Source organism: Phallusia mammillata, chromosome 8, assembly GCF_965637545.1.
Source record: "Phallusia mammillata chromosome 8, kaPhaMamm4.hap1.1, whole genome shotgun sequence".
In the NCBI taxonomy this organism is placed as follows: Eukaryota; Metazoa; Chordata; class Ascidiacea; order Phlebobranchia; family Ascidiidae; genus Phallusia; species Phallusia mammillata.
In genome coordinates, this window is record NC_137259.1 from 11,608,292 (window position 1) to 12,059,440 (window position 451,149).

The 451,149-nt window shown below is 37.7% G+C and overlaps 54 protein-coding genes, 5 non-coding genes and 5 pseudogenes across 91 annotated transcripts; 33 read left to right on the plus strand and 31 right to left on the minus strand.

Annotated features, from left to right (window-relative positions):
- Positions 1-6,090: 6,090 nt before the first annotated feature.
- On the plus strand, positions 6,091-7,275 carry LOC145205403 (NADH dehydrogenase [ubiquinone] 1 beta subcomplex subunit 3-like). Its single transcript, XM_080078121.1, has 3 exons — positions 6,091-6,223; positions 6,633-6,765; positions 7,099-7,275. The coding sequence occupies exons 1-3, from the start codon at positions 6,174-6,176 to the stop codon at positions 7,195-7,197; spliced, it is 282 nt and encodes a 93-aa protein (XP_079934247.1). The 5' UTR covers positions 6,091-6,173; the 3' UTR covers positions 7,198-7,275.
- Positions 7,276-11,220: 3,945 nt separating this feature from the next.
- LOC145205113 (uncharacterized) lies at positions 11,221-12,909 on the plus strand. Its single transcript, XM_080077763.1, has 2 exons — positions 11,221-11,312; positions 11,478-12,909. Exon 2 carries the CDS (start codon positions 11,549-11,551, stop codon positions 12,356-12,358), a length of 810 nt encoding a protein of 269 aa, XP_079933889.1. The 5' UTR covers positions 11,221-11,312; positions 11,478-11,548; the 3' UTR covers positions 12,359-12,909.
- A 1,892-nt stretch (positions 12,910-14,801) lies between these two features.
- LOC145204188 (uncharacterized) lies at positions 14,802-27,596 on the plus strand. 3 transcript variants are annotated; one of them, XM_080076650.1, is made up of 28 exons: positions 14,802-14,964; positions 15,212-15,403; positions 17,885-17,986; positions 18,054-18,263; positions 18,796-18,979; positions 19,057-19,397; positions 19,469-19,648; positions 19,820-19,893; positions 20,290-20,460; positions 20,608-20,813; positions 21,045-21,156; positions 21,310-21,426; positions 21,492-21,632; positions 22,348-22,488; positions 23,138-23,273; positions 23,454-23,534; positions 23,622-23,817; positions 24,059-24,165; positions 24,238-24,497; positions 24,577-24,683; positions 24,957-25,123; positions 25,459-25,506; positions 26,107-26,207; positions 26,379-26,508; positions 26,642-26,707; positions 26,846-26,960; positions 27,031-27,061; positions 27,322-27,596. In XM_080076650.1, the coding sequence occupies exons 1-28, from the start codon at positions 14,912-14,914 to the stop codon at positions 27,426-27,428; spliced, it is 3,876 nt and encodes a 1,291-aa protein (XP_079932776.1). In that variant the 5' UTR covers positions 14,802-14,911; the 3' UTR covers positions 27,429-27,596. The 3 variants fall into 3 exon arrangements, with proteins under 3 accessions (XP_079932776.1, XP_079932775.1, XP_079932773.1); XM_080076649.1 differs by having other exon boundaries at positions 15,221-15,403; positions 24,957-25,168; XM_080076647.1 differs by having other exon boundaries at positions 14,803-14,964; positions 24,957-25,168.
- A 615-nt stretch (positions 27,597-28,211) lies between these two features.
- On the plus strand, positions 28,212-31,324 carry LOC145204189 (peroxiredoxin-6-like). The gene is made up of 6 exons (XM_080076651.1): positions 28,212-28,444; positions 28,557-28,713; positions 28,855-28,989; positions 29,060-29,133; positions 29,745-29,817; positions 31,033-31,324. The coding sequence occupies exons 1-6, from the start codon at positions 28,353-28,355 to the stop codon at positions 31,159-31,161; spliced, it is 660 nt and encodes a 219-aa protein (XP_079932777.1). The 5' UTR covers positions 28,212-28,352; the 3' UTR covers positions 31,162-31,324.
- Positions 31,325-32,799: 1,475 nt separating this feature from the next.
- Positions 32,800-40,654, minus strand: LOC145204600 (uncharacterized). Its single transcript, XM_080077190.1, has 5 exons — positions 40,504-40,654; positions 35,001-35,376; positions 34,661-34,826; positions 34,256-34,422; positions 32,800-33,702 (listed from the first exon to the last, which is right to left on the minus strand). The coding sequence occupies exons 1-5, from the start codon at positions 40,521-40,523 to the stop codon at positions 33,220-33,222; spliced, it is 1,212 nt and encodes a 403-aa protein (XP_079933316.1). The 5' UTR covers positions 40,524-40,654; the 3' UTR covers positions 32,800-33,219.
- A 2,925-nt stretch (positions 40,655-43,579) lies between these two features.
- Positions 43,580-45,724, plus strand: LOC145204838 (4-galactosyl-N-acetylglucosaminide 3-alpha-L-fucosyltransferase FUT6-like). Its single transcript, XM_080077432.1, has 2 exons — positions 43,580-44,285; positions 44,648-45,724. The coding sequence occupies exons 1-2, from the start codon at positions 43,654-43,656 to the stop codon at positions 45,489-45,491; spliced, it is 1,476 nt and encodes a 491-aa protein (XP_079933558.1). The 5' UTR covers positions 43,580-43,653; the 3' UTR covers positions 45,492-45,724.
- LOC145204837 (uncharacterized) lies at positions 45,101-52,807 on the minus strand. Its single transcript, XM_080077431.1, has 5 exons — positions 50,437-52,807; positions 49,403-50,120; positions 47,686-48,128; positions 47,189-47,377; positions 45,101-46,664 (listed from the first exon to the last, which is right to left on the minus strand). Exons 1-5 carry the CDS (start codon positions 51,018-51,020, stop codon positions 46,181-46,183), a joined length of 2,418 nt encoding a protein of 805 aa, XP_079933557.1. The 5' UTR covers positions 51,021-52,807; the 3' UTR covers positions 45,101-46,180.
- A 3,967-nt stretch (positions 52,808-56,774) lies between these two features.
- LOC145204914 (uncharacterized) lies at positions 56,775-61,073 on the plus strand. The gene is made up of 4 exons (XM_080077524.1): positions 56,775-58,148; positions 58,438-58,640; positions 59,310-59,442; positions 60,004-61,073. The coding sequence occupies exons 1-4, from the start codon at positions 56,922-56,924 to the stop codon at positions 60,547-60,549; spliced, it is 2,109 nt and encodes a 702-aa protein (XP_079933650.1). The 5' UTR covers positions 56,775-56,921; the 3' UTR covers positions 60,550-61,073.
- On the minus strand, positions 60,847-64,260 carry LOC145204915 (beclin-1-like). 2 transcript variants are annotated; one of them, XM_080077525.1, is made up of 9 exons: positions 63,997-64,252; positions 63,372-63,596; positions 63,111-63,247; positions 62,938-63,042; positions 62,643-62,735; positions 62,398-62,544; positions 62,042-62,252; positions 61,257-61,396; positions 60,847-61,173 (listed from the first exon to the last, which is right to left on the minus strand). In XM_080077525.1, the coding sequence occupies exons 1-9, from the start codon at positions 64,171-64,173 to the stop codon at positions 61,011-61,013; spliced, it is 1,398 nt and encodes a 465-aa protein (XP_079933651.1). In that variant the 5' UTR covers positions 64,174-64,252; the 3' UTR covers positions 60,847-61,010. The 2 variants fall into 2 exon arrangements, with proteins under 2 accessions (XP_079933651.1, XP_079933652.1); XM_080077526.1 differs by lacking the exons at positions 60,847-61,173; positions 61,257-61,396 and adding an exon at positions 61,445-61,865 and having other exon boundaries at positions 63,997-64,260.
- Positions 64,261-71,809: 7,549 nt separating this feature from the next.
- Positions 71,810-74,345, minus strand: LOC145203842 (uncharacterized; annotated as a pseudogene). Its single transcript, XR_013853406.1, has 2 exons — positions 72,279-74,345; positions 71,810-71,875 (listed from the first exon to the last, which is right to left on the minus strand). The product of XR_013853406.1 is annotated as an uncharacterized LOC145203842 (transcript).
- Positions 74,346-74,420: 75 nt separating this feature from the next.
- Positions 74,421-87,656, minus strand: LOC145203841 (far upstream element-binding protein 3-like). 6 transcript variants are annotated; one of them, XM_080076167.1, is made up of 20 exons: positions 87,385-87,656; positions 85,007-85,079; positions 84,377-84,427; positions 84,268-84,313; positions 84,131-84,180; positions 83,934-84,063; positions 83,566-83,752; positions 83,274-83,378; positions 83,011-83,091; positions 82,697-82,835; positions 82,462-82,584; positions 82,029-82,214; positions 81,846-81,953; positions 81,580-81,737; positions 81,030-81,204; positions 80,872-80,958; positions 80,575-80,652; positions 80,282-80,382; positions 79,910-80,049; positions 74,421-77,200 (listed from the first exon to the last, which is right to left on the minus strand). In XM_080076167.1, exons 1-19 carry the CDS (start codon positions 87,463-87,465, stop codon positions 79,936-79,938), a joined length of 2,073 nt encoding a protein of 690 aa, XP_079932293.1. In that variant the 5' UTR covers positions 87,466-87,656; the 3' UTR covers positions 74,421-77,200; positions 79,910-79,935. The 6 variants fall into 6 exon arrangements, with proteins under 6 accessions (XP_079932293.1, XP_079932294.1, XP_079932296.1 ...); XM_080076168.1 differs by having other exon boundaries at positions 81,030-81,207; positions 84,377-84,424; positions 87,385-87,601; XM_080076170.1 differs by having other exon boundaries at positions 81,030-81,207; positions 82,474-82,584; positions 87,385-87,600.
- LOC145205729 (small nucleolar RNA snR61/Z1/Z11) lies at positions 82,287-82,363 on the minus strand. The gene has a single exon (XR_013853711.1). It is a non-coding gene; the product is annotated as a small nucleolar RNA snR61/Z1/Z11 (small nucleolar RNA).
- Positions 83,821-83,895, minus strand: LOC145205728 (small nucleolar RNA SNORD83). The gene has a single exon (XR_013853710.1). It is a non-coding gene; the product is annotated as a small nucleolar RNA SNORD83 (small nucleolar RNA).
- A 1,347-nt stretch (positions 87,657-89,003) lies between the features above and the next one.
- Positions 89,004-92,938, minus strand: LOC145204469 (inositol hexakisphosphate kinase 1-like). Of its 2 annotated transcripts, none has more exons than XM_080077037.1 (7): positions 92,666-92,938; positions 91,832-92,332; positions 91,263-91,431; positions 90,966-91,203; positions 90,564-90,758; positions 90,331-90,455; positions 89,004-90,250 (listed from the first exon to the last, which is right to left on the minus strand). In XM_080077037.1, exons 2-7 carry the CDS (start codon positions 92,070-92,072, stop codon positions 89,443-89,445), a joined length of 1,776 nt encoding a protein of 591 aa, XP_079933163.1. In that variant the 5' UTR covers positions 92,073-92,332; positions 92,666-92,938; the 3' UTR covers positions 89,004-89,442. The 2 variants fall into 2 exon arrangements, with proteins under 2 accessions (XP_079933163.1, XP_079933162.1); XM_080077036.1 differs by lacking the exon at positions 92,666-92,938 and adding an exon at positions 92,418-92,645.
- On the minus strand, positions 92,199-92,280 carry Trnas-aga (transfer RNA serine (anticodon AGA)). Its single transcript has one exon. It is a non-coding gene; the product is annotated as a tRNA-Ser (tRNA).
- A 237-nt stretch (positions 92,939-93,175) lies between the features above and the next one.
- On the plus strand, positions 93,176-103,303 carry LOC145204468 (zinc finger and BTB domain-containing protein 41-like). Of its 3 annotated transcripts, XM_080077034.1 has the most exons (19): positions 93,176-93,331; positions 93,517-93,576; positions 94,399-94,557; positions 95,483-95,638; positions 95,708-95,800; positions 97,975-98,017; positions 98,383-98,410; positions 98,531-98,577; positions 98,638-98,683; positions 98,746-98,837; positions 98,925-99,053; positions 99,141-99,249; positions 99,882-99,987; positions 100,064-100,123; positions 100,369-100,459; positions 100,594-100,730; positions 101,232-101,443; positions 101,857-101,889; positions 102,140-103,303. In XM_080077034.1, exons 2-19 carry the CDS (start codon positions 93,538-93,540, stop codon positions 102,354-102,356), a joined length of 1,797 nt encoding a protein of 598 aa, XP_079933160.1. In that variant the 5' UTR covers positions 93,176-93,331; positions 93,517-93,537; the 3' UTR covers positions 102,357-103,303. The 3 variants fall into 3 exon arrangements, with proteins under 3 accessions (XP_079933160.1, XP_079933159.1, XP_079933161.1); XM_080077033.1 differs by lacking the exon at positions 93,176-93,331 and having other exon boundaries at positions 93,338-93,576; XM_080077035.1 differs by lacking the exon at positions 93,176-93,331 and having other exon boundaries at positions 93,338-93,576; positions 98,386-98,410.
- Positions 103,304-103,663: 360 nt separating this feature from the next.
- On the minus strand, positions 103,664-109,873 carry LOC145205230 (uncharacterized). Of its 2 annotated transcripts, none has more exons than XM_080077899.1 (16): positions 109,563-109,873; positions 109,245-109,446; positions 108,996-109,168; positions 108,687-108,837; positions 108,468-108,631; positions 108,040-108,142; positions 107,686-107,769; positions 107,515-107,605; positions 107,315-107,428; positions 106,640-106,926; positions 106,207-106,341; positions 105,572-105,724; positions 105,231-105,335; positions 104,787-104,966; positions 104,186-104,371; positions 103,664-104,029 (listed from the first exon to the last, which is right to left on the minus strand). In XM_080077899.1, the coding sequence occupies exons 1-16, from the start codon at positions 109,805-109,807 to the stop codon at positions 103,751-103,753; spliced, it is 2,652 nt and encodes an 883-aa protein (XP_079934025.1). In that variant the 5' UTR covers positions 109,808-109,873; the 3' UTR covers positions 103,664-103,750. The 2 variants fall into 2 exon arrangements, with proteins under 2 accessions (XP_079934025.1, XP_079934026.1); XM_080077900.1 differs by having other exon boundaries at positions 103,947-104,029; positions 104,164-104,371.
- Positions 109,874-121,159: 11,286 nt separating this feature from the next.
- LOC145204081 (ATP-dependent RNA helicase DDX55-like) lies at positions 121,160-131,900 on the minus strand. Of its 2 annotated transcripts, none has more exons than XM_080076503.1 (16): positions 131,817-131,900; positions 131,370-131,477; positions 131,170-131,307; positions 130,786-130,945; positions 130,211-130,370; positions 129,826-129,937; positions 129,401-129,602; positions 129,239-129,332; positions 129,052-129,144; positions 128,844-128,970; positions 128,498-128,660; positions 128,295-128,421; positions 127,805-127,976; positions 127,673-127,744; positions 127,534-127,609; positions 121,160-121,789 (listed from the first exon to the last, which is right to left on the minus strand). In XM_080076503.1, exons 2-15 carry the CDS (start codon positions 131,463-131,465, stop codon positions 127,535-127,537), a joined length of 1,791 nt encoding a protein of 596 aa, XP_079932629.1. In that variant the 5' UTR covers positions 131,466-131,477; positions 131,817-131,900; the 3' UTR covers positions 121,160-121,789; position 127,534. The 2 variants fall into 2 exon arrangements, with proteins under 2 accessions (XP_079932629.1, XP_079932628.1); XM_080076502.1 differs by having other exon boundaries at positions 131,370-131,510; positions 131,817-131,895.
- LOC145204082 (uncharacterized) lies at positions 123,364-127,537 on the plus strand. Of its 3 annotated transcripts, XM_080076505.1 has the most exons (7): positions 123,364-124,098; positions 124,205-124,291; positions 124,549-124,823; positions 125,077-125,221; positions 125,507-125,693; positions 125,829-125,952; positions 126,220-127,537. In XM_080076505.1, the coding sequence occupies exons 3-7, from the start codon at positions 124,682-124,684 to the stop codon at positions 127,116-127,118; spliced, it is 1,497 nt and encodes a 498-aa protein (XP_079932631.1). In that variant the 5' UTR covers positions 123,364-124,098; positions 124,205-124,291; positions 124,549-124,681; the 3' UTR covers positions 127,119-127,537. The 3 variants fall into 3 exon arrangements, with proteins under 3 accessions (XP_079932631.1, XP_079932630.1, XP_079932633.1); XM_080076504.1 differs by having other exon boundaries at positions 123,364-124,291; XM_080076507.1 differs by having other exon boundaries at positions 123,364-124,291; positions 124,621-124,823.
- A 35-nt stretch (positions 131,901-131,935) lies between the features above and the next one.
- LOC145204083 (phenylalanine--tRNA ligase, mitochondrial-like) lies at positions 131,936-134,027 on the plus strand. Its single transcript, XM_080076508.1, has one exon. It carries the CDS (start codon positions 132,313-132,315, stop codon positions 133,777-133,779), a length of 1,467 nt encoding a protein of 488 aa, XP_079932634.1. The 5' UTR covers positions 131,936-132,312; the 3' UTR covers positions 133,780-134,027.
- LOC145204084 (multivesicular body subunit 12B-like) lies at positions 134,016-136,910 on the plus strand. The gene is made up of 6 exons (XM_080076509.1): positions 134,016-134,170; positions 134,295-134,408; positions 134,565-134,785; positions 135,315-135,502; positions 135,856-135,920; positions 136,022-136,910. Exons 1-6 carry the CDS (start codon positions 134,090-134,092, stop codon positions 136,121-136,123), a joined length of 771 nt encoding a protein of 256 aa, XP_079932635.1. The 5' UTR covers positions 134,016-134,089; the 3' UTR covers positions 136,124-136,910.
- A 2,410-nt stretch (positions 136,911-139,320) lies between these two features.
- Positions 139,321-143,483, minus strand: LOC145205136 (uncharacterized). The gene is made up of 3 exons (XM_080077788.1): positions 142,591-143,483; positions 140,263-140,405; positions 139,321-139,833 (listed from the first exon to the last, which is right to left on the minus strand). Exons 1-3 carry the CDS (start codon positions 142,900-142,902, stop codon positions 139,662-139,664), a joined length of 627 nt encoding a protein of 208 aa, XP_079933914.1. The 5' UTR covers positions 142,903-143,483; the 3' UTR covers positions 139,321-139,661.
- Positions 143,484-147,042: 3,559 nt separating this feature from the next.
- LOC145205098 (uncharacterized) lies at positions 147,043-150,356 on the minus strand. Its single transcript, XM_080077747.1, has 5 exons — positions 149,288-150,356; positions 148,697-149,154; positions 148,538-148,602; positions 147,565-147,722; positions 147,043-147,356 (listed from the first exon to the last, which is right to left on the minus strand). Exons 1-5 carry the CDS (start codon positions 149,579-149,581, stop codon positions 147,213-147,215), a joined length of 1,119 nt encoding a protein of 372 aa, XP_079933873.1. The 5' UTR covers positions 149,582-150,356; the 3' UTR covers positions 147,043-147,212.
- A 3,238-nt stretch (positions 150,357-153,594) lies between these two features.
- Positions 153,595-157,017, minus strand: LOC145205518 (regulator of G-protein signaling 21-like). Its single transcript, XM_080078259.1, has 4 exons — positions 156,845-157,017; positions 156,597-156,649; positions 156,143-156,303; positions 153,595-154,185 (listed from the first exon to the last, which is right to left on the minus strand). Exons 1-4 carry the CDS (start codon positions 156,973-156,975, stop codon positions 153,973-153,975), a joined length of 558 nt encoding a protein of 185 aa, XP_079934385.1. The 5' UTR covers positions 156,976-157,017; the 3' UTR covers positions 153,595-153,972.
- A 6,385-nt stretch (positions 157,018-163,402) lies between these two features.
- On the minus strand, positions 163,403-170,334 carry LOC145205248 (regulator of G-protein signaling 21-like). Its single transcript, XM_080077922.1, has 4 exons — positions 166,136-170,334; positions 165,928-165,989; positions 164,232-164,395; positions 163,403-164,124 (listed from the first exon to the last, which is right to left on the minus strand). Exons 1-4 carry the CDS (start codon positions 166,258-166,260, stop codon positions 163,813-163,815), a joined length of 663 nt encoding a protein of 220 aa, XP_079934048.1. The 5' UTR covers positions 166,261-170,334; the 3' UTR covers positions 163,403-163,812.
- Positions 170,335-176,925: 6,591 nt separating this feature from the next.
- On the plus strand, positions 176,926-181,782 carry LOC145205117 (uncharacterized). The gene is made up of 5 exons (XM_080077765.1): positions 176,926-178,278; positions 178,760-178,953; positions 179,271-179,374; positions 179,683-179,812; positions 180,774-181,782. The coding sequence occupies exons 1-5, from the start codon at positions 177,429-177,431 to the stop codon at positions 181,740-181,742; spliced, it is 2,247 nt and encodes a 748-aa protein (XP_079933891.1). The 5' UTR covers positions 176,926-177,428; the 3' UTR covers positions 181,743-181,782.
- An 11,123-nt stretch (positions 181,783-192,905) lies between these two features.
- LOC145204942 (putative thiopurine S-methyltransferase) lies at positions 192,906-194,314 on the plus strand (annotated as a pseudogene).
- A 5,123-nt stretch (positions 194,315-199,437) lies between these two features.
- On the minus strand, positions 199,438-200,252 carry LOC145204621 (putative thiopurine S-methyltransferase). The gene has a single exon (XM_080077211.1). It carries the CDS (start codon positions 200,250-200,252, stop codon positions 199,557-199,559), a length of 696 nt encoding a protein of 231 aa, XP_079933337.1. The 3' UTR covers positions 199,438-199,556.
- A 99-nt stretch (positions 200,253-200,351) lies between these two features.
- On the plus strand, positions 200,352-202,861 carry LOC145204623 (putative thiopurine S-methyltransferase pseudogene; annotated as a pseudogene). Its single transcript, XR_013853515.1, has 2 exons — positions 200,352-200,860; positions 201,319-202,861. The product of XR_013853515.1 is annotated as a putative thiopurine S-methyltransferase pseudogene (transcript).
- LOC145204619 (putative thiopurine S-methyltransferase) lies at positions 202,638-203,823 on the plus strand. The gene has a single exon (XM_080077210.1). The coding sequence runs from the start codon at positions 202,816-202,818 to the stop codon at positions 203,617-203,619; it is 804 nt and encodes a 267-aa protein (XP_079933336.1). The 5' UTR covers positions 202,638-202,815; the 3' UTR covers positions 203,620-203,823.
- Position 203,824: 1 nt separating this feature from the next.
- On the plus strand, positions 203,825-205,334 carry LOC145204620 (putative thiopurine S-methyltransferase pseudogene; annotated as a pseudogene). Its single transcript, XR_013853514.1, has one exon. The product of XR_013853514.1 is annotated as a putative thiopurine S-methyltransferase pseudogene (transcript).
- Positions 205,335-205,399: 65 nt separating this feature from the next.
- On the plus strand, positions 205,400-207,051 carry LOC145204622 (putative thiopurine S-methyltransferase). The gene has a single exon (XM_080077213.1). It carries the CDS (start codon positions 205,562-205,564, stop codon positions 206,243-206,245), a length of 684 nt encoding a protein of 227 aa, XP_079933339.1. The 5' UTR covers positions 205,400-205,561; the 3' UTR covers positions 206,246-207,051.
- A 1,213-nt stretch (positions 207,052-208,264) lies between these two features.
- On the plus strand, positions 208,265-209,377 carry LOC145204932 (putative thiopurine S-methyltransferase). The gene has a single exon (XM_080077546.1). It carries the CDS (start codon positions 208,652-208,654, stop codon positions 209,324-209,326), a length of 675 nt encoding a protein of 224 aa, XP_079933672.1. The 5' UTR covers positions 208,265-208,651; the 3' UTR covers positions 209,327-209,377.
- A 2,353-nt stretch (positions 209,378-211,730) lies between these two features.
- LOC145205387 (flavin-containing monooxygenase 5-like) lies at positions 211,731-212,738 on the plus strand. The gene is made up of 2 exons (XM_080078104.1): positions 211,731-211,902; positions 212,064-212,738. Exons 1-2 carry the CDS (start codon positions 211,794-211,796, stop codon positions 212,252-212,254), a joined length of 300 nt encoding a protein of 99 aa, XP_079934230.1. The 5' UTR covers positions 211,731-211,793; the 3' UTR covers positions 212,255-212,738.
- An 898-nt stretch (positions 212,739-213,636) lies between these two features.
- On the plus strand, positions 213,637-222,460 carry LOC145205385 (dimethylaniline monooxygenase [N-oxide-forming] 2-like). The gene is made up of 10 exons (XM_080078103.1): positions 213,637-214,397; positions 215,255-215,379; positions 216,274-216,416; positions 218,666-218,751; positions 219,458-219,584; positions 219,715-219,903; positions 220,409-220,559; positions 220,676-220,779; positions 220,987-221,085; positions 221,236-222,460. Exons 1-10 carry the CDS (start codon positions 214,324-214,326, stop codon positions 221,443-221,445), a joined length of 1,308 nt encoding a protein of 435 aa, XP_079934229.1. The 5' UTR covers positions 213,637-214,323; the 3' UTR covers positions 221,446-222,460.
- A 2,412-nt stretch (positions 222,461-224,872) lies between these two features.
- Positions 224,873-227,699, plus strand: LOC145205194 (UDP-glucose 4-epimerase-like). The gene is made up of 6 exons (XM_080077854.1): positions 224,873-225,103; positions 225,305-225,479; positions 225,594-225,744; positions 225,824-225,989; positions 226,226-226,351; positions 226,577-227,699. Exons 1-6 carry the CDS (start codon positions 224,921-224,923, stop codon positions 226,871-226,873), a joined length of 1,098 nt encoding a protein of 365 aa, XP_079933980.1. The 5' UTR covers positions 224,873-224,920; the 3' UTR covers positions 226,874-227,699.
- Positions 227,700-227,771: 72 nt separating this feature from the next.
- LOC145205195 (uncharacterized) lies at positions 227,772-229,510 on the plus strand. Its single transcript, XM_080077855.1, has 2 exons — positions 227,772-228,121; positions 228,269-229,510. Exons 1-2 carry the CDS (start codon positions 228,110-228,112, stop codon positions 228,728-228,730), a joined length of 474 nt encoding a protein of 157 aa, XP_079933981.1. The 5' UTR covers positions 227,772-228,109; the 3' UTR covers positions 228,731-229,510.
- A 4,543-nt stretch (positions 229,511-234,053) lies between these two features.
- Positions 234,054-243,937, plus strand: LOC145204418 (flavin-containing monooxygenase 5-like). 2 transcript variants are annotated; one of them, XM_080076956.1, is made up of 13 exons: positions 234,054-234,225; positions 234,294-234,429; positions 234,642-234,813; positions 234,960-235,043; positions 238,934-239,049; positions 239,141-239,283; positions 239,345-239,430; positions 239,758-239,884; positions 239,995-240,183; positions 240,242-240,392; positions 241,931-242,034; positions 242,910-243,008; positions 243,238-243,937. In XM_080076956.1, exons 2-13 carry the CDS (start codon positions 234,309-234,311, stop codon positions 243,442-243,444), a joined length of 1,599 nt encoding a protein of 532 aa, XP_079933082.1. In that variant the 5' UTR covers positions 234,054-234,225; positions 234,294-234,308; the 3' UTR covers positions 243,445-243,937. The 2 variants fall into 2 exon arrangements, with proteins under 2 accessions (XP_079933082.1, XP_079933083.1); XM_080076957.1 differs by lacking the exon at positions 239,995-240,183 and having other exon boundaries at positions 234,055-234,225.
- Positions 243,938-245,645: 1,708 nt separating this feature from the next.
- Positions 245,646-251,769, plus strand: LOC145204890 (uncharacterized). Of its 3 annotated transcripts, none has more exons than XM_080077501.1 (12): positions 245,646-245,874; positions 246,799-246,916; positions 247,118-247,233; positions 247,297-247,442; positions 247,699-247,819; positions 247,993-248,127; positions 249,179-249,357; positions 249,844-249,948; positions 250,280-250,448; positions 250,508-250,658; positions 250,971-251,084; positions 251,308-251,769. In XM_080077501.1, the coding sequence occupies exons 1-12, from the start codon at positions 245,749-245,751 to the stop codon at positions 251,382-251,384; spliced, it is 1,557 nt and encodes a 518-aa protein (XP_079933627.1). In that variant the 5' UTR covers positions 245,646-245,748; the 3' UTR covers positions 251,385-251,769. The 3 variants fall into 3 exon arrangements, with proteins under 3 accessions (XP_079933627.1, XP_079933628.1, XP_079933629.1); XM_080077502.1 differs by having other exon boundaries at positions 249,182-249,357; XM_080077503.1 differs by lacking the exon at positions 246,799-246,916.
- A 682-nt stretch (positions 251,770-252,451) lies between these two features.
- Positions 252,452-254,653, minus strand: LOC145204891 (sequestosome-1-like). Its single transcript, XM_080077504.1, has 7 exons — positions 254,246-254,653; positions 254,030-254,179; positions 253,674-253,947; positions 253,413-253,565; positions 253,214-253,306; positions 253,063-253,098; positions 252,452-252,987 (listed from the first exon to the last, which is right to left on the minus strand). The coding sequence occupies exons 1-7, from the start codon at positions 254,360-254,362 to the stop codon at positions 252,842-252,844; spliced, it is 969 nt and encodes a 322-aa protein (XP_079933630.1). The 5' UTR covers positions 254,363-254,653; the 3' UTR covers positions 252,452-252,841.
- A 563-nt stretch (positions 254,654-255,216) lies between these two features.
- Positions 255,217-257,233, plus strand: LOC145204892 (uncharacterized). The gene has a single exon (XM_080077505.1). The coding sequence runs from the start codon at positions 255,660-255,662 to the stop codon at positions 256,710-256,712; it is 1,053 nt and encodes a 350-aa protein (XP_079933631.1). The 5' UTR covers positions 255,217-255,659; the 3' UTR covers positions 256,713-257,233.
- Positions 257,234-268,268: 11,035 nt separating this feature from the next.
- Positions 268,269-270,370, plus strand: LOC145204893 (uncharacterized). The gene has a single exon (XM_080077506.1). It carries the CDS (start codon positions 268,579-268,581, stop codon positions 269,608-269,610), a length of 1,032 nt encoding a protein of 343 aa, XP_079933632.1. The 5' UTR covers positions 268,269-268,578; the 3' UTR covers positions 269,611-270,370.
- A 1,258-nt stretch (positions 270,371-271,628) lies between these two features.
- LOC145204896 (centrosomal protein POC5-like) lies at positions 271,629-277,897 on the minus strand. The gene is made up of 11 exons (XM_080077510.1): positions 277,536-277,897; positions 276,746-276,890; positions 276,062-276,178; positions 275,801-275,973; positions 275,294-275,392; positions 274,910-275,080; positions 274,600-274,779; positions 274,354-274,513; positions 273,918-274,087; positions 272,834-273,055; positions 271,629-272,272 (listed from the first exon to the last, which is right to left on the minus strand). The coding sequence occupies exons 1-11, from the start codon at positions 277,620-277,622 to the stop codon at positions 272,150-272,152; spliced, it is 1,647 nt and encodes a 548-aa protein (XP_079933636.1). The 5' UTR covers positions 277,623-277,897; the 3' UTR covers positions 271,629-272,149.
- Positions 277,898-279,493: 1,596 nt separating this feature from the next.
- Positions 279,494-299,533, minus strand: LOC145204895 (uncharacterized). 3 transcript variants are annotated; one of them, XM_080077508.1, is made up of 24 exons: positions 297,673-299,533; positions 295,397-295,517; positions 295,150-295,245; positions 294,678-294,855; positions 293,583-293,719; positions 293,233-293,336; positions 292,956-293,120; positions 292,516-292,680; positions 291,981-292,235; positions 291,455-291,546; positions 291,089-291,121; positions 290,597-290,763; positions 288,147-288,376; positions 287,613-287,721; positions 286,956-287,170; positions 286,638-286,695; positions 286,200-286,305; positions 286,055-286,139; positions 285,670-285,762; positions 285,512-285,589; positions 284,894-285,131; positions 284,004-284,302; positions 283,458-283,539; positions 279,494-283,368 (listed from the first exon to the last, which is right to left on the minus strand). In XM_080077508.1, the coding sequence occupies exons 1-24, from the start codon at positions 299,245-299,247 to the stop codon at positions 282,824-282,826; spliced, it is 5,226 nt and encodes a 1,741-aa protein (XP_079933634.1). In that variant the 5' UTR covers positions 299,248-299,533; the 3' UTR covers positions 279,494-282,823. The 3 variants fall into 3 exon arrangements, with proteins under 3 accessions (XP_079933634.1, XP_079933635.1, XP_079933633.1); XM_080077509.1 differs by having other exon boundaries at positions 291,455-291,549; positions 294,678-294,852; positions 297,673-299,495; XM_080077507.1 differs by having other exon boundaries at positions 291,455-291,549; positions 297,673-299,495.
- Positions 284,640-284,713, minus strand: Trnas-gga (transfer RNA serine (anticodon GGA)). The gene has a single exon. It is a non-coding gene; the product is annotated as a tRNA-Ser (tRNA).
- A 6,760-nt stretch (positions 299,534-306,293) lies between the features above and the next one.
- LOC145204701 (carbohydrate sulfotransferase 11-like) lies at positions 306,294-311,196 on the plus strand. Of its 4 annotated transcripts, none has more exons than XM_080077295.1 (7): positions 306,294-306,937; positions 307,123-307,179; positions 307,412-307,521; positions 307,802-307,917; positions 308,345-308,551; positions 309,117-309,302; positions 310,383-311,196. In XM_080077295.1, exons 1-7 carry the CDS (start codon positions 306,733-306,735, stop codon positions 310,711-310,713), a joined length of 1,212 nt encoding a protein of 403 aa, XP_079933421.1. In that variant the 5' UTR covers positions 306,294-306,732; the 3' UTR covers positions 310,714-311,196. The 4 variants fall into 4 exon arrangements, with proteins under 4 accessions (XP_079933421.1, XP_079933419.1, XP_079933422.1 ...); XM_080077293.1 differs by having other exon boundaries at positions 306,295-306,937; positions 307,123-307,227; XM_080077296.1 differs by having other exon boundaries at positions 306,295-306,937; positions 307,415-307,521.
- Positions 311,193-326,328, minus strand: LOC145204700 (serine/threonine-protein phosphatase 4 regulatory subunit 4-like). Its single transcript, XM_080077292.1, has 22 exons — positions 325,946-326,328; positions 325,501-325,574; positions 324,721-324,842; positions 324,228-324,356; positions 323,679-323,859; positions 323,183-323,290; positions 320,369-320,490; positions 319,750-319,872; positions 319,172-319,401; positions 318,727-318,846; positions 318,212-318,370; positions 316,656-316,844; positions 316,476-316,581; positions 316,134-316,308; positions 315,847-316,006; positions 315,346-315,452; positions 314,703-314,833; positions 314,439-314,543; positions 313,964-314,234; positions 313,371-313,432; positions 313,196-313,277; positions 311,193-312,574 (listed from the first exon to the last, which is right to left on the minus strand). The coding sequence occupies exons 1-22, from the start codon at positions 326,030-326,032 to the stop codon at positions 312,496-312,498; spliced, it is 2,922 nt and encodes a 973-aa protein (XP_079933418.1). The 5' UTR covers positions 326,033-326,328; the 3' UTR covers positions 311,193-312,495.
- Positions 321,277-321,395, plus strand: LOC145205724 (5S ribosomal RNA). The gene has a single exon (XR_013853707.1). It is a non-coding gene; the product is annotated as a 5S ribosomal RNA (ribosomal RNA).
- Positions 326,329-327,514: 1,186 nt separating the features above from the next.
- Positions 327,515-332,428, minus strand: LOC145205086 (ras-related protein ced-10-like). Its single transcript, XM_080077731.1, has 5 exons — positions 331,127-332,428; positions 330,283-330,342; positions 329,638-329,828; positions 328,900-329,115; positions 327,515-328,619 (listed from the first exon to the last, which is right to left on the minus strand). The coding sequence occupies exons 2-5, from the start codon at positions 330,286-330,288 to the stop codon at positions 328,445-328,447; spliced, it is 588 nt and encodes a 195-aa protein (XP_079933857.1). The 5' UTR covers positions 330,289-330,342; positions 331,127-332,428; the 3' UTR covers positions 327,515-328,444.
- A 5,196-nt stretch (positions 332,429-337,624) lies between these two features.
- LOC145205689 (condensin-2 complex subunit D3-L-like) lies at positions 337,625-350,979 on the plus strand. The gene is made up of 33 exons (XM_080078428.1): positions 337,625-337,900; positions 337,971-338,101; positions 338,603-338,765; positions 338,863-338,996; positions 339,242-339,415; positions 339,913-339,968; positions 340,033-340,111; positions 340,247-340,444; positions 340,675-340,800; positions 340,878-341,006; positions 341,093-341,241; positions 341,562-341,629; positions 341,796-342,004; positions 342,272-342,370; positions 342,520-342,626; positions 342,919-343,022; positions 343,084-343,202; positions 344,123-344,192; positions 344,324-344,439; positions 344,749-344,977; positions 345,751-345,994; positions 346,131-346,218; positions 346,502-346,725; positions 346,961-347,094; positions 347,181-347,263; positions 347,739-347,858; positions 347,924-348,034; positions 348,724-348,849; positions 349,185-349,230; positions 349,292-349,412; positions 349,599-349,729; positions 349,957-350,083; positions 350,456-350,979. Exons 1-33 carry the CDS (start codon positions 337,840-337,842, stop codon positions 350,547-350,549), a joined length of 4,170 nt encoding a protein of 1,389 aa, XP_079934554.1. The 5' UTR covers positions 337,625-337,839; the 3' UTR covers positions 350,550-350,979.
- A 942-nt stretch (positions 350,980-351,921) lies between these two features.
- On the minus strand, positions 351,922-357,031 carry LOC145205693 (flavin-containing monooxygenase 5-like). Its single transcript, XM_080078433.1, has 12 exons — positions 356,593-357,031; positions 356,356-356,527; positions 356,192-356,275; positions 356,011-356,126; positions 355,801-355,943; positions 354,275-354,360; positions 353,412-353,538; positions 353,100-353,288; positions 352,734-352,884; positions 352,565-352,668; positions 352,265-352,363; positions 351,922-352,179 (listed from the first exon to the last, which is right to left on the minus strand). The coding sequence occupies exons 1-12, from the start codon at positions 356,705-356,707 to the stop codon at positions 351,961-351,963; spliced, it is 1,605 nt and encodes a 534-aa protein (XP_079934559.1). The 5' UTR covers positions 356,708-357,031; the 3' UTR covers positions 351,922-351,960.
- Positions 357,032-359,290: 2,259 nt separating this feature from the next.
- On the plus strand, positions 359,291-363,357 carry LOC145205690 (uncharacterized). The gene is made up of 4 exons (XM_080078429.1): positions 359,291-359,417; positions 359,693-359,737; positions 359,812-359,904; positions 360,358-363,357. Exons 1-4 carry the CDS (start codon positions 359,291-359,293, stop codon positions 362,568-362,570), a joined length of 2,478 nt encoding a protein of 825 aa, XP_079934555.1. The 3' UTR covers positions 362,571-363,357.
- Positions 361,205-366,535, minus strand: LOC145205691 (flavin-containing monooxygenase 5-like). 3 transcript variants are annotated; one of them, XM_080078432.1, is made up of 12 exons: positions 366,325-366,534; positions 366,078-366,249; positions 365,893-365,976; positions 365,710-365,825; positions 365,514-365,656; positions 365,367-365,452; positions 365,061-365,187; positions 364,678-364,870; positions 364,443-364,589; positions 364,071-364,174; positions 363,907-364,005; positions 361,205-361,257 (listed from the first exon to the last, which is right to left on the minus strand). In XM_080078432.1, exons 1-12 carry the CDS (start codon positions 366,440-366,442, stop codon positions 361,219-361,221), a joined length of 1,428 nt encoding a protein of 475 aa, XP_079934558.1. In that variant the 5' UTR covers positions 366,443-366,534; the 3' UTR covers positions 361,205-361,218. The 3 variants fall into 3 exon arrangements, with proteins under 3 accessions (XP_079934558.1, XP_079934557.1, XP_079934556.1); XM_080078431.1 differs by lacking the exon at positions 361,205-361,257 and adding an exon at positions 363,128-363,679 and having other exon boundaries at positions 364,443-364,593; positions 364,751-364,870; positions 366,325-366,535; XM_080078430.1 differs by lacking the exon at positions 361,205-361,257 and adding an exon at positions 363,128-363,679 and having other exon boundaries at positions 366,325-366,533.
- On the plus strand, positions 362,577-363,357 carry LOC145205696 (uncharacterized). Its single transcript, XM_080078437.1, has one exon. The coding sequence runs from the start codon at positions 362,577-362,579 to the stop codon at positions 363,009-363,011; it is 435 nt and encodes a 144-aa protein (XP_079934563.1). The 3' UTR covers positions 363,012-363,357.
- Positions 366,536-367,936: 1,401 nt separating the features above from the next.
- LOC145205695 (flavin-containing monooxygenase 5-like) lies at positions 367,937-371,539 on the minus strand. The gene is made up of 12 exons (XM_080078436.1): positions 371,257-371,539; positions 371,012-371,183; positions 370,862-370,945; positions 370,683-370,798; positions 370,478-370,620; positions 370,332-370,417; positions 370,086-370,212; positions 369,810-369,998; positions 369,597-369,747; positions 369,437-369,540; positions 369,113-369,211; positions 367,937-368,432 (listed from the first exon to the last, which is right to left on the minus strand). The coding sequence occupies exons 1-12, from the start codon at positions 371,369-371,371 to the stop codon at positions 368,217-368,219; spliced, it is 1,602 nt and encodes a 533-aa protein (XP_079934562.1). The 5' UTR covers positions 371,372-371,539; the 3' UTR covers positions 367,937-368,216.
- Positions 371,540-371,643: 104 nt separating this feature from the next.
- On the minus strand, positions 371,644-376,050 carry LOC145205694 (flavin-containing monooxygenase 5-like). Its single transcript, XM_080078435.1, has 12 exons — positions 375,875-376,050; positions 375,644-375,815; positions 375,194-375,277; positions 374,730-374,845; positions 374,530-374,672; positions 374,263-374,348; positions 374,075-374,201; positions 373,820-374,008; positions 373,278-373,428; positions 373,081-373,184; positions 372,267-372,365; positions 371,644-372,208 (listed from the first exon to the last, which is right to left on the minus strand). Exons 1-12 carry the CDS (start codon positions 375,987-375,989, stop codon positions 371,993-371,995), a joined length of 1,602 nt encoding a protein of 533 aa, XP_079934561.1. The 5' UTR covers positions 375,990-376,050; the 3' UTR covers positions 371,644-371,992.
- Positions 376,051-377,011: 961 nt separating this feature from the next.
- On the minus strand, positions 377,012-381,933 carry LOC145205090 (uncharacterized). 3 transcript variants are annotated; one of them, XM_080077740.1, is made up of 14 exons: positions 381,738-381,933; positions 381,538-381,624; positions 381,262-381,360; positions 380,709-380,820; positions 380,054-380,163; positions 379,795-379,940; positions 379,522-379,666; positions 379,331-379,465; positions 378,825-379,000; positions 378,621-378,725; positions 378,337-378,505; positions 378,123-378,273; positions 377,912-378,025; positions 377,012-377,536 (listed from the first exon to the last, which is right to left on the minus strand). In XM_080077740.1, the coding sequence occupies exons 1-14, from the start codon at positions 381,861-381,863 to the stop codon at positions 377,451-377,453; spliced, it is 1,761 nt and encodes a 586-aa protein (XP_079933866.1). In that variant the 5' UTR covers positions 381,864-381,933; the 3' UTR covers positions 377,012-377,450. The 3 variants fall into 3 exon arrangements, with proteins under 3 accessions (XP_079933866.1, XP_079933865.1, XP_079933864.1); XM_080077739.1 differs by having other exon boundaries at positions 379,522-379,642; positions 380,709-380,877; XM_080077738.1 differs by having other exon boundaries at positions 380,709-380,877.
- Positions 381,934-386,530: 4,597 nt separating this feature from the next.
- Positions 386,531-397,014, plus strand: LOC145203884 (uncharacterized). The gene is made up of 10 exons (XM_080076243.1): positions 386,531-386,697; positions 390,619-390,704; positions 391,196-391,290; positions 391,954-392,119; positions 393,144-393,229; positions 393,484-393,684; positions 393,919-394,055; positions 394,208-394,583; positions 395,145-395,339; positions 395,661-397,014. Exons 1-10 carry the CDS (start codon positions 386,658-386,660, stop codon positions 395,953-395,955), a joined length of 1,677 nt encoding a protein of 558 aa, XP_079932369.1. The 5' UTR covers positions 386,531-386,657; the 3' UTR covers positions 395,956-397,014.
- Positions 397,015-397,068: 54 nt separating this feature from the next.
- LOC145203886 (uncharacterized) lies at positions 397,069-398,002 on the minus strand. The gene is made up of 2 exons (XM_080076245.1): positions 397,670-398,002; positions 397,069-397,563 (listed from the first exon to the last, which is right to left on the minus strand). Exons 1-2 carry the CDS (start codon positions 397,946-397,948, stop codon positions 397,366-397,368), a joined length of 477 nt encoding a protein of 158 aa, XP_079932371.1. The 5' UTR covers positions 397,949-398,002; the 3' UTR covers positions 397,069-397,365.
- Positions 398,003-400,052: 2,050 nt separating this feature from the next.
- Positions 400,053-402,117, minus strand: LOC145203885 (DNA repair protein RAD51 homolog 3-like). Its single transcript, XM_080076244.1, has 2 exons — positions 401,992-402,117; positions 400,053-401,484 (listed from the first exon to the last, which is right to left on the minus strand). The coding sequence occupies exons 1-2, from the start codon at positions 402,097-402,099 to the stop codon at positions 400,093-400,095; spliced, it is 1,500 nt and encodes a 499-aa protein (XP_079932370.1). The 5' UTR covers positions 402,100-402,117; the 3' UTR covers positions 400,053-400,092.
- Positions 402,118-402,488: 371 nt separating this feature from the next.
- On the minus strand, positions 402,489-404,630 carry LOC145203883 (ferroportin pseudogene; annotated as a pseudogene).
- Positions 404,631-405,807: 1,177 nt separating this feature from the next.
- Positions 405,808-419,241, minus strand: LOC145203882 (exocyst complex component 1-like). Of its 3 annotated transcripts, XM_080076240.1 has the most exons (24): positions 419,066-419,241; positions 418,860-418,990; positions 418,642-418,737; positions 418,481-418,550; positions 418,337-418,416; positions 417,849-418,004; positions 417,559-417,750; positions 416,013-416,145; positions 415,810-415,919; positions 415,565-415,717; positions 415,420-415,504; positions 414,872-414,985; positions 414,201-414,299; positions 413,424-413,533; positions 413,257-413,364; positions 412,814-412,878; positions 412,701-412,724; positions 411,959-411,976; positions 411,300-411,435; positions 410,076-410,153; positions 409,828-410,011; positions 409,158-409,357; positions 406,745-406,942; positions 405,808-406,386 (listed from the first exon to the last, which is right to left on the minus strand). In XM_080076240.1, exons 1-24 carry the CDS (start codon positions 419,190-419,192, stop codon positions 406,234-406,236), a joined length of 2,820 nt encoding a protein of 939 aa, XP_079932366.1. In that variant the 5' UTR covers positions 419,193-419,241; the 3' UTR covers positions 405,808-406,233. The 3 variants fall into 3 exon arrangements, with proteins under 3 accessions (XP_079932366.1, XP_079932368.1, XP_079932367.1); XM_080076242.1 differs by lacking the exon at positions 414,872-414,985; XM_080076241.1 differs by lacking the exon at positions 411,959-411,976.
- A 625-nt stretch (positions 419,242-419,866) lies between these two features.
- Positions 419,867-422,859, plus strand: LOC145204235 (ferroportin-like). Its single transcript, XM_080076719.1, has one exon. The coding sequence runs from the start codon at positions 420,162-420,164 to the stop codon at positions 421,845-421,847; it is 1,686 nt and encodes a 561-aa protein (XP_079932845.1). The 5' UTR covers positions 419,867-420,161; the 3' UTR covers positions 421,848-422,859.
- On the plus strand, positions 422,856-449,707 carry LOC145204234 (WD repeat-containing protein 48-like). The gene is made up of 17 exons (XM_080076718.1): positions 422,856-422,999; positions 423,260-423,322; positions 423,391-423,556; positions 423,824-424,036; positions 424,736-424,926; positions 425,515-425,754; positions 428,794-428,983; positions 429,813-429,910; positions 435,948-436,055; positions 436,131-436,227; positions 436,930-437,016; positions 439,516-439,660; positions 443,799-443,886; positions 444,492-444,571; positions 445,504-445,638; positions 447,634-447,730; positions 448,361-449,707. Exons 1-17 carry the CDS (start codon positions 422,955-422,957, stop codon positions 448,451-448,453), a joined length of 2,136 nt encoding a protein of 711 aa, XP_079932844.1. The 5' UTR covers positions 422,856-422,954; the 3' UTR covers positions 448,454-449,707.
- Positions 449,708-451,149: the final 1,442 nt, after the last annotated feature.

A 451,149-nucleotide genomic window follows, 5' to 3' on the forward strand; every position in this document is an offset into this window, starting at 1 on the left:
GCAAGGAATTTCGATTTTCAACACCGTGGTCGCACCTTACACCTACTCCGGTGACAGATCTGACGCCTACAGCCGCCAATTGTGGCGACGCGCCCACCAACAAGCTGAACCTGGCTGTCATACGAGCAAATTGACTGCGGCTCGCAAATTTGCAGAAAAGCAATCGCGAAACCTCTTTTCAACCAAATCTGCCAATTGCACCACCAAACAACCTAGAATCGGCATCTCATTACAAGCTTCCGGCATAGTCGGTAACAAATCAAACTGTCAAGACAAACTACCACAGTTGCACTGTTGGCGAGATTTATGGCGCAGGTGCATCTTATGCTTGTGCACAGTGACGGCACGTGTTGTCTGCCTATAGCTCTTGCGCAAGTCGTATGGAGCCTCTAAGCTCTGTCGCAGCCAAGTTCATAACCTGTGTCGCAGATTAGGAAGAGCCATACACATACAAACTCTCCGCGTAGTAACCGAGATTATCCCAATGCGAGCGCACACAGCGAACCAGCGTAACGTTTTAGCTATGCTTTGCGCACAGCTTAACGAGTTGCAGGGACGCTTACGACATTTCGTGACCTCGGATTCGTCAACAACGAAAATAAGTTGGTTTTTGCATCAGCGACACTGCCGTGTTGTCGCAGCCGTGACGGTCATAACCTCGATTAGCATTTAAAATAATCTGTCCGCAACTCATCAACGCCCACTTTTGTGGTTGCATTGATTCATGGACTCACGAGTAAGAAATGGGCTATTAGCTTGCCTCTTCAGTAATCATATTAACTCTTGTGCTATGTTGATGTCCTAATTTCGAATCCAGGCACATGTTGTTTATGAGTATGCCGAAAGATAACATGTCAACGGGAGCCGATGTCCATTTCCGTTAATCAGCAACATTTCACATTTGACACTTAAGTTACCGCGTTAATTCCCACAGATTAAGCTGTGTTTGTATGCAACGTGCGCAGATGTCACTAATCTAAGGAAAAATATTTCTAATTCTGACTGCACCAATCTCGTGGCATTGCCTTGTATTTCGAGGCCAAATGAGATTAGCTGGTCAAGTCGTGAATTGTTACGTCACGCAATATGTGACCTCTTCTGCACTTCGACGAATTTCAAAACAAAACTTTCTCACTGCGTCAGTAATTCCAATTTTGTACAGTTCCTATTTACAGACATATGTCTAACTCTAAACTACATTACGTGCTCAGATATCTGGATCAACAAATTTTACATTTAATTTACATTCTCAACAATTACAGCACCAATCTCTTAACGCATCCAACACAACACTATTCTCTAAATGTCGTACTGAGTTAACTGGTGCACTGAAACATATTGCAGCACGATAATTCCGACTTGCCTCCCCTAATCTGCGCCTGAATGAGTCTGTTGTAATAAAATGGCACCCCGCTGAGTTGTGTATACGAGCATCGGTTTAACGAGCGACACGCCTATTGTGACGTTCCATCTGTGCCATGGTGATTCACTAATTTCGGGTTACTACTACCAAAGCGAACCCGAAAATTGTCAAACGACTGCTTCGTAACCACTGCTGTGCAAACAGACGCGACGTAAGGGGGCTATGAACTAACATGACTCGATGTTGTTGTGTATTATCGTACTTAGGCGATAAAAGGGAAAAAAACAACTTTCTAAACCTCGATCCTTTTCTCTTTTCCCAACGCAAAAAAATTACCTGGGCGTATATTTCATGGTAAAATGTTTTACTTGAAGGTCTTAGATAAGCTGAGTCACGTTGTGCTACGAATCGCAAGATAATGCAAAATGATCGTCGTCTGTTAAGTTAACCGACAAAATCTGACTCTACAAATTCGACATTAGTGAACCTCGCGACACCTGCTGGGACAATTACAGCTTCTACTGCCATTGTTCTTGACCTTCGACCCTTTAACTGCCATACACGATGACAACCAAGTTGGAAGCTACCATCCACGTACTTAAACACAGTGCGCATGTTTGGCAGTGACAAGTTAAACGCTAGTGGCGACAGGCGGTAAATAAACAACGTGTCGTTCTGGCAGGATAAGTTCGCAGGAAAGTAGCCAATTGCGCAGATTGCCGTGAGCGATGTGGGCTGACCTTTCGCGACACCTTGCGTGTTTTTTCATTTAAAACTGGGGATTTTCGGACAGGATATACGTGGCTGCACTCATGGCGTTTGCAAAGCTTCGGACACTCTCGCACTTGCCACCGAGGCCCTCAAAACAGCTCGCCGCTGAACTAACGTAAGCCAAAGCCACTTCAAGGCAACAAATCCTCTTGAATAGAAGGTTTTCACGTCAGAAGTGTCGTTGGCTTGGACCCTTAGACCACACGCGGAAAAAGTTGTGTTGGTGCCGAACACCCTTGTAAAATCGGCAGAGACACTGTTAAAGCACGAAACAACGTATATCTATCCGAACTAGTCTCGACAAGACCAGGCTGTGTTAACATAGGTTTTTCCTGACTTGACGAATTATTTCGTAAGAGCCTTGAACAATAGCCGACAAACATTTCAAAACTTGAGCAACAGACAAAGAGCTTGTTTGCATTAGTCAAATGTCGTACTGGTACTGTCCAATGCAGCGCAAATAAACTGTCATGGAACAATCGAGCATTGCAATCCATTACTCCTGCTCGTCTGTTGTTTTCTCTCAATGGTTGAATCAACGGTCTAACACTTACACCGACAATCGCAACAGAGCTTGCTGGGAAAAAGTTTGCTCCGAGAATTCGATTTCTAACAAAGTTGTTTTTTTGAAAAGTGAAGGGCCAAGTTTCACACTCAAATCACAAACAATTTAATGTGCCAAACCAAAGCATTCACTGTATTGATGCTAGTTGTTTATGTAATAATTAAGGCTAGCCCTTCGAACTTCCGAAAGATGTTTGACAACTATACTTATAAAACTGCGCATATCACAAGATACAGGTGGCACCTGGCATGATTCAAAATAACCAAGGTTACAAATGCGATAATAAAACTTATCAGCATGTTAACCCCCAAAAAGGTGGAATATTGTTTTGTATGCCACATTTAACCAAACATGAAAGATAAACTAAACTCGGTTTATATCGTTTGAAAGGTAGTTTTATAGTCATTTATATAAATCAAACAACTTAAAATGAGCTTAAAATGTTTCTTTAATAATACCAGTCTAAAACACTGTTTCTCCCCTTTCTTTTAGTTGTTTAATTCACCTATTTTTATGAACAAAACAAGTACTATCTCGGCCTGCAGCTGTAAAACACCTAGCGCTGATTTTTATTGTCGCTACGATAAGATCTGCGGCCGCCGTTTATCAAACATTTGTCGTCATTTGTGCCCCAAGTCAATCATTAACCAAATGCTTCAGGAACTATTTGCTCAAAAACCAGCCAAGAAAATTGATGACGCGCTTCATACACGACCCAATTTCAGGGGAAAACGAACGCTGGAAGCCGAAATAATAAGGAAGATATAAAACTGTTCTATCGGCGCCATATCTAAATTGCCGTGGATCTGATAATGGTGGTGTTTTCGGTTTGGCGTTTGGATGAGCAAGGTCATATTTGGTAATTGTTGATCCGTCGCGGTTTTCTCGTGCTGTCTTTGATATCGTTTCCCATAAAAGCTAACAAAGCAAACAGAGCATGTGGGGAAAGTTGCCATGAGACACAATGGCGCAATTACGATCATCGCCTGAATAAAATCTGTTTGCACAGGTTTAATGCTCACTACTCAGTTTGTCATACACCTGTGATTTTTACGATCGGATCGCAAAAACAGGAAACCTTTGACGTCAATATACCATTACTCAGCTTATATTAGTTGATATATTTGCATTTAGTATTTGTTTTAGTTGCATTTATGACGGTATAAAAAAAACACCGAAAAAAATGGCCCCTAACAAATTTACGCTATGCTTTCGTCGTGCTGTAAAATGGACAAAAAATAAATTACATATTGCTTAAATATAAAAGAAAACAAAGCCCTTTCACTAACCCTAGAAGTAACCTACATGTGATTGGACATTTTTACAGCTTGTAGTAAGCGTGTTGTTTGGTTAGCGTTGATAATATAAAAGTCAAACACAAACATAATGTCCATGTGGCCCATACATGTTTTTGTCATTTGCCATCCGAAACAATTAGACGTCTAAAGTCTTCAGCAATTCCAACAGTCAAGTTGAATAGCAGCACTAAAGCATAATTGATCTTGAAATGCTTGTGTGTGGTCGAGACTCTTTATTAGGAAAAGCTTTTTATTACGGCCCGGTTGAAAATAAATCACTTACTACTACCGACAAGCACTTGACTTGTTTGCTGTTGGTCGGAAGTGTACTTCAGCTGTTTTTCTTCTAGAGCAGAAAATGTTAACAGAGCCTAAATTCTCTAAATGTTTAAATTGCCTACAGTGATTGCAAATCTCTTTGCTTGGCACTACCCCGCCACACGCCCAACTTTTTTACCAGGGAAGAAAAACAGAAAGAAAAAAATCGGTACATTTGATTTAATTTTTCAAGCAACAAACTAATCACAAAAATTGTTCAGTGCTCATGAGTGAACATTTTAGCGAGTTAACTGGCTTAAATTTGAACAATTTTGAAAACTCGGTTTCTCAAAAACGTAAATAAGACAATTTTTCGCTGGTATTGCCTATACTCTCAGCATTTACGATTGTTGACTTCAGTATAGAGCGCATTGCTTTGTGACTTGGATGTGTCCTGGTCACATTACACCAGCTTTAAAATGTTGTAGCACTGTGTTTTGTTTGCTCTCGCAAATTGTTCACGGCGTGGCAAGGTTGAGAAGTACTTAGCATGAGATATGTCAAGGCTCGTGTAAATACAATGATTTGTTGACAAACATTTGTTTCGTTTGGTATGAACATTCAACTTTTCGGTTGTCCTTATTTGACGGAACACCCATCGATGAAGAACCCTGATTTAAAGCCGAGGTCCGCAAATACTTTTTGGCGCGATAAAAAATGGCCCTAAATTCTCGCGACCCACTATTTGCGGACCCCTGCTCTAGGGAACGCGTAAAAAATTTTGAACGCTGCCAAAAATATATTAACATCGTGAGCGGTTGGTTGGCTGCTAATAAATGTATTTGTTAATTACTGCTTGTTTGGTTGTGACTACAGAATTTGAAATTTTAGGTTGTGTAAATAGAATCACAAAGTTGTAATTTATGATTTTCAGCTTTATTGGTGTCGCTTTTATTCTCCAGCTTAAGTTGGCCCAAAGTCGCATTGCGACATGCGACTGTCGCGACCGATAAGTACATTCTAGTGATGTACCGAATCGGCTAAATTTCGATTCGGCCGAAACCGAATATTCGGCGGTTTTGCCGAATAAATTCGGCCGAATCAACCGAATCATTTATGACGTCACGCAAAGTCGTACGTTACGCGTTTGACGTGAAAAAAATGTTTATCTACCAGGCAGCCAGTGCAAAATAGTTGTGTTTCGTCCTTATTTCACTTCTGTGGGGTTTAAAATTGCCTTAAGCATGATTGGCAACCTGCCAATGAATTACTAATTTTTTTGACTACCGTGGGAAAAACGATAATGTGTTGAATAAGATAAACATTGACGCAATTTTCGTTATGTTTGGGCTTTTGAAAGATTGCGTGGACCTTAATAAGCAGAAAAGACACGTTTAACGCTTTAAATTTGTGTTCGTAAAAGATTCGGTTTCGGCCGAATCGCAACAAATTATTCGGCCGAAACCGAATCTTTGCAAAAATGATCGATTCGGCCGAATAAATTCGGCAAACCGAATATTCGGTACATCTCTAGTACATTCCTCCAAAATAAATGGTACAAACTTCACTACAAATGTTAGGTACAACAACCAAGTAAAAACAGACATATTGTATTTTCTCTTGGGTTAACAACAGTTTACAGAAAGTTTAGAAGTAACGATTTAAAATTAATATTTAATTGATTTGCATACTAGAGTCTTACGCACTAGAAAAAGTACGACAACATTTTTATGATTACAATTTTAACAACTTTAAAATGTTTTAATAATAGCCACATTTAATTTTTAATGCAACTATTTTAAATGGTTGTGGTACCTTACATATTGTGGCAATGTTTTTGTTTTTGGGAAATTGTTTTTAGGGGACTAATTTTGAATGACCCCCAAATGACTGCGTAGTGTCGAAGTAAAAGTCTAATATGGGGTATAAGTGGGAAGACATTCCTGAGAAATACAAACCTCACTGGTCGTAAGTATTTAAACAAATCTTTTTTACAATATGCATCGTTTATTATTCCTTTTTTACATTCAAATACACTGGTCTGGTGTAAATGTCAAATATATTTCAATTGGTTATCGGGAAATGTTTTCATTATAAATTGTTTGTCAAATAAAATCTGTTGCATCTATATAGAAAGAACATTGTTATTTTAATTAAGAACATTTTATTCCATATATTTCGGATTTGGAAGCGATTATGTTGTCTAGTTTACCTAGTGCTTAACAATTACAGTGAAAGTTACTCATAAGAATTTTTTTAATGATGTGGATTAAGGATTAAGTTTGGTCAAGTTTTACTATAGTTGTTCTACAATATTCAAATTCATTATATTTGTTTGTTATATTGATATTTAATTTGGTGTCAAATGTTTTTTCAGAACTTGGAAGATAGAAGGAACTCCACTAGAGGATGTTCAGAAAAAGTTAAATGCAAAAGGATTGCATAATCCATGGTTAAGAAACGAAGTTTGGATGTACAAAATGCCCCACAGACATACTTCAATTCCAAAAGTATGCTTCTCATTAGTGTTATAAAAACACGTAGCTTATATCATTAATTAAAGGTCCGTGACCACTTTTTGGCTGGTCAACAAAGCGTGCATTTGTTGGGTGATAAACTGGAAATATCCCATTTATTTTACTGAATGTTTATTCAAAATGTTATATCACTTCAGCAAGTTCTGTTTTAAAGAAATAGGTTTCCAACCCCAAAGGTTATTGTGTATGGTTGCTTTATGTTTACTGAAGAACAGAGTGGTCCACAACAGTCTTTTGACTGGGCTGATGGTCCATGGCCTGAAATGGGTTTGAGAACCAATGGTTTATATGAAATTTTTTTTGCAGATATTCAGGAGAGGTATTGTTCCTGGTTTTGCTATCTTTCTTGGTGCACTCGGTATTGAATACTTTTTTTTGCCAAAAAGTGATGGTGGACACCATTAAGTTTTTTTCGTAAATATATTTGTACAATGTTGGAAAAATGTTGTGTTAAAATGAATTAAAATAGTAAGTGTAGTTGAATAGTTATAGACCACTGGTTTTTTTCACTACTAAGGGCTGCATCACAGTTTCTTATTTAACCAAGGGGCACCTTGTGTTTTCATGTTTTTTTTAATAATTATTAAAGTAAAGAAATAGGATTTATCTCTTAGTATCCCATGTACTGGGGCCTGAAGTCTTGTTTGATTCCCAACTTAAAATCCTGACTGCTTTTGGCGTCACCATGACGCATATAGCCAGTCCCACGAAATCTGTTCAAACCAGTTTTTAAAGCAAAACATGAAGAAAAAGTCCAAGTACGCCAGGCCAAAGGCGTAACGGCAAGGCATTTGCCAGAAAAATCTAGCCTGCGGGTAAACCCACGACAGGAGTCTTTCCGAGACTCGCGCTCAACCAACGGAGCTGCACAGGCCCGTCCCAAGTCGAACCACAAGAACTGTTTATTGGCTAGGTTGTAGCCTACATGTCAGCTTTCTAGTAAGGGACAGCCAGTTCGACCATTAATCAGTTAAATGGCAGGTCATACCACTCTGCAACCAACTCGATAGTTTAGTTGTTTGTTATTTAACGTTGCGAAAAAAGTTTGCAGTGATGAAGAGGCTCAAGTCGGTAACTCGTCTCGCGTCAGCTTGTTTTAAGGACTTTGTTTAGGTCCCGTTTCATGAAGAACTTTTGGCTCTAGATCAGGAAAAATCAAATCGTTTTATCCACTTGTCAGAAAACCGTTAAATGACAACAAATACAAGACAATCAAGTTATGATTATTACTTCACATGCCTTCTTAATCTTTTGGCGTCAGAAAGTCACCCGCTTTAATGGATTACATGATGATACAAAACAATACAACGTATTTGGACTACAGGTTTAATATATGCGCAAACGCTCAAGCGGAGGGAAAAATTCCGCCTGCGACTCTCTGGCCAGCAAGTTAATGCAATATGGACAGGGAATCAGACACGCACAAAATTTTCACTTTCAAACTATGTCGCTGCAAGTCTCACCCTACCAGCATCAGGCACGAAATCTTCGATCAGCTTCACGAAAGGGGGATCGAACAGCGGCTCTCTTTCACTTTGGTGACTGCGCTTCCTTGCATACCTACCGCAACCGGATAAATTGGGTATCTTTTTTCTTCTTTACACTCGTTTTATGCGGCGGATTCAAGCATTGTGTGATTCTATTTTGTGGACCTCAAAAAGACACATCGCTATAACGTGAACCAGAATTGCTTAGGCTTGGGTCGATTACGCCAACAGAGGATCGTTAAAAATCTAAAAATGATTGATTTATATTTTTGCCAAACCGGGTGTTGGGATCCATTCGTTTCTGCTTGCAGAAATAATCATCTTGGTTACGTTGTTGGTTGAAGTCAGGGAGCCAATAGAAATTAATTTTAACAAATTTAAGTATATCTGTTGTAGCCATAGAGTAATGATCCATGATTTATAATTGGCCCAAGATAGACCATGAATTCGCTTCCAGGCAAAAAAATCCCAACCTTCTTTCGTTTAGAATTCCCAAGCTTTTCTTAGGACAACCACAACCAGAAGCTTCAACTGTTCAATGCAAAAAGTCAAAAAACGCCCACCGCCTAAATGGTGGTATGGCGGGTAGGCTATTACAACAGGTAGAGTCCTAAAAACCAGGGAATGCTTCCTTCGGTAAAAAAGCGAATATTTCGCGGGACACTTGGAAATCTCTCACGGCACACAGTTTGGGAATCACTGTACTAACACCATAACGCAAATGACAACCAAAAGTCGATTGGTTATATCTCCAAAAATGCTCAAGGTTAGGGCTATTAGGGTCGGGGTAAGGTATTAGCATTTAAAATTCAATAAAACTAATCCAAAAAATTAGTTACTAATGCATTTTAAAAACTTATTTCCCAACCCAACCCATTTATAGCCGCAAAATAAACAATTCAGCTCTTTATCTTTACGCCCCCTAATCTCCCGAGGTTGTCATTTGCGTTATGGTGTTAGTAGCTCTACCATTACAACAGATACCACGTTCAAAGCCAAAATAAATGTATCCACATGTGTAGCGTCGTACCTTCAGTGCAGAGCCTGGATAAACTGCCAGGGTGAGCAGGTTTTTTTTAAGGTTTGGTTTGGGTGACCGCTAAGTAGTTTTAAGAGACCGCAAGTGTTTCATTTAAATACGAAAACATAGCCATATTTGCTTTTTCCCTAATTTTGGGAAACCGCTGGAGAAATTTGGACCGTTTCGGTCCCCCAAAACACCTTAAAAAAAACACTGAGGGTGAGCAACCGATTTTCGTTGGATCAAGGTTGAATGACGCGCACACTAAACGCGGTTTTCTGCAAAGAAACGCCACAAGTAAAAAATCGGAACGATTAACAGCGACAACATACGTGTGACAAACAAATGTACAGTAAGAAGCAACATACCAAACTCTGATCTGTCCAAGCTTTTCGACCACATATGCAATCACTTGTCGACTATAAACACGGCGTTCAATGCAGCCGAGTTACTTCGTCGCACAGACACACGAGTTAATGCACTGTAATAGTTGAGGCATAATTATGCATTCAAGTAAAGCAGTGGTTCTCAAACTGTGGTACGCGTACCACTGGTGGTATGGCGGAACTTTTCAGGTGGTACGCGAGTAGCTTTCCGTAATACCTAAACCTTGTGTTCGCGGACACCAAAGGGGTCGTTCAGGGGGTTCATGGAGGCAAATATGTTTAGTATCAAAGACCTGCGATAAATTCGAGGCCAGAAACCTACACAATTTATAAAAGGGGTCCGTGACTACAAAATGGCTGGAAGCCACTGGTTTAGGTGGTATGCGCAGCGATAGAAAAAGTTGTCAGGTGGTACGCGCTCCGTACAAGTTTGAGAATCATTGAAGTCAAGCATAAACAACGCCGCTATTAGGCACACCAACTTACCGGTTTGCAACAGTATAATGCACAACACAACGTATGCAGGTCCAACTTGTATTCGCTATATTTCAAGACAACATGTCGTCAACAACTGGTACTGTAACGAGTAAATCGTAATAACACAAAATGCCCACCAGTAACTCAAATCTTTACACAGCTCAAATATATTCGTCGACAGTTTTCATATTATCAGTAAACTTCCTTATTTAAACAAAAAAAAACACTTATCATCTAGTCATGTATTACGTGATCACTTTGATGCGGTCAGCACAGAGCAGACACTAATAAACGCAAACCATACGCACAAGGTAATTGCTCCACAATGGATTTGACGTCACAACGTCATTGTTTTGCGTTGATAACAATGTCAGGACGATATTCCCGGCACCCGTGCATAACAGCTTAGCGCAGTGGTTCTTAACCGGTGGGAAATTTAATGTTTTCAGAGGGAAATTGTCTGAGTCAGAAGTCACCAAACTGAGCAGGAACTTGGCCGAATGGTCTGGCGCGCCTGACCCATATACAGACATAAAAAAAAAATCTTGATCGGGATTCGTCCCCGGGAGTGTCCTGGGTTCGAACCCCGTGAAAAAAAAGAAGTCACCAAACTCGGACCCGTCGGTTGAAATTAACCGTTGAAAGTTAGTTTAATACAATATTTTCCGCAACAACATGTAAGATTAACTTCACCTAGTTTTACAAGGCGCATAAAAATTCAAAAATCGTTTGTTACGTCACAGACATTACTAAAAGTATCAATGACTTTGTTATTGTTCGTGAATAAATATTTGATCTGTTGATTGTGATGCAATAAATGACTAATGCAAGCACATGAGATTTTTCAAAAATCCACACGATTTTAATTTCTCACGAAATCACTATTCAAACTAAATAAGATTGCAGTATACCTTTAAGCTCCCGACCAAATCGCTTCACAAAATCATTTCGATGAAAGAATTTTTTTTTTAAAGGTTTGTTTTGTCATGTTTAACCTAATGACGTATTTTTCAACGTAATATCGTCGTTATTGCTACTTTTCGCTTTTCAGATGAGGTTGTGGAACTTGTAAGACTGATTCTAGAAATGTATGGTTCTGGTTCGGTCTGAAGCCAGAAAAAGATTCCTCCAGTGAGAAAAATCTAGCGGGTATGGTTTTTTATTTATTTTAGGAACGCTAGACACTTTTGTTAGCATCACATTGTTTTACAAGCTTTTGACTACTTGTTGACAATAAAAATTTCTAACATTAAGACAGATTGGTATAGCTCTTAAACAATGTCTGTAAATTAACTACGTATGTTTTATGCGCAGGTGGACTGCTTGTTGACCCTTCATACAGGTGTTGGGTAATCACTCACCCCACCGACTCACAGTATGTTGTGATGCCCTCAAAAAATGTTATACTATACCAAACCGGGCGCCCGGTTCGTCAACCGTCAATGTACTTGAATATCTTCATCAAAGCCCTGGCAAATGTGACAGTTTGTGGGGTTCTGGGCTCTGAAAAAGGGCAAGCATCAAACCAAGTACAAGATGCGAGCAAGGTTGAAAAAGTGAAAAGGAAATCGACAGTTAACGATGATGTCAAGGTGTTGAAAAAATATCCGCTAAAAAGAGGGGTAATGAAGGTTTTAGTTTCAGAGGTCGACAGTCCACCTGAAAAGAGGTCGACAGTCCACCTGAGGAGAGTAAGGTCCATGCCACAATCGATGAAAAAAAAACAGGTTGACTGTCCACTTGAGGAAGAAGAAAAACAGGTCGTCTGTCCACCTGAGGAAGAAGAAAAACAGGTCGACTGTCCACCCGAAGAAGAAGAAAAACAGGTCGACTGTCCCCCTGAGGAAGGAGAAAAACAGGTGGACTGTCCAGCCGAGGAAGAAGAAAAACAGGTCGACTGTCCACCAGAGGAAGAAGAAAAACAGGTCAACTGTCCACCCGAGGAAGTAGAAAAACAGGTCGACTGTCCACCCGAAGAAGAAGAAAAACAGGTCGACTGTCCCCATGAGGAAGAAGAAAAACAGGTCGACTGTCCACCTGAGGAAGAAGAAAAACAGGTCGAGGAAGAAGAAAAACAGGTCGACTGTCCACCTGAGGAAACTGAGGTCCATAAAATTGCAACCCATGACACCAGCAAAGCAAAGAAAAAGAGAAAAAATAAGCGACGTTGTTGTAAGTGTTGTTGTATACAATGAAAGCATTTGCCAACATGCACACCCATCAGCAGCAGCACAAACAGTTTTGATTACCTTTGTTTTAATCCAGTAAAACCGCAGATGGCAGCACGGCCGTACGGCATTGACTAGAGCAGTGGTTCTCAACCGCCGGTCCGCGTCAACGTTCCGGCCGGTCCGCCAATTATATTACAATTTTATATCTCAATTGCAAAATGCAAGATGTTGAAGGCAGAAAAATCGTGTGAAGTCAACGCTCTACTTCGCCTTGCAAAAAACTTCATTAGAAACGCGTTTAACACGTATGATATCAAACAGACAGCAGCAAACTTCTCATTAAACTGAATTTTTCGTACTGCTTTGATCTGCATATTTTTGTCGTGATTACATTTTGGGTTGATTTTGAAAGTTCATCGGTCCGCGAAATTATTTTTGAAAGTTTACCGGTCCGCAAACTTAAAAGGTTGAGAACCACTGGACTAGAGTTTGCTTTCATTTGTTTTTATATTTTTGATACCTTTCTATCGTTTTATGTGTCATTTTCTGGTCTACGCGTATTAAACTATATTTTTCGTGCCGATTGTCTTCTCAATGTCGCGTTTTAATGCTTTATTTTAAGACGGGATTTCACCGTTTGGAGCTATTAGTTGTTAGGTTGTCTATTTTGAAGTGCAAACACGGCGAAATATGCGTTTCGGGTGATCCCTCGTCGAGCATCGATACAAATTGGCCCGCTTACTTGGGGACCGCTTCCCATTCAGGTAATTTTTTAAAGCAACAAACGGGCGCAATCTTGTCGGTTTCCGCTTGCGAAACGGCTCAAACAAAAGCGCATGGCCCTAGTTGCTCTATGCAACGGCTTTTGTACCTTGGACTCACCTCATACCTCCATAAGTTGGTTTCTGAAATTGAGACGCACAAATCGCGCGAAACTGCAAAATAAAGACCTGTCGTAAAATTGAGGACTACAGTACAGATTTGTGCGTAGTAGAAAGTTGTAAATCGGCGAAAGTACAAGCCCGAAACCCGGGCCGAACACGAATCGTTTTTAAGAAGCCCGTTTAAGCCCAAAATTTTGATTAGCAGGCCTTTATATTAAAGCCTCACGAAAGACCAAGACAACACACACAAAAAACAATTGGTCTTTAACAACTCGCTACTTATTTATTCGAAAATATACTGACATAGAGTGTAAAGTCAAGCCCGAATTGTCAATACAGATCCGACAAAATCAACAAACACAACAACAGATTTTATGGCATCAATTGGTCGTTACATGCATAGACCCGAAAATGTAGAAAGTACCTAAATTTAAACTTGGCGTGCCGGGTAGTAAAAAGCTACCGTTGAAACGGCTGGGGTTTGCCGATTTCTGTCCATACTGATATAGTCTACTGCACCGATACGTTTCATTTAACCACTGACGGTGGTATAAGTTGTCGTCGAAACAGTTGAAATCAAACTTACTTACAATTTGAAACAATTCCTTCATATTGTCAGTTACTGGCGGCGCGCAAGTTAACGTAAAGGGTTACTGTTTCGTTTTGCCGTGTGTGTGCGCGCGTAACAATACCTGTTTGGTACTAGTTGTCTAACAGTACGCGTTAAATACACAAATAAAAATCCGCGTCTCAAGAAAACACCATTCGATGCTACGTGGGAACGTGGGAAATTTCATTTGCTTTAACTGTGTACCTAATATGCCAGGTTGTAACTGTGAACACGTGTGTGCGCGGTTCCCGCAATGAATAACAAGGCCCTGAGCTGACCATTGATTTGGACATGTTCTCCTGAGTCAGCTGAGCTTCTTGAGCTATGTTATTCTTTACTCGGAAGCTTATTGTTTCTTCTGCTTCTCGTGATTCGTATTGGTCGTCTGCAGTAGCGAGTAAGTTCATTATTACGATTTTTAACGCTTGCTGCATATATAGAGCCGTATAATATACAAAAGTCCGAACGTATTGCTACTTGGCTGGCAATATATATTTCCGGTTCCATTATAAAAATAATTAAAAAAAAAAGACTATCATTCTGACAACTACCCTCAAAAGATAACCTGACAAAATAAAATCTATTTTTTAACAGTTACAGTACTAAATATGTACCTATTCGACCCACCGACCCCCTGGTCTATTTGTGACCGACATGTTTACCGTTTTGACCCCACTCGGGGTCCTGACTATTGATTTGGGAGCCCCTGGTTCAGAAATTTGTTTTCGTATGATATCTATTTAATTGTTTTGTATCACGTGTTTTAACCGGCCAATGAGGAAATCGCGAGTCTTGATTGCAGAAGCAAAATTTGGGAAAAAAAGCAAGCTGCCCACGAGTTACAATTGTTTTGCAAGGTGTTGACTGTTGACCAACTTTGTTTTAGTAACCTAATTCCAGCAGAAATTATGTATTTCCGTATCTTATAGAAATTGGATCATAGACTTGCTGTTGAAAAAAAATATAGCACGAGACTGTTGCAAATATTAATCAGTGCAGTAAAATCAAACCTTAATTGACAGGCACTTATTCAAATGGGTTAACTAGTGTTAAGGTGCTAAATTTTTGTGATATAACTGCAAAATGTCATCGCGTTCACCTAGTCCAAGACAGAACAGCAGCTATCCTGATCGAAGGTGAGACAAAAGTTTTGTTAAAGATTGTTGAAGTAATATCACCTATTTTCACAAATATGCACCTCTGAAGTTTTTATGCACAAGTACATAACATAGCAGTTTTAAATTTAGAGAGTAGAGACAGAGTTTTCACAAACCAACAAGAAAGTAATGAAGATAAGCAACTCCCAGGATACCCATTGCTCTTCTAGATGTTAATGTTTGCCATATGGTTAATTTGTTTTGGGTTGAATTGACAATGTTTTAGGAATGCTAGAAAATCCATCTCTTTGAGTCCGATTCGGACAGAAAGTGGAGCCAATCTTAGAACTGCAAACTGGACAAAAATGAGGTTCCGGGCACCGGGTGAATCCAGAGGTGCATTTCAACAAAGCAACTGGAATCAACGAAACTACAACAATTACAATAATTACAGAGGAAATTTTAATCCACGTGGCAGGTAGAAAAACATATATACAACTACAATACTATTTTTAAATTTGGCAAGATGTTATGTTGATTGTGAAAAGTTGTGATAACACATCAATACAGAATTACAGTGTGACAACTAGGGATTGACCATGGTTAGGCTTGCCATATGTCCCCGTTTAGTCCCAGATTTAAAGCTCTGTCCCGGTGTCCCGCACAGTTAGTGAAAATGTCCCTTTTCTCAGCGAAAATGTCCCGTTTGGTGAGCCACCAATTCCTAGTATATTTGATTGATGGACTGTTTTACCAATGACACTTGTGTTTCAGTTTAATGATTTTGATCTTAACAGTATTGTTACATCACAATATGATTGTGAGTTGATCACTGACAACATTTTTGGAATTATCTTTGCTTTCAGGCAGGGGTAGGTGATAGTGATGGGACGAGTACATGGTACTCGGTATTGATGGTATCGATACTCGGTATCGATATAAGTTCCGCCAGTTTACCTATATCTTTTTCGCTATCACGTGGTGATTACATTTTTCGGCATGTGTGAGTGCACACCTGTACCCCAACCATGGCATGGCAGATAAATTAGCCAGCGATATACAACTAAGTACAACACTAGACTTAAGTACTCGGTAATAGTACTCAGTATTAAAGGTATATACATGTGGTACTCAGACTCGGTATCGGTACTGGCTTCAAAACCTGGTATCGTCCCATCACTAGTAGGTGATATGATTGCAGTTTACATGAGTATAGTCAAGTGGGGTAAAAAAAAACAATTTTTTGAAACTTTGTTGCCAAACTTTTATTTTAGGCAATAAAAGGTCAGTTTTTCTTCCCAACAAAGCTGATAGGACTACTTTTATAGTTATGTGACAAGTTTTTGATTTTACTAAAAAACAAAAAAATATTTGACAAAAACTGTTGTTCTTTTTTAACCCGAAAAAGGTACAAAAAAAACAATGTCAGGGTAAAAAAAAACAAGTGGACATTAGGACCATTTAAAAAAAAATTAAGTGGCAGTTGGAACTTCAATTCAATTATATGAACTTAATAAACCATCTTAAAGTCAAAGATAAAACAGAAATTTCATTAATAACTCTGTTACAATAAATAAGCCAAAAAAACACGAGCCACATAAAATTCTTTGTTTTCGAAATTTTGCAAACCAAACTTACAGCAGTTAGTAAACTGTTTGTAAATTAATAAAACACTTTCAAATTGTTGCTAAGACTTTCCATGGCTTTGTACCTTTATTGCACTGCATTTATTGCCTTTGATTTGGTCTTTTTTGTCATTTACCAGTCTTTTGTTGGTATGCAACTAGGTTCACATAGAGCTCGCCCACTTGCTGACCGGTCATGTAACCTAAAACCTTATTGAAATAAAGTTTAATTTTCTACCCCAAACTGCTTGAATTACCACATAATGATTTGATAACCTCTTTTTCTTAATTTGTAGCATTTTTCTTTAGGCCTGGATCCCAATTTGTACTTTTCGCCATGCAGGTATACTTTTTGGTAAAAATTCCTCCAAAACTGGGCCCCCAAAGCAATTTATACAACTTTGGTTTAAGTACATGTTTTATAGGCTTTCTTTTTTCTTTTCTAAACTTCCAGGTGACAAAGAAAAATGTTTGGGCCAAAAAAATTTTTGGGGTGCCAAAAATACATAGTTTTTTATTACCCCATTCCTATAGAACCGTTTGGGGTAAAAACGAACAACAAGATATCTGAAAAAATTAAGAAGCTAGCCAAGTGGAGTCTTTTTTGTTTAATAGGTCATAGTTATGACACAACACAGAACAAAGATCATTGACACCAAACTTGTAATAAAAAATCTGCAGGAAAGTTTCTAAAGGTTGTTGAAGACTTTTTAACATACGAATTTTACTACTGTTGTTTCAACCTGCAGAACATTGCCTAGAAACAAAATCTGAGAATGGTTTATGGCTTATTTTTTAGGCAGAGAATAAATGCATCCTATGAAAAAGAAAGCATTTAAAAAAAATTTTTGGTTTAGCTGTGAGGGTATTGTTTTTTTTACCCCAACTTCAGCAAAAATTTTTTTTACCCCATTTGACTATATATATTCAGGATAAAAGCCCATAAGTTATGACTGTATCTTCTGAGTTGCAAAACTAGATCTCATTTTTTTCAAATGTAAATAAATGCCTTCAGAACATTATTGTAATACCTATATATATTTTGATGCCATCTTTGCTCAAGAAAAAAAATGTAGGTTGAATAACAACAAAGTGGTTTGCACAGCTTATATTTTTTTGCAAAATATAACTAATTTTCTTTTTTCATTAAACAGGTTTACATGGCAAGGCAAAAATACTTATAAATAAGATAAAACTATGTATACTGTGTAGTATGTAACAGAAATTAAAAACTATATATATAACAAAACTTAAAAAAAAACTATGTAACTGATGAATAGCTTTATGTTCTAATTTAGCATGGCTATTTCTGTAAACTCATGTTATACTATCAGGTGGCAAAACAGAGGCCGAGGCAACTACAGAGGAAACTGGAATCAACGGGGTGGGGGATATGTTCCCAAGCGTCGCACATATTCCAGAAACTATGATTCGAGGTATTTGCATACTGTGATTATTGTTGTAGAAAAATCATTTTTATAAATACTATGCCTTATAATATAGGTCACGCTCCAGATCCTATTCGAGATCACGCTCACGGGATCGTTCATATTCTAGTGAGCGGCGCCGTTCATACTCCCGCTCACGATCACGTTCCTTATCCAAGTCTAGGTCTAGATCTCGTGATCCACCTCAAAGAGCACCGGCATATAAACTATCACCCAAAGTTGAGGATAAACCAATTTCAAAACCAGTTGCAGCTCCTTTTTTCAGGTGAGAGTAGTGATTTGAATTACACAAGTCAAACTTATGTACTACCGCAAAACAATTCCAAAAAATGTTTTAATGTCCTTGGAAATCAGATCATGAACTTTGACATAGATATAGTCATATAAATTTGCCATTTGTTTCTTTTAACCTCATAGTCCAGTGATTATCCGGCTGAATACAATGTTTAACATCTTGCATGCTGCCAGTCACCACAGTAGTGAACTGTTTACATTTAATTAGAGCAAAACAAGCAGCCCCACAGCCACAAATATAAGTTTATGCAGCTGTGCCTTGATTTTTCCCTTTTGCAGTTGTCCATGGCTTTTATTTTGTTATGAAAATATTGGTTTTTATTCCAATATATTACATGATGGACGAGTACTGATACCATGCAGAATCGGGTATCAGTGCATATATTTTTATAGGACTAGTCCCAAAAACAATGCATGTAGTTTAAGGTTTTTATATGATGCTGTCCTTTAATTTAAGTCCTTACATAAAATTATATACCATTAGCATGCTTTAACACATCTAGAGAAACGGAAAAGTTTTCCAAAAAGACCCTGGAACCTGGAAAAGTTGGTCTAAGCAAATGGGATTCTCCAGACAAAAAGTTTGATGACGATGCACCTGCCCAAAAATCTGCTTACCCATTTAGTGGCCAACAAACAGTTGAAAAATCTGCCTTTAAAACAAACATGGAGTTCAAAAGTTTTCCCGTAAGTAGTGTGATGAAGTCTTTGTGGCTGTTGAACAATTTGTTTCTATATTTCTTTGTGTAAAAAAAACGTTTCAGACGTATGAACAGGCAACAGCTGTTGGACAGATTGAGCAGGAGGGACATTCTGCTGCACAAGTTCAACAAATGATGGAGAAAACTGCTCTTGCCTCTGTTGCCCGCCATGAAAAGTCATTGATGAAAATTAGAAAGGCCCAAGGTAAAATGAAAAAAGTCAGCAAAAGTGATTCATCTGATGATAACTTGGATGAGAATGAAATTCTACAAATGATGAAAAGTGTAAAAAAAGCAAAGAAGAAGAAAAACAAAAACAAGATGAGCAAAAAAATGGCGAAGGCAAAACTAAAAAAGATGAAACTGGCCACAGTTTCAAGTTCTTCTGATTCTGATGACAAGAGGTCAGTTAATAATGCTCATACTAGTTTGTAGATGTTGGTTTGTGATTTACCATGAATGTTGTGGTTTACAGCTCAGACAATTCATCTGACTCATCCAATCAGGAGGGTGTAAAAAAGAGGGCTATGTCAGCTTCTAGAAAAAAGAAACATACCAAGGTTAAACCTGGTTCAATGTCTCCACAGCCCAAGAAAATACGGCAAAGTGATGACACAAACCTGCTAAATGCCTACAACACTCCAGCTGAAATGAGGTTTGATTAATACACAAAACATAACTAAGGACCAAAAATGTTCTATCTTTTTATTGTTAGTTTTTCTCACTTTGTCATTTAAGAATTAAAAATATAGCTTTTTTATTGTGAGAGTGTTGGTATACCAATTATTCATGCTCACATAACCAATTGTTAAATCAACTGCTCCAGAAAAGACATACCAGTTCAAAGCAGCACCCCATTCATGCCACAAACAATTGCCCAGGCTCCAGGAAATCAACCAGGTACTGTGTAAATAAAGTAGACATAAATAATTGATAAAACACTGTAGTAATTTGTGTTGTTGAATGTACACTTTCTTCTCTATTTACATGTATAGCATTTCAGAAATTAAGTTCATTGTCGGTGTACATAATAGCTATAACATTTTAAAATCTTATTTTTAAATCTTATATATAATGTGTGTGTTGTGGTGTTTGTACTGCAACCATGTTATAAAAATTAATATTAACCAAGAATCATGTGATTTCGTCGATGGATATTATAAATATGAAACATTGCAGAAACTTGCTTAATGGTCTTTTTACACCCTTAAAAACATAGCTTATGTCTCTTTTCAAAACTTGCAGTTATAGCTGTTGGTATATATTTGTTATGTTTCTATGATTCTACTTGCACAGTCATGCTTATGGCCCCTGGTCTTGGAGACATGAGGTTTTTGGGAGCGAATGGACAGCCAATGAATCTTATTCAACTTGCTGTTCCTGGGCCTGACGGACAAATGCAGCTTATACAAATTCCATCAATGGGCGGCGATGGGCAGCAACCAATTGTGATGCTTCCACCAACAGGTTTGAATTCTATGTTGTTTATTGTTCTAATAACAGCTGTTGCATTTCTAAACAGTTTTTCTGTAAGCATAGATTAATGTATCACTGCAACTGGCATGAAACATACATACATACTTTGCATTGAAACTAGAATTTTTCTATATTTAGCAATGCAACAACCACAGCAACCAGTGACTTCATTCCCAACAACGTCTGCTTCTTCTGTTTCACAACCTCAACCAGTTGCGCCACCAAAACCAGTGCCACCCCCTGCCCCTCCTGGCGAACCACCCACCCACAATAAAACAGCTTTTGAAAATAAATTGAATCAGTTTGATGATGGAAAACAAACAGGCCAGTTTGCAAATGAAAAGGTATTATAATGAGAAGTTTTTCACAATGTTAAACAGGAACAAATGCTTTTTTACTCAAACAGTTTTGCTTACTGGAGTTATATGTCATTATTTCTTGTTTTGACGTATAGTAAACCCCGCTACTTACACTTAATACATGTTGTACATAGATGCAAAAAATTAAGATGTACCTGCAGTTTTTGTTGATTGCATATATTAAGTTTCACATTTTTTTGCTCCCAATAAAATCAGGAACTAACAGAAAAACAGAAGAGAAGGAAGGAAGTGATTCGAACACGTTTGTGGCCTCGACCTGCAACATCCACGTGGGATGAAGAAGGGGGTGAAGCACAAGAGGAAACTGGTGATTTGTTTTTTTTTAATTGCTCCTGTCAATGTTATTTGTTGCATCAAGAAATTTCCTCTTCCTTGAAGGTTTGGCTCAACCAATTATAACTACAGCTAATTACGAAATTGTTAATAAGTTTATATCACCCTTTTACATTGTTTAAAACAGAAAATACAGAAACACCAGTTGACAATGGAAAGAGACAATCTGATTCATGGCCCAAACCTGCCACCTCATCTGCCGATGGTAACATGACTTCCTTCCCCTATAACAGTGAATCAATAGGTAAACAATGGTTTTATGACAACAACTAATTTGGACCAATGACATCTAACTACTTTCGGTTTCAGCTTCCCATGCTAAACAGGACACGAGCAATCGAGAAAACATTCCAGGATTTTCCCCAGATGCCAAGAACAAAACTGAGGGGCAAAAGATTCCAACATTGTCCAGAGGTTCAATGTTATCTCAACATGTTGATAATGTTAAAGGTAAATAGTTCTGTAGATACCAAAGTAAAACAATGTTGTATTTTTTTTCTTCAGTTACATAATTTTATAAACATGCTTTTGTGCAGTCTAAAAATCAATTTTGTTTTTCATTAGTCACCGGATCTGCTGTATTATGACCTGGTTGGTTTATATATTTTTTTCAATTCTTGTGATAGGCTCTGTGTATGATAGACTTTCAGGCATTGATATTGTTTGATGTATTTTTTTTATTAAGTAACCTCTTTTTTGCAGCAAGTATACCAGTGGAAATGTTTTGCTTTGTAACAATTTTCCATTTGTTGAAAATGATCTACAATTTTTCCATCAATCCCATGCAAAAAAATGCTTGTAGTTGATTGGTTGACAGCAATTGGCAGGGTTGGATTGAAATGAAAATGTCCACATACTGCAGATGTAGCAAAAAATCATGCAGATTCTATGTTAAGACTAGCACTTTCCAAATGAAAGTCTCATAGAGCATTGGATCTGTAATGTTGCTGATGTCTATTGAAAATGAAATCAAAATATATCAAACTTGAAATGTGACACTGAAAAGTGTTGCCTATTGATTGTTGTGGTTATATGCAAATGTTCTGCACTGCACAGTAAGTTTTAAGTCTTTCTGGCATGGTTTTCATTTATTGTTAAATTTATTAAATACAATGTACAATTGTGTTGTGTTCCTATCTAATTGTGCTATGTTGTGTTTTCACAGAAACCATAGATGAATTGCCACGAAAGAAACCTGAAATTGTGGAGCATGTATCGATTGGTGAAAATAGGCCGACAAGCAATGAAGGTGTTGCTTACCACCAACCCCAGCTGGTAGCTTATCCTTCTCATATCACACAACATGGTAAGGACAGAGCACACACTTTGCCTTATTAATGATGTTCTGTCTTCATCTTCGATAATGATCTGTGAAGCTAAGTTGGTCCTAAAGCACTGAACCGATTATTATGGGTTTGTTTTATGCAAAACCCTGGGGTGTGTTTCACCCATTTGATCAAGAAAGTGTACTCAAAGCTTATACAATTCACACATGTGACAGTTATGGGCTTCCTTCCTTTAGTTTTAACGTTTTTTCTCTCTTTGTTTTCCTGAATTTCATGAACATGATAATGACGCAAAACAATATGTACAAAAAGTTTTCAAGCTGTGGTTGAAATTAATAAAAGTAATTCTTGCTTTATGTTTTTTTTTTATATAAAATGACCACACCCCATAAATACTGCTACCAATTTGCATGTACACATTGGTTTTTACTTCCAGAAATAATCTGTCACAGCAAACTCAAAACAGGGATGATCAGTGGTTTACATTCTAACTGAGTATTAAATATGCTGACAATCATCACAGTTTCATAATGCGATGTTGAATGGGTGACTTTTAATGCAGTATTCAGAACATGGATAACCAAGCATGTTACCGATTGGAGTTCGTGCTAGTGCAAACACTTGTATTTTTATTCCACATATATTGTACACAAATATTTTTACATCTAGCATATGAGCCTGTGTATACTGGAAATCAACCACCCATTGCTTCATCTGCTGCACCAACCCGAACTACACAGGGTGAATTTGCCAAGGGAAAGGACAGCAAATGGACAGCTGCCGCTGAAGAATTTATTCGTGATCGGTATAGACACAAAAATATACTATGAACATGTTGTATAAAACTTACAATCAACATATGTTTAACATATTGTACTGATGAAATTATATTTTTCTCCCAATATATGCGGTGTTTAATTTTTCTGAATTTGTTGAAAACATATTACTTCATTATGATGATTTTAAACTTTTAGTTAATTTTTAGGCAACCTCAAAAGAAAAGTAAATATGATGCTCCAGCTGAGAGCAGCTCCGAAGAGGATTTTACAACTGCTCTTTTGACAAAGTATGAATGACTAAAGTGTGATTGATGTTTGATCCAAATTTCTGAGGTACACCTTAACTCTATTCCTATGTTTTTGTATGGTTGTAGAAAATCTAAAAAGCAGGCATATGAGGCACAAATGATGGAAATGCAGGATGATGACATGGCTTATCATGAGGAGGAGGCCAAAAAAATGAAGAAAAAGAAAAAGAGCAAAAAAGAAAGAAAAGACTCAATGGGAACTGAAGAGGCAACAAGTCCTGTTATGAAGGAGAAAAAACGCAAAAAGAAAAAGAAAAACAAGGTGAGATTTAAACCTTTGCATATTTGTCAAACTTTTCAAAAAAATTCTGTGGTTGATTAACTGAAATAAACTTATACCTTGGCATAGCAAACCTAAAGATTTACTTGTTTTTTTTCTGGTCTGTGTATATCACAGGGCCACATACTACTGTAGTGTGATTCGATACAGTTGTTTCATTCTTCTGGTTTTGTGCCTTTTAAACATTTTAATTTAGTTGATCTAACTGACAAATATTGTACAGGAGAAGGACTATGAAAACAACAGTGATGCCGAATCAAAGAAATCAAGGAAACAGGAAAAGAAAAATCAGGAAAAATCTGCTGAAGCTGAAGATGATGATCTTGTTAGGTAAACAGTTTTCCTTCATAACATTATAATTTTTAAAAATACCTTCAAAATTAAATTACTTATGATTTTTAGGCGCATACCAAGTGACTTGCCACTATCCCATATCAGAGGTTTGGTTGTGCGGCAAGAGAAAGAGGGGATTGTGTCCATATTTCATAACATTGACTTCTCTAAACTTGCACCTGAGAGTGAATTTGCAGATGAGAAGGATTCGTATGAGGATCAATTTGTGTCTTTGTTTGGTTCAACTTCAGGAGAAAGCAAACCAGCAAAAACAAGTCCACTCAATATGAGCAAAAAGGCACTGAGAAAAATTAAAGTAGCACCCAAAGGTGAAACAAACAAGAATAGCAAATGCTGGTTTAGTTTTTGCTTGGTATAATTTGTTTTGAAAAAAATCTTTGTTTTTAGCTCCAAGAAGTGTTGCCCATATGACAGAGGTCTCCTTGTCTGAAAGAATTGGTGCAATTATGGAAGCAAATAAGGCAGAGGAAAAACAGAAAAATGTGTCACAGAAGGTAAATTATTTGATTATGTTGGTTAAGGTACTTAAGATCCATTGCACTAGAAAGTATAACACACAACAACATCACTTACATTAATTGTCTAAATGAGTTTAAAATTGCAAAAAAATAACATACCAAACAGGCCCAGGGTGACATTGCTGTGTGGTGAAAGTTACAAAATTGGTGTTTCGTAAATTATTACATCATCATAATCACATCCTGGTATATTTGACCTTGCTTCTTGAACAACGGCATGAACCCCGACCTTTGTTAATATTCCACCAGGTATCAGTGAACCTTGCCAGCTTGTCATGGGTCGACGACAAATATGAAAAACCGAAGTCACCTGTGAAGTCACGTTCATCAACTCCTGACAAACGACGTCACAGATCGCGTACGTCATCTTATGGTTCCGAATCATCACGATCCCGTTCGAGATCAAGGTCATCGAGGTCAGGAAAGTCACTGCCCAAAGCTTACAGTGGGGGAGATCGAAGGTGTGCGATTATTCACACTGTTTGTCAATACCCGCTAGCACTTGTGTACAAACGCGTTAATCCCAGCACAGAAATATTCATGCAAAGCAACAACAGTTAGGGTGTGTACCAACGGTAATTTTTTCAAAACCAAACGTTAGGGTTCGAAATCGCTGTCACAATGTATCGGTAACAACGTCTTTTGTTCAGGACTTGTTCTGTGCGGTTAAAATTTAAACGAAAAAACAGCAGTTTATGACCAAACTTGCTATCTTTGTGACAGTTCTACAATCAATTTTCGTATTTTACAGCTTTGAGCGTCACAGGGATCATCATGACAGCAGCAGGTCACGATCCAGGTAACATGTTTGTTACTTTCCGATAACAAGGGTATTGTATTGCCTCGCCTCCTTAGTAAATGATTTATAAAAGAGACTTGCTGATACATCAAACAAACGGCTTTGGCGCCAAAAGTACCGTATCAAGTCACGAACAACTTGCCACGTGTTTGCTCGCCTTCACTGGCATTATGAGAAATCTTCGCTTTTTGGAGAACCGTTAAGCTAAACCCGACACGTTTTAAAGTTTTTGTTTCCAAAGTCACCATAATAAGGCCTTTTATTTGTCATAGTACGCCAGGCCCATTAAAGGCGTGATACCGAATCAGCCGGTCCCCCAAGCATTCCTATACGGCAAGGCACAGGCTAGAAAAATCTAGACTGCGGTTGGATTCGCCTTTGATTTGTGGGTTTTTATCAGAATAGGTTTTTGCCCAAGAGAGTTACCCAGCTTAATGTGTGCGAATATAAGTTTGTTAGTTATTACAGAAAAAATTTGAGCTACGATTCTGCTAAATCATAGTAAAGTAATACAAAAAAAGAATTTATATCTGACATTGCATATTAGGTTGCATTACTGGGAAACTCAACAACCTGGTTATTTTGATTTTATCAATATAGATCTAGGGATGGCGATCGTCGTCCATACAGGAATAACAACCGTGGTTATTTCCAACCCTACAACAACAGATACAACCAAAGATACCAACAAAGGGGAAGAGGTTAGCACTAATGCCTGACATTTGTTCTTTCATTTAGATTTGTTTTGGTTGTGAAATGGCAGTTACTGCTGTTTTGTGCTAGATAAAAGATGGAATGTTTGTATTATGCTTGTGCTATTAAATATCACGATATAGTTCCATGCCCTATGTGGTAATTGTATCACGTTTCAGGCAATTTCGTGAATTATCGTGCAAGAGGTCGGTTTTTCCATCGAGGCTTTAACAACAACAGAGGTTACAATAATTACAATAACTACAACAACAATTACAGAGGCAGAGGATACTACAACAACAATAACAGGTAAAAGCGGTGGCATTGTTTTTGCAGTTGGGACTTCCATCACAATCGCATTTCTTACCATAGGGTTTGTTCCACGACATGCTTTAAGATGCAATGGAATCATAAACGTAACCTGTTGTGTATTTATTTTTAGAGACCAGAATCAGTGGAGAAATAGACGCCACAGTTATCGCTCTGATGATGAGGAACGCAGAGACAGGTAATAATGTGGATCTGTTTAAGATACATATGATTATATAAATGAAACAAAGCAGCACAATGCATTTTCAAATCACGTTTAGGCGTTTTGTTTCATGCTACCATTTGTGGGGATCATTAAAAAGTGTTATTTGTGTAGACGCCGATCTCGCAGCTATTCGATAAGCGACCGTCGCACAGGCAGTAGTGGAAGTAGTGATGAAGATGATCGACGCGATGCACGCCAAGACAAGCAAGAGAAAAACTCCTCGCAGGTTAGTGATGGCTTGATTTTCAAACAATGCTTTCGAAACTTAACGCTTTAACGATTTCACTTGCTTGCAGGCACAAGAAACCGAGCAGCCCTATCCAAGTGGTAAGTATACATTTCCCCCTGTTGTTTTTTACAGTTGAGTTTGACATTAGGCCAACCGTTTTTCAAGGTCTATTTTCCACGCACGTACGCCCTAATAACCACAACAAGGAATTAATCCTTACTAAGCATACTTATTAGTGAATAACACACGTTAATTTTTGTTTACTTTTACGGTTTTATTAGCACATACAAAAACGCTAATCATCCAACAAAGAAAAAAATATTCCTAATTTTTAATTGTGCGAACCATAATGTTGCAGAGGAAGGTACTCAAGGAAACCAACAGATGGAAGAAAACGTTAAAGTTCGTCGAAAGTCACCAGAACAGTGGACCCATGACATGTTTGAAGAACACGAGAAGGAGTAAAGCTTCCCCAATGATCTGTGTTATTATTGGCGATTCAACTAAACGGCTTTTGTGATTTCTCGTTGCTAGAACTATGGGCCTATGTTTGTACATATGTAAACCGCTTCGCCTTTTACTGTTTTATGAAAAGCCGCGTGCTGTTGTAATAATAAAACTGTCTATGCTGGCTTTCTTTGAGTTAACTTCAGTTTTTTTAAGACGTGGAATATGTTGTGAAAAATATGTCCCAAAGCCACTCGGAGACATTAAAACAAGTTTCCAGAACTGGAACTGCTTAGGAACACTGTACATGGAATGCTTACATTTTGTGGTTTTTGCTTGGGCGGAAGGTCTTTGTCAAGGGTCAGCAAGTTTACCAGACTCATCACGGTGCTAGTTTTGTCTGATTGCATTGCCTCTATTGCAGGTTGTTTGACACCATTCGACGTGACGAGGTGTCGGCCTTCAAGGGTTGTAAACTTTTTTACTCAAGTGCCACTTGGATGTTTCGTACAGTAAATGTGTACCACTTGCATCCAGGGAATAGGCTGCAGCAACTGTACCGCAGTTGGAAACCATCGTTGGCATAAAATGTAAAATGTCAGTTGTTTGTGCAATGGCAGGCTGTTACTATTTCGCAGAAATTTTTGTGACATTTAACGTGATGTCGTCAATCTGACTTGATATATAAGACAGGAGTTACCAAGTCATACCTAACATCAACGGGGGTGGTAGTGACGAGCGGACGAAGAAAGCAACTTCTTGAGGAAAAACGCACGTAACGTTTATGCAAGTCATGCCACGTTGGGTCTGCCGACTGTCGGCTGTCCATGTTTTGCGGTCTTCAGGACGAGACGACTTGCAGAGTGTATTATTGGAAGACATTTTTTTTCCTTTTTTTATTTTTACAGAAAATAAGCTAGATATTTGCTGCAACCCAGAAATATGTCTGCTCCTCAACTCGGCAAGGTTTTCCCCAACTTTGAAGCTGAAAGTACTGTTGGAAAGATAGACTTTCATAAATACATTGAAGGATCGTAAGTATTTTTAAGTATTTAACTACATTGAAGCTTGCATTGTTTGGACTGTGAACTGGAGTTAACTTGACCCAAATTTAGTTTTAAACTTAATTAACTTTACTATTTATAGATGGGCAATTTTGTTCTCTCACCCCGCTGATTACACCCCAGTGTGTACGACGGAGCTGGGCACTGCTGCAAAACTGGAACCAGAATTTAAAAAACGTGGCGTAAAAATGATTGGTCTATCAATTGATTCAGTGGAAGACCATAAAGGTTGGATCAAGGTAAATGAGATAATAAATGGTATAACACAACAAATGCCTGCTAACAAAATCCAAAATTTGCAACCTTATCTTATTCTGTTTGTTTAAAGGACATCCAAGACCACAACAAAGAAAACATAATCTAATTCCATTTGTTTAAAGGACATTCAAGACTACAACAGTGTGAGCTGTTTTCCTTATCCATTAATTGCTGCAGATCGTCCTCTGGTTAGTAAGTTGGGAATGTTGGACCCAGATGAGATTGGCAAAGATGGATTGGCCCTAACAGCTCGATGTGTAGGCTCTTGTTGTTTTATTTTTGGAAATTTTGCAACCTAAAATGTAACATAAACTATATTTTTTTAAGGTTTTCATTGTTGGCCCAGACCAGAAATTGAAGCTTTCCCTTCTTTACCCAGCAACAACCGGAAGAAACTTTGAGTAAGATTTTGTAAAGAGCCTTACAATAGTTTAAAACAAGGCTAAACTAGTTTTTAAAGGTCCTTGCTGCATCATCAGTCAAAAAACTACTGCACTGATGCACTCCAAGTTCAGTGCAGTATTTTTAATTATACTAATGCAAACCTATTGTTTGTTTCAACTACTAATTCATTTGTGAGTCACATGATGGGCGAAATTGCATTAATATTTCTCGTCATATTGAAATGGTTCTAAATTTTATGTAGTAATTGTCTGTTTGCCACTAATGAAGCACTTAAAGTACAAAGTAAATACATTGGTGAGGCTGTATGTATATCTTGGTGGAACAAAAGTATGAATTAACCAAATGTTATCATAAACTTTGCCAAAGTTCTCACCACAACATGCAAGGGAAGATTTATCTAGTTGCATTCACCTTGCATAAGTTGAAGCGCAGTTTATAACATAAAAAACAAAACTAAAATAATATTAAAGTTATTGGTAAGCAAATGCTATATTTTGTTACTTGTGAAGGACCATTTTTGTCACAGGAGGCTTATTTCATTCACTAATTTACACTCATACATTTGTATGATTTTACATCACATTTGAAACACCCCTTCTATTTTCAGTGAGATCTTGAGAGTAATTGATTCACTGCAGTTGACTGCCAACAAGAAAGTAGCAACACCAGCAAACTGGCAGGTAAAAAAACATTATTTAGGTTCTGTCGGTTTAGCAGTGGATGTTATGTTGTGATGTCATGCCTCCTGGCAATTTGTACACATTCCAATATTATTTATGAGACACTGGTTAAAACCATTCTGTTTTTGCCAGAGGTTTTAGTAAAAACTTTTTATAATTGACATATTTGCCTCTAGTTAGTTGATTTTTTTGTTGTTTAATCCTCTTTTAAAATTTTATGTTCACTTAAACAAAAAATATTTTACACATAGTAGTAATGGCTTCAATAGTCTTTGAGGAAGTTAATTCAGGTTCAGCAAAGCTTATGACATTTTGTATGTTCATTGTTTGTGAGGTGTTGGCTAAAATTTAAAAAAAAAGAAGAAAAAAAGAAAAACAGAAGCTGTTTGTACCCAACGGTTGCAAAATTGCCAGCAGCAAAATACTTTACAAATCCCCCAAAAGATCCCATGAGCAAATGCATTTGACAGCAAGTTTTACAAGTTTAATTGCCAGTTAACTAAGACATTTGGTTGGGTGATATTACAACATTTTTTGTTGCTGCCCTACTGAACGTGATGTTTACCAGACAGTCAGGCCAGGCCGTGCAGGTCGGCAATGGAAAATTCCCACTGAACGTTTTGTAATGGTTGACTGCCTGTGGTTAGGGTGTTAGTTTCAGTGCTGTTGAAACTAGTTTTGGACGGAACGCTTTATTTTTTGTTATTGCAACAAAATAGGGCAAAATAGCGTTTTTATAACCATTACTGCTATATCAAGCTTCATTTGCTGTAACGTTCGTTAGTTTTTGTCAAAAAAGAAAACAAGCTGACTTAGTTAATTAGCTAAATTGACACAATACTGCACAGCCGTCATAATTTCCTGAACCCAATGACTGGTTTTGCCTGATATCACTGATAATGCCATGATCATTTGCCGAAACGTTTGAATAACAAAACATATCTTTATGGGTCATTATATTCACCATTAAAATGAGCAGTGATGGCTATTTAAATGTAGTGTCTCAGATGCAGCACCCAACTAATAGCCAACTTGTGTTTCATATCACCTCAACATATCCAGTACCCTGTTGTTCACTGGCATTTAGTTCAGATGGTGTTTATTTTAATGTTTAGCTCTTATGCATACAGAAAAGTTTGTGGTCGTGCTGCGCTTTGGTGGATGCGCACAATGCAAAAGGAGCATTTTCTAATATTACAATATCTGCTTTTTTAGTCGGGCGGAGACTGCATGATTATTCCATCAGTTTCCAATGACGAAGCGGCTCAAAAGTTTCCGGGTTTCAAGACAGCAAAAGTGCCTTCCGGAAAAGCTTACATTCGAACCACCCCCCATCCAAAATAAAAGTATTAAATGACATGGTATTTCACTAACCCTAACCTTTTTGTGTTCAATCGTGGCCTTCTAAACATGACGTTGAAAATAAATCACTAAACATTGTGTTGTGTTCTATCTGTCATGTTACCCATTCCATATTCATCACAATAAAATATGCACCGGTACTTACTACGGGTTTTGGGCTCTTTCGTGTTTGTTTAATGTTGTTAGAAAACAGAATTATTCCCCTGAACACTGGATTTGACGCCCTGAAATACTTGGTGGCCAATGAAGTGTGAGTATGCACACTGGAGAAGTTGCTGGGTTTTGCAAACAGTCACGCTGCGGGCCAGATAAAAATTATGAATGACGCACGAGAGCCGGGTAGCTGATAAGCCCCAGTCTCTCCCAAACTGGACCCGCTAAACGATTTTGACGGGATCGCTAAGAACTCACGGCCCCTCTGTAATAATAGTTGAACTTGAATGGCGCGACTGCTAAATTATTTGTAAATATGCTACCCCAACGCGAGTGTTCTATAATCCATACGATTAAAAAAACAATTTTAGTACCGTCGGTGACAGGGTAAAATGACGTGGCGCGTCGTAGGTTGGTGACCCCTGGAGTAGACCGTGGTCCCCAAATATACGCACGATTTTTTTTCTTTGTAAAACGACGATAGCCTTAACAGTAGCGACGCTAACTTGGATTAACTGTAACTTTTCGTGCAAAATTTGGGTTTTTTTTAATATTTTTTTTAGATTTTTTTTCACGGGGTTCGAACCCAGGACGAATCCCGATCAGGTTTTTTTATGTCTGTATATGGGTCAGGCGTTTTTTTTTTAGACCATTCGGCCTTTGTTTGGGGCAAGATGAAATGTTTGCATAGCGCCGGATACCAAGCAACACATTTAAACTGAAATGCCACGCGATGGTGCTAGCGTGTGGTGAACAACTTTATTCCAAGGGCGAGATCTTGTCTGAAACCCGAAGTGTTCCATAAACAAAATCTCTCAAGGGCCCTGATGGATGTAATGAAATGGTTGTTAAGTATGTTCGGTTTGAAAAAAGCTGCAGTAGCCTAATACGTTCGGGTAAAACAACTTTAACTTAGTTATACACTTGCATTTACAATATCTCCCATGTCAGTGCATCTCATCTGTTAATTTTCTGTCTTTTCATAGCATCGTTAGTAACGCCCTGGCTCACCCACAACCTATCCTGTTCTTGCGCTCCTTAAATTTAGTGCTTATTCCGCAATGATCTCTTGCATCTTCCTGAGTTAATGTGGGCATATATTCATCATGTATTCCTTCCCAAGTTTAGTGTTTTTGTCACTTTAGTTTAGTGCTTTGTCACATTAGCGACCTCTTTCCAAGTTTCAGCCGGGGGCCGCATACAATCTTAATTCACCCCTGTTGTGTGGGTTTAAATCAGTTGACATCCTCAGGCCTGTCGTTGAAGGGTTTTTAGTTAAATAATTTTGTTGCTGCTGAAGTTCGTGACTCTATATAAGTTACAAAATCGTATTAGCTAATATTTCATTGTAACAGTTTTGTCAAATTTTGACTAATATCAAAAACCTATATAATCATAAACATTTACTTCTTGAACAAGCATTCTGAATGTTAAAATGTTAAGTTGGCAGAAGTATATTACCAATAATTTTTAGATGCGGAAATTTATTTGTAGCACAGTAGAGTGAAAGAAAAAAATAGGTACGCAAATCAATAATAAATACGAACAAAAACTATTTTGGTCTAATATTGTCATGTGAGCAGCTTGTGGAAATGTTTAGCGCCCTGTCACAGTACATGTAGACCTAGTTTAAACGTACACAGTGTATGAAAAGTGGCAAAGCTTTCAGCAACAAAGAAGTATGTAAAACAAAAGCTTCAGCTGAACAATGTAGGCTAGTTCATTTAGTGTTTCGGTTTTCGCCGTTTTGTGGAGTGTTAAACCGGGTACAATCAAAACCATAATAGTTTTTTTCTTAACCCAGATTATGGCATGAACTTTATGCCCATTCTGTGTCACCAACGACGTTTCTTTTTTTCGCGGGGCAAAATAGGAAATACGAAAGTTTCACATGTCTTGCGTTCGCACAATTTTTGGCTCGCAGAGTCGTTGAACAAAGGCCTCTCTGTCAGCTTGGGAAAGGTTCAATAAATTGTCACATGGACAGGAGGATTCTAGAAGACATTGACTACGTGTTGTTACGCCAGTGCGTTTTGCAAATTGGAAACCCGATCTTTTCGACGTCGTTACAGACGTGTTGTTGTTGTTACTTGCATTGCGCATCGGTGCCATCTCTTTGGTCGGTGAGTTCAGTTTGCTCGCGGACGACGACTTGCTGCCAGGCAACAAGCCGACGAGAAGACTTTCCAGCGGACTTCTTCGACTTGCGACTTCTCTGTAAAAACTGGATCGCAGAAATCGAGGATACGAGTCGTTTTCCATGATGTGAAAGATTTTTCGTTGAGCTGATTCGAACACGTCGTTAGGCAAGGGGTCACCGCATGTCACGGACAAGGCGACTTGTCGTTGTGTAATGTGGTCGATATTTACCTGCATAATCAAATAACGTTGTTACGCTTATGATGTAATAACAAAGTTCCCAGTATAACGCACAGTCGGTAACCATCCAAACCAAATCGTATTGCATCGTTTAAAACAAACTAGCAATTCACAGAAATGTTTTAGCTGGTGTAGCATATACGTAGACAGTTTACGTGGGTCATTGGTATTTGTTGCGTCTATAAATAACCGTTTGCCACAATTTAACGCATTTGATTGCACAGACAAACAAAACTGAATCTAAATGAATTGTATCTAACCCTGCACGTACGCAACGCACACTATATTTATCTCAGTGGTTTTGTGACTAATCAGCCTCGAGGTTATTCGGTGGCTAACGTGACATAACGTAAAACACTTCTGGTGCTACGTGCTATTTTGAACTGTTTTTGTTTTTACACTCTGAACTCGGAATGCGGGGAACTATGACTGTACTGTGGAATTGACAGTCAAATGACCCCGATTTCTCAATAAACCCAACACACCAGCAGCGATCAGTCCTAACCAAATTAGGTTAACAAAACGGGAAAATTAAGAAAATTACCTGGTGGGGAGAGCGGGATGAAATGTACTGCTGGTAAATGTGCTCTCCTTCGCGAAGTCGCTGGTCAGCGGTCTTCAGTTTTTTGAATTTCTCGCAAGAGCACCAGAACTTGAGATTTTCCGAGCTGTATTCTGAGTCGAGAAAGTCGTGGAACGCCATGCGCATTTCTGCGGGAAAGCAAATAGGTTTATACGTTGGTAGAACATCCGGTAAAATATCAAGTAGGTGGATCTCATTACGGTGTGTTGTTTCCCGGATACCCAAACTCATCTAATAATATTATCTATTTGTGACGCACGTCACTGTACGCCCACTAATTTCACACTAGTTTAGACTTGCTTTTCTTGCGAATGGATTACTAAGCATCTTAAAATATTATAGCCATATGGCAGCATCAAAACTTACTTTTGTTATCCAGTGTGTTTAAAAGTGATGATGCCTCATTAGTGCTTGTGTTTTGTGGTCTCTTCATGATGGCTGAAGTAAAAAATGCCGAAACTGGTCTTGAACGTTTGTTTGAAGAACCAGGTGTATCAGGCCCTCCAAACGTTGATACGGTTTTATCGCGTCTCTGCAGAAAAATATAATGTTACCAGATTGTATTCACTTATTTGTTGGATGATCCCAACCCAAGTTGATACACAAATGTTGTTACAATTATTATTCTTTCAACACCTGAGCTAAGGTTTCATCACGCTACGAATTATCTTACCAAAAAGCAACTTAAAGGCAAGTGTAAACTTACGGGTGAATTATTTGTCTTCTTTTTTCGAAGTCGGACTTGGCTTGTGCCCTGTAAGTTTAAATCGCTCGGTTCCGACTTCTGTCGTTGCTTAAGGTTCGAAGTGTCGATGACAGTTGATACGTCCGAAAGTAGAGGGGCGCTGTGTCTACTTAAGTTTTGCTTTGAGGTTCCGAGACAACTCGTATCTCTTGGAATCTGACTGTCGCTAATCCGTTTTTGCTCAAGATCGTTTGACAAGGCTTCGTCTTTTTGACCAGCGTACCAGGTTGTGCGTCGTTGTGACAAACTGTCCTCTACGTCAAGAGTCTTTATTGTAGGAATCACTGATTTTTTTTCAACTTCTTCTACTGAAGTCAGTTTTCGATATCTACCGTGGCTACAAAAACAAAACAAACATCTGTATTTAGGTTTGCTCAATAAAAAACTATTTTGCTAAGGCTAGCGCTCCCTAAGGCAGCGGATGCGAACTGACGCGTCTGGTGCGCAACACGTCGCTATATATAACCTCGCTCTGACGTCACGAAAGCGGCAGACGGTGAAGTCGAGTGCTCGTCATGAGCTCTAGGTAACGCAACAGGCGTTTTCAACAAACACTTGCGTGCCTGGAATGCAAATCAAGCTCATGGAAAGACGCAGCGTGACGTGCATCCCCTGTCAACTTTCTATTGTTTTTGTAAATTTGAAGCAACCGCGCAACAACGTATTGAAAGTTGCGTCATGCATTGTTGTGGCGTTTCTTCACCTAAATAACTTCGGGTTGCTGTTTCTAAGTCATCAAAACACTACTGCAAATTTACATGAAAAACATATATCGAGGAGAATAGCCAAAATATAGAAACTGAAAACACTGTTTAAATTTGGTACATTAAACAGTTTATATAGGTATCATACGCATGAAATACGTATGGAGTTCGTATTATGATCCCAACACGTTTTCGACGCATATGTTTCCGAACTTGTTTTAAGCGTATTTCCTTATCTAGCTGGCATGTATTGGTTGTTTGGCATGGTAGCCATCCACTCAAATTTTGATTACTGGATGTTTTTCAGCCAAACGGAACACTTCCAAAGTCGATTACCCGAGGTCATTGCCTCCAACGTGGCCAAAACACGTCACCACCAGTGGCCAACATTGCTGCAAAGCTACTGGGTCGAAGTGAGCGTAAACAACCCAATCTTGGTATTATTTAAAGACTGTTTATGATTTCAAGACAAGTTACAGTACGTACTGGAAAAGGGAGAAATGGAAAGAGAAACATTACAGTGCATCTAATTGCGCGGTATATGTGGCCGGATTCAAAATGCGTGTTTGGTATTTTTCAAAACGCTTGTCACAAACAGACCTCTCAAGGCGTGTGCAATGACGTGCACCTGTCACATCATTTCATTGTTTTTCTTTCGCTGCCTGTCAAACACAATGCGTCTACGTGCATGTTCATCAAAAGCATGGGCGTACACATCACACTCAAGCGTCATTGCTGTTGGTGAGAAAGCGTAGTTCCTGAAGCAAAATCCCCACTAACATGCAACATTATCCCAAAAAGAAACCAACGTGTCGTAGTTGTTGTGAAGCATTTTAAGGTTGCATGTTTTTTGAGCTTATGCTAAATAGGCTACGTACGTTACTACGCAACCGTGCCTGTTTCGTTTACGAGCCCTTTGTTACACATGTCATTGGTAAACAAAATTGACCTAAAACGATCTTTCCTTTTTGACATTGTCAACAAAAGGTTTGATAAATGTCGTACCGATGGAATGAAATTGTGTTATTATTAGATAAAACTAAATCCGGTTGTTTCTCTAGTAGTTTAATATATTTTCAAGCAAGGAATCTGAAATTTCAGTTATTTTCAAATGTCCGCCATCATGAACAAAACCTACCCAATTTGGATTGTTTGAGCTCAAAGAACACAGCGGCCCAATATAACCTAACGCCTGATGACGCGTTTTCAAATTTACTCGCTGGAAATTGATTAACATCGTCGGATGCCTCGCATGAACTTGTGTGGCGGCATTTAAGTGGCGCTTACTGTGCGCCAACGAGGGATCATCGAAAAATCGCCGGTTTTACACCCAATTTAACCTGAGCTCAATTCAGCTGTAGGCGATGTGTTGTCACTAGGTTTAAAAATAAATCGAGACTGATAACGCCTCCGTGACTCAGTCCGACTTTACATCCACATCTCCTAATATAGCACAGTCTTTGCCTGTAGATATTTGTCACTGCCTTTGTCTGGCAACATCGACTGTTAACAGCGGCAAGAATTTCGGAACCTATTCACAACTTTATTAGTCAGAATATCGTTTTTCAACAGACTTCCAAACGGTCAGTTTTGGGATCCAATACGCTTGATGACTTTATTCACGTGACGTAATCGAAATTCAGTATGAAGGAAAATTTAAACACAATACTTCGGTCAAGCTTTTACGATTTTACCACAACATTATTTTAATCAGGTATCAACATCTAATCAGGAAATGTGCAACTAATTATCTACATTAATTTTCGCATACTCTTGTAAAACATTTAACTTCTGTCTATGTCATTTTTTCGGAAGCCAATACGGCCGTGTTATAATGCATGTTACGTCAAAGACTTTTAACCGCGTTGATTCCTTCAAACATAAGGGAATTTACAGAGTTGGTCGTTGTTAAAAGCAGGAAGCGGCATTGTAAATCGTCATGTTTACATTTTTTAAACACTTAAATCTTATTATCCCCTTCTCCGAAACAAGCCCACATCCTGTACAAAACTCGATCAACTATTCCCATGAGTGTAAATCTAAATATGTTGGGGAGTCTGAGCGGAAGGCGATTTTTGGTTTATAGGAAGGCGATTTTGGTTTTTGGTTTATGGGTTTATGCGCCCCCATTCTCAAATTTCCAGCGTTTATATGTTTGGTAACAGTTCCAACAAACGAACCTACAAGCATACCATTGTCGCGAAGGCGATTTTTGGTTTATATAAGAACTGAATTCCATCACTCTGCCATCTAAATATAAAATCCTGTTCATGGCGATCTTGTATAAACTGCAAACCCGCAGGCGTTCAAAATGAGGCTGGTGATGACGTCACGAGATCCTCGACCAAATTTATCTGGCTTAACATATTTATTGTAAAAAATGTGACAGTTTGTCTTAAATTTAAAATAAAAAATATTTCGGTAACGCCGTTGGGTTAGTATGTCGTATATGAACCAGCAGACGTCAGATCTGAATGCATTAATGTACTTAAATGCACAGGTATTTAAAGTGTAGGATTTATTTTTCTGCCGAGAAGTTTTACATCTGAATATTAAAAACACGTAACGCTTGAGAATAAGTTGTTCGGAAAGACGTCACTACATGGTTCCTTGTTTTCTGTTAAATTTAGCACAAACTCTGTTAAGTGATATGTTTTCCATGTATTAGTTTCGCACGGAATGTTGAAATGATACAAATATAACCTATTGTTTCTGACTGACAAAGACTTGTTTACTGGCCTATCATTCAGTCAGACTGTTTGTTACCCAACACCTAGGAAAAACATTGGCTATAGTTTTTGGATACTGAGCTTGTTTATGGTGTTTTGTTGCTTGCGACCCAATTTAACCCAGCCTATGCTTGTTCCAAGACACAAGAAAGAGCTTCTAGCGATGTGTTGTTTAAGCAGGCGCTTTAAAATTAGACTTAGTTTTTCTGCCTAATATCATTGGCGTTTTTCAGACAACTAATGATTCACAATAGCTTCTACGTCACTGCTAGTTCACGCAAGACTCAACATTGGGGAAGGGGTGTGTGTCGGGCTTCAGCTCGTCTCGCCGTTTGTTTGCACAGAAAACTCTTTTGTTCAACTACAGAACTACGTCATTGCGGCCTGGGTTTATCGTTTAGTTCGTTGTTAACAACTGCGCTATGACGAATGAAGGTAAAAATACCAAATCACGGCTAACATTGCAAACGTGATTTTCCTTTCATTAATTCTCCAGTTTGTTTGCTACCTATTTCCGTCCAAACCACCTTGTTGTTGACAGCCGAAAATAGTAAGCGACTCTGCATTCAAAGCCGATTCTCATTTGTTGTTTATCGCATTAATAACTCCTATATTTAACATCGTGTGTTCAGTTAATAATTCCTTTGCCAAAAGCGGAAATCAATGTTCAATTTGGTGTTGGCGCCGGAAACTACAGAAGCCCGAAACCACAGCTTTTCGTTGGGAGAAACAGGTTGGTACGTGCGCGTTAGCAGTCAGTCTAGAGCTGAAATTTTTCAAGGGTCAAAACTAATTATAGACTAATACATTTGTCAAGCGTGCACCAGCTGTGTAACGTTAATGCGTGACAAATCGCAATCGTTAGGGTGTGGACCAAATCGTGATTGGCAAACCTACGTCACGTTTAAAAGCCTTTTACTGGTTTCAATGTGTTGGGGTCGATCTGCTCCTGAACAAGCTCACAGATACCAATAAAATACGTTTGTTGACCACGATTAGAACGAAAGTGCGATATAAGTCTGTTGTTCGTCAGATTCGTTTTGTACAAAAACTGTCACGAGACCCAAAAATGCTTTGGGGCATCAAATCTTGTCAGCGTTTGGAAATCTTATTCCAATGTTTTCTTTTAGCTAAGTTTATAGCAAGAAATCCAAGTGATTTTAAATTTTTAATCAAGTGATTGCGACTCGACTTTAGACAGCGACTTATAAGCTGTCCAACGTTCGACATTTGAAATAGTAGCAGCGGAAGTAGCTTTATGTGGGTTTGAAAGCACGTCAGCAGGAAATGAACCCAGTCAAAAATAATTGTCTGACGAGGTATATTTAAATTACACGCTTTTTGATTGATAGCAAACCCTTAACAAAGTAAAAATCGTGACAAATATTTGCTTTAAAACTAAAATATTTCCACTTAAACAGGCACTGCTTTTTTGCTGTTCTGAATGTTGCCAATGTCAGTCGCTAAATATTTATTTTTTTAAATGTGCTCTTGTGCGACACCACTCGTCAAAGCAAAACATTGCATAGGCTTTAATGTTAAGCTGTTAAAGACAAAATCAAATATCACAACGTTTTAACTAGAAGTTCTTGAACTAATCATTTTGCTCTTGTTTACAAGTGATGACGATACATTTATCTACAAGTTTCATTACCACATTTTTCCCCACATAGAATTTAGTTATCGACGGTTGAGAACCCTGTTTAGTACATTCACTTTAAAAAAATAGAGGGGCCTTTTACAGTCTAATTTTAACATAACACGGGAAATTTATGCATGTCGTGTCAGTGGTAACAGGAAGTTGATAGATGCACAACTTCCGCTTGTCAGTCGTATAAAAAAGTACCCAACAAAGGAGACTCATGAATCAATCGAAGCGTAGCAAGCTATCACGTGTTACCGCAGAAGCTTGTGCTAACTTCCGTTACAAGGTAAATCGACTTTGGTCTGAGTGATTACCATCATGTTGTTATCATACACTTCAGAGCATAAAAAAACATAAAATCCAAACAATGTATTTTATGGACTCACCTTAATAAATTGTTTTCCATTGCGTTTAATTTTTGAACCAAGAGCGACAAACGGATGTCAAAATTGTTTTCTGCTTTTTTTACTGGTCTTTGTATATGAGTAAGCAGATTGAAATTTACATCACTTGATTACAGGAAATTCAAATACATACGACTTTCTGAAAACAAGATTGTCCGATAAAATGAATAATCTGTGCAGCTTTAGAAAATGACTAACTTTCAATACAAGGTTTGTCAGTCATAAGAAGTATATTCTTAGACCTTTTAGTCAAATAGTTCGGATTAGTCTCAACTTTATGTGCCATTTTAGTTCGTTACAATTTACTATGCATATTCGCCATTCTTATGAATAGAACAGAAAGTTTCGCCGAAACCGTGCAAACCGATTTTGTTTTTTACGCATTTGTTTAGAAACTGTTTTTACGCATATTGTTTACGAATATTCTATCTTGCGATGTCGGCCACTTTCGCCTGTTGCTTTTTGTTTTCACGGGGATTGAAAGTGACAAAAAGGTGACACGGGTCAACAACGTACGGTAGGACGGTCAACTAAAGTTCATTCCCTTAAGTGTGGCACAAACTCGTTTGCCAGCAAAGCACCCAGCACTATCTTTGTTACGCATTACTTCCTAGCTGTGACGTAACCGATAAAGGAAGTTACGCACTGGCAACACCAGCTGTGGGTAAAAATAACATCGATAGAGAACTCGAAACGACTTGGTCACCAGCCTAAAGGCTATGTACATATTAGCAAATTGCATTGAACCGGTAAAAATAGACAATTCTAGACATTAGGTCAAATGAAAAATTACTTGTTAATGGTCATGCGAAAAACTTCTTTTACTTTATTTCTGCGTTTAAAGCTTTAAAAGTTTAATCGTATCGACAAAGCTGTCAAACTGCTTTGTTTTTCTGGCCCGTAAGTTTGTGTTTTACCACTTGACAAATGTGGCACTTTAAAACTTCCTAACCTTCTACATCCGATGTATTTATTCTAACCAAACATGACGACTTACATTTTAAATAAAAAAAATTAAAATAAAATTCTCTAAAGACAACCCAAAACTTTTTACTTAAATGCGCTATTTTTCTTTTTCTCGGTTTCTGTCTTATTCAACGTCACTAAACGCAAGCACTAAACTGCATGCTCGTGCCATTGTTGAGCACTAAAGGAAGTTTCTGATTTACGTCCGAAGCGTGCAGTGCATTAGCAATACGATGACACACCGCCTGATCTACACATAACCTCGAATGCTAACCGCCAACATATTCGCAGTTATTTAGGTACACCTGCACTGAAAAGAAACACATTGATGACATAATCTCAGCATCATAAGGTTATGGCACTTACAAACAGAGTGAGTATTGCAGTGATCCTCAGTACACAGTTCGGAAGTTCATACCTTTAGGTTCGAGGCAGGAAACTGCAAAGCGTCTCACCCTACTACGTAGCTCTTCTTTGAGTCGCCAAATCATTCATAACGTGTTTAGGACATGTTGTACATTTATTCGATCTTCATTGATCGACTTAAGCACTTTTCCTGAAATAGAAAGCAAGTGACAAACATTTCCGCCCAACACACCAGCCCATGCAGCACTTGTCTCGGTGTTCGTAGCAATCTCTTGATCAAATTTTTTACAGTGATATGGAAAAATGAACTGGGGCAATTTTTTGGTATTTATGCGTGTGTCCAAAACACTATTCTCGACAAGTGTACGTTTAAACTTGTTTGTCACCAAACAACCTTCAGCATTAAGCGGATCGTGTTAGGTGTTGGAGTATTCCTATTTGTTTGCGGCTGTCAGAAGTTTTAGCTTTGCAAAGTAGACGACAAACTTGGGTCTTATATTTGCCTCCTAACTGTTTTGTTAATACTGGAGATATACCGATATCTAATTAACATTTATTTTAAACGTCCTTGTTTTTTAAAACAATCTTTAAAGATGACAACAAACATGCATAGTTAAAGTTTGAACACAAAAATGCTATCGAAATGACAATACTCCTTGCTATTATATTTGTTCTTCATTGTTGAAGTGTTATCTGACTGACATGTGTAATTACTTCTTCCAAGATACGTCAATCCACAATTGCCAGTTAACGTGGCGAACACGTATTTCGTTCGCATGCCATCCCAACTTATGTTTTTGTGCTTATGACCAAACAAGAGTTCCCAATTTTCGCACAAGTTTGTGTAACTCTTAGTATGATGATTAATTATGCAGTAAGAAAAATGGGGATTGTTTTGCTGTCTTCAGTTCAAACGAGTAAAAGATTTCTGACGGCTGTGGGCTATAGAAGGAGTGTAGAGTCACGTTGCTGCAACAGCCTGGGGCGATTGTTGTTTAAACAAATGTGGATGGTTAACTGAGGGACGATAGGAACTTACTAACTGTTAAAAAGTTAGGTCATGTTGTAGTGAGAAGCAAAAATAAGGTTTCGAACCAGAAAATGAAATTAAGCTGAAACAAAGTTTAAAGTTTCACAGACTCTGTTTGTACATTTGTTGTACTGTGGAACTTTCCAGATTTTGGAGATTTGTGAACAATTAGGATAAGGCAAAAAAGATGTCTACTTTTCGAAGTTTACCAGTTGGCCTTGTTTGGTTGTATGATGTAGTTTGGTATCTTGTTTTACAGTGTGAGTAGAAGTTGTAATATTTTGTTGAGACTTATTTAAATTTACTGTAAATAGTACTTAAACTTATTTTGCAACAAATAAAGTTTCCAGCATGTGTCACAAGGCTCAAACGGCGACCATAAATTAATAAAGCTTGGCAGACATGTGGACTTTGTATTTATGGCTTGGTCATTTGCCCGGAGGTGCTTAAACATTTGTGGGTTGACCGGTTTCGAATGTCGACTTCGTTCAAATGTAGCAGACACTTTTGTTTTATTTTCGTTATCTGCAAAACTGCACACTACAAACTATAATCTAAGGTAGCCACAGTTAATAGCACATGTCAGGATTTTACCTGCCAGCATTTCGCATCAAGTTTAACCTGCAAGCTTTAAGTTCGAAAAATAATATTTCTTTGTGATAGTAACTGTTTTTGTAACAACAATTTTTGTCCTAGGTAAGGAAAAATGTGACTACCGCAGTTAACGTATTATTAAATGGAGAGGCTTACAACATGAGTCTGGTTCTAAGATGGCATATGACAACTACCAAAGGCACGGATGTGCATCGAACGTTTTCATTCTAAACCGAATAAAGAGAGTTGCAAAATTCGTAGTATGTCTTTTGACTTTGACTTACGTCTGCAAATCGGCAATGACCTTTCGGGGCCAGCAAACTCAAACCGTATTAACACTGGATTTGAATTCCTGGGAACTGTTAAAGGAAGGGGATCATTTTGAGCTTCGACCAAATGAAGACGTTTCTCCGAAGTTCCTTTCCAATAACAAACCATTTAACGTGGCCAAACAGTCTACAAATGTAATTTTGTCAACGGCCGAGGCACCACTAAAAGCTAAAACAACGACAAACAACAATCTGCCTCCAACAGAAGAAAATGTTTTTTTGAGAGATTTATCATATTCAGTGCTTGGCAAGGACGGAATAATACAAAAGGCAGAAGATTATCAGTATATACTGCTTGTGTGGTGGCCACCAGCATACCTTGCTAAAGACCGAAATTTTCTGGAAAGAAATTTTCAAGGGGTCTGTGGAAAATGCCGATTAACTATGGACAGACGATACCTAAATAGAAGTGCGGTTGTGCTGTTTGACAATGTACCGACGAAAGAAAATCTCGACGATCTTCCTTTGGATATTTCGAGGTTTGAAACATAGCTTATAACGCATTATTAGAGGACACAAACGTTTATTTTACCATTGAAAAACCAAAAATGATAAGCAGCTTGTTCTTTTATTTATTGGATATAATTTGCGTGAATATAAGTTTATGTTTTTATTAGTGACAAGCAACCTTACTGTGACGAAAACTATGCCAAAGGCATAAAACATAATTATTTTGTTATTAAACATTTCGACAGTAGATTTGTCCTTGTCGTTGGAAGAATGGCGGTCAGTCGACTAATAGCGTTTCTGTTTAAAGTTTAAACTAATATTTTCGGAGCATAAACGTTTGTTTAAATAAATATTATAGGCTCATATAGTACTAAATTGACTAATTTTTCAGGCGTGAGGACCAGGTATACGTTTTGTGGCATCGCGAAACACCTTCAAAAACCTATCACCTTCGAAATTTTATGCGAGGAACATTTGACACCATGTTTAACTACACAATGTCATACAGACGCGATTCAGACATTGTATGGTATCTAGGCAACACCCGGTATGCTATGAAGACAATGCCGTATCATTTTCTGAACCAACCAGACAAATATATTGACAAAGCGATGAAAGCAAAGCGACAGCTAGCGGTGTGGGTTGTAAGCAATTGCAACAACACTAGAGGCGCCGTTGCACGTAAAAACTACGTTGATAAACTAGTGGCTGCTGGACTAGAAATTGACATGTTCGGTAGATGCTTCAACAGAGCAGTGCCCAAGAAGGATTTCTACGAATTTTTGGCGCCGTACAAGTTCTACCTGGCATTTGAGAACTCGTGGCACTGCCCCGATTATTTGACCGAAAAGTTTTGGCGCAACGGGCTCATGGCTAACGTCGTTCCCGTGGTTTGGGGTCCGTCAAAGGAAGACGTAGCTGCAGTGGCACCGGAACATTCATACGTACACGCGGAAAATTTTGATTCCCCAGCGGATTTGGTGAAGTATTTGCATGCGTTGGACAATGACAATTCCCAGTACAGAAAGTTCTTCAATTGGCGACGCCGTGGTTTTGAAGAAGACAATAACCAACCGATATCCCTTATGAGGCCTGGTTATGAACCTGCCATGTGTAAATTATGCATGCAACTAAACAAAAACGGCGGTAAGCTGCCACCTAAAACGTTAAAATCTTCAATGTCGTGGATATTTGGCGACGATCCCCAATCTGCATGTTTGTTAGATACTAAATAAAACTGATGGACGTGTTTATCGTACGTGACAGAGCTACACATGGTATCCAGCGCAGCGACCTATTGGTTGCATCATTCAACATTTTCCGCTTGTCACAGAGGGGACTTGCTCTTTAAACAAAGCATCCCAACTTATATGCCACATGTTTGTATATTACCACTTATATGGGTAGCACGTGATATAACATATTTGTTTTTATATTGCGTGCAGTAATATATTCTCATTTATACTTATTCCCGTGTTTGTGCTTCTGTACATTTGTGTTTCTTTGGAAAGAAAACATTTTAGTCCGCTGCAAGTATGGACTCTGTTATGAAAAATTAGTTTAATCTTCACACAATGATCCAAACAAACAAGAATTAAGGCGGAAATTGAAACGTTCAATACTTGTCGGGGTGGCAATACTTTCACAGTGGCGATGTTTGGTCTAAAGTTTAGTGTTGTTACTGCAAAACTAGTGTTAATTTTTTTATAAAAAGGGTATTATAAAAGCATTTTTAAACGATGTTTTTTGTTTATGATTTTCTTGTGACGGCAGAGAGTTTTTGTCAAAAAAAGGTTTGGAACAAAACAGTTACAGCAGCTTAAATTAAGGATTCCCCTGAACGATATACAAAATTAGAGTTGAAATTTAAAATCGCGTGCAAATTACAATGGTCGTGCTACGCATTTTACAATTGCTGCCGTTCTTAAGTTGGCAAATGATGACGAGAATCAACATTTTTCTTGTAATCTTCGAACTTATCTTCACCGAGGGTCGAAGTTTCGAGTTGCGGGGCACTTTCGTTCCTCGACAACGATAACAACGGCAGCTTTACTTCGTCGTTAGCGTTCACGTCGGCGCTGGTCGTCACTTGGTGCGTTTCCCGCTCGTTGTACACAGGAGGCTTGGTGTGCTTCCAAAATTCGACAGGCTTTTTGTCAACACCGCTGACGTTAGGGCAGCTTCTGCTCACAGTATCGATTCGGCTGCTGAGCATTGTTTCCTGATACTGCTGTTGTTTGTAGAAAACTTCTGGTCGTGAACCCATTTTTGGACTCTCCTTGACAGGCGAGGCTGGTCGTCGCGCTCCAGGTTGTAGAAACGCTGGAACCTGGAAGTTAATGCCCGAACCCGAGCCGTGGTGGGATTCCATACCACTCATGACAAGATTTGTCCGATAAACGGATTTCCTGAAAAAACATAATTTTCTTGCAAAAACATACTTTACAAATATCTAAGAAATTTGGACAAATACAAATTTATTTGAACAAACAGGCTATAAGGTAAAAAAATATTGTAAGTGTACTGATAGAAAATAATTGTACCTTACATTATGTAAACATTATGTATGTAGTCATTACTTGTTTTCTATTTAAAAACATGTGTGTTCATATTTACAAAAAAATATTTCCTGCATGCACATCAGTCAAACCATGAGGAGAATGTGGTATGATGAAAGCGAGGCACAAACTATTTTTACAGTTAAAATATTATGAAACAAGAACAATATTTTCAGTTTTCTTTCCCGCTTCGTCCCCACCCATTTTTCAATCACGAGCAACCACTGTATGGGATACCAAAGTTATAGCTTCCAAAGAGCTTAATCCTGCCCTGATACACGTCATAGGCAAAGGTCAGACAGAAAATCAAATTTTGTCATTTTTGTGCGTGCACAGCATCGGATATGTAAATAATTTTGACATTGGGGCACAACCTTTCGAAGGAAGATTCCTTGTTCGGGGTCTGTGGACTGTAATCGTGCTTGTGGTAAGCAGACCGGTGATGCGTGTGTCCATTGGATTTAAAAATTCGATCTCTGGCTGTCAGGGCGAGCTTTTCATCCATAAGATGGTACTTTCCGGCTCTATATCGTCTCGCTCGTCTCACGAACACACTGCATGTCCTAAAGTGATAAAAAAATGCTGTTTGGGACAGTCGTGTCAAGTCATTTTGCCGTAAAAGTGACTCTAAGTGCAAAACTAAGTATTCGAAAGCTGTAAAGTGAAAACTTAACAGAGTTTTAATTATTAACACTTCCTGGAAAAATCCCCACAATTAAAAGACGATGTTTTCTTTAAGTGAACTTATCACTGACAATGCCAAGGCTAAAATCGATAAAATCGCTGCTTCGCTGCGGTTCAGATCGGTCCACACAAAATTGGGAATATGGTATCAACGTTCACAGACGCATATACACTCTTGTGCACTTACCCACACACCATTACCATAAAAATGGCGGCGCCGAAGATCAGAGGCCCGATGAGCATCACAATAAGCAGGGACATTGGTTCGTCGGGACAGCGTAGAAGGGACATGGGCACTGACAGCACCAAGTGCATCTCGGTATTCTGTGGTGAAAAGCAAACTGTCGAATGGGAAACTCCCTGCTGCATGCACCGTTGCCGGTAGAAGTACTCCTCGGGGTCCAGTTGCATTCCGATACTCGACGCGTTGTCAGACCGAGATTGACAGCCAGTCAGGGATTCGGCGGCTGAGTTGTCGACTTCGTAACGAATTTCACGCACATAGCAATCGCATATGACGGGATTGTTGTAGAGCCACATAGCACGGATGTTTGGTAGGGTTTGGCGGATGGCTGTCGTCCGAAATCGGTAAGCCGACGACGCGACGTTCATTGAAGATATATTGCAATTCTAAAGAGGATAAAACCTAAATAAATACTTTTTTGAACAAAAATATATCGCCAAAACTAACAAACAATTTTCACGAAAGCAGGAATAGAATACATCAAAGTCGTTGAATACGTTTGTTTGGGCATTATTTTATGTTGATTTAATGTTGATTTAAAATGTTGATTGAGTTTTTGCCATAGTTTATGTAGACAATTTTAATCCTTGATGTACATACCAATATAATTGAATTGCATATATTGGTTTAGATTGATTATTCAACATTAGGGTGTAACTTTTTCCAATCAGACAGCAAACCAATGACAGAAATCTATTGATTAAAACGGCATGAAGTGTATGAAATGCGATGCGCTGCCTATTTTTCAAAAACATCAATTTCAATTTAGCGATTATTGCCTTTCGGAGCACAACGCAAAAACGTCAGAACGATGCGTCGGTTGCGCCCGTGTGACGTTTGCCCCTGACACCGACTGCGATGAACAAACATAGTAATTCGACTCAGATGATCGTGTAATTAAAATTACCGCCATAGCCGCGCTGCGTGCAATTGGCACTTTATCGATTTTTGTGCGACCCAGTCTGCCTCACCACGCTACAGTGCAGCTCGTCGGCTCTGTTGTATTTGTGTTCACTAAATCGCAACGAACCCACCACTTACTGTAAAACTAATATTTGAATCATGAATATGCGCTGTAAAGTGTTTGTTGCGTTTCAAAATGTGACTTTTGGCCTTTTACCACAGGTTTACTGTTGCAACAATCGTGAACTTATAATGGATATGAAAAGAATAGGGTGCCACCCACGTTTCACATTTGTTCAACGCATAAAACCCATTTCGAGTAGCATGAAAGGCGGACGTGCTTATGTTGCGTGAAACGTTGGTTTTCGGATGACCTTGCGCAGTGACACTATACGCAAAAACAAATAGATCGCGCCGGCCTTCTGTTCAACGCAAAACGTTCTTTCAACAAATTAGTTTTACAGAGATGCCACACAGTGTTGTTAACAATATCCAAAGTTGGCATATTTAATTACCTCTATTTTTCTTAATACAACTAACGACCCTTAAAGGTTTGATTTTTGCTAAAAAAATGAGACAAATTTACAAAAACAGCAGTTAAGGAAACTGTTTTGTAATCGTTCATTTTGAGAAGGTACCGATCAGTTAACGATTCAGACGAGACCCTCGCAACATCTTTAAATTGGTGATCGATTAATTGCAAATCGTTAATGGCAAGTTGGTTTAAAATCAAAGTAAAACTCTCTTAAAAACTTACCTGAAGAAACAAGTACTGCAGTTCGGGCAAATGCGTGAAACAATTGTCTTCGAGGGTTGTCAGGTGATAGTTGTTGCGGAGAGAAATCCAACGTATAGTTTCCAAAGGCAAATACCATTCAGCACCAAGTGATTGCGAATTTATAGAATGGGATGTAATGGGTCTTATATGCTGCACTGTTTCACCTACCGAGGGAGTCATAATATATGGCAAGGAGGCTACATCAAGTTGCATGTCACTGTATGTATTTGGGTCGGTCAGTTTCTGGTTTGTGGAAATGGCCACAAACGTGTAATCGTTCACTGTTTTAAGTTGGTTGTATGACAAATCAAGAGTCTCTAAGGAGCGATGCGGCCCACCATTTAACCAGCCCTGTTCAAGATGTTGAATGCCACTGAAACTGAGGTTAAGCGTTTTCAATACGTTGAGCTTTTGAAAAGCGAACGATTCGATATGGGTTACATAAGGCAAGCCGTGCATATCTAATGACTGGAGACTGTTTGCTTCAAGTCCAAGCTCAACAAAGTCCGGTATTCGTGTCATGGGTCGGTTTTCTGCCAGCGATAAATATGTCAAGATGTTAAGGCGTCCTAGAGACTCTTGTTGCAGGCCTTGGGAACCGATAACATTTGCTGCCAAGTCCAAATACTTGAGGTTGGCAAAACCGGCAAACGAAAGGCGATCGACCATCTTAATGTAATTGTGGCTAAGATCCAACCTAAAACAAAATATATTGTTTTTACATTAGGAAAGTCCGGTTTTGGTAGCAGAGCTTGAATGCAATTTGTGGGACAGTTTTGCGCGACATAGTGAATCCAGGAACGGGGAATGAAAAACATTTATTGTTTATCAAACATTATTTCGAAACATAAGCATATGTTCGTGTACAAACATCTTGACGGGTATCATAAATTACATGTGGTATACAGAGCGTTCACCATATGGTTGATATTTGTTTGTTTACTTTCGGTTGTAACATGGTTACGGAGATTACTTTCAACATTACATAAAGTTACAGCAAAACACAATCCTACCTTTCCAGAAACTTTAAAGGTTCCAAAGTGACCGGAGAAATTCTTTCAATTGAATTGTAAGATAAATCCAATACAATAAGACGCGTGTTCTCCAAGCTTGCTGACCAACCAAGGTCAGTTATCAGGTTGTAGGCAAGATCCAAGGTATGCAAGGAGTAAAAGGTATCAAAGGCACCGATGTCAATATGCGATAAAAGATTGTTCCTTGCACGGAAGATAGAAACTTTGGCGTAATATGTATCATTCGAAGAAATAGAAATGTTCTCTAGTCGTTTCATCTTGTTTCCATTTAGATGGAGACTGAAGACGTTTTTTGGGAGGCTGTTGGGTAAAGTTGCCAGATCTGCATGAGAACAGTTGACTAGCACGTGAGTTAAGTTTCCCATTGCCATGAGCTCTGGCGAACTATCAGATTTAGATGTTGGCGAATAACTTGAACACTTGCAAGGCTTAGGACACATCGGTACCGTAACAGCAGCATTCACTGACAAATTAGGAAAACACATGAGCAAGGAAAGTACAAGAAAACTGCATAGTCTTTTCAGGGGCTCTGTCGAAAATCTTTGGACACGTAAACAAATCATGGTAGCGTTTACGGTAAACTTAGTTTGTTCCCAAAAGCAAAAAAACTGCTCAGTGACTGGACGTCCTTCCGTTTCGTTCACACCTTGAAATGCCCTGATATCCTGCTATTGTTATTAATGCTGGTCGCAGAGACCACGTGCGTGCATGTTCGCACTTTGGCACGTAGCGAATGACATTACATCTGCAACAACAAAGAAAGTTACAATCGCCATTGCTGGCAACACGCCGAAATCCGCCGTGAAAAACAATGTGTGATGTAGAATACCCTTTCTATCACAAGGTTATATGTTCAACACATTTTACGTAACGTAGCTTAGTAACAGAACAAATGTCTAACTCCAATCTTTTCTGCTCAAAGCAAATCCTGAAGGTGCTCATATCGCGTGTAACAGCTATTCATAACAACAGCTGCGGGTGACAATTATCAACCTTGCGTTTGTTTCGGTCTTCTACCAGTACATGGCATGCTACAGTGGTCAAGCGTTGTACACGTATAAATCATATCCTGAACTCTTCGTCTGAACAACGTCGTCGCATACACGATGAGCACATACTCGTTGATTCACTGTATTCTGTCACAAAAAGTCAGCTTCGCAATGTTTTCGATATGATTTGCGACACTAAAAATTTGGAAATTTATTATTTATCGCGCACATTAGGCTTTAGAAAAGTGACAGAATTACAAATAAGAGGGTCGAGGTACAGCAATGGCATCACCTGCGTCGCTAAGCTAAGGCGTGAAACCGACATATAGCCAACGGCGCGCACAGCGTGAAGTAGCGGCAACACCTATATCCAACATACAAAATCACTTCTCAACATGCCACATTCCAGTATCAATTGAATAAGTTGCGTAATACAGTAAACGTAAACCACGTGCAATTAAGAACTTCGCTTTTAGTAATTTGCATAGAACATGTCAACATCGCTAAGTATAGGATTTTAATTTATACACATAGACCTTCGTTGAGGTGGGTTATTCCTTTGGATATATATACCTAAGCAAACGTCCAAACGAGTTCTTTGAGTCATAACCTGACCCTGAGCTGGCGCTACCACGTTTTAACTAATTATAGTCTCTTCCCCTTCCTTAAAGCTATCACAAAAAAGGCGTAGTAATAAACTGCCTGCAAAATAAGTTTAAAACATAAAATAATAACACATTCATAGGCAAACGGCTTACACAAGCTTTCGTCTAATACGGTGACATACCAAAATGCGTGACTGGTTTGTATGCAACAGGACAGAATGTATGTCGCTCTTTGGAGATACGAAACACGTTTACACCAGCACACATCATTCGTCAAGCTGTCCCACATGTCATTTTGTCGCATTATAAAAGAAACGACCTGATATGCGTATAGACGGTTTACTTTTTGGTCCTCCCATCTTCATTGACGTCAAAAAGCGTCGAGCGTAACAAAGCAACGCGATTTCGCCGTCGTTTGCCGCGACCACACGTATTGTGGAATGCCGCATATTTTCACCAATGCAACAACTCCAAGCGAATTTCCGCGAGGAAAGCAGTTTTCATTGATGTATCGCGCTTAAGTTGCTCGCTGACTAATTCAACGGCAAGTAATGGATTATTCATGAATTCAGTATGCAGCAGCTTTTGCTAATTGTGACATCCCCACAGACGAAGCGGCATTGCGCACACGTGGATGTCCAAAATGAAACCGGAATTATATTAAACCAACGAATAACGGAAAAATTGTGATTCCCAACAGATGGTCCATCATTTTGTGTCAACTGTGCACCTAAATAAAGTTGCACCAACTGAACCCTGTCAGTTTAGGGTTGCTTATAATTTAGGCTAGCAAGTTCTTCCCGTATAAATATTTATCTAAACGCGGAAACGACTCACCGGAGCAGAAACAAATAAACACGTAGTTTAAGCAAAAACGACCCAAAATCCATTGATTCACCCTACAACCAGACGACATTCAATGGCCATGTCCAGCTGTCCTTTGGGAGTAGCAGAGGTGGTCTGCCTTGTAATTATATTTTTGCGCGATCTTGTGCCTCAAAAAAGCGGCACTAATTGGCGGCTGTCCTGCAATGTTAAAATTCTTTACGCCTGCAGTTTGACAAGATAACTTGTACGAGCGCAAATCTGTTTAGGTATTTTGACATTTCTGTTCACTTCTTATACCTGTTACTTTGCAAACCATACAAACTTTCCCCGTGTTTCTGATCAATGATTAACTATGATGTTGTTCACGTAAGTAAAGGCTAGAAAGGGGCGGAATTCTCTGGTCACTGGGTAAACAAATTTCAGCATCAACCAATATTCGACCGAAACTCGTGGCAAGGCAAAGCAACCAAGTCTGGTGTAAAATGTGTACATACTGTATCAGCACCCACTATCTATAGACAAAGTACGTGATCGAAAATCTTTCATGCCCCACAGACCAATAACATCCTGACAAAGGGCGTCAAGTTGTCACGAAAGCGTTTGCTTACCCAAGCGACCTGGACAAAGCACGCGTGGAAGGCGCTATCTTTTGGGAGAAAACTGCCCAGCAGTACTTGCTTTATTTAAAGCGAAAACACAATTAAAGCACTAGTGGTATAAAGTTTTTAGGTTGTAAGCTTGCACACAAACATTGGTAAGACCCAGTGTACAAAAATAGTGACATCTCAAACACATTAGACCCAACAGGTGGCTGTTTCTCATGCTGATCGTGACACACGGCTACACACAGATTTGCTGACCTCTAATTTATCAGTACCTTACGATTGTTTCAAACATATAGCCTTGAGATTTTTGAGCTAGGACTGACTCGCGTTTTTTTATGACTAAAACGAAGAGTCACATAACATCCAGTCTATATCACTGCTGGTTTGATTAATCATCGAAAAACGAAGCGAAACTTCTTCAAAATTCCTTTTCTTAACTCTTACTACTAAACCCGGTGCTATAAAATCAGTTAACAAACAGCAAAGAAAATAACACCTTTTTTATTTCAAAAATACAGTTTATTTTAGGCTGTGTAATGTTTCGTAATGGGGGTTTGCTGTATATTCTGAACCACCTAACGAAAGTTTTGGTTTCTAACAACAGTTTTTAAACCAGAAAAAAATGAGACCTCATATCTAATAGACGACAATTTTAGGTTAAACCGATTTTTGACTAGAATGTCGCCTCTTCGTTAATCCGCTTTAGGTGTGGTGGATAAGGTTTGTTTTGTACCAAATGACGTGTCGGACATTTTACAACTGAGGCATAAAGTCTGTCGCGATAAACAGCATTGAAAATCCGTAACGCTGAACTTGAATCAATCCCTACAAACTGCCACAGACGAATACCGGAAGGATTTCCACAGCAGAACTTAGCAACTACTAAACCACTTAACGATAATCGTAGAGTGTCACTCACAATTTACTTCCGTGTACGCTTAGACGCTTTCAGACTTGTAGCGTACGTGGGTCGCCGTTTAATAATTAAACGATTCTTTGCGGAAAAGCAATATCTGGTTCAATCAACGCAACTTGGTGAAAAGTCCACACTCCCACAGCTACTAAAAATCAATGCCTACGAGGCCACTTATTTACATATTAGAAACACATTTTAAACAGCTCAAATTTTATCTCGAAAAAACTCGTAAAAACGTCTACTTAGACGGTGTTAGGCCGTTACGCACTATATGAAATGTTGCGAATCCGAAACGCCGTTGTGGCTGGTTATAATTATCTTGTTTCAAAGGGACCATTTGGGCATCGTTTTTCAGCGGAACGTCACCTACGGTCGTGTGCAAAACCCACAGCTTGTAATTGGCCCACGTACTTGTCCTGGCAGGTCGTTACGTCAATGGGCCCGGCGAAGTCGGTATTCGGAGTTTTTTCTTTTGCGGTCTTTCGGAGTTCAACGTTAATCCGCCTCCGTGTTAAGCGGCCGTGTTATAATACGCTTAATAAGACACACAGACACATAGTTTAAGTTATTTTGAGTGTTTTGCGCAGTAATCAGTCAAACCTTTACCTGGTCAACTTTTTCGCATAAACAAGCTTGTTTTGACATAAATTTTATTCAATTTAAAATTTCACCATGTTTTCTATGGTTTGGTTTTGCCTTTTCTGCAAGCCTAAAACCAGCCATTGTCCCGCACCTCTATGCGAAAACGTATCAGTCCTTTCATGAACAACACCAAATAGTGAAGAAAGCATAAATTTGACCATATCCGGAGTTTATGTTAAAATATGGCATAGGTTTATAAACCAAGGCTTTGAGGCGAAACGTTTCTCTGTGGTACAGGATTCAAAGATTTTCTGGTGGGACACTGCGTTTATAATTTTGGGTGGGTGGCAATATGGGAGGCCTGCTCGCAGCCACTAGAGCTCGGTGATATTTGATTTGTTAAGCCAAGATGCAAAAACTGTCTGAGTGAATGATCACCATCAACAAACATGTAATGCTGTAGACAAAACAGTCCTTGTACAAAAGAAAACTGACCGCATGTTGGTAACTACAGCGGTTACCAATCACAACAAGACCTCACAGAAGCGTACAGCTCAAACAATTGCAATTACCTCACATCTCACACATAAAACAACTAGGATCTTCCTCAAATACCGGTAGACACTGCACTTACGTCTCACGATTGGGTGTATTTTGCTGCAATTTAGCAAACCGTCAGATAGAAATTAAGCAAATTTAGATAGACGGTAAGTAAGAAACGATTTAGCACGACAAAACACTGTCAGATTTACGTTAAAAGTTAAAATGACCAAAAACATTTGGCGGTTTGTAGACGTAAGCCTGCAGGAATATGAAAGAATTAAGACTTAGTCGTTTAATTGGCTCATTAGGTGCGCTTTCGTGGGCTCATATATAGTAGATTTGAAACAAGTAAACTGTCATTTTCACTTATATATATATTCACTGCCCTGCAAATGATTATGGTGCACTGGACAGCAGCGAAATGCAGAGTATCAACCAATGAGGCAAACACACATAAGAGGCATTGGTCGAATGAACTTGTGGTGATCTTATTTCAGTCAATCAATATGATTACACGCAGCAGGTGAACCACACACGTGCGTACTACCCCATAATGTATTTGCAGCAAATCAGTTATGTGTGCGGGTTTGCACGGGTTCCCTATAACCTACTTTAGAGTACTAAACATTTAAACGTAAAAAGTATTTTTGATTCAGTCAGTATCTCTTAAACTGCCACAAATCTTACGGTCTCTCTTGTACGGATGAAAAGGATTTTTAATAAAATTCTAAGTTTAAAACAAATCACTGAAATTAGATGGACATCAATATAACTTCACCCAATTATCAAGTTCGTGTATGTTTACAACCCTCAATGACGCAACGGTTTGTCACGATACCGGAAAATAGCTGCAGGTTGAGAAGCGTGAAAACGAGCCTGGTTTTGTTGGAAGGCGCCAACTGGACGAGTTTGGGTGATTTCGTGAGCGTCAATGCTGGCAATTAACGCTGCACCTGCCCTTCTTATGCCAAGCAGCAGCACCTCAATTGCGCCAAGGTCCGTCCTCTGAGCATGGGTGCTCTGACGTCATATACTCTGTTGTCGTGCGTCCCCAGATCCGACGGAGAACGCGCTCCTGTCGCCGATATAGTATATTCTTATTGTTGATTATTTTTAATTACGGAAACAATTGTAATCGCACATTACGTGCGTTGTGACGTCACCAAGTCGCTGGTCTGATCCACAGAAAGGCGCCAAGTACTGCCAATTTTTTTTACGCACGCCTTTTACTACGCCTAATTTTCAAATACCAATACAAGCCATTAGGTGCAAACTAACTCCGTATGTGTAATACAGGTCTCAAATACATCTGTGTGTACAGAAACGTCAGGTGAAGTTACAGTAAAATGTAAAAGGATAGTGCTGAAATAAAACGCGTTTAACAGCTAGCGGCAAAATGTTGATTTTGTTGAGTTGCCTGTTTCTTTTACGAGTGTCAGGAAGGCCTACAACCGTGACCACGTCATATCCACTTCAGACTGAAGCAGAAAGCACGCAACTCTACTTCACATCTTCAGGCCAAAAAACTGCGGAACAAAATTCGCTTTTAAGGCAGAACCCTGTGAGTTTACCTGTCTGTCCTTCGGAATGTCACTGCTACGCAATTACAATAGTAGACTGCAGTCGTGCAAACTTGACGTACATTCCAATCGAGAGTTTGCAATCTGTTCACGCGACTGTTGAGGAACGTATCGGTATTCCACCTTTAACCTTGCAGCTGCACTTGGGATTTAACAACATTACAGTCATACATGACGACGCCTTTCTGGTCGGCGGGCGCAACCTGGAAAATCTGTACCTTCAAAACAACGCAATCAGCTTCGTTCGACCACGCGCCTTTCGCGGATTGATGAAGCTGAAATATTTGGACGTCAGTCACAACCTCGTTAGTACGCTCGTCCACATTATCACTTCATCAGTGAACAGCACCATTTCCTGCCGCAACCAGTCCGTGTTTGCACCTCTCCGTGACAGTCTATTGTCTCTGCAGTTATCTTATAACCAGATCGCCGCCATCCCGGACGAATCCTTCGTCAAGTTTCGGCACTTGGAAGTTTTGTCGCTCAGCAACAACCGAATTTCTTGGATTGGTCGTCATGCTTTCGCTGACTTACGTAACTTGAAAACTCTTGTGTTGAGGGCCAACCCTTTGGGACCTACTACAGTGCAAAATATCGGACACGTTTTGAGTTACTTTTCAATGGGAATTGCCACTCCTACTGACGATGCGGGGAGACAGAAATTTTGCTCCAGTATTTTTCTTAATGTTTCTGGCCATGAAAATGATAAAATAAAATACCTAGATTTGGGTGAAACCAATTTAACTTCAATCCCCTCTTTGTTGCCCTTTTCACTGAGAGTCCTGATGTTGGATGGGAACAAAATAACGGAAATAGTGCCACCAGCTTTCAGAAACAGTCCCCTTTTGCAAGTGTTGCACCTGGCCAATAACCGAATTCGCATCATACCTGACGGGATTTTCAGATACAATTATCAGCTGCACCTGCTGGATCTATCCAGAAACAGGCTGGAAAATTTGACGACTAATGCTTTTTGTGGATTAGTTAATCTTCAAATTCTTCGTTTGTACAGAAATCCTACTCTGCGCTCTATTCCTCGAAAGGTATGATTTTGCACACTGTAGCGTTTTATTTAAATAAGTTACCCGCTGTGAATCCCTGGGTTGCTGCGTAAACAGCGAAAATGTCGGTGAAGGTTTTCACATCACACGAAATAAAATAATTACACTAGTAACAATACCGCTTTTATTACATGATGGAGGTCTTTTTAATGCTTCTAAAACGGACATTGCCTATACTTACATAGGATTGTACATGTTTGCAGAAAAGTATGCGTGTTTGTTTTGTGGCGTAATCAAGTAACCAGAAATACACCGAGTTCGTTTTGTTTAGATTTTTTCAGGTACCATACGTTTGGCGGTTTTGTATTTACATGACTGTGGGATTAGTGATCTGCCTATGGGTCCTTGGATACATCGACTAGCGGGTTTGTGGCTTTATGGAAATCCTCTTGATTGCAGCTGTTCGACTTTGGTCCCAATCCTTAGTGAGTTACGTTATCCGGGAAACAAAAAACTCCGTCTTGATCCATACAGGTGAAATATCTTGTGTATATGGTACCTGAAGGTATTGAAGGCCCAATGATATTATTTGTGAATGTATTTGAAAAAATCTAAGGACTTATGGGCGACGAAAAAAAAAATTCCAAAGGGGGCAGATTTTGACAAATACACACTTACATGAATAGATTACTATATTAAGAAGTTATGTGCGGATGGGCATAAAATATAGCCCATGGAGTATAATTGCGTCTACAATGCATATATCACGTGTTCCTTTGTCTGTTCGAAACAGCAGTAAAACGCCATAGCTTCTGCAAGCAACACCAGATACGTAAATAAAGCAGACATTTGCCACATGTTCGTTCTGTAACAGTTTGGCAGTTGTTTATTTTGTCAGTTTAGGGAATAGTTTTTAGGTAGGCCCTATAATACTTGCAAGTACTTTATATCGTGTATGAAACACCTAAGTTAAGTTTAACAGTTTTATTTCTGACACGAGACAAACTGGTTGTTGGTGTTTTGAGTATTTTTTTGAAAAAACAAGTCTTGCATTGTTAAAAGATAAACCCACGTTCTGTAATGAAAGTGCTTCAAAAGCCCTAAAAAACAAACAAACATACTGTGCGCACATAAACTGGTTTGGTCAAGAATTACCTGTATAAAGAAATATTCAGCTTGATAGCGAAAGAACTGTTTTTTTAGAGACCCTGCATGGGACGACCAGGAGACGTGGTCGCACCAAAGGCCAAGCCACACACAGTGTTCTACACCACCACGAATGGCAGGACTCTCCGTCAAAGATATATCACTTTACCACATGTCTTGTTCGGTTCAGGTACAATAGATATTGAAGACAAACCGTCAAGGTGTAGATTCGCCAGAAACACCCACTAAAAGCCATTTTTTAAACTTTATTCCCGACTATTTCACATACTATTTGTCTATATTGAGGTTTTTCATGATTATGGATTCTTGTTTACTCTATTCGACCTGTTTAAAGCTGAAATTTGTACCGAATTCCAACACGAGATTGCAATTTACATTTTAAGGAGGCCACAGGTCCTGCAGGGTTACTTGAAGGGAGCCACGAGACCCAAAAGTTACTTTTAGGGGGCCATGGTCCGCGAAAGGTTGAAAACCACTGCGTTAAACTAATCAGCAGTTGTTAATATTTGTGCATCCTCGAGTGCGTGATTATACTAGATCCAAATGAAGTATGCCAGAGAGATAATTCGATTCATTGGTATAGTTGCATAATATTTTATAACACGCCTAGACTTTTTTGTAACAAATAGGTAAACATTTGGGAATCTGTATGAAATCTTTTGTAGCTATTATGCTCTTAACATGTAATAAACGTGATACCAAAAACAACCGATGTTGCCTTATTTAACAGGAGTGGGACTTGGTTACTCGCTACAAACGCCTGGCAATCGCAAAAGATCCAAACTATAATGATCCAGACTATCACTCCTACTACTACTCAGATGTAGAGACCACAGCACCCAGCCAATTACAGGATTATTCACTACTTGAAAACTACAACACGGCGACTTCAGATCCAGTTGCAGTATCCATGGAAGATCACAAAATTTCTGAGATGTCAACCCGAGGAAACAACTCTTCTTTATGGGTGATTGAAATCCCGCTTTCTGAAGACGCCGAACTAGCAAAAAATTATCAAGGAGATTCGAATTATTACAATCTTCCTGGGGATAATGATGACGCGTACTCTGGTGACGGGCCGGCCGCTATTGATTTCGAAAACGATGTAGCATTGTTGTTGGACGAAGAAGACGCGCTTGTTTACAAGGAAAAGAGTCGAAAGACAGACCTTACAAGCGAGTGGTTGGCTTATTATGAACACGTGATACCTGACGACAACATACGGGATTTAGAGACTGATTTCGGGACATATGAATACGATTATCAATTCAAGTAAATTACGAACCAAGTGTGCTCTATAACAATTCACGCCGCAATGTGGTTGTGAAAAGTAGTCAGCTTTGTGTGCAAAAAAGCTTTTTAAATGTTTTATTATTTCCAACAGGACGGGTTAACGACGCTTTAACGTCATATAAGTTACAAAAAGTTGCTCTTAAATATCTCTTGATTTTTTATTGGTTTGACAGATATTTTTTAGGTGAGTATACATCCGTCCGTGAACAACTGTTTTTGTAAAGTTTTTATTTTCATCCATCAGACAGTTGAATGGAGATAAGTCACAACAAACAGCCGATTTGGTAACACATAAGTTTATTGCACAGCTAATATAAGAAATGCGAAGTTTTTTCAGGGCTCAATACACTCAGCAATTTCCGAAGCATGAATGAATGTCGAGCAATTATTTTACGAGAAATCCAGTGATAACGTTCACAGTGTACAACTGTCAATAGTAAAACTTCATGTGGGGGCAAACTGGGTTGAAACCCAAGCAAGTCCCCATTTAAGGTTGGTCAGCATAAACTTGAGAGCTTTGGTCCACTGTTCCTCCGAGTTAAACTGCATTTTTATGGAGTACGATGCACCCGACCCACCAGTGTCTTCGATCTTACCTTTTTCCATTCTAACAAAAAAGGTTAAATGAATGCATGGTTTAGGGATGTTTTGTTTATCAAATGATATAAAGTGTGATGTTGTATAAGTAACCTGTAAGGGAGTGCAAATCCACTGTTTCCCTCCACTTCCTCTTTAAACTGCTGCAAACAGTCAAGGAATGCAACCATTGCCTGGTCAAATTTAGTGTCCCACAAAAATCGTAGCCCACCTGATCCATACAAAGGAAGATCCTACACAACAACAGAGACTTTTTGGTCTTGAAATGAGCTATTTAGGGATAGGCTTCAATTATACACAGGGTTGCCATACCGTCCTTATTTCTAAGATTTGTCCTTATTTTAAAGGGCTATGTCTTAGAAAAGTTCATTGTCCTTATTTCTAAGAAATGTCCTTATTTTTGACTTGAGTCCTTATTTTGTCTTATTTTCAACAATTATGAGTTAAATCCCTGCTACAAGTAAAAGTAAACCAAGACTTGAGCTGTTGTGAGATGCACGAAACATTTTCTACGAATAAGGGGTAGCTGGTACAGATTGTTTCTGGCCAAAATATTGCATATGATATGTCATGGCTCATATAAATGCAAAGATTTGTTCAAAAACGCTTGTTTTGTTTCGCATAAAAGTTTAATTTTTCGGTTGTCCTTATTTTTGGTTTCAAGTCGATGGCAACCCTGATTATACAGTACAAAGGAAGATCCTACACAACAACAGAGACTTTTTGGTCTTGAAATGAGCTATTTAGGGATAGGCTTCAATTATACAGTACATTCAAATATTTATATGGCACTCATTTTAAAATGTCACAGTTTTGCCACAAATACAAGTGTAGTCGGGTATATTGACGGGTTTTGCCATTTGTAAACACAAAAATACCTTTGATTTGTCATCTAATGATTCTAAGTAGGAATGGTTTCCAAAAGGTACAAGCTTGTATCGCTTAAACCTGAGACCCATTTTCTTGGCCAGGGAAGAGAGTAGAAGAACAACCTGACCCCAGGCAGCATTAATCTCTGTCCACTCTATGTGCATTCCAGGGAGTCGGCCTAATCGAAAACCATTTATTGTCCCAAAATGACCCTGATGCCTACAATGCAAAAAAAATCAAACATATTTCTATTACATGCATTTAACATCAATGTGTAATGTGTATGTAGAAAAAAATACCCAAACATCTAAAAGCACTTTTTCAAACCAGAGAGATTTGGCTTTGTGGTGACAAAATAACTAACCAAATGTGAAACGTAGCATTGAAGACATTGGTCTTTGACAACTTTTTTAACTGTGTTTCAACATGAGCAAGTTGCTTGTCTGCACTACATTGTTCTTCCTCCAGTTCAAGTTGTTGGGCCCGAAGCTCTGAATACTCCTGCATATGTCTGATCAGAAGCAAAATACAAATTTACACACAAAAAAATAACAAATGTTGTTTAAATTATTTAGGTTATGACTTGTCACAACTATTGTATTTTCTTACTTTTCTTCTTCCTTACAAATTTGTTGCTTTTGTTTTTCAATACCAATGATTTCCTTTTCAACATCTTGTCTTTCTCTTTCAGTTTCATCTAATCTGCGCACAAAAAAAGTTTTTTTTGTAAATTGCTTTTTATAAAAATGTGTTATTCAATATGTGCTAAAACAGTTTTGTGGCAAACAAAATAATCTCTGTCTCCAAGCTGATGTATCATGGTGCCTTACAGATACATTTGTCTTGATAAACAACACATCCAAATTATCACACTGTATATCACTGCTACAAATTAATTATTTACTGGGAAAGCAAAAGTTTTTCCTCCGTTTTCAACTTCTCCAATTCTTCAGCAAGCTGCTCCACTGAGTCATTCTTGTCACTTGATTCTATGGTCTTCAGATAGTCTCTTCAAAAATGCAACAGCCATAAGTAAACTAAACAAAAGCTCTACAACAAACAAAAGGTTAAAATCACCTGTATTGGTCACATTCCTCTGTACATCTGTCAGACTCTCTTTTCAACTGTTCAACAAGAGTTTCAGTACATTCTTCACACAGAGGATGTTCCATATTTGAGTTTCCAGACACAATATCAAACAGCCGAACTATAGTCTACAAAAGATCAAATTTTTGAGATAATGCTACTTATCCTGTTTTTTAGTTGACAAAAATAAATGTTAAAAATTATATATTTAGGTTAAGAACTAAATGAGTAAAAAATATATGAGTGTTTTACTTTCATGCCATGACTTAGGGTTTCCATTGATACTCCATTTGTTTCACCAATAAAAGTAAAGCTGTTTGTGCTTTCTTGACATGTAACAGTATGGTCTGTTGTTGTTGAAACTGTGTTGTTGTCATAAATAGAATGTACAGATTCTGTTGCAGCATTAGTTTTGTCACTCCCTGATGACATCACATCATGTTCCTGGGGTGGCTTGTCATCTGATGAGCTTGACTCCTAGTTAACACAATATTTGGTATCATCCTGTTCATAGAATTTATGTACAAAACTATAAGTTGTTCCAGGCTCCTATTTGCTTTGGTATAGATACTGATGATAAAATCTACCAATAAATGCATAATTAATCACAATATTTAATGGCTGTGCTAGAGTTGCCAAAATGGCAGGATATAGGTCAAAATGTTGCTTTGTTTGCATTATATGATCATTGTGATGCTCCAAAACACCACTGAAAATATTCTCCGAAAACTTCAAGGCCTTCCAATAATTATGAAAATGTTAACCAAATTGTTTATGGGTGGACTTACCTAGTCTGATAAACATTATGGTAATAAGGTCTAAAGTTAATTAATGCTTTGGAATAGTAAGTAAAAATAATCACACATAGCTGACTCACCGATACTTCAGCATCATTTCCAATGGGATCTTGGTTTTCATGTGCCAAGTTTAGAAGATTCTGGGATGTGCCAACTAGGTCTTGTAGGGTGTTGGAATCAATTGCATCAAACGACGAATCAAGCTTAATTAGTTGGTTACATTTTGTGCACATGAAACAAACTGTTTCATCACCCATAGCTAAATTGCAACTTTTTATTGACTCAAGTCCAAGGACCTATAATAAATAATATGAAAATACAAATACCATAACAGAAGTTATCAGAAACAAATAAAGTTGGTTACAAATTCCTTGGACAAAACCCAAACAAACATTTGTCATTTTGTCAACCAACAAATTAATTTCTTTCCTCTCATCCGACAGTTAAAAATTCATGATCATAAATTAATTACACGGAAGTGGTACAGTTCTTAAATCTACGCAGAACTCTTGCAGTTTAACATTTTCAAATCACAAAATTAACACAAATCATATAAGGGTAAATTGTGTGACGTTACTTTAACTGGATTTAATAGCCGATGTAAAGCCCAAAGCCGAGAACGATTTGAAAAGCTTACTGTGCCCGCAATCGTGAAACCACACCACCGCAATCATTGCACAAAATATTAATGTTTGAGCTTAGCCTACTGTCAAAAACATTAAGCAATGTAAGCTGTGTTAGCCAAACGGACCTGTAGGGACATGTCTAAAAGACGGAAATACGGGACGACGGAAATACGCAAATCGAGGTCTAAAAGACGGGAGAGACGGGGTTACGGGACAGACGGGAAAAGTGCCAAACTAAAAGACGGGAGAGGCGGGACTACGGGAAAGCGCATATTCAACATGTCCAAAAGACCGGGACTGGTTAAAAGTTCACGCGCAGTTCTTTTTGCGTTAGACGGGACTACGGAAAAGCATTTGTTCGATATGACTAAAAGACGGGACTGGGTAAAAGTTCACACGCAGTTCTTATAGCGTTAGACGAGGCTACGGAAAGGCGTTTGTTAGACATGACTAAAAGACGGGACTGGGTGAAAGTTCACATATAGTTCTTAAAGCGTTAGGCACGACTCGGAAAAGCGTTTGTTAGACACAGGGAGTCGAACCGCTTGTCATATGGGTTCAGGTTCGGTTCGGGTTCACTTGGTTTTGTTTTTAAGGGTTCGGGTTCAGGTCCGGTTTTTAAAAATGTATATTTTCGGGTTCGGGTTTTGTTCCGGTTTGGGCAAGTTATCCGGTCCGAACCGGTTTGCGGTTTTTAAACCGGTTCAAGTTTTTATTCGTTTCAATTCAATTCTACCCATCATCTACCTGGCCTTATCAAACGCCAAAATAATTTTGCCCGTGTGCTGTTATCTTTGACAGTGCGCTGTTTTGAACAAAAAATCATAAAATATAAAACAGACTGCATTTTTTACGTGTTCGGTTCCGGTTCGCGTCCAACGCCAAACAAAATATAGGGTTCAACTCCGGTTCGGGTTTTTAGAAAATCGTAAATAGCGGTTCGGGTTCGGTTCGGGTTTAATGAAATTAACCGCTCAAACCGGTTCGCGGGTTCGGGTTCAGTTCCGGTTCGACTCCCTGGTTAGACATGACTAAAATACGGGACTGGGTGAAAGTTCACTTATAGTTCTTATAGCGTTAGACGGGACTACGGAAAAGCGTTTGTTAGACATGACTAAAATACGGAACTGGGTGAAAGTTCACATATAGTTCTTACAGCGTTAGACGGGACGACGGAAAAGCGCATACGTATTCCACATGATTAAAAGACGGGACTGGGTAAAAGTTCACATATAGTTCCGATAGCGTTAGACGGGACTATGGAATAGCATTTGTCAGACACGACTAAAAGACGGGACTGGGTGAAAGTTCACATACAGTTCCTATAGCGTTAGACGGGACTACGGAAAAGCGTTTGTTAGACATGACTAAAATACGGGACTGGGTGAAAGTTCACACGCAGTTCTCATAGCGTTGGATGGGACTACGGAAAAGCGTTTGTCAGACACGAGTAAAAGACGGGACTGGGTGAAAGTTCACACATAGTTCTAATAGCGTTAGACTGGACTACGGAAAAGCGTTTGTTAGACATGACTAAAATACGGGACTGGGTGAAAGTTCACACGCAGTTCTCATAGCGTTGGATGGGACTACGGAAAAGCGTTTGTCAGACACGAGTAAAAGACGGGACTGGGTGAAAGTTCACACATAGTTCTAATAGCGTTAGACTGGACTACGGAAAAGCGTTTGTTAGACATATACATGATGAAAGTTCAAATATAGTTCTTATTAGCGTTAGGCAGGACTGGGAAAGTTCAGTGGCACGACACATGTTCAGTGCGCGAAAAAGGCACCACTGGTTTGACTTGATTGATCGACGTGTCCATATCAAACAATTTGTTGCTTCCTATATCAGTGGGAGGCCTCAAATGTGGGAGTCTAATTTCTCGTTAAATAATGGCCGAGGAATGTGCTCTTAACAAAGTAGCCTTCAGACTCTTACGCTTGCAATACGCGACCACTATATTTGCGTTTGAACACCTGTTGAAAACGGTGGATGCTTTTTGTAGTTTAAACTCATTACAGCATTTCAATTTCTTGCGTTGTACTCTGCTATTAATGCTGTTTGTATCTTCGAAGGTTGTAAATAGTGATGCAGTTTCGGCTCGAACTTTTTTTGAAAATTCGGCCTAAACTGAACTTTTTGATTGCATGAAATTCATACCTAAAGTTTCATTTTCTCAAATACGAAACATTATAAATGAATTAATTGTTGCATCTATAAAATACGAGCCACGTTATCTAGCAAATATAAGTTTAGTAAAGCTTCCGTATTGTAAAAGTGACTTTGGTTTGTCATAATTCAGTTCACTCGCATTAACAACACAAAGGTTCAGTTGAAAACATCCATGGGAAAGGGGGTTTTAGGTTCGGTCTGATTCGGCCCGATCCTTTTTACATGGGTTCGGTTCATCACTAGTTGTAAACAATGCAAAAGAGAAAGAAACTATTCAATTTTTATTTCTGATGTGTCAGCATGAAAAGTTAAGTACCAGAACACGTTTTTTTGGTCAGGCAAGCAGGTGTTGCAAAATATCTGTTTCTTTCGAGTTCTTGGCAATGCCCATAGCCTCGTCGCATTTGTCCCACAGGTTGGCTTGGTCGTTTGTTTCGAAAAGCATTCATTCGAGAGGGGAAATATTGGGCAATTACAACTTTTCCACATTCTCAGCTGCTCATAAAAGTTACTCTTTAGACTTTTTTTAAATTTTTTTTTTTCAAAACTGTGACATTTGTTAACTGTCGCATCGCTGGGAATAAACCTAAAGCCAGTTACGAGCTTTTATATGTCACAGTTTTGGCGAGGGGAATGTTGTTTAGTATGGAAAAACAATTTAGGAAAACCTCTTAACATACAGTCGCGCTATTCCTGTTTGCGTAAGACGGTACTGCTCATGTTTTTACACTAGCTCGGCAAACTTTGGTTAAAGTTTTCGATTCATTGATTAGTTGAACTTGATATTTCGTCAGTCATATTTTCAAGCGTATATATGGGAGGCAAATTTATTTTCTGACTTAAACTTTCGCTGGCATTTGTTGTCGCTGTCCGGCCATCAATCTGCAGTTGTGTTTATCAAGTCTTCTTTCAGGGACCATTAAAAGTAACCACGAAAAGATAAGGAGCATGTACTGCTAAGAATTTAAGAGCAATCCTCATAATCATCCAGTCCCGTCTAACGCTATAGGTCAGTAACTATATGTGAACTTTCACCCAGTCCCGTCTTTTAGTCATGTCGAACAAACGCTTTCCCGTAGTCCCGTCTATAAGAACTGCGTGTGAACTTTGGTAGAGCTACTAACACGGGTAGAAGGCCCTGTCTGAGAACTTCTGGTAGGTGGCGCAACAGAGCATAGGCGTTTATGGTGCTGACTCGCAATTATTCTTACCATAAACCCAAATTGCTGTAACAGCACCATAAACGCCTATGCTAAACGGTATTAAATTATAATTCGAAGTTTAACGTTCATCACATCACCACACTAAAACAACCTTGTTCTTTTTCAAAAGTGAAATCCACCTGCAAATAAGCTGAAGAATAATAAAGGCATAATTGTCACTTATGTAGTTGGTAAATCATAAATTCTTTGGAAAGGAGGACATTTGGGTAATTTTTCTAGTCCTCGGAGGACAATTTTGTTTTTGTTAAAAAGGAGGACACGTCCTCCAAAAAGGGGACGTATGGTAGGCCTATTGTAGCATAGCACTGTTTGTATATCCTGTCATTAAACACTGTAAACCAGGGGTGTCCAACTCGAAAACACCGCCGTGCCAATTTTGGTTTTGAAATGTGCTCGCGTGCCGCAACGTTTGATACTTTTCCCAAACCATGTCTTAAACATCTTAACGGTATGGACTCAATCCGAAAACATGTAAACCCCTTTTAAATAATTAGAAAACAAAGATGTCGTCCAATGCGAGTAACCTGTTTATGATACTCCAGAAACCATTCCGTTTATGCAACACAAGATACAAATAGTTTGTTTACCACTTGAATGTGCAAAAGCTTGCGTGCCATTTGCAAATGCTCTGTATGCCATTTTTGGCACGCGTGCCACGTGTTGGACACCCCTGCTGTAAACAAACAATGAATCTGTTAAGGCAGTGGTTCCCAACCTTTTTTGTTACATTCCTCCCTTTGCCCATTTTCGAACTATTCATTCCTCCCCATTAGACAAAAAACAAATATAACATAAAAAATTATAGCAATTTGAAATAGACCTTATAATTAGGGATGTCCATTTCAGAATCTTTTACAACTGGATTTTCAATTTCAACTAGAAGAGTGGCTTTCTGATATACTTCCATTTTATATATTCTATACGATATTTACCAATTTACTATACACATCATTTGATCTACACATATGATTGTTTTTGTAAACAAAAACTAATGGGTCCCCACACGCATGTTTGTGCGGATTTACGGTAAACAAATGTTGCGGTGATTTTTACATTCTTAAGGACAAATTTTTAGAAAGCATTAACCCAACAATTAAAAAAATTGTTAGTATTCTTTTTGCACTATTATTGTCATGTAATTACAAAAACATTAAAAAACGTAACAAAGACTTAAATCTAATCTCTTGCTTTGACCCAGATATAGTCCTCCAAGGTCGGGCAATTTTTTTTAGAAAGCTGTAACAGTTGTGTTACAGACACTGTCATGAACGCACACACGTTTAAGCGGTTACCTGTATTGACTGCCACGTTTAAGACGCGGTACACGGTTATATACGAAACGTGACGTCATAACTCAGGGACGACATCTAGCGGTAAATACATACATCACAACTTCCCTTCGTTTAAATTGAACTTAACTGACGTCTCGAAGGGTAAGGATTCACAATAACATTCAATGGACGTAAATGAACACGATTACGCCGATATAATACACCATCACTAGTTTTTACAAGATAAGAGCGATGAGATAACTGTTTTTCTATAGTTCCCTGTTGATCCCATAGTTTGTTTTGGGTATTGTAAAGTTTCACAGGAGTGTTCACTTGTAATTGCAGCATGTTTCTTGTTCCCCTGTCATAATACTTCTTTTGTTGTTTTCTTTCTTTTCCAAACGGACGGCAAGTTGAACTTTTTAACTTTTCGATATCCAGGGGCATCGTGTGTCTGATTTGCCGACCCATGAGAAGCTGTGCAGGCGATTTTCCTCAAAGGAGAGGAGCACTCCTAAATATTAACAAACTTTTGTTAAAATCCTGTACACTGGCGTGAGCTTTTTTAAGTAGTTGCTTCGTTGTCTGGACACTCCTCTCAGCCAGTCCGTTAGATCGTGGATAATGTGGACTCGAGGTTAAATGAAGAAAGCCCCATTCCTCGGCGAATTTTGCAAACTCCTCACTGGAAAACTGAGGACCGTTATCACTGATAACAGTTTCGGGAATTCCAAACCTGGAAAAAATAGTTTTCAAACCACTTATAACAGACGCCGCAGAAGTTGTAGTCAACGGGGTTACTTCTGGATATCCGGAGTAGTAGTCCGCTGTTACCAAAAACATTTTTCGGTTCCAATAGAACAGGTCAGTTGCCACTTTCTGAAACGGATAAGAAGGAGCTTGGTGAGGTTCTAACGGTTGGCGTTGTTGCTGTGACCTGAATTTTGCACAAATGGCACAGGAAGAAACCAAACCAGATATGTCGTTGGATAACCCAGGCCAATATATACTTTCCCGAGCTCGTCCTTTGCATTTTACTTCACCCAAATGGCCTTCATGCACACGTTCTAAAAAATAACTGCGCATAGACATTGGAACAACTATTCGAGATCCACGAAACAAAATACCGTCAACAACAGAAAGTTCATTTTTGACATCCCAAAAGGGTTTTGCTAAAACAGGACAAGCACGCTTATGTAAAGGCCAACCATTATTTACAAGACGCGTTACAATTTGCAACTGTTCGTCACATATGGTTTTACTTTGTAACTTTTGTTTAACTAATGGCATACAAGCAATAGCGGATACAATTAGATCTACATATTCACATACACTATGACAAGAAAGCGATTGAACGGACACACTGTTCTCCACACATCTTGATAACAAATCAGCTGTGTGCATGAATTTACCTGGAGTAAACTCTGCGGTGAAATGAAATCTTTGCAACCGGATCATTAGACGTTGAATGCGCAACGGACAGTTATTTAACTCCTTGAGAAACAACGCTATGAGAGGTTTGTGATCAGTTTCTACCACAAACTTCTGACCATAAACATACTGATAAAATCTTTCACATGCAAAGGTGATAGCAAGCAATTCTTTTTCAATTTGTGCATACCTTGTTTCAGCGGTTGTTAAAGCTCTTGCCGCATAAGCCACTGGCTGCCACATGTTGTCATGCTGTTGCAAAATTACAGCTCCAAGTCCATGTTTAGATGCGTCTGCCGAAATTTTGATCGATTTCTTGGGGTCGAAAAACCGAAGTACTGGGGCAGTTGTGACCAGCCGTTTTAAATTCCTCCATTCCATTTCGTGTGCTTGCGTCCACTCCCAGTTGCTCCGTTTATGCAATAACAAACGCAAAGAAGATGTTTTAGTAGACAAGTCGGAAATGAAACGACCTAGGTACGTGACCATTCCCAAAAATTTCAGCAAGTCACCCTTAGACTGTGGACGCTTTAGTTGCTCTATTGCATGAACTTTATTTGGATCAGGTTGAACACCTGAAGCACTAACAACTTCACCAAGAAAAGTAATCTTGTCTACACCGAACACACATTTTTCCTTATTGAGTTTCAGATTATTGCGTTGCAAAACCGTTAACACATTTTTAAGCCTCATGTCATGTTCCTGCTTAGTTGAACCCCAAACCACAATATCGTCCATAGACGTAACAACGCCATTCATGTGTTCAAACATCATGTACACCAACTTGTGAAACACTTCTGGCGCAGAACAAATGCCGAACGGCATGCGCAAAAATCTATACCGTCCAAACGGAGTATTAAACGTACAAAGCTTAGAACTATCTTCATCCAACTTTACTTGCCAAAACCCAGACAAAGCGTCGAGTTTAGAAAATACTTTAGCATTTGAAAATTGACTAATAATTTCTTCTCTAGTCGGAAGACAGAAATGCTCACGCAAAATTGCTTTGTTTAAATCTCGCGGATCTAAGCAAACTCTTAGTTTTCCGTTTTTCTTTTCTACTATTACAAGAGAGTTCACCCACTTAGTTGGTTCTTCTATTCTTTTGATTACTTGCATGCTTTCCATTCTTTGTAGCTCCTGTTGTAGTTTGTTTTTAAGTGCAAATGGAATTTTTCTGCTGGGACGGACTACGGGACAAACTCTGCTATCGGTCTTTATTCGGTGACAACCTGGAACACAACCCAACCCTTGAAATAAATCTGAAAAGCTGGACAGAAAATTTTGTTCGTCACTGACAATCGGTTCCAGTCTATTTATTAGGCCAAGAGTTACTGCTCCATTTAATCCTATAATAGGCAATGCATTAATCTCCACAACAACAAATGGTAGAGTAAATGATTGCTCTCTGTATTGAAGTGTTGAACTAATTGTCCCACAAACTGGAATATGGTGGCCAGTATATGAGATCAATCGAATATTAGTAGAAGAAACATATGGACGTTCCTGAAGTTTTTGAAAATCATTCCGTGACAAAATATTAACTTGGGCTCCCGTATCTATCTTAAAACGAAGTGTACATGAAAGCACAAAAATGTCAACAAGCCAATCTTTTGGTGAACTAGTAGTACTTACAGATTGCATGTTGTACGTCTGAATTGTATCCGCGCGTTGCGCTTGCGGGTGATTAGCTGCACTGCAACATCGAGCGAAGTGGTTTCTTCCACCACACTTCAAGCATCGCCTTCCCCAGGCAGGACACGCTCTGACGTCATGTCGCAAGGCACAGAATCTGCAAACTCGAGGCGCTGGTAATTGATTACCACGTGGTTCGCGTTGAACAGCATCCAAGCTAAAACTTTTAGAATTTGTTGATCGAAACATTGTCATTTGCGATCTTACTGTTTCGTTTGTTATGCACATTTTAATAGCTTTTTCAAGCGTTAGTTCCACTTCCCGCAGCAAACTTTGACGAAGTTGATCACACTTGATACCAATAATAATTTTGTCTCGGATTAATGAGTCGCAAAGTTCACCGAAATCACAGCTTTTAGACAGTTTTTTTAAATCGGTTATAAAAACATCTATTCTTTCACCATCATTTTGATTTCTAGAAAAAAACCTGTATCGCTCGCTGGTGATATTCTTCCTCGGACAACAGTAGCTTTCGAAGGCATTGACCACAGTTTCAAAGTGCATTTCTTGTCCTTCTTCAAATTTAAATGTTGAGTGGATGGTTTGACCTTGCTCTCCCAACACGTGGAGCAACATAGATGTTTTAACTTTTGCAGCCTTTCCGTCATAACCAACAGCTGTCAAATAAAGCCTAAATCCCCTAATAAACTTAACCCAGTTTTGTGACACATTGCCACTCCATTGCATAGCTTCCGGCAGTGAGAACGAACCTTCCATTTTATTTGAAAAACCACTTCTGACACCATGTCATGAACGCACACACGTTTAAGCGGTTACCTGTATTGACTGCCACGTTTAAGACGCGGTACACGGTTATATACGAAACATGACGTCATAACTCAGGGACGACATCTAGCGGTAAATACATACATCACATTAAAAAGTGTATACATAACAAATTGTTTTTCATTTAACTTTGTTTCGCAAAACGAGTACCATTGACCTGTAGTAACCTCTCAGGGTGCACACGCCAAACGACTGTTTGACCTTTTGACACCGTTTTCAATAGCACGCCGTCATTCGTGTTCAACAATACTGTTAAGCCTAATTTATACATGCCCTGAGTATTGACTCCTAAATTGATTGTTAAAAAAACGCTACGTTATGAAGAAAGTTCTGAGCTGTGTTTGTAATACCGACTAGTTGACCTTAAGTAACCCGTGATCATGCGGCGGCCAACCTGACAGCGAGCATTTAAAAAAACATTTATTTGGCAAAAAAGTCAAGTTAATTTTTTCATCTTAACTTTTATTAACAAAGTTTTTCTTGACATATACAAAACCGAAGCACGGTTATTAGGCTTAAATCACGTCATAGGTGTGAAACCTTCGCCAAAACTAAAAATGTGAGTGATAACTTAATAAAACGACATAGCATTGCTGTGCAAAACAGCTGATTTCTAATCACTGAAACGATGTCTTGTAAAACGTCTGTCCGACGTCAAGCTGAGCCCTCCCGCTATCGTAAACCAGTGAGTTACTCTCTTGGTACTTCTGCCTACAGTGTCTTTCTTGACCAAACGAGCGTTAGACACATTTACGTTTCGGGAGCCTGTGGGTGAATCTCTGGGTCATACGGGGTCAAAATTCACATGGACCATCTTTAGACCAATACCTATTATGTGTGTAAATTTGAAAAAGTTTGAACCATTCTTTCTTGACCAAAACGTGGGAACAAATCCGCGCTAAAAATTTCACGTTTTGGGGGGCTGTGGGTGAACCGAGGGATCAAACGGGGTCAAAATTCACATGGACCATCTTTAGACCAATATCTGTAATGTGTGTAAATTTGAAAAAGTTTGAACCATTCTTTCTTGACCAAAACGTGGGAACAAATCTGCGTTAGAAAGAAAAAAATACATAGACAAAAACAATATGTGTCCCCTTCAGGGAAGGGGACCCATAATAAACATTTTTTTACAGTTTTTATGAAATTCCTCCCCTGAACTCATAAAATTCCTCCCTAGGGAGGAATTCCTCCCCGGTTGGGAACCACTGTGTTAAGGGTTAATGCCAATACAATTAAACCCAGTTTTTCGGTTTCTAAGTATGGTCGAAATGAGTTGTTTTCAAGTACACACAATTAAAGCACAGCTTTTTATTTGTACATTGTAACAGAAAATACCCACGCAAAATTAGTTAACTCCGGACTACGTTTAAAATGCAATAATTATACATGTTAGTCACGTACAGAATACGGGCGAAAACAAAGCACTTTTGAACAATTTAGGTTATTTTTTTAACGCATACGAACAGTAAAACGGCTTGAGATTCGCGGCAGCTTTGCCACAGTATTATAACTAAGCATGAAAACGAAAACTACAAATGTGTGAATTGAAAGGCGGTTTGCGCAAAAATATGTAAAAAATAGGGGGTTGGGGGGTGTCCCGAGCAGCAATCGCGAGTTAGTAACCCGCTTGTCGACGTCGTCGCTAGCGTGCACAGCGGATCTACGAGACAACGGTTCACGATATCGTGCAAACGATCAAAACTAAAACAAGGCAATCGACTCAATAAAAGATGACGGGTATGGTTTAACCGAAACGGAAATTACAACCAAAAGAACTAACGAAGTGAAAACGGCGTTCGCTAAAAATATGGGAGGACTTGGCGAGGTTGGTCACAGTGGCACGCTGTTATAAACTGCAGCTACATATTGTCGATGGAAAATTAAAGCGACGATCAGAGCGCGGCGACACAACTCGTTGGAAACAATAGGTCGGTGCACGGGGTAGGTAGACAGCAGACGTTTTGCAACTCGAGCAGACGCGACAGATTTACCGACGCAAACGACATTAGTAGAAAAAAAAAATACGAAACGCGGTCGCAGGAATAAAATGGTTAGTCGAGTGTTTGTAATCAGCAACGGATACTAGGGGCGTAAACCACATGCGAGCACGAACTCATGGCGACGAAGAAGGCGTTGCTTGTAAAACTTTGCGCGCAACTTTTATTGTGACGGTTGGTTGCATAAGCGAGAACAGCGACACAGTTAAACGATGATTGAAAACAACGTGCGCCGAAAGTGGACAATGAACACTGAAATGAGACAAAAATTCGAGACTTGAACGCAATTGTTAAAAGGCGATGACGCATCAGGGTAACTAAAACGGGATTTACTCGAGAGCGGTGCTACTTTAAAACATATATTCGCAAATATTTGGCGGTCACTGGTTTCAAAAACGCGACGAAAATAGCAAACTACGACTGTGGGCTGTCGATGAGGACGCCGCTATGAAGAATAGAAGGGATGTGGCGCGCAACAAGCGGGAAACCGCGTCGCAATTGGCTACTCGGGAAAAATGCACAAGGCATTGAAAACAATATGCGCCGATTGCATGGGGAAATACGGTTTAAACTTTGCGGCTAAATTATAGCGGGAAAAGTTAATAAAGCTGGCAACATTAATTAAGGATATTTTTCTACATGCTACCTCCACAATACAACACAAAAAACAGAACGGACAAGCACGTTGTTATCTTGGGTATATGCTGGCTTGGGGCTTACTTGGGTGTGTAAACAATATGTACATGCAGCTGCAAGTTTACTAGCACCGAAGGCAAGTAATATACAAACCACGTCGCTGCCTCTTGGCAGTTGCCGCTTGCCAATCTTCGTCCATCGTCATCTAATGCAAACATAAGAAAAAATATAGAAGCCACGCACGTTACAAACATACGGAAAGTTTATGACATTATCTGCATAAGACATTATTACAATGGTGAGGACGTTGGATTTTGTTAAGCACAGACGTTGAAATCAGCACGTAAACGATGCTAGGCCGACATAAAATGCATAAGTGAAATGGGTCATACCTATTTAAACAATCGTTCAATGCGTAAAAGCGGTCGCTGAGTTAAAACGCTACGCTCGCAACAGAATAGTTTCTCAATAGAACACACAATCGCTATGCGTTTAAAGCAGCACGAACGAACGAACAAAACGGATGATTCGTTATCCACGACACGGCAATTCAGGTAACTGAGAGATTGAGACATTAAACACCTTTCAAGCAAAGAACAATCACCGTAAAAGACGTTACGCTTCAAATAGAAGTAATCAATACATCTGCGGAAAGTGCGGCACGTCGCAAATTGTTTAAAAACGGTGTTGACCTCAGTCAAAGAGGTTCACAATAGAAAACTGAACGTATATTACAGCACTACTGGCATACCAAGAACTCATCGTTGGTTTTACACGAGGTTAAGAACGCGCAAAGTGATTAGAACGATTGCAAGGCGATTTACCAGACAGTGGTTTTCGATACTGAAAAACGCGCAAAGGCAAATCGGGTGGCACCTGGTGCTAAAATGTGTCAAGAGTTCGACTCCACATCGTACAAATAGTGATAAAGTGCCATCAGAGGCAAATATGTTGAAGTCTGTGCACTAGGGATTAATTATTGCATGATACGACCCAACACGCGGACAACTAGTAAAAGTTTGTCTGTTGTGATATGGTGCGTTTTTATGGCAACGGTGTTTTAGCACCTTGCATTCTATACACAATCAGCGTTCATAGAACTGACGGTTGCTAAAACTTAGCTCAAAGCGTGCGCTTTTCGCGTCCATAAATCGTCTTTGAAGCCAAAGGTCGTGTACAGTACACGTTGAAGCCGTTCGGCACATATACGGCTTTTTGCCTGAGTGACACAGAAAAGATGGATTTGGGTTCAGGCAAGCGGAGGTTTGCTGACAATTTTGTGAATTCTTTGAAGATTAGGACGAGGTTTGGCACGCGGGCGACATGTTAATGGCCATTTCGATTGAGACGAGGACTTGGAGCGTCGTCGGCCCGTGCTGAGCTGAGAGATTATGTACAAAAGAAGTCTATGTACAGAAGAGGAGTTCCCTTGCTAAGGATCTGGGACAAGAAAATATATTTGATTTGGTACATGTTTAAAAGCGGACATCGAAACAACCAAAAACGAAGCAGTTCATCAATACAGATGGGGCAAACAGGTTTGCAATATCACCACGAACAAGAAACAGTGCAAAAACTTTAAAACAGATCCATCAATGGTTTCAGAAATTGCATCACATCAAGAAAGAAAGATCAAACAATCAGATGCAAAGACTAAACAAATGTATAAAAAGCCTTTGAAATAGTCATTTACACACAAAACATACTTGTTGCAGCGGGTAATATCATGTAAACTCAAGCCACAGTTATATTCACAACAGATCCCAGTGTTAAAATATAATTTCTAAGAAAATATGTGTTAAATTTTGTGCAGTTAGCACCTCAATGTGGAGCTCAATTAAATTTCTGGGATGAGCAGCTACTCAGTACACTTTAAACTTAACACTTTTATGGTAAATGCACTTGTTTTTTTATATTCCGAACAAGTTTTATTAAAGTTTTTTGTTAAATAATGGTTGCTTGAAACTAATTTAATGCCAGACCCAAGCACTCAACACGCCAACAAACTGATGGATCACTTAAAACAGCTTGTTCAGATAGTTAAGGTCGGGGTATAAACAGAATATATTTGGCATTTGCATTTATCAAAATGTCTTTTTTACGGTATAGACCAGCGCTCTTCAACCTTTTTTGGTTTGGTGAACCCTTAAAGTTGTTGTGACGAACTCATGCACCCTGTTTACTTAACTACCCATACTCCAAGCATGTGTTCGCGAATTTTCTATGAAACATCGGCGAAAAAGCCAAATCTCGATGTCCTAATATAACCCAAATGTAACACAGACACTTTTAAACTTGACACGAGGATAAAACATTAAAAACGTTTACCTGGGTTATACATCAATTGAAACCTACTAATATCGTGAAAGTCAGATATTAATGGTTTATTAAAAGTTTGTGATGCACCCTTGTATACCCTTTCGTACTGGTGCACCTCATGCATACTTTGATGCACCCTATGGTGCACCGTGCACACCGGTTGAAGAGCACTGGTATAGACTGTACATTTTATAATTAAGGTGGAAATATGCATGTAGTTTGAACCATTACACTGACAGTTTAGGTATCTTTGCAAGCATTAGAAATTGCACTCATTGTTGGGTGTAAGTTAGTACAACAAATAAATGTCGGAGCAGATGCCAAAATGCAAATAGACATATATTACGTATTACCAAAAAACAATGGGGCAACATTGCAAATAAATTTTCGCATGTGAACTTACAACATAATCACTTTAAATTGGAATATTTAAAAACACTAAAGCCATTTGTAAGGCACATCTGATAAATGAGTTTTTGTATCTTTTTGTTAACTGAAAAATGTTGTGTCAACATCCAATGCAGAAAGGATGCTGGGTGCACGAATGTCAGATGCACGGATGCCGGGGGAAGGATGCCAAGTTGTTAGGGGTGGTTGCATAAATACTTTAATTAACATAACTGTTGCATAATATTAGTTGCCAAAATCCAGGGATTTGAAATGGTATTTTTTTACAACAAATTAACACAATTTAGGCTACACAAAAAAAAAAAACAATATAGGTCAAATTTTTACAATTACATTTCGGAAATTATACAGGGAGTGCAAGGCATGTTTTGTGATGTTTTATAAAGCATTGACAAGTAAAAAGGTCAATAATCACTAATCCCTAGGAAAGCATAAATTGGCTGATGTAAACATATGCAACTTGTCCAAGGTTTTTCACAGTGAAACAGATAATTTGCAAATATTTATAATACAGACAAATCCAGGTAATTGTATGAACAATTTGCAAAGTTTTCAATTCGATGGACTGAAACATGCGATTATTAGGCTTGATGATTTTCCTAACAGATGAAAGGTGAAAAATGATTTTCCTAACAGGTTATAACAAGTATGAAATTTACACATGTGATTAACTGGTATGCAATTCAGGAGATTTGCCTGTAGTATTTAAACAAGTCTATGTTGCTAGCCTGATCTGTGTACGATAAATTCAACGCGTTTGTGGAGTAAATATCACATTCAACATGAAAAACTGTAAGTTGGGCTCTAGCACTGTAAGTTATTTTAAGAGGAAATTTTAACACAGATACTCTAAATCTTTATCTCATGCACACTTGTAAAATGTAATATAACTGACTGGTAAACACATAACAGTAGAACTTCTGTAACAGTATGAATTTGCAGTTCAGCAAGAACCAACACCAAGTATAACAGTCGATAAAACGGTGACAGGCAGTCAACTTTAGCAAGATTGCATAACCAAGACATCAAATAGATTGGTAACAATAGGACAGATTAGATACTGACACAAAAACGCTGTACTTTTTCTGTAATCATCACACAGTTAAAGTCTAACGCAATATGTCATTTAAAAAAAAAGTGTTTCCTAAAACTGTTTGCCATGTACAGTTTAGCATAGGTTTATACTTTAATGGGAACGTAAACATGGTAGAAGTATATACAACCAAGAAGCGATTATTACAACATTTGTTTACCACTGACCTACTGATGACAAGGACAACATCAATGGGTTGTTTAGCTCTGTTTTACAGACATATAAAGACAACTATGTATTGTCATTGAGATGAACATCTGCACCATTGAAATACATACAAACACTTATCTATGTTTAGTAACATAAACAAGGAAAAGTTGAAAACTTACCTATTTACAAAAAACTGACTTTAATTTTAAGTCTGAGCAGGAGCCCCGGCAGCTGCAGCAGCGGCTGCATACTGCTGTCCATGCATAGCATAATACTGTCTGTAGTATTCAGCCCATGCAGCAGAATAATCGGTGGTAGCCTGGAAATATATTTTTAAAGTGTCAGAAGTAAACAAATGACAGATATTATACATTTTCAACCTTTGTTATTACAGCAGTAGATATTTTCAACCTTTAACAACTTTCACAACTGTACCTCGCCATGGATCATTGAAGTTATCTTAATTGGTCATTTCTATTCACACATTTTAAACAAGGGGATCTTCTCACAGTTGATGCTAATACAGAAATGGCAACAAAGCGCTAGTTTACCTGGGTTGTTGCTGGTTGTGCAGCTGGAGCAGCATTAGGTGCAGGTTGTTGAATAGCTTGAGCATTAGGAGCAGCTACAGCAGCTGCTGCTGCAACAGCACCTGTTGAATCAAAAATATGATGATCAAAATTAACCACTAAAATATTTCACTGTGCCGAATTTACAGTAGGGGTATGTCAGATAATGTTGTAACCGTTAACATCAATAAGTCAGAAGCAAGACTGGCAAGTTACATAATCATCATTCACAGCAAGTGTAACTTATATATAAGTCCAAAATGCCATGCACTAACCTGTTTGTTTTAAGTACTCATCCCATTGCTTGGTGTAATCTGGTTGACTGGCAGCAGCAACAGCAGTTGCAGCGGAAGCTGAAAAAACAGTAAAATGTTTTGCAAAGAGCACATAATACCGTTTCAATTAAATCTAAATCTGAGCTTGCTAAAACCTCTGCAATTTAATCTGCCACATGGACAATTCTATTATGCATCAGATCAGTAACATCATTTATGGCCCTTTTACTCAACTGACAATGTGTAAGTTCAATGTAGTTCTAGCACAGCCCTAACTTCCATGACATCTACACATACCTGCAGGTTGCTGAATAGCTTGCGCTTGACCATATAACTGAAGATATGACTGCCAGGCTGCAGCATTACTATCAGCCACAGGTTTGCCTATAATATAGAAAGTTTAACACTTATTTTTCATAAATGTGACATAAATGTAAAATAGTTCATCTACATACCCAATTCAGTTCCATTCTGCTGGGGTGTTGTAGCAGTTGGTGGGTTCCACTGTTGAAACTGTCCTCCCCATGGCTGTTGCTGCTGGAATGATTGTGGAGCTGGTTGTGCTTGTGGTGGGGCTTGCAGCTGGGTCTGGGCCGGGTAGCTTGCAGGGGGGAGTCCGCCATATGCCTGCTGCTGCCAAAAAAATGTTGATCCTATTTGAGTGCTCACAACTAAAGTGTTTGATTTTTCTCACAATGGGCAGTGTTTTTGTTTAGGCAGAGGAGATAAAGTTGAAACAGTTTTGGACAAACAGAAATAAATGTTGCACAGCTATTGTTTAAATAATGAACATCATTATTGTCATGTTATCATAAAAAGCAAGACATTTTTTTAACAAAAAATCCTTGGCAACTTAACAACTTCCTCTACCAGAAACAACACACAGTGTGTATGAAAAGCTCAGACTAAATAAAAGTTGTCTTCACTGGATTTTGCAACCCATCTTAACCACAGGGTAGCATCATTGCTTCTCAATATATGTATATACCATCAAAGTTTCCATACCTGTGGGGGAGGCTGAGCATAGGCACTGGGTGGGGGTTGGCCAGGGGGACCACCTCCAATTTGACCACGGTATCCTTGATTATTAGTAGTTCCTCCAGGACCAGCATCAACTTTTTCTTGAATAAGTCTTCTTGCTGCAGTGATCTGTTCTTGCGTACCTGTAGGAATAGGATTTATCAGTGCTTTGACCAACTACAGCTAAACAAGTTGCCTGATAAACTCCTTTTTAACACAAAGCTGCGGAAATTTAAACAAAGTAACTAAACCTTTTATCAAAAACGTCTTGTAGTTCAAATCGGAGCCAGGTGGTGGATTTCTTTGTATTTCAGCATGTGCACCAGATTGCATGTTAATCTGCTTGATGGTTTCCCCACCTGTGAATGACAAGAAACACTTGCTTACATGTCTGCTGATGTTTGGCAAAATATAACATAATTTGCAACACAAACCTTTGCCGATGACCAGACCAGTTCGATTTGCTGGAACCAAATGTTCAGCAGTGGTATGTCCACCCATGTTTTGACCTCTGTTCTGATTGGTTCCTTCCCATTGACCAAAACCAGGTGGACCACCACCACCACCACCTCCCCCACCACCTATAGCACCACCACCAGCAGTGCCACCCATTCTTTGACCTGTAACAACACAGACATATCACCTCATGCTAAAATAATTGAAAAAATGTAAACAATGTTTGAAAAGTATATATCTCAGATAATGTTGTAACGTTCTATCTTCATAAATTCAGAAGCAGAACTGGCATGTTACAGATTCATCATAGATAAAACCAAATCAATTAGGTAAGATTTAAGCAACTAAAAACACCAACTTGACCAACGCCACATGTTGTGGATTGTCAGGCAGGTAACCTTTTCAGTTTACCTCCCATCATACCATCGCGCTCTTGAACATTCTGTATGATTTGGTGGATCTTTCTGATGGCAGCATCCACACCATCTTTCCTCCCAGTCACACTGCACATACGCTCGGGGAGTCCAGGCTCCTCTATATAAAGTTTTACAGATTGTAAGGTTTACCAAGTGCAAAATACCAAGCAATCACTACAAACAATATTCATGCTTGGTACCATGAAGCATTTTGTCCACAGCAGACTTACCGGGTTTAAATTGTATGCGAGTTCCTGTTTCATCCTGAATTTGATTGATCATGTCACCACCCTTGCCAATCACAACTCCCACAGCAGCTTTTGGAACAGGAATGAATGACCGATTTGCATCATCGCCAAACATAGATGGCTATGATGATAACAAAACTAGTTTAGCATATATGTGTTATAGTAATATAAGATTTTTTTCTGTGCAAGAAGGCTCAGTTCAAAAAGATTAGCTTCATTGGCTTAACAACCATCTTAACCACAGGGTAACATCACTGCCATATAACAAAAATGTTTGAAGTAAATTTTGTTCTTACATCAGCATTTCCATCCATTTTTTGCTGAGCAATTTGCTGGTCTCTGTTGGCCATCATTTGATGAATCATGTTGACAGCATTCTAAAAACATATTGTTAAGTTATGAAACTAACCACCACCTTTTTAAACTTTAATTTAATACAATGTAACCTTCAAGCGCTAACTTATTTTTAGCACTTTTTAGCTCGAAAAATTGTACTCTTTATCCTGGTAATCGCCCAAATTTGTTTAGTTTGCAAAACCACAGTACACCGAAAACTTACATCAATATTTATTTGTGGTCCAGTTATCTTCAGCGGTTTAGCCAGACCTAGATTTTCAGTTGATTCTTGAATAAGAAGCATTTTCACTCCCAAAGTTTGTTGTAACTAAAAACAATAGGAATCTAAGAAGTCATCAATACCAGCAGTTGAACCATAATCTATCGTTATGTTAAGAGTAGCCATCAGGAAATGGGTGATAGACTTGAAGTCATCATAATTTGCAACAAATTCAAATAATCTGACATCATTTGGCAGAATAGCACAAACTTTATTGTGAAACTGCAATGCATACCATTTTAATGGTCTCTCCACCCTTTCCAATGATAAGGCCACACTTGTCAGGAGGAATATCAATAGTAACTGACTTGTCCATGCCATCGCCCATACCTTGCAGACCACCAGAAGCAAGATTAAAGTTATTTCCAAGTGTACCAGCTTGTGATCTTGAAACTATCTCATTCAGCATATTCCTGCACACACTAAGTAAAAAAAACACACAATTAAACCATACATCTCCATGTAAATGTTAATAGGTGTTATGAAAAAATGCCATCAGTGATAGGGTGATAGATAATAAGTCATCATTGTAGAATTTACTATGACCAAACTTGCATCATTTGGCAAAACTATGGAAATAAAGTGGTTATGCATTAAACTTACTCAATTTGCTCTACTGTGCCAGATAGAGTACATGGTCTTTCTTTGGTGCCAGGCATACTTTGCGTAATTTGAATTCGGCAACCGGTTTCTCTTTGCATTCGCATGATGTTTTCACCTCCACGACCAATAACTGGAAGGTAGAAGATACTATAACTACCTGCTATGCTGTATAATGTATATCCAGATAATAGACTTACTTAATCCCACAAGATCATCCGGTAGGCTGATGGTCTCTGACATCATGCCACTAAAATGTCAATTAATATTGATAAACCTATTTTACTCAAATCTTTGTTTCAAACACAACATTTGTTTAATTGGCAACTTTACTTACGCCTCTGCTTGCATTCCAGGGACAACAGAAGAATTATTTGACACAGCTAGAAACAACAGTATATATTTACCACTGCATAACTCAAACCAGGTAACCACAAGATACTTACAATTAGCAACACTAAGTGGAAGAGGAGCTAGTTTTTTTGGCCCAGGCTCTTCTGAAAAAAACAAACATATCAAATATCATGACTAGCTTAGTTTATTTGAAAAATAGTGTTATCTAACTGAACACAATCACTGCAGTAACGAACTTCACAGTCAAAGTCTGACTAGTCATAAGGAAGCAGAAAGACACCCAAGTGTGAAAACAACCCACTGGGTTACTGGCTCAAGCACAATCCCACCTTTTTCACTGTTTAAGCACACTGCAGGCAAGGCAGGCCTGGCAGATACTGAGATTAACTGGTCTAGGTACAAAGCACAAAGCATAGAGGAATGTGCTAATAAGAGATAGAGAACTTCCTGCCTGTGTGGCCCACATCCTGTAATAGGACTCGCTATAAAAAGCTGTAGCTGCCTGTTCATAGTTTCACAGGAATAGCCATTATTGTGTGTTAGTATGTTCCAAGCAGCTGTTAATGGCAATTTGAAGTGTTTTATGATACTAAGAACAAAATTTGTTTTTCAAGTAACACACATTGAAAAAAGCATGTGGTCATCTACACATAATCTTTGTTCTTTTTATTTTGTAGCAGTAATTAGATTTTATACAAAACGAATATAAAGCACAAACATACCACCATCTTCTAAAGCTCTTTTCTGTGGAGCGTCTCCCATAGGCCCAGGGGCTGCCAGTAGTGAGTGGGGAACCTAAAAATTATAAAAAATGACAACAGAATAATAAAAGGTCACAAATCCAGTTGGATAAGATAGAATTATGCCTCCCAGTGGCAACTATGCTCCCAATAGCAGTAAATAATGTGGCAGAAATTATATGTATAGGTCACTATAACAGGTTGAAAGTTATATTTCTTTGTTGAACAAGGCTTTTATAATACATTGTGGAAACATTGAATTACCATGATACCTCTTTGCTATTAATTGCTACAACACTCTTTCTGTATGTAAAGTTGCATATATATTTGCACTACTTTCAATATGTTTTGCTGTGTTGGCAATAGTCACAGAAAAAAATGCTTTGGTTTATTTCCAGAATAATGAGTCAGGGATATTTTTTATTGTAGTTGATGCTATTCCAAACTGTGAACTTGGATCTCCATGATAACATGTGTTTGCTCTAGTACACTGGTTCTCAACTAGGGGGGCCACGAGCTGTGTTCCGGGGGGCCACAGGTGTAGATTCACCAGAAACACCCACTAAAAGCCATTTTTTAAACTTATTCCCTAATTTAATCGACTATTTCACATACTATTGGCTACATTGAGGTTTTTCATGATTTTGGATTTTTGTTTACTCTATTCGCCCTGTTTAAAGCCAAAATTTATACTGAATTCCAACACAAGATTGCCATTTACATTTAAAGGGGGCAGTGTGTTTTTGCAAGCCAATGTTCTTGTTTGAGTGTATTAAACATAAAATTAGACAATACAGCTAACTAAAATTTTTGTTAATTTTCAATATTTCCTTTCCTGCAGTGATTTAATTAAAATCAAACGTTTATCATAAGCAATATACAATTTTGTATTTTGTTGTGTGGTAAGATTTCAAATCCTTGTTTGCAACTACATGTCTCTGAGGTTGCTGTAGGTCAACATTATGAAGTTTTAAAATGCAACTCTGAAATTTGTTTGAGGATGCCTAATGCTAAGTTTTTAATCTTCACATATGCAATTTCATTAGCTTTTTGTTAATCACTATAAAGTCAAACAATTTGATTTAATGTACTTATTTAATCTTTGCTGAACCAATTTATGTCAGTAACTTGCTTTTATAACTTGTCAATATAAAGTGATTTACCCAACTGTCTGGACATATAAGCAAACAAACAATGCTAACTATCATCACAATAAGCCTTGTTTTCTCTACCAAAGAATCATGATTGTAGTCTATATTACTGAACTGTTTGACAGAATTATAACAACATGCAGTTTATGGTGAAATTGCAACTTAGAAAGTGCTCTTTTTAGGAATCTAGAGAGATTGTTATATCACCAAAAAACAGTTTGCATATCAGGATTACGCTCACAAACTGAATGCATTGAAATTAGGTTTTCATCCCAAGAATGATTTGGTGGGAAATTCTCAACATAACAACATTTCAGAATTCTGTAAATTTTGTTTCAAAATCTCAGGAAAAAGAAACCAAGCAAAACTTATTTTAAGCTTTCATATCTAATTTAGTAATAAATGCTCTCCAGTAGTACAAAAATTAAAGAAAACGTCTTTAACTAGAGACGTACAATTAAAATGTGCAAAATTGACTTATTTTCCTGAATCCTGAAAAACTATGGTAATAAAAAAACATATTTTGAATTATGAATTAGGAAATATTTGAATTATGCACAATCTGCATCATACAGTCAGATTTGCATAAACTTTGTAATAGGGTTCCTCTATTTCTCGACTTTTTCGCTTCGCGAGAACTGAGAATTTGCCAAGTTCTGACCATGAATATTGTTGTATTAAGTGTCAACTTCATTGCTTAACATGGTAGTGTATTGTTATACACTATTCCTTTGTGTGCTGTTTATTACTTTGTGTGCTGTTTTGCAGATTCTATTATTTCTTAAAACATTATTATCAGCAAAGGAACAACAATACAGAACATATATATCAGGTAAAATAAAAGTAAAATGGAGTTGCATTATCACTTGACGATTGTTTAACAAGTTATTGGTATTTGTGTGGGCTGTGGTAAAATATCTTTGCATGCTTCAAGAGATGATTGCTGTCAGTGCACTGCAGAATTGGTTATTGCTTTACATTAAACATTATGCAAAAAACAGAAACATTATTTTTTACAAACACATGGCTACATAGCCATATGGCTATAGCCATTTGCATTATGACCAAGAAATTACAAAGAAAGGTTGCAACTATATTTTTTTACTGTTTTTGAAACTGTTGAAAGCAAAAAAAAAACACAAATCAAACATCGCAAATGGATAGCAATTTAACAACTATAAAATACAATTCTACCAAAATGGCACTGACCTCTTGTTGTGAAGTGATGTTGTCTACAGTGTTGATTTCAATTTGAGCGTCTCCAGATGCATTAGCAATCCCCTCGGCCATTTACAAAACTAGTCTAAAGTGAAATAACTCTTGTTGCTTTAGCGGGAGAGCACGCCTAAACCGCCACAGGAAGTTCACAGAAAGAACACTAAAGAGTAAAAAAATGGCGTTTTTGACCACGTGAGAACTGATGCATTGTGGGAAACCAGTTTAAAGAAAAACGTGGTAGGCTTGCACATAGAATCTTACAAAAGCAACACTTGCGGTGAAAGTGAGCAAAAAGTTTGTGGTAAACAACATTTTACCAAATACCGTACGCTTTTTGTTGTGAAGTTTTTTTTTGTAATTTGTCAAAATTTGAAATGTTTGTTGTTTGATTTAAAACTTTAAAAAAAAAATTGATTGAAATGTTTCTACGAGACACCGTTTCGCAAAACGTTTCCTGCATTTTAAACATTTTAATACCTTTAATCATAGTATGTAAAGACGATGCTTTAATCATCCGATTTTAGATGATGCGCAGCCCTCATGCATTTTTGTTGGACCTAAATTTGCGTTTATTTTAAATCTTAGAGCAACATTAATGATCGATTTCGAAAAATTATTAGTTCGAATAGAAGAGACTAAAACCTTGTTAAAATAGAGTTTTTGACAGCCCGCAAGGTATTTTCCAAAACCTAATGTGCTTCTTCATGCTCTCAGTTGTAGGCCATCATATAAACCAGGGAGTCGAAATACATGTCATAAGGCAGTGGTTCTCAAACTTTTTCATATTTTTTTCAAAACGGTCCCTTTGCCATTATTTCGAGGGCTCGCGGTCCTTAAGCCTAAAATTTGTATTTCATAAAAACGAAAGCTGATTGCAGGATTTTAGCTAGTTATGCAAAATTGCGCTTAATAATCATCCAAAGACAGCTTGTGACATCACAGACAAGACAAAAAAAAAGCATTATGATTGTGCGCGAACAATTGCTATTTTAGTAGTTGTCATTCAATAAAAGCTATTGTTTAACAATGGAGACAGTCGATTCTCAATTCCACTTTGATTTAAACTTATTTATTGGCACGAACTGACGCTAAATAAAATTATAGAATTACTTCAACCGCTTCGCGGTCCCCCCAAAATTGCCTCACGGACCCCTAAAGGACCGCGGACCCCAGTTTGAGAACCGCTGTCATAAGGGTTGAGGTTTGGTTCGGGTTCACTTTGTTTTGTTTTGGGGGGTTCGGGTCCTGTTGAGGTAAAAAATGTATAATTTCGGGTTCGAGTTTATTGTTCCGGTTCGGGCAAATTAGGCGGTACGAACCGGTGTGTGGTTTTTAAAAATCGTTTAATTTTAATTTTACTCGAAGAAAAAACGATTTTTTGACTCCCTGCTATAAACTAAATGTTGGGCTGACCTCGATTTTGACTTCAGTCCCGGTTTCTAATTGTGTTGAGTTGGAAAAACGACACAAGAAAACATTGGTTTCGGGTTCGTTATATAACGTGCGGGAAACCCAAATAAAATCATTTTATTGTGGAATATTTATGTCAGGAAAAAGACCAAACTTTGCAATCATAACTTTCAAAATTCGTAGTTGGTATTTGACTAAGATGGAGTCCCAGAGGTGTTGTATTTCGTCCGCCACATTTTATTAAATTTTACAGGTGCCAAAATTTTTTTGCACGATTTAAGAAATGCAATATGGAACATATAGGCTACAAAAAATAAAACATATCGTGAAATATAGCAATACTATCAACAACACATATAGGTAGCAAATAATAATGCATACTGGTGTGCATAAGAATGGTAAACACGAAAATAAAATACGACATAAAGATAACTGCACATTACACTTTCCTTTGTTCCATGCTTCAAGTGTGTTTTAACCTACAGCGAAATGAAGAAATTTTCAAGAGTTAATCACACATAAAAACAGTAGTTATGTCCAAAAACGCAGTTTGTTGGTCTATTTTGATCTAGGATTGACCATTGTTCACAAGGCTATTTACATTCAAAGAGTACAAAACGTGTAGACAAATGCAGGCTACTATTTTGATGAAGTGGCGACAGCTAACGCATTTGTGCGCATTTTTCGCAGAAGACTAATTAAATTGTCAATTCCAAATAGAAACCCTCCATCAGGGCCGGGATGTACCACCGAATCGCTAAAACAATAATGCGCGAAATCTATAAGTCGTATATCGATAGCTTGAGTTTGTGGTGGCGTTGTGTATCGACTACTTGATAAAGCTATATCACGACCGGACGTGGTAAAACAGTTTGATAACGAGCCACATGACTTTGTGCGATGTCTCTTCTTGGTTGTGATTTCCTTTACACTTTGCTGTAAAGAAGCTTTAAAAGAGCTGCGCACATGCTCTTGTGGAACGCGGGAAGGACTTCTTGAACTGTGCTCAGCAGTCGTTTTCTTGGCTGCTTCCTCCGAGCTTTCAGCCGAACGAAAATCTCTCATCGCAGACGGGAAACTATTGGGTCTGCATGTACTATCCTTTCTGTGTTTCGAATGTTTGTGCGGTCGGTAACTGATGTCTTTTCTGTGAACAGGCGCATTGACCTTCGTTCTTTCAGGTGAAGATTCGCCAGGATTCTTAACTTGCGCAATGCATTCAGCTGCAGTGCTTTCACAGTCGCCCTCGTAAACTAGGAGAAGGGAGCCGGAATAAAAACGGTACGATATGAGTGAGGCAACCGCGTGCCGTAGTTCCAGTAGCTGTTTGATAGCTGACTCAATCAGGTTGCAATCAACGTTTTGAAATTTGTGTTGTTCAAGACCGAAGCTGGAAGGAAATGGTGCTTCTGTTGCCGTCGGGGTACTTGCTTCTTTGCCGGCCATTCTGCAAAAAACAAACATATTTCAGTTTAACATTTAAACGGGTATAACGTTGGTTTTCCCTTTATCATTTTGTTAGGTTACCTGACAATCGGAGAATGACCTCTAGAAAAGAAGTCGATCAGATTTGAAACCAGTCCATCAACAGAAAGATTGTGTCCATAGTATTTATTGATGTAGATGTATTCTTTACGCTCTGGGTCGTAAATCTTTAAATATAATTTGGCAGACATTAAATTGACGAAGCATTGTTGTGGAAACGGAACCAGGGTTTCAATATATTTCTGGTGTAGTTTAGAACAAAGTTTTTCGAATACCTGCATTCCGCTCATACGAACTCCAACATCTATAGCAGTCACGTGACGTGCAAGTTTCGCCGGCGACGCATTTTCTCTGACACGAGTTCCAACTTTGAGATCCAGAATGCAAGGATGGCGATAGGAAGCAGTCACATTTTCAAGCATCATAAATCGTTTGGACTTGGCCAAAATTCCTTCCTCCGATTGAACATTCTTAATTCGAACAAACATTGTTGGCGATTAACGATATTGTTGTCGCTACTGTGTTTCGGTACTGACAATCAAACAAAGCTAGGCTACTTTATAAGCGGTATTAATGAAAACAGTTTTTTTCAAACGGAAGTAGGCTAATAGTTGCATATAAACTTGCAATGAATGAATTTGACGGTCACACATTTCCCACTCTACACATAAACAAACCTTCAATTTGGTCCGAACATCAGTCATAACTTTGGAATTCCAGGGATTTTGCTGATGGTCATCCTCTGTGCTCCGAAGTTCAACTCGGGCTTCTCTCCCGTCCACAGTTTGTATGCTTACAGTTTTGTCAAATCCTTGAGTCAGTTCGTCCAATACGTCAGTTTCCGGCAAATATGAAAATTCGCTACAGAGTCCTTCCTTGGGACGCAAGGAAGTTATCCTTGGATTGGTTGGATCTCTAAATATCAAAGCAAACGTTTGCAGGAAAATTATAAATGCGGTATATATGGAACTTACATGACGTGTGTTCGACCATAGTCTTGAACACAGCGCTTGGAATGAGGCCTTGGAGTTTCTACCAAAGCTTTGATAGAACTAGAACTGCGCTTGATCAGGGATTTGGTGTGTGCTATAGCAGTCACTGACGAATCGCCATCACCTTCGACGTACGTTACGTTGATAACACCTGAAATTAAAAAATAGATCTCTGACAAATGTAGCATGGCCAGAACAAGAATTTCGGGAGGGGCTGTGGCTCAATTTTAAACAGAAAAATATAAATAAAAAACACTTTTAAACACGCAACGTAAAGTCTTTTTAACGAATGGTTTGAAAGTAATTAAGTCAGCCAAAACTTGCATTAGTCATCACCAGGTTTTTTTAAGGTTTGGTTTGGGTGACCGCTAAGTAGTTTTGAGAGACCGCAAGTGTTTCATTTAAATACCCAAAAATAGCCATATTTGCTTATTTGGGAAACCGCTGGAGACCGTTTCGGTCCCCCAAAACACCTTAAAAAAACACTGATCATCACTAATTATTAAAGAAAAATCCCACACAATTTTCTTCATTCTCAGCTCGAAGCCTACCTCGAAACTCGGGAGCAAACTTTTTGAACACTGTTGGTAAATGGTGATAGAAAAACAACTCTCTGGAAACATATGGTTTGCATATAGTAGAACTGTTGTAGCAAAGAATGTTCGCTCTTCCGCTGACTTGATTACCAAAAGGCTTCAAAAACATTACTCTGTCAGGCTTGGACGAAATCGAGAATTTCGCAACATCGGATGTGCGATTGTTCTTTGTAAACGAGTTGTGTATAGATTCCATTTGCAAAGGAAGAAATTCGATGCTTTTTCTGGGTTAGACTGTCTTCATATCAATGCTAAATCTTGAGTCTTAAGCGAAAAGTTTGCGATGTATTGAAGGGTTCCATGATTGCAAAAAGCAAAACTGCGTCGTCGGCAGGATTCGAACCTGCGCGGGCAGAGCCCAACAGATTTCTAGTCTGTCGCCTTAACCACTCGGCCACGACGACTGGTACGGATTCACGGCTTTTTCACAATATTATATCTTCGCGAGTACTTTGCCTGTATAGTTAAACAGAAATTTATTTCGAAATTTGTGTTTTTGATTTTAAGATGTTCAATATTAACAACCAGGCTTGCAAATCACCTTGTACAACTGTCACAAAAAAACATGTTTTTGTACTGTTATAATATGCGAAGTAGGTGGTAAACAAATGAAGCACTTTTGAGGATTGCGGTGTAGTCTGTAGTTCTAAAGGCGAAGTATAACTTCTTTCACACTAAAACTAAAATTCCATACCAACCGAGTACACTGCAGTAAGAAAAATCTAATCACAAACATAAATCTTAATCTATTCTGCACAAATCATTCAAATTTAACAAATCAAGTTATACCTGCACTAAATTCGCAGTACGTTGCGTTGCTGTGAGTCAACTTAGCCCGAAGAATTTGGTGCCTTTTTCATCAAACAACGCGTAAGCACAATCCGATTTTAAAATCTATGCTGAGTGCAGACCAAGAAACGCAACTGGTAAAGTGTTACACAACTAATCGTATTCGTTGTGGGATTATAAAAGTCATTTCCATTACAGTCCGTCTGTTACGTATCGCCCCATTCTGAAGTGGTAATGGTATTTGACTTCGAAAGAATTCAAGCTCAGTCAAAATTTACACTAAACAAAACAAACTTCATTCTTCAAACAATTATCCATGTTTCTATTGCGACCAACAGAAATATTTTTATGTAAAGTAAACCGAATACGATACTGGTTGATGTTTTATGTTCGTCATTTGATGAAGATGTTAAAAGTATTGTACAGCTTTAAATGGTTATCAATGCGGTGATCAAATAGTGTAGAATGAATAAAGTGTAATCTTCTTGTCAAGTCAAACCTTGGTCGTAAGCATCGGCCATCAACTTGTACACGTATGGCAAAACGCAGCCGAAGTGTGAGAGAAAAAGGTCTCTCTACCAGCAGCTTGACAAGGCTGGGCCTGCTGACGTCACTGACTGGTAATGCCGTACGGCTCTGTACAGCATGTAAACTGCTGGTCACAAGGTACATTGGACATATAATTGATCTGTGTATGTAGGCAAGTAGTATTTGACTAAAAGTAACGCCGTTATTATGAACAGCAAAATACATGTAGCTCGTTTGAAACAAATAAATGTGAAATAATTGTCGACGTCGCTTTCTGCGTTCTCATTCTCAAGTTCCTTGAATCTTGTTTTCTTTTATAAAAGAAAGCTTGGGAAACAAATAGCATGCGACAGAAGCTGGATGAAATATTTGGCCAGAGAAAGGTATTTTCCTTTGTCAATTAACACTGCATATCTTGACATTAAAGTCGTACAGTTGTTTTAAGCTATATATAACAAACTAACATGGGGGAAAATTCCATTTGGTATCAGAAATTTTATATAGGTTTAATAACATAAATCTAAGCTTGTTAAAAAGTTTTAGGCCTACTTTGTTTGCATAAATTGTCTGTATTTCACATGATATATACTTGAACTGTCGCAGTTTTTTTTTGTAATTTTACATTTAACATTGCCATTTATATAAATATTAGGCTATTTTAAAACTGTAAGATGTACATTAATTGAGGTGTGAAGCTTGCCCCGTACGGCATGAGGGTATGGTTACAAGATATAATTCAATATCTAATGATGGGCCAGTCTGCAGAACATGGCAGTTCCCGACGAGATCTCACGCATGCAGGACCTATTTGTCCCATGCGTGCACGACCCGTAAATTCGCGTGCAAGACCAATTTCAGCAGGCGCAAAGCAAGCGCTAGAGTTTAACATAGGACAATTAATGCCTTTTTGATGCGAAATTTCTGCGTACAACGCCGAAAATTCGGTGTGCAAAACTTTTTTTTCAAAACTAAATCGTGCGTGCACCTGCCATACTCTGCAGACTGGATGATGGCTAAACGAGGTATGGATAATCAAGAAAGCACAGTTGTAAAACTGAATCTGTATAAACTCGATTAAACAGACCGGCATGTTTACTAATGAAATAATGTGTAGGTTGTTTCTCTTTGTTTGTATTGGTTCTAAAATAAACTGTTGGTTTCAATTTGTGCGTAATTTCTTTTAATGTTGTTTTGTCTGATTTCAGATCGATCTAATTCATTCAGCATTTGTTGTGCACACACTTTATCAACAACAAAAGTTGGGAAAATATTGTGACCTAAAGGTTTTGGTTGGGGACAAGCAGTACTTTGTACATAGATGTATCCTGGCAGCTGCTTCCGCACAACTTGATTCACAAATTAATGTAAGCTTTTTATTTTCATTTGTCTTTTTTACAAAACAGTTACCAACAGTGCTTCATACCGCAACGAAACAAAACAAAATACGCTATTCGTTCTCAGCAAATTATGTATTTCGTTCCGGTACCGATATTTTCATTTCGTTCTGGTACCGATATTATCGTTTTGTTCCGGTCTAACTGAAATTACTTATTTTGTGGTCTTAACAAAAGATCCTCTCTTTGTGGTCTTTACAATTAAACAAACAAGGAAAAAAGTTGCAACAGACAGCAAATACTGTCAAGGATAGTTCATACATCACTTTACATTTGTCAGTTAAAGTCAAACAGGTTGTACATTGTTGGAGCTTTAACAGTATTTCGTTCGGTTTCAGTACAGAATATTTTTTATTTCTGTATTTCGTTCCAGTATTTGAGCCAAAAATCATTTCTTATGTTTTGGTATAACATTCCATTCCAGTATGAAACCTTGGTTACCAACATGTGACTTTTATTGATTTGTTTGTTTTTGTTTTTTGAAAATTTGTGTAATACCATCTTTACTGTTGTATTAAGTTAAATGTATAGTTATACTTTGAAAAAACCTAAAACCCTAAAAACATAAATCAAACTTTTTTGACCCAGGGGCAAAGGTATTGACTTTTCAGACAAAGTAAGGGAGAATTTGTTTGCATTTTATTGAACTTTCCAGCTATGTCTATGCTCTTGTAATCATGACAAGTTATTGAAATTCTGTTAGTTCAGATTTGTATATTATTAAAATATACACAAGCAATTTAAGGACAGTTATTTCATTTTTGTTGGAATATTTACATTTGTTTTTTCATTGTTGTGTTAAAACAACAACTTTTCTTAATTGTCACCAATAGTTTTAAAATAATCAAGGTCTTATTTTACATTTTTCATAAATTACTCTGTGTTTGTTTTTCAGGGATTGGATACAATACAACTTGTTGGTGTAACTTATTATGGGTTTGAGTGCCTTTTGGAAATTTTGTACTCTGGGAAGTTGAATGATATTTCCAGCCTAAGTGATGCTAAGTTTCAACAAATTGTTAGTGCTGCTGATGCATTGAATGCAGAAACAGTAAGTTAAAATAATATATACATTGTTTGCTAATCTATCGGTCTAGTACTTATTATAAAATCTTTTCAGGTTATGGAATATTGCACGAGGGAAAGGGGTGACCTGATGGCAATTCTTTTGCGGAGGAGTAGCACTGTAAATGTTGGAAGCATGGCTTCTCAGGTTTGATAAAATTTATTTTTTGCACATTTTTATGGGTCCCCTTCCTGAAGGGGACACATATTGTTTTTGTCCGTATTTTTTTTTCTTTTTTTCTGTCTAACGCTGGTTTGTGAGACACATTTGGTCAAGAAAGAGTGCTTTGAATGTGTTCAAATTTACAGAGATGTTAGTTAATAATCCAAATTGGATCCTCCTGAAGTTTGATCCCGATTGACCCAGCGGTTCACCCACAGGCCCCCAAAACGATTTTTTTAAAAACAGCTGTACTGACTAAAGTACATAATCCGAGAGTTTCATGCTTTGTTGGTTGGTGCAATGTATAGTATTGTAAAGAATTTTGTAACTTTTTATTGGATTCACCAATTTTCACCCCTAAACCCCGAAAAAATAAGTTTTAGGCCAGAAATACAAGCCCTAATGTGCTAAAATGTTAAACAATTATATGCAGTAGGTTATTCGTTTAGTATTTAAAATTTTGCATTAATCGGCCAAATAGTTACTTTTACAGTCCATAATATGTGTACACTGTCAGTCAGATAGAAGTCTCACATCTCAATGGAGTAATTTATTGGTTTACGATTAATGGGGGTGAATGCAGAGCGGTAGTATTTAAAATTTGGCCTTAATCGGCCAAATAGTTACTTTTACAGTCCATAATATGTGTACACTGTCAGTCAGATAGAAGTATCACATCTCAATGGAGTAATTTATTGGTTTACGGCAGGGGTGTCCAACACGTGGCACGCAGAGCATTTGAAAATGGCACGCAAGCTTTTGCACATTCAGATGATAAACATTAGGATTTATCAGGCAATTAATTTTTTTCTATTGATTCTTCTCCAAATTTAGTAAAGATTATCAGTATCAAGGTTACACAAACTCACTGATTAAATTGGTCGTTTTTTGAGCCCCGTTGCAAACTATTTGTATCTTGTGTCGCATAAATGAAATAAAATGTTTCTGGAGTATCACAAACAAGTTTACTCGCATTTCACGACATATTTTTTTCTAATTAATTAGGGTTTTACATATTGGCAAAATTTTCGGATTGAGTCCATACCATTAAGACGTTTAAGACATGGTTTGGAAAAAGTACCAAACGTTGGCACGCGAGTATATTTTAAAACCAAAATTGGCATGGCGGTGTGTTCGAGTTGGACATCCCTGGTTTACGGTTAAGGCAAATGAATGCAGAGCGGGAGGGCTCAGCTTGACGTCCTAAAATCTGGGGTGCGCATTATGCATGGGTACAACAATTTTTGAAGAAAATCTCCCTCGAAATAAAACTTGAAATCACACCTTTCTTCTTGTTTGTTGTCAATCATGCATCATATTCAGCCATCCTGCCCAACACACTTAGTCAGTAAAATTCATAATTGACGACACTATCCTTTTCCATTTGTAAACGCCGCAATCTTACTGGGTGCGTTCAAGCGGAACCGATCTTAATAAAAAACGCAGTGTGCAGTCTCTACTTGGTAGTCTTTGGTTTCAATTCACAGTTTAATTAGCAGTTTCATCAAGATGGCTGCTGTTCACTTCAAACACGCTCCATACGAACACAATGCTCTCGTATCCAGACGCTTGCTCGATCACCTGCTCGTTTGCTGTCACAATGTACCCTATACAAATCCGAAACATTTCTTCTCTATCGAGTTTGCTAGCGCATGCGCAGTGATACTGACCGGCAGAATAACATCCGGTTGTTCCCAAAGATGATCTTTTTTCTCAACTAATTTTACGTTTACGGACTTAAGTAAGAGTCAAAGTTTGGGTGCGTATTATACATGGGTACAGGCTTTTTTCCAGCATCGACATGCCATTTTTAGGGTGCGTATTATGCACGGGGGCGCATTATGCATGGAAAATTACGGTATCCCGTTCTTATTTGCTGTTTTTTTTTTTTTTTGACAAAACTTAAAGTTGGGTTAATGCCTATTGAAAGTTTTTCCTTAAAAATCTAAAAATAACCGGAACATTTGTTTCCGTAAATCCGCACAAATGCGCGTGTGGGGACCCATTTGTTTTTGCTTGCAAAAGCAATCATATGTGTAGATCAAATGATGTGTATGGTAAATTTGTAATATAGGATATAGAATATACAAAATGGAAGTATTTTAGAAAGCCACCTTTCTAGTACAAAAAGCATTCATACTTTTTATTCATACTTTTAGCCTTCACAATTAGAAGCTGCTCCTGGTAGTCAACATCAAGAAGGTATTTATAATGGGCTCCTTCCCAGAAGAGGGCACATATTTTTTTGGTACTTGCAGCTATAAGAGGAAATTTAGCATTAAAAATGATCACATCCTACTAATGTGCTACTGTTTATATACACATATGTGAGACCCATAGGTTTCTGCTTGCAGACACAAATATGCTATAAATTGGCGGGAAGCATGGGTGACAAAAATATATCCCTTGTAATCTTAACAAATTTAATATATATATGTAATAAATTTTACCAAGTAATCAACAATACAATGGAAAGCCACCATTCTTTAATACTATTTGCTTAAGTATATGTATTACTAAAATGCACCACTTTTAACATAACCATGTATCTCATAATTTTATTTCAGCAGTATCTCATCCTCAGGATGGTTCAGGGTAAGTTTTTTTATACTGTTGATAAGTAAGCATAGCATTCCTCCTTTATTTATACATGACTCCTTTACTCATGCATTGTTTTTTATTATATTACTAAACATAATTTTTTTATTTATTTAGGGTTCCTGTTAAAGCCGAAGTCACTGAATTGTCAGCAAATCAGCAAAGTATGTCAAGTAAAATATTTTTGTTTTAAAATACTTTTGTTTACATATCCCATGTTTCAGATTTTATTGACCAACATCAACAACAACATATTGTAAATGAGGCCAGGTAAATTTTCTATCATTAAAAAACTATCAGCAACTGTAGTAATCCTTTGTTTTGATGTAAAGGGCTCCTGCAAAAGATTTTGAGCAGGATTTATCTGAAACTCCTGTTGCTGCCGAAGTTGAGGTTGACAACACTCATTCAATGCAAACAGAAGGTTAGCTCTATGGCAATATCTTTGACATTTCCAAATGTATCTGGATGTAAATTTATTTTAAAAGTAATCCTTGAACCCACATTTCAGTAGACAATCCCGTCCGCGAGCCCCCAAAGCCAGAAGGCCATCTCACACCCAACAATATGTACCAACCAGTTCCTGTTGTTTACACTGAAAGTGATGCAGTGAACAATCGGGAGTACCATGATGAAGAAGGTTGGATAAGTTTTGTGTTATGTTTTAAATCACTTTAGAATGAAGACAAAAATCTAATTGTTAAATGTTTGTTTGGTGTTGCTGAAGAATATGAATCTGAAACTTCAATTTCCTGTCGGGTGTGTGGAGCGGTTTTCCTCAACTCATCCGATCTTAAAGATCACATGCACTCTCACATTGGTGAAAAGTTATTCAGGTACAAACATAACAGCATGGCATCTTTTGTTTTTTACATTTTAGATTTTTTTTGTCAACAAATTGTCCATTTAAATTGTTTTACTTGAAAAAGTACAGAGCCTTGAAATATATTGTTAGATGCTATGCTGAAGAAACAAATGTGGAGTTTGAATCTGCCCTGTTAAACATTTTATCTTTGATTATAACAATTATGGATTAGTAATAGGTTGTGTTTTTGTAACAAAATAGTTTTTTTTAGTTTTTTTGTGACACAAATGCATAAATACGTATTTCTTGTGGTCATTTTTGATGAGTTAAAAAACGTCGGCATTTAACTGTTAAAGGTTTTGAAGTTGAACATGGTTTAATGTCACTGGTGGTGGTTTGCTCTTATGGTCCCCTTTAAGGGTTCATGGGCCTCAGGGGAAAATGGGGGTTTCAAATTAATTTGTTTATTTGACATATACTTTTACCAAGCTGTATTGGATGCTGGTTTGACATGGCTCTGCTGTTTGCATGTAATTTATAACTTAGATTTTGGAAAAGTTTTTGTGACTTAGCTAATTATGTTAAATAACTTGGTGTGATAAATTGAGCCAGTTAGCTACCTGATTAATATGAACTGTATTATCTTTACACAATTTGTTTCAGATGTGAAATCTGTGGACTTCACTTTAAGTTTCAATCCAACCTTTGGAAACACAAAGATTCACACAAAACTGAAATGACTTGTTATATTTGTGGAGAGGAATTTAAGGTACACCCATTTGGTGCACTAATGGCTGCCTATTTGATTTCACATCACAGTTTTAATTTGTTTGTTTGTTGCTCAGATATTAAAAGCACTTCAAACCCATATGAAGGATGAACACCCTGAACAGTTATCATCTGATGTAAGTCAGTATGTCTACACTGTTAAAGTTAAACTGCATTACTAAAGAAGGTGTATGTATGTATTTTATTGCCACTATTAAAAATTAATATAGGTTTGTGCAATAGATTAAAAATTGATTTTGCTGTTATGTTCAACAATGTTAATTCATTATTTGTGGTTTGTTTGCTTGTTGCAAAACATACTACTGCAGCATCTTTTTTAAATTATACATGATTTGTTTGTTATAAAAATGTTTTTGGTTAGTATCATGCTGATGGCAACAACCTAAAACCACAAAGGTTTATAAAGAAAAGAACGGGAGTAACTCCATCAATGGAACGAAATAAATCAGCAGGTAAATCAAGTAATTCAATTTCCAGATGTTTTGAGCAGTTTAGTACAAATATGCCTCCAGAACCACATGCATTACATAAATGCTTTATAGAGTTTTGTATTCCTTTTTACAATCTGACAAGTTGTTTTGTTTAGCTGAATCACTAATAAGTCCTGTTGTGGTGAATGACATCATGAGAGGGGCAAATGGAAAATACCAGTGTCCTCTGTGTGAACGTGGATTTGATCGAAGGTGGAATCTCAAGTGCCATGTTCTCATACACACAGCTGCTGTACGTTTTTATTTTTGTGGATTTTGGGCTCAAAATTCCTTTTTGCATCAAAATCAGACTCTTCTTTCTTGGCTCTTGTATAAAACCGTTTTCCATGAATGAAATGATTCAAAATATTCTTATTGCTCTACTTCAATTTTGTCAATTTTTAGCTAAAATTCAGACCAGACTTTCTTTTAGACATCATTTTTATGGTTTTCAGCAAAATCCATGTTATCAAATTGTAGGCCATTTTTAAAAACATTCTTATAGCTCTAATTTTCATCTGTAATGACTTTCAGTTGCAAATAAACTACATTTGATTATAATTTAATATGTCAGGAAAACACAGGAATATGTTTTGCTATTACCTTTTTTAAAAGCATAATATATGCACCTGTGCAAAAATGTTACAAAAGCAAAAGCCACTTTCAAATATGGTCTTTATGAAAATTTATGTAGATGTTCAAATACGTATAATTCGTAAAAAACAATCATGTCAATTAAAAAAATGCTTTATAGCAAAAGAAGGGGCCTGGTGGAAGCGTGGGGGATTATCGTTACATTGAAGGAGGCTTTTCGTGTCCGGAATGTGGAAAACCATTTCGCAATCTGCACAACTTGCGGCGCCATGCATCTACCATGCACGGGATGAACGCTGCGCAACTGGCAGAAGCAAGCGATCCCGCCCGTGTCGAATACCAGGCGAGAAAGCCCAAAGTCGCCCCTCCCAGGTGTGGCATAAATACATAGCGTTTGCGGTTGAAACCCATTACAGTTATGTTAAACTGATACGATCTGAAACGATCTTTTAATGCTATTATTATTTTACAGCGCTCTATAACTTTTTTAGTGTCATGAAACACTTTTTGGCAAATATTGCAGAATTCCCAATGAGTAGCTATTTAAAAACACACTATACAACAAATGCGCGTATAAACTTAATTAAAAACATATGCATTTTTTACCATCTCGGCACCCGCAGTAATGTGTTTAATTCGTGATAAAGCTCCCGTCCAAAACAAAATAAATAAAATCGTTTAAAGCACGGAGAGTTTGTAATATTTTTATAAATGATCTATTTGACTCGACTTAATGTGTATGGTTGGTGAACTTTGATGCAATTTCTAACCAGATATTTTTGCAGGAAAGTGGAACCAAACCAAGACAACGACTTCAAGTAAGATCGTGCTGTCACCATATTTAACACTTGTAAATGTTTCTATTAATATAACGCATTGCATAAGATAATTTTTTAAAGATGTAGAAATGGTGATCTGTTTTGAAATAGTTTGTTATCATTATCAGGCTAATATGTAATCGTCTTCACGCTAAATAGTTTGATTTTAGACTTACTGAGCATATTGTTTGTTTGTTTGTTTGTTTTTTCGAATAGAATTCGTGCACGCACTTCATACTTTTAAATCTAGGTTTTGGTGTTCGATCTGTGGGCGGGGCTTTAAACGAAACCGGAATCTTGTTGGCCACATGGAGTCGCACCAGGGCGAAGGAAGTGGGAAGTACGATTGTCACGTGTGCGGCAGGAGGTTTGCGCAGAAGGAATCGCTTAACGGCCATCTGTGGGTCCACGGCGGCAAGAACGAAGACGGCCAACCCGCCGAGGAAGTAACATGGACGGAGCAGTAAAGCCGGGGGTTTTGTCTCTGTTTTGAAGTCGGTTTATGATGGTCTCCATTGGTGGTACAATTTGCCGGAAATTTAACCCCAAAGACCTGCGGAATCGTCTCACTTTTTTGATTGGGTTTTAGGTCTGACTGAACAACTTCACCCGATCGAAACCTGAAAAATTTTGATTGAGCGATAATGTAGTATGTTTTCGAGTTGATGATATTGTATTCCATGCAGCATAAAACACGATAAACCGTTTCCTGTCAGCGCACTATTGCCAAACCTCACTTTTGTCGTTGTCTGTATAGGCACAACAATTTCTGTGTAAACATTTAAATTCCAGTACACGCCTCGACTGGTTGACCTCCATTATCGACAGATTGCGTTTTTTTTTCTTTGCTGAAACTTTATGAAAGTTCCTAGCGTTGCTTGTTTGTCCCAAACTTTTGCAAACGTACGGTCTACTATTGTCGTTTTAGGTTCGGCTTTTCTAGGCATTCCAAACTATGTTTTCGTCATATTTCAACGTAGCCCGCGAACCCCTTCAAAATCAACTTTTGTTTTATTTATTTATGAGGTTGCTTAGAGTTTGTTGGCAGTTTCAGAAATACTCATGTGTATAAAATCACCCTTTCGTGTATGCTGGTCACTGTTCTTTGCTTCGCACAGTTTTTTTTATCGATTAATCATAAAATTGCATGTTGGGTTGCCTTAAAGGGCAAAAGTTATATACGCGAATGTGCTGAAGCAAAATGGTGTAGGTAAGAATTTGAAGTTGCTTATTTTTATATCTGCTGGCGCCACAATCTAAAAAATGTCTATTGGCTTGAACGCGCGGTTAGTTTATTAGCACTGTGTTGCTAAGTTATAGTGAAGGTTTTGTCGTTTTTTGTTGTTTCGCTTCGGCTGTTTTTATCTGGATGTTTATCGAAATTATGAATAAAGATACAGCTTTACCAGAAGAAGTTTCAAGTAAAATTTGCAGATTTTAAGCTGCAGCGAATTCAGCCCTGCTTATGTTGTGTCACAGTGGTTCATTAAACCGTTTTTACAAGCACAAGTTCGGTTTAAATATAATGGCCTAAGTAATTGATTAGACCGAAATAACATATCAAATAAACATTCAAGCAAATTTTATTTAACCCCTAAACCTTAGTTCCACCGAATTCAGGTAATCCGGATCTTCTCCTAATTCGGGAAAAACTTGAGTTACAAATAATTTTTGATGTGGATTTGTAAAACTATTGACATCCGTTAACCCGAGCCCCAGATGTTTTTAAGCCAATCATTATCTAAATACACATTGGAAGTCAAAATAATTTGTACGGTCATAGTATTTTATTGACAAGAAAGCTTGCAAAAATGAACACTGATTACCCTAAGAAACAGGATGTCTAGAACCGTACACGCAGTTAACTTTGTACGGCAAGAGTGGACGACACGTTGGACAACTGGCGAGGTGACACCATATCTCCACTTGCAGAGGGAAATGGCGGGACCGGTGGCAGTTCAAGCGTGTCGTTCACGTGATCAGCTTCGTGGATTCGCAACACTGGTGCGGTGGAGGTTTTCACTTTGGGTAGAGCGTCGTGGTTGGGATTGTCCGGATCGTTTTGCTGGGGGTGGTTACGCGAAACTACCACTGGCCATGAACTGGCGTTAGCAGTGGCTGGAAGGCTATGGTGAAAGGCCTAGACAACATATTCGGAAATTATCATCCAAACTAGAAAAAGGTAGCGAACGACACAAATTGCCAAGTAACGGGTATTGGACCTGAAAACTTTTACTGCAACATATTTTGTTCTTTCTTAAAAAAAAAACTTACAAATAATATCGAGGCATTGTACCTGAACAGCGGCTTTTCTGGCCTTGATACCAGCAACTCTCTGTTTAGCGGCAAGTAATCGGTCGTTTGTTTCCTGAAGAATTTGTGTATCAAACTTTGATTTTTCCTGGCCCGACTTCATTTGCCGGGAGATTTGCTTATGTTCCATGTAACGTCGCACCAATTCAGCTTGCTCCGACAACTGCATCTGTTGGAAAAAAACATTTTTTAGCAATCACCTTTTCGCATTGTTGTTTCTAGAAAATCGCCATAATTGTCATCAAACAATATGTTACAAACTTGGTATACCCCGTAATTATTCCCGACAAAAAATTGGGTTTCAAGGTAAACAGATGCATTAATTAGTACTGTATTACAAAATTTACAAAATCCTTGTCATCATAAAGTTACACCTACTTTCATATTTTGACGACACGCCTGCTATAAGTTCAGAAGGACTTTTCAAATAATTTAAAAAAGCGGTTTTGGGGAAAGGATGACATACCCTTCTTAGCAGAACATGCAAAATTATACAAAATATATGCTCCATTACACAAGGAAGTTAAGAAATCGCTGACTCGTTATTTTATGAATGACAAGAAGCACGGGGTTAGGAAACGAACCTTCACTCCACTGACGATATCTTCCTTGTCAGCTTTCACATCTTCCTTTGCAGCTTGGCGGTCGTGACGTATCAAGGCGTTTGACACTGACGTATGCTGGTTGCCAAAATCTGACGCAAACATCAGCTCGGCGTGACGTGTACGGTGACGTTGCAAGGCACGTTCTTTTCTTTCTTGGGCCTGGCGAAATAGAATATTTTTGTTGCATGATATACATGTTCGTCACATAAAAGAACACACCACCTGAAAACTTTATATTGATTTACATTTGTAAAAAAACACAAGATGTCAGATCCTGATAAAATAGCTCATAAGCTAGTCTTAAAGCACGAGTTATTCACAGAAAAGAGAGTTTGGCAAAACTGAGCAAGTCGGAAACTGGCTTTGACGCACATCCACAGTATGATATGTTTAGATTGTTTACACGTAGTATTTACAACTTACATATTCCACATAAGCGTTTTTGTTAATCTCTTGTTGCTGAAGAGCTTCGGCGATTCTTAGTCGATCTTCTTGTCGCTGACTCATCGCTGTACTTCTTTTTTCTTCCTGTGAATAAAAAAGCTTTTTAGTCTTTTGTCATCGGTGCCAATTTTGACTGTGCAGATTCAGCTAGTCAAGAAAGTGGCGTCAGGACGTTTTTTTAAAAATGTTATGGTACATGAACTGTAATAAACCACCAATAATAAAGCATAATGCCGAAAATCAAAAAAACATGTTTTAATTGAATTAATCGTTGGTAATTGCTAATTTTTGTAACGTAGAAATGTTTACATGCAGAATACCTTATATGCAGTGACAATGTGCTTGGCTTGCATCCTCTCCTGCTGAATCCGCATCACTCTATCAACCTTCATACTGATCAGATCGTTTTTGTCCCTGTCCCTGTACGCCTTCGAGACAGCCATAAGCGTCGCCAAGCTCACATTGTCACGCAACTGCAAAAAAACAATGGAACAATAGAGTTTTCTCTGAAAACTATGCTGGCAGCAACAGCTTATTTATTATTTTGTCACCTTAGAAAAAAATCTGTAGTGTATACAGGCTAATACAGGGGTTCCCAAACTTTTTTGGTCTGTGGCCTAAATGTCTATTTAATAGCGATTCGTGGCTCACCGCGTGCTGTAAATTTGGGCACAAACAAAACAATAACTCAAAAACAGGCGAAATGGTTTCTAGCAATTTATTTGTAATGAGATACATGCTCCTGAAATTTGGCTACAAGATTCGGAATTATTTGCAAATATTATGTTTTTCAAAACAAAGCGCATAATATCTACTGTATAGCAAAACAGTAGAATCTGTTCAAATGGCTCTGTGGCCCATTGAAAATGTCTTGGTGGCCTAGTACTGGGCCATGGCCCACAGTTTGGGAACCACTGGGCTAATATTTATCAGTTAGTAAATACAAGCATTTTACTCTGGGTGATGGGTTGTGTTTCTTCGCTTGTGGCCTTGGTTTTGAATATTCCTGTTCATGCCAATATTCGATTGCCTCCCGAATATCTCGACCTGCCTCACGATTCATGATCAGATGTTCTTGGGTCGGTTCGATCTGGTCATTATAAAAACGTTTTTAATTTGTAAAAACACTTAGTCTTGTGTAAAGTTTTTGCACTTTCAGTTGAGCAAGACATGGTTATATGTAGAGATGCATCGAATCGAAATAATTTCCTTTTTATGCAATATTAAGTAGAAAAGACATCTTTTACCCTTCCAGCTTGTGTCATAAAGGGTCGAATCGGCCAAATAACTTCGGCAAACCGAGTATTTATCTCTAGTGTAAGTTGTAACGACTAAACACAGCTTGGAGTTGATTATTTGCAAAACCACTGAAACTTGTTGCTTTTTACCTCAGCCAGAGTGGGTTTTCCGCCGCCTATCTCAAACGCCTTGTCGTGTATTCGCCACTCGTGGTTCGGAACTTCCACGTCGGGTTGACATTGAACAGCCACTTCCCTCATCTGTTTGTCTCTGCCACCTTCAATCAATGTACCGAGCACCGGGTGGGGTTGGTTAAGCCCTGGGCGAACAAGTGCCTTTGTGGGTCCCAGCATTTGTTGCACTGTAACTGGTTCCCGCTTTTTTGACGGTGCAGTCGCAGGTGTGGACACAGGAGCAGAAAATTTTTGAGGCGAATCTTAAAATTTAATAAATTTAAAATTAACAAATAAGATACAAAAACATAATATACTTGCATGTAATACTAGGTATGTGCCAATATATTACTTTCTTTTTATTTCTTGTAAAAATATATTTATTACGTCAAAGACTGCAACAAATAACATGTTCCTCAGTTAAAAACTAAACAAACTAGTGGTGTACAGTATTATTGGAGAAACAATAAAACACTGCTACATATGTATGGTTCATACAAAAAAGTATTCAGGTATATGGCTACGGACATCAGTGTTACTAAATTACAATTCTAAAGGGGTGAAATCAGGACGCAGCATGTGTAACACTCATTGCTTTTCTGGCTATTATTCACAATTATAAAGTGTACTAGCAATGTAAAAAAATCCAACCTCTTTGTTCATCTTGGAGAAATGTCACAGTAAGTGGTTTAGAAAACAAAGACTTGGCTGGCAATCCTGATTCATGGTGCACATGAATTGTGATCCCTTCATCTGGAGAATTGTCTGAAACATGATATCATGTGGTTTATAAAGACAATAAGATCTTACTTTAATCATTTCAAAAGGTTGAACAGAAATTAAAACCCCACCAAATGACCGCAAGGCATTTTGTTCTAGCTTGGCCAAATTTATGTGTAGTGAAGTGGGAAAATCCTTCAGAATTAAACTTTCTTTGTTATCCTGTTAAATCAAAAAATAATGTTTTTGTTATATTTTTCTTTCACAAATAATTTACAATTATTGTCAAAATACAAACTAACAGTTTTATTGGCATCCAGTTGTTTTGGGGTCATTGGTTGTGTGTGAGCTGCCCCACTTGGAGTCTTAGATCCAGGTCTGCGATTCTTTGAACAAAAATTTATGCCATTATGACCTGCAGCAAATAAATCAACTGGGAACCAATCATGGTTTTTGTAATTTGAATTAAGTTTAAAAAATGCCCAATCCAGTAAGTAGTACTAAATATTAGATAGTTAGTAAGGATTTTTAAACTGGATGTGTATCTGCATAAAAGGTCTGTCAACATCTTATGTTTTAATGCAGTGATTTGCCTCAAACTCTGATCAATTGTTGTTTACACAAAATAAAGAGATTTTTAGGGAATAAAAGTTTACCCTCAGGTAAGTGTCATAATCCAAACCTATTGCTTCACCAGCCTGACTTCCACCAGGTGTGGTGTGGGTCTGAGATCGTAAGCTCATTTTTTTCAATTTTTGACTGAAAACAAAAAATAGATATTATACATTAGAACAAAATGAAACCAGTGGTTCCCAATTGGGAAGGAATTTGAAAACTCAAGGGGAAATGTTTACTTTAATTTTTACATGTAACTTGTAGATTGACTCATATTCTCTGGGAGCATGACCTTTATAATTGATAAAAGACCCAATTTTAAATGATCTTTTTATGGTTTAGGTAGCATTAGGGAGGAATAACATGTTTTGAGATGTTAGACCAGAAATTCATAGAAAAATGTTGGGAACTACTGCCTTAAACAATTGATGTTCAGGTTGGTAACCTGGTAAAAAAAAACAATTGCCACCTTATTTCAAAAAAGCTAATTTTCTGTTTCCTTCTACTCAAATGTCCTCTAATCCATCTTTGAATGACAATTACAGGAGACCCATGAACTAAGATTTGGTTTATGTCTGAAAGGATTTTCCTTACAGTTTTCATTTCCATTTCAATGGTTCTCTCTTGAACAGGCTGAAAATATGTCCATTTATTCAGAAAGAAAGACTTATGTGAGCAATCATCAAACCTCTGTTTCCTTGGGGCACAAATCAACCATTAGTGCAGGATTTAAAGCAATGAAACGCTTAGAGAAAATTGCATCCTCTATGATTTCCTCATCACCAACAACATGATGATCAATTGCTTTCAGTGACCAAATTGTATTTACAGTATGATGTCTGCAAAAATGTTTATAATTCAGTATTCAAATCATGAAAAGTAACTCCAAAGAAAGTGAACAAGTTTCTGTGTAGTTACAATTAGTTTTACATTAAAAAACCCAATCATTATCACGAAAAATGAAATTGTTTTTGGTGATTAATGACATACAGCAAACCTGTAGTTATGTTTAAGGCTCAGAGGTGTGTCATAAAGTGTGAGAGCAACAAGACTTGGACATGCAGAAAGAGCTTGAACAGATTCCAGCTTTCCGATTCCATTGTCATGTAAATTCAAAACCTGCAAACTTTCCATTTTTTCCCAGAATTGTTCATCTGGTAGTTTTGTAATCTAAAAATTTAATTGAATTTATATGCCTAAAGATGTATATGCCTGGACTAAATTAATAAGGCAAGTATTTGTGTACCTGATTACTGTGCAGGTCAAGTCGTATTAGACAAGGACAATTTTCAAGAGCATTAAATCTTGTCAGGTAGTTGTTATGAAGTATGCAAACTCTTAGATGTCGGCATGACTGAATGTGTCCCAAACTTCGAACGTGAAAGTTGGTTAAGTGAATGTATTCAATTTCCTTAAGTGACCGGGTTTGCTGGTTTGATGTTTTACACCTAAGAAAAAGTAAAAACAAAACATGAAAAGTTGTTTTTTATATATTTGGAGACTTTTTTCAGTTTGTCAATATTCAATGCTTGCTATGCACACAATAAAGTACAAATATTTCTACCTGTCCAATAAAAATGCCCTCGTTGGTGACATGAGATAACCACCTTCCACAGCCTGTCTTAATGCTGCATCTCCTAATCTTGTGTCAAATTTGGACTGCAGTCGTCCATCTCTTTGCTTCTTTCTGGAAGATGTTTGGCCTTGTTTGTTACTTTGTTGTGAAGGCAAGTCTGGTTTTGTGACACCAACCGATTTGGCCAGTAGGCTAATGTCAAACCCTTGTTCAGGTCCATTCACAGCCATCATGCACAAAGAAACTACTTCATTTTTAGTTTCAAAACAACCTATATTTATTGAAAAATATTGGTTAGTAACTAAATCATTTTTTCTTCACTTATGACAGGCCAATTTGTTGACAAACAGTTACAAATTATCTTTAACCCATCTCTCATGCATACCTAAACTTTTTTCTAATTTTTTTATTGATTTTTGTATCACTAGCCTCAGTTTGCAACTTTGCAAATATCGATTTACTTTCACAAAATTCTTTTTACTTTTAAACTGTACTTTTTGCCACTGGCCTTAGTTTTCAAAACATCCATTTCCTTTCAGAACATTCTCACCTTGCTTCCAGTTGAATTGTTTTAATGGATGCTTTTGATACTTTTCCTTTTAATTTTTGCAAACCTCGTTCTGAATGTAAGCCCATCTTTGTGAAACCTGACGACTCCATTAAACTCCATTAAACTCTTCTTTGTCCTGACTAATTGTAAACAATATTTTATTTAAAATTCATTCTTATTCATGTTTTTAATGCATGGACAGCTGACTGAGGACGTGGATACTAAAAACTAAGTAAAATCCCAACTTGCTAAACATTTTTAAAATTCCCCTTACTTGAAGATACATTACCATGGTTACAACAGACAGCTTGTCGCGTATCGCTGTCGCCTGTCAGCTTTTTCGGGTGAAAGTACAAAATATTTATTTACATTCTCATGTTAGATGATTCAGGAATTTGGAAACGAAATTTAACATCGAATTTATCACACTGTCATTTGACTTTATCATCTTGTCCCTTTTTGCTGGAATATCGGTGTGATGAACAGGTGTATGTACTCGTTAAACTCACTTTCAAAATCTATTTCACTCTGTCGGTTAGTGTTGCTTACTCAGCAGAAAGCCTGGTAGCAATGTGGGCGAGTGGTTTACCACGCTTGCACCAACACAAAGATACTGTTTTGATCCAGATAGTATCATTAACCGCTTGTCAGATGTAAAAACCGCATCTTCGATTTCTTTTTTGGTTAAATGACCTTTCTTGTCTATTGATGTTGTGTGTTAATTTACGGTAACAAACAAAATTTCTTTCAGTACTAGGATTCGACTTTTTGGTAACAGCGGCATGGAAAAGGTCGCCATCTCCAAAAACGTTTTCTTGCAACATTACTGTAGCAATCAGCAGTCAAGCATAACAGTGTTCTCGGTCATCATGTGTACGTTCTGTTCGACACATTGTGTGTAAACAAAGCAAAATACACAGGAGATACAAGTTTAACAATAAAGATAGTGTATTGTATTGTATTGTATTAATTTTGAAACCGTGCATGAAAATGGTACATAGGAATACGAAAACACTACACTAGCGCCACGGAATCGGGAAACAGCCGCAAAAACCTCGCGGTTGAAAATACGCCAATGTCAAAATTTTTACAAAAAAGGACATAATATTGTCAGACGCAGCAGCCGCACCCTTAAAAAGACTACGTTATAAACAGTAACGAACGAAATTTAAAATGAATAAAAAACAAAACAAAAACACACAAATTTATTTACACTGTACAACACAAGTAAGAATTTAAACACAAAAGTTGTTCTAAGTGAATTTGTCAGCACATTTTCTTGGGTCGGCACTCCTGTTCCTGTTGGTTTTGGATGCTCCTCTCACGAATAGTTCGAATTGTTTAACTTGGACATGGAGATGAGGCTACTGAAAAAGAATACTACAAGCAGCATTGTTTGTCCTTATCTGAGGCAACAAGAATTAACATTTTTAAACACTAAGTATATAATTACAGAATGTGCAGTGAAAGTGCACAGTACCAAATCATGGTGTTGTTGGCTGCTGTTTTTCTAGTAGTAAATTTTTAGTTAGTTTTATAAACAATTTTTTTGACATAGGTACATCATTAAATTTCAAGTCATTCTAGTATTTAGGGGCTGTATACTTTATGGACTGTTGTATAGTACTACTGCTGCAAAAAGGTAAAAGATAACCGGTCTTGGTTTGACGAGTAGACACCCCACTAATTAAGTTTTTATTTTTGAAAAAGTGTTCAAATGCTTTAGGTAATAAATCATTTTGCCAACTATGCAAATACCTTGCACATTCCAGTTTAAACTTTTGTTCATTTGTTAATATTTTATTAGTTATCATGTTTTGTTCCAAATTTTTAAGATTGATTCCTAAAGTAAAACACAGAAACTTATTACAGATGTTTTGAATTTTACTCTTGAGATGTTTGCTACCGTGAAACCAACATGTTATACAATAAATTACATGACTTCTGATTAGTGACTGATAGATACAATGCAAGGCATGATATGTTAGTAAGGGCCTTATTTTGAGTATTAGATAGTAAATTCTTTTAATTTTTTGCCAAATCTTTGTCATGTGTTCTTTCCATGATAGATTTTCATGGATCGTTAGACCCAGAAATAGCACAGATTTGGTGGGTGCTACATTTTGTCCATTTATTTCCAACTTAAATTTTGGCATTGCCTTTTGGTTCAAGGGGCGGAAGTGTACATATTTGGTCTTTCCAATATTAAGCGACAGCTTGTTGGTTAAAAGCCATTCTTTAAGGTTTTGTAACTGTGTGTTTGCCATGTTAAATAGTAATTCTACATCACTATTTGTGAAAAGAAGGGTGGTGTCATCAGCAAACATAATGGCGTCGCCTGTAGTAAGGCAGTTTGGCAAATCATTTACATACACCAGAAATAGTAATGGACCAAGCTTACTTCCCTGCGGTACACCATAACTTACTGCTAAATCATTAGATGTGCTGTTGCCCAATTGTACTCTTTGTTTTCGGTTGGTGAGGTAACTCTTAAAAAAATCATATGCGACACCCCTTATCCCATAGTGATATAACTTTCCCAATAGAATGGTGTGGTCAATAGTATCAAATGCCTTAGATAAATCTATAAATATGCCAATTGCCTGTTGTTTATTACAGAAGGCATCTGTAATACTCGATATTAGTAGTGAAGCAGCATGATGGGTGGAATGACCTTTTCGAAACCCAAATTGTTTAGGATTAAAAAAAATATTTTTGTTTAGAAATGAGTAAAGTCTGTTGTAAACTATTTTCTCCAAAATTTTTGAAATGTTTGATAGCAGGCTAATGGGCCTATAATTGTTTGCTGATTTCACATCCCCCTTTTTGTGAATAGGTACCACTTTTGCCGTCTTAAATGCCTCAATAAAAACACCAGTTTCCAAACAGAGGTTAAAAATATGACTGAGGCAATCTATAATTTTTTGGGGTAAATATTTCATGATGTTTGATGGTATACCATCTAATCCACAGCTTAGTTTACTTTCCATATTATCAATTATTGACTTAAGTTCACCAGGGTAGGTTGGGAACAAGAACATAGAAGATTTGGAAGCTTGTCCCAGATAATTTTGGTAAGGGGTTTTAGGTGTGTCCAACTGACAAACCAGCTTTTCTGCAACAGTACAGAAATGATCATTGAACTGATTGGCCATTTCAGTTTCGTTCGTAATTGATTTGCCATTAAGCTTAAGGCTTGGTACAGAGTTACTTGGTTTGTTGCGACCAATAAGTGTATTAATTGTTTTCCAAGTTTGTTTTGCATTGGTGGCATATTTACTAAACAGCGTTTGATAGAAGTTTTTTTTCTTAAGATTTACCAATCGGTGATACTGGTTGCGAATTTGGTGGTACTGGAATTTCTTATCTGTTGTTTTCTTTTTAGCGTATTTTCTGTATGCAGTTTGTTTTGCCTTATTAAGGGCACGTAGTTCATTATCATACCACTCATTTTTGCCAAATTTATTCTTTGGTTTTACCAATGGAAAAGCTTTTTCATAACTATTTTGAAGGTATGTCAGTAAAAAATCAAAAGCTTGGTTTGCATCTGTTACATCAGTTACCTTTTCATAATCAAGTAGGTTAAGTTTATTTATAAAATTATTTATATTTGCTTTATAATAACATCTTTGTAGAAGGTGTGCTACTGGTTTAAGGTCACATTTTTTAGGGCCACAGAACATAACTGGTAAATGGTCAGATATTTCATCCAGTAAAATGTAGGTGTCAATTGGCTTTATCACATTAGTCCACATGTGATCAATTACTGTTGCAGAATTGTCAGTCATTCGGGTAGGTTTGTTAATTAAGGGCATAAGCATGTTTTGGAACATGCAGTCAGTAAACAAGTTTACTTGTGGGTTTGTTAAGTCCAGCAGATTTAGGTTAAAGTCACCCATTACGTAAGCATCTATATTCCGTATTTTTGCCATACTTTTATCTAGTTGTTTTAAAAAAAATCAAAGGAAGTTTTGTCCTGACCTGGTGATCGGTATATTGTTCCACATGTTATAGGTTTGTTTTCATAATAGAAGTCTACAAACAATGACTCGAATACTTTTTCATTCATTGTGGTTAAGTCATCTCTAACATTATAAGACAGGTTGTTGTTGATGTAAATGCCTACACCACCTCCTCTGTGCATACTTCTTGGGTTGGAAATAAAATTATAGCCTGACAAATTGTAATGCTGGCCTTGTTTAGGTTTTAACCAGGTTTCAGTCACACTAATAATATCAGGTTTGAATTGTAGTCCAGCAAGCAATGATTGCAATTTTGAAAAATTGTTGGGGTTGTTTAATGATCTAATATAGTGTCGTTGTAAACAATTCTGCATGATCGGCAAATCGTTCGATAACTATATGACTACAGTTACAGTGGCGTAGACAGACAAAAATTTGGGAAGGGGCCAAATAGTTTGCTGTCTAATTTTAATACAACTTTTTGCTAATGCTCGGCGTAAGGCTTGCTTTTACCTAACACATGACTTGCCAAAGTTTGATTCGACGGGACAGCCAAACGCTTTATTGATTTATTCCATGTCTACATAAATATAAAAAGCATGGATTTTAGCTTACAACTTGGTGACAACAGTCATTTTTGTTAATTTATATATTCTTTGATAGTTGAAAGACGAAACCACAATGATGAGGGACAAAATTACACTACATTAAAGTTTCTCAGTATACAATTTTGAAAATTTGGGAGGGGCCATGGCCCCTTTGGCCCCTTCCTGGCTACGCCACTGTACAGTTACAATTGCATAATTTAGGAACGTTAAAACCGAAAAGGTGAAATAATGCGACTTGCACATGGATGTATTTTAAGACCAACGTTTGCGAAATTGGAAGGTTTTTTTAGCACCCAGGCCCTTCATTCTCATGTGAGGTATAAAACGGTAAACAATTTTAGGGCGTTGAAGTTGATCGACAGTTTTGGGGTATTTAATCGATGTAAACAGAACCTTTCATCGCAATTTATTTAATAAACAACCAATAATATGACGTTACCTCATCCTTTTAAACAAAGGTGGTTATACATTAGTTTGTGCAATTTCGTAGTAAATTAACGCCGCTTTTGTCGCAGACAATGAATGTTTAGAAGGAAATCAAGTGAAATGTTCCTGTTTGTTTGTAATAAATGCTCGTTGCGCTGGAAACCATAGGTTTGTCATTTTCTTGGAACTGCCGAGCCTAGAAAAGGAGGCTCGTCAAAATGGGAGATCGTGGCATTTACGGCGCGCGCGCTTAAGGCAAAATTATGCGTCGTAGTAAACGCATCATTGGATTGAGAATGGTTCCACTGCGAAGTGGTAATAAAGGCTGTTTCAATTTAGACAAAGTATGTGGTGTTAATGTCCCGCATAACCGTTGAAGGCGTTTTAACGTTTTGCAAAGCAGAATACGGCTTATTCAGGTTGATCCATGAGGCCACGTGGGACAGTATTATCTTATGCGCTGGGGAATAGATGGACGCATTCGGTTTCACGCCCTAATTTGTTGCAGGGCAGAAGATTTAGTAACGCAAAATTGTTCAATTCTTGAAAAAGCAACAGAAACGATGTCGGTGTTTAATTGTCATATCCACAACAGTGCAGTGGAAGTAAAAGATTCGTTTGAACCTGATTTCGGCAAAATAGATTGGGGTTGTCTGTATAATAAACACATACTTGTTCGAAATTCCGCACATGAACGGTCGAACGTTTGTTGGCAGGCATAAAGATTATTGGCTACAGGTCGTGAAAATAAAGTCAACATTTTCCGCATCATTAACCGCCTGTCTCCTTAAATGCAAGGCAGTTTCAATCAGATGCTTTGGATTAGCATGTGCTGATTCCGAATTACTTATGGATGAGGTACATGATAATCCCTATTGATTATTCATCAAGCATTAAAGACGGTATGCGGATGGCACCGGTTTTGGGCCATGATTTCTACCGTTTTTTACTAATATTGTAGGTTTTTTTTGCTGTTGTTCGTCTTTGCTGTGGTTAAGGGCGAAACCTTAACCATGGTTACAAAAACGATTTTGGTTTCACTGGTAACATAATGGTTACCGCGGTTTTCAACAATTGAGGTAATCTCAGGGGTCTTCAGGTCAGCCCTAATCTTCTCCTATAAGAGAATAGGCTTAGCCAATAATCATGCGTTTCCGATTTAAAAGCGGCAAAATTATGAAACTCCTGTTTGACAGAAGCAAGATTTTATTTCAGACTGTTTTAGTTTGTTTATACGTTGTCTCGTACTGAATAAAATAAAGTTATGAACCACTTGACAAACTTCAGCACCCGTGACTCCAACGTCACTCAACCTATGCCGTATACGTACGGAAGTTGGATCTTGACAGAGGTGTTCGTGATACTGTCAACAGCTGTGTATGCATACGTCCTGTTTCGACTCGTCATGGACGATCTAACGCGCGGAAAAGTCTCGAGGCAATTTGAAGGTGATCTGTCATGAATTATTCATTTTAATCATTGATTGGCTTAAAATTTCCTAAACAAACTGTCAACATTTTTTGCCTCATAACAATTAAAGGTTTTGCTTAATTACGTTTTGGTTTGTTTGTAACTCAATGACATTCACGCATTTTTGTATTATTTGTAGGTTCCAAGCCTAATTCACGCAAATTGGTTGGTGCTCGACTCCACCGCATTTGTATTGCCGCTGCAATCTGGGATCTTTTATACGTCATTTGCGCTCAGACGTATCTCGTAACATTCTGGCAATCCGAGCTTATGTGCAACGTCACAATTCTCCTGTCAGCCAGCATATACTCCGCGTCACTACTCAGCACTTTCACTTTTCTTTGGTGCCGCCAGCGTGCCCTGTACGGAAATCCGGTATTAAAGCATTTGTCGACCAAGTTCAATCACGTGTTAAGCTGGATTAGCATTGTGGGAATTTACACAACAATCCTGGTCCCAACCGTCTCGATGTTTGTGTGGAGAAGATACGAGATCACTGGCAAGGTGCGTTGACAACATCTTTAATACTACGCCATACTAAAGTTCATGCATCCACTAACTTACATAAATCGTTTTCGTCATTTTGCACCTCACGAAATATTTTCACCTCTCTACAGTTTTTATCATTGCACATTTTTTTAAGTCCACAAACCGTTGAGTAAAGGCAAAAATAGTCGGTGACAAAAAAGTGCGAATAACATTGATTTGAAGATTTATGCCATCATGGTACAAAAAATGGCAACTTGATAATATTGCAGCTTTTTATTGCCTCCTCAGAGTAGGGAAATTTACGAATCGCATTAATTATAACTTACTTAATCTAAAAAAGTAAACTGTGCAATCCTTAACTCGTTCTTACCATGAATTTTGCATATCGATGAATATCATTACCAGCAAAAATAACTTACACTCATGTAACACCCAGCATGTACGCTTAAGATGTGTACTGACTCTTCGCGATATCACAGATTATAGACAGTTTCTGGATATAATTAACGCCTACTCATTTCACACACATATCTATTTCGAGAAGTGTTGATTGGGCCAAAGAAGCACTGTTTAAACATAACATTTATGTATCCTATACATAGTAATACCAGCGTTTTGACATCATATAGTACGTCTTCCATTCCACGTTTTAACAGATATTCTTATTCATACAAAGTACAAACTATTGTGTTCATAGCATTAAAATGGTGCAAAAAAGTTCAGTATAAAATAAACGATGTAAAAAATCTTAACACGTTATTCTACTATAAAGAAAATCTCCCTATTTCAAAAAATCGCAGCAGGGATAAACCCATATCTCTGTGTGACGGTGTAAAACCGATGAAAAACACGACGTATCTTGAAATTATTTTTTAGACTTGCAATCTAAAAACGGATCTTCTTCCAACTTTCCAAAAATGGTACATATTTTACACGATTAGCTACTTTGCAAACCAACTACTTCTCTTATGGCTCTACGTCCACCCACTCCTTGAGCACAAGGTAATAATTGTTCATTAATCTACATGTATGACTGAAAATATACACATAGAAACCGAATTTTAATCGTGTGCATATTTTTACCTCAAAACCCAAAATGAATTTGGATCTCGCATTTGGCCCAATACTGAAATTTACCAAATGAATCAATGTAATACAAACGTACATAGCTATAAGCGCGTTTAACTGGGACCCACGAATTGTGCAATTTAGTCATTTTGCACTCCACTAATTCGGATCGTTTGTCGGTTTAGTGCAAAACGTATCGATAAGTTTTCTTTCACAAAACGGGATTGGCAGGCCCAGCTTGTTGCCTTTTGTGAATGTATGTTTGTGTACAACAAATTGATGTACACGCCCGCACATGCACAATAGTGTACTGAAATTTAAATTTTGATACAAATGTGACAAAGGTGAATTTGTCCTGATCCTGAACCAGGCCAGGTCAGACGTCGAACCCGGCATCAGTAGTCCGTCCCGATTAAAACTCATCTCTAATATCTTTTTTTCATTGATAAATAATAAAAAAGAGCGAAAGACAGTAACAAATTACATCACACTTCAGTACATAACAGGCGACACCACTTTTTGCGGTAAGCAAGACAGTTTTTACGTTTTTTTTGATACATGACATTCTGATACACGCACTAAATTAAGGAAGCGTACAAATCTAGATACCGTCGGTTTATTTTCACTATATTTACATTGGTAAATGACATATCTGGCACATAACAACATACAGTTCACCAATTTATCGCCGGATCCACCATTGTGGACACCAAAAAGTAAAAACACGGGGGGTCACGTCAGCCGGCCTGTTTTCAAAATATATGCCATAATTTGTAATAGCCAAAAAACAGCTTCGTGTCATAGAGACCAATTCTCATTGGATGTTGTTTTGCTGTCACCACAAGCTTTTGTCCTTCGAATGTTAAAAATAAATGAACTTTGATTTTAGAAAAGAAAGGCGAATCTAGCTAAAGACCGACGGGAATCGTGTCTCTCCTCGACGTGAGTATATGTACTTGTCACAGCGACATATTTTTGACATTTTGATTCTTACCACGTTCAACTGGGCTTTTCTGTTTCGTAAACAACGATACATGGAGACAATGTCATGTTATGTTCGCTTATGCGCTGCGTGGGAGACTAATGTTGAAAGGTTCGCATCGATCTAATAAACTGAACTTTGTTTGGAAAAGGACGAATCGATGTATTTGTATCTTCTATCGTTTCTAATCGAATCAATCAAAATCGCAAAGAAAGAAATAAGCTCAACTATATTACGAATCACGTGTCGTCGCAAGCTTCATATAAACGCTATTCGATTTGCGGGTTGGTTCGTAACTTTCGTTCAATTTTTCACAAATATTCTTTGTGCAGTCCATTACTACGTCACAACCCCCCTTCCAGCTATATTTTGCAAATCAATGGCGGGTCATCGACTCGTAGCCATGGCTTGACCTTTCATTGACCTGTCAAGCAACTACTTGTCTTCTTTTTGAAAGCGAAAGATAAAATACAGAGACAGCTAAACCATTAATTGATTGATCGACGCCTACAGTTCCCAAATGGAAAAGTATAAAATTATTATTTTATCGCCTTAACATTTTTGCTGCAAAGAGTTTGTGTAGAACAGCGACGTTGTTGTTAACTTACTAACGTGCAATTAATTGTAAACATCTATGGAACCGAACGTTAATAAAGCAATCACTTGCGTTTGTTCTGCGCCACATCAGTAACAAGTGTGTCCCACGCGCCAGTGCCCGGGGATTCAACTGCAGTATTTGATCTTTATTATTGATCTATAGGCCTCTTTGACAAGGCAGTTGTGGTTCAAGAAGTACAAGAAAAACGATTTTCCCAATTTTATCTCTTGGATTTGACGACCAGTTGTTGTTGTAACTGCCGATAATATCGATCTAATCCGTTCACAAAAAGATGCAACAGCGCTATTTAAATGTGTCGCACGCATTTTAATATTGACAATTATTAGAAAGGTTTACCCAACAAAAAAATGAAAGGAAGGTTTGGTTCGGAAATATGTGACGAACTTTAACTCATATATTTCAGTATCTCATTTTATTCCTCAATGGATTCCGTACTCTTACGTTTTTTTTATTTTTAGCACCCAGAACATCCAGGATGCCAAATTTCGACAGTGCATTGTGCGATCTATGATAGTTGCCGCTTGTTGTGTGGTGAATGACATCGTTGCGGCAATTGCGGTGACGTTGGTGTCCCGAACAAACCAGCACCGATGGACGATGCTTATTGCACACTGCATGAACCTGAATATCAACCTGCTGTGTATGGTTGGCTGCTTCGTGTACTGGCGTGACCTGCTCGTTCCTAGAGTCATCTTGAGGCGACTAAAATGTAAAGACGAAACCAACGCGTGACGTACAATTTTGCTTGTCCTGTAAATGAACGTGTTGATTTGATTTCTCCCATAGTTTCACAACGGCGAGATATACGGAATGCTCCACTATCTGAATAAACTGCCTATTACCAAAGCAGCATTTAATTGGCTCCAAAGCTATGTATCCTTTACCGTTCGTAAGCAACACGACAATCAAAACTCAGTTGATTCTACGTGGTTGCTGCTAAGACGTTTGTATGTTCTCCACGGCAGTCGGTTCGAGTGCTACTCGGTATTTGCACTTTTTCACAATTAGGCCGTCAGCTCGGTATTTGCATATTTTCACAATTAGACCGTCTCACGTGGATATAAATTAATGAATAGACGCAAATAGACGTTGAATTTTATCCCACAGCACATTCACACATCCCCGGTTAAAAAAATATGTTCCAAGAATTATTGTTACAAACCAATTACATTATACAACTACAGTAGCCCTTTAAGTTGCAAGTAATGAGATATTATACGTTGTTAATAATGGTAAATAACACATATCTTGAAATTATACTTGACAGATTTTTGTGCAGTGACGAGTTCCAGCGTTACTTACTACTATGTGACGTAGTTTTTAGTGACATCACATTTCAACGTATTTTCGCAGAAGTACTTATGCGCTGTTGATTCGTCCAACTGTAATAAAAGTTATGCTTGCCACAAACGAAAGTTCTATATTATATTTGTAAATTTTCCAGCAATTTCGCTCGCACATAAGTTTGGCAGGCAACTGAAATAGATCTTAAAATAAAAGAAGCGGTTAAAAAGTTTTTTACCAACCCTAGCAATAAATTTGCGCCTGTAGTGTGCACAACAACCTAAAATGTCAATTCAGAAATAGGAACTAAACATTTCTTGCCATTTTGTCTTAGTTTCAGCTGTTCAACAAAACGAACAATCACCGCATGTTGTCCTAAACGGATCCGATTACTGTTGCCGTAATTAGACGGTCTCTCAGAAGAGGGATCACTTAAAAAGCGAAAGCAGGCGGTAACTTTGCCCAACGCAGCGGTTCTGTGGTCACAAGTCGGTCGAGTGTTGATAAATCGGGTCCTTGAAAGGACGAGGCACGCGTTCCAATCCATTCCATGCGTTTGTCAACAGTTCCGTTGTACTTCTCCACACAGGTATCACTGTAAACAATTGCTGGAGCTTGTAGTCTGCTGTTCCTCCATTGTGACGTTTAGGGCATTGTCGCGTCACAATAAGTTGGCCGCCGCGACGAGTAGATAGCCAACGCGGATAATCGGATTAGGGAACGGCCTCGCATTTTTCGTAGTTTTCCCAAAGTTTTGCTGAAATATGGAAAGGTTAAGTTGGTGAACCAAAAATTTATAAAATGCACAGCCATCAGACGTTTTCGCAAGTTTTAAGCAAATTCTGGACACTAGTTTAAAAAAAGGGATTAAAAGATCAAACGCCAATTTAAAAACAACCAAGGAGGGTACATGCATAAAAAAGCCGATATCAAGTTAGCTGGCATGAGTTTACAAGAGCTTCATTATAAGAAATAAGTAGAACAAAGATAGGCATGACTGTCATACCGAGGGAGAACGCTGGTAATCAGACACTCTAACTATGCGTGGATGGACTGGACTAATCTTATTAAAGGCGCGCATCGACAATCGAAATGTATCAAGTAACTCCTGGACACACTGAAGCTATGACGCATACACTTATTACGAGTCATACACTCTGGAGTTTAGGTTCCAGGTTTGGGCGGCGCATTATTTCACTGCAAATCTAGCGGTTGCCCCAGCAACAAAAAACAACACCGAGCAGTCGCATTTAGATTTACGAGGCGCAGAATAATGCTTGCTTTGTGGCACTCACAAATTCAGGCGTCGCACCTTACTTTGTGTGGATAGCGCGATATTAGTGGAGTTTTATTGCCGGAAAAGTAAACTTTTGGTAAAAGGAAACACACAGGCCGCGCAGATCAAACATCGCCAAAGCGGGATACGACTTATGTGCCTGGTTGGGAAAAACAGCGACAGCGTGTTTTACGAGTTGGGGAAACGCGAATTAACTACCTTCGTTTTTGGGAATTGTATCAGGGATATAATTTATACTGCGCTTACAGTTGCAGATACGTAAGTGCTGTTGGATGGTGTGAACTGACTGCTGCACAGTAACCATTGACAATTAGAAAAACAAAAATAGAAGTGTCAAATCTGTCATTTGAGTTTAAAGACGAAGAAAGGAAATTAGGAAAGTGGAAAAATCGTGTCAGGTAAGCATATGAAAACCTTCATAAATTGATACTAACTATTATTCCGTTAAGATTATGGTTACTACCGTTGGTATTTTTGTATCAAGGGTAGCCTAAACATTGTGCATTGAATTTTGGATTGCTTCTGTCTCACTCAACGCTTGAAAGTTTAACGCGCTTTGTCAATGTATTTCTGTCCATTAAACTATGTTGTTGCTGTAGCTTGTGCTAAAATCTATCGACAACACACAACATGCAAACTTAAAGGTTAGTTTGTAGAGGTGGCAATTAGCCACAAATTAATACGAACAAAAAAATGAGGACTTGGCAAAGTCAAAAATTACTGTCATGGTTATAGAAAAAGAAAAGTTGTAAACGATATTTTCTTCTGATCCTTACGCAGAGCGATACTTACGAATTTGCGACAAGTAAATCAACAAGCTAAATCCTAAATTTATTTGCATTGTGGTCGCAAGCAAAATCCAAAGCACTTGAGCGTAAGACAAAACAAACCAACGAACAGATACAAACCAGTTCAATCATCGAGTTCACAAGTCGAGCACCTAAAGGATATTAATCGGGGATAATCTCATCGCGTCATCGACAAATTTGTCCTTCAGTGCACAACCTTGAATCGCATAAGCATATATGTGACGTGGCGATATATTATTTAGCGACGGAAACAAACGCAGCTCAGTGGTCGAGATACAGCTCACCAGAGGCAGTAACTAAAACGTAATGTTGACATCAAACCTTGTTAGGAACGTGTACCACAATATTTGATTTAGTATTTTTCGTTTGAGTAAGTACTACAGAGTCTTCGTATTTTCTGTGGATTCTGAATTAAGATAATGAGATATGATACGTCACAGTTTGAAGTGCGCACAACGAGAGAGTGTTCCGTGGTATTCGCAACATTTCGTGTTTGCTGAAATCGGATACCGACGACAAATTGAAAATAATATCCACCGGTCATCCGCTGTAACATACCAGATAGGCAGTGTTGGTGATGCAGACATATTGTGTGTTTGTCAATACAACGATCAGTCATGTTAGGCAGAAATCAAGTACGTCAGGCCTATATGTACAACTGCTTATAGAGTTATGGTAGAGGACTGACGATTTGTTATGTCTGAAGAGTCTGAGTAATGATTTAGACACAAAAAAGCCAGAAACTAATTGTGCTTGGCCGAAGCTTAACTTTGCAACTGGGCCATTAGCTTTAAAATAAAGCCAGTGCAATTAAGTTATTATTTGCAAAATAAAACCGTTGCAAGTAAGTTTTGATTACAAAGTAAAATTGCAGTACTGGTAATTAGCAAAGGATAGCCTGTTGTTAATTACATCTGTTGACAGTGTGGCAATTCTACAACCAAATCGGGCTTTATTGCAGTACGTATTACGTTTAGCGGGCTTCATTTCTGATAACGACAGCCTGCTATACACAGAAAGCATTAAAAAGCTAATTTACTGTTATTTTTACATCGGCAATGTCAAGTGTGGAACTGCCTACAAGTTATAGAGGACCTGAAATTCCACACACACCACCACCTCCAACTAGCCACTTTCGTGCACAAAGAGCCAGGTACAAAAATCCAACCTAAACAGTTGCATCATATAATTTTTTTTCTAAATTCCAGCATATCGGTAAAGACGTAATTGGTAAAACACATAGCAAGAGCAAAAGCCCTGCAATGACTTCATCACTAAAAGACTGCCACAAATAATTACAAACATACATCTATAAATCACACCTACATTTGTGATCTGTGATAAAGGCGTAACAGCATGTTCTTGGATTTTTGAGTCCGCCTATCTAAAATTGTTGTCGAATTTTGTTAGATTTATATCCCAACAAAACGAAGAAAGACGCCGCAATAGCCCACGACAATAATTATTTTTCAACCTATAAAGAACACCCTACAAAGAGATACGCCATGACACACACTAGAAGTTGATAGCTGACCGAATCAAAATGCCTGAGCCGGACAAATTGGAAAAGCTTATCCAGCATAGGAAACAACAAGAGAAGAAGAATGACAAAATACGAATTCACAAAAACAAAATTGAAAACGATCGGTTGCGAGCCAAATCGGCCAGTTTTGAATGGTACAAAGGTAGGTATATGAAGTGTTACTCGTAACTGACCGTTAACGATATGATCTGGTAAAAGGCATGGATTAAAACATACATCAAAAATTATTTTGAATAGATTTTTTTCAAAGGAAACATTAAATGGATTATATTGACAATATACTATATATAGTGCATTTAATATACTATTGTGCATCTCCGATTTAGCGGGCCATAGTGGAGATAAGATGTGGAATATATATGTGTACAACTTCTAACGGGCAGCAACTTTTTAAGAATTGCGGCAGCGCGAATTTCAGTCACTGGAGGGCGAATACATGCGAAAACTGGAGCGAATATACGATCGGCAAATGCAAATCGAAGATGCAAGGAGGAAAGTGGAGGAGAAAAAAGAGGAAATAAAGCAGATCAAAATAGCTAAGTATGTTTGAACACATTTTTATATTTTAGGAACTAAATAAGCTGCATTTTTTAAACGCTGTGTTTGCCTGGGCGAATGTAAGTTTTTGTGTCTTTTAAAAAATAATTATTTTATCAGTATGTGAGTGTTTGAAGTATAAAAGAAATTTAGTGAGGAAAAATAACTGCTGGAAATTCCAAGCACCAAACAACTTTGAACGTGTCTTCACGGCGTTTAAAGTTTTATTTTACTGACTAAGTTCAACCAATAGCTAATCGTGAGACACAACATCAATTTTACCCACAGACGAGAGTTTTTGGAGAGCAACAATGAAATGCAGGACCGCGAGAGAAGAAAACAAATGCATGGAATCAAACAGGAAAGAGTGAAATCTTTCATGAGCAAAGCTCGAATGTTATCCACCGGTTACCGTGACAACGACCCTCCTCAAGCTTACTACAGGCGAAACGGAATTGTTCCACCTGACAGATTTGTAAGAACCAAAATGAATAAGGATATAGTGCTTGTACTTATTTTTTGTAACAATGTTGGTTGTGAAAGCAGCCTAACCTTGTTGGTTCAGTGACAAAAGTTAGGTGAATCCAAATCTATGTTTTTGCATTTTAAGGTTACACCTGAAATGACCGCCAACGCACAAGCCTCGTTTGGTGGCGGATCCAGACGACCTGCATCATCAGAGCATCTGTACAGAGCGAACATGCTTCCACGTGAAACTCCATTTGGTGTTTCAGGTGTACTAAATAAACAAAAAAATACCGTTCTGACCTTAAATCTGGTTTGCTCATGTTTTGTGTGTAAAAAAACTACGAGCAGGTATTATTTTCCACAATAAGCAGGCAAAACTTTGACGATGCTAATCACCTGTTTTCTATATGACAGCGCTTTCTATAGCCTGTAATGCCACAAACTTTCATATATGTAGCACTTAAGTTAGGGTTGGCGATATGTGTCGTGAAACTGTTGGAAGGTTACTAAAACAAAATTATCACTTGGTTTAGTTCCAGAGCAACAGCGACGAGACAGCGTGAGAAGCCGAGCTGACAGCGTATTGACAAGATCTGACCGACTCTCGGTCACCACAATGGAAGACGATCTCACCGATGACGACGTTTTGATCGACGAGGTCATTCGAGTTCAAGTTAAGCTTCGGCCAAGCACAGCGCCTGGTAAACGCCATGGGAAAGCGGGCGATGTGCCCAAGAAGGGAATAATCACCGAGGTCGATAATGAAGAACATTCAAGCGATAATGAAGACGTTGAAGAAAGGAGACCGGCAACTGCTTCTGCGACAGTCCGATTTACAGATGAAAATGAAAACAATGCGGTTTCACGTCGAAAGTCCACTACTACTGGGAACACACGTCGGCGGGCCAGTTTGCGCCCACAGAACATGATGATGTTCCGCCGAAGGTCGCAATCAAGTGGTGGCTCGACAGGGACCCCTGGTGGTGGCCGCAGTACCTCATCGACGCCCAGACGAGGACAGCGCGGCGCTCAAGGACACCAACAGTTGATGTCAAACGTTGAACAAGAGCGCATTCGTAGAAAAATGCGAGAAAAGGCGATCTGTTTGGAATCTGAACGCATAAGACGGGCGTATATCGCCGAGAACGGTTTGACTCCGAAAGGTCGCCGCCCTGCAAGTGCTTCGCCGAGGCTAATGGCACAAATGATGGCATGGAGAACCGGGGACCATGGTGACAACCAAACTGATTTGGTAAACACAAAACGGCGCCGGACTAACGAGCACTCACAGGCAATGTTGAAATACATGAAACGTTGTGAGCGTGGAGAAATTTTCGGGGATTCCCTTGAAGCTCAGGGAATTCTGCTCGAAACTACACAGAAGCAATTGGAGAGATTGCGAACCAACGTGGAGGAGTTTGTGAAAAACTAAAAGTTTGGCGAAAGCCTATGAAGTTGTGCAGTACTTGTTAATTTTTGCCAGTTGAGATTAGTGGGAGAGCAAAAAAGACTTTTACTACGTAGGTTTTTCGTCAAAGTTTTTGAAAGCTTTCCTTGTTGCCAAAGCAAACTTGCAATTAGATGCTATTATTCTAATACGCACTAACTTAAATTACTTTTTGTTTGCTCTGTAAGCTGTTATGTTATGCACTGTTGTGAACAAGCTTTACATTAATACAATAGAACAAATGGGCAAGTGTTTCTAAATAAGTGGAGCTGACAACTAGAAAAAATCTCGACTAAAAGGCGGCAAATCTCTTACCCTAGGCCTAGTAAATAGAAACGTCTTTTTTTACAAATGAAGTGATTTATGGCTGAAACGAAGCATTAAATTTTGATTAACAAACCTCAGGTAGAAGTGAGTTCAGTCTCAAGTCTTTCTTCCTCGCCGTCGATTTCTTCATCATAACGTTCTTTGCTAATCTAAAAAGAATCGGGTAATATATTTCTTTTTTTACCGAAATTGTTTTTGAGACGAAATATTACCTTTTTATTCTTTAGTTTTTTTACAATTTGTGCATCTTTCCGAAGTTCTTCCATTTCATCTTCATTAAACGCCTGAAAGGTAAAAATATGAACAAATTTTGTCTTTTACTTTTCGCTTCCTTCTACACCTACCATTTTCTCTTTGCGTTCCTTTCTTTTAATTTTCTTAATTTTTCTAGTTTCTTTTCGGATTTTTGTTTCCGACCATGCCTTGGCTTTTTTGCTCATGTATTTGGGCCGAACTTCGTCTGAGTTCTCGCGTTTTTTAATTTCTTCCTGTCGTTGTTTCTCCCGGACCTTGTCTCTGTCGAACAAAAAGTTACAATTGAAGGCAGCTCAACAAGAGAGCAAAACGTTGTCAGTTAAACATGTTCCTTATAATGTCATTAGCAAGAAAACTAACGATAAAATCGAACAAAGTTAAGTTTGTTAAAACAGAAAATGATTTCAGATCCAACACCAATAGATGCTTAGACAAATTTACCTATAAAACTAGTTCAACCATAGTCATATGGCAATAATTATACTTATATTTATTGTACATCCCGAAATATGTGCATCTTCGTCTAATTTTAAAAAATTCTCCAACGCCAAACAGAACATTACAGTTTTCATGACATACTTGTATTTGATAGATCGTGTATCTACGTCACTCTGTACAAAGCCAGTAATTTTCTTGTTCTTTAGTTCAGGCATTTTAGGAAGACGCAACAAACCGAAGCCGGTGGCTAACTCTCCAAGTTGAAGATCTGTGATGATATTTATATTCGACATTAAACAAAACAACTCCTAAACGTATTTATTTATTTTTCATCACAAATTTACCCTTAATTCGAAATATCAAGTTACATTCGTGCTTGACATAAGCTTGAATAAACGACACAAACGCCCTTGTTCCTCTTTCCATCATGGCACGGTCGTTTTCTGACAGCGAACGAAGGCGATTAAGCCAGTTTTGCTGGGTCGTGTCAGTATCAAGTGGAAATTCCTAAAAACAACAGCCGTTAAAATATCAATCAACGATGACACTTCCAGCCTAGAAAAACTATCGATGTGTATCACACTAAACGAGGAAAAGAATTACGAAGTTACCAATTTTCCAGAGATTGCGAAACAATATAGGTTTAAAATAAAATAAAAAATCGTGGATTTAACACCATTGGCTACCTACCACCATTGGAGCTTTCTGGTTGATCTCAACAAAATCCACGTACGCTGATTCAGATTCAAGAAGAAACACAAGTGCGTTTCCTTTTCTTCCAACCCGAGCCGTTCGGCCGCAGCGATGAACAAAGGCACTACACCGGATACAACAATTAGAAAAGTAAAGTACGACCAAAGTGGTGCGTAATTCATTTTTTTGTCAAATACCAACGCACCTGGCATTGCTTGGAGGATCATATTGAAGAACCCAATCTACATCAGGAATATCTACACCTCTTGCCATTACATCAGTACAAATTAAAACACCACTGTACATAAACAATATAGATTAGCATTCCATGCAAATAAAGTTGTGATGTTTAAATTTTTATTTTACTGAATTTAATTACTATCAGTGCTTACCTGTTCAACTGTCTAAACTTGCTAAATATTTGTAATCGACGTTTCTTGACCTTCCCATGAAGTAGCAGCACAGTAAGATTTGAACCCATTAGATCTGAACAATAAAGAAGTGACATGCATGGACAACTCTATGAAAGCAAGATTAAATAACTTTTTTGTTACCTTTAACTGCTCTGCCAAAATATTCAACACTTGCACAAGTGGAGAAAAATATCAAAATTTTCTCTTTGTTTCTTTTTGACAGAAAGCTCATAAGCTGGGGAAACTTTTGGGGGGTCTCACAGATGCAATACTGATTAGTCAGTGAAGAAGGTGTCTTCACTGCATTCACGGCAGTATTGGAGGCAAGAACTTGATTAACTTTCTGTTCATGAAAAATGATTGTAAGTTTCAGTAACAAATACAATCAACAGGCTCATGCAAATAATGCAGTAACATTTGCCTTCTGTTCCTAGGCCCAGGTTTTGTTCGGATTAAAAAATAGTGTGGTGGTTTTTGTGCTATTATGTCTACTTTAAATTCAGAGCCCAAACATGTCAGGGATGACAGATGTGATGTTTGAAAGATGCCAAACATGCAAATTTTACCTGCTTAACAACAATCTTTACAGGGTTTCGCATCCCAGCTTTAATTAACTGCTCAACTTCATCAGTTTGTGTGGCACTGAACAATCCAGTTCTTCTTTGTTTTGGCAGAAATCTTATATATACAAAAGAAAAAAAACTTTTATACTACTAACCCTGTGGTTCTCATGTATTTAACTCTGCACACCCTTTGAAGGATTGTTTAACACAGTGCTCGCTCCAAAGCACAAAACATTTCAAATAAAACTGTTGTGCAAGTTCTTGTGGTAACACGGAATTCATGAAAAAAATGATACTGATAAAACTTGTTTTTACAAAAAAAAAAAACAGAACAACCCAGGTGGAAAACAATGCTCTAACCTAAAATTTCTGTTTTATGTTTGAATACCTGAGAATGTTTGTGAGAGTTTTGTGAAATCCCAAATCCAGTAATCTGTCGGCTTCATCCAAAATAAAAACTTCCAATGATTTTAACCCAACCTGCATTTGTTGGCAAGTCTCAAAAACATAACTAATTCGCCCAGGTGTGCCGACTATGACATGTGCACCTAAAAACCAAACACAATATTTAAAAAAATATTTATGTGTTGATTAATAGAAATATAATTATTTACGCAATGAATTCTTTTTAAAAGTGACACAGTGGTAAAAACAAACTGTGAAGCCTTAAATATACATATACATTAACCTGAAACTACTAGATGTTCCACTCTTCAATTCATTTGCAAAGATTTTTTATAGCTCAATATCAAAAAAGAAATGTTTACCTCAAAATAATTTTATTTGGTAAAGACAAACTGTCATGCGGTTGAACAAATTTGTATACCCCATTTCTAATAAGGTTTTGCAAAAAATGCAACTAGACTGGATAATCGCAGAAGCCCAGTAATGCAATCAATTTGATGCAACATAGTTTATCCAATGACTAAAATAAATGTAATTATGTGTTTAATAATTTGTTACCTTTGTCATTAAATTGTGAGATGTCCTTTTCAATATTACCCTTTCCCCCAATACACAACATACTTTCAAAGGGGCATTTCACTGGTTCATAAAAACACTTGAGAACTTCATGTATTTGACTTGCCAGTTCACGCGTTGGGCTGATTATGACACCACCAATCTAAAAAATACACAATAATAACCACAAAATCAATTGAATGTCAATAAATGCACAGATTTAATTTAATGCAGGTCAGTGCAGTTCACCATTTTCTTTTTTAAACTATGTGTGTAGAGTTTAAATGCAAACAACCCTGGAAACAGTTCATTACAGAATAAACACTTGCACATAACACACTACACCAAGTGTTTATGAAAGTTTGGTGGCTGGCATTTAGGCTTTACCTGGTGGGTTTTCAACTTTTCTTTCTGGCGTTGCAACATTTGCAAAAGTGGAATAAGAAATGCAAGGGTTTTACCACTTCCAGTGACAGCCTCAACACAAACATCTTTGCTTTTCAAAAATGTTGGAATAGTTGCAACCTGTGCAAAAACGTGAAAACTCGTTTGCATTTCATTAACAGCAAAAACAATTACAAATCTACCTGAACTGGCATCATTGTTTGAAACCCAAGAGATTGAATGACATCAAGTAAATGTTCATTAAGCCCAGGACATACCGTTTTCCAATTTGGGTTCATGATAAAAGTTAACTTCAACAAAATCAATGAACAAATATTTAATACCTAAAATAAATATTAAATTGGTTGTGATTAGTTGCCCTGTATTGGCCACATTCAAATGTTTTACTGCATATTAATATTTATCCAGTCCAACATTAAAATTACTTAAAAGCAAATGTTAATTAAAATACACCGCAAAACTACAGTTTTCTGAGTTATGAGCACAACAATGACGCCATTTTCAAATACAAACCACAAGATATCGACGCAAACATGGTTTGGCGTTCTTGGCAAAAATAATTAACCGTTAAGTATTTTTTCAATTCTATCAAATATTCTGACATGTTCATTGTTGACATGAGAACTTACCGGAAATTAGCTCTGCCGCAGAATTCATTCGATGCACAAAGCCAAGCACATGGCATTTCCGTAATATCAGCAAGGTGGTTTCCCTTTTGACGCATTTACAGGGTCGATAGGGTACGTTTTTTTACTAATATGACAAGACGGTGTTGTTCGCTGCACGTCAGGCTTCTTGTGTTATATTTATTGTTAGTGCGCGATATAATGCATTCTGCTTGTGAAAAAGCCTGACAAAATCTCTACTTTGCTGCTGCGATGACGTGAATTGTGTTATTTATTTTGAGTAGGTAGTATTTTATTGTTACAGAGTATTGTGTTGGCATAATTATTGAATGTTAACTTCTTCGGTAGTTATCATTTCTTGATAAATTATTTTGTTGTTCATAAACGTATGTGTATCAGGTACCCATAATATAAGGTCGTGCTCTGCCAAACTTTATGCTGTAAGTTGTTGTGTTTTATTTGTATGGGTGAAATGTTCTGAACAAACTAGATAAAAGTAATGTTCCATAAGCTGTTTGAAAGGGCTGCTGCTCACTTTATTGGAAAAACATCAAGGAGTAAAGTTCATCTTATTAGAAATGTTACAAATATCTGCCCAACTCGATGCACAAGGTTATTATCTACTCAAGGAAATTTAGCACATTACCATCGACCAGTCTTCAACACCCAAAGAATTACTACAGCATGTAATAATGTTACAGTACATGCTTGCCTCAGCGGAACATCTGAAAAAGTTGATTTTAAAAATCAAAAAAATGTTGTAATTCAAAACCAAGCATACCAGACAGATGAATGGACAAATGTATCCCCAAAGATTTTGAGCTATCTTGGAAAAAATTTGCATCTAAAGAAGGATCATCCTTTATGTTTGATTAAAGATTCCATCGTGGAGCATTTTTACTCTAAGTATATGAAATCAACAAGGACCCCACTCTTTGCAGTTTTTGACAATTTTTCACCTGTAGTCTCAACATTTCAAAACTTTGATAGTATGTTGGTCCGAAAAGATCATGTTAGCAGGGCGAAGTCTGACAACTACTACATTAATGAGTCAACATTGCTTAGAGCTCACACTTCTGCACATGAACATGACCTTCTTAAATCTGGATTGGATGCATTTATTGTGGTGGGTGATGTTTATAGAAGGGACACAATTGACTCATCTCATTTTCCTGTGTTTCACCAAATAGAAGGGGTAAGACTATTCAACAAGAAACAGTTGTTTGCAAAAAGTCAGGACTCTTACAATGAATTAAAGATTTTTGAAGATGGCTCATTGTATACGGATAAACAAGCATGTCATACACTGGAAGCATCTAAATTGGTAGAAATGAATTTGAAACAAACTTTGGAGGATCTTGTATGTGACTTATTTGGCAAAGACGTTGTTTACCGATGGGTAGATGCATATTTTCCATTTACTCATCCCTCTTTTGAAATGGAAATTTTCTTTGGTGGTGAATGGATGGAGATGTTAGGTTGTGGTATTCTTCAGCAAGAAATCCTAAACACAGCCGGAGCAAAGGACAGCATTGGCTGGGCATTTGGTCTAGGCTTAGAAAGACTTGCTATGCGATTGTTTAACATACCAGACATAAGATATTTTTGGTGTCAGGAAGATGCTTTTCTTTCCCAATTCAGGGGTTGTAAAAATATCAAGGATATTAACTTCAAGCCAATGCTTAGTAATCAGCCACCTGTAGTAAATGATATGTCATTTTGGGTGCCTGATGAATTTTGTTCAAATGATTTCTATGATCTTGTCCGCAGTCTGGATACAGGAATTATTGAATCTGTAATATTAAAAGACTCTTTTGTTCATCCCAAAACCAACAAATCAAGTCATTGCTATAGTATTTTTTATCGTCACACAAGCCGGTCACTTACTAAAACTGAAGTTAATGTGCTGCATAATGATATTCAAACAGCTGTAGTGACAAAGCTAAATGTTGTTGGCAGATGGTAGATTTTCTTAATGCTGACAATTTATGCAGAATTATTTATCAGTAAAAAACAATAATATCTGTCCATGTGTTATTTATAAACTGTCAAGACAAGTGTTTATCCATAAATGAAAAATGTCAATTTTACATGACTATATAAATAGATGTACTAATGATAGAACAGTACAAAAATTTATTTAGGATAAAGATGCAATATAAATTTCAGCTCTCACTATTTTACAATGTTTTACATATATCGAAACTTTTTTAGGGCGAATAAGACATTCTGATGTATAGGGCAATTATTAAAAGGTAACATTGTGTTAAACCAAGATGAGTTATAACAGCTTGGGTCCAGTTACTAATGTCTGCATTGTGTCTGATCGACGAAACTGTCCCCCATCTTATACAATGGTAAGGTTGTAACAATTTTTTGTATTGTTTCACTTTCAAGTTCTGTAAATATTGGAAGTTTCTATAATATCTGTCACCTTTTTTGTTTGAAAAATGTTTTGATCAAAACATGTATATAATGCAGCTTGATCGCACTGCTGATGGTGAGGAGGCAGACTTTTGGAAAGATTCACTTTTTAAGAGCAAAGTAAAACGATATCTGTGTTTTACAAGAGACAACCGACCCGCTCAAAATCAGGTTCTACGTTTGTGGAATAGTTATCTCAATGTTATTTTGATTTCATTATAATATTTAGTACAAAACATGTCATTGGCCATGATATTAGTTTTATACCCACCCTGTATAGACCAATACATTTTTTAACATCATTTTAACTTAAGTTTTGTATTTTAGCTTAATCAAGTTATCACAGATCTGGCTCTCATTGGATTAAAGGATTCTGTTCCACCTGGCTACACTGGGATCAAGGAAACAGCAGATACACATGAGCAAGCTTTACGAAAACACATTTTGTGTGTTAGATACATTGTAAAAACATCCACAAACTCTGCCATAGTGGATATCACCCTGGCAAGAGATAATAGCTACAAGGCTGCCATGTACACATTGGTTGGGTAAGTTGGGTGCTTGATCCATTTTGGAAGGGGCCACACCAATTTATCGCAACATTCTGGGACCCAAAGTACAGCAGTTTATTGGGTCCATATTATCGTGACTTGCAAGAATATAAACTTGGTGATCTAGGTTCAAAAACATGCATCATGTTATGCTCAACAGTCGTCTCATGTCACAACTTCTATAGTTTAGGAAACTTGTCTTGTGACATTTATGTCCTGCGTAAAAATGGCTTTGGTTTTAAGTATTATGAAAATGCAGTTTCACCATTGTGATGCACACCTATATTTTATCATTAAGTTCTTGAACAGTGATTCTCAATGTATTTAGTGCCAGGGCCTCTTTTGAGGATTTATCTTAAAACCGTGGGCCCCTTTAAAAATCCAGTAATTACCGTACAAGTGGTTTCTATTATGCCCCAAGCCAGAGGTACTCTGATAGGTTAAACAAAATTAAAACCACAACTATACAGAAGTTCAAAAACTAAGAGTCATCATGAGCATAATGTTTTTATGATATCTTTCAAAGGGAAGTGAATGGTATTAACCTCACCTTCAAGTTGGCTCAATTGGTAACAGCCACCCGTCCAGCACCCCCACCTCCTCGGTTGGTGAATGAAGCTCCTATTGGTTCACCTCCACCTCAAACCAATCAACATTTGCAACAACCATCCTATGGATCCTTGCAGCGAATAAAAAGTCAACACACACAAATAGGTAGGCATTCACTGCTGGAAACTTTACTCGATTGCTACTGGGTCACAACTTGATCTCACTAAAGCCACTGTATTTTATCCTACTGTATTGTGATTCCTTTCTGAATGACTTCAACATACAAAAAGGGTGTGTTAAGTCTGGATTTTGTCCTTTTAAAAATGAATCTGACCGCACTGTGTGTCAATTGCAATGTTTGAATGGACAGTGCCACAAGCTGTTATACTTCACCCCCATTTACAATATTTAGAATTTGTTGAAAAAATTATGGAACTAGAACTAGTCTTTTGTGTGATTTGCAAAATTTACAGTTATCGCCAGGTTTTAAACTTTACCAATAAAGCTTTTGTCAATAGGAATTGAGGGCGTCCCATTTAAGCTCAATGACCGACTTGTCAAAACCCCTGGCACTTCTAATATGGTAAGCATCAAGTTTAAACTTGTATTATCAAACTTTCCTTTGAAAAAGTCGTGTTTGTGTTTCTTTGCTGGCCTTGATTTTTGGGAATGTTTTTCTTTTAGAATGATCTTCCAAATATAACATACAGAAGTCTAGCTGAACTTACGGAAAGTACTTCATATGACTTCAGCAGAGAAAAAAGCATTGTGAATAACTTTATGTGACACTCACCATTTATCTCCATTCACAGTGTTTCTCGTTGTTGTTGTTTTGTTTGTTTTTTGTCAGAAATACCCAAGCTATTCATATCAGAAGATGCATCCATATTTTATCACTACCAGCCTAAACATTTAATCTTTTTCTAGCTGATAGGTTGTATTGGTATTCCAATAGGGTAAACATAAAAAAGTAGGAAAGAAATAGTGATTTTTTTAATGTTACTTAGGCATAGACACTATGACTATCTTTGGCCCCTTACAGTCTACCACTGTGTTTGGGCAGTCAGTGAATTCGAACAAATATATTTAAAAAAAACACCTAATAGATCCAATGGTCATTGCTTCCCATATCAAAACAACGTTACTTGTTTTAAATGGTTTGCTTGCTTTAAATATTATCCCACAAAAGCCTTTGAATTGACTTACAAATAATTTTTAATTGAAGAAAAGTAAGTATGAATATTTTGACGAGTGTTGTCATTTATATTAGACAGCTTTGTTTGTTATTTTGTTGTGTAGTGTTCTAATACGGTTGCTAAACACGTTTCTTTTCAAACACCAAAATTGAAAAAAAAAACGGTTTGAGATTTTATGTGAAGGCCATGCGCAATTGTTGCATTTCATTCAATGTGTTTAATTCATTTTATGTAACATTGAAAAAAATAAGAATGCATCCTACTTAATTCGTTACGTAATCCGCTTGCATTTCCCTTCCCTGCTCAGTTACATTATGGAGCGAAATGCGCTTGAAATTGGTTCTAATAAACTGTACTTCAAGTTTAAATAACATCAATTTTTTGTCACTTGCTGGACCAACTTTTAAATTATTCGTCTCCGCAAGACGATTAGGCACAAAAGATCACTGCAGTAAGGACTGGTTCAACCACTAGACAAAGTAACCGCGTACTTCGTTATCACCGGAGATTTCATTGCCAAATATTCAGGGCATCAGTTGAGAGCCTAATCCGGCGGCCTTTACCAAATTTAAGCCTTCCCGTAAGGCCCTATAATTTCAGGTGAAGCTAGGAGACCAAACTAAACTCGTCTGGGTGCATGTTTGGAACATTATCGTAGCCGATGTTGTTTAGTCAATAAAATGTACCTTGTTCTAGCTCTTTTTTCCTAAGATTCACAAAACATGAAATGTTTTCGGACAGTGTATTGAGTGTGTTTTAGAGGCAGCAGTGCAGTGGTTCCTAAAGGTCACCTCTAACATTTTTTGCAGTAGATTATTTACTAAACAGAACCATTAAAGTCAACTACAAACAAATATTTGGCGATAAAAAGTGCCCACCATCCAAACTGTTTATCCGCTAGAGAAAGTAGTGAGTAGCATTTTAATATGTTTGCGTCGCCAATGCACAACAGCTTTACAACGGGGTCATTGTCCTGTTTAGTGTTACGGCCAAAAATGCCTGTAAACAAAGAGGTATATAAATTGTTTCTACCGATTTAAGTTAATGCAGCTGTTGCAGCCTCATCACATGTTTTTTATCAGTTGTGGGAATGTATTACTCCATTATCTTTCGTGGTGCACCTGTTTTCTACGCTTGTGCGTCAGATATAGGTGGCAGATCTTGGAATTCATGTTTAGAATGCAAAGTGTGTGATTGGGAGGGGAAAGCACGACCTCCTTTGTCAAAATCTTTGCAAAACATATTTTACTATGGCAGCTAGACTACGCCAAAAAGCGAAATTTCTCACGCTGAGTTTTAGATACATCGCAGACTTTCTGTAGCAATACAATATGTACTTAAAAACAGTAACCACATAAAGTTGTTCTGCGTTGCTCAATAACACACCTCCGATAAAGCTTGCATTATTTTTTGTAGCATACACTTCACAATCACAACGCACGCCTATTTGGTTGCGTGTTTAAACCAAATATGTTGCAGACCAATCAAAATCTCAAGGTTAACTATGTTTGTCGCAAGAACATAATAAATCAGTGGTTCTCAAAGTATGGGTCGCGCAGGGTCAAAAATGGGTCGCGCTCTGCCCAAACGAACTATTACTGTATTAAGTAAACACCAACGAATTTTCTTAATGTAGTACTAAAGTCACTTCATTTGAAACGTTGTACAGTAAATGAACCAATCATTACAACATACCGACAATAGCCTTCCAATTTTACTGTTACGCACATAGCGATTGTAACGTCATAGCACGGGGAATAATAGGACAAGGTAATCTTGCTAGACTAGACGTGGAGATGTAACAGTTAGCGTTTAAGGATTATGCCTTGTATGATTTAAAGCAGGGGCGTGCAACATACGGCCCGCGGGCCACAGTCCGGCCCGCCAAGCTATTTAGTGTGGCCCCCACCAACACACTGATTAAGATAAAAATGCAATTCTTCTGAGAATTCAGCAAAATTTTCCGCTAGTTTTTGGTAAATCTCCCAAGTTGCTATACTAACAAATATAAGCTAAATTGGCGTTTTCCAACCGGTGGACCATACAGTAGCAAGCAGATTACTGCACCGAATGTGACGTAACAATACCCTTTGTCTAGTAAACAATTGTTTTGTGCGAAAGCCAGTGTTGCGCTGAAACTCTGTATGTTGTAGAAAATAAATTTAATGATTCATTTGGAACAATTTTGAATTTATTGTGCACATGAAAAAAAGTTATGTGGCCCTCGCTTGAGGTTCGGAATTGGTTATACGGCCCACCGACGAAAACAGTTGCACACCCCTGATTTAAAGTATTCATACAAGGAAACTTTTTAGATTTGGGATTCACTTCTATCAATGATCATGGTGCTGCAAAGCCACAATGTGTGTTTTGTTATGCAGTGTTGTCAAACGAATCGACCTCGTTAAGCCAGCAGCCATTTAGACATGGGCTGACTCTTATGCGGCGACGGCGTGGCCTCGAAGTTGCAGTTCGTCTCGTTAATTTAAATTTTATTAAATTTTGATGTTTGAGGCTTGGGTCGTGAGATATTCATAAAACTCAGATTTGGGTCGCGGTCAAAAAAGTTTGAGAACCACTGTAATAAATAATCATGCAGATGCGCTGCAAGGCACACCACTGGCCTAGTTCACAGCCACAATAGGAATGTTGTGTGGTGTTGTCGTAGTGGCTGCAATATCTAACATGTTAAACCGCACTGTCCCACTTTTGAAACATTCAACTGCGTACTCCCTCAACCGACACTGTGAACTGAACGCGAGTTTGCCTGTGGAAGGCCACAACAAATGCAGCGGTTGGTTTTAATTTGTGGGCGATAACAAATTTAAAACGTTCAAAGGTTCTGCAAAATAAGTTAAATACACTAGAATGAAGAGAAAGCAAAACAAAACAAACAGCATCGCTTAATGTGGAAATAAAAAGGACGCCTGACAATTTTGTCTGGCAGGCGGCAGCCGTGTTCGTTTGTGAGAAAAATAAGCAAATACATAAATGACGTTTAAAATTTTTGCGAAAAACTTTTAGGAATACTTTGTACCATCAGGTCTGTAAAATTACTAGCAAGCAGTAAAGCGACCAGCAGACCATTGCATTCACTTGAGTGTCCGTTGTTTGGGCTTGGCCATCGTTTATCGCAACGATTGTCTTTTGAAGAATGTCTGGACAAAACGACGAACTTTTTCCTCAGCCTCCTTATCGTCATGGAAGCAAACACTGCCGGTCTCCACGTTGACGTAGGAAGCGCCGTCGGTAGGCGTTGTCACATGGACTGCTCGCTGCATGCTTCGCAAACCGAACTCCCTGAAAAGTGGTTGTTGTTAAGAAATTGAGACGCAAAGGCTTAGTCAGTAATTTAAGCCGGTTATTATGAAAAGCTTTCGGATGGCGCGAAAGTCACAAGGCGCAAGACGAAATAATGATAACCAGAAATTGTGAAGAAAGAATCCCGGCTACTTGGAAGGGGAGTTGGCTACCTCACGATGTAAAAGCCCGCCTCGCCAGTCAGAAGAAACTGAAGCTGTTCTGACGTTTCCTAGAAAATGTGACCACGGAGACGGACAGAAATTTGTCGATTCAGTGATTTCGTTATTGCCTTCTCCGAAGGACAACAGGCACCTTTGCCCTACTTTTCTATTATGCGTTTTTTTGAAGGAATTTGAAGTCGGCCCCGGTAAACACATGAACATAAAGTGAAAAAGTTGTGTTGTAAATAAAATTTATGCTAATTACTTGTGCACCCGACTCCATGACTCGATGAGGTTGATGACGCAAGTAAATCCAACTTGACTTGACGCCGGAAACCCATCCATGTTGTAAAGTCGCGTCGTTTCGTTCCAACCAATGCGAATATGAATTGTACTGGACGGAGTTTTCTGAAAAACGACAATAGCACAGCTATTACCCCTGATGCACCCACGGTTAAAATGTAATTGTTTTTCTCCGTCTTTATTTCCCAGTGTTTGGGCGGATTTTGTGGTATAGCCATCAAGGCTTCCTCGTAAATTAGAGACGCAAAATTTTAATTCACCGGGGATTTTGACGTAACTGGATTTTTACGTACAGAAGACTGAATTGAAGTCAAACATTTGATTCTTATAGCTGCAAGCCGTGTTTTGGGCTTTTACGCGATATCGCAGAAATTATTTTTCTTTATTTTGCAAACAAACTTTTCCGGTGTATAAATCAGCAACAGATGAAACCAGACTTGTTTATCTCTGATTTTTTGCCTTCTGATTAATTCTATTCTCTGTTTTTAGCGTTTAGCTGTTTTTGTCAAGCGTGCCCTGAAAAGCGCTGAAGCGCATTGTGTCTAAATTGGCTCTGAGAAGTCTACATTGTGTTTCATTCGGATGCAGAGCATGAAATCCAAGAAATGTATACACCAGCCCAAAGCGCGTGCAGTCCATGGCTGTTGAATGATGATAAGTCGAAAATTGATTAAATGAGAAATTGATTTCAAACAAAATTTGGTATATCACCATTTGCCTCCAATTGCTGTGTTCGGGGACATTCTCCACCTAAACTCTCGCGGCTGCTGTTTTTCTTGGACGAAACGCGGGATTATATAAAATGACGTCAATCAATAGTTACGTCTAACCTAGAGCCCTGGCGATTCTGGATTTCCGAGTGCTGCTAAAGTATCCAGTCAATAAACTGGTGATGCTAAGCCTGCACCTCGAAGTACGTGCGTAACAACGCTTAAATAAAATTTACACTTTAGCAGGGATCAATCTTGGTATAGTTGAAGCTGCAATTTTGCAATTACTTGTGAGTTTCGCGATACTATTTTTCGCTAGATTACGCCAAAAGTGTTAAAATCACCAATTTAAGCTTTACAGCACCGTATCCCTGTTCTGGTAAAGCAGCTAAGCGGGGTGTTTTTGTGGAATGCCATCAGGAAGCAATACTTTGCCACGCGACAACACAATGCTTGTCTGTGACAACGTAATTCTTGCCCATACACAACGCATCGCCATCTCTTCTTTCTGTATTCAGGTTCTTTTGCACCAAATAAAAAAGATAACGCAGTTTCCTAACCGACGGCAAACGTGTTTTAGCGCTTGCTACACTCACGGTCGATTGTCCGACTAACAGATGTATACGTTCAAACGTTCAATTTACTTGGACACTGGAATAATGTATGAAAGTCGTGCCCATAGTTTCAAATGCATTTGCTGGCATTGGCCTCCTGGTAAAAATGTGGCCCGTGGTAATCGCATTGTGGGCGCAGGTAGTTTACACGTGCAGACTTCACTTCTTGGAAATGTTATTTTCGATGTTGTACAATGCCCGCTAAACTGCGAGGTGCCATGACTGCAGTCATTCCACAGCGCTCTTATTAAACCTTGAAGTTCGAGTTTAAACATTGCATATATCTTGTATGTTTTAGTTTCGCTTTTTTTCATTAAAGGTTTTTTGTTTGGCGCAATATTATCAGTCATATTCATTTTGAGAATCAACTTATGTCGAAGTTCGTGATTTAAGTTTACGGCTGGATTTACAATTTACTGAGAAAAACCAAGCGGCCGACATGCGTAATTCTTTCTAAAAACTGTAAGAAAATTGGCGCCAAAGTTCCGGCTACAATCTTACGGAATTTCCAGCTAGGCTTGCGGCGAATTTTTGCCTTTGCTCTGTACAATAGGGTTCCCAGAAGGCTGGGACTGCGTCAAATATAAAAATGCGTTGCGGTATTTGCCTACAAACATTGTCAATCATGCTCAGTAGACATAATAGGGTTTTTAACGCATTTTCGATCGAATCTTTCGACAAGCTCTAAAGATTGAGAACGGGCGACCTTTTACTAAACACTTGCTTTCGCCACTGAACTGTCCACTCGTTACGGCGTAGTTTCTCCCATGGCGCATGTTTAATGTTTGTCAATCATACGCCGTGGGCGAGGCGTAGTTCTTCAATTACGTGTACGATTTAAACTGCTAGCTCGTGGTCAGATATCTGTCCACCAAAGTTGGGTCTCCAAAAGCACGAACTATTCAATTGTATTGTTTTGTTCTGTTCATTTATCAAACACAGGTAAAAATCTGGATTAACACTTACTTCGGAAAGGGCGTATGCGTATTGGGGATGGTCTGATCTTCGCAGTAAATACGATCCAGAAGGTTTTTTCGACAGCAGTTCGGTAGCCGCTTTAGCGTTCAGGTTCTTCCAAAATATCCTAGACCGTTCGGCGCAAACGCACCATCCTTTGCTTCTAGAGTCCTTGTTTCCACGCACGTTGATGTTCTCGTCTGTGTGAAGTAATGCGCAACCTTCCACCGTCATGTTGGTGCTTCTCCTAGCGCGACAAAATCGACAAGTATTGCGCGTACGCTGTGCGGCCGCTCTAAATCGACCTGGCGAGATGTGCATTTGTGCGCTCGACAGCAGGCATTTTTTCTCGCGCTACTCGAGCCCACTACCGGGCCACTGTGGCTACATGTCTCAATCAGCAACGCTACAATACTCCGAAGCGCACAATCAGGCGATTCGCCTGTGACGTCACTGCGCAGAAGCTGGAAAATTTCTCAGAAAAATAATCGTCCCGTTCGATCAGACTTCTGCGAAGGAATATTGCCATTTAGTGCAACGGCGACGAAGGACGAATACGCTTTTATGCCTCACAGAGTGCGAGCGATTCGGAAAACTGAGTCACTCCCTCGCTGGAAAACAATTCCCGCTAATCGACTGGTTATGCTTTGAACTGCATAGATCGTTTCCAACAACGTCGTCTGTCATCTCGGGATCAAAAACAAGCAGTCACTCAAACTTACTCGACCCCGTGGTTCGAGTAATGAATCGCAACCAACATAAAACTTTGTCGACCACGTTGATGGCGACGTGTTTGTTCTGCATCTGGAGCTTCATCTCAGACGTTATCGGGAAATAAAACCGTTGCTGAAATAAGAGTTGTGTAAAGCCGTACATGTCCCTTTATGTATGCTAGGTACATAAACGCGTGACTGGGTTTTGTAAATCGTATATAAAGCCGGTGAACGCGACCATTACATCTAAACGACAAAAATGATACATTTGGCTCACTGAACACTGGTCTTATGTTCGGCCAACCATAAATAATTTATATCCAGCCATGTGCACCATCCCGCCCTTTGTCAATTCCACGAATTCTCCTAAAAGGGCTAGTTTCTTCGTCCACTCCCAGAGTCAACTTACCGAAACAAATTTAATTGAGATTTGTAGCGGTCTCATGCCGAGTCGGTTCACATTAAAAGAAAACAAGTCTTGAGCCTGTTTGTTTCCATCATTGAATGATAATAATTAGAACTGATCCGTTTTAACCTAGTTTTCAGTTTCACACTTTAACACGTTTTCATATGAGAGTCCAAAAGTTTCATAACATAAATTAAAACATTTTATTCGCAAAAAGATAGTTTTTTTGCCTAAAGCAAAGTTATTTATGCATTTCATGATATTTGCGAAATGTTATACGGTTGTGCCATGTAAAGTATTTAAGCAACTTCTGAAATAGTACGTATTTGAGATTGAGACCTTGAAATCGTGTTGTGCTCAACCAGGATTTCGTAACATAGTGCTTGGAAAACATAGTGCCAGTCTCATTGCGCAATGGTTATTTAATTCCCTTCTTCGAAACATTACAGGCGCCAGCAAATTAAATGCTGATGCACTTTATTGGAAAGAGTTTAGTGGGAGGCCCAGTAACTACATAATGTTGGACTGCTTTCTGTTTGCAAACAGCCTGTTTACTAACTGTAAACACTGTTGCGTACGCGCTGTACGTCATTCGCTATGTGTATCGGTTCAATGTTCTTCAGTTCTAGACCGATTTCCTAAAAACTTACGCGAGGTCAGATTCCTTTTCGATTTGTTGTTTGCGTTTGGCAGAGGTGTAAACACCCAGGTCAAAATAATGCATCATTAAAAAGACGATAAGATAAGTGAAGTGTGTGCCTGTTGAAACATTTGACGTATTCCGATGAAAATTCATAGAAAACATGTTTTTCTTTGCTACATATTTTATACAATAATTGTGTATTTGTTTAACAAACTCTCGGTTTACCAGGAAAACTCGCACACATTTAAATAATTCAACAGACTTTCTTGATGAATCAATGGTAAAGTGCAGACCTTTCAAGATAACAAGTTCCAACGCACTTTTGGAGGTAAATACGAATTATTGCAGTTCGAAGTCTTAATTGAAGTATTGTTTATTTCTCAAGTTACAAAGTTTAACTCACCAAAAAGTGTCATCAAATGCCATTTCGTTCGGTTACTTTGGATATTGGAGAAAGTTGAATACAAATTGTTGTCAAATTCCTGTGTGTTGGCCTTCCGATACTAATCACACACGCCTGAAACGTGCTAAGTCAGACTTGACATTCCCCAATCTTAAGATACGCTTTTCAGAAATTTTTAACGTTAATTATTTATCAACTGCTGGGTCGCCTGTGAATCAAACAGAATGTTTACCATCTTGCCGCACTACGTGAGTGCGTGACTCCTCGTTATCCGACTGTGGATCAATGAAACATGGTTTTACGAGTACCAAGTTCATACTGGGCTTTGACCGCTGCCATTCACCTTTTGCCTCATGTAACAGACTTAGATATATAGCTATTAGTTGTTCGAAATATACACCCGCCCTGGTCAAAATATCCTTTGTGGACGACAAGTACAATTTCTGCAATTGTAATACAATATATTTATGTTACATGATTGTCGGATTTTAAGTTGTAGGTTACACCCGGTTATGAAAAGCCCATGGGAAAATCGTGTCGTATTTTTGGGAAGAACTAGCGGGTATAGGCAACTTTAAATATTTACAGCAACACTAGATTCGCGAATGGTTAGGTATGTCGTTTCTCAATGAAACTACTACGCTCGTTATAACAGGAGAAGAGACTTGGGTGTCTTTTAAATGCGGTGACATTTGCACAAACGTCACTGTTGGGTTTGAGAAATAGCTGTTACAGGATGTGATTTGATTACAAATTTTACGAGCGACGATTTAGCAGTTGAATTTGAATGTTTGACCGAAATTCGTTTTTAGTGATCGGTTTACAGATTGAAGTACCAACTGCTTAATTGCATTTTAGTTGTATTAAGTAGGCTATGTAATAAATTTAGTTTTAACGCACACTAAACAACAAACAACGCCGTAATGTTTTTACCCTGGTTGAACAAAACGCAAAAGCATACAAAGGGGAAATTAACTGATAAAAAATAAACTGTATTTCGTACACCTAAGAAAAAATAAAAATAAAAAAAATAAACTGTATTTTCGTACACCTTGTTATTTTGCAAAACGCCTGAATTATTTTAAACATATGTTTGACTCCTTTTTCGCGAAAATACATTGCGATAAACTGTTTGAAATTGCTTTCGACGAAGGGCACTGTGTCACTCTTAACGACGCACACCTTGTGTGATTCACAGTCGCTTCTCAGAAGTACCGTGCAGCTTCGTGGAAGTCATTCTTCGCGAGTTGATATTTATGGTGCGGGTGGGTGACAGCTTTCTCTCACTTTTCACCGTCTTATCTCTTCTCTTCCATCAGAATTTTCAGCCTCTGCAACAAGTTACATAAATGGATATGGAAATCTAGTTTTTATATATTTGTCAAAAACGAAACTTTTGCACTTAACCCAAAGTGTCATGCCCCCCTTGCCCACATCTTAATACGCCATAACGTTTCAAAACTTTAATAAGTTGGTTTCCTTTTGTCACACAGGCCGGTTCATACTAAGCGGGCCTTACCCGAAAATATCAATCGGTTTGTGGTCACTTTGTTCACCGCTATGCCGAATAATAAAACAAATAGACAAACTGTTGGGAATAAATTGGAAAAGGGCAAACAACAGGCAATAATTATAGATTAAACATATTTGTATAGGTTAATAAGATTTGTTTTTTATGCAAAAAACATATTTGTCTGGACAAAACTTTGACGAAAATATATCCACCAAATGACTTTTTGATTATGGTCGACAATTCGGCACCTTACAAGTCGAAATCATGCTCCACTTGATAAAAGGTGAAGGTTTAAATCATTATCTCGAAGAATTTCGTTTTACTCTATTTGTTGTTTACAAAAAACAACAACATTAGAAAGTAAATGCATTATATACAAAAAAATGTTAAACTAACGTTACCTTGCAAAAATAGTGATTTTTATTTACAGTGCTTTTGTCAATTCGTTGCAAAGAACAAAACATGCATGAAGGCGTAGAAAGACAGGAGCGATACTAAACACTATCAAAAAGTTCCTGGAATTCGACCTATTGCTTTGTACAGAAACGCCTGAAGCTTTGTTTGACAACACATAGTGTTCCCGTTTTAACTTGCTTGCGTAAAGTGGCGCACTACCAGCATTCGAAATTGCTGCCAGTATCCAAAATTTTGTTTTCGTGTATTGACTAGAAAATTTAGCAATTGAATATTCGTTGAGGTCTACCACTGGCTGCTTAGATTAGGTGTGTCTACAACTCTGACCGCCTTCAGCAGGATTAAACTGGAATTATTCAAAAACAATAATGACATACGTAGGAATTGATATATTTTGTAAGACGAGTAGCAAAAGAAAACAATAAATTACACAAAATACAGTACAAATACAAAAATAGCAGCTCATAAAGCTTGTACAGTGTAATAGAAAAGTAAACATGGCACCACATCTTGGCAACAAATAAAGTAGTATGCTTGCGCTACCTAGCGGCAGAAATAAAACGCACGTAAGAATCCGATTCCATTAACCGGTATATTTCCCTTTGGGCGTCGTCGAATGTGGATTGGTTGGGGTCGTTGAGTTGGTTTTTTATTGAGGTTTTGGTTCGGAACGTAAGGTTAACCTGAAAAAGTGTATGCACATTGTTAGCAACATGGGCCAACACTACAGGAAAAACGATGTAAATTATTCGAACAATAAGAATTGAGTATGATAGCCTTACATATAAGAATTGAGTATGATAGCCTTACATATAAGAATTGAGTATGATAGCCTTACATATAAGATTTGAGTATGATAGCCTGCAAAGTTGTTGTACTATTTGTCCTTACCTCTCTGGGTGAGCTCGATTCAATGTAAGTGCTGTAGATGATGCAAGCTAGATTAGAGTGATGTTCACAAGTACGATATTCTTCAACATCATTCCAAAAGTCCAGATTTTCTTCGCTGTATTCCTTTCTTAGAAAATCTCTGAAGTCTTTTGACAATTCTGTAGCAAATTTAAAGTTTAGACCTTTGGTAAAATTGCTTTAAGGCAGTGGTTCTCAAACTTTTTTTTGTTGTGACGCCTCTGGAAAAGTTTTCTGGACTTGCGACGCACCAGCAAATAAAAGGTAATGAGGAAACTTATCAATAAACAGTTAATTTAAATCTATTAAACAGCACTTAACTGTTTTTCGACAAAGTTATAAACTGCACTTAACACTTTTAGTGCACCCGGCAATCACGTGCGGGCTTTTTTTAATTGTTTTAATTATTGCGCACAATTGCATTGTCTTGTATGCTGCAAGGTCTCAACAGCATCAATAACGAATTACAATGAAAGTAATGTTTCAACTTACGCGCAATATAAACTGATGCACAAAATTTACTGCTGCAACTCCTGCACAATAATCACTTAGAAAAGTCGCCTTTGTTACATTGTTATGAAGACTCCGTTCACATGATTAAGTTTAATGCCCGCCAAGCGTCGCGCCAGACACGCGCCTATCACGCACTTGCTGCTTGTACTGTTTGGCCTCGACGTACATTAACGGACAGTCGCGTTTTTGATCAAAAACTTTTGAGGTAAATTTACGTCAATCCGCACTCTACGCAAAAAGTATTTGGACGCATATATACGTTAACCGCACTAAAACCTCAATTTTATGAGATAAACTGAGTTCAGTCACGAAACGGAAATATTCTGCGACGCCCTTGGAAAATTGAAACGACGCACCAGGGCGTCGCGACGCACAGTTTGAGAACCACTGCTTTAAGGTATTCAAGTTTGCTCTTAGCGATAGGTTGGATATTTTTGTTTACCTTTATGCCGAAGTACGTTCATCAGTGTTGGTTGACATCCAAGTTTCAACAAGCTTTCCAGCTTCCTAAATATGCAGTAATGTAAATACCTCGCACTTTTGCTCAATTTTTAAGCACATAAATACTTCAAAATCTAACTAAACGATTTTAATAACTTACGTTTTCCATTCGTCTGCGCCGTCTGCCGGTTTCACAAGTTGCGTTGAGCGGGATGTGCGAAAAGACAGTGAACTGCGTTTTTGTTTGCGGAGAGTTTTAGGATTTTGTGCCCTTTGGCAGTCCTGAGGTGCCTGTACGATTTCTTCTCTTCCTGTTTCCTTGGGTTTTCCGAGTACGTGTCTCTTCCACTTTTTTGAAAAGGCCGAGAAGCGAGCACTTGGCCTTTTGCTCTCGCTACAGATAGAGCTATCTTTCGCAACGGTGTAAAGGCTGGTGGAAGATTGGTGGTGCGATTTTCCTGGTTGCAGACTTGTGGTTTCAAACGCAGAGGAATTGCGTTTCTTTGAACGCAATGACTTCCGCGAGAATATTGCCGACATTGGTCTGCTCTGATTGACTGCGATCGTGTGTCGTCCGTCTGGGGCCACAGAATGGCGTTTCGGTGAACGGAAACTTGCCTGCGAAATACGGTTTATTAAAACGAGTTTTTCAAAAAATATCAAACGCAAATTTGTAGAAATTATTTGACCATATACCAAAGCCTGGCAACAGGGGGATTTGTTAATAAAAAACATTGGGAAAAAAACTTACGAATCTGGAGGGGCGGCGTTTGATGGGTTCCATGAGGGCGGCGGCGACAGCACTTGCTTGGCTACGCAGAAACAATTCTTCCGCTTGGTCGTACTCCTTTGGAAATGCATATTCCGACATGATCGAAGAATTGAGTCGGACATAATGACCTGCAGGTGCCAAATCACTGACAGAATCGTGCACACTTTTATCAAGGATATTTGAATCCGACCAGCATATTTTTAATCCCTCAGTTTTTCCGTGAGCAGACACGCTTCGTATTACAGATGGAGGGGGAGTGGCAACAGCAATCATTTTATTTGCAAGTTATCAACATAAACAATCTGAGAAACAAATATTTTTAACGATTAACGTTTTCTTTAACGATCACTGAAATGTAAACTCTTTAAAGTAATGCATTAAAAGAAATTGTGTTTTCGGCACACAAATCCAATCACACAATTGATGGTTTCCTTTAACATGCAACTGACATACATGAACATGACTTATTTAAATAAAACTTTAGGCGCTCGCCTAATAAAGCAATAAACTGCAATCCCAGTTTACCAAACATTTGAAATAACCCTGACTTGACACTAACACTGAGCTATATTGGACTCTGGTTGACATTCCTTATCTAAACACAAGTTCACCCCCAGGATGGGTTGTTTTCATTGCTTGGTCTGCGTTGTCTCTGTGTTGATAGATGTGCTGTTGTACGCAGCTTGTGGTTATATACTATACCAGCACGGTTAGAAAAACGAAGCAGCTTCAACATTTTTCGCCCTTCGGTTACATTTCGCACGACGATTAGCTTCACAGCTTGAATAAAACAGCTGGTCGCGGCCTATTTGTTTCGTTTTATCAGGCAACACCGGCGGCGGCGGCAGGTCACAAGCACAAGGACTCTTATCGGTGTCCCCAAGTGGACGATAACATTGCGCCCCTCCGAGTGTGGGAACTTCCACCTTGAGATAACAACAAACAACGTGCGGCGTCCCCCCTTTATCGCCTCAAAACCCTTTCCGGGTGTTAATTATGTGACACATGCAATGTTGCGTCAGCCAGTGTCGCAACCCCAACAATATTTGTCTACCTTTGCAAAACCATTAAGTCAAAGAAAAATGTGTTTTAGAAAATAAGTCAATATTTATTTATATTTTATTATTTTATAACCGTAGCACGGAAATATGTTTCGAAAATAATAAATTGGAGCTACACACTACTTTCTAAAATTGATTCTCCATTAAAAATAAAATAAAAGTGGTTATTGTTTTAGTAACCTCGCTTCTACAAATAAACTACAAGCTCTTGGTAAAACAAAAATGACCATAGTTATTTTGCAGAGACAGATTTGGAATTTCCAGAATAAGTGGCCGCATGTTTGTCAGGCTTTGTGTTGTTTAAAACCTTGCGTCGGTTCTTTGTTATCGCGACCCCCTCAAGCATTGTCAACAGGCATTAGAAAGTGCTCGTGCTGGGGTCTCTTCCGCATTTGTTTATAGTAGGGCGAGCGCAGAAGTATTTTCTGTCTGAGTGCCTGAGAATTTTTGTTTTCGTTTCCTCTGCTTGGTTGAAAACATATTACACCACGTGACGTACGCTGACAGAGTCGTATTGTTTTGGGTCACGTGATGGCAACAAAATACCTAACAAAACTTTAACCGCGTCACGAGTTTTTTGACGTAACTTATCCACAGGATTTGTTATAAGAAACCGAATATACGCAACAGTCACCTGCTACAAAGAAAACTTACGCTCCTATTTGAAAAAAACTGCCAATAAAATATCAAGTAGAATTTTTCTTTAAACAGCTTCTCTGTATAAACTTCCTATTCAATAACTATTGCTTTCTTTAGATAAATTAGAATGGTCAAAACGAAATAATTTCAACAAATCATAAAACGTCTTGTGCTTTCAAGTCCCGCACCATATGACCAGTTGACCACTGCGCCAACCTATGACCAAACTCTAAATCATTCCGCAAAATGACGTATCCATCCATCAAAGATAAATGCCGCCCTTGTAAATCCATGACCGTTTGATCCCGTTGCGAATAATTGGTTTAATACGGAATACTCCCATAAACTTCCAAACACGAGGGCACCACGATTTCGATGCTCGTGTCATCAATTAACTCCTCAATGCCTTTACCACGACACGGACTCGAGCCATTATCAGTTATTGGTCTTAGTATGGCGATTAACAGCAGTTGATCTGGGTTCTGTTCCCACAATAATAACCAAGGCACCTTTACATTTCTTGCGAGTATGTGCTAAGGTACTTAAAATTAAACGTGTGATTTATGCAAGATGCTATTTTAACAGTCTGGATTAACAAAAGTTGATTATCGGCATATTTCATTAAAAGCCGCTTGTACATTACTGTTTGGTATAACTTGAGGGTGATTCATTATTTGATTTTACCTTATTTTTAACCTTAAGCCCCATAAAACAGACAATTTAAACTTACAAATGATTTTTTGGTTTGATAATAATTATCAACAAAGATACTTTCACAAATAACGAAATTTGTCGCATTAATTTTACAGAAAACAGTGTAAATTCATACCCTTTTAAAAATATCTTTTAAATAATATATTTCAACAATACCTATCTTTTATTATTTGTCTTTTATCGGCGCATTCAATTTTCCGTTAAAATTAAGTTCTAATATTTGCAAGATTTGTTTATTTGTCAGCCGTTGCCCCTGTCTCGGACTCTCAAATCTTTAGACAAACGTTTGCTTTTCTGCAACTTTTTTGCCTCATAGTGTTGGACTGATTTGTAATAAAGTCCATACATTAGTTCTTGTACTGCCTTACATAACCAAACTACACTATGCTTGATTTATCAACAAGACTCAACCATAACCTCTGCGCGCTGAAACTGTGTGGGGTGATTGGCTTGTCTGTATAAATAATCAGTTTACATCACAATAATTATGATGCGGTCAACCAGCCTACCAGTTATTACGCGTTTACGTACATGCCTATTAACCTCAACTATAAGTCGTCGTTTTCATCTTCGTCGGTAGAAGAACTGCAGAACTTCGCTTTAAACACGTTTGCGACTGGTTAAAACGCATGCCAGCTTTCATTAATTCAGTACACGGGGTTCATATTTTTCTTTAAACGTTTTTTATCGCAAATATACAACTTACGCTAAAAATCTTTTTAATTTATAAACTAGAACTCGTTGCAATGTAGTTTTATCTTTTACCTCTACGGCTACGCTAAGTCTCAAAATAAACACCAGAGCGATACGGTTTAGTAATATGTCCAATATTCAAAAATGCTGTGCGTCTATGTCTGACTGCCTGTAATACCTAGTTATTTAATCTGTTATATAACTAAAAGTATTTAGCTTAAATAACTAGGTTATTGAAATTTAGTTATTTAAGCTAAATTCTTTTCGTTACATTTTAATGCGTTGCACAGCTTTACCCCATGTTTCGGTATTGCTTAGTGACGCAACTCGTTAGTACAAGTATAATAAAAACGGCTAACCTTCTAGTTATATGCAAGCAAGGCTTTTCTTTTTCAAACCCGACCTGTCAAAACAGTCTGTGGCAAATAAAACCGGCTTCGATCCTTCAGCGCAAGCCGTTGGAACGTTTCGATCAATGTAACAAAGAAGCTATTGATGCATCGTCTTGAGCATCTTATCTGGACGACTGCCACGCAAAAGATGACCAATGAGTTTAACGACACAGTTGACAATAGAGAACAATGCCTTGCACGTGTCGTAAATCAATTGTAACAATGAGAGAGCGGACTAACCTAGTTGACATGGTTGATGCAGTCTTCTGTCAGACAAAACAACTACATTGATCCATTTCAGCCTGGCTTTGTATGTCTTTACTTTATCATTCAAATTTACAAGGAGTCATGAAAAATGCACAAACGCCACGTTTACGTAGTGATTTCGCTTGATAAATATAAAATACCTTCTGGAGCCCCACACACTCCGATTTTAAGCACTCACTAAATTGAAACCTGCTTTCTGTTTGTGTAAGAACTTTTACTACCTCACGAAAAATGCTTGGAATACCGCGATTCCGTTACCTTTGCTCTATAATCCATATGGTCGCTTCTTGGGCAAATATCAATGTTGCACATATAGAAGTTATTTTCACAAGTTATTTTAATTTTTTTAAAGCCCATATGAAAGAATATGCAAAAACACACGCTCTTTTCTTCTTATGTAAACCAGACATAATTCTAGATCGAATTACTGTCCCCTTGTTATTAGAATGCAAATCTTCAACGTATATCCCGGCGAATAACGTATAATCGAAAGAGCCATTTCTCCTTTGTGAAGCCAACGTCCATTAACGATTCTATTGCTTTGTATTTAACCCGTAAACTTGCTTTACCAAAGAGAAAGAGGTACAGAATTAAAACAAGCATAGCAGTTCGAAACGAAGGAACAACAAGTTGGCGTATCTCAGACGAATTCCAAAAAAGCTTTTAAATGGTCAGGGTCGAATTGCAGTTCAAACGCGACCGATGCAAAAATACAACAGCATTCATACACACATATATATACATATATTGTTAAATAGTTGCTCTTAACTTGAATGCTAGAAACTCCCTTCAAAGCATCTGAAACACGGCAACATGACATCGAACGCAAATAGATTTATGTACAGATGTAAATACAAAGTAATGGGAATGTGACATAATTAAACATGGGCGTGAGTAACTAACACGGTGAAAAATGCTTGCTAAATCTCTTCAGCTGGGTTGTTAAATGTATCAACTGGCATTTCAAGAAAAGCTCCGTTGATCGAAATCGCTGAAACGAATCCATGGCCATTAATTTATAAACGTGTGTTTGGGCTTCGTCGAAAAGATTGAGTTGATGGAAACGCAGGTTTTCAATAATTCCCATCCGAATATAGTGGGGGATGTTGATCTGTGGAGCACATAATGGAAGTGAATGGATGTATAGCCTCCATTTGAGAGCTGACATTGGAATGTCATGTTTAAACAAACAAGCTAAGCCAACTCAGAAAATTTTATTCCCCCCATTTCCTTGATTCAATACCCCTTTTTTGAATTTTTTGAATCATAGTCAGAAAACGTGGATACAACAAAATGTGCAAATACTATTTACCGGTTACATTTATATTGGTGCTGTAATGTCCTTTTATTTGCTAGTTGGATAGCTACAAAAGATTAGCTTATATCAGGGGTGCACAACCTTTTTGCTTAGACGGCCGCATCGCAGATTTCTATTTCACCAACGGCCGTCAATTACCTGCTTGTTTTTGTTTTTAAATTTATTATGCGAAAAAAGGGCTTGTCCCACCCATAAACCATTTAATGGCGTTCAAAAAGCCCGGATAATTTAAAACTTGATCCACAGATCGAGGTAAAGTAAACAGTCTGAGCTATTTATGACGTCATAATCTATATTGTGACGCACGAGGTGACTGTTTATTTGCATTGTTTGCACACAATAGGCGTATATAAAGTGTGATGCACAGGGTCACTAGGCTGATAATATTCTTTACAGTCTTACAAAATCTATTTAATGCAGTTTGAAAGTCAAAATATTTAGCAAAAGAGGTTTTTACGTCACGGCCGCCAGTGCATATATTTTAATAAACATGTTCACGGCCGCACAAAATCGTCTACTCGGCCGCAGGTTGTGCACCCCTGGCTTATATCATTAAACTTAATATCTGAGGCGATGAAAAGTATGTGCTATATTTCAGACATATTAACTTAGTTTTATTCTTCTCCAACTAGTTTTTCAAGTTAATGAACTGGTTGTATTATTAACTCATCGCGTCCATCCATGGATTCTTGCGACAAATTTACCCTGTTATGAAACTGTTATGACGAATTGATTTCTATATTTTTTTCCAAAAAATGGATGATGCAAAACATAAAGAAAGATTAGAAGGAAAAAAATCGTTTAAATGTAATAGGCATCAAAAATTTTTTTTTTAATCCAATCGATCCCTCCTAAGTTTCTAAATAAAATCTAAATAAAATCTCTAAATTCTAGTCTAGAAACAGGTTTTCCGGTGCTGTCAAACGTTTTTTTAATGAGGGACCAATTTGGTCAGTTTTTAGGTTTAATAAAGTTTAAGTTTTTTTTTTAACCATAAAAGCGGACAATAAATGTTTTGGTTGTACAACTGCTAACAACTGCATTGGAATAATTACACTGTAGCACTTTAACCCCCGCATTTCTTTTTTTACCAACTGCCGTTATCGCAAAAAAAAGTGCAAAGGAAATTGTAAACCCATAGAAATTGTGTATTGTGTCGTCAAGATGCTCATTTTTCAAGTTTAAAGCTCGCATCACTATCCTTAGCTTTGGAGTGTCTTGTGCACGTCCAACGAATAGCCGCTGTGAGTCGCACTTTGATAGACATTCCAAAATATATGCTATACACAATTTTATTCCGACTAACTGCAAAGCATGTTAAGCAATAATTTTTTAAAACGAGTTGAAAGGAATTTAGGCCAATAAAGGGGCAGAAAAATCAAAAAGCACCGAACAACGTTGTCCAAATCGATTAAATCGACGTTCGTTGGGTCAGGGGGTGAACCGAACATGGTTGCCTGGTGAATTATGTATATTGAGCGACAGATCATGCGATGACAATTAAGTTAGTGGCAACTGTACATGAAATCAAATACTGCGTCTGCCTTTGAAAATCGATTAATTCTATTTTTAGCTCCTGTACCCTGTTTTTTGCCTTCAGTTGTTCCTTTTTGTAATGTCACACGTTTCCTAAACTATCGACAAATATATTCGTCGATTGTTTGAGGTAATCTTGCGTTTTAGAGAATTTGCTGTACCACTTGTTTAATGGTTTGAAAAAAAAATGGAAAAGACATGAACTTTAACCAACCTCGTTCTTGCTCCCATAAGCAATAAACTTTGCATGTATTCGTTTGGCAGTTGCTCGTCGTATGAAGCCTTGCCTTTTGTATCGGTTCACTCCCAACCAGAATTCCAAGTTCTCCTTGCTATGCTCTTCCTCCAAAAAGCGCTTGAAAATTTTTACCGTTTCTGAAACACATAAAATATATGTGTTAAGTTTTGTTATCGCTTGGACATTTTGTTGTTTTCTGCTGAGAATTTTACGTTACGGAAAATCTGTGTGTTGTAACGAAATTACCAAAAAGCGTTCTAGATTAAAAAACACTTTCCAAAAAGTGCAAAAAATTAAATTGTTGCCACCTAAAAATGTTAAACTTTCCAACAAAACATGCATCAAATTTTTAGGTAATAAATCGAACCGTTTGTTGAATTTTGTTTTAGAAAATACGCTGGTTGTTTCTACTGTGCAAAAAGAGCCTTACCTTCATTGTTTAAAATATGAACCAAACTAATATCATTTGAGAAGTGGGAGATTCTAAAAACATCAAGATTAGAAAAAACAGCAACATTATTTTCTTGTATAGTTTTTGTATTAGTTATACTGTGTAATACTTTTTAAACCTTTTTAACTTAAAGCATTAGTCACCACGGTAAATTACACCGTTTAATTCATTATCTCGAAAATACTACAAAACTTGCAAGTTCAATGAATGATGTTGTCATAGCGTACCTATCAGCAAGGTATTCGTTTCCAACAGTAAATATTTCCACAGTATGTCTCTTTGCGAGTCTATTCGGTCTATGCAATGTAGGTTCAGGTGGTGGAGTATATATTATCGACAAGGAGAACCTTCGTTCCATTATTCAATGTCACTAGCGTATTCTGCAAAAGTTACCATACTAATAAATTAGGTTGTTAAAACTAGTTTTTGTTTTCCAAATACAAAAAGGCATATCACTAATCTAAAACAAATAATTTCAAAGGCAACAAATTAACCTGTTCAGCACAAAAACTTCAGATTTCTCGCAATACTGCACCCCGAACTATTGCAGTTTACAAGCCTTGAAACCTGTAGACCAGGGGCGTGCAACATACGGCCCGCGGGCCACAGTCCCGCCCGCCAAGCTATTTAGTGTGGCCCCCACCAACACACTAATTAAGAAAAAAAAATACAATTCTTCTGAGAATTTAGCAAAATTTTCCAGTAGTTTTTGGTAAATCTCCTAAGTTGCTATACTACACGTAACAAATCAGCGTTTTCCAACCGATGGATCATACAGCAGTTACAGCAAGTGGCCTACTTCACCGAATGTTACGTAACAATTCCCTTTGTGTAGTAAACAATTATTTTGTTGCGAACGCCAGCTTTGGGCTGAAACTCTATAGTCTATATGTTGTCGAAAATAAATTATTTGATGCTTTTGGAAGAATTTCTAATTTATTGTGCATATGAAAAAAAGTTATGTGGCCCTCGCTTGACACCCGAAATTTGTTATACGGCCCACCGACGAAAAATGTTGCACACCCCTGCTGTAGACTATTTTGCATAAATCGTAACCAGTTTACGTTTATGTTACAAACAAAGATTTTCTATCGATTCTGTGTTTATCTTCCGGGGGAATTGTCTGTGCTAATAATCCAGTAAGAACCTACACAATTCAGTTACAAAGTTATTTTCCCCGTCTCTATTAGATGCCAGTCGAAATAAAGCTTCGAAAACAAATACTCTCGTTATTATATGAAACTGGGATTCCATTCCCTGCACAACAGCGAACACCTGGGGCAGCATAGAAATAGACCATAAGCATTAAATATACATGCGAAATCCTGACCAGAAGGTTTTATACCCTTGGGCTCATCACCAAATGCCAGTGTAAGTCGATTCGTTTTTTCACCTATTCCTCTTTTTCGTGTTTCAATCCGCTAATTATCAACACCTGCTGACACTCAACAGCAGATTTGTACATTTATCATAAATGATTTAACCATTTCAAATAGAATGAAACAGATGTTAACATCGGATATTTTAAAAAAAACTAGGGAATTGTCATTTGAGGCATAGCCGGGGTTGCCATACCGTCCTTATTTCTAAGATTTGTCCTGTTTGAAGGGCACTGTCTTAGAAAAATGTATTGTCCTTATTTCTAAGAAATGTCTTTTTTTTAACTTACATCCTTATTTTGTCTTATTTTCAACAATTACAAGTAAAAAAACCTGGACCTGAGCTGTCGTAAAATGCACAAAGTATTTTCTACGAACAAGGAGTTGCTGGAACAGATGTTTTCTGGCAAATATATGGCATGTGATATGTCATGGCTCATATATATTCAAAGATTTATTCTAAAACGTTTGTTTTGTTTCGTATAAAAACTTAATTTGTTGGTTGTCCTTATTTCAGGCTTCATGTCGATGGCAACCCTGGGTATAACCTTGAACCCAATTCTACCATGCAACAATAGATTTCGACGTTTTTTTTTATGGTTACTATCCTGGAAGGTGCAAAAACATTTCTACACGAAGCTGGAATACACAAACACGCGGTGACACATTAAACCTACGTTTTTTTTACTTTTATACCATTGCGACGGAAGTTGACACTTTAGTTTCTTTAACCTTAAATAAAGTTTACCTCGAAAAGCACGCAACTTTCAATTTCTTTAACATTTCAGATCTACAAAGGTCAAGCGCTATCGCAGCTAGAGCAGCTTCATGCGGCGATAAAAAATAAATGTGCACGACACAAGAGGCGATGTGTAATGCAAAACGATAGGTGGAAAACATCGGCAAACACTTCATACAATATACGCTAAACCAGAGCTTCCCAAACTTTTTTGATCGCGACCCCTTTTAATCTCTTTAAATTTTCCGCTTTCACGGATAATATGATAAACAATGCAAAAAAACACGTTTGTTGTATTTTATAACTAATTCGAGCGAAAACTGAAAACAACCTACCGGTACTCGCAGTCTACTACTTTACACGTCCAAACACCGATACCTTTTACGTGCTTTAGCCTTTAGTTTCTGTCACATTGTTTTGCAAATAGGCACTTATCACCTTGGTCCAAGTTCAGTGCGTTGCAAACGGACATTAGTTAAACGCTAGACCAATGGTGGCCAAACTGCGGCTCCCGAGCAAAAAATGTCGTTGATAAATAATAATTGCAAAAAAAGAAACATAAACAGGAAAATATAACTTTTAAAACAGAATGTGAGGAGCAGTTTGCATTTATTGATAATAGAGGTAAACCTGTGTGTCTTATTTGGTCAAGCTTCGCTCAATCAATACAAAACCAGTAACTTGAAACGTCATTACGAATTTAAACACAAAAACTTTCCCATCATAACAGTCTAATTTCAAACACCTTGCAGCCCAGCTTACATTATCACTTCATTGTGAGTGAATAAATTCGTTTTTGATTTTTTTGTGTTGCGGCTCTTTAAAACTAAGTTTTGTGATATGCGGCTCGAGCATGATGCAGGTCTGGCCACCCCTGCGCTAGACAATAACTCTATACGTCATCTTTATGTTGCAATAAAATGCCTGCTGTGCATTTCAAAACAATTGCAATTTTTGTGTTTCAACCGACGTTGTTCGATCAATGGCATCACTACAAGCGCGTTTGCGCTTAGCTGGAAACGTTTTAAAACCGGCGTAACTTGAACAAAATTGACATTGTGACGGTATACAAAGGTGAAGGCCGAGGGTGTGCGGCAGCCCCGTACTCTACGCCAGTGTATAGAGTACTTTCTGCAAAATTGGTACAGCTCTCTGCAACCCCTTCCGGGGTCGCGATCCCCAGTTTAAAAATCCTGCGCTAAACCCATATGCAGGAAAAATATCGGGTTTGGACCACAGGGTCTCAGAAACATTGCGAAAAATATTATTATCAGTAAACTAACTACCCAAAGGGCTGAGATGGTGTAGTCACGCACAAAACGATCGTTATTCATGCTCAGAACGTGGTTAGGTTCCAACCCGATAAACCACAGGTTCTACGCGGGTTCAACTTCAAGGAACGAAACTCAACATGCTTTGGGAATAGGGTGTTAAATAAATTTGAACGTTAATTTTGTGCTCAGAGATATAGGTCAAGGTCACAGTCGTAAATAAAAATAAGGAATGTTGAATTTAAAAAGCTTTGTTTCTCCTCACAACAAGTCGTACGGCAAAAATCTTTCTGCAAGTGTACGTAGATTGTAACACTACTTGTTGGTTTGTAATTAACTGAATCTTTTTTTCTGCTGTATGAAATGTATTTTTTGGCCAACGGTTTCTAACTGTGAGCTTAAGCCTATTTGCATCTATGGTTTTTCGTTGATTGCGTAGTTTTTAAGAGGGCAAATGTTTGCGAAAAACTCAGAATCGAACTAAAGTTATCATAAAGCCTCAAACACATATAATGCACGATCAAGGTCACAGAATCTTCACGAAATTTGACCTTTTTAATTATATTTTATCACTTTACTTTTGAAAACGTATAACAGGTCGAAACAGCGTGCACTTTTATATGTATTCAAAAAAGTATTGGATATCGGATCGGATCGCAGTACTTTTTGTGCAAAAAATAGCAGGTGCTGGTATCGGATTAAAAACTGGGCATCGGGTCAACCCTGAGCACGATGTTAAAGATTGCGCTGTGTGAACTATGTACTTGTGGTCGGTTTTGTTCGTATGCCTTTCCTGTATAACAGCGGTTACTTTGGCTGCACCTGCTTACTGACGAGTAACCAACGATACCAACGAAAACCTTCCAAATGTCATATGTTTTCAACTGATTTTGAGGTTAGAACATTCAAAACGGATGTTTTTTCAAACAGTTTAAATCAATAAAGTCTCCCTGTCATTGACCCAATCAACTTGTTTTTGCCACAAAAACGCTTTCTCAAAAAAATCTCCCACGATTATTTTGATCACATCAAATTTTTCTAATCTAACCACCCAACGTTCATACTTCTGCTGTGTACCTACGAAAGATTTATGGCCAATGTAGAAAATAGACTGAACTTTTTGTCAGTAAGTGTGCTCTTCATGCTTTTGCCCTTGGGAGTTTAAGTCAGACACAAAGAGCACCGAGTGCAATACGGTTTGCCACGGGAATTCCACAATCCCCTCCGGGAACGGGATAATTCCATCAAACACAAATGCTCGCACCCGGATAGACTTCATGACCCTCCTGTTCACATGCACGCAAGAGCGACCTTGTTTATCTTGTGGTTCTTTAACGAAAATTACTATTGATGGCCATGACGTCGTTGTGTGTATGTCAGATCACTGGTCTGTCAAATAAGCTTAATTTGTAATTTTGACGCGAAGTGATGGCAGTACTTGCAGTGCGACCTTTGATCTTGTGATACACTAAACTATAGTGATTAATAATAAAATAAAAACATAACCTACACAAATGGCCGCGGCAAGTAAACGTTTCGGTTTTTAAACGAGGACGTTTGCTGTCTCTCGGGCACGCGCAGAGCAATCTAAACTGATATGGTGGCAGTGACATGACAAGCGAGTGGCCGGTTACACTTACGTCCATTTGACTTTATTCATAGCAACATGAAATCTGGCGCCGGTTGCGATGAATAGAGTGCTCCACTGCTATATAGCGTCCACATCTTAATCTTGGATCCTAAATGTTCGGGTAAATTAGGAAGCTAATATAACAAGTTGTGATACAAGTGGCGTACGTAGTTGCCCTCTTAGCGAAGAACTCCAGCCTACGTGGTAGATAGCAGGAAGTGGCGATCCAAATAACAAGTTGAACATGTAAGTCGAGCTACCTTGTCTGCTGGCTATTGATTTGTAAAATGTTTGCTGATAAGGCACAGCTGTTGGTGTGCTTACTACCGAGAATAACAACATCAATGTTCTAAATCAATCAGCATTTTTAGTGTGTAGTGAATTATATACTTGGGTTTGTTTCACGGTTATAACCTACTTGTGCATCCCAAAGTTACTTGCTTTTCACCAAATGGACTTTAAACCAGATTTTAAAGCTTGTTGCTACATGGGCTAAGGTCGCTGATAACGTCCAAATTAAATTTATATTCACACATTTTGGTAGGATCTCACCATTATCTGCTTGCAAGTTTTGGTACATTACAAAATTAGGCAAAAATAGAAAGCGGTTTGCGCTTGCCTGGTTTCAAAGGTCGCGCCCTTGTCTTGCATCGTCACGTTAATCGTGCACCTGCGGTTTTTCTGCTTATGCCCTATTCGTGACGCGACCTGTGGTACACGATCTCGAACACGCCGACCTATAAAGTGATGACCGTCAACCACTAACAACCTCAGTGTATAAGCCGCTTATTGTCAGAGAAACGAACCTTGTGCCTTCACTGGTTTACAAGTGCCCAGTGTTTTTATTTTGGTTGTTAGTTGACAAACATAAAGCGTTAGGACTTTGGACCCATTGCCCAAATATTTTTCATTTTTTAAATTGTATACCACATTTAACAAGACGAGTCCCGTTTCGAGTTCTGTGCGCATCTGTCCATGTCTCTATGATATTCTTGCAAATATAAGCTTGGCGTAAATAAGTTTTGGTTTCCACGCATGTTTTTAGGCTGTATGACAGTGGTTCCCAACCAGGGCCCTTGGCCCCCCAAGGGGGCCACGAGCTGTGGTCCGGGGGGCCACGGGTGTAGATTCACCAGAAACACCCACTAAAAACCATTTTCTTTTTAACATTATTCCCCAATTTAATCGACTATTTCACATACTATTTGTCTATAGTGAGGTTTTTTACAATTACAGATTCTTATTTACGCTACTGGACCTGTTTAAAGCCGAAATTAGTACCAAATTTCAACACGAGATTGCCATTTACATTTTTAGGGGGGCCACAGGTCCTGTAGGGTTACTTGAGGGGGGCCATGAAGCCCAAAAGTTACTTTTAGGGGGCCACGGTCCACGAAAGGTTGGGAACCACTGCTGTATGAGATTAATAATAAACTTCGTATGCAAAGTGGTGATGCATTTAAATTATTCTCATTTCGTCTCCAAGTTAAAAAGAAGACTTTTGTAACGGTAAAAAAACTTTTTTGGCTGACAATGGCTGTATTTAGCTGCGCTAAACGTATTCTACATTTTAGAATACAAAAGGTTGACTGTGCCCTTTCGTTCGCGCGTAACCTTTAAATCCTTAAATAACGGCCATCGAATCATGATCGCATCGTTTCTTCTAACCTTTACGTGCATTCGTGGAAACAACCTACGAGCCTGTATTTACTTTGCATATTAAACTCATTATTCAAAATCAACACGCTTTGTTTTTTTTCTTTTTAAGTATTTTTATTTTCCATTTTGTGCGATTTTTAAACACAAAAAATACAAACCAAAACTTTCAACAAACGAACAAGTAAATCAAGTTTGACAAAAAAGCGGCAGTAAATATATAAGACTAGATTTCTGCACACAATTTTTCAACCACAATGCAATAATTTCTTTTCTCTTCGACACTTATAACGCAAGCGAGGTAGTGTTTTCGGGGTTCACTTGGCCTTTCTTCCACCAATGTTTCTTTCACGCTCACCAACTTCCATCCGGCATCGCCACTGCCACAACACGCCAAGGACGAAATAAACTCCACAACAAGAAATTAAATTTCTTTCCCTTTTAGTGACTGAACACTTAAAAAGGGGTTTTCTTTTCTGGTGCAATACAGGTGATGTAGCTCCCTGTACTTCCAGGACTTTTACATACCCAACTTTGTCATTTGCGCCTCAATGACGCGACTGTGAAACACTAAACCAATCGTTGCGGCCATGAGGGTTGTCTTCTTTGTGTCGCGAGAAACCCGACTGCTTATTTTGTTTGTGGTCTTGTTTTCGCGTGGGCCGAAAAATTTGTGTTCACAGCCAGCTGCAATCTGGTTCATTACAAATCGAGGGAACGAGTCCCGCTCCATCAGAACGAACACCGTCGTTTGCGCTGAATCGAACGTAAACATGTTCGGGTTCGCCAGGTTACTCTCGGTCATTTTTCGGGTGGTAGCATCAATGTTTATCTGTAAGAGATGGCATAATGTATTAATTACGATAATACAAAAACCTTAATCTCAAATCCTAGAACAACAATGCTGAATGTAAAGAGTTTTTTTTAACAGATACACACCTCTTTTTGAGATCCAGCTTTAATGTAGGTTTCGTACATGTTTTGTGCCACTTTTGTTAGTTTGCTTGGCTTCAACTTTTTGTAGGCCTCCACTTCAATCCAAAAATCAAGATTTTCATCGCTGAATTCTTTTTGCAAAAACGCACGAAACGCGAGCACTCGAGCTGAAACAAAAAAACGAATGTTTAAAGTATATGCCGGTGTTCGGAACCACATGCTTCTACTGTGACACAATTTATTTGGGGCAGTGAATTGCATCACACCGCGCCCCCTAGTTGCATTCCTGCGCTACCAACCACTAGCAAGCTATTTTCGTTACATGATAAATGTATTACTGGACAGACCAGCATAAAAAATGTAACATGAATGACACAACACAACGAACTAAACCCCCTGTCTATCAGGTCATGTTATAAACTTAACAAGCGAAAAATTAAATTTCGAACCGCCCTTGCGCAAGGAACAAGTCCTTCGGTCGATACAAAGACTCGTGTTTCTGCCCCATGTTCGCTTTGCCTATTCTCCTTTTTTATTTTGCATTCTTGCAGGTTTAAAGCTGTAACTTTGTTTTGTCTGTGTACCATTGGTATTGCAAAAAACGCCACTAATACTGAAGAAATGCTACCAAATAATTTTTGTTTCATAGCTTTTTGTGGTTTACATGTTACATCATTGTCTTCCATTAAAAAATCTTTATAATACTGCTTCCCGTTCAGAAATCGGAACGATGTCCCTAATGCGCCGCTGTGACTGATAGGCGGTGTTTTGTCAAGGTTTTTAATTATTGATGAGTACTGATTAATGGTGACTGTGCAGCCGGCCGGTTCCGGAGCGAGACGGTAACGCTACGGATTAGCGGAGATTGACCTGCAGAATCATGCCCGGATTTTTAGAGGCAGGAGCAGCTGACGCACGTATGTATTTGAAGATTAATCAAACATCAGCCACAAAATAAGTCAGAAATAACAAAAATTGCACCGAAAAGTAACCACGGTTCGCGGAAGGTATTTCAAATGCGAAATCATGTCCTGAAAAACGAGGACTGTGGTTACCCTTTAACGCATATCCTAATACTCAGTAGCCTAAAAACAAAAATAACATGCTACGTCAACGTGGTGTAAAATGTTCTTTTAATCGTTTGATAACCACGACACATCGTCTGCTTCGCATAGATCACGATTGTGTTGTGGTATCGACGGATTTAAAAAGGCTGACTGCGAACAGACAGGCCCTACTCCCGACTTGTTTGAAGCAATCTTAATTCGCGCTAATAGGTTGCTTGCATCGTCACCTTCCCTGGTATGCTTTTGATGTTCGTGCTAGTCCCGTGGGGGGCTTCTGTATATCAACCGCAGTTCGACTACGTGTCATAGGCAGCAAAACAGCTTGTATTTTCGAAGAGTCAATAGTTGTTTTGCACGATTTGAATACGTGATTGGTCGGCGAACACATGTTTGCGCAAAACTTAAAGGCTTTAATGTCGTGTTTCGTTTTTGTTAACTACGGAAAACGCTTTTGTATTGCATCTCTATTATTATGGTGGCCTGATTCGTCAAAAATGATTGTTTGGAATCGAGTAAACAAGTCCGTTCTCAGTTCTGTCAAATTTTCGAGCAATATAAACGTATTTGATTCATGCCCAAAAACATTTCTCTTCTTTGGGAATGCAATATGTAAAAATTTAAAAGGTACTCACATTTCTTTTTTAAGAACTCCGCGAGAGAATGTCTTGTCGTGTTTTCTTTCAATGTTGGCAGCCTTTTATAAAGAAGAACAAATATTAAAAAAATTAAATTATAATGTTTTAAAAAAATACAAAGCAGAGTTTGGAATTTCGATGGCTCAGCGTAATTTTGATTTGCGTCCAGATCAAATATCTTGTTAATTTTAATATTTGAACTTACGATTTAGTGCTGAATGTTTTCTTGAGTCGTTCAGCTTCTCGTGATGAGAATTCTATTCCAGACTCGCTCATGTGATGTTTTTTTGTCATCATGTTGTTATGAAAAGGACTTCCACAATCAGGCATATCAAACCAAAGCAAACCTTTTTTGCAAAAAGTGGAAAATAACCTCCTTCAAAAAATGAATACCGTTAAAAAATGTTAAGTATAAATGTTATACAATAAGCATTTGATGCCTAACTAAAACGCAAACAATAAACCACCTCTGCAATTCAATTAACTGAAATATTAAATATCAATTCTAATTGGTTTGCTCTGCATTCGCTATAGGTTTTATAAAAACAAACTATGTTACAAGTGTTTACGTCTAAACTTCAAACACTGTACTGCAATGCACTGCAGCTGTCCACGGCGGGTTCGAAGAACTCTTTCTGATGCGCTTTATCCTACTCCCTCACCCTAATAAAGCACAACATGGACAGCCGAGAAAAAGGGACGCCTTGGCTTCCCCAGAGACGGCGTAAGCGTTAAGCCTGGTCTCTTCGGGTTTGACTGTTCTTAGTAGTTTCCCTTTTGATGAGATGCAACAACCTTTGGTGAGTGCTTTTGGTGCACTAATTGCTTAGTAATAACCTGCCTGTAGTGTTTGCTACACGCATTATCCTTCGGCCTTATTTGTGCAAATAGGCATACATGATATGTATGTAATAGAATGTATTCACAATCTGATTTACGCTTTATGAAATCCCCATCCTGTGATGAATATGCTGTTATGAAATCACGGCATTGACCTTTTGGGCAATCCCCGAAAGAATCATCACATTGCTTGCAAAGTTCTAATAAGGAACTGTTGCGCTACTACAAGTCCAATAAACACTGACTGTTTGGCTTACAGAATCACGTTGGAAACAGTTCTAACGGGTTGATGTATTACCTGGCAACTGATGTCTGTTTGAATAATTTAGGCAAAAGTTACTCACAAAATACTTTTGTAAAGTTTTTATTAATAGGTTTTAATTACATCACAAAATTGTTTACCACACGTTTGTCCCCCCTTCCCGGACCACCACCAACGCATCAATACCACTGCATGTGACAATGCTGGTTAACATTAGGCCACATACGGGCGTATTACTTCGTTCTATTGAATCTATTCAATCTATTGCGTCTCTAATTACGTTGTTACAAAAATCTTTTCAATCAACCTGAATCGCCCGGGGAGGTGAGTTCCCGAGGTCATTTCTTGAATGTCAGCCTTATAGGTAGGTGATAAAATGCTTTGGTGTGGTGTTATAAACCAGTGGAACTTTGTCTATTTTTAAACAACACAATTATTGGCACAATCAATGTTTCGTTATTATGGTAGACATTTGCGTTCGTTGCATGCCTCCAGTTGTGAATGACTTTTCATTGGCAGCTGTTGTCATAATGGTGCCCAAATAAGCTTTAATTACGTAAATTCACACATTACAAAAGCAATTCTAAGAGAACCTACAGGCATCGATCAAGCGCAGGTGGGGCTAAGGTAAGTCATTGATTTTGTTGTGAATCCTTGCAGATTCCAATTTTGTCAAGACATTATTTTTCCGTCCATCTTTAAAATCCCCCGATCGTTTTAATCATAAGGTGGTTTTAGAAAGTGCAGACCTATAGATTAGATTAACTTCTGTGGTTGACTTCTAGCAGGAAATTTAAACTTTAATTTTCGTCCTAATTGTGACGAGTGCCGCTCTGTAACAGGAGTTGCGTAGTCCCATTTTCTAAAAATTCACCGTCGAGAAACTCGTAAATCATGCATGCCATCATAACAAACCTAAGCATTTTACTCTAGAACCAAGAAAAAATAATAAAAGTAATTACAACAGGGAAACTGGATGAGAGGGCCTCCGACGGGTCCTCTGGGATTTTCGGTTGTGATTTTCCGAAGCCCTGAAGGACAAAGATCAGAACATCCAATCAATATTTGACCGTGAAGCAGGAATTCCACTGCACATCTACAAATCTGTGTTAATAAGATACCGAACCCATATCTACATAAGTTTGTCTAAGCGTTATGACTCAAATACGCATATCCGGCCCTCCTGGCTTTTTTCGCGAAACGCTTTAATTTTTTAAGTTATGGGTATTACTCGAACCAATCAAAGTGCTCGATCAGCGAATTGACGTGATGCATTGATTGCAAGTTACTGACAGTTAGAAATGGTTGCGACGTTTCATAGTAAAAGTCTGTATAATGACCATCTGGTCACCATTTTTGATTATTACGTCACATTTGACGTAATAATCACATCTTGCGTCACTGTGTAAGGGTGATAGGATAGTTGATTTCTTACGTTATTTCTGTTTGTTAGTTTTTTTAAAGCAGGAAATACCACAAACCAAATACATATTCTGAATAAGTATGTTTTTTGATGACAATGTTTTCACTGTAGCAAGTTTTTATCGCGCGGTTCTTGAGTTCTTTGGATTCGTTTTTGACCTTTAATGAGGAATCAGTTTGCGACCTCGAATAGGTTAAATGATTTTAAGCCGTAATCAGAGAACACAAAAATGAAAACAATTTATGATTAAACTTCAGTATCGACAAAAGTTTTAGACGGGGGGCTTTTTAGTAGCTGAGTCAGCCGCCTAACGTGTGTGGTGCCATCATAATTTTCTTGATCCGAACTTTTTCCAAAAATTCCAAAAATCTGATTCTTAAATCGATTTTAATTTTTTTTGCGTTTTAGCACTGTGCGCAATGTTGAAACTATTTGTTATAGCATGTTCGTCATTGCATCTGGAAAATGTCGTCACGATATAATCTTTGCATGGGTTTCAGTTAAAGTATGTCGTGACAAAAAAATCGATTTGGAAGGCTAAGCACTCCTGCAGACCGATAACCATCACCGAAAGGGCTATTCTTGTTTCTATATTTGTAAACCCATTAATATTACAAAAGAACGAGTGATTTTAATTACCGGCCGCGTTTAAGCTTGCAAAACTAAAACTAACCGTTGGTTAAAACTATGAGACATACGGTTGGAAAAGGGTTTATGTATTATGAATGACACTTCCTTCTTATTAACCAAAGTAATTCTGACCAAAGATACTCAAAATTCCCCAAATATTGCTTCGTACTTTGCCATCCTAGATTTAAGAGTTGCCTTGCACAGATGCCCATTTATGCGTTGCTGCATCTAAACAAGACATATAAAACTTAAACAAAATAAATAAATAATAAACCAGAGGCTATTGAATAACGTCATAAATAAAGTTGAGGTACAGTCAATGAATTTCGATCGCGTAACAAACGCTTATTGTTCTGTGATCTTTATTGCTGTGACGCGGGAAAAACTCAATATCTGGATATAGATGAACTGAAATATGTTGGGTTGCATGGAAAGTACTGAGTGACTGTAATATAAAGCAGTTTTACGTCACTACAGCAAAAACGACACTTTACATCGTTAATATTTTATATGTGCTTTAGAAATAAGAACAAAATTTCGCTTACTGCTTTTCGAACAAAATTGCACCATAAAATAAAGAGTAATGCTGATGAAAAACTAAAAATGTAGTTTTTGTCTTCATACTGAACTTCCGTTTAAGATCCATGTAATGCATTCATGGTGTCAATATTCGAGGTTTTATTTTGTAACTTTTACGATATGCATTTAACGGCAAATCAAAACAGGCAAAAACTATAATAACAAGCTGTTCCAGAAATTTCCACGACATTACATCAATTCGCGACAGCCTTGGCATGTTTTTGCAATGATTTAAACGCCCTCTAGCGACGAAAATGTGGGAGAATTGAATCGGGAAATTCGGTCTCCTGGGAAATCGTTGCATTTCTCTTGCAGACGCACTGATCAGTCGTGGTTGCGTCTGTACAATGCTTGACGTCACACCAACAACGTAATGAGTGAATTAAATGAAGTTCCCAATGACGCAAATAAGCAGAAATATAAGAGTTGGCATATCGTTGCTGTGGGTAGTTTAGTCTATAAATAATCTTACAACTGTACTGGTAATAGAATGCCGCAAATATATCCAGGTCGAATGAATTACTGTGGAAATGCTACCTGGCTGTAGTGTCACCAAGGTACATCAGACCATATATCACAGGTCAAATATTCCCACTTTTAGACATTTTGACAATCGCTCTGTAGATCATCGTTATGCATTCGTTTTCGCGTTATTTTATCTGCGGCAACCAGTGTGACTTGCGCCTACGTGTACTAGTGAGAGTTATGTTGCCGGTAATAATTGAGGAGTTTTGGGTTGATTAATGCGTAAAACAGGTTAACGCCGTCCCCTGAAAAACATGAATAGCTCTTATACCCCAAGCCTTTGAAAGCTTTTTAGCGTGTCTTTACAGAACATTAAGTCATCACGCAGGTGGTGTGCATCTCAGATTTGTATGTTAACTCAGGGGTCGACTTTTTTGCACTGCGGACCGGTTTGGTTTGAAACTGAAATTTTCACGGACCGGCCTTTAAAAATCACAAATGTTCAGCACTGAAAACTAATTAGAGTTATTACAACTTTGATTCAATATGAACTTTTGGCAAGTTTTATGCGGCCCGGTAACATACCATCACGGACCGGTACCGGGCCGCAGCCCGGTGGTTGCCGAGTTGTAAGTCGGGCCGGGTTCGGGCGCGGGTTTGTAAAAAAAGACGGGTTTGATTCGGGCCGTGGCTTTACACTCTGTGTCAGTATTTTTTCAAATAAATTTTACTAGCTAAATAGCCGGTTGCTGGATCTGACCTGATGCCAAACAGCCCTAAACGCCTTGTATTAGACCAGGGGTGGCCTATTGGTCAAAGCCTGAGATTCACATTTTTTACTGTGTTACCACAAAGAGCCACATTAGACACATGGGCACACATGTTCCTTCCTCACACTCAGATACCTGTGCCAGATTTATTCTAAATGTCGCACACCAACAGAATAATGGCACATTTTGACTTGTACGGACCACGGGCCAGGCATTTTCAACAATTAATGGTTTGCACCAGGGGTGTGCAACATTTTTCGTCGGTGGGCCGTATAACCAATTTTGGACCCCAAAGCGAGGGCCACACAACTTTTTTTCATGTGCACAATAAATTCGACATTCTTCCAAAAGCACCATTAAATTTATTTTCTACAACATACAGAGTTTCAGCGCAACACTGGCTTTAGCAACGAAGTAATTGTTTACTAGACAAAGGGAATTGTTACGTCACATTTGGTGAAGTAGGCTACTTGTTATAACTGCTGTATAATCCACCGGTTGGAAAACGCTAGTTTGGCTTATATTTGTTACGTATAGTAGAGCAACTTGTAGGAGATTTACCGCAAACTTGTGGAAAATTTTGCTAAATTCTCAGAAGAATTGCGTTTTTTATCTTAATCAGTGTGTTGGTGGGGGCCACACTAAATAGCTTGGCGGGCCGGACTGTGGCCCGCGGGCCGGGTAGAGCGACTAACGCTGGAATTTGGCTGGCGCCCGGTCTGGGAATTTCTGGTAGGTGGCGCAACGGAGCATAGGCGTTCATGGTACTGACTCAGCAATCTGGGTTTATGGTAAAAATGATTGCTGAGTCAGCACCATAAACGCCTATGCTCTGTTGCGCCATCTATACCAAACCGGGCGTCAGCTTAGTTCCTGTGTTAGTAGGCTAGTTCTCTCCGCGGGCCGTATGTTGCACGACCCTGGTTTGCACTGTCTCACACACAAACTTTCATTTCAACTACTCCCTCATACAAAAACATCATTTTTGCTTGCAAAGTTCAGTTCCTTTTGAAAATTCCTGGTCGATGTTAGCATGGAGTGAGATGAAATGCCGCTGAAAAATGAACGTTTTGAAATGCGCTAAGTACGCCGGGCTTATGAGGCAAGTCTTGCCATTACGCTCAACAAAAAATATAAGTCTGCCAATCTGTTAAAAAATCCTGTTTTCTTCTTCATAATCTCGTTTGACTGTGCTTTTTTCTTTGCCATTTTCAAGGCTAACTTGGCAAAAACTGTTTACTCAAAACATCTTACTCAAAACGTCCCAGCTGAGAAACTTTGGGTATTTTCATCTAATGCGCATGTGCCACAAACCTAGGTGTCGAGTTTTGCAAAAGTGCAAGGTGGCGAAACTAAATTCCTTGCGACGTCACTAATGCATTCAACACCAACAATCGCTCAATTTAAACCAAGAGACAAACTGCCCATAAAGTATATTGTTCGCCATAACCCGAAAAACGGATTGAAACATTATTAATTTTGGAACACGTAGCTGCAAATTTTGCTGTTGCTTTGTGTCTCATTCGCATTGTAGAAAACAATAAGCGATCATTCATTGTTCAACAATTGAATATTTGTCGTCATAATCAAGTTATTTGCCACATAATGTTGCAGTTTCGAGTCCAGGTTTGTGGCCATACCGGTAGTAAGTTTGTTTAAAAGCAAAATTGTCTTAGCTTTACTCCAAATTTAACACTTTCTGCACCTGATCGCCACAAACTAATCAAAATATCCACAGTGCATGCAGCCCCAAACTGCGACAACAACGTAAGAGCCGCATAAAACCAGGCAAAGAGCCGCGGGTTGGCCACCCCTGTATTCGACCAATTGTCAATTGTGTTGGATGTCTTGGTCTTTTCTGAAGCTTTAAGTCAGGGGTTCCCAACCTTTTTACGATGTCGTACCACTTGGACGCTCTGTACTGCCACGCGTACCACTTCTTGCAGAACAAGTAATTTGATCGAATCAAATTATATTCAGAAGAATAATATTGGCCTATTAAAATACCACTAAAGCACCACAACTAAATGGAATTAGATTTTTGTTTACTGTCCACCATTTGGTCAACAAAACCAGAGTAACAAAATATAAAGTTGTGGATGCAGGTTTTTGTAAAAAAAAAAACGGAAGCTACTCGCGTACCACCTGAAAAACCTTCGCGTACCACTAGTGGTACGCGTACCACAGGTTGGGAACCCCTGCTTTAAGTGTATACGCCTGTCAATCAAACTTTCGGGCCTAAACAGGTTTCCCCAAAACAATTCGGGCCGGGTTTCGGGTTTCTACTTTCAGGTTCGGGCCGGGTTTTGGCTCCAGTTTCAAGCCGGTTTACAACTCTGTGCCAACCACTGTATTAACTTATTGTTTTAGATAGAAAATTACAATAAAATCATGCCGTTGTTCCTGTGTGACGAGTTTCGTCGTTAATGCTTTTTGATAAAACATAGATATGAGAACGTGATTGTAAAAATTGGTCCTTAAAATCAGTTTTCAAATCTGACATGCAAACAGCGAATAGTTTTTTAAAGCACGGTTGTAAAATGGTCAGTACACATTTGTTATTGTTTTTCCACTTTTAGGTGAAACAGTAAAACCTTTATTCTAAAATATAAAAACCTCAAAAAAAATCTATTAACATTTACAGCAAACTAATTTCAAAACGCAGAGTTTAAAGTCACATTTCTGGCACTGACATAAACAAACCAAACTGGCAGATAGTCATTGCTATACACTAGGTGGCACATGTAAGGCGTGTTTCGCTGCCATTCTGTTTTTGGACCAATGTGATAAAACATGTTTACCGAGGTAGTCTCAACAACAATCGAACGTTCAACGTTAAAGCTATGTAAACTTGGCATAGCTATTTATGGTGTGGTCTAGCTTGTAACTTTTTACGAACTAATATTTCAGAGATTTACGAAGAAATTGAAGAACTGAGGCGAATTCAAACTTGCCAGACTAATTATTTTTGTGTCGGAAAGTCTTATAGTTAAGCCTACTTCTTTTCAGTCTGACTCAGACTCCCAGGCTTTCGTTTGCAAACCCCGATGGCTCTGTAGTACATTATCTTTTTATGTTTCTGAAACCAACGATTTAACTTGCCCCAGCAGATAGATTTTTTTTAATTTGCCTGACAAATATTTTTGTGTCGGAAAGTCATACGGTCGGCTCACTCTGTAACAGGGGTGGGCAACCTTTTTAACACAAGGGCCTGTTATGAAAATGAAATGCTTACAAGAGGGCCGCACATCAAATAAAACTAATTCATATTTTCAGCTTTTACTAGAAAATCACAAGTACAAGCGGACATAAAATATCATAGCGTCGCTTTTGCACCATTAAGCCAGGTGTTATCACTCGACCATTGGTGCGCACTGCGTTTTTTCTACCGCCCTTTTGTGTGTGTGTGTGTTTCGCCGCCCTTTTCGCTTTATAATAACTTGTGTTTGCAATGTATGTCATTACCCTGATGAAGGTGTTTCGTATGGGACATCGAAACGTTGGCATATTAAAATTAAAAAAAACTGCCGGAAGAGCTAAAAATTTTGTTGATAGCAGATACACATTAGTGCAACGGTGTAGGATATGGGTTAAATCGCACTTTAAACAGGAAACTGAAAGAAAAAAAGGTGCAACATGATGAACACTCAAATAGCCTTATTTGGGGAAAAATAGCCGGAAGAAGATGAAGGACCGTAAAAAAATGGAAAAGGGCCACATGCGGCCCGCGCGGGCACCCCTGCTGTATAACGTCGTAAATATATACTGCGGTTCGGCCCTATTAGTTTCAAACGTGAACGCCAATTTCCTAAAGTCTGACTCATTGGTGCCAATGCTTAAGCAGCAGCGGTACAAGAGAACAAGACTTTAGTTTGCGAACTCCAACAGCCCGGTGATGCTTTTTTTTCAAAATGGACACTGTAAATGCTAACATAAGACATCCACCAACCAAAACATTGGTTCATGATTTTAATTTTCTGGCCACATTTCTTTTTATTCCAAGAAACGTTTAACTTAGTCCCTCAAAAAGCTTGAGCCAAATTTTACAAACAGTGAACAATAAGACAGGGAACCACTGTGCTATAGGGAGGGAAATGACCGCAAAGCTATCATCACATAACGTACAGCTTTGCAAACAGTTAAACAACTATTTTTTTGGCCAACGATTTATGTGTCGCATCAAAGCAAACAGCGAGTCAATAGGAAGCGGTATCTCTAGGGCAACGTGAGTCGACATCATGCGTAAATTATTAACCGCCAGTTGTTTCACGACCTCTTGACAGTCGAGTGTCGCGTTCAACGAACCGCGCCCAGTCATTCCGCAATAGATCAACGCGAAGTTGTATTTGATTTAAGCAAGCTTCTGTAAGCAGAGCACGGTTTATATCCGAGTCTTGATTATTTTGACATTTAAATTCATCAAGATAGATTGGAGCATTTGCTCTTTCACCTTAAGAATTCACCTTAAGAACATTATGAAAAAGATCAGTAAAGAGTTAAATGTCATTTAATTTATTTTCGTACCAGTTATTTTAAACAAAAAACAGTACTACATTGAAAAGACAGAAGCAAGTGTCGGAGAGTATGTAAGGTAATTGAAATTAGTGCACATACGATTTTTGTGTTTACTTCGAAAAAATAGTAAGCAAATAAAAAAGCGATATTTTCAAATAACACCGAAATATATAAAACAAAACGATTCTAACGAGTTCGTTAAGTTGCTAAAAGAAAAATAGGTCCTCTTTTCTTCATGTCGGTATTCAACATGGGGCGTTTTTATTTCACAACAAATGCGTCATATTTGAACAAAGGTTTGCTGACGGGTTAAAAGACCAATTTAAAGTGTGAGAACTACTCCAAAGCAATCCTGACGGCGACTTAGGCAAACACTTCGGCTTTTGAGTGACCTATTGAGTTGAAAATTCAAATAACTGTCGCTTTATCGGTCTGTCCGAAATACTGTTTTGCAGCTGCGCCTAAAATGCCTTGTGTATTTTGTTGGACTCTGCACAAAAGACAGACTGACGCTCAAGGTTATTTGTTTTCTTAGGAGGCAAAGCTGAACGTGATTCATACAGTAAGGGGCGGCTGTTGTGTACAGTTTTGTAATGGCCTTCAGTTAGCTGTTACGGCACATTTCGCAATATCAAACGAAATTTTCTGACATTTACTGCTCGAGTCGAAAGGAAACTGTTTAACTCAAAGGCTGCGCCGACCGCGAGTTTCTACAGAAAAATTGTTACAGTATTTATTGTTGTTATTGTTTTAGTTGCTAAAAAAGTGAATTTGTGCTCAGTTTTTGTAAGGTAAAAACATCACAGTCAAAATGTACTAAACATTTGACAAAAAGGGCGTTTAAAATGTGAATACGCTTTCCAAAAACATAAAAATCAAATTATGGCTCACAAATATCCTTTCGACGTTGTAAGAAGGTGACAGGATTTGAGTCTTTTGAAAAAAATACGGATCAGAAACGATACACGTAGACGGCATAGATGAAACAACTGCCTGTGTATTGTATGTTTCAGCGAATGTATACACATATACACGCGCTGAGATTAAATTTTCGAAGTGTTACAAAGAAGCCAGTTCAGATACAGTGAGTATCAAATTCCTACTCGCGTCACTACAAAATTCGCCAGGCAACCAAAGCTTCACGAAACCTTATCCTTTCCCAGGGAGAATGCTATGGCATACCCCGATTACCGATGGAATTAGGTGAGAGTAAACTTGGGCAATTAGCTTGAGTTCATTGTTCCTTTACTTCTAAAGTTTGCACAAACTGCACTGTGACCGATCCCCCCGAAATATTTAGCTGTAATCATTCTTTTATAGTTGTAGTTCTATAATAATGGTAGTTTACGTCAATTTAGTAGCCTATGCATGACAGACGACATGCTTATCAACTCTCAACTGTTCTAAACGCTGAATTTGTTTATTTAGTACTGCGGTGCAGAGTAGCAGACTAAATTATTATCTTGAGAAATAGTTCAAATGTATTCTTGTCCTCTTGAGGTTCCGGCATTGTGCTTTGCGAGCCATGGAATTATTTGACCAGATTACGTACATGTCAATCCATTGTTGCTGACGCTCTCCTCTTCAAACTGTATGTTGACTTGCTCACAGAAAAAAGACAATGCGGTGAAACCACAACAATGGTGCGGACTTGTGTTAACGTCCCTCAACGGTTCACTGTTCTGTTTTGCCTTGCCTCGCTTAGTGTGGTCGAAAGCTTATCGCAAATTGTGTACTTTGTTCGGATGTACAAATCGTCCAGAACCGCTGAAAGGAAAAGCAGTGTAGCCTTGTTACTGTTACAGCACTTATGTTAGATACTGTAAAGCAGTAGACAAAAGGGATTAATGATGCACAATAAAATAATATGAAATTTATCAAACAGCTTGTCACATCGTTGTTTTACTCTTTGTAGATTAACTTTAAACTCTTTGCCAGATTTATTACTTGATCTGTGGCTCAAACAGCAAATTTATGTCGCAACATTGTTGTAATAAATCTCAACTTGAACTGAATGCCAATGGCTGCAGCGGATCTGGCCGAATTTTCGACAACATCCCTAGGTGACTTGCCAGGGAACAAGATGGCCCCTCTAGAGTTTTTTAGAACAAGCCCAAGAAAGTCTGAAACCAACAGCAGCGAGCCAAAAAGAGGTCTAAGGCTTACACCAGGCAGTAGCACCGAAAACAAAAGGTTAAGTGCGCGACTTGAACCTCTGACTGGTGTCCACGTGCCTAGGACAGAGTACCCGAAAGACAAACAATCTTTGGCTGTAAGAGACTTGGCTCTGAGCTTGCCAAAGCCGGATACTACTCGCATAGACAATCCCGATTTGTCGGCAACAAATAATATGGAAGACGACAACTTAGTCAATTCATACCGTACACCACGCCACTCATTCTCAGAGCAAAGAGAACGTCTACTTCTTGACAATCTTATCCAATATGATGAGGATGAAGCTGAGAGGTTTCTACAGTCTCAAGGTGACGAGGAATTGTATCGACGATGGCGCGAAGGAGAGACTTCAGGGAGAAAGCTGACCAACGAAACCAAATCTAATAGACAGAGCAGCAGTAAGCCACCGAACCCCAACGTAAAATCAAATTTTCATCCTAAAAAGGAAGCGATATGTGGATGGGAGACGGATACTAAGAAAACAAAGCGGGACAAACCGTGGGGCAGATCGGAGAGACGAAACAGAGCAAGTGCAGTGAATAACAGTCGAGGTTATGCATCTGGCGATAAAAACTCACAAATGGATTCAACTTTCAAATTTTTTCACTACACCGACATTGCACTTTACATACAACAGTACCGAAACACGTACAGCAACCATGGGCCCGAACAAAGTCAACCAAGCAACGGTAAGCTGAGTTTTTACTGCTCCTACACAAAATAACGTTATAACGTTACGATCACGATGATAATCTGCTTACTATCACGACATTTCTAAGCAGTCATGGTCTAACAAACGTTTTACTGTGGATAATTTTTACACATTTTACAACGATTAAACACAAATTGTTGTCGACGAAACCACAGACGTGAACATTTCTTTGACTAAAAACCCTTACAAGATTTTTTTATTCATTGTGATGTAAAGATTCAATTTGAACCGACTCCTCAGTTGTTTATTACCGCATGTTGCAAGGTTAACTAAAGCAAGGACTCTCAGTAAATGTGTTCATAAAATTGTTAATGCAACAGGAATTGTCAAAATAATCTGAAGGAAGTGTAGGTTACATTTCTAGAAGTAAAAAAAAATATTGTTTGTCCATGGACACATTTTAAAAATGTCTGCTACAAACAATGACTTGGGTAATATTGTTTTTTTTTCACGTTTAGGTTTATACACCCAATATTTCGACAAATCGTGTCTGCGCCTTGATACCCGCGATTTTCCTGTCAAGTTGGATCTTGCCTCGTCGCAAGATCTAGTTCCGATGCGACACAAATTTACGACCAATCACGTGATCGTAAAGAAAGATGAAGCACCACCCCCTGCCTCCCCGCCACAAAGAAAACCAGCTGCCATCCCGGTACGAGTTGAGACAAGACCGTATTTACATTTATTGGAGAAAAATAATCCCATCATAAAACTGATCACATTGGTAGTTTAAATAAGGCGGTTTTCGCTAAACCTCCACTAATGTGCACTTCAGGAAGAACTTATATTGTAGGTTATTTCCGAATACTAGGATAAATAAAGCTTTAAAAAGAAAATCTATACAAGATATGACAACTTTTTCAGAAATTTGAAAAAGTTTAACCTACATCCAAAGAGTATGACTAACTGGATTTTTGTTTTTTCCGACCCAATTCGAGCTCACATTTTCTTGTTGACCTTGTCTGATAGGAGGTTTCTCCCCTTCCTAACTGTGCTTCACCCGCTGCTCTGCATCCAAGATTCTCTACACCAAAACCCCCTTCGCCCTCCGTAAAGCTAGAAACAACTTACAGGTAATTAAAAGTCTTCCAGCAACACTCAAAAATAAATAACGTGATCATGATGTTTCAACGAGATTTGAATCGTAGATAGTCTGATAGTTACCTTTAAGGTTGAGGCGCGCCGGACCTTAACGTTTAAATGTTTGCGAATGCTCTTTGCGCCACCTAACGGTATTCAGGAAACTCGTCTGTGTGAGTTATTGTTTTAGTAGATTTTCCTACCTTATATGCGTAGAAAATTAATTAATAAATGCAGACAAACTACCAGTGTAAATAATATTTTAATCAATTACATGTATCCCGCAATATTACTTTGTTAGGTGCCACAACACTTTTAAAAACAGCTGGCACCAGGCTGTGAGAAAAACGCCTGACTCACAAGCTTCTTCATCGTCTCAGCCAAACTCTGTAGGTTCTGGTGGTGCTTCCTCATCCCATCATCGTCAACAGGTGAAATACTACCTTCCACCCAAGATGGGGCCACGTTGAATTACCTTGATTTTTCAATTGGCACAATCACCTATTATGTTGGTGTGATAACAATTAACCTAATAAGATTGGTGTGAAAGCATGGTGTTGTAGATGGATAATCGTTTGGCTGCATGTTATGTAACACAAAATTAACCTACTAATCGACGAATTTTTGTTGTGTTTCTGATTTTACCAGGGACTTCGGCCTGTTTACGCAGTCTCAAGACAGTATGTGACCTTAGCAGCACCGGTGATAGTACGAAGGATTCACAACCGTTCCTAATTTTTCAAGAAAACTTCGACGTGTTTTAGCTTATATTGTATAATTAAACCTACCTCGAAGATTATATAAGTCAGCTAAACATTTCAGATAGCGCGAAATTTCACAGACCGTCCGTCATCCCAATCGCACTGTTCAGTTAAACCTCATTCCTACAACAAAATAACACCTCACTTTTTAACAAAGTATGTTTTTTGATCTGTGTTTTTATAAACAGCGTTTTGCATTTTTGCCCTTGTGCGGGATGTGAGTTATAAAGCTTTTAAATATCAATGTTGCAGTCAAGTAACATTACAAGATTGGATGTGAAACTATAGTCCATATATCACTCATGTACACCTTATGTTTGCTTGGTGAAACGCTGTTTTCCTAATAAAATACGCGCAAAGGTTTGCGTGTTTTGTTTGTTTACTGCACGAGTATAAACGTAGGCAATAACAAAAATAATTCATTTTACAATCGTAGACGAATTTGATTTTAGACACAATCTTAACCAGGTTAATATTGAAAAAAATCAATATTAATATCAAATCGACCTGTCACTAATCTGTTCAATCGCTAATATTGAGGTGATTTGTGTTGCTGCAAAGCTAGTTAAAACGCTTGGAATATTATGTGGCTTTTGCTGGGCAAATTTAAGAAACACGATTTCTATTTTAGTTGTACAGTGAGTTGAACCAGAATAATATGTTGATGCCCGGCAACCATCAAGACCGCGATACACAAACAATCAGACCAGCACATTTTAGCGTCAAAGGAGCGACACAAAGTTTGACTGAAATAACAGCATATTCACAAGCGCGGGTATCAGGTAGAGTCATTCATTCTGCCGGTGCACGACCATGTACACGAGAGGTCGACGAAGAGCTGGATGTTGACGTACCATATCAGACGTCACATAAAAGTTTCTCGTCTACGAGACTGCGTCAAATTACATTCGACGACAATGCTCTTCGCGAACGATGCGAAACTAGAAAACAGCATTACATTACATTAAATGACGGAAAACAAGATCATGCTTCGAATTTTGAAGAAGTGCCTGACAAACGAACGTCCCCTGATCTATCCGAACGAAAAATTCGATTAAAAGCGTTAATCGCGGCTGAAATACGTAGTCTACAGCAACGAAAAGCCATGACCACAGAACAGAAAAAGAAGCTGGATAACTTCAGAAGGGCGCTCTCCAATTCCACTTACCATCACTCGGGCAGTGCAAGCCCAATACCAACACCACGTTTGTCTGGAAGCATACGAGCCTTCTACACAAGGACAGCTGATTCTAAATCTGTCAGTGGACGCAAAGCACCACGCTACGAGAGCGGTCAGCGCCAGCACAACTCCCGTAAAATGGATAGTATTGAGGACAACCAACCTATCATATATGTCACCCAGCCTAAATTGAGGAAGCAAAGCCTACCAAAACCAACAGACAAGCAGGAAACATCAAGCGGCAGAAGAATAATTGGTGGGGTGACAAGCAAACGAGGGGCCAAAAACGGCGACTTTCACCAGTTTACAAGCATTACAGACTTGCTGAGCGCTAAAAGACGACACAACAAAGCACCAAGTGCCGTAGGCAGCACTAAAACTGTCCCTCAGCGAAAACCAAAACGTAACGTTGGTCGATAATCGAAATTTGTCACTGTTGAAATTAAACAAAGACATTTTGTATTGCGTGTTGATGCGATTTAGCCTTATTTTGTTACATAGAAGAAGGTACAGTCGTACGGACGCAAAGTTTCTCAACTACCTAATGTAGTTATGTCAAAAACTAGGTGTAAAGTCACCTTTCCCGCAGTTAAAAACAGCAATAAAAACTGCAATATTCACATTTAACAGTATCACGTGACCGCCAATGGAACAGTGTTTATATATTCTTTACAATTTGCCATCATAGTTCACAGTCGTAAAAAGTACATTGAGTTGTACTTGCTAACCAGTCGATACATACAGAAACAAACAAACACTGGCCAACGTAGAAACCTGAAAATGATGTCAAGACTGGTTCGCGCATGCGCAGACGTGACGAAACAATCAAACGCTTGTTGTGCAATGTGCAATGAACCGAGTAACTAGAGTTTGCAATAGAAATTCTTACACCAACCGACTAGTTGGTTATTGTGCATTAACATATTAGTAGTACAGTAACTTCCAGATTTTCCTCAGTATTGCCGTTTTCAAAATACTGTAGTTTACGTGACGCTAAAATACCAGTGTGTTTGAAAATTATTTCTGAGCACGGATTTTAAGTTCAGGACATGGGCGGAAAGTGCACAAATCGAATGTTCTTGCTGCATAACTATTGCATTCTTGTTTTTCGGCAGCAGAATGATAAATAAGACTTAGCCATGCTGCAAATTGCAAGAAAAAATAAATACTCTATTAATTCACTTTGATTTCAGCATTTCAGTTTGCAAAGGCTTTGAAAGGGTTGTTGAAAAATGCAACGTTTTGGTAATTTGTAACGCGACAATTGTCGCGTGTCGCTTAAAATTTTTCCAAATTTTTCCAAAATTTTAACAAAGTTAAAATAATCTCATACAGATTAAGCATTTCGTTGATCAATTGTGAGAGCAGCAAAAAACTAAAGTGCTATAAAGAAATTTATAAATAAATTTCTCTGCATTCAAAGTTTACAGTTCAAATCTAAAAGATGAATGTATTTTTTTCAAATTGTAGATGAGCTTAGTTGGTTATTACATAAAATATTTAAACTCTGATCCTGGAACGATTTGTGTCAAGAAGAAAGAAGCAGCAAGTAAATCACCAAGAATGTTAAAATCATCACTTACAACTATTACCAACACAAGGAATTTTCTGATTCAAAGGACTTTTATCTCACTCATTAACCTGGCATATGCTGCCCGTACAAGAATTCCAATAATACTGTCTTCTATATTCTTTTTGTTTAACCTGCCCCTGATCCGAATTGAAATTAACATCGACATTAGGTGACATGCAATCACATCTCAACTATGTTTTAATGTTGCAATACTTCCTGATGGTTTAAAACCAATATTTTAATTAATGAGGGGTATAACCACTTGTTTTTATGACTAAAATTAACATTGCTACATATGTTTGTTTGTTTGTTAATGTGATTGAAGACTGGAAGTATATGTGTTTTTATTGTCTAATTGTAAAAGATTTCAGTGTCCAAGATCAACACATGTACCTACTGTAGGTACATCTTTGTATTAAAATGAGCAAAACAATATATTTTTATCATGTCACAAGTGTTTTTCAGTTTAGGCTAGTTAAAACAGTTTCAAGCTGTTTCAGCCGAATGGTGCCACTTTTCTTTTCACAACATTAGTTTCGATTCACATGTTTATTGGATATCCTACCAAAACAACGAATTCTCCTGGAGCAGCTTACTTGCAAATGATTCTGTTTCTGACATCAAAATGGACAACCGAAAGATTGTTTCTGTCTTATCAGTTTTTTTGTCAAATGAGGCAAAAATCATGAAAAGGAATCTTGGATGACTCCATCGATTCTGTAAAAGACATTTCCAACATAACATCCCATGTCACCGGACCACTTAACCATTGTTAAATTGATAGTTGAAGTTGTTAACTCTAAATGTCAATGTACCCTTTCATCAAACACATTTCCACTGTCATTTAACTGGAACTTTTGCTTTTTATTAAACATATCTAATGTTGCTTAATATCTGTTTTGTTTCATTTTTTATGACGTACAATGCAATGAAAAGCCAATGACATTAATGTTTAATGGCTAGGCCCAGTGTTTTTTTAAGGTGTTTTTTCTCCAGCGGTTTCCCAAAATTTGAATATGGCTATTTTTTGGTATTTAAATGAAACACTTGCGGTCTCTTAAAACTACTTAGCGGTCACCCAAACCAAACCTTAAAAAAAACCTGGCTAGGCCTACTATGACCTATTATAAGCAGATAACCCACCACTGGTGTGGGGACCCATTTGTTTATACATGCAGAAAGCCTGTAACAGGGTTACCCAACTAGCCGTCCACATCCCGACCTTTTAAAGCGTTTTGTATGGACCTCGCTGTCTGTATTACTGCTACGTACACTACGCACTACGCTGTATAGACGTTTATGTGTCAAATATTTGATAATTGCTATGTGGGCAGAGATTTTCAAGTGATTTATAGGGGACTCTTGGAAAGTCTGAAGCAGTGGTGCCCAACTCGTCGATCTCCGACTGATATCAAGTCGATCACGAGGCATGCAGAAAATCTGTACATTTACTGCGAAAATAAATCGGTAGGACATGTTCACATCACAAAACGAGAAAAACGTTGTCGCACGAGAATTCATGGGGCGACTTTGCACGCTTTTAACAACGCAAAGGATATGGTTTTGGGTGACGTTGGAAAGCCAGTTTAAACTGTGTTTATCAATAGACTGTGGAAAAGATTTGAACCGCATTAATAGCCCAAATTGTGATTGAATTAAATATAGTATGTACAAATGGTGGTAGATTCCTGAAGATTAAAAATTAGACTTAATTTGCGCAGCAATAAGGCAATAAAATTGCCAAATCATGATATGAAGAACATGTGTTACAAAAAAATCCGCAGCCATATTTGGTCATCATTCATGTGTATCCGTGTTTCCAAGAAAGGAAATGAGCGCCAACGATTTGCTTTTAATTTGATATAGGCTAGCACGAAACTAGGGAAATTACTCTAATATAAGAGTCTAGTTCAGGGGTGTCCAACTCGAACACACCGCCTTGCCAAATTTAGTTTAAAATATAGTGGCGTGCCAACGTTTGGTACTTTGTCCAAACCATTTCTTAAACGTCTTAACAGTACGGGCTCAATTTATGATACTACAAAAAACATTTATTATGTTAATGCGACACAAGATACAAATAGTTTGCAACGGGGCTTAAGTTTTGTTAAAAAACGAACAATTTATATAACTTAGTGGGTAGTGCTACTGGTAATCTTTACAGAAGTTAGAATAAAGGCCAAGAAGAATCAATAGAAACAAATTTAATTGCGTGACAAATCCTATAATGTTTACCATCTGAATTTGCAAAAGCTTGTGTGCCATTTTCAAATGCTCTGCGTTTATAAATGTCAAAATTGGATCGCGGGCCGCACATGTTCATCACACAAAGTGATTTTGCTTTGTTTCTTACCAAATATGCTTAACTACAAGTATAATTTGTATTTGATTCTAGCCACATTTTGCCAGGTCGCAGAAAACTACATCTGGCGCATTAATCAGCTCAAAAATGTGTAATAATTGGACTCGTTTGCCAGTACTTTTGAAATCCAAGAGTCTCTGCGGGCCGCACAACTTTTATTGAGGGGCGCATGCGGCCCGCGGGCGCAGGTTGCCCACCCCTCTGGTGTACACAAACTAAACTGTAATCTATTAGCGCAATCGTTCACTGCAATTTGTTTTGGGCGAAATAAACCTAGCTAAATATAAATTTACCGATAGGCTGCTTTTATAACGGTAATCTGCCCTTTTGTTTGGCAAGTCCGTTTGCGCTTTTTGATAGTGACTTTTGGTAAAGTATTTTAAACTATTTTTAAGTTTGTTGAATATTCTGTCTTAAATATTTGTAGAAGAACCGTCATTAATGACGAGTCACAATGTACCGAATTAGAAAGCAATTTGTGAAATGACAAAACAAAACCACGCCACATGCAATGAGTTTGCAAAAATCTTTGCGTATAAAAGTACTTAAGTTTTATTTCTCCGGGAAGATAGGCAAAATGTTTTCTTGTACAAACTGCAAGAAGTCCAAACCTAGAAAGCAGAGAAGAGAAATGCACCAAAACGACTGGGAATTGAAATGGAATAAGACGCCACACTTTCATATCGATTCGGTGCATCCTGATTTGCTAGATTTTGAGACAAAAGTGTTTTCATCGAAACGCAGAGTGTTGTTGCCTCTTTGCGGCAAATCGGCTGATATAAAATATCTTGTCGATAAAGGTCACGAAGTTGTTGGCGTGGAACTGCTAGAAAAACCCGTTTATGAATTCTTTAAAGACCACGAATTAAAGTTTACAAAGAAGATGTTAAACGAAAACTTTGACGTCTACAAAGCGGTAGATTGCAATGTAACCATTTACAGAGGAGATATATTTCGACTTTCCCCTCAAGTCTGCAAAAAGTTTGACGTTATATGGGACAGGGGAGGGTTCAGTGCCATCAACGTGTCACAGCGAAAACAATATATAATCGTTTTGGCATCCGCTATGTCAAGCAGTGGGTTGTACGCTTTAAACCACGTGCAATACGACGAAAACCAGTTTGGGGGTCCACCACATTCCGCTAAAAAAGAAACAATTCAAAAACTTTTCGGAGCCAAGTTTCAGATCAGTCAACTTCTCCAAACATACGATGCTGCAAAAAGTGGTCGAGTTCCTTCTCCAAATTGTCTTGACATATTTTTAGTCAGTAATGTACTTTTGAAACTAAAGTGAATGATTGTTGTCGAATGTTATCCGTTTTTTAAGTTTAAGGTACAGTTGAGTTGAGTTTATTTCGTTCTTGTTTTCACTGCGAATTTGCAAATATTTTTCACTGCGAATTTGTAAATTATAAACAAATATTGTATAGTGGCCATTTCCGAATATCTGTGTTAAATTAGTTTACATTGTGTTCGCCTCGAAACTTTTTCGTAATTATGGAAACTAAGTTTTATCAGTGCGCCTGGCGTTTTCAATGAGACACGGATTTGTCATGAACTGCGACTTTTAGCTGCCAGCTAACATAAAACTTTTCGGTTAAATTCTGTCAACAATTTATTCATCATCATTCTGCTCACACGGATTCGCCGACCTTCTTTGTCACTTCTTATCATAAAAGTTGTCACTTCTTATTGTAGCCTCATCTTTTCCCTACCTCAACATATTTTTTTTGCTGTTTTTCTAAACTTAATTCTTGTGATGATATTTTATTACTGCCCACATTATCACTTATGTTAAATAAAACTTTTATGGTGTAAAAGATGCATAATTTTAGTTCTTACAATAAGATTGTAGCACAAAACCGCAACACAAAAGGGTGATCAAATAAAACACCAACCGAGCAACCTGCTAAGTGTTTTCTGATACATTTTCGACGAAAACCCAACATAAAATGAGTCAGCGATTTTTGGATTGCGCCACTCCATTGAACGGTTGGGTGAGATTTGAAGCAAATTGAAGCGTAATGGCGGCTGCTCAAGGAAGCCCAAAAAATGCATTGCGGGCAAAAGTGAAAAAATATCGATAAATCTTGTTTTAGGCCAGCGGTTCTTAAACTGGGGTCCGCGGTCCTTTAGGGGCCCGTTAGGCAATTCTTGGGGGACCGCGAAAAGGTTGAAGTACTTCTATAATCTTATTTGGCGTCAGTTTGTGCCACTGAGTAAGTTTAAATCAAAGTAGAATTGAGAATCGACTGTCACCATTGGGAAACAATAGCCTTGTTTACACGACAACTAACAAAAATGCAATTGTTCGCACACAATCATTTTTTTCTTGTCTGTGGTGTCACAAGCTGTCTTTGGATTATTGTCATGCGCAATTTTGCGTAACTAGCTAAAATCCTGCAATAAACTTTCGTTTTTCTGAAATTAACATTCAAAGGGATGGGACCGTTTCGAAAAAATATGAAGAAGTTTGAGAACCACTGTTTTAGGCGATTGTACAGCGATTTTTGCATATATGATCGGTATTTTATTGAGAGTAATGTATTCCAGTGTGTAATAACCAATAAATATTTGTAGATTGACTGCGAGGTGTATGCAGGCGTACCGGGGTTAAAACGACTTTTAGTTAGTGTTGAAATAAATCTTTACTGGGTGGTAATAAATGTTTTTTTTTTTTGTTCAATACAGGTGGTTTACATGCGTTCCTCTATATTTGAGACATAATCAAACAAGAATAGCTCTTTCCGTCACCCAAGAGGATGTGATACTTTATTTAACATTATCTTGCGCTGATCCAAACTGCTGTTTTTGATTGTCACCAATGGTGACCATAGTCTTGGTCCAAGACTAGACTCTTGGAACTAAAATGTAAAAGTTGGTTGTAGAGCGTTTAACATTATTTTGCTTGTATGCTACAAACTGTATATTTAGTAAGCTCATTTTTTAGCTCATTTAGTGTAACCTTTTTAGTTTGCAACCAACATGTGTCGACTAAATTTTTGCTAAAATGTTATGAATTGTCAAACTAAAAGTTCTCAATTAAACTCCAAAATCTTAAAGAGATACATGTGCATAAATGCATTTAAGACCTTACACACAAATGAGATGCCTATTTATGTACTTTCAGTCAGAATCATGAAATATTGTTTTTATTTTCCTTCAATAAGCATTTTTTCTGGAAAAAAGCCTACACAACGATTTACATCAGCACTTAAATTATTTCTTGCAAAACAGAAATAAAGACAACGATTACAACTGCACTAGGCAAGTTTATACAGATATCCTGCATCTATTGCCAGGTGCATCACCATTATTGGTGATCCCAATATAACAGATGGTGCATTCACAGTTTAAAATGTGCAGCATATCATGCATAGGCCTACCGTACGTCCTCTTTATGGAGGACATGTCTTTCTTTTTGACAAAAAACAAGTTGTGCTCCGAGGACAAAAAAGTGCCCATCCTCATTTTTAAAGAATTTCTGATATATCAAATACATATGTGACAATTCAGGCTTTGAAAACAACCAAATATACACCTTCAGCTTATTTTTTAAAGAATACAGGTGAATTTTATTTTTGAAAATACAAACTAATTTTAGTGTTGTGATAAACATTTAAACATACCGTCTAATTTCTGAGACTTTTATTTTTTAGGGGCGCCCTAAAATATATTTTTTTATGTACTTTTTAACAACATGTCCTCCTTTTTAGGGATGGAAATACGGTAGGTCTTTTATTAACGGAGAATGCTAGAACCGAACAACATAGTCATAGAGAAACTTACGGAAAATTACGTTGAGGGTCCGTACGTTGAGCTGGCGTATAAAACTTATAAAAAGGGTCAGTGACTAAAAAAGGTTGGGAATCACTGCTCTACAGTATATGCACAACAGCAACATGTGGCCACCGGTTGTCACGTTTGGTGTTAGATAACAGTAATCACGTCTAAGTTTAAATATGTGCCATGTCAAATTTGCCCAGTTGTTTTGTGTGTTATTAATACACATTTTTTAGTTATCTCTGTATGGTTTATCTTTTCTTACAGTAGTTCCCAACCGGAGGTACGCGAACACCTTTCGGTATTTTCGCACGATGTTAGTTAGGGTTGGCATCATAACTATTTATAAACAAAATGCTTTGTTATAGATTGTTTCGTTATAATAACTACAACAAACACTATTATGCGTTTACCATAAAAAAAATTCCAGGAAAGTTGGGTGCACTGTGCAAAAATTCTATTTAAACTAGGCCAGGCGTCGCCAACCTTTACCACTGTATGAGCCACTCGGAGCAATTTCATAGAGTAAAAAAAAACGCTGGGAGCCACGAAGCCATGAAATGAAATTCCACTGCAAAAACGTTTTTGTCTTACGACTTTTTTGTTATTAGTTAGTTTCTTGCATATTAGACACACTTGGTAAATCAGTCATGTCAGCAGTAACAGCAAATGAAACTCTCCCACGTAGCTTTGAATGTTCTGTTTCCTCCAGACGCTGACTTTTTATTTCTTTGTATAACACGTAATGTTAGACAAATAAACAAACACTTATTGTTGCGCGCGCACACACACTGCAAAACGAAACAGTAACCTTGTACGTTAACCTGCGCGCCGCCAGTTTGCCTCTTTCGGGCTTTACGTTTCATGGTATGGACGCGAATAATTGTAGATGACTGCTAGAAGCGGGTTCGCTCATGTTATTGCATTATCAATTTCGACATTTGTGTTCGGCATAATCGTCACAGAAGGTGTAATCAAAACATTTGGTATTTTCAAAAACTGAGCCGCATCAGATGGATCAAAGAGCCGCATGTGGCTCCGGAGCCGCGGGTTGGCGACCCCTGAACTAGGCTCACCATACGTCCTCATATCCTTCTTTTTAACATAAACCAAGTTGTAATCCGAGGACAAGAAAAAGTCCCCAAAATTTCCACCTATCAAAAGCTAAATGTGGTCTTCCGTTAGGTATGGTGTTAGTAGATTTTCCAACCGGGGTAACGGCCAGTAGCGCAATCCAGTGTTTAAGATCATGCATGACGCGGCCCACCTTCGTGATAAACGAGTTAAAAATTATAGGTCAGTAAGTGACTAAGCAATTTTGTTGGGTCACGTTTCGTTTCAGATGTCATTCAGACAAGATTCAGATTGTAGCTAGTTGATATGGCAGAAGCTGAGTTTTGCGCTGGCAGCAACGTTTGTCAGTCAGGAATTAAATTCTGCAGATGAATAGCTATTTGTTTTGTTAACAATTTATCAGGGGCGGCTCATGCTAAAGTGCTGCAGCATCCCCTAGACCAGCGGTTCCCAACCTTTTTGTTGCCGTGAATCCTTGATATCATTTGCCAAGTTGCGGTGACCCCAAGGTTAAAATTAGTAGGGTATATATTAAAATTTGTGTAGGTCTATATCAGAGGTCACCAAACGTTTGTCACTGCGGGCCTGATAAGTTTAATAACGATTCGTGCGGCCGCATGCCCTAGCACTGTCGTTTCAAACTTAGCCCGCTGGGCGATTTTTATAGGGGCGCCAAACTATGGTCTTTCTACATTCCATTTAACATCCGGTGATTCCATTTAACATCCGGTGATTCCATTTAACATCCGGTGATGCGACTGTTAAACTGTACATTTAGTCTCATCTTAAGAGCAATGCTTGTATATTACGTCACAAGTAACCAAAGAAGGCAATTGATTGCGCACAATTAACACTTGTTTGTGACGCAACAAACTGGTTATGGATCAATCCTGGGCGTTGTTATCCGATGTAACTACTAGATCAGTGGTTCCCAACCAGGGCCCATGGCCCCCCAGGGGGGCCACGAGCTGTGTTCCGGGGGGCCACGGGCGTAGATTCACAAGAAACACCCACTAAAAGTCATTTTCACTTTAACTTTATTCCCGAATTTAATCGACTACTATTTGTTTATAGTGAGGTTTAACACGCTCATTTACTCTATTAGACCTGTTTAAGGCCAAAGTTAATACCGCGTTCCAACGCGAGATGGCTATCTACATTTTAAGGGGGCCACAGGTCCTTCATGATAACTTAAAGGGGGTCACGAGGCCAAAAAGTTACTTTAAGGGGCCATGGTCCACGGAAGGTTGGGAACCATTGTACTAGATAATATCAATTCTACATATCGTGACAGGAAATTTTTCGTAAGGAGTATATTAATGTCTGAATGTTACAAAGTTATCAGCACGATTTGGCAAACCAAAGCATGTGGTCACGGGCCGGATGAAATGACCTTGCGGGCCGTAGTTTGGTGACCCCTGCTCTATATTAAAGACCCACCCTTGCTATCAAGACCCACCCTTGCAATGTTGAGCACTGTTATTTTGTATTCTATTTGTTAAATACAGTTTAGACCAAAATGCTTAATGTTTTTGTTTACTATCTATTTTTTTAAATAAACTAGTCGATAAGTTTACTTTTATTGGGGCTTGTGGTCCATGGCCTAAATCAAGTTGGTAACCATGCCTTAGGCGACCCCAGGCAAATTGTCAGACGACCCCAGTTGGGGTCGCGACCCACAGGTTGGGAACCGCTGCCCTAGACTATTTTACTTGATATTCCTACTATTATCTTCAAATAACATTCATCACAATATTTTTTTATGGTTGACCAACATATAATAAGCATAATTTCCGCCTTAATTGGCATTTGTTTCGAAAAATAATTATTTTTGTATTTGGACAATTAAGTTATCCATGGTGGGGCTGTGCGCTTTGCAGCACCCAATTTCATTATGACGTTTGCAGTTGTGCGCATGCGCACTTGGATAAGCTGCATGGCGGGTGAAATACGAGTCAGCAGACAGTGTAAACATCACAAACAATTTGCAAAAGCATCACAAACAATTTCCAAAGCAACAGGAATTTTGAAATACCTTACTAATGACAATTTCAAATCTTAGTTAGAACTGTTAAAGTCTTTTGTGTCAAAAAATGTAACAAATCCTTCAAGAACATCAATGAATGAAACTAAAGAACTCTATTACTAAAAACCTAGTAGCTGCTAAATCGTTTACAGTGAATGGTTTACTAGTCTTAAGAATGAACATCCTACAGAAGAGCCTAAAAAGCTGGACACTGAAATGAAAATGTTTCTATCTTAGAGAATAATTAAGTTGATGTTTTGACAAATAAAAAAAAAAACTGACAAACAACCAGAAGGAAACAAACTTTTTTAAAGGACAACATGAACTCAAAACGATTTGCACCGGCAGTGCTTACAATAGTAAACAGAACAGTTTCTTAGTCATCATTGGAAAATCACGGAGAAAGTTATCAATTATTTTCGCCTGTCTAATAAAACGGTGGACGACTTCAGACTTGTCAAAGTTTTCAGTCTGTTATTATATGCGACTGTTGTCTCCATCTGTCGTACTGAGTCTCTGGTGACTCGTGATTTATAATATACTACACAGTTTATTTTGCCTAAAATATAACTTTATGATGCATTTTAGTTCGAAAAGGCAAGCACAAGGCTGCTAAATTATCACTTCGTGTTGTTACATTTGGTCCGTCTCCATGCAAGTAAACAAAAAACACAAATGATACCGTCTGTTGGTTACACTCATGTTGATTGATTGGGTGACGAAAACGTCACAATGGATCGATGTTCATATTTGTATTTTTTGTTTTTCTAGAATAACAATTGCTCCCTAGAAAAGTGGCTTTCCTATATATGTGCAGTTTTTATGTTTTATAAAGGCTAAAAACTAGCAGCAGCACCCCCAGTATTTTTAGGCACCAGTCGCCACTGCATTTTATTGACTTTGTTTGGATACCGGAAGTGTTAAAAAATAGCAGTAGACACTGAAATCCACAAAATTGTGCATAAATGCAATGGGAGTAGAGCTCTCCACAAGTCACCTGCTGTTTTCTGGCCACCTGCTGTTTTTTTCCAAGTCACCTGCTGTTTTTTTCAGGATTTCTAGTAAACCAGCTTTAATATGATATGTAGTTTGTTTGTTGCTTGTTTCAATCTAACATTAGACGAGAAACCTGGTTGGCTTTACAAGCATGTTTGATGTTGTCGTGTGTTTTATGTGCCTAGAAACTTATGTACTATTTTCGAATCAGGTTGGGTCTGACTTAATGTGCTTTAATTCCAAGATGAATACACAAAGTAGTGCCAACTTTTCTCTTAAAGATTGGGATGACAAGTGGAAAGCCAAAAAAACATTTTAGCATAGCAATGAAGTACATGTTGATCTTATAAAACATGAGAAGTTGCTTGATACAGGACGGATCTCTCTTCCATTATGTGGAAAATCCGTTGATCTAAAATATTTGGCAGAAAAAGGCCATGAAGTTGTTGGTTTGGAGTTTTCGGAAAAAGCATGTGAAGACTTTTTTCAAGAAAATGGGCTGCAGTTTACCAAAACCAAACTTGCAGATTTCGCATTTTTTCAGTATGAAGCAAAGGAACTAAAAATTACAATCTTTCAAGGAGATATGTTTGATGCAAATAAAAGCCTGTTGGGATCATTTGATGCTATATGGGACAGAGGTTCATTTGTTGCTATCAATGAATCTGATAGACCCAAGTATGCAAAAATTCTTTGCAATATTTTAAAGCTCACAGGCAAAGTGCTATTGAATAGTGTTACTTATGATAGCACTAAATTCGGTGGACCTCCTCATTCTGTTGACAGAGAAACAGTAGTAAAAATATTTGGTAACATGTTCAAAGTTACAATTCTTGGTAGCTATGACTATCTTAGACCCCAACTGAAAGCAAGGGGTATTACTAAAATGATTGCCAGCAACTACATTTTAACAATATAGGTTATAGTAATCTGGTATGTTTTTAAAACCATATTGTGATTTAATTACTGTAAACTTATGATTTATGTCATATTGGGGTGTCTCAATTATCATAACTATGTGCATATTGCTAATGTTTGGTGGCCCATCATTGTCAAATAGTTTTACATGTATAAAATCGTTTAATTTCAAAATCATTTGGATTTTAAAAACGTTTTATAATTTTGCAATCAGTAATATTTTGAAATCATTTTCATTTTAAAGGCGTACTCATTTTGAAACCGTTCCCATTTTTAAAATAATTTTATTTCAAGACCGTTTTCGTTTTAAAATCGTTTTTATTTTAAAATCAATTTCATTTTACATTCAATTTTATTTCAAAATCGTTTTTTTAAACCGTTTTTGTTTTAAAATCGTTTTCATTTCAAAAACGTTATCGTTTCAAATTCCAGTCTGCTGCATAATGTATAAACCAGTGGTTCTGAAACTTTTTCATTATTTTTTCAAAACGGTCCCTTTGCCATTATTTCAAGGACTCGCGGTCCTTGAATGTGTATTTCAGAAAAACGAAAAATGATTGCAGGCTTTTAGCTGGTCATGCAAAATACAGTTTGTGACATCACAGACAAGACAAAAAAAAACATTACAATTGTGTGCGAACAATTGCATTTTTGTTAGTTGTCATGCAATAAAGGCTATTGTTCAACAATGGAGGCAGAATATTTTTAATTCCACTTTGATTTAAACCAGGGGTGTCCAACACGTGGCACGCGTGCCAAAAGTGGCACGCAGAGCATTTGAAAATGGCACGCGAGCTTTTGCACATTCATATGGTAAACATTAGGATTTGTTACGCTATTAAATTTGCTTCTATTGATTCCTCTTGGCCTTTAGTCTAACTTTGGTAAAGATGATCATTAGTAAAGTTATACAACCCACTGATTAAATTGCATTTTTAAAAGCAATTCACGTTTCAAATATAGCTGACCGTGTATTGTTGACGCCTAAACTTAGGTCATCTTGGATCAAATTTAGGCTGTTGCAGTGCTTTGCAAACGGACATTAAACACGGCTTAGGAAACCAACCTACATAACAGCTTTGCATCTAAAAGCGGCTCGAAGCACCTTGTATTATTGTTTGATGTTGGCCAAATGAATTAATTTAACCAAGAAATTTACAATTATTTTATTTCAGAAAGTTGCTGTGCCACATAATATTAAAACGTGATTGTACGTGCCATGTTTATGTTGCAATAAAATGCCCGTTTATTTCGAAACAATTGTAGTTGTTGCGTTTCAATCGATGTCAGTTCAATTAATTACGTGACTACAAACGCATTTGTGGTTAGTTGGAAATACGTTTTAAAACCGACGTAACTTGAACAAAGATGCGATTTCGACGTTACACAAAGTACTCTACGCCAATGCCCCTGCAAACTATTCGTATCTTGTGTCGCATAAACAGAATAAAAGGTTTCTGAAGTATTATAAACAAGTTTACTCGCACTTGACGACATGAAATAGCTTATATTTTTGTTTTTAAAGTAAATAACATGTTTGGCGAAACAAAATTTTGCATTTGCTAAATCTAATATAAAGCGAAAAGATACTTGGGAACAGTTAGAAGCTTGGTTAGCAAACGTCGGTATTCAAATTCTGATGCTTCTAAAATATACAGGATCGCTTGGTGCACATTTATATCGCAATATTGCGTCGCTCGGATGCACCTACATGGAAGGTGCACCAGGTGATATAAAGATTCACCAAGCGGTACAAGCGCTAAAATAATACTGCACCAAGTGATCCTGGATATTTAACATGCACCCTCCAAATTATGCAAGGCATAATACTACGTTTGTCATTGGTGGCAACATAGCTTTAAAATCCCCGAATTTCGAGATATCGTTTACTGTGCTTGTACTTTTCCTCGTAAGGAGGGCAAAACTATTTATTTCCAAAACGCTTAAAAATAAATTTAACAAACAGTGACATACTATCTCTCCTGTGTTTGGTTTGCCAATAGCTGTATTTGTATTCCTAAATTCTGGAAAACATGACAATTAAAAAGATCCGTATTTACAAATGATGGTAGATTCCTGAAGACTGAAAATTAAACTAAACTAGCTGTAAGAATTTCTCTGCGCTCTTGTAAGTTGTTTATAGAACCTCATGTTACACGCTTCATTGCGCATTGCACAACAAGCGTTTGATTGTTGCGTCACTCCTGCGCATGCGCGAACTGTAGCGTGGAGACGGGGCTGTAACAATTTAGTGACAGGGTGACACTCGCTGCCTGTCACTGACAGGCTGTCCCAGATTTGTGACAGGGTGTCCCTGATTTGTGACAGGTGTCCCTGATTTGTGACAGGTGTCCCTGATTTGTGACAGGTGTCCCTGATTTGTGACAGGGTGTCCCTGATTTGTGACAGGTGTCCCTGATTTTGGGTAGAGCGACTAACACCACCACGAGAACCACAACCTCGCTTTCACAAGGTGCTGAATTTGATTTTTTTATTTAGCGGCTATGAATGGGTTGGGTTGGGAATTAAGTTTTTCAAATTTTTACATTAGTAACTAATTTTTTGGGTTAGTTTTATTGAATTTTAAGTGCTAATACCTTACCCCGACCCTAATAGCCCTAACCGTGAGCATTTTTGGAGATATAACCAATCGACTTTTGGTTGTGATTCTCGTTATTTCATTGGACATTGTTTTACTGCTGTTTCTTAAACAATTATACTTACAAAAGTCAAAACATATCTTGTAAGTAAGAAATTACGCCTTCCCGCTTATGTCTTGCTATTTATTCTTGGTGACATTCAAAATCAGGGACACCCAAAATTAGGGACACCCAAATCCGCAGCGACTTTAGTGACAGCCTGTCCCTGATTTGGTGACATACAACGGGTGTCCGTGACACCTGTCCCAAACGTGACAGGTGTCCCAAAAATGTCACAACCCCTGTTGGTAGCGTGGTTGATATCATTTCCAAGTTTGTGTGTCAGGGTTTGTCTCTTTCTGCCCGTGTCGACTGGTTAGCGATTGGGATTTATGTATAATGCTGTCGTAGTTGTGTAATCTAACCTAGTCTATACATTATTGCAGCTGTAAGTTATAGTGGCAAACTGTAAAGAATATTGGATTATATTAACTGAAATTCGATTGGCGATCTTGTGATTCTGTGCATTGCTGTCGTGGTAAGCTTTCTTGCATATGTTTCTAACTTAAAGTGTTCGAATTTAATCTAATTTTGAATGTAAATATTACAGTTGTGACATCCGATCGCCTATAAACTGCACAGTCGTGTTGACTGCAAGTACATATTGCTGGTGAGTGAATCGTATGTGCTGTGACGTCATAATGCCTTATTCATGTGTGATATGTTATTTCAGCTTTGCCACTCACTGAGTTGCCTCTGTGGGCCATTTCTCACAGTTAAAAAACTGCATTGCTACGTGACTGACTTTTCTCGTATTCGCCGATTAAAGCATTTCATTTGAGGGTGTGCTGTCGGTGTTTTGGTGAAGTACACGGGGAGTAGTTACGTACATGCGGTAATTACGGAGATTGCAGAGGTGACCTGTTACGCCGTCCGAAGAAGCTGGTCACTTTTCCGAAAGGACTGCGTTACACTAGCACAGTAATAAAATTGCCAAATCATTACATGAAAAGCATTGCTTGACAAAAAAAAAAACGTTTCTGTTGCATATTTAGAGACGAATAAGGCTAAATTAAATGTTTGTGACGACTGGCTAACTAATCTTCAAGTGAAGGCTGTTTCCCGTGATTGTCGGTGAGTGTTTAATTTGACTTGTGACCTAAATTAATTCATAGGTTTTACGTGTGGCTTATGACATGCTGTATTTTCCTATAGTACTTGCAGCGATTGTTTCATCGTCTTGCAACTGTTGATACGTGAACTGTACCTGTTGCGTCGCGAAATAGTTGGTAAGTGGGTCATTTAAACGGCATTTTTTGTGCGTTGACATATGTCAATGTGTTTCGCTTTCTTGTTTAAAAAAACACTTTGCTTCGTTCTCATTCCTGTTTACGTCCGTTCCTGATTGTGTACGACATTGTGGTTGTTGCCGCTGTAGTCACTGTGGATTATTACACGTGATTCGGGAAGTGTGATTTGTGTGGGAAAGGGCGGGGCGTGTTTCAACGTGGCAAACCCCTTTGTAAGGCTCAGTCACAATGACAGTTAAATCCCTGCTACAGGGAAAGTATACCTGGATCTGAGCTGTTGTGGGATGCACAAAGTATTTTTTACAAACAAGGAGTTTCTGGAAAAGATTGTTTTTGCAAAATACATGACATATGATATGTTAATTATGGCTCATAAAAAAATTAACTTTCAACTATCCATATTTTGGAGTCCATGTCGATAGCAACCCCTGGCTATAGCGCTGTTAGGCTACATATTTACTGCGTGCGGCCCACATGCGAATATGTGCGCAGAAACAATTGTACAACTAAATATTAAGCAAGGGAAATTATTGGGTGACAATTTCTGCTATGTGGACAAAGTTACCATTCTGGTGCAAAACTAATTTGGCTGCGTCCAAATTGTTTTGGGTGAAATAAACTTAGCTACAAATTTACCCATAGGCTACTTTCATAGAGTTAATCAGCCTTTTTGTTTTATGTAAGGATAAACGATCAGGTTTTTTTTAACTATTTTGAAGTTTGATGAACATCCTGTGTTTAATATGTGTAGAAGAACCGTCATTAATGACGAGCAACAATGTGCCGAATTAGAAAGCAATCTGTGAAATGACAAAACAAAACCACGCCACATGCAATAAGTTGGCAAAAAGGTTGCGTATAAAAGTAATTATATTTCATTTCTCCACGCAATAGGCAAAATGTTTTCCTGTGCAAACTGCAAGAAGTTAAAATCTAGAAAGCAGAGAAGAGAAATGCACCAAAAGGACTGGGAATTGAAATGGAATAAGACGCCACACTTTCATATCGATTTGGTGCATCCTGATTTGCTAGATTTTGAGCCAAAAGTGTTTTCATCAAAACGGATAAGTTTTTGTTACCTTTTTGCTGCAAATCGGCTGATATGAAATATCTTGCTAATAAAGGTCACGATGTTGCGCCGCCACCTTGGGTTTGTAAAGCACGGTGGCGGCCACCGTGGATATTTTGATTTGTTTGTAGCGGTATAGTACGAAACATCGTAAAATCTGAACAAATTTGAGAACAATTTTGCTTTAAACAAACGTGCTGGCAGAAAAGCAACAAAACGTGCCAAAACTGCAACTTGTCTTGGTTAGAGTGCTTTTATGATGTCAAACAGTGAATGTTTGGCCATTATTACTGTTTTTGAATCAGGTTGTGTCCGACTTATTGTCCAAAACGGCCGCCCAAATTATCACTTATGTAGAATAAAACACTGTCATGTTATGTGTAAAAGATGCATAATTATACAATTCTTACATTAAGATTGTTGCACAAACTCTTAAAATAAAAGGGTTATCAAATAGAACAGTAGTAAGTTTTCCATGTCTGGTTCATGCTTCATCCTCAATTTTCAGCTTAGTCAAAAGATGGTTGTTTGAAATCATTTTAGTAATCCCCTTTGCTTTAAAATGTGGGTTAAGAAAGTCAGAACTATCAAGTAATTTTATGTTAAAGTAGGAACCAAATATTTGTTGCACCTCATTTGCATCAGCAGTATGGGGAGGGCCACCATATTCTGTTCTAGAGTATACATAACTGTTAAGCAACAGTTTACAATTAGGTTTTGAAATGCTACAGAGTATCTTTGCATAAGCAGATCTGTCAGATAAATTAATAGCAACAAAAGAATTCACATCCCAAATAAAATCAAAAAGTCCCAATATTTTCTCAGTTGCTTGAAACATGTCTCCCACATAGATGGTTATGGCCAAACTCTTTGCTTGATACACATCAAACACAAAATTACTTGTTTTGTAGAATTGCAGTGAATGTTCCTGAAAAAATTTTTCAATAGCAATTGGTGATAATTCCAATCCCACAACTTCATGTCCTTTTTCTGCTAAATATTTCATGTCCACAGACTTTCCACACAGTGGCACAAAAACCCTACAGGGGGTTGGAAAACAGCAAGCTTCATGTTTTAAAAGATTGCAGTTTACAGTTTTCTGTTGCCATGGTGTAACATTGGATTTCCATGTGTTTTCCCACTGGTTGAGGTTTACTTTAGTTTCAGCCTTTCTTTCCATTATAAAATCAATGTGTTTACCAAATAACTATGCACAATACCTTTTTACAACTGCACACAAATGTTAACAAAATTGTCAGAAAACAGGTCTGATACATTCATTCAGCATTCATTTGGTCAGCACTAAGTCAAGAGACCGTCTTCACTGCAACTACTTATAGTATTCTTTTCAAACAAAATTATTGTGAGTGTTTCTTACTTAAATGATTTAACTGCTGGGTTGCATCTTAATAAAATCGATTTCAAGGGGTAAAGCAAAGTAAACAAGTGTGATTACAGCATTAACATTAAAAAGATGCAATTGCCATGTGACAGAATTATTTTTGCTCAAAACAGACTTAAACTTCAAGTTCAATCTGCTGGTGCTTCGTGTCTCTCTTTCAAGTTTTAAAACTGCCTAAAAGTTTAGCATATGTTATTGACCATTAAAATTGCAGCAAAGGTATTTTTTCCGCCTAATTGACGTCATTCTGTCAACATAAGCAGCCGATGTGTTTTCTGATACGTTTTTGGGGAAAACCCAACAAAGAATGAGTCAGCAATTTTGGCGGCGTGAAGTGGCGATTTCTCGTGATAAAAGTTTCGAGAAGAGTGGAAAATCAAAGATAAGTAAGTGACTAAGCAATCAAAATTTATTGAGTCACGATTCGTTTCAGATCACGTTCAAACAAGATTCAGATTGTAGCTAGTTGGTATGGCAGAGGCTAAGTTTTGCGCTGGCAACAACGTTTGTCAGTCAGTCAGTCATTAAGTTCTGCAGATGAATAGCTATTTGTTTTGTTAACATGATGTGGATACTGGAAGTGTTAAAAACTTGCAGTAGACACCAAAATTTACAAAATTTTGAATATAAATGCCATGCGAGGCCGGGGCATAGCTCTCCCTAGGTCACCTGCTGTTTCCTGACAGGATTTCTATTAAACCAGCAATTAAATGACATGTAGTTTGTTTGTTGCATGTTTCAAACTAACATTAGACAATGACAATGGTGGCGTGACAAGCATGTTGGATGTTGACTTGTGTAATGTTTTATGTGCCTAGTAACTTATGTACTATTTTCGATGTAGGTTGGGTCCGACTTATTGTGTTTTAATTCCGAGATGAATACACAAAGTAGTGCCAACTTTTCTCTTAAAGATTGGGATGACAAATGGGAAGCCAAAAAAACTATGTGGCATAGAAATGAAGTTCATGTTGATCTTATAAAACATGAGAAATTGCTTGACACAGGAAGGATCTTTCTTCCATTATGTGGAAAATCTGTTGATCTAAAATATTTGGCAGAAAAAGGCCATGAAGTTGTTGGTTTGGAGTTTTCGGAAAAAGCATGTAACGAGTTCTTTCAAGAAAATGGGCTGCAGTTTACCAAAACCAAACTTGCAGATTTCGCATTTTTTCAGTATGAAGCGAAGGAACTGAAAATTACAATCTTTCAAGGAGACATGTTTGATGCAAACAAACGCCTGTTGGGGTCATTTGATGCTATATGGGACAGAGGTTCATTTGTTGCTATCAATGAATCTGATAGACCCAAGTATGCAAAAATTCTTTGCAACATTTTGAAGCCCACAGGCAAAGTGCTTTTGAATAGTTTTACTTATGATAGCACTGAATTTGGTGGACCTCCCCATTCTGCTGACAGGGAAACAGTAGAAAAAGTATTTGGTAGCACATTCAAAGTTACATTTCTTGATAGTTATGACTATCTTAGACCCCAACTGAAAGCAAGGGGTATTACTAAAATGATTGCTAGCAACTACATTTTAACAATATAGATTACAGTAATATGGTATGATTTTAAAACCATATTGTGAAATAATTACTGTAAACTTATGATTTATGTCATATTGGGGTTTTTCAATTATCATTATTATAATACTAATGCTTGACTAATATTGATTGAGAATATGCAACACATAAACTTTTTTGTGTGTAAAAGTGTTATGGCATGTTTTGTTTACAATAATCTTTTGTTCGGTGCAATGCAAGGGCGTCCAAACTTTTTTTTAATAGGATTCGATTTTATTCAGGTAAAGTAGCCCACTGGTCAACATTTATTTGGTGTGCAAATGCATGGAAATGCAATCATCATTATTTATTGGATTATTGAACAAGTGCTTTTAACAAGCACAGTAAATAATCTAAACTATTTGCAAACAGCATTTTATGTCATGGTGACATTTTCATACTTTTTTATGCTAAAGCAGCATGCATGAAGTTGCTTTTACCCATCATCACAATTGCTTTCTGTTACTATTAATCTGCTTTATATTACCCAATATCATGATGTAAAAGGTGTAAAAAAAGTTTGAAACCATTCTCACAAACATGCCTATTGTATATCATGGCACACTAATTTGTATTTTTAATGCTTGAACCATAACAGTTCCATGTCTGTGTGTTTTCTCTTTTTATGACGAGTTAAGTATTAAAGATATGTTGCAAACATTCCAATCTTGCATTAACCCAATGACTAAATCCAAACATGTGATCACGTTTTGTGTCTAGTGTAAACTTTAATATGTGTCTTAGTAGCAGCATGAGAACATTTCCACTTGGTTCAAATGTTTTGTACTCTATGGGTAATTATTTGGCAAATCTATGCACAGATTTTACATGATAACTGTATGTACTATATAAGTATGACAACTGATAACAATACAAGTAGATCTGATGTCCAACGGAATGAGATGTCACTTCAAAGTTGGGATGGAATGTGGAATGAAAATTTTATACCTTTTCATGAATCAAAGGTCCATAAAGATCTTCTAAAGCATGAAAAAACACTGATATCTCACCCAGGACGTATTTTTGTACCTCTGTGTGGAAAAACAGTGGATATGAAATATTTGTATGACCAAGGGCATTCAGTGGTTGGTATTGAATTTTCTGACAAGGCTATTGTTCAGTTTTTTGAGGAAAATCAAATACAGTTTGAAAAAAATGATAGCAAGTTCGAAAAGTTTCATGAGTACAAATCACTGGATGGAAAAGTTTCTTTGTATGCAGGTGATATTTTTGATGCTGATGCTGAGAATTTGGGCAGGTTTGATGCAATTTGGGACAGGGGCTCTTTTGTTGCCATTAATGTTTGTGACCAAGAAAAGTATGCAAGGATTGTCACAAACTTATTGAAACATGATGGAAAGTATCTGCTCAATGCATTTACTTATGACGGTTCGAAGTATCAAGGACCACCACATACATCTTCAGAGGTTGATGTGATGCAACGCTTTGGGCCTTATTGTGATGTTACTTTACTTGACACCTATGATGGTTTCAAACCTTATCACAAGAATTGGGGTTTAGATTCATTTTTGGTTTGCAACTATCTTCTTCAACTCAAGCAAGGTTCTGCAAATTTATAAACAAACTTTTAACGAATGGTGGTGGGTTGTTTTTAAAAGATTATGCCGCAAATGAACTTTTTGTATGGATTTTCACAACTATATTGGAGTACCAAATATTTAATCACTGCACTCACCATGTTGTATCATCCCTTTTTAATGATAACTATATGCAATCTTTACTTTTAATGATGACAAATAAGTTTTCTTTGTTATTGTAGAAAAGTTAAGTTGTTAATGATGTCTGAGAAAAGCACAAAAAAAACTAAAAAAGACAATGTAATGGAACTTGGTTACTGGAGCAACAGGTGGAAAATTGGTGATGTTCAGTTTCACAAAGAAGATGTTCATTATGACTTGATTGAAAATGAAAACAAACTACTTCCACAACAAGGCTCGGTATTTTTTCCGCTTTGTGGAAAAACTGTGGACATGGCATATTTGGCAAGCAAGGGACATACTGTGGTGGGTTTGGAATTTGATGAAGAACCAATAAAAAGTTTTTTTAGTGAAAATAAGCTTAAATATAACATAACTGAAATAGAAGATTATCCATTCAAAAAGTACCAATGCTGTAATCAAGGAGCAGACATCACAATATACCAGGGAGACATCAACCATGCCACAGTTAATTTCTTAGGAAAATTTGATGCCATTTGGGATCGCGGATCGTTCGTCGCAATCAACACAAACGACCGTACAATGTACACTAATCTAATCCGTGGTATAATGAAACCAAATACGCAGTATTACTTGCTTTGTGTGGAATTCGATAGCAGCGTATTCGGCGGACCACCACATTCCACGACTCAAGCAGATGTGCAGGAACATTTTGGAAAACACTGTCACGTGACCCCACTAAAGCGCAGCAACATTATGTCGCAACGTTACCAAAGTTTCGGTTTAAGAGAGGTTTTTTCGGTTTTGTACAATCTAACCTTAAAGTAAGCCATTTGTTATTTTAAGATATCTTTATGCAAAGTGAAACTGTGTAAAAAGTGCTGTGTCGAATCAAATACCAGCCCCAAACGGGTTTTTATCAAACATCTTTGAGTGACGTGCGTTTACGTCACACGAGTGTAAACAACATTCGGGTTTCAAATTTGTCGCCTAATTGCATGAATGTGGCATTTTGTCGTCGTTACATGATTCACCCTAGACCTGAATTGCTACCGTTACTGTTCAACACCTCATACTTTCTTCTAACCGTATCACAGCGCCATCCTTATATTTTTGCAATATGTTCAGATGCGCAAAATCAAGTGAAACACAGTAATTTAATCCCAACTAACCTAATAATAACTAATTTACGTTAAACTCCATTCTAATTTGCTGAACATATGGCCTTGTTAAATGGCAGCTCGGACAGGAAGAATTTTCTACTCTCAAAATGCCTGTGACTTGTTTTCCAAGCTTACATGTATATCATTAATCAATGGTTTATCTGTCACGATTTTAAAAATAAGAGAAATTGTACAACAAAAGTAACTGCGTGACAGGTCAATGAAAGGCCAATCATGCATTAGCTTTACAGTGTAATGCAGTAGCAACCATATGAAAAAAAAACATAGTAACAATGCAATACAAGCAACGAAATCGCAAGGATAATTTTGTGGAAAGAAAACATGGGTTGAACCAGTCGAGGAGGTCATGATTGCCTTTTTCTTTGAAATTATTGTAACGCACATGGGCAACAAATCGCCAAATCTTTTGAAATAAAACTTACGAAGTATTGATTTTCTTCTTGACTCACCAGCTACCTTGTTGCATTTTCCACGCCAAGGTGATGAAAAAAATACATTTGGCTTAATACGTTAAACTAAAACCAAAGCAAGAAACCTGGTTGACATTACATATACCTATACAGCTAGAAAAAAAATGTTTGTTTGTTTTATATGAATGAAAAACATTGTAAATCTTTTACCTCTAGGGGTGTACTAACTTATTGTTCATTTGATTTACCATGAATTTGCAAATCAGTATCGACCTTAGTTTGAAATATTGGACCGACAGTTGGAAAGACCAAAGTATTGTGTGCGAGTGGCATAGAAGTGAAGTGAATGAAGATCTACTGAGACATGAGAAGTTGCTTGACACAGGACGGATATTTGTACCATTATGTGGAAAATCTGTTGATCTAAAATATTTGGCAGAAAAAGGCCATGAAGTTGTTGGTTTGGAATTTTCGGAAAAAGCATGTGATAATTTCTTTCAAGAAAATGGGCTGCAGTTTACCAAAACGAAACTTGCAGATTTTGCATTTTTTCAGTATGAAGCAAAGGAACTGAAAATTACAATCTTTCAAGGAGACATGTTTGATGCAAATAAAAGCCTGTTGGGATCATTTGATGCTATATGGGACAGGGGTTCATTTGTTGCTATCAATGAATCTGATAGACCCAAGTATGCAAAAATTCTCGGCAATGTTTTGAAGGCCACGGGTAAGGTGCTTTTAAACAGTTTTACTTATGACAACAGAGAATATGGTGGACACCCCCGTACTGCTGACAAGGAAACCATAGAGAAAGTCTTTGGTGTCAGGTTTAAGGTTACACTTATTGACAGCTATGACTCTCTTAAACCTATATATAAAGCAAGGGGTATTACCAAAAGGGTTGCTTGCAACTATATTTTAACAATGCAGTAAAAACATACTCATTTTCAATAAACACGTCGGTGTTATTATGTACTGCAACTTTTCTTCAAATACTTAGTGAAGTGTGTTTGCGTATCATATATCTTTCTATTAGTTTTAATATCTGTATGGTGTGATGTTCTGCATATTTGGTGATAATTGTTTTCATCCAAATACACTGATAGTTAATTATTAAATCTCCTGAGCGAATAACGCCTATACATAACCATGAATGTGTTTTTCACCTCAGTTTTTTGTAGAATACACAGGATTTAAAGGTTTGATGCAATATGTGGCTTAATTGGTCTTATTGGTTGACGTTAATGTTTGTTACAGAAAAGAATTAGGCAGGGATTGTCAACTAATTAAAATGTGGTAAATCGCATATGTGCCTATAATCTATTTGTTTCTGATGGAAATAAAACGTAAAAGAGAAGATTATACACGTCATTCGAGAACAGATCCCGTTGGGTGATTTTGATCTTAAACTCGATCGAAACCCATCGTTCATACAGTCGTTCATTTCGGCCCAAATTTAGCACACAACTTCAATGAACAAGAAAGTACATACAAATCAAAGAAACAGGAATAAATTATACTGAGAGATCCAACTTATTCCACTCGTTGCTATATTGTATGAATTTCAATTCTGAACATAAAACAGCACAACATAGAAAGCAGCATTCGGTTCTGAAACACTACATTATAGTGTCACAGGATTAAAAACAGCATGGTTTGCATTAAGTATAGTATCATATAGGCTAATAATATTTTTTCCCGTGGGAAAGTGATAAAAATAAGTTCGTGTATCGAGCCATGCTCGGAAGCTACGACAAGCTTCGAATGTTCGTTCTTTTGTAATGTAGCCTATAGTAGAGAATGCCTAGTCGGCGTATCATGCATGAATAAGAAGAACAATACGCTTAGCTGGCGCAACGTGCGATGTAGTAGCACGGTGGCTTAAGGAATATACTCCTATGTTTAGCCTAGTGGGCAGTACCAACACAATTGTGTAATTTTTATGGTTAATAGACTTGTTACTTCAAGTTAGGCGCATGAGATCTACAATGTCAAAGACCAGTACAATATTTTTTGAGCGCACGGCCGTTATGAGTTATGTGAAGGTTTACTTTCGTTGAACAAAAATGCATACAAATAACAAATCAGTCAAGAATAACACTTCAATATTTGCTCACCTCGTTTAAGAAACGCATCGTACTTTATTAGGGTAACTGATCGTACGACAAAATAGAAACACGATCCGACAGTTGAGAAACGAAAATGATCGGCGACGTTGTCAACATAAAACATACAGTTTTCTGAAAAGAGTAAATGTTTGTAACTTCTCTGCTTAAAGATGCAATCCAGAAATTTGGACGGCAAACTTGTAATTCTTTCAGTCTCTTATAGTCAACTTGGCTGACATTACTCGAGCTTCTCTACAGTTCACTAGGTAAACAGCAAGTTTTGTAAGTTGTCGCTATAAAGCGGTACCAAATTTTGTAGTGCGCACATGAGCGAGAGAGAGAAAGAGAGGTTTATGTTAATGTTGGCTAATGAGTCCCAATGTTATAACAGCGTCACTACAAATTAAGCAGTTACCACCGTCCTTAACACCCGACCTTCTGAGCTTATTATACAGATTCCTGGTAACTCCACACAGATGTCTTGTACTTCCATTTGTTTCTTTATGCAGTCAAACACAAACCAAAAATTGACAAAATATTACAGGAAGCAGCAGTAAAATTTAGTTACAAAGTTCAGAGCTGTGCATATTGAATGAACTAAGCGCGAGAACCTCTGTTGACAAAAGATCTATTGTTGTGTAGAGTTTATTCGTTTGGTGAAAGAAAACTTGGCAACTCAATTGCACTAATCATCATGTTGGATAAAGCTGCGCAACATTGAAACGTTATGGAACATGCTTAACAGTCACATTTAGTGGATAATGGAAAAAACCGCTGTAGCTGTAACGTATTAAAAACGCGCTATGTGATGGGAGGTCACAAAAAGTGAGTGTGGCGCACTGTAAGTAAACATGACTGGGAACATAACATTGGTTGAACCAGTCGAGGGGTCATACAATGAATGCTTTTTTCTTTCAAATTATTGTAACGCGCGTACAGTCAACATATTACCTAATCTTTCAACATATAACTTACAAGGTCTTTGCTTTCTTCTTGATTCATCAGCTATCTTTATAAAACGAAAAACATTGTAGTTTTTTCTGCATTTCTCATACAACTTAGTAAAAACTATACATTGGTTTGGTTCATTGAATTGAAGCCAAAACAAGCATCCTTGTTGACATTAAAAAATACCAACAGCTGGATAAATCCGAATTGTTTGTGTTGACTGAATGAAAAAAACTTGCAAATCTATCAGGTGTGCACTAATTTATTGTTGATTTGGTTTACCATGAATTTGCAAAACAGTATCGACCTTAGTTTGAAATATTGGACCGACAGTTGGAAAGACCAAAGCACCGTGTGGCATAGAAACGAAGTGAATGAAGATCTACTAAGACATGAGAAGTCTCTTGGCTCAGGACGGATATTTCTACCATTGTGTGGAAAATCTGTTGATCTAAAGTATTTGGCAGAAAAAGGCCATGAAGTTGTTGGTTTGGAATTTTCGGAAGAAGCATGTGATGATTTTTTTCATGAAAATGGGCTGCAGTTTACCAAAACCAAACTTACGGATTTTGCATTTTTTCAGTATGAAGCAAAGGAACTAAAAATAACAATCTTCCAGGGAGATATGTTTGATGCAAATAAAAGCCTGTTGGGAACATTTGATGCTATATGGGACAGGGGTTCATTTGTTGCTATAAATGAATCTGATAGACCCAAGTATGCAGAGATTCTGGGTGGCATTTTAAAGTCCACAGGCAAAGTGCTTTTAAATAGTTTCACTTATGACAGCAAAGAATTTGGTGGACATCCCCGTACTGCTGACAAAGAAACCATAGAGAAAGTCTTTGGTGCCAGGTTCACAGTTACACTTCTTGATAGCTATGACTATCTTAAACCAAGATTTAAAGCAAAGGGTATTACCAAAATGTTGGCTTGCAACTATATTCTAACACTGTAGTGCAGATAATAAGTACGTTGTCAGTAAACACATCACTGTTAATATATGTATTGCAACTTTGATGTAAACATTTAATGTAACCATTAAGTGTCTTTGTGCGTCATATGTTTTGTATTTATAACTTGATTGTGTGATAATTGCATATTTTTTAATTCTTGTTTTCATCATAAATACACTGTGGTTAATTCTTTAACCTCCTGAAGTTATATAAGTACTTCACTATAACCAGAAACGTGTTTTTCCTCTATGTTGAAAACAGTCGACATAATTTTGTGAATATGGGTCATTCAGTGGGTAAAAGTTTTGTGAGGAGGTTAATATATAATTGTTCAATGTTTTAAGGATAAACTTTTAAAAAGTGTCTATAGGCTGTATGTCTGACAAAGATAGACACTTTTAAAAGTTTAGGATAAAAAAGTTCTCTTTTAGAAAAGGCGGCGGGGATTGTCACTTAATTGAAAGGTGATGAATTGTATCTGCTTTAATGTGGATGCCTGAAGAGAATTAAAAGTACAAGATAACATTTTATACGTGCTCCAAGGTCAAAGATTTTGACTTTAAATTTGAAAAATAATTTTTTGGAAAGTAGTTGTTACCTTCGGCGCAAATTTAGCGCACAACTTCAATGAACAAGAAATTAGATAAACATGTACCGGATTTTGGACTTAAGTTAAAATTTAAACTCAAACATTTTATCCGCATGCAATTATAGTGACGTATTTTATTTGTCCCGGTCAGATTACCTTGTTTTTTACCTACGCAAAAGCTTGACCGGTTACTAATCAAACGAAACCAGATTTACCAATCATTGAACCGGTCATAAACTGTCTTTAAGGCTATTATTATTTCCCTTTATACAGGGTTACCGAGAAGCAAGGTTTTACACGGCTTCCAGTCAGGTTACCTTTTGACGTTTCTAAAATCAATTCGTAAGATAATTACGGTTTAGATATAAATAAATAAAACGTGTCGTGTATAAACAATTAAAACAGAACAAAAATACACTGATAAATCCGATATGTTGATTCTACTCGTTACAAAATGGTTAATAATAGCTTCTGGATCATAAATAATTGGTAACAATATTACTGTCCATACTATTGACCAAGAAGGTTAATTGTCTCAACCCCATCGTCATTCACGTCACTTACACAAAAACGTGCAATTGTGTCTATGATTTTTTTACCGAGCGAAGAAAACTTAACTGAACTGAACTGATTTACCAGACGAAAACGGCCGACATCGCATTTGTAGTGTCGTAAAAAAGTATAAGTTGGAATGAAAAGTTACACCATCGTTTTCCTTATGACTTGCCCATAAGTTAATACCCGTACTGCAACACGAACTGCATTTTGAAAAAGTAGAAAGGTTGCTATCATTGTGATGAGTCAACTGAATAAACCCAAAGTCAATACTAACTGTTAACTGAGATTGTTTGCAAATCCCTCATGCGTAACTGGTTATCTTCAATCATCAGTGTTGGTCAAGTCAGCAAATATTTGACGGTTAAGTTAGACTGCCTAGGCCCTAGAGGTATATTGCAATTCAGAGGATTGAACACAACTGAGGTTTGCGTAGTCCACTCTGTCGAGATAACAGTGTAAAACGAATCTTATGTACTGTAAAGTGCAAGCTTAAATATACTTCATTTAAACGGAATTTGTGTCTGTGTTGCAAGCAGCATCATAGCTTTTGGTTTTTGCACTGTTGGTCCAAGTCTCTCTTTTATTTGTTTCAGCAGCACTTGAAAAAAAATGAACTTGAGTCACACCAGTAGCCTATTATGCTCAGAAAAAGGCAAATGTTAACATTCTCAGTGGTGCATTCGAAAAGCTATATATTTTATCAAACGTTGCAAAATAAAGCACGCATTTGTGAGAATAGGGCAAAGCGAAAGGAGAAAATTCGATTTACTGAAATCTAAACTTCAATATTCTTGCAATTGTTTTTGCACCTAATTTCGACAAATAGTAAACGTTTAAAAGTTGATAAAACTAACTTGACAAAAATATAGGTTGTATAGCAGGGGTTCCCAACCTATGGTACGCGTACCACTAGTGGTACGCGAACGTTTTTCAGGTGGTACGCGAGTAGCTTCCGTTTTTTTTTCCACACAAACCTGGATTCACAACTTTATCATTTATTTATCTGGTTTTGTTCACCAATTGGTTGACAGTAAACAAAAATGTCTTAGTTGTGGTGTTTTAGTGTTACTTTAGTAGGCCAATATTCTTCTTAATAAAATGTGATTCAATCAAATTATTGTTCTGCAAGAAGTGGTACGGCTGGCAGTACAGAGCGTCCAAGTGGTACGAGATCGTAAAAAGGTTGGGAACCCCTGTTGTATAGTTATAGTATACTGAAATTCGTTTAAATAATCAAAAACCACGCATTTTGTAGCTGATGTGTAAAAGATTGTATTGTAAACGATTGTAACCATCGTTTAGGATTGAAATCTACTAGTACAATGCGCGTTCTAGTCATTGGTTCCGGTTGTTGTGGTTTGGTTGCCACGAAATGTTGTCTCGATGAGGGACTGGATGTCATTTGCTATGAGAAAGATTACGATCTTGGAGGTGAATTATTTATTACTAATACTTTTTCATTTTAATATTTTACCTGTATTATAATTATTTAAAGACTGTCGTAAAAAATCGCGAAAAAATGAACGCAACTTGTTTGTTTTCGTTATTCTTTCGCGTGTTGCACATTTTATTCACAAAGGACATTTCTACAGGTTTATGGCGTTTTGAACCTGGCGCAAAGTTGGGAGCAACAGTTTATCGCTCAACCTATATCAACACCAGTAAAACTGCAATGAGCTTTTCTGATTTTCCAATGCCAAAAGAAGCACCCAACTTCATGCACAATTCCAAGGTTCTTCAGTATTACAGAAGCTATGCTGAAAGGCAAGTACTTAAGCAGTAGTCTATACTTGACTTCCAATCCAGTATAAGGACCTGCAATTCTTTAGGCCAGTGGTTTTCAATTTTTTTTGGGTCAGAGCCAAAAACAAAAACTCCACGTTTGTGTAAAAGCATAAAAATAACGTTTACCACCAAATCACCACGGGACACAAAATTAACCTGCTGTTAAATAAAATATGTATGCTTCCATCGTATAAAATGTTCGATTTTCTAGTCAATTCGATTTTCCTTTGAAAAGTTGCACTGACAGCATAAATTTAATGATAGCATGCGCACATGGACGACGGCACAAAAATTGGCAAGGGGTCGCAAATTTTGTCATACTTATATGGGTAGATAAACATATCAAGTAATTATGTAAATAGGCATAAATTATATTCAGTGGAATTGCCTGGCCTCAAACCAAAATCATTCTTTGGAACACTATATACGGATCTGTTCATAAGTTTAATGGTGAAAATAACGGACCAAATAGACATTAAACTTATGAACAGATCCGTATATAGTGTTCCAAAGTACATAGGCAACCATTACGGTATTGCAATGAAGAAGAAGCTACGAAAGATTTCGAATCTTCAGCAGATATCACTGATGATGGCATGAGCATTTGCCGAAACGTTTGAACAATAAAGCATGTCGCTTTTTACGTCTATTTGGGCCGTTATTTTCACCATCAAAATCATTCTAAGTTGGAAAAAGTCCCAACATTTAAAAAGCAACAAACCGACGGGCCGCTTATGGAAAAAAATCCCGAAACGTACATGAGGCAGACATAGGACAATTTTCTTGTTTAGACGTTCACTACCTTACTTTTCTTCACTTCTTAATGCAGATACTTTGTTAATGTATCAGCTTTTTTGACAGACTATGTCCAGTCTTGCCCCAACGTGCCGGCGCCCGCTCTTCGTATTTTAAACCTAATTTATTAAAAAAAATAGTAAACCATTGCCACCACAATTGCTACATGCGGGGACAAAACTGTGACCAAAACCAGTGATATTATCATGGAAACATATTTTAGGAGTAGTGTTGTACAACAAGGTACATTTTGTGCTATATATATAGCAATATTGGCTCTCCCGCAGGCTAATATTCTTTGTTTCCTATAACAGCGTCCTGTGAAGTTCAATAAATATCCTTATAATAAGAGCCAGGTTCGATGGTGTTTACGAAAAAAAAAAGGAAAAGCAAAGTCATGTTTTGATTTCGTTGTCGACGTAGGGTATAGGGCCATAGCTATCGTTGCTTCCTAAATCCATCATACGAATTTATCTTCAAGAATCTCGGGAGACAAGTCGTAAACTTGAACGACCGCAGGTTGCTCAGTCAAGTGTACCAGGAATTCATAGACAAAATGTAAATACCAGCTTCGTCGGGTTGTTCTCTAAACTAACTTGCTTTACATATAGTTGGTAGTCGGTTTGATCAATCAGCACATTGTATCCGTCTAGAGCAGGGGTTCTTAACCTGGGGTGCACGCACCCCCAAGGGGTGCGAGAACTGTTCCTAGGGGGTGCGGGGATGCTGAATCATTAAGGTTGGTTAGGTATTCTATTTTGGCAATTACAGAAGGGGGAGCGAAAATTGGTTAGTGATTTGAAAGGAGGTGCGAAAATTGGTTGGTGATTTGAAAGGGGTGCAGCAAGGAAAAAAGGTTAAGAACCACTGGTCTAGAGTCTAGACCAGGTTTGGTAATATCCATGACTGTACGTGCTCTTCTAGGTTGCTGTCGAACCCAGAGTTTATGTTTGCCTGGTACACGAACGATTGAATGTAATATGCGGAGTCAGCTAAGTCACCAAATTGACTTATGGGGTGTACTTACCATAGTTATGTTTGCATTTTTAAATCCTAAAACTTTTTAAAACTAAAAACTTTTAAAACTATCCAAACAATTTCTTGTTAATCAAGCTTTAAAACTAGTCATTTTATAATTTATACGGAAAAAAGTATTATATCTAACTCTATCTTGGCTTCGAATATCACATTTTATTAATTTAATTCCGGTAACAAGTTTGAAGCAAAGTATTTAAGCCAATTTACTGCAAACTATGTTTCAGGTTCAAGCTCATGCCGCGCATCAAGTTCAACACGGAGGTAATATCGTGCCGGTTTGCAGACGATTTTGAAACTACAGGACGTTGGTAAGAAAATTGTGTAGTTCCAAATTTGCCATCAGGTATTTTACAAAACACGGCCGTAGGCAACAAACTTGGCACCCGCTGATGTTTATTTTGGTAAACTGTAAAACACAACTCTCTCCGCCCGCTTAAACAAAATGTCAGTGAGGCAATTCATAAAAGGCTATGGGTTACGTAGGCAGTCAAAAATGCCAGAGATAATGTTACCCTTAAAAAAAATGTGTGCCTATATGTGTACCTATATTTTGTGTAGAACTAATAATGTCGCTAACGATCAGTCTGCAACAGCGGTTCTTAAACATTTTGTCACAACGATTTCGCAATTTTCTCGTGCATTATAGTGGTCTAAGCAAAATATGTTCAACTTTATATAGACAGATTTTAAAGCATTTGTCAAAAACCAAAAATCAAATTAAATCTTGACTCAATATTAAACATAAAGTTGCGCAATATTAGGATCAGGGCAGTGGGTCGTCGACATACTGTGTTTCGTATCGGGAAAAGTAATGCGCTTTGTCGCAATCCTTCCAAAATATCAACCATTAATGTCCTGTTCCTAATTCACCGTCCTTGATGTCAAGCATCGGGAGTGTTGGTCGACCAAAAACCATATATATAAGCCCCCGGGGCTGATAACTTCATTTTCGGATTTACAAGAAGAAAAAAAAGAAAATAATAAACATACTAAAAAATCGGTGCATTTTTGTATTCCACCTACTTTATCTGCTTCTGCAAATTTATTGTGCGTTGGTTAAGCTGTGTCTATTTTTTCGTTTTTTTTATACACGCGTAAGAATGGTGTTTACCCTCGTCACATTTGAAACGAAATACAATATCATTCAACGCCATTCTTGTTGAAGGAAAGTAACCTCACGGTGTATTGCCGACGGTAGCGACAAAGCGGTGAAAGAAGAGATTTTTGATGCTGTGATCGTGGCTGTTGGACATCATTCTGACCCATATTTGCCGCTCAAAGATTTTCCAGGTGCGATTACACCACATAAATCACCAGTTTGGACGTAAGCTTAGAATCTTGACAAACCAGTAATCTACGCCAAAACGCAAGCGGTTGCCTGGCCCGTAAGCAATGCCTATGGCGGTTTTGCGGGCAAATCTGTTTTTAACATGCGTTATGTATACATGCGTGCCATGACTTTTGTGCAAAATAAGAAGCACTGCAACGCATGATAAATTCATTTTCAGCACATAATCCGATTTATAAACCACTGATGACTGTATTACGGAATTATTGTATTACACCAAGCTGTAATCTGTTTTTAATGAACGTATTCCCAAGGATAAATTGTGTTTACATGTGTATTCATCCACAAACATGTACGTTTTTGGAAGTACTGATTTGATTAGGAGCCGTTTTCGTTTTTAAATACGCATAACGCATTTTAAAACCCCTCAAACTTGCTGCAACTCCAGTTTTCGCAAGTTTTTGCTTGGCGAGGAAACGGAAATCGGAGGCTTCTGACCTTTTGTGATTTCGTTTGGAAACCTGCTGACACATTTTTCTGGTCTGATCTTAAGTGTTAAATAATAAACATAATTTGACTGTTTTATTTGGAACATAAGAACTCACATCAGACAAACTTTGCTAAATACCGTTAGGTGGCGTAAATAGCACAGTTATTTAAATTAGCAGTATGACTGGGATAGGGTTAGGAACTTAATTTAACGTCAGGAACTAAGTTTATCAGTTGTTTTTATTGATATTTTTTTTTAAACAAACCTTCATCCTAATTGCCCGAATCGTCATCATTTTCACACAATTTGCTTTTAAATATTTGTCAATGCTCTTTGCGTCACCTACCGGTACAAATACGTACCATGAAACAGTGAAAAATTGTTTTACTACAATATGTTATTTCAGGTATAGAAAAGTTTTCCGGAAAAGTCATTCACAGTCACGATTACCGAGATTACAAAGGGTTTGAAGGAAAACGCGTCGTTGTAATTGGTCTGGGTAATTCGGGATCTGACATCAGTATAGAGCTGTCCTGGCATGCCAAAAAGGTAAACGACTCATATCATACATACGAATTATTCCTAATGTTCACTAGTGGTGGACTTACCTTCAATTTATTAAATTTTCGAATTCATATTCAGCTAGCTTTGGTTGTAATTTCAACCATTGCAACATTTGATCTAAAAGTCTTAATACCCACAGTCTTTTGGTTCGATCTGTCTTCTTTCTGGTCACTATATGATATTAAACTATTACGCAAAACACAATATTACACAAAATGTTGGCAGGCTGCATTCAAAACGTCATTGACCCCTGATGTATATTGCTGCCAGGTATATAACTATATATTGTCAAATTATTTTCTACAGCATAATTTGCCTTAACTGTGTGAGGCAAATAACGTAACCAGCTTTCAGTTAAGTGTAAGGCGTTATCTCCGAAAGTACGTTAAAATATCACGTACCAGTTTTGTTATACCAGTATAAAATGCAAATGAAACATCACAATATTGATAATTAACCGATAAACGCACCACACTACATCTAAAGTAGGGGTACACAACCTTATCGCTATGACGGCCCCATCACAAGTTCTTAATTTACCAACGGCCGCCAAGCGACTTCATGTTTTTAGTTTTTATATTACTGATGTGAAGAATTAGGACTTATGATATCCTATATCAGGGGTGGCCAAACTTTTTTACCAGAGGGCCAAATTTGCAACTGTCTTGCCACTGGAGGGCCGGATTAAATGAGATTTACGTAAAATTTGTCGTAACATCTTTATTAAAATATATATTATTGTAGTTACGTCATACGTCATGGTTGGCAGACTGTTCTAAAAATAACGCTGCACGGGCATTTATTCTAAAAATAACAACGCTTGCCACAAGCTACTGCTAGTAGCAGCCAACTGCTTATTCACAGTGGTAAATATGGTGCTTGGAAAAAAAACCAGGCAAGGTGTTTGGCGGGCCGGATGAAACTGGACTGGGGGCCGGATGCGGCCCGCGGGCCGTAGTTTGGCCACCACTGTCCTATATCTATTGGTGGCTAATAGCCAAGATATTTTTTCTTTACTTTATCCATTGATTTGACTTTACCATCTGTATGGTTACGCTGATTGTTGCCTCTTTATTTAATTGTTTACACATAATAGAAGAAAGTCTGAGCTGGTTTATACATATTTCCGGTACAACAAAATGCGTACACACCAGTGTTTTAAAGCCGAGTGTCTGGCAAAGGAGTTTCAATGTATTCACGGCCGCATAATATTGTCTTTGCGGCCGCTGGCTGTGCACCCCTGATCTATAAGCTGATGATGTCATTTAACAAAAAAGGATCCTTTATTTCGTTACAAGCAAATGCATAAAACACAAGTTGCGCAACCTTTTGTTAAGCGATAGAATAGGAGACTCAAGAACGCCATTTTGTGTCCAAAATAATACAACGGGTATAAGGAAAAACACAAAAATTGACTGATTTTACATAAGTCAGATTAAAGAAAACTTTTCCATTCTAACATATCAGCGTAAAAAGGCCAATTAGTACTTATTGGTAACAAACAGTAGGCATCCCAGGTTCTTTAAGTGTATTGATACTTGTTTGAGTATATACATATATATATATACTAGTTCAGTGGTTCTTAACCTTTTTGGTGCGGTTTCCCACTAACGTCAATTACCAACTTTGAATTTCCCCCTCTGTTATTTTTATAATCATGTTTTGTGCCCTACGTTAACAAAAAAATATTTTTTAAGTAAAATAATTTTGTGGAGCGATTTGGTCGGGACCTTAAAGGTATACTGCAATCCCATTTAGTTTAAATAGTGCTTCTGTGAGAGATTAATCTTTTTGAAATACTGAAGAGTCTGCTCTGCTTGCATTGTTCATTTATTGCATTCAATCAACAAAGGAAAGGCTTTTATTCGCCCACAATAGCAAAGTCATTGATGGTTTTGAGTCTTATCTGTGATGTAACAAACGGCCTTTGGATTTGCATGTGTTTTGTAAACCTTAGTGAAATCAATCTTACATGTTGTTGCAGAAAATTTTTAGTAATGTAGCTTTCAACGGTTAATTCAAAGCCGGATTCGACCCTCGAGCCCGAGTTTGCTCTTTTCAAGCTTACATAGTTTCCCTCCGAAAACATTAAATTACCACAATTATCCGTGTGCACTATATATGTATACATGTTGCCTTTGTGTTTGCGCTTGTATGATTTTACAACTTAAGTTAACAAAACTATCAGTGTCAAACGTTCAAGCAATTGACACCAACAGCAATTATATTTTAAGGTTTTTGCAAGTACAAGAAAGGGAACATGGGTTTTTGGACGAGTTGGACTGAACGGTGTCCCGTTGGATAATTGGATTTTTACGAGGTAAGTTCGCTCGTTAAGATAGCCTAAATTTTAAATTAAAACTTGCAAGCAAAGGTGTTTGCTTTACTCAATATTTTAGACTAAACTAACAGTAAAATTGCAGTTGAAGTAGCATATGTATAACCTAATATGTCCATTACTCAAGTATTTCGACAACTATTTCCATCATCAGTTTAATAATGCATGACCAATCAGCATAGCAGATCAGAGCACAAAAGGAAATGGATTTAAATGCCTTGTAAAGACTAAAAGCTGTTGGTTTTGTCAAAATCAGTAATTTATAGATGATTATGTTTCAAACAACAACCTTAATTTTATTATGTGTTATTCAACGTTAAATATTTTAATGTAAAAGTTTCAAGCCAAAAAATGATAAGCTGCACACAGTTTGTTGCCAACAACTCAAAAACCTTATATAAGCTATTGCTGCCAGGCATAGTATCAAGTTTAAAGAGCTCTTCTGGCAAATGTGATTTTATTCCGACGTTTTGACGTCCTATACAGGTCGTCTTCATCAGGGTAAATAACACTGAATGCGACTAGTACAGTGCAACTCAAAAAGGTAACAACTCAAAAACCTTGTTTTATTGGCGCAAATTAAATACACACACAGCATCAAAGAACAAGAAAGTTCGTACATAACGAAAACTCCAAAAATATTTAGTCTACACTATGAAATCTAATCTGCGGCTTTTTCGCATTGAAGGTACCAAGCATTTTTGACAAGCATCCTACCTGCGTCATACCGGGAACAACAATTTAAAGATTATCTAAACTCTAAGTTTGATCACGCTAAATACGGACTACAACCAAACTTCGGACCCTTTCGTCAGGTATGCAAAGTTTAAACACCAAAATCAGTTTAATTTGTTATCAAAGTATGTAATTGTAACTTGCATACCTTAAAGTTACAATTACTCCAAAGAAGCATGTACGCGTTTGCTCATTTTGTCGTTTCAATAGCATCCAACCCTGAGTGACGACTTGCCCTCAAGAATACTTAATGGCGCTATTACTGTGAAACCGAATGTGACACATTTTTCGGGAAATCGGGCTTATTTTGATGATGGCACATCGGAAGAGCTTGATGCGGTCATTTTCTCTACCGGTTACGACTTCAGCTTTCCTTTCTTGGAAGATTCGCTGTTGCAGGTGGAACTGCGGTTTTTACTAGAGATTTACCGAATATTCGGTTTCCATTTTTGCAAAGAGCCGAATAATTTGGCCGAAACCGAATCTTTTACGAGCACCCATTCAAAGCGTTAAACGTGTCCTTTCTTCTTAGTACCAACGAAAATCGCGTCAATCATTATATTTTTTACGCTTTTCCCACTGCAGACAAAAAATCAGTAGTTCATTGTCTGGTTGGCAATCACGCTTGAGGTAATGTTAAACCCCACAGAACTAAAATGTAGACGAAACACAACCATTCTGCACTAAGTGTCAAGTAGATAAACTTGTGTTTTCATGTCAAACGCGTGTCGTACGACTTTGCGTGACGTCATAAATGATTCGGTTAATTCGGCCGAATTCATTCGGCAAAACCGCCGAATATTCGGTTTCGGCCGAATCGAAATTTCACCGATTCGGTACATCACTAGTTTTTACTAATGGACAGGATTTTTTTCGAGGTTTTTTTACGTTTTTATTCATACAGAGAAAAGGAAACGATTGTGCATTGTACAAGTATGTCTGGCCGATGGGATTGCCACATTCCACTATGGCAGTTGTTGGTCACGTGCAGGCACTGGTTTCTATCAACCCACTAGCAGAGATGCAAAGTAGATGGGTCACCAGTGTGTTTACAGGCAAGGCTATCCAAATTACTGTGATGTAACACAGCTTTCGATCCAATGATTCGTTTATGCCCCAAATTCATGAAACTTTTGTTTAAGATTTAAACATTTGAAATGTGATTTTACAGGTAAGTTAAAACTACCGAGCCAGAGCACAATGCAAAAAGATATTGACAAGAAGAAAGCTTGGATCAACAACCGATTTTATAAAAGTCACAGACACCATATGGAGGTAAAAAAAACATAAATTTGATTTTGTAGCAAATAGACGCCATAAAAAAGTATATTTGTGTGTCATTTGGCATCAAAGGAATCCCTAATGATGGACTTAATTGTGTATATATTTTTTCCTTAGTTGCCGTGATTAATCATGTGTTTGTGGTAAACGATGGTACCTTGAAAACCCCTTTGCCTATTTTGCCTGGTGTTATTTCTTCAGGTTGATCACATCGAGTACATTGACGAGTTAGCGGATGTTGTTGGATGTAAGCCCAATCTGCTCAAGCTTTTGTTTACCGATCCAAAGTTGGCGTACAAGGTGAAACGACTTTGACTAACATTGCATATTGTAGACTACATTTGTAACGCTGTTGCAAAGATTCAGTACATTAATAAAATATACAGTACATAAAATTATGTTTATAAAATAAAACCAAGCTGGTGTGTATTTAGTTACCACTTGATGCAGGTATTTTTCGAGATGTGCTCATCTTACCAGTATCGCTTGCATGGACCTAATGCTTGTTATCCTGAGGCACGAAAGCGAATTATGGCGCAATCGGAAAGCGCGCTGTATCCACTACGTAGCAGAGTTTCAACGGCAAAAAATCCTGGGTCCAACCTGATGCTTTATGCCTTGCTAGTAGCAATTTTTGCTTTGTTCTGCTTTATGTTGTAAATGTCGTCTCCACTCATATATTGCAGATTAACAACAAATATTGCTGACTGTTTCTGCATGTCATGCAATTTGAAATGTAATTGAAATACTCGTATTGTGTACCTGTAACAACATACCCGTACTTGGAGGGAAAGGTAAGGCAAGTAGAAGGCGTATACGCACAGATCTGCAGGCAATCTGCATGTTTGGCTGTGGGGAAAGAAACAGGCCCTATAAGGCCTGCATAATTTTTGATTTATTCAGACTGGTGGACAAGCAAATATTTTAAATGCGATTTGTGTAAAAAAATGCTGACGGTTAGGGCTATAAGGGTTGGTCTGAGGTTTCATAATAATAGTAACAATTAAATCAACTTAAAAAAGTTCTTTATGTGAAATTTAGTCCCTAACCCTATCCCAGTCTCACTGTTATTTTAAATAACTGCGCTCTTTACGTCCTCTATCGTTATTTAGCAAACCTGATGTACTGTGAGTTCTTACGTTAATACCATTCAGACCAGCATGATGGAGCCTCGAACCATTAGCAGATATGTAAGTCGAACTGGGCTTCATATATATGGGTCGGACTCGGACCAGGTTTGGTTTTAGGTTTTGTCAAAGAAAAGGGCCTGATTCGGTGCCTGACTTCACACTCGGGGCTGGGTTTCGGCTATAGTACTTTCGAGTCCGGGCCAGGTTTATACCCAATTTTAGGCTCTTTAGAACTCTGACCAAAACACAGTTGAAGTTATAAACCAGTTAAAAGGAGCGTCTATTTAGTTTTACCGCGAGGTCAACCAAACAACGACCATCGACGCAGATTTGTCTAGTGACGTTTCGTACTGGTTTAATAAAACATATATGGAACAGTTTGCAGCATTTATTTGTTGGACATAGGCTATATGGCATTGACGCTGCTGATTGCTATGCATTATTTAGAATAATTATTCTAGTTTTTCGTCCTTCCCAACATGGGAAGCACATTTTTAAAGCGGGCTTAATTGTATTTTTTTAGAGAAATCGCTGTCCTGGCGTAATTACCAAGAATTAACTATTGAAAGATTTGGTCAAACCATTACATTTACGGTACAAAGTACTGCATGTTACGTTGTCGAATGACAAAAAATGCTTCGATCGTCTGAAACATTTTTTTACGACGCAATTGGACATACATGTGTTAAAGGGGTCACATTTTCCCCTAATTAGGATGCATTAAGACAGTGGTTCTCAAACTTTTTCATATTTTTTTCAAAACGGTCCCTTTGCCATTATTTCGAGGGCTCGCGGTCCTTAAGCTCAAACTTGTATTTCATAAAAACGAAAGTTTATTGCAGGCTAGTTACGCAAAATGGCGCATAATAATCATCCAAAGACAGCTTGTGACATCACAGACAAGACAAAAAAAAGCATTACGGTTGTGCGCGTTTGCATTTTTACGGTTGTGCGCGTTTTGCAACAGTTGCATTTTTGATAGTTGCATTCAATAAAGGCTATTGTTTAGCAATGGAGACAGTCGATTCTCAATTCTACTTTGATTTAAACTTATTTAGAGGCACAAACTGACGCCAAATAAGATTGTAGAATTACTTAAACCGCTTCGCGGTCCCCCCAAAAATGCATCACGGACCCCCCCTAAAGGACCGCGGACCCCAGTTTGAGAAACGCTGCATTAAGAAAAGTGACACACGTTTTCGAAACAATGTTCACTCATTTTAAAACACATAGTGTGCGAATTTATTTCCATACGACTCATACTGCAAATTCAGTTTTTAATATTTCGATTAAGTTCGAAACTTTGACAGGGGCAAAGACACAAAAATTTTTTAAACGCTATTTTAAACATCTATCATTTGTAGTTTACGCATCACAACCGCCATTAAGATAGGCCCACCGTAAGTCCTCTTGTTGGAGGACATGTCCTCCTTTTTAACAAAAAACAAGTTATTCTCCGAGGACAAGAAAAAGTGCCCAAATGTCCTCCTTTTGAAAGAATTTCTGATTTACCAAATACAAATGTGACAATTATGCTTTGAAAACAGTCAAATATAGGCTATATCTTCAGCTTATTTTTGAAAGAATAATGATGGATTTTAAATTTTTTGAAAATCAAGCTTATTTTAGTGCTGTGAAGTGCTAAACGTAAAACTTTATCCAAACTATTCTATAGGCTACCGTCTAATTTCTGAGGCTTTTATTTTTTGGGGGCCCTTAAAGTAGTTTTTCATGTTCTTTTGACGAATGTGTCCTCATTTTGGGGGATGGAAATATGGTAGCTACCTCCTACATTGTACTTTAATCAAAGTCACAAACCTACTGCAATAAAGAGAAAATGGAAGTGTAATGGACTTGAAATTAATATATTTTTTGAAAGAGAACCAACGATATAGTTTTGGCCTCATCAAACTTTCTGTTAATCATCGTGTACCGTGACGAAATTTCTTCCAATATCATTAGATCGTTTGTTTTCTTTTGTTGAGATGTTTACCGGTAAAAACTAGGGACAATTTTAGTCAAACTCAAACACGAGATTGGGTATTTTATAATTACTTGCGTTAATTAGGCCATATACCATTGAAACAAAAGTTCGGGATAGTTTGACGGGACAATCTGTTTGATTTTGACGTGTAGAATAATGTGAAACAGCATACAAGTAACCTAACGTATTTAACAAACAACAGTTTCAGTAGTGGATCAAAACCATCAACGGCTGGGCTTTTGAAAAAGTATTTTTTTCCATTGCGTTGTTTTATTGTATTATCTTTGGTAAATAAACGGTTACAATTATTTTGTAATATTTGCAAACTCGCATTGCGCGACCCATTGGACGCGTAAAAGTGCAAGCTCGTGCATGACGATGACGCAGTAGCACAAGTTGACGAATGACGATATTATTATCGTGGCAAAGCGGTTTAGTCGTTTATTTAACCGCGAGTGGCTACTGCTTTTAGAAGTACAGTTTAGCTGTAAACGTATGCGATAGCCATATGTTGACAAACACTAAGGCACGTTACAAAGTATTTGTTAGTTTTACTTTGTTACCGTGTTATAAAAAGCGCTTCTTAAGTAAGCTATGAACTTCGGCAACCGCAGACCTGCCTCCAAAATAATTAATTTGTTACTTTTCACGTGATGCTACTGTGCAGTTGATTGGTTCTGTTTTACAATTTTTTGTTTGTCTGAAAGAAACGAAGAAATGGTGTCAAAAGCTTAAATAGGCCGTCTCGCAAACGACCGAACGGCAGATGAGACTAACAGTTTGTGGTTTGGTAGCCTTCTTTTTCACCATGTCTCTGCATTCGATAGGAAACCGTCTCTGTAATATGTTATTGGTGCTATGTCCAGTCATTTGTTTGTTGTTACAGTCGATTGTCAAGCCATGCAACTAAGGTTTTGTTAGAAAAGTAATCTTGTAAATGTTTTATTCAATAACATATTATAGAGATTTATTCACTGGACTTTTGTTTGTTCTTACAGTAACTTATTAATTCCTACGTAGGATGAATGGTTTTTTAAAGACTAAAGCAGTGTTGGTCACTGGTGGTGCTGGATTTATAGGAAGTCACACAGTGGTTGAACTTCTACAGGAAAATGAAACAGTCGTAGTGATTGATAATTTGTCGAATGCTGCCTCTGATGCCAACAATCTACCTCCTGCTATATCCAGAATTAAATCTATTGTGGTATGCTTAATCTTGGGTCTTCAAAAGTTGTTTAATGATTTTATGCCAATTTTTTTTTACATAAACCATAACCATTTTTGTTGTTGGTTAAGTTTTTGTTGCTCACAAAACTTCGATCTTCCAACTTTTATTTAAATTTCTAGTTACGCCCTTTGCACAACTAACTTTGATAGTACAGATTTAAAACCAGTTTTTTTGTAGACCTCATCACAAGCGAAAAATCTTCATTTTATAAAAGGAGGCTATGGAGACAAATCTATGTTAGATAAAGTTTTCAAGAAATATAACATCCAAGCAGTCATACACTTTGGTGGTTTTAAAGCTGTTGGAGAATCAAAACAACTCCCCTTGATGTATTACAGGAACAATGTAGCAGGTATAACAGAACAGTGGATTTTTCTACAAACTTTGTGTCAGAATCTGAACAAAATTGTCTAGTTTTGTTCAAAAAATAGTGCAGTTATAGAAACTTATCATTTTGTTTCTTCAGAAACTTTAAATTTAATAAAAGCTATGAATGAGCACAATGTGAAGAACATGATTTTTAGTAGCTCTGCAACAGTTTATTCCGAAGGTCCTCCTGAAGACCTGCCTCTTGTAGAGGAAAGCCCACTTGGCAACTGCACTTGCCCCTATGCAAGGTACTGTCATTATCTTTTAATTATATTTTCCACTAATTGGGGTAGTTGTTTTCCTTCACAGCATATAATTGTTTTGCAGCACCAAACTTTTTATTGAGAATATTCTGAGAGATGTTACCATGTCTGATGATGGATGGAAAGTTATGGCTCTCAGATATTTTAATCCTGTTGGAGCTCATAAGTCTGGGAAAATTGGTGAAGACCCAAAAGGCATTCCAAACAACCTTATGCCTTACATAGCACAGGTCCACTAAATAGCCTGTAACTTATTATTATCCGGAAAAACATCTTTAAATTTGATGCATTATTTGTCATCAAAATGCAGTGTATATTGAATTTTGTAATGTACATAGTGTTGTTGTTGACCAGAGATCACCGCTTACTCCTGCATGTATATTGCTTATTCAGTATTAGACTCCTGTCATGCTGGCATGCAGTGGTGCATAGTTTATTTGACTTACATCATCTATCTCGTTCAAAGGTTGCAGTTGGTCGCAGAAAGCATTTAAATGTTTTTGGCAATGATTACCCAACAATCGATGGAACTGGGGTCAGGGACTATGTACATGTTGTGGATGTGGCTAAAGGGCATACTGCTGCTTTACATGTGAGTATGCCAGAAATGAACTAACTAATAAATGTTGAAGTATACTGAAAGAAGTAACAAATTGACCATTTTCTTGAGATAATTATTTAAAACCTAACACACTTTCATATTATTTCATATTAATTTATTTTATGTTTCATATTAATTTATTTCATTGTGAAACTCTTGTTATCATGCCTGTTTTATGAGAATAAGCATACTAATGCAAGTGTACTGACATGTTAGGCACTTGATGCAATGAAAAGTGGTTTTCGTGCATACAACCTTGGATCTGGACGAGGCACATCTGTTCTAGAAATGGTGCAAATTTTCAGTGAAGTTTCTGGTGTAGAAATCAAAACACAGATAAAAGAACGTCGACCTGGAGATGTTGCAATATTTTATTGTGACCCTGCCCGAGCCTGGAATGAATTAGGTTGGAAAACCGAAAAAACAGTTCATGACATGTGTGCTGACCTGTGGACTTTTCAGCAAAACAACCCGAATGGGTATGTATCTGCAGAATACAATGGAAAAACATGACACAATTATTAACATTTCCAAACACTATCAGCATTACCGTTTATATATTTTATTTAGATAATAGATACTCATGTATTTGTAGTTTTGCAATCAGTTACATTTATTTTTAGACATTGTATGCTTTAGTAGTGATTGGAAAAAAACGTTCTTGAAATACAATACTACGCAAAATTTTGGTAGACTGTTGCAGTTTTGCTGGATTCATTTTTATTTTTTGTTTGTTTTCACTTGAAACCCATGCTTTGAGTAGTACATGTGCAATTTTAGCCATAAATTTAATGTTTTTCAAAAGGCTGCACTGTATATTTAATATTAAAGATATGTTAAGCGTGTATTGCACTTATTGTATTAGTTGCAGAACTTGATGTTGTACCTTTTCCACTATTGGCTTCAATTAATCATTTATTTTACAAAGTGTTCCAGTTGTATTCCAGCAAAAATTTTGCCTCAAATTAAATATTTGATACGCCAGTGATCCGCTTAGGAGAAGAGCACGCCCATGTTTGCCAAGGGCGGGTTTTGCTTCAGGCTTTTTCACAATCACCTTCTAATAGTTGATCTGTTTACAATTTCGTTTGATGTGGAATGTTCAATAAAACTTGTTTCTTGCTTGCTGGCCCAAACTACATTTACACATATTAATCTGCCTCGTATTTATTGTACTCTTGGTTATATTTATTTCGCCAACGCTTAAACGTTTGTGCCAAAAGCAAAGGTATTTTGCCATATGCCGCAAATGTTTCAAGTTTGCTGTTATACCCATGTGTTTAAATGTAGCAGCTTTGAATGATCTAATTTCCTTACAATACAATCAATTTTGAAGGGCTGTCTGGTTTGAAACTTGGTGACAGTGTGTACGCAAGTTTGATATATTCCTACTTAACATTTCGAGACTTGAACAGGTTCAATATATTTGCATTATCGTCAGAATAAATACCAGTCAAAAAGAAATAAAGGCTTGCTTAGAGAAATTCTTTTTTGGTAAAAATAACAGTGACGTACACCAGGAGCTTTTATTGTGTATGAAGGTCGTGGCTAAAAGCGATCAAATATCCTCACGTCATTGCGTGACACAAGCACCCAGCACAGAAATCCCGGGGAAATCACCTCGGTGAAAATCCAGCAAACCAGCACCCGAAGCATTTAAACCAGGACTAGCAGTTATGCTTGTTGGCTTTTGTTTTGGGCTGCATGCTGTAAGGTAATTCGTGATGTAGCAAGAATATTACAAGCATTATGACGTCTTGGGTAAGTCAAAAAAACTTGCATTCATATTTTGATTTTGATATGTTAATAGCAGCTCAAAGAGTTTTTTTAAAGTATTTTAAGCGAACGGACAGAGCGCGTACTTAGAGTGTTTTGTGGTAATTGCTTAATTTTGGCATTTATACGCAGCTTTTAAAAAAACTGGGAAGGTTCATTGACAACAGAAATGACGGACACGTTGCTGAAAACGCGGTCAAATATGTGTGCGAGAGGCTAAACATTGATCCAAAAGCTGAAGAACCACCGAATGATCCACAAAAACAACACGTATTGTTGGACTTTGTCAAAAATATGGTTGTTGTTGGAGGAGTTGCGTATGTTGCCACACAAGCATTTCCAGGTGTTGCAATTGCTAGCCTAACATACTGGTTAGTAAACCACGTAGGTGAAGCATATGAAGAAATAAGCACCCTCACTCACGACGTTGACACCAGCGACAGTGAAAGTGAATACTATTCATGTAAGTCTAGCCTGGTCGACGAAACTGAAGTTCTTGAAGATCCATTACTACAAAATCAACCAACACCCACATGGTACGACAGAATTAAGGTCATGGCTGGTTGTTTGCTTGTGTTGCTTACCATGGCTTAAAAACAGGCCTGAGTTGGATTCAAACAACTTTTGTTGATCCGTCGTTAGACGCGATAAACGCTTGCGGTCGCGGAGTTAAAAAAGCATGGGGAGCAGCGAAAAAAACATGGGGCTTTATAAAACTGGGATTCTGTTTTGCTCAGGCGTGAACAGGTTCAAGATGAACTGTGGCGCTTTTATTGTAAGTGGATGCATGTCAGCCTATAGTACCTAATTCTTTTGATTTTCACTTTGTTTACCTCTTTTGTTTGAGCTTTAAATAATCTGATTATATACATCGCGTGACTTTTGCGGTTGGTGCAATGAAATGTGCGGTGCGAGATAGTTTGGTTGTTCTGATCCGTGGGTTGCGTGAGTGGCATTCTAACCAGGTGCTGCCTGTTGACTATTCGATCAAGAACATACCAAAACTGTCTCGTTGCATTAGAGTTCACTGGTGCCGTAGCGATCTTTTGATGCGATGTGTATGTTATTTGGTTGGTTTACTCTCCAGAATATGGACATATCATATTTCGTTTATTTAGTTGTGTATTATTTTGTAGGTTTTATTGATACAAACCTCATCAAAATCAACATCATTCCAACATGTGCTATTTGCCGTAATGTTTATATGAAGTCGTGTATTCTTTGAACTTTTGCGTTTCGGTTTGTGGATGTATATCAATTATACTGATCGCAAGCCCTGCTTATGAACATGATTTTCGTTGGATTTGCTTGTCGCATTTCGGTGCCTGTCATCACTTTTAACAAACAAATAATGAAATAAAACGCTTTAAAGTAGTTTTTAGGCTCGTCTACCCAACACAATGCACACGAATCAAATAAAACAAATAAGTCCTTTAAAAGAGTGGTTATTAGTGCAACCGCTTAGTGCTTTTAAGGTTGTAAACATAGCTGTCTCGTTTACTTGTGTCCAATCTAGAGTAACCTGAAGGGTTCAACAAAATTAAAGTCAAATGTCTTATTTCAACAAAATTGCGACTGTGAACCCGTTGTGAGCAGAACGCATTCAGGCGTAGCGCGTTTGCCGGACATAAAAATTAGAAACATCTAAAGTTTAGATTCTAAACAAACAAAATTGGAAATTGTGATGGCGAGGTGATCAGGTGAATACATTCAATCAAACATGGACAAATGCGTCACAGTGAAGAGCTAAAGAAAAACAACAACAACAATCCGCTAGGTTTGTTTTCGAACAAGGATTTTGCGAATACTCTTGAAAGTCTACAACCATGCATTATTAAAATAGACAAACTTTATCTACTACAAGGAAGGGGTCAAACTATTTTCACAGAAGACCAGACAATTTTAAGAATGGCACGCGAGGGTCAAATAGATTCCTAGCCCAAACGCAGCCGTTCTAAAACTGTGGTCCGTGAAGCTTGGGCGCACTACAATTTTATTTGGGGTCAGATATTAGCTGAGAAATTAAGCTCAGAAATTAAATCGTTGGAATTACAAAAACAAAATTATTGATTTTTTACCAATCATTTTAAAAAATAGGAAAATGTTCTGTGGCCTGTATAAAGTAATGTATTATTATTATTTTGTTGTTGTTAAGTAATGTATTATGTAGACCAGGGTTCTTCGACGGGGGCGATACTGACAATTTTGTAGTTTGGGGGGCGATTTTACTTCCCAGGGGGGCGATTTCAAAATTACTGATTCTATAAAAATATACAATAATTGTAAGACTAGGCTGACTTACAAGCAAGTTTTATTTGTCTTGGAAACAAACACCATGCACACATGGCGTATGAGCTTTTGCTGCTATTTGAATATATAGCATTTGGTGATTTGTTTGTACTTTTTGCGATCTCGAGAGCAAGGTTGGGCTGTTTATTTGGCCACAGGGGACGCTTTGTTAAGGCTATGTATGGTGACCAGATATACACCTTTTAATATAATGGTAAAGATCTTTCCTTCAAACTTGTTTCACTTTTACACTTTCTATAGGCCTACTAGCGCTTCAAAAACTGTGAAGTAATTTAATATGATAAATCTAGAAGTGTAAGTTAATAAAGTGGAATGTACAGGTTTCTCTTCTACCGAGTAGTGCCCCATTGTTTTCAATCAAAATAACAAAAACGGCTATTGTTTGCGCATAATTGTATCATCTAGTCTTATCTATGACGTCACAAACTTTGCTTGAATTCGTTAGAATTGCATGAAATTGACTCAGTGTTGTTTTAGCAATTAAATTGTGTTTTAACTGTTAACATAAGTATTCGTGGTGCAAGAACTTTAATAAAAAATAACAATGTAATGGGGGGCGATTTTAAGCCAGTGTCCTAGCAAGGGGGCGATTGTGCTGAAAAGGTTGAAGACCACGTAACCCTGTTTACATGAGCGAATCGAATCGCAAAGTTAATGCGCATTGTGTGACGTCACGCGTTCAATTCGCCGAAGCGTAAAATTACATGGCTTCCGAAGCGAATCGCATTGAAGGTTTTCAGAGTCGCGCGAAAAGAGTTGGTGATCATTGCAAAGTTATGGACAAGCGTAAATTACCAATTTTTTTAGTTTTTAAGTATATCTGGGATTGTTTGTGTATGTTTCTGTATTGTGAGCAAGAAGACAAGCAAAAAAAGTTTCAATATCTGTGCAGCAGTTGCTTGAGTTTGAAATTTAAAGTTGATAGGCGAACTGGTCGAGTGTGGATGTACCAAAGGTAAGAACTACCGTATTAATTAAACATAAATTTTTGGTTCTAACATAGAGAAACCATACATTAATTGTGCAGGAGTGGAAATTATTGGGAATCAGATGTCCAGTTGTACAATGATGGACAATGGATTGAAAACTTTAGGATGAGAAAATCAACATTCATGAGGTTGCTGGAATTATTGTGTCATGACATAAAACCAGGTTTGTTTCTCTTACTTAAACAAAACACATCTTTCTGATTATTTTAATTGGTTTACCTTTAGATGATATTACTGTACGGGAAGCAATAAGTGCTGAAAAACGAATGGCAATTGCCATCTACAAACTTGCCTCATCCGCGGAATATCGAACAGTTGCTCACAACTTTGGTGTGAGCAAGTCTTCTGTTTACAATTGCCTAAAAAGGTTGGAATAAGTTTGAACTTGTATGCAATGCAAAGGGTGAAAGAATTTAATGCGTTGAAAATTTGCAGATTTTGCATGGCTATAAACAACAAGCTAGCGATGTTTATCAAGATGCCAACTGAAAATGAAGCTAAGGAAATAGCAGAAAGAATAAAAAACAACCAACATTTTCCACAGGTATGTAAGACTAATTTCTAGTTAAAGAGAGAATACAACAAATATCTATGTGTTTTAGGTATATGGTTGCATTGATGGGAGCCACATTCCTATCACAGCACCAACTGATGGCAAAAAAGATTATACAAATAGAAAGGGTTGGGATTCCATGATTTTGCAGGCAGTTGTTGATGATAACTATATGTAAGTAAACTCTAAAACCGATATGGAACAGAAAATATTTTCCCATCATGTATGAAAACTTGAAGTGACTGTTTTTATTTTTTATTTTTAGGTTCCGTGACATCAACATTGTAATGCCTGGTAGCGTCCATGATGCCACTGTTTTTAAAAATTCTGGTTTGTTCAAATTTGCTGATCGGTTACCTAGGGTATGTTTATTGCCCAGTTACGGCTAGTTCTTTTGTCATGTGTCTAAAACAGCTTCTTTTTAAAGGCTCCAATTACACTTAATGGGGTTGAAGTCCCACTGCTGATTCTTGGAGATCCAGCATATCCAATGCTGCCATGGCTAATCAAACCTTTTATTGGTTTCAATTTGTCACCATCTAAGGAATCTTTCAACTGTTACCATAGTTCGGTTCGAATTTGTGTTGAAAACTCCTTTGGAAGGCTTAAGGCCAGATGGCGCATTCTTGGAAAAAAAGTAGATGCTTCGGTTGAACTGGCTCCATACATTATCTCAGCTTGTTGTGCACTTCACAATATTTGTGAACAAGAGCACACTACTATTGAGTGTTCTGAACTGATCCAAATCTTGCACAACCATACACACGGCCACTTGAGGTTGACCCTACCAGTGCTGGAGCCCTAGTTCGTCAGGCCATAGAGGAACATTTGTTTCAAACCCAACCCTTACGACGGTCTCAAAGATTTTAAATCAAATCAGTTGTGTGTGTGTTTGTTCACAATGGTATTTATTTTTGCATGAAAAAATACAAAAAACAAACACTAAATATACAAATGTGCACAGTAGTACAGAACAAAATTGCAGAAGTACAGTGTTTTAAAAATAATCAAGTGAAATGAAGGTACAGAAGGTATGAAGGAAAGGTATTAAAGAAATAAGTCTACATATAAAAAAACAGTCATAATCAGTAAACACACTATTTGTCTGTTTTCGAGGGGTCAGCGAGTTGCACCACAACAGCAGGCTGCTGCGAAATTTGATTGATGCCCTTAATAAAAGCATCAGTCATCTTAGTCATTATTTTATCACGACTTTTTCGGTCTTCTTGCTCCTCAATAAGCTGTAGAAGCAGAGTTGTATTTTCTTTATTCCAAAGATTTTTTCCTGACATGATTTATTATTGCTATCACCTTGAGTATAAACCACAAATGTTTAGCAAACTTTTTTATCAAAGAGATGCAACAACAGCAAACACAGTTTTTATTCACAGACTTGTTAGTTTGCTTACGTTTGGCCCACCAGCACAAAGGGCAGTATCAACACCATTAAATCGAAAACGTTGGGTGCAAATGTACAGCACGACAAAACAGCAGCGGGATACCAAAGTTAATAACGCGCGCACGACAGACTCCCAGAAATGGGGGATGAAAAGTTGACAGTTAATTAAACTAATTAACTGCGTTATCTCGCGTCGTTGGAAGCAAGGTTTCATACAAAAAGACTTGTCTTTATTGCGATTAACAACGTGCTACCATGAATTAGTAGGTCATCTGTAGTTTCCTGGGTGTCTTTTCTGCTTACATATAACTTCTTGAATCCCGCTGCTACACTAAATTGTTACTTAAATCACAAGTTATTTAACTAAAGTAGATCATTTTATGTAATTTTACAACAACTCGGACTAAAAACTTAACTAAACTTGCAACCTAGGCGGATAAGTAACAACTGAAAGTATCCAAGTTGATTTGTGCAAAAATTTGACAAATCAGCATCATTTGACAAACTGTTCACAAAAAGTTCCTGTAAGCGTATTCGCGCCGTAAGCGTGTTCAAACCACCTGTTTCAGGCGTATTGGCAATCGGAGATCTCCAATACGCTTTGCCTTTTTCCTTTTTCGGAAACGAGAGAAATGCGTATCGATTAAGCGTGTTGAATACGCTTAAACGCTCCATGTAAACTGATGTAGAAATAAGCGCTTACCAAAGCCCTGTTGTACCGTATTTGATTTTTGTCAAGAATCGTCGCATTTCAGTTTCGGGAAATCCCCAAATACAAGTTTTCAGCTTTGCCTGCAAGTTGCAACAATTATTGTGTTTCAAAGCGCTTTAACAATTGGTTAAGTAACGCAGTACCAGCGTGTTACATGTCACTAACATACAATAAATGTTTTGTACTGTTTTCAGGGTGTCTTATAACAAATGAAGTCCCCCAAAAGAATTTGCATTATCGGAGGTGGTGCAAGTGGACTTACTGCCATAAAATGTTGTTTGGATGAATGTTTAATTCCTGTTTGCTATGAAAGATCTGGCGATATTGGGGGTAAGTCTTGGTGGCAATGAAAAGTATTTAAAATGTGTCTTTAGGAACTAATCATTTGCCTCTGTGCTTTTTTAAATGGTTAGTTTACTTTATCACAATAGTCTTGATATCATATTACCCCTATGGTGGTTCATTACATTTACACAAACAAGAACTGAGTGTTAGCTTGGATAAATTTGTTAAGTGTATAAAAGTGCTTCAAAATTGCATAGGTTTGTGGAGATACACAGAGGAAAAGACTGTTGGTGCTTGTGTCTACAAATCAACCATTATTAACACTAGTAAAGAAATGATGTGTTTCTCAGACTTTCCAATTCCTGAGCACTTTCCAAACTTTATGCACAACACAAAAATTGTGGAGTATTTTAGGATGTATGCAAACAAGTTGAGTGATATATATATTTACTGTTTATTTTTGTGGTATCACATGTTTTTGTGGCTTATCTGTTTGCAATGCTATCATAAACTTTTGTTCATGCTCCTAATGGTGCATGCTACAGTATATCAATATCAACCTATATGTTAAACAGGTTTGGATTAGATAAGCACATTCAATTTAAAACTGAAGTTGTATCATGTGAGTTTGCGAGGGATTATCATGAAACTGGAAGATGGTAAGTGTTACCAACCAAAGATAGGATATACATCCAACCAGGATGTTAAATGACATTGCAAATCAATTGTTTTGGGTTCGAGCTTTTTTTTAATCTACCACTAGTTTCAAAACCACGATGGACTGTTTATGCAAATCAGGAAAACTATTTTTTTTAAATTACCACTTTTGCACTTGATGCAAACCTTAAAAGTGTGGCTTTCAGCTTGTCATACACATGTATTCAAAGGGTAACGTTAGAAACAAAGCGTCCGCTACTTAACACTATGTATTTGTTTTCTTAACACTATGCATTTGTTTAAGTGTTTGTTGGTGAAAACATAACAGACATTGTTCTGATAGAGAAGGCTGTAGGCACAAATACTGTTTCATATAATTTAGAAAACACAAAACATGTTTATCACTTGGGTGGGTTTGCAAATGCAGGGAAAAGTCATCTTCAGAAAGTGGCAGCCAGTGAGTTATGAAATATATAATAGTAATGGGACGAGTACCCGGTACTCACATGGGCTTCCGCAGGAAACAATACAGGGGAGGGCAATACTATCGTCACATCGCCGTTCGATAAACGGTATTTCAGAACAAAAACCATCTGACAGTGATACTCATTCTTGTCAATCCCAATGTAGCAAAGTAGTGCAATAAACAGAATATTAACTATCACTGAAGTATGTGGTAGGTTGGCAAATAACTTTTTAACGTAAGTAGAATTTACATACACATACCTTATTAGATGTAATAACAGACACAGTGAAGGTATCACATAATGGCTTTTTTACACATCCATCAATGACGTAATAATATGCTTGTTACTGAGCTATTGATAAGTAATAATGTTCGATTCATTTAATCTGTTGTAAAACCTCATCCTGTTGTGTTACAGTTACAGCTTGTATTGGGTGCATTTAACAGGGTGGGTCATTCCATGTCAACTGCCCAGGCCAGTTAACCCACCCCCTCAGATTTTTATAAAATTTAAAATGTGAATGCAGCTAGTTACACTGATTTCAACAACAAATTTTTTTTTGAAAACTATCAATGTTTCACGAAGTTATGACTTTTTGAAAATATGTCAAAAATGTGATCACTGCAGCGACGCGCATCAATGATTTTTAAAATACTGTGTTTAAAATGTCAGATTTCTTTCTAATTTGTATATTGTGGTCATTTTAGTAGGTTAGGTGAACCTTTAGGACATTCTCAATCACCTCATTATAGTTTTTCATGTTTTTGAAATACGGGTCAGTAATTTAAGGGGGTTCAGTTTGGGGGTATGCAAATGTGCATTCATGCGTAACGACAACTTTAAAAGCTCATATCTTGAAGAGCACACTAGCTACAAAGTTGAGTAATGGCTCAAATGAAAGCTCTTGCTGAGTACTTTCCTTGTTCTTAATTTGATAATGCTTCTCTGTAATTTGTTTGAAGCAGGGTCATAATAAAACACAGGTTCATTTTTCGGATATTTTTGTGATACTGCTTTTATTATCTATACTTTATGTGCCCTAATTTGTGATTAAAAAGTTGTTAAAATGCAAAAGTTTAGTGTAGGTGCCTCACTGGATACTGAATGCCACAAAAAGGCATATCCAGCACAAAAACAAGGTATTTTACCAATTGACTCTCTAACAGATGAAGAACAAGTGCTTCTGAACATTCGAGTTGCTGCTGATAAGGGCAATGAATGTTGTTTGGAGAACATATGTATTTTCCACAAGTACAATTACATTGGTCGGTACCCTTCTATGCAGAAGAAGTGTTGTCCTTTTCAAGTCCACACCAAACCAGTCAAAAACTGTAGTATACATTCTATCACTTGAGAATGTTACCAGAAATATAAAAATTAAAATTTAAACATTGTCCCGGGAAAAAAGGTGTGTGTCAACTACAGTACAAGACTTAAAGAAACTCTCTCTCAAAATGTATCATCAAATGAAGAAGCTTCGAGTTTGACTGACAGTGATATATATAACATTGCATTTACTGTTGAAGCAAACGAATCTTTCAGCAGGCTTAATGAAAGTTTACAGAGCGTTGAGGTGAATAACTGTGAAGTTGCATGGTGTGCCTTCAAGCAGTAACATTTTCTATGGGAAAAGAAAATTATTTCAAATTCATGATGCCTTCATGCAAAGATGTCCAATTTTTTTTAATGTCAGTGACGTAGCCCTATAGCAAGACCAACCTGACACTAAAGATGAAGACAAAATGAAAATAAAATCTTTTGACAACATTATCTCTAAAATGAAAAAAATTAAGAACAGTGGCAGTACGATAGCAGAAAAAATACAAGTCCCCATAATGACACCCAAGTAACTGGTCAAGAGAAAAGACTAGCTCAAACGGAAAATCACACCTTTTCACGGTACAATGTTTAAATTTTAATTTTTATATTTTTGATAATATTCCCAAGTGATAGGACGTATATTACGATTTTTGACTGGTTTGGTGTGGACATGAAAAGGACAACACTTCTTCTGCATAGAAGGGTACCGACCAATGTAATTGTACTTGTGGAAAATACATATGTTCTCCAAACAATATTCATTGCCCTTATCAGCAGCAACTCGAATATTCAGAAGCACTTGTTCTTCATCTGTTAGAGAGTCAATTGGTAAAGTACCTTGTTTTTTTGCTGGATATGCCTTTTTGTGGCATTCAGTATCCAGTGAGACACCTACACTAAACTTTTGCATCTTAACAACTTTTAATCACAAATTAGGGCACATAAAGTATAGATAATAAAAGCAGTATCACAAAAATATCCGAAAAATGAACCTGTGTTTTATTATGACCCTGCTTCAAACAAATTACAGAGAAGCATTATCAAATTAAGAACAAGGAAAGTACTCAGCAAGAGCTTTCATTTGAGCCATTACTCAACTTTGTAGCTAATGTGCTCTTTAAGATATGAGCTTTTAAAGTTGTCGTTACGCATGAATGCATATTCGCATACCCCCAAACTGAACCCCCTTAAATTACTGACCCATATTTCAAAAACATGAAAAACTATAATGAGGTGATTGAGAATGACCTAAAGGTTCACCTAACGTACCAAAATGACCACAATATACAAATTAGAAAGAAATACAACATTTTAAACATAGTACATCAAAAAGCATTGATGCGCGTCGCTGCAGTGATCACATATTTGACATATTTTAAAAATGTCGTAACTTCGTGAAACATTGATAGATTTAAAAAATAAAATTTTTGTTGAAATCAGTGTAACTAGCTGCATGGACATGTGAAATTTGAAGAAAATCTGAGAGGGTGGGTTAACTTTTGCCATTTTTCTGGGACGTTTGACATGGAATGACCCAGGGTGGAGACCCACGACGTCTTCAGTTTACGTTCCAGGAAAAGTTTTTGTATAACACTGTGTGAATGTTTATTGTGTTTTAAGATGCGGATTTTGCGACCTTTTGCGTTTTTCTTTTTTCCAGGGGGGGCACACGCCCCCGCTGCAGACGCCCATGGGTACTCAGTATCGAACGATTTCAGTAGTATCGATACTCATACGCGGTATCTAAATATTTTATCTCAGTTTTCAATACCGCAGGCCGGTTTTCACCATAAGAATACGGGCTTTTTGCCAATATTTGCTTCGGACAGCACAAAAATGCGCTTTTATGTGGAGATTACATTTTTCTGCATGTGTTTGTGTGCACGTCTGTACCCCGGCCATGGCAGATAAATTAGATAGTGATATACAACTAAGTACAACACTAAACTTAATTACTCGGTAATCATACTCAGTACTTGGTATCGAAGGTATATACATGTGGTCCCGGTATCGGTACTCGCTTCAAAACCTGGTATCGACCCATCACTTATTTATACTTCATTCTACTTCTAACTAAGTGTCCAAAAAGAGAGTTTTTTTTGTAGGATTGTTCGATCCAAAAACATTGAAACAAAAGAAGAAGTTGTAAACCTGTTTGACGGAATTATTGTTGCTGTAGGACACCATGCAGTGCCATATTTACCACTGTCATCTTTTGCAGGTACAGTACATATTTATATACTTCTGTTAATCCAGCTTTGTTTTAGTCATATTTAAACATTACATGTATTGGTCATTTATCTACTTTCAAGGTTTTGAGCTGTTTGGTGGGGGTCATATGCACAGTCATGATTACAGAAATTTCAATGGATTTGAAAACAAAAGGGTATTGGTTGTTGGAATTGGAAATTCTGGTGGAGATATATCTGTTGAGTTGAGTAGGGTTGCCAAACAGGTATGTGTTTTGGTTTCATTCAACACAAATCTCAGATTTAATTGTATATTTTTTGCCAAAGGTGTTTTTAAGTACCCGAAGAGGTGCATGGGTCATGAATCGAGTAGATGATTATGGACTACCACTAGATATTGTACGAATAAACAGGTAACAATAGACCTGATTAATGCAAACTCTTGCTATTCCTAAAATATTCATTATACATTTTGTTACTTCGCCACTTATAAAGGGGACACATATTCCCCATTTTTTTGTTTCTTTCTTATATCTTTTTTTTAGGTTCCAAATGCATTTAATTTTTATTAAATAGGCGTTTCAGGTTGTGACTTATACCTTTGGCTCATGAGACCACAACACAAATTTTAAATGGTATTCTGAAGGTTACCATGGTACCAAGTTTAAAATCATTTTTTTGCAATTTTTTCGTGGATACATACTCTTAGAGACAAAAAACTGAACTCTCATTCTATTCAGGTTTAATCAGTTCCTGCTTAACAAACTTCCATCAGCTGTGACTAACTTTTATGGACAGACTGTGCTCAACAAAAAATTTGACCATGAAACATATGGCCTTCGACCAAAGCATGCAGTACTTTCTCAGGTATTCAATATCTTTTAGGTGACATGTTTATTTAAAAGTAATACTTCCTGGACACAGAAATTGTTGTCAAAAAGAACAGTAACAGAGTTTGTTTGACACTATATGTATAGCATCCGATGATTAACGATGATTTGCCAAATAGAGTGCTAAGTGGAACTCTAACTGTCAAGGGAAATGTTTCTAGTTTTGCCAAAAATGGAGTATATTTTGAAGACAATACATTTGAACAAATAGACTATGTAATTTTTGCAACAGGTTATAACTTTGCCTATCCATTTTTGGACAATCAAATTTTAAAGGTGAGTTTCTGTTTTATTTAACGATCAAATTTATTTAATCTATTTTACTGTATGTCAGGTTAAAAACAACGAGACAGACCTCTATAAATATATATGGCCACCCCAGCTAGAAAGAAGCACCCTTGCTGTTGTTGGTGCCATTCAACCTGGAGGTGCAGTAAATCCAATTTCTGAACTTCAGTGCCGTTGGATCACAAGATTATTTAAAGGTTGGTTTGTTCATAATACCATACATAGATGTGAAAAATCCAAATCGACAGCCCCTGCTAAGAACTGCATTTTAAAATGTTTAATTTTTATGCAGTTGCTATGAATATTTTGCTTTTAATCATTACTGATATCACATATTTTATGTACTTTTAGTTGTGGTAACATATAGGACACATTATAAATGAAACCGATGGACACAACAGGAAATAATTATGGGTCCCCTTCCCTGAAGGGGACACATATTGATTTTACTCGAATTGTTTTTTGTTTGTTTTTCTTCCTTTTTTTTCTTCCCAAAGTTTGTCCGACTCGCTTTTCCATCAAATGTTTGATGGATTTGGCTGAAATTTACACAGATGGTAGATATAGTTATGTAGATGTGCATCCCACTTTGTTTTTGTTGATCCCCAGTATTTACCCCGCTAGCCCCCTAAAATGGGTATTTTCCCCCCGAAGTTTGTCCGACTCGTTTTTCCATCAAATGTTTGATGGATTTGGCTGAAATTTACACATATGGTAGATATAGTTATGTAGATGTGCATCCCACTTTGTTTTTGTTGATAACCCCAGTATTTACCCCGCTATCCCCCTAAAATGGGTGAGTTTTTAAACAGTGTCAGAATTGGCTGAAATTTGGATTTCATGTATAGTATGCCATTTATAGGTGTCGATTGTTGTGTTCAACCCTGTAGTCCTAACATTTACCCCATAAGCCCCTAAAGTGTAAAACGTATTTGTATGTTACTGGGCACCACAAACGAAAGATTTCTTTGGAGCAATAGTGTTACAAGGGCAACCAGTTGTATGTTGCTCGTTGGTGGGTTGCTTGGTGATCGTTTTTGCGCCATGGCAGTTAGGGGCTTGTTAACAGCCCTATGACGTCAGAAACATTAACGGTTGTTGCTCAAAACACCTCTAGTGGTCGAAATTTTAAACATTGGCGGACTGGGCTGAAATTTTGCAGTACTATTGATGGAGTCATTGTGGATTTTTTAGTTTGTGTGTCGAACCCAATTAGTTGCCTTACTAGCCCCCTAAAATGGGTCCGTTTTTTAAAACGTTAAATAGGACATACTTCAAACAATATCTGGGGTGAATCTAATTTTATAGTTTGTATTCTACATAGTATTATTATTTAAGCCCAGTGCCGATCACTGTGTTTTACCTTACAACACCCGACTTTCTCATGGTTATCTCTTGAAATGCATTATTTTCAAGTTTGCATGTGTGGGGACCCATGAGTTTTTGCCTGCAGAAACGACTAAAGTTATAAAAGACAGTGGCTAATATGGGACCCAATACAAAATAAGCATAGGAAATATATTTATGTTGTAAAATAGGTTATAGTGTATATGCAAGGTCAATATGTGCTAAGCCACCCTTCTAGTTTAATACTGTACTTAGGTGTAAATTATTATTTGAATTGGCTACAAACATGATACAACATGATATAAAACATCAATATAAAAAAATGAAATGTTTGTTATCACTGGCCTAGTTCAATGTTACTCAAAATAAACCACAAATTTGTTTCAAGGTTTATCTGAGCTACCTTCCAAGCCCACAATGAACTTTTACATCCAAAGACAAAAAGATGACATGAAAAAAAGATACTATGCCACACAAAGACACACTGTGCAGGCAATTTTTTTATATATTTGCATAAAACCCATCTAGTACAGGGGTCAGCAACCTTTTTTGTGATTCATGCCAATGCTTGTTCTTTCCATGTGGTTATGACTTCACAATATTTTTCTGAGTAATAGTGGTTTGTCCAGCTGGTATCAATAGTAAACAGAAAGCAGACAGATTAGTGTGCTTTGGCTGGAATTTAAGTCTATTGAATGATAAACAAATGTAAAATTAGTTATTAAAAAAAAAACACTAATGTACAACTTAACATACCGCTGGTGACGTAAGAGACCTTAAAACTAGCGTAGAATGGGGAATTTTTGTGACGTCATAATGCACCGAGCATCGAGCATTAACCTGGGATGCTCGGTGCTCGACCAAACAGAACATTTGCAGTTTTGGCACATCCCTAGTATATATAGTGCATGAACAGCACCCACTCATTCTCTACACCAGGGGTACGTGTACCCCTTGGGGGTATGAAGCACCAAAGCAGGGGGTACGACATGCATATTTGTAAAGAATGTGCAACAAGTTACTTTGTTATATGTCTAGAACGGGTTGGTTTTGTACTACTTACAATACTGTTTTAAAGCATGCATTTGACATGCAAGTTATAAATACACTGAGTTTAATTCCTATTATTACAATTTTATTTACTTCCATCGGCCATTGTAGACAAGGGGTACGAGAAAATTTCATGAAAGCTCAAAGGGTACGAGCGCTAAAAAGGTTAAGAAACACTGCTCTACACTTTCAATGTAAGAAAAAGAGTCTTATGCCTAAATCAAGAATTTCTGCACAACCTAGGCTTCTAAATTGTGATGTGTATTTTTATTTTGTGCTTGTGCCACAACTTGTGTACAGATTTTAAATTTCTGCAGGTGGATTATGTGAAATACATGGATGAGCTTGCTGCTGAAATCGGTGTAAAACCGAACCTCTTGCGGCTTGCAATTATGGACCCAGTGCTGGCCTATAAGGTACATTTCGCTTGTTAATGACAATCAGCGCACTCCAATAAAAGTGGTGTATTGAAAGCAACTATTTCGTTTGGGGGTAAATGAATGCTAATATGAACTAAACTGAGCTTTTTTGTTAAAAACTAAACTGAACTCTTTTGTTGGGAAAACACTTTGTTATAACTCCAGAACCCAAACAATGATACTAGTTATGTATTAAAGTTTCAGTGCATTTTATCTCTTCTTGTAGGTGTTTTTCCACGCTTGTACTCCATATCAGTACAGACTTTCAGGGCCAGGAAAATGGAAACAGGCAAGAGAAAATATCATGACGCAACATGAGCGTGTGAAACTTCCTCTGAAAACTCGTCCAAGTGTGCACAAAACTGGGTTGTCACACTTTTTATCATTTTTTCTTGTTGCAGTGATTGCTATATTCATATATCTCACAATTTAATTATTTTTTTTTAGTTTTTAAAGCAGGTTGCATCAATGCAATTTAAGAGAGGAGAAATTGAGTGTTATAAAAAAATATTTGTGATCCTGGTTTATTAACTTCTAACCAAAAAAATACTTGTGAAATCTTCTTCAACATGTTAAATATTTATTCATGTCGAGAAATTTAATCACAGTTACTTTCGTTTGTATTTTATTGGAAGCAATGTTTTTTGAAAGCTTGTCCTGATCAGCATAATGGTGATTCAACCTCACCCTAGCTACCCGGTCCCCAAACATTTGGGCCATGAAAAGAAGAAGTTTGGGATTCACTGTTGTAGGCCTACTTCTAAGATTTTATTTCTTCTTTTTTAAAGTGATGTTATGCAATTAAGGTTATCCATATGCAATTTTTTAAGCATTTTTATGTATTTAATTGTGTTCGTACTGTTTTTGCAATCGTTTTTTTTTAATTGAAACCTCGTTGAAATAAACAGTAATTTAGAAAAGTTGCAGAGGGCTCAGCATTTTTGAATTATTGATGGTTAGTTTTAGGTCAGAAATATTCTAGTAGGTACCTCACAGTTGCGTCTAAGCAGCGATCGAATGTTAGCACGTAACAAGGAACTTAAACTGTTAGGTCAGGGGTCGCCAACCTTTACCACCCAAAGAGCCACTCGGACCAGTTTCACGTAGTAAAAAAACACTGGGAGCCACAAAGTCGTTTTAAAATTTAAAATAAAATGCAAAACGTTTTTAGTCTTATGACATTCGACTTTTTGTTGTTGTTTAGCTAGTGTTTCATTGCATATTAGACACACCGGTATACTAGTCTCGTCAGCAGAGAAACAACTTTACGTAGCGTTGCATATTCTGTTTTTGCAGATTTGTATTCTATTGTTAACGCGTTTCTAACGTAACAATTAACAAACAGCTATTGTTACGCGCGCACACACACTGCAAACAAAAACAGTATTGTCTCATATTGCGCCTGGCCCATTGAAGGCGCTATACCGAATCAGCCGGTCACCAAGCATTCACCACCGGCTGATTCGGTATAGCGCCTTCAATGGGCCTGGCGTACTGTGATTTATATATGAGTGTGCCGTGATCGCTGGTCTGCATAGACGCTTTAGGGTTGATCCCAGTTATGAATTTATGTTTGTCTCATATTGCGTATTAACCTGCGCTCCGCCAGTTTGCCTCTTTCAGACTTCACGTTTGATGGTATAGAGATGGGGTTGCAGGTAACTACAACAAGCTAGTACAGTCATGCTACTGCACTTCAATTTTCGTGTTCGACTTTTGTGTTCAGCATAATCGTCACATAATTTTTATTCAAATGTACAACATTTGGTAAATTCAAAAACTGAGCCGCATCAGAGGGATCAAAGAGCCGCATGCGGCTCCGGAGCAGCGGGTTGGCGACCCCTGTGTTAGGTGTTAAGATTGTTTTAAGTATTAATGAGTAGTCGGTCTTATCGTTGCTTCTCCAAACAATAAAAATGACTTCAAACAACAGGCGAAAGACTAGAAACGTTGTTAAAAGTTCAAACGTTTGTACGCGTAGTGTTATGTAACATAATTTCGATAAGTGTGAGAGAAACTGCGGACAGAGAATTGTCACAGTACGTTATTAACACCGTTTCACATCCTGATATCAATGTGTTTTATGTCGCAACAACGTGGTTACCTGCAGTCACTAGCCTTGTTCTGTGTCATTGTCATCTGCTCTTAAGCATTATCTCAGAAGTTCGTTGCAACAGAAAGTAAAACAGACGAGTTGAAAAACCCTCAGAAAGTTAGCTCGCGGAGTGTTCGTTATTATAGGTCGCTAAACCTTTACCAGACTTATTGCATGTGAACAGCAAAACTAAAGTGTGCGGCTTTTTGTCAAATCCGGTCTTGATTTTCATTGGAGTGCATTTTTAGGTGGGTCTAATGTTGTAGTCGCTAGGACTTGATACATTAGTCCTACCCACAAGAAAAGTATTCTTTAGACGTTACATCAATTACATTTTTGGCTCGCCGTCATTGAAAAAATGTTAAAATGGCATCTTACATGATTTGAAAGTTGTGTGTAGGTGAAAAAAGCGGTAAGAAAATGTGCGGCAATTAACTGGAAACAGTCATTTAAAATATTATAGTCAGGCAAGGTGTAACTATAGTTATCTGGTCTGCTGACAATGGTTTATTAAATAATTCGTATTTTTTTAAGAAAACGCCAAAAATAGTCAATAAGGACCTGTTTCACTTTTGTGTTGACAACCAGATGATTTGAAGGTTTAACTGTAACCTAATTGAACGGGACTAAATGTACTTTTAAATGCCCGCAGCATACATTGGGTTTGTTGATAATCACGGCATCATGAGGTTATGGGAAAACAAAAGGTTTCTAAAAAAGTTGCTGGTACTGACTGGAGCTGCATTGATTGTCTGTATCATGTTTCAGGTACTGAAAACGGGGATTCGCAAATAGTGGGTCGCGACCCAAATTCCCGGCGGATGGCTGGGTCGCTAAATTAAATGTTTTCATGCAACGACACATTGTAGTCGTGTCCGGAACAAAGGTTTAATAAGGAGGTTTATGCGCTAACAATCGGAAAGTTACGTTCCGGCTAGGACGCTGGTAGCAGTTTCTTGCTAAGTGGTGACTGCACTAAGTGCAACATATCAAACTGTTTTTGCATTTGAACAATGTAAAAGTGTTAAAAACGTGTAATGTTGTGTTGCTTAGATCCACCAAACACGTAATAGTTTGTCAAAAACATTAGATCGATGTAAATCGAGTTATGTTATTAGGGTAATTTGTTACTTGCCAGGCACAATTTATGCCTTCTGCAGTTACCACCTTAAGTACATTCGTGACTTTGCGCAACTTAACAGTAGGATTACCGCTTCAGCAAGAGATTTAGTTCTTTAGAAATTGGACCCTGTTTTTTTAAGCAACGATTTTGATTACCTGACAGTCACGCTTATTTTGCAGCTGCAGTTTGGCTGAGTAAGCTAGATAGCAGCGGCGAAATCTGAAAACTACAACGCCTTTGCTAAAATTACCTGTTCTTCCTGTCAATTAGATGGGTAGAGAAACCGCCAATTTTGGAAAAAAGTGCTTTGCCGCATAACGCGTCGTTTTGAACGACGTGTGACGTCATTAGGGATTTCCCCCAAAAAATTGTTGGACCCCCCTTTAAAAATTTCTGGATACGCCCCTGCACAAAGGGAATCTGTTTTTTTCATCACGTTACATAGTGATTTTGATGCGTGTTAACTATTGGATGCCAGCAAAGCATTAGATTTGTACTGAAAATTTAGCTTGTCATAATTCGAAGGTAAAAGAAATAAGAATAAATAACAAGGAACATATCGTTTTCAGGTAAAGAAAATACATGATGATAACAAAAAAGGAGACACGAAACAATTATTTACTGCACATGAACAACACAATGACGAGAAAGATGTGAAAACGTTTAGTACAAAAATGGATACAAAAGGTTCTTATATAAGTACCAATACAAAGTACATTCGCCACACTGAAGTCCAAGCCAAACATTCCTATTATGTTATGATTATGCTGTAACAAAGGGAGAGAACGCACTGTAGTCAGGATATGGTGTTCTTAAAGCACTTAAGGTTATGATCATTTTTTTAATAATTTATTGTCACATGTTTGATGCAGCTGACACTGTTTGTAGATACAAAGGAAGCAAAAGAAGAACACCGACAAGTTTCAAACAATGTTCGTTCTGGCCCGTGGCCGTCAAAGATGTTTTCAGGCCTTGGCGTGAAACATTTTTCCAAGTTGAATATTGTATGTAATTAGATAATTCAGCAAAACACTGATTGTAAAAGAATTTGTGTTCATGCTTTGCAGACGCAACCTCACATCAAATCTTCAAGATATTTACTTCCTCTTTTGTTTTTTGACATGGGACCAAACAACCTTTACCGGCTGTTTAGACAGGGTGTAGTCACTGCTTATGAAATGGGAAGAACAATCGTAGTACCGGTTTTCCACAGGTAATAAAGCACTGGATTTATAAGTTTACCAGTAACCACTAAATATTACCACTAACTACGAATCGTTACAAAAGCTTAACATATAGTAAGGAAAACCGTTAGAGAGTTTATTCACATAAAACATATTGCGCGGCAAAACGAAATGGATTACTATATTCTGTCTCACCCTACCAAAAGAAAGGGCAAACAAAGAAAAATTAGGGCATTATATACTATAGCTTTACATCATTAATATTGTTTGCTGCACAATCTCCAGACATCCTCGAATGGGCGATCGAGCAGAAAATCCATTTGATGTTCAGATTTACGACCAAAATTACACAGTTGACCTTGTGTGGTCACCCAACGAAACAATAGACACTGATGCTCTGATGGAGGTAATATAAATAAACCAAAAACCTTTTTACATGTGTTTCACTTATTTTGTAACTGTTGGAAAGCGCTTGAACTAATAATGTAAGACGCAATGGCTGTTTTGTTTGTGGTTGAAAAAGCTGTGTTAATTTATTCATTTTATTGTCTCTGACCAGTATCTTTTAATCTGTCTAAGGTTTTGGGCGTAATATCGATGAAAGAGTTCCACAAGAACTGCAACGGTCGTTTGGACGCGTTGGTTCAATGCGGATACCTAAAGGAGAGACGGGTCAGAGAATTTGCCAATTTTCAACGAGCGGCTAATTTAATGGTACGTTTCAACTTTCTCAATTGCTTGATCGTTAAGTGCAAAAACCTACAAACACCAAAAACAGTGTACCTAGGCAGTGGTGGGATTCAATTTTTTTGTCAGCCGGTTCTATCGCAAAAGTCATATTTTTCAGCCGGTTCTGTTACAAAAAGTCCATTGACAGTAACCAGTAATGCTTACCGGTTCGCTGATCTCATAAAATTTCGTGAGACGGTTCTATAGAACCGGTGCGAACGGGCTGAATCCCACCACTGTACCTAGGTAATACGGCATTCACATGCTAATGAGGACATGATATTTAGGTTTGCTAGTCACGGAGTAGTTACTGACATAGTTCTCAGATATTTTCCTTACAAATCTGTAATGACCGTAACAGTTTTAAAATGAAACTTTATGACAAGGAAATTGAAGAGTTACACATAATTGCGCACTGGTGGGCTCACTTCATTGTCACTGTATCACGACAATAAAATGTATGGTAATGTGTTTAATGGTCATATCAGCTCTCTATATTTATTGCTTATAGCAGTAGTTCTCAAACTGTGCGTCGCGACGCCCTGGTGAGTCGTTTCAAATTTTCAAGGGCGTCGCAGAATAGTTCCCTTTCGTGGCTTTTGTTGTTGTATCAATAAACACAACTTTAATAATAAGTTTTCTCATTAACTTTTATTTGCTGGTGCGTCGCAAGTCCAGAAAAACTTGTCCAGGGGCGTCGCAATAAAAAAAGGTTTGAGAACCACTGGTCTATAGGCAACTGTGCAGTCTATAAAAGATGGCCAACCATAGATTTTCTGAGCATGGCAGAAAAGCACACTTTTACGCAACAAAATAACGCTGTTGCAGTTATTAGTGCAATACTGGCACATACAAAATAATATTTTTAGTAAAAATGTAAAATAAAAAAAATAAAAAATAAAAAAAAATGAATTTTTTTGAAAGATTTACTTTTAATTTAATTTAAACTAAAAAAAATTTAGGCCAACAAATTGCTCTTTTATAATGCAAGTAATTGTAAAATTACATTTACATGATGTGTCACAACTTATACCAGCAGATTGACAAAACGATTACAATTGATTCTTACGAAAAACTGGTTACAAATGACTTGAACGCCGGAACAATAGGACCTGACAATTATAAATGTCTTGGCATATTGTACGGAAAAGGATGTCTGCCGGACGTGGACAGATGGCTTGGAACTTTTTCAAAAATAGCCAAGTCGTTTTTAAGGTGCATTACTTAAGTTAGTTTAATTAGTTTCTTATTTACTAACAAATTATTTGTCGTAACGTGGAAATGGGTCAAAGCAATTGCGAAACAGTTCAATACCAATTACCAAAATAAACATCTAAATTTAATGTGAATTCTTTGTTATTTTGCTGAGTTGTGGTTAACATACTTTACTTAACTTCCCTAACAAGAGTTGTAGGCGGGGCTGTTATTGGGGCCCGAACCAGAAAGTACAAACCCGAAATCCTTCTTAAACCCGATTATTATTATTTTTTTTTAAAACGAAGCAGGCCCTAAAGCCGTTGAAAAAGGGCCAAGAGTAATGCCGATGGTAAAGTCATGCATAAATCACGCCCGTTTTGTTGAAACTCGAACCCGAACCCGGCAGGAATTACAACTTTTCTCCAAGCTGTTATTAGCGGTTTTAAAATCCCTGTCCTTCATCCATATATATAGGGAATCTGATATTATGCTGTCTTGTTGCAGACCCATGCCATGTCGAAATTTTGCTTCACGCTTTATCGAAAATGTTATGGGTGGAGAACCATACATGGCTGTTCATTGGAGGTTCGATACGGACTGGCTGGATATGTGAGTTTAGCAGTTTAACATGTCTGGTAGCAAAAATCTCAAAAGCGAATCAGTGCTGACTTGCAAAATCAAAAACGCAAATTCGCAACAACGTTTTTCCTCAAACTTATGTTGACTTTTTTAATTTTAAGGGTTACTTTAAAATGTGAGCAATAATTAGGAAAGTGGAGTAATATTAATGGATGTTATAATGTATGAAAATCATTTGGACAAATCTCGTAGTAAAGTCGGTTGCTGGCTATAGTTTGAAAGTTTATTTGCATGAAACTTGAAGTTAAGAGAAATTCAATATCGGTATGGTTCTAATAAACTAAACTTGGCTTTTTCCAAGGTGCAAACACACAAGACCATCAGTTTCCCGGAAGAACAATAAAGAGATCTGCCGGTTTGTAATAAGCCTAATGTACGATGAGGACACTCAACATAGATTTATCGGAACGATTCGAAGCAAGATGGCCGAATATAAGTTAAAGCAAGTATTTCTGGCTACTCCACCAAATGTATGTAGGATGCTTTATTCGTGCGTAAACAGGTAAAATGCACATTGCCCTACTTTCAGAATTTGGACCTCATAAGATTAATGAGAAAAAATTTCCCGGGAAAATTCTACTACAGCGACGACTTAGTTCAATACGGAAGAGAGGCGGAAGGCGAAACTTTCTGGACAAACAACTACAGTGGTTCTTTAATAGAGCAAGAAATATGTTTTAGTGAGTCCTAATTATGTTTTTGATACTTGTGTCGCACCTTTAAATGAAATAAATGTAAAGTTGTAATCAAAACATTGCGGCATTATGGTAAATAAAAGGCGTTGTAAAAAACGTATTTTTGGTGTTTTCTTTTTTTTACACAAGTTTTTGTATCGCATGAATAAAATGATTAAACAGTGTTCTGGGAATACTTTTTGTGCAGTGCGTGGTGTACACATATACATATTTTTCTTTGCGTCGGGTGCACAGGAGTGCAAAAATAACTTCCTAAATTTACAATAACCCTATGTAAACGAATTTGTGTATTTTTAGGGTCCACTATATTTATCGGTTCTTCTCTCTCATCGTGGACGCAAACGGTTCTGACTGATCGCTTGGCTCGAGGAATAAAACGTCACGACAGTGTTCTACATGCACTGGGGGGAGGTAGGACCACCATTAGATTAGATTAGGATTATAAAACAGTTTTCAAATTCGAACATATATAAGCGTGAATTAGTGATCCTTCATTTTCAAAAATTTCAATCTCATGGAAATCCGTAAATGTCGAAAATGCCAATTTCTAACAGGAATTAAAATAATGTGTTTACACACGTACTTATCTACATATTAGTTCAAATGTAGGCAACGTGTGTTTTTTTCCTTTTAGGAGAAACACTTTTTCCGTCACTTGAATTTCAATTTCCTGAAGGAAAAAAAACACAAATAAAGCAAACAAAATTTTGAGAAACAAAGCAACGTTTGGGCATGATGTCAAATGGATGCTGCATGCAATGCTCAAACGACCAGTAAACTGAAAATGAGACATCGTGAACGAACGTTTACTTTCACCCAATGGTTGTTAGAAAAAACGTTGGTAACACAATCCTCTTTTGCGCATTTTGTTTTGGAAATAATTTTTGTTTGGTTTGGTTTCATGAATGTTTCTCGATCCTTTTCTGTTTTCTGGGGTCGAAAATTGGAACGGTTATGACCAAAAAGCAAAAACTAAAGTTTGGACGATTTAAGCTGGACGTTACACACTATAGTCCACAAGTGGAAGTCAATTTCAGTGCAAACTGTTACTTTTCTGTTTCAATCACTTCAATCACAATTTTTGGTGCAAAACGTTTATGGCGCAGCACTCCTTTTTGGTATCAGGCGACAATCGGAGCATATAGATGTGTTGAAGCCATCTAAAGCAAAGGTAGCAAAAGTATTTTGTGAATGGAAAGCGAAGCAAGCTGTAGACCAGCTCGGAGTTGTTTGAGACAATTTAACGCAATAATGCGACTTGGCAGTTCATTTAGATACCGAAACAAGACTCCCCAAAGTTTTCGCTTTCCTTTAGTCTATAAGCATGTGCTTGCTGTGATAGTCTGAAAAGTCATTCGAGTTTGATCTGTGCTATATTAATTCTCCTACTAAGCACATCACCCTGAGCAAATGCCTGTTTACTTTATTGTTAGGATATTCTTAGTAGATTGCACAATTAAACGGCATTCTCTCTTAGAATATTTAGAAATCATGTTCCCTTTTTCAATTTCTAAAGCAAACCCTGTATTTGTTGTGTAAATTGTACATGAAAGCACATCCCATACCATCAGAACACTGCCTTATATAAAGAGTTATGAGTTACTGATAGCGTGAAATATTAGACCAGGTTTATAACTGACTACCACCAACGTTTTGTTTGCACTCCCATAAGAGTACAGGCTGGGTTTTCGTGTTTGGGGGTACTGAGTTTTCAGTTTGTTTCCCTTTTTCCAATTAAATGTTGGTAGCTTTTTTCTAACTTAGAGTTTCCGAAAATATAAACTGTTCTGCACAACTGTATTCGTAAAATCGTGTTGCACAAATGTACACAAAAAGGTACAGAACATCTATATAAAGTGCAGGATATATGGTATAACAACAAAAACGTTATAGTACAATACAAATAGAACAGCACGTTGACCGGCACACAGATATTAAACATGTAAGTAAACTGCTTAAACCAAATTAAATGTAAAACCCTAATTATCATGAGATTTCAGTCACAATTTCCAAAGTACAATTGCAAGTTGTTTATGTTAAATTCAATTAAAAGCATTCGTAAAACTACAAACCGTTTTAAAAGGCATAGTAAAATCACAAAATACATGTTACACAATTATCACCGCACGAATATGTACAGTACAGGATTTGTCCACAGTAGGAAAATACTACTTGGACCCTTGGGCAGGTTGCATGGCTTCCAGGACTCGAGATATGTCACAGTTGTAAGTTTTCAGAAGATTTGTAAGCCACCCCCCATGATCATTGAAGCCCATGTCCATCAACTGTGATAAGGCAGCTTTCAATCCCCCATCTTAAAAGAAATGCATTTACAAATATTGAAAAGAAAAACTTTTGCTAAAAACACCAAACAAACATTTATATATACCTTCATCTGTTTCCATTTTGTCTTCCCCGGTACTTTCTAAAAAATGAATAATGTACACTTGTAAACATATACCAACAAATGAGGGTTGAGGTTCTTTATGATTGAACTTTTAATACAACAAAATAAAATAAATAAAAAACACAAAAACTACCTTTGGTTTCGTCTTCTGATTTGGCTCCATCTTTCTTTAAAAATGTCCAGTCGGTTTCATCAGGGCTGTCTCTTGACTTGTCTTGTGCTGTGTCTACACAAAAAAATACGTCACAAATACAATCAATGACTTCAGATACTATTTAAGTAAAAATTATTAAACTCAGAATTGCAAAACTACATTGGGATTCCATGTTTACCTTGTTTTTGACCTTGATCACTTGTTTCAGGTTTTTGACTTCCCGGGCATTTTTCCTGTTTGCCCTTATGTTCAACGTTTATGTCCACATCAATGCCAAATGGCTGAAGAAAATCGGCTACAGCATTCCCCATGTGCTTGAGATAGCTGTCAGCTAAACAATAAATTCAAATGTAATGTTTCAAGTAGTTGAATGGTCATTGCACAGTTTGGTTTAAAATTAACAAGCATTGTACACAAAATTTCTGTTACAAAATGTTACCTGCAAACTGTCCTTGAGATTGCTGTTGGCTTGATGAACCACATCCTGTGGACTCTTGTGACTTTTCTTCCGGCTTTTTTTCCTGTCCCTCAGAGGGAGACTGAAAAAACGGAAATGGTGGAGGTTGAAACCTTGGTCCAAAATGACCATATGGTGGTGGAGCCATCCAGGGTCCAAAAGGTCCTTGAAAACCAGGACCACAGTTTCTGCGTCGGCCACAGCGGGGCCCTCTTGACTCTTGTGCATCACCATCGGACTGGCTAGATCCGTTTTGCTAAAATTTCAAAACAAATTCTGTTTGAACGACAAAAATTAAGTTTTGCTTACAACCACACTGAAATTTTTTATAAACATACCTTTATGTACAAACGGAATACATCAGTGTTTAGTTGCCCAAGTGCTTGAATCAATTCCTCATCTGAGTTGAACCAAATGAGATCACCATCAGTGTCACGCCATTGCAATGCAAAGTTGTCCTCACCAAGGTTTGGAAATACAGTGGCAACCTGTTAACATATGATTTGGTTATTAAACAAAAAATGATAAATTACAAAATGTGTACAAGCACACACCTTTCTTCTTAAATAATCATAGCTACTGGAAACGTCCTGGTCCACAGCAAACCTTCGAATTTCCTTTGGTCGGCCAGGTTTGTCCTCATACAAGAATGCTTTGAATTGAAGTGACATGTCTTATTTCAAAGTAACAGAATATACTCTTTTAGTTCTTAAATACAATTTCTAATATTATCAAAATAAGTTTGAGAGATTGCAAATCTGAGAGATTGTCCAACTTCAAAATAGTTCCCTGAATTCTCTTGCAAACACAGTAAAAGCGGAATGATCAAACCTGTTCGGACATACGTATATGTAGCCAATCGTGTGTTTCTAGAATATTCTAGCTGCTGGTTGACGACGTGAAAAGACAAAATTGGGCTTAGTGACACGCCATCTTGCGTGATTTTGAAAAAATGAAAAAGTTGCACCACCGTCTGTTATTGTTTTGTTGTGACTCAGCCATTTTGAGGTCACATGACTGTTTCAGGGGGTTCCCCTTTGTTAAATTTACTGTTTTTTTTGAAATGGCAGAATAAAAATGTTTTATCTTTGGATGGAAATAAAAAAACAAGAGTTAGCATGAATACATTTCTGATAAAAAAATTACAGAATTATTGTGTAACAAATGTTGGTTTTCAAACATAATTTAAAAAGTTTCATAAAATTCGCATGAAAAAATATTGCCACAACATATAATAAGGTTTAAATTCCCAATCTTGATAAAGCAGATACGTATTTAACGTACACATTTTAGAAACCTTCGACAAACGATCCAAAAATCATTAATAATAGGATTGTTTAAAGCTGAAGTACACACATAAGTATCTGCTAATTTGCATGGCAAATGAAACATTTATCAAGTAACCCCTGTCATGGCGCACCAAACTGTTGTTTTGGTCTGTTTCCCATCTGAGTAATAACATTACTAAAAACAGGACAACATGCGGATTGGTCATTTTACCTATTAAATTAGCCACAAGAGGCGATGTTGAGCGGGGTCACGTATACATGTACATTTGGACAAAAGCAACGCGTCGTGTTGACAAAAGCTTTCCTTCACAAAAAAACATGGAGTTAGATTTGCGAGTGGGGCTTTGTCCAACGCGGTATGCTGACGTAAACCCTCAAAGCAACTTTAAATTGTAATCGAGAACGCTGGCTTGGTGTCGAGTACATCGGGTAGGGCTCTTCGCCTTTTCGTGTCGCGGAAATAGGGAGAAAGAAGGCTCCCGCGAGCGAAGTGAGAGTGGAAATAACTTGAGCCTCCGCTGTCAGCATCATACTCATTCCAGGTCGGTCAGTCTTGTACAAATAAAACACAGACAGTGTTGTTTCATTGCTGATGAATAGGTCTTGCTGTATCTTATAGACTGGTGGTGCGTGGTAACAGGTAATAGTGTGACTACAAAAGTGTAACATAAAGTCAAAGATGAACGACAGTACAGGACAACTGGAGTTGGCAGATAGCGACGAAGACAGCAACAACACGAACGTTTCGTATTCTGGAAATGACACTGCTTTCAAAAGACTTTGGATCCGTGATGAAGTGTTCGCAAGTCTACTAACTTGTATCGCAGCGTATTTGGTAATCAGCCTCAGTGTTTATGAATACCGCCGCTCCTCTGTAATGCGTGAAAAATGTAACAAGGAAAATCGAAGAAAGAAATCCTTTTGCAAACGTTTGGAATTATTTTTGACCAAGGGTAAACTGTGTCTTATAGCCGCAGTTTCAATCATGTTACGATGCTTTGGCGAACAGATTGAGCTACGCTTAGGTCAAACGTCGGACGTTGCATGCATGCTATACCAGCACTTGTATGTGGTCAACTACCAAATACCGCTGCTCTCCCTGTATTTGCTGCTATGGGCACGGCAGCGAAAAATGTACAGGCATCGGACACTGCGACACTTAACATCTTCCAAATTGCGCTTCCTCAGTGGGACTGTCATCGTTGGCATCTTCGCATCGTCTGCCATTACTGTCTTCGTATACTTTTACAGCTTCAGGCTCGTCAGTTCAGAACAGGGCTGTGTTTACTATTTCACCGACGCCCAAGAGCCTTCCTCGGGCACCCCGGGTCTGATGATGTTCGCAAGCGCGTGTCTATTCCAGTTTATCCTCATGGGACTGTTGGTTTATCCACTGGTGCGTCATTACCACATTGCATTGTGCTGCACTCGAGTTTCGCAGCAGCACATTAACACGCACAACGTGAAGCGAACAGTCATGCGGATCGCAATATGCGCGACCGTATGTGTGCTGTCGGACTTCGTCGTCGCTACCACGATGGCAGCTATTCACGACAACCACAGTCCTATTATGTTTTGGGCAAACGTTTACAGCCTTAACCTTATTATAAACCTTATTGCGGTCACGTGCTCCTTCATCGACTGCCGGCGCCGATTCTTTTCGTGCTATGAGATGAGCTACGAGGTGGTTATGGCCGCAAACCAACACACTGTTCTCAGCACCACTGTGTGATTGATTGGTCACAGGTGCACAGGAATGTAAAACATTCTGCGTGAAAGCTACGTGCCCGGAAAAGAAAAAGGTGCAATAAGGCCTTTTTTATGTTTAAAAAAGTTGTTTTAGGCGCAAACTATTTACATCGGAAAGTTAAATATCCTATTGTGCTATTTCAGTTTCTTGTGTCATAGTTTTTTATTGAACATAAACTAGCTTACGATTTACCTGTATGGGCGAAACGTGGCGCTCGGCAAAAATGATGTTCAGCGCTTTAATTATTGTGTCTGCACTCTGCAATATACCACCATTTTACCTCTGTAGGCAGGCTTTGACGTGTTTCACACATTGTGCACATTATTGTAAGTTCGTTGATACTTTAAACCTTAAAGGATAACTTGTATGCTGCTATAATTGTTTCATGAAATTTGGCCACGAGTTACAAGTTTGGTGCGGAGCTGTTACAACTTTTCGCCAATATTTATGTTGCTGTAGTTTTTATGTTTATGTTAAAAATTTTATTCACCGTCACTGGTTTAATGAGCACTTTTGCATGAAATAAACAAGTAAAATATAAGATCCCGAACAGTTTTAGTCCAAGTCCAGTGCGATCCAACACACAGTTTCGTTTTCGTAAAGTCGAAGAGGCACATGCATTTTTTTAGGTTGGCAACTTCTTTGCTGCAACTGACGCATTGATAGACATCGCAGAAACTAAAACTAATGACAAACTTGTACAATTGTGCTGTTTTGTTTGAGGCCTTCGTGAGACATCTCTTACGGAAAATTTTTAAATTTACCCAACACAAACATATTAGGGTTTATTGAGAAAATACCATCAATGCGGTACTTAGTGTCAATGGGTTTCGTAGGATCAATAAGCACATCTTTCAGACGTACTGTAAACGTCACACCGCCCCGGGAACACTACCATCAATCGTTATTATTTTTTTTTAATCGAGTTTGCAATACGTCTCAGGAAATTAATTCTAGATTGTATCACCGTGACGTCAACAATCTGCTTGGCGGCCCAGATTGCGATACTATCTCGTTTGTCATTTACGGCTGTTTGCCGATTATCCGATCTTGCTTTTGCGATACGACAAGTACACAATCGCCAAGTAAAATGGGCTGTATGAAGTATCCTCAAACTGATCAATGGATTTTCTAAACAGTAGATTAAAAATTATGTCTTCAAGGGCTGAAATCTATGAACCAAATGCTGGCCGTTTTAAGGGTAAATACGCTGAACAGTTTATATTACCATAATACTACTGGGTTGTTGGGTTCGGTTCAGGTCATTTCGAGAACGCCGGTCTAATGCTTACCGATTGATAGTGGCCAGAAAAGAAAATAGTCAAGCTCGTGAATTATAGATCCGTATTGGTGCTTAATCGAAATTCAATGTGCACAAGGTACTAGCTACGACAGACAGCTGATTTCGAACCCATAGAGTTGTTTACGCATAGTGCGTCGATTCTTATCGATCTCGGTCGATTCGAATTTCCAGTGCTGCACCTGTCAGGGGTGTCTTGTCACCCTAACAACTTCTAGGATTGGGAAACACAAAATATGCGGAAATAAATAAGCTTTTTGTACTAAAGAATTAACATTCTTGCAGCGCCACGTGAAAATAAATTTACAGATAGTGAGTTCATTAATAAATAATAAGTGTGAAAATGATGTTGTCACGCTTTTGCCACGTCGCAGAACCCTGGCATTAAAATTTCAGAGGCGTTAATGTACCTCGCTCTGCAAGGCTGTCAAAGCAGGAAAACTAACCTTTATCGCATTTCACTGCTTTTGTTACATAACTCCACATCGTTGCCCAAAAATGTAAGTATTTTCAACACACAGTGTGATCCAACTTTTTTTGGAAAGCATGAACCATCTTTCCACGCCAAGTGTGCTGGTTTGGCCACGTGTCCATTTTTATTCAGGATCTCCATTTATTTTACATTTACCCCTGTTGTTTGCATTTTTTCTTGAATTGACGAAGATTTGATCACTATAGTTTAGAGCAGTGGCTCTCAACCTTTCGTGGACCGTGCCCCCCTAAACGTAACTTTTGGACCTCGTGGCCCCCTTCAAGCAACCCTGTAGGACCTGTGGCCCCCTTAAAAACTGTAAATGGCAATCTCATGTTGGAATTCAGTACTAATTTCAACTTTAAACAGGTGTGAAATAGTCGATTAAATTAGGGAATAAAGTTAAAAAGGAAATGGATTTTAGTGGGTGTTTCTGGTGAATCTACACCCGTGCCAGCCGGTCACCAAGCAATCACCACCATATGGCAAGGCGTAGACTAGAAAAAAATCTAGCAAAAGTCAATGTAGTATAAACGTTTTTTAATACAAACACAATGAACGAGCAAACAGCGCGTTTGTGAACTCATCGGTTTTTGGAAAAAAATCGGGTTCCTTTGCGTTGTGGACATGCAGCGTATAGTCAAGGCGTCCCTTGGTCTGTCTTCAACGCTTTCAATGGCCAATAGTGCCTCGGCAATTGTCATAAGACGGGTCGCGTTGCCAAATATTTGTGATCAACCTTCTCGCCCAAGCGGGATCTTTCTCCAGAGCTTTGCCCGTTGCAGTTGCAGTGACAGTCCAACTTCCGTGTCTGAACTTTCACACGCTCCTGTAGGCTTATGACCAATCACCCTGTTTCCCTCTGCGCTATGGAACCGGTCATAATCAGCGCCCGAACAACTATTTTTATCGCCCGCTGTTGTAATCGGTTTCCTATGACATAGGGTGCTTTGAAAATTCGCACCAGTTCATTTTGCGGTATGCGGTATTTCCAATTTTGTCGCATTTGACATTGACAAATTACATACAATTGGCCGTACCAGTTGTTCAATAACAACCGGGTTTTTCATTTCATAACCAACTTTTTTGTTGTTAAACATAGTAAATGAACCAATTAGTTTGGGCCATTAGGCCAGACCTTAACTGTTTTGCAAAAAAACAAACGTAACGGATGTAAGTGTAACAAATTTTCGTTTTTTTCTTGTGCAAAAAAGCTTGATTGTAAATGATATAGCATAGACACAGTATCCAAACCAAGACTTGTTGCATGGCGGGCATTTTATTACAAACACATAATATAGGGGGATATGTACATTTTAAATCAATGGTTCTCAACTCGTTTCGGGCCACGGACCACCAGCCCAGTGAAAATGATATCGTAGACCATTTTATTTTGGAGCAAAATTAAAGTATGCATAGGAAACAACCATTTGGGCTTGAAACATAATTCTTTAAAACCGATTTTCAAGACGTGAGATAACAGCTAACATTTTGATACTCTTTCAATATGTAATATGCAATCATCTCCAGTTTATCAATAAATTTATTGGACGTCCTGTGGACCACCCAAAAAGTCATCCACCAGTTGAGAACCACTGTTTTAAATGGATGACAAAGTCTTCGTATGCGTTATAAATATTGATGCGCCAAGAACATAAAAACAACACAGGATTGGTCCACATATTTCTGGATCAAACTCAAATCATTTTGATCATGTTTACAGTTTTATCAATGTTTGTTATGGAATGTTCCGAGATTAATTAGTCGAGAGCCGCAGTGTTGGATCAGTGATGCGGAACTTGCAAAACTAGCTTCGGGAATGCCCCCTACAAATAAAAAATTACAAAATTAGTTTGGGGACAATTTTAGTTTACTTAAACACATGTGATCGAACATGCCTTTCGTTGTGTTTTTTGTTGTGTTCCAATTTATTAGTGCCCACTAATTAATGGTCCCTATTCTCCCGCACCTAATGATTGCAAGCGTCTCACATGGGGGCCGCTTGTGTCCACGTTAAACTACTCATTTAACAAAAAGTAAAAGAAAACTCAAAAACAATCACTAAATTAAATTTTGAAAAATATTAAATTTAAGGGAAAATATAAATTATGTCGAAGAAAATCAAGCGTATACTGTATACTGTTATGCTTATAGTAACTGACCGTTTACTTTTACACACACGGCCACCAAATGTCAGGCACATATTGATGAAATACGTGAAGTTTATGAGAAAAACCGAAAATACCACTTGTAGTACAAAGTATTTTATGATCAATATCAGACGCACCGAGTAATTGATTTCTAATATTAAACGAACATAAACCAATGGTATTTTTGTTTTGTGATGATTATTTCCAGATTCTGTTGCTGGTTGTATGGACTTACCAAATAGGTTTACATTGCTTATCTTTTTACCTGCATTAAAAAAATTGTTTTGTTTTTTATGGTTGTATGTGAAATATCAAATCGTATACTAAATTTAAAATCGTTTCTAGGTGTTTTTTTGAAGTGAAAAATGCTTCACTATTTTGCTGTTTAATTAATTTCGTGTGTTTAATAGTAAATAACGAAGCGGTGCAACGGATACAATGGCTGTGCTGGTTTTAAACCCCCCACTTCGAGGGTTAGCAACCCCTGGTACTCGTGCTTTTTAAATGATTTTTAATGGCACGCCAAACAACTTGAGAGTTTATGTTATAGTTTTTGGTGTAATTAAAACCTCAACAGATTGATTGTTTTTAGTTGTTACGTTGTAACAATCTCAAAAACCACATCTACACACACAAATATGTCTGGAACTGATTACTGTATAAACTAACTGCATGGCACTAACTAAATTACGCACAAAATGTTGGCACGCAAAGCCATTACCATTTCGACCATTTTAACTAGTAAATTATCACGCGACGTTCAAAAAATTGCCCGTCCTACTTGTTCATGTTACAGCCGGGGTCTATATACTTAAACTTTCTGTCCCTATTTTCTGTTTGTTTATTTTTTAAAGAACCAACAATGTCGATACGAAAAAAAAGACATCTCTGAAGATCGAATAGGCTTAAGATTTTGAGCTAAGACCACCAACATGTTTGTTGCTTCTTGAAAAGTTTTTAAAAATCCTTTTATTTTCGCTGCTGGTCCAAACAAACATCGATCGCCGACCGATCTCAAATGGAGAACTTCGCGGGTGATTAAAACTTTTTTTCGATCATTAATTAGTTTGTAGACACAAAATGTCTGTGTTGTGTAAAATTGTATACACTTGAAGTACAGTTCAATTTTGAATATTATAAAAAATATGGCTGATTTCTTTCGGAACGGGGATGAATAATTTTTGGTTTAATATGATTACGAATGAGCGAAAGTAGTTAGTTTATGTAAAGACAGGAACTGCAAGGTTTCTATGTAAATCGTACCTGTGCCGATGCCAAACCACTGTATTGGTTATTTTGGTTAAAATAGGATTGACGTTTCAACATTAAATGACGGTGACCGTTTGTGATAAGTTGAGCCAAGCCACCAACGCTTTATCAAAAAACCGCATCAATCGGTAACCTTATTATCTCGACGCTTTGTAATTTATTCAGATGTGCGTGATTCGAATCCCAAGGGCCGTGAGGTTAAATTGCATCAATATCTTTAGCTTACTGCATCAGTGGTAGTTATGATAGTAGAATGATGGTATAGTGATCATGCACTATACCAACCTTCGAAGGTTGACCAGAGAACCATCAGCCAATTTATTTGGCATGGTATTTTATAAGGGTACAACATACCGAATGTATGCATTTGGTTGGTAAGGTTTTGTGTTCAGAAATGCGTCAAAGCAATTAGACCGCAGCTGGGAAAGGTGTTGGAAATGTCGTTGGAAAAAATGTCGTCTATTTAGGGTACAACGTACCCAATGTATTCATTAGGTGGCTAAGGTTTTGTGTTCAAAACGCGTCAAAGCAATAAGAACGCTGTTGGGAAAGGTGTTGGAAAAATTTATAGGAAAGCAGTTAATGTAGACCAACGTATAGTCTGCAGTCGAGAATTAAATGTACTGGCAACCGTTCATTGATAAAAAAAACTGTTGCTGACTTGTGATATATGGCTTGTAAACTGGTGTTCAAGGAGTTTAGGTATAAAAGTACATGATTTTCATCCTCCCATGAATCTGTTTTAAGCAATATAGGTGTACACTAGGATGAACATTCTCTTTTCTCAACTGCATTTTAGTAATAATATATGTTTTTTCAGTAACTTTACAAGCGCGACCATGTAGGCCAATAGGCCTGACTTTAATTTCGATTTGCAAAGTTAATCTTATTTGTTACGAAATCAATTATTTGAGTTCGAAAACTGCCGAAACGCCTCAGCAAATCTTAATTGAGACTCTCTTCAACGTTATTAGAATGAGGGCACCAAATTGACCGCAAGTCTTTTTAGGTTCCGCTAGAGGTCATATACATACAGTTTCTGTACCTTAGGTTTAGAGCTTGGCCGAATGGTCGGGCGCGCCTGACCCACATGCAGATACAAAAAAACTGATCGGGTTTCGTCCCCGGGAGTGTCCTGGGTTCGAACCCCGTGAAAAAAATATCAAGTCATATATAATGTACATAGGTCATTGTACTGTACTTTTTACGTGTTTGGAGGTACAATGCTTGTAAATAAGCTGACATGTAAGTCATAAACTGCATGTAGGTTTAGGCAAACTAACACACTTTAGTGCATACTTGCTCATAACGGTTCCATAATAACGTATATCTTTCTTCCGCGTATAATTGTCGAAGGTCGTGATAGTATTTGCAAGCGGCCACATATATATTGGTATATGTAAGATTTCCAGAGTAATTTGTCAGTTCGCATTTCTCAGAAACCATCTTTCTACCGCACCCCTATTTTGCTCTCAAATTTTGCGCCGCTGGCAAAAGATCGAGGCGCCGTCATTGTAAGTTGCTGATTTTGAAAAATCTCTCGCAAGCAGATATCGAATGGGCTGAGTATGCAACATTGTCACATTTTGAGTAAATGCTAGTGCCTATTGCCGAAGACAACTTTGTGCCAATGTGGGCACCAATAGTGTTAAGGTATTGCAGTCTTTAGTATTGTAGAATATGTAAATAACTATTTGTTGGAACACTATATACGGAACTGTTCATAAGTTTAATGGTGAAAATAACGGCCCAAATAGACGTAAAAAGCGACATGCTTCATTGTTCAAACGTTTCGGCAAATGCTCATGCTATCATTGCCGAAACGTTTGAACAATAAAGCATGTCGCTTTTTACGTCTATTTGGGCCGTTATTTTCACCATTAAACTATTTGTTAGTAATTTGAAATCAGATTTAACGCATATGTCGACTAATGCCACTTGCGCAAGTCTTTTTTTGCTCGTCCAACTATTATTAACAGTACGTAGAATGATAGAAAGGTACTGTACACTGTCAGATCTATACAACTTTGAAGGAGGTGTGTCACAGCTAGAGCACAGCATACCAGACAACTGATAGTCTTCTTTTGGAGTCAGATCGGATTTCGCTGCGTGTCCGGATTCGATTACCCTTCCATGGCGCGGTAATTTGTGACCGTAATTTGCTGCCTTGTTCCATATCTAGGTAAAGAACGCGGTTACCACGACAGACAGAAAATTGAATTTTACACTGCTGTGCGCCTAAATGGAGCTTAAACGATAATGCTGTAGTTATATTTTCGCTGCTTTGTTTGTATATAATGAAACACTATAACAGTGATAACAGGTTGAAGCAAAAACGTTTTGCAGAACTAATGTTTGTGAGGTGGTTTAATATTGCGGGTCGTGTAAGATTCTGATAGTTTTCGATTTAGGATTTTGACTGTTTCATATTACATTAACTAACATAATTTTGGTTTTATTCTGCTGCACTTATTTGTATGCTACACAAGTTAGCATTTATTTTCGCAGCATATCCTCGTTAAGCAAAAAAGTATTAACAAAAGCCTAAGCAATTGAAAAGCCTCGCAAACACCTGTTTGACACGTTCATTTAACCCTGTTTTAAATAAGGTAAACTTATTCATTACCAGAGAAAAAATAGGGTCACAGGAAAAAACAAAGAATCGCCGTTACTTTCAGAAAGCCCAGTGTACGGCCGCAGAGTTCAGGAATTGGCCTCGCACATTGCGCGCAGGTAATTACCCGTACATATGGCTGTTCAATAATATAATCATCGCTCATTAGTGGAATTGCAGCTTGAGGTTGTATGTGGGTTGAGTGACGAAGAAAATCCTGCTGCCACATGAATGTACGTCACTGCTGTCAAACTGAAATTCCTTGACAGAAAATGAATTACTTGAAATGAAAAAGGCGAATATGTCTATAAATCGTCTGTAGTGCAGTCAGGGGTCAGGAAGGAAACACATAAGCGTCCAGGTGAGCTCGAGAGGAATCATGTCACTTTTTTCATTCGACAGTAAAGGGCAAGCGGACAATAAGGTAAGTCTGAGTTGTAAGTGGCCTGAGATGAGAGGCCGAAACCGAGTGAAGTGGTGGGGATTGCGCTTTAGCGCTTGTTGACTCAGTGTAACAGGTTGTTAGAATCGCAGTGGAGGCGTAAAGCCGATGTGTACAACTGCTTTCGGATTTTATGAAAGCATTTAGAAAGGTATTGGATATCGGCGAACCCAGGGACCGATGTACGTGAATTCCTTGTAACAGATTGTTAGTTAGCGTCAATTCGACTTGTAGAATTTTTTTTTAAAAAGATGTAATTCTGTTGTTTGGTTGACAAATGTTGAAGTGTCGTTTTTGCAGTTTAAACTTTTAATTTTTCTATCACAGATTATTTTGAGTTTACTGCATCTAACTTAGCAGTTCTGAGCATAATAATTAGATTTTGGTTCAGGCCCAAAACGAAATGTATTTTCAAATCTTAATACCATATTGACATATCATTAGCGGTTAGATAACGAAAACAAACCTCGCATTTATTTGACCTTCTGCTAGCTGGTCCATGTACGCATGATGACCTCAAATGTATAATATTGTTCAGTCCGTTTAAGTTCACTCCCAAATTGCATATTCTTGGTACAATGCTTATTGCCTTAAACACATACTATTACCTTACATACATAATATGCCATATAGGTTTTAACAGGTGACAGATGCAGGTAGATTCAATTACGCAACAACATTTTAACCGCTTTTGAGGTATAATTACCAGTACTGCTATTAGCCACGTTTGAACATGACCATAATTGATTTTACATGTTGAATAAACAATTGGCTGTTCCGTTTTAATAATGGCTGCTACCATATTATGCAACTAATAACTCGTATTCAATTGGACTGGGCCGTAACAAACATTTGTATCGATACATATACAAATAGCTGGTAGTATTAGATAATAATTAACACATATGATTGCTATGTGAAAATCCCGACAATAGTAGTCTCTGCGAACAAATAACACCTCAACATTTAAATATATGTTTAAATCAGTGATGCGTGTTCTATGTACTTCTAAATAAATCCCAGCATAAGCACAGTTGTGAGTGTCTTTGTGATAAGATGCTGCAATGGCAGTAAGTAAGTAATTTCAGTAAATAGTGTGCTTTTTGGGATCATTACCCAGTCGGCATTCACATAAAAAACTCTGCGCCAATAGTAAAGCTTCGATCCGTTGACGGAAATCTCCGCCCTGAATATAAATCTTATACTTCTGTAACTTTATTTAGTGCATGTCATGAATATATACCGTTGGTGGAGTATAAACAACAAGGCGTGTTAAAAAAACTTTTTGTCGCTTACTCGAGTCAGCCCTCAATGTCAATAACAACGGCGCCAACAAAGAGAAAAGACTAAACTGTACAATGACTAGTTATCATAACACACCCGGGAACTGGGAATGTCAGGCTTGGATTGCTTCAAGTCCAATGGCAACAGAGAAACTTTTATCGTGTACATGTATAACATTTAGGCCCGATCCACACTGGTTAATTGCTCGCACGCACGATCGCTCGCTTGGCTTGGAATTGCGTCGGCGTTGACCACATTGTCTACTTCATGCTTGGTTGACTGCTAACATTTTGTCAAGACTAAATGATATGAAATCCCGCATAAAATTATTAAACATAATTTTTCCTGAATAATATTTGCTTTATTACTCATTGCTATATACTTTGCTGATCTGTGATTACTAGCTAGCACAACATAACGAGTTTAAACATTATCTGGTATTTATGTAACATCGTTTGGGACACACAAAATATATCAAAGAACATATATATGCAGTTTTACTAACATAAACACCATGTGACTCAACCCCTGCATAACAAATTCGTTCACTTTTGCCTGCACGCGCTGCCCGAACAATGGATTTTCAATTCGGCTGCGAGCGACGCACGCAGCGTGAGATCAAGCTCGCGCCGCCTGCGGACAAAACATTAATAAACAAAGATCGTGCGAGCAGTGTGGATGGGGCCTTAAGGCCCTGAAAAGTGGTAACCTACTCTTAATTGCAGTAATTGTTATTGTTGTTGTTGTTGTTGTTTTTCCTCGCAGGTGAACCAGTGTTGTTGTTATTATAGGTGTCAGTCGAGGACCCAAATCCAACATTTGCTAAGTTAGGCAGAAACTGGGCCAAACGTCAGGAATAATAAGTCGACATGGTAGCACGAACAAAGCGGTCGACCAAACCTTGCCTTAGATAGGCAACCAGGCATGTTACACAATTCCTTGCACAAAATATTAACCGTGTTGCCTCTCGTGAGTCGAGAGAAACCTTCGTTAACTTATTTAGGTTCAAAATTACATCACTCGCACCTTTGTCACATTTGGATATCATTGGTTGTGTAAGTTAATTATGCGGTGGTTGTTGTGTTATTGTCAGCACAGGGCTTCCAGACAGCATGTTGGCAGCACTAATTTAGCAACTAAGCATAGCAGACGCGGTCAGTTGGGTTGATTGCCTTTGTAGCGTTTAGCTTTTCATCTTGCATAATGGATGCGACCAACATCAAAGATTTATTACGTTAGGTCAGGAGTTGCCCTATCCCAGGCAATTGAAGCTAATGACACACGACCGCTTTGTTAGGCTGCACAAATAATAATGCGATTTAACGTCACAACAGGAATGGCAAATTCCTCACAAAACGTAATAAATTCACTTTTATTGTTCTTAGCTGTTCGTAATAGGGCAGGCTAATGTTTTGTGGTTAATATCAGCAAGTTGTTTGTTTTGCAAAAAAATGGCACCAGCACTTTGCATTCCACGAAAAACAATAGCCTTGGTTAAATTTTACTTCAAATTTTAGAAAAGAAACAAAGTAAAAAACAAAGTTCTTTTGTTCATGACCTTGATACTAACAACGTTTCAAATGTGGTTTTGGCGCTGCACGGGAATAAATCGCCGTTTGTGTCTAAGTCGTGCCATGACAAGTCGAGATAAGTGTGTAACTGGACGATCATCTCTCACCGCAGTTATCTTGGTATAATTCAGCTACAGCACACAATTTCCCGTGCTTTCACAAACTTTTTTAGCCCATAGAGATGATTACAGCCACGTATCAATTTTGAAATTGCAATTTGCTGTGCAATCTACAGTAAATATAGATTTGGATTTTTTAGGAAATTAATGGGTTCACTCTTGCAGAACTTGTCTAGCAAATTTTTTCTACCATTTATAAAATATTCTGAAAGCTTGTAAAAAACAATTTGTTTTAACGTTAATATTTTTAATGTAGGTGTCAAACTTAAACACAGCTTGCTTTAAACGTGATTCATTGGCAAATCGTTGCAAACTGGTTCTTGACATATTTTTAGTAAACATCGAACGCGATAGTAAACATCGAACGAAGCGTTGCGTAGTTTGTATTGATTTGTTTCAAAAGAGAGCCATTCAACGAGTCAAGCTGAGCACAATTAGGACACATGTTAGATGATATGGATCAGAACAATGCGAGATAGCGTCGTTGTCCAGCATCATGCGAATGTTGCACATATAGATATAGTTTATGCTGGCTCAGTAACCTAAAACTATTGTGTTTTATTTCAGATCCATCTGAATGTATAGTCTATATTTAGGCTTAAAAATCACAACTGCGCACTGTTAAAAATGAATGTGACTGCAACCACACCGGTCGTAAATGACACAGGCAACAGCACTGGTTTTCCACAAATATTTTTCGACCCTCGTGCCGGAATGGTCAGACCTTGGCTTCGCGATGAGATTCTGACTTCGTCTCTCACGGCCATCGCATTATACTTGGTAGTAAGTTTATCTATTTTTCAATGGCGACATGATCAAACCAAAGGAAAAGAAGGCAAAAACAGGAAGAGTTTGTCGAAAAAGGTCGAGGACTTTCTTTCCCAAGGCGCGCTTTGTCTCGCTGCTAGCGTCTTTGCCCTTGTACGATGCATCTTCGAACAAATCGAACTTCGCTTTGGTCAAACATCCGATCTTGCATGCAAGATCTACCAACATCAACTGGTTGAGGTTTTTCACACGTCTCTCATCTGCCTCTACCTTTTGCTTTGGTCACGTCAGCTAAAAATGTACAAGCACAAAGCACTGCGACATTTGGGATCTCCACTGCTCCGATTTATCAGTGCTGTAGTTATTGTGGGCTACGTTGCATCAGGTGCCGCGACAGCTATCATCTACCTGGTTAGCTTCACTCTTATCAGCTCGCCAATTGGTTGCGTTTATGACCTCACCAAGATTGATCCACAGACGTCAACTTTGCCCGGACTGCTCCTTTTTGTCGCCGCGCTAGTGTTCCAGTTCTCTCTTCTGGGACTTCTTATTTACCCGCTGGTCAAGCACTACAAAATCCGCTTGTGCTGTGGCCCTGAAGTTGCTCGACAGAATTCCGGTAATGTGCGACGCACCGTGATTCGACTCAGTGTGTGCGCTAGTGTTTGTGTTCTATCCGACATGGTATCTTGCATCCTGCTTATGACATTGCACGACGGAGTAACAGCTATCAGTTTCTGGGCAAATGTGTACACTATTAACTTAATTGTAAACATTCTTACGGTTACTCTGTCTTTTGTTGACTGGAAGCGTCGACTGTTTCCTTGTGTACAATTCAAGTACAAGGAAGTGCCCACGTCTGGCAATCAGACCAGCAGCTCGGCACTATAAAACATGCTATCTTGAACATATGAAGCGACCGCTTAGACAGTGCTGTGTTGTCTTGCCCAACCGTGATGGAACTCGTGGTCAAGTCGTCATTTGGAACCTTTACACTGGATTGAACCGGGAGTTTTCCAATGGCGAAAGCGTCGATATTAACCACGAAACATCCAAAAGACTATAATGACTGTCAAACGTTCGACCGGTAAAAAAAAACTGACAAACCTGTTGTACTTGTTCTATTTTTGTGTTTTGTATGTGCTCGATCACGCCGACTCACATAAAATCCAACTTAAATTGAACACAAATGAATTTTTAAACTTGCTAGGTCAAACGAATATCATCTCAAATCAGGACGTTTTGATACTATTTTAACGAAGCGATGTTATGTGACCCCCAAACTGGAATAAATTAAAACACTTAAATACGGGAAAACACGTTACGTTCCTCACCAACCACTATTGCTCGGCCCCAGGTATAAATTGTCTAGACATCTTCAAACATTGTATATAAACCAACAGTTGTAAATTAACTGTTCAAACTAGAATTTGTTTTAGGACATTAATTCTTGTTGTCAATAGAAGTGTTTGAAAATGATTTATCAGTAAAAATACTAGGAAGGAAAGTTGTAGTATGGGATTGCAAATCATTACATGGTCCTGAACTCTTCTGTCCCGAGCCGGCTCAATATATAGCAAGAAGGATCCCATTGACAAATTGAGCATTTGCAACGTTAAATGATCGTGAATAAAAAAACTGTAACAATCTATTTTGGAAGAGGTTATAGGCTTGAGAAGAAACAAATTATTTTACGTTGCTAGTTGTTTAGGAACTTTTTGGCTCAAAAAAGTCTGAACGTTTTTATTGACAATGCTGTTCGACTCGCAAGTCTTTTAGTATCAGTTTAACTGACCAGTTCATTGTAAAACGGCCGTGCAGTGACTAGCAAATAGGAAAATAAATAGAAAAAACTAAAAAAACAAATGATGTTTCCTTGTGTAAAAAAAACAGGAAGGACATTAAAATTTCTACAACAAAAAAAGCAAGTGTGTTTGAGTGACATGTTTTGTTAGATGCTAATTAGGCAGAGAAATATAATCAACAGTAAAATCGTTAATCTGTCGATATACTACATTTTAATTGATGTCGAAATCATAATATTTCAGCGACCAAAAGAGATTTAAAGAGTACAAATGGAAAAAAAAAGTGCAAAGCTGTGTTGCAAAACGATATGTGGAGTCAAATCGATCCCTATTGGATTGACTGTCACCTAAGTAAAAGGTCATCCGAGCCAAACGGTATTATGAAGGCGTAGGTCTATTATTAAATAATCAACCCCTGTGAGTTTACACTGCACAGTATTCCTCAGTGCAGTGTAAGCTAACCAAAAAAAAGTACGATGTATTTAGTCTCTTCACTGTGTATCTGCCCGTTTTAGCAGTGGCTGTCCTTTTTTGCATAATTTTACATCATAACTTAGTTTGTGGTACATCACCGTGTCACATCACAAATACAGCCAAAAGTTGGGTAGTAATTTGTTGGACACTGTGCAAATGTGATTACAGGACCTGAGCAAGGTTGCTTCCGTTGGAGAGCCTGATCGAATTAAACCCTGACCCCTGCCAGAGTTCGTGAAAAACCAACCTACGCAAATCGCGACAGACGTGGTCTTGAGATTCTGACAATCCGTCGCTTACAATTTCACTCAAAATAGCCAAGAGCCCCAGATAAATTGTATTTGTGGCGAAACGCTTGTCCGTCGTGTTTCTTACCGTGTTATAGGGCTATCGTTTTTTTTAATCCTTAGGGAGCACCACAGCCCTGGCAGAAGGGCAATTAAATGGCAAATGTTCTAATAAAGATCGAAATTTACCCAGTGGACAATGCAGAAAAATCTCTTAATCTAAGCCGGGTCGTTAATTCTGCCAAGATCGTTTCCCACTAAAACTCTTTGATTTATCGTTGTATTTTCCAAAAGCTTAATTGTTCTGATGTGATTTTGCTGCATGTTCAGTTCGGTAAACGAATAAAAAACACGTTTTATTTTATTGTTGGTAAAAGACGCATACCAAAAATATCCAACGCGTTGACAAAGACTACAGAAAGCAATTTTTCAACAAAGCACTTACATGTCATAAATTTAACACAGTGACATTCAAGGTTACGCTATTTAAAATTACGATTTTTTTTCATCTTTAGGTTACGAAAGTACAGATATGGTCAATAGCACTGTATTGTTTTTGACTCCAAAAACCTTTGCAATACAAAAACTGCACAATTAAGATAGTCTTCAGATCCCGTTTTAATTTGGTAGAAACCGAAATTTTGGTAGGAAAAAGTCCCACTAAACATGGTGACACTAATAGCAGCTAACCTGTTTTTACGGCGAGTAGCCACCAAAGCAGGGACCGTATGTGGCGTAATCCACTTTGCGCGGCAACCCGATTCAATAGCAGTTGACATGTGCGTGTAAAGGTTGCGTGAGAACCGAGGGTAACCAGTCCGTAAGTGGATTACAATCGAGTGAGGTGGTCTAATTCCGTCCGGTTCACTGCCGAGCGCTGATTGGCTGAGAGCGTTTGCCCTTGCGCTCGTCACGGCTTCTGATTGGCTGCGTCGGAGTGTTGGGTTGCTTGGTCACATGAGCGAGGGGTTGGCCGGTAACCGCGTTCTGGAAATTGATAAAAAATATAATTATGTCATTTCTGCAAATATATTATCCGGCATTCGGCGATTACTTTGAAACCCTTAAAGTTGTGACTATAGGTGCCAATAGCGGGAAGATATTTGTACGACCAGGGTCCAACATGTTCTCTTCTAATCAAGCAATATATTGCCTTAACAACACTATATATTTAATGGCGATTAGAGAATAAACGTTTAGACGTGGCGTAAGTGGCAAGACAAAGCAGGACAAGACGTGAAAGTTTGGTCCATTGTAAAATATTTTAATTGGCATTCATCGTTTGTTCATGCAGATCAAATCTGACAAGAGGAAAAATTCTAATTCACCCATGTGGTGGTATAATACGTTCCCTATTACATAAACGTAAACACTTTCATCATGGACTTGGAGAAATGGGCAGTCTAACTATTCGATTGTGCTATGTTCAACCATATGACCTTTGCCACGAACATGCAAACGTCATAAAATTTTGTTTAATTTTCTATTTTGCCCAGAAGGCAAAAAATTCACAGACTTTACGTAAATACGAATCAAGTTTTATTGTACCTGAATGTTTGGATGGTGACGTTCAACTAATACAGAGCCACTTGGGGGCGCCGACACATTTGGGCTTCTGGAACGGGGTCCAGGGTCGCCACCCGCCACACCGGTGACTTTAGCGGATAAGGTAGAAGTACGGCCAGCCTGGATTCGAACTGGTCCGTGACTTTGAGGTTTGGAAAACTGCTGGTTGGTCCGCACAGGATTAGATTGAGTTTTAGCTGGTACCTGCAAAAATATGGTTGAAGACTCAAAAATGCCTCAAATAACAATGCCTCACTTTTCATACCCACAAAGCGCCTTCTAAACATTTCGGTTGTTTATTTGGTATTAAAGCAAAAAAGGCTACACGTGTGTTCATACATGGACTATACAGGCTTACAAAACCACAACCTTGGTGCTTTTGAAAAACAACATTTTGCAAATTTAAGCAGGAAAATGTCATGGCGGAAAACATCGATCACTGCAATTTGGATCGAGAAATGCCTAAACCTAAATAATACCTTGTTCGCAATAATTAACATGATTTCCCACCTGGTCATTATGCAACAAGTGTTCGATCGTTGACGTATGTGCCACCCTAAAACCAAACTAAAATCGACCAAAGGGGAGAAAAGGGGGGAGTGTTGATGTTTCACTCTCCCGCAATTATTAAGACATTTTTAGGTTTTTGAATTGGGAAACAGCAAACCGTTCGCTCTAGTATTATCAAATCAGTAACGATACTGTATGTTTGTACAATTCTCCTACATGTGATTTAAAAATCTAATTCGTATTTATGTTCACAAACACGAGAATCCATAACCAAAAATAATTCCTAAAATAAGACAAATATTCTAAATAAACATAGAGAAGTGTTTTCGTTTTCCACATAGCTTGAAGTGTAGCCCTTCCTTGCCTTTAGTATTGATTTTTGTGACAAGGTTTTTGCCAAAAATCAAACAAACGAAAACCAAAGTGTCAGATAAAAAAGGTTAAGCATCATAACGTAGCGTAATATTCGTTAAATACCCAGAACCAATCAATTGAAATACGATCGAACTCCGTGGATATAAAGAGTCACCGACAGCCGCACCCACATGCTAATTACCTTGCTAACTGTAGGGCGGGGCATCATAGGATCGGCATTCCTCAACAGCGAATCACCGGTGCGGCGTGTTTGATTGACAGCTGGTTTGGTGCGCTGCGGTTGTTCGGCATCGGATGAGGCGCAGGTGAGAGCATCAACAGCGGCTGCTAGTGTCCGGACTTCCTCAGTGGCTGCGAGAGGTAAGGTTTGAATGTAATCATAGAATTTTTCGCAGCTCCAACGCTCAGAATTTTGCACAACTTGTTGACTCAACAAATAGGCATTTTTTTGTCAAACTAATCCAGTTAACACATCATTTAGGCACAAATATATCGTTTTTATATGAGCACGTGTTAAAGCCTTAAAAAATATAATTAAAATTTTACACATGAAATTTAGACATTTACTTTATTATTATCTCTAAAACATAATTTTTGTTAAAATATATGAAGCTTACTTGTCGTATTTTCCTCCTCGGCGTTAAACATCGTCATTGCTTCAAGGTTGAGTGCACACACGCCACGCATGAATGCCTTTTTCATAGTTTCTTCATATCGATCTCGTTCATCGTGCAAACGCTGGACTTCGTCACGAGAGCTCTCCAGTGCTTCGTTGATCTTTAAAGAATACATTTTAAATCTTTAAACTATTTCAGAAAAAAACACGAATAAATACAAAACTCAAATTATACGAGGTTTCTTACCGATGCCAGTTTAGCCTCGTAATCGTCAGTGAGCTTCATACACACTTCCTGTGCTTTTTTCTGACAAGCTTTTTCCACCTTTTCCCGCCATTTTACTTCCACTAAACTTCTCCAACCCTGCCACGCCTTCGCCGCTAGAGCATGCTCGCGATGACGTCGCGCCAAAGTGGAAGTAAAACCCTTAAATACAAAGTTGTGTTTAATTTAATCAGGCCCCAAAAAATTGAAAAAAAATCACGGTGAAGTATTATGAAAATGTTTAAAACAAATTTGAAATCACACATAAATTTATGTCAAACCTCAAAATTACCTGTCGTTTTTCATCAACTAGTCTTATTTTCCAGTGAGTAAGAGCCCTTGCCATCTCCTGCCTTTCCTTACTACTGTGCAGTGCTCTGGTCAGGTTGGATATCACAGAATCTTTGCGGTTCAGTGAAGTATCGTAAGTGTGTAAAAGTTCCTTCAGATTGGCAATCTCATCCTTAAATCACAAAAAATAACTTAGTTGTGTACATACATTTTACCTAATAACATTAAGTTTTACTTTAGCAACAATGTGTTACAGCCCTTAACGAAGCTATATGCTAAGTGTTACAAAATTTAAAACTGAACATGAAAATATTTTTGATCTTTTTTTTACAACTCAAATATATATATATATATATATATATATGATAACAAAATATAATAACACCTGTAACTTATTTCTCTCAGATTCATGTTCTTGTTGCATTCCATGAAGTTGACGACGATAATTTTCTGTAATTGTAATCTTAATCTGGCTCAGTTCAGCCTACAACAAGAACATTTTTTTCAACGAGAGCAAAATGAGATGAAAAGTCTACAAACTTAAAATAGGCTACAAAATATTAGCTACACTATTATATATAACCTGCCTATTTGTAACTAATAGTGATTTTCAATTGCTTTTTTTACAATTTTACTATTCAGCACATTGTTAGAAATTGAATTAAGACATCGTCTGTGACGTCACTTCACACATCTGGCTTTTCCTTTTTTTTCCTTAGTGCTTTATATACCGTGTTCTACAGCTTGATTAAAAACATGTACTGATGATGACAACAGAGATTGTCGAAACGTCTACACGATGTATTCTATATACACCACTACCTTGGCAGTAATGTTTATGATTGAATTAAGACATGCTGTACAACTAAAATTTATGAGGAAAAGGTAATACCAAAACAGAGCTGTTCATCTTTGTATGCCAGCTGGAAAGATGAGTGTACATGCGCTTAATATCAGCATCCCCATTATCACTTGCATCTAACGTTGACTCATATTGTTTTCTTGATGCACTGGGTTCTTCTCTCAAGGAGGAAGTTGCAAGGTTCGGAATTCCTTGCAGAATGTCTGCCAATAAACAGCATTACTTCTCTACATCCCCAACCTTTGATCAAATATAATGTAGTTAATAGGCAATTGTCAACTGTTTTCAAACCTTTTGGTGAAGGCTGTGAACTGCTTCTGAAGGTTCTTCTATCAGTGGCAATCTCTTCACTTCCCATTGCACTATCATGGCCTTCACGCTTTTCAGATTCGGTTCTGGATGAGTTATCTAATATAAATTTGAGCAGTTAATATTTTGTATTGGAGCGTTTTTGTCCAATGTTGGTCTGAATTTCCTAGTGGGTTGCAAAATAAAGGAAGTAACTCTAATCTCTTGTTTATTGGCTGATGACCATGGGTGTGCATGACAATGCTAAATCTTTACATTGGTTTTGTTTGTTGTCAAGAGCAACATCAACCAAAACATTAATGATGCAAAACAACTTTTTTGCGTTTCAACCTGAAAAATAATAGATAGCACAAACAACTATTTTAGGGTGCTGAATATCGCTAGGTCAAAAAAGTCAGGCAACCACTGGTTTAAGTATGGAGTCACAGGTTATAAACATGTAACTATAAAACCCTACAGTTATATCAAAAATAAAAGCTATCCATTTTACTTACTCTGTTCATACTGACAGGTTAAGAACAAAAACATTATGCAGTTGTATTATTAAAAGATGCTGAGTTGAGTTTATTTCGCTCTGTGAAAAATTGTAGTAACACAATTGCACTAAAATATTCTGCTTGCCGGAGATAGCAATAGCATGTTAATTCATAGCCAGAAAATAGCAACCTGAATATTCATCAACAGTTGTGAGAGCAAGATCATCTGGTTCTTGAAGTCGAAGTTGAGGAAGTGTAACATTCTGTTGCACTGTTACACTTGGCTCCCACTTTGGTGTGACAAGAGCATATTTTAGTAGTTCATCATACTCCTCCTGCAGAAAGATGCAAATTTGTTTGTAAGTTTGCCGCCAAAATGACACCTGTTAATAGGAGTAAAGGACTTTTTCCAAGTAGGACAAGGACATGACAGCAGAAGTGTTGGACTTGTAGGTACACTGTTTGATGACTACTGAGTTTATAATACATCAATGCTTTTAAAAGTATGCAAAGAGAAATACACAAATTCATTTATTACACACAAATACACAAACCCTCAGGTCAGCAAACATTTTTAACACCATTTGGTTTCTTTTCCTGTGTCCTAAAGATACTTCTCTAGTCTGTTTGGGTGTGAACGAATTCAGACTACGTGCAACATGCAGCATACTTTTTTAGTTTAAGCTTCTGACGTTTATTTGTTTATGCTGTTTTGTGGCTAAAATCTATTACACATCACTTTAGCCCTTTCTTTTACCATTGACGCTGCCCACACATGTGAAATATATATCTCCTCAAGAACCACGACCAATTTTCAGCCAGAAGCTCTGCTTCTTTTAAACTGGTGTATAAATCATAAAAACGTTGTTGGTAAAAATGAACTATGCAAGTAAAGCAAAACTTTTTGAGAACGACGCATTACAAAGTTCATTTTTAACACAATAAATATTTAAAACAACGAATTACGAAGAAACGCTAACCTGCAAACCAGATGATACGGAACTTCCTTTTGAAGTGTCGTAATTTATCAGCGGTCCGTCCCCGTCATCTTCGCTTATGCTGGACATTTGTATGTTTTAAATACCGTTTTTATACCTAAGAATACTTTTCGGAATACCCAATATTGTGAAAATTTCCCAGCCAACCAACGCAAAATCTAATCTACTGTGTCGTTTAAAGATCTTCGTCAAACCACCTCGGGCGTTCATTGGTTGCCGTGGGTGTCACGCATGAGGAATTCCAGTCAATAACATTTTTTTCTTTTCTAAACCTGTTTAAACGTTTAGTTCAAACTAGGGTTGGTTCGGATATCAATAATTTCCACTATCCGGATAACGGATATATACGGATATTTTGAATTTAGTTATCCGGTTAACCGGATAATAATAACTTAAGTCTATTACAAAATCATCCAATAGTGCCACAGATTTCATTTTAGTGTTCATAATTTACACCATATATACATCAAATTTACGCATACTGCTTAAGCAGTGTAGTTCTGAAAAAGAACGATATATCAGTTGTTTCACATATTGCCCTACAGTCAAATATCAGAATTCATCCTTCCGAGCGAATCGCCTTACAATGGATGCATTTTATAATTTATTAGTGTGACTTCAATTCTCTCGTGAATTTTAACATCTTTAGGGAATATGCACAACAAAGTAAATATTCGTATTAATTAGGATAAACATAAATTCGTCTGTTGCATCTGTCACTGCACATTAACTGTGTGTCATATAAAATTATGTTAAAATGCATACAACGCTTACGCAGCACTATTATTTTGTTATCCGGTTAACCGACACAAAAATATCCGGATATCGGATAGCAAAAAACTCTTCGGTTAATCGGTTAACCGGTTATCCGTTAACCGTATAATTTAACCCTAGTTCAAACCAATCATACCGGTAACAGCTTTCTGTTGACAACATTTTTAGTTTTTTTGTACTTTATACATATCCAAGTTTGACTACTAGGCAATAACATGGCTTTCTCAGCACCATGCATTATTTATGCTATTGTGGGGTTGCCATATCCACGTGGGCCAAATTTCTGACACTTTCTACAAATATCATTCTCGAAACCAATCTTGCATCGAATTGCTCGTTACAGCATGTTGCATTTTGTCAGCCACATCACCATTGGTTTTCAAACCAGAAATACAAATTGATAAAGGCACAGGTCTCTTTTTTTCAAGCGATGAAATTCTCTTCCACAAAATTTTGTCAGCATTTACGATTAGTTAGCTGTTTGAATCGCCTAAAGATGGCGATCTCGACCACTTTAATATATGCTAGTGGTCGAGATGCTTAAATTCCGGACGATAGGAATGCTTTTGAAATTTCAAAATTCCGGAAGTCCGTTAATCCTAGCCTACCGGTGATAAAAGTGTTGGTTGTTATCAGTGGTGGGATTCAGCCGGTTCGCACCGGTTCTCTAGAACTGTCTCACGAAATTTTAAGATCAGCGAACCGGTTAGCATTACTGGTTAATGTCAATTGATTTTGTAACAAAACCGGCTGAAAAGTATAACTTTTGTGTTAGAACCGGCTGAAAAAATTTAATCCCACCACTGGTTGTGATCATGTCAGTTTACAATATTATTTTTTCATGAGAAACAGCGGTTCGATGACCGTGTTATTGAGTAGCCTACCTACCACCAGCTAGTAATGATCGGCAACCTTTTCGTGTACTATTCGACATATCTTTGAGCAGGACTTTTTTTCAACCATTTTGCTGCTGTTTTGATGGCTAAACAATTAAAATTCTGTTCCACTTTCCACATTAGCCTTTAACAGCAATTTCGGCTCAGCTATTTATTTGAACTACAGCACAGTTCACATTACGTGTGTTAAATTTTTTAAAAAAGTAGCAAAATTTGTCTGTTTACATGCTTATCATTTATCTAACTAACCCAAACAAAAGCAATCAGTAATCGATGTCCTACTTTAAATTTTTATTTCCAAGTTTGGCCTTAAATGTTTTGAAAATACACAGTACGCAGTTGCGGCACGAAACGAGCCAATCATAAGCCGCAAGTGCGGTCACGTGCACCATGGAGCAGAGGAAAACAGGCCGACGCAATTCGGCGTTTGGAGCACCACATTTGTGAGTTTGCAAAGTTTTGGCTGGGGAAAATAATCTAATTGCGAATTGCACTCCAATTTTGCTTTACTGGAGGCCACAAAAACTGCAAGCAATATTTGTTTCTAGATTATGAAAATTGTGCCGACTGTTTTCACAAGGAAATCTGCATCACAACGTTGTGATAGAAAAAGCCGCGAGAGTGAAAATTTAGAGTCGCCAAAATCAACGACGTTATTATTGCCAATGCATAGATGGTACAGTAAGTTGTGTTGTTTTCACACAAATGGCGATTTCACACACACGATGTGAAAATGTCCAAAAAGCGACAGTTTTCCAAAATATGAGAAATCGCTTCATGAATAAAGCGGAAGGGCTTCAACATGATGCACCAAAACGAAACTACCTTTCTAACAAGTAAATGTTGGTGTTACCAAAAATGCCCAAAGCAGTTTTTTTTTCGGACAACTGGGTTGCCATTTCACAATAATTTTTAGTAATCGACTTCGAAACACGACAGGGGGTGCCGAGGCAAAATACTTAATGTCGAAACAACCAAAGCTATAAGAATTTATCTAATGACGCGCAATGGGGTATCGACGAAGGCGACACAGCCAAGACAGTTTCAATCATGGACAAGTTGCATGACGTTGCAACCGCTATGTTTGGAGATCGTGGGTTGAAGCGACAGTCACCCGTCGCCAGGTGGCACAAGAAAGCTTTAACGCAGAAACAAACGCGCAACACGGTATAAATTAAAAAGAACGAGACAGAAAGAAACTAAAACACGAAGTTGCGCGCAGCAAAGAAAAGACGCTCGCTGACAAAAGTGAACGACAAGCTAGTGACACGGAGAATGGGAGAGAACAAGCGAGCAACGATAGGAGAGAAAAATGACTTGCCATCGTAACGTCGTTGTCGAGATGGGGATTGCTATCAGCCGAAATCGCGAACAATTGTTCGGACAGGGAACATGTATACACCCCGAAATGTGAGAGATGCTCTGAAACGTGAAACCGGTTGTACCTTGTGTCGTTAACAAATGGAAATGTTTGTGGAAACAAAAATGGCCGCCTGGAACATATTCCAACCGAAATCGGAATAGAACGCATCAAGAGGCGAGAACGAGCTTCAATGGGGTCATTACATCATGAAATCGAATCTAGTGAGCAGAGTATTTTTTTGATTAAGCAATTCGTTTACTTCAAAATAATGAAACTACCCAAACCATCAGTTGCTTGGTGCTTAAAGTAAATGTTGAAAATCGTTTTGTTTAGACCAGTGGTTCTCAACCTTTTTTACTATGCGACCCCCTTTAGAGATTTTCTAACACCACGCGACCCCTTTACACACGCACACACACAGGAAGTTTAACTACCAGCATGTGTTGATTGTGTTCATCACACATTTGCAATCTAACGTGGCTGCAATAGTTCGGCGTTTTGCTGTATTCCGGAAAACGCCTATTTTTCACTAACTATTTCACTACTTCGTGTTTTTTTATGTTAAGAAAAACCAAAACCCGCAATTATAGAAGTATACAATCGCAAATATTGTTGCGCCCGTTCTAAATCAAACGGTCGTGTGAGTTACTATATGCTAAACAAAAGTCACAGGGAAAGTTTTTTTGATACAGATAAAATAAATCCGTGTTCGGTTGCATCTCCGCGACCCCCTCAAAAGTGCTTGGCGACCCCTTGGGGGGTCGCGACCCCCAGGTTGAGAAACACTGGTTTAGACGGTCATAGGGAGGATTATTACTGATAAATGTTATTGTTAAAAGAGGTTACAGTTCCTACATCTTGCAAGTTCGCATATGAATTCAACGCGGTGTATTTTCTCGTGATTTAGGCAACATCTATATTAGGGACGTGTTACCAAGCGGAATGTGTATCACATTTTACCTAAAAGGCTAACGAATGAACGGGGCGCGACACCTCGAAAGCACGTTTCACAAGCTTAACACTATTGTTTGAAACAGAATTCTTTGCGCCGATGCGACCCTCCAGAGGTCACGTGTCTACAGCACGACACCCCCATCGACCACGCCTTGCCCAAAGACCTTCGATAAAAGAAACGAAAACGAACTGAAAACGGGGTCAAATTATTTTACGACGATGGGCCTGATGGCCCTACCCCACGCTCGGGTATGAAACAGTGCTAAAAAACGGAAGAACAAGAATACGCGAGCAGTTGACAAGAAACCACCTAAAATCAGCAGTTTGCGCCGGATTCCTATATTTTCGGTTTGATCAATGGCTTGAACAAAGAAACCGTCACTAGGTATTCCAAACTCGACGAGAGCGCACAGTAGTTATCGATTTACCCTAACGCCCGAATAACCTATAGTGCGAATTTACTGCGAATACTGCTCAACACTTGACGAGAGGTCAATTCGCGAAAAAGCACCGAAGGAAAAGACAGCACGGCGACCCGGGACATGACAAGCTAACGCCGTCAAAATAACTAAGCTCGTCGCCGTTACCTTACCTAAAGTTTATGGTTTAAGTACGTTTGTGAGTGTGGAGATTGGCTGTTCCGTTTTATAAGCCCTTACGGCCGGTGAAAAGTTTTGCCCACCAGGTAGCGCACAGTGCAAACGATCGACGCCGTCGGTTGTGTCCCCAACTTGCATTTTGCTCGTGGCGCAACAACGAAAATTGGCCTAACAGGGTTGCTCGAGCAAGGCGCGCAAGTGATCGATTGTTAAAGTTTTTTTTGCCGGAAAAAAAGTTAAGCATAAATAACGTTTAAAAATTTTTTCTTTGGTTTTTCTTTTTGCAAACTGAACACAAATCCTTCTCGTCAGAATCGCGCGACGTTAAGAATGGTTCGCATTTAAGCTCGCGAACACAGCAAAGAGAGAGGGCAAAAAAATCCCTTGCACGATTTAGATGTCCCCGGAATAGGAGAGTCTGAGGAACAGTGATCACGTGATTCGGTTGCTGCCATGGCGACGGGGGCGAAAGGGAGTCAGACCGTTGACTCTCCCCCTTTGCATATTGTCGCGTCACAGTAGGTACCCCCTTCTGTTGCAATCAGAGCAGCAGCTTTGGCGGGGAACAGCTGCGACCTCATTTTGCTAATTTGCTTGAAGTATCGGATCGCGCCATGCGCTGGTGACGTCACACGGAGCGCTGCAACAGTTTTTTTGGGCAAGCAAGCCCCGCAAATCCTCGTATCATCTGTCCGCGTTGTTTGGGCCGTTGACAGCCGTCGGTCTGTTCTGGTGATTTCCTCCGTAAAAATCGCGATGACCGCCTCGCCTGTTGGCACGGTAACCACCGCGCCCACGAAATTCACGGGGTCCTCCCCTGCCACGCCCACCACCGTTGTATCCGTAATCCCGATAGGAGTTATATCCCTGATCGCGATTGTAGTAGCCTCGATGGCCACGGTAACCATCGTAACCGCCGCGACGAACGTAGCCGTTTTGCTGGTTGCCATCGTAACGCCGTTGCTCCCCACTTTCATCATTGTCTTGTGCGCCACCGCGCGACTGTCTTTGATTTCTCGAGGGCGCCTTAGTCGACTCCGGGGTTTCGTTGTGCGCCTTGACGTCACTAGGTTCGCGTACGTCATCAACCGAGCGCGTGTCATCACCGGAATCAGATTTAGAGGAATCTGAAGAGTCTTTGCCGTTCAAAGCAGCTGCTACGGCGGCCATTCTGGCACTTTGCTTTTTGCGTAGCATGTCAGCATAGGTTGGTTTCCTTCCATTTGAATCTGAAACGTAATGCGTGTTTAATAAAGCTGACATGTGTTTAACACTTTCTATGACGGTAAAAAACATGACATGGTATTACTTCTATTACCTGGAGTAGGCGATGACGAAGAAGAGTTCCGGTCACTGGAGGAATTCACGTCGTCGCTTCTTTGTTCCTTAGGAAGTGTAATCTAGTATTGCACAAATGCATTAGAGCTTGTAGAGTTGATCAGTAACCCAATTCAGTTACAAATTATGTGCGTATTCGATTATGTACTACTTTACGAATATCGTTATCGAAAACAGAAGTAATAGGTCACAAGTTCTAAACCGGGATAATTTCGACATGTCTTGAGGTTAATATTGGTAAACTCAAGTTCTGACTTTCATTGAGGGATGAAAAATATTTAGTCTATATTGTTTTCACCGTGACAGACACATACACAAGCAATAAACTGTTAATAATTTTCCCGATTTCGTTTCTGCAAAAGTTTTGGTAGGTTGTTTTGCAAAAAATATCTTCGGCCAAGATGTAAACACAAAAAGCACCCTGATTTTGCACAGGTAGTTTTTTTGCAAACTATCCAATACATGTGAAAACTTTTCTTTTTAAAACTTAAGCCAAATGTAACAACCAACAACAGAGTTATCTCACTTCGTTAGGTTGTGACACAGGAACAGGGCGGTCGACTTGAGCTTTGCTTAAAATCTCCGCTTTGTTTCCACCTTCGTGTCTGGTGTTGGTCTCTGCTGGTTTCGGGTGCTGTGATTTCTTCATCGACGAACTGCGAGAGGCGGACCTCCCCTTGTGAGGTGGTGGTTGGTCATGGTTTACGGGAACCTTCTCCGCGGGAGCAGTTGACTCGTAAGCCTTTGGTTTTTCCGGGGTTGGCTTCTCAACGGGTTTTGTTGGCGTTACAGGGGGTCGTGCCTTTGTTGCGGTTGGTGCAGGTGCTAATGAAGTGATACAATATTGTTTGTGTTATATTTGTTTGTATACATGGTATACCATAAAAACTCAAGGGACGTATTAACAGATAGTCAAATCCCCAGGAATGAGTACACAGCGAAAAATAAACACAGGCAGATACATTTCAAGAGTATCAGCATTTTAAAGAAAAACCTTACACAAAATGTCCGCCCCTTGTTTTAACAATTTCTTACACTAATAACTTTATGCACTTCTTCCACAATAAATCACAGTACGCCAGGCCCATTGAAGGCGCTATACCGAATCAGCCGGTCACCAAGCATTCACCACCATATGGCAAGGCGTAGGCTAGAAAAATCTAGCCTGCGGTGGGATTCGAACCCACGACAGGAGTCTTTCCGGGACTCGCGCTCTACCAACTGAGCTACACAGGCCCAGTGGAGAATCCGCCGAAAGTCGAATCACAAGCACCGTTGCCTGCCTGGTATGCTGCACATGTCAGCTTCGCAGTAGGGGATCGCCAGATTGACCAGTATCAGTTAAGATGAACATAAATTCATAACTGGGATCAGCCCTGAAGCGTCTATGCTTCCACAATAGTTAGTATCACGTACCTTTTTCTGTGGGTGGTGGGGCAATTTCGGGTGCAGAGTTCAAAGGTGGGGTCGCCTGTTGTTCGTCTGGTTTCGGTTTGGGCACTTTGGGCATTATTGGGGTTTCTGGGGCTGGCTGGGGGATCACCATGGGTTTGGGGGCTGGTTGCAGAGGCATATGGTAAGTGGGAGTGATAGAAGAGTTTGAAACTTCAGAATATTTCTTGCTTGTTTGAACGACAGCAGCTACCACTGGTGCCTGCGTTAAACGGATGTTGGTAAAACGCAGTTCATACAGTTCTTCTTCCAGCAGTGCGTAAAAAATGCTTGGTTTTAAAAATTCAGATGTACGCTATGGCTTTAACTGAGCTGTAAACCAACGACATTTTAAATGAGCTATTAATCAACGAGAGTTTTGTCAAAAAGGGTAGTTTTCGAATAATAAACAAGCAACTGTTTTTTAGCAACTTTAAAGCTAAAACTCGTAGTATCATTCCTCTTATTGTTTAACCAGTAACAAACACAGTCCAAAGCAAAGGTTTCTTAACCATAATCGGCCCAATCCCGCGATTCAGCAATATCAAGTAAATAGGGATTTGTTTACAGTAGTAACACGTGTCAACGTTTTGCGAATCGTACCTTGGCAGTTTCAAGACCTTTGACAACGTCAGCTGCGGCAGGTCTTCCCTCAACCGGTGCACCATTGGTCACAGAAGCCTGGAATAGAAAATTGCGAACATCCATCAAGTAGTAAAATTTCCAAATTCAAATAAAAGTTGTTCTGTGTGTTTTCTTACCGTTGTCGAAATAGATCCAGGCAGAGGCGGAAATGAGTTGCTTTCCAGGGTGAAAGGTGTGTTTACGGAGGGCATGGGAGGAGGGGTTACCCGCTGCAAACAAAACATATTTGTATTTAAAAGCGTTTATTTAATACACGGACCTTCCAATTTATCACCTGTAATTCACAGATGGCATAACCTATCACTTACAACCGTTAAATTTGCATTTATCTTCAGATTACATTATTTTTGTTATTTCAATTTGTGGTTAAGTTGTAACTGATTAAGCAGGTTTGACTTTTACAATACAAACCACAGAACAAGCAAACTGTAGTTGGTTATTCAAATAATGTGTAGTTGTTAATCTGCCAGTAAACCAAATACACTATATTACATCACTTACACCCGCAGATCTTTCTTCGTCTGCTCGTCTGGTTCGTCGAGGACGAGGCACTCCACGACGCTGCTCCTGTACCCCAGTTCGATTTCTGGCCATTAAACAAACAGATTAAAAACTACAATAACTTATTTTTCACACAAAAATCTACCTCTGATCAATGATAACTGAACCGTTAGGAGGCTGCGTGCTTGCCAAGGTTCCTCTCGGTGCTACTTGGCCTCGTTGCATCATCACTTCGGCGTAACCTGCACCATCTGTGTAAAATTATTTGCGTTTTTTATATTGCTGCTTTTTTACATCCAAGTCTGTGATCAATTACATGACAAGGCCAAGCATATCTTCATGGTATTTCGTAACTCGCATTTTAAACAATCAATAAAGTTGGTATGACAAAAGAGAGCAAGTTATTACATACTACGTTTGGCCATGCTTTTATTTCTACGACTGAAAAGAGTAAAAAAGTATTTGTTCGTTACATTCCCGTTGCCAACTATCGCGACTCTGACATTAGGAGATCTTATCAATCAAATATAATAAAATTCTCACAACGTTTACCACCAGGTTAGTGTTGAACATCAGCACTTACCATGGGTTGAGTATTTTACTTCCTCTGGCAGCTGATCCCCGCCCGGAGGACTTAGTCTCTGCGAATAGAAAAGACACAGTGGTATTATTGATGTCAATCGGATTATGAAACATACAATGGCAACGACACGCAAACAAAAGACATTCAGGCTCAAAATCACAGGTATAAAGTCAAAATGAAGATATTGGGGCAAATTTGAATGCGAAATCGACAGTAAAAAATTTGTACATGTCAAAAACTGTTCAGTATCTACAAAAGGCCATCTAATTATCCACAGCAAAAACATTTCCTATTTTAGTCTTTAACAATAATACGTACTGGGTTTTGATCCTGGACTTGCATGCCATTTATCATTTTCTGCATTTGAATCGGATAAACCATGTGCTCGTTGCCCTGACCGTATGTCGAATCAACCGACACTGTCTGCACATTTGGCGCCCCCTTCTGGCCGCCGTGGTGCATCCCACCGTTGCCAGGGTAACCGTATGAACTCGCGGGATAAGAGATCTGCGCTTGTTGCTGATGAGCCATTCCTGGAACACACAAGATTCGTAGACCAATTGTTCACGACTAGTGGATTGTTGTAGCTCAACGGTTCTTGCGCTTTTTTTAACTTGTTTTAAAATCCTTTTTGATTGATCGCTTGCATATATTCTCGTCAACAAAATATAAACAAAAATTGGTATGTACGGGTTCAGGCTTAGCCGCTGGGGGAAAGTTTAAAGATAAGTGCAACATCAACAGTGTAGATACCAGAAAAGAACATTCGCTCACATTTGATTCCTTTCGTAAGTTTAGAATACCCATTAGGACAGCTTATAACATCGACAAGTAATTTTACGGTCGCTATAGGTGACCTTTGTAATGCAACATAAACAATCGGCATAAAAATGTGTGATTGTGTAATATGCTTTCGGCTCGCCAAAAATTACTGCACACCGTATTATGATTATTTAGATTGAGTAGAAAAATTACCTTTCTGTTGAAATCGAGGACTGATTTCTTGTTGATGGCTATTTTGATAAGCACGTGACGTCGCCCTGTTTCCTCTGGATGCGTTTTGCGCTGATCCACCGCTGTTGTTCTGTAAAATCATTTCCTTTTCAAGCAAACATGATTGTAAACGTTCGAATGATTCCAACACAGCAGCAAAGATTGGTTAATGCTTTTATTTCACCATTCAATGTAAAAAAATGTTTGGTTAAGCCCGGATAATTATAAGTAGAGATTCCACTCTGAGTGACTCAGCCATCATTGATGTCAACTAAGTTTTTGTCTTTTTGTATATAATTTTTAAAAAAGTATTACATTAACGATACAAACTGCAAAGCAAAATAGTTTTTGGTTTGGCACAATTCGATCATGTCGGTATTTTCTGTGACATAAGCTTCCGCTGATCTCACATGTACCTGATAACATTATTTACTTAGGAGTTTTTGCGAGCTGCATGCGTTTTTCGGTAGCTGTGCAAATAAAACTGTCATCAATCTTATCAAAATGCCCGGTTACCTGTGATGAACCGTAACTGGAGTTTGAGCCAGGCCTTTGACCAGTAGACTGAAGTGTCCCTCGCTCCCTTTGCTGCTGGTGACGCGGTGGCATCATCGGGTGTTGATGACCGACATGTGTGTGCATTGCACCTTGTGCGTGGCGACCCATTACCACAATTGGTTCTACACTGGGCGTGACAAAAGGTGCTGCTGGTCGGACGGCGGGTAAATAGTGGCCGGAAGATTGACCTTTAAATCAAATACAATGGTTACTTTGCATGTTGTAAAACAGAACAATATTCGCCAATACAGGAAAGCATTACACAGATTTCGCGCAAATTCAATACCATAGCCAAGATTTGAGTTGGTACTTAGGGGTTTAGGCAAAATTTGTGATGTTCTTTAATTGTTAATCAAGAGTGTTCGCACAAGTTTTGCTTTCCTGTGACGGCAAATAGCTTAATGAAAATAGGTATATTGTAGGTTAGATTCTCTAGTACAGGGGTCGCCAAAGTGCGGCCCGCGGGCCGGATCCGGGCCGCCAGGTCATTTCATCCGGCCCGCGACCACATTTTTTGGTTTGTCAAATCGCATTGATAACTTTGTAACATTTAAAAATTAAGCTACTTCTTACGAAAGTTTTCCTGTCGCGATATGTAGAATTGATATTACTTTGTTTTTTGGGATTACAACGCCCAGGATTGACCCAAAGCCAGTTTGTTACGTCACAAACAAGACTACAAGGGTTAATTGTGCGCAAACAATTGCTTTCTTTGGCCACTTGTGACGTAATATACAAGCATTGCTTGTAAGATGAGACTAACTATACAATTTAATAGTCGCATCACCAGATTTTTAATGGGATTATAGAAAGACCATATCCTGGCGTCCATATCAAAATCGCCTTGCGGGCTAAGTTCGGAAAGGCGGCGCTAGGGCATAAACTATCCGGCCCGCGCGAATTATTATCAAACTTATCCGGCCTGCAGTGAAAAAAGTTTGGTGACCCCTGCTCTAGTACAATTATATTGCACTTGGAACACTTTTAGGGCGGCAAATCGATTGACTGATTGATTAGTTTAACCACCTAAACTTCACTTAACGTTGCATGATGCTGAGACAAAAAAGAAAAAAAGTAGTGAGTCTGCAGCGCAAGTCTATAAATTATATGGGTAACTGTGACACAAACAGTTGAACTGGAATATGCAGTTGTATGTCAGTATTTGACAAGCCTGGACACATGCGGCGGCTAAAAAGTGTACAAGTCGACAATACGCCTGCCATAACTACAATTCACGTATGTCAAACTATATCTGTTTATCACGATCGAAAAATCTGCGTAGCATTCATTCACATTCACAAGCCGCCACACGAATGCCATCTAAACCGAAAGTTCGCACGTTAAGTGCTGCATCGAACGAATGACGCAATCCGGGAGCAACAAGCGTGACACGTGGTCCAAGGCAATCAGCGCCCGTATTGCCTTTCGAAATCTGCGGTCTCCGGTTTAAGCGTTACTGGTTGGGTGTGTTTACTACGCATTGGCTGAAGTGAGGATGCAAATTGGTCGCTTTCAGCTCGGTATGAAATGTCACGTGGCCAGAAATAATGGAGGACTATAGAAGATCGATAAGCATGGCTAGACGTGGCCTGTCTGCTGGTTACAGCCTAACAATAGGGAAAAGGTGTCTGTACAAACACAACCACGTACCAGCACAAGTTAGTTCAGGAGACAAACTTGTTTACATAACTGATCAATCTCATTATTAAAGCAGGTTCAAGGTTAGAACTGAATGTGATTTCTAAACTGTATGCTGTGTGCCTTTTTTGTTGCACAAAGTCAGCAGTTTGTTTAAAAATGACATGTTTGGTTATGAAAGGACAGCTCAGTTCCTGTTGGCAAATGAATATTTACTGTCCTTCAAGGTTATAGAGCTCTTGAATTTTTACTCAAATGAATTTTTACTCTGATGAAGACGACCGGAATAAAAATACATTTGCCAGAAGATCTCTATTAACTTGATACTATGCCTGGCAGCAATAGCTTATTTACTGACCTTGCTTGACATTTAATCACATGACAACCAGTAACCACAACTTTCAAACATAGTTTTGCTGAGCTAAAGCAAAAGATCTGGTATAATTTTATCAGTTTACAGGTTCATTGGCAAACAACTAAACGAAGTACAATTTGTGCTGCATTACACACAAGTATGTTTATCATTCATCAAATTTATTTTGCTTAATATTTCAGCACTGCACAGACCTCGCAAAATTTGAATGCCAATCATTTCAGTTCTAATTTCATTGTTTCTTTTTTTGGCAGTATTTAGACATGATGCATTTAGTCAAATCAGCTCTATGGGAGTTTTATAGCCACAAAGTTATAACATTTTTTATTACCCGATCTCCATGAATCAAAATGCAAGAATTTGACAGATCCCAATATTCACATAAAAACAGACATACCTGGTTGATCAGATTGTGGGTAGTCTGGATTCAAATTAGGAGGGTTTGGGTCATTAGTGAGAATGTACTGGGATCCAGCTGGTAGCTGTTGTGAATGTGTTGATGTGGGGTGAGGCTGAGGTTGACCATAGGAACCAGATGGCTTGCGTTGTCCGTATTGCTGGTTCCTAAAAATATATTTTTGATTGAAAAACAACATAACTTAACTATAATATTGCTTAAACAGTTTTGTGACAAAAAAGAAAAAAACTAAAAAGGAATTTGAATCATCTAATCAACCTTTTATTTTAAAAACGTGCACATAAACATACTCGAAAATATTGTTGGTAAAAAAAAAACTTAAACATATTATAAAACGTTAAATCTTACACATCAGTATGTTTGCATATCAAATGCAGTGTTAGTGCACATCGCAAAGACGAAAAGAAACCAAATTGGAGGGACATATAACAAGACAAAATTTGTGGCCTTAAACAAATTTCATTGACCCACCTTTGATTTGTGCCTTTGTGCATTTCTCTGAAGCTGAAATAAAGTAAACACAGGTTATAAGAGAGATAAACAAACATCAAACTGTCTGCTAGTTACAGAACAATTGATGGGAATGAAAGTCTAGTTTGGGCTTTATAGACTTTTGTTTGCACAGTAAACTTCAGACAACTTCACAAATTAGTAATTTCAATTGACTCTTGTTGAGACTTTTTACATCTTTAAATGCCAAATAAGATAAAAAAAAATCTTGCCTTTTATCAGAATCATAAAATTTTATTAGGCAAAATATATTAGTAAAAAAAGTGTTGTGTCAAAGTTAATCAACTTTTTACAACTTGGTAGGTAATTTAAAAAAAAGAAATATACCTGTGTGTATTGGAATACTGGCCAGACTTGTTGCCAGAAGTTGGAGGTTGGTTGGGTTTGTACTGGGCCATAAAGTTGGGATGAAATTGACTCTGCTGATAGATGAATGTTATCAGGTAGGTGACATTAGTTAGTCATTAACAATGCATGGTAACCTTTTAGTGACATACACCACGTACAATCTATTTTAGGCATTTTGTGTAAATGAAATGAAACAACACTAGTTGTCACTGAATTTTTTTAAACTAAAATTATACAGGTACACAAGACACGGCTTGAACAGTAGCTTTACTAAAAACAAAATTGTTTTTTTTTAAATTGAACAAAAATAATCGCCAGCAATTTTGTTCATGCAGATTTTATACCGGTTTTTCAACTCACTGCAAAAATAGTTGGCTGAAGAAACATTTTGCAGATTTTTTACCATAAATGTTAAGCTAATAAAAGAGAGTTTTGTTGGTACATTTGCACATACTTTTTCCTAACACAAAAATAAATCACACACAACTAAAATACAAAATCTTACGAGTATTTCTGGGTTTGGTGGGTAAAACTGCCCCTGGTATGGGACCATGATACTGAAGTTGCTGATCAAGGAGCCTGGTTGTCCCTGCCCACTTGTTGAAGGGGATGGGGCAACTCGAGCAATGAAAGGGGGTGTGTGGGTGAGTGCAGGTGACATATGATTCTGTGGATGAGCTGTGGACCCAGGAATCGGCCCAGGTGGACAGAAAATAAATTGCTGAGGAACATTGGAAATTTCACCAGGCTGTGAGCTTATCTGTCAACAATGAAAGCAAAAACATTGTTAAGTATATGAGGAAAATAATACAAAATACACCACTACATACAACTTAACAACATTTACCATAAAACGGAACAGTGCCAATATGATAAAAGTTATGTTTATTTGTGTAATGATCTTTCACTTTCTGACAAAAAGCCCACTTTTCATACAACACTGATAAAAACATTTTGAATTTTATTGTAAGCAGGGTAATAATACCTTTACAACAAATAAAGACTTGGCCAATTAGTTTACATGGTAAATTGGAACTTACTTGTTGCTGTGGTGTGGGTGGTTGCTGGGGGTTTCCTTGTTGCTGTATGGGTTGGGAAGGTTGGGTGGGAGTTGGGGGCTGTGGTTCAGACTTTGGGGGTTGATTGGGACGGTTAGGAACTGTATAGTTAAACATAGTCTGGATTGTCTTTGACTTGATGCGAGCCTAAATGAAAAAAGATGTAAAGTTTACTGTTTTGCAAATAAATAAATGAGATCACGTTAAAACTGTGTTTGAATCCCTGCATTTGCTATGGAATCAAAATCTTTCATATTTAATATTTGTTTCATATCATCTGTAAACTAACTTCAATATTAGCACCATGTTTGTGTTGCTCACCTAGCACTGCGCATGACTATATTTTATTTTTTAATCTTGGGTAGGCACAATTGTGGACATTATTTCCATGTGCTTGACTGAGAATTTATTCTCAGACCTACCATAATTGGCTTTCCAAGGAAAGATTGAACATTTTCTCGCAGATGTCTGTATGCAGCCTGAGCATCTGTTTCATTGGCAAATGCAACATACCAACTAGTACCAGCAGCAAACTCACACGACAGAAACTTTGGGCAAGTTGGCCCATTGAACAGACCTTCAACACTCTGGAGAAATATATTTTGTTTTTAAATGAAATTCTTCCTTTTTATTGCACTGAAAATTAATATGCATACTCCACTTTATGTGTTAACTTAAGAAGAACTGGAAAATTCTTACCTCAACAGGTGTGTCTCCAGGTATTTCTCTTAATATGACAATACATCGTGTTTGGTTGGGTCGAACTTTTTCTTCCTTATCATCTACTTGAACCAAGCTTGATGCTGTGAATATAGTTATTTAGTCTTGATTTTGGCATCACATTAATAGTGTGTTTCTATTGTTCAAATAGGGACAAAAGTATCATTTTATTATTCTTATCATTGTATGCAAGGGAATATACAATGGACATTCATACTTCATGTGACAACATCTCTTCTTCGTAAAACCTTACAAATTTGGGACAAGATTCGGGACAAGGGATTATATTTTGACCACCAATTTTGCAAGTGAAAATGAAAATAGGGTACCTTTTAATGCCTCTATGACCAGGCTAAGATCAGAGGTTAACTTTTTTACTGCATTGAAGTTGGCAATAGTCCAGATTGGCACATAGGTTTGGTTGTCCATTTGTGATATCAGGTAGGGATCTTGAGCAAGGTTTTCCCTGTGGGCAAACAAAAATTCCATAAAACAGTCAGATTCTATTTGTCAGACTATCCAATCCTTCATATCTGGTACAATATTGCAATGAAAAAACTGAGAGTAAATACATAATACATAAAAACCTTAATACATATGACTAAACTTTTTGAAACAGAGGACCAATGAGCAATGTTGTGATCAGTATATGTTTACATTTCAGGATATTAGTTACACAATTTGAGCAAATTACTATTGCAGATTATGACATACATTTTTGATACGATTTAACAAAACATCTTGCACTGTTATATTACACTAGTTAGCAAAAAATATATATAAGTGTTTACTGGTTAAAATTAGTCTATGTGTTTTATTGGCAAACATGAACTGTTGAAGTGAACCCTGCCATGACATGACGAAGGAAATAACCCATGTTCAATTGTTAAAATATTCATAACTTTTTTATTGTCAAATATTAACTGAATTCAGCTATGACTTGACAAATTAGTTGTCTCACATAGTAAATAAAAAAACTTATCCCAATTACAAACCCCTATAGCAAACAGGAAACAATACTAAAATGCACAGGAATTGGTCCATTCCTGATTAAACACACACACAGCAGACACAGTGTTTGCTGAGGTCTGCACACCAACTTAAACCCATACATTGTAGGTCAAGCAGCAACAAATTAGTCCAAGTCTTTTGTCAATGAGATTCAAATGGCCAATTTTAATGCAAAGGTACATTCATAGAAGCATTTATTTGAATTATAAACAGGCTACAAAAATGGTTCCCAACCTTAATTCCTCCGCAGTGAGACATTTAAAACTCAAGGAAAGAATTTTTATTTTTTATTTGTTTGGTGGTTTATAAACTCAAACTATTATTGTCATTTTTTGGACAACTTGGTTCCATATTTTTATCATGTAAACTATTAAATTAATGCAGCAGTACATATTTCAGTTGTGGCAACCTACCGTGAGAAATAATATTCTAGCTGGCGTTGTAACTGTTCCTTGAGTTCTTTTCCCTCAAGTTTTGGAAGAGATGGAGAAAGTGGTTCCAAGCTACTTTCCATCTTAACCTCCTCACCAGCATCCAGTACTTGGTCAGCCATACCAACATGCTTAGTATTTCCATTTTCATCAAGAACTACTGAAAAAAGACAATGTTATATTATTCAACAAGTAGTTTTAAATGTGTTACCAGAGAAATAACATTACCATTCATTAAATTTTAGCCGTTTGCCCTAACACTGTAAAACATAATACATACTTGCAAGTCCTATGGTATGGTTTTTCATATAGTTTATGAACAGTTACTTTTACACTATTATCAAACCATCTGTCTTACATCAATTGTAGATGACAATAATATATACAGTATAAACTGAAGTTTGTTTTCTTGATCATAAGATTAAGTAAAACACCAGGTAGATTTAAAACACACCTTCAGAAGGCATTTCTGACTGGACTCCATTAGCAACTGTAGTGTAGGCACTTGTATTGGAACTGTACGGTGAACTTTCGAACTGATTTGAAGATTCTGCAACCAAAAAACAAATACATGACTAACACAATGCACACTAACTCCACTGATTGTACTCAAAGTTTTAAGAAATTTTACTTTAAACAAATGCATATTGGCGGATTGAAGCCGCAAGTACAAACCCCAAACTTAGCCAAAGTTCACATACCTGTCATAGTGAAAGACGGAGACACAAAGTTACTCTCAGGTATCCTGTTAGGAAAAGATTGCTGCTGCTGAACAACTGGTTCTGCTTTGTTTTCCGTATTTTTCACTCGATGTTCATGGTCCTGTACAAAAATAAAATTACAACATAAAATCATACAATAACACTTTCACATTCTAACTATGTAATATTTTAACAGTGCTTAATGTAAATAGACTATCGCCACACATATACATTCTTCTGTTACAAACCAAGACAAAAAAAACTTTCTCTAAAAGTAGAGACCGACAGCTACTGAAAATACAACTGCTGCCCAATGACCTATATTTAACGAATTGTATAAAGTATTTTTGCACTTAACTTTTGAGCTTACAGATTCAGTTCTCACCTTCATGTGCAAATTCACCATGACTGCCTACACATCAACTTGAACACACCACAGAAAAACACAGTCAGCCTTAACACTCAACACACACCAGTTGACTGTTGTTCTCCCATTACACCCTGTCTAAACAAGCAGACTGTCAGCTTTTCCTGTCAGACTGCTGGTCTACAGAGCCAATTCCCAACTACTAATTTAAATAAACTGGCGTATCTAACATCAATCTACTGCTGCTATAAGCTCAACGTGGCTCAAAGCGACATACACAAGAGGCGTGTGTGCCTTGCAGTTAAAATACAGGAAGCGTGCGCCGGCATGTAATACCAGTGACGGACAACGCCTAAATTGTACCGGTTGTGTACTCTCTTAACACACGATTGCCGGAAAGAACGCCTAAGTACCATACATACAGCATACATGCTTGAAACGTAGCGTAGCGTAGCGGCTAAATGCCTACTAACTGTGTTGTGCCCTGACCACATAAACCAAGCTATCGCTTCAGCACACAGACATGCGAGTATTGCTGCTGGCGAATGGCGCGTAACAGCAGGTCGAGAGCTAACGTTGAACGAAGCACTTTAAACTACCTGGCGAATGTCCCAAGGCTCATATCCAATTAAGACGCATCAGAGGTGCTGCCTGCTTTGCTGCGTAGCTGCGAGACGATCGCAAAGCAGGCCACCCACCCACACACACACACACGCAGCGAGTGAATCATCGCATCCCCTAAATGGCATGAAGAGCCGGCTAAGGCGGACTCACGCCAAATCACATGCCATTTCAAAAGCACAGGGAAATATTTGGCACGCACACTGGCATTTAATTAGACAGCGTTTAACGTTTGTGCGAAAGGGTGCACTTCAGTTTCCTGCCTTCCTCAGGAAGGTAATTTCCATTGCTATCCCTTTTTCACTCTACATGCCTATGAGCGTATTTGGAAAGCAGATGTATTTTTGCTTTGACATCAACAAAACAGGATGCCCACTGCTGTTTTCAACAAAAATATTGTGAGCTCCAGACATGCACAAATCACGTAGCGCAGTAGTAAGGCGCGGCAACACAATGCATAATTTATGTAAGACACGTCGAGACGGGACGGTTCTCTTGAGCCGCGTGAAGACAGCAGCGAGCAAACGCAAGTCAATGCCAACCGTCCTTAAACGTTGGACAAGCCGCAACTCGACATTTCGCAGAAACTTGGAAGGTCGCGAAACTAATTTACGTTTGGTCGCGATATGCTATTGTAAATGTACGGTCTTAGTGTAACATGATACTTAACGTAAGGATCTGAATAAAATGTAAAACCAGTTCCACCGTGACGTTGTCTGACGAGCAAAATGAGCAGCAGAGTCGCGTCCTTATTTGGGCAAGCATGTTTCCCTACGAAGCGGAATGCCATTTTCGGGTTTTGCCCGTTCACGCTGTCACGTGATTGGTCTGTCTAATTAACAGCTGAATTCAAAAACAGCAAATGCATTTCTTTGAGTCAGAATGCAATAAGCAATACGCTTACACTAGCAAAGTGACTACAGCTCTGGTCACAGACGTGAATAACCATTGATGAAGTAAAATTCCCCAATTCTCCCAAAGGGTAAGTACATGTTGCACTTCATTATTGCTCAAACGTTACAACTTTTACAAGAATAAACGCTTTTCGCAATGAGGAAACATGTAAACAAACTGCACTCCTGCCTCAATGGAAGCCATTAGTTTTCTACACAACAAATCGCATGGTGTTGCCTAACGCAAACGACTGATGGAATCCTTTGTCTCCATATTTTACGGGTAGCAATCTGTTGCTCGTCAAAAACGTTTTCCCTGGTCATTGAAAATCGGAGAAAATGTAATGCCCTTTAACCATTGTGTTTTTTGGACACAGATTTATAAGGATACTTACGTGTTTTTTCTGCGTAGGTATTTGTGTCGCGTCTGACACTGCCTGGTACTCTTCAGTAGTTAACGTTTGTGTGGGCCGTTTTTTTGTCATTCTGTTGTTAGGTGGACTTGTACTTTCACTAATGCTATTATGTGGACTCCTGCGACCGAAACGCGGAATATTTTTCGGACGAGCAGTGTGGTTGGTTGTCGAACGATATTGGGGTGGTTTTCCGTGCAAATAGGATTTTCTTTGATTACTTGATTGTCCCTCATTCTCATTTCTGCCGTTGTTGTGTTGATTATTTCCTCGTGGTCTATTCGCTATTCGTTTACGTTGTTTGCTTTTTGTGTCAACTACACACCATTCGCCATTGTCGCTGGATTCAGAGCTGAAATATCCGTAGCTATAAGGGAAGTCTGCTGCGATGGCTTGGTTCGGTGTGGACAATTTTGGCTCAGACGCACCAGCTAGTGTGTCTCCAGCAACGGTTTGCGTCTTTACAGCTTCTGGTACTTTCCGGTGGTCTGTAGGCGTCGCGGTCTCCGAGAAACCGCTATCACTAAGGTCTGCGCTTGAGGGTGCCACGTTTGCTTGCACTTGAGTTGATACCACATCTAGCTGGCGAACACCACTTTCACAAGAAGCGGGGCAATTTTCAATGGAATGAGAAGTTTGTTGAACTTGGACTGCTAACTCGTTGGACAGGGCTAGTTCTTCGGCATCCAGACGGGATAAAGCACCGTCAGTGAATACATCAACGTTGTTAAACTCGGGTGAAGCCAGACCATCAGGTATCACCACAGCTATGTCGGCCATGGACAGAGCTGGACTTTGTCCCACGGGGGAAAGTAGCCCCCCGTTAAAATCTGTTCTACCTAGCCCTTTTGAATTTAGAAGTGACAAGTCCACACCGCCATAGAACATACTAACGTTACGGTGCGAAACAGAGCTTGATGCCAGGGTGCTAGCAGCTTGTGTTGTCACTCTTATAAAGTCATCCACAGTGGCACATCGTGTCGTATCAAGATCGCTACCCGAACAGCTGTTGAACGGGGTGTTTTTGACCAATGCAGACTGCAAGTCGCTCTTGTTGACGACGTGATTTATCCTGTGGTTACTGTCAGAAACGTAAGTATTTTCGTTGGCTGAAGACAAATCGATACCTTGAACGTTGGAATGAGCATAGCCATTGCCAGCTTGATCGATTACCGGTTTCTCCATACACGACGTCGCTGTAGTTAATTTTGCACAGTCATTTGCCAAAGTCGAGTCACTGACGTCATGCTGACTAGATATTTTCGGACTTGCAACTCCGTCTAATATATCCATTCCAGAACGATCCATTTCAAAGTTACCACTATCTGAACGTCCGCCATTAGCACTAGCTGACATTTCAACATCACCGAATTCCACCACCATACTGTTTTTACCTTCACGAACAAAACCAACTGAGCAATCTCCCTCCACTGAAGGACGTACTGTCATTGAGGCAACACCAGCTAAGTCCGATCCGCCATTCGCGTGCACTTTGGTTAATGAGTAACTAGTAGATGGTTGAGCGACTTCAGACGTAGTAACGCCGGCTTTAGCCATTTTTTGAACAAGTTCTTTGTCACAGTAACTTTACAATTCACACAAATCTTTCAATGGATTTTTGTGTCAAACTTACAGATTTTTATTGGTTGCTGCCGTTGGCAAATCCCGGCCACTACGGGTTAACAGAAAACTTAACATCACAGTGGAGCTGAGATCTATACTATACTGAACACAGTTTAAAGTATGATAACAAAATTGCAGTCCATCTATTTGTCTGTAAGTCCAGATGAACAAATACAGGTCATCAAATACGTTGCACACATCGCCAAGATCTTTGAAATGCTTTACTTAGAAAAACGAATGACACATACCTAAACTTAGCACTACTATTCTATGTGAAAAGCAAAATGCCCAACACAGCCACTGAACAAGCTTCGACAGGTACTATAACAATGGAAAGGCACTTGCGAATAGCAATACGGTTGCTGTGTGCTATTGTGGCGAATGTAATCGCATATTGCCTGTCGAAGAGACGGATAAAGTTACTAGAGTACGCTTGGATCGGCGTGGTAGTGAAAACGATTCGAATTGACGTCAGTAAAGAGGTAAGCTGCCATTACACACACTGGTAATATGATAAAGATTTTTCTTCACTGCATTTTCACATAACACAAGTCCCTAAAATACATTAATTACATTTACAGAATTAAATATAATACTATTGACAGCTGAGTTGGTTGCTATTATAAACATGCAACTTTTCTGCCTAATTTTTCGAGACTGTACACTGCATCATTAGAATTTAACTGGTTGCTGATGACAAAATTGCTCTGACATGTTTCTTGGTCTAAATCCATCAAAACAAGCAAGGCCAGATGACCACGTGAAACGAACACGACGCAAGGCAAGTGATTAGTAACTAAAAGAGAAGCTGTACCACGTTTTTCGCATTGCCAGTTTGTCCTCTACAGTGACCTGTCGCTGTGCCTTTTTCCCGCAGGCACCGTTTGTGAGAACTTCTCTGCCGGGTGACACAAGCCTACTTTTTACAGCACCAGCTGTACAACTTTTACGGTATATGCTGACGCTGCTGTACAGATCCTCAAAAACCAACACCACCTCATAACTATTTCATACACGATAAGAAAACTTGATACTTTCAAAATTTTAACCAAAAACTGATTCGCGGGTACCTGCTTTAACTTATTTGCAGATGGTAACTGTTGCAACAAATACAAAAACACGCGCCAAAACACTACAAAGTTGCTGCAGTTTGAGAGTCGTGTTGTTTGTTGCGTAATGAACGACCACTATGACGCAGCATAATGTCTAAAAGTTTTATCATCCTTTCACAAACGAATACTCCAACCAGAAATTTTAGACTGCGCAGATTAACAACCACAAAACGAAAAACAAAGTTTAGAACTAGAAGCCAATAATCTTAAAATCAGAATTTTAAAACAAAACATGAAAAATACTTTTTCTCAGTTTTTCGAAACCAAAATTAAAAGTGGCTTAAACTTATATTAAGATATTAAACCAGATACAAAGGCTTTGTGCGGTAGCGTAGCAACTTCGACGTAGCAACTAGTGCTTTGTTGTAACAGTGAAACTTTGGTATCGCAAAACGACAGAATCAATCACACCGCTAGTGGGGGCAATGTGCAAACACGTGGCCAGACGCTCCGCGCCGAATGAGATATCACGTGAGCTCATGCCCCATTTATCAGAGAGCAACGGTCTTGAAGCGCTGTTGCCACGAGCCACGGAGCAGCTCCTGCGCTCTCTTAACAAACGCAACGGTGCTGTACAAAATTGTCTGGTTTGTTAGCGGACTTACTGTAGGTTTACAGGCATGTGACACGACGTTGTTTCGCCAATCAAATGAACCATGTCAAATTCGCATGACTGTATTGCAAGTTGGGGCTAATTTCTTTACCTCACTCTAAGTTACACGAATGTATAAAGTAGCCATAAGTTAACTGTACTGTAATTTGATACTGGTCGACCTGCGGTTAGTACAACCAGGCTTACAATAACAAACCGCTGTGGTTACCAAGCTCAAGACCAACACAGCACACTAAATTTTGCTTTGTTTTTTAATTTAGAGCATGAGGGGACCGTGGAACAATGTCTTAATAATATTGCTAGATATCCACAAAATAAATCAACTTGTGACTGTCATGTACAAGTATTCCAGCACAATGCACCCAATAGTAAGATTTAGATGGCACATTGTATGTTTGCTAGTAAACAAATCACCAAAATAATGAAACCACCACCTTAAGCACAATTGGTCATTACAATTCAAAAACAGTTTTATAGATTTCAACATAGAAACAAAAAATAAACAAATTGCTTTTATCACTTCATCATTTTCCTTCTGTAGTTTTAGGACAAACTTACTAAATGAACCGTGTGTACATCATTTTAAAAAGTATAATTTTTCATTGTAGAAAAAAGTAAGACCATCCCAATCAATCAAACATGGATATACTATTTTAAGTATAAACAGTAAAAACTAATAAGAATTCTGTAACCTGTATCTTAACACAAAATTAGTTCATAAATATTTAACACTAATGGCAACCAACCAAGCAATCTTAGGTCAGTATGCTACACATGTCAACACTACACTAAAACACAATCCTTGCTTTTAAGAAACTAGTTTTTGCATTGTGGTAGTTTGACTAGACTTTGTCTGACGCTAGAATAACAATACAATCAGTTTCATGTTAAGGGTTAGGACACAAAAACATAGTCTGAAACCAATCATAGGCATTTTAGTACGAATATTTAAACATTTTTTATATCTATTGAAATTACATTCTTTCCCATGCTTACATTTTGAGTGGATGTAGAGGCCAAGTTTCTTTTTTACCAGAACCAGCTTTGTCAACCTATGAAAAGCAAATAAATCGATTTTAAATCATTTTTTACTGTTATATATATAGTAGTTGACATACAGCACAGGCAACCAGTTCCTGTGAAATCACAAAATATTCATCTTCGTTTGACTACGAATGTAGGCCTACTTAGTTCCTTCCTTAGTGCCGCCACTCAGTTAAGATCAATCATGTATTGAAATAATTTTGCCAATCCTTTTTAAATGCCTGATTCATTAAATGTTTTGACAATACTAAATGGTGACCGCATTTCACACAAACCTCAATTTTGGTGTTACCTATAATCAATTTCTTCGTATAATAAGGACCGTTAAATATTTTTCTTAAATCTGTTCATACAATAAGGGTCATAATCTCTTGTTGCTACAATATTTTAAAAATTTTATGTTCTTGGTGTTGAGAACATATTGTGCGAACATGAAGTAGATAGGAAAACTCAAACTAATGATATAATTACCTTGTAATCCAAAATACTATCCAGAAGAGAGTACTTTAACCATCTGGTGGATAGCTAAGTATCAGTCAACAAAACCTTCACTAATATTAAGCTACAAATGAACCTTTGATTCTACAAAGCAAGTTAGACTGTCAAAAAATAAGAAACAAATATTAGGAAAAAAACAGGAAGTATTGTGTAAGATATATATAGATGGAAAGTTGTAAATGTGATAGCATTTTCACTAAGAACAGAGAATTAGGTAGATAAAATAATACAGATTGATTACTTAAACTAAATAATTAGGTGAACAATTTTTGACAATACTGTTCTTAAAAGATAAAGTTTAAAAAACACAAACACCGCCAAACAAATTCAAATATTATGGCAATTGTTTTCTATAGGAGTGCTTTATGTAATAAACCCAAGATAGCAAGCTTTTTTAAAAACTAAGGTTCAATAACTTTTATAACACACACAAACTAATTTGTTATTATATCTTAACAGTGCATTTTCTTGTTAATCTAAAGTCTTCATAAAAAAATACATACCAACACCACTTGCTGGTTTAATTAACAACAAAATATTGATTACGGACCCAAAATGTTTTAGCTCCAGCCCAATCAAAACATAATAATATGGACACCTAAGGCAATCTAATAACCCCTGTAATTTATTTTTTTAATATTTGGCAGTGATAACAAATTCATTTGCTTTTTTGCCCGTTTATCAACACTGTTGGTTGAACTTTTAAATGTTCGCAAATTTCAATATTTTCTAACAAAATAAAAAAGCCGATGGATGTGGCATAATAAGTGTTCAAGAGAAAAAGAATTAGTTGTGCTCAACTTTAAACCAGACAGAGCAGACCTCTATTTATATGTACTTCCATATATCGACATGTTTAACACATTATAACATTGTAAAAATGTGATCTGCAAATACATTCCATTATTTACAGAATCAAAGCAAACTATGTTAAAGTTGCATGCTGATACTTCTAGTGTATTCAAACTTTGACACCTTAAAACTGTTGTTTCAAATTTTACAGCGAAAATTATAATAGCTTTCTAATGTACCCCAGTTAAACGGCATTCTTAAAAGTTTTCTTTCACCATTTCCGAACTGTAAGGGTCCAAGTCAAACATATAGGATTGTATCTTGTAAAGAGTGCACTCAGGCTCCTTTATAAACCATTTTCTCCGCAACCACGTTGAAAGCCAGTCGTCATGAAACACATGTTTGTTAAGATTTTGTCTGTGTTACAGTCATAATTTGGCATCGATGGCAAGAAAAACATTTTTAAAAATTTGTAGATACATACTGACAAATTCTTGTGACAAAAAGTCCACACATTAGCGGCATTATTTTTCACTACTACACCAAACAATATTACATCAATTTCAGTGGGTAACAGTCGCAACACTTCGGTCACGTCTAAAACTGCGGGCCCACTTGGCCTGTTTTTCCCTGTGAGAGACGGGCCAAGCAATGGATATTGTGGGCCCGCAGTTTTTATACTTGCAAGAGACGCGACAAGCACTGGATATAGCGGGCCCGCAGTTTTTATACTTGCGAGAGACGCGACAAGCACTGGATATAGCGGGCCCGCAGTTTTTATACTTGCGAGAGACGCGACAAGCAATGGATATTGTGGGCCCACAGTTTTTGTACCAACGAGAGACGCGACAAGCACTGGATATAGTGGACCCGCAGTTTTTCAATAGCATGACGTGCTGGGCCAAGCGGGCCAAGTGGGCCCGCAATTTTAGACGTGACCATAAAAATGCATTAAGTATAGTAGTTTTATATGGATATCATTTGAGTAGATAAAAGCACATGATATGGATGAAAAAGATACTTAAAATTTAAAGTTTCTACTGATCACGACAAAAGCGTTTATTCAAGCATCAGTATTTTAATGTATGCTCTATTTATAATTTTTCTACTGATGTATTTAATAAAGTCTACGGTATGTCATTTGTAACTGCGAACAGCCAATTTTCGCGAAACTTTAACACATACTATTATTCAAATGTACAGTTTAGGACAAATCTAACTTTTGACTGACTTGTTTCAGACGCCATTACGCCAACAACGGCTGTTAGAAAGGCTCAATTTTTTTAGACCTTCCAGAGAAAACAACGCGACTAATGTAATCTTAATTATACATTATACAAGAATAAAAAACTTATACAAAAATAAACAGTTCACATTTTAAACAAAACTATCTGCTTGCCCCTCGAAATAGAAGGCTAGTTCTTGATCTACGCACCTCTAATGTATTAACAGTTGAGTTTACCAATCACCATATTTCCCCACACTCTAAAATATACGTTAGTCTCATCCGACTGCGTATGTTTAGCAACCATTGGCTTTGCATATAGCATAAAAAATAGATGAGTATGGTACATATATACCATACTTGCAAAGACTGTAGATCGTGCATATAGCAGGCGATAATTTTATGTAACATTTTGCACACATATAATCCACACCACAGTATTGTAATATAGGCCCAATGTCAGAAATGTTGTTTTCAGCAGAGCAACAAGCATGGGTTGAAATTAAAACACCGCAACAATCTGAACGATTGAAGCAAAGTAAAAGAATTGCCACTGCCCACAGCCGACGGAAAAGCGTCTTCGTGCGATAAGTACTGTTGCGAGTTTTCAGTGGTTTTAACTTTATTCTGTTTTCATTCATTAGCAACATGCAAAAATTCATTGTGATAAAGGAAAACTGGCAACAACCCAGCTGACTGTCTTTTTCACGATTGTTTTCTAAATGCTTGTTATTACTACAAACAACGTTTTTCTTCCAAAACAAAGAACAGTGCACAACTCAACTACGGTAAGTGGAAATTCACAAATTTGCACAAGTGGATTGCTTCAACTGCATAGACTGCACATTTCAGAAAAAATTCAGGATTGCTGGATTTAAATCAGTTTCAAGAAATAAATAACACCTTTATGACAAACAAGATTGGAATATGGCCATTGCTTGCTCTGGTCGGACTTACGGTAAAAGTTTTTTTTTTGTATACGATCGGATGCAAAATGGCATGTCTCAGCAAATTTTTTGTTGGGTCCCCCTTCTCGCCAGAAGGTTTAACCGAAAGGTGTCTGATGGAAACATTTTGTCGGTCAAGAATAACTAATGGTAGTCAAAGTTTATTTGTACAACATGCAGTGTAGTAAAATTGCGATTACTACTGGCAGTTTCAAATTGATATTTATGATGAGATTAAATGCTTGCAAATTGGCTATAAAATAATTTGTACGTTAGATCGATATTGCATTTATCAGCAAATATAACATCGCCTAAATAAGTTGCCGGGTACACGTTGTTCACCTGGCCACTCCCCGAACCTATTTAGCAACATTGTAGGCTACTAGAAAGACAAAGAGACCATCTGCAACAATTTGAAATAAGCCCGATCAGATGATTTAAACAAAATGTTTGGCTGCAGCCAACGTAATTAAAGAAACTTGTGTAGCTGATTGCAATCGTAATTGTTTAATGTACGGTTTTCGCACTTCATTGAATAGGCTTTTCGAGTTTTAATGTTTTTAAAAAAATAGAAAAGGATTTGTGAATGCAATCATTAACAAGTGCTGGAGGTTTTCTCGGCATCTACATATAAGCGTTTCTAAAGTTGGTCTTTTAGCAGCATAGCATGTTCACTGGAACATTTAAAACCTGTTAGTGCACATTAGCGAATACTTCCAGCACTTACCGAGTTTGTCTCATTGCAGATGGCGATCACTCTGCTGCATTTAACTGTTACGAAACAGCTTCTACGCGACTAGATAATTATACACCACGCACAACTAAAATGTTATTTTTTGTCCGCTCGGATGCATGCGCACGTGTAGCCACGTACACTTCGGGGACAGCAGGAAGGGTGATATTGTAGATTACATGGAAGGCATCAACACTTAGTTTAAAGCAGCCATCCTGTCCGCTGCTCAAAAATGATATAATGCAATGCAGATTTAGTTGGTTAATAGAGAAGATGGGCTGCAGCAGCTTTGAAAAGAAACAGATTTTATTGCATTAAGACGTAACGAAAAATAACAAGCACAATGCGCAAGCGTTTTAGAACAACTATGTATGATTAAAGCTTTGTTTCCCATAATACTGTGTTTTGTATTCGTCTGGTAGCCTATTTAGTTTCTGTGGAAAAAATAGTGAGTAATGTACAAACGCAAAATGTCAATTTTAATTCTGCGCCCGCTTAATCGTATGGTGCCACGAACAACTGCTGTTTTTCTTCTCACTGTTTGTATTGTTGGGACCTTGAAGCATTTGCATAGGATTTCGATGGTTTCTTATGAGAATACCAAAGTTCATTTTTACAACAAACGACGAATTCTGTCGGGTGGTATTCATTCCGAAGAAGGTGAGTTAACAAATTCTAAGTCCTGCCTTTTTGCCCATTCACAGCAAAATTAATGTTAACAAAGTTAAACTTTGTACGCATGTGTTGTAATCATGCATATAGTTTGTATAAACTATATTTTTGGCGGTGACGAAAAGTTGTCATATTTGTTATCAGGTGATGAATTAAATATTTTTTGTATGCAGTACGAATAACAAATGTTGGACACCCTTCTGTGATGCCAACGAAAGCAGCCAATCAAAGTTCGTTCTACTCGCTGATTCCATCCCAAGACTTTTTGACAATAAGTCGTCAGTAGACCATTGGCTTTGTATATAGCATAAAAAATAGATAAGTATGGTACATATATACCATACTTGCAAAGACTGTAGATCGTGTATATAGCAGGCGATAATTTTATGTAACATTTTGCACACATATATTCCACACCACAGTATTGTAATATAGGCCCAATGTCAGAAATGTTGTTTTCAGCAGAGCAACAAGCATGGGTTGAAATTAAAACACCGCAACAATCTGAACGATTGAAGCAAAGTAAAAGAATTGCCACTGCCCACAGCCGACGGAAAAGCGAGCTTCGTGCGGTAAGTACTGTTGTGAGTTTTCAGTGGTTTGAACTTTATTCTGTTTCATTCTTAAAACAGCTTGCTGAAAAAGCCTGGCAAATTTGTTTCAGACACCAAGTTTACTCGATCTTTTTGTTACTTTGCACCTGTACCCAATTCCATTGACCGCTCATAATTCCCCATTTTCTTCTCCAGCAATTCTTTCATAATTACAAACGCTTCCAAGGGGCACTGACCCACTTTAAGATTCACTGCTTTTAGCGAGCAAGCGTTACAATGCAATGCAACCATATTTTAGGCCTGTCGTCGAGTTGGAAAGCCTTCTAACAAATGGATGGACAATATCCAATTGATTGCAGCTCCACAGCGACGCTTGGTGGTGTGTCACGTACAGAAGGCAGGGAGCACCAGCTGGTAAGTTAATTTCAAACACACTAAAATATATATATATTTAAAAACGCCAACCCGAACGAACCTGTTTAAAACGACAAGAATGGTAGTTGCTTCTGGCCGCCGAAAGTGGGTATCAAATTTTGGGAAATGCTATTTTCCACCAATATTGTTTGTTTGTAACCCAGTGCAATTTTCATGTTTTAGAATATTATGTATATCAGCCCACCTTCTCATTACTTTTGCAATAAACGCAGAATAAAAATAAAAAACATCGAAACAACGAAATAAAAGTTTGATTTTCTGATGCAAAATACGCATAAAAAATAACCGTTTTGATTTCGTCATCTGTTTAATCGCACTTCCTGTATTGACCATAATCGATTATTTGGCAATAAAGCTTCATGCACAATGCCATCTGCAACGTAACCAAATCGATCTTCTGCCTAAGGCATAAGCTTATTTACAACCTTCGTCACGACCACGACCAAAGCAAATTGTGGACTAATGAAGGACACATCGAAAATCGCGAATCCACTCGGAACCTAACTGACGTCACAAAGAGATTGCTGACGCGATCACGCAATGCCACAAGAGTTCTGTGTGTGCGTCATCCGTTCGCCAGGCTCATCTCAGGATGGAACAACAAGTTTCACAAGTAAATTTGCTTCTTTTCTTTGTTATTTTACTTGTTCTTTGGCATTAAATGTTTTGATTTCGTGTTTAATGTAATAGCTTCTTAACTAACCACGACTACAAAAAAACAGTAAATTTACTACAGTTTTAAACACGAAATAGACCAGGGGTGTGTAACCTTTGTCACTATGGGCCAAATACAATTACCGATTAGATCGCGGGCCACACTTTAATACTACACAAGGCGATTTTTTTGGTTGCATACAAAATTTGTATATTGAGTCAACAACTACAAGCAAAATTCGAGTTAATCTTAGCCGCATATTGTCAGGTGGCAGAAATGTTCAAAAATATGTAATAATTGGACTCATTTGCCAGTACAAGTCTCTGAAATCCAAGTCTCTCTGCGGGCCACACAACCGTTAATCAGTGGGCCACAGTTGGCTCTCGGGTCGTGGGTTGCACACCCCTGAAGAGACAAACAATAAGACCTGAATTAAAGAAATTGTTGTTTTTTTCAATTGTGCAAAACAATTTTTCTTGACCCAATATAGTCACTTCGCAAAAAAACGGTTTTGTACAAACAGGAATTTTGTTGCGAGTGTCGGAAATGTGATGTTTAAATCAATGCCTGGTCTTGCTGACTACGTCAACGAAACGTCACCGCCTGACAAGGATCACGTGATTTCGTTCGAGGATTTTGTCCGTTATATCGCGGATCATGGACTGGATCGGGTTGACGCACATTTTAAGACAATCGATCAACTTTGCAAGTAAGAAATTATATGAGAAGTTTTTTGGAAATATATAACGTTCGTCAATTAAACCGTGTAATTTCCTGATAATGACTTACACTTTACGTGTTGTATTTAAATGTTCATAGGTTTGCACGTATATATGGTGAAATGTTATGGCAATCGTTATGTAGAACAGTGGTTTCCAACCTATGGGTCGCGACCCTAAGTGGGATTGCCTAAACTTTTTCTGGGGTCGCTATAAGCCACCATATTCAATTTATTGCCGTTTAAATATATTACAGAAAGAAAACCGATGCTGATTTTTGTTCATTTTTTTTACTTTTTTTATGCGGGTCAGGCGCGCCGGACCATTCCTGCCCCCTGTTTTGTTCTATTTTTTTTTTTTTTTTTTTTTTTCACGGGGTTCGAACCCAGGACTCTCCCGGGGACGAATCCCGATCAGGTTTTTTTTATGTCTGTATGTGGGTCAGGCGCGCCAGACCGTTCGGCCAAGCTCCTGCCCTGTTTTGTTCTATTTCGTAACCTTTACTTAGTTTTGCAGTACAGCCTGCTACCTCGTGGCGCAATTAAATCGTTATGGTGCAATAAAAACGAAACAAATAGTTGGGACTACAATCGAAATAAAACAAGTTGTCCAACCCATTGTTACGCGATAAAGCTTACGTTAAAAACATAAATTGTCTGAACCTATGCTTTTACATAAATTGTCTGATTTTTGCAAATTGAATAAAAATTTCGGGTTTTAACGTTTCAACGTAGTATTGCAAACTAAAATGTTATTTTACATAGTCATTTGCCCGCTTATTTTCCGTGAAAACTTTCAATAATTGCATTCAGCGTGCATTTTCACGCTCAAATGTAGGAAAAATTGGGTCGCATGTAAATACTGATTTCATTTTCTTTAAATTGGGTCGCTTTTTTAAAAGGTTGGGGACCACTGCCGATGTAGAACATACGGTAGAACATATGTGTATGCCTCAAACATTTACATGTCAATTTTATTACACCAAACTTTTTCATTTTCTGAATTCTTTGTGTACAATCAAATTGTTGAACATTGTGGTCAACAATATCCAAAATATCTGTTCACCACAGACCCTGTAGCTACCCTTACGACTTCATCGTGAAAGCCGAAACGGCGCCTAACGATCTTTGGTGGCTTCTCAACCGGATCAACGCAACCATGGAAAGATTTCTTGTTCACAACGCAATCGCCATGACAGGAAACAAAGTAATGACGGTGGAGTCGCACAGCGAATCACGTGACAAGTCCACTGAAAACATCTTTAGCGCCATCGTGCGCCATTTCTTTTCTCGGGTTCCCAGGGAAACTATCAGAAGTCTTATGTCGTTGTATTATGATGATTTTGCGCATTTCGGATATACTTTTGATATTGAAACGTTGAGCTCTGGAGGTTTTAGGTAACATGCAAAACGTGTTCCACTCAAAATTGTTTTTAAGTGTTAACCTAAGATGAAACAAGGAAAATTATCTACTATAAACAGACACTGTTGGTCAGGACGCCCATATGCACTGAAATACTAGTTTTTACCTTTATTACCCCACTATACATTTAACCACATGTGCAGCATATGTCGCGGGCAATTGTGTTTGTGATTCGACTTTGGACATGGCAAAGCTGAACCCCGGGAAGGCTTCTGTCGTGGGTTCGAATCCCATCACACTCTAAACTTTTCTAGCCCATGCCTTGCAATATGGGAATGCTTGAAAGATCGGCTGATTCGGTATGCCGCCTTTTAAATGCCTGGCGTATTATGATTTACATGTTCAAAAACAGAAGAACCTTTAGCCAAAATATTATATATGTCAAAAACGTTTGACAATTGTAGGTTTGTTGTCTCATTAACTATCGTTGTTTATTAAAAAAAACAGTTCGTTGATGCTTACAATTTAACACGTGTTGCGTTTGTTTTATTAAAAAATGAATCACGACCATAGCAAACAGAAGTACCAAGAACGAAACATTCAAATATCCATAAAGTCACCGACCCAGTGACCTGTACAAATGTCACGTGGTATAAGTTGAAGAATAAATCGTGAACCTACGTAGAAGTTAAAAACAACAGAACCGAACCTGCAGGACACAGTGTAAAGGACGAAAAATTCAAAAACATAAAAAAGTGAAACACAAAAGGGTGTGAAGAAAGCAATAAAGCGTTACAATGCTCATAGACTGCCACAGGCACTTAACATGTCCGAATTTTTTGACCAATAAAATGATAAATTGTAGAGCACCAAAATTTGCTCCCACCTAAAAACGTTAAAATTAACATAAGCAGGAAAAAAAGGGTGTGAAAAAGTTTTGTTATCAAACAGACATTCATATTTAAACCCTATCTTTTGGAAAACCAGTCCACACACAGTTTTCTTAGGTGTAAAACAAGCTGTAACATACAGCAAATAAAAGATAAAAAAACATAACTGTCAAAAACTATCAAAAACCTTACAAAATGACGTGGACAGGTTTTTGTTTGGGGGTAGATTGGTGTGTTCTAATTAATGCAATAGGATGGTAAAGGTAAAGTAGGAAAATCTTACATGTTTTTTGCTGGAAAAGCTAAAATGGCTCTGAGTTAAGAACGCACTGAAGCGTTTGGAAAGATGTTGCAATATTGGGCTACTGTACGACATCAAGCACCTTTGCTTGGACGGCACCGTGAAAAAAAAATGAACAAGAGGTATTTTGCCTTCTTTGCGCACGAGTTAACATACAAAATAAATGGCTGCAAACAAAGGCCTCAAATGCAGATACTGTTAGATTTCTTTCGGTTTAAGTGTAGAAACAGTTTATAAATTGGAGAGATTCTATTGATACATTTTTTTCTGTTATTTAAATTCTAAACTCCCCATGAAACGCATTCCATTCCAGGAAATTTAGAAACTCTTTCCAGGAAAGTATCTGAATTAAGTGGTAGGATGACTGTATGTGAAGAGGATGCTCGTCAAACGAGGATGGAACATAGATTGAACGGTCACACGCAAATTCAAGGCACAAAGTAAAAAATCAAATACGAAACTGGACGAAATTCGCGACCTGAGAACCTACAGTATGTTGCTACACACAGCGCCACCTGGCGTCGGTTCAAAATAAAGCTACTCGAACGAAAAGGCGCCTCTTCGCATTGTCAAGCTGCTCTTCGACGATAATTTGAAAACCGATTGTATTTTCTAAAGTTTTTGGCGGTCCTATCTGGTGGTCTTGTCTTTTTTCGTTTTATTGTTGCTTGTCGAGGAAAGAGGACTTCCCACTGTCGATTTCCGCCGTCTGCAAAAATTTATTTGAGTTAAGTTTGTTTTGCTGGGTGAAGAACAGCATAGCGACAAAATGACACTAAACCAGGGGTGGGCAACGTGCGGCCCTTGATTCAAGGTTGTGCGGCCCGCGGAGACGCTTGAATTTGAAATGTACTCACAAACGAGTTCAACTATTATATATTTTTGAGCAGATTAATGCGCCGATGCTATTTTTCGCGACCTGGCAATATGTGGCTAGAATCAAAAGCGATTTTTACTTGTAGTTAAGCATATTTGGTTAGCAACGAAGTAATGTTATACACAGGTGCGGCCCGCGAGCTAATGTTGGCTTTTGTTTTTGGCCCCACAGTAACAAAGGTTGCCCACCCCTGCACTAAACAATGATCAAGTCGGAAATAACTGTGCAATGGAGGGCACAGTATGTGGATCATGTATAAATAAGCTGCAGATACAGCATATTTATTCACGATCAACATACAAATTCAAAGACTTCGTCAAAACTTCTTAAGGGGTGTTGAGTTATTTTAACAATTGGTTTCAAAACATGGAGTCAATTAAAACACTAACATACAATGCAACACACTGTTTAAAAATCCGACTTGGCACAAGCATGTTACCACTTAATACTTACGGCAAATGGCGCACTCTACCGCCGCTACCGGTTGACGAAACACTTCCGGCGCTGTTTTTCCGCGTTCGTGGTTCAGCAATCACTGAAAAAATGAAAAGGTGCTGATTTCATATCTCTACACAGTACAGAGCACCAAATTAATTCAAGCAAACACCTCTAGCGCTTTTTTACTTACATGACGGATCCAACGCCGAACTTGAATGCGTCAGTTCGGTGGTCCTACGTCGCTCGCTTTTCCTACAATGCATGTGTAAAAGCTTATCTACAATTGGCATCATAACAGACAGACTAAATAAGAGAACAAAACGGCTACGTACATACACAAGACAAACGAGCAAGCAGACCAAGAGTAGTAAGTCGGGCTACGTTTTTAAGGTCGAGTTCGGGCTTTATTTTGAATAAACGGACTTGATTTAAGCCTGACTTTATACTTGGCCTCATTTGTGCGACAATTTCGCCTGCTTTACCGCAGAGTATGTTTTTTTAACATTTGGACTCGGGTCGGCCTCCAGGCCAGGACTTTTAGGCTCGGTCAGGTTGGCCCCAATTTTAGGCAGGCTTACAACTCTGAGCGGACAAGACAAATAGAAAAGAAACGAAATCAGAAAAGTCGACAAGCCCAACATGTAACACAATACTAAGGTCACGAAACAGAAACCGGTAACAAAAAAAAAAAAACATACAAAAAAATATACATGAAACTGTTCATGGCAAAGTAAAAAAAACACATAATCAGACAGGAAAACAGAACTAAATGAACAAGCATACCTAGATGGTTTGGAAGAAGCTTGTGGTGCGGAAGTTGACAATTGCGAGAGTGAACCCATAAAAGCCGAAGTAGGGGCTGAAGGGGAATTTCGGGACTGGGTTAGAGAGTGACCTGGGTACTGGGGTCCCTTGTGGCCCAAGGCGGTCGAAGGACCCTGGGACGCTGTGTTGGCGGCTCCGGTAAGGTAAGTGTGCGAAAAGTGATTCACAATGTTCCTGGGTGGGTGTGGATTGGACGGAGCCATGTTATAAAGGACAGAAAGTGATCCGCCTGTAAATACAAAATGTCAAAATAAATATGTTGGCTCAATGCGTTTTAGAAATTTTTTAATATAATGACATTATGTTATTTTCAACTGAGTGACCTTCAATCACATCAAGATACACTTACTTCTACCATCTATCATAACAACAAAGCACCGAGCACAAAATATTAGGCATAAGGGTTGTCGTATTATATATAAATAAGACTTACTGCTTGAACTTGAAATAACGTTGTCTTTACCCTGAAGAAAAGAGGAGTTGGTGGATGGAAGACTTTGAAAAGATTTCGATTTTTCTTTTTCTTTGCTTCCGTTTACTGAAATATATTACCATAAGGCATAAGTTAATGATTGATACAAAGTTTGCCGGATAAAATCGTAAGTTACTAAACACAAAATTAAAAACAAAAAAAAAACAAATAGAAAGTTGACACCAAATAGCATGGTGAGTAAAACGAACACAATTTATAACCAACCTTTTAAGCTTGAAGACGTTGTGCTCGACTGAAAGGAGGTTGTGCTTCGTTTTTTCAGTTTATGTGGTTTCTCCGATCGCGATTTGCTGACGGAAGATGAAGAATGGCTGCTTGCATGACTTTTCAGGGATCTAAAAATAATCAATTCATCGAAATATTGCAGTACCATATATATATGTACATACATAAAACGTGACGTTAAAACCAATGCATGGTCTTGCTGAACAGGACAATCGATTAACCTTGCAAGTAAGACTTGATCGATGTGAACCAATGTATCCGTTACAAATCGCGTAACAAAATGAGAAAAAAATACAAAAAAGTGCTTTATCCCTGCTAATCACGAAACCGATTATCCAGATGTATGAAAACATAAATTACTAAAGATGTATAATTTTATGATGCTGTTTTTAGGGAATTTTTAAGTGCAGCTTGTCACCTCAAGTTAAGCAACAATAGAATATTATATTTCAGTTACAATTTCAACTGCACTAATGTGACCCTATCGTACCAAAGGTTACTCAACACTCCCTGACTCAAACAGGAAAATTAAAAACAAATCATTCGCTTTTTTGTGTTGGACAATACAGTCAGAAAGGCGATTATGAAAATTGGGAAAAGTTTAAATTTAACGGATAAATACCTTGCATCTTCATCGCGACTTTTCTCCTCCTTAGCGACGAGCAACCTTTCTTCCTCTTCCTTTCGTTGATCTTGAAGATCCGCGTCCAGAAGAAGATGCTGAGTCAGCTAAAATGGATCAATAATAAAAACAGAAATATAGAAAAGCAAAAATACAGAAATCCTAATCAGCAAAAGCTCAAATCGTTTTTGTTTGAACAAAATTTACTAACGTTATTGGTTAAGGCAATAAAGTCGGCCCTAATTCAGTTGGTGACATTTTGTCAGACCTGCGGAATAACGTATGCAGTCGTCTCACAAGCATTTATGCTTTGTTGTATTGGAGTGCTAAAAAGACCAAATTGATGTGGCATGAGACCTTCTGCGGGTCTGCCGTACTTTGAGTTACATAAACGCTTCAGGATGGATCTTAGTAATGAGCATGGATCCATTCTTGTTAACTGAGGTTCTTGTTAAAGTCAAATCACACTTGATAGTTGGTGTTATTTCGTGCAAAACTTACAGATTCCATCGAGACTTCTGTTCTGTCAAGTTCAAGTATGGTTGCTCTTATTGTAGATGAAACATCCCTGTCTTTCTCACTCGACAGTAATTTTCTTACACTGCTTTCCAGCTGACCATGAAGCGCTCGATCTCGCGGAAGTTTCAGCAAAGCTTTCATACTGGTAAACAAACGATAAAAACACTTACATCACGTAATTACAAGTAGAAAACCTATAAAACTTGCTTTTTTCGATTGATTTTTTGTTGTTTAGTTTGGAACAAAAATGTAAGGCTAAAACTGGGTACCTGGGTAAAATTTTGCACAGACACAGTCGCACATTTGGCACAGGATCGTTAAACAAAACCAAGACATGTTCGAAAAAATGTTCTTTGAAAAACGTTCGAGAGAAGAGCGCCATCATGTGGCGACAAGCTTCAAAGAAAAGTAGCCGGTTCCGAAAACTCCGAGCATAGCACAGGTCTGAAAATACGAAAGAATTGTTTGAAATGTGTTTCTTTACACAAAACGCAGATTTAAGCAATGTTCTGGTTACGGACTGTTTATTATGTATACGCAGCAGAGAAATCAATCAACTAATGCTATAAAAACTTTATTTTAAACTTGCGCAAGAAAAACTTTACTGTTACCTTGAATGAGTCGATCGCACATTTCGTTTCGTAACGTCTGTTTCTTATTGTGACGAATAAACACACAGACTGTGCAAGCGGCAGCCTCCCGGACAGGTAAATACCTCTGTGCAAGCAAAACATGGTTGTCCATTAAATGTAATTTAGCACTGCTTCAAGTATAAACTGTTCAATTCTTACATTGGTGGTAAGCAGCTTGAACACGACTGGCACAAACTTGTAGTAGATTTGATCAGAGGTAAGAACATCCGGTAAGCGGCGCAAGTGAGTAACAAGTGTTTCTAGTGGACGCCAGGCGGATGTCCATTGCTGTTCGAGACGGGATATCGCCGAGAGAAGAGCTCCTATTAGCTCCGACACACCATGAGGCTGAAAGATCATGGACTTGTTGTTAGATGCAATAGTGGGTCAACATTATACGGTGTGGGCCGGTTTAAGGGAAAAAAACTCTTTGCCAGCTTTATTGCAGCAACTACCCTGAGCGTTGAAACGCTGTATAGGTAATATTCGCACAAAGAATCTATCCCACTGATGACTATTTTAAAATTTACTTTTATCCTACCATTTCCAACTTTAGTTTGAGAACGAAAAATTACCAGACGTAAAAGAAAAAACACAACCCAAACATACACATACATATGTAACTTTCCAAAAGGTAAAACTTATGATATTGTTCGCTTTATAAGGGTTTGTTGCCACGGCGTGATAGCATTTGCACAAATTCAAACCCTTGTTAAGATGACTCTTCAAAAAATATCAACAGTATTCAAGAAGGGGTAAAGGAAATCATCACAATACAGAACAATACTTGTATTGTAAACCATTAAATACTCAACCCACTTTCATGCCCAGATAAAGATGGACCTTGTAGCGACAATGCTGGCAATGTTCAAGCAAAATGTAAACAATAATCATAAACACATAGCTCAGTTGATAGAGAGCCAGCCGTCGTGGGCGAATCCCATCAGAATCTATTGTAATTTTTAAGCTGATGCCTTGCCACATAAAAAATCCTGGAGCACCGTTTGACTCATAATTAAATAAGACCCTGGCGTATTTTAAATTTAAAACATTAAACTTTGTTCCAGGTGTGAAGCCTAAGCACCTTTAATTATTACACATTCCAAAAATAAACCACTTTTTCTTGACTAAAATGTGAGAAAACGCTTACGTGCCCTCCTTCCAGGAAAGGGCCATAACTATTACAGCGTTTTTTACAACCCTGAATGGAAAGGTTTTTAGGAGAAGAATTCAAAAACCTATTGGTCGAGGAACTTCCAACGATTGACAAACGTGTCGACTTCTAAGATATCAAGAGCAGAATGTTTATTCTAACATTTTTCCAAGGTGACTCATTTTATTATGCGTGCAACAAACTATTGTTAAAACCCATTAACCCTGCCCCCTGTGTAAGAGGTGCAGCTTTGTAAACACAACATTTCAATCTGATGTTAACGTTCGAAATGTTTCACAAACTGACAGCACACATTTTCAGATAGCCTGGTTTTAACAAATGCGAGCACGTAAGCCAGTTGGCCATATGTTTGACAGCATTTGTTCTAGCCATAGACGTCTAATCAGTCTAATTTTATCCACATTGTTAACAAAATGGTTTGCGGATTCGTGTCAAGGCAGTTATTACGTCAGCATCCTTACTGTTACGTTTTGCATCGACTGTTTTGACATTACGTAGAATTATTTTAGATTTTGGGGAACACAACGAAAAATGACAGCACCTGATTGTCGATGAGATTGCCGCGCACCACTACGGCAGTCAAGGTATCAGGTAATCTCTTTAAGCAAGCTTCCAAAACAGAAGGGACGTTTCGTTCACGCAGCAGAAGAACAAGGTGATTGTGAATTAGATGAGCTTGGGCTTCCAGAGCCTGGGCAACCTGAACAATATGGAAGGAAATTTCACTTAACACTACATTTAACAATAATAACACGTTTAAATAAATCCTCAACCTGCCCAAGTCCTTTAAAGTTAATAGTACAACAACCTTGGTCTCAAAAAATGACATAAAAACTGTATTTATAAAAATAAAGATACGAAGACCCAACGGCTTATAATAAAAGTCACGCAATTTGAGTATAAAAGGCATAAACTTGTCAAAACGCTTGTTCCAGTGACTAAAAACAAGTACCAACGTATTTTTATGTTCATTTTAAGACTTGTTGCACAGAAAAAAACTACAACTCTTGCGATAATGATAACGTTGAAACAAAATAGTAGTCAGTAGGAAGTTACCTCGTGTATCCCAGCAGCGAAATGTTTTCGCACTGTGGAATCATTGTCACTGCAGAAGAGGGAAGCGGTATTGAGAAGTTCGGCTTCAAATGCATCAGGAGAGCAGAACAACGTCAATGCCTACGCACAAGGTTTTGTTTTACAAAGTGGCCGAAACCCCTCACAAAACTTTAACTTTGTTTTGAAAAATACTTGCCGCAATGCTTGCAAAAAAAGACACTGAAACGAATGTGCTTTTAATTTTTGTGATAAATGTGCTTTTTGCAGTCTTTTAAGCGACATTTATTATGTGTCAAACGTTAAGTTGCCTTTACACGAATTTTTGCGCATTATATTTATTGTAATAAAGGTAAAAAAGAAAATTGTAAAAAATAGAAAAGTTTGTTTGGGGGGGATCATTTATGGGCAAGCAATGCTTAATATATTTTTTTGTGACGAAACTCACAGGAAAATTGTATGCACATAAACGCCTGCACTCGATGTATTCCTCCTGTTTTTCGACGCTCGGTCGGTTGGGAGAGGGAGGGGGTTGAGTGGAGCTTAGAGGTAGGTTCGAGACGGAAAGGAGATCGCCTTGACCTTCCGGTGGGCCTAGTTCCGCCGGAGGACGCCCGAGCGTACATAGGTGTCTATACGTCATTAGAAGCCAAGAGCGCTGTTCTGCGTTGTAATTTTCTGTCGCGTGCAATGTAACAAAGTCAATTAAGTTTATCAGTATAAACATAGAGATTTTAATCAGAAAAAGACAAATATTGGTGACTAATTCTATCGACAAAACCAATATTCTTGATCCCTTTTCTGCCTGTTCGATTGCCGCGTACTAGCTTACAACACGGTGAAACTTAATCAAAATTGTAAGTTTTCTATTTGTCAAATTTTAAGTAAATCCAATTAATACGTAGTAAAACGGTGAAGTGCGTTGTTAAACTATCGCTTTTCCAGACACATGTAAACATAACCACGACAAATTTAAACCACAGACGAAACCTCCTTTCGAAACACTAAACACACTTTGCCACTTACTTGTCATGTTGCAACAGAGTCTGCCAAACTCCCCGGCAACAAACAGTAGAGTGTGATCTTCAGTTTGTACAGCTTGTTCACAAAATTTGCACACGAGTGGAACGACGCTTTGCGACAAACATTCTGCAAAGCAATACATACTGAATCAACAAACACTATAATTTTTCTGTGTTGTGGTTAAAATGTTTGTTACTCCTTCGACTCCTGTGCAGAACATTAATAAAAAGAACTCAAAATAAGTCGAATATTAACGAAAAAAACATGCAGAGTCGACACATTGCGTATAGGAACATATATACATATTTGTGTGTGTAAACAATACTGTGTGTGAACACTAACTTTAAAAATGATTTCACACCTCCTTATTTAACGTACAGCCAATAGCCCGAAATGTCAACATTTTTTGTAGTGCGATTACATTTTCACAACACGCAACGCCGGATAAAAGAGGCGTTCTGGTCAATAAAATAAAAGAGGCGCACAATCCAATATCAGGTACACAACACAATGGACAGGATTTTGCTATCAACGGCGCGATATCATTATTAGCTTTTCCCTGGCCACACTTGAAGTTAAGTGGGCTAGTTTACCCAAGTCATAGTCACGGTCGTAGACTTACCGTCGTCTAGAAGCTTGGTCATGTTGAGAAGAGCTTCGAGCGCTGCCTCGCGGACTTGGCTTTCTTCATCACCTGCCAGTTCCAAGACTTCGTCGAGAAGCAGTTTTCGCGTTTCTTCGACGCTGAAAACCCGAACAAATATATTTTAACAGAGATTTGACTGTATTGTCATGTAAAACAGCACATTTAAAGAAAAACAAGGCAGCTAATAGACCGCCCTGACTGTTTTTTGCTTGCAACTAGTCTGACATACCTTTAAAAAAAAAAATTGGCATTTAGCTTGAACTGTTTAAAACTATTTTAAAAGTTTTGAAACTAATTTTTGTATCAAACAATGTTTTAGAACACGAAGGCTATATTTTAGAATTTAATCACGTGAGTAAGCATAAAATTGGCGAAAATTGGCAAACTGCCAAGTTGGAGACAAAGAAATTGAGTAAAATTGATAAAATAGATTTAAAACAACTAGGTAAGACCTGCCATTAGTTGCATAAATGTTACGTACGTTGGAAATTTACAGCTGCGCATATAAGCTAACACATCGAGCCAGTCACGTTTAAAAGGTGAAAGATATGTGATCATACAAATGATAAAATTTTCATTTGATGTGAGACGCAAGCGGCACCGGTCTGTCAATATTTACATCCAGATTATATAAACCACAGCTATATTGTTCGGCTCTTACAATTTCGCTTTGTTGGCCTAAGACAGCGCAATAACAACTTTCCAAATATAAGAGTTCATATTTTACAACAGCTCTTAATTGTATGTTTAAATATTGGCTGTGTGAAGTTCACGACTGTTGGCAAAGTCCAAGTAAATAACTAAAAACAAAGCAAATAAACGAAATAAAAAGCTGTTTGTTCTTGTTTCGCAACTATAAGTAGACTTAAAATGCGGGAACAAATGCCTACGACCATACCACGTTGAAAACACCCCATCTCGTCCGATCTGGGAAGTTAAGCAACGTCGGGCCCGGTCAGTACTTGGATGGGTGACCGCCTGGGAATACCGGGTGTCGTAGGCTTTTAATCTTTTTTGTTGCATTATTTTTTATCACACACAATTTTCAACATGTGACAAACGCAACATCAAGTTTTGTACGGTGACGTTTGTATCCGGTATGGTTTTATCAAACACACCTACAGGTAGGTATGTGTAAAAATGTTTTAAACAAAAATTTGCCAAATCTCACATGATGTGACAGATAGTGATGCACCAAACCCGTTTAAAATAGTTCGAGATAAGACCGAATAATTTCGACTAAATCAGGCCAAACTTAAAACACTTTTTCTGATGGATATTCTCAATTAAACCTTGTGTTGTTCATATGGGTAAACTTTTATGACACTCCAACTTTTACAACACAAAAGCTAAGCATAATACTTTGCAGACAACGTCGCCCGTTTGATTCAACAATTTGTCAATTAATGATGTTTTAAACTGACGGCATTATAAGTTTATCAACTAATTTCATGCATTCATTAAATTTCGGTGTCGGCCCAAACTTTTTTGTAATTTGCCCGAAATCGAAACATGGAAAAAACAAAATAATTCGGCCAACCGAAACTTCAGTGCATCAGTGACAGAAACTTGCCATACAGATCGGGCCAAATTACTGACACTGTCAAGAAATACCTTTCTCGAAACAAAATTGGTGTCAACACGATTTATTTTAAAGAACAACATTTATCCTTAAGGTATAGAATATATTGTTAGAAAGCTTTACGGAAAACTATGGCTAAAAATTTTTTTCTGGCGATGTATTCGCGACTTTAACAGAACTTTTCAGCTTTTACGACGATATTGTTAGCTGTTTGAATCACCCTAGGAGTGCGATTGGCCACTGTGAGAACTGCTAGTTTTCTAGTTGCTCGAATTCCGGAAAATGGGAGTGATTTTAAACATTATTTCCGGACACAGGTAATAAGACAAAATTCTGACATTTTCGGGAAATCACGTGCGTCTGGAAACTCTAATATAGACGTCACTTAATATTCCATACTATTTGAGTGAAAAATTTAATTACTTCTTGAAACAACCAGAAATATTCCCAAGACAGCGCCAAAAGGTGTAGTCAACGCCGTAAACGCACCCATTAGAGCAAAACAATGTGAATTTCCAAAGACAACATCAAACACAAAAAAGGCCGTGCCATAAGAAACATGTGGTGAGTGGCCACGTATCAAACAGGTTTGTATAAACAAGTTAGTAGCGCTGAGTGAGAGGGGGGAAATGTGGGTCGAAGGCATATAAGAGCTCGGCCGACAAGCCTGTACTCGAAATGTTTACAACATCTTACCGCGTGGGTTCTCGGGGCGCTGATATGCCACAAATTCACCAGAGACTGACAAACTACTCAAGTAAAAATCGGTCGCGCGTTTTGAAAAGGTGTTCGACATCATTAAATAGGTTTGCGTGGTTTTCCCGACAGAAAATGTGTGTGCGCAGTTGCGTCAAGCGTTGACTGTCAGCACATGGCGGTTATAGGTTAACTACAACACCATTAGCAAAGAAAAACAAATTGGTTTAAAACTACGTTTAGTTGACGCAAATTTTAATCGTATGTGGAATTTCGCATCTTTTATATATTGTTAAAAACTCAACATAGAGCATTTAAACAATTTAAACAGGGCCATTTTTTGTAATTGGTACGTTTAAACTGTTTTCATTCAAATATCATGTTTATTGAAAACATACACTGTACCACAAACAGGAAGAGAAATTCGAAAGCTTGATATAGGGTGTTCTTCGTATCTTACAGAATATGTATAAAAGCGCATAATTATCGAAAGATATAGCAACAAACCTTACCCAAGAGTCGCTGCAATGGTGTGTAGATGCTTGCACATGCACGCTCGAACGTTGTGTTCAACATCTTGGCACAGTTGTTTCACAGTGTGCACTATGTCCTTCTTCACACTTAAACACACAATACCGTCATAAATGCATTAAACCACAGTGCCCACACACATAAATTTGTAATTTATAGTTCCAAAGTTTTACCAGTCGAAAAGCATTTTAATTACCTTTTCAAACAATTTTCTGACAATGTTTATGAGAACGTGGTTCTTTAAAATTGGGTTACAAGCAGTGGTTGGATTCAATTTTTTGTCAGCCAGTTCTATCACAATAGTCATATTTTTCAGCCGGTTCTGTTACAAAAAGTCCATTGACAGTAACCAGTAATGCTAACCGGTTCGCTGATCTCATGAATTTTCGTGAGACGGTTCTATAGAACCGGTGCAAACCGGTTGAATCCCACCACCACCACCACTGACTACAAGTAAAAACACCCAGGTTAACTTACACATGGGTGTCAAACTTGGAACACACTGCTCCAAGGATGGAACAGCAGGAAAGGCGAGATGCTGTGGGTTGGGAAAGCTGTCCTTTAGCGATAGCTAATCCGAGCACCTCTCGGCGAACAGTCTCGCGGGGCATAAAATTTATGACGCTTATGAGCGTGTCCAGCCAGGCATTGGAGGCAACTGCAACATCAACAAACAACTGTAAGTCTGTGACATGGCTGTTGGTATTCCACGGTTTCATTTTGGCATTCAACGCGATAGAGAATAGTTTAAACCCCCCCAAAAAAAAACGTTAAGAGGACAAAGGTTACAAATGATACCAATGCTACAAACTAGGCAAAACGTTAACTTCTTTCTGGAAATTAGTTTGCTTCATGGAAATAAGTATGACATAAGTAATACAGTTTTATTATATTCTTGTATCTTACATAAAAAAGGTGGAGTTCAAATTTCGTTAGAAACGGTTCTTTTTTACAGAAACACTTACTCAATGTTCTTCCAGCAGGAATAACAAAAAATAGTTACATAATTTTGTATGTTTAACATACTTGGGTCCTTGGTGTTCACATTTGTAATTATCGTTCTTAAAAAGTGTTGAGTGTAAACCGGAATTGGCAGCAACTCATCTTTGGCTATCGTGGTGAACACTTCGGTTGCGGCCATCTGAGCATCCAAGCCTGAGCAAATATACCATCATAAACATGAGTGCTTATTATTGTAGGGCCATCCTTCAGACCTGGCATCACACATTGGGCCAGAGTTAAATCAACAAGACATAATATTGTCTGCCTCCTGAATGCTAGCACAACAATATACCACAGGAGACCTTGGTTTTACCCAGTGTATCCACGGCCTCAATCGATGTGGGTTAAAGGTAGTTTGTGTGTTTGGCTTATTTTAGTATCAAATGCAAATTTGAATTTTGGAAAAACAAAACAAAACTTTTGGGGTTAGGATTTGCATCACAAAAACCAATCTTAGACATATATCTAACCTTCTGCAATTGCTTTGCAATAATGGTACAAATGCTCTTATATATACCTGCAGTGTGCAACAGTTCCTTCATTTTAGGAATAACTCTCCGTATACATTCATTTTGCCAGCCACGAATCAGTTTAGGAAGGTGTCTTATCACACTTACACATTGTACTTCTTGGCCAGAACTGCAAAAACAACAGATTGTTAGTAATTGGCACAACAAATAAATATAAATTGTGTAACTGCAAAATAATAGCGACAGTGGGCAATTTGTGCAGAGCTTTTCCCTTGGTTGCAAATATTATAATTTTAAAGAATTTGTATTTCCTTTTTATGCATAATTTATTTTCAGACAGCAAATATCAAATTCGTAAACATTTAAAAAATCTATAAAACCATTAACTATCGTTGGGCAAATATGTAATGTTAGTGGATACACAGTGACAATCCATGAAGTTGTGTTGTGGGCATTTAGTGGCAAGAAAGAGAGAAAGGACAAGCTTCGGTGTCGGTCACACTATATCATTGTCTGAGAAGGTAAGGTGCCTTTTGTTTCCAACAACTGACTACGGAGTTACTTTGCTTCAAATTGCCCTGAACCTTCAGTGGGGAGTTTATGTCATACAAGCCCAGTGCTTAATATTGGCTTAATTTCCCAGGACAATGTTTCCTGTGTAAATGAATTGACAACAATGTTCTTATTCTGTGCAACACCCTAAATTTTAATGACACTTTCATTTTCTTGAATTTTGCTTCTAACTGTAGTTTTTTTTTGAGGTGTGATATAATATTGCTTGTGATTTAAAACTACACCATTGAAAACAAATAAGGCACAGTGGTTACCTTAATATAAACACAGCCCTGTCAATGTCATTCAGTGTTTCATCAACTGTCAATTTATCCAATTCTTCCTGAGTCTAAATAAATAATATTACGAAAGTTACTAGACCTTGCAAAGAATAAAAGACTTGCAAGTACACAACAACAAACTATGTCTTGTTGTAACTTTTAATATTTTTACTGGTTTGTGTATGTGTATGGTAAACATATATTGAAACCAATGCCTCTCCTTCATTTTAATTGAACCCTAAAGGCCACACACACCAGAAGACAAAAATGATTAAAAAAATTGTGTGAATTTACTCAAACATTTCGACAAAACACAATGCCACATGCAGAAAAATCTAAATGACTAGGCAATAAAAATTTGGTATAATTTTTTTTTATTAAGTAACAGATTATTGAAAAATCATTGGAGGAAAATTAAACAAAAAAAGCACTTAATTACCTTGAGACTAGTTCTAACATCTTTTTCAATGTTAAAGTCTTGGATGTCTTCTTCAAGTGTGGCAATGTCACTGTTGAAGTCCATCATGTTTGAGGTTGTTGGTATATGGACGGAGTACACCAAACTTTCACATGAATATTTAAGTAGTAATATTCATAGTTAATGACACTTTACAACCAAACATACTATTTTTTACCCAGGCAACATGTTTTATATTGATAATGTGTCTGTAAGCCAAAAAAATATGTGCACATTCATATGGCATCAATGTCACAAATAAATAAGTCTACATAGTGGTTAGGATTATTTTAATCCTGTTAAGATTAAATGGAATGGGCTTAACATGGACACAAATATTAACATAACTACGAACAAATTTTAAACAACTAAATATACTACCAGTTTTAAAGACAGTAAACTTTTACTACCATCTGTACAAATGCATTTTCACATATACCCAAGATTTATAAAAAGTTATTAGGTTTCTGCATCTGGAGAGCTCAGTTGATCAACTGTGTGTGCTATGAATATTCTTATGTTGTGAGCTAAAATCTGATCATAGGCTGAATTTTGCCACATAAATATACTTTAAGTAATGGGCACAGAATAATGCTACATTTGGCATTTAATTTATGTTATACAAGTATATTGCTATGGTACACTGTTTAAGTTTTTTTAGTTTATTGTTGAAATAACTATGTCAAAATATCCATTATCACAACACATGCAAAACAAATATATGTGGTAATAATTTCTACAATACTGAAATGACATTTTTAAATAGTATCATATTTTACCTAAAACGATTTAAGTATGTGTTTTGTGGTATTAGTTTTTTTCACGTGAATTTGAAATGAAACAAAAGTCACATACTCATTAAACCGATATAAGCAGTGCTGTTACCTTTTACGTTTATCGCAGAATAGTTTTTACCTGCAACATCTGCACTCTTGCGTTTTGCTACGCATTATACACAAAATAAAGCAAACGGTTTTACGCATAAGCAAGAAACTACAAAGTCACGTATTGCTAAAAGTACAGTTTTTAAAAAACATTTATTATGCCTGCAAAAGTCCAAAAGCAAAAAGCATACCTAGCTGTTTGTGTTACCGAGTTACGCTCACGGTTCATTGAATAAAACACTGCCTCAAGCGGCTGCAAATTAAAAATTACTATCATGGAAAACATGTTACTTAAGCCTTTGCCCGAATACTGAATTTATTGTGCACCAAAAATTTTTGTGTACCGTTTTTTACTTAAATTATCATCTGTCATCGCCATTTATTTGTAAAACATAACCCCTGAACCGCTGTGCTTTAGACCGGAAAGAAAGAAAAGCTTTAATTTCTGTATTATGCATATTACCTTAACGGTCGGGATGTAGGCTAGGCTGCAGGCAACATACATTTATACATGTTAGGATTTTGCCATCTGTAGCCAAGGCCACTTTTTTAGATAGGCTGGATTACTTTATGTTCTTATCTGCAGACAATGCGTAGCCTACCATCCATCAAGTTTAACCCACATCCATCAAGTTTAATACATAACTTCTCAAAAAATATAAACAGCTGTCCGCGATAAATTTATTTGCAATGTCCATTACTAAACAAACTTGACATCGCTTCTTTTTTTGCTTTGGAAAAACAGTCAAAGTCAACAAAACATCATGTTTCACAATGAAAAAAACAATTGACTAATTTGATGATCAAAACACATTGACCAGTCCTCAGCAGCCTCGGACAAGTTACAATTTTAGACGAATGAAAGACAAAGTATCGCTAATCCAAAAGATACTTGGCTGACTGGCGATATTCGGTAAAATAAAATGAAAAACAAAACATAAACATGCAGAAACAGCACGTTGCAAACGAAATACAGTTTTTACCCGAGTGATAAATCCAGGACGTGCGTAACCAGCTTACGCCTTGCAAAAAAACTGGCAAATAAGGTTACTGTATATTAACAAAGAAATCACAAAAATTTAACAAATCGCCATCAAACTTACTCTTGTGAAAGGCAATGCCACAAAAAGAAAAAACGTGGGTGGTAAATGACTGTAAAACGTGATATCGTGCCGTTTCCCAAATCAGTGCAATCGTGCCAACAATTAAATTTCGATAGTTAGGTAAGAAAATTGACAAAAATTGAAGTTTGGAAAAACAAAACAAAACATTGTTATCGGCCTTGATAATTCAATTATGTATTTATCTAATCTGAGTCAAAAAAGGCCAGAAGGATGTTTTCGCATGTGAAGTAAAAAGAGTTGGCGCATAGAAAAACAATACTGTACAAACAGGCTGCCTCAATCGGATAAAGGAAACAGCTCATACAAAAGTTGAAAAACATGCAGTTGCGACAAGGCCAGCTGCGCAATTGTTTAGTATCGGTCTAACTATATACCACTGCCAAAATGAAAAAAATGCAAACACACACTGGACTGCAGGGGCATTAAGATGATGAATAAATAACCAAAACAAGTAACACTCGCAGAAAAGGAATTTATACTAAGACACAATTTTTTCCCTGCTTTGATTTATCTTTATTCCGTTCAGGGTGGAGCACGGAGCAAACAGCTTCATCGAAAACGTGTTTAAGCCCTTCTTGGGTCAGAGCTGAACATTCCACGTACTTCACAGCCTTTATTTCCTTGGCAAGCTTCTGTCCTTGCATTTGTCTGTTTGAAAATAGGCCTTCAGTTTCTGGGACCGTCTTGTACACCTTTTAGCTATTTAATGTTTCTTTCGCATTTACATAGTATTATCTTTATTTTTTGCAGCAAAGTCTAGGAACAACCTCGCTTACAAACATTATGACCTTATCAGAAGATAAAAACCTAGCAGCTTAAATAGACATATGTCAATAACTTCATAAAGTGTACGGTAGGCTATGTAACCAAAAGTCACAAATTTTTCAAGTACAGCAGAAAATTCGTATTATTAGTAGGACTTTCTTACGTTATAGGTTCCATGTCTTTTTCTTGAAGCTGCTGAAGAACTTCTGGGTTCGTTCGTAGATCAAGTTTTGTTGCGACAAGAACGATCGGCACATTGGGGCAATTCTGGGTAAGTTCGGGAATCCACTTCAGTTTTATGTTTTCAAACGAGGTGGGGGAAATGACAGAGAAGCATAGAACGAAGACGTCTGTGTCGGGGTACGAAAGTGGCCGGAGTCTAAAATAATGTAAATATTTCAATGCGGCGAATAAAAATTTAACCCATCCCAACTACGGTTTTTAGTGTAGCAATACAAGCATGTCTTTTTTTAACACTGCAAAATCCTCCTCATATATTTCATGCATCCAGTCACTTTTTTATAGTCTTAACTTTTTACAACTGCTAACCATTTAGAAAGAATCAGGTTTCGCTTTTCACACTGTATTGTAAGTATAAAAACCTGATAAGTCAGCAATGCGTCTTGATGCGAACCTTTGTCCTGGGGCAATTATACGCAACTTTCGGTTTCTTAATATGGACATGCGGAAATAGTGTGCTTATATTGACGCTGTTAAAGGTTCAAATGTCCAGGTAGAAAGAAAAGTATAGACTTCAAAAATTGTGGATATAACTGATAAATTGTAAATTATTTGCTTAAACAACGAACCAGATTACAATGTTGTCTCTGAATTGACGAATACTCAATAACCTCAGTTAAAGAGGTTTGACTTGCTCAACAATACGAGCTTTATTACCAACCTGTCAAAATCTTCTTGACCCGCCGTATCCCACAGGTTAAGGGAGATTGGTCGGCCTTCAAAGGTAATGTTGGCCATGTAGTTCTCAAAAACTGTGGGAATGTATTCGTATGGAAATGCATTTGAGGTGTAGCTGATCAACAGACATGTTTTTCCCACAGCACCGTCACCAACCACAACCAGTTTGATCGCCTACGCAGCAAGTAGGACGTTATTAAGCTTAGTTTAGTAACACTCTGTTTACCAAATAGTGTCACTACGCATAGATTAGAGTAAGTAAGCCTTGCTACATAGTGTGAGTGTTATACACATAAGATGTTAGCATAAAAATCACATTTTTATTCCCTAAACTAAAAAAATGTGGTCAATCTTAAAATCCCACGGCATAGTATTCCCTGGATAATATAACGTTGAAAGGAAAATAATGCGGCTAAAACAAAACTACTAAGGCAGATAAAGGAATGGTATTCGTCTCGAAACATTGTTTGAGCCTTTGCAGTAAAATAGACAACAAACACAAACAGGTTGTTACATCTGTCTGATCAGCTCTATTGCCTACACGTTTTTCAATGCACTTTTGAGCCATTTAAGACAACACTACGACCTGAAAATCAACAAAATACCTTATTTGTTTACTTGCACTCACCTGCATTGAAAGACTTGCGTGAAACTTCAAGACGCAAATTTGGAACTTAAATCAATTAACCTGTAGTAACATAGCAAGGGAAAATTTGATTATAATTGTGGGGACCACGATATTTAAATGGCATGACCTGATCTGTCGGCCTTATAGCTATACGTAAGGCGACAGAATACGTGGCCCAATGTCCGTTTTAACGAACAGTTTGAAACGTACTACCACAAGCTATTGGCGTAAGTGCTATTTCAGCGCGCAATACAATTCGTAACAAAGTAGTCCACACAAACCACCCTGAATAATATCATCTAGGAAATTATGTTTTTAATGAATTTGCATTCATAAACGAGTCGATTATTTATAATAAAACTGCTGGATGAACAATACTAGGTTATACATTATGCCTGACAGCAATAGCTTGTTTAATAAATTTGCATTCAGTTTGGTCGACTGCTTACATATTTTGACATGATAGACGTGAGCACTCAATTTGGAAGTGCAACGCCAGACTGCATCGTTAATAACGTTTTTTTAGCATTTTTTTAAACACGAATGATCTTTTATTTCCAGCAACCTTAATCACGTTTGAGGCGGCCAAATAGTGAAAGACCAAATCAAAGACTGTAATACAAGATGTTTTTTCTTTGAGAAAACTATTTAAGAAAAAAACAAACAACTTTTTCTTGCACATAGAAAAAAACATATGCAACGGTTAATGACTATTACTGGATAAAGTTCGCATAACGAAGAACTTCTAGGTACGCGAATTGTTATTACGCCCTAAAGTAGAAAATGGCAAGGCGCAGTAAAATCTGCCAGTTTTAGCACTAAGCTGCAAATGAACCAAACTCACCAGAGGCTTCCTGAATGCTAATGCACTGACAGGCCTTCGAGAGGATGATCGTCCGAATCGATTAATGCGTGGGGTGCATGCTACATGACGCAATTACCGCTGCCCTGATCAAAATAACCCAGATTGTTTTAGGCATGACACAACATCTTGCAGTCAAAATTCCGAAACCGTCTAACGTCGCACGACTTGAGCAGGTTGTGCCCCCGGGATTTCGCATTTGCTAGCGTAATGTCTTTAAAACACCCTTTGCTAATGCTTCATTTTTAGTGTGTACGTGTTTACGACCATGGGCACCCTGAACGACACTAAAACACGGTGCGATGCCGTAACGCACACCGTTGCTGTTTACGGTAACCAAAACGAACGCAGCTCGGGAGAAAATAAGTGGCGACAAGGAACGGCGCGTGTTCGTCGATTTTTGGCAATTAGTACATCCGCTGTCTCGCCACAAGGAATACACGAACATTCACATAGGGCTCTGCAGTTTTTGTCAAAACGTCCAAAAATTGGATATTAGTAAAATCAAAAGCACAAATATTAGAATATTTAATCACAGGAATAAACAGAATGTAATATTGGTATGTGTAAATCGTTTTTGTTCTAATCGCAGTCAATCTTATAACTCCACGCAACAGCACAAGGAAAATTTGTATGTTTGTGCAAAACATATTAAAATACATTAACGGTCAATCAACACACTTCTTGGTGAAACGACTTTCCCTTTCACAATACGGCAGAAATTACCAACAAGCCTAGTCAGTAAAACGGCGTCTCACAATGCCAAGGATGTCTGTTGTATCTTGTTGCTTATCTGTCACGGAAACCCGGAAATAAATTCCTGCATCATGTTTCACGTCACCGACCGTAAATACCAGTTTCTCATTCGCAAGGACTTTGTAAACCTTAGGCAGGCAAATGACTAATCTCAGGTCTCAGTTGGCAGTTTATCTAACTACTTTCGTCAAAAATGATTTGTCACCAATGCATAGCCCATGTTTGCAGTCAAACCTAGAGTAGAAACACAAAACTAGTTCGGTTTGACACCACTTTGAGCTTTTCCAGTGACCAGTACATGGGTAAGATATTTTATCACAGTCGCTAACTGACACAAACATGTACCTAAAAGTGCCTCATGGGCCCCGAAACAAGCCTTGTGGTGGGTAGAAGCACTTATCAATATCGCTACGTGATTAAACCGCAGCTAATCTGTTAATGGGAGGGCAATCTCGCCGCAATTTTCCGGCAATCCGGCACACTTGCCAAGCGCGATAGGAATGTTGCTGACACTTTTTTACCAGCGCAGAAACTATCTGATTACAAAATCTTCCAAACAAACATTATCGGTTAAACTTAAGTATCTCTTTAGTTTGCGGATAGTGAAAACAGAAGCAACACATTTCCCTAAATAATCACAACGAAAGCGCCCTACAAAGCCTGCTGTACTTGAAGACAAACAATGCCAGCGGCCAAACGTTCACAATTTGCTTACTGGAACCTTACAAACTGTAACTAAAGACTAGTACTCTGCCTGACAACTAAAATGCGTTTGGCTAACGCGCACTTGTCTGACAGAGAACCGCACTGCAGCCAATAAGCCCAGTCAACTTTTTTGTCATGCTACGCTGCGTTCAGGACCGTAACCTGTTATTACACCAAGTTACAAGCAGATGTTCTCTCCGACAAAAGACTTAAGCGCTCCAACTCCTTTACTGAAGTGTGTTTTTCGAAATTACAAGTTTATTCCACACAGCTTGTGTCGAGGTCAAAAAGGTAAGTTTAAATCTAACCGACAAACTGTTTTTAACTAAACCAACTTTCTTAAATTAACTTTAAACTGAAGTTTTTCACACATTGTTGTTTAAGAAGACAGAGACAACACCCGGAGACAATGCCGAAACGAAAAGAAACAGAGAAAATATTGGTAATTCTTCTACAAGCATCTATGAATCACACGGAAGTGCCCGCTCGTCTATGACGTAACGACAAGGAACGATCTGTGACGCAACAATGGCTCCTGCTTGAAACGATGACTAGTTGTTACAGGGTGTTGACTTTGGCTTGCTTGTCTTCACTGAAGTGATTCAACAATCTTTTAAGATGACTGTAAGTACTCCTTTCACTTTGAAAATGACATCACGATTTCCCTGTTAATGATTGCACCAACTGATCGTTACTAGCAAAACCATTGCAGGTTTTCTCAATCCAAAATTTTCGCTTTCACTACCACCCAGAAGTGCTAGAATGTTTTAACCATTATAATAACGGTAAGCAGTAAAGCCCGATATAATATTTTTTCTCTGAAACTGACAAAAACTGGGCTTATAATTGTAGCATTGCTGTGCGTGTAGATTCATGCATGCCTAGTAGCATTTTGCTTTATTGGATGCCTTTAACTAGTTTATCTGCGCGCTGTATCGATCAGCGAAACCCGATCTTTTTTACCTGTATCGGTTAGAAGAAAAAAAATATAGTGCATTAAAAGGGTTTATATTTATTCACACACAAACTAGCTTCCACCCAACAATTTAAATGTAATTTGCATTAAAACGGCATGATAAATGGAGCAACAGTTTTTGAACTACTCTGACCCTTGGAGCTATTGTTAACAAATGCTGTCACGATCGCGCATTAGGGATTTTATCCCCATCATAGATCGCTCATTACGGGCATGCGACTGCAAACAGCTACGTTTTTCGGGGTTCCACAGCGACAGGCAAACATGAATGCGGGGATCCCATAAAAAAAGGCTTGAGTGGCTGGACTTTTTCACAAATACCGGTGGTGGATAACCATCCAACAATAGAACGACCTTACGATAGCCTGACACATGAGTCACACCACTAAGGCGTGTTAATAACGGCAGTCCCGTATAGGCGACTTCATACTAGCCGAGTTATGCGACCATGTGTGACTAATAGAGTGACTACAAATGCTGGTTGGAAGCAGCAAATCGATTAGTATTCCTCTTTTGCCTCCAAGGATTAAAATAAATATACCATAATGAAAACAGTAAATGTTGGTTTTAGCAATATGTTAGATTAATTTGTGCCTGGGCCACAGCATTGCTGCTTTTATTAACTTTTGCTCACATTAAAAGCCGCGTAGGCCTACATGTATATTTTACACCTCTTCGACGTAGTTTTCCAGAAAAAGATTTGACAAGCTGAAAAAGATATGACACTGCTCGAGCTAAGTTTACTAGAAGCTAGAAGACAAGCGCTTAAATTCTTTGACCCCTTGATCTAGGTTTATGCTAAGTATACAGTTGTGGCTTTTTTAATTTCTACGTGTTGTTTAAAAGCTAAGAATTGTTTCAAATGGTTGCCGAGTAAAGGACCTTGGTTCATTCACGCCCATGTAAATATGAAACGTGTCTACGAGGGGCAGAAAATGTCTTGCGCACCACAGTTTTGGTAGGCAAATTGATTAATGCATTTGTTAAAATGTGCGAAAGTTTAAAAGTTGATGTTATGATTGTTGCTTATAAGCACAAAAACTGCATTATGGAAACATAATGAATCATGGAAACAATTAACACTTATTACTAAGTTTTAACATGCGTTTCGGGATTAATTGGCGTCCATTCCTGTACGACTTATTCTTTCTGATAAATATGTTTTTTTTAACATATAGTTGTCTGAAATTGTGGACATAGACAAATTAAATCACGACAATTTATAGGCAGAAATTTACATTTGCCTGTGGATGGCAGACACTTCGTCAATACTTACTGGATGATGGAGAATTGCACCAGAACACAATGAAAGTCAACATAGACAAACACCTCGGATTTGCGCAAGTCAACGCGCAAAAGAAAAACTTTCATGGAAGCTCTTTACCTGTGAAGTTATGCTTTTTAGCATGAAATCATCACTTTTGTGGACATCGTTAACTGTTGTTTTGATACTCGGTCGGAAAAACGTGACATGTGACCATTTACGTCAGCAGTTCCCAACCGGGGGTACGAGATTGAACATTAAGGGGTACGAAGATGCTTGGGCCAAAAAGCAGCTTTTCAAACAGATTTCACAGCACAGTTTTATTTTGGAATTGTAAATGATATCATGCCATTACGGTCTTTGCTTAAAAAACAATTACGTATCTACAAACAATTGTTGTTGTTTAGCAAGAAGCCTCATTTACATAACAATGTTGTTTTTACTTGCTGCCAGCATTAAACAACGAAGCACAAACTTAGGGGAAAATTGCACAGATAAAGGGGCATTCAATGTAGTCTTGCTGTAAATCTGCTACAAACGGTCTACTAACCACCTCTAGAACTAACGAAAGTAGGGATAACGGGCACTGCATTGTTTTCACATGAACTGTCACTGCCATTTTGTTTTGCGTAACTAGAATTAAGACTAATAAATGTTATATAAAACTGGAAAAAACTGCTGCTCTTTGTAGAAGTCTAAAAAAGAAAAAAATAGCCTAATTTTATTCTTGGATAAAATGTTTGGTAAAATATTTTTACAAATTTAGAATACCGGTTAAACATTTAATGGAGCTATAAAAGCAATTTCATTTAGCAATATACATCTGAAAAATTCCATCAATATTTTTTCGGGGGTACGAAGAATGCTTTGACCTGACAAAAGGGTACGAGCAGCAAAAAAGGTTGGGAACCCCTAATTTGCGTTGTTTGAGACGCTGGGTTCAGCCAGTTCAAGACAATTGGGAAATTATAAATTGATCGCCCAATATAAGCCTATTTAGGCGTTCACATGCCCAAATGCTTTCAATATTGACGGGCTCCAGCGTTTTGTAACCGTAGTGTCAAACACTCTTGTCTTGACCACCATCAGAATTGTAACAAACCCATAGTGTGTGTTGTCCAGACATGGGGTCGAATACACGTGTCCTGTATTCGAATACTTTACGAATACCTGCATGACCGCATTCGAATTCATGAATACTTTTTTTTGAGCGAATGGTATTTGAATAAAACAAGTCACGTATTTGTATTCATGAATTGTTGACCCAAATACAACGAAATTTAATTCGAATACTATTCGAATAGACCCAAGCATGTATTCGTATTCACGAATACTTACGCACTTTTTCAAGTCCAGCAATTCGAATTGTATTCGAATAATGCGAGTCTAGTATTCGTATTCACGAATGGTTTCGTAACGTTTAAGTGACAGCGATTCGAATTGTATTCGAATAAAACGTGTATTTGTATTCATGAATAGTTGACCAAAAAACAATAACGTGTAATTCGAATACTATTCAAATAAACCCCAAGCATGTATTCGTATTCATGAATACTATACGTACTTTTTAAAATGTATCAATTCGAATTGTATTCAAATTAACAGTTTCAGTTATTTGTATTCACGAATTGTTTAGTTGTTGTAAGAAGCAAACAATTCGACTGCAGCGATTCGGGTATTTGTAGTTGTGAAAGGTATTCGAACAAAAAGTAACATTTGGGTTTATGCATTGCAAATTTATCGGTAAAAATGTAAACCAACGAGCTTTGTTTTGCCACATTAGCCTAATTGACTGATTTAAATATCCCAAATTTACATGAGATGTTTCACTGCCAAATCGAATTGTATTCGAATCTATTTGGCAAACATATGTGGCAACATATTCTCGACTACTCCTAGTCTGTAGGTAAACAACAATTCGAATTGTATTCGTAAAAACGTAGTAATGTATTCGATTTTACTAATCTTACGTTGCCAAAGGCTGACAACAATTCGAATTGTATTCGCAAAAAATTTACTCAAGCTTTTGTATTTATTAATTGTTGATTTAAAACTAAAAGTTAACATCAACTATTCGAATTGTATTCGTGCACTATCGAACGAAAGCCAAAATCATTCGAATACAGCACGAAGGTGGTAAAACCTGTATTCGAATGCATTCGAATAGGAATGACGAATACGAATTGCCCCATGTCTGGTGTTGTCATGTTCGTAGCTGCTGGTGATAAACCCATTTATTTATAAGGGTAATATAGGCGCTTGGAAGTTTTATCAAAAAGAAACACCAACACAATGCCTTTATAATACTATTCTCTTTGGCAAAAGGGCCATTTGATGGACAAACAGTTACACTTAAAAAGATTCGATAAAACGAGTGCCAATATTTCAAACTTTTCAGCAACTACGCAAATATTTTCGATGTCTATCTTTAAGTGATTTAGCTTGCTCCGCGGTAGGATCGAACTTATTGGGATGCAGCCGATTAGCCGACAGGAAGCGCGTTGACTGAATCACATATGAAGCTAGCTAGCTATCAGAATGATAAAAAAAATAGCAGTCAACGTCACATACATACGGACTGGTAAGTTACAACATTATGAAATGTTTACCGTATCTTAAACATATCCCAAGATAAGCGAGCAAATGTAAATAATTAATTTAAATTTAGGGGTAATCCTAAATTTATTAAAGTGATAAATTGGGTTGTGTTTAATCAGCTCTTTCTATTTAGTGAAAAGTCAAACCAGAGTCAAAACAGCAGCTCTGGTCAAGGTCAAAGTAGATGTGTTATTGGTTGTTAAATATTACATAGAAATAATATTTTTCGTTTGGCGCCAAATCTTGTTAAACTTTGCAAAACACAATCCGTGAACCTGCTCCTGAATTAAGTGTTACTGTCAAATAACACCAAAACGATACGTAAGTTAAGTTCGTTAGTTCAGGAACACATCTTAAATCTCGGGATTAACAACTGTAACAGTTTCGACGTGAACTATGACAGCTCAAGTTGCAGTGGATTTGCTAAATAAGCTTCAATTTAGCGACATATCAGATGGTAAGTTTACCACAAATATATATAGTATTAGTATACAAGCCATTATTAAATAATAAACTTCACCTTACAGAGTTTGTTGAAATAACATCTGGATCAGAATTTTTAGAGGATCCCATATTTGATCTAAACATTGATGATGCATCAAATTCACACTTAAAAAACCTGATTAAATCTGTGAGAAAATTGGGTGAACAAAATGAGGTTTGTTTAGCTGTTACTGTAATAAATGCTTTATAGGGTCTAACCATTATGCTATTATTCTAGAGTAAACTAAACATTTCCAACCTAGGGTTTTTGAAACATGAAACCCCTAGGGGTCTGTGGTGGGATAGCTCCAACTCCAAGGAGTAAGTTAAGATATAGAATTTCAAGCAATTGCCCAAGTAGAGCTTAAAAGAATTTTCACAGAGGGGTCTGTAACCCTAATAAATTTGTGGGGGGCAATGAAAAAGTTACCACTAGTTTAAACTGGAAAGTGTAAACTCATAATTTGCTCATTTAAAAGTTGCAATCAGTCAAAAAAATATTATCATGTTATTCGAAAAATTCTCTTTTTTGTGTTTATAGTTATAATTCTTCAATGGTGCCATCACTAATCACATTATATATATGTCTAAAACGATTGAGTAAAAGTTTTCTAAGCAATTGAGATTTTATTGTAAATATAGGAATTTAATGGCGCATGATTCTGTTTTTTTGTAGTCTGTATGGAATGTTTTAAAGAATAATGACATCAATGTGAAACGATTGCAAGTGTGGTTGTATTACTTTCTTCATGAAGGACTTCAAAGAAATGCAAGTTTTTCGGAAAAGCAACGGGCCTTGTTTGCTTCTCATTTGTGCATGATTCTGTTAAAAGAACAAGGTTTAAAGTAGTTTTTAATTTTTTCAGTTTTAAAAATAACGAGTATAATATTAATTATGAAAAAAATTGTTGCCTAATTGAAATTGTTGTTTTGTAGGTGGGGATTCTTTTCTCTTTTTTCATGAAGTTATTTTCGAGAAATCTGTCAGTGCCATAAAGGTGGCAGCCACTGCAAACCGAAATCAAAGTCAATCAAAACAATCAAAGTCAACTCAAAGGCAGGGAAGAGATGTAAGGTTTTAATGACAATACAAACACTGTGTGACTACCATTGAATTCATTGTTAAAATGTTTGGGATTTATATTTTTTGCGGCGAAGATTTTACAGGCTACGAAACTGGCTAAAACTGTGTTGTGAAAGTAAAAAATTCTTACTGTTTAAGTAAAAAATGATCCCAAAAACTACTACAACCACTAAAAACAACATAATAACTGTTAAAGACTGGTCAGTTTTTAAACATTTTTGTGTCCTACAGTCTGATTCTCATCACCATGATGATGATATGGAAACTGATCAAGTGGTTGAGCTTTCAACACAAGAAGCAGTGAAGCTAGTAGGAAATCTTACAGATGTTTTGCAAGATTTCTGCTATTTTGTGCAAGCCTTCTCCTTTAAGAACAAACCCATGCCATTGAAAGCAACTGTAGAAGTAGGTATATAGAAAAAACAAACAAACTTGTCTAACAAGCTTCAGCACACTGTTTATGAAATATTTTGTTGTGTTTGTTTTAACTGAGCTATTTAAGTTTAATATATGTCTCCTTCTAAAGCAGGGTCGGGCAACCTTTGTTACTGTGGGGCCAAAAACATTAGATGGCGGGCCGCACCTTTATATAATACAACATGATTTTACTCTTTTGCATACCAAAAATGTCTTATTACGTAAAATTTGCATTTGATTCTAGCAGCATATTGTGGCCCGCGGGCTGCAGGTTGCTCACCCCTGTTCTAAAGGGATTCCATTTTGTTGTATTTTCTGTCAATATGCAAGTTGGTAAGGTTTGGTTGTATTCGCATATTTTTTACCCTTTACTTTGTTTTATTCATCCCAAAGACTCATTTTTATGTTTATATTTTTACTGACTGTAAAGGTTTAAATTTTCATACCCTAATGAGCAATTTTTACATTTGTATTTTATTGTACAGGGACTAGTGGAAGTATTTAAGTGTTTTGGAGAGGCCACATTTACCACTCTTTCACGGTGGGTGTTTTTGTTTAAATCGCATTGATGTAGAGAAGGTTATTGTTTGCTTTTTAATTTTCAGTGATATTGAGGACATGTCTCTGCCTGATCAGCTTTCATGCAAAGCATTGCAGATAATTGTAAACAAAAATCCAACTCAGGTAATACCTGGAGTAAATGACACTCTGTGGTAAATATTTGTGAAAAAATTACAAGCATTTGCTAGTATAAAAGAATGAACAATAAATAATGTTCCATAGTGTTTTCCAATCAAAGCTTTTTTTCTTCTTTTGTAGATTTCCCCTTTAGTATTTGAATTATTAATGCCAATCTTTACGATGAAATATGGAGTTAGTCCCACCACAAGCTCTGCTCCACGAGTTTACATGCACCGAGCCGAAGCCGCACTACTTTTTGTTACTTCCGTACATAAGCAACACGGAACACTGGTGGAGAACGCAGTGGTTGAATTTTTGCAAAACGTTATTGTTCAGGTGCTAAAATAAACTGGTCTGTTTGTTCAGTTGTTTCTTGTAATTTGTTACACAAAGGCTTTTTACAAAATGTATTGACAAAAATGTGACCCCTGCTTACTATCACCATGCACATCAAGCAATATCAAAAATTCCAAAACTATTATTTACAAATTCTGGACATTACTATACAAAAATTGCCAAGAAACAGCAAACATACAGTCTAAGTTTTATGTTATGTTTTTGATCAGTCCCCAGATCGTTCTGAATTTAAGCATCACATGGCACTTCGGGTTGCAACTGTGTTAAGAAATTTGCCAGCGAAGGCCTATGCTGAGTTCATCCAATGGTTAGAACTGTTGGCAAATGGACAAAAGGTAAGTTTTTGCAACATTCAGTGGACAAATTATTTCATGCAGTGATTTAGAAAAACGACTTTTGTTTATTATTTCAGGTGTCATATCGAACCTCTGCCATGGCTGTGATTGGAGAGCTCTTACTTCATGTAAAATCTTTTCCTGAAGCTGAGCAAGACCTGCCAGAAAATCTGGTGCCTTGCCTTTCCCCAGCCTTTTTATTACAAGTAAACCAATTTCACTTTATACATAGGATTTTTAGATTTTAGAGTGCCTCAAAAAATATAACAAACAAACAAAAACTATTTCTTAGGTGGTAGTAAACAACTTTACTGACCCTGCTCCAACAGTTCGTTCCCGAGCTCTTGCTGTTCTCACTGAAATGATGAAAAAGAAAGTTGTCTCATCGAACGTCTTTGGTACACTTGTACAAGGCTTGGATCTAACTGCTTCCACCACCAGGTAAGTTATGTTTTTAAACTGTCTACTGCTTAAAAAATGCTCTTGAAAAGACTATACTAATGACTACAAACAAAAACTTGACAAAACAAACATTTGACTTACATAAAAAATATGTTGGCATCTTAAATTGTGGGTCATCTTAGACTTAAAGTGTGTTTCAGGGTGATATTGCTTTGCGGTTGGTAGTAGAGATTAAATAAATGTGTTTCCTCTTTTCTTTTTTGTGCATGGTTTGGCATCAATATGCAAAACAAATGTTTTAGATAAAACTTTCAAAATGCGTTATTAATTATCACAACTACAATTCTTTTTTGTTTAAGTTCGGTTGCTGCAACTCCTGGAACAGCCAGTGGACAATCAAGGCGAACTTTGTTCATGGATTTTTCTAGTAGGTTGTAGAAAGATTATTTTAACAACAAAATTCTATTGTATGTTTTCCATTTTCATAGCAATGAAAATCGACAGCAGCTAGGCATATTGCTGTATTGAACAAAATAATTATTATATTCTCACCTAAATGTTTCTAACTCACAACTAACGATTTTGCGTTTTAGCACCAAACCTTTTGCCATTACTTACACCAAGATGCTCAGAGGGAAAAGTTGCAGTACGAAGGAATGCTGTGCAAACTCTTGAGGCATCACTGTGCAATGGATATATAACAGTTAACAAGGAGGCATTGGATATTCTGAATTCTCTGTGTCGCGATCCTCTTCTAAGTGTGAGAAAACTTGCAATTCAAAGTGCTACTGCTGTGCTTACAGTGAGTATTCTTCCATTAACACAATAACTTGGCATGCAAACTATTTTAAATTGAGCACCCCCACAGTCGGTGTTAAACCAGTATGGTACGAATTATGACTAAATCATACCAATCAACAATAAACAAAGACCAGGGGTTGTAAAAACCATACATAATCTTTTTATAAAAACCACAGAATTTATGATGATTTGTGTGAATTGTTGGGTATGATCTTTTAAAAATACCCTACACATGGTAAATATTTATGGGTTGTCTGTCACATAACAGGCGTATCCAGATAGTAGTGACGTTCATGTAATGTGGATGAAATGTATGCTGCCATCAGTATTTGACAATGAAACATCAATGCAAGAGAAATGTGTGCAGGTAAGTTATATTCAATGCCAAGAAACAAAATTTCCACAAACATTGTGTTGATCCAATCACATAATTAGAGGGTCATCAAAAAGGTATAGGAAGTAAAAGAAGTTAAGAACCTTGTTAAAAGACTGGGCTTTATAGTGGCATTTTTTTAGTTGTCAGAGGAAGTGCTGTTAAATGGAATTATGGACGACTCAGAAAAAGAAACTCTAGCCTGGAGTTTGTTAAAGTTTTTAACCACTGAAGATGGCGATCAAATGAGGTAGCGATTTTACTCCATTTTTGTCACAATTTTGTGCACATCTTCGCAATTGTGACTGAATTTCATTCTACAGATACATTTTATATACTTTTAGGGTAAATTTTATTAAAAAAAAGATTTGGAAAAACAAACATGAAGGTGAATGGTAATTATCAAACTTACAACGTATGCTTTTTATATCCTAAATGAAAGTTTTGTAACAAAAGCAATAGCACTGAAATCTTATCACTGATATTTTCATGGTTTTGGTCACTTTGGATCACTTGTGTTTACTTTGGCTGTTTATATGCAGAGTTTACTTTCAAGAAATCATTAAGCACTGGAAACTTCAAAACAAGCTCAACAAGAAGATTCTCAAAAAGTTGTGTTCAAATTTAACAAACAGTGAAAGAAACGGTAGGTTTTGTAATGTGTTACAACCCACAGTTTTTGGATTAAAAATGACATTTTTTTGCAGCTTGTGCATGGATGTTAATTCGAATGTTTACTCTGTACTTTGGTGATGCAACCACTGCTGCAATGGTTGTGGAGCAATGGAGAAAACAAATTGATTCTGACATCCTCACAGTCACCAAGGTGGAATATGTAGAAATCCCATACAAACTCCAAAAAACATGTACCCCAGTAAAATCTGTTAAACAAATGTATAAATAATAAAAATAAAACAAAATGTGAAACATTTTTTGCCACAGTTTTGTGATACAAACATACTATAACAATTTAATCTAGAGGTATGAAAGTTTGTAATCAAGGAATTAGAAAAATGAAAACGACGCCCAACATCTTGTTACATAGTACATATGGTGGTAAAATGTCGCAAATGCCAGAGCTTATTCAAAACATTTAAAATTTTTGCCAAACCTCATCCTTTTTAATTGTTAGTCATTGTAAGTGATCGAATCAGTGTTTCATACCGGAACGAAACGAAATAACGTTATTCGTTCTGAGCAAATTATTTATTTCGTTCTGGACCGATATTTTCATTTCGTTCCGGTCTGACCGAAATAAATTTATAGCGGTATTTTTCGGTATTTCGGTCTTAACAAAAGAACATTTCTTTGTGGTCTTTACAGCTATTAAGCGAAAAACATAACATTTGTCAATGATGGTCAAACGAATGTTAATTGTAAGAGCTTAATGGCGCGAAATTTTCAGCAATTGTTTCATGTCAAATGTTCAGAACGAAATACCGGAATAAAAAATGACGGTATTTCGTTCCGTTCCGGTATTTTGAATTTTTTTTATTTCGGTATTTTGTTCCGGTATTTGAGTCAAAAATTATTTATTTAATTTTATAACTCAACTTAACTCATTTCGTTCCGGTATAACGTTCCGTTCCGGTATGAAACACTGGATGGAATTTTTGTTCTTTTTGTCATCCACTGCTCAAAACAGTCAAAATACAGTTTTGAAACACACCACAAAATGATTTTCCGTCAACTAAAAATGTATTTAACTCTTATCTCTTAGGAATGAGTGGATTTTATTTTTTGCAGATGGATGTAATTACTTCTGTTGGTGAAGTTGCCGGGCATTTGAAAAAGGAAGAAGTGACATCTGTTATAGGTTGAGTATAACAATTGTTTTGTCTGCCCAAAGTTGAGCTTGGTATACAATTGAAATCAACCTCTACTTTGTTGCAGGCATTAACAATCTCTTGTATTTTTGACCAAAATATTTTCTTTATCGCGTTTTAGAGGAATTAAAGTCAGCAGTTTCACACAACAAGACATCTCATCATTTGATTGGCTTCCACTTTGAAGCAATTCAAAAGCTGTTCAATAAACAATATTCCAACCAAGCTGATGCTAAGGTAAGACATTTTAAATTGGTTCTGTACACTCTGACCATAAAAAGTTTTAGTGGAGTGCTCTCACTGGAATCTTGCTATTGTCATAACTACTTGGAAAGTGATTGTTGCCGGGCATTTTTTTGCAGTTTTATTGAGAGACACGGTGCAATGTCTCAGAAGCTGGATTTGTGTTGAACATGGCATACAAAATATTGCTGTCCCATATGTCATTTAAACTGTAAAAGATAACAATAAAATTTATTTCCATTTTTCGCCAATAAAAGTTTTGTAAAATGGACGAAGATTTTTTTTTACATTTTCGTTAAACAGAAAGCGATGGATACTTGGTGCACCAAGCTTCTCAAAAACACTGACGTATGGTTGTCTGAAGTTATTATGAAAACATCACCTGGCGATTTCGACAAAGACTTACTTGTAAAGCACCTTAATGTGGTTGGTCAAACATCACAGCGATCACCCAATAATGTTCCCCAACGAGTCCTGCTTTCCATTCAAGCTCTGCTTACAAGTCCCGTTGATGGTGACAACGACATTGCAGGTGGTTATTTTTTACAATAACATACACGTTTAAGCACAACTGTGTAGATAAAACCGAGTGGACTAAACCGATAATGTAGAAAGTTTTTTTTATTTCAAATTAATATCTATTGCAAAACGAAGTTTGCATCTGCTGCATAATATTGCGGAATTTCTTTTTTTCTTATGTTGTAATATTTGTATCATGTTTACAAATTCGAGGGAAGCAAACGTTGAAATTATTATTTATTGAACGGATTAGAAGTATTGCAAGCTTCTGACATGAGAATTATACTATTGTTTTTGAGCAAACTTTCTTTTTGTTCTATTGTGATTTTGTTTATTTACGCAAATCACGTGGCCTACGCTTAAACAAGGACTGGAGAAACCACTTTACCGTTTTATGCAGTTGGTTACACATGAACAAACATCGCTTTAAAAACTCTTAATCGTACTACTAATACAAAGCTTTCAGTCAACTTTCGCCATTCTGTGTTTTTGTTGGGCATTGTAATAAACGTAATGTCGATTTCGCCTCTGCAATGGCACTTTTTACAATTTTATGTCCTAATAACGTATGACACGTTTTTTTGTTCATAACTAAGGCTACCATTGTTTCGGCGAAATCGATATCACATTTATTACATTGTCCAACGAAAAACACAGACTGATCAAAATTGGCGGAAAGCCTCAGTCTTGTATGGTTATGGGCAACTCGAATCGCCTGTATTGAGCGCACGTGGTTCGGGCCGATTTATGTACGAACACAGTTTTATCCTACTACTAATGTTTCAGTGCCGTCCAGCCAAGGTTTATCGCAGCCCTTGTCCCAGTTTCGCAACACGGGAATATCATCGGACATTCGAGCCCACACCATCATCAATTTAGGTCGGGCTTGCTTGCTCAACGAGAAACTTGCCAAAAAAGTTGTACCCGCCTTAGCACGCGAGATGGGCACATGTAAGGACGAAGCTGTTAGGAACAACGTGCTTGTTGTGTTGACCGACCTGTGTGTTTTGCATACTCAGCTTGTTGACCCGTAAGTATAGTTTTGCATTTGCTTGTGCCCCATTCGCCTGTTGTAAAGATTTAGGAAATGTATAATGTGAATGTGACCGTGTTCGTTGTTTCGTTCTGGTGTACTGATTTGTACCTGTTTTTTTTTATTGTTGCAGGTATCTTTCCGAAATGGCTACATGTTTGGCCGACGAGTCAGCAGTTATCAGGAATCACGCTGTCATTTTGATCAGCGATTTACTAAAGGTATATTTGACATATCTGTACTATAGCGCTAAATGTGCCATCTTTTCAATGATAAATTATTTTCCATGCCCGACTTAATTACCAGTTCTCCGCTTTTGAAAGTTTTTGTTGTAATTTTTGGAAGATATTTTTTGACGTTATTTTGCAATTGTAATGTTGTAAATTCGACCGATGATTAACGGTAAGTGCTTGGTGCACAGTTATTATTCAATTGTTTTACCCAGGGTGTTGATTCGTTTAACAACTGTGACATTAGATTAAACCTTTTTATTTCCTTGGGCAGAAAGAATACGTCAAATGGCGGGGCACTCTTCTTTTTAAATTTATATTCGCTTGTTGCGATAAAAACCAACAAGTTCGTTCGCTTGCTCGCTACTGTTTACTACAACAGCATCTGAGAGGGCAAGGAATTGCTGGTGACATGTTTTACCGCTATTTTGTTGCTTGTATTTTCTACTTTAACGCATACAACGAACACAACTTGCACCAGTTTGCCAAGACCGACAGGTTTGTTGCATTTATGTTAACTTTTAAACTGCACAAAACCCTTTTTTATAAAACTACAAAGCCTTTGTACAACTGCAAAACGTTATTTCTAAAATGTTTTGAAACCTTTTATTATATTTAGCAACCAAAAATGTTACAGCATTAGAGTTTTTTGTAGAGATGTCGAAGGTTTTAAAATATTTTAGGTAGTGTTCCTTTACCTGTTTGACATCACGATATGTAATTTGCATTCTAGAGAAGAGCGATTAATTAATTTGTCTGGAGGGCCAAATGCTGCCAAGCGAATGGAAATTTATTGTTTTTTGCTGGAAAATTTTGAAGATGAAAATCGGATAAACCTCACCGGCAAACTGTGTGCTGATATATTGGGTTGGTGTAGTTATTCTAAACTTCTGAAGTTTTCATGGTGAAAGAATGATGTTGTTTGGTATACAATTGCTTTTTGGCATTTTTAGACGGTTTTGTGGAGGCAACAATTGCATTAAACGACAAAACACGTCACATTCTAACAGATGCATTGTCAATCTTATGCTGCAAAGTAAGTTGATTTTATGGTAATAGTATACAGTCGCAATATTGACCCAAAAATTGTTTTGATCCGCTCACCACCCAGCGTTTTCTGTTTATGCTTTGAGCCAGTCAAGCATGTTTTTGTCGTTATAACGTAGCATAAAAGTAGTCACTGTATGTTTTCTTGAAACATGAAGTCTTCTAATTCGACCGTTGGTAATGGTACGTTTGTATGGCAAAACGTTTACGCCACAGTACGAAGGCATTGGATGGTTGTCGCATCGTAATTTTTGTGTCAACATATACAGTACAAAAGTAAAACATAAGGCGATGCTCGGCAGCGAGTGCCTGAGCGACTCGGCTTCGCCGTCCTCTTGTTAAGGTGCAGAAACAAAAACAATTGGTTTAGGTATACTGTTTACAAATGACCACTCTAAGGTGGCGAAATAATTCCTATGTTAACAGTACGACGTGTGTAACTATGTAACCATTTCCATCTGCAGGAAATTCGCCTCAAGTCGTTAAAAAATAAAGATGGCGATGGTGAAGAGGAGGAAATGATGGGTACTCAAGCGGAACAAAACGCAATGAAACAGAAAATGAAACAGAAAATTATTTCCCAGGTAGGAATGATAAAAAAATATTTAAGAAAAACTTATATCTAACTTTAAACTTGTACTTTCAATAGGTGGTCAAAAAGAATCTAATAGAAAACATCATTCCCATTATTATTGAGCTGAAAAACATGTTGACCGAAAAGAAGAGTCCCCTTGTTCATAATGTGATGCTTTATCTTAAGGTTTGTCTTTCAATTTATCAAGACATTGTTCAGTGACAGATCAGGTCAAAAGATGGACTAATCCGGTTGACACTTGATTTGTTAGTGTCGAAATGACTTTAATTTTTCCTGAGAAAAAGGGTATGAAATTCTCTAACCCCGTAATCCAGTGGTCGGCAACCGCCGGTTCGCGGCCCGGTACCGGTCCGCGATGGTTTCGTTACCGGGCCGTATAAATTTTTAGGTTAGATGTTATGAAACGTTTGGCCCATGTATCCCGGGGATGATGAACTAATTTTAGTGTTTTTAATGCTAAATATTTGTACTTTTTTGAAGACCGGTCCGCGATAAAATTTTAGTTTCAAAAACGGTCCGCCGTGCGCAAAAGGTTGCCGACCCCCGCCGTAATCGGTCTTAGTTAACTCAAACTCAAACGGGTAACTGTTGAAATATGGCTGTTAGTGTTTAAGGTACATTGTGGTGTAAATGTAATGCTGTATATAAAACTGTATAACATTTAATTATAATGCGATGAATTACCACGTAAAACTGCAATGAAATTTCAGACCCATTTATGGCATATGTGGCAAAGGTCAAACGCACAATGGACAGCATGGTAAAAACTACACGTTACCTTTGCCACCGATTTTTAACATTATGCAACTTGATGTTTTTCGACTGGAGGACGTAACACTTATATTTGTGCATAGGAAGTAATGCAGGAATATCGAGCAGAGGTGGATGAAATACTTTCAGCTGACAAACAACTTGCTCGTGAGATTGAGTTTGACCTCAAACGATTTGAGCGTGAGGAAGAAGAAGCTGAAAAGTTAAAGGTTTGATATTTCGAAAACGTTTTTTTTATAACACCAAACACACTTATATCTCACATTAAAATTTCGTGAAAAAAGTATTGATTTTACATTTTTATCGTTTTTGTACAAGCAATACTTGCATTAAATTACATCATTAACAACATTTTTTCACTTTTTCAATTCAGCGAAAACTCTTCAGGCTTAAAAACAGCTCCCCCAAAAGTAAAACACAGATCAAAAAATAGTGTTTGAATAATGAAATTAAAAACGAGCAGACGAGTATGTCTTAAACCGCTGCAAAATCATAACTACGAATTGTGGGTCAAAAATAATACTTCAACAATGATGTTTCACAGGAACAAACCCAACTTGCAACTGCTAGCAGAGAACGAAGAAAATCAGGTACATAGTGCTTAGCAAATGTGTGGATGAATGTATTCTTTTTAATCCGTTGCATTTGCAGTCGTGTCGAGACCAGTGAGTGTTGCGACCACGCCCTCTACCGGACAAAATACTAATCCACAAACACCAGTAGGTGGCGATAATGCTGCACAACTTCTCACACCTGCCACTGCCAAGCGAAGGTACCGTACTTTAAAGTGACTAAAAACATTTGTACTGTGAAACTGAAATTTCCACAATAAATCTTGCGAATCAAAATGTACAATTTAACGACCAAACGATTATTTGAAGATACTTTTTTTGTCATTGTGCTAAAAATCCCGAAAAATGCTTCGTGTTGGTCACTATAACACGTGATTTTTTTGCAGGAATCGTCCTTTGAATATTCAAGCGATTCTCAAATCAGCGCGGAAACTCACCAACACGGAACACCAAACTCCAAGCAGAGACCCACTTTCGGAAACTTGCGCTAGTCTGTCTAGGGCTGCTTCAACTCCAAGTAAACACCATGTTTAAATGGTTTAAATTTAACGACCAGTTCAAAGTATGCACAGATGTCCACTTTTTCGAAATTTTCTGCAGTTTTAGACCGTCTGTAAAACTCGAATCTTTTTTCAAATCAAGTAAAAATATAAGCACATTGTTTATGTTGTGGTTACTAATAAAATGTAGATTGTTTCGAACCTTGCAAATGTCTAATATTGCTTTAAAATCGTTATCAAACAGCGTCAGCAAACGACCCTAACATCACATTTGCAAAAGACATCAGCATAATCACAACGATTGGGAATGACAAGGAGAATAGAGACACAGCAAAGGGAAGAAATCATGTGTTGTTGCCACACCCGGAAACGTATGTATTTTTATTTTCCTTATGGTTGGGTAACTTGAGTGAAAAAAATACCTGTGCGGATGTAATACTGCAATTAAGGTGTATTTGTTTTTGATTGCTTGTAGTTAAATCTGGTTTACGCGTGTAACACAACCAAGATTTCGGCTGTATATTGCGATTCAGTTTGCACCTTAACATTTTACCTAACATTTTTTTTAGTCGTTTTACAATAACAGCGACTACATGCAAAATGACTGTTTATCAGCAGTATTCGATTTAAAAAAAAACTGTTTGGTTTGGACCCAACATTTAACGTCGGCGAAGTGGTGATGTTTCTGGTGTCAAAAAAATACTCGATAGTTAGGGAGAATCACTAATAAGCAAATGTTTTAGATCTCCACAACCTGCTACTTGGAACGTAACGTCCCCAACCCTTTCGTCATCCGGTCACAAAAAGCGGTCAACACGAAAAAGACCGACAAAATAATGCAGATTCTGCCATTTTAAATATGGTCATTTCTATAAAACATAAACCTAAATCTGTATTATACTCGATTTAAAAATCCTGAATTATGTTAATTGCTTAGTTTGCCAACCGTGGATCGCAGAAGCATTTTTGTGTTTTTTCAAAACCTGTTTTTGGACAGGGTCCATTTTTTTGCGCTGACAATTTTGACTTCATTTTCTGGTGTCAAATCATCTGTGTGATGGAATACACTGGAAATGTTTACAAATAAAAAAAACTCTTTGAGGATAAATTGTTGTAAATGAAGTTTAGACTATTTTGAATAAAAAAAGAAACTTTGGTTGTGGTAATGTTTTCATCCAACTTGCGTGTAAAGTAGCGTTTACATATTTGTTACTTACTCGCAACTTGTTTAAACATAATAAATAAATAAATATTGTTTATTGCACTACGCTCACGTTGTCAAAATTTTTGTTGGCCAACTATTTTATCAGTGGCATACGTCACCCTTAACACTCTATTCAGGCAGTGTTCACATCGAAGAAGGAAAAAATTAACTTGATTTTAGAACAAAGTAGGCGTGCACAACGTGCGGCCGTGAATTGATTTTAACCAGAGCTACTCAAATGGCGGCCCGCGGGCCATATCCGGCCCTTTGGGGCGTTAAATGTGGACCTCGACGCTCGTTTGATTATGGCAACATTTATATACATATATCATCTGTGTGTTAATTACTTGAACATTGCTATGTTCAAGGAGTGTAAAGTGTTTCCAAAATGTCATAGGAGCTCAGATTGTCCAACTGTGACAAAAAAGGGTCGACTAGTCCACTATACAATTGACGATTGTTCGCGCACAATTGTATTTGTGATGTAATAAACTGTATTTAAATCATTACCTTGTGAAGCAATTCCAGATAAAATGTATTCTGTATGGCGTTGTGCCAATATACTCTCGCAAGGAGTAAATTCACGTTTAGTGCCTCATTCAAGCTTTCATCTTGGACCGCGATTCTCTCCATTAGCTATAACCCAAACCGGCTAAGATCTACTGCATTTGCATTTTCGACAGAAGTGTTCGGGCCTTAAGTAATTCTTACCTTTTCCATCTGGACCCTTGGCAAAACTAATTGAGTAGCCCTGATTTAAACTCTTGTGCGAGATATTTGATTTCAAAACTGGCCTGAATGGATTTGGTGGAGCTCCAAAAGATATGTGACATAAGGAAAAATTAGCACCGGCAAGAAAATTTATAGATCTTTGTTGATAATTGTGCTTCAGGTAACGGAAACCAAACAGGTCACTTAACTGTCCAAACACAGTTTTGGTGGCTGCAACGTTCACGTTCTTTTGGGTTCAGAATTCTATCATACTACCAAGTTGCCAAAACAAAATTTACGAAAACAGTTTATCATATTATCTCTTTCAAAATTCTACTGAAGTAGTTTGTACAACACAAGGCAAATTATAAGAACACATAAAGCTTGCTTTATCCAAGCAAACTGTGATGATTTAGCTCTTGTCACATTTGGTCTGCTTTGCAAGGGAAATCGAACGCGATCCATTTGTGTCATGATCATTTCTCTGGCTTTCGGCCATTTTCCAGGTCCCGCCAGGCGATATTGGTATGAAGATGTAATTTCAAATACAACCTGAAAGAGTATGCATTTGAAGTATTCGGGACATTCATTGTATTTAGTATGCGATATGGCTGTCTGGTTTTAACAAGTCATTTACCTTGTGGGCCAAGGCCGGGTCTGTTAAAAACAACTTTACAGCGTTTGGTTTTACTCCAATTTGTTCAGCAAGTTCATCCATATACTCTACGTAATCCACCTGGAAATCAATTTTTGTAAACATAAAAAGGTACATGTGGCCATGTTTCATGAACAGTGAGTGCTAACAATTCGAAACACACTACCTACATAAAAAAGTACGCAATTTACAAACACAAATATTTTAAATAAAAAAACATAGCTAAATAAGTAATGTATGGTGCATGCTTTATATCAAATGTTAATTGTTTTATATTTTCACCTGTACTGTGTGTCTTGGTGAATCATAAAATCTCTTTCGCAATTTAAAGAACTTTTTGTCAATATCGGTATTCATTTCTTTTTTTGATGGTAGTTTTGCCAAACCTAAGCAAACAAGGTCAATAATTATGTAACAGTGACATTTGGGATAACAAATCATATTGTTCTACCTTTAAGCACCCGGGTAACCCAACGAGATTGTAACTCTGAAATGGGATTTAGTGCACCTGTAGCCTGAACGCCACCGATGATCGCCAAAGTTGACTTTTTGACGTTTGGTGGCCACATAAACTTGTAAAGTCTTGTACTATTGTTTTCAACCTTAAAATATACGACGTGCAAAATAATAGAAAATTATTGGTTTAGTTATACGTTATCAATTTTATATCCCATTCTTTCTGCCATGCTCTTTTTCAAAAACGCAAAATTGACTTATTTTGAAAAAAAACAGGTATTTTGTACATAACACCAAAAGCATTTTTAAATATGCGACTCCATGAACGGAACGTTTGTTTTGTAAAACTGTCCAATGATACCTTAACAATCGATTCATCCAAAAAAGGATAAGAAAATTTGTAGCCAGTTGCAAATATAACAACATCAACATCTTGATATTCTCCATCTTCAAAAATCACACCATTTTCTGTGAAGTTGCGAATGTTACCTTTCACTTTTAAGGTGCCACTAAGCACTCTGTTTGGCAAATCATCATTAACGTTTGGATACTTAAAATAAGAAACGAGTACTTTAGTAACCAGTACATTTTACCCTTGTACATTTTGATATATCCCCATGCAGACTGGAGAGTGTTTCATTTGATTTTAAAAAGCATAAAAAATGTCACATACTTGGCTGGAAATTCGATGTTTAGGTCGCAATGCGTACAGCTCATGGTCAAACCATTGGTTTAGTACCTTTTCCACTTTAGAATTTATAAAACTTTCTGGAAATACTTGTCTTTGATACTTTGCGAATCTGTAAAGCAAAAAAGGCACACTATAAAGGGGGGATGTACGTCATTCGATAACTACAGTTTCTGTGTTGTGCACGGGTGCACGAGCGAGATATGTCTTCATCAACAAAACGGCTGTAAGGACTCCTGTTGATTTGTACCACCCCATAATAATCTTAATACGCTTGATTCAGGCAAAAAGACAAATTACTTTTAATATTTCATCAAAATATCTTTTCGACCAATATAGTTCGGTTGTTAAGATTGGCGTCAATAGTTTCAATCCTTTTTTAATATATTAGGAAGCTTCTTCGTTATTTGGACGGCTGACTAACATTGCGCCGTCCAATATTCTAATCTGAGTGGTGCTTTGCTTTCTGCCAAAAGTTTTAGTACTGTTTTACCGAAGTTTCGATTTGCCGAAACAAATCTGCGAAAAATGTTGTTCTGGCGGTGGTTCGGTTCGGCCCAAGCTTTATTAAAAACTTATTATCGTGTGAAATCGACCAACCAACGTATTGTCTGCAGAATATTTTGTGCTTTGTGCTGCTTATACTTTGTAAAAATTGTTTTGGACTTGTATAGCCTGAATGAGTTGACTAAATGAGTTGAGGTTGTATTGTATACTTCGAAAGCTAAGCTATCCACTCTTTCTAGATTAATTTGCGCATTGTGACGTCATCTTGTGTCCAGCTGTGCTTGTGACGTCACCTAAACAAATTTTTCTCTTGAAAGGGAAACAGTTTGACAATTAGGTACCTTGTGATGCTATCGAGATCAGAGGGCATTCCACCTGCATTCACCCTGAATGATATCCATGATCCACGTCTGGTGCTTACAAATGTCTGCAAAAATAATTGATAACAAAACACCCTATTTCTAAGTTAACGAAGGCTCTGTAGAATTAAAAGAAAAAAATTACATTCCACAGTAATAGTAAAAATTAAAATCACAGCAAAATTACATTCCAGGATGTTTTGGCGTCACTAGCGCGTACAATAACAGAAGTCCCTACATATCAAAACGAATTTCCTAACCTAGAATAAAATTGTACTTAGTTGTTTGTTTATTTTGCAAAACAAGATCATCTTGCAGTTTATCTTGCAAACAAGATTGACCGTACAAGTATGTACCACTCGGGGCAGTTCTTTAACGCCGTCATACAACACTTTTTTTAAGGGTTCGCTGCTGTTGAAAAATTGTTCATTCGGCCAAATAAGTTTGTAAAATTGAACCTAGGGCTTCGACATATTGCCATAAGCTTCATCTAAACTGCGATTGAAGCATTGGGTTACGCATAGGGTTACCATACCTGAGTGACAAAAATTCTGGACAGTGTCAGTAATATCATTGGCGAAACCAAACGTATGTTAAAATGCATTGTATGAAATGTTGTTACCCGTTACCAACCCGAACAGTCTCATTTTTGATAAAATGTCATTATTATCATAAAGATGAAAAGTGCAGTTTTTGTTTCTAAATAAGTAACGAAACAAAGTTTTACAATATCCGGTCGTTTTACATAGTAATGTTAGCTTTCAAAATGCGTTGTTTTGAATGAATGTCTGCAATAGGTTGCATCGTGAATCAGAACCAGCAAAGAACAACGGTTACAACATAAACCTTTGAGTCCCCTATAAAAGGAATTGTTAAAACTACTGTAGGTTAGGCTACTAGACGCTTACATTCCGGACATTAAGAGTGTTATAAAAATTATTTCCGGACACGGATTTTACGCCCAAATTTCCGACATGTGCGCGTACTTTCGAACGTCTGGTAACCCTAGTTAACCAAGGTTCTTGTATTGACCGCGGTTCGTCGGACGAAAGGAAAAAATGCGACATGCTTGCATGGCTTATGTGCACACGTTCCCCTTTTGTTGTCAATCGAGTAACATTCACGATTTTGCGTACCACTGGTTTGCCAATTTAATTGTTTTGTGACACGTTTTATCGAGTGATTGTTGCTTTGCCCAGCTGTTAAAATGATGTCCTATTACCAAATAGTTGCAGTATAAACAAAACTGGCCAAGCATTTGAAGATTCGGTGTTTAACGTCGTTAACACAGCCACGACATAGTAGGTTAATTATTACAAGCCCTGTCCTCATGTCAAAGAACTCGGCCAAATCATTCGTGCATAAATGTTTAGTGTGATTATAGCTGAAGTTATTGGTGTAAAAGGACCGAAAAATCCACGGTGGCCGCCTCCGGGCCCTAAAAAACAGCAGTAGCTGCGTCACCAGTAACTGCCCATTCGGCGCCTATGATTGTTATTGTTCCAAACCTCATCTGCTACACGGCTAAGTTCAACAGAAATGTCTCCACCAGAATTTCCAATTCCCACAACAACCACTTTCTTTCCCTCAAATCCATGACTTGTGCGATATGAATGACTGTGCATACATTTGCCCTTGAATTTGTCTATACCTAGTAACGCAAAATGACAGTAAAACCAATTAGTTGTTTTGAGTTTAAAAAAAAAAAAATCAAAGACCTGGAAATGAGTCAAGTGGCAGATTGGGAACAGCATGGTGACCAACAGCAACCATTATTCCATCAAATACTTCAATGGTTTCAAAATTTGTTTTGATATTCTTGGTTGCAACACACCTTGCAAGATAATTCTATTGGTGTTGAGTCCTACCCTATTCCATCCTTTTAAAACCACTACTTACCATTTTCCAGTTTGTTCATGATCATCTGTTTGTTTGCAAGTTAAAACTTTCGTGTGAAACTTTATGCGTTTCTCCAAACCAAATCTATCATTCATGACAAAACGAATAGAGATAAGCTACAATAAAAAAGATCAATCAAAAATCATACAAATCAAAAATCATACTCTTTGCTGAACATTCGAAGATATTCCATAATTTTAGTGTTGTGCATGTAGTTTGGAAAGTGCTTGGGAATAGGAAAAGTTGAAAAACACATTGATTCTTTGCTGACATTAATAATAGTTGACTTGTAGACACAAGCCCCTTCTTTCTCGCCCGCTTGGTATTTCCACAACCCTTCAACCAAAAAAAAGGTTCAAAAACGTGCTAAATAGATTCAAAGAATCTGTGCGCGCAGTTACCTCCAATATCATTGCTTGACTCATAACAAACTGGTTCCAAACCATCCTCAAGACAAATCTTGATTGCAGCTAGTCCACTTACTCCTGCACCTATAATGCAAACCCTTTTTGCCATTTTTATGAAACAGACTTTACCACAGTAACTTTGTCGAAGGATACAATGAACAAAGTGTTTACTTCACAATTTTTCAAGAGCTGCAAATTGGATGTTGACCTATATAATAACGTTAAGACTGTTTGGTTGAACTAGTTACATTTCTCTAGTCAGACTCTTGGGTTACGCCGGCCATTGAAGCGTTGTGGGTTAACGGCAGGAATACGAGACGTAAAAACAGGGGGAAAAGGCTTTAAGACGGGTGAAACGCACGAACGGGTCAGGCGGAAAACTTACAGACTAAACGTTCGGATGATGTGGCTACGTCTAAGCTCATGTTCGATGTAACTCATGAGTGAAACTGGGGGAATTTCCAGACCGAGTTGTAAATATAGACCCGAAATTTAGGCCAAACCCAGTGATACAACTCTGTTTCAGAACACTTCAAGTCTCCAACCTTATCTTTAAAAATTGTGATAATTTATTGCAGATTTATTTTAAAATTAAATTTTAAAAAAAATCGCATCGCACTGGTTACTTGTTAGCTGTTTTATTTTCTAAAATGATGACAAAGTCACTACGTTTTGGTAAATGTTATGGAGCCATTTTCATTATCTATCAATATCCGTAAGTCACACTGTACTTTCGGTAATTGGGACGCTGTTTTCGCTTTGTCATCGTTTCTTGTTTTACGAACAACCAGAAATCAAAATTGAGACTTGAGAGTGAGTATACTGAGCAATATAAGACCCTCCAACAAGCAGCATGGTCATTGACAATCACTGTTTATGACAATGTATAGCTGAGAATAGAAAACATTTTCCAATCAACATTCCCGTTAATCGTACACATACCAGCATTAACTCCTTGCGATTATCCGGATCATGCGAATAAACGTCATAATTAACCGGACAACTTTCTAAACGAAAACAATTGGTGCAGTCATAGATACACTGCGCTCTTGCCATTTTGCTTCTTTTGCCAATATTAGTGGTATAAAATAGGTGTTCAAAACGTGACGGCATTGTGCGTTGATTTAATTTGTTTAATATATTTATCGTGATGTAACGACCAAAATTTGATTTACAATGAATTTTTGAACTCCTGGTCACGATCACGATGATAGCAGTTAATGTGCCAAACTCGTTCCCCCTTAAATTATTTAAATTTTGCTTTAGATTTAAATTGTTATGCGCTAGAACCCTCCAAAAGTTATCTCAACTACTCCATTTTTTACTGCCGTATGCTATTTTTGTTATTTTACTGCAAACGTTTCAAAAATTGTTGTTATTATCGATCGTTCAAAACTAGGAAACCATAACCATGCAGACAATAAACTGAGATGCTGGTAGTGACGTCAGACAAATGTGAACGGAAATGGAGATAACACAAAGCTTACAGTGTGGGTATCCACGTCACTTTTGGGAGCGTTTAAACTGTCTTCCCATCAAATCCTCACACACTGATTTCTGCTACATTTTTACTACATCAGAAATGTTTTGACGTAAAAGTATTATTACTATAGTTATTTTTATACATTGTATCCCAAGAATATACCAATAGCCCAAAACCTGTGAGCAGTAGACGTTTAGGCGTCGATATTGCATGAAACAGTAAAACTTACATGGTCATAATAATCAATGAAATTCGCTCACCTTTGTGGTCCTTGTTTGATTGTTCTTTCTATGCTTTCTTATTGGCATTAACGTCAGACGGTTGTGTTAAATTGTGTACACTTTTTTCTGCGCCACAGTTGGTGTTGCGTTTGTAAAAGTGAAAAACAGCGTTTTTCAGGATCGCAAAAACGACAAGTCAAACAAGACAATATTTTGTGGTCATATAAAAGGGCCTCGCCACAGGTATGTTTAAAACTTGCCAACTTACCGACCTTGATAAAGAGTTTAAAGCATGAAACGGGAGCCTAAAAACTAATGTTGTACAATTAAATTAGGCTTGGAAACTGACATTGAATTGTTAATTTAAGCTTTTGAAACACATGGAACAACAAATGTTTAGGAGATTTGCATTAACTTAGCAGCAATTTACTAATTGTAGTGCATATAACTTACTGAGTTTAAGTTTACGGTTAAAAGAAAACAACCTGTAGCTGACGTCACGCAACAATGGCAAAATACAAACCTGATGCTTTGTTGTGCTGGTTCCGCTTTTTACCTTTATTGGTGTACAATTATCTCAGCGCACACAGTTCAACCAGCAGGATATGGGTGTCAATATTTTTTAATGTTTTGCATTGTTGCAACATATGTGGTACATTTTAGGCCTGATGAGTTAAATCATTTGTATGTTGCTTCATGATTATAGTATGTTGAGCTTTTTACTGCTTTAAAATGGCACAAAAATGTTGTGAAGTTAATAATCTGCAGAAAGTAAAAATTGTGCACATTTACATCCCTAGCCAATTATCTTGGTTCTTTTGCTGTCCATCTTACTACTGTCGATTCTGCAACCAAAACAATGTATAATTCCGTAGTAGCATGCAGTAACTTTTGGGAATATATATACATTTATATTTATTTTTACAGCGTTTACATCCACAGTTACAATAACATTTAGTGAAGATTTGTGGCTATCCTGAAACGAAAAATGAAAAGAAGTGCGAAGATTTTATCAGCTGTAGACTGGGGCAGTGGTACAGAAAAAACATCTAAAACTTCTGCGCAAGTAAAATCGGATGAAGAATGCGTTGAAACGAAAGTTGGGACACAAACTGGTAAGTTACGTCTTAGCCATTAAACAGTTGTAAATGCAGTTCATGGAGAAAGAAAGATACTTTGTTTTATCATCCTGAAGTTTCGCAACAATGCTTTAAAATACCATCGTTTGTCAAGGAACCAAAAAATAACACTTTGAATGCAATCTTTCATTGCTTTATTTTACATTCAAAACCAGCCAAGCGTATCAAAACAAATAACCATTAAACGTGGCAGTGTTCAGTATAGAATGTGTTGCAGCGATCGTTAACTGTTGAATGTTGCCGGATTACAGGACTTTTGGAAATCAGCAACAAAACCAAGTTGACATGCAGACAGGGTAAGTATACACTATTGTATTTGTCCGTATGGTCAGTAAGAGATTTGTTCTACTGAACCAAACAAAATATTTAGGTCAACCAACAAACTCTACTACGTTTGTCATCACCGACAGCACTATCACAAATTCTTTGCTTGGCTCCGATTCTGTACATATTGAGCATCACGGTAAGCATTTATTGTTGAAGCGCTATCAAATTAAAAACTAGGCTTTTAGTTCACTGGTGGATTCTCGTTGCTACAGCTTTGGTAAATATTTGTACCAAGTGTTTGGACTTTACCGCAAAAAACAAAAACTAATACAGATGGCGTAAAGCAACCAAACGCAATAATCACTAACGACTGTCAGTCTGTAAGAAATCTTGAAAAGCGAGTTAGTGTACTTTTTTTCAATATAGTCTTGGTTGATGGAAAAAAGCACGTGCATGTTAACATGCTTGATTAGTGTTGCTAATTTTTAGGCGTACTTTCTCAAAGTATCAGAAATAAACAAAGGTGTTTTGATTTTTCAGACTATATGTTCCTATACACTCAAATTTGTAATGCACTAACCAAAAAATGAATAATAATCAACGATAGATAAATAATCATTGTTAGTGTAAAAACTGTTTGTAATCCTAGAAAACACGCAACAGCAGGCAACAAAACTTGAAATGCCGACGACAGTGGACAATGTAAAACAACCAACAGCCAACTTCATACAAACCGAGGACTACGTTAGAGCCGAGGGCAAAGTTAAGAATGCAACAGTAGCCATATTGCACGTTCATGGATTTCCCGGCACAGGAAAATCTGAAATAGTTCGTCGTTTGGCTTCCAAATTTCCTTTTACGGGGGCCTCAATAAGTGTGAAGTGGCACATTGAGTGTCAAGATGGAAGCCAGAATGTCGACCAGGAGCTTACCGCTATTGTAAAACATCTCAAACAAAATCAGTTTGCCATTCATGGAGGTCAGGGAGTGGGCGATGAGCTTTCTAAGGGCAGAGCAAAACCTTTTGTCACCTTACTGCGATCTTTACATGTCCCTGTGCTTATTGTTATCGAGGACCCCAAACCGAGCGATTTTGCAGTTTTGCGAGACTTGCTCACGACTGTCGACGATAAACGTACACAATCTGATAACGACCATTTTCACATTTACATCACCTCTCGTAAAAACGCTGTGGCTTTGCCTAACAGTGACCTTCAAGCTGGATTACAGTGCTACAAAGGTCACAAGGTTGATGGATTCTCGGAGAGCGAAGGATTGCAGCTTCTGCTTCCGTCAGACCCCAACGTTTCTGAAGTTGACCGTAAAGCAGCTCTGCGGATAATCGCTTTAAATAGTGGATCTCCTCTTGGTCTGATTGCAGTTAAGGCAAACTGCCGAAGGTCGCGCATATCTTATGAAGAATATTTGGAGATGGCAGAGGACGATAAAATGGAGACAGAGGTTCAGGAGCTCGAATCAAGCCAACTGCAGGAGGAATATGGCGACAACTTCAGGCATCTTTTCCGGTCTGTTGTTTTGTTGTTAAAACCTAAAGAAAATGCGGAGGATCGAATTTACCACGATATTTGGCAAGTAATGACAAGTTTGTGCTTCTTGCATCACGGAGACGTTCCGAGGCAGTTAGTCGGTAAAATAGCGCAGAGCCTGAATAACACGGAAAACGACGATATCAAGCACACGTCGCAACGAAATACCGTGGTCTCCGGAAACGTGATTTCACATTTGGAAGATTATGGCATCTGCAAAGTGGACGGGAGCGGCTACGCAGAGACAACTGTCTCCTTTCATGAAGTTATATTTCGTGCCGTTAGGGTTATGTTAAAGTTGGACCGTGGTCATGAAATTTACATCAAGAAGCTACAACGTGCACTTCTTGCCCTCAGTGCGATAGTACACAAGGATTTGCGCAAGTCCGTTGACAACGTCTTCATGAACAAAGTGGCGCCGCAAATTCAAATTGGACTAGCACACGCTCGGGAGCAGTTTAAACTTGAAGATGCAGTTACACCAGACAACTTTCTTTTAAGAATGTGCGTTTGTCACCTTAGCGAGGTGATTGGTATTGTTAAAAGTCTTGGCGTCTTGTCGACAAAGCAGTACTCCGAAAATTGCCTTGAGTTTGCAGCAGAAATAATACTGAAAACGGTTGCTGGTCTTACTGGGGCAAACTTCGATTCCACTATCTTGCAGCCAAATGAGAATCTCTCGACAGATGAAGTAGGAGAGAATATTGCGAAGAACTGCGTCACGGCTGGAAATGTGTTGTGTAAATCACTGCCAATCGACTTGCTGGATCGTTACTTCACAGTCGTTTTACAAATGCAAATATCCGAATTGGACTTCCTGCAAAACAACGCGCCTGGCAATAAAGTGGTTCAATCTGCAAAATTAGCAACCAAGAAAAAGGTGGGTTTGAATTCTCAGATTATGCGTGGGCTGCGTGAATCCAAGGAGATATTTCTCAACACAGAGGCGCACTGCTCGGTTTTCTTCGCAGAACGCCTTGCCTCAATCCTTCACACATGGGGCCGCGTATTGCTGTATTACCACATACCGATAACAGCAGACATGCGGTTGAGATATATGTGGTTTTCCAAACTGTCCAACAGCATTTCACGGCACTGTCAACGACTCACTGATGTCCACATTCTCTTTGAACATTTGACTGGTATCAGTTTGGTCCCAATCATGCTTAAGGGTTTGAGTCAATGCTCAATTGAAGAGAAGAAAAACACACTGATGGAAGCTCATGAGTCGTTAACCAAGATGTTGGACAACAACGAAAATGCTGTAACATTCTATGAACACGGCCATATAAAGGAAATAGAGGGATCAGTTTAAACGCAAATGCATCTTCATCGGTTTCTGATTCGTGTCAATACCAAACTGCTAGCGCTTCCCAACTTTCAACAGTCAAAAGACTTCGTCTCAAACTCTGATCAAGTCTATGACGAACTGTACAAACTTGCCACCAAGCACATAACGTGGATCATGGCTCCTAAGTGCATTGTCTACTGTGGAAAGTACCAAGCGTGTATAGGGAACTACAACGTGGCGGTAAAATGCTTTGATGAGGCAATCCAGGCTGGAATTAAACAGTCCAACAATCTATTTGCCTGGGCCTGTTACAACTTTGCAAGGGCAGTGGTATGTGGCAACGTGATTGGCTACAAAGAATCAGCAATAGCGAAATGCAAAGAGGCTCTAAAGAATGATGATGACACGGACAGGGATTTGGTCGAAAAGCTGAAAGATCACATGACAAAGTTGTCCGAAATGTAAACTTGAGCGTTTTGATTTTTTAAGGAAATGTACATTCGCATAGCAGCTCGATTAACTTTTAAACCGGCAAACTTTTTCTTCTCTGTCGGATGTTGTAAAAAAATGGATTTGTGAACTAACAATGGCAGTTGTATTTTTGGTTTTTTAAGCACGTGCGCGCGTGTGGGGTGTATGAAAAAAACACCATACGGTACTGTTCATTGAATCCATTTCACATTTTTGTATTACACTCTTTGCTAGATCGTTTAAAACCATTGTACAGTTTCCTTTTACTTTAAAAGGGACATGATTTTTTTGAGGTAGTGTGTGATATACGATATATACATAAACTTAACGTCGATCCTGATGTAAAATTATTGCACGATAAAATTATTAAAAAAGAAAATGAAAAAGCATCAAACATTCGGTGCGAGTGACGAAGAGTTGATTATCACAAGTTGTCACAGTTTCATGATCAACGCTGCAATGAACGCCAAAATAATGATGATGCAAAACAAAACAAAAAACAAGTTAAAAAAAGATTTTTGCTTTCGATGTTTCTTGACAATCCTCGTATGCAAAGGAAACAGCATTCGTGACTTCTGCGTTAAAATGGTATTTCTGGCTGGTTTCCACTGACCTGGGCCGACCAGTCGGTATTGATACGAAGAACATACTTCGCACAACAACTGCCAGTAATAAAGTCACAACAGGATGGTTAACACAAAACGTTATATTATAACCATACTGTACAAAAAGACTCTAGAAGATAGGCACAACCAATTTTCTCAAATGGACTTTTTGTCAAGCCTTGCAAAGTTTACATAAATAACGTAATGGCATTCAAATTCGTACAAAGCTTTGGGAAAATAATGCATTGCCTTCGTCACCCAGCAGACAATTTAATCATAATTACCTTTTTGGCAAGTTTGTAGTCAGTGAAAAACAGTTTCACCAGATTAGGTTTTACTCCGATTTGTTCGGCAATTTGATCCATGTAGTCCACGTGATCAACCTTACGAACGAAGAAATATAGTTTATCTGTTGTTCCAAAACAGAAAAGCCTCTGTGCCAACGTACTTCGATTGAATGTCTCTGACTGGCGTAAAATCGTTTCTTCATCTTTAATCGTTTGTCTTGGATATCTTTCCACATGACGTATTCAGTGGGAAGTCTAGCAAGGCCTGCAAAAACACACAAATATTATGGTGAAAAACCTCGTTTGGACAGCAGAAACTATTTAGGTATCAGGGCAATGTTTACATGCCAATGCAAGCAGTAAACCTAATACATTAACACACATTTCTTAATTTGCTCCAAACAATTTTAATTTATGTTTTTCGTCAAACACTGGTTTTTATTACAAAGTTTGCTAGCAAAATTTCGTGTGGAAAGTTGCCGAACCCATGTACTCATGGAAAAAGGCTTTTACAACTGTACATAATATCCCACCTTTGAATACACGCGTCGCCCATCGGCATTGTATCTCGGAAATCGGGTTGACAGCTCCAAACGCCTGGACATGGCCAATAACTGCCAGGGTATGATTAGTCAAGGACATAGGCCACATATATTTGTACAAGTCGCCTGCGTTGTCTTCTACCTTCGTTAAAAACCAAAAAAATAATCAATTTTCTTTTAGAATATATTACATGTGTTGTACGTCTATCAGAGTAATTTGAACAACCTACGTTTAAAATCGAATTCGACAAAAATGGAAACGAGTATTTATATCCTGTTGCAAACACAATACAATCCACCTCCTCTTCTGTGTCATCATTAAATAGAACGCCAGATTCCCTCAAACACTTCACGTTACATTTGATTTTAATGGAACCTGTGATGATCCTTGAAGGTAAATCGTCGTTCATAGTCAAGTGCTGAATATGAAAAAGTAAACAACGGCGACGTATTAGAATGTTTATTATAGTGGATTAATTGTAACATACTGATTTTGCTACAGTACTCACAAGGCTTAGTTTATTCACTATAGGACTTTATGACATGTTGTACATTTGTTGATTTTTTTGCACAGTTCAGCTAATGCCACAAAAAGATACAGTTTGAAACCTGATTAAATGGGCCATGTTCGGGCATTAATCCATAATGAGCATGATCAAATTTTTTCATCAACATGTCTTCAATGAAGCTTCTTGTCAACTTCTCTGGTAAGAAGTCCTGCATCAACTTTTGATATCTGCAACATTGACTATTTTCAGGTTGTTTTGTTTTTAAAAGTTGAAAGTTACTCATTAGTTAATTGTGAGTTGTGTATACATGTTTATAAATAGACTGGCTTGTTAAACTACACAAGTAATTCAATGTTGTAAATCAAAAATTGACATATTCATAAAGGAAAAAAATGTAGATACCTACCTAGTTACACCAAAAAAATCAACTGGCATTCCATAAGGTCCAACACGACTGAAGACCCAGGCACCTCTTCTGGTGCTCAGGTATACCTGTCAAAGAATGCTTACTTTTTTAGAAAATAAACAAAATGTAAAACAGTTTGAACTGTACCTGCTTAGCATGGGAACTCAGCTCAACAGCAATGTCAGATCCTGAATTTCCTACACCTATCACCAAAACTTTCATATTTTCAAAACCCTTGAAATTTCTGTAATCTTGACTGTGGATAATTTTTCCCTTGAAAAGGTTTGTGCCTAGAAGTAAATGACAATGAGGACATTTTTTTAATTTTGGAAGTTTTATCTACCTGGAAAGTCCTGTTTCGGAAAATAAGGATCAGCATGATGTCCCACAGCCACCAAAACACCATCAACTACATGTTCATCAATTGTTTCGTCATCTTTCTTTTTTGTCTTTAAAGTCCTTTTGTTTGTTTTTTAAAAGTGGTTGATTTAATAAATGGTTTACTCATAAAACGTTGTTATTTTACCATTTTCCATTCTTGCCAAAGTCCAGGTGACGTACACATGACAGAACTTCAGTCCCAAACTGGATGTGCTCATGTAACAAAAATCTGAAAAACAATGAATATATGCTTATTGTATTTACATGTTCATGTGTGTAAAATTCATATGGTTTTGATTCCTTAAACCCTAAACTAATGCAATCAGGTACCTATTTGCATATCTCCTATAATATTCCTGTACTTTGGAATGATGCAAGAAATTTGGCCAGTCTTGGGGCATTGGAAAATCTGAATAGGACATTAACTCCTTACTAGTGTTGATGACAGTAGACTCATAAACAGTTGCTCCATTCTTTTTGCCTTCTTTATACCTCCATAGACCTAGGTTACATAAAAAATGTTGGTATTTTGCATGCTGCAAATCTGTTTGATAAGTTTTGAGGATTGAAACAGTACCTCCAAGGTCATCTTGTTTTTCAAAACAGATAGGCACCAATCCTTCATCCAGACAGCATTTTATTGCTGCCAATCCACTTGCACCAGCACCAATAACAGCAATACACTTTGGACCCATGTCAGCAGAATGTTGTCATCAAACTCAAGTTCGCTTACTTAGCAAATATTCAGATAACATTGGGTTTAATGATTGACTAATGTAAAAGCAAATATTATACAGCTGTATTGGAAAATACATCAAATTATCACAAGACATTTGTTGTTAGAGCACAAGCCAGTTTTAAACAGCATATTTAACATGGCACAGTGAATTGAGCAAGGATAGAAATAATAATCACAGAGTGACAAAAACAAACAACACAAAATATTTCCACAGCAAAATTAAACTAAGTAAAACCAAAAAAACAAAACAAATGATTTCATTTTGAAAACAAACTAGAAGGGTGGCTTAGCACATATTGCCCTTGCACATACACTATGATCTATTTTAAAACATAAATATATTTCCTATGCTTATTTTGTATTGGGTCCCATATTAGCCATCGTCTTTTATAACCTTGGTTGTTTCTGCAGGCAAAAACTCATGGGTCCCCACACATGCAAAGTTGAAAATAATGCAATTCAATAGATAACAATGAGTAAGTTTGGTATTGTGAAGACAAACACAGTGATTGGTACTGTGCATATCTAAATATGCTATATCGAGTAAAAACTATTTAAATTAAAAAACTCATTTTAGGGGGCTAGTAGGATAACTAATTGAGGTTCAACACACACAAACTTAAAAGTAGGAAACCACAATGACTCAATCAATAGTACTGCAAAATTTCAGTCCAATCTGCCAACGTTTAAAATTTCAACCACTAGAGGTGTTTTGAGCAACAACCGTTAATGTTTCTGACGTCAAAGGGCTGTTAACAACCCCCGAACTGCAATGGCGCAATAACGATAATTGGCATACTTTACAAGCTATCCAAATTTTAGCCAATTCTGACATTGTTTACAAACTCACCCCTTTTAGGGGGCTAGCGGGGTAAATACTAGGGTTATCCGGACAAACAAAGTGGGATGCACATCTACATAACTTTATCTACCATCTGTATAAGTTTCAGCCACATCCATCAAGCATTTGATAGAAACACGAGTCGGACAAACTTCGGGGGAAAATACCCATTTTAGGGGGCTAGCGGGGTAAATACTGGGGTTATCAACAAAAACAAAGTGGGATGCACATCTACATAACTACATCTACCATCTGTATAAGTTTCAGCCCCATCCATCAAGCATTTGATGGCAAAACGAGTCAGACAAACTTCGGGGGGGAAAAACATTTTAGGAGGCTAGCGGGGTAAATACTGGGGTTATCAACAAAAACAAAGTGGGATGCACATCTACCATCTGTGTAAATTTCAGCCGAATCCATCAAACATTTGATAGAAAAACGAGTCGGACAAACTTCCGGGGAAAACACCTATTTTAGGGGGCTAGCGAGATAAATACTGGGGTTATCAACAAAAACAAAGTGGGATACACATCTGCATAACTACATCTACCATCTGTGTAAATTTCATCCAAATTCATCCAACATTTGATGGAAAAACGAGTCGGACAAACTTCGGGAAAAAATACCCATTTTAGGGGGCTAGCGGGGTAAATACTGGGGTTATCAACAAAAACAAAGTGGGATGCACATCTACATAACTACATCTACCAACTGTGTAAATTTCATCCAAATCCATCAAGGATTTGATGGAAAAACGAGTCGGACAAACTTTGGGTAGAAGAAAAAAAAAGAAAAAAAAAAGAAAACAAACAAACATTTTGAGTAAAATCAATATGTGTCCCCTTCAGGGAAGGGGACCCATAATTACCAATCTCTATTTAAAATCACTTTAAAATAGGTTGTACAAAATGAGACAAATTATAAGAACATAGAAAGCTTGCTTCATCCAAGCAAACTGTGAAGGTTTAGCTCTTGTCACACTTGGTCTGCTTTGCAAGGGAAATCGAATGCGATCCATTTGAGTCATGATCATTTCTCTGGCTTTTGGCCATTTTCCAGGTCCTGTCAGGCGGTACTGATACGGAGATGCGATTTCAAATACAACCTGAAAAATTTTGTTACTGTAGTAGTCAGGACATTCATTGTATTTATTCTAGCAGGGGCCTCCAACCCCTGGAACAAAAGGTAATTCTTCATGGCATGCTTTTAATTTCTGAGTTCACATTCAAGCACTTTTGATAGAATTTAAACCTATTACATTTTTATCAGGTTTTTTTAAGGTTTGGTTTGGGTGACCGCTAAGTAGTTTTAAGAGACCGCAAGTGTTTCATTTAAATACCAAAAAATAGCAAATACCAAATTTTGGGAAACCGCTGGAGAAATTTGGGGGACCATTTCGGTCCCCCAAAACACCTTAAAAAAACACTGTCTCTGATTACTGGCTAACTCATATGGTACTTTTAGTCATTTACTGTTTTGACCAGTGATTTTCAAACGCGGCTCGCAGGGCCGCATGCAGCTCCCAACTACTTATTTTGCGGCTCCCACCAGACCTCAGAAAACCACCAAAGATTGCTATTTTAGCTTTTAAAGTAATAACGTTTAGTGATTTCTCAAGGTTTTGTTTTTAGGGGCTCCCTACTCACTTAAAAAACTACCATTTGGCACCGACAATAAAAAGTTTGACAACCACTGGTTTTAAAGGTAAATTGTCATACAAAGGATTGATGTCCCCTGTTTTGGGATACAGAAATGGTGGTATTGTTCTATAGTCGAATCATTTACCTTGTGAGCCAGGGCTGGGTCAGTAAAGAACATCTTTATTATGTTTGGTTTCACTCCAATTTTTTCAGCAATTTCATCCATGTACTCTACATAATCCACCTGAGATTTCAAATACAACATTGTGAAATAGTACATATGTGCTCACTTCAGTGTCACGAAGTAAAAAAAAATCCCAGCAAAACAGAACAATCATGATAAGTTGTAATAAAAATATGACATCAGAAAAAATTATATCAATGACAACTTACCTAAAACACACAAATGTACTCTAAGAATGTACATTCGTTAACAGAATCCTATTAAATTTTAACACACATTTTTTACCTGAACTGTGTGGCGAGGTGAATCATAATATCGCTTCCGAATTTCAAACAAATTTTTGTCAATGTCTGAATGCATTTCTTCTTTTGGTGGAAGTTTTGTCAAACCTATGAGAAACAGACCAAGTCTAAGTAATTTATGATTACACATTTTTATTATCTACCTTTAAAGACCCGGGTAATCCAACGGCATTGCAACTCTGAAATGGGATTAATTGCCCCCCAAGGTTGAATGCCACCAATAATAGCTAGAGTTGGCTTTTTTATATTAGGTGGCCACATAAATTTGTACAGCCTTGTACTATTTTTTTCAACCTACAATAACAAACAATTAATTTTTTTTAAATGGTTTGTTTAAAGGGGCTGTCTGCTGTTACCTTGACAATTGAGTCATCCAAGAAAGGATAGGAAAAACTGTAGCCAGTTGCAAATATTACAACATCAACATCTTGATACTCTCCATCTTCAAAAATTACACCGTTTTCTGTGAAGCTTTGAATGTTACCTTTTACTTTCAAGGTGCCACTAAGCACTCTGTTTGGCAAATCATCATTAACATTCGGATGCTTAAACAGAAACAAGGAAAATTTTTAGGAAACAGTAATATTTTACTTTTGGTTAAAACCTTCTGAAAGTTATTCACTATTGCATACCTGGCTTAAAACTCGGTGCTTGGGTCGTAAGGCATAGAGCTCATGATTAAACCTGTTACTTATTTCTTTCTCAACTATGGAGTTAATAAAACTTTCTGGAAAAACAAGTCTTTGGTATTTTACCAATCTGTAATGCAAAAAATATAAAAAATCAAAGATAAGGGTCTATCTCATTTTTCAATATTTACACAATACTAGAGTGAAAAAATATGTGTAAATAATTTTTTTTTTCAAATTTATTATCACCTTTTGGTTTTATTGACATCAACAGGCATTCCACCCTCATCCACTCTAAAAAATACCCATGAGCCACTTCTTGTACTTAAAAATGCCTGCAAAAAGCTTGTAACATAACACCCTCATTCCAGGTTATTATTAAAAAGGTACCAAACCTGATCAGCCACTCTGCTAAGTTCAACAGAAATGTCTCCACCAGAATTTCCAATTCCCACAACAACTACTTTCTTTCCCTCAAATCCATGACTTGTGCGATATGAATGACTGTGCATGTATTTGCCCTTAAATTTGTCAATACCTAGAAGGACAAAAAAAATTAATACCATGTAGCTATATGTTTTCAAAAATCAAAGCAAAGACCTGGAAATGACTCAAGTGGCAGATTAGGAACAGCATGGTGACCAACAGCAACTATTATTCCATCAAATACTTCACTGGTTTCAACTTCAGTTTTGATGTTTTTGGTTGTGACACACCTTACAAGATAATGTTATTGGTGTTGAGCCTTACCTGATTGTATCTTCGAAAGCATTACTTACCATTTTCCAGTTTGTTCATGATCATCTGTTTGCTTGCAAGATAAAACTTTTGTGTGAAACTCAATATGTTTCTCCAACCCAAATCTAACAACAACAAAATAAATGTAGACAGGGCGCAATAAGAAAAAAACACTAAAACAAAAACCATACTCTTTGCTGAACATTCGAAAGTATTCGACAATTCTGGCATTGTGCATAAAGTTTGGAAAGTGCTTGGGAATGGGAAAAGTTGAAAAACACATTAATTCCTTGCTTGTATTAATAATAGTTGACTTGTAGACACAAGCTTCGTCTTTTTCTCTCTCTTCATATCTCCACAACCCTTTAAACAACGAAAATACATTTAAACATGCTGCATACATTTTTTATATCATTTTTATGTGTTAAACTTTCACCTCCAATATCATTGCTCAACTCATAACAAACTGGTTCCAAACCATCCTCAAGACAAATCTTGATTGCAGCTAGTCCACTTGCCCCTGCACCTATTATGCAAACCCTTTTTGCCATTAATATGGAACAGGCTTTCTTACAGAAAACTTTTTAGAGGTGACACTGAACCAAGTGTTTGTCCCACACACTTTGAGGCGACTAGTGCACGAAGTTATGTTGACATACATAATGTGCTGAGCATAAAAGCTTTGGTTGATAGTTAAACATTTCCTTTTTTTCTTTGGTCAACATTGAGAAGGTTTTCTGAATGCTAGGCAAAACAAACAACAAAAAAGTAAAACCAAAATGTTGCATGCTTCATATCTAAAATAAAAATCTTATTGTCCACTATACAAAACAGGTAGTTTTTTGTTATTATACTTAAACTTTTTCTAATAATTTAATGTTTTGCATTGTGATTTGACTTTATAAACACCATATTGATAACAGGTATGTAAAAATCAACAAAGCAAACACAGTTGTTTTAATTTTTCTATCTTTAGTTGGATCTTTTTAATCACTCAACAACAAAAATGTTTACAGTGAATTAGTGGAGATAAAATATGAGGAGATAGGTGCAGCATTGTTAAATGGTAGTGCAAAATACATAGAGAAACATGATAATGGCACAAATAACATTCACTCATTATTGGCAACAATTAACAGATTCAACATTAAGTAGACCTTCACATCAATACATTAAAAGAGTTTGTAAAAGATTACACCAAGAATGAGAATAAAGACAACTTGTTTAATCCAAGCAAACTGGGAAGGTTCAGCTCTTGTCACACTTGGCCTGCTCTGTAAAGGAAATTTAATACGTTCCATTTGGGTCATGATCATTTCTCTAGCTTTTGGCCATTTTCCAGGTCCTGAAAGACGATATTGATATGGAGATGCAACTTCAAACAGCACCTGTCCAAGCATATAGTTCTAAAAACAGTAGGTACAATAATCACATGCCAATACAAACCTTGCTTGCCAAAGCTGGATCTGTTAAAAATAGTTTTAGTATGTTTGGTTTGACTCCTATCTGTTCTGCAACTTCATCCATATAATCAACATGATCCACCTGAAAAGTATAAAAGCTTGCTAAATAGAGTATGCCAAACTCCGAAACAGCCCAGGTATTGTTTTGTCTTTTGTACCACAAATTAAATTGCTGCTTTTTTACTGTATTTAATGAACTGAATAATTAACTTCAAAATGTAATAATGCAAAAAATATATCAAATATAATAATTCAACAAATTATCTCCTAAACATCAACTAGGCATATTCGTTGATAAATACATTTTCTATTAAACTTTTCCCAAGTATGTTTCTAAGTAAAGAAATGTATGTCTAAAAAAGTGGTTCTCTACCTTTTGTGGACCGTAGCCCCTTAAAAGTAACTTTTGGACCTCAAGTAACCCTGGAGGACCTGCAGCCCCCTTAAAAAATGTAAATTGCAATCTCATGTTGGAATTCGGTACTAATTTTGACTTTAAACAGGTCAAATAGAATAAACAAGAATCTGTAATCATAAAAACTCAATATAGACAAATAGTATGTGAAATAGTTGATTAAATTAGGGAATAAAGTTAAAAAGGAAATGGATTTTAGTGGGTGTTTCTAGTGAATCTACACCCTGGGCCCCCGGAACACAGCTCATGGCCTGTCTGGGTGGCCATGGGCCCTGGTTGAAAACCACTGGTCTAAAAACCTAAGGCAATATTGTGTTTTAACAAAGCAAGCTCCTTACATAATCAATCATATATTAGAAACTATTTTTAAATGTATTTTTACCTGGACAGTATGACGGGGTGAATCATAATACCGTCTTTTCATTTCAGATAACTTTTTGTCAATGTCAGCGTTCATTTCTACTTGTGAAGGAAGTTTTACCAGACCTTACAAAAAAAATATAAAAAAATATTTTGGTATTAATAATAAATACACAGATATGATTTTGGCAATTTTGTCCAATTGTTGTTTAGTTTTACCTTTAAACACTTGTGTTGCCCAGCGACACTGCAATTCGGAAAGAGGGATAGTGGCACCTAAGGGTTGAACTGCACCAATAATGGCTAATGAAGACTTTTTAACATTGGGTGGCCACATGTATTTGTAAAGTTTTGTTCTATTTTGGTTCACCTGCAAACAAATGTTAACCAGTTACAGAAAGGTAAACTAACTTAATAATTTAGTGAAACTCTGTGCTATTATCACCCATGGATACAGACATTTTTTTATCTAAAACACAAACAATCCACACCATCTAAAACAAAAACAAAAATTTTTTTTTACAAAATGTGTGTCCTCTAAATAAACAAACCTCGTTGCTTATATGCAAGCACATGAGGACAAAGGAATGCAACAAGTAAATATAAGTTTTAGGTGATAAACTGGCAATGCTGGGTGGTTTGAAACGTTCACTTTTTAGATTGTGGCATACAAAATGCCACAAACATTTCACTACAAAATAAAAAAGAGGGCAAAAAGAATTGTTTGTACAGAAATAAGTTCATTAATTTATTTATAGTACCTTAACAACTGATTCATTCAGAAATGGATAAGCAAAATTAAAACCAGTCGCAAATATGACAATGTCAACATCTTCATATTCTCCATCTTCAAAATACACTCCTTTTTCAGTAAAGCTTGTAACATTTCCTTTGATTTTTAGAGTACCACTTAATACTCTGTTGGGCAAATCATCATTTACCATCGGATGCTAGTTAAAAAAAGCAATGTATAATCATGCTGACAAGTTTTTTTTATGTTTGCATTTTATCTATACCTGGCTAAACACCCTGTGTTTAGGTCTTAATCCATACAGTTCATGGTCAAATTTTGCATTTGCTATTGCTTCACCAAGTGTATTAACCAAACTGCTGGGCAATAATCCGTCAATAATTTTTCCCAATCTACCAACAACAAAATACTCATCACTTTCCCAACCTGAATTTGTTTCGAATCGCCATATACCTTGTAGTTATATTGACATCCACAGGCATTCCACCCTTATCTACTCTGTAGAAAACCCAAGCTCCACTTCTTGTACTTAAATATGTCTGTAAACAGGAATGTATACTTATTTAGAGTCCTAGTTGCTGTGTTGAGCATTATCACTCCCATTGCTTTGCGGAACTGATTGTTCAGTGTAAAAAATATATTTTACAGTAGATTACAGTTTTGGTACAAGAAATATTAGTTTCATTGAAGAGGTAGACAACTTTGGCAAGTCTTGCGCACCTGGTCAGCTATCCTGCTTAGATCAACTGCAATGTCTCCACCAGAATTTCCAATTCCAACAACAACAACCTTTTTGCCCTCAAAACCATCATGGTTTCGATATAAATGACTGTGCATATACTTGCCTTTAAACTTTTCAATTCCTAAGCAGAAAAAAAATCTTGCATCAGACAGTTTGGACATTTTAAAACATGAAAAACCTGGAAATGAGTCCAGCGGCAGGTTAGGGATTGCATGGTGACCTACTGCAACCATTATACCATCAAATACTTCACTTTTCTCAACTCCTGTTTTGGTGTTTTGTGTCTTTACACACCTTTAAAACAGCCAAATGCTAATAGAAAGTAAGCTTGTTATAATTCCTACTGATAACAGACCGGTGCATTTGGTTTGTAAACTTTACAAATTATGTATGGTCAAAAAAGGTGACAACCCAAATTTATATGCAGGAACAGTTTTTGCTAAGAGTAAGAAGTATTCAAACCTGTTTGGTATGTTGTTCGGTCAATAAAGCATAAATTAAAATGTACCAATGGGCAAATTAACCTGAAGTTTCCTTGTGCTATTTAATGTTACACAATGATTGTACACAAATAGTTGGGCAACACATAGTTTGCTCTACTCAAGACAGAGAAATGGCAGTCTATTTGCAATTCTTACTTACCATCTGCCAGTGTCTTTATGATCATCTGTCTCCGTACAAGATAAAACTTTTGTGTGAAACTTGATGTGTTTTTCCAAATCAAATCTGCAAATTTACAAACAACAGTGCAAAACAAACAAACAATATACAGTATTGGTTTGAGATAAAAAAATGTACTTACACCAAACATTAAGCAACGCTCACTATATTTTTAATAGTCTGCATACATGACTGATTCACTTTTTGAAAATAAATAGGGAGCATAAATTTTAATAAACAAGGCCTAATAGTTTCACAACTGGTCAGGTCACAAAAAAAAATTAAACAATAATTTTATTGTAAAAGACAAAAAATGCACAACACAGTGTATAATTATATACAAAACTAGATTCAATTAAATCAAACTAATGCTTAAATACACTATTTTCCTATTTTTTCACATGTTTTGTAGGACATAAACAAATACCCAACTCATTACAAAACATCCGGTAGTATTCCATGACTTTAGTGTGGTGCATGTAATTTGGAAATTCTTTGGGAATTGGAAATGTTGAAAAGCACATAATCTCTTTGCTTGTGTTTATAATCGTTGATTTGTAAACACACGCTCCTGTCCGTTCACCTTCTTCATATCTCCATAACCCTTTAATGTTATTTGAAAATAAATATCATGCATATTGATTTGCAAATCAAAAAACCTACCGCCAATATCATTGTTCATTTCAAAGCAAAACGGTTCCAAACCATCCTCAAGACAAACTTTAATTGCAGCCAGTCCACTTGCCCCTGCACCAATTATGCAAACCCTTTTAGCCATTGTTGTGTTATATTTGTGCCTTATAACTTCAATATGCCTTTACGTCCTATACACAAACCACTAAAATATAGAAAGAGATAAGATAAACAACGGCTCTGACCATGCACTCTCGGAGAAACTTTTCCATGTGGCAAAGGACAGGCAGTTTACAAACAGGGGATTTTTTTTACTTTGTGCGAAGTTTGTAAACAAGTCGATGATTACGTCACATTTTTTCGAATAATTTCTTCCAGTGCAAAAATCAAGCCACGTCGCCTGGTGGATTTACTTAAGAGTATGACATTTGGATTACATTCTTTAGCGTATGGCAAAACGACATTAAAATACTTTTTCATAGGTTTTGTTCGAAGTATCGCGAAAAATGTTTTTAATTGTGATGGGTCGGTACTAAAGCTACATACCGCTTTATAATACGCTGTAGCTGCAGCAAGTTTAATATATTGTTTTGCGATCCATATTTCCGACGTTTCAACGTTGCGCAGTTATTTCCGACTTTGTGAATTGTGTCGCTATGTGTTCTTTCACTAAGCAAAATAAACTATTTTGTTTTCCGACTGCGGCCATTTGATTATTTGGTTGACCAAACACTGCGCAAACATGATGAAATGCGGTCCCTATCACGATACTCAGACCAACACGCTACAAGAAGCACTATTGCACCGAGGTTTAGCCTACTGCCTCGTCAAACCTGTTATAAGCCTACTCTTGTTTTGTCAGTTCGTTGTCAACATTATTAGGTGATGTTTAACTTGTAGCCATCGACACCAGAAAATGATGGATAGGATGATGGAGTCCCTGATGGACTAATACCCCAAACCGAAACGCCTTGAAAACAGCTCATGAATTTCAACTAATCTGTGTCATGATGACTGCATAAACAGTTTGGTTAACTTGCATGTGCAGGACATTGGTTGGTTTATTAAAGCCGAAATAATGCCTGGCTAAAATCATCGCGAAAAAGCTTGCCGGCGTTTGTAATTGTAACTGTGACCAGTTTAGACAAGATATAGTCAAAATGCAACTACGTACACAAAAATGGTGTATTCGTGGCGCATAAAATAACAAAAGCATATCATAACAAAACTAAAGAACATGAGCAATTTATTGGTAAAATTAACCTAAACGCGTTATACTTTTAAGTCAATCCGAAAAGTGATAGGCACTTGATTGTGCGTGCAGACTGCAGAGCATTGTAAAATATAAAACAAATAATGAAAAGAGAACTTCTGCTAAATATCCAGATAAGCATTTTCAAAACTAGCCCACTTCACATTTAATGTCAGGTTGATCTATAACAAAAACACAGGCTGTATGCTCATCATATGAGTTGCTGCTTTCGGTTTGGCCAAGTGCACACAATACAAAACAGTGGTCAAGCATTAGGCAAATAAGGTTCAGCGCATCATCGTCATTTGCCTGGCATTGGTCGCCGAACCCGTGGCGTACAAACTGAAACGTTCATCAAACTTTTTTGCCCGGTATCATTCCGCCAAAGTTGAATTTTCCTTCAGGAAATTGGAATATTAGCGCTGGGAAACCAGGAGCACCTGAAATGCACAGCGGATATAACAATAAGCAATGCTGATCGCGGTTTCAACACAATTATACGCCTATAAGCCAACGTGATTAGTAAAAGCACTTATTTTAAAATTATGCTCACAGTTGTCTAAACCTGCATCCTAACTTTTGACAGATTAAGGTTTAGGACAGGGGTTCCGAAGTTTATTTATTTTTTTATCATAAACTTTAGACTGTTCCGCGCTCTCCATGTGGTGTATATGGGGGTAACCAAACGCATTTTTTTACTATGTCTTTCTACTCGTCTACAGTTATGTCTCGTACACGAAGCTTACAATGTTTTGTACACCTATTCCATGACTATCCTCATGACCTCTTTGTGACTCCATAAATTGATTGCTTACCTTTTCCTACAACATGTAAAACGCTATCATGCCGTTTAATTCCTCGAGCCAAGCGATCGGTTAAAACCGTTTGCGTCCACGACGAAAGTGAAGAACCAAGGAACAGCGTGGATTCTGCGATTCAAGGTACATGATTCAGTTAAATAAGTATACAATACATCGGGGTTATGCAGTAGCGCATCTTTTCTGCCTTCTTGTTTTCATCACTTACTAAAACACACTTCCTGCTCTATAAACGATCCTTTGTAGTTGTTGGTCAGAAATCCTTCGCCCTCTGTCTTTTTTGCGTATTGTATAATGTCGTCGCTATAGTAGAAGTTTCCAGGAAAGCTCTCGTTCATGAGTCTAATCAGATCTATATTCTAACAATAAAGCATGTGTTTAAATTCAACGCACTTTGACACAGCAGTGTCGATAAAGCTCACATTTGGGGGACTTGCGAGGAAAAGTTGTTTTAGACTGTAGTCGGCCATCTTGTCCTTTATTGCTTGGATAAAGTTGTTTCTTATTTCATCATCATAAGTTAGACCCATTGTAAGACGGCAAATTTCTTTGTTACGTTCTCGGGCTCCTTTCGGCCTCGAAGGTTTACACCTTTAACGACATTTTTTTGTTAAATTTTCACAAACGATTACCAGGTCCAGGACTATAACATTATACAAGCACATTTTGTTAGTAGTGTTGTTTCGATTAAGATTGATTAACTCACATATCAAGCCAGTCGGACTCGTATCTCCAATGAACAGCCATATAGGGTTGTCCACCCATCACGTTTTCAATAAAGTTTGCAGCAAATTTTCGACATGGTAAGGGTCTGTAACATCACGTAAGATTACAAAATGCAGATTATTAAAATGTGATCAATATTTACTTTCTACAGTTTTACCAATATCATTTCATATATGTTAAGCACCTCATGAAAGACTTTGCTATCCTAGAAAACGTTGCAAGCCATCTATCCTGACTTGGTAGACATTTCTTTCCATAAATAATGCCCATACATTTATATTCGTCCGGCCCAACCACTCCTGGACTTAAATCGTTGGGAACAAGTTCTTCATATGTAGCGATACTAATCTCCTTATCAACCTTAAATCAAAAAGGTTTGCTGGTTAAACGGAAATAATTGTTCAGTAATTTTTGCACTGATTTTTGTTAAGTTTGTAATTTTTTTTAACTCTACATTCCTTAATAACTTAATTGAATGCAATTCTGTAAATCAGCGCGATTAATGTTTACTGCTATATAAAGCTTCCTGAGAGCGTGGTATCTCATGAGAAAATCGCTTAGTGCACAATAAACAAACCTGTACGCCATATATTAAGCAGCATAGGCTACGCTGTGTACAAAAGTATTAGTGTAAATAGTTTGTGACTGATGTCTGATATCATGTTTGTATCAATGTCAAATAAACTATACCTTTAAATCAGCAGCTCTTTGAAAATGTTGAATTCCATCAAGGCGTTTTGGATCCAACTGCCCGCATTTTACTAATAGATTTAAGTGTCCTTTACAGTCTTTGCGAAAGTCTTTCATTGAGCTTACTCCCATAACCTTGACAATCGTTAAATTAAGACACCATATCCATTATCGTTTGAATCTTAACCCACCTTTTTCAACGTTCCTGGGTCTATTGTGTCTGTTGGCGGCCACACGAGGTCCACTGTGTAGTTTTGATCAAAAATTGGAAGTACAAATGGATTTGATGCTGCATCACCCATGCGAGGATGTCTTGTAAATTTATTAATATGTTTGCTTAGGAAGGTGTACATAAAACATTTTAGTTGTATTGCTGTAGTGCTTATTTCTTTTTTTTTCACTTTTTGAAGAACATTATGTTGAAACACAGGGTAAATTTAATCTATAAACTTTAATTGTCTTACCTGTGAAAAACTGGAACAACAGCAGTTCTGCCCATCTCATAGGCAGTTACCGCTCCTTGCCTGAACAGTCGGAAGAGATTGTTTGGTCCCATGTCAAAGTAGAGCATAGGTAGAACGTATCCTGACGATTTTAACTGTGGTTCAGGCTGTGTAAAGGAGAATATACAGTTGATTCACAAAAAAACTGGAGCTTGAAACAGTTACATTTAGAATTTCTTTCCCAAAACTAACCAAATATAACCAGCTAAATGCAACTTACAATGTTCAATTCATCAAAGTTTGTGTTCACTCCTAGATCAGGGGATGATTTTCCCGACAACGGCCGCAATCCAGCGTTGTTTGCTACTGCTACTTTGCGCTTTGGTTTTTCTAAAAAAATAACAAAATAATTTTCGTAATATTATTAATCTTCGGATTCTGGACAGAGATTCAATAGACTTCCACCTGTTTCGACAATAGCCTGTTAAAAGCGTAGGCAAACGGAAAAATTGTTTGTTTGTTTTGCAAACCTTTGTGGGATTACCATAAGGAATGACATATAGCGCGGTTTTAACAAAAGTATCATTCAAAAACATAAAACGCAGACTTTTATTCTGCAAAAAAAAATATATAATAAAAAATAATTTGGCATTTAAAGTTAGAAATTTTTTTTGCAAACCGAAAATGTTGTGTTGTAAGCAAAACGAAATATGTAAAATAAAAGTTGTTAAATGTCCGCAAAGGAAACTTTTCAACTTGCGTGATGCCTTGCCGCGTGCCCAAGGCCTAAAATACGGTCGATGCAATTTGCTCCGTCTGATATTTCTGTATCGTTTCGCTAAAAAGGGATAAGTTAAAGACCAAAGAAATTTTGTTTGGAGTTATTATTTTCTAGAGAATACCAACTTGCAAACGGTGCATGTGAATCATCTTACCTGCTTTCACTTCCGGTTTAGGTACTTTTCTTTCAGTTGGTTTTGCCCGAGTAACCGGTGATTGCTTCGGTTGTTCGACAACTTTTCTTTCTGTGACTTGTGGCTCTTCAACCTGATTAAAAGTTTTGTATGAAATTGTTTGTTGCCTTTCCATGCCTAATTCTAAAATCTGTTGAACAAGGAAAACATTTTTACTAGAGCAGTGGTTTTTAACCTTTTTATGACTGTTGCCCTGACTGAGTTTATCTGCTTCCTTTTCAAAAACTTTCTTTATTGTGACGTCACAGAAAGATGACGCCACAAACCAAAAAATGATAGTCTAATAACCTTCAGAAAAGCGTCAAATTGCCTCATTGTGGGTAATTACCTACAGGTTCAGTACCACTGTATTAGAGCAAGTCTTTTTTACACTACCGGACGATTTAATTTAAAGTTTTTAAATACTCTAAAAAAGTATATTCCGATACTATAAAAAAGTGACAACATTTTGGTCTGTTGACAAATTGGGCGAGTTGTACCATTTAGGTAAATGTTTGCTAAAGACGTTACTTACTTGAGCTGCGGCTTGTGGTTGGACTTTATTTGCAAAGTTATCTGGCCTTTGCATGACTTGAGCTTGTACTTGTGCTTGTTCTCGTTTTGCCAGTAAAAGCTGAAAAACGGCAAGTGATCATTGCAAACATGCATTGCAAAACGAGTTGGGTTCAAAATAGTGCCAACAGCAAAAGTCGAAAAATTTGAATAAAATTCTTGTTTCAAAATTTAAAAAAATATTTCGCTGCTTATTTTTGGTATTTTAGTACACATCTTTAAATGGTTGTTTTCTAACCTGTTGTTGAAGATCTTGAAGCTCGTTAGCTGGGACTGCAATTTCTTCTATTTCTCCGTTAGCTTGCGGAAGGCGAACTTGAACATTCTGCAAAAACAATCCTGAATTATATGCATATTTTAATAATTTCTACATCCTTATGTGATCAGTCATCAGCAAGTGACCCTATCTTTTGACCTCGGCACATCACTGGTACTTACACGAGTGACGTCATTCTTGTCCATCGTGTGTGATTCCAATACTTCAAGCATCAGATACACGACAGCCACTGCTCCAATGAGCTCTAAAGAACGCTTAACAAACTTCTTGTTAAGACGCATCCGCATCTTGATTGGAAAAAAACCCAGACCCAACTAACACCTAAACTAAAATCCGCTGTTAAAATACATAGTAGATCAGTAAAGTTCAAGTAAGAGGTGTTGGTCGCCTTACGGCACAGTACAGACCAATACAAGACATAATAACTAATTGAGAAACGCCTGAATTTACTTCCCATTGTTAAGTACACGAAACATACGTGCGCGATTACACAACAAAACCAGTCGATCTGGTTGCTTTACGTCACTACTGCAAACTAAAACAGCGCAATATTTCCGATGATTGTTAAAATTTAACGCAGCGTGGGAAGATATGTGTAGTGTTTTTCATATTTGCGATCAAGCTTCACCTGTTTTTTGGGGACACTTGTTCTAATATAATTCTCAAAAAATCTAAACTTACATCAAAGGATTTCTTAAACTGTTTTAAGCTTTACAGCTGAAACATCCTTTTTCTGAGTAGTTTCGGAAAACCTAAATATTTCTTGTATTCCAAGCAGCTAAATACAACAAAACTTATTTTCCGACTATGTGAACTACAGCTGTTTATTTATTCTAAATACGATTTCTTGATTTCTTATTTTCTTGATTATGTTTCGAGACTTTGCGATCACGAAGCGGTATGTCAACTTTTTAACTTGATTCCAATCAACTTTTCAACGCAAGTTGTGATTGTGCTTCGACTATTGTACTGGAAATGTCTTGTTTTGCCGCGGGGCATTGAAGAAAGTAGCAGCGCATAGCAGTAGAACAAGGTTGCCACGCAGCGATGCGAAGCTGTCACCAGCGCCTATTGTGCAAAATGACCAGGGGGTGAAATGTTAATTATCGCAGCCGATAACTTTGCATTTGTGCCCTGCAGGTACAAAGACGCAAAGCAATAAACAAATTAAAGTCAGAGATGCATCAGACGCAACAACTTTACTTCTTAACGCGGCACATTCCTCGCGTCTAACACTAGTTATATAACAATTTATCAAAAAACACGTGCTTGGTTGCATAAAAAAGGACAATGAAAGTTGCTGAAACATCTGATGTAAATATTTTTCCGCATGTGGTCAGTATAGAGCACATATTTTGATGTAAATGACTGCAATCGACACATCATTAGATTCTAAATTAGCCAATTGACCTACAACCAATTGCCTTCCCTTAAACATCACCGTTGCCAATTTATGTAAATTGTCTTCGTTTATGACTGAGTCAATTGCCGCAAATCGTCCCTAGTATATAGTATATAGTTAATGCGCGGAGTGTTTTTGCTTTGGTAATTTTGTGGATGTTTTGAGAAGAGAGTGAAATTCAATACGTTGTTTTGCTTGACCAGGGATCACGTTTCGCGTTAAGGTTTAAGCGTACAGATATTTTGTGGCCCCTAATCATTAAAGTCAAAAATCGGATACAAACTTGCATGTCATTATAGTATCAACAACTTGCTACGTGTAAACAACTTGCTGCCAAAAAAACAACAACAAAATATTACTTGCCAAAGAAAACCACCCTAAAATGGCAAGGAAAACAATATTTTGTTTACTCAAATATTTACTATATTAAGGCTGAAAATGATAATAATTTGCTAGTGTTTAATTGACACAACGTCTTTGAAACGTTTGTCATGTTTCAAGTGGGGCTTAATAAACAACGTATGTACGCCCATTAAACTGGCTGGGAAAGATTCAACATTTAAAGTAATACATATAAACTGGAACATTATCTCAGGCCCTTTTGAATGATCTTTAGAAATACGTTCAAACTGGAGAAGGCGGAACGCGCGCCATCGACGGTCCGGTTGTCACGGGGAACATGATACCGCTGCTCTATGGTTTATAACGCCCCTGTTCGCGTCGTTTGACAGACGAAAACGACGGAACGAGAAGGCGGTACTGGTTCCATGTTCGACAAGTCGTACGACGACAAACAAAGGCGAACACAACAGGTGAAAGTGTCGTCGCTAGTCTCGAGGACAAAGCCGCCCGATTAGATCAGGAAATCAGCATGAAAGGCGCGTGTGAAATTAGACTTGACACAATATGTTTGACAGCCATACACGACATGTTATGGGCTATCAGGGTTCGCGACTCTTTGCGGAACGGATACAATTTGTTTTTAAACGAAACAAGTTGACTCGCTAGTCAGTGTTTGAGAAGACCTGGCATAGATGTAGGACAGGAAAGTTGAACTAACAGTTTTTTTTATCTAAACCACAGTCAACTTCTTGTAAATGTATGAACATTTTGTCCATGTGCAGTTTAACGCAAAATACGATAAATATGCATTGATGTGCAAAATACGTTGTAGTTTGTTAAATAGTTGGCTTTAATTGATTCAAATCGTCAAGTATTTTCTGTTTAAGGCATCAGTTGCTTCTCCCAAGCTACTTTATTTAAAACCACAGTAAGCGTTAATGATGTGTCTACTCATAATAACGAAAAGTAAAACACAGTGGATTTATTCATCGAAGCCGGTTTTCATAATCTTATTAACCAGGCGTGTGTAGTTGAATTGCAATATACGCCTATTGTATAACCGCATTCCGTGGATAAAATTGTTTGATATTTAAAGCTAATTCTTGATTCATCTGGTTTGTCGATTTTAAGGAAACATAGTTTATGACTTAGTATAGATGAGTTCGAAGATATATGTAGGTAGATGTGTGCTTTTACGGCGTAATAGATGCGAGTCTCTCAAGAAAAAAAGCTATAATGTTTCGATAGTACAATCTTAGGTCCTTATTTTAACAATAGTCACCCTTTATATTGAAAGGGGAATTAATTCAAGTTTATTTCGTTATATCATATTTAAACGGTAGGCACAGCCGATGCTTAGTTTATAGTTTTGTGGTAACCAATCCCGTTTTGGCCTTAAAAACAAGCGCGTATAGAATCTGGACTACCAAATGATAGTAAAAAAGGACACGAACAAGTAGAAGCAAACATTGCTTAGTAGACTAGTAACCAGTGGTAGGATTCACCCGGTTCGAACCGGTTCTATAGAACTATCTCACGAAATTTTATGAGACCAGCGAACCGGTTAGCATTGCTGGTTACTGTCAATGGACTTTTTGTAACAGAACCGGCTGAAAAATATAACTTTTGTGATAGAACTGGCCGACAAAAATTTGAATCCCACCACTGCTAGTAACTATTTTCAATTTCTTTGAAAGGTTGTGATTTATAAAGATTACGGAATGTCATATATTAAGAATGTCATATGACATTAAAAGTGTATTTATATACAAGGCGCCAACATTACATCTATAAGGCTTCGTAGCCTATAATGTGAAAAATCACATAAAAAGGTATGGAACGCATTGACAAAACATAACATATCTAAAATTAAATTGAAATAATCACGTAAACTGTTCCGAATATAAAGTTTGATTGAAAGCTCGGCAGGTGTATGATTAAAGTTTATGCCGGATTTAAAAAACATGTGGTCAGAAAATTGCAAATTAAGTTTTGACAGATTCTTTTCAATTGCTTGCAAGTCGTGATCTCGCTGGTTTCCTTTGAAGTTACAAACACGCCTTAAAAAATTGGTCTTTGGCAACTCAAGCGTACATCTAATCATCGGATTATACTCCGAGAGTACATAAATTTGACTTTTATAGATTTGTTCGTACTTTCTTTATTTTTAAGGCTGCGTGCAACGTAAACACTAGCATTAATGAAAGGTATTGCTTTCCACTTTAGGTCTTCGAGTTTTTTTTTTTTTCTGGTCACAAAACAATGTTGCCGGCCTGACAAAACAAATTTGTGTGGCATCCTTAATTATATCATACGTTTAATTTAAAACACATTAAAGACGGAGTTTTGTGAGTTTCACTTGTAGGTTGCAGCAGTACATAAAAACCCGAATGCTTGAACAGTTCTGTGCCGCGAAATATTTGTTTTTGCTGAATGCAACCATCATCGCATGTTTACAAGCTTAAATACCAAATTAATGCGGATGTACGTGGCACCTGCTACCAAAAACACTAGCATCACAAGAAGTGATAGTTGCAATACAGTTTATTGGGATATTTTGTTTTGTGCCGAGGGCAAAAATTTAGCTTTTGGTGTGCTGCAAGTGCAAAGTGGTGAGGAAACGCTGATTGACAAGTTTACAAGCGTTTGCTCGACAAAACGGTGATTTGTCAATTCGTTCCAATGCCCTTGTCACTCCTTGTAGACCACTTCCTACTTCAGCCAATCCGGGGTCAAGCCGCTGCCTTGCACTTGACAAAAAGGGGTTCCACAAAACTCGGTGTATGTGCGCTGTGCCAAGACTTTGCGATTTAAGTTGTTAACATGAAAGGCGAAGACAAATGGTTCATATCGGTAAAGTTGAGTATCATTCTCCCGCAGTTGAATATTGGTAGCAGAGCATGAACCATAACGCAGCTGTGCTCTCGTGTCTTGGACCACATAAAGTACTCGTGGCCGACCTCTTGGCTTGAAGGGTTCTCACAAGGCGACTGTAAAGTGGCATCGGTCAACAGGCCTCCAAGAACGGCACACACTCCTGGCCTGGAGACGTAATTTACCCCCGTGACTTGTTTGTACACGGGATTAACTTTTTGCCGTCACCGGGAATGTTTGGGCTAAAGACTGGCCGAGCTGCTGATTTGACTTTCCTTTGTTCAGTTACAATAGTTTGACTTGTGGACTGAAAGTTACAGCGTCTAGAAATGTATGCAAAAACTTAACTTTTTCTGTTTCAGTAGGACCAATGCATAAGAAGCGACAGTAAACATTGATTAGTAATTTAAATGCGTTACTGGGAAGATTGAAGAAGATCTTGGCTTTGGCCATCTGATGTCTGATGGTGTTGTCTTCGCCCAGGATTCGACAATTGTATGAAGGTACTTAAATATTAGTATTCAGTGTCGATTTTTGTCTCAACGTCATTATTGCGTTTCTCCTGGCGGAAAAGAGTAATTCCTTGTGCTGGGGCTCGTGCCACAAACACAGCCCTTTATTCTCACAGCAAATTTCATGTCACGCTGCGAAACTGTGATTTTGCAAGGTGTTTGTTTCTAATTTTTCTGAAATGTTTCTTGAAATAATACAATGTCAAAAAAAGACAAGTTATATTTTGTTTTCGGTAAACTTTGTTGAAATTTTCCTGCCTATTGAATACAGAGTTGTAGGCTATATCGGGCCGGGTTCGGGCTTTGGTTTTTGTAACAAACCGCGTTAATTCGGGCCTGACTTCAGGATCTGTGTCCGTATTTTTTTAATACACATTACCTAGCTAAGTAGTAAGTTGGTGGATAGAGCCTAATGCCCAACAGCCTTAACACGACTTGTTTAAGCCATTGTCTACTGTTTATCCAATGTGTATGTCTTCTTTATTATAAACCTATCAATCAAACTTTCTGGCCTAAACGGGCTTCTCCAAAACAATTCGGGTTCGGGCCGGATTCAGGCTCAAATTTTGAGCTTACAACTCTGATTGAATAATGCTAAACCTGTAACAAACAAACTCGAAAAGGAAGTGAGTGTGTGGCACTGTTTCCCAAAATTGTATCTTGTATTAAAAGCGTAAGGCTACTTTCAAGGCACTTTGGATGAATTCGAACTTTTATAGAAGTGATCAATGTTATGGAATCAGTTTCATACGCTGTAACTGTCTAACTGTCTACTTCTACACGGTCCCCGAGTACTAACCAGCGCCTTTTTGCGGCTACAAACGCCCCCGGTTGGCGCTGGTGCCACCTTATGAACCAGCGGTTTCGTTACTACTTTTTCTTGCCAAGGACAAAATTTTGGCCATGCGCACAATGTTTGAATCTGATGTTTAATTAGGAAATGTGATTTTTGTCAACTTTGAACTCTCTTCGCTATGTATTTTGATTTGACACTTGCATTTTAATAAGGAATCACGTGCGTGTTAGCAACACATTTTCAGTTTGCAGAGATAAGTGGTTACAACCTTGCCTCGAAAACGAACTTGACTGCGTTGTGCTTGACCAGTTTGCGGGTATTTGCCTGAACTTTCCTGACCGCAGCGGAAATTAAATCTTCTCAATTTTAACTCAGGCGAAAATATTTGGGTCCTTACAATTTCTTTACTGTAGGGTTTTTTACTTCCGTTTCAGTTTTGTGACTTTTTCAAGTGTATACTTTTGGATTTTTCAGTTGTGTCGAAGTCTTAATGTTTAAATGTGTAAGACGTAAACGCTAAATATTGCCACAAACTGACCGTATTGCTGCAATCTTTGAAAAATTCACTGTAATCAGACTTGGCGTAAACGTGCTAGCTATATGGGATTTGTTACTGATAGCAATACGTGGGAAGCAGGCCTCCGGAAAATTATAGCCTTTTCACTGAGGCCAACCCTCTATTTGACATGGCAAAAATGCTATCAAAACAAGCACTTCGGCCGTCGCGAAAGTTAGGGGGAATAGAAACAAGGCAAAAATTCGAGCCTCACTTATTCGATCGCCCATCGACGCACGAAGTTTCTGTAAACAGTTGCGTAACTTAGGCAGAAAGAAGGGGCGTTTAGGTTTGCTGTCGTGCGTAACGTTTGTCCGTTAGTCGGAGCTTTTTGTCGTAATTTCGAGGTAGGTTTAAGATCGAAACACATACAATAATACAGACCAGTACGGTAAAGAACACTCACTTATTTTAAGTACCCTGAAGAGTTTAAAGCCAGAAATGTATTAGAGTCAGTTTAGGTAAGATTTTTATTAAGAGTTTGAGTTATTGTGTCAATGTGACCATAGAGCATTAACTATCAGATGTGTTTAAAAAAATGGTAAATAAGTTGTACATGTTGAACAAACGTGCTCTTTTGATTAGATGAAAAATAATCTTTCACAGCAGTTTGCTTAAAAACATGTAATGTACGACCGGAAACAGCATGCAGTATTTATATGATACTTTGATCCAATTATTTGTGCAACGCATATACCCCTAATCTAAGCAAGCCCAGACAAACAAATTCTGCAAATCCAATAACTACTGAAACTTAACCAATGTGATATGTCATGTTGCGGAAAACAACAAGGGAAGTAACAGTGGTCCGTCAATTTCGCTGATGGTTACAATAACAAGAAGCACTAAAAACGATCACTATGAGAAAATGCAATGCATCGGTCGTGGCGATGTCAAAAAGGCCAGAGCTAGCTAGTAACACGGTACAAGATAAAAACAAGTTGAATTTACCCTACGTAACTTGCTGCTGTTTACTTCGCTTTGTAAACTCTGAAATAAAACAATTTATATCCGTCAACGACCGCGTGAAGCCGTGAACTACGTTGACGTTATCCAAATATTCGGCAATATTTTAATAAATAGCACAGCTTACCCAAATCGCCATTCTAAGCTGTTTCCTTAAGAAAGGTCTTGGACCAGGGTAAGCATTTGCCTTACGAGCTTTTTGGGCAAAAATTTCTCGTAAAAATTTGTCATGTTTGCGAAGAATAGTTTCTCCAATTAATAGCTTTTGGCCTCTAAAGACTTTAGGTAATTGTAGCCAGTCTAGTCTTATTTAATATTTGAGTGAAATGTCAGCACATAGAATAAATGTATTTCTGGCACCATGAGAATTGAGGAGTTATACGATAGGCCCACCAAGCAATACCCCCCAGTTCGTTTGAAGACCTCGCGACATTCTAGTATGGCAACAACGCGAAAGCGTTCGGACTTAAAGGAGCAACCGCGTCCAATCGCTTTAACAGGTGACTGACGCTTCCCCATGTTTGTTAAAGGCATTACTGGGTTTTGAAATGGTGAACGCCAGAAGCCACCCAAATTCAAATGGCCTTTTAGAATAACTATGTTGAAAAAGGGGATAGTAAGCAATAAAGTGAAAGCTTTTATCGAACTACCAACATCAGTAGTGTCGTTGGCGGCCATATTGTTAAATGTTTGTGTGTAAATTACGGGTATGTTTTTTCCACTTTCGTCGACTCTGAAGTTTTTCATTGTTTACAAGGACAAACTGTTGTGGGGCGAAAAGCGTAGTTTTGTTGTCACGTTTGCATAGCTCATATTGAACAAAGTCATGTTGCACAATTCCGGTTTTTGAAGATCATTAAAAAGCGAAAGAAACAGTATCGGATCTTGAACGACATTTTCAAGTCGGGTCACTTGGCGTTAAAGCAACAACCTGAACCGCTTCCAACTGTTCGCCGTTTTCCGTCGTCGGCATCTTGTTTATCTTTCTCCGTTCGCGACCCGGAGCTCATGCGCACTGTATTTGTTATTTGATGGATTACCGTGATTCGATTGTGCGTTGGGTCCCAGGCTTATTGTCCCAAAAAACCCTTTCACTTGATATTCTTCTAAACTTGTTTGCTTTTCGTGCCTATGATGTTAACAGCGTCATTGCGGTAAGCCCGGCGCTGTAGCTGATGGACTTGTGCTAACCGCCCACATCTAATGCCCTTTCACTGTTATACGTATGTGTGCTTTTACTGTCATGTAAAGAAAAAAATCTTGAACTTGACATTCAGATAATAACACTTTGAACTTCAAAAAAAGTAAAAGTAAGATTTTCGAAACTTTTTTGTTTCTTTTTTATTGTCCAACTTACGTATAATAATCACAAGGGGAATTGCCACATATGCTTTTTGTCCTATCTTTTCGTTCTTGATTTTTGTACCGCGAGGTTGCGTGACGTAACGCTTTGTGACGTCAATTTATAGTACTGCAACCGATCAACAAATTATTTTGCAAAAGTGATACAAATAATCTTCAGTGTAAATTATTTTTGAAGAACACCGTTGTGAGTCATTTAACTTAACAAAGCTTTGTTTTTGTTTTGTAACAGAGAAAAAGAAGATTCGTCGTCGAAGCACGATGAGGATCGAACAAGTTGCAAGGCATGAGGAAACATCTTACTTGCTGGACTCGGAGGTGATCACTTTTTGCCAAACCACAACAAAAATTTGATAGATTGACCTCACAAGAGTAAAAGAAAAAATCCATTAAAATAATAAATCCATCCTTTTTGATATTTTACTTTACATATTTTACTTGAACTAAGCAATTATTTATTTTTTTCAACCTTAAACAGGAGAAATGTACTGAATGTTAAAAGAATTTTAAGATTTAGGATGCAGCTTTCTCTTTACCTCTGTGGGTTTGGTCTTAAAACTATTTGGTATTGAATTAGATTATGTTGATCCAATATTTCCGGGGTGTTTAATTCGCTTGGTTGCACCAGTTTGACATTTCAAACCACTATTGCCCCCCGCCCAGTATTGTATGGTAGTCATGCTGCCATGTTTATCATATGAATAGCGTGGGCGTGAAAGATCATGTGTACTTTAGTCTGTTTAAATTCTGTAACATAGTTATTTAAACTTGTGAAAAACACGATTTATACGTACTGTTGTTTTTTCCAGACGAACCAGGCTATCCTTAAAAACGTGGTAGCAAAGGACGAAATTTGCCAGTTTCTCACGCCGCTGAAGTTTATTGAAATCGACACTTGGCGAAAGTAAGTGGAAAATAAATATGGATTCGATTCACCAGAAAGCAGATTACGTTGTCCAAGATGACAAATCCAACACGACCATCAAGGATTCAGGCGGCCGCACACACACAAACATGAAACTGCAACAGCCGTTCGTTGCAGTCGATTTGACGTCGTTAGAAGACATACGATATCGTTAATGTCCAATTTTGCTGTCACCCGGATGCCTAGAGGCCCATACATGCAATTACCCTTGCCTTCAAGCACAGTACCGAATCGATTTAGCGACTATCTTCTCTATGTGCTTTATACTGTTCGTTGTTATACTACGGCTCTTAAATGAGCAACGATATGCAGCAATGGTTTGTAGTCGACCATAATTTGTTCATTATAGGCAGTTTCGAAGATTTCCTGATTTAGCCAAGTTAGGCAAAAATACAATATTTTTCAACAAAAATACATTTTTTTTTCAAGTATGGTGTAACAAGAATTTTAGGTTCCTGTACTAACAACTCGAGCACCTATTTAAACAGTACAAAACAAAGTGTGTATTGACAGTGATACCGTTACTTACGGAACGTTCTTTCACAAACCGAAACTCTTAGGATCCCTACTTATTAGCATCCATTAATTTGTTAATGTTGTCATTGGGTAAACAAACTTTTTAAATGGTCAGTCTTATTGCAGAGAAGTTCCTTACGGACTGACAAAGGAGACAGGAGTGGAGAAAAGGAAGTGGAGGACACCGCTTGAGATCTTGGAGGCCGTAAGTCGTCAGGACAACCCCGGCGAACACGACGACAAGGGAAATGCTCTACGAGGTGGCTCAGCGAGCAAACTGTTGCGGAGACAGGTAAATCATGTTTGAAATATCAATTTAAATCAAACGACGTCTTTCCACTGTAAAGTAATATTTAAACCAGGCGCATTCCCATAACTTCAAGTTCAAATACACAGTTGCAACGATCGTCTACTTTACTGACCACTTCAGATCCTGCAATTTCTGATGATAAACAACATGATACCCTTCAGTGTCAAAATATGTTTATGTGAATATGTTTCAGATCTGTTTAAAGCGATTTGGTAACGTGGCCACTAATTCATACCAAACCTATTGGCCACAAATTGTCGGTCGAAATTGATCTAATTTGTGCATTTTGAAAATCGCTCACAATTTCATTTCACCCAAGATCGATCGCGGTTTATTGACATTCACATTCATTCAAAGGCTTTTGATGTGTGAAGGTAGTGATTATATTTAAACCTGTGCGAATGTTAATATTTAATCTTGCATTCAACACTGCTCCAATGTGTGGAATGTGGACGGCCAATCGATGTACACAATAGAACCTGTATTTGCACTTTCAAAAATAACTGTACCTTTGCACTCCGATGGATGAAACCAATAAATTAATATAGTCTAAAACAGTGGTTCTCAACCTTTTAAGTTTGCGGACCGGTCAACTTATAAAACAAATTTTGCGGACCGGTGGACTTTCAACATCAACCCAAAATAAGTATGAAAAATTCAACTTAATGAGAAGTTTGCTGCTGTCTGTTTGATATTATATGTGTTAAACGCGGTTCTAATGAAGTTTCTGCAAGGCGAAGTAGAGCGTTCACTTTCACACGATTTCTCTGCCTTCAACATCTTGCTTTTTGCAATTGAGATATAAAATTGCAATATATTTGGCGGACCGGCAGGAAAGTTGACGCGGACCGGGACCGGTCCGCGGACCGGCGGTTGAGAACCACTGGTCTAAAAGAATGTTAAAGGTTCGTTTAAAAGAGTTTGGGGTCTTTTATACACTAATTATTTTACTTATTTTGATGTCATGAAATGTGTTGTAAGGTTTAGTAATAAACTGTATATTTAGGGCCTTTTCTCAGCTCCCGTACGAAGTGCCGCGACACAAAGACGTTTGACAACAGCCAGTCGGTCCCAGGAGAAGGAAGGTTCGAGGTAATACTCAAAATATACAAAAGAAATCTTTGGGTTCAATCTATACAATGCCCATTGGTATAAATAGTATTGACCATTTTAAGACCAAAATATATCCACTCGTTATTGGCTATTATACGTAAATTTTGTCATCCTAAAGTATATCTATTAAAGCCCTCAGCTGAACATTTTTTGACTATTTTTCGCCATACAAAAAATAGTAAACTCAACCAGTCAAAATGGTAATGCATATGTCTTTGAATATTCTGTTACAGCAATGGAATTGAGAAAACAAGAAATAGTGGATCATTGGGCAAAGGCGATGCGCAGCTTAAGTCCTCCGACAACCAACGTCCACCTCCACCTAGCGGTCGACCATCGACGTCTCCTGCACGACAACCATTACTAAGCAAGATCAACAGTGAACGGTTGCTTTTGCTGTCAAAGCAGCAGGGTTTTACCACCAGCATTGAAAAGTAAACTAAAAAGACTGTTACTACAAAAAAACTACAAAACATAGCAAAAATATAATAAGGTTTATAAATCCAGCCAGAGCATTTTAAATCAGGCGGTTTCCGTAATTGATTACTTGGTTTGTATGATTGCACACCCAAATATACTAACACATTTGTGTTTTCTCGCAAATTTGTTTCGATTTGGGTTGTTTATCCTGATTTTACAAGCTAAGTTGTAATGTTTTGGGTTTCCAGAGGAAACACAATTACGGACGTTGTGCCTGGCCGTCTTCTTTACACCAACCGCATTCCTGTAACTTCAAGTACACCGTTGCGACGATCCCTTAATACTCCTACTTCACTGACCAGTTCAAATCCCGCTAATGCTAATGGTAAAAAACAACTCGATTGATGTTGATCATGTTTAAATAGTTACATTGTGATATAGCAAGCCAGTGGTGAAATATTAAGATAAGCGAAAAAAATGCTTGTTAGACGGTTTCGAATTGACTTGACACAAAAGCGGTTGTTTTGCGTATTACAGTTACAAGAAGCAGTGAAGAAAGTGGCCCTCGAACCACGCTACCTGATGGCAACTTTGAACGTGCAAGTTCCAACACAAGAGGGCAGTACGGAGAAACTGTAGTTGCCCTGAGAAACTCGACGGGAAAATACGAAAATGTGCTGCTACGACCCCCCACCCGTCCCCGTCCACCAGATAAGACAGGAAAACTTCAAGGGACTTACTCTGACCCTAACATTGCTTATGGACCCCAGTTGACAAAAAAATCTGCACAACGCACAAAAAAAGACGGGATTAACTACAAAGTGCGGAATTACTACGCAGCAGCCCAGTCGTCAAATGACGTCACAGACTCGGATAAGACGAAGCAAATCTGGACAATTAAACGAGAAACCGGGTAAGAATACACCCTGTAACGTACTTGTGTTATAATACGAGCAAAAGGCCAGTATACACACACTATTCACTTTATTCGCCTAAATATCAGTTGAAGAGATAGCTCTCAAAGTGTGTCAGTACAAAAAAAAAATCATTCAAAAGTTTACAACGACACCAAACCATTTCGTTTCGTAGTAACTCTAGTCAAGAAAACCCAGTGAAGAAAGAGTTTTTTACACCGGGGGTTTTATTTTGGTTACACAAGACAGGCAAATTCCCCTGTTGCGATTTTCAGAAAATGCTTTCAATCATGAAAAAATGTAAACAAAAGCTTTAAACGAAATGTGCCAATTACTAATCACGTGTGTGCTATGCATGTGCGCACAACATCATGCATGTTTCATTATCTATCACATCATGGACAAAAACGTCAGATACAAATGCTACGAGTTAATAAATTCGATGAAAAAGACCAATCTTGGCGAAACCCGTAAATATATAATATATCTCATAATACGAGGTCGTTATCATAAATTCCCTGCGTAAATCCCTCGGCACTAATGACTTTTATGCATTACAGAACTCCTCTCAAGCCTTCAAACGTCACTACGCGCATCGTATACCACGTACCCGAGAGATCTCCGGGTCATCCAACTCGTACAGTCACATCACGTGTCCATTGCTCTCCCTGGGTGACGCAAGCACTTCCCGATCCGTCGCTGACGGTCAATGACAAACTGACGAAGGTCGCTGAGAGGGATGGCTACTATGTGAGGTCAGTCACGTTTGGGTTATTTGATGGAAAAGATGATTGTGCAAAATCAGTGTTTCGTTAAATAAAGCCGGGTACTTTTTGCTATGTAACATTTTAACAGTAATCTTATGAAAAAAGTCAAACAGTATCAAGTTGAATGTGCCTAAGCTTTTGTTGCGCCTTTGAGCACATTTTTATGCTTACACAAAAAGATCACTCCAAGTGTTTAAAATGTTGAGAGAAAAACTACCGACTCAATGTCATTGAGAAATGAATTTCCGTTTTAAGTCAAGTCTTTGTACCACAATTCGTCATAACTTCTATAACTTTTTTTCAAAACAGCCGAAACAGCAAATCTGTGACATTCAGTCTTGGAGACAAAGGTGCCGAAAGTTCAATTCTTTTGCACAACCCCAACCCATCCACCCTGCACAACTCAACGAAGAAGCATTACATAACTGACAAATTGTCCATGGTGGTTGTCGATGTCGACAAACCTGACAACCCTAAGTTACCGCGCGATGGCTCACTTACAGCCAGAATAACGTCACCGGCCCACACACCAAAGGGTTTGTCGCCCAGGACAGGATTTTCAGACGTTTTGCGCCAAAGTCATTCGATACCTGTTCGACCCTAAGGAGTCCGCTTAGTCTATATGTTATGTTACAGTTCCATAATATGCAACACATGTTTGCGAATGAGAGCGGTTAAAAAAATTGCTGCATTTTGTCAATTGTTTGCACTTTTGTTTTTGTATGTAAAGCTTCCACCAACGAACCATGCTTTTAGACGCTTGAGTAGTTGTTGTACTATGTTGCTAAACAAATATATCACCTATAGGTGCTCGTAAATACTCGTAAATGGCGACCGTAGTTAGTCAATTTTTTTTTTGTAAAACCAAAACGTTTGTCGAAAAAAAAACAAGCTCTTTTAAGGATTAAGGAAAAAAACTGTCTTTTATGTGCTAATACTTTAACAGAAATTTAAAGAATAGTTGTCAGACAATTTTATTTCCATTGTATTATTTATAACTCTTTGTTTAACGTTTCTATATTTTTGTTTTGTTGTGTCTACTTTAATTGGTTTTGTTTCAGTCACACGACATATATCTTCTATTTACACTGTGGTTGGCGTTGGTGCTGGCGCATGGCCATTTAAGTCATTTTGTAAAACACTAATTACACTAAAGTTTAACGCACAGTAGCTAGAATTTGGCCACATTTACTTAAAATTTAGTCGAGACAAAATGTGACTGTATCTTATTGCAGTCGTTTTTCTGTAACCGTGGCATGACATGAAGAGCTTTAATGGAAAATACGCGCGAGTTTTTAATCTTCAAACCAGCTCAGACAAACATTCATGTCACGATGTGCTTGGTCTGTGCATAAACATAGGATTGTTTCGATCATTCGAGACATGACTGTTCGGTGTCGTGACTATCATGTGTCAAGGCTTGCAAGTTTAAAGAATCGTTTCCGCGAACAATACTTGTAAAATTTCAGTTCGTGACATTAACCAAATTAGAGAATTCCAAATAGCTGCACATGTGTTTTAATGCTTGTTGAGTAAAAATGTTGTGCTTCGCATTTGGCTGATGTTATAGAGTTGTTCCGAAATCTTTTGTCGTATATTTGCACTATTTTTGTCGTCGTTGTTTTTTCGACAACTTCCCTTAAAATACATATAATATATAGCACTCGAAGTCTCCAACTGTTTGTCTGACACACACACTTGCACTTAAAATGCATTTATTGTTTACATGACCAACATGATACACACGGTATAGTGAAAAATACATCGCACATATTAATTACTATCAATCATTCATCTTCATTTCACCACAACAGTGCAAAAAGCGAAAACATAAAACGTTTGCTTGCCCAAGGTTGTGCAACAACATCTTGACGCAGAGGGAAACCGTATTTTTTACAGTAGTAAACTGTTTAGTTTAATCCACATCGTTGGCCCTTTACAACGATTTCTCTTGGTTCTGTGCAACATTTTGGAGCACACCAAAGTCAAAGTCTGTGAAGATGTTTTTTCTTTTTTATGTTTTTCTTGGAAGGATGTCCTCATCTTTAGTCACGTGAACAATTGTGGAATCAAGATCCCCTTCCCGATGCTTCACAACCTGCGGGATAATGATGTCCTCCTTTACGCAGTCTGGAGACAAAGGAACCGGTTGAAGTGAAGTCTGTCGGTAGAGTTTCAGTTTCTTCAGAGTAATTTCGAATTCTCGCGACATCTGCAAATGCATTTAGTTTGTTAGAATTTAGCCAAAAACACACACAAAAAAGTATCAATAATTTTATCGGCAAATACTTTAAAAATATAGCAAAAGTGCAACCTACCCTTTTCTTTTCTGCTTCCTTAATGGATTCCCTGAACAGCCTCACGTCCATTTTCTCAATGTTTTCGTTTTGCGAGACCACTTGTTTTTCTTTGGGTTGAAGGTCACTTGAAGCTGAAAACGTTGGTGTTTGAGCGATGGATTGCTTTGAACCACTGCGTTTGATTGCTTTTTTGATTTTCGGAAAGTACTTTGCAAGAGGCCTCCTCCGGGAATGCAAACTTCGCTGTTTTATGGATACTTGTCTTCTCATTGTTAGTTTTTCTTTAATTAAACACATGTATATATTTCTGCAACAAAAATGCGTAACAATTAGCTTTAGGAAATTTGGAATCACAATACAAAAATGCTAGAGCTTTGCCTTTAACATGTGTAGATTTATTAATCTTCGATCACTGTTTTCAACGAAGCTTGTTTGCATCTGATGGCGATCCAAGTCCACAGCCCCGTTATATAGCACCGCATGCACCACGTGCTTCTGCTGTCACTTATCACGTGATGTATCACAATAATCGTGCAGAACACTTCCTGTAAAAAGTATCAACGTTGTCTGCGTAATGACTGCACATCAGCTTGTGACTGTCCAAAAATTTTTGCGACTGCTAAGAATCATAGATTTTTTTCTTCTGTCCACAACTGTTGGTTGGTGTATTAAATAGGACTCTACTTTTCAAAAGACCTTTACGTGGCCTCGCCAATATAAACCAACCATGATTAAACATATTAACGTTCGTGGTTACACTTTTGCCATGCAAATTGCGCAATCAAGTCATCACACCGAAATTACCAGGTCGGGGTGTCTGGTAAAAATACAAACGATACCGCGTGACTGATGAAGACACGCGACCGATTTTCACAACAACGTGACAATTTATCATTGGATGGTCATAAAAAATACTTACTCGGAAAGCACGGTATTATAGTGTATGACTGGACAAGAAGGTTCGAGATATTTAAGTTTTACTCCTGTAAAGTTTTTTGATTCAGTGTGATAAAAAGACCTTAAGTTTTACATTTTGATCTAAGCCAGCGGTTCCCAAACTGGGGTCCGCGGTCCTTTAGGGGTCCGTGAGGCAATTTTGGGGGGACCGCGAAGTGGTTGAAGTAATTCTATAATTCTCAGTTTGTGCCACTAAATAAGTTTAAATCAAAGTAGAATTAAAAATCGACTGTCTCCATTGCTAAACAATAGCCTTTATTGTATGACAGCTATCAAAAATGCAATTGTTCGCGCACAATCGTAATGCTTTTTGTTTTGTCTGTGATGTCACAAGCTGTCTTTAGATGATTTTTTAGCGCAATTTTGCATAACCAGCTAAAATCCTGGAATCAACTTTCGTTTTTATGAAATACAGATTTAGGCTTAAGGACCGCGAGCACTCGAAATAATAGCAAAGGGACCGTTTTGAAAAATATATGAAAAAGTTTGGGAACCACTGATCTAAGCAGACATGAAAACAAAATACAAAATAAACATGGTTTTGTAGTTAGGTGCATTCGAAACATCGAATTTTTGAAATCAAGGCAATTTGTCGGAAGTGAAACTTGAGGGATTGGTCGTTTATAAGTTGGATTTCGGCGCAAACTGTTTTAAATTCGACCGAAACCGAACTAAACATCGCCAAAATGACATATTCGGTTGAAATGTCGGTACGACCGAAACTTTGGAGCATGGATAGTTTTACTTGAATATACTTGATTTGTTAACACATACAAACAAAAATTTTGTCGTGATTATTTACAGAGCTAACAATTACACATGCTTCGTTACGTAACCAATCGTTAATCCACAAGATCTCGTTAAGCAACTGTTTCTGGAAAGTACTTGTGCAATTTCTTTCCAACTCAAAACTGAAAGGCGTATCAAACTGTTGTTAAAAGTTACTGTATGATTGCGCAAAAAGCTTGCGTGAATCAATTACAGTCGCAATTTCGCTAATACTGAGGTCAGAAAATCCCATAGTCTATAATAAAGTGCAGTGAAATCTAGCTATAAACCAAATTTTGGAAAAAGGTAAAAAATAGTCCCGATTGTTGAAACGTCTGCGTGATGTATTCTATATACATCTGCGTGATGTATTCTTACTTAAGTAACATTAGAATTTCTCAACTTTTAGGATTACGAATCGGATGTCACGATTTGCTATAATGTATCTGTTAAGTTATTGCATTGACCAACAGCAATTTCCTTATAACTCTTGTTATGTTTGTTCAATATTTGTGAATTCCTCTTTAAACCCTGGGCTAATATCTGGACCGTAGCGTATTTAATTTCAACTTCTTGTGGTACTTAACGAGAAAAAGTTTAAATATCACTGCCACAGTACACTACACATGAAATGTCCAGTCCTAGTCTTAATACAGAGAAAAAAGTTTCCTAAAAAGACCGTTTCTTAAAAACTTTATTCAAACAATAATAAGTAATCAAGATCTATGTAAAGTTTTCCTTCTTCTTTTCCTGTGATTACCAAGTTTAAGCACAGGCGACAATTGAGGTTTATCAGGTGGTGCATCAACAACTTTACTGCATTGTACATCATCACAAGGACCTGTGTCTGTATCTTCATTTGCCAGTGAAAAAGGTGGTTTGGGCAAGTCATCATCTAAATCAGATTCTTCTGAGTCATTTGGTTTACGTTTCTTGCAGGTTTGTTTTATTTTTATAGAAGTGCTGTCATCATCAAAACTGACACATTGAGTTAATGGAAACTTCATTACACTTTCTGCTGAACTTTTATCTGCCATGGTCATTGAATTAATATATCCTTGTACCTGCATTTCAGGTGACACTTTTGCATTTTGTGTGTTAGTTTTTAATTGATTTGCTTTGAACTCTTTTAAATTACTGTCAGTACATGGGCTTTCAGTGTAGTCAAAACATTTTGAATCATCTTGGCAGAAAATGTCTAGCAATCTTTGCGACAGCTCAATGAATTCTTCATTGATTTCCTGCTTTGTAATTGCCCTTGTTTTCAAAGACATATCTAGAGAAGCCTTTGGTGATGAGCTCTGTTTGGGTTGTTTCTGTTTACTTGGAATGTCTCTGAATCCCTCTTTCACAATCATATACTTTACTGCATCCCTTGATTTACTCGGTGACTTGTAGAGCAGAGCAAACCTCTCATTTTCCTGTTTTATTAACATGATTTTGGTAGCTGCAACATGACTCCAAGTCGCGCCAAGTGCAGGTATCATTACCCCACTTGATCCAATTGCAGAGAAACTGGTTGTTACTTGGTTGATCAGAACAACTGCCAAGTTATCATTAATGGCTAAGGATCGAAGTTTTTGAGCAAGATCATTAAGAACTTTGTTTCTGGTCTTCATGTCCTCTTCAGCTCGGACACAGTTAGCAATACTGTCCACAACTAATAATCTTACATTAGGGTGGGTTTGGATAAAGCTCTGTAGTTGATGGATAGTTGCTATAAGGTCGACAATTGTTAAACATTTAAACAGGTAGATTTTCGACATACACATGTCAATAGTAAAATTACTGCCACCATTCTGGCAAAGGTTTGTACAGTGTTGTACCACAGATTCTGATATATCAACAAGTCTGTTGGTGGAGAATGTGTTTTCTGTGTCAATATAAATTGCCTGACCTTCAGCACCTCCAAGGGCAGAGGGAATTTGTACATTGACAGATAACTGAAATGCAAGTTGTGTTTTTCCACACCCACTCTCACCAGCAATCTCTGTGACACTGCCTATGGAAATGCCACCACCTAAAGCTTCATCCAAAGACCGACAAAATGTGACAATACTTGATTGTTGTTTGGTAGATAACTCTTTTTGTAGAATTGAAGCTGCAGTCTGAAACATGTCATTGATAAACCTGTGTACTAGCAAAAATTAAGGCTTTGCTTTTAGCTTAGGACACTTTCGGTCGAATGTCAATTTTGCATCGCACAAAAGCACGCCTTTCAATAAAGATTCCAATGTACCAATGACAATTAGGTTATTGTTGACTTGTTTTGGTAAATAATTAAATATATTGATTTCGCGCACTTTCGTCAAAAATTTTCTTCGCTCATCCAAAGTATGATGATAAAATTTTATTTCAAATACCACAAAAAATAAAAATATTTTAAATATAAACCCATAAATTTGATTTTTAAAAACTTCAAACTATAATTTTTCATTTAATTTAGAAAAAAACGTTGTTGGATTAGGAAATAATGACTAAAGCATCTTTAAGTAACTTTAGTGCTAAATTCATAGATTGACAGTTAAATACCCCCATTTGGTGAATCCCCCAATCAGCAACTGTGCGTTGTTTGTTTTCTAAGTTTTGTAGCCATGAAAATACTTGACACTTACCTCGAAAATCGCTTCATGGGCCGAAAAAGTACCGCGGACCAGTTTGGGAACCGGTGATTTAGCCCAGTTCCGAGGTATATCAAAAATACTCAAGCAGTCACTTCCCATTAGCACACAGTCGCAGCTCTTGCCCGCCACCCAACGGTTAAAGTTTATCTTAACCATTAGGTAGAGCTACTAACACCATAACTCACTTGACACCCAAAGTCGATTAGGGGGCGTAAAGAGCTGAATTTTTTATTTAGCGGCTATAAATGGGTTGGGTTGGGAAATAAGTTTTTAATTTTTTTACATTAGTAACTCATTTTTTGGGTTAGTTTTATTGAATTTTAAGTGCTAATACCTTACCCCGACCCTAATAGCCCTAACCGTAAGCATTTTTGGAGATATAACCAAATCGACTTTGGGTGTCAAGTGAGTTATGGTGTTAGTAGCTCTACCTAACCATTAAACCGGTGTTTAAAGAGGACTTAATTGAAGAACGAAATCAGGGTGATCATTGTTGTGTATTTTAAAGATTTGCTAAAACTCAACACGATATAAATACAAATAAAGTGTTGCTACCCGTTACTGCATTATAGGCCGACAATGCACCAAATCTTCGAACAGCGTGAAAATAACCACTAGTCCCGCAATGGACTAAAACTTACACGACTCAGTAAATACAAGAAACTGATTTTATGTTTGTTAGACCTTTTGTTGGCTCGCATGATTAGTAACATTGACTACAAGTGTTTAACGGGTTGCACATATTATTACGCAACATATGTACATATCAATGCTGAACCAGCAAGCGTTCTCATACAAAGTCATTCGCTTGCTCTCATCTTGACCTCTATTTTACCAAATAGCAAGATAGTTCGATCTTACACCACTGTATCAACTTCCTCCACGACTTCGTTGTTTTCTGGAGGTGGTACAGGCTCGTTCGCTTTCTTCGGTGCGCTCAAGGCACCACCTTCGTCAAATTTCTTTCCCGCCTTTGACGCAAATAAAGCATAAAGGGCGTGACCGATCACAACCGCCAGAGAAGAAATGATAACCAAGACGCCGAATTGGCTAGGAAGGGGCATAAACAGCACAAGAATGAATCCGATCATATCCATTGACATGCTGAGCGACATTTGTACGCCATTCACAATGCCTCGCTCTTTTTCAGCCACGTTCTCCTGAATAAGCTGCGTCACTGTTAGATCAAAACTCCAAAGTCCAGCTCTTGCTATAATGATGCCGCTAAGCAGCAACCAAAGTGACAGAAAAGATGGAGGTGGCACCACTTCGTCCAGACACTTGTAGAAGATTCTTGGCGATAAACCGTGCTTGTCATCTTCCACTGGGTGAGTAACGTTATCGTATACAGGAGTCATTGCTGCCACGGTTACGTTCGTGGTGTTCATTGCAGGTGTAGGAACCATGGCTAGTTTTGTGGTTAAAGCTTCGTACATGGTTGGGCCTTCAACGCCATAATGTCCTGTATAGGCAAAGAAAGGACTGCCAGGCACAAAAAGTGAAATCAGGCACGGAATAAGAGTCAGATTTTGGAAAATTCCCGAGTACACACCAGTTTTGACCAAACCAAGGTACTTTCTCATCAGGGGAAACGCATACGTGCCAGCGATTCCAGCTACCGCCGAAGCTCCCAGGAGGATTCCCACCAAGAACTCGCTAAAGCATTGGTTGTACGCATACGAGGTGGAGACATATCCGAAATTCAAGACAGTTAGGAAAAGACACGCCAAGCCGACACCTGCTTTTGTTATGGTTTGTGCCATATACAGCTTCCAGCCATCTATGATAATAATAATAAACCCAAACATCCTGCGCCATACTGGCTCATCTTTTTTATCCTTTTTCTTGTCTTTTTTTTCAGAACCACTTGCCTCCCCATTGTGACCATCTTCCTCACCGTCTTTGCCATTTTGAAGAGTCTCCAATTCTTCTGTGTCCCCGCCCTTGGTATGAAGCGCAGGGGTGCGGTTATACACAATGCGGAGCAACATATATTCCGTAACCATCGAGCACAAATTCCAACCCACGATGAAGTAGGCACCGCCAGTAAGTGAGGTTAACGCCATGATCTGACCGCACGCAAGAGGCGAAAGGATTTTAGTTACTAAATCTATTCGCCGGACCATTGCATTTAAATCAGCGAGAAACGAGGTCTTTCCGGAAGCCACAACAACAATCCAGTCCTTTTGTATGATAATGCCCGTACCTGTGCTGGCCAGTAAACCGATGGCGCCCAAAACAATAGCGCCTACTTGTACAGCCGGAGCGTAACTTGCCTCGCGATCACCAAACTCGCGGTTTACGATAAGGATTGCCGCGCTTAGCGCCACGGCAAGGTTTTGAATGAACAAGCACACTGTAACTGCATACAAACGCGGCCTCCTGTCTATCCAATCGCCGACAAGAGGCGCAAAGAGCAGGACACTGCAGGAGAGAGTAAGTCCGTACGCTGCTGTGAGAAACAGCGAAAAGGGATCGAGATCCAAAAGGAAGAGAGGAATCGCAAAGTACCACATACGATCGCCCCATGACGACAAAAAGTGGCCGATGTAGATGATAAGGGATGTTGACACCATTTCGTTAGTAGCTGACCAATGCCCTACTCACTTAAGACCAACACTCCAGTGTTGTAAGCTGTACATAAAAAAACGGTTAGTATTAATTGGCAACAACATGGTTTGCACACGGACTTTGAGTTTGTTTCACTGCGGAAATTGACTACTTCTGCAAATCAATCAACGACAAGTTCATTGCACATCAAATGCTCTTTGTATTTCAGTGAAACGCAACCTTTGGTCAGATTTACACATTACGTACACAACTATAAGTTATTTACATATACTAGCAGATTATTTCTAAAAGAAAACATATCTTTTGCTTCTAATCTAAACCGTCATTGCATCTAAAACTGCGATTTGTATGCAGCCAAAATAATACTATTCATTCAGACATTTTGCGATCTGCTGGAGACATTAAGACAGTTAGCATAAAATTACAAAACTAAATAAATTCAGAAACAACCAAACTTTAAACAACCTCTCATCGCAATTCAGTTTTCGACCAAAACATATGAAGGTCAACCAAATATTATACAAAAAAATGAGTTATATAACTTTGCAAGATGTTACCTTAAATCTATCTGTGATTTAATGTAAACAAAATTATTTACCCCCAAAACAGATACATATCATTGCACGCAGTTGCATGCGCCCAAAGCATTTTTAAACACGCCCTAGCAGTCACACAGATACAGCAACCTCCAAACTGCGAGTAGAGTATCAAATTTGCTGAGTCGCGTTTTCTACGCACCGTGACTGTGCGGTATGCGAAGATAGTTGTGCTGCAACAAACGCTGATGGCAGAAAACCGACCAACTGTGTCAGTTGTAAAATAGTTCACCATGTAGGCGCTCTAGAGTAAAACCATGTTTTGCCGTGAGAGCAAATTTTGTTTACACATTGCTTGTTTTAAACAGCGCATGTTAAATTGAAACATTATCGTTAATATATGCGAGTACCATGACGTACAAGTTCTGTCTCATATTCTCACACGTAGGAAGGTTTCGACTGAATGATTGACCTCTTCACCTAATTGTGCAACCAAACGAAACTCAGATAAGTGTAGCACAAGCTCAATTTCTTTTTACTTAAGCATGCCAGAAAACCGCTAGTGCAACGGGAAAAAACATGTCAATTAGCTGTAACTGAATGTTTGTGCTTGATATTAAATACAATCAAGTGTAACCTTGTTCTACTACCTTTCGAGCTTTTCAATGAGCTTTGGGGAACAGAGGAACCTGCTCATGGACAGATTTAACTTGTATGTATTCTGACAGCACAATGGAAGTATAAACTCACTGCTAACAATAGATTGCACAATAAATCAGCAAGCGAAAAATACGAGTAATAACTTATAAGACAAAAAGTTGGAGCAAATAGCGAACAACCCAAGTACAAGAAATATAAGGGTAGCGTATGCTTGAACGAAATGCACTTGTTCCGAACAGTGCATTAGATGACAATTAATAAGGTATTCAAACTTACAGCTTAGCATTCTCCGAATCCACGATTTGCATTTGGGATAATCACAAAAATATTCTTATGGTTTTAGACCAAACTAACATGGATAGGACCTCAGACACGAAGATCAAATAGTCGGACAAGGCTTGTCAATACCCATAAGGTGATAAATTCTGAAGTTGGACAAGCATGAAAATCTGAAATCTGAAAGTAGTTACTGGGAGTAAGCGATATCAGAGAAATACTGCAGCACGTTTTCAATGGTAAACTCCAAGCTGATATGGGATTCTGGGTAACACTTTGATATCAGATCTTCGAACCGTTTGTACTGTCGGATAAACTCTTCTTGCATGTGTTGCCACACAACCTTGGTAAAAAATGTAATATATTTCAAAACAGTGACAGAAATATAGAGTTCAGTGAATATGTTGTTTTTAAACGAATCGTTTACTGGAGTCCTGAAGCTTGGTGTTGCAAAAACGTCAAGCACGAAAGAGGCTGAAATTGCGGAAGTTTTTAAGTATGGACAACATAATGTACGAAATGTGTCATTTGCGACAACAATTCTGTATTACTAAAATAGCTATGGCTTCCTTTACAGTTTAGATGAATCCTTAATAACAATGTTACAACTAAGACAAAAAAGGCTAAATCAGACAACCCAGATAAAAACTTTACAAATCGTAAGCATTCATATTTTCGAAAAGCCATATCTTTTAACTAACCCGCTGTAAACGATTTTCATTCTCAGCTGTGTGTTTGACGATCTTGTGATGAAGTGATTCGAGTCCTTTCTTTACATCCTTTCCACTGTATTCCTTGATACATTTCCTTAACTCCTGTTTGCTGAACTTAAGCTGAAAACCAACTTCTTCCGGTCGAACCCCAGTTTCTATCACCTGTTCCACTCCCTCGAAGAAGTTCTATTCAGTTTGGAAATAAAATTAACAAAAACACTAGAAAGGCGACTTTCCGGGAAGGGGACCTATAATTTGAAACACGCAAAAAGAAGGTAAAACACCGCCTTTAAATGAAACAAATCTGGTCAGATTACGCAAATTAAACTAGAAGGGTGGCTTAGCACATATTGCCCTTGCATATACACTATAACCTATTTTAAAACATTGATATATTTCCTATGCTTATTTTATATTGGGTCCCATACCATCTACTGTCTTTTATTACCTTAGTTGTTTCTGCAAGCAGAAACTCATGGGTCCCCACACATGCAAAGTTGTAGATAATGCATTTCAAGAGATAACCACGTTTAGTGTTGTAAGGTAAAACACAGTGATCGGCACTGGGCTTAAATAATAATACTATGTAGAGTACAAACTATATAAATTTAGATTCACCCGAGGTATTGTTTGAAGTATGTCCTATTTAACGTTCTTTTTCAAAGAAACGATGAGTAAGTAGTGGCATAATGAAAAATATATAACAAATTCGAAAAAATAGCAAATTCTACAAGCTGTCCGGTTTTCATTCAATTCGAACATTGTGAAAAGGGTCACCCATTTTAGGAATTAGTTGGTTAAGTTGTGGTGCTACAGGGCAAAACATAACATTTGAGGACTTAGTATGTTTAATAAACTTTGCAAAATTTCCTATAATTAGGACGTTTTTTAAAAGTTCATTTATTTTAGGGGGCTAGTTGAGTAAATGTTGGGGCTACAAGGTAAAACACATCAGTTGAAACCTACAAATAGCATAGTCCATATCCTACCCAAATTTTATCCAATCCCGACACTGTTTAAAAAACTGACCCATTTTAGGGGGCTAGTAGGGTAACTAATGGGGTCCGACACACAAACTAAAAAAATAGGAAACCTCAATGACTCAATCAATAGTACTGCAAAATTTCAGCCAAATCCGCCAATGTCTAAAATGTCGACCACTAGAGGTGTTTTGAGCAACAACCGTTAATGTTTCTGAAGTCATAGGGCAACAACCCCCTAACTGCCATGGCACAAAAACGTTCACCAAGCAATCCACAAAGTCACAAACGAGTAACATAGAACTGCTTGCCCTTGTAACACTATTGAGCAACAGAAATCTTCCGTTTGTGGTGTCCAGTAACATATAAATACGTTTTATACTTTGGGGGCTTGTGGGGTAAGGGTTGAACACAACAATCGACAACTATAAATGACATACTCTACAAGCTATCCAAATTTCAGCCAATTCTGACACTGTTTACAAACTCACCCCTTTTAGGGGGCTAGCGGGGTAAATACTAGGGATATTTGGACAAACAAAGTGGGATGCACATCTACATAACTTTATCTACCATCTGTATAAGTTTCAGCCACATCCATCAAACATTTGATAGAAAAACGAGTCGGACAAACTTTGGGAAGAAAAATACCCATTTTAGGGGGCTAGCGGGGTAAATACTGGGGTTATCAACAAAAACAAAGTGGGATGCACATCTACATAACTATATCTACCATCTGTGTAAATTTCAGCCAAATCCATCAAACATTTGATGGAAAAACTAGTCGGAAAACTTTGGGAAGAAAATAACCCATTTTAGGGGGCTAGCGGGGTAAATACTGGGGTTATCAACAAAAACAAAGTGGGATGCACATCTACTTAACTATATCTACCATCTGTGTAAATTTCATCCAAATCCATCAAACATTTGATGGAAAAACGATTCGGACAATATTGGGAAGAAAATAACCCATTTTAGGGGGCTAGCGGGATAAATACTGGGGTTATCAACAAAAACAAAGTGGGATGCACATCTACATAACTATATCTACCATCTGTGTAAATTTCAGCCAAATCCATCAAACATTTGATGGAAAAACGAGTCGGACAAACTTTGGGAAGAAAAAAAACAAACAATTTGAGTAAAATCAATGTGTCCCCATAAGTAAAATCAATATGTGTCCCCCAGGGAAGGGGACCCATAATAACTCCAACACTTGTTTTAAACAGTCTGAAATGGATTTTTTTGAAGAAATAAAGTTTTATTATAACTTTTTCATCTCAGTTTTATAAAATGTTGTTTTCACTTCCAAAACACTTACACATTACAGGCAAGCGTAAGAACCACATTTCCCGTAGTATTGATCAAATTAAGACAATTAAAAATTTTTCCACATTAAAACTAGATATAAGATTTCTTACACTGAGTTTTTCCAGTGGTCTTCCAAGCATGCTTGTGACGTAGCTGTCGAGATAATTATTGTATCTCAACTTCACATCCCGTTTCTCCTGATCAAGTGAAGCGATTTTGAGACTGGACAGACAATTGAGCAGGTGGTGATAATTCTCGAACATAACCACTTCCGGTGGCGTTTTGTGACTTTCACCAGCCACACGTTCAACTGTAAATAAGATAATAAGTTCAACACATAGGGCTGCCTTTGGTTGGCGCCAAATTATGTATTGGTTAGGGGGAAGTTATTTCGCTCGGTGGAAGAAAACATTGCAACACAATATCACTAAAACAATCAACAAGCCAGATATAGCAGCACAACGTTGACAAAGTGGTAAACACAGTTGATGGATGAGGGTTAAATGCGTTTTGAGCCAACACTATACAAAAGCCTTTGACGCAGTTTTCACCATTTTTTTACATTTCCTTCTCTGCTTGCGTGATTGACAGATATAATCTTTAACAATTGAAAAAAATCGAAATCATTCATTGTCCGCAGAAGTTGTGACGATTTTATTCAAACCACGGATTTTCCACTTCCATTTGTAGACATTAATCTCTCACTGACATAGATCATTTATTCACTCTTTTCATGCAAAGTATTTGCATTACGTTACTTTGTAGAGTTTCACAACTTACTAGCTTGAAAAACAGATTTGATAAGGCTCTTGTAAGCTTTGTCGATATCAGTTCTGCGTTCACTATCACGAAAAATACTTTCTGCCAGTTCAACAAAATCCTCAAAGTCCTGAACAAATGGCAGAATTCCACATTTCTTGTTTTTGCCCAAATGCGCATCTTCAACCGCATCCACCTTGTTTCGCTGATAAAACACAAACAAGTTCTCACCACCGATTTGTTTTTAAGTTATGGGGTGGAATACTTACAACAAAGTTATCAAAGTTTCGTTTCACTTCAATCAAACAGTTTCCTAACATCTTGGCTAGAAAAGAACCGTCGTTGTCCTGCGAACAACACATTTTAGGTGTTAGCAATTCACACACAGTCGACACATACTCAAGGAAATTCAGAGTCGTCGAAATGATTTGAAGTACGCAAGTTTGTAATACGACAAACACAAACTAAAAAGTTCCTGCAAAAGCCAAAATGTAAGCTGCCCGAATCGTTTTTGGGAAGCCCGTTTAGGCCCGAAAGTTTGATTGACAGGCGTATACATTAAAGCGGTGGTTCCCAACCTTTTTTGTTACATTCCTCCCTTTATCCACTTTCCAACTATTCATTCCTCCCCATAAGACGAAAAACAAATATAACATAAAAAAATATTGCAATTTGAAATAGACCTTATAATTAGGGATGTCCATTTCAGAATCCTTCACAACCGGTTTCAAATGTGAACCGGGTCCAAATTATAATGGACATAATAATGTACATACAAAAATATTATGTAACATTTCCAATGTAAATGTTTTTTTACAGTTTTTATGAAATTCCTCCCCTGAACTCATAAAATACCTCCCCGGTTGGGAACCACAGCATTGAAGCCTTAGAAAAGTCCAAGACAACCAACACAATAGACAATTGGTCTTAAACAAAGCGTTTTAGGACTGTTTGACATTAGGTCAGGACCAGCAACTGGCTACTTAGCTCTCTAAATTTATTTAAAAAAATTCTGACACAAAGTGTAAAGTCAGGCCGGAATCGAGTCCGCTTTTTTTAAGCCAAGTTCGAACCCGGCCCGACTTACAACTCTGGTGCAAACTATGTTTCGACCTGTAAGGTTTTTCAGCCTGTTACTCCCAACAAACTGGAATGCCGTTATATAGCTACACTCGCCAATAAGGCCGAACAGTGTGTACTGCTTACTTTCCTTTCCTGTTCAACTTGGGTGTACCAACAGTAACTGGACTACATAGGGTTTCAACAAAAAGTTGTGTAGGTATAATTTGTGTATCATAACGTATGTACCACCACTTTAAAAGTTCAGGGGTGCATGAGAGAAACAATAGATGACCAGCTCTGGTTTATACTTTATGCTTCGAGTAGCACGGTACATTTGCAAATCGGTTCAAAGACATGGTGGCTTAATTACCAGGTAAAACGCACACATAGTTATGAAAAAGAGAGTATTTTATAAGAAATAAACATGTTACCTGCTGTGCCTGTGTGACTCGCTGTCCGATTACCACCAGCATGTTGAGCGAGTTAAGCGGATCCAACTCTTCACCGAATGCGACGAGTTGCGATAACTCAGGCTCAACGATGGAAAATATCTCGGTCATCATACGCCTGGTTGCCATAAAGCAAAAAATCAAGGCAAAGAAATGCGACAGTTGCATATCATGCACAGCTTAATTGCAAACTAAATTTAGGTATGTTTTGTTTAATTTCACAATCGAAGTATTAGCGTTTGATTTTTTTCTGGTTGGCCAAGCACTACAAGAAGTCAAATTAATATGTGTTTAAAAAAAGTAATATTATTTATGAAACGTTGCAAGAGATTTTGGACTTGCTTTAAGTTTATAACATTGTAATTTTACGAAATTGTTGACTAAAACGCATTTGTATGATTAGTTCTGCGCAAACTGCAAAAAATAGTAATCTGTCAAAAATTAAATGCACACGCGATAAAAAGTCCTGTTGGAAGAAAAATTGAAATCCAGTTAAAGCCATGCAGCACTCGAAAATAGGAGAAATTAAATCAGATTCAACAGTAGGCAAATTAAAATGACAGGAATCAAAAATAGCCAAAAGAACAGGCTCGGAAGACTTTTTTCGTGCTTGATTGCATGGAAGGGTTCAATGTACTTACCATGCGCCTCGCTTTTGCCTTTAAATCATAAACAGATCAAAACAGGTTTGTCAAAAACTGAAACCAGGGCAAACACAAATAACAACGTTGTAGCAGTCGTCATATGAAACGTATGATCGACGCTCAACGGTTTTGAGGAACTCGTTTAAAGGCAATGGAAGATAAACTGAGGTAAGATATGAACTGAAACTGCACCCTGGTCACGAGCAGACTTGAATTACTCACGACTTTCGCCTGCGCGGTCCCGACTGTTTTACGGGTTGAAGAAAAGCGGTATTTACCACCGAGGCAAGAAATGAACGTCTACAGGGTAAAGATTTTGTCTCCCAACTCAATGAGTTTAGTATTGGAAGTTGGTGAAAAAATACGTTTTATAGCGAAACAAAGATACCAGTATAACGCCGGGATGTTGAAACTTCGGATTAAACAACTAAATTAGGATGCACAGTAATTCAAATTCATCTATTTTTTTCAGTATCACATACTATATGTTATGCTATGTTTAAGGCTAGAAAAAACAATCGATCGGTACATATTTACTATAGACGGTAGATTTACTGAACTTTTTTAAGAAATCAACCATTTTACCAGTCCTAAACATAACTGGTTACAGTAATATTAGTTTTACTGTTTTCACAGCTGTACACTACACAACAAACCTCTTACATAGCAAATTGCACTTTTTTTCAAACACAACACCAAACAAACATATGTTTCATCGACACCAACACAACAGACGTACCTGATATCCTTGGTCACTTGCGCTCTGTGAAAAGAATCGTATTAAATTTAACCTGTGTTTCACGAAATTTTGAATGTATAAAAGTATATTTTGCAAAATGTGTATTTTCTTACTCCTGATATTTTTTCCGACTCGCCACTCCCTGCTCTGTGTCGTCTTCCTCGTCATCAGAACCTCCCTGTGACAATGAGTGATAATATTAATCAAAACTTAATTTTTAACTATGCAGATGCATCTGGTTAATAGCACAGCCAATTTGCCAAGCTATTTTATGTAATTACACAGACAGTTTTTTCAACAAATGGCTACGTTTCGAATGTACGACCCTACGCAATTAAACGGATAATGCGATTAACCGGATTCGTTTGTACAACAAAAACGTGTGCAAAGAGTCAAATTTTGTTCTCTCCTATTTCATTTTGTTTGGAAACAAACATTTTTTCAAAACAAAATACTTTTCTGGTAAAGGTTTGCACCCCAAATTTTATTAGCACCAAACAAGCCTACTACTTTCATAAAACAAAATACAAGCGTTTCGTTAGCTTTACAATCTTACCGGCATCATTGTGTCAGCGCTCTCCACATTAAGATGAAAGAACTTGGTAAGAAATCGCTCCTCATCCTGACAAGTTGGTTCAAGCTCACTTAGCACTTCTCGAAAAGTCTGAAAACCACAATTCATTAACATGTGGACAATACAGTAAAAGAATATTCCTCACTCACTGAGCTAAATTTTTCCCGATCTGACAATTCAAAGTCCGAAGCAGCAAGAGATTCCCGGCTAGCAGCAAGACCACGTTTCTTGTGACCAATGCGAAGTTTTTTACTCTTGGCTGAAACAACATACCTTTTGAACTATGGACTAACAGACCAGTATGAAAGTAACATAGTTTGTTCTATTTCACAAAATTTTGTTTACAACCGTCAAATTAAAAAAATTTATTTGGTTTATTCATATGTTTTACTGCAATAACTACTACAAGTTCTAGAGCAGCAGTTCCCAACCTGTGGGTTGCGACCCCATTTGGGGTCGCTTTGCCTGGGGTCGCCTAAGGCTCCCAACTCATTTTAGGCCATGGACTAATTTAACAATTAAAAAATGAAAGAACAGTGCTCAACTTTCCTTCCCACTATTGTTTGTTAACTCGTATGTAAACTAGCAGCTACAGCAGGGTTTTTGAAGACTTAATTGTTTTCACAAAATTCTTATTATTGCCCTGTATTACGTAATAATACTGCATTTACATAATCACCAAGTCAGCACCTGCCAACTTGTGTTGCATTCACGCAATAATATCACGATCCTCTAATTATAACTTAATAGTCAACAAAACTAAAATTTAGTTTGTAAAATTTCAGTGTTAGGTAAAGAAAGTATAGTGGGAAATAAATTTTCGGATATTTATGAGTCAATGTCAATATATAGAACTGTTTTTAAAGGGTCAGGTTGGGAACCGCTGTTCTGGAGCTTTAGTGATGGTGAAACAAAATACAACTTACGTTTCACCAAACTTTGTGTTGATCCAAACAACTTCTTTTTTTCTTTTACAGCCAAATTTTGCTGTGAGCCGGACAAATTCTTGATACTTGAACTGAGTTCTGGTAAATAACACAAAAACACTGTGATATATCAGTTACAAGCTATAAGACAAAACACAATACAAACACTATACAATGACATGCAGGTTGTCACACATGCTCGAACAACTCTAATTTCAAGTTTACTACATTTGGCATGTTTGAAAAGCCAACCCATGCACATGAAGTTGTATGTAAAAGATGCAAGAAGTATCTTTCTTAAAGAAAAAATGGGTTCTTGTACTGTTGTGTTTGAGTTAGACTAGTAACCATATTCCGTAACAAGCAGAGATATGAAGTAGACAACAAAATACAGTGAAAAATATAAATTAAATCTGTTTTTGCTACATGTGCAGAATGAATTGTTTCAATACCAAAACACATGCACAACACCTCAAAAGTTCCTAAATTCTAAGTTTTTGCTAATTTGTGTATAATTACAATAATGAGCTCCACCAATCTAACATCAACACTGCAGAATTCACATCTTCAGTGAATTATAGACAATCGCGGAACCCACAAAGAGTAAGGTTTTAATGTAGCTAAGCATGGTTATTGACATCTCTACACCAAGCACCACTACAGTGATATACTTTTGCTTAATGTCAAACGACGGGATTGTGAATCGAATGCCGCTGTATTGAGAGCGAGGGTGGACCGCGATGTAGCTCTCAAGGCTGCACTGCCTATGTCTTCATCAATGTTAGCTGGTTATTTTAAAACATTTGGTAATGTTGCATTCCGTCAATTGCAAGTAATATAGATTAATACAAACATAATGCAATTATTAAGGTCAGTGTTAGGGGAATCTGGAAAGAAAGTTTGATCATAAATTAATCTTGCTAACATATACCAAAATATTGCTCAAACTTTTTGCATTCAGAAAAATAATAAAAATAGATTTTAAGAAATTTAGGCCTATAAAACACAAAAAAACAAAAAAGAATAAGAATAAAAAAATAAACCAATAATAGCAAATGCACCTTATTTAAACAATTTTCATTATCAATTCAATTCTCTATTTGCCACGTACTTGAAAGGAAATAAATTGCAACAATAATTTGGAAAACTGATAATTTCATGACAGGGTCAGTGAACATCTCAATAAAAAGGGCAGTATCATAATATATTTCCACAATACCTTGTTGAATAAATCTCTGTTTTGCAGTTGTCAGAAAGTCCTTGATTTCTTGTGAATACAGTTTGTTGAGGTTTTGTGTGTAAACCTTAAAAAAGTAAAGTAATTAAATTTCACACTCCAAACTTATGCAAAATTGTTGCATTACCGTGCAAAGTTGTGTGTACTTTGTCTTGTCAGCCACTTTAAGCCAGAGAATCAGTTGTTTGTATGGTAGCAAATCTCTGTGGTATGGAAAGTGCTTAGGAAGTTTCAGTTCATTTGTTTGCTTTGTTAATGAACTTCCAGGATGTTCACTACCCTGCAAATTTATGAAAATAGGTTGTACAGTATGCAGTATAAATAGCAAGAAATAACACATGAATTTATATTCAGGAAACTTGGTTATCAAACCTGCTTTGCAAAAACTGTAATAAGATGCTCGTATAGCCGTTTTGCGAACATCTGGCGAAGAGTATCAAAAAGTTTTTGTTGATCAGAGACAGCTTGTAACTTGGAAAGCCCTACAAGCAATGTTGGAATTAGCATTTGTTTTGTAGATATGAAATAGTTCTTAGCAATGCTTTTGGCAACAAAACAGGGGCAAGGTTTCCTACCCTTTGGCAATTCCACTTCCATTGCTTGTTGCAACGCTTCAGCTGCACTTGTACAAGCTTCAATTCCACTGTCATGCTTTAGGTTTGCTTCACGCAATGCCTTTACATGACCTTTTGAGAGATCTAGTTGCATCTTAAAAAGCAATGGAATATAGTTCCACTTTAAATTTAAAAGACAAATCTAAACTAGAAAGGTGGCTTTCTGATATATTTCCATAATATATATTTTATATCCTATTTACCAATTTACTATACACATCATTTGATCTGCACATACGTTTGCTTTTGCAAGCAAAAACAAATTGGTCCCCACATGCGTGTTTGTGCGGACTTTCGGTAAACAAATGTTGCGGTTATGTTCTTCTTTTTGTTTCAGTCTGTGCTTTTTGCTATTTTTTGCCATTGCAAATAAACACAAGCAAACTTGTGTAGAAAATGTGTAAATCGCCAACACCGTATCACGTTGTAAGTTATAAACAGCAAATTCTTTTTTCGCGTCAGAATAAAAACATAGCGTGAAAAAAAGGTAGTCCGCAATTTTACGGTTTCATTTCTGCCAGCGCAATCACTATCTCCATTGTAAACATGGCATAAAACAAAAACGAGGTTATCCACAATTCCACGGTTTTATTTCCTTCAGTGTGTTGCATTGTGTTAATGTATGTTTACAAACTGAAGCTATCACGATCAACAGATTGAACTAAAAAATGTATTTAACGTGCAAGATTAAACTAATTCTGACCAACAAAAAAGTGTACAATTGTCTACTGTAAAACAAGCTAGTTTATTACATGCTAGGGATGGAGCTGTAAATCAGTGAATCACTCCCCTGGGACCAGAGTGATATAGCGTTAAACTCCATCAGAAGATTTAGTAAACGTTTTAACACATATTTGGGGCTGTACGGATAACCACTTTATATATTTGGCTGAAATTTTGAATAACAAACAAGTAACCCACTGTTCAAAACTTCAGTACATTAGGACATGTATTTCTAACCGAAAACTAAAACTGATTATTTTGAGGTTTAAGGGCTGTTCCAATAAAAAGTTAGAAAATTCTTTACATTGCACCAACCAACAAAGCATGTCTCCTAGATTATGTACTTTAGTCAATAAAGCCGATTTAAAAAAATTACGTTTTGGGGGTCTGTGGGTGAACGGCTGGGTCATTTGGGGTCAAACTTCAGGAGTATCACATCCGGATTAATAACTAACATCTATTTAAATTTGAAGCACTATTTCTTTACCACATGAGCGTTACAAACCAGCGTTAAAAAATTTACGTTTCGGGAGCCTGTGGGTGAACCGCTGGGTCATTCGGTGTCAAACTTCTGATCAAGTTTTAGGATCAAGTTCAGATTAATAACTAACATATGTCCAAATTTGAAGCACTCTTTCTTGACCAAACAAGCGTTAGACAGAAAAAAGAAAAAAAATATGGACAAAAACAATATCTGTCCCCTTTAGAGAAGGGGACCCATAATTACAGTAAAGTAGTGTGTTATTTATGTTCTGGTAGAAAATGCCAAATAAATTTCACATACCACAAGCTTGTCCAATTCCTCCAGCAATCTTGAATGATTTTTGTTTGTAATTTGAATAAAGGATTCTTGGTTTTTCATTTGTCCCATTTGTGATGCAATGGCACCCACCATAAGGTCATAATCATCTAAGCGAGCTTCAATCTCTGATACTTCGTTTAAGGCATTGTCAAGCAATAACATGAGAGAATTTACCTTGAATACATAAACAGGTTGTGCACGGAGTAAAATGACTTGGTAATGCCAGATTGTATGTAAGAGTGTTGTAATAAAAATTTTTGATGGGAACCTACTTGTACTTCTGATCCCATTATAGAGTGGATGTTCTGACCATCCAATACAGACAAATCTCTGGACAATGAATTAGAAAATGCCTCAGCATCACTTATTGCAAATTCACATTCAGTTATCATCCTCTCCAAGTCAGTCTCCTCTTGATCAGTTAGAGCCTGAAAACATCATAACTTACTTAATCAAGTATGAGACAAAATTGGAACAAGTCAAGTTCTGTTTAGTCTATTTTTTGAAATAATATTTCCCTTATTTCGTAAGTTATCACTCGAGTTTAGGAACAATGGGTGCATGAAACATTACATATGTCTGCAAGTATGAGACTTTTTTTTACAAATTTGAGCAGACATTTTTTTTTTCTGTTACAATTACACTGATTCTACATGCTATGTTCATGTACCAGACTGCAATGTGATGTGATAAGTTTTGTCAGTTTGGTTGTCTAATAGCAATTACAGACTATTTATGAAAACAGCAAAATTATTTTAACCTGGTAGTCCTCAAGAGCATCTTCATCAGGGCCAGGCAGATTGCTAGTTCCTCTGGAAGTTTCAGTACCAGATACTGATACTGAAAAAAAAACAGTCTTCAGCTTACCTTCCCTTAAAAACAAACAAAGAAAACTTTAGCTTACCTTCTAGTAGGCTTTGTGGAATGTTAGCAAAAGTTGGTTTCGATTGTCTTGGAAGATATCGATGACAAAGCTTAACAATAAGCATTGAAAATTAGTAAATACAATTGATCAAAATCGTACATACACATCAACTTTTTAATGAAAAATCAAGGTACACATACTTTCCACAAACATGCCAAGAAAGTATGTTTTTCTGCAACACTGCTAGCAGACCACTTGAAATTCTTGTCAAATTGTAAGTCAAAGTCTGTAGTTTGCTGAAAAAAAGCATAAAACATTTGTTAGACGTCAATAAATCCAGAACAACCCGCAAATTTATGTAGTCAAAACATTTTGCAAAGCTGTATGAAAACTCAAAAAAGTCAGAAAATGGACACACCTTATCACTTTCCTTTCCATTAACAATTTTAAGTTCCTTCAACTGCCAGGTCTTTTGCTTTTTGTAAGTCTCACCCTTTTCTTGTCTCTTGATCCTAGAAATATAGACCTCCACTGGCCTCTCAGTTGTGACTGTGAAAAATGAAAATGTGTGAACAATTTTATCTTCATCAAAGCACACCTTTGTCACTATACACAGAAAAATACCTGATGCGCAAAGAAATGACGATTTTTTCTTCTTGCCTCCAGTTTTGCCCACATGGACTACACCAAGCAACCTTTCTTGATTAGGTGTGAACACATCTCGCTGCAGTGCATGTTTTATGGCTGCCATCAAGACACAAGTTTGTTTGCATTTAAATTACGGCAATTTGGCAAACTAGGAGAATAATCAAAATATTAAGTTAAATTAATGAAAATGCACTAATATTATACAGTTCATGTTTTGTTTATTATATAGTTATTTATCTAACCGAATTAAAACTAGACAAATATAAAGGAATAGGAACTTATACACTACACACATATTTATCTCACAAAAACAAAAAAACAACATTATAACTCTGGAACAAAATGGTTAGCTAAGTTTAAAACTTCAAGATTTAGCATACCAAATAATATGTAAGGTATCATTAGTAAGGTATCATAATTTTTTTGTTTACAATCTAGTTTTGAATCCCGGTAAAGTCAAGTAAAGTCAACTTTACCTCAACTCACTTCTCACAGAAACTCGACACGCATTACTGCATAACAAAACAAAAATTGTCACGCATCACTAAAAACCGCAATGCATGGACAAATCTGGGCCTTGGCAAACGCTCTTTAACAAAAAATTATGCTGGTAAATGTTGTCAAATAAATTTAAAGAAATTGTATGCTTTGGTTACAGAAAATGCGAAATCGGCGACATTTAACGTAAAAACAGCATGACTAGCCGAAAAAAATGTACACCTAAATATCGCGCATCACTAGTTACGTTTAATGCGCGCTCTTGACTCTTGCTGCAGTGCAAAGCAGTGCCATGCCAGTGACCAAAACTGAGAAAATGTCGCGTTTGGAGATCACATAATGGGGCTTAATAACATTTGCACCTTTTAATCGGTACATTTCACTAAGGGCGCTGTAGGACTGAAATTGGCTCATTGCTACTTTGCCTTCAGGACTCAGGAGGTTTTGTTTTTAATAGATTTGTTTGTGTATAAATTAATATTTCTGTTTGTATTGGGTTTGTTCTGAAATCTATTTTATGTCTTTATGTAGCAAACTAACAAAACAGCACAAAGCAAGTAGTTTTTAATAAAATATGGTATCAACAGGAGTGCTAATATATGCTGGACATTTTTTCTCATCATGGGGAGACAGAATGTGGCACTTTGCAATTCCTTTGTTTTTGTTTGAACTGGATCCAACATCATTAATTTTATCAGCAGCCTATGGTCTAACTTTAACATGTTGTGTTTTGCTATTTGGGCCATTGGTTGGTGATTGGATTGACCAAACTCCACGCTTACATGCTGCAAGGGTGTCATTAGTGATTCAAAATCTAGCAGTGATACTCTGTGCAATACTGTTGTTGGTAAACTTCCAGTTTGGAGATAAGAATGCATCATACATTATTGGTGTCGAAATTGGTGCTATTGTACTTGGCGCAATCAGTCAACTTGCTAGTGTTGCTACAGGAATCATCATACAAAAAGATTGGATTGTTGTGGTGGCTCAAGGTAAAAAGGACATGTTGGCTGAGTTAAACTCTATGGTGAGAAGAATTGATTTGTCAACTAAGATACTGGCCCCGATGGCTTGTGGACAAATTATGGCTGTTGCTGACCTTTTTGGTGGGGCCATCTTCATCACTTGTTGGAATGCATGTTCAATGTGTATTGAATACTTGCTTCTAAAAAAGGTTTACGATCGAACTCCAGCCTTGTCCCAGAAAGCATCACAAGATGGTGAGCAGGCTGATGATCATGAGATGGTTGAACTTCATGCCACAGATGGTGATGAAAACACTGAAAATGATGCAAAAGAAACAAAACCAGACAAACCCAAAGAAAAGAAACCAAAACAGTCAGTGATTATGAAAATGTTTGGTTTCATTTTCACTGTAAAAGATGGCTGGAAGTCTTACATAGCTCAACCAATAGCACTGCCTTGTCTTGGTTTTTCATTTTTATATTTGACTGTATTAGGTTTTGGCTACATTACCACCACCTATGCATACAGTCAGTGTTTCAGTGAGTTTATGGTTGGTATTCTTCTTGCAGCAGCAGCTGTTACTGGTATCATAGCTACATTTATATTTCCTATAATGAGGCAAAAGTTGGGTCTTGTTAGAACCGGACTTTTTAATGCCGTGTTTCAAACCCTTACATTGGGAATGTGCATTGCATCTGTATTTGTAGCTGGAAGTCCCTTTTATTTACTACCTGCAAATCAACCACACCAAGATTCCATACCAAATACTACTCTTTCAATTCCTGTTGTGACCACTTTGCCAACTTCAATGAATGTCAGTGTTTTGAATACCACAATGGTACTAACAACCAAGAGCATTCTAAGTAATTCAACTGTACAACCCCAACAGAAGATCGGTTCAGACCTGTTCCTAAAATGTCAGGAAGGTACCAGTCCACCATCATCTTATCTTTCAGTTTCATTGCTCATGGCGGGAATAATTTTGGCTCGTGTTGGCTTGTGGGGTTTCGACCTTACCATTACTCAACTTATACAGGAAAATGTTGCTGAATCTGAGCGGGGCATTGTAAATGGTGTCCAAATGTCTCTTAACAATCTTATGGACATGATACAGTATATCCTTGTCCTTGCATTGCCATACCCGAAACAGTTTGGTATCTTAGTTATGCTATCCTCTCTTGCTGTGTGTATAGGCTATGTTTTGTATTGCATTTATGCAAGAAGAGTTCGAGGGCACCTTCTTCCACATTGCAAACGTCCCCTCACAGAAACAGAAGAAAATCCTGAAGCATAAGTATTTTTGTATGTGCTCTCTAAAGCAGTGGTCTGATACTTGATAAGTTGCATATCTTTCTGTTTTGAGTACAGATGAAGCCAGAAAATAGCATAACCAATTGGTCAAGCTTTTTGTGCAATTAACTAAAACTATGTGAATAACTGGGTTCACCTGTACTACAAAATGTTATTCCATGAATATCACTAATTTCTTAATTTCTTATTGACAAAGTTGTAATGTTTTTTTTATCTAGTAACTCCATTGGTTGATGATATCGCTTACCAATTAAACGTATTAAAACATATTTTATGAAGGGATTTTCTAAGACAAAAAAATTACTGTTGCTGGTACAATAATTAAAAGTTAATACTCTGCACAGGGATTTGTATAAAATATTATGATACCCACCAAACATGTACATTATGGAAAGTCATTTTAGATTTGTTTGTTTTTCTTGCCACCAAAAATGCCTATTTTAGAATTCGAAAAAATGACAGTTTGGGTAGTTGAGATCATCCTTCATGTGTTTAATTCTTGCCTGTGATAGTTCAAGTTTGATCGTAAAGTTGTTACTAGGGAAACAAACCACTACGAAAGGGATATTTGCAGTCAGTACAGTACCCCATAATGTTAAAGTTCACTGTGTTTTGAATATTTTTATTGCTTGACATTCAGCTTGTAAACACAAAATGTTCCATGAATGCAAATACATCAAGAGTCTCAATTGTGCTATATCAAAAAGTGTTTTTCATCAACATACTTCTTTCAGTGGTGATGTAAGTTCTTAAATATTTGATTGCGGATTTTATTCTTTGCATTTTTCTCATTGCCAATTTTTCATTAATTATATAATTGTTTTGTTTGTTTTGTATTGTGTAAGCATTATTTCAGTTTTTGAGAACACACATTGAGACTTTTATACATCAGGTTTTTGCAACATTTTAGTTACAATTGTGGCATTTTTTCTGCCATTCCATACCAGTGTGAATTTGTCAGACATACTTTGTGTTCTAACTATGGTGTTTCCAGATCATAAGTAATCTTGACATCTAAAAATTTATACAATTTTATCTATTGATATGACTGATGTCATTTGTGTAACTTTAACTTGACTACACGGCTAGAATGCACCCCAGAAGGGACTTGGCTGCTTCAAGAAAAAAAATTCAGGTAACTTTCCAAGTTTTGAAACACAATGTGGTACATTTAGGTTGTGTACCTCATAAAAGTGTCATGTTTGCCAAAAACTTTACATGATCTAACTGCGCATGTTAAAAAAATCTTACTTGATTATCATTGAAGAATTAGCTGTTTTACAGGTGTTCTCTTAACTCATATGTTTGTACACAGTTTTGTCTAATCGTTGGCTGAAATATTTGTTATTCTTGGATGTTTGTTGCTTGTTTATGATAATAATGTTCTTTAAATAGGTTTCATATGTCATTCGGGATGTTGTAGAAAAATACAACCGATCTGGGGTGAATGCCTTGCAGGTAAAGTATAACAACTGTTAAATGATTTAATAAAATAACAAAAATATTATTTGTCTTAACCAAACCAGGTTGATCCTACAAACAATCGATTGTACACTGGTGGTAGAGACTCGATCATAAGAGTATGGAACACAGAATCCAAAAACCAGCAAGAAGCAGACCCGTATGTTGCTTCCATGGAACACCATACTGATTGGGTGAATGATATTGTTCTATGCTGCAATGGACGAACATGTGAGTTTGGTGTCAGTATACATATCTGACATAGCTTTTTACATAAATCTGTATTGAACAATGTACCAAATAGCAATTTCACATTTTTTACATTGCATTGTCACTTTTTTTTCTCAAAAATACAATGCAAAAAGGCTAAACATAATGTTATTTCAAATGTTACATATATATAATATGTATATAGACACAAAACTACATGTCAAACACAGTTTTTGATTGTTATTTGAAGTATATGTGGTTTAAGTTCCAACATCACATTTTTTGCAGTGATATCAGCATCTTCGGACACAACTGTAAAAGTGTGGAACGCACACAGAAAATTCTGCATGTCCACTTTAAGAACGCACAAGGACTATGTACGCTCTCTTGCTTATGCCAGGGACAAGGAACATGTTGCAAGTGCTGGGTTGGATCGGCAAATATTTATCTGGGATGTTAACACACTCACATCACTTACAACCACACATAACACCGTTACAAGTAAGGTTAATATTGTGGCTTGCATCGTTATTTGAGTTTTTGTTGAGGTTGGACGGTCGTAGGTAAAGAAGCAGTGTTTGCATTTTTGCCCCGATTTGTGATGACTCCACAAATTTTACGCTGTTGGGTTTTGGTTGTTGTTCCGCTTTTCGCCCACGTGTTTTTTCACAGTCTGGTGGCCCATGTGAGGTTGTTTTCAACATCAATGAACTAGGTGGTAAATTGTAATATCACGCACCCAGTTTTTTTACGGTAAATTGTCAAATGCAAAGTCATTCCCTCTGCAATCATTTACCTGTGCGTTCGTTTCGCATTGACGACTCTGTCTGTGCAGTGCACCGCGACCATTAACTGTCAATATTTTGCGGTTTGTTGAGTGTTTTTCCCGAACGCAAAGTCGTAAAATGCGCGCTGATAAATATTTACGGCATACACATTTTATCGAATAGCACTCTGTAATGTTTTATTATTGCAGGGGGCACAGACTTTCAAACTTTGTCGCCACGGAGTTTTATTACAACATTAAATATTTTTTGTTTTAAACAACACCAATATCTTATGTTAAAGTTTTCAAACTTCAGTGTGCAATACTACAGCCGTTAATGTAGTTGTTTTCCTATAAGCGTACTATAATAAATTAACAAAACGTAAAATGCAGTTTCTACCCTACCGGACTAACAACAACAATTCAATTTACAGCTTCGAATGTGAGCGGATGTAAAAACTCGATATACAGTGTAGCGATGAACGATCCGGGTACGGTGCTGGCCGCTGGATCTACTGAGCGAGTAATACGTGTGTGGGACCCGCGAACTTGCGAGAAACGCATGAAGTTGAAGGGACACACAGACAACGTGAAAGCGCTGCTCATAACCCGTGATGGCACCCACGTAAGAATGTACAAAAACGTTGACTGTGCTGTGAAAATATTATGCAAGCAACAGCAATAAACATTTCATATAACGCATACCACACCTGATTTTTTTATTTGTAAAAATCTTACAATCTTGCGTGTGTACGTTCATGTAGATTTGTTTGTATATACAGTACTTTCTTCGTTACCTAGCTAGTATTACAATATTAAAAAAATATTACGCAGACTTTAAAAGTAGTGTTTTCCAAGCTTTTTGTGTTGCGGCGCCGTCACCTTTCGCCGGCTAGAAGTACACAAATGTAACACAAAGGACTGGTGTAGTGTAGATAACACATAAGATCAAAGTGGAGTTTTGGTGTTTTATGCACTCTTCCGTTTCACTCTGAAGCCCAAAAGCAGGGATCGGCGACGTTTTTGTTTAAGTGCTGTTCGAAAATACAACGAATTTTCGCGACGCAATTAAAATCAATCGCCGACACTAGTGTGCTATGTACACTTGGTCCGGCGCGCCTAACCCACATACAGAAATCCTGATCGGGATTCGACCCCTAAAGCGTCCTGGGTTCGAACCCCTTAAAACAACAATCAGTTTTTCTGCTTTCAGCTTCTGTCTGGAAGTTCGGACGGGACAATCAAACTATGGTCGCTAGGGCAACAACGTTGCTTGGCAACCCTGCCCATTCACAGAGAAGGTGTTTGGACGTTGACAACGGTTTTTGATTCCCCTTCATCGTTCGGTTGTGTTTATTCATCTGGCAGGGATGGTCGGGTTATGTGCAGCGACTTTCGACACCCGGATTGCAACAGTTATGTCGTCTGTGAGGAGTCCGCCCCGGTTTTAAGGGTATTTATTTTATTTTTATCTCTATTGTTTTTTAATGCAAGGCCACGTATGTACTTTTATATGTCCCTGTTGGTGCATTGTATTTTCAAAAACAAATAGGTCATATTGGTAACACAGCTTTTGTAAAGGCAGGGTGATATTTCACCCTTGGTATTACTCTCATACTGTGATCGCTGGTTAACATGAAGGCCCAGCTTACATACATGACTCTGCATCATTTTTGCTTGATAATCAGCTGACTCGAACCACTAACCATTACAAGTCATTATCATTTTGACTATAGTGGTTGGCACGCAACGTCTCTACTCTATAATATTGCCGACCCCTGGTGTAGATGGTTCGAGCTCCTGTCTTTTGGTAAAGCGCTCGCCTTGCGGAAGTGAATGCTTGAGAGAGACTGACAATTCAGTATCACTCCTCTATAGATAGGCCCGCGAGATGTATATAAAAAAGTTTATTACGTGAAGATTGATTGTGGTACCAAATCCATATGCAGAGTTGCCGACAAAAAAGTAGGTTTGATTTTTTCGCGCGTGTTGGTCACAGCAAAATAGTGACACACATTTGGGCTCGGGAATGCTTAATTGGTGATGAAGTTTGAGTTAAAAGATTGAAAAAAAATTCAACCAACCCATGTTTAATTAAAATTTAATGAGCTAAAATCGGAAGCTTTAATTTGCAATTACCCGATCAAACGTATTGTTCCCATGTTCCTTCAAGCATAGTTCTTTGTCAACCTTTCTCCTGTTATTTGCGCGTTAATATATATAGGAACCAGTGTTTTTTAAGGTGTTTTTCTCCAGCGGTTTCCCAAAATTTGGACTTGCAACTACAGTAGAAAAGTAATGGTTGTTTCTCGCTATGTCTTGTCGATAATACGAATATAGCCTACGATATTTTGGTATTTAAATGAAACACTTGCGGTATCTTAAAACTACTTAGCGGTCACCCAAACCAAACCTTAAAAAAACCCTGATAGGAACCATTAAATAATCTCAGATTTAAATCCGTTTTCATTTTAGTTTTATTATTCAAAAATTGATTTGCAAAGTTAAAAGGTTATGTGAATATCGGTCCTTCTTGTGCATGTATCACATAACATTATAACAAAACTCATGTGACTTGACAGTGATCGCAAACACTCCCTGATACGTGAAAATAGGAGTTAGCAAATGAGTTTGAGCGATGCGTTTACGTCCGAACAACTGACACTTATGACAGAACAATCGATAATTGATTACTATACATCCTCACTATATACGTAATGCCTCTATAGCGAGAGTCACTCACGCCAATAATGCATGTGACCTGATTAATTGTTTAGCTACAGGGGTGGGCAACGTTTGTTACTGTAGGGCCAATTATAAATGTCAAAATTGGATCGCGGGCCGCACATGTGTACAACACAAAGTGATTTTTGCTTGATTTCTTACCAAATATGCTTAACTACTAGGGATGCGCCGAGCCGAGCCAGAACCCGAGTACTCGGTACCGAGCATCGCTGTTTTTAATGCTCGGTGCTCGGCCGAGCAGTTGCACAAACTGACCCGAGCGTTAAATTTGCATATTCATGCCCTGCTAAGATACGTAATTAGTGTTCGAAAGGGTGCAAAAACAAATGATTTTTCAAATGTATTAGGTGGTGAAAAAACGTGTACTTCCGAGGCCTGTACAGCTTAATACACCGCTGGTGACGTAAGAGACCTAGTAGAGCTAAAACGTAGAAAGGGGATTTTTTGTGACGTCATAATGCACCGAGCGTGCTCGGCCGAGCACCGAGCATTAACGTGAGATGCTCGGTGCTCGACCAAACAGAACATTTGCAGTTTTGGCACATCCCTATTAACTACAAGTATGTTTCGTATTTGATCCTAGCCACATTTTGCCAGGTCGCAGAAAACTAGCATCAGGCGCATTAATCAGCTCAAAAATATGAAATAATTGAACTCCTTTGCCAGTACTTCCAAGCGTCTCTGAAATCCAAGCGTCTCTGCGGGCCGCACAACCTTTAATGAAGCAAGTTAGACGTGCTGCGTTTGCCAAGCCTCACGTGCTTCTGATATGCCTCTTCTTGGTTCTGGTGCAATAACGGGCTGTCAGTACCCATTTAAACTTGCATCAAAGAAAAGAGTAAAAACGATACAAGACAAGCCGCGCATTCTTAACACAACCCCAGCTCAATACCAATTGCCCGCTTCCAAGCCTCGTAGAGCAGGGGTGTCCAAACTTTTTTTAATGGGGGCCAATTTTTACCAGGTTAAGACGCCCGCGGGCCAACGTTTTTTTAGAATTAGAACCCAAATATGCGGGAAATTGTTGGATTTTGTTGCGTCAGCATCATGTACACTTTCTTTTTACCGGTAAAGTTCCATGGAAAGCTTTTGCGTGAACTCACAAGTCGCCAAAACCCAAAAACTTAATCCAAACTATGGAGGCCATATGCAACACAATTTGAAAACAATAGCCGCGGGCCACGCGAAAAGCCGCCGGGGGCCGCATTTGGCCCGCGGGCCGCACTTTGGACACCCCTGTCGTAGAGCCCCTTCCCTTTAATGTCAAATAACGGTACCAAAATAAAAACGTAACACTTCCACATTTCTCGGCTCAGTAGCTGACAAAGCGTTGCGTAATCACGTGACCACATCATGGGTTAACGCGCCCCTGTTTGATAAACCCTGTCATCAAAATTGGATCATAATTTTTGTACTTCAGTTCGGTGCACGCTTATACGTATGCCACGGTAGTATTCGTACGGATACGCTGTATAGCAACAAATAGAAAAATGCAGAAAAGATTTATCTAAACTTCGATACCCGTAGTATGGCACACGAACCAAGTTTATGTCGTAACACATGTCTTGCCGAAATAAGACAAATAGTATACTGCCAAAGGCAACTCTTTATTGTAATCAAAAACTTAGTCCCCTTCTAACCAGATAATACATTCCCTCCAATAAAAAAATGTTCACATTTTTATGAAATTTCTATAAACTTCGGTTGCAGTGATTAATAAGTTTGTCAAAATCATTCGTCTTCTCAGTTGCAACTAGACGGCAAGTCGACACCGGAGCGAATATACTGCGCCACAACCAACTCCTCTGTGCATTCGTGGCCTGTGAAACCTGAGAGTGATAAAGTAGACGTTGAAAATATGGAAGGAAGTGAGATACAAGATCGACTTTTCGACGACGAAAAACCTTATTCAGAGAAACCGTGTTATTCAATCCCAGGTAGAAAGCTATGAACAAAAATCAAATTGTTGAAAAACATATGAGTGAAAAAAGCTCCATATAAAAGTTTATATATAACAGTAAAAATATTAGGTGTATTAGGAAAGCTGGTGGTTTTACTTTCTACTCAAATTCAGAGGTTTTTGGCTCAAACAGAATTGGATTGACAATAGTTTCCGCTAGGTGGCAGTAGTCAACTACGTTTAAACGCCTCTGCTGGGTGTCAGTGTTGGTCTTTTTGAAATGTTGCGCCTGACCCATATACAAACTTAAAAAGCCTTGATCGGGATGCGTCCCCGGGAGCGTCCTGGGTTCGAACCCCGTGAAAAACTAGAAACGGACTGGCCAAACTAGAGTTGTAAGTCGGTCCGGATTCGGACTTAGCTTTCATGAAAAAAAATGGGCTTGATTCGGGCCTGATTTCATTCAAAAAAAATAAAGTCAGTATTTTTTTAAAGTAAATTTAACCAGCTAAACATAGCCTTGGTCTCGGTCTTTTCTGATCTTTTCAATGTGTAAACTTGCCAATCAGACTTTCGGGCCCAAACGGGCTTGTCGAAAACGATTCGGGTTCGGACCGGGTTTCGGGCTCCAATTTCAGGCCCGTTGACAACTCTGGGGCAAACTGTGTTCGACAATTAACTGTGTTCTGTTTTTGCTTTAAAGTTTTTTTTGTGGTTTGGCGTTTTTCGTCGCCCTCGATAAAATATTGATTGATTCGATTAGGCCAAGTGGACCGCTAATGGGCAAAGTTAAGGTTGTTCGCTGGAAAACCACTGCATTTAAATGAAAATTTTAAGGCGTCTGACTAAATTGTGTTTGTTTTTAGGTGCTGCATGTATCACTCAATACAAAGTGCTCTCTGATAAACGTCACATTCTCACACAAGACACACACAACCGCGTGGTATTGTGGGATGTGCTCATGGTGAGTGTTTGAGGTTTGAAACAAATTTTCGCGTCCGATTTGACACTTCAGGTGCTGATGCTGAACCTCACTTCATAATTTTTTTCACAAAAGTACAAATCCAAAACCAACATGTTAGAGCAGCGGTTCTGGGCCATGGAAGCATTTTGATTACGGCCACAGACCAATCAAATAGAAAGCTGTTTTTAAGAATTTGCTTTCATTTGTGGACACTCAGTTTTACAAAAATTATCGCTTGCGGAGAAATTGCGAACGGATGTAAAGTAATTTGTATTTAACTATTTACGGCAGTGGTTCTCAAACTTTTTTATTGTCGGGGCCAAATGGTATTTTTTAAGTGTGTAGGGAGCCGCAAAAAAAGAAACCTTGAGAAAATCACTAAAGAAGATGACTTTGAAAGCTAAAATAGCAATGGTTGGTGGTTTTCTGAGGTCTGGTGCGAGCCGCAAAATTAGTAGTTGGGAGCCGCATGCGGCCCCGAAAACCGAGTTTGAGAACCACTGATTTACGGTATAAAGTTACTTTGAGTTTCTGCAACACTTTATGTTTATGATGTATTAAACTACTTTGGGATTACAATAAAGCCAGATAGCAGCATATCCATCGTCCAATTACTCGGTCATAACTGAAAGTGCTTGATTAAAGAAGGGAAAGTGCTGTTTTATGATTTTTTTTGCATTTAAGTTATTTTGAACTTATATTCTGTTTGAAATATGTTCTGCATTTTTCTGAACCTATTTTATAGTTGTTGTTTTTCTTTCATAAAAATGTACTGGGCCACAGAATTTTTGAGCAATGAAAATGGGCCACAAAAGAAAAAAGGTTGAGAACCACTGTGTTTGAGTGATAAAAACGACTCACAAGATTTCTGTGGAATAAGAAAGTGATATTGAAAAAGAGAATTTTGGTCATGAGCCAAAATCTGCGATCGTACTTTACGCAGCAGAGCTTGTGTGTTTTTAAAACAAACAAACAAAATATTTGGTTATTAATTTGGCAAATATTCTAAACTTTTTTTTGTTTTAAATCCAATACAGTAGACAAATAATTTAAAATAGCAAAGACGAAGGGCCAATAGGCAATACTAAATACTAAAAAAGAGTGTTTGTAAAACCTTAAAGCAGTAGTTCTCAAACTGTGCGTCGTGACGCTCTTGTTCGTCGTTTCAGTTTTCCAAGGGCGTCGCAGAATAGTTCCGTTTCGTGGCTTTTTGTTGTTGTATCAATAAATACAACTTTAATAATAAGTTCCCTCATTAACTTTTATTTGCTGGTGCGTCGCAAGTCCAGAAAAACTTGTCCAGGGGCGGCGCAACAAAAAAAGTTTGAGAACCACTGCCTTAAAGTATAAAACTCGCATTGTGAATGTGCTCTTTGTCATTAGATCGGCACTTAAATCTTTAAAATTTTTTACTCGGAATGATATTTTAGTGGAGACATGCTGCAGCTCTTCTGTTTATTGGCCAAAAATATTTGCATTTTCGGAGTGAATTACCATTATTGACAAGAAAATGATACCTCATTTTATGGTAGTTAATACTGGAATATACATGAAATTATCTTGTTTTTTGTCCAATATGTTTCATAAGAATGGGTGCATAAGCCTGGAACACATATCCCTGCGGTTTTAAGCTTCTTGTCATAAAAAATGTCACTAATTTGTTCAATTTTGTTGATTTTGAACCTATATAACATAGAGGTTTACCGCACGAGGGTAAAATATTTTATTGTTTAAAACAAGAAGAAAAAACATTTAATAAATATTCCAAACATAAAAAAAATTACAATGATCAAATAATTATTTGTTTGGTAACAGCCCTAGACATGCGTAACCGGGTTGTTTTCTGCGAACTTTGATCTTGCAGTAGATCTAGCGCCTTGCAAAACAGCTATCAGCAGAAAACCGCTTAAGCTGCTCGCTTATGTTGGATTTGCGAAGGATGATAAACTTTTAAGCAGCAATTTTTGTTTGCTATCTTGCGTTGTTCCCATACCTTCACATACTCTTCCTGAAGCTATCGTGAGTTTGCATAATAATCATGCGGTTCACGTGAGTCCAACATCTGCTTCGTGACAGCGAATAAGCACGGAGTGCGCAGAGATTAACGTAACAACTGCAGTTTGGTAGGCAAAGCGGTCGGGCGGTTGTATTCGCATTATCACTATAGACAGTTTTAACGACATACTCGATTGTTCTGCTTTTGTGACGTTTCGTACGTGCAAATGCCATTAGGCCAATAGTTTCACTGTAACCCAATGTAATTTAAACTTAAGTCGTCTCGAATTTCGGGATCTGAATTTTTCGGCAGAATTGTTGTTGGAACAATGTCACTTCAAGTTTGTCTGCATACTTAATATGCATGGACTTATTGTATTGCGGCCTGCAGACGAATTTATTTAAACTTTGGGCTAATTTTTTTAATTTCGGTTTTAGAAATTGTTGTTGCATTTTAAGCCTTTTAAGTAGACACAAAATAGTTTTAGGCATATACGTTAATTACTTTTTTTTACATTTCTCTAGCATCTTCTATTCGACATATTTCTTCTTGTGGTATTTTTTTAGGCAGCCCAATTTTTCGCACTTTAAATTGGTTTTAGCGATTAAAACAAGAAAGAATATAATTGGCTGACAGCAAATTACCATAAGTCCCTTTTTAACTTACCTAAAAAACTGGTCCAGGTGCTTCAAGTAAATGCACGAGACATGATGCAACAGCTTATAAGAATTCGTTGCAATTTTGCCAAACCGCAACTTCATGTTGTGCTTCTGCGTGCCTCGGTAACGGATTTCTGACGGACCAGTTCTCGGCTGTTGCGCAGTTGGTAAATTACAATGTATTTTATCATTGCTATTAAAATATGACTTGTAAGCAGGGCCGAAACCAAGGCCGAACCTGAATTTGTTTTTGAAATTAAAGCCCGAATAAGGCCCGAAAGTTAGGAAAATTAAGCACAAATGAGACCGAGTGTCAGGCTTGAATCAAACACATTACAAATTCCGGAAAGCCCAGCCCAACTCTTAACCCTTTTAGCGCAGTGGTTCTTAACCTGGGTTCGATCGAAACCCAGGGGTTCGCCAATGCTTAATCAGGAGTTCGACAAAGGTTTGCAAAATATTTTAAGATTGCAGGTTTTGTATTAGAACAACAAACTTACAAGTAATGGCCTATCAATGGGTTCGACAAAAGCGTGAAAAAGTATCGTCGGCACAATAAAAAGGTTAAGAACCACTGCTGTAGAGTCTAAAGCAGGGGTGGGCAACCTTTGTTACTGTAGGGCCAATTATAGATGTCAAAATTGTTCATCACACAAAGTGATTTTGCTTTGTTTCTTACCAAATATGCTTAACTACAAGTATAATTCGTATTTGATTCTAGCCACATTTTGCCAGATCGCAGAAAACTAGCATCAGGCGCATTAATCAGCTCAAAAATATGTACTAATTGGACTCGTTTGCCAGTACTTTTGAAATCCAAGCGTCTCTGCGGGCCGCACAAGCTTTAATGAAGGGCCGCAGGCCGCAGGTTGCCCACCCTTGGTCTAAAGCAATCCACCCTTTTTAGGTCTGTAACTATATTCGTTCCAGATTAACCCGTGGCGGACTCTCAATGTAAATATTGAAAACAGAGATTGAAAAATATATTTGTACGTTATGGGGCGTTCACGTACTCATAAAATTCTTTCACATATTTTTGTCCGCGAGAGTCTGAGTTTATATACACTGATCTAAAGACATCGTTCTTGCAGAACACGAATGTCCAAATTTAGTATAATACCCGAACTGTGCAGTCGTTACTGCTCGTTTATTATTGGGAATACACATTCTAAGTATATTTAGAATAAACAGCAAGGTCGTGACCGTGATATACTGAGGTTTGCAACCCCGCGTTTTCTATTTTCTCCTGGTGTTCTATAATTTCCGTGCTGTAATTTCTTCTTGCGGCTTTGCACGTGTACATTGCGACTCCAGTTAAGACCAGACTGTGTTAAAATAGCAGCTTATTCAGTGTCAAAAAATTGTGCTACGTGCTGACATGCGTTTTGCACAAATTATCCACTGTCAAAATATAGACCTATTAATTTTACAGGTCATTTTTATTTTCGCTCGTTTTGGGCCTGTGTGTTTTTCCTATAAACCCGCATTGGAAGATTGGGCCGTACATGTTCCAAAAATAATGTGTCAAGTTCCCTAAGTTGTCGAAAACTTGTTTGACCACTTAACCGGAAAAGCACGATTCATAGATGCACATGGACTATAGTTCTTTTAAAAGATATGACACCATATTTTGACATTAAAGAACTGAAATAAATAGGTGAATTAGTTTAGAAAGACCACTGTGTGATTAAGCTTGTGGCTTGATTTATGTCTGATTTTGCACACTTAACGAAACCTATGTGCCCAGTTATTGACAAGTTGCGTTTGAGTACAGTTAAACAATGATTTTGCAGAATTTTGATTGTCGCGTAAACAAGACATGACTGCACGTCATAACTTGGGTTTGGCTTCATATTGTTAACACCCGTCACGTATTAGCGGTGGTTGGTGCGCCCATGCATCTGTTGCACTTAACAATTATTTCCACACACTGCCAAAAATAGCGATGCTCGCACTAAGCTTGCTCGAGTGTTGAACGTGCTCTGGTGGTCGCGAAGTTAAATTGGTTCGTATGGGATTATTGTTGCATATAGTTTTTATGTCAAGCGGTAACATCAAAGGAACAAAATGTAATTGTTTTGTACATTGTATATTACATTCTTATGTAAAATACACATTAATACTATATTAGCCATATTTTGCTCTAACAAAAAGAACTATCAGAGTATTTGGCCAACCAATAACTGTTTTAGCAAACAACAGCCACTGGACATTTTAGAGCAAGTTTAATTTTTTTCGAAACAAATTTTGGCCCTCGTGTGTTACATGCGTTTTTAGTATGATTTTCCACCATTTTTGCTGCCTGTACAGAATTTTGATTTGACTTCTGTAATACGTACTTAAACTTTTGCAATTTTTTTAGTCTTGTTTTTTTTAACTAACGTCAGTTATTATAAAGTAGAACTTTAAGCAAATGATTATGCCGGACACGACATATGTGCAAATCATCGCCAAAAATTTTGTGTTTACTAAAATGTTTTGTACCTGAGTTTTTGTAAAAAAAAATGTGCATCGCTATTGTTAATTAAGTCTATTCTACGTAATTTCTAAATCCCTCTGTAGAGATAGGCTTTGGAGAGTTGAATTCTTGTTTAAAGAATAATACGCTTTTGTTTTTTAACACCTCTCATCTCGTTATTGTTGTGGTATTTTGGCTCTTGGCGAAAGCTTTTCCCAAACTTTTTTACAGAAATTATTTTCGGAGAACTTTTCCGGTCAGGCTTTTCTAAAATCCGTAAGAGAAAGAAAAACGAAATATGTGCTGTGAGAAAATTTTTACTCAAACATGCTTCGGCAGGTTTGATCAGATATTTCCATGGGAGAAATATTCGCCAGACCATCTTAATGTACTGATGACTGTTAGTGTGGATCGTAACGTGCTTTTTGTCGAGGATGTTTATAATCTTGTGACTAATGTGCCGGTATTTTTCGCATAATTTCCAAACTTAAAAACATCATTATGAAATCAGCTGCCCAAACGACGATTCCAAATTTCCACCCACTAATATCGGCGCAATCAAATCTAAATTAGGCCGCGACGCGTTTTAGGCTCGAAAGGTCGATTCTCGATTGACCGATGGCTAGACGAATGCAATTTTTAGAGTTAAAACCGTGTTTAAGTTGAATTTCAACATTTCCAAGGTCACTGTTGCCCACCAAACTGAGTTGTCGTTTAATAATTTCATATGCGCCTTCTGTTTTTGTTCGCAATGGTGTATTCTCTGCTCTTGCAAATTATTTTGACAAAAGCACGACGAAAAACTACATTATTAAATTTCAAATAAATTCAGTGTTTGTGTTCTTAATATGTCTGTCAGCATCTGTTTCTTCTACACCCGGTCTCCAGTTATGCGACATTAATTTTTACTTTTTTACTTTGCAGGCAAAGGCGGTTGAGGATCTCGGCTGTGTGGACTTCGACGTGGAAGTAAAAAATCGTGAAAAAATTCTTTATGTGCCAAACTGGTTTAGTGTCGACCTCAAATTAGGAGTAAGTATATTAGTCTGTACCAATCTTTTCTATGTCATAGTAAACGAGGATTTATAGCAAGTTTTTTTTAACCAGCTTCTTAGTATTCATCTGGAGGAACGGGAATGTTTTTCTGCTTGGATGACCGCACGTGATGTTCCCGGTTTCGAGGAGTCAGACCCGGTGACGAAAAGTGAGTGGAAACTTTCCTAGTTTGGTTATTAACATTTTCCTAAAAAAATTCTGTGAATCGTCAAGCTGGCGAAAAGTTCGATTTCGACACAGAATTGTTGTCTGTGATCCAAATCCTTCAATGAATCATTTTTCGCTTCTGAACAAGGTTGCGCAATATGTAATTTTTTAATTATAAAGTGATGTGTGTTTGTGCAAAAAACCTTACCGCACTTTAATTAAAATCAAGCGCCTCTCCCTTTCCTATCGTACTTTAAACGCTCAAAGCATACGAAATGTCAAATCCTTGAACATTTTAATTAAAAACTTATACATCAGAACTAACGTACGATTAAGGATAAAAAATAACGGCCCAAATAGACGTAAAATGTGACATGCTTTATTATTCAAACGTTTCGGCAAGTGCTTACGCCATCATCAGTGATATAAAGGGCCACATGAAGTTTGAACGATAAAGCATGTCGCTTTTTACGTCTATTTGCGCTGTATTTTCACTTATAAACAGGTCCGTATGTAGTGTTCTAATTGACTAAAGTGTTCTTATGTTTTGTGAGAAATCATAAAATTCCAAGCTTTGTCAAAATTAAATCTTTACATTCGCTCGATTCCGGTATGAATTGAGGTAGTCTATACGATGACCATTGTATTTATTTATTTTGGGCATTGAACATGGTTTAGGTTTTTATTTATTTTCTACTTACAGTCAACTACGGTGGATTGCTGCTTCGCGCTTTATTGGAACATTGGCCGGAAACTCACGTGTTGCGAGATGAAAAATCGACAGAATCGGGTAAGTCGGTCGAGTTTTATTCCGCCACCCACAACCACACATGTTACACCACCATCATATATCTCATAATACACTATGACGTAATTATAGGTTCGGTGACTCATCAAAAAATTTATCACCCAAAAAAGGTATGTCACGTACTTTCAAATTTGTTCCCCTTTTTTGTTGATGAGAATGTTTTGTGCACTTGCGACTTCTAGTTTCTTTACACATACTCCATACTAAGCCAACATTTGATATTAGTTAGCGTGATATCATATCTTTGCCTATTTTCAATTACACAAATTGTTTGCCAAATTACAGTAGAAAAGTTTTTATACTTACGTATAAAATATGCTCAAAACGAGCGGCAGACTGTCAGTGTAAATCTTTTATTTGCAGGAATAATAATTTGATCTATTTTCGTCTATTTTCGTCTATTTAGAAGCATATCAGACTTATTTAAATACAATTTCATGTAGTATGTTATGACATTACACTTACTTTTTACACTTGTAAAAAAAAGTCACTATAGGGCGCTATATGTAGCCAAAGCGGATATAAACGTATATTTTAGGTTAATGAATTCCCCTAGAACCCCAGACTGATAATACTGTTTGAAGAGTATATGTCCTTGACGTGTACTCCGTATTTGCGTTGTCACAACTACACATGTAAAATAAGGTTCGTCTAAAGGACTTTCGCTATCTCAAACCACATATCATCATAAGATCATATGCTTTGGTGCTTTCCATGTATAAATTCCCAAACCTAAGCAAACATTGCGTTATGTCTGAGAGGTAAATCTTAGCGATTTGTTCTGCTTGTCACGTAAGAACAAATTCTTTCATTGAAACGTCACGTGATACAAATACAGGAATATCGTTGTTCAAATCGCTAAAAGCTGTTTTACACAGTTTTTTCATTCATGCTTAAATCGAAATTATGGACATTCCGGACTATAGATGAAACAAGATTAATGGAGTAGGTATACAAAGCTTGAACATGAATAATTTAACCGGATTATGTCGTATTTCCGACTTTAAGAAGCTTTTGCCTTCTGGCAACTCCTGACTAGTGTATATTTACAAACCCTCAGTTCCGTAGGACTAATATTTTGCAACCGACTTTTGGAAGCATCCGTTATTGAAAAGGGCATTTTTTCTTTGAGTAAAAGCTTTGACAGATTGGTATGCGGCACGGACCCGAAAGTACAAGACCGAAACCCTCCCCGAATCAGAATTTAAGCAAAAAGGCCCGAACTCGTCCCAAAACTATGCAAAGTTACCACATAAAAATGGCCGAATCTGAAGTCAGAATCACCCTGTTTTACAATGCTATGTTGTGAAATATCTGACCACGTGTTGGCATTTTGCCAAATAGAACGTTTGAACAAAGCCAATATTTGCACAGTTTTAATATCGGTTTCTAATGGTTTACCACTTTCTGTTGCTCACTATCAAAATATTGACACTTTAAAGATAGCCTTTATTTATTACTGTTTATGTTTCGCTTTGTAAGCGTGCCCTTCGAAGAAACCTACGAAAAATGGGCCAAGCTTTTTAGCATATGAAACGACTTGCATACATTGATTTTTGAGGATAGGACTTAAGACGCTGTTTATAGGCATATTTTTCGCACAATTACCGATTTTATAAATATTTGTGCTGCCCCCTTGCGTTAGTTTAAATACTACTAACCGAACGTTCGTTTTTGTATGGCCACGCCAAGCTGAAAACAGGTTCAGTTACATTTTTCCTCCAGGAGTCTGCGTCAAATTTCCCGCAAAATTTGTCGAATAAAAATGTTTGACGAAAACGCCCTTAGTTTGTGTTGAAAAATGCCCAATGTTATTTTGAACGTAAATATTTGTTCGAGTATAATTTAACATACTTTCGCTGACTAGTAAGGCGGGGCGTTTATTAAGGCATCACATTTTAATATTGTATGCTCGAAACTTGCATTGTGAAGTTACCACATTTTTGCGAATAAGGTGACGAAGTGTTCCCATAGTTCTGTCAATGGGAGCAGTATAGAGAAAATCACTCTTTGTTGTAAGATCAAAATCCATTTTCGGTCTTACGCCCACCACATTTCTGAATAGTTGTAACTCGCCCGCATCCGTCGTTAAATAGTTGTAAAAACACCGAACAGCGAAAAAATTTTTTTTTAAATCTGTATGTTCTTGGACATACGAAACTTAGTATACGCAAGGATCCCATAACACACAAAGCTTTTCTCATGACTGCCTCTATTGAAAAAACTGTGAAAACACGTTGTAACTTGTAACCTAATTAGGAAAATAAAGATATAACTTTACAATGATTTAAATCATTAGTTTCAAGCGAACGATATTAATATTAAATGCCTGATATGTCCCGTCACCTATCCTCGACGAAACAACCTTATCACAAGCTGTTGACAACCGTTTGTAAACCACTTCCATCTCCTCCATACAAATTAACCAAATAAAACTGACATTGAACATAATATTAATTTCCAGTTTGTGGTATGTTGCAGACGACATGGATGAGTCAAGCAGTCAATCATCGCCAAGCAAATCTTCGTTGCCACGGAAACCAGGTCCCGGCGGGAATCCGTTTTTTAAGGTGCCACGTCACACTCCTGTTATTTTCAGCGAATCTGGGGGACGAACCTTGTTCAGGTAAAAGCAAAAAACTGCTTAAACATTAAGTAAATTTTAAAAACATAACGATTCATGAGAACACAATTTGATTTTTGTGTGTTTGCTTTCAAACATATGAGTAGAGCGACCAACTGTACTACTGTGACTTTACTTGCAATTTTTTCTGGGTAAACGCATAGGCTCAACGTTAGCAGGCAGGTTGTAGACGCACACCAGTTTATGCGAAGCGTATAGGTTTTCTTATGTATATGAATTAGATTTTGTTGCTAAAAATGTGCCAACATTGCGCAATTGCGCGAGTGCGCTGCTAATAGGGGAAAGTTCATAGGCTATGTTTCAAGTTTTCGTGCAAAAGAATGATGTTATTGTTGAAAAACAGAACTGGGTGCAAACTTATATTCAGAAAGATGTTTGGAAAAAAATACGATATTTTGTTGTGTTTTTTTCGGTCACTTTGTTTGTAATGGTACATCGTAAGGGGTTTTGAGCTATATTTGTATCCTTCTGTATTGGGTTTACATTACTTTTTCTTAATATACTCCGCTAAAGAACACCATCAGCAGCTGTTAACGTTGTTAAATTTCGTGCTGTGTTACTGGTTTTGTTTCATCCGTCCGGACTCCAAAGAAACCTGTCTTACCAAACGATGTCTTTACCAAAACATTTGCAGCAGTTTCTTATCGCCAATGGCTGTTTGTCGGCTTGCACAGCCTGACCTTTACAAGGCGTCTCGTCCCCGTAATGCCGCGTGCATTTGTTTCTGGTATGATAAACACTTGTTAAACATCTGTATTTACGACAGTTTGTTTCCCCAACAAACAAGCTTCCGAAACCCGTACTTTGCGCAACTCCGAGTCAAAATATTTTTTTCAAAGTTGTGCCGTTTTTGTAACATGGAAAGCTAAGTAATTTTTTGTAAAAGTACGGCGTGTTTCGTTTTAATTTGTAAAGCTTGCATTTTGTACCGTAAGTGCTACAACTCTACAAGGGATTTGAAAAACGACCATTCTGTACGTCACAAAGTTTGAACACCTCTGTCATTGGCCTGGGAAATAGTCCATGCGGCCTAAACGACTATTGATAAACCGTTCGGTGGCCTTTATAAACAAAAAGGTTCCCCACCCCTGGTGTAGGATGTACTGAAAGTCTACTAAAATAAAAATTTGTTTTAAAAAATATATTTTCCAATTAGCTATTTTACGATTTAATTTACGAACAACAAAATTAACATTTTCCTATAGTTTAGATTTACATACTTTAGTACAAAATTTGCAAATAAAAAATAACACTTGCAATTGGACTCTCTTTCCACCGTCTCGACATCGCATTAAGCGACCACAAATATGACGACATAAAAAGCTTACCGGCGAATTATGTGGTTTCCAATCTTTAATCCGCTTCGTGATAAACTGTGCGTCTATGATCGCACACAAGGGGCGGTCGAGAAAAAAATGTGTTTGAAGCTAAGAGATTATACTTTTATATCGCCCAACTCATATCATCAGGTATTTATTTAAGGGCGGCAATGCACCATACAGATTCTTCAAATATTTAAATAGCCTTTTATTGGTAACAATGGTCTTACTGTGTTGCTTTTTGTACTTCAAACTTGGCACCCACGACGGAGACTAAGGCTGCGTTCACACAGAGGCACCGTCCCGTGGTTTCGTACCTGGTGTTCATGCCCCGCGCGTTCACACTGAGCAAAAAACGTCGTTCACACTAGACGGTTTTCGCGACTAGGCATCGCGTTTTTTGCTGGTGTGGACGACAGGTTTTGACGTCTGAAGACAGGTTTCGCGATGAGACAAAAGTGTGGTTTCAAACCTGATGTTGTTGAAAAAACTTACTACTATTGCCAGTTTTATTTGATGTTCGGCAATGGCAGATTAGAGTTTAAATGAACTGTGCAGTTCATGCTTGAAAAAGTTCGTAGACTTTATTTAAATGCATTTCATTTTCATAAAAAGGAATAAACATGGATTTAAGTGGAAGGTTTTCAAGTGTAAATTTATTTTGGATTCTTATTAAACAAAAACGAAGACGTGTACAGCTCAATCAAGACTTCCTTTTTAACTCATTGAGTTACACACATGTAGACCCAATGCAATTTTTTGAAACACCTCCTTATGGCCCTTTGCCGTTGATGGAAATCATGAGCTGAACCTCCTCCGCACTCCAAACAATTAATTTTGTGACTTCTTCTTCAGACCATAGTATTCCTCGTTCACTCATTTTAGGCACGCAAACGTACACTTCAGTAACGAAATAGACAGCACTTATTACAAACCAACGTACAAACCGCAGCATTCGGTTTCACGCCTTGCTTCGTACAGTCACGGTTTTCGAACCTTGCGTCGTTCAGACACGGGTTTCACGACCACGTTTAGGTGCGAAACCACCTCTTTTCGTACCAGGTTTCGGGAGGTGACGTTTCGTTCATACTACCAAAAAGTTTCATTCCTAGTAGCGAAAACCTACCGCGGTGCCCGAGTGTGAACGCAGCCTTATTTGAGTTGTAGTTAAAACACAGTTGTGGCTATCCAAAACTTTTGTCATCTTTTTTAATCTAAGGCTAAATGATCAAAATCCATTAAAAACGGCATTTCAGGTAAAGCCATTCAAACCAACATGACATATATTGTTTATTTTTGAAAAACTAAACGGAAAGAAATGTCTGAACTGGAAAGACTTTTGTCCCATTACTTGGGATGTTTTAAAATCAAATCTGGTTTCGTGTTTGATTTTGCCAAGTCACGTAATTCTATGGAAAAGCTTTAAAAATCAGTTTAGCAACTAAGAATTTCTAGCCGATATTTTCTCGTGTCCGCATGGTCCGGTGTATTGCACGCGATTCACAGGTCATACAATGAATGCAAATTTCAGAATTTCTAATGAGATTTTTATCTTGCTTCTGTATTTCATCCGGCTAATTATAGACTACCTGTGGCATGTGTACTTCAAATTCCAGCAGTTCGCGACAGCGTCGGTGTAAAACATTGAATAATCTTTGTGGAACATTGGTATAATATGCGGGCTGTGGTTGTGGTAGGACATAAGCTATGTGATGAAACTCGGCCACTAGCCCAAACCGCCAGGTTCTCAAAGGCAATACCAAATCCGTGCACTTGCAATATCTTATTCTGAACTGAACTCATCTGACATTTTGAAGGCATGATTTGGCTTTACACCGATTAGCTAAAAATCTGTGCCCGAAATTTTATTTACTTTTTGAAGTTCTGCAACTATTTCTAACAATTCTATCTAACAGCACAGGCATTTATGTTTGTTATGTGGTCGTTTCTATTTGTGTTTAAATGCAAGCAGAAAAGAATGCAGCATTATCTGGGTTTTTTTCCTTATGACTCGATTTGTTGTGACTTTATGTAGCAATTACAGGATATTTTTAATCTCATCATGAGTTTTGTCTAAGATGTAATTACATCTTCTTGGTACATTGGTTATCATGTCGAAACACATGTTGACCAGCAAAAATTTAAGGTTTCCTCCACGTTAAAATGCGTCCATACAGTGATTTTCTTTTTACCGTTGACTGACGGCTGTGTGCTCAAAACTTGCATCAAATAAGGTTATCAATTCATTTTGCATCCGAAACGTGCGAAAGTTAAGGGTGGTTTCGTTGAAGCGCCGAATACATACTAGATTTAGTGGAAACTAATCGGCCAATCAATCAGATTCCTTGATAATTTTTAGAAAAATATTTTTGCCGTAAACAGTAAAGCCACCTTCTACATCCTACAGGAAAAGTTGTTTTGAAAGTTTAATTGTAGTTTGATTGCTGTTTTATCGTCAGTACAACTTTTGTCATACTTATTTCTTCTTTAAAAACGTTTGATTTTGACAAAACTTTTATAAATGATGCATATGATCACATATAAGTTAGCTTCTGTTGACTTCGATAGCTCGTAAGGATCAAATGTTGACTTTGTGCCTTTCACAATAATTTGTTTGTTAAATTTGCTTGAAAATAAAAGAAAAAAACTACTGCAAGTTATCGATTAATTTTGTTGGTTTGCTTCATGAACCGATTTGTACGTTTGGTAAAAAAAATGCATCTCCAAACAAAAAACCATACATAACCAACATTCTAAATAGAGATACATTTGTCTCCTAACATCTATTGTTTACTACGCAGGTTATTATGCGAGGATGCTGCAGGCAAAACAGAAGGAGTTTCCTTGCGTGAGACGGTCCCACAGTGGGTTGTGCAAACTGTTGTGGAGGTAAGAAATAGTGGCACTATCTACCAAGCACATGACACCTCCTGATCATGTCCCATCGTCGGCACGTTTTAAGTAACCGCCGTCGCACGGACAGTTTCCATAACACAGATACTGTCGTATATGGGGTTACGTTCGTTGCTGTGAAGTCGCGTGTTTGTTGTGTTGGGAGCTGGGTTGTGTTTTAACCCTGTCCTGAACATTTTTGGCACTGTTTGTTGCTGATGGTCACGCGAATTTTGTCAGCTAGCGGACTTTGCGCTAAGTGCAGCGGGATCTGTTTTGATAGAAATTTGTACCTCAACGTCGCTTAGCTCGAAATTCCGGTTATTTCAAGGGACTTAAACCGGTCCTAGTAAACCGTTCCTCTTCAAAAACTTTTTTTGGCATTTTGCAAGTTTTTTTTCTGTTCAGGAAACGTTTGAATCATAGAGGTGTTTTCAAGAAACAGGCTAATGCTAATTAAACACTTGTTCCAACGTTTTAAAACAAATGAAATATATATTACATCCACCACGTTATCGCATGTAATGCATAGATTTTCTTGATCTTGATTCATAGCACTAATCGAAAGAATGCATATTAATTTTAAAAAACATACTTTTCAGAATCGAATTCCTGCGCCTTTCGTGAAACTTTCCTTCTTCCTACAACCGCATCCATCATCGGGCATCAAAGCTACGAAAAAGTAAGAATTAAATGGCGTACAGGATAAAGTAAATCTCACCTATACTTGTGAATCACTCGTCATAACTTGACTTACAGCGATTTGCGGTGTAGAGCCCGTTTGCAAATCGCAGAGATGTCAAGTGTTTATAAGACGGCTGCGCATGTTTAGTTGGCTTATGGTGCAACAACGCTTACATTCTCATGCAACTAGCGGCCTTGTGCCTTTGGCCCACCTTAGACTAGTCAATAATTTAAAGCGGGCAGATATGTTGAAATGTCAATCAAAACACTCCCCCTTAATTCGAAACCTGCAATTTGTCGAATCCATTGCCACGTCACGTTGATCTTCTTTACTTCCACCGCGGGTTGTTTAGCCTCACAACTTGGCGGGCGTTGTGTTAGTGTCTTGCTCGAATCAAACTCGATTATCTGAGCTCACATCAGCAGGTGTTTGCCGCCACAGGGCGTTCCACCTCTCAACAAGCAAACTCTACTGGCCCCGCGAAAGCCACTCAAATTGGAAGTTTAGCATTTTTGATTTTAACTTAACTTTCGAGAAAAATCTTGTATTTTTCATGCTTTCAGCAAACCTATATGCAAACTGCTTTAAATAAAATCAAAAATGGGATATAAATTGCCCGGTTGTGAGTTTAAAATTTGTCGGGATTTTAGTGGATTTTTCATTAATTTCGATTTCAGGGACAACGTCTGAAATTGCACGGTAGTACGTAGTATAGTGTTGCAAAGTTTTGGCATTTCTGGTAAATACGATATGTTCAAGGCCGACGCGAAGTTTATGATTTATTGAATGCTGCACGCTTTTGTTTCAAATAGTTACCGTTAAAAGATTTAACCAAACTCTGTGTCTGGAATTAAAACGGGCAGATTTTTTTTCTTGCGCGGAATATAAATAACATTTTTAAGAAATCGTTTGTTCTGTATTTTTCGCAGCACGAACAACAAACTGCTTGCAAACGACATGTTGACGATCGGTAAGGTGATGGAACATGTTCATGAGAAGATTATTTGTGCCGGAGACGACGCCTCACAATCATCGGGTAACGGTGGAAGCGGACAGGGAGACAAGTAAGTTGTTTCAGTTTGATGGTTTGCAAAGCTTATACGTATGTTGTTACAATAAAACACCTATCCAAAAACCATGCAGGGGTCAAATTTGAATTTTGTTGGTATTAGGCTGCCACTGTTACTTGATACAATAAAACATTGGACAATTGCCTTTCCTTTTTGTATAACTTCAAAAAAATGCCAAAATTAAAGGAATGTTTTTTGGACACTTACGAACTCTCAAGGCCAAAGATGGTCTTTCGGCATAGACCCACAGTGCCAAGCCGCACAAACTACGATATGCTCGTGCAAAACGCAAGGTCTAAATTCGACTATTTACGTGCGATGTTCTTTGCGTGGGTTGCTTCACAGACATCACGCTGCAGAAAAGCCTGCGGTGGTGGTTTGCACACGGCCGTGTAACTGACAAACCACTGACTATCAGCCACATTTGAATCCGATTTAACTTTTACGGAAGCCGGATTTTGACATCCAAAAGCTGTAATTAATTATTGACGGATCAAAAACACGGGATCGGTTGAGCATGCTGGCAACGGGATTTTAGTCTCATGTGTGTAAATGTGTGCTATGTATTTTATTTCGTTGGTATAATTATGCAACGTTTGTAATGAATATGCTAAAATAAAGTTTCTGCCACATAACTGGTATTTTGTAATACCAACACCTGGATTTGTTTTCTGCAGTAGTGTTTTAACATGTTTTGAGTTGCGGGCTTGCGGCTTCTTTTTTGTACTGGAAAAAAAATCGTGGCACCCCATGAACCAAAAATGTGAAATCATGTGATCACACTTTTTGCTCAAAAAGTCAGAAATTAGGCAATAATTGTGTTGAAACTGTTGCCACGCAAGCAAGAATACGGGAATCACGACAATTGTTCCGTCCTGCAGTCATACTGTACCGTAACTAGACTTGCATCCCTTGAGCTTTGAAACAGAAATGTAATTTTTAAAATATCTCGAAATATATCTCGTAGAGAAATTCCTAATGATTTTATGGCACCCCAAGGTCTGGACCCCCAGGTTGATAATCATTGCTTTAGAGCTCAAACCATTGGGTTTTAAATACCTGACGATTGCAGTGTCTCGCAGAGCGTTGCAAAAGTTCGTATATATTGCGGTTGGAGTAACTTGGGTCGTGACATTTCGGTTTGACCACTTCTCTGTGCTCGATGCGATTAAAAAAAAACTGTCAGTTTGATTTGCCCTATCTGCTATGGAACGTGCTCTGTAATTGTGTAATAATGGATCCTAACGTCAATTTTGCGGCAACGCACTGGGTGGTTTCCAGTTCGTTGGTCGATGATTAAATGTGTAGAAGACATTTAACTGACATTCAAAATGAAAGCTACCGCGTATAGACGAAAAGAACCGGGTCGATATTAAACAACGACCTGTCTACAGATACCGTTGACTTTTGTCAAATTTCTTGTGTTAAAGATTCTGCTAATATTTACCAAAGCATTTGTATTCGTGAATAAACTATAAAGACGATTTTTAGATAATATTAAAGCACTGGTCGATATTTCCCTCAGAAGGGCGACTTTGTTGAAAACAACCCCTATTAAATATCGTTCCATAAAAGGCTGTTTCCGATCCTTCTTGACATTATGGATAGCTAGTAAAGAGCATTTAGACATCGGGTCTGTTGTCTTGATGCAGCCCACAAATGTTTGTGACAAAGTACAAAAAGTATGTTTATAAACTTTGCATATACTGTTCTTCATAGGCTTAACATATCTTTATCTTTAGTCCCTAATAATGCTTGCGGTGTTTTATTGAAGCATTGTGTGTGGATTCCGTAACAAATGGTTTACCCTACAAGTAGAAATTAGTTTCGTCGCTTGTTTCACTCATTTGCAGCGCAAATATTTACCACAGACGCTTGATGAAGTAATTCCGGGAATTTTTGTATCTCATGTACTTAAACGGCCATCGGTCGCCACCGTTGTTTTTATCCACAACATGGAGTTTATTTACCACACGCTTTTGTTCTCAGGTCAGATGGCGAACCTTCCGTTTCTGACTCATCGGATCCGCACAAAGACACAACGACAAGCGTCGAAAATAAAGTGGAACTTTTTTGTGGCGAACAGGTAAAAAAGCCGGTCAGTGTTCCGGGAATAGCAAAGTTCGCTAAGCTATGCCAATACCCGGAAGGTGAAATATATCGCATCCTTGCGCAGCCGCCAAAAATCGTTACGTCACCGTTACGCAACGCGACGGTTCAGTGATCCGTAACAACTGTGTGTGGGGATTTCTAGCTGGCGTATATCACCGGCATCAGACATATGTAATATTTGCTTTTGTGACTACAAAGTTAAATCACATTTAGTCATTTGCTTGTGTAGGCCTTGTAACTGATTTACAGAAACAATGTGCCAGCTGTTTCATGTGCAAGTTCCAATTTTTTTTACATATGTACGCTCCTTTTGCTATAAACGGTGAAAAATTTGCACATAGTGAGTATTGTGTATTCAGCAGTAGCGATATTAATGGCAACAGTGTAAATCCAATTTAAATTGTTATTTTTATAAAGTACAAAGCCGGTGGCAACAGAAGATTTTACCAATGTTTACCTAACAGTAAGACTTGTATGGTTTTGCATGAACGCACCTTACCACCACCTGCCTACACATTTTGACCCACATGTATAAATCTAAATGTTTTCCCGGTCAAATGCCTTGGAGTTTACGTGCCTTCGTAACCACATGTATATTTAACAGTCTCTCGAACCTGAGTGGAATTTACGTACGGTGAAGCATCTCATATGGCGGAGTGGGAACGATATGATTCTACAGTACCGACTGAAGACCTAACAATGCAACTTTGTAATTCTTGTCTCCGCAACATGAGTTCCACGTACCATATCAGCAGGGCCACGGGTTGCTTCGAGATGGCTTTCTGCTGAAGGAAAATTATATCATCTTTCTCCGCCGGAGACAATGCTATTTTGTTGTAATGCCAGAAAGCCCCCAATACACTCATCGCTATTCGCTGGACAGTTCAAACACGCCCAACGTATTTGTTAGCGTCGTTGTGTACACCTTCGGTTTTCCCCCACAACAGCATAGCTGTCAATACACATGGGCGTATATGGTTTGTGTAAATTGACCGTACCTTCCCATTACAAGACCAAGCATACAATGGAAGTAACCACAATCCCCTCCCACGCTAAAACGATCTCGCTTTGTTGCTCATATTCCCCTTTGTTCTGGCCAAAAATTCTCCGGAGCTGAATGGACGGCCACAATATGTCCAAAACCTTTGCTTTTTAATGCCCTTTGCTCACTAGGTAAATTAACAAACATACTGCCCAAACAAAGAGCAAGACTGGGGCGTCTATATAAGATATTTAGAACTGTTCTATAGCGAATAGGCCGCTTGGTTCTTACTATTTTATTAACACACAAAATTTAACAGTGAAAACGCAGCAGATGATACACAGAAAAGTTTTCATGTCTCGTTTGTGTGCAATTTAGAAGTTTCAGTATACCATGAATGTCATAGGCTTATCATAAATCATATGAAAGTACTTTAAATCCCGATGTCAATTAGTTTAATGTGGACATTCCGTTGCCGGGCCTATTGTTTATTCGCTTTTTGTCTCTACTTGTGGACAAAGCGATTCGTTCATTCTGATACTTGATATCAAATAACCCGCATACCTTACTTAGTGATACGTTGTGCTTAAAGGATGATGTGTATTGTTGTACATGCCCCCACTGACCAAAAACCAACTAAGAGCGACCGTTCAGAGAAATTAGTTTCGCCAGACGTTGGTCCATACTTCGCAATTTTCAGTGACCACGATTGCGCCACACTACCCCAATCGCCAAAACTAGACCTTCCGTAATAATGACGAGATCGTTTTTGGGGGAAGTTTTCGATGTTACTTACAAATTGAGTGTTTTTTTCTAGTCGAAAAAAAGCCCTAATGAATAGCTGCCCAATTTGCTATTTTTGTGCGTTGCTGCAAAATTCGCTAACAATCGTATCTGACACTATCCCTCCTGTGTTTCGCGCCGTGCGCTATTTTTAGACAATAAAATGTTAAAAGCGCCGGTCCCTTACACTGAAAAGCCTTTTACCAGAGCTTCATACATTTTAGATAGAGCTTATAAGTGGAAGCCGCCAATTCATTGGCAAAACCCCACGTCGGAAATGGGGCTTGTTTGAGCTTAAACAATCGTCCTTCAGCAGGGCTTGGCCAAAGTTGTTTTATGTGCCAAACAAGGGTCTTAAAAAGTCCCTACTTATGTTCTTTAAAATGCCTGCAGTCAATTTTACAGTTCGTATTTCTTCAAAGTCGCCAATCTGTGGCAAACCTATTTTCCAGTAATGAATTATTGCCGACAAAATTGAAAAAGTGCAACAAGCAAAACGTATCTTTGAAACAATAATTTGATAGCGGAACCAAGCTAAGCAAAAATGCGGAACAGGGGCAGCCTTTTCTTTTCACCGGGGCATTTCCACTCGGAACAATTAGTAAACGCGGCACTTGGGTAACCTGTATAGCTCGTGCTAGTATCAACAGCAATAACCCCCTGCCTTTGAAAGCCCACAAAGAGACCGGGCTTTTTCCGAAAATTCCCAGACGTGGCTAAAACTATCAGTAAAGCAAACGCAGCAGAACAGTCAAGTACAGATACGCCTAACGAAGTACTATGAAGCATACATTAGTTTATTTATTTTCATAATATAGTCAGTAATACATCAACGTGAAATGACTTCAGTGGAAAGCTATTTTTCAGTTTTAGATGATCGCGTCACAACATATTGTTTGCACAGGTTATGGTCCAGTGACCAAAGGTCGGTTACTTCGGGTGGCGTCATAGCGATTTAGACTGAACATTTCAATCGCTTGCGTAAGTTTTTCCATAAAAGTTAGGTCGAACTTGTGACTACGTTCAGTACTTGCTGATTGGTTGAATCGAATTGATGTCAAGTATTTAGATTATTCATATGAAACATGGACAACAACTGTATCCCCTTAAATAAACCAAAAATTGAAACTCGAATCAAGCACTTTGCTGAGGATTTTGTTGTCCTAAAGTCTAATAATTCGTGCAACAATAAACGCACTGGACTTTCTACATTCACTACATTCAGTTTGCTAAAAACGGGGAATCAACGTTAATTCATTGAAATGTTTAACGTGCTACGTGGGGGTTTTGTGACGTAGCAGAAAAATCCCCTTGAGTCCAAGGGAAATTTTGACTGAGTACATAAATATCTAAAGTTGCCTGTGTCGGGCAATTCAAATGCCTATCGTAGTGTTCTGAGCATAAGCAGTAGAAATAAAAGTAATTTATTGTCACTTTTGACCTTTGAGACAATAAATTATGACCAGGTGAAGCCGCACTTTTTGTTTACGCTCACCAAGGTTTGTTTGCCAGACCGTTGCGGTATGATTTTTGATTAAGAGCAGAAACAAATCTATGCCGGACTTAAGAGCAAAACATAAGTGTGTGGGCAGTTCCAGAAACTGAGCGGTCTAAGAAAGAGGAACCAG

What these genes read in the sequence shown, in the direction of transcription:
- LOC145205098 (XM_080077747.1), bottom strand. Translation starts at nt 149,581, where the DNA reads ATGATTGCTGTTGCCACTCCCCCTCCATCTGTAATACGAAGCGTGTCT. An exon ending in GGCGCAGACGAATGGAAAAC is followed by an intron (nt 148,603 to 148,696) that starts GTAAGTTATTAA and finishes CTGCATATTTAG; the next exon opens with GAAGCTGGAAAGCTTGTTGA. An exon ending in GAACGTACTTCGGCATAAAG is followed by an intron (nt 147,723 to 148,537) that starts GTAAACAAAAAT and finishes AATTTGCTACAG; the next exon opens with AATTGTCAAAAGACTTCAGA.
- LOC145205117 (XM_080077765.1), top strand. Translation starts at nt 177,429, where the DNA reads ATGCCAATGGCTGCAGCGGATCTGGCCGAATTTTCGACAACATCCCTA. An exon ending in ACAAAGTCAACCAAGCAACG is followed by an intron (nt 178,279 to 178,759) that starts GTAAGCTGAGTT and finishes TTTCACGTTTAG; the next exon opens with GTTTATACACCCAATATTTC. An exon ending in CATCCCATCATCGTCAACAG is followed by an intron (nt 179,813 to 180,773) that starts GTGAAATACTAC and finishes TTTCTATTTTAG; the next exon opens with TTGTACAGTGAGTTGAACCA.
- LOC145203882 (XM_080076240.1), bottom strand. Translation starts at nt 419,192, where the DNA reads ATGGCAGCCATAAAACATGCACTGCAGCGAGATGTGTTCACACCTAAT. An exon ending in AGGAATTGGACAAGCTTGTG is followed by an intron (nt 416,146 to 417,558) that starts GTATGTGAAATT and finishes TTGCTTTTTAAG; the next exon opens with ATGCAACTAGATCTCTCAAA. An exon ending in ACAGAGATTTATTCAACAAG is followed by an intron (nt 414,986 to 415,419) that starts GTATTGTGGAAA and finishes TAAAATAACCAG; the next exon opens with CTAACATTGATGAAGACATA.
- LOC145204082 (XM_080076504.1), top strand. Translation starts at nt 124,682, where the DNA reads ATGCCTGAGCCGGACAAATTGGAAAAGCTTATCCAGCATAGGAAACAA. An exon ending in CAGTTTTGAATGGTACAAAG is followed by an intron (nt 124,824 to 125,076) that starts GTAGGTATATGA and finishes CAACTTTTTAAG; the next exon opens with AATTGCGGCAGCGCGAATTT. An exon ending in AACTCCATTTGGTGTTTCAG is followed by an intron (nt 125,953 to 126,219) that starts GTGTACTAAATA and finishes CACTTGGTTTAG; the next exon opens with TTCCAGAGCAACAGCGACGA.
- LOC145204084 (XM_080076509.1), top strand. Translation starts at nt 134,090, where the DNA reads ATGAGTTATAACAGCTTGGGTCCAGTTACTAATGTCTGCATTGTGTCT. An exon ending in ACCGACCCGCTCAAAATCAG is followed by an intron (nt 134,409 to 134,564) that starts GTTCTACGTTTG and finishes TTTGTATTTTAG; the next exon opens with CTTAATCAAGTTATCACAGA. An exon ending in AAGTCAACACACACAAATAG is followed by an intron (nt 135,503 to 135,855) that starts GTAGGCATTCAC and finishes TTTTGTCAATAG; the next exon opens with GAATTGAGGGCGTCCCATTT.
- LOC145205694 (XM_080078435.1), bottom strand. Translation starts at nt 375,989, where the DNA reads ATGGCTAAAAGGGTTTGCATAATTGGTGCAGGGGCAAGTGGACTGGCT. An exon ending in TAAGCAGGATAGCTGACCAG is followed by an intron (nt 374,349 to 374,529) that starts GTGCGCAAGACT and finishes TCCTGTTTACAG; the next exon opens with ACATATTTAAGTACAAGAAG. An exon ending in CACCCCGTCATACTGTCCAG is followed by an intron (nt 372,366 to 373,080) that starts GTAAAAATACAT and finishes TATACTTTTCAG; the next exon opens with GTGGATCATGTTGATTATAT.
- LOC145204235 (XM_080076719.1), top strand. Translation starts at nt 420,162, where the DNA reads ATGGTATCAACAGGAGTGCTAATATATGCTGGACATTTTTTCTCATCA.
- LOC145204189 (XM_080076651.1), top strand. Translation starts at nt 28,353, where the DNA reads ATGTCTGCTCCTCAACTCGGCAAGGTTTTCCCCAACTTTGAAGCTGAA. An exon ending in ACCATAAAGGTTGGATCAAG is followed by an intron (nt 28,714 to 28,854) that starts GTAAATGAGATA and finishes ATTTGTTTAAAG; the next exon opens with GACATTCAAGACTACAACAG. An exon ending in TGGCCCTAACAGCTCGATGT is followed by an intron (nt 28,990 to 29,059) that starts GTAGGCTCTTGT and finishes TATTTTTTTAAG; the next exon opens with GTTTTCATTGTTGGCCCAGA.
- LOC145203886 (XM_080076245.1), bottom strand. Translation starts at nt 397,948, where the DNA reads ATGTGTTTAATTAAAGAAAAACTAACAATGAGAAGACAAGTATCCATA. An exon ending in AGGAAGCAGAAAAGAAAAGG is followed by an intron (nt 397,564 to 397,669) that starts GTAGGTTGCACT and finishes ATGCATTTGCAG; the next exon opens with ATGTCGCGAGAATTCGAAAT.
- LOC145205403 (XM_080078121.1), top strand. Translation starts at nt 6,174, where the DNA reads ATGGGGTATAAGTGGGAAGACATTCCTGAGAAATACAAACCTCACTGG. An exon ending in AAATACAAACCTCACTGGTC is followed by an intron (nt 6,224 to 6,632) that starts GTAAGTATTTAA and finishes ATGTTTTTTCAG; the next exon opens with AACTTGGAAGATAGAAGGAA. An exon ending in GACATACTTCAATTCCAAAA is followed by an intron (nt 6,766 to 7,098) that starts GTATGCTTCTCA and finishes TTTTTTTTGCAG; the next exon opens with ATATTCAGGAGAGGTATTGT.
- LOC145205518 (XM_080078259.1), bottom strand. Translation starts at nt 156,975, where the DNA reads ATGGAACGAAGGTTCTCCTTGTCGATAATATATACTCCACCACCTGAA. An exon ending in AACGAATACCTTGCTGATAG is followed by an intron (nt 156,650 to 156,844) that starts GTACGCTATGAC and finishes TGATGTTTTTAG; the next exon opens with AATCTCCCACTTCTCAAATG. An exon ending in TCATATTTTAAACAATGAAG is followed by an intron (nt 156,304 to 156,596) that starts GTAAGGCTCTTT and finishes TATGTGTTTCAG; the next exon opens with AAACGGTAAAAATTTTCAAG.
- LOC145204890 (XM_080077501.1), top strand. Translation starts at nt 245,749, where the DNA reads ATGCCCGCAGCATACATTGGGTTTGTTGATAATCACGGCATCATGAGG. An exon ending in AACGAGCGGCTAATTTAATG is followed by an intron (nt 248,128 to 249,178) that starts GTACGTTTCAAC and finishes AACTTATACCAG; the next exon opens with CAGATTGACAAAACGATTAC. An exon ending in TCTACATGCACTGGGGGGAG is followed by an intron (nt 251,085 to 251,307) that starts GTAGGACCACCA and finishes TTTTCCTTTTAG; the next exon opens with GAGAAACACTTTTTCCGTCA.
- LOC145205086 (XM_080077731.1), bottom strand. An exon ending in GGTCAAGAAGATTTTGACAG is followed by an intron (nt 329,116 to 329,637) that starts GTTGGTAATAAA and finishes ACATTATTTTAG; the next exon opens with ACTCCGGCCACTTTCGTACC. An exon ending in AAAGACATGGAACCTATAAC is followed by an intron (nt 328,620 to 328,899) that starts GTAAGAAAGTCC and finishes ATTTTCAAACAG; the next exon opens with ACAAATGCAAGGACAGAAGC.
- LOC145204081 (XM_080076503.1), bottom strand. Translation starts at nt 131,465, where the DNA reads ATGAACCCAAATTGGAAAACGGTATGTCCTGGGCTTAATGAACATTTA. An exon ending in ACCAGAAAGCTCCAATGGTG is followed by an intron (nt 128,661 to 128,843) that starts GTAGGTAGCCAA and finishes TGTTGTTTTTAG; the next exon opens with GAATTTCCACTTGATACTGA. An exon ending in AGGAACGCAAAGAGAAAATG is followed by an intron (nt 127,745 to 127,804) that starts GTAGGTGTAGAA and finishes TTTACCTTTCAG; the next exon opens with GCGTTTAATGAAGATGAAAT.
- LOC145204838 (XM_080077432.1), top strand. Translation starts at nt 43,654, where the DNA reads ATGGCATATGACAACTACCAAAGGCACGGATGTGCATCGAACGTTTTC. An exon ending in CTTCCTTTGGATATTTCGAG is followed by an intron (nt 44,286 to 44,647) that starts GTTTGAAACATA and finishes CTAATTTTTCAG; the next exon opens with GCGTGAGGACCAGGTATACG.
- LOC145204895 (XM_080077507.1), bottom strand. Translation starts at nt 299,247, where the DNA reads ATGGCTAAAGCCGGCGTTACTACGTCTGAAGTCGCTCAACCATCTACT. An exon ending in AAGTCCAGGATCAAAACCCA is followed by an intron (nt 286,696 to 286,955) that starts GTACGTATTATT and finishes TTCTATTCGCAG; the next exon opens with AGACTAAGTCCTCCGGGCGG. An exon ending in TCAGTTATCATTGATCAGAG is followed by an intron (nt 286,140 to 286,199) that starts GTAGATTTTTGT and finishes TTTAATGGCCAG; the next exon opens with AAATCGAACTGGGGTACAGG.
- LOC145204893 (XM_080077506.1), top strand. Translation starts at nt 268,579, where the DNA reads ATGAATGTGACTGCAACCACACCGGTCGTAAATGACACAGGCAACAGC.
- LOC145205248 (XM_080077922.1), bottom strand. Translation starts at nt 166,260, where the DNA reads ATGCCTGATTGTGGAAGTCCTTTTCATAACAACATGATGACAAAAAAA. An exon ending in GGAGTTCTTAAAAAAGAAAT is followed by an intron (nt 164,396 to 165,927) that starts GTGAGTACCTTT and finishes TTTTTGTTTCAG; the next exon opens with CTCGAGTGCTCGCGTTTCGT. An exon ending in AAGCTGGATCTCAAAAAGAG is followed by an intron (nt 164,125 to 164,231) that starts GTGTGTATCTGT and finishes CATCTCTTACAG; the next exon opens with ATAAACATTGATGCTACCAC.
- LOC145205113 (XM_080077763.1), top strand. Translation starts at nt 11,549, where the DNA reads ATGCCCTCAAAAAATGTTATACTATACCAAACCGGGCGCCCGGTTCGT.
- LOC145204234 (XM_080076718.1), top strand. Translation starts at nt 422,955, where the DNA reads ATGCACCCCAGAAGGGACTTGGCTGCTTCAAGAAAAAAAATTCAG. An exon ending in TTGTGCAAACTGTTGTGGAG is followed by an intron (nt 443,887 to 444,491) that starts GTAAGAAATAGT and finishes CATACTTTTCAG; the next exon opens with AATCGAATTCCTGCGCCTTT. An exon ending in AACTTTTTTGTGGCGAACAG is followed by an intron (nt 447,731 to 448,360) that starts GTAAAAAAGCCG and finishes TATATTTAACAG; the next exon opens with TCTCTCGAACCTGAGTGGAA.
- LOC145205691 (XM_080078430.1), bottom strand. Translation starts at nt 366,442, where the DNA reads ATGGGTCCAAAGTGTATTGCTGTTATTGGTGCTGGTGCAAGTGGATTG. An exon ending in AAAACAAGATGACCTTGGAG is followed by an intron (nt 366,250 to 366,324) that starts GTACTGTTTCAA and finishes TATGTAACCTAG; the next exon opens with GTCTATGGAGGTATAAAGAA. An exon ending in TGAGTTCCCATGCTAAGCAG is followed by an intron (nt 365,453 to 365,513) that starts GTACAGTTCAAA and finishes ATTCTTTGACAG; the next exon opens with GTATACCTGAGCACCAGAAG.
- LOC145204621 (XM_080077211.1), bottom strand. Translation starts at nt 200,252, where the DNA reads ATGGAAAGAAAGGCTGAAACTAAAGTAAACCTCAACCAGTGGGAAAAC.
- LOC145204622 (XM_080077213.1), top strand. Translation starts at nt 205,562, where the DNA reads ATGAATTTGCAAATCAGTATCGACCTTAGTTTGAAATATTGGACCGAC.
- LOC145204891 (XM_080077504.1), bottom strand. Translation starts at nt 254,362, where the DNA reads ATGTCACTTCAATTCAAAGCATTCTTGTATGAGGACAAACCTGGCCGA. An exon ending in ATGATTATTTAAGAAGAAAG is followed by an intron (nt 254,180 to 254,245) that starts GTGTGTGCTTGT and finishes ATATGTTAACAG; the next exon opens with GTTGCCACTGTATTTCCAAA. An exon ending in CAAAATGGAAACAGATGAAG is followed by an intron (nt 252,988 to 253,062) that starts GTATATATAAAT and finishes ATTTCTTTTAAG; the next exon opens with ATGGGGGATTGAAAGCTGCC.
- LOC145204914 (XM_080077524.1), top strand. Translation starts at nt 56,922, where the DNA reads ATGTTGATTTTGTTGAGTTGCCTGTTTCTTTTACGAGTGTCAGGAAGG. An exon ending in TGCGCTCTATTCCTCGAAAG is followed by an intron (nt 58,149 to 58,437) that starts GTATGATTTTGC and finishes CGTTTTGTTTAG; the next exon opens with ATTTTTTCAGGTACCATACG. An exon ending in ACATGTCTTGTTCGGTTCAG is followed by an intron (nt 59,443 to 60,003) that starts GTACAATAGATA and finishes CTTATTTAACAG; the next exon opens with GAGTGGGACTTGGTTACTCG.
- LOC145204619 (XM_080077210.1), top strand. Translation starts at nt 202,816, where the DNA reads ATGTTTTGTACTCTATGGGTAATTATTTGGCAAATCTATGCACAGATT.
- LOC145205385 (XM_080078103.1), top strand. Translation starts at nt 214,324, where the DNA reads ATGCCGCGCATCAAGTTCAACACGGAGGTAATATCGTGCCGGTTTGCA. An exon ending in TGTCCTGGCATGCCAAAAAG is followed by an intron (nt 216,417 to 218,665) that starts GTAAACGACTCA and finishes TTATATTTTAAG; the next exon opens with GTTTTTGCAAGTACAAGAAA. An exon ending in ACTTCGGACCCTTTCGTCAG is followed by an intron (nt 219,585 to 219,714) that starts GTATGCAAAGTT and finishes TCGTTTCAATAG; the next exon opens with CATCCAACCCTGAGTGACGA.
- LOC145204896 (XM_080077510.1), bottom strand. Translation starts at nt 277,622, where the DNA reads ATGTCCAGCATAAGCGAAGATGACGGGGACGGACCGCTGATAAATTAC. An exon ending in CTGAGAGAAATAAGTTACAG is followed by an intron (nt 275,081 to 275,293) that starts GTGTTATTATAT and finishes TTGTGATTTAAG; the next exon opens with GATGAGATTGCCAATCTGAA. An exon ending in CCCGCCCTACAGTTAGCAAG is followed by an intron (nt 273,056 to 273,917) that starts GTAATTAGCATG and finishes ATATTTTTGCAG; the next exon opens with GTACCAGCTAAAACTCAATC.
- LOC145203884 (XM_080076243.1), top strand. Translation starts at nt 386,658, where the DNA reads ATGGTGTTGTCTTCGCCCAGGATTCGACAATTGTATGAAG. An exon ending in GCAAACTGTTGCGGAGACAG is followed by an intron (nt 392,120 to 393,143) that starts GTAAATCATGTT and finishes CTGTATATTTAG; the next exon opens with GGCCTTTTCTCAGCTCCCGT. An exon ending in TTTACCACCAGCATTGAAAA is followed by an intron (nt 393,685 to 393,918) that starts GTAAACTAAAAA and finishes TTGGGTTTCCAG; the next exon opens with AGGAAACACAATTACGGACG.
- LOC145204892 (XM_080077505.1), top strand. Translation starts at nt 255,660, where the DNA reads ATGAACGACAGTACAGGACAACTGGAGTTGGCAGATAGCGACGAAGAC.
- LOC145204468 (XM_080077034.1), top strand. Translation starts at nt 93,538, where the DNA reads ATGCGACAGAAGCTGGATGAAATATTTGGCCAGAGAAAG. An exon ending in ATGCATTGAATGCAGAAACA is followed by an intron (nt 95,639 to 95,707) that starts GTAAGTTAAAAT and finishes AAATCTTTTCAG; the next exon opens with GTTATGGAATATTGCACGAG. An exon ending in CTGAACAGTTATCATCTGAT is followed by an intron (nt 100,124 to 100,368) that starts GTAAGTCAGTAT and finishes GTTTTTGGTTAG; the next exon opens with TATCATGCTGATGGCAACAA.
- LOC145204083 (XM_080076508.1), top strand. Translation starts at nt 132,313, where the DNA reads ATGTTCCATAAGCTGTTTGAAAGGGCTGCTGCTCACTTTATTGGAAAA.
- LOC145205689 (XM_080078428.1), top strand. Translation starts at nt 337,840, where the DNA reads ATGACAGCTCAAGTTGCAGTGGATTTGCTAAATAAGCTTCAATTTAGC. An exon ending in AGAAGTGACATCTGTTATAG is followed by an intron (nt 344,193 to 344,323) that starts GTTGAGTATAAC and finishes ATCGCGTTTTAG; the next exon opens with AGGAATTAAAGTCAGCAGTT. An exon ending in TGATCAGCGATTTACTAAAG is followed by an intron (nt 346,219 to 346,501) that starts GTATATTTGACA and finishes TTCCTTGGGCAG; the next exon opens with AAAGAATACGTCAAATGGCG.
- LOC145204188 (XM_080076647.1), top strand. Translation starts at nt 14,912, where the DNA reads ATGTCATCGCGTTCACCTAGTCCAAGACAGAACAGCAGCTATCCTGAT. An exon ending in GCCAGTTTGCAAATGAAAAG is followed by an intron (nt 20,814 to 21,044) that starts GTATTATAATGA and finishes CAATAAAATCAG; the next exon opens with GAACTAACAGAAAAACAGAA. An exon ending in AGCAGCAGGTCACGATCCAG is followed by an intron (nt 25,507 to 26,106) that starts GTAACATGTTTG and finishes TTATCAATATAG; the next exon opens with ATCTAGGGATGGCGATCGTC.
- LOC145205230 (XM_080077899.1), bottom strand. Translation starts at nt 109,807, where the DNA reads ATGATGGCTGTGAATGGACCTGAACAAGGGTTTGACATTAGCCTACTG. An exon ending in AAATGCCTTGCGGTCATTTG is followed by an intron (nt 107,429 to 107,514) that starts GTGGGGTTTTAA and finishes ATCATGTTTCAG; the next exon opens with ACAATTCTCCAGATGAAGGG. An exon ending in AACACAACCCATCACCCAGA is followed by an intron (nt 105,725 to 106,206) that starts GTAAAATGCTTG and finishes GTTTTTTTGCAG; the next exon opens with TTGCGTGACAATGTGAGCTT.
- LOC145205090 (XM_080077738.1), bottom strand. Translation starts at nt 381,863, where the DNA reads ATGCGGATGCGTCTTAACAAGAAGTTTGTTAAGCGTTCTTTAGAGCTC. An exon ending in TAAACCGGAAGTGAAAGCAG is followed by an intron (nt 380,164 to 380,708) that starts GTAAGATGATTC and finishes TTATTTTTTTAG; the next exon opens with AAAAACCAAAGCGCAAAGTA. An exon ending in GTTGTTCCAGTTTTTCACAG is followed by an intron (nt 379,667 to 379,794) that starts GTAAGACAATTA and finishes CACCTTCCTAAG; the next exon opens with CAAACATATTAATAAATTTA.
- LOC145205695 (XM_080078436.1), bottom strand. Translation starts at nt 371,371, where the DNA reads ATGGCAAAAAGGGTTTGCATAATAGGTGCAGGGGCAAGTGGACTAGCT. An exon ending in TTTCGAATGTTCAGCAAAGA is followed by an intron (nt 370,946 to 371,011) that starts GTATGGTTTTTG and finishes TGTTGTTGTTAG; the next exon opens with ATTTGGGTTGGAGAAACATA. An exon ending in GATGTCAATAAAACCAAAAG is followed by an intron (nt 370,213 to 370,331) that starts GTGATAATAAAT and finishes TTTGCATTACAG; the next exon opens with ATTGGTAAAATACCAAAGAC.
- LOC145204837 (XM_080077431.1), bottom strand. Translation starts at nt 51,020, where the DNA reads ATGATTTGTTTACGTGTCCAAAGATTTTCGACAGAGCCCCTGAAAAGA. An exon ending in TGCAGTACTTGTTTCTTCAG is followed by an intron (nt 48,129 to 49,402) that starts GTAAGTTTTTAA and finishes TATCCTCTTTAG; the next exon opens with AATTGCAATATATCTTCAAT. An exon ending in TTTATGGTAATGGTGTGTGG is followed by an intron (nt 47,378 to 47,685) that starts GTAAGTGCACAA and finishes TTATCACTTTAG; the next exon opens with GACATGCAGTGTGTTCGTGA.
- LOC145204418 (XM_080076956.1), top strand. Translation starts at nt 234,309, where the DNA reads ATGAAGTCCCCCAAAAGAATTTGCATTATCGGAGGTGGTGCAAGTGGA. An exon ending in AAGATCTGGCGATATTGGGG is followed by an intron (nt 234,430 to 234,641) that starts GTAAGTCTTGGT and finishes AAAATTGCATAG; the next exon opens with GTTTGTGGAGATACACAGAG. An exon ending in TGGACAATCAAATTTTAAAG is followed by an intron (nt 240,184 to 240,241) that starts GTGAGTTTCTGT and finishes ACTGTATGTCAG; the next exon opens with GTTAAAAACAACGAGACAGA.
- LOC145204700 (XM_080077292.1), bottom strand. Translation starts at nt 326,032, where the DNA reads ATGATGGACTTCAACAGTGACATTGCCACACTTGAAGAAGACATCCAA. An exon ending in TATGTGCATACAATTTTCCT is followed by an intron (nt 318,847 to 319,171) that starts GTGAGTTTCGTC and finishes CCTTGTGCGTAG; the next exon opens with GCATTGACGTTGTTCTGCTC. An exon ending in AGTCGCGATGAAGATGCAAG is followed by an intron (nt 314,834 to 315,345) that starts GTATTTATCCGT and finishes GATTATTTTTAG; the next exon opens with ATCCCTGAAAAGTCATGCAA.
- LOC145204932 (XM_080077546.1), top strand. Translation starts at nt 208,652, where the DNA reads ATGAATTTGCAAAACAGTATCGACCTTAGTTTGAAATATTGGACCGAC.
- LOC145204600 (XM_080077190.1), bottom strand. Translation starts at nt 40,523, where the DNA reads ATGGAAAACAATTTATTAAG. An exon ending in AGAAGACAAATAATTCACCC is followed by an intron (nt 34,827 to 35,000) that starts GTAAGTTTACAC and finishes ATTTTTCTGCAG; the next exon opens with AGACGCGATAAAACCGTATC. An exon ending in AAACACACTGGATAACAAAA is followed by an intron (nt 34,423 to 34,660) that starts GTAAGTTTTGAT and finishes GCTTTCCCGCAG; the next exon opens with AAATGCGCATGGCGTTCCAC.
- LOC145204701 (XM_080077293.1), top strand. Translation starts at nt 306,733, where the DNA reads ATGTACAAACGCAAAATGTCAATTTTAATTCTGCGCCCGCTTAATCGT. An exon ending in TGGAACAACAAGTTTCACAA is followed by an intron (nt 308,552 to 309,116) that starts GTAAATTTGCTT and finishes TTGTACAAACAG; the next exon opens with GAATTTTGTTGCGAGTGTCG. An exon ending in ACAATCGATCAACTTTGCAA is followed by an intron (nt 309,303 to 310,382) that starts GTAAGAAATTAT and finishes TGTTCACCACAG; the next exon opens with ACCCTGTAGCTACCCTTACG.
- LOC145203841 (XM_080076166.1), bottom strand. Translation starts at nt 87,465, where the DNA reads ATGGCCGAGGGGATTGCTAATGCATCTGGAGACGCTCAAATTGAAATC. An exon ending in ACATCACTTCACAACAAGAG is followed by an intron (nt 85,080 to 87,384) that starts GTCAGTGCCATT and finishes TATAATTTTTAG; the next exon opens with GTTCCCCACTCACTACTGGC. An exon ending in GTGGAGAGACCATTAAAATG is followed by an intron (nt 83,379 to 83,565) that starts GTATGCATTGCA and finishes TATTGTTTTTAG; the next exon opens with TTACAACAAACTTTGGGAGT.
- LOC145205696 (XM_080078437.1), top strand. Translation starts at nt 362,577, where the DNA reads ATGCATCTTCATCGGTTTCTGATTCGTGTCAATACCAAACTGCTAGCG.
- LOC145205387 (XM_080078104.1), top strand. Translation starts at nt 211,794, where the DNA reads ATGCGCGTTCTAGTCATTGGTTCCGGTTGTTGTGGTTTGGTTGCCACG. An exon ending in GAAAGATTACGATCTTGGAG is followed by an intron (nt 211,903 to 212,063) that starts GTGAATTATTTA and finishes ACATTTCTACAG; the next exon opens with GTTTATGGCGTTTTGAACCT.
- LOC145204469 (XM_080077037.1), bottom strand. Translation starts at nt 92,072, where the DNA reads ATGGAATCTATACACAACTCGTTTACAAAGAACAATCGCACATCCGAT. An exon ending in TATGGTCGAACACACGTCAT is followed by an intron (nt 91,204 to 91,262) that starts GTAAGTTCCATA and finishes TTTGATATTTAG; the next exon opens with AGATCCAACCAATCCAAGGA. An exon ending in TTCGTATGAGCGGAATGCAG is followed by an intron (nt 90,456 to 90,563) that starts GTATTCGAAAAA and finishes TTATATTTAAAG; the next exon opens with ATTTACGACCCAGAGCGTAA.
- LOC145205690 (XM_080078429.1), top strand. Translation starts at nt 359,291, where the DNA reads ATGAAAAGAAGTGCGAAGATTTTATCAGCTGTAGACTGGGGCAGTGGT. An exon ending in CAAGTTGACATGCAGACAGG is followed by an intron (nt 359,738 to 359,811) that starts GTAAGTATACAC and finishes CAAAATATTTAG; the next exon opens with GTCAACCAACAAACTCTACT. An exon ending in TGTACATATTGAGCATCACG is followed by an intron (nt 359,905 to 360,357) that starts GTAAGCATTTAT and finishes TTGTAATCCTAG; the next exon opens with AAAACACGCAACAGCAGGCA.
- LOC145204915 (XM_080077525.1), bottom strand. Translation starts at nt 64,173, where the DNA reads ATGGGTGATGAAACAGTTTGTTTCATGTGCACAAAATGTAACCAACTA. An exon ending in CCCTAAGTCATGGCATGAAA is followed by an intron (nt 63,248 to 63,371) that starts GTAAAACACTCA and finishes GATCTTTTGTAG; the next exon opens with ACTATAGTTCGGCTGTTTGA. An exon ending in ATTTGTAAGGAAGAAGAAAA is followed by an intron (nt 62,545 to 62,642) that starts GTAAGAAAATAC and finishes GCTTCTGATCAG; the next exon opens with ACATATGCAGGAGTATTCAG.
- LOC145205136 (XM_080077788.1), bottom strand. Translation starts at nt 142,902, where the DNA reads ATGCACATCTCGCCAGGTCGATTTAGAGCGGCCGCACAGCGTACGCGC. An exon ending in ACGCATACGCCCTTTCCGAA is followed by an intron (nt 140,406 to 142,590) that starts GTAAGTGTTAAT and finishes GTCGTTTTTCAG; the next exon opens with AAAACTCCGTCCAGTACAAT. An exon ending in TCATGGAGTCGGGTGCACAA is followed by an intron (nt 139,834 to 140,262) that starts GTAATTAGCATA and finishes ACCACTTTTCAG; the next exon opens with GGAGTTCGGTTTGCGAAGCA.
- LOC145203885 (XM_080076244.1), bottom strand. Translation starts at nt 402,099, where the DNA reads ATGGGAAGTGACTGCTTGAGTATTTTTGATATACCTCGGAACTGGGCT. An exon ending in CCCATGAAGCGATTTTCGAG is followed by an intron (nt 401,485 to 401,991) that starts GTAAGTGTCAAG and finishes GACATGTTTCAG; the next exon opens with ACTGCAGCTTCAATTCTACA.
- LOC145205194 (XM_080077854.1), top strand. Translation starts at nt 224,921, where the DNA reads ATGAATGGTTTTTTAAAGACTAAAGCAGTGTTGGTCACTGGTGGTGCT. An exon ending in TTATGCCTTACATAGCACAG is followed by an intron (nt 225,990 to 226,225) that starts GTCCACTAAATA and finishes TCTCGTTCAAAG; the next exon opens with GTTGCAGTTGGTCGCAGAAA. An exon ending in GGCATACTGCTGCTTTACAT is followed by an intron (nt 226,352 to 226,576) that starts GTGAGTATGCCA and finishes CTGACATGTTAG; the next exon opens with GCACTTGATGCAATGAAAAG.
- LOC145205693 (XM_080078433.1), bottom strand. Translation starts at nt 356,707, where the DNA reads ATGGCAAAAAGGGTTTGCATTATAGGTGCAGGAGTAAGTGGACTAGCT. An exon ending in CTTCGAATGTTCAGCAAAGA is followed by an intron (nt 356,276 to 356,355) that starts GTATGATTTTTG and finishes CATGAATGATAG; the next exon opens with ATTTGGTTTGGAGAAACGCA. An exon ending in AACATCGAATTTCCAGCCAA is followed by an intron (nt 353,289 to 353,411) that starts GTATGTGACATT and finishes TCTTATTTTAAG; the next exon opens with TATCCAAACGTTAATGATGA.